This window comes from Columba livia, chromosome 3 (genome assembly GCF_036013475.1).
Source record: "Columba livia isolate bColLiv1 breed racing homer chromosome 3, bColLiv1.pat.W.v2, whole genome shotgun sequence".
Lineage (NCBI taxonomy): Eukaryota > Metazoa > Chordata > Aves > Columbiformes > Columbidae > Columba > Columba livia.
Window position 1 is genome coordinate 48981265 of NC_088604.1, and position 489035 is coordinate 49470299.

Genomic DNA, 489035 nt, shown 5'->3' on the forward strand with positions numbered 1-489035 from the left:
TTTTTGAAGGGGAGAAAGAATCATAACTTATAAAATCAAAGTTGGAACAAGATCTTTAAGATCTTTTCCTGCATGGCACACAGAGGAAAGCTGTCCCCTTCCCATGTACACTGTCTGCATGGGCCTGCCTAAGTGTGTTGCAGTACAAACTGACTTATTCCTACCTGAGGATCATGAACAATGTTCCGTTTGTAAAAGGTCCCACTGAGACTTATTTAAAAAACAAACAAACAAATCAATCACAAACCACAGTTTCTTGGTTTTATATTTACTCAACAGTCTGTTTTATAGCAGATTTGTTGGATATTTGTCTTAAATCTTATTCTATTCTTATCCAAATCACAGTCCAATGTTCAAGAATAGCAAGTTTTAAATGCTTACAATATTTATTTATTGTAGGACAGCAATACCCGGGTTCCTTTGAGAAGGATCCCAGAACCCTGTTGTGCTAGACATAGTAAAAAAAACTCAGTATAAAGAAAAAGTCCTCACTAAGATACTGAAGTAGCATGTGGCTTTTCAGAGACTGAACATGGCTTTCTTGCATTCCTGTAGTTTCTCCCTAAAATAATAAACAAACAAACAAACAACAAAAAACAAGATACCTTAAGATCTTATCCTTCAAGGGCTCTTGTTTACTTGCAACCACACATTGCAGAAGAGTCTGCCCTGGAGAACCTTGTTCCTTATGGCTATTGAGTAAAATTCAAGGGAAACCCTTAATGAGAACAAGCATTCCTGTTTCTTTGTTTGAAGAATCGTTATTTCTCTTTTGTATTTTGTGCTTGCCAAGAAGTACGTGTGCAATTAAAGTAGTTTGTTGTTTTAGATCGATAGTTTGGGTGTGGGATACAAGAATTGTTGGATCCAGCCTCCATGGATCAGAAAATCTAAGTGAGCTCACTGCCGCTCCAGCTTCCTGCTGAGGGGGAGATCTTGGTGGAATGGCTAAGAATTAGCAGCTGTATGAACAAAGGTATCTACAAGATGAATGTTTGTAAGTGACACAAACCTTCCTTTTCCAGACAAACACACTGGTGTTTCACAGTCAGTCTGTGATGAGGAACAAGCTGTTAGGAAAATGGAATTTCTGGGAATTGCAACATTTGCAAACCTTGTGTTGTTCCAAATCAGAATGAAATCCAAAACTTCCCATTGAATGAAAACTCTGAGGACAGAAGAAAGTTATTTGTGACCACAGAAACGTTTCATACCTTTATATTCAGTATAACATGCTGGTAATGCACATATCAATGCTAATGTTTCATAAGTTGAAGAAAAAGAAATTCAGTTAAGTAGAAGCACAGTGCTTTACCTTGACATTTTTACTTCTGTCCATTTCAAATTTTCACCTATGTCACAAGACAAAAAACAACCACACTCAGTTCACATCAAGAGTTCTTTTCACCTGAGGGGACATGATTTAGAGTTACTTTCCCAAAGGTAAGACTCACCCCTTACATGCTGGATGGGTGGTCCATATAATTGCCCCAAATACGGGTAAATAAACAGCAACATCTGTGGTAGGAAGGAACTGCATTTGTGCTTCACCCTGGAAGTTTAAAATGAGCATTAAGTGTTCCATTCCAGGTGCTTTGGGAAAGAGTGTGAAAACAGGGAAAAACTCCACAGAACTTTATTTCAATATATCTCCTATTATTTCGCAGTTTAAAGAAACCTCCAGTCCATTAAGTTCTTGAGTTGGAGATAATCTCCTGTTTGTTTTGTTCAGTTGTTACCACATCTTTCTTCTATGACTCTTGCTATTGTTTTGTTAAATATATAATTTGGCATCTTAAACATTGTATTGATTAGTTTAATAATTTAGTTTCGGTGAGTGACATAGTATTATTGGGTTAAACTTGAGGCATGACCATGTTCTTGGATCTTCCTATTATTTGAGACTCAGCAGATAAATATTTCCCTTCACCTGTTTCATGCCAATTATGATTTTATAGGACTCAGTTTCCTTATTCATTCCTTTCCCAAGCTGAAGAGTCTTCATAAATTTAAATGTTTTTCATAGAGAACCTATATCATAGTGCTAATTTCCTCTTTGTACTTTTTCTAATTCTGTTATATTCTTTCTAAGAAGAAAACTAGATGTAATATCAAAGGTATTGTTGCATGACTAATTCTGATATGTGCAACATTTTCTTTTTGATTTTCCCTTCTTAATAATGATTAACGTTCTATGTGCCTGTTAGAGAGTATTATTTAGGGGAGCTATTGCTTCCAGAGAGGGAGCCAAAATAAGTCCAAGAGCTCTCTTCTCTAGTGATCTTTCTAATGATAATAACATGTTACAGACCATTATTTTATGTACCTAGAGAAAGTTTTTTTCACATCTATGTTTCTCAGTATTGAATTCAACCTGCTATTTTGTTTCCCAGTTACTGGGTATGTTCAAATTCTTCCATAGCTCGTAGTTTGGTAACATGTGACAAAGTTTGCTGGTAATGTCAGACAACTTGATGTTGTAAAGCTGAGTGTCACCTGCAAAGGTATCCAGAAGATTCTTCTGAGGCTGCATTTTTAATGCCACTCAAATGAAATTCAGTGTTGGTACACACAAATGACGAACAAACCAACCTGACATTGGCTTAAAAAGGGATGTGTTCTGAGCTAACCATGGCTATTTGGGAGTGAGACCCTGTGATTATTTTAGAGAGTAAAAAATCACACCGATACTCAGAGTCAAAAAGCAAAGCAAATGTTAAGACTTATTATGGGGAAATAAGACTTATGAAGAGGAAAATCATAGAATCATAGAATGGTTTGGGTTGCAAGGGACCTTAAAGATCATCTAGTTCCAAGCCCCCTGGCATGGGCAGGGAAATAGAGTACAAAAATTCACTGCTGTATAAATTCAAAGTGCACCAGTGCAGGCTGGGGATGCACAGGATAAAAAGTAGCTTTGCAGAAAGGTGCCAGTGGGCAACCAGCTGAATAGGCATCTGACGTTGCTCTTGCAGCAATGAAGACTAACACCACACTGGTCTCTATTAGCAAAAGCATGGCCAGCAGGTTGAGGGAAGTGATTATTCCCCTGTATCTGACACTTACGGAGCCACGTCTGGAGTACTGTGTTTGGTTTGGGCCATCCCAGAGCAAAAGGAAGATCTGCAAACTGGAGAGGGTCCAGGGAGGATCACGAAGATTGTCAGGATGCTGGAGAACATACTGCACGAGCAGAGGCTGGGAGGGCTGGGTTTGTTCAGCTTGCAGAGGAGAAGGCTGAGAGGGGGCTCCAATTCCTGTTTACTACCACCTAACGGGTGGTTATCAGAGAGGTATTCAAATAGAACTACTCTGTATGTGCACTTCCCAAGACTCGTCATGCCTTTCCACCTCCTGTGGAGGTGGAAAGTCCCAGCCAGACTTTATAGAGAGGTAGGGTTGTTGTGAAGAGGCAGAGCAGGAGAAGTCAAGCATCTGGGGCAAATGTGAGGGCCTGCACTGAGGCTTCTTTGGGTGGGAAGGTTCGGGATGGGAAGGAGTGCAAGAGTAGGGGAAAAGTAGGAAGTCTTGGGAAGAAAGAGGAATTAGGGAAAGATGGAGAAACAAAATGGAAAATGGGGGTTCTGAATTAAAATGATGAGGAGAAATTATTTGACTCAGAGTTGAGGTGGATTGCAAAATGATTTTGGAGACAGAAGGGCTTGGGAGATAAGAATTCACAGCTGGAAAAAAAAGCAGATGAGAGGGGAGAGTCAGGGAGAGAGCATGCCTTGCTACGTAGGATTTTGGGTGAGAATGGGCAGGTACTACTGTGACTCTAACCAGAAGACAGAAGTTTGCAGATACCTGGCTTTCCCAGCAGCAAGGGTGTTGCCTCTATGTTGTCTTTTTGTCACTCTAAAGTATAAAATTTAAAGTTTTATTTCCAGATGAGAAGATAACAATAATTTTGCTGGCTATCTATTTTTAAATCAACACTTCAACACACCATAGTAATGTCATGGATCCCCCAAACTCACCTTCTCCTCTACAGTTTTTCTCCTCCTTTTCTAGCGTGAGACAGTGAAGTACGTGCACACCTCTGTCCTAGTGTGTAGACTCAGCTGTCGGTTGTACTGTGTCCTTTGCTCAAATCCATTTCCAAATTTAGCCATACAGATGAAGAAACACATTGTGGACAAAGACCATTCCCGGCTTGACCAGCAGATGGCAATTACTGCTCTTTAAGAGATCCTTAGGTGGCCTTAAAAGCTTTTAGAAACAGGAATCTAGGATGGATGAGTCTCTGTAATATTATATTGAGTGTAAAAACACCTCTGGAAATGGAGTTGAGCTTTCTTGTCAACTGATAACAGATCAGGTATGGAGCTTCTCGGTCTGTGGAATAAGCACAGTTATACATTAAGGAGAAAAGCACTCAATGTTGTTCTGAGTTGTTCACTCAGCACTTAACTCTTTGTTATGCTGTCATAACATGCAGTACAGGGATTTTTGTCCCCCTCTTAAAGGTATTGTAAAATCTACATTGTTTCTGGGTTGCTTCCTGCCACGTCAAAGGGTCCTGATCAACATGGAGTGTTGAAATTAAAGAAAAATGTAATGTATGTGTGCATTTCCTAATTTTGTTACAGATGTAGAGGAAATGAGCTGTTTAACTTCAGAAGGAAAAAAAAAGCAGACCATGCAAGTAAGGATAATATATGTCATAAATTACAAACTTCTGGAACAGGTTAGCAGAGAAAGCTGCTGCAGGAAAATAACGTAAATTTGGGTTAGGTCCTTTGCTGAATACAGAGAATGTTTCAGGAATGATGTAAAAAGGCAGCAAGGCAACAAGTCAGACCTGTGGTTAATGGACAAATACACTAACATGATCCTTCTCCTTCTCTGAATTCCTCTTCCATTTTCATGATGAAATGGCTCTGTAGAGCTAACTACAATGTGGTGTTCAGGGAACGCTGTGAGTTTTTAGGGCTCAGGAGTGGTAAATCCCAATATAGGGAGGAGGAAGGTTTATGAAGGAGGTCCATGCTGGCTTTACGGTTTGGTTCCCAGCTATCACACTGACCTGGTCAGAAAGCAGTACAGAAGTCTTCAGTAAGTGTGAGTGAAAACATTTGTGAAACCATTCTCTGGTGACCTTTTTGTCTCAAGAAGCATAAATAGGATATGAAGCAAGCTTTATCTAGCTTTGCATGGCTCGAACCTCAGTTGCCCTGACGTAAGACTGCGGGCTGAAGGGAGCAAAGAAGGAAAATTAGTGGGAAGAGGAACTTGGGGTCCTGCCAAAAAGGGTAGTTTACTTTTAGACACTCAATATTTCAGACTGACTGCAATATTATGTTTTGCTTTCCAGTCATACTGATATATGACCAAACAGTAATTGAGAGAATGAATTCCTAGACTGAGAGAGTGATTAACAGCTCTTAACCCAAGGTCCTTTCCTGAGCCATTGCAAACAGACCAGAAGCCTGTGATGTCCAGCCTTGTGTTTCTGTGTTAGTGGCCAGTGCTCTGTGACATGCCGCGTTAGAAGCCCTCTCATTGTCAAAAAAGAAACAAGCCAGTTGCAGCGGAAGTCTGGAGGGACTGTCTGGCCTCCGGCGTCAAAGGAAGCCCAGGATTTGCTGGTGGTGAATAGCTGAAGCAGATCACAGGGACTATGTTCAAAAGTTTGTTGAAAACCAAACAAATCTGTAACTCTTACATGTTCAGGGGTAAGAAATTCCTGTACTAAACCTGTGTCACTTTCTTTAACACTAAAGTTGTTTCTGAAAACTGTTGTTAGGAAATTACATTATTAGGAAACAGTAAGGTAGACTCAGAAGGAATTTATCTAAGTAATTAGGAGGGTTCGTTTGGGGGTAAGAGACAGAAGAGACGGTGAAAATTGGGTTAAACACAGGATCTGTATCGGACAATTTGCTTGAGAAATCCAGAGTTAGGAACACTGGGTCTACCTGCGTCAGAAAGTCTTTGAAACGTGGGAGACTAAAGTTGGACACAACCACAACAAATTGATGCCTAAACAGAGAACAGAAATCAACCCACAATTAGTGGCAATTAGTGCTTCCAGTTAATGTCTTATATCTGTTCCTCAAAATGAGCTTGACATCTCATCTTTATGAGAAGATCACATCTTGGCTAGAAAAACTCAGAAGTCTAGCTTGCTCACATTGCTCCTGCATATCAGGAGAAGCAAAATGAGGAAAAATGGCACTCAAATCCCCATGTAGGTTACCCTGAAGTATCAGTGCTACTGTGAAAGCTGAAGTCAAACACCAGGTTGGGGGTTTTATTTGTGTCTTTAATACCTGGCTACAATTGGATTTGTTGCACAACCAGAAAACTGCTTTTTCTAGGTGATAGCCTTGCAATGTCATAGTGGAAACAGAAAACAGTGTGTACTTTGGCTGAGGTATTGCCAGCTATAAAGATCTGGCAACTTCAGCTTGCCTAACGATTTTGCTAATTATATTTAAATTGGAGTGAATCAACCCTTCTAACACTGAATTTTTCTAACAACTTTATTTTTCCCAAGGAGAAAAGCAGATAGGAGACTGGATGTATTCAGGTGAGCAAGTTTTTAACAAGTGTTTCCATACTAAGATTTAACACCACTTTAGCTATACCCATTTGTTAGGCTGGTGCAAGTTATTACACTGTGTAAAGTAAAAGAAAGTCTGAAGTTAAAGCTTTGTAGCTACTCCACAATAGTTCATATGTGAACAGAAGTTAAAGCTCCATAGTTATTCCACAATATAATAGAATTCTTATATGAGAAATTTTTTCTTCTTGTTCAACTTTTTCCATGTGCCCATGATATATTAAACTAATTCACAAGACAAAGCAAAACAAACATCCAACCCTCTTCTACATGTGGACATATATTGATATGTATAGGAAAGGGCCTATGGTCCTTCAGCTTCTGCTTTTCTACTGACTGGTGGGCAGTACGTCAGATATCCTGAAGAAGTACAATGAGCAAAATGCTTTAAGATCAAAGGGACTTCTTTCTGTAAACATAAATGGTCCCAGGTTATTTTTAAGATCACCTCCCTATGTCAGTGGAGACATTCTTAGTGAGAATACTAGGCATGTTTTGTTAGTGATATAAAAATCTGAGATGATTTAATGGTTAATAATTATATTCTCCATAGCAAATTTATCTCAAAAATAATTGTACGCCATCTAGCACACAGTTTTGATACCCAGTCAGTAGCACGATAGGTCTTATTAATTGTAAAATCCTGTTAGGACACAGTAGTATCCTACAGTAAATTCCAGCAAACTGAATTTTGGAACTATGATACACCAATTCGTGTATGGTTATAAATCAGATTTCTAAGTGTTCAGGAATCATGCATGTAGTTTAAGTGGCTTGGTTTTAGATCTTATTGCTTATTTGGTCCACGTTGAGCACACGATCTTTCCCTTAAAGGGTGATACTCCGTGCACTATATTATTCAAACAGTTGGCAAGTTCTTAAAGGTTCAGAAGATGGTACTTGGAGAACCTAGAAGAGTTGAAGGCTTTCAGTATAATAATTTAGGTGGAATGTCATTTAATTTTAAATATTATTGTCTCAAGGAAAATTTACTGTTAAATAAGATTACCTGGATTCCACCCTGGTGAGAGAAGGAGGGGAGACTCACCTTTTTCTTAATTTTAAAGTTGTTGTAACTAAAATATAAGACACAACCACTTAAATAGGTATTTTATATACTGAATAATTTGTCATGAAAACTGATACTACCTCTGTTGTGTTGCATCTTTGTGATCACATGCCGCTGTAATGCAGAATCTTCTAATGGTCTTTCTTTTAAATAATTGAGAAGATCATCATGATGATAAAGCAAATTTATTATTAATTTTATCCATCTTAGGGAATGCAATCTAAGTTTCCCAGAGAGGAATCTTAGTCTATTTGCATCCCTTGAGTTACTAAAAATGCTATTTCAGAGGGAGTGCAAAGAGCACTTGGGAGCTACTGAATCTGGACAATATACATCTGGCTTTCAAGGAAATGCTGCACTATAAATAACCAGCTGTTTGGTAGACTAGATGACTAATGTGATCATATGTTATACTGTACATTATTTTTTTCTTCTTTTTTTTTTTTCCTGTATTCTATTATTTTATTTATATACCTAAAGTGGAGGTTATCCCATTCATCTGGTAAGGATGGATTTTTATCGGAGTATAAATAGAAAGTGCAGGGCCTATTTGTGTGCTTACTTTTGAGGAAGTGGTGTATTTTTACTTAGCTGTTAAGTAAATATATATTTAGAGGAAGGGCAATGATATGGGATTTATTTAACTTTAAAAAAAAATCCCTGTCAATTCAAGTCTTACCTCAATTCTGCTTTTGAGAGAAAGGAGATAATTGATGGTACTGGCAACTATCCTTATGTTTATTTCACAAAACACAGTCATTGCAAACTGAATGAGGCATTTCCATATGACTTTTTTGAAATCTGTTTTACCCATATTACCAAATATAGGTTGAACCATGAAGAGTATGTAAATTTTGTTCTGAACTGACATGCAACAGACTGTGTTATACTCAACTTTAAATTCAGGATTTCAGATAATACTTAAGAAATAGATGTAAAGCTGGCACAATAATTAAAAAAAAGAAAAAAGATTGCCTTTCTTTTACTCCCTTATATATTAAAGCAACTCTGTGATTAGAGTAGTAGAATGAAATGAAGCTTTTGTGTGGTAGCACCAAGGTAATATGCTGTATAAAGTGATTTATCCTATATTTATTAGGTCCTATATAGTTTAAGTATTTAAATGTGAATGTGTACAACCTGAAAATATTCCTTGATATATTTAGTATCCTTATGCTACCCTTAAAATGTCAATTTTTTTTAATGTTTGTATTTTTTAACACAAATCCGTTCAATTTGCAAAGGTAAGTAGACTTTCTACATGGAAGACTTTGTTAACAGTTTTAATATGCCTTAATATTTGAACTGACTCACGTAGATAAACAGTTTTGTTTATCTAGTAAGTAAAATGCTGACAGTGTTGTAAATCATATCTTGAAATGGGGCCACTAACACCTGCTAACCCTTGCTGTAGCCTTTAATATAGAAGCACTTTAAAAGTGAAAAAAATAAAATCGTGATAAAGTTAATTTAATTTGAATAGAAATTAGAATTCTTAAAAAGCAAGCAAACAAGATTAGTGTCACTTCTGTTCTTGGTGGTTTGTGACTTAGGTTGTATTGGTGGAGGTATTAGCTCTTTGCTTTTTGGGCTTTTTGAAAAGTCAATCAAATAGCAACTGAGCAGATAACAAAAATCTGCGTTGAGACAACAAGCAGATTTGGTTTATTTGCTAAAACATTTGCTTCTCTGATGCTCCAGAGTTTTGTTGAAAAAAAAAAAATTGAGTTCTTGAGATTGCAAAGGTGGTCTGGAAGATATTAAGTCCACATAAACAAAGGAAGGAACTTCGTGGTGCTTAGATCCTATGATAATGGACACAATATGAACTACTTGACCTGGACAGCGGTACCAAACCAAGCCTGAAGACAGCCTAAAACAATTGCTTGAAGCAGTTCCTCCTCATTTGAAACAAATGTTAACTTTGAAGCTGAATGAGAATGTTACCAACGGTGCTAGTTATTTCACTGCCAAGAAGGAGGTGAATGATCATGCTAGGACAATGTATGCTTCATGCTTCCTCATTTTCCAATAGGATCAAAACAAATTCCATGTTTGGGGTCTGAATAAAAATTATCTTATGTTCCTCAACTTAATATCTGAGGGTGGGATTAATTTCACCAAATTTTAGGTGCCCAGAGTTCTCACATGTATATCTAAGCTAGTCATCTAGGCTCCTTTAATATCACTTATCTCATCAAAAATGTTAATGTTTAAAGTAATTTGTCCCCTGGAATTCCCTATTCGCTCCCACCACACTATGTAGATGACCAGCTCTAATCAGATGTTCAAGTGGAGACAGAGACAAGGTAGGCTACAGGAATCCTACACTAGAAGTGTCATCAAAATCTTAGCTTTGTGCAACTGGAGATTTGCAAGGGGGGATTTTACAGTTCTTTTATTTCCTCCCCTCCCCCCCCCCAAAGATTTACAGCTAGTAACTATCGCTTTCTTTTACTTGCTCACCTTTAATAATAGCAGGTATATGTTAACTATGTGCCAGGTAACAGCCTGTCAAGTTCCATCAACACATCATTGAAAAAAAAAAAAAACTAAATTGAATTTGTATAGGAGCCAGACCTGAGCCATAACCCATGCTTTAGGTGAACCTAAAAGAGGAAAATGTTAAGTCTAGCACTGGTTTAAGTAACTGTAGAAGTGGGAATTGGATATGTTGCTTACCCTCAGCTTCACTAGTCAGTCATTTAGGCTGCTCTCTTTCTCATTCTTCTTGCTCCTTCAAACAGACAAAAAGAAAATTTTTTAGCTATTCGTTAAGTAGGAGGGGACCTATGTCTTGACAACTAATAGTGTTTTAGGAAACTTTTATTGTAGGTATTATCAAATGCTAAACCTAAGGTTAGACACTCCCAACGCTTTTTACATTAAGCAAGTAAAATCTGTGCTTTTTATCTTTGAAAATGTGACTCATTTGCTTCAGCAGTGAGATGAAGTCCCTGTACTTCATGCTGCTCAGCTGGAGATCAGTCTGAAACATCAGTAGCACATCCTGTCTGGCTGAGAGATGCATAAACACTGCTTACTGAATGGGATTTAACCTAATGTTGATCTTCACGCAGTTGGTGATACCATATGTTTTTGTGTTTTAATGGTTATCCTGTTTATCTCATCTTTCTGACTTATGGCCAAATCCTTCTGTTGAATAGGTGCATTATTAAAACTAGCTGAAAACTAAACAACAAGAAGGTTTCATTGTTGAGAGCATGCACTAGTATAAGTGGTCACATAATTCTGTGTTAGCCTCATGTCCTCTCTCTACAGTGCTTAGCTTTCTTGGTTTTGCATCTATTAGACCACTTGTTGCAAATTTGTAAAAAATGTAGGCATTCTACTAAAGACTTTGTTTTATTTTTTTTTTACCTGCTGGATGACGTAGGCATGCCAGAGTAAAAATTCTAATCAGGTCAACAGAAGAAGGAAGAATTAAGACTCTCTGAACATGTACTCTTCAGGCTTGGCATCCTGTCCACTTTACCTTTGCAGAACATTACATAATTTTGAAACGCTCTACAAATAAAATGATTTATGGAAAAAGTTGTCTTGGATTGTCACTAACAGCATACTTGAATTATAGAATTGTTTTTTTTAAAGTAGTTGGCAATTGAAACATTCCTTACGCTTGAAGAAAATGCTGCCTGTGAGACCTACTGAAGTATTGATCTGTTTTCAATAGTTTGTGAGAAAGTGAGTGAATGTTTAATAAGGAGCTGACTAGAATTTCGAATAGGGTTTCAGAAGATGCCATTTCCTGGTCTTTTGCTTTTGAGAGTCCACAAAAGGCCAAGCAAATTCCCACTTGGGCACTGGCATTTTTTGTAGTGGTCCTAAACCAGGCATAACCTCAGTATCACCCCAGCAGATGTTTGTCATGAACATTATATCTTTTGTATGCACAACTGCTGTTTCTTTGTTTTATCAGCTGTAGGGTACTAATAAAACATGTAAAATAAGTAAATTACTATCAACAGGAACAAATCTTAGACCAAAACAAAGTGTTTTTCGCATCGCATTTCTCAGCTTATCTGTTCTCAGTTGATTTTTTTCACTTTCCTCTCTGTTTTGGTGTTGGTTATATGATTTTTTTTGCACTTGCTCTTAACAATTTAGCTGACATGGATACAGTTACCTGTATACAAGTCCGTAATCTCTTTATTTTGTCTCATGTCCGTGTTTTTTCTGTTTCCCCTTCTTTTTAAACTATTTTTCTTGTGAAAATGCAAGGCTCAAATAACAGAGCCCCAAGGGTAGCAAAAATTTAAATGACAATGCTTTATTTTTTCTTGTGAGTTATCAGGGTTACAAAAACTTTAGAAATCAACTGAAGTCAAACCTGCCCATATTCTTTCTGCAAAGTACATTTTCTGTGGAAGGTGGGGATTGAAAAAAAGTATCTGACTATGAAGAGTGAGACTTTATTGTTCTTGTTCTTGGGAACTACTAGGGAAATAGCTGAGCTCTCAAGAGACCTCTCTTGAAAGGGAAGAGATTTAGTTCTCGACAAAAGCAGAGTGTACTAGAGAGCAAAAAGGTACAAAGTTTTCCTAGATCTCTGCTTAAGGCTTCTAAAAAGAGCCTGTAATAGAAGGTCCTATATGTCCTTGCTTCTTGATAAACCTTTTTTTTTTTTTCTTATTTTAGATAAATAGCAAGAGGACAATACAACACAGAATACTGAAGGAACATGCAGAATAGTTTCAGCCATCAAATTTATAAAAATCGTATGTGCTGGGGAATCAGATTTTGTGAGTCTGCATTCCCAATAATGTGAGAAGAAAAGGAAAATAGTTATTTTATACTAATCAAAGTAAAAGAAACACTTTAGAGCTGGAATCTACTTTAAATAATGTCAAGAAGTAAAAGTTGCACACAATATCCTTTATTTTAAAAAGGGCGAGGGAACCATTGACAGTGTCTATGGGAAAGAGGGAAACGAAACTGTAGTACATAAACATTATATTGAAACACATGTGGAGAAGGAATTGGTCTCGTGCTTAACTGAATGCTGTCCAAACCAGAAAAAAAAATGTATAGTGCTTCCCTTAAGCTATTTTGACCATCTATCATACAGTTCACAGCCCCTGATTCAGGAAGGTAGTTAAGACGAGGACTCTAACTAAAAGTTAGAAATATCTTTAAGAGCTTGCAGCACTGGGCCCCTTTTGACCTGTCATATTAAGATCCAGTGTTGGATTTTGCCCTTGTTTATTTCTACACAACCAAAAGTTTAATTAAGTTAATAATTCCTGACAAACATTATGAAGATTGAATCAGGTTCCAAAAAAGTTTCACTCTGTCATAACTGTTCAAAGCTGTTATATTGTCATGGATGAAGCCTGATTTATTGTAAGAAAGCTCAGCAGATTTGTACAGCAGCCTCTGGACAAAGACTTGCTGGAGTACAGAAGGTGAAGCATTAACTTTTGCATTTTAAATTGCTTATTAATTATTCTGAGCATATTTAAGCTTATGATAGGCTTGGGGTTTTTCATAAGCATTAAAACTTGTTCCTTAGGGGGAACAGATGTGTTTTTCAATGCTTGGTCAAAAGTGCTTTCTTTGCTTTGACGATGATTATGTATTTCATACAGCCATCATGTGTTTTGTTATGGGCTTTTATTTTTTACATATTCTGCTGCTGTTTTATGTGTATATGCAACAGTTTTATGTTTAACTTAGATAGGCATGGCTAGCCAAAGGTAGAATGCAGCAAGATTAGTGCTTCTATAAAATGCACTTAATTTTTACCATAAATCTATTTGTAAACTTTTAAAAACCATCTTATTTTAAGACAAATTGGAGGACACTAAAAATGCAAAATTAAAAATCCAAAGTTCAACTAGTTCTAAAAGCCAGGCATTCTTAAACCTGACACCCGTGCAACGTGCATTATCACACAGGCTTTCATTATGTGATTATATGACTTTCTTTCTTTACCTACTACTTTTCAAGTGGAGAGTGACCAAGTAATTTGTGCTGAACAAGGCATGGTCTGAAGAATCTGGGCTTTATTTCAGACTAAGTTTTGTTTCCCCATGCAGCCACTGGTAGGTAGGCAGGAGAAGGTGATTCAGGGTCACAAAAGGAGGAAGAAGCTTTAACAGGCAGGCACGGGAGTTGGATGATGCAACAGATATTGTAGGAGCAGCCCAAGTTCTGATGGAAGAAATGGGGATGGCATATGAATCCAACAGGATGATTTGAGCCTTCCAGGTCTCATGGGGAAGAACGAAGTATCCAGATTTAATCTGCTGATTTTCTTTCAAGAAACCCCTCTTCCTCATCAGGCCCAAGCTGCTTAAAGCCTAAGTAGCTGCCAAACACATCAACAGGTACACACTTGAGAGTCTGGAAGCAAGATCACCAGTCATAAGGCTTGTGACATAACACTCATGACCTCAGCGTTCCCAGTTCTCTCACTTTGCTGGCTGTGGGGAGGAAAGGTCAGGAGTTGATGCCTCTGTGGAAGCGGTAAGCATTTCATGAAGTGTGCAAGTACAGAATTTTCTCTTTGTTTGTAAAAAAAAAAAATAAAAAAATCTGGGAGAAACGGTTTCACCACGGTCACCCTGCCAAAGTCTAAGGGTGGCCATGGGGAGGTGGAGAGCTGACCCGGAGAGCAGCTCCCCGAGGAAAGCAGATACTCCGAGAGCCCTGGAGCGGGGCGTCCCCTTACCAGGACTGACAGCCCCGAGTCCGAACCTCCCCCGGCCCTCGAGAGGGACAGTGGGCGATGGCGACCTCCCTGGGGCACAGCGAGCGCCGGGCAGGGCCGGACAACGGCCGTGAGTGGAGAGCAACGGCTGTCCACGCGGGCGCGGGGGCAGTGAGGAGGCGGCGCGGAGGAGCCGCCTCTCGCTCAGCGTTTTGGGGTGTTTTTTCCTCCATTTGGTTGTTGTCAGCAGACCGCCGGAGAGGGAAGTCTCAGAGTTTTCCCTCAGTTCACGGCTGCCCAGGGAGAGCGGCCGCAGCGGGACACGGCTGGGTGTAGTTGCCCCGTCTCACGGGGAACCAGCTCCGTCTGGGAGCGGGGCCAGGGGCTTGTTTACTGCTCTCCCCGCCGAGGCCGGCGAGGGCAGCGTGCGGTACCTGTGCGTGAAGATTTGAGGCGCCCGCCTCCCGCTCCGCGCGAGGTTCCAGCCTCGAGCACCACTCGCGCCCGGCCCCCTCCTCGGGCGACGGCCAGGGACCGCGGCACGAGCGCTTATCATCGCCGCCGCTGATACGCCACGGCCCCGCCCCGCTGTAGAACAGGGCGGGCGGGGGGGGAAGAGGAGTGTGGCTGCACCTCCCTCACATCGCCCCCCCGCCTCCCTCCCTTCAGCCAATCGGCGCAGAGAAAAGCCCTCGTGCCGCTTACGCCCCCACAGGAGCCCCCCTTTTAAAATAAAGCGGCGGCGGCGGGTCAACCCCTCGGCGCGCGCGGCGGAGAGAAAGGGGGCGCGTGTGTGGGCCGGGCGGGCGCGCGCGCACGGACAGAGCGCTGCAGGATGCCCGCGGCTCCCGCCGCGAGGGGCTGAGGCGCGCGGCGGCCCGGAGGTCGCGAGGCGGCGCAAGGCGGGAGCGGCGCGCGGAGGATGGCGCCGGTGAGCGAGCAGCTGCCGCCGCAGGGCACGGGGGATCCCACCGCCGCCCCCCTACCCGGCCCGCCGCCGCCGGCCGTGGTGGTAGAGCCGCGGCGGGAGAACGGCGGCGAGTGGTGCCCGGGGAGCGGCGGTGGTGCTGACAGCGGAGACCAGCCCCGGGCGGCGCCGGAGGCTGCCGGGAGCGCGGGCTGCCCCGGGAGCGAGGCGCCGGAGCCCCCCGAGGGCGGCTGGGGCTGGGTGGTGATGCTGGCCGCCATGTGGTGCAACGGCGCCGTTTTCGGCATCCAGAACTCGTGCGGGGTCCTCTTCGTCTCCATGCTCCACCTCTTCGGCGGCGGCCAGGATGAGCAGCTGGCGTTCAAAACAGGTGAGGGGCGACGAGGGAAGGAGTTGGGGTGTCTGCTAGCCCTTCCCGCCTTGGGCCTTCCCCGCCCGCAGCCCGGGCGGCGGTGGTGCCCCGGCCGGTAGCTCCCGCTGCCAGCGGTGCGGCTGCTCCGGCTGCCGGTGTCCGTGCCCCGCGGGGCTGTCGGGACCGGCCCGCGACTGGGCCGGGGGGGGCGGCTGCGGCTGCTGCCCGTCCTGCCGCTCTGTTCGTAGGCTGCCAGAGCCCTCGGGGCGAGCCGGAGGGCCGGGCCGGAGCCTGCCCCGCCGCAAGCACGTGGGGCTGGGCTGAGGGACTCGGAAATACTCGTTTGATCGAGGCGGAGAGGAGCTCCGCTCTGCTCCCTGCGAGCAGCCGTGCCCCGCAGACAGGGCTTGGGGCAGCGAGCTCCTGAGGCGTGGGGGAGAAGCTGCGAGGAGGGAAGCAGGTGTGCTCTGGCTGCTTCCACTGGAGTGTTCATCGGCATCGGTCGGCGTGCATTGCAGGAAAAAATGTGTGTCTTGATCCCAGAAAGTTTTATTCTCTTCCACCCACATTAGCCTGATGATTAGTCTAAATGATTAATTAGCAGTTGGTTGTAGTGACACTGAAAATACGTAGAGAATGGGCTTAATAGTTGCTCAAAACAGTATTTGATGTGCAGCTTTCTTGCTGTAACCAATATCCCCAAACTCACCAGTAAAGTTAATGATGTTTACTAGACTCTAAGGACACAACAGCACTATTGCAATCAAATCTCCATTCTGCTGTTACTAATCTAAGTCATTCTAATGCGTAAGTGTCAATTAATTCAGAAGTGAGCACATGTTATGTAAGTTCTTGTGCTTTGACTTTGTAAGTTGAAAATATGCGGGTTCTGTCTCACAATAATAAAGAATTACTAGTCATAATAATTTATTGTAGTGAATGATAATAAACTTGGCATATTTAAAAGGTAGCTTATGTATTAAAATAGCAAACATTCTTTTTTTTTTTTACTAAAAAAAATGTTCCGGTTATGTAGCCCCGCAGAGGTGTAATCTTTCTAGGAAACTTTATCAGTACATAGTGGTGTTACAGACCTTTATAAGCTCCACCAATGCTTTTGAAAATTTACCAAAATGCTGACAAGAGTGGGAGATAAAAAAATGTTGCTTATAGCCTAGTTGTTTTGCATCTTCCTTAGAAGAGTAGGAAGAGTTCAGAGCCCTGGATGCAGCAGGCACCTTCTGCATAAAGTATTATTTAAAAAAAAGCTGCAGCTACATTTTGTTTTGCTTTGTCAGATGTGCTCTCCTATCAGTAGTGCAGAAGACTCTAGTTTTGCTTTTTTAAATCCAAATGTGTATAAGTGGGGGGAAATTGCATAAGATGCCTTGCCTAGATGTCATGTGTGCATGTGAAGGAGGAGGACTGCAAATACAAAAGTGCTTCCTGTAAATAGCAGAACAGCAGATAAGATGGTGTTTTTCCTTTTAATACCCAAAAGTACCTTAATGAGTCTGGGCACTGAAAGGGCTAAACAGCAGCTGTCAGACAGGACTCTTTGTTCCTTAATGTTGAACTTCTTTGCCTAGAAACTGTTTGTCTGCTATTTTTTATCTTGTTGAAGATAGGACCAAGGGTGAACTGAACTAAACAAATTCTGATACAATATTGAGCTTGCCATGAAGGGGAGCTATGATCAGAAATGACAAATTGCACTTAGTTTATCTCTTATTGAACACTGATGGATAAGCTGGCGTGCTGTAGGAAGGAAAAGGGTGACTAATACGATGAAGTCAGCTGGATTTTAGTGTTAGAGAAAACCTTATCCTGATCACTCCCATAATATTGATTATAGTATGTAATCTAGTTAGTCTTCTGTGTTCAAACTGATTGCGACTCAAAACAGGCAGCCGAAACTGAGTTTGAATCAGATGTAATGAATTTGAAAACTGGGATTTATAATGAAAGTTTTCTTGCTTTGAATACAAAGTCTAATATTCTAATCCTGCAAAAAATCCCAAAAACAACAACAAAACCCACAAAAAACCCCAACAACAACAACAAAACAAACAAACAAAAAAACAAAAATAAAAAGCAACCAAACCTTTAAAATCTGTAATGCTGAATTTTTTTTTTTTGAGAGGTGTGAAGATTCTGGTTGATCTCCCCTGGCACCCCAGGTGCCTGTGGAATCTTGCCACTGATCCAGACTACCACAGAATTCAACTTTTTAACTAAAGATTACTTGGCTTTTTCCAGAAGCATATGTGTTGCTAGAGGTATTTGTGTGCATGTTTTTTTTGGAACCAGATGTTAGTTGTCTCTTGCCTGGTGTTTTCTTCAAAAAACCCAGGAATTAAGTAGACTACAGTCCATGCTACTTTTGTTACCTCGTAATAGATGAAAGGAGGATGCCTTTGTCAGGCAAAATAGGAAGGCATTAAGTAATCATAGTACATGCTTTTTTTGTTATTTTTAGTGGATGGATGGATATTTATCGGTATGAAAGACGAAATGGAAGGAGGCAGGAGAACGTAGTCAAGAAGTGACTCTGCCTTGCAGATAAGGAGTGGAAGGAACCAGAAGTACAGGCAAGGCAGGAAAGCTGTCTCCAGAATGCAGCATCAGCACTGGATAAATGAGTAACTATAATTGACATTTTTGCAGAATTCAAGAGTGTTAATGGAAGAACTTGTACTGTGGGTTATAGAGAGTTCACAAATTTCTTCAAGGGGTGTGTGACTATAATTCGTATTTTTAATGAATTTTTGGACTAGCATACAATATTTTGATATTCATATTAGTAAAAAGCTTGTTTCTTTGCTGATCGATTGCACTTTACAAACATTTCTATTGTTTCCTTGTGTAGCCAGTTTTTTTTGTTCAAATCTAATTGATTCACAAGTACAGAAGAGGAAAATCCTCCAATGTAAGTATAAAACTTCTAGAAAGATGTGCCTGAAGTCTCAGGAAACTACTCCATTCATTGTTTATAGTTCATTGTGTCTGAGGAACAAGTTGTGTGGAAAAACACAATGGCAATGAAATATGGGAGGCTCTTAGTCCTTGGAAATAGAGCAGACCTAGTAGGCCTCTCGTGTTCAAGTACAATTGTTGTTTGATTGTCCTTGAAGGGGAAAGATTGGGCCCCAGGGCCAGTTTGGGTTCTGGCAGTATGAGTACTTGGTTCCTCTCCCTGTTGGCATTGTCAACAGAGGGAGGGATGTGGAGCACTGAACCAGCCCTGGTGCTACCTCAGTTAGAGATCTGGCCTCTGAGCCCCATCTAGTCCTGTGTTGTGCTGGCTTGTTAATTTAATGGGACAGTTTGAAGTTGGAAGTTTTTTCTTTACTCTTTCCTTGAATCTTTTGCTGTTTTACTGATATTTGCTTCAGAGATAAAAGCACCATCAACAGTTTTGGTATCCTTTTAGACCTTGTTCTGTACCTGTCCGTCAGAACCACACTTTCATCTCTGATTCTATGGGATGTGGTTTCTGTTAAACTGGGAGGCTTGGCAAACTGGAATTGTCACATGGCTTATGAGAGAGCAGTTAACCCCTTTTTTTTTTTTAAATAAATGTCCAGTTTGGAACACATAAGTCATCAGAGCACAAAACTGTAACATGTATGAGGTACAAGAAAGCACGCTACTGTGTCACAGTTTGGTCAGTAAGGGATACATTGCGATGAAGGATGTAGTTTCACAGAAACTTGGACTGATGGATATTGGTGCTGCTGTAGTCTGCATTCCTTCCCACATTTGTGTGGCCATTGAAATCGGACTGGCTGAAAAATAACTCAATTTAAAAGTAACGTTTCACTTTATTCAGCTGCAGTCATATTTTTGTGTTGTTTTGACCTGGCTTTGTGGTTATAAACAAGTATGTAAATGAAGACTGTGGAGTAGTTGAAATTATGATGGGGTCAGACTGGAAAGTTGAAGGTAGTTTCTGTAGTATGCTGTCTCTCTTTAGGACAGAATAATTGATACCAATGTAGTTTACACATACATGCCTCCAGCCCTGGAGCATTTATCTTGTGCTCTTGATAACTAGTTTGCAGACTGATTAGCCTTGTGCCTGCTAGTTAGATTGTCTTTTTGTGTTCTTCTTGTTGGTATTCAGACTGGTTAGATCTCTTCCTGTTCCAACTGCAGATAAACTTGTAACAAGTTGCTTAGTTAAAGAGAATGATCTTCCTAATGTGTCTAAAAGCTATTCTTCAATTTATTTTGGTGGACTTCTTTAGAGGCCATACTTTGATTTCACAAGGATGAAACATCTCTAAAATACTAAAGATGATGGGCTATTACCACCACTCTGCATTAAATGCACATGCGTCAAGTTTTTGGAGCTTTTGTGTGCTGCCTTTCAGACAAAACTGTATCCTCTAAACCCTCCTTCAACCAAACCCACCTAAAACCTGAGTTTTTACTGTACTTTATTCATGAGGTAAATTGGATGAAAGCAAAATCCTGTTGATTGTCTTTCACAGTAATTTTGCTGTTAGTGTAATCTTATTGATAAATGTTTTCTCATAAAGATGTTACATTGGTACAACTATTATAAGCTATTATAAATGTTGTTTAGTGCCTGCCTGTAGCTATGCTAATCTAATTACATGCATCAGAGTAATGAAAGAGTTCTTGAACATGAGGTTAAAATAGTTTAAAACACCTTTAAAAAATTAAAGTCTTAATGAAACTTTTGGCTTATTTTTTGTTCATAAGATAAATGCCTCGTTTGATGGTTCTTAAGATAGTGTTAAGGCTGACTGTTTTCCAGTCACATTCTTAAATCTCAGTTTCTGAAGGGTTTATGCAAAATTTTTTTGAGTGCTTTCATTTCTAATCTAAGTAAACAGTAGTATTGCGTAGTTAGACTGTTCTGCAAATGGGTGAAGACTCCAACTTGGTTTTATTTCCAAGTAGCAGAAGAAACTATTTTTGACTAAGATTTTGAAGATAATTTATCTAGATGATTTGCTGGTCTGTCATCTGCCATTTTGCTTTCAGACAAAGTGGCTTGTGACTGGTGTGTATGTGTGTAGTTTTGTGTGTGTGCCTCCTTATGTCTTTTCCTTGGATAAATATTTCAAGTCTTAACAGTTTTGTTCCATGTGGAACATTTTTTTCATACTCTCAGTTAATATTATTGCTTTGATTGTCTCTGCTTCTATAACTTTCTGAAACATGAAGAAATTTGCTGTGTGTCATTCCAAATGAGGCTTTGCCATTTTATGGCATAACATGAAGTACTATGATGACATTATGCTATCTAGTTTGCATTATTTACGTAACCAAGTTTGTCTAGCTGCTTTTTATTAGTACCTGCATTCAGTGGAAGTTTTCCAGTGTGCATTGCTCTCTATTCTTCAGTTTTGTTTTGTTTAATTGGTCCCTGTAGTCTGTTCAATGTCAACTTATTTATCCATTTTGGCTACCATTCTTTGAGGTTCCTCAAATCCCTTCCTGATTTGAGTTGGACTAAACTCCTGTCTAAAGAGGCAGCTAGCAAAATGTGTGTGTTTATTTATAGACCCTCTTCTCAGTCTTAGGAAGATGTAGCAGTGCTTACTGCTGTTTGCCTATCCATAATGATGATTTCTTCTTTTAACTTGTTCTTCCTTGCCTCCAGATACTTGAAGTTTTCTGATAATATTCAGTCTTTTTTTTTTTTCCTCATGATTTGGTTTCTTTAGCCTCTTAAAGCAGTGTTGTTAAAGGCCAACTTGAAGTTTAAATATTATTTGTCTGTTTTCCTTTTATTCAGTTACTAATTTTGCATGCAGAAATGCAGTAGAATGTTCTCAAACTATTATAGCATGATTTGTTTGTTCTTTTAGCCAGTTTGAGATATTTCAGTTATTACAGGTAATAACAAAATAGTTAAGGTTTTAGACTCTGCTTGGAGCAATGTCTGCTAAAGCAGGCTGTTGAGGACTTTGCCCAGTTGGGTTTAGACCACGTCCAAGGATGGAGACTCCACAGCCATTCTGGGGACTGGTGCTGGTGTTTGACCACCCTTGCAGTAAATAGGGTTTTTTTACATTTAAATTAATTTAAATTAAATTCTCTGTACTTCAATTTGTGCCCATTGCCTCTTGTCAGAAAACAAGTGAGAAGAGTTTGGCTTTTTTTTTTTTTTTAACTACTTCTCAGGTATTTATGCATGCTTAAAAGATACCCCTCCCAGCATGTTCTTCCTAGGCTAACCAACCCCACCTTTCTTAGCCTCTCATCCTATGTTAGATGCTCCAGTTCCTTGGTCTTTGCAGCCCTTTGCTGCATTCACAGTAACAAGTAGACTATCTGCTCCTCCCTCAGCATAATTGGGGGTTCAGACTCTTGAAGCTTCAGGGTCTTGGCGAAGATAAAGTCAATCTTTCTTGCCATCTCCGGTACTGTGCAGTGCGCTGACCTCCTCCCGCGTTTTTGGCTATTGCTATGCAAACTGCTGTGTCTGGCCGTGCTATTGGAGCTGTATTCTAGGATAGCCCCTTTCATAATGTGAGGGTTCAACAGTCATATGAAGTTTAGTATTTAATGTTTTCTAGATTTTATAATGATATGATTCACTATTTGAAGATAATGCAGATAATCTTAACTGAGGAACTGAGTGGCAGTTCAGGTTTAGCTGTAGAGTTGTTATGCTCTTGAAAACTATCCTGTTCTGTTTTTCAATTACTCATTTCCTCATTTCTAGATTTATGGCTTAATTTATTAATGCTCATAAAATATTTGGGAATTGGTCTAAGTATTTGATCAGTCCCATTAAAGCATCTTTAGTTTGCTAAATGATAAGAAAATTTTGTAATTGGAACTCTCTTTTCTAGCCTTCTACTTTAAAAACAGAAGTGTTTCAAAAATATTCAGTTTTCAGAAATACCTATAAGTCTTATTCTAGATTTTTAAGACTTTTTTTTTCCAAAATTTTATGTAATGTAACATAATTACAGGGAAGACAAAGCTTTGTTGGTCTGAATTATGAATAACAACTTATAATAGAATCCTGCACCTCAAAGATCATGCTTTGAAATGAGGACTGTTAATAAAATTTTAACTTAAGATTGCTGTGTCTTGCTAAGGAAAATGAGGATTTTCAGTGAACAATGACCTATAATGCTTAGCAAGTAATTGCCCAGTTCAAAATTGCTTCTGCTCTGTGTACTACAATGAAGCAGATGTACTGATTACTTACATCCAAGCTAAGGTAGTATTGATAACATCAGTGCTTTATTTTAGAATATTCATTGTGGCAGAAGAGATAATATAGGTTCTTTCATATATATTCCATGTTTTTAAAAATATTTTGTTTTGTGAACACACAGTTAATGCAGCCTTAGTCTACTGCAGTTTAACCTTCAGCAAATATGTACAGAAAGGATAATTCTATGAGGAAACATTCCCTTGTGATCTTGCATTCTGTTTTACTTCCTGAAATCTAATTTATTACAATACTACCAGCTCTGGTTTATATCCAGCCATTAATTTTCATGGGAACTGGCTAGGAATGACTTGTTCTAATAGCTAAGTTAGAGTAGCAGCCCTCTAGCAAGGATGGGAGCAATTTAAAAATCATCAGTGTTAGTTCCCAGACACAGGAAGGGATTACTGGCATACTGAGCCCAAACTCATTATCAGCAGCATGTCTGTAAGCCCATGGAACAGTCTCCTTTAGGTGGTGTGGTTGTACTTTAATTGCAAGTTGTAAAGCAACTTTCTTGTTTCCTTTTTGCTGTAATAAGCAGAAATAGTGAATACTTTGGCTATCTCTCTGCTGCTGTGTGCTTTGTTCAGTAAAGCTGTACTTGATGTGTATGTTTAAAGTACCTCAATAGTTTTTTATTTTGCATTTTTAAGAACATAGATGTATGAGGAATAAGTAGTAATTTTAAACATTCGAGCTATTAATTTAAGTTGCTTAATCTCTATCATCCTATCGCAGATGACTTATAAAATGGGTGGTAAGGATTGCACTCTATTTTATCAATGCTGTAACTCTGAGCAAGGATAAAACACTGTGGCAGAATGTCCTAAATGAACTGTGATCTTTAAGCTTTTTGCTTCTGCAGTCTGGAAGGAATGAACAGTCCTTTATTTTTGAAACAAAACCACAGCTTTAACAGTTGCAAGTTCATTACATGATGACCAGGAACAGTGTTCTTGTGTGCAAGGTAAGAAAGCTGCTCGTTTTTGCAAACAAAAATATGTCTTAAGTAGAACACCAAAAAGGGATTTTTCTAATTGGAGAAGTCCTAGTTTGGGTTCCTAGTATGTTGCATTGAATGCTTAAGAGACAAATAATTCAAGAAGAAAATATAATGTTAGAATTCATTAAAAAGTGAAACTTAGTAAATGCTGAGATGGCCCATATCTTTGGAGGATTTTGTCTGTGCTGTCTGCGGTATTTGTACTCCAGAGCACGCAGTTGTCCTTGGACTGACTACAGTGACTGTGTCTTCTTCACTTATTGGATACAGACATGTATTATCCAGATGCCTCTTAAGGAGCTGTTCAGTTTGCTCCAGACTAGAGACTGGATGGCAGCTAAGCAGTGTACAGAATGAGCAGCTGAACCACAAGGACACAGGTGTAAAACTGAAACCAGTTTGGTTTGCACAAGGAGGCCTGTATCTCCTACCAAAAGTATCAGAAGTACTGAGTGTTCTTTGGCCCCATGGCCAGGGTTTACTTGAACAGTAACCTGATCCTGTATTATAATTAAACACACTGGAGAACATGCCGGGGTTGGAATAATCTCAGTGGGTTGCATGGGTGAGACTGAAAGCCTACTAATTTGTCAGTTTACTTTGTGTTTAGTCCATGTTATAATAGTTTGAGTAGTTTGAAATGGTTATCAGCTGCTATATAATGCTGCTTTTTTTTTTTTTTGAGAGGAAAGAAGGTGTGGTAGTGGTGTTTTACCCGAAGATGCTACTAACCTCTGAGCAAGTGAGATTGAAATCAAGAACCTGAATTGTGGTGCATATTTTGGACATGTGTCTGTGGTATGTGTCATGGTTTAGAATAACAACCTTCTTGGAAGGTTGGTGTAGCGTTAGATAATATTTTTTTCAAATCTTGAGTGTACTATTTAATGATGACTTTTGGGTTCTCCTTCAATTCATTTGCAGAAGTACTGCCTGTGGTGCCTTGAGTTAATTGTTTAAGTTGTCATGTGTGTGACAAGGGGTATGTACTTTAAAGAAAGCCTCTGGCACATAAAGTCAAATTTGAAATTGCCCTTTCTTTTATACCTTAAAGTAATTTCCTACCTTTGAAATATTTATGTAGCTTAGGCTCTTCAAAACCCGACATTGCATTCCAAACTTGAAAGAAATTAGAACTCTCAACTCATAATGTCTGACACTGCTGGGTGCACACAGTCATCTAGAAAATTAAATCAACACTAGGAAGTTTTCTGGAAGCTTAAACAAAATGTGCAAGCTTGAGGTGTATTTTCTAATCCTATCAGAGTAACCCCATTTCTTACAAATTGAAGCATGGAGCATTAACAGATTTTTATACCTCTGTACATATAAAAGTCTTTTGTTCATAGCGCAGCAGTTTAATGAACATTTAGTTTCATGCAGTGAAATCACTGACCCTTGCAAGTATGTGTAGGGGGACAGGGACAGAACTGGGTAGCTTAGTGGTAAGGCTGGACTGGAACTGCACAAAACCAGGATGGACAAAATTTGTCTTTGCATGCACTGTCAGAAGTTGAGTCAGCATGACCCAACTCTGGTATTCTGGATATTTCTTGCTTTTTCTAATATTAGGCAAAGAAAATACTACGTTGCATGCAATTCATGCTACCTCAGAACCGTAAAACTGATTTACTTATATAAATATTGTCAAGAAATGTGACAAAATGCTTTTGTAAGCTTATAATTTTGAATAGTGTTAACCCTGCAATTAACAATGTTCAGTGTATTTCTTTTTAGACAGTATTAATCTTTTGTGCATGTGGTATAATACATTTACTTTGCTATTAAGGGATGTTATATGACACATGTTCAGTCTCTACATCAAGGTCCATGACAAAACAACAACATACTGTATTAATTTTTTTTAGCTGAGCATCTATTATTTCAACAGTTGGTCAAAATATTTTTAAATGTTTTGTAAATAGCCTAATTGTATTTATTAAAGATATTTTTTTTTGGGAAAATACAGGTAGGGCGAGGCAGGTACTGTACAAAGTACTCTGCTGCTTGTTCTTTGGGATATGGTCCTGGCTTCCTCTGAGCAACGGATCTTTCTTTTCTGTTTATGAGATATCCCACCTACCAGTCTTCTAAGTGCATGTTTTCCTGATCAGGACAGGTAAGTGTGATGCTATAAAGAGTAAATTTAAAAGCCAGGTGAAAGAATGTGACGTGTCTCTAAGACTGCCTACAACTGGACCTGTGTGGTTTGTTCTGAAGTTTCAAACAAAAAGTATGTAGATTGTTAATGTGAGAGTGTTCCTGTAGGTTTCAAGTTAATTATCAGAATGTAAAGGATACAAAGTTTAACTTCAAGATGAAAATTTGCTGCAAGTTTTATATTACCTTTTGAAGGTCATAAATCTTAGCACTTCTCACAGCTTTTTATTTATAAGCAGTGTGGATTCTGTGGGAACTTGAGTGGTAGTTCTTTGGGATAGCAACTCAGCTTGAGAGATTGCTGGTCAGTGTCTACTGTGAAGATGTTGGTATTACAACGAGTGTTCTTAAAATGGAAAGGCTTTCATTGTATTTATCCAGACATTGATTTTAAAAAAAGAGCTCTGCTTTTCTTGAGCTTTTGCAGAGTTCTGTAGACCACTGCACAAACTGTTCTGTAGTCGTCTTCAATATACTTCTGTTTTTCTGGAAGAGAACAATTTCTATGACTGGGATTATACAGCTTGGTCATAATGGCTTAAAACCTGGTGACTGCTTTTCTTTTGTCTAAAAAACTAAAATCTGAAATAGAGGAGGCTCAATGGACTTTAACAGGTAATTAAGAGCAGCAGTCTTAGAAACGACTACTAACAGTAATGTAGACAAGGTGACTTGTTTATGAATCTCTGGCTGGTGTGATTGTAGCTGATTCTTCTCAGATGTATTGGTTCTTCTCAGAAATTAAGTAAATCATGCTGCTTTTTCTTTTAAGACATTAAGCACTAGATTCTGTCCACACAGTTTTTAGCACTTTTTCCTGTGTTATAAACCAGTGATGATTCTGACAAAATACATGTTAGTATAATTAAGAATCAGTCCTGATAATATTTCCTGTTCTGGACCTAAGATGCATCTTTGACTTCTGCTCTGCATCCTGCTTAATAGATAAGTAACATGCTGTTAATTTTATATGTATATGACCGAAGCCCACAGACTCTTGAACTAGAGGAGAGGGAGATGTTGGCCTCTAACCATCCACTGTATCTTGAATATACCTTGCCTTTTTCCTAACAAGATACAGGCCTTCACTGCTTACTATTTTTTTTAGCAAAGGCCTTGTGTCTGCTTAGTAATGCAAGGTTTTCCATCAGTTTGTAAGATCTAACTTAACTTTAGCTTTCTGGATAGAAGAATCGTAAGGGTTTATGGTTTTATCTCATTTATGCCATTACCACCAGAAATACCCCATCTCTGTGCTCAACTCAGAGCTTGGGAGTGTGATCAATTAATTTTGAGGTAATCTTACAACTAAGTGTGAAACTGCATAATTAGTAAAATTCTTCATTTTCTTGAATAAGTGCCTATAGTGGCCAACCTTTTAGTGAAGTGTTGAGTGTAGCTTTGGATAACACAGACACTGAGGAATGGGATTAAAGGTTTATGGCTGAGGGAGGGCATGGACATTTGATGGGAATCTCAGAGGTGGTTAAAGAATGGCTTAGAAGTGTTTACACAAAGATAGTAGAAATGAGGGGAGTTTGGGACCAGTGTAAATGCAGAGGGAGGAAGAAGGAGCCTCCCCCAACTGTCAGGGCTGCTGAAGAAGAGATCGAAGGTAAAACTAATCTGCTTTTATTTTAGAGGTAGGATGTGTTTTGTGTAGCTACTCTCTAGTGAAAACGCTACATCTGCACAGATTTATTTTCTTGATTATATAAGATCTTATCTTCCAAATTGACTTGTACTGCTTCTGATTAGAGCCATGCTTTGCTGTTAACACTGTCATTTGTTATAGCAGTTACTTTGTCTTTGCTCTCTGTTTTTTATGAAGTAATTTTCTAATTCCAAAGTCTTTTTCTATGTGCAATTGGTTTGGCTTAGACAAGGCACAGGTCCTTGGAAATTCCATAAGTAATGAGTTTCAGTTTAGTAAGACAAGGATATAACAAATGGTTTGTGATAGCAGTACCAAAGGATTTTAGAGCTAGTCTGTTCATATGGTTGCCTCCAATGTAAGGAGTATGTTTGAAATTATTTTAGTGAGATTTTTGCCCTCAGTAGTTATTTCTGGCATGTGCTAAAATCATAAATAGGTAAACTATATATAGTTGTTCCTCTCCTTACCTTTTTTTCCTATTTTTATCTGGGTCACTATGGGACTGTTGAAGCAAGTGTGATGGTTGGAGTGTTTTGTGTTCTCAATGGCGTGATATATACTGAGGTGCAATGCAGCCTTCCTAAATGACACTGGTGCCAGTCACACTGGATCAGTAATGTACATTTTGCTTTTATTGGTATTCTTTCTTTTGTCTTGCACTGCTTTTCTGTTTTGCTGCACTGGAATGCTGAGTGACATGGGCATTTTCAGCCAGTGATGCGAAATATGCAGAAGTGATGTTATACCAGGAGAGAATTGGCAAGGTGTAGATTATAGTAGAATGAGATGTAGTCAGCACATTCAGTGGAGTCTGGAGAGTAATTCAGCTGGCCAGATGCAGACTTCAAATTTAGGGTGGGCTGAAACTGCAGTCTACCCTGGCTGAGCTGACTAGATCTCTGCTGACTCTAGTGGGAGCTTTGACTCCTCACTCATACATCTACACTTGGGTGCTTTAACATGGAAGCTGAGTCCAACTCCAGGTGGCCTGTTTTGACCCCAAGTGCTTCATTTTTATTGATGAGCACAAGAAAAAAATTCTGTCATACCCTTGTGAGTACCTGCTACATCTGTACTGTCTTCACTCTTAACAGTATGCACACTCCAACATGCACATTAGTGCCTTCTAGTTAGAGATCATATTTACAAACCCAGTTGGTTGGATCTTCAGGGTTTTTTTTGTCAAAGGTACCTGCCTTTTTGAAGGCTTATCAGAGCCTGATAATATCAGTACAGAAAACAATTCCCCATAGAACTGTTTGCTCTGATGTATGTAGTTACTAGTTTAGCTGTATTTGCAGAACTGTCTTCTTTGATGTATGAGCTTCAACTTCTAATTGCTCTAGAATTTTTCATGTGCATATGGAAAACAGGCTGAGTTCCTGTGGCCGGTGCTTTTGTATTATTTTGTTTCTCAGAAGTAAAGGTAAATTTGTGTTTTTGTTGGAATGCTTAAATTCATTTATGTAGCTCCCAACACTTAGACTATAATTTCAGGTGCTGTGTTATTTTCAGGCATTTGCAAGTATGAGGTGGTTATAGGCAGCCTTTCCAGGAATGATTGTGGCCAGTGGTTTGATGTGCGAAGCTAATCTGCACGGGAGAAAAATCAATGTGAATACATGAAGAAAGATGAAGTAGTTTACCAGCCAACATTGATAGACTTCTAAGGCGTGTTCTCAGAGGCAAGATATAGCTGCTCAGTGTGACTTTTTTTTTCCCCCCTCTGTAAACCTTTCTGTTTCCAATTTTGATCTTGGCAGGATTACAGAGCCACTGGCATACATAGAGGACAGACAGTGCCAGTCAGTTATGTCCTGTCTCTGCACATTTGTTAGGAGGTGGAAACTGAAAATTGCTTCCTCTCTGAAACAGTGCATTTCTCCTCTGAAAGTTGTCATGGCAGGGCACAAGACTTTGCCAAAGTATCTGGTTGATGCCAGTTGGTATGTGCCAGTCAACTTTTTTTTTTTTAAATTTTAAAGTGTTGGCTGGACTAATATGCTATTTGAGACTTTTGGTCATGTGTTAATTATATCTCATGAAGATAAATAAATACTTGTAAACAAAGTTTGGAGTCTTTTTAGGAGGCATCTGTCTGATAAGTAAATTACCTGACTAGGATTTAACTGGATATAAGCAAATACAAATGGGAGCATTCTGGTAGTTTTTCTTATTCTAAGGAAAACACCTAAGAAAACATCATAGAAAATATAACTTGAAAGCATTCAGCTGTAACATAGAATTTGTAGATACTTTTGGGTTATGTTAGTATGATAGGTTAGATAGAACAATAATTGAAAAACTGAATTTGAAAGCCTAGACATCATGTATGCTGATCTCTTGATGTAAAAAGTCCTGACTATGTTTACACTGGGACTCACTTTTTTGTATGCTTGAATACATATCACAGTATGTTTGGGATTGGAAGGGACCTCAAAAGATCATCTAGTCCAATCCCCCTGCCAGAGCAGGAACGCCTAGGTGAGGTCACACAGTTACATGTCCAGGCAGGTTTTGAATGTCTCCAGAGAAGGAGACTCCACAACCTCCCTGGGCAGCCTGTTCCTGTGCTCTGTCACCCTCACTGAAAAGAAGTTTTTTTCTCAAATTTAAGTGGAACCTCTTGTGTTCCAGCTTGATCCCATTACCCCTTGTCCTGTCATTGTTTGCCACTGAGAAGAGACTGGCTCCATCCTCATGGCACTCACCTTTTATATATTTATAAACATTAATAAGGTCACCCCTCAGTCTCCTCTTCTCCAAGCTAAAGAGACCCAGCTCCCTCAGCCTTTCTTCATAAGGGAGATGCTCCACTCCCTTAATCATCTTTGTTGCCCTGCGCTGGACCCTCTCCAGCAGTTCCCTGTCCTTCTGGAACTGAGGGGCCCAGAACTGGACACAATATTCCAGATGTGGTCTCACCAGGGCAGAGTAGAGGGGAAGGACGACCTCTCTCGATCTACTATGTTATGTGTTAAAATACTTCTGTGTTGTTGTTTTATCATTTAACTTGAGCATACTACTTTTTTTTGTTGTTGTTGTGTAATGCTTTCAGTTTCTCTGAAAATAGATTGCTGGAATAGCATGCTGCCTGGTTTTGGTTTAAACAGGTGTAAGCAGCCAGTGGCACTCAAGGTTCTGCATGCAAATAAAGGGACACTTCTTTTTTAACATTTGTCTGTAGAGGGACAGTGCTTCCCTATTTAAAATTATTTTAAAGAGTATTTTAGCTTTTTTCATTCTGAAATTGTTCATTTTTTCCCCTTATGTCAGAATGTTATTATAGACAGTTAATCTCAAGATTTTTTGTTTTTCAGATCTTCAGCAGCAAGATGTAACGTGTCTGACTTGTTGTATGTGTCAGTTGCCAATACTTTACTGATGTATGTTGCCATTATGAAGCACTGGTTTCTACAATTTCTTTAGCTGAGTGTTTTGTAACTGTTTGTTTTTCCAAGCTCTGAAACCAGAGAAGAAATGCAGGAAAAAGGAATTACTCATTAACTTACTTAGTTTTACTATTATTCTTATTACTTTTATGTTCCTCATATGAAATGAGGTAAAATATTCTCCATTTTCAATTGGAAAGAGGGCAAGGTAAAAGTGACACTTAATCCAATTAATGTATTTTCCTGCTCTGATTCATTGTGATGACTTTGAGCATGTGGTAGTAACCGAGCATGAACTGCTTAAAGTCACAGAAACTAAATCCCCATTATTTCTGCTCATTGAAGGGAATAAATTAATTACTGGACACTAATCTTTAGGTAATTGCTCGCTGAGCAGGAGATCTTAGCTCTTAAAGAAATCAGTTTTGTAAGTTTATAGAACTGTCAGAACTAGTGAATTATTTTAAAAGGTTAACTATAAATGAACAGATGCTGAGCTTTCATTTTTACATGTGTAACTATTGCAGTTGAACCTTGCAGCATATGTAGCCTGTGGTGATAGATATCTTTCCCCTTAAGAGTTTTTAGTATAGCTTATCAAGTGCAGTTTAAGCTGAAATTTGTGTCAGTGTTTCTGGCAGTACAGAGGTAGGACATTTGTAGATAAGACAGAGTATATATTGCTGTTTTGAATGACCAAATTTTGGGTTTGAAATAACTCTTACTCATTTTGGGTTGGTTTTCTAAATTGGACATGGAGGAAGGCAGGTGTGCTTTAGCTCTAGACAGTCTACCCTGTAGCATTGCATTACACATGTAATTTTCCTGCTTCTCCTTTATTCTACATAACATAGGCAGTTTAGCCCTTGAATTCCTTTTTGTTCTTGATAATTGGATAGACTTGTGATTTATGTCTCTAGGGTACTGGTATTGAAAGTCAGGCCCCTTGGTCATCACTACTTTGCCTTTGGAGGACAGCCTGAAAAAGGGTGTTAGGAGTTATTTACAGCTGCTAGTCAGTAGCCTTAGGCCGCCCTTACTGCTTTGACCTCACTCAAGTATTTTACTTTGTGTAGGAACAGACTTCCTCCCTCACACATACATCTGGAAACATTGCGGGCCCCAAAGCTCGAATCTACCAAAAAAATTACTGTGTCAGAATAGTGCCTGTTAGCTTCTTTTCAACATCTTATATTTGCGAGGTAACTAAGGGGTAATTTAAATGGTTTCTGGATCTTTCTGACCTGATGGGTACTTTCTGTCTCTGTAGATTGTTGCTATGGGTAGTTTATGCATTTTTTTTTTTTTTTTTAAGGCTACAAAAATCTAGATTTGCCTATGTCAAATTCCTATTTTGCAGCTGGTCTTTACAAATTACAAGATATACAAGATTCTCTTATACTATATATCGCAACATTTACTACATTATATCTTTGATCAAAATTCCACGGGGATTCTAGCAGAGGGATAACAATATCCTGGTTAACAGAAACGAAATACTCTGATTGGAAGCAATTGTTCCATGAAGCATAATTCTGCCTGTCAATGAGAACCAGACTTCTTTCCTATAGACAGTCTTTTCATTGTGGAATATCTGCTTGAATTTTTTTCAATTTAAAGTAGGTTTTATTTAATCTCCTTCCATTTATTTTAATTTCTGTCAAAATATCAAGAAATAGCAGACCTACCATATAACAACACTATTATTAATATTCTGTAAGGACAAAGTGATCTCAGTAAGTCATACTTGACTTATATTTAGAGTTGTCACATAATTTCATATTAATACTGTTGTGAATTTCTATTCAGAGTGCTTTTTTTAAATAATAGGGAAAAACATTGAATCTTTGGACTTAATCTGGTTAAATTTGTGTATCAAGAAATCAAATACTTCTGTGCCCCTAAAGACTGAAGCGATATCCTCTGCAGCCTTCAATACATTCTAGTTACATGTATGCCATCATGTTGGAGGTAGCTCTAGCTATGCTTTTGAGATCGCTTTTCTTAGACCTAGCCATAGTTAGACCCTCAGCTGAGTGTATCGGTTTTACAGCCGTTCTTAGCACACCAAGAAAGGGGGGGTGGTGGTGTGTATGCATATAACCTGTCTCTGGAGAGGAAAATAACAAGCATTTGTACTCCCTCCACTCTGGGAGGAAAGGTTGCTAAGGGTTCTGTATAACTCTCAAAGGCTATTGGGAATGATTGCTTCTTAGCACCCCTCAACCTTCAGACATCTACAGGCTGGGAACAGTGGAGATAAAAGGTAGTTGCTGCAAATAATATGTTCTTAACACATGAACAGAAAACAACATTTCCTTTTGCACAGGTGAACTTCAGTTTCTGAATGCACACACATACTCAGTTTTAGGAAAGAATAAAAGCAGAATCAAACACAGCCTGCTGTTTTCAGGTTTGTTTCTGTCATGGCACAGCTCCAGTGTTTTGGTCATAAAACCTGTACACAGTGGAAATGCATTTATTAAGGGAAAGAGGTCAATATTATATGTGTTTGTCATTACAGATCTGAATTTTGATAGCAACATTGATTAGAGTAATAAAATTAAATTATTCTAGACTTATTTGAATAGGCTGATATAAAATGCAGAGGTATGCGATTTCAGACTTACGGATCTCCTGGATGGGTGCTGTGCACATGCAGTTGTCATGCGCAAACCAGAAAATGGCTTATTCTTGGCATTTTTCAGTAGTCAGGGGTGTTGCACTGTGCACAGCTTATCAGAAACAGCAAATGGAAGTGTTACTTTTTTCCCAGTGTTGTCCTTGCGTTTGTAAATACTTCAGTATTTTGCTTTCTTGGACTTCTGCTAATAGAAATTTATTTAATTTTGTATTTCCTAATGTCTTTATTGCTAATTTGGAGTTAATCAGTAGTGCTTTATATATTTCTTGAACACTTGAAAGTTAGATCTAAACCCAGATAGTTCAGCTTCTGAGTTTTACAAAGAAGTTTGAGTATGCAAAAGAAGCTTATTTTGGCTTGTCTTTATCATGCTTTTTTTAAATTTCCAGTGGTATAACTAGATGTGTTGCCCTGACTGTTAACATGTCTTATTTTTTTTTCTGCATAACTTCAGGGATAAGGAATTCTACTAAATATAAAAATAACTTATTATACCTAGCTGTTAATGATATTAACAAATCAGTGCTAGTTCTGTGACTGTTTTGGATTACTGTGCAAGACAGAAGTCAGATTCCTTAGAACTTCTGTTCACATGGTCTTGGGCTTCCAAGTCTTTAGCTGTTAAAATGTTTGAGTTAAAATTTGTTCTCATCTGGACTTCAACTTCTGAATGCAAACTGAGAACCATGGCATCATAAGAGGCAGTCATAGCTTTTATTTTAGGCATGAATGGTTGCATACATTCCTAACATGTGATTTACTTTTTTTGAGATTTGAATTGTTACTGAGTGGTTAAATTGTCAGTGAGCTCAGTGGCATGACTATGGTTGAGAAAACAATCAATCTTGGTATTAAACCTGATCATAAAGGTTTTTGAACAACTGAGTTTAACTTATTGTATTTTTAAAGTAGCATCTTCAGTGATATAATAAATCTTCCAAAGAGAATCAGGAGCTGCTGACATAAATATGTAAATCAACTCTGTAATTATCTCATTAATTTGATGATTAAAATTGATGTTTTATTTACAGTTACCAGCTTAAGCTAGTCAGGAACAAACCTTTATGGTGAACTAAGGAAAGTTTTACTTAACAACAACCATGTTTTTTTGGTATTTCAGTTGTTCTCTTGTTTGTATTTGGTAGCTGTGGACAAGAGAATCTCATTGCATAAAAGCATTCCAGAACCTCAATTTATAATGATGTGCTTGCACAGACATGCGAGAAAGATCTATGACCTTTCAAGTGTCCTGGCAGTAGATTTTAGAGGAAATAGCCCTGCTTGTGAAACTCTTCTAGTTGTGGTGCCTGTATTCCTAGAATCATAGAATAATTAAGGCTGGATAGAATCTCTGGCAACCGTCTTGTTCAACCCCCTGTTCAGAGCAAGTTCAGTCGGATCAGATTACTCAGAGCCCCATCCAGTCAAGTTCAGATAGTCTGCTGTTGCTCTGCGTAACATGTTCCAATGTTTGCCCTTGTAGTGAAAAATCCATGTTCTATTGTCAACCTATGGTGCTCTAGCTGTGCACCTTTGAACAGTGTGTTTCTATTTCCTGTATGTCTTTTAAGTAGTTGTAGACAGCAAAGATCTGTGCTGCTTCTGCCTCCCAAGCCTTTTCTTAAGGCTGAACAAACCAAATTTTCCAAGTCTTTCCTCCTATATTACGTGCCCCAGCCCTCAGTCATCTTGGTGGCCTTGTCCTGCACTCAGTGCCCTTTGTCAGTGTCTGTCTCTTGCTCTGGGTAGCAGAAAACTCAATGCAACTCCAGATACAGCCTTACGTAAGTGGAATGCCTGTGTCCCTCAGCCTGCTGGCAATGCTCCTGCTAATGCAACCTGGAACACAAAAGCAGTCATTTTTTTTTGCTGAAGAGCACACTGCTGACTCAGATTCAGCTTGTGTGCACGTCTCTCATGTCCCTTTCTGCAAATTTGCTTTCTAAGCAATTGACCTGCAGCCTAGACTGGCTTCTGTTGTTTTTTCATCCCAGGTGCTGGACTTTGCTTTCTTTGAATTCCTTCTTGTTCCTGCTGGCACACTTCTCAGCATGTTGAGGTTCCTGCACATAGTAGCTGTGTCCTTCAGCATATCAGTCACTCCTTCCAATGTGGTGTTGTCCGGACTTGGTGCATGTGAAGTCTTTATTTTCATCTGTTACCTCTTTTAAATCCAGGTGTATGGCTTTAATGGTTAACTTCAAATTATTATGTTAATAAGTTATTTATCATCATTAAGACTATAATGGTTAACTTCAAATTATTATGTTAATAAGTTATTCATCATCATTAAGGCTATAACACTATGTATTGCACGATTGTGTATCATGCATGAGCAAATAGAATTACATAAAAATAATAGGTCACGCTTCAAACTGATCTAAGCCAGTGTTCTGTATCCAATAATAGTAACCAATGCTTAAAAAGTAGTCCTTCCTGTTATATACCTTCTTCCCTTCAAAAAGTCAGTGGGTTTTAGACCTGGGAAGTCAGAGAAGCCCACCCTATATCAGTTGCTTCTTGTAAAGTCAGCTAATACCTGTGGCCTTCAGAATGCTCAGTTGTACAGGATGCACAGTTGAATTTATTTTTTTAACATAATTCACACTTCCTTACATTCTGAATGTGCTTTCTGATAACTTTAGGAGTCTCATCCCATTTTTGTTTTTACGAGAAAAAAAAATTCTCCCTCTTATTTTATCCATATATATATATATAAATATAATCTCTCTGAAAACAAACACCACCCCCCAAAAAAATCCCTGCTAAGCTCCCCTCCCAAATAAACAAACTAAACAAAGAACCTAAAACCAACCAAACAAAAACTAAAACCAAATCTGAAACAAAAAAAGCCCCAAACACCCAAACCCCACAACCAAACCAAACAAAAACCCACCATCACCTGCAGTCACCTGAGTTCTTTTCTAAGGGGAGTTTTGTCATTTTAGTCCTTCTCCCTTTTCCAGGTGATTTGTTAATATTGCCAAACAAGGGGACTTAATATGGATTCTTTCTGGATGTTGCTGGCAACTGCTCTCTGTATGCTAATCGACTTATTCTTGTTTCTTTTAGACAGTTTATTCATACCTCTGAGAGCTTTTTCCTCTTGTCCAATGAAACTTTGTTTTTCTAAGGATCTTTTGTGATGGATGAACCTTTTGTTGAAAGCTTCAAGAAGTTCTAAGCAATTAACATTAAACTTACTCTGAATGGCATGTTTAGTTTAGCATATCCAGATAATTCTCTAAGTGATTCTATCTAAACACTGTTTATTTAAATCTTTATTCAAAAGATGCTTAATCAGAATTCATGATTGCTTGATGAATGGTAAGTATTTAAAGCTGCCTTTAGGTATACAAAAGCTCATGATATTCAGCTGTTTTGAAAAGGCCTTGCATCAGATGAGGTGACCTCTTTATTATGGTGAAGAGATACTTCTGTTTTGTTTTAGTGCTTTCTAGAATAAAATTTAAATGAGGAGGGGAAGAACCCTCCTTAAAAAAAAAAAAAAAAAAACAAAAACAAACAAACAAAAAAACCCAAAACAAAACAAAAACCAAAAAAAACAAAACAAAAAAACAAAACAGAAAAACCTTGTAAAAGAGTAAGAACTTAAAAGAAAAAGTGCAAGTTTTATTCTACTTTCTTAAAATGTAGAAATGCAGAAAGCATACTTAAAATCACATTTCTTGAATTGTTTACTGAAGTGCCTTCTATAGAGGTTTAGTTTTTAAAACAGTTCCTAGCTGTATCTCTGCCATGCAAAAATGCTGTGAGGTTTTTTTTTTTAAATAATAAAAAGTTTTTTTTTTAACAATACCTTTATTGTATCTGGTTATGTTAAAGCTATGAAAAGGTTGTGTTCTTCATGAAGCTCCTACCAGCCAGCACCTAGAAGGATATTTAGTTCTTATTGTTAGGAAAACTTTTATTTATGGTCACCAATATTGAAATGTGTGGCATCATCTGTTTGCCTTGGTGGGACTATGTGAAGTTATTCTTTGACTGGGGTTGAGGAGTAGGGGAAAAATACTCTCATGTCTTCTTTCTTGCAGGCTTTTTAAGAGCACAAATGACCCTGTTTGACAGTAGCCATCTTGAATATGAGAAACTTTAGTGAACTTGACCTCTGTCTTTTAAGAGGCTGTCCTTAGTTGTGTTTACTAGAGGAAGAGAAATACTCAAACATTACTGTTTTGTCTTTTTATTTTCAAGCTCCTGTAATTTCTCATATGAAGTCTGTATTATTAAGGGTAAGCTGGTTGCAGAACTACCAGAATCCTTTGTTTTCATTATTGAATATGTTAGTAAGGATTTTTCAAAATTGAGTCACTTCAGAGCTCCTGTAAGTAGAAGCATTGCCTCAAGCTAAGCATGGTGTTGGCAGGAGCTGAGCAAACTTCTTTGTGTAGTTTTTGCCAAAAACCCTAATTCTTGACCTGAAATATCCCTGCTGTTTCCAGCTGTGAGCTTCATGAACGAACACTATGAATTTTGACAAGCTGATCATTATTCAAGCAGAATAATTTATTAGATCAAATTCCTGTCCTAATTAGTTTCCCTTTGTTTTTTAACAAGCTTTACTTTGTTTTTGTTTTCACTTGTTTTCTAACAAGTCTTACTTTCTTGCCAATTTCATTTGGTTGAATAGGTGATCCTAAAAAAAGAGTGAACAAACAAGTGATGTGATGTAGCATTGTCTAGCTTAAATGGAAGGCACTGCATGTAAGTTACTGTCTAAGAATGTATTAAAATGCAACATGATTGAGTTGATGTATGGAATTGTCTGAATTGGTCTTTAAATTGTGAGGTTCATAAACCAGGAATACCCAGGGAGAGAATTAATTAAATTGTAGCTATAAAAGAATGTTCAATTTGGAGTGGCTTGGCATTTAATTTGCTGTATCAGTGTTTTTTTTCACAATAAACTGTTACATACTATTTAGGAAAGCAGGAATTACTCTTGCAGCCAAATCTTCCCCCAAATAGTGGGAAATGTTGAGTCAGACATAAAATGGTCTGCACTAAGGCTAATATGTGTTATTTCCTTGATGCCTGGGTTATATGTGGATGGATGTTGTGGACTGTTCCCTTGGTTGCTACAGGATCATTTTTTCCCTTAAACCGTCCCATTTGTTGTAGCAAAGCTCATTGTAAGCCCTTGAAGGATGAGGAGGTGATGTTTACTTAAAAGAAACCAATGCAAAAATCCACACCAAAAACCAGTTGAACATCCCATAACGCACACTTTTATAAACTCTGTCAATACTCATATACTCAGGAGCATTGAGGCACACACATCCTGTCAAGCAACCAGACCACACAGATGAATGTGTCAAAGTGGTCTTGCTGAAAGTCCTCCCAATTAAACGAGCAATGTCAGATTCCAGCTATCAAATCCTCATGTCTTCTGGGTTCTTCTTAGATCAGCAGTTGTGTGCTAAATTTGGATGTGACTTTTGTACCCTATCTCTGAGTCATTAGGTGAACTCAGTCTTTTGTCTCCCTATCTTGGCTGTCTTACAGCTTCAATCGTATTGTTTACCTTCCCACCATTATCTCTTAACGACTTAAGTCTATAATTTCTCCCTTGTTTTGGTGTAAATGCAGTCCTTGTTTTACTAGCTTGGGTATTTTGAGGAGCTGATATGTAGTTGTGGTGATCTTTGATCTGTTTATCTAGGTGCCTTCTACCATTCTTTCTGGTGTTTCCACACCTGGGCATTCCCATTCATTGTCCAGTCATAGCAGTCTTAGTTTTTCTTACAAAGTGTGTCTACATTTGTCTCTATTTTGTGCTGGTAGCTCCTGATCTCTTACTACCTCTTAAACCACCAGAATGTGCTTCACATGGATTGTCTGACTTGTTAAAATTACTCAGTTTATTAACATAACTTCTGCTACCCATTCTTGTATGAGGCTCTAGCTGGTTTGCTAGAATATTTTTGTTCCTGTCCTGTCATCCAAGAAATCTCTCTAGTCTTCCTTCTCTCCCCTTTCTCGGTGTTTGTGGTTGGTGGTTGTGTTTGTGTTTTTTGTTTGTGGTCTGTGTTTTTGTGTTTTTTTTCCTCCACCTTGCTGGTGCCAGAGGAAATGCAGGACTCTGCTGTCACACAAGCTTCAGGTGCTGGGGCGGGCTTATCAGCTTAATCCTTTTCTTTTTCTTAGTATTGCAGGCTCCTGTCTTGTTCATATGTGCGTATTGCCTCCCCAAGTCTTATTAACCTGCTCAATATTTTGTAATTTATCTTGATCTGTTTCCTCTCAGTAAGCACTCTTTTTTTAAATATAAAGCTATTTATGAATCTGACTGACCGGGAGACCTCTGGGGGAGGCCATTTATTATAGTGCAACTGAGATGTCTTCTTCCCCTATGATACAATTTAGCACTTCTGGTGCCCTATCAATTAGCTATATAGTAGCTGGAAATAGGTGTTACAGTAGCTCTTTGGGAGGATGAGCTTGTTCCTGAAGGAACACGATGTGAAAACTGCTTTGTTAAAATGGTGGGATTAAAACTGAACTTTAAAAATTAGAACTGTCTTGTTTAGACAGCTCTGAGATTTACTCTGTCACTGTTTTTTTCATCAGCTTGTTCACCAGACCTGTTGGAAGAAGGAACTAATTATTCTTGTATGACAAATGGAACTTCCTGAAAATACAAAATTGGACCAGAGGGGAAGGACTAGTGTATTTTAAATATGACTATAGTGCTTTTTTTTCCTTTTCTGAGTGTTTGGGAAAATATCAGGCCAGATTTGACAGCCTGAGAGCAAGGCTGCTGCAGCTGTGTGTAGCTGGTCTAGCCAGTAGTGAGACTGAAGATGTATTTCCAGGAGGCACGCTTGGACAGAGTGCTCATGTATACCATATATACACATGTATACATGGCTGACCACACATATGAACTGATAGACACTCTTATAACAACACTCACATGAATACATCACTAACGGCCTCATCCTACTCCCTTCTCTAGCTGAACAGAATGGAGCTCTGCTAGGAAGAAGTGTGTGTGTGTATGTATCTATATTTATAATATATGTATACATGTTTGCAGTGTGGATCCCTCCAGGTGTTGGGCTTGCACACCTGTGCACACAGATGGCCTGGCCCTTGCTCAGGAAAAGGTTAGAAAGGAATTTAGCAAGAAGACAGGACAAGCTTTGCTGATCAGGCATAAGGCATGGACAGATGAGTGTACTAAGCAGCAAACTGTTTACATGTGACCAGTCCTTTTTCTCCTGTTAACCCCTTTATCTGCCTCTGCCCCCGCTTCTTACTCCCCCATCCCGGGCTGGTGCTATCAGGGCAGAAGGCTCCAGCTGTGGGCCTGGGAGCAGCCAGGGCAGGATGTTATTTGGGCTTTCCCCTGTCATTGCCTCTCTGGTGGGTTTGCAGATTTTTTTTTTTTATTGCATAACCCAACACCGTGCAAATGGATCTTGATGGAAGACACAGTCTGATATCTGTTAAGCTTGGTAGCGGTGCCTGCAGCAGGCGTTTGACCAAGCTCAGGGTTGTACTCTGTGAGCAACAGAACTAAAATATTTTGTTTAGGTTCTTATATGTAGTAAATGTAATAGCAATATTCCATGTTCTGTTGCTTTTTCTGTGTTTTCTTCTCTTGGCAGCTGTAATTCGTCAGTGGAAATAGTCCTGTGTCTTCAGCTTTTTACATCATTATGAGAGCTAGAAGCTTTCTTTATGTTCTAGAATACCAAAAATCCCTGTACCTGTCACATGGCTGTTTTCTGTGAAGTTTGGATATGTATTATATACACGTTATTATTATTTTTAATGTTAATATAATAGTTATTCATGTCTTCTAGTAACAGTTACTGTTTATGATGTAAAAGCATTTTTGGTAGGTTTAATGTTACTTCTTCTTTTCCTTCCCCTTAAAGTTAGAAATAGGGAATATTAGTTCACTTGATCATTTAGAGTTAAGATCTGACTGCAAAGATGGCCAATTGTTGCTGTAATTCCTTAACTGATCTAGTGGGGTTACTGTTCTGGGAACAGCATTAGAGTAGACATGGTTGTAGAAATGATAGTAGCTAAGCTACTTGGTGCTTAGATTGCAAGCTGATAAAATGAAACCACATTTAAAATGCTAAGACTCTTTTAAGAAATTAGAATGCAATGTTAATGGATGGAGATTGATCCTTCAGCAGAAAGACTTGAGTGCTTTCTTTTTTTTGATAATAACTGTTATATTATTCTATAATCTACTATTATGCAATATAACTGGAAAAAATCTCTGTACTGATTGTATACCAGTTCTTGCCATTGACACAAAAATGGCTGAGTCACTGCAAGAAAGTGTTTCAGATTTGCACAGCTTAAGTGAGACTGTTGCAATTGGTAGGCAGAATGGTGGATTTAGGCTTGTTTTCAACAAATATAGAGATGAAGATTCTCTAGAAAACGATTAAAGAGTAAGGCATTGAAACTCCCTAAGGTTTTCCAACTCTAATCAGATATTCAAAGGAGATAACTGATTCCAGCAGTTTTCTTGACTAAATTTTACAGTTTCTCTTAAAAGAAAAAAAGACTTTTCGTACCCTAAGGCAATAATGAATGATTTTTTTTTTTAAATCCAGGACTTCAGAGAAAAAAAATTTATACTGGGCAGTGTGTGCCTGCATCCATTTGCTCGTGGTGGGTACAAAGAGTCTTTTCAATACAGCTGCCCAGAAGCTGTAAGAGCTAAAAGCATCAGTGAAAAATGGGGGAGGAAATGAACAGCAGTATGGTTGGCTCAAGTTTTGTAGTGTTGTACCTGCTTATTTTATAAATAAGAGCTTTGGACTTCAGATATGTTTTTTAGAATACAGCAGAGTATTCAGCAAAACCATTTGGTTTGTTGTAAAGATTGTGGGATCTTTACTAAGTGAAATTATTATTTCTTTAAATGAATCTTCAGAAAGTTGTCTCTAAATCAAACCTTGATGTGCTTTTTTTTGGGTGGGGTAGCAGGTATTGTAGTTTTGGTAAAGGATCACAAATAGGTGGATCCAAAGTAAAAGAATAAATAACGTAGTAGGAATGTTATTGGAATAGAAAGATGTGTTTCTTGAGTTGAAACCCAGATTTATTCAAGATATTGTTAATATATGCTTTTTACTTTATGTGCTTTACTACTTTTTTTACTAGATTTTACCTATATTACCCTACTGTGAATTTGACTGATTTTCTCCAAGTTGAGTCTGTTTTGCCTGTGATAGTAAGTAGTTGAGTTATCTGTCCCTGTCCTTATCTTGTGAGTCATTTGTTGGTTTTCTCCCCTCCCCACCCTGTCCAGCTGAGGAGGGGAGTGATAGAGCTGCTTTTTGGTGGGTACCTGGCATCCAGCCAGGGTCAACCCACCACAGATTTAAATTCTCAGCTGTAGAATATGAATTTGAAGTAAATATGATGCTCCTTTAAAATAGTTTTGAGGAAGTGTTTGCTTTCATGTTTGACTCAGAGTTTCCTAAGAAACACTTTAATGGTTGGGAGAAGGTGACCTGTGATTCAACAGCTTAATGGGAAGTTGTTTTTTTTAAGTTTGTACTTTATTAACTGTAAATATAATCTAAATTTTAAGTTACCTGTGTTGTTTGCAGTGTCTGTCTGGAGACGTTAGTCAAAATCCTGTTGGTATAAATAAATATGAATAAATAAATGTGTAACCTCTTGCTTTTGATTTTTTGCAAACTGGGTATTACACTAGATGGGACAGATGCTAACTCTAAACCTGTGAAGAAGTAACTTCAACAAGCTGTAGTTTGTATGTCCTGTATCTGTCAGACTGATTTATCTCATTTGCGTGTATGAACCATTATGTATCCAGCAAGTCAAATTCATGAGGGTCCCTCAACTGTATATCCAAGATAAAATTACTTTGTGTGTGAAAAGTAGCAATTTGTTCAGGTTTTCTAGAGGTATGACAACCTGGGCATTTGGATTGCTGGAAATCAGATACAAGATAACTTCTGGAGTAGTTGAGCTCTAAATTAAGGAGAAATAGTTTATTGTCCCAGAGTGTGATATTGGCAGACTTGAGAGTTTTGGGTGGAGATGAGGAAGAATAACAAGGTGAAGAGTTACAGTGGCTGGTTTACTTGGTTACAGGGATTACAGAGTGCACAAGCTGAGTCATGGGTGTGTAACTGATACCAAGGCCACATGCTGACATAGAGAGATAGAGAATTACCTTGTCATATATGCTTTTCTCGTATTTGCTCTTATCAAGCTTTCCATGCAGATGATCCCCTCTTCCTATTAAGTCTCTGAAAGGGACAACATTTTATTCTGTTTGTTTGCTGTGCAAAAACTTATACCCCTGTTATTTTACTTAGTTTTCAGTATTTGAAGGGAAGAGGATAGGAAATACGGGCAAAAAAATATGATGCATGTAAATCTTCCATTTATCTTCGCTTGTGAAAACAACACTTAAGAATTAGTATCACTTTAAAACAGTCTGATTTTGGATTTGTATTTCCATTTGGCAGTGTTTTTATAATGAGATTCTTTATATGTAAATATCGAGGAAGAAATTAAGCATTCCTTGTGAAAGATAGGCATACTGAACTTCTTGTCACCTCACTTTACCTTTAAGATTGCTTCTTGTAAAGTCAGCTGTAGATTTCCACATAACTCATAGAACAAAATGTTACAATCCCAAAGACAGAATTTTGCTGTAGAATTCAATGTTTGCACTTGTAATACTGAATGCAGGCACATACTTCTGAACACTTGTCTGTTTTTTTGATTGAAATGTCCTGTTTCAAAATAGACATTTTCATTTCTATATAAATGCAGATTCTTCCCCTCTAAAGCAGATGCTAGCTCAACAATAAGATTTTACCTTGAAAAATATTTACCTGTTAAAGCATCTAAATGATTTGTCCTACAATAATTTCTTCTTAGGTTTTTTGTTCTATGTAATAGTATTTTGGGTTTGGTTAGTGTACCTTCCTTCTTTACGGTAAGTTGTTTCTGAAAATGGGGACTTGTTTGCCCATAAAGCCCTAAATGGGATGCTTTTAATGATAGTGGGTGGATAGTGGGGAATGGTGGTTTGTAACATTAGGAGGTCTTTTAGCTAACAGTTTGAGCCTTGAAGATGTGGATTTGAGGCCTAAACTGAGTTTAGTTATTCAGTGGGGACCTACAGAACATAAGGGCAATATGTTGATGTAATCAGAGAATATACGCTGTTACCTGTACTGAGGATGCTCATGAGGTCACTGAGATGTGATGGGGTCTCTTAGTCAATTTTGATGGACTCAGAATGATCTTTGCTTGTGAAAAGTTAGTTTGTGAGGTGCTTGATGGAAAACTCTGCTTCTGAACTTCAAATAGCACACCCAGCTTGTGAAGTCAGATATTTTTCTTGTTTGTTTGTATCTTCAACATGGTCTCACAAGGACTTCTGATGCTGTAGAAGTGAAATGTATGCTCTTGCCATTTGAAAGGCAACCTTGATTTGTGTGTCTTGCCTCAGTGCGCTTGAGGTGGGGGAAAGAAGATGACTAAGTGGCTCCATTTAAGTCTTGAGGTCTAATCTGTGCTATAGCTCTAAAACATGAGAGTGTTGCATGACACATTTAGTTGCAGATGTGTTTGGAATGTGTCTGTAACTGTTGGTTGTGAGAGCAGTTATGATTAAGCCTTTCTGGCAAATCAGGCTGTCATCTTTGAAGTTAATAGCTAATGCTTTCCTACATAGAATGTTACTGATCCTAAATCAAAACAGAACATGATGCTTGGTCTTCAACTGTTTGGTATTAAAAAAAAAAAGAAACCAGTGCTAATTTGGGAGGAGAAGGAAGGAAAGAAAGATAAAAATGTGCCTGGAAAACAGTTCTGGAATTCAGTTTTTTTAGATCATTAGTTAAAAACATGATTGTGCCTTGAAAACTGTCTTAAGACAGTCAGCAGAAAACATTCTTGTATGACTTCTAAAAGGAAAAACAAGTGGTTATAGCCATTTCTTATCGATTTGTTCCTTGTTTATTCTTCCTACCACAGCATTTTCAGACTTTATTAAGTGTCAAAGGTCAAGCTCAGTTTGCCATGGAATCTAAATGCATGTGTTTTTCTGTTAATAATTGACTTCAGCCTTCCTTTAAAGGTTCCTGAAGGCTTAATACTTATAATCTCTACCAGCAATGTTTTGCCTAACTGCACTTTTTACTTTAGAGCTTTTGTTTTAGCTTTTACTAACTTAAACATTTATTTCCCTCTAACTTTAGCAGTATCTCTAGTAGTAAAAGTTGTTTGCCTGTAAGAACGTCTTTAAGTGTTTTATGTTCCATTTTGTGCCTTATAGTTTGAAGAAAGTGTCATGATCAGTTTCCAGTGGTACTTGGCTTCAGATTCACCATTACTATCTGTTTTTTTGATTTGTTAAAGGAGGAGTCAACACACAAAAGCCCCCACAACTCTGCCTAACCTTGTGTTATTACAGTGAGTGTAAATTAGATGGTAGCTAAGTAATCAGCTAGTTGCAGTGATACGGGTTGTTTTGTCAGTGCATGAATATTTTTCTGTTTTACTGCTGTTTGTGCTCACAAGGACTTGATTTCAGTAGAAATTCTGATCTTGAGTTGTCATAATTTACAGAGGCAGAGGGTGAAACTGTTCTAGTCCTATTTTTGTAAGTGGCAAGCTGGGGGAGGGTCATGTATTAAGGATATACATGAAATCTCTTCTGGTACTAGGTCTTTCACTTATTTCACATCATGTCAGAGAACATTTATGGTGTAGAAAGCCTTGGAAGAAATTGGTGTATGTTCTGACTTGATGTAGTGTGTGGGGGTTGTTTTGTTTCTTACTCCTGCTATTTGAGCTTATTTTGCGAATTTTACAATATATTGGCAAGTTTGTTGCTTTTCACCTTGTTGCGTTAAGATTAAAGTGGCACACATATACCCAAAGTAGCATTTTTCACTGTCATAAGGCACATGTATGGAAGAGATGCTGTGCATAAGCACAGGAAAGCTTGCAGCTGTTTCTAAAATCTGAGTTTCAATCTCTTCAAAACAAAATGATTAAGGCAATCTGAAAAAAAGATATTATGCTTTCATGGTTGTGATATGGAAACAGGGTGTCTGTTCAAAGATCTCTTTATTGGGATGCAGTGGATCATACATAGTTCTTGGTTTCAGACTTGTAACTACTGGTATCTTGCAGTAATAAGGTTATTCAATAAGACTTGTTGCTCAGGAACAAGAAAAAAAGTGTGTGGGGGAAACAGTCTTGTATTCCTGTTGTATACTTCTGCTAGTCCCTGGTTCATAAATCTTTGTGTATTGGCCATGATATCTTCGAATGTGTTGTGCAAATCTGATTAGATCTTGAATAGACTTTAAGAATCAGAATTATCTGTAAAATATAGCTTTGATATCCAAAAGAGATAGTATTTCTTCTTCACAGAAAGGATTGTCAGGCACTGGAATGGGCTGCCCAGAGAAGAGGTTGAGGAGGTGTTTAGAAGACATATTGATGAGGGTCTTAGAGGCATGGCTTAGAGGTGGATTTGACAGTGCTAGGTTAATGGTTGGACTCAATCTTGAAGGTCTTTTCCATCAAAATTGTTCTATGATTCTGTTTCTTTGTGCTAAATTCTTTGCCCAAAATATTTTAGTTTTCATTTAAATTGGGATTTTTTTTTAAATAGTGTTGCTTAAAGGGAGAGCCTAGCTTGGACATCTGCAAACTATGTACTTAAAGTAAGCAAACTGAAAACTGTAGTCATGTAACCTGAGTTCAGAGTATAGGATACTTCCTGTGGCAGCATTATGTCACGAATTTATTTTTAGTCCTTAAACACATACTTTCTCTAATGAGATCAGCAGATCTCCTTTGAATAGAACAAGCAGTGCACTTTTTTGACGGTAGGAATTCTAAATGCGTCAATACATGCATTTCAACATCTGCTTTCCTTTCCTGCTGACATACATTTCTATGATCTGTGGATTGCTCAATAATGGGAACAGCTATGTGGAAATTCAGTTGCTCTCCCTTTTGTACCCAGAGCTAATGAAATTCCTCAGAGTCCATGAGAAGCTACTGAGCAGTCTCAAACAATTTTTACAGGCTTGTGTAAGCAAGGCACATAGCACAAGGCATTTCACACTGTCTCTGGGTAGTGATAGGTTGGATAAAAATAGGGTTGGCAGTCTCCAGGAGGCTGACTGACAGAGGCTCTCTGTGGATGTGGGAGGATGTTCTGATACTGGCTGGGTCTAATGGTTCTGTGTTGCTCTGTTGGTTACCCAACATCTATTGAATAATTCCCTCTTTTGGAAATTACTAGCTTTTCCCTGGAGAAAGAAAAATAGATAATGAATAGAAGAGGATATATCTGGACTGCATTAGGCAAAAGGTAATCCTGTGCTTCCTTTATCCCAAAGGATAATTAAGAGATTGAGGAAAAAGTTATCACAGAAAATTGCTTGTTCCATCTTAAATAGTATATGCAGTTCTGACTACCCTGTCTTGGAAAGAGTATAGTACAATTAGAATCAATGTAAAGGAGGAAGAGGGAAAAGTATATTCTCTATACTAAGTCAAGAAGATGCATAATTTTGGAGAAGAAACTAGCATGAACAGATTTGATAAAGGCATATAAAAATCATAGGTTGCAAGAAGACGTTTAGATGAGATGACTAATTCTTCTGCTGTAAGAAATATGAACTCTAAAGTATGAGCAGGTTCAAAAAAAGGGAAACTAATTTTTTGTTATGCTGGTGTCTGAGCATGTTCTGGAACTGATTTACAATAAAGTGCAGTTAAGCCAAAGTAGTATTGATGGAACTAAATGTTCTTGAAGAATGGTTAGATGCAACTTTCTGCGTAGGGAGTTTCTAAGCTGCTTATTGCTGGATGTTGAGAGAACATAGCCGTGGAAAAAGTATTGCAGGATGCTAGCCCTTTTTCAAATGTTCTTTGTCTTAAGTATTTTGTAGTGATCAGAAACAGGATACTAGGCTAAATCAGTCTGTGATCCACACAGTACTACATTTATTTCTTTCTTAAAAACAAGTGCCATGGAAATGTGATTATGCAGGCAAGGAATTATTAATACTAGCTGCAGATGAGCGAATTATCTCCAGAAATAACTTTGAACAACCACTTCTATTTCCTCCAAAACAAGATCTCTCAAATTCCCAAGCTACACTCATAATGAATTTTCTTATGGAAGCCAACCTTCCACTTTGATGAAGAGAGTATCCTTGTATGTAAATGGCTGTAATAGAAGTGGAGGTCCTTCACACAGCTCGTAGTTGAATTATGGAGTAGTTTGCTGTAAGATTTTGCAGATGCTGAAGATGTGTAAGTGTTCCAGGAGAGGATGGCAGTTCTTAGAGGAAAAATTGCCAGAATATTGATAAATACACTGGAGGAAAAAAGTAATGTTTAGTAAGAAAAGCAAACAACAACAACACCCAAACAAACACCTGGCTTATGAAGTCCATCAGCTGTTAATGGTTTGAGGCTGGGGGAGTACATATAGGCTTCCTTATTCTTGCATAAATCATAGCTAATAGCTTAATGGAAGCATGAAGGTGTTCATACTGTAAATATTGTCCTTTTCTTCAAGTATACTTATAAAATACAAGGAAATCCTCCTAAATACTATTAAAGTTGAGCTTTCAGAAGTTACTAAGTGCCATTGCTTAAGCAGTTACATTAACTCTGCATTATGATTTTATTATAATAGGCTACTTCTGTGCAAACATTTTCAGTGTGAGACAGTGAAACATTTTTAAACATCTTCCATTCATATAACTTGGCCTACATTGTTTATTTTACACAATCATTTTCAAATAACTGATTTCATAGAAATCTGTTTTGTAGAGTACTTTCCACAAAACAAGAACTTCACACACTTGAAGTATGAGAGAAATATTATTTCCATCTTATAAATCAAAAGAGTGTCTCTGAAGCAGTTTGTCTCTGATTCTGTACTTTCTGCTTATTACAAGTCAACACAAGAATTTCTTACTTTCCAGCATAATTATAGTTTGTATTTACAGTATTGGTGGTATAGTATGGCGTGAACTACTGTACTGGTTACATAGTGAGATGGTGGGAGAACAGATTTTTAGGAAGAATGTGTGACAGTAAAGGAGACATACTGGTTTAGGGGATGGTTGGCCACTCTTTTGCAAGTGCTTAAAAACTGTGTGTGCATGAAAATCTGTTGTATTAAATGGAGAAAGTTTAGAGTTTTGGTCTCACTTTCCACCATCTGAGCCTCTGTCTTAGTATGTGTAGTGCCAAACAAATTACTCTGCAAGCTATCCAGTGAACTGTATTTATACTGCTATCTTGGTTTGCATGAGCTACACAAACATGCATATCTGATTTTTTTTTTTTTTTTTAATGTGGGGAAACAAAATATTTTTAGTTGATTTTTTGAATCCTCAATTTAAATTTTCTTCTCTTCCCTTACCTTAAATCACTTGCCTTCCAGACAGTAGCTTTTTGTTCCCTATCTGCAGCAGAAAATTCTCAGGGGAAGATGTTAAAAGCATTCTTTGAAGTTCATTAAAGAATAAAGGGTGTTATCACTGTGTTAAGCCAACCACTTGAAAAGCACTTGTGAAGATAAAACTGAGAAAATTCTTAATCTAATATATAGAAAAAATTTGGTTGTAAATAGGAATGCTATGGATGAGTAGCCTTTATTTAAATTTATGCACTATAAAGCATTCCAGTGTGATATGGTATTAATGCTTTCTTTTCTGTTGTCTCGTAAGTCCTAGTGCTTGAGTCTAAAGAATGAACTAAAACACGTAACAGCTTGGTAGATAAATATGTATTTAATAATCCAGCTGTGATGATGGGAGTGATTTTTGTAAATGCTCAGATATTAGATATTGTATTTATTGCTGAAGACAAAAGACATTCTATTTAAACTGGCTGACTTTTAAAAACTCATGGTAAAATGGCAGCATATTTGTGGAATAGATAGTATAGTTTCTTAGTTGAACAGAAAAATAAAGAAATATGAGAACACGTACTCAGATCTGTTGTGTGTTTCAAAGGCATAGAAACAGACTTTCCATTGTAGATGCTATCAATAGCCTCTCTGGCCTTCTAGGGAAGCTTGGGAATTGGTTGTTCTGCAATTATGTGTTTTGAGGAGTTAATTCTTGACTCCTACTGCATCAAGGAAGGCTTTAAGTTCTTCAAGTAGGAATAGCTTTTCTATGGCAATCAGAATGTTTTATATATGAATATGAATGCAGCTATATGTAGCAATTAGGTGCTGTATTACTATCTGAATTAGCAGCTCTGGAATATTGCCAGCTTGTGGCCAGGAGAGCAGCCAATAGCCCGGAGGAGAAATGTTTTCATTAACTGCTCTAAAGAGCTCTCATTATCCTGGCTAGCTGCATTTGTAATTTTTCATATTACTTATTTGGGACAACTGTTGTAATTTCTATTTAAAAAATGTGGAAGACAATTCATAGAATCTCTTTCATACTGAGTGAAAAAGTGTAAGAACGCTAGAAAACCTAGCTGAACGAAGCCAAACTTACTTGGATCTATTTAATACATTTTATATCCATTAACTTCTTTATAGGATCAACATACTGCAGGAGGAATTATGTATCTTAAGGAAATTAACACTTTAAACAGGCTATTCTGTTATTATCGTCATTCCTTTTAGTGCTAGATTTCTTCGCAGAGGACAAATAAAGTAAATTTTCTTGAACTATGTATTCATGTGAAGTTAAAGAACATAATTTTCATTAAATAATAAACCTGTTCATATGAGTCATGCCAGCAGCATATTGTTAGTTACATTTCTGTAGGACTGAAGAGCCTTGTATTGATTTCAAGTTAAAAGGTTCCAGTTTCCATTAGGTAGGTAAGTGGTAGAGCATGGGTTTCCACTTCTGCAGTTTAATTGCAGTGTCATTCTGAAATGCTTCAGATAAGGCCATTGTCCTTCCGCTTAACTGTCTATTGTATTGAAAATCTGTGGGAAGCATTTTTCTCTTTCAGGCTTCGCCTCTCATTGTAATAAGGAGAGGATCAAGTGTTAATAAAGGCATGTTTCTTTCAGTAGTACCTAGAAGCATCAAGAGACATAGTCAGTATTTTGTTAATTGAATGAAATTTGAGCTGAACATTTTCACTTTGGGCTTTTATGTACTGATTATGTTATTAGCTCTGTAAGACATTAAAAAGTACTGTAAACTATTTGGTTACACTGAGAATGCTACTTGAATCCCAGCCTGTGCTAAGTGGAAATTACAACTGTTGGACTCTGAATTCGTGGCTCTGAAGTAGTTTAGTCTTACTTGATGCAAGCTACTTAAACTCTATTTCAGTTGCCCAGTTTCTTTACCTGTTTGTGGGTGGGACGCCTGTACCTGCCCATGTGAGACTGGATTCTCATAACCAGTGATTTCTGGTGGGCTTGTCTAGTGCCACAGTTGCCTTTGTCTTCTCATATTGAGGCAGGAAGGCTGGCAGGAGGTTCAACCATTCCTTGCTACTGTCATACCACTATGAATCTGATGACAGTGAGTCTTGTAATCCCCACTTCTCAACTTCAAGCTGTGTTTTCTTTTGGCCTTGCAGATATACCAGGTGCCACGGGTACTCTATGATTCTTGATGCTGCCCTGCAAGTCATAAAGTGCTGAGGACTGGTGGTGGTGGACCTACCATTGATTTGGGGGGGTGACAAGAAGCCATGGATCTTCTACCTCCTAGTGTTTGCAGTATTATTTGGATAGCAGAACTGCAGGGGATCTATATAGCTCACTCTGGGAAAGACAAAATCATAAAATAATTTAGGTTGTAAAAGACCTTTAAGATGGTCAAGTCCAACCATTAACAGTATTTGAGGTGTGGCCTCACCAGTGCCAAGTAGAAGTGGACAATTACTTCCCTAGTCCTGCTGGCCGCACTGTTCCTGAGACAAGCCACCATGCTGTTGGCCTTTTTGGCTCATGTTCAGGTGGCTGTCAACCAGTACTCTAAGTAAAAAGACGAAGACTCTTGTAGAAGTTGGACTTCTTAGAAGCTTTGCAGCTGGCTGGTTTCCAGGCTGTGTTAGAGTATTTACTCCTTCTGACTTCTGCTTGCAAATGGTAGTTGATACAACATTATCTTGCAATATCAGGAGCTGCCTGGGCTGTAACGTGGACAAATCTGTCATCTCTTGCCACATCCAAGATGTGTTTGAGCCTTCCTTGACTGCAGAGGAAGAGAAAGGACAGACCTTTCATAAATTCGGTCTTTGTCTTTCAGTCAGTGACACGGAGGCCTTGTTCTTCCTAATCCTTCCTGCTCTCCCTTCATACAGCTGTGTTTCTGCTGCAGAGGTGCAAGTCTGGCAGGGCTATCTTCACTGGGTTACTCATACCCAAGAAATGCAGCAAATACCCATGAAAGTACCTCGCTCTTCTTCAGATTGTGCCTTGAAACTCCATTATATTTATCACATGTTCAAAAAAAACCCAATAATATCCCCCCTCACCCTAAACAGTTAGGTCATAGTTTATTGTTTGTCCTAAAATAAAGACTTCATTTCTTGTAGTCTTACATCTGTTTTTCCTCTAACCATCTGTTCTCTTTTGTCTTTCATTTATATTGTAAACTCTTAAGAAATTTTTTTTGCTTGTTTGTTTTGCTCTGTTTTCTTTAGTGCCTGGCACAATGAGTATTTACCAATGCACAGAGCTCATTGGAGCTTTAAGAACACTACTTCTAAGTCTTGGTATCGATATACTTGCAAATATTCTTCATTATGTCTCTTGGTTATATTTTTTTTCAGATAACTTTAATTTCCCTTGTCTATGAATCACAGTTATTTAATATAACTGTCTTTAGGAAAGATATTGTAAATAAAATTAAGATTTAAACCCATTCCATATTGAAAGAGTTCTTTCTTCTTCCATAAAATTAAAAGCTGAAATATTTTTTTCTAATGCATCTTGCCTTAGCAGCTTTTTCCACTACCTGTTTAGACATTTTTTTTCCAAACAGATGGAGGCATTTATTCACCTGAATATATTTGTTTTAACTGTTGTTATGGCAGCTTGGTTTACCTCTGTGCCCTGGGAGAACTCAGTGTAACATCAGTATTTCATATTTGGAAGAATGTTTTCTTGCTCTTGTCTAATCAGTGTGGTTCTGAACCCCTGTACAAAGTGAAGCAGAAAGTTGACTTTTAATTGTAAATCAAATTCTCTTCTAAGTTGTTTGAAGATATTTTTGGTACACTTGGAATAAAACCCACACTTCTGGCTGAATCTTCAGTGTACTCACTTGAACTGAATCTTAATGCTTTAAAGACTCATTTATAAACAAAGTAGAGTTTGAACCATGTCTGTAAAGCTGGAGTACTATCAGATGTATTCACATTTTCCCATTGTGTATGGAAATGGTTGTACTGGCTCAAGTTCTTTTAGTTTTAAAGTAAAATTGCTGGTTTACTCATTAATGTTGGGTATGATCTAGATCTATGTAGTTAAAATTTGTTATTTTTTTAATCAATCCTAGCTGTTTAAAGTCTAGTATTAAATCAAGTGAAATGTGGTATCTTTAGTGGACTAGTCATCAGTTTGAATATTAGGTTACTTGCTGCAGGAATACTTGTGTGTTGTTTTTTTGTTTGTTTGTTTTAAAGAAAAAGTAATAACTTCAGTAGCTATTTGCATTCCTTGGGCTGATGAAGTTTAAATTAGTTGATTCTGTAATTTTGTAAGGCTTTTAATTTTTACCATGTTAGGTAATATATTTTAATGTATTTAAACATTTTAAAAGTAGTTACCCAGTTGTTTCACTTTAGTGTTTTTTTTTTTACTGTTCTAAAACAAATACTATCTGAAAGCTGAAATCTCTTGGTTTTCTAAAATGCTGTCTTTTTCTATTCTGCAGCATGGGTGACCTCTCTTTCTATGGGAATGGTCTTCTTCTGTTCTCCAATAGTCAGCATATTCACAGACCTGTTAGGCTGTCGAAAAGTAGCTGTTACTGGAGCTGCAGTAGGATTTATTGGACTCCTTTCAAGTTCTTTTGTCAGGTAAAAATTTCTTTGCATTCAAAGTACTTCATAAATTTTACATGGTCCCATCAACAGAATACGAAGGGATAAGCAGTGCTGTTTTCTGTTATCTGTTACAGTAGAAACCTTGTTTTATTTGTTTTCATTTTTTCTTTCAAACTATGGCTTTTGGAAACTCCAAGTGATATTTTCAACTTCAAAAGTAATTTTAAAATTATGCATAACAGCACTCCCTGTTCAACTGGAGTCACTATGTATAAATGTATGAACAAGACTAATGCTATAAGATCAACAGCATTGTCCTGGATAAGCTGCTTGTGTGGGGTTTTTTTTTGATACATGCTGTTTTAGCAAGTACACAAACATTTTTTTTTTTTTCCTGTGTCCTCTCCTTGTCTCTTATTTTCTTCTAAAATACTGTTTAAATGTTGATAAATATGCAGTAGGACTTCCAGGAAGGTGTTAATATTTCAGTCAAATTTGATGTTTACTTCTGTTCTTAGTGGTCCAATTGCCAGACACCAAGACAGTGAAACCCTTGGTATAATGACATATACTTAGGGTTTATTTGCTTTATTAAGAAAAAAAATTTGTTTGAATTGTTGATCTGACAATCAAAAGCAATATTCAAAAGAGTTCCCTACATAAATGAAAATGTATCTATACAGACAGGCTTGTGAATGTGTTTTCTGTGCCAGTGCTCTGAACTAGACAGGTGTGAGCTGGATGGATGAATATCCATGCTGTGTGGCACTATGCCCAAGTTAATGTGTCTAGTTTGGGCATATGTCCCCTAATTTGAAAACATATCCACAAATTTACAGGAACAGAAGACAAATAGTTCTGTCTTAGGTACTGATACTAGTGTTTGTTTATTCTTGAATTAACTTATATTTATGGGGAAAAAAAAGCTTTGTTTTTTTGTTACTTGAGCAAGTTTCTGATCTTTATTTTTTTTCTTGGTTAATCCAAGTAGAAGTATTTTGCTTAACTAAGTTTATTAAAGCAAACAAAGAAAACCAAAATAATAACAAAACACTTCCTAGATGTGTTTTAAGAGGCTTGTTACCACGTGTGAAGTAAAAACGAAAAGAATGCATCTTGGGGGGGAAGTCTTTCTTCCCTTTTGCTCCCCAATAGTGTGTTAAGTGATGAATACTAAAACAGTCTCATTATTATAAATTAAACATATTGATAAAGGAAAGCTGATTTTTTCCTTTGAACAAAATGCTGTTGTCTGTGTTTCCCTGATATCCATTGGAGCAAGGGCACAGAAGAGGCATGTGAAAGTAGTTTTTTGTAAAGGTTTTAGAAATATTTAAACTTGAATTCTGTTTTAGAATTTGAGGAGTACATTGAGAGGACAGGTGAATTCTTGTTAGAGCACATGCCACATAAATGTGCATTCTTAGTGTTTCATTGTTACTTACATGAACATGATATATGCCTATGATGATATCAGTTAATTGAGTATAGTTCAGATATAGAAGTCAGTGTTCTAAAAGTAAAATACAGTAGATAAATGTAAATATTATTTACTGCTTTTATTACATACTGACTTAAAATAAGTTTTATCTCTTAGGAAGCTGACATGTAAGAGTATTTGTAATGCAGGAAAATATTTTACTGTGTCATGCTGCAAACTCACCTGTGACTCTACAGGTGAAAGCAGAAGTTTTCTGTCCTTACTGTATTATGCTCTTCCTCTCATTTTATAGCTTGTCTTTATTTTTCTTGGATATTTTCCACTAAAGGTAAACAGTCTTTTGCCTTTTTGTTGTTTCTGCTGACAGTTTTAGAAATTGGTAGTTTAATGTAGAAAGCAAAAATATTATGTTACACAAATAGGTTTTTTTCCACAATGATACACAAAACTAGAGTTCCTGGTGTCAGACCTTTGTTAGTCAAATACTGTTTTATAAGAATTTCTGTAATTGCATGGGAAGCTTGCAGCATGTATTTTGGTATGAAGGGATGCTGACAGGTAACATCCTATGATGAGAAACACTACACAAAACAGTCATACTTCTTTAAGAAAAATTAATATATTGGCTAACAGGTTAAATAGTTTTCTATAACTGATTTAAAAGTGTTAGCTCATAGAAAAGAGCCAATGGTTCATTGAAAACATAGTACTTAAAATCATGTGCCACTTCAGAAATCTTGTATAAAAATATTTCTCACACATTGCCTCCTTCATCTATATGTTAGTGTCCTTTGATTTATTAATACTATAACAGTAATTTAATTAATTACACTAACGCTGTTACTTCATACTGTTAAGATGACTTGCACAAGTACCTTTTAATATCACATGTCTGATATAATATAATGGCTCTGCTTCATTTCAGTTGTATAGTAGGTGGTAATGGTGGAGAACCTTGTGATGAGGTTCCTCCTTTATATGAGCTGAAATGATTCATTTACAATTTTTTCCCTTATTTCTTAACATATCCAATATCAGGATCAAAACACTGAATTAGAATATTTAATACAAAGCAGATTGTCTATAAGACCAAATACCTAGAAAGTCTATCATTTGCTAGTAATTTATTATATTGCCAAAACCTGCCAGTTTGTTTTATTTTTCGTTATTAATAATGTTTACTACTTTTGCTATTATTTCAATAATAAGCTACGTAAATACTTGATTTTCCAGGGTTCTTGAGTAATGTTAATTATTACATTTGAAATGATAGAACAGTGAAGAAAAGTGTAACAACATAATTTTCTTTGGAAAAGGAATAAGAAAAACAAAAAAGCAAACAAACACCACAAACCCCAAAACAACAAAAACAGAAAAACCACCCAGCAATGGTTGAACTTCTATTTGGCTAATATGATTTTTATGTATTTCGTATACTTGGCTAATAATGATTTAAAAAACTTTTAGTCAGCCTGTTTGGTGCAATTATACTTAAATATGACTTTGCTTTTTTAACCTATTCATTGAATTCCATGAAATCTTCAGTGGAAGAAAATAGAGTAATTGTTGAATTAAGCTGACAGAGTATATTTAAACTATAAGTACATATAAACTCTTAACTCATTTCTGTAAATGTCAATTAATTGTAAAACTGGCTTGTATATGGTAAGTGAATGTGACCATAGAATTGTGCAAAACACTGATTTGATTATTTTTTTTTTTTTTTTTGGTACAGGACCATTGAACCTCTGTATTTCACCTACGGAATCTTATTTGCCTGTGGCTGCTCGTTTGCGTACCAGCCATCCTTGGTCATTCTTGGGCATTATTTCAAGAAGCGCCTTGGACTGGTGAATGGCATCGTCACGGCTGGCAGCAGCTTGTTCACTGTCTCGTTGCCTTTCCTCTTGAGAGTTTTGCTGGATTCTGTTGGCCTGTACAACACCTTGCGGGTCCTCTGCATCCTTATGTTTGTTCTGTTCCTGGCTGGATTTACATACAAACCCCTTGTTTCTGATGCCAAAGACAAGGAGGGAGGAAAAAAGAGAATGTTCAGATTCCCTTCTGAAAAAAAGATTTGCAATTTCTCTGTTTTCAAAGTTCTCAGTTACCGAATCTGGGCTTTTGGGATCCCAGCTGCACTTTTTGGATACTTTGTGCCTTATGTTCACTTGGTAAGTGCACATTTCTTCCTACATGTAATGTATTTGAAACTATAGCTGTTTCCCTTAGTAATGGATAAAGAAAACAATTGGTGATAGGAAGCAATATTTAAAGTGCAGGTTGTACTGGGGAGAAACATGAAAAGAATTTTGATGTTGTCTGTGATTAAAAGAGATTCCAGGGCTCTAATCAGAACTACTAGTTCAGCCAGTTAAACTGTTAGTTCTTTGTACTCAATCTATGGTTTAAAATGCTTTAACCATAAAAAGAGGCATTTGAGAAGTATTCAGTACTATTCAAAAGAGAAGTCTTTATTTTGGTACTCAGCTGCATACATTGCCAATGTTACCTCTGCGTTTCAGAGGAACAATGAAAGGAGTAAATAACAGAAAACAAGTAAAACTTGTCATTTTTGTTCCTTAAAATTGAGGTGTGTTTGCCAAAATGTGCATATATGCATGCAAAATGAGTATATTTTATTGACCGTTTTCAAGGTTTATTAAAAGCAAAGTACTTGGATTTTTATCAAACTTTAGCTTTGTAGTTTACCATTATAGCGCTAATTTAACTGATCCTGTTAACTGGTGCTTCTGGCTGTCAGTTCAGCTGGTTTTATTGCTGTCTACAGTAACTGACAGAGCTTTATCTTCTGATGATGGGGAAGCTGTCAATCAGCAATGTCTTATACATGCACTAAGTTAATTTGTTTCCCTAGCCGATTTTTTTCTATAGTACACTTAATCTAAGGATTTTGATGCAACTGCATTCCATGAAATGTATCTGGCTGGTAATTATTGCATGACTTAAATGGTGAGTTATTGTTGAACAGCTTCCTGGTGGTGCTGTCTAAACTTAAGTGGTGCAAATAAAAAGGCTTAATAGGGAAAGGGGGGGAAAAAAACCCACAGCCTGCAATGGGATGCTCTATTTAGACCATTACTCATCTTCATATTCAAGAGTATTTGATAAAGAGCATGGAGTAGTACAACTAGTACCCACTATGAAAACAGAAGGATCATATTAATGTTTATTATTTATCCATGATAGAACAGTAAGATTCATGATAATAAATGTCTCAAATTTTGTCCGTCTTCAGCTCCTTAAAAGCCCATGGGTTTCTATGGAATATAGCAAGTGGTGTCACTGCTTTCTGGCAATGAATTGGTTATGCTACTGACTCAGCATCAGATATTTATTTTAAAAATTACCTTAAGATGAGGGCTGGTTTGTTTCTGGGCAGCTGTAAACTGACTTTTATTCATGGCTAGTTTGTGTTACTTAGTTTTTAATCATGTAGATCTTAAAGACTACTGTTGTATGGCTAGGCAATTGGGACAGCTCATGCTATTTTCCCTCTAAGTTTTGTAGAGGTGTTTTGAAATAAAACAGTGTTCAGAGGAGTAGAAGTCTTGCAGAGAAGAAGCTGTTGGATAGATAGTAAATAACACTTTCAGAGAATTGAAGAACAATGCTATATATAAGCAATCAGTTAGAACCTCTAAAATACATTTATGTAACAAAAAGCTTGTAATTTTTTACCAAGATGCTTGTACAAATGCTTCATGTTTGTAGACTGGACCAAAGCTGCTGGCTGATGTGTACAGGACAAAATGCATTGTATCTCTCTTTATATTATATAGTTTTTCTTTTTATAGTGTCATTCCCGTTGAGTGCTTTTGTTTCTCACAGAGCGCAGATTCTGGTTGGGAAATACAGCTACAGTACATGAAAATGACTTGATCAAGGCTGTTCCTAATATAATGTTTGATAACACTATAAAACTATTCCAAAGTACAGTTAAAATCTGATTTTGAAGATGACCTCAAAATTATAGTACAAGATTTAAATTCCAGAATCTCTTTTTGTTCAGAGATCTATAGGAACCATGAAGCTTAACTACATATTTATAACAAAATCTTTAGTGGTAGTCAGTTTGCTTTTTGTGCCACATTTGAGAGGGGAAAATCCACCAGCTCTTAGGAACTCTTCTAACTGATAAGTTTTATTATTAAAACCCACAAATTTTTTTTAATGTACTGATCTCTAAATACTCAATTTTATTGTATAATTCTCTGGTCCTTCTGTAAACCAGAGAGGAAGATATCTGTAAACAATGTGTAGTAAGTTCCCACTACTTTAAAATAAAATAATTCTAAAGAGAAGCTCGGCTTTCATTCTTGGCTTTGCAGATAGCATTATTAAATGAAAAAATAGCTTGATTTTTTTTTTTTGTTTAATATTTTAAAACATCTGATTATTTGATTCAGATTTCTATCTAAAATTTAATTTCAGTACTTTTCAATATACACAAAGAATCCATGGAGGATTGGGGTACTGTTTTATTATGTACCCAGGACTCTTGGCCATACTTTGAAATATTTAAAGCCTAAACCAGACATTGATCAGTGAGTATGACAGAAATGGCAATAAACAGTATGAATTGGAATAAAATTTCATGTGTTTATTTAGACTGATTAAGAAACTACGTGGGTACCATCGGTGTCACATCTGTTTGCTTACATATACGGTCCGTTAAGTACTATGTAAATGCTCACTAATCTTTCAGAAATCTGGATATATGAATAGTTTAATAAAATCTCCAGTTTCACTGAGGCTGAAAGGGAAAATTAAAACTTGAATTTCGTAAAGAGTATTTCTACTTCCAAAATGTATAAGATTTTTTCTAACCCTCCATCTTGGATAAGTGATCAGGATGAAAAGAGTTTAATACCCACAAGTCATGTATTCAGGATTATTTTATAATTATTTTTTATGGGGTTACTAAGGATGGACGTATCCTCAGTAGAATAAATATTTTTGTGACAGAAAGCAGCAGTTTGAGTTGCTGGATTGGAGGATGCAGTTGTAGACTAACAAACTTGCTGCTTGAGGCTTAAAGAATGAAGTGTTCTCGCAACAAACCCCACCATTTCTGTAATTATTTCTCCATAAATCCAAACTCATTCAAGAATTTAGATCTGCTCTTAGAACTAAGCAAACTCTCATCCCTCTAACTCAAATTTAATTTCAAAAAGAGGGAAAAATATTTTTAATTGAAAGAGGTGTAGGTTTTTATGAAAGCATAAGTGAAGAACTACAGCAGAATGTTGGTGGGCAATGATGTGTGCTGGGGGGACTATTTAAAACTCTAGAAAGTCTCTGTGGATCTGTATTGAGAAAGTGATCGGTGTTTACAAAGGAACAATATGGGTTCTGCCCTTCAACACATACTTTAACTCCAGTAGATAGCTCTTGATTTTTTTAATCCTAGTTTTGTCTGCTTTTGATAAACCCCCACATTCTTATGTACTTTCAGAAGTACATAAGAGTATGTAATTCCAGATAAGTCAAGGCTATCAGAAAAAAATAACTCTTTGCTGGTACATCTACCCAACCAGAGATTGTTTTCCTCAGCTTTTGAAAAAGAAAATTACTGTTGTTTACTGCATTTTTTAAATTGTAGCAATACTGGAAAAGAGATATAATACTTGGACAAGTGACAGCTTTCATTATGCTGAAACTCTTGGAATTTTCCCACTGTCAGGGATGGCCGACAATAGCCAAGACTGCTAGGAAGGGATGCTGGTTGCAAATGCCCTAAGAAAACCCACCTATTTATACATGGAGCCTTATGCCCACAACTCACCCTTGGCCTTTGGACCTGGTTCCTGTACTGAGCAAGTCCCATTTTTCCCACCTGGAAAGGCAGCTTCTGCTGTGGTGTTGGGTGCTCTTGACTGTGTGCTGGAACACAGAGGCACCTGTGTTTGTCTGGTTTTCTGAAGCATATTGGAAAGGAGGATGCATGTTATAAAACTTGGAGTAAGAAGAAAGAAATAAAAGATTCTTTTGGGCTTTGGAATAGTAGAATTAGCCAGGTCTCTGCAGTTTTAACCAGATGCTGTGTATTTGCCAGACAGAGTAAAAGCTGTTGAAAATTTAACAAATAAATAAATTATATGGCATGCTATATAGGATTCTTACCAAGGAGCTGGCAAGAATTACCAGTCCATGACTGGTAGATATCAGCTGCATATGAAATAGGCATCATATTCCTTTTGGATCTTAGAGGGGAGAACCAAAAAGGGAGAACTTTTTTTTTTTTAGTCCAGTTTAATTGGTCTCAAATTCCATTGGTAGGTGTTCTGTTTCATGTGGTTTTGAGGAACTGAGTTGGGAGAGATACTACAAGTAGGTTTTGACTTAATTTTATTATGCTTATTGAATAGCAAACTGATAATTCATAGGATTACTAAATTGAACAATGGTTGTACCTCAGTTTTAAATCCAGTCTAAACTGTAGTGATTGAGGTTTTTTTTCTTTTGGTGTCTTTCTGAAATAGGCAAATAGCCAAAAAAAACCCCACACTAGTTTAGTCCATTCAGGTTTAAGTTATGAATCCATGACAGAAATTTGTCAGATTAAGGCAAAAGCAGTCTTTCCAAGTTTTTAATAAGGATTGCCTCACAAGGAAATCATTCTCAACCTTGTCTCTGCACCACTTCTTATCCTGTGCTTGTTCTGCTAATAGGCAGAACTTCTGGATTTCAGGAATCACAGACTAATATTCAGTGTTCAGTGCTATTCTCTCTTACCTTTTAAAAAAAGTATGTACTTCATCAGACCTAACAAGCTCATAAGAATTAAAGTATGTACTTCATCAGGATCATACATCCTTAATTCTTATGAGCTTGTTAGGTCAATTCTGTTAAAATTAGATACAAGGTCACACGTTAGGTAGTTTAAAAGATGTACTGTTGCTTTCTGTGCTTTATTTAGGAGGGTGAAAAGAAATACTACTTTACATGGATGTTGTCACTGTTTAGGCTTTTCTAAGCAGTGACTAAGGTCACTAATGAGGTTCAGTATGAGTTTAGGACTATAATTATGACACACTTACAAAAAAGTGGCCCAGTATTGTGTTGTATTTTGATGCAGCAACATTCAGCCACTCTGAGGAATACCATTAGGACTGAAAATGTTATCTTAACACTTTCTGTGCAATGTTTCGGTCCCATAGTAATTTATATTTGGATATTTACAGTATCTCCATTAACTGAGTTTCAAGCAAACACATTGTTTTAGCAGTTACTTTTACTAAATGCTGTTGCTTATGATAGGTCCTGTCTTATTTATAGTGTTTGACATCTTGCAGTATGAAAAACTGAATTGAACAACTGAGTAGTTGAACAAAATGGTGAAAATATTTACTGCATATTTTACTTTTAAAGAAGCAACTGGATGGTAGACATAGAAATAAAAACATGTATTGATAAATTTACTTTTCTAAGTCTACTTTTTTAAAGAAAATGCTTTTAAAGAATGGCTAGATCTATTTGAAAATTAGGCTTACTTTTTAAATATAGGTAAGGCTTGTATACAAAGTTACTCCTTAATTGATAAGCAGTGTGGAAGTTACCATAACATTGAGTGTACTCTCAAATCTTCAGAATAGCTCAAGAAAAAATAGATTTCACTATTTCTCACTGTACTTTACTGCCTATTTCTTAATTTACTGTGTAAATCTGATGTTTCCTTTTGATGCTTATCCATGTTCGTATTCCAGGATGGATACGTATTTGCATATGCAGAGATTTTTGGTTAGCAGTAGGTATGTGGAGTGCATGTGTTCTCTGTCTGTGTGCCTTGTGTTTAAGATAGGAAAAAATGGTGTGTGACTGGCTGCTTTTTCCCAACAACTTCTTTGGGAGAATCTGTCTTGAGGGGTGGACTTAAATACTGGTTTTATTCTCCTCCATAGATAAATATTGAAGATTCAGTGTCTCATTGCTTCTCTGAATCTGCATGTACCAGGAATAGCTTCAGCTGGACCTCCAAGGAGCAGGGAAGTGAGACTTCAGACTTGATGCTTGGAAAAAAAATAGGTAGATACTGCCTCAGGTTCTAAAAACTGTCACTGAGAAACAGAGCATCACCTGGGCCTCAGCTCTAAGATTTTCATCAATGGTATTGGAGAAGAAAATGCATCTCACAATGAAAAGTAGAGAGGCTTCCAGGCATTTGGCCAGGTAAAAAGGTATTCCAAAAAGAAACAGCAGCCACAGGACCATTGTTGGGTACAGACTCAGGCTCTGATAGCATTTTACTTGAGTGAGATTTGCTGGCTCTGCTGGTAAACTGCATTTTCAGATTCTTGGGAAAACTTTGTAACAGAAGTGAAGGTTTAGCTCCTAAAGAAGCCTGGCTGCCAGCAGTGGACACTCAGTAGCTGTTTTTTCACAGGGAAATAATATACCCCAGTGAATATGTCTTCTGAAGTGCCGTGCTTTTGCTGAATGAAAACCAGGAATACATTGGTTGGAAGAATTTGTAGGAGTTTCTTGCTCTCTGCACTATTACATGTTGTGTGAAGGTAATCGGCTTAGCCGCCTCCTCTTTTTATAGACTTTGGGAAGGGCTGGGAAGAAGTACCAGTGCATTCTTACCAGGCCAGTAATTCCAATGGTATTTTTTACAATAGGAAGTTTCCTGGGAAATAGAAAATTATTCACTTTTATCCCCCAAAAAAGAGGAGGTTTGGGGAAAGCTCTTCATCTGTAAACTGGAGTTAAGATCCAGTCTCTCAATTACATTTGTTTTAACTTTGACTTTTTCATTACATTACCACATTTTTCAAGTTCCTTAGCTTGTGTTACGTTAACTTTTATGTCAAAACCATTGACAATACCAGAACCGTTGTCATTTGAATTATTGAGAGTTTTGAGGATTTTAACTAAGGTCTTTGAGGTAGCTGATGAATATAGATCTTCTCTACAGAAAGTATTTAGTGGTGAAATATTTTGGAACTTGATCAAAGAGCTCAATAATGTTTTTAAACCCTTTGAAGTCAAACCTTTTCCCTTGGCATAATGAAGGTTATAGTGGTCTATTTGGTTTCCACACTTGTAAGGGCATACCAGTGAATTCTGGAGTCTGTTCAGGTTAGCAGAATAAAACACAACAGTGAAAATGTACATGTGCTGCATGCCAGGCTACATCTGTGATCACACTGGCTGTTGAAGGTGGGCCTGTTCCATAGGGAGGTATTTTTTTAATATATACACTTCTGCCTTCTTGAAATTCTACAAGAATCTAGTAAGTGTCTGTGAGGGACCTCCTTTTGACATCCAGGGCAACTGTTTCACTGAGGGAAACTCACTGGTTTTAGTGTCAGATACAGTGCTCTCAAAACGTAAACTGTCTTTCAGAAATACTGAATTTGTTCTCCAGACAATCTCTGGGCTTAAAGATAGCTATTGACAATACTGCAATTCTATTTTCTGTTACTGGAGAGAAAAGTCATGGTCCCTCTGCAGTATATGGAAGCTTTAAAGCAATGTATTTCAGATGTATCTCATCAGAATAGATGATGGGCACTTAAAAGCTAAATCATTTATGCAGTCTGCTTCTCAGATGAAAGCTAAACTGTGTCCAGAATTGTCACTGTCTTAACAAGTCATACATTTTTATTCCTAGGCGGGGCATGGAGGTGGAATCTCTGTAAAGCACTTTCTTAGTCATAAGAACTCTTAAATGCATATAAACAAACTCATTTTCTAGGCTGCATCACAAAATCAGTTCAGATAAATATTAGTATGTCCTCTGTGTGATGTAGTTTGTTTCCAGATCTTCCGTGTTTGTTACTTGAAAGTTGTTTGGTCTAGTGCTATGCCCACATAGTCTGTCATTGGACAAAAAGATAGTGCTGTCTACTTGCCTATACTTCCTATCTTTTTCTGGAATGTCCATTTTGTTCTGGTTCTTTAGATAAAAGTATTTTTTCTTCACTTTAGTAACAACATAGTGAACAGGAGACTGGCTGATATGATGCAGATTTTTGTTGCCAGATTTGATTGTCCCTCTGCCCTCTAGTGTACGATCCTTGCCTTAAAGTGATTTAACTATTCTACAACTGTTGTCACCTTGAACTACTCTCTTAAATTGGACCAAGATGATCTGTCCTTCAGCTCTGTTTTTAATCAGCCAGCTCTTTTGACTTGTCTCTACCCATTCCTCCATCAGTGATGTGCCTTGTTTTTCTTAATAAGAGATCAGATTCTGTTGTGCAAATTCAGTGTTTGAACCTTCAGCCACTAGAATATGTGCCAATAAAAACTGTCTTCATGTACAATCAACTTGGAGAAATGAAAAGCCAAGCTCTCATGAGATCCTCTGTACCCACAGGTTTTCTAGGAACTTATTTGAAATTCTTGGTATGTACTTTGGAAACTATTCACTTCTATATACTCAGTTTCTGAAAGGCCTTATTTATTCAGGACAAAAGTCTCTCTATTTTGCCCATTCAGAAAAATAGTCATTTTTTGCTTGTAAATGTTACCCTCCCCAAGTAAAAGTTTTGGGTCATTAAGAATTATTATACTGGAACGTAGGAAGGGTATAGAAATGATCCAGGATTCTCCAAGTGGATCTGAGCTGCTATTTCTGAACTGCTATAGGATAGTCAGGATGAATCTCACTGCAGTAGTTGATGTTCTCTCTGAAAAGACCCCTGTCATCATCTGTTACATTACTTATAAATATTTTTGTAACTCTTCAAGCCCCCCTCCAATGTTGTGTCCCTAAATGTTGTCAGGTGTGACATCATAGATTCACACCTTATTTGAGAAACCAGTGTTTCAGTTGCTGTCCTTGCAAGAGTGGTCACCTCCACAGAGATGGCAGCAATTGCTTTGTGTTCTCTGCAGTGGGACATGCACCTGCTCGAGGAGCACCAGGAAAAGGAGTTTCACACCTTGCAGCAGGTGAAGCTCTTCAGGTTGTGCATTCTCTGTGTACAGTCCTAATCCTGCACCTCTCTCCTCCCTTTAAGTCTTATATCCCTGGATTCCCCAGGGGAGACAAATAGAAGCACAGATAGAAATGCTGTCCTTTGAGTGCATAGCATGATGATGAACAGTATGTTGTATACTGTATGGATTCTAGTAACCAAAAATCTCTAAATTTAAACATATATAACACATGCATGTCCACAGTAAAGTGCATACAAATAGCACATCTTCAATAAATCAAGTTCTTGTAAGGTAAGTGCTGTCTTTGTCTTGTAAGCCACTTGTATTATGTCATAAATTTAAAAACATTGTTTAAAATAATGTTTAATACCTATTTGGTATGTCTGGATTTTTTAGTCAAACTGGAAAAACATCAGCCTCCATCACTACATTCACTTGCTTTTATGGGCTGCTGTTCAAGAAGTCTGGTCATTTCTTCACATCTCCTGCATCAGTTGTTTGTCTGAAGTCTGCTGCATCTTCTGTTTCCCCAAATCTGCTGTTAGTCTGTTTTGTAATGATAGGATAGTACCTTTTAACTTATGTCCAGTACTAACAGAGAGCTGTGTGTCAAACAGATATTTCTCTATACTGTAGATAATCTAAAAAAGTTAAAACTCTAGGTATCAATTTTAGCACTATTAACTTTGTCATCCACTTGATCTACCATATTTTGGTCTCCAATGGAAGAGACTAACAAGGCACTGGTTTTGTAAAAGTCCAATGCAATTATTAAGCAGATATCTGAGACCCCAAATCTTCAGTAGCTGCCCATGCTTTACTTGCTTTTCTAATATTTGCATTTATCTCCCTTCAGATCTCAACATCTGCTGCAGTTTGACTGCTCAGGTTAGTGAAATTTTCCCCCTTTATCCACTTCTGTAATTATCCTGTGTACCCATTTATTGCCCAGTATTCCTCAATGTTCATCTGGCAATATTTATTCTTGGCTATATTGTCCACTTTTGACATTGGGGTGTTGTGGGAAAAGAAAATTTCCTACTTTATACTTGTAACTATTATGAAAGCATATTTAAACTATGTTTTCCAAGTAAGTATTGGAGAGGAATAAAAATCTTAAATACAGAAAGAATAGAAACTGAGAAAAATAAAATATTTTTATCCTTTTATTTTTTTGGCAGTAAATGAAAATTTACAAAAAATATTTTATGTAGCAGGTATACTCAGGTACAAATCATAAGATGTTGAAGGATAAGAGCAAAACAGTCTTCCTCAGGTGTATGCATTACTAGTGAATTGAATGGTCTGAGTTAACATTGTTTTCCTTTGTATCACTCTAACAGAACACTAGCTAATGTACCTTGCATAACAAACTATTCTAATAGCAAACAAAGCATATTCAAAGTTATTAAATTGTAAAGTGTATTATCTTTTTTTTTTGAAGATGCTATTTCAGTGGTAATCTCAGCCTCCTGTCTTTGGATGCTTAAAGCATCTTGATCTGAACTAAACTTTTCAAGCTGCACAAGTGCCCAGAAGCCTGTGTTCAGTTGTTTTTTCCTACTATCCTCATACAGAGTAAAGAACACTAATCACCAAAATCAAGTAAATGACCTTTCTTCACTCATATGCAGACTAGCTCTTGTGTCCAGTTTCTCTTCTGAGAAGAGCTGCATAGAAACCCTCCTTGTTTTTTAAAGTTCTCTCCAGACTTGTGAATTTCTTTCAATGTATTTTGAGTTTTTCTTTGAGAAATTCTTGGAACATAGCTCTTTCCATTTGATTGCCAGTAATTGTCAAGCTGTGAGCTATTTTTCAGGTGCTTTTCTTATCATTGAGTTAATTTGTCATTACTACTGGGTGGAATATTTCTTAGGAAAAGAGAGAGGTGGGTTTGGATTGCTCCAGGCAGGAAGGAAAACTGAACACAAGTGTCTGTATCTTGAGTAAGAGCTATATCTCAGTATGAGGAGAGGAGACTATAATTATCATATTTTTGCTGTCTTTTAAATGAAAGTATTACTTGATTCAATTTCTCTGGGCCCTGATCTGGTAGATATTTGGCAGTGTATTTGTGACTTTCATAGAAAATTGAGATTCTTTTGAGAGTTTTCTTCTGTGTTTCCCAGTGGAATGAGACAGCCACTTCACCCAGCTCTGTCAAAGCTGAGGTGATTATGAGCATGTCCACTAGTAGGTCTCTAATATTGAAGTGTTACAGATACCATCAAAATCACGTGGCAGCTGAATAAAGGCTTAAGAGTGTATATTTTGCTTTTACCTCACCGAAGTCCTATGGTTTAAGGAGTTGAGTTGTGAGAGACTTGATAAAAGTAGCACAAATTCTCTTGTGGAGTAAGGAAGTCAACCTCTCTTACAAGATGACAGTAGTGTTGTAACATGTAGGTAGGTAGATGAATGAATCCTTCTTTTACTAACCAGTTCAGTCCCAAGTTATTTGCTTATTGTGTTGTTCTTAAAGATAAGAAATACTGTATTTATGATCATAAATTTTAGAAGAGGCTGCTGTAGTGAGCTAGCTTCTTTTCATGCAGATGAGTTGAACAATCTTGTCTCATAATCTTACTGCTACTTCTACTGGTTAGTTGTAAAACTTACTTGAGGTAACAGCATTATTTTTTTTAACATGGAAACCCATACTTTTGTAAAAGCTTTTTGTTCCTGGCTAATTACTTTCACTGATGCAAATAAAGACTTTTGTTCTGATCTTAGTCCATCTTCCAGTGTTTGTTTGTCATTTTCCTGTCTGAGTAGCTACAGCACATGAGCTCTTTGGATAGGGTTTTCAGTATGACAGATTCCACAGACCTTGAGTCAGTCTTGTAGCTGTCTTTCAAAATGTTTTTCATGCTGAGGGGCACTGACCTTGCTTGACTTGAAGGCCTTCAGTTTGACTGACTATTCCTTGTGGTCCAAAGAATAAGAAGCTTCTCCAGAGAGCCATTTGGAGCATCAGGGTCTCAAAGAATCTTTTTTTTTTTTTTTTTTTTTTTTTTTTTTTTTTTTTTAAATCAGGTTGGAAGACTAGCTGGCTAAGGCAGACATCTTCAGCAGTGAGAAGACATCCTTTTGTGACATGTAAATGCTATAGCTAACACAATACTCTAATAAAGGTCTTGATTATTGCATTATAATGGTGTTAGCCCTCACCTTTTTCCATTTACTACTTCATTTGATTGGTTAATACACAGTCCTACATGTCCTCTCATATAGTCAACTGTAAGCTTACCTTCAGCTTTGCTGAACTGAATTTTCAGAAGCTGAATATATGTTTTCTATAAAATTTGTGATATTTCCAGCAGTGTCTAATTTAGGCAAAAATAAGGAAGGAAATAAGGTATTTAACTGAAGTAACTATAATAATTTTTAGTTTTAAAAAAATCACTTTTGTTAGCATATCTTTGCACTTCTTTCTGGACAAATAGCATATGCTGTTATATTCCCCTTCTCAGTATTTTAAAATTTTTTTTAAGCTAGGATAATGAAGGTTGACCATAGTTGTTTGGACGTCAAGGCCAAGGCATTATCACTAAACAGAACAGTACAACAGATGTGTTTTTTTTAAAGTTGAGGAGGACTAAACTGGATGTGTAGCAGCGAACCTGTATGAAAATTTCACTTGAGTATGCTAAATAAAATTAATCCATACTATAAGCTTTTAATTTAATACTATAAAGATGAACTTACTATATTAGGTTTTAGTTGCTTCACTTCTGTTACCTGCTTTGAAAATCTGTCTTAAATTGTGTTTATAACAATTAGCCAAAGTCTGGTGCATACAATGTTAATCATCAGAGGTTAGTGAAGTGTTTTCCTGTTATGTTGTGTATTTGTACAGGATATCTTAATCCATTGTTTTGATATTCCATAATTTCTTAATCATAGCATAGCATATAATATGCTCAGTTGTAATTACATAATTTATAACCTGATAACACTTTATCACATCAGTAAATGCCACAATGATTGGAAAACAATGACTTACATTCTACTTCTAAAATTGATGATGTCAGACAATGGCCTCATTCAGTCATAAGGTTACATTTAATCAAATGTGTAGCAGAGTTTTACCAAACTAGAGTTTAAAGTAAGTTTTCAAGTTATAACACTCAATAAGTATGTATTTGTGACTGTACTAAGACATCCATCAAATCACTTCATGAATTATAGAAAACTGGAGGTATCCCAGTACTTCATCCAATTTACGCAGTTTTTTGAGCACAGACTTAACTTTGGAAAAGGAATTCTAAAATATTTAAGTATTTCTTCAGTCATGTTTTTCAGATTTCTCCTTATTGCTAGATATTTCTTTTGGATTCTGTACACGTGGTCCATGTTTTTAATGAGTAATGTCTAAAATAGAACATAATAATTCAGCTGAGGCCTTACTAGTACTGAGCAGTATGTGAAAGTCACATCATGTTGTAAATTGATGTATTCCATTACTTTTGTGTATAAATCTGTTTATTGGTTAACAACCATTGACTTGTTTTTTCCAATTTAAGTTTTATGTTGTCAGTTGCCTGTTTTGATCTCTGAGATAACTCATCCTTCACATACTCTTAAAGATACCTCTTAACAGGTCTGAGATTTTACTTTTTTCCCCATTTTTTAGGGCAAATTTCTTCAGGACTAGCTACTTTGGGGAAAAAAATGATTTTAACTATGTCAGTTTGAGTTTTTTTAATCTAATGTGAATTCTGGACCTTTGTTTGTGTTAAATAGGCTTCACAGCTAACCTGTCAACAGGTTTTACTTAACAAATTCAGGTTGTACTTGTTTTGAATCTTCATGATGCATGGATTATTTTGTTTAATCCGCTTTACTTAGTGGAGTAAGAGACATTTTACTGGTTGTAATGTAATAATCACCTTGTCTCTTTAGTTCTCTCCTTGTTCATTATGTAGATTAAATTGACCAGAAACAGAAAGAGGAAGTTATCACTGTTGTGACAAGTATGTAAACAGGAATTATCTTCAATGTGTATATATGTATATTTTTGTCATGTGAAGACACTTAATTTCTAAAAAATACTGCTGTGTACATCTCAGAATGATGGCACTCCCTTAATGGATCTGCATTACATGTTAGTAATGCTATTTCATGTAACTTAACATGAAGAGCATTGTTCCAGTAGATGTTCACAAGTCAGGACTTAATGGTTTGTTTGCTAGTTTTTGGTTCATCAGTAAAAGCTTCTTTGGTGGAGTATGGACCAGAAATGTTTGCATTAGATGATCTTCATAATGTTCTGCCAACCAACTGTCTTTCTGTGATTTCTGCCCACTCCATACCCCTCCCCCCATTCATGGTGAATCCTTATGTTAGAGAATGAAGAGTGATTTGCCCAGAGTTACTGTATGCTCTGTTCTGCAGCACATCCTGGAGCTTTCAGTCTTCCAGGACAGTTCACTGCAAAGTTCCTGATATATGTTTATCAAGGCAAAAAGTAATACTTTTTTCAAGGTCATTGAAGGAGTTGGCTTGTTTCAGGCTTGTGGTTGACTTGTTTATTGAAGGGAGGCTGCTGTGTGATGGCACTAACAGCACAGAAAGATCCGAATGTTTTCTGTAAGGCTGTTCTTTTTCAAGAGATAAGTGAAGTAAACCTAAGCTTTTAGTTTTCTGAAATTTTGAAGATTTAATTGTAGTCTTGAAGATGAGCACCAGTATATTTTTTTCAACACATACCACTCCATCTGTGTCCTGCCAGCTGCAAATACCCTTACTTGGACATGCACTTAGATTATTTTTGTCTTTTGCCTTTCTTGCACTTACAGCTTGGGGAAAAAAAATAAATCAGGGTGATGTAATGACAAGGCCATTGTGCTTACTAATAATACTGAATGGGTTTTTGAAGGCCACAGTAGTAATAATCAAGTAGATAGATTGTGGAGGTATTGCCATGTCCAGATTGATGGCTGTCTGATACTTTATACCAGTCTAGAATTATTTGGGGTGTCTGGATTTAAAATTGTTGCATGGCTAAAAAGGCCAATTAGTACTGAAAAAAACAAGTGCTTCTACCTCAGAGCAGATTCCATACCATAAGCCCTATGATAGATTCAGTCTCTGATTGCATTTTTTTGTCTCTAAGGTTGTTTCAGACTCATCTGACACTGCATGCAAAGGTTCATCTTTGTTACTTACAGGCACAGCTCACCACTCTGTGTTCCAAGGAAGCACAGTTTTGCTGGGATTTCTATAGAACTAATGCGTTTCTAGAAAGCACGAAGAATAAAAAGCTTGTGCAGGCTATCCTTTTTATTTTCTTGTCTGGAAAAGATAAATCAATATCAAAAGAACTCCCCTCATCTCTTTGAATTTGGAGCAGTTAGGAATAGTATCTCCAATTTACAAATGATACTAGCAGTACTCTTTGTTCAGAACCAGCCTAAGGACAGTGTCAGACATCAGGACTTGAAGAAAGTGCTGTTCTCTATGTGCTCAAAGTTTTCTAGGTTATATATTGCTGCTGGCCGTCTCTTTCTGTGAGAGATTGCATTGTGTTTAGCATACTAAAGCTTTACTTGATTGGGAATTCCCAAAATGGAATATACACAGGAGAAAAGCAGTTGACAGAGAATTATTTCTTACAAGTTCATTACATCATCTTACAAATGTAGGTTCTTTGTGTTTGGAGAAAGGAACCAGAGCTATGCTCAAATTGCTCTATCTTTGATTTAGTGCATGACTGTAACTGAAATGCGTGTGCATTGAATGGAAGATCTTGGCAAATTCTGGGTCTTGGTTGGATGGAGAGAGGTTGGCAAAGGCAGTATATCTGAAAGCATTCCAGCTATCACCAAGCAGCCAATATTTCTTCTAGTCTTGCCCCAACAATAATAAATAAGAATGTGGATATTAAGATCTGTGTTTGTATGCATTACCCTGATAAGACAGAGCAAGAGTACAAGGTAAAATGCTGGTGCCAGGGATGTGTTCTGTTATATTGTCTGTCTGTCTTGATTTGGAAAATTGGATTGTACAAAGAGAACTTACTTTAAATAGCAATGAAGCCATGCCAGTCTGAAAAATCTTGTACTGGTTGGCTCAGGCAAAGTTACAGGCCTTTTCTACACTTGGAAAAATCAAACCCTGCAATTCAGCATGCACACAGCTCTAATGAGGGAAGAGCTAGCTGCATTACTGAGAACAGGCAACACCCACAGGAAAATGCTTTGACCTTCAACATGCTGCTGTGTGCCTGGGTCCCCATTTGACTGCTGTAGATAATGCCTAAAGAGTCACATAATTACTGCCTATATTGTTCTGCAATGACAAGAGCATTAATGCATGAGATGCTGCCTGAGAAGGTTCACAAGTAATTGCCCATCCTGGGATTCCTTGAGTGAGTTTATCAGTTAAAAATCTGTGGAAATCTGAACTTTGTTTTAATTACTTCATCATAAATAAATGTATTTAACCTATAGTTACAATAAATGTCCATAATGAGTTAGCACTTGCAGCACTGAATTAATCCTGAATCACTGTATTTGCAAATATTCAGTTAATAATACTGCTGTTCCTTTCTGCTTACTTAGTGACTATATTACTGCAGATTGAGTTTGCTGTTGAGGGTCATAGGGTCAGCTCTGAGACCAGACCAGGCTGCTCAGGGCTTTGTGCAGCTGGGTCTGGAAAACCTCCAAGGAAGGAGACTGAACGAGCTCTCTGGGCAGCCTGTGCCACTGTCTTCCTGGGGAAGAAGTTTCTCTGCATATCTTGTTGGAAGCTTTCTTTATGGTGTGTGTAAAAGAAGTGAAAGCTAAAAAACTAGACACTGATTTGGATATTTGAAGATAAGAGATGAGCAGTGATTATTTTCCTGCTTAAGGAGTGGATTTAATCCAATATTCCCCCATTGATCTAAAAGAGCACAGCATTTCACTTGAGAGTGCTGCTTTGAGAAATCCAGTAACTTGGTTGCAGAGGCAGGGTTGATAGTTATCTAGATGTAGAGCTTTACCTCTTGAAAAGCCTCTGGGGAGTGCATGAATCACTTCTGCAAATAAAACAAGCCAGAGGCTGCAGAAACATGGAACAGGTGACAAGAATGGCAGAAAATACCTTGGCTTCTCTTGCTGGCTGGGCCAGCAGGTGCTGACAGACATGTAAAGGTAGGGGTGGGAAAACTGTCAGCTTTTCCTGTTCTCACCTTTGACAGAAAGGGAATAAATAGAACAACTTATCTTTTCTGTTTAAATATCATTTCAGAAGAAAAGTTTAGATTCTGTTCCGAAATGGGAAAGGAAAAAACCCCTCAAAAATAGAGCAACCATCTGTCTTCAGTTGAAGTTAGAAGTTATTCATTAAAATCAAACCCAAACCACTGACCCTTATTTTTTTTCCTTTCAGACAAAATCAATTATATTGGACAAATTAATATTAGACTTAATAGACTTTCTGTGACATATAAACAAAAGCCAACTGATTTTATACTTAAGAAAATCACTGTCACTCAGGAAATATTGTTTTTGTTGGACAAGAAGCCTTTGCTTATGTATTAACACTCTGGCCAGGAAAGAACATTGTGACTATTTTGCTCTACAAGTATTTACTAAAACTGAAATTTCCATTTTATAGATAGGAAAATAAGGGTTCTTTAGTTTGAAGTTGTTGTATGGTCAGAACTAATAACAAAAATTGTTGTGCAGCTTTTGCTATCCAGATCTGTTGCCCTGTGGTTACTTTGTCTCCCTCACATATCAGTTTCTTCTGTTTGCTGCTTCTCACCTCTGAGTCTTTACAGCTTCTTGTTTGGAATTAGTTATGAGCACAGGTGGTAGGACTATGCGAATGACTTGTACATCTAAAGCCCCTTTGGCATATTTGCTCTTGCCAAGTGTGTTTCAAAAAAGTGATTGTGCAACAAATCTGTCTTATGGGGTAATTTCTGGTCTTCATGGTTGATTTTAAAAAAAATATTCACAGACAACCCATGTGGAAAGAAACAAAGAATATATATATTTGTAACATGACTTGGAAGGTTAGAGTTACTGATACTGGTAGTTCATCACATAGTAGCTGATGGTCTGTTGTCAGAATTTTTGGTCAGTTCCTTTAGTTCTTTACATTGAAGTGGCTGATAAATCATTCTACCATTTGTCACTGCTGTAGCTGCACCCTTTCCTGGAAGCACTTGCTGGTGTGTTTGGCACTGCAGGTGGTTCCTGCTTCTCTTCCTCCTTGCCCCTGGATGCCATGGTGACCATGGATGTCAGGATGAGACAGTCTGGAGGGCACCTCCTTCTTGCACTTTCTGGCCTCTGGCTCTCTGCCCCATGCTTCTTGCTCCTGCTCAGGGATATCCTATAAGTTTGGTGGTGTGTATCTCATGTCTTAATGCTCAGAACAGTACTGTAGTGATACTTGTGCATCACCTTCAGACCTGAGAGTGTGTCCCAGCCAGTGAAGCCAACCATTCTAGATGTCTTCCGTGTTTTCTGCATTATTTTATATCTATGAGTAGTAAATTAAAAGTGGTTGGGGAGAATCCTTCAGGGTTCTCTTCAGTTTTCTTGGTATTAGATACAGCCTTGTTATTTTATTGAATTCATAAATTGTGAATAAAGCAACATGTTTTCTGATTGTTTTTATTGTATTGTGCTTACTACTGATAAGCCAGTGCAAAACTTATTCTAAAAATCTGTAAAAGCAGAGTAAGTTAGTAGACTATTTGTAGCCATATTTGTAAGTCTGAGATTCACAGATTATTTCTATTTAACTCAAGTTATCTAAGGTTTATCTTCCTTTTAACTCTAAAGCCAGTTTATTTTCTCAACCTTCTTTTTAAACAGATGAAGCATGTAAAAGACAGATTTGGTGACAGTGTGCCAGAAGAAGTGCTGCTGCTGTGTCTGGGCATTACTTCAGGAGTTGGCAGACTGATCTTTGGCAGAGTTGCAGATTATATTCCTGGTGCAAAAAAAGTCTATTTACAGGTATGTCTTCAAACTGTTCTGAAGGAACATGCAAACAATATTCTGGAGGCTTTGGTTTCAAGTAGTGTTAAGTAAGCAGAATTAACTTACTGGAGAGTCAAATCTGAGAAACTAGGGAACCCAGTGTATGGTTTTTGATCATAGGAACCTTTGGCACAAAGTTAATTCATCTTTTTTTTTTCTTGTTTAATGCTAAGGAAACATGTATACTACCTACTGGCTGTTTTCAGCTGAGACTAAAATAAGTTACTAGTCATTAGCATGTGAGTGAGAGAACCTTTGGAGATTCTCTAGATTCTGCTTTCTCTGTTTTATTCCATGATTTCATAATGGTTGCAGAAAGATTTTTTTTTTTCCCCCGTGTTTCTCCATTAAGGATTTTGGATCTCTTTTCTTGATCTTTGATAGGGAAAATTTGATGCCAAGTATGTTCTGTGCATAGTGCACACCAGTAAAGCCATGGGACTATAAGAGGTGCTTAGTTAGAGATTTTGCTGAATGAAGGGGCTTACTTCATAGAATCATAGAATGCCCTGAGTTGGAAGGGACCCACAAGGATCACTGAATTCTTGCAGAAAGGGTCACAGCTTCCAGGAATGCTGAAGCTTGGGGATGAAGAAGGATATACATTCTTTTTTTTCCCTCCACATGTGAAAGCTATTTTTTCAAGAGAGTAGCAGTGTTAGTGTAGATTTTTAGTTAAACTTGCATGTTATCAACCATTGTGTGTGTGTGTTTTTTCAAAATGCGTAACAAGGGAGACATCTAATGGCTATTATCTGTATTACATTATTGAAAATAAAAATTCCTAGGAAAGAGACAACTTTCTGAAGATGGAGTATTTGTTGCCATAGTTACACAAATTTAGATTTCATGATGATATAGACTGGGACTGTATCTCATTCATTTGCATTGATTAATACCTACTTTTACTCTTTCAAAAAATGTCAATATTACGATAAAAAGTGAAAAGGCAGAATTGGGATGCACATGTGATTTACAAAGCACAAATACCAAACTTGCAGTAGAACTACCTTTTTTTTATTCTTTTCCTTTAATAGCTAGAACTTTTGTTTAGGGAATGAACTAGGATGCTTCCGAGTGCTGTTGGTTTCACCTAGTTTTAAGCAGGAAAAACGGGTTAATTTTTGCTGAGGTTTCCTATGCTGATATATAGAAGCTGCACAAACAAAACTTTAAAATTTTATTCCTTTAATTTACAAACCCCAAAAAAATCTTAGTCCAAGATTATAATATAAAATCTTTGTAAGTATGCATGGCTATAAGAATACAGCACTATACCTTTATGTGGAAGAATGGAAATGAGACTTTCAAATACCACCTCTGAATATGAGCACCCTGAAGTAATCACTCATCATACTGATATTTTTACTTAAATTACAACAGTGAGGAGTCTAAAGTGTTTTAGCTATAAAACCTTTGGCTTTCATTTGTGAAAAGAGCAGAGAGTAATGTTTCAAAAAACATTGATGCGCAAGAGATTACCTTATAGTCACTGCAAAACAGTTGATTATAAATGCATTTTGAAAACTTGTGAAATGGGTACTGGAATTTCTTCACATGTCACAACAGTTACATGTGTTTGTTTTATCTTGGTTGCATGACTTCTGATGGTGGTAGCCCATGGAGACTTCTTATTTATTTTAAAGTAAACACAGGAAGACAATTCACTACAAATGCAACAAAGCTCATCTGTTCTGTGTCTTTGCTGATTTGATGTAGTATGTTTTCATTTTTTTTTTGTTCCTTGGTCATGTTCAGGTGGCCTCATTCTTCTTTATTGGCCTGATGTCTATGATGATTCCACTGTGCCACGTCTTTGGAGGTCTCGTTGCTGTCTGTCTCTTCATGGGCCTGTTTGATGGGTGCTTCATTTGCATTATGGCTCCTATTGCCTTTGAACTTGTTGGGGCTCAGGATGTCTCCCAGGCCATAGGATTTCTACTAGGATTCATGTCAATACCTATGACAGTGGGTCCACCCATTGCAGGTAAGTATAGATATGGGCTGTAGCTGTAAATGTTTCCATGGTCGCATGACTTTTGGCCATATTTTCTGTTCTTACATCATATGCAGTGCATTTAGTTTTCTCTGCACATGCTCCAGAATATATGGTGAATTTAACTGCTGTTCATGGCTTATTAATTTAATATACTCTGTAAAGTTTGCGTCAGTCTTTTTTACCAAATTATGCAGATGTAAAAGAAAGATGGACTTCCAGTTGGATTGAAGACCTGATATTTTCCATGCTGTTGAGGTGACAGCCTATCTGTTGATTGTGTTATAGAAGGATTCCAAATTGGAATCTGAAAATCGGACTCCAAAATATGCTCATGCAAAACCAATTGTGAGGATAACAGCTCTGATCACTTTAATGGCTTCTTACAAGCAAGAACACTGGCATTTTTCATTCTTCGATGGGAGACTGTTTGACAAAGTACTGGTTTTGAAGATGAAGACTCTTAAGTTCTTTAGGAGCTTAAAATAGCTTAAGCTACAATCCTTACCACTGCTGATTTCCAATCATAATTTACCCTGAGGTCTTGTGAGTGCTACTGAAAGATACTTAGTGAGATTTAAATGAACTGTGTAGTATTATAAAGAACAAAATTTTAAAGCTAGAACAGCCTAGATGAGGCAAATCCTGATCTGGAGACACTATCACAGCTATTAATACTTAAATAACATTTGATGAATGGGAGAAGTTTTGAGAGAGCAACTAGAGTGAACTGTTGGAAAACACACTCTTTAATAAGAGGCTTCCAGGAATGCAGTATGTGCAGTATATTTGGAATAAGACTGAGGTGCCTTGATCAAAGACAGCTGTTGCCAGAAGAGGGAGAATTTCTCCAATTCATTGCAAGATTCAAATGCTGGAGAAGCTGAAATGAGCCAAATTCAAATAGGAAATAAGGTATGTGGTTTTCAGTGATGGGTGGTAATTAAATGGTTGAGTGGTGACATACTGAGTTCTTCATTCCTTGGAGTCTTTTTAAATTAAGTCTGGAACACCCTTCTACCTATATATACAGCTATACTTGGCCATCAGGTAGTCAGATTAGTGGTTAATAGCCTGTTCCAGCTCTCAAGTTTCTGAATCCAAAGACAAGACATGTTTTGTGGATTCACAATGCCCAATTATTTATCAGTGGTGACTTTCTGTCTTTCCAGGCTTGCTGCGTGATCACCTCGGCACCTACGATGTTGCATTTTACCTGGCCGGAGTCCCTCCCCTCGTTGGCGGAGCTATATTATGTTTCATCCCCTGGGTCCATGAACGGCAGAAGTTAAAAGAAAGAGCAAAACCTGTTGATGTTGAAACTACTGAGAAAATGCTGGAAAATGAAAGTGCTTTGGTGTCGGACACTACAGAAAAGCCAGTCAAAGAAACAGAATCTGATTTTTGATGCTCTCTTTTCCTGTACCAGCCTGACCTTCTACTGAAGCTAGACTAGTACTTTTTTGCTGAAGATACTATATGATGCTAAAGAACATTTGAACTATTGCTCAAATTGCAAAACTGCTATAATAAACTTTTATATCTTTGAACTTTTTTTGATGAGTCATTAAGTTTGATCACAAGCCACATTTTCAAGGTATTTGAAGTTTTGTAGCATTAGTGTGTGAAGAGAATATTTTTCTAATTCATCAGAACCCATTTCTGGGAGTGTGAAAGATGTTTTTGGTTCATTGACCCAGGATTCTTCAATAACTTTTATGGTCCATCCAATGCAGGCACAACATGGGTGTTTATACTGGAAAAAGTAGTAACTCTTATGACTCTTTTTTGTTGAGGTTTCTCATGCTGTTTTACAGACTTTTACAAATTCTATATCATGAACACACATATGTATCTTTTTGATTCCCTTAACTATTGCTGAAATAATTAAAAAGCTAAATTATTAAACACCTATTTTCTCTAAATACTCCAGCCTGCTCAGTTTGCTTAAACGTTCACCTGCTTTTGCATTGATTCACGTTTTCACAGTAGCCCAAACAAAAAACATTAAGGATGAAATTTTTGATGGGCACAGGTTTGGAATATGCACAACCTAAGCTCTGAGTACAAACACATTCAGAAGTAAAACTGCTGAATGATTTTTTAATATTTGGTAAAGGCAATACTATTAATGTATACATGTATAATTTTTTTTCAGCTAAATCTCAGAATAGTTGATAGTTTTGAAATTATACTCACAGTAATACTTTGGAGCAGTATTATGAGTTAGACTAAATTTCAAATTTTTCTTTTGTACTTGGGTTTTTTTATTCTTAAACAAGACAGCTTTAAAGAATATATTCTAAGTGCAATAAGTTGTTTTTAATATGGATATATACACAGTCTATTAAAATGACATTCAGCAATTAAAGTTTTTTGCACTAAGAGAACATGCAGGTTTATTATAGGTTTTTACAGTTGTGTTCAGTTGTGTGTAGGATATAGCTCCATATTTTGTTCAAATATGAAGAAATGTCTTTGCATGTCCTATGTTTTGTTTAACATGGCCCTATGACTTAGGTATTTGTAGGTATTATGAACTGTTTGTCAAGCAGCTATTTCCAAAAGCCTGTCTATCTGAAAAATATTTGAAAGCATAATACTTCGAAATGAAAACACTGCTTTTTATCATAAAACACTTCCAAGTACACTATTTATTTGTGGATATGGATCAGCAATGCAGTGGAATACTTAATCATTATTTATTTCAGGTCCATTCAATACTAATCACTTTTTCTTGTTTAGAAGTGTCATAGCAAAGAGTAAACTAAATGTGATCTGAAGGCAAAATGCAGGTTGAAGTATGTTTTCTTAATTAGTAACAATACCTGTTCTTTACATAAACCCCAAAGGCACACTGTTTGAAAATTATAACCTTTATAGTAGCTCAGAAAGCCCATGCGCATTTGTGATATAAAACACTGTTACCAATACTATTGCTTAGAATGTTTACATCTATCAACTTAAAAATGTCCTTTAAATATAATCATGCAAAGCATCCTAATAATTTGAGACCAAAGCTAATACTTTTTTTATATTGCAGAATTTAAAGCCCTGGTTTACATGAGTGAGATTTAAGAGAACTGAATCTTAAAATGTTAGAGGTATATGGGAGGGACTTGGAGGTGGAAAAAAAATCTCAAAACATCTATTTGTGGAACAGAAGTTCCTTAAGGTTCTCTGGGATTTGTGCTTCTGCACCTCATAACTGGTTCTGAAAATGTCGGTAAAATATTCATAGTATTGATAATTAAAATGACTACAAAATGCTGCCTTCATTAGAAAAAGTATGTTAGCAGCTTTATGCTGTTCTTGTGTGCAGTATTTCTGTAGAAGATGTTTTTAGTATTACCTTATATTTAAGGAATGCTAAGGTGTTGAGTAAGTGTGGTGAAAGCCTCTTGTTTCCTATTGCTTTGTTATGGGAAATCAGTATTCATCAGAGGCCTTTCATGTGTTATCATCATGTTTTTCACCAAAACCAAGGCTGCTTTTTAGCATTGATGCAATTTGAAATAATTGTGACCAGACATCTTGATGTAATTGTGGCATCTTCCAGACTTGCTGCTCTGTATCTATATCAGTTATCTGGGAGAGAATATAAAATAATTGTTTTAGAAATGATAAAGTAGTAGTATAGCAATAGTTTGGATTAACTGTTGCCATACCCTTTAAAAATGTATTTGTACATAAAAATCCAAATGTAAATTAAACATGTAAGTTATGCTTTTACAAATATGAAGGACAGCATTTAAAAACCAAACCACAACCAGACTGCAGGAAGAGGGTATGATGAATGAATAACCATGCAGGAGTGATTACTATGTTAAAACCAGCAAGACAGCATAATGTAGAAATGGTTGCTATTCTGAAACCTGGGAGAGAAAAGCACTGAATATTAATTTTGTTTTGACTGAGTAAAAGTAAATAAGTTTTTGTAACAAAACTTAATTTTAGATGTGAAGTCTTGTCCACAGGAAACCTGCTGAACTCATACTTTAATGATGTAATTCATGGCAGATTTAATCTTGTTGGGAATAGACTGTAAAATTAAAATACTAGCTCAGGTCAAGAAAACCCTTAAATCATTCAGATGCATCCCTCTCCTGAGAGCAGTTTCTAGAGTACTTTTCATAGATATTGCTCTCCCATGCTATAAACAGAGTAATCCTTGTCCTTTTTCCCATTAAGTGTTCTCAGGGGAAGCTTCATAAGAAATTGGGTAGAAAGAGGTTCACTTCAATGGCAGTGTGAAGTTTCCAGTCCTACTCTATGCTGCAAATTCATACACCAGATCTTGAAACCAAGACTAATTTTGAGCAAGGGGTTGATTTTAGGTATGGCTGACACACAGTAGGTATGAGATTCTTGCAAATCTTTATATTCTGTTCAGCAAAGAGTCTGAAATAACTAAAACTCTTCAGGTTCTTATAATTAATGTATAATTAATAAAAAAGTATTGTTGGATTTAATCTGGCTACATGTTGGAAGACCTGCACATATCTCAAACCAAGACTTGAAATTAACATTCTTAGAATTTCTTTGATCCAGATCTGGGGTGTTTTTTTGTCTGTTCAGCATTAACATTCTTTTTTCCCTAAAGTTACTTTGAGTGACCACTTACAGACCTTGCTAAATTGCTTACTCCATTCAAAGACACCAATAGCCATCCTGTGGCCATCCTTCAGGCTATATTCAGTGTCAGATGAGGTAGACAACTGACTCGTTCTCCTTTGGCTCTTCATACACAAAGTCTGGGCATATACATTCCCATACATTCCCCCTTCCCTTTGGAGACACTGGGTTGTCCAAGCGGATGGCCACCACATTGGATATGGATTGTACTTTTCAGCCTTCTGTTCTCAAACTTCTTCCCTGCATTAAACCTTTCAATAGCCACAGCCCGATAGACCAGGCTAGTTTCTATGAAGTACGAGATGACTTTTAAGTATCTTAACTCTTCTGTCAGAACTGACCCTCTGATATGAAGAGTGTGTGCATGTATATATAAATACAATGTATTTTGACCAGGGCATACACAAACACTCTGCATTTAACTACTGGAGCTGTAGTGGTGGAATGTGGGAGGCACCTGGGGTAGAAGTGATTATTTTTGGTTGTGCATTTTGCTGGTGACAAGCACAGCATCATTACAGTTCCAGCCAGCCAATGAGTTCCTAGTCATGTAAGCTTTGGCGTATTTTCAGGATGCCTTTTAGTAAAAAATATATATAGTGTCACATTTTTCATGTTTCACACCGGTGTATACTAAGATTAGAGTGATTTTTATACTAACGTGCTAATATTGATAACACTGTGTTTAAGTATCTTTATAGACATTGTATTTTGTATGGGTTTTTTTGATGTTAAAAGATACGTGTTTTGCTGGCCTTAACTCCATTCTTTGAAGTTCCGCTTTGTAAGAAGGGTAAGAAATGAATGTCTGATGTTTTTCATGGTGCTAAAGTAACTGTGATCAGTCTCAAATTATGCAGAATAAAGATGGTAGTTCTGAAGTGCCCCATTTGTTACTGCATGCATCACTTCTACTCTTGTTCTCCTGTAAAACCTGTCATATTTAAAACTAAGTAATTTTATGTTATAATCTGATAGTTACTGGATCTCATGTGCAGAGTTTTATATAAAAGCTTTTACAGCTTTTATTACCACTGTGTTCTGATTGGAATGTCCCAAATTACATTTGCTCCTGAATTAATATAGGGTGCAACCAGTTTCTTTCCGATTGCACTGATGATTTTAAGATCAATGGTTTATAAACCTAAACCACCGGCTTCTAGAGTTTTATGCTTCTGAAAATTTTACTTATTCTATTATCCCGGGGTTTAATATCAAACTTACAGAGCAGTTGCTTTCACAAAAGGCAGATGGAAAATCGAGGGAGGGAAACTGTGGTAGAAAAAACTCAAGTGGCCTTTTAGAAGAATTCTGTATTTTTTTGCTTCATGCCTGTCAGTGTAATTCAGTGGAGCTTTGATCACTTGCTGGTCTGCTACCAATTTCAGCTTGATTTACTTTGGCAATATGAAGTACGAAGTGTTTCCTCATAGACAGCTCCAGTAAATCACAGGAGTTCATTCACCTTCCCTTTGTAGTAGGGCCAAATATTTCCTTTCCTTTAATAAACATATCTGATAACATATCCTCCTGGGGTTATTCTTTCTCTAGACTGCTTGTATTTCAAATTAAAATTTGAAAAAGATGCCCCAAACCTTTAAAGAACCTGAGTGCTGTTGCCATTTCTACACTCTCAAGGTACAAGACCTCTTTGTAAGTATGTAAAACAAAAATGAGAAGCTGATGGAATAGACTTCAAATGCTCTTGTACCTTTTTCAGGAAGCTATTTTTATGCCTGCATTTATCATGAAAGCTAATTAACAAGGCAAAATACTAACATCTAGATGATATGGTTTGACCTGCATATGACTTTCAGAAAAGAAATACTGTTGTTTTATACTTGAAATGATTTTATTTGAAATGTACGAAGCAGAATGCTCACCAGCATTCTGCAGATAGCTGATAGTAAGACTTTGCACTTCTTGCAAAGATACTAACGTGGTTATTAGCCATCGGGTTTAAATGTTATCTTGCATGGTTCTTTGTTGATAGGTTTGTGGTCTTTTAAGTGTATCCAAGCCCTCCCTCGAAAGGAGCTGTACCTGCAACAGGCTCACCAGTGCCAGCAGAAACAGGATTCATGTGCTGTCTGTTAGATTCTAGTGTGTATTTCTGGTCTGAACAATTCCAAGTTGGATTTGTTTTGTTTTCAGAGTTTTCTTTAGGTTGTTTCTGAGGCTTAAAAATAGAAAGTATGTTGAAAGTTAAAGCCTTTCTTAGAGAGTAGCGCCTCTGTGCTGAACAGTGATAAGGAAACATTTTGAAAAGCCTGTGCACTACTCTTGGCAAGTAATAGAAACTTACAGAAGAGTTTTAATACAAGCCGAGCTGCAACAACTCTGTGTATCTTGGCAGGCTTTGTAGGTGTGATGTGGCAGGGTAAATGTGGAAGACAAAGGCCTTGTCTGAAAGGTCTGGTATGCTTTGAGTTCGGTGGTAACAGATTTAGAGAGGGGGGAACAATAAAAGGGGAGGAACTAGGCACCTGCTTTGTGTCGAGCCCAGTGGATATAAGGCAGTGAGAACAAATAATGTTGGAGAGATTTTGTTCAAAAACATAAAGTGACTTAGAAAGTGTATCTGCAGTATTCACTACATGCTCATTGTACCATCTACACAGAGAGAGAAAGACTAAGCCTAAGTTAAGCTTCGGTGAAGTGAGGTTGCAGAGAAGCACTGCCATCCAGGCCTGGGGCTGGCTGCTCAAGAAGCAGCTTCTGGCCTTGTATGTCTGGCCTTTTTCTTGAAGGTAGGCTGGGTGTACAGCCTATAAAAGGGGATCCGAAATACTCAGAATTTCTTAGCTTTTTGGTGTTTGTTCAGCGAGGCCTGTGTCTAATGCCGTTTCTGGTTTCACGTGGGCACTTTACTGAGCGGTGAGCTGTCCCGGCACGGCGGTTCAGAAAAGGGCGCAGCGGCCGCGAACCGACGCGGAGATCCCGCCGTCTTCCGCGCGGGCCACGGCTGTGGGCGGGGCGTCGCGCGCCGCCATACGCGGGGGCGGGGCCGCGTTCCGTCCCCGCGGGCCGCAGAGGCCGTTGGTGCCATGGCGGGCGCCGAACGGAAGAAGCACGTTCGGTTCGCCGCTGCGGCGGCCGAGCCGGGGCTCCCCGCCGCGCCGCGCCCCGAGGTGGCCGTCGTCGGCGGCGGCAGCTGGCGGTGCGGCCGGGGCGGGGAGGGAGCCGCGCTGCGCTGGTGCATCTCCGTGGCGCTGTGCGCGGCTTTCCTGGGGCTGGTGAGCGCGGGGGGCGGGCGGCCGGGCGGTCACCGCACCTGCGGCCCCTTCGCCGCCGGTCGGGGCCGCGAACCGCCGCCGGCGGGCGAGGTCACCCCCCCCTCTAATATGCGTTGCAGGGGATGAGCATCGCGGTGCTGGGACCCACCTTCCCGAACCTGGCCGCCAACGTGCACAAGAACGTCAGCGACATCTACTACATCTTCGTGGGCCGGTCCCTGGGCTACCTGGGCGGGTCGGTGCTCGGCGGGCTGCTCTTCGACTGCATGAACGCCCGGCTCCTGCTCGGTGAGTGCCCGCCCGCCCCGCACTGAGCTACCGCCGGGGCCGCGGGGACAGCCGGGCCCCTGGGCACCCCCGGGCACCCCGGGCACCGTCCGCGCCTTGCGCAGCCGGCGGGGGACGCGGCGCGGTTACCCCGGCGGCTGCGGTGCGGGTGCTGCTGCGTGTTGCTGGGAAGGCGCCGCGCTTGTGCCGCCGCTCGCTATGGCGATATCGCGTGGGGTTGGTTTCCTGACGCCGCTGTGTGTGCGGGCATTGCTGCTGTGTGTGCGGGCAGTGCTGCTGTGTGTGCGGGCAGTGCTGCTGTGTGTGCGGGCAGTGCCGCTGTGTGTGCGGGCAGTGCTGCTGTGTGTGCGGGAATTGCCGCTGTGTGTGCGGGCATTGCTGCTGTGCGGCGTTGTTGCCCGGGGGTTGGGGCTGCCGGGTGTGCTCTGGTGCGGCCTCACCTGGAGCACTGTGTGCAGTTCTGGGCACCGCAGGGTAAAAGGGATATAATGCTACTGCAGGGTGTCCAGAGGAGGGGTGCAAAGTCGGTGAAGGGCTTGGAGAAGAAGCCACATGAGGAGCAGCTAAAGTCATTCAGTTTGTTCCGCCTGGAGGAGACTGAGGGGAGACCTCCTGGCAGCTACAGCTTCCTCACAAGGGCAGGAGGAAGAGTAGGCACCAATTGCTTATCTTTAGTGACCAGTGACAGAACCCGTGGGAATGGCAGGAAGATGTGCTGGGGAAGTTTAGGTTGGACATTAGGAAAAGGTTCTTCCCCCAGAGGGTGGTGGAGCACTGGAACAGGCTCCCCAGGGAGGTGTCACAGCCCCAAGCCTGACAGTGTTCAAGAAGAGATTGGACAAGGCCCTCAGACACATGGTGTGAACTGTGGGGTTGTCATATGCAGAGACAGGAGCTGGACTTGATGATCCTTGTGAGTCCCTTCCAACTCAGGACATTCTATGATTCTATGGTAACTGGTGTTGAACTCACAGAAATTTTTTGGGTTGACTGAAAGGTGTGTTTGGTTTGGACACACAAAGTACAGTTGTTTGGGGTTTTTTTCCCCTCATATCAAGTGATATGGTTAGTATAGATCCTCTCGGAACATACAGGCTTCTATATGATGTCACTCTATGAAACACATAAACAAAATGGGAAGCTGTGTTTTGGGTTTCATTTACACACAGCAGAAACCTCCTGCAGTCACACTTTTGTGGGGGTAGAGTTGTAAAACCCTTCTCTTACTTAAAGCACAATAGAAACATTCATTTTCTTATACTGGACAAAAGAACTGAGAGGCCTTAATCAAATTAGGACTTATTTAAAGTAGAGAAATATTAAATACCAGCTGTCATGGTGGAAACTTGACTTGGTGTAGTTTTACCTCCTGTACAAAACCACACTTGACATCTTTTGTAGTAAAGTAACATTTCTAGATCAGAAGTTTGCGGAAGGCACTGAAATAGCACCTTTAAGTCAGAAGTTTGCAGAAGACGACCTGGTGTTCCAGCAGCAGGTGCTGTTCCCTTTGCAAATAAAGCTTTAGCAAAACAGGTTTTCCTACAGCATTGAACCTTCTGGCTGCTTCTGCTCACTGTGAATTGACGTAGTCAGGTTACATCACCTATTAGGATTATCTGTAACCTTAATAATTATGAATTAATTTCTGTTTCTTGGTTTGCTGTATTTTTAATGGAAACTGTAGTATCTGGTTTTTGGTTTTGTTTTTTTTTTGACTTTCCAGCATTATCCATGTTTGGAACAACGGTTGGTCTTTATGGGATACCCTGGTGTAAGAAATCTCTGCTGTTGACTGTTCTGATGTCAGTTATTGGAGCTGCCATGGGAATTCTAGACACAGGTAAGGGACCACGTGGTCCAACAGTTCCTTTGCTGAACCAAGTGGGAACTTCAAGCTCACCAAAACTGTTGCTGGGATTTCATGTGACACATCTTGAAACAAAAGACAGGAGCTGTTTTACCTGGCCGGGATTCTTGAATTATTCTGGTCCTGTGACTTTAGTGTTTGTGTCTCTGTAACTGGCCTTCCTGAAGGGCCCTGGGGGTTGGGAAGCTGCAGAAGATGAATACACATTTCAGTGGGCAATTACAGGCCTAAAGAAAGTGTCACATGCTCTCTAAATGGTGTTCTCTTTAAATCACTCATGTACAGGAAGCTAGTTGGGTTACTGTGTTAGCTGGAGCTCAGTTACTCCTGAGCAAGTCCTGGTGTTTGAGAGATTCTGGCAGTTGCTGTGTTGGAGAGCTGCCTGCTTGGAGTTGGCCACATGGCATTTGGGGATTCCCAGCAGACACTGACTGCTGTAGCTCACAGCACCATGGCATCTGTTTCCCTGAATTAGAGAGTATTTGCTGCCCTTGGCCAGTCTTGCTTAGATGTTTGGGAAAACAGATTTATTCTATATGCCCAACTGGAAGCTGGTGACATGTGCATACTGCAGATAGCCTGGAAAAAACCCTTCTTTTCCTGGAAAGCTGTTGGAAACCAGTTAGTAGACGCTCCTTACTGGAGGATGATGTGCTGGTGAAGTTGCAGAGCAAATGTCTACAGGTGCGGTTGGAAAGGTCAGTTACACCAGAAGTATGAAACAGAAACTTCCACAGAAATGAGTTCACCGGGCATGGCTTAGACAGGAGGAGTTTGTGTTGGCTGCTGTACTTCGGATTAGGAGGCGAGGCCACAGCAAGAGACTTGAACACGCTCAGGGGTGGGCAGGGAACACTGGTGCACTTGCACATGGGGACCAGGAAACAGCAAAAAATCCACCAGTGGTGTGGAGTGTTCCGCCGTGGCTGTAGAAGCTGGTGGGGAAGGTGCAACAGGCATCCACTCGCCTGTCACCTCTCCAGTGACATGCCAGCGTTGTGCCGATTTACCTGCCTTACTGAGGGAGCCTGCGGTTACTTATTAGCCAGCGGGGCCCGACTGGGTCTGGTTGAGCAGCTTTGGGGCAGGCTTATTTCTGAGCAAGAGCTGGCTAATGAATTAGCCCAGCTATGCAAACAGCTGCGGCAGCACCCCAGCTTTGTTAGCACTGAAGAGAGCGTGATGTGGGATCCAGTACTGAAAAACGATGTTTTTGCATGGTGTGGGTTATGCTAAATAACCTGAGTGCAGAGGTGTATTTGTTGCCTCTGGTAGGATTGTTACACATGGCACGTGGTTTAAAAATTCTTCATATGGGAAAATCGTGTTGGCTTATTGTAAAAACGTCTTTAGCGGGTGGGTGTGCTGCTTGGAAGGCAGACCCTTGAGGGAGGGAGACTTCCCAGCAGGAGAAGCTCGGAGCAGGCAGCAGAGTGTAACAGAATTAATGTGGAAGAGTGTTAGTGCTGCGTGACAAGGGTTGCTGCTCTGTAGCGCAGGAATTACATTACCGTTCTTTATTTTCCTGCATTCTTCTCAGGGACTACTTCAAAATGTCTCTCTGAGATGTTGTTTTCTAGCAGTTGCTGGTCTGAGGGCGTTGTAGTTTGGTCTCTGCAGCTGTTTTACCGTAAGCCTTTCAGCTCCTGGAAAATTTGAGCGCAGTTGGGGTAGACCCAGCCCGTCAAGAGCAACTGGTTCTTGCTGTTCCCTGGGACGTTGTTTAATGAGACCTCTGATTCTGTGCATTGTGCATTGTTGCTTTTAAAATGTACAGAAAAGAGAAGCAGTCAAATTCGCTTTTTTGAAAAAAGGCTGAAAAATGCTGCAAATTGTCGAGTAGGGTAATTACGTGCGGCCATTGTTGCTGGATTAAGCCGGTGTGTGGCTCTTCATTTCCACTGCTGTGAATACCTCCTAAAGCTCAAGTCGTCGCGTGGCTTGAAGGCGCTCGCAGGCAGAATTTCAGTTAACTACAATTTTGCACATTGTATTTGCTAAACCCGGTATTATTGCAAATTGAATTAATAATACAAGCTACGGTTTGGTTTCATCATTTGATTTTTGTTTTTCCTAAGCAATACCTGATTTCAGGCTAAAATGACTGACACCTCCTCTCTCCCATCCACAGGTGGCAACGTACTGGCACTGAACACCTGGGGAGCGGAGGCTGGGCCACACCTGCAGGCCTTACACTTCAGTTTTGCTGTCGGTGCGTTTGTGGCTCCCATCCTGGCTAAAATGGCCTTGGGAGGCTCCGAATCAAAGGACCTTGCAGCAGCTGAAAAGACAAACCAGTCTGTCGTGAGGTCTGTGCCGACAGCGTCAGCTGCATCAGCTGTGTCGGCACTGAAACACCATCTTGGTGTGGATTTTTTGTGGTCTTATGTTGTCATAGGGACCTATCTTCTGTTTGTTTCTTTCTTCTTTTTTATTTTGTATTCAAAGGGCAGCTCAGCTCGAGACAAATCAAAGGCTTCTTTGCAGAAGAGCACGTTTGCCAAATACCACTATGCCCTTATTCTTCTCCTTTTCATATTCTTCCTCTGCTACGTGGGAGCGGAGGTCACTTACGGCTCTTACATATTTACTTACGCAAAGGTCTTTGCGGAGATGAAAGAAAACGAAGCGGCTGCTTTGAATTCCGTCTTCTGGGGCGCGTTTGCCGCTTGCAGAGGAGTGGCGATATTCTGTGCCGCTTGCTTGTACCCTGGCACCATGATCCTGCTGAGCCTCGCGGGCTCTGCCGTCTCCTCGTCCTGCTTGGCCGCCTTTGCGAGGCACCCGGCCTCCCTCTGGGTCGGGACCACCATGTACGGAGCGTCGATGGCCACCATCTTCCCCAGCGGCATCGCCTGGATAGAACAGTACACGGTCGTGCAAGGGAAGTCGGCATCTCTCTTTGTGATCGGCGCAGCGCTGGGCGAGATGTGCATTCCTGCCGTGGTGGGCTATCTCCAGGGCAGGTTTCACCGTGTCCCGGTGCTCATGTACACTGCCCTGGGGACTTCTGCCGTGACAGTTCTGCTCTTCCCGCTGATGTACAAGTTGGCCAGGTGTCCTGGTGACAGCGACTTGAAAGAACTGACTGAGAACGAGGACCGGAAAGCTTTGTTGTCGAACTCGGGGCTTAATGAGGATGAAGAGGATGAGGAGGATGCGGGACAGTGGAACGAAGCAGACTTTGAGGTAATAGAAATGAACGACACGCTGAGAAACTCTGTGATAGAGACCTCCCGTAAGATACCAGGGGACTCTCCAGCCAAAGTCCCTCTCCAGCCCCGTCTGGATGATGCATTGAGCGATTCTCCAGGGGCTACTGGTGGCTCCCCCGGGAGAAAAAACTTGAGTGTTGACCGGGAGAAGAATGACTAAAGTAAACGCTGACTTTTCGTTATTTTTAAGGGAAATGCAATTGAATTGTAGCTGTTGTCATAAAGGGATTCGAGGATCCTTTTATAGCGGCGTGGAGCTCAGCGTGTTCATTTCTGTTTGTCCGGCCCTTTCTCCCAGTTTCAGTCTGCAGGATGTGCTTCGGAGCGGGGAAAGTCCACTGTGCCGTGAATGGGTAATGTGATAAAATGTACAGATTGCATCGAAAATGTTAAAAGATGAGGCATGCATTTAATATATGTTGTAATAAGAAGTAACTAGGAAAGAAGGGGGCGCACAGACCACTCGTGTTTTTGGGGTGGGTGAAGGGTGCAGTGCCAAGGTGCTTGGTCACAAAATGTTTTCATGAGAGAGGAGAGAAATCAGTTACCTGCGCTGCTGAACTTTCTTACCTTTTGAAAGAGGGATGTTTCTACTGCGTTTAAAGTTTGTGTGTGATGTAAGCCAGGAAATAAGTCAAATTTTGGGTGATACCCAGCAGCCGTAAATCAGATATTGGCAAACTATAATTTCCTGGTTCTGTTGCTAAGATGAGAAAAAAAATAAAGATTAATGTTTAGGAGTGGACTGATGCTTTTGTGTCAGTTAAAAGCGGTTTACAGGAAGGGGGACAAAACGGGTCATATGAATCAGCTATAAAGCCTAGCTCTGATTTACTAGTTAAACAGTGATGATAAATCTAAAGAGTCTCAAGTACTTGTGATTGTATTTGTGATTTTAATTACTGCACTACCATGAAAATCAAGAAATGTATGAAGACGATAATACCGTATGTTAAGCAATCTGTTTAAATATAATTTTGGCATAGGGCTGTGGTATTTTTAAGCCAGTTGTTTAAATTAAGGTTATAACAACTTTTCTGGCTTCCTGTGCCAAGACTTTACCGTAATGATGTGTTGAAATGAAAGTGTGAACATGAGAGGGAGTGATGGATGAGACGATCCTTTCAGGTTGTACATCATGATCACCCGCCCCGTACCATTTGGGTTTTGTTTCTCCGGGTGGTGACGTGCGGGCTCTGCCCAGCGGAGCAGCAGTGAGCAGGAAGACCTGGGAAGGACCAGTCACACCACTGAGCCCTCCAGTGAGCAAAAAAGCAGCAGCTCATGACAAAATCGGACTCTGGAACAGGAGTCTAGTAATTTGCCTACCTGAAACTCCACATTGTAGGTGATTTTTTTAAAGCTGTTTGATCAGAATGTGCTTGTTTGGGGTTTTTTTACTTTGCACTTTTGTTAGTATTTTTCTTGCTAAAAAGTTTAATTAACAGAAGAGCTCTAGACGTGACATAGCACAGAATCTTAGATGTACAGTGTGTTATCAGGTCTGGTTTTGTTCCCTTTCTTGTCCTCCGAGTGTGCAACCTAGAACCTCGTGGCTTTTTCCTCCTGAGAGGTTGGTAAGAAGCAGGAATCAGCTTGTAGTGAAAAAGGTGGCGGTTTTTTGTCCTTTTTTTTTTGCACCTTGCCATGTTGAAGGGTTTTCCTCTGCCCTTGGCACATAAACACCATTGTGGTTTTGCCTGATTCCCTTTTTTCTTTGTGTGTATGTGCACTTCTGTGGCAACTTTCCCAGTGCAATGCATGAACCTGCACTTTAACACATGGCCTTGTTTCACGTGCTACGCAAGGCTTCTCCTCTTTGCTCAAAGTCATGCGAAATGCTTTTCAATATCAGACCCAATCCTGTTCTGGGTGCCTGTGACAGCATTTGTAGGGCCGCAATTCTGTGGCACCTTCCTCTGTACCTGCAGCCCGTGGGCTTTGAGGGTGATGTAAAAACATTTCCCCCATATTTCCAGATGAAAATTTGTTTAAGAAACACACCTGGCAACCAGGAAGTTTGAAAATAATTCTCCAATTGATGTGCTAATTTTTGGTATGAAATTCCAGATTGCAATGTCCTGCATGTAAGATTGTTCTCAGGGATAGTTTATGCATCTTGCATAACCAAGTACTAAAAAAATAAAACCACCAAAAAAATCACCACCAAACAACAAAAAATGAAATTAAAGCTGCATTATTAAATATCCTCTAACCTCTTTGAACCATATCTACTTATTGCTTATATATATATGCATTACTTTGTTGTGTTTCTGACTAATGCCTTCCCAACAAACATAAAGATACTGTGCAAAACATTGATTTTTTAATTTAACTTCATTTTTATTTTATTTTTACTGGCTCTATTGATTCATCTGTGAGTCATTTGAATTCATCCCCATTTTCCCTTTTAAAAGCCAGAGGCAGGTTGGGCTGCCGAGGGAGGAGCAGCCTTTTGCCAAAAGTAACAGATCCAGAAAGCAGCGGCAGGAAGACAGAGTGGAGCTCCCACAGTTATCTTGCATGATACCCTGTGGAATCGTGTGAGTGATGTGTAGGGGCCCTTGCCTGGATGATGACTAAATTTTAAGTCAGCGAGTACTTAGAGCCTTCAGTGTCTTAATTCTGGTCTCGCAAAAGGAATGTACTTGTAGAACTTGTTCTCCTTGTCCCCCAAAATTGTGCTTTTAATAAGGGGGGCTGCCCTTTAATGAAAATGAACTGTTTGAAGCAATTAAAACAGATCTAGGCCATTTCCAATGACAAGTCCAGCTCACAGCAGTTCTAGACATCTTGATGTTCAAGGCTGTAGCTTTCCTAGTTCTTGGAGTTTGGTGTTTCTCAAGGCTTGTTTTTAAACAAGGAACATGAGTTTTGACATGTTTAAATTGCTTCAGTGTAGTTAAAGTGCAGATCTATTTACAGTGCAGCTCTAGTTACAGCGCTTTTTAAGTTGCAGATCCTCCGGAAAGCTTAAACACTTAACCTGACATGTTACAGGTTGAAATTGCTTAAGGTGAGCTGTATGACTTCACCGTTGCCTTGTTGATGCCAGAAAAGTCATCTGTGTTGAGGACAGGAGCTGCGCCCCGTGGATTAGATATCTGCATTTAATGAGAATCCTGGTTTTGTCCCTAAAACCAGGAACAGATTGAAGATGAGCACTTGCTCATTCACTCCAGGGTTAAAGGCAGCCTCCTGCAGGTAGCTGTCGGTTAGTATTTTTCTTTATCCCTGACGCGCTGCCCAAGGCTGGATTGTACCCCTGCGTTTGCACTTTTATTCTGTACATGGCCAATGCTGGAATGCAAGAGTAGGTCAAGTTTTGTGCCTTGATTTTATTTTTTGTTTGTTTTAGTTACTTTGCATAAGAGCACATTGCAATCTGTGGATGTTCTGTTGTATATTTAAGAGTTTTTATTCTGCTCGGTGTGGGTTTTCATTGTACTTGATAATGTGAAATTTAACAGAGTGACTTGTATCTTGAATGTAATAAGTTCTGAACTGGAGAAGGCACTCAGGTTCCTTGATGTAAATAAAGTTTTGTTCTATTTTTCAAAGCTACTCTGGACTTGTAAATTTAAAACATACTCCTGTTTTGACTGATGGAAAACTGGAAATGTTTGACTTCCAGAGCTTTCAGGTCCCAAAGCTGGAAACTTGACTGTGGATCCTTCACTCTCACTTGAGGAGTCTTGTTTCCATCACTATTTGTGTGCCAAAGGAGGGAAACAAGGTCTGCAATAGAGGTGAGATATAAAAAATGCAGAGAATTGTTACCATATCATTTTATTCAACTTTAATATGGTTTCCATTATTAACTTCTAAAACAAAATGATTTCCAGTTTAGAAAACAATGCACTGACCACATAATTCCTTTTCCATTTTATACAGTTATACAAATATTCTAAATACACATTTTGTCAAGATGGTGGCAAATAAGATTTAACTGTACAGTACATAAGGAAAGAAAATATTTTAAGCATATTTAGAAGCAATAGAAATGTCTATACAAAACAAGCAAAAATGGAATAAAATTTTATATTTAAAGTATTGCAACAGTCCCACAGGTTTGTAACAAAAATGTCTTTGCACAGTTCCTCACAATGCCCCATTAATAGCTAAAGCAAGACAGCAATTTTTAGAAAATAATGTTTCAAAATGCTACACATGATACTACTGCTTGCACAGTCTGATCAAAATAACAATCTACTTGGAATCAAGCAAAACTGAGGAGGAGATATACCAACCGACTTTAAAATTATCTGTATAAAAGTCATTGCACATTATTTTACTCAGTTGTTTGAAAAGTAAAAAAGTGTATTTACAAAATATTTCGCAGACAAAATTATAAAGTGAATGGATAATACATAAGTAACACGTCTTGATAGTGACAGTTCAAGAACACACACTAATGGTTTTATCGATTCAAGAGGTTTTCAGTGCTCCTTCCTCCAGGAAGTAAACTTGACTTCTACTTTGAAATGGATTTACAAGATGTTACACGCAGCTATTTCAACATCAGCATTATAAAACAGTATGTTAGAAACATGAAAGAAGAAATTTGTACATCTTAAAAAGTGAGCTATTCATAGATCAACAAATGTATTGTTTTCTTTTAATTTAGTTAGGATCAGCGTTCATTATTCTTCAGGTAATAAACCCAACAGTTAAAATGGAAATCCCGGACTAGATGAGAATTGAAAAAGCACCATGCACAATAGTCTTAGTGTGGTAAACACTGAAAACAAAGAAAAATAGCACCTGGAATCCTGTAACACAGATCATTTAAAACTGGTCGAGCAGCTGGCGAAGATACGGTGCCTTTGACAGTTCTCTGCTGACTCTGGACAGCTTGAAGAGTACTGGGCAGTTGAGGGAGACACACGGGATCTGCTGATCAAAGCAGCCTGTACAGTTCTTGCATATCTAGATTACAAATGAAAATGCAAATCAGATTATTTTAAACTCAACATAGGCAACCAGACATCACTTGGGACTACCAAGTCCTCAACGTTGTATCAGCAGAAGAGGCACAGCTCTGCCAGCACTGAGCTCTTCCCAACACGGCGGGATGCAGAGCAGCTCCATTCCAGCAGCCCCTCTCGGCCAAGACCCACTCGTACGTGGCACCTCAGAGGACACCAAGTCCTCTGACCTGCAACTGTGACCCACAGGGACAGGATTTGAATGGTTTGTTACCACCAGGAGAACCTCAGAAATAAGTCTACCCCAGTTCTTTTGAAAGACTGTGGCTGGTGTGGACGCAAGGGACCAAACTAAATGGTACCTGAGAGACCTTCACACTTGAGTTTGCGTAGAGAGAAGTCTATGGCCTTAATCCAAGGCACATAATTTTAAGTGCATTTTAAAATAATGTATGATTCAGTGTTATATCAGTTTTCTGCTGGCTCCAGCATATTTATAATCTAGGAGGGCCAAGAATTTAAGCTGTGAAGGATATACTGTGTTTCCCTGAAAAGAAGCCCCACCCTGAAAATAAGCCCTAGCATGATTTTTCAGGACTTTTGAGGATGCTTGAAATATAAGGCCTACTCCAAAAATAAGCCCTAGTTACAGTTCATTTAAAAAGTCAACATAAATAGTGTCTAGACAGCTATACATGTAAAATTAAAAGTAAAATTAACTGGCAATAGAATGCAGCAGGACAGATAGGGTTCGGAGAGTTATGATGAGGTTCCAGAAGATTATGACATGACCGTATTTGAATAAATGTTGATTTTTGCTCAGGCATATTGGTAAATGTAGATTGTTGTACATGGAAAAATAAGACATTCCCTGAAAATAATTGCTGTTCTTTTGGAACAAAAATTAATATAAGAACCTGTCTCATTTTCAGGGAAACAGGGTATATGTCTTCACATTAAAGTAAGACAGAAGCTCTGACAGAGAGGTTGAATCACCAAACACTGACTCGAAGGGGATCCCAGGCCCTGTCGCAGGGACAAGAGAGAATGTTCTCATCAAACCCACTGATCCTTCCATCGCGCTGGAGCAATCGGCAAGTTCTGATTTACTCCAGAACAAAAGCAACAGAAAAGGGTCAGAGCACCGCAGGAAAACTGCAGAACATGCATCACTGTTCCTTTACTGCCATTTACGATGCAGATCAGAGCAAATATTGCAAAATACAGCAAGAAACAGAAGTGCACATTTCAGTAATGCAATATTTATGAATAGTGAATTATAACAGTTTTCTAGCAACACAGCCCCATGGGAACCTATCAAATCAGTGTCTAGACTACAGGAACATTTATATTCCTGCAATTCAGACAAGTCAAAATGGTTTATGTGCTAGTGCTAAAAATTAATTTTAACAAAAATATTTATTAATTATAAAATACGACAGCATGAAAATTAGGTGAGGATATGAGTATGTTTCTGCAAGGGGAGGCACTGTGATTTGCTGTAATATATTTGTGAGCACAGCTAGCTACCCTCTTAATTGACTTCTAGCTCAAGTGAAAAAAAACAGTTTGGAAAACTCCTATGGAGAAAAAAGGTAACAAGAAAACCCCCAAGCTAAAACACATCCACATTATACATATAAATATATATATATATATATATATATATATATATATATATCTACTAGAGTATCATCAGTTATTTTAATACAAAAAAGGTGAATCTTTCATACTTTTACAACTCTCCATCACTGTCATTATGAAAAGGCTCCTACAAACAATGGAAAATACTCTGAAGAAAAGCAGCGTCTGTTCTGATCCCCTCCTTTGCCTTTGTTTTTACGCAAAGCTGAGGAGAGTAACAACTGCTGGGCTGCCTTTAACAGTGAAGGGAAAGGCAAACAAGCCATAACACGTTTAACACCTAGATTGTACTTCTCATTTCTGTTGAGGGTATATTCAGTAACACACTGCTTTGAAATTTCAGCCTCTGTTTGGCTGACGGACATCTGACAATGCTTTAATCATACCTTGACCAGCTGCTCCTGCTTACGCTCCAGCTCTCGGATTTCTTGGTTGAGAATCACTGCCACATGCTGTGGCTGACTTCTGCATTTATTACAGATCCCATGCTGGGTCAGTTCATCACACACGGGACAGTGTAAGGTCGTGAAATACTGGGAGATTGTGCCTTTGCGTCCTTCCAGCTCACTGCGGGCAGCTGAGGCAGCTTTTTGAATCTGTTTAAAAAAATAACTAAGAGGTAATGAACTTTCAAGAGAGTAGCTTGCCTTATTCCTAGATGAGCCTATTTTTTAAAAGGAATATGAAAATGCAACACAGCTTGCAGGCCAGGGGTTCATACACAAATGACTACCATGGATCACATCACTCTGAAGAGCGTGGCACTTGCCCTGAAGAGATATACTGACCAGAGCCCACGCACACCTATGTCACAGGGAAGCTCACCAGGAAAGGGAGAGTAACCAAAGAAATCCTCAGTCACACGCTTAAATTCCCAATCTGCAGTGGGAAACATGATGTACTGCTATGCTCCTGAAGTCTACACTAAGCAGAGGCACCCAACTATTCCAATACACTGTCCTTTCACCGTCCCTTTTTGTCAGGGGAATCACAAACTAAAATCCAGCTATTTAACACTTCTCTTCCTGCACCTCCATGACTTCTATAACTTTTAGGAAACTCAGTTTTGGATATAAAGGGTTTAAAATTTCTGGTGATACAGATTTTTAAAAAAAAATGTTCCTGCTGCTGGGGCATTACCAGATTTTCTGTAAAGAGGAAAGACCTTCAGAACCTCTTGGAAAAACAGGAGTTCCAGCATCTACTATAAAGAGATTTAAAAGGTAGAATGCCAAATAGATGCATATACAAATACTGCTAAAAATATACAGTTATGGCAAAATATTCTTTTAAGCTAAGGAAGGGGTCAGAAAATAGAAGATGATAGATGCACAGAACACCTGGCAGAAAAAAATTGATTTACTAAGTGAAAAAAAACCCATGCAGAAGATCTAAGAATCAGGTCTGCATGTTTGGGCATCAAAATAACCTTAAAAAAGGTTATTTAACCATGAAAAAACCAAACACTGAGTAGACACACTGTGTGTGTACTTTGTTTTCAAACACATACCCGTGGCAACTCATGGTACCAGCTGAAGACGTCTATGCCGATCAGGGAGAAGACCCTGGCCAGCGGGGGGAGGATCTGTTTGGTGATATAGTAGGTCGCATTCAGTCTCAGGTTGGGATCCTGTAGGACTTCCATGGGCCGCCTCACCAGCTGTATCAGGGGCAGCCCGGGCATGCCATATACAATGACGTAGGGCACTCGCTCCCCCACTCGTGGTTCAGAGCGACGGTCATAGGCAAACATTCTCCTGTTTCAAACAGATTTTACAAATCCCTAGTTATTTCATTTGCTGGTAAACTTCCCCATCTGATTATGTTAGTAGCTCTCCAGACAACTGAAGTTAGTGACTATTATGAGGCACAGTACCAACTTGTTTCATTTTTAATTTGTCTCATGATCAAGACCCAAATTTTAGAACTTGGAACATGAGCCCTAAATATACACATTCTGTTTCACGTCACTTGGATTTCAATGCAGGTTGCTTTCCAGCTATCCCTTCTTTAAAGAAGTATCTTAATTAAGAGCAACCAGGGTACTAAAAAGAGCTTAAGTACCCACAAAACAAAGGACAATTCACTTTGAAGCAGGTATCAACCCAGGACTTGAATTTTATTTTACCTGAAAAGCACAGCTTTGTTTGAAGACCTTTTATATTAAGCAAGGTGGCAAAATGTGCCAGCTCACATTATCTATTACTAATGAGCAATATTAACAGGATGAAATATTAACTTTAAGGAGAAAAACCTACAAATTATGCCTGGTAATGTATTTCACAGCACTGAGAGACATCACGATAACAATTTTTAACATATTTAATATCTGTGATCGATGGGCAACCTTGGAGAGTCAAGACCTTGTAAAAAACCCAAAGTACAAGTAACAGTGTTGAATGCAGCGTTACAGCGTCCTGACATGAGACGTTGCTCTTTACCACGACTACGAAACTGCTTTCTAGGACTACCTGATCCTTGACCTCTCTTCACACACGGAAGAAAGCCAGAGCCAACTGCTGCAACAATATCTGAAGGAAACATCTCACTAGTACCCATAACTTGGCAGTACAAAGGTCAAGAGAAAAAATATCTATGATTAACACTTCTTAATTTCTCATTACCTGGTGATTTCCAGGGCTGGTACACAGGATCCAGGTCTGTAAGCTGAGCTCCCCCTGTACTCTTTTGCAAAGATGAAGTCTTGCATGCTGGCTTTTCCTTCTAGTAACTTCATGCATTGATTCTGAACGTACTGTTTGATCTGACTTATGTCCCGTGTCTCAAATAGCAGCTTGATAGAACACTCAAGTATCTTTACAATCAAAGGAGAAAGGTAAGAAAAACATGTATGTTTAACTGAAAAAAAAAATTAATTCCAAATAATTCAGTAAATTATATGGAAATATTAATACACTGCTTAGAAAAAAGTATCGGTTATGAACTAGAATGTTAATATGATGACAGGTCCCATTTTTTCCACTCAAAGACATTAATGATCAGATTACTGGACAACTTCTTCCTCAGTTTGACACATCTTTCATGACATCCATACTCTGGCACTAAGAGCATTTCAACAATTACAGAGGCTTTCCAGAGTATGAGAGAAGATGTTTTTTCCTGTCATCTAAAATATTTTGCCATGACTTTCTGAACCACCTCAACAAATCTTCCTAGAAGTAGTTACCTTTCTTACTGGCATAAATTTGTTTCGACTTAATTAAGAACAAGAGCCTCTTCTTTTTAACTCCCTAATACAAAGCTTAAACCAGCAAGGAAGTTTATTTTCAATGGATTCTTAGCTAAACTAGATTCAAGTAAGTAAGCTACTTAGCAGACACATCAGTGTGCCTCACTCATCTTGGAATAATACTTAGTTCCAGTTACTAGAGAACTTACATGGGACTGAGGGCTTTTTATGGGACTTTTAGGGGCTGAAAAACAGTAGTTAAGATGGAAAATGCAAGGCCTTGAAATGCTGTGCAAGGTCTTTGATTTATCTTTCAAATGGTTCATACCATAAAAACAGATGCTCAGACAACTCACAAGGACTAGAAACTCTGAGAAAGGACAAATATACAGTAAAATAACAGAGCACTGTAAGTTCAGGAAGAAATGCATGAGTATTTTACCTTGGAAACAGCAGGACAGGAGTCCCTTCGGACTGTCTCTATGCCTTTAGCATCAAATACTGGGTCCTTCTGGTCCAGTGTTTCATACATGTAACCCACGTACCTCTTTTTAGTTTGCAGGACACATGGCAAGTAGACCTGGAATGTTTAGAAAAAGACAGCCCAATCTGGCATGTGTTGCAAAAATAAGGTCACTCTCAAAATAGAGGGTTTCCTAAGGAATACTTTGCTTTTTATTTGAAATCATTAAAGTAAATTAACTAGATCAAAGACTGTTAAAGGATGGCTGAGGAAGTTGGGATTCATTGGTGTTCCATTCTTAAATAATTTTGTATTTCATCTACCAGTAAAGCCTAAGCAGCCTGAAGCTCAGATGAAAAGTAACAAACAGTATAATTTGAGTACACTTTTCTGAATTGCATCTGTCAGCATTGACAATGTATTATTTCTTTCTTAAAGAGACAACAACTTCATTCTAAACAACAGAGAAGAAAACGTTCCCAGCAAAAGCAGCGGCTTTGAACTTTCTATTTTCAAACGTCATCTAATTATGAGGTGCCTAAAATCAGTTAGTACCTTGATTTGGGGAAAACATGCTTTTTAAATGCCTGTGCTTGGAGAACAGTTTACTTGTGAATGGATTTTTAGGGTCATGGTCTCCTTTGTTTTCTCCACCCTCTTATTTCATTCTTGATTGTGTCAGTATTCCTTGACCGGTTTTAAAGGAATGGGGAACAAGCTCTTCCGAATATTACTAGAATAACACCACATCTTCCTGGCTCTTGCAGAAGAGAGAGCAGCAAGTTGAGGTTGCCTCAGGTTGAAGAAGCTCCTGCATATCAGCATCCCGCTTCTTGAGCAGATGCTCCGGCTTCGAGGCATTTTCCTCTTCCTGTGCAAAGAAGCTCCCCTAGGAGGGTAGTCAATATTTTGACCCATAGGTGAATAAGGGCACTTGGACATCCCGTCAAGGATATCCTTGCACCTACTATTTTTTTCTGGCTAATTACTTCTTCAGCTTAATGACACAGAATTGCCTCAAAGTGGGAAGGGTTTCTGTATATTACTCAACAAGGGAAAGTTGCTGTGCCTTCCACAGGTACCCTGACTTTTCTTGTTAATATTTTTCTACTGTATTTTCTGTGAAAAGTGGCAATTTGCTTATAAATTTGGATTTAATCTGTTGAGTCAGGTATGTACTCAGAGAGTATCTAGAGCACCTGAATTGACTGCTAATGACTTTCAAATGATAAGCTTCCACCAAAATTAGTATCACATTGCCTCGCTTTTCTGTAAAAAGCTTATTGTCATTAGTACTCCTTCCAAAAGCCTACTGAGTGGACATTTATGACTTTTCTTTTCATATGTACATGTATCACATGGACATATCATGAAGTGTACTAAGGCTGGCTGAAGAATAAATATCAGGCTTGTAATTAATGCACTGGAAATCACTTCAAGGGATGGCGTACATTTTCTTCACCAAGTTGCACAGTGGTTTGATTGTATGTACATAATACAAAACTGAGGGAGACATTTCCAAAAAAATGGATGAGACAGGAATTTCAAACTGCCTGGTGCTGCCAGTGCAACAGGCCAGCAGGCATCCTGATGTGATAGGAGGAATATTTCTTTCTGTTCATGCTGCAGTGCTCCTCCGACAAGGCCTCCGAGGCATTAAGGAGCTTGCAACAGGAACAGTACAGCACACAACTGTTCAACCATTGTATATCCTTATGCTACGTTCATGACCAGAAAAATCTTTTCACTTTTTCAGGATAACAATGTTTTCACCCAACACACTTGAAGCAAAATATTTTCCTTTTACCTTTTCAAACTTCAGTTTAACAGGTTTGGGGTTTGTTGCTGTTACAGCTTCAGCAATTTCTTGACCAATCTTAAAAGATTGCTCCTTCGTGGCTCCTTTCAAGAGTACAAACATACTACAAGAAATCAGACACAGGACATAAGTGCAAATCTGTTAAAAATAGTTCCTGATTCTTTACTTTGCATATTTTGTAAGACAGTAAGCTACATCCCAAAGAGGGCCCCCGCATACTCTTTTCAGTATCATGAATTCCCCTTGTTGAGACAAAAGAAAAATAGATCTATGAAGAACTACTATGATTTTAAAACATTGCAAGAAGCAGACCATTAATTACCTGTCAGTATCACCATACACAACGTGAGCACCCCATTTTTTGGTATCGTTTACGAGTTTTATAGCACGTTCCAATGTTTCTCTGGCTTTGTGGACAATGCTGTCCCCAACCTGCAAAGTTAAAAGATAAATTGAAAATCGTTATTCTACTGCTAACCCAAATACTAGCTCTTAGTAAACCTTGCTTGATCTGTTTATGAAAATTACTATATTGAGCCCATATATCTTATTTCATGGTTCAAATGCATATAATAAATTAAAAGGTTGCTAACATTACCCCAAAACATCAAGAATTAAAGGAAGAGTGATCAAAAATTATTAAGAATTAAAATAAAGGAAAACTTCGTTTAAACTTCTTTAGGCATATTAAAAATGTAAGGAGCAAGACAAGATCACTTAGGATTAATTTCCCTACTTGGATTCTGCCGATTCCTCCTTTTAGGAAAACTATGAAACAGGCACAATGTTCATTTTATTTCTACTATTAGAACTGTAATCCAATCTACCTCTGGAGAGAGTTCTACAGAAATGCCAACTCCAAATGCTCTTTTATGGGAAGAAAAAGAACAAACTTTTTTTTTTTTTAATTAAAAAAGGATCACAAATCCCAAGTTGCTGATTTTCAGTACTACAAGTAAAAAAAAGCTTTTATGAACGTATTTAGATTAAATATGTTTCAAATAATAATACTGTGTTATCTGACTATACTTTATTAATAGTGTCTTTTCCACAGTTTTTCTGCAACCCTTACCTCACTGCATGGCATTCTTCCAGAAAAATTAGCAGCAGTATAACCAAATGTAAAATTAGCTATATATTTAAGACCCAACTGACGAGCTTCAAGCATTCGAGTTATAGCCTTGTCATGCTTATAAGCCTTCATTGACTGTTTCACCATTATCCTAGTCTTCAAGATTTCTTCTAGCATTCTTGGCAGCACACCCTTTCTTACTGAAGGCTGCCATAAAGGGAACAAAGAAAAAATTACGTTAAAAAGCCCAATCTAAACGGTTAGGAGTAAAAGCAAAACCCAGAACTGTTAGATAATCACTGTTAAGAAGACAAAGTAACTTGCAAGATGCCCTAGGCACCAATGGTTTGGCTCTTTCCACAAATATTACAAGCAACCTAAGACTACAGGCAAAGCTCTTGAGGGCAGGGTAAATAGCTTTTTGTTCTTTGTTTTCATCAGCCCTGCTAATGCAATGTTTAGATAACCTTAATAACGAAAACGAGACTTCAATATTTAACTGTTAATTCTCAAATGAAAAATGCTAAAGGAATATTATATTTTAAAAATTCTGGAAATATTCTTTACTTAAAGCTTTTGTTTTACATTATATTTAATGTATATTAATGTATACTTCTGCTAGTGATTGGTTAATTATTTGTAAGAGCTCCAGCCCATATTTATTAATTTATTACAAATCAGCCAGTAGTATAAATAAGTTAAAATGAGAACAATGAAAATCCCCAGCTTGCTTTCTATCTCCCAAACCATGACTCTTTTTCTAGGAAAGCATTCTGCTATACAGGCAGGAGAAGAATGAAGAATTACACACAGATAATTACTGTTTGATCCCCAAACTGCACAAGTAAAATACAGTTTAATTATAGATCAAATAAGCCTTCAATATAAATGAAAGCGTAAAGATGACATTTTATTTCCTGAACTGCCAGAAGTTCAGCACTCTGACAAATACAAAAAAAACCATTGGGAGATGAGAGACTGCACCTCCCCGCTTCTGTCTGCTCTTAACGCAGCAAAATACAAACTACAGTATCAATTTGATCTTAAGCTACTCAGCCAACAGGAAGTGAAAAATGCCCGCCACAGAGCACTAATATCATTACCTTGACAAAAGCTACTCCACTGGGTGACACTGTGATATCGTGCCTAATCTGATAAAGTAAGTCAGGAGGTACTCTGAGAGATGTACAGCCAAATTTGAATGCATCATATCTAATAAAGAGAAAAATTAAATATTAAGGCAATTCATTTATTTACAGCCCAATCAGGCAAAAGCATCAACTCACATTAAAATATTGACAATACCAGAAAGGACAGAATCATAATTATAATCTCAGGTATAAACAAACATACTATCATTTAAAATTTCTTAGTTACATGCAAAACGCTCTAGGAATAAAGCAGAAAATAGCTAATTTCCAACACATACATAATTTATCAATTCTGTTCTGCGTTAAGGCATTGTTTCCAAATACTGAGGTAGTGGAAGCATGTACTCATACTGTAATCCTCTATGGAAACCATGCATGTTTACCAAGTAACACATTGCACATATTTTCTTCCTACCAATTCAGAAACTTGAAAATCTGATGGTGACACCTAGCAATCATCGCATGCATCCTCCTGTTCTTCCAAATATTGTTTTACAGAGGTAATTATAATGAGCAATGAGATTTTTTTTGCCAATTAACAGAATCACTGTTAAACTCAATAAGAGATGCTACCCAGAACAGCTTGTATCTTTTAATTTTCAATAGTTAAGACCAGAGGGAATGACAACTGTTAAAAAAATACAACAACAATTTATTAACATACAGTGGAATAACACTAGTCAAGTTTAACTTATTCTAAAGAAATATTAAAAACTAGCATCACCACAATAACAGAACAGGCACATATGAAGCGTGTTTTTTGTGGTTTTGTTTGTTTGTTTTTTTTAAACAGAATGGATTCTAATTCTGTACTTAATTAAAATTATATATTGATGTGTATATGTTTATGTGTCTGTTTATGTATACACACATGTACACACCCACATGGTAGATCTTTATAATCTCTGCTGTGTACCAGAACACAGTACTATTCCCACATGCCCATTGTTTCCAATGACAACCAAGGCTTATCAGTACTTTAGAAAAGATGCCCAAGTCGCTACGGAATCTAAGTCAGAGAGAAAAGAATAGCAACTTACTTTCCTAAGTTTTCAACATGTCCCAGGCAGGTTGAATAACAGTAGTTGTATGCTATCACAATGGAAGGATATAATGACTGGAAATCCAAGACAAGAACAGCATTGCTGTAGAAGCGGGATTCTGGCTCCATTATTAAGGGAACACATTGTAGGGCTTTCATCTGAGCTCGCTGCTGGACACTGGGTGTCACAGCAATATAATTCATTGGCTTTGCAATACGCAGCATCATAGACTCCACACGATACTGCAAAACAGTTTGGATATAATCATTATAATTTCAAAAATGCAGAATAAGCACGAGTGCACTAAAACTATGTGAATATGCACTTATGTTTCCCGAATTTAAAGTAGGGACAAATAGTTTTCCAAAATAAATAGTTATACTCGTACTTTTATTGTATATTTTCTGTCACACTTTTCCACGTGTCTCCTCATCATTTAGCCCTAATCATCAAAAATCAAATACTTCTAATTTTTAGCTTTGGAAAAAATAAACATCCAGCTCAGGTTAAAAAAATATATATCCAAAAGGCTGCAACAACATACATCTATGGCCACGCTACAGTCAGTGAACAAGCATTTGCTAAACTGTATTTTTGTGAGACTTGCAGAACATTGAAGAAAACAAAGTATAACACGCAGTTGATGACCATTTTCCATTGGAATCTGCACAGTAGTTTGATTCAACATCTGGGAAAACAAAGCAACGACATGTGAATTGTGTAAGTTGATAATTGTGCCCCCAAGCTTTTGACTGTGAGAAGTAACTAGAATGTACTTGGCAGCAAGAGAGCCAAGGGAAGAAACTAAATCAGCCCATTTCACAAGTCTGCTGCTTTGCACTGGGTATGAAGCTTTCTTCCTGATGACACCCACAAGTAGTACAGAAGCATAAAATAATAACAAGTTTAAGAACTTTCACCTTGTTCAGTACCTCATAAAATGTCATATGAGGAGGCAGCAACATGAAAAAAAACCAGCCCTATTTATTTATGTATTATTCAATGCTTTAAAAGCACTAATAACCAGGTATTCACTGTGTCCGTTCACGGTAAAAAAACACAAAATAGCTGAAAATTACATACATGGGTGGCAAAGGACTGAAAATTCCCAAATATCAAAAGAACAATCATACATAATCCTAAAATACTGTGCTTTGTAAGTAACTAAATCACCATTCAAAAGCCCTCTGCCTGACGCACTGCATATTCAATCATTGCACTGAATGGGTTAGGTGTAATTTCTTTAACTTTCATGTTATAAAAGAACGTACAGAATCAGCTTTAACAAGACCCCACCACCTTACAAACAGGTTAGGGTTTGAAAGTTTTGCAACAGCATAAGTTGCTGCTTTCTTGCACTAATTGAGCACTAATTTGTGTCTGACTGAGTCTGCCAAGAGCTAGTGTAAGTTGTTTTTTTATTAGTTTCAGCAAGTTCTTCAGTCATCGGACCCATACTCCTTATGCCTATGACCATCTCCTCTTTGTTCAGTCTACTATGAAATACTCAAGACAGATTAACAAAAGAAAAACGTCACCTTTAAAACAGGTCTTGTAAAACTTAATAAGAGATTAAAAAATATGAAAAAAAAAATTAAAACATCTGGAATGTGTTAGTACTATTCCATTTTAATATCTTTTTCAACTAAGGAGAAAAGAAGTACCTGCATAAAAGTAGTAATGATTCCTTTGAGTCGAAAAAAATATTTGAGGTGACTGGGAATTGTGGCAAATGCCATTTTTGTGATCTACAAAGTTTTAATGGAAACAAAACATACATTCACAGAAGGAAAGAGAAAAGAACAGTCAGGATAGAAAACACAGCATGTGTCTGTTGCTTTCTCCCACTTGCAGCCATTTGAGAAAAATGACAGGCAGAACAGTCTTTGTGGGCTGCAATCACCACAGCTTAAGCATATCTGGGTTGGCAGTGTGCCAGTCCCACCCTCCCTGTGCCTAACTGAGCATTTCTCTTCCCTTGCTCTGACAGCAGTACTTTTCTGGTAACACGGTGAGCCGGATCAGGGAGCTAAACTAGCAAATATCTATCGACAGCCACCATGGTTCTGCTGCCAGTGCCACCCCCTCCCCAAAATATAGGGCCACTACCAGGAAGACTGACAAGAACCTTCACTGTATCAAGAGATGACACAGGCAGCTGAAGGCAAAGGGAAAAAGGTGGTGACATTTTAAGAACGGGTTGGGGATTGGACTAGATGATCTTTGGAGGTCCATTCCGATCCCTAACATTCTGTGATTCTGTGAACTGCAGCTTCAGACACTCCCATTTCTGCTTCGCTTAAGGCAAAGCTGGTCTGCTTAGGACATTAGTGTGTAAGTTGTCTTTTTGTCCACAGAAGTTGGCAAAGTAATCAATCCTGGTGAGCTCAGCTAAACGTCTATTAATATAGAAAGATGGTAGGAAGAAAGATGACAAGAGAAAAACAGACACATGAGTAAGAGTAGTTGTCTCGTTTCAGCTGCTGTTCAGGGCTCAGGAGAAGCCATGAAAACAGTCTTGTCAGTCCAGTCAATCAGAACCTGGGCAAGGAAAGCCTCTGGTATTACTGGAGACTGCTGGGGTCTCAAAGAAAGACTAGTATTAAATCTCACTCTGTCTTGCTCCCTTTTCCTCTGACGCTAGTATCAAAATAACAGAACCACATACACCTTGCATGACACATGCACTTAATAAGGCCAGTGCCCTCCCTGGCTTATCATCAAATCTCACCCAGAGGTCTGTTTCACAGGAAATGTCACTTAGAACGTATTTGATGCAGCTTTGTCTGCCCTGGAAGAACAGAATCTCATCTTTCTAAAAAACACTCAATTGTATTTCTTAATGTTTTTAAAAGTGTTCATTTTCAGACTTATCTAAGTATGAAAAATAACAGCTCAAATAGAAAACTTACTGCTCCCAAAGTCAGAAGAAGAGAATCACTGGTATGATTACATTTGGGACACCCTATTTTCAACAGCTATTTTTAATCTCTTGGACTAACCATTACTGCTTCTGAATTCCCTTTATGTTTCAATTTCATGTTATGCAAAACAGTCTTCTGTGACCTTATGAAAATACATGCACTGACTGAAAGGATACTGAAGAACTAAAACATTTTGTAAAGGCTATTTTGCTTTTGTGAAGTATAAGGAAAACTAAATCTTACCTGGGAGCCTCTTGTTAACACATGTAAGAACTGAATGCCAAAAAGTCTTGCCATTTCACTTGTTCTGTCAATCAAATCCAGTCTGTCTAACAACTGGAGATTCCCACGGACCCGGCTAACATAATGATCAACCATTTTCCATCTGTGAAAGTGAACGCCTTGTTATAAGCAATCAGGAGAGTACTGCTCTTTCTACTAAAAAAATGGTATTTTTATCATAGCTTGTTACAAGCCAGCAAATACAATTTCCCCTAGGACATTTTTCATACGGATCTTTCAAAAATGTGGCACAAATAAGCACACACTTACATATGCTAAAGATATACACAGAAATTTGTCATGGCAAGCTACTTAAGGCACATCTCAATGACATACTATATCCTGTTTTCCTTACCACTCTAAAGGTTACTGAAACAGAAACTAGAGTTATTTTTAATTTGTTTACATGGCTTTTTAACCAAGTGCAGTTTTGTGGAAACATCCTTCTGTATTAAGAATATCCCCACTGAATACAAATTTAAAATTTCAGCACTAAACCAAGTTTCGACCTAGCTGAAAAGTATTTAACTTTCACAGAAATTATATGTGTGTCACGAATGGCTTTCAGAGTATTATTGAGTTTTATGAATTGTTCATATCGCACAATACCAAATCACTCCAAGAGTGAAGCCCAGTGCAATACATGCCATACAAAGTTATTTTTAAGCAGCTACAGTTACCATTTCAACATCTCACATGCTATTTTTAAGCCTAGCTTGGGTGATATGCACTGTGAAGTAAATCAGAAACCTGACAGTTCAATAAAAGTCCTTCTGAAGAATAGTATATGGAAAATAAAGACTTTACAGAACTTCAAAACAGTACATCTATTCAGGTGCGTTGAAACTGTAACTGAAAATTTGTTTTGTTTTTGTGTAACTTAAACAGAAAAATACACAAAGATGAAATACTGAGGGTTCAACTACACAACAGAACAGAACAGCAGAATAAGCTCATGTTGCTGCATACAGACAGTTCTGGTACCTGAGCTAAACTGATTATTTCCTCCTGGATTGATTTTGGCTTATACCTATCCCATATTAAGAACATGGCCTTAAAATAAATAAATAAATAAACATATATATATTAGTAGATCATTACCTGTAGACATCTGCCTTATTATCAAACCAATCAGAGAGAACTCGAAAAGTAAATAAAGGAAAACGTTGATGAAGAACATGAAAGCCCACGTTTTCAAAAGTGTAGTTCATTAGATTCACCTAGAAAAATACAGAGGACGTGTCAACTTGGATGACTGTCTTTCATATTTAAAGAAATCTCTTTTAAAAAACTGTAACAACTAAATTTATTAACTTTTGTTAGTATTCTTTGTTTAAAAGGTAAATATTTATACTTAGGAGTCCCTAATTATTTACAAGTCAGGAAAGAATATCCTCATCAATTGAAAAGAATATGTAGAATTAAGTAGATCACAAAGATCAGGTCTAAATTTGTTCAGAACAAGATTTGTAAAGACTGAACCACCTGAGCATTAAATGTAGGGTCATAAACAGCAAAATAATGAATAAGTCTGACAGCATAAAGTAAGTTTGAGTATTTAATTTAATAAAAGCAGCACACTAGACAAATTGCTAAAACAGGTAAGTTGTTCTCAGAATGCACAAAGGAATATCATTAAGAAATACAACTGAAAGATAAAGGCTTCAGCATTTTACGGTTTTGCAACATGCAAAACCCATTCTCACAAGGTGGCAGACTGCTCTATTTACAAAGGTGTACAAAGAAAGAACAAAAAGTTACATAAGTTACATGAAATTTTCCAAGTCTACAGTAACAAAAAACCCCCAGTAAGTCAAATACATTAACCTTTTAAAAACTTTACCTCATGTCTCATCATTCTCCAAATATTTAAGATAATTCGCCCAACAATATGTATTTCACTCATTGTATCTGATCCATATTCATCCAGCTCAGCTGCGAATCTGTTCTCTTTCTTTTCATCTAAAGACATCAAAAGAGAATATAGGACAAGCTATAGGACAGTCAAGACCACATCAAGTTATGTCTCTTGCAATTTGAGCTCTCTAGAAAAATAAGAATTCATAAAGGCTGTTACGAATTGCATAAGGTTATTTATTTACCAGTCTTCCACACAATCTCTAAATAAAACTCCCCCAGGTTTTTCTGCTCTTGCATGTCCCTCTGAAGGTTAACTCTTTCTTTGGCTTCACTGAAATGGCATCCATAGCGAATATATCAGTTAAGCAAAGCTGAATGTTGAGAGCTCGCTACACACACATTAATGCACTGCAGGGTGATTTCTGCCCCAAAGATTTTATAACTCAAGGCTTTACTTGTAATGATCTTATATAGTTGGAACCAGGTCATGGGAGAGAAAACTCAGCGCCTTTCATACAGTAAAAGCAAACCCACTGCAGTGGGAGCAGGTAGACATGAGTTCTGGATAGCACAGAGACAGAAGGAAACAGGAAGGAACAAATGCAGAGGCAGAAGTAGCACTCTCAATGTTTTAATAGGACAGTGGTGACTACAATACAGGAATGATACCCTCTTTTGCAATTTGTTGTTGTTGTTGTTGTTTTTTTTTTTTTTTCCATTTTGTTTTGTTTTTTTTTTTTCCATGCTTTGAAATACTACAACACAAGAGAAGACAGTCTTTTTGCTATAGGTTTCTTCAAACTGTCTATTTTTCAGGCTACAGTTTTGGCACTCTTTCCTGAGTTTACCTTGTTATTGTTAAAAATGTACAACACAGTTTAAAATTCAATATGAAAACACACTACTATTTGATCCTCTGGTCTTGTTCCTTCTTACTAGTTTAATGGAAGAGACGGTACTTGGAGGCAATTTTCCCTTAATTATAAATCCATACACCTTTTTCAACTGTTGTGTACTCTGCTACTACTCATCAGATATCTCTGTGACCTTACTAATAAAAAGCAGAACATTTTGGACAGAGTGTAGACATGTGGCTGCACAACATTTTGCAATAATGATCAGAACTGAGCAATTAGTTCCTCAAACAACCATGATGCATATTTACTCTCGAAGACAGAAGTAAAAATTGCCTGAAATTCTGCAGAACTGCTGTGAAACATAATACAGACTATGTACACCGATCCTTCAAATCTGTATCATGTCAATCAAAATATGGTTAAGAAAACCTACCTGTCATTTAATGACCTTATCAATAAATCACAGAGCCTTGATAAAATTTAACAGACCTTTTCTACACTTTGTGAAAATGCATACCATCTTTTTAACCTCCTTATTGTTTCAGATTTTTAAGGAAGAAAAATAGCAATTTCTCTTTTCGTGTCTGGATGCAAAAAAAGTCCCACATGCAGCAACACTTTTTCTTTCTCCTGCAGTTCAGTCAAAAAAGAATAATTACTTACCTTAGAGTAACACTAGTTCTTAGAAACATTTTAAGTGTTACGTATTCCACTTCTGCGTGTGCATCTACCACCTGGCACAAGAACATCTGTACAACTACCAGTGCTGTGGACATTATGCTTATGTCCTGCACACCCACTTCAACTCTATGTCCAAAGACATTAAGGGCCACAATCCTGGTTTCCTTTACTAGAACTGAACCAATGTTGTGTGGGACTTCACAGTTGTAGGAAAGGAAGCCCAACTGTGAAATACATAGGGACATCACTAATAAGAACCATACAGTTCTGAGAGAAGTAACCTTCCTTCTTTGAGGAACTTGTTATGTGGATCCCAATTCCAGTGACTTGAACAACAGCTTATGTCATGAAGATCACAGTATCACAGTATGTTTGGGATTTGAAGGGACCTCAAAAGATCATCTAGTCCAATCCCCCTGCTGGAGCAGGAACGCCTAGGTGAGGTCGCACAGGAACATGTCCAGGTGGGTTTTGAATGTCTCCAGAGAAGGAGACTCCACAACCCCCCTGGGCAGCCTGTTGCAGTGCTCTGGCACCCTTACTGAGAAGAAGTTTTTTCTCAAATTTAAGCAGAACCTCTTGTGTTCCAGCTTGATCCCATTAACCCTTGTCCTATCATTGTTTGCCACCGAGAAGAGCCTGGCTCCATCCTCATGGCACTCACCCTTTATATATTTATAAACATTAATGAGGTCCCCCCTTAGTCTCCTCTTCTCCAAACTAAAGAGACCCAGCTCCCTCAGCCTTTCTTCATAAGGGAGGTGCTCCATTCCCTTAATCATCTTTGTTGCCCTATGCTGGACCCTCTCCAGCAGTTCCCTGTCCTTCTGGAACTGAGGGGCCCAGAATTGGACACAATATTCCAGATGTGGTCTCACCAGGGCGGAGTAGAGGGGAAGGAGGACCTCTCTCGATCTACTAGCCACCCCCCTTCTAATACACCCCAGGATGCCATTGGCCTTCCTGGCCACAAGGGCACAGTGCTGGCTCATGGTCATCCTGTCGTCCACCAGGACCCCCAGGTCCCTTTCCCCTACACTGCTCTCTAATATGTAATTTCCCAACCTATACTGGAACCTGGGGTTGTTCCTGCCCAGATGCAGGACTCTACACTTTCCCCTTATTAAATTTCATTAGGTTATTCCCTGCCCAACTCTCCAGCCTGTCCAGGTCCCGCTGGATGGCAGCACAGCCTTCTGGCGTGTCAGCCACCCCTCCCAGCTTAGTGTCATCAGCAAACTTGCTGACAGTACACTCTATTCCCTCGTCTAAATCGTTAATGAATATATTGAATAATATTGGCCCCAGTACTGACCCCTGAGGCACTCTACTAGATACTGGCCTCCAACTAGACTCCGCACCATTGACTACCACTCTCTGGCTTCTCTCCTTAAGCCAGTTTGCAACCCACCTCACTACTCTATTGTCCAGACCACACCTCCTCAACTTAGCTGTGAGGATGCTGTGGGAGACTGTGTCAAAGGCTTTACTGAAGTCAAGGTAGACCACATCCACCGCTCTGCCATCATCCATCCACCTTGTTACATTGGGGGACTAGCAAGTGCTTTTTGGATATAAGTGCTGATTCTGCATCAAGTACAGTGCAGACACAGCTGTCCTGCAAGACAAGAGTTGTGACTCAGCCTTTGAGAACGAAAGCAGAGGCACATTAACTACCTGTACCAAACTGAAAAGATTGTTCAACCATACTTCTAAAGTAGAGCAGCAGACATCTGCAATCTTTAGAGGTTTAAGAAAGCTTTGATTGTAACACTTACCATTCCTCTTACCAAAGACATTGCAAATCTTTAAGTGGAAGGGCTCAAAAGTTTTTCTGAACATCCTTCAATACCTCTGAAGCTTGTACCCAGAGGCATTATTATTGCAACCAGTACATTGTCTCAATTTGAGCTATCAGGGGAATTCAGCAACAAGCTTCATGCAATTATTTATTATTCCTGAAGAACAAATTTGAGACCTTTGTGCTGAAGAAGGAAACTTATGACCTTTGATGGCCAATTAATATTTAAACTGCCATGTATTCCTGTTTTCATATATTAAGTAAGGTCCAGTTGCCAACAAGTTTCAACTGAAGATGTAAATTTGTTCTTATCTTTTCTTGTCCCTGGGAGGTCTCTACAACACAGACCTTTTCTAAACAGGTCACAGGTATGAAAAGCATCAGATGATTTTGAAGGCATCAGAAGAGTGCACAGACATTCAAACCTCAAGGAAGGAGTGTGTTAACATAGCTCTTCCAACTCAGGACATTCTATGATTATGTTCTCCTGGCCAGGCAAACAGGATGCCAACATAAAAAACGCTATTGCTATGCTGGGTAAGCCCAAAGATGCAACTAGCCCAATATCATCTTTGCTCAAGTACCCAAAAGCAGATACTTCAAGAACAGCTAAAGCAGCTATTCATAGTCTCTCTAGAATTCTCCCAGCTTCTAACCACTTGTGGCTTCCTCGGCCAGACATTATTATAACATATATAATAGTTCCCAATGGATTTTTCTTCCAAGAATTTATCTCCTCTTAAAGCAACATACATTTTAAGGATTTGTACTTTCTTGTGGCAATGAACCTACGAGCTCAACAACCCAGGGCTGAAAAATCAACTCTTATTCTGTAGCTGCCATTTGCTGGCTTCATTTGATGATTTCTGGTTCTTGCATTGGAAAAGCCCACAAAGAAGCAATCCATATTTCCTTGAAATTGCTCACAATTTGATAGGCTTTTACCTTCCTTACACAGTTTTGTCTCTTATGGATTCCTAACTTAGTAAATTACAAGACACATTTGGATTATTCTTCTCATCTTTACCAGTTCTCCTATATACATTTAGACAGGGGAAAGGTTATGAAGAGGCTAGGACCTCAGTATTGGAGGTACAAGCAAACTACAGATTTTTATATTTACTTTTATTGATTTATATCTTCCTTACCTCATAATTCCAAACATCTCATCTGCTTTCTCAACTGTTACAGAGTAACAGGATCAAGTTTTTAATAGGACAATCACAGGAAAGCGCTTCTTATTTCATGGCTATTTATTTTCAGTAGAGATCTTTGGCAAGAGCCCTAACAGAAACAGTTTTATTTTTTTTTTTTTTAATTTTAAAAATCATATCTCCACATCGTCTTGATGACTGCTAAGAGCTACAACAAATTTTTCAGACAGTTTTTAATTTTACAAAGTCATCTTGACTCTTCTCGGGTGCAACACCTTTATTTAGCTGTTCACTAACTGCATTCTTCAGAATTATATCTTCTGTTGATTGGCTAAGTATAGACACTAGACTTACCACTCTCCTGGATAACTTTCCTGAGGTTTTCAAGGGAAAAACCTAAACAGATCTTTTTCTGAATGCTGGAGGAAAGCATCATCACTTGGGCCAGTAAAATTTGCCCACAGTACAAGAACGGCTATTGAAAGCAAGAATTTTATTACAGAGCTGCTGATCAGGATGAGTGCTGCTAAGGGCTATCTTTATGTCCTCGCATCCCAGCCAGAGACTCCACAAATAACGATTATGGTATATACCCTGAATGACATAAACACAGGACTGAAGCCAAGGAGAAGCAAGAGAAGGTTTGGCAGCAGAAGCATCTCCCAGAACTGAAAACTTAACACACATGACTCCTGAAAGTGAGTCTAAGCTTATGGATACAGGACACACCCAGAAGTAGAATATACAAGGAAACTGAAAATTCAGAAAACACTGAAAACCAGAATCTCATTGGTATTTCAAATTTGTGTGTGTGTGATTACACCTGTAACAACACAACAGCAACAACAAAAAAAGAGGTCCATCTGAAGAAATAACTATGTATTTATTTTTTAAATTTATTCATAAATTTTAACTTGTTTCTATTGGAAATAAACTGAAACCCTACACAATAACTTACCTGGCACACGAGATATCATCTGGCATAAATCAACATTTAGTGCAGCAGCCCTCTGTAAGAGATAACCCCAGGAATGCATCTGGACTTCATAGCCTAACAAAATGTCTGGGTCATATCTAGAGAGGAGGGGAAAAAGGAAAATGAGCTTCGTATTATTTAAGAAAATATTTTCCACGAACAGGCTATAAACAGGATTTCATTCTAATCATGCTGAGTTTAAAAAAGAAGAGGTCACAATGGGTTTCTATGAAAGCAGCATCTGGACCAGGAGACAACCTTTAAAACAGACAATCTTTTAGGATTTTCAATAACATGGAAGAGAAAACAAATTTTAGAAGGAATATTTTAATTGGATTTTTTTTTTAACATACTTCTATTATTTCAGTCTTTAGAAATAAAGATAAAAATCTAGGTCTAACCAGGTTTTATCAATTGAATCAGGCTGTATTGAGCATAAACTGAAACCTAGCAACTGGCACAAGACAGATGCCCTGTCCTCAAACTGCTGTACTTTTTTTTTCTTTATGAAATAGAATTTGCTACCAGGCTACTTGAATGTTTTGCACATAACACTGTGTCATGCATACTGCGGTGTAGTTTATAATAATCAGAGGACACTTTTGGTCCTAAATGGTGAGTCTTTATTGGGAAAGTTTCAATCCGCAGTTGAGTGAGAGCTGTCAAAACCGAAGCATGGAGAAAAGCAACTATCTAGAAATTCTATTTAAAAAAACTCTTCCTTTAAGATAACCTTCTTTCTATAAGATACACAAAAACAACTCATTTTATGCTGTATTCCACTCCAGGGGGAAAATTTTTCTGGTGTGGGTATGACAAAAAGAGAAGTCAGAATTGCCTTCTGACACAGTCACTGCCCATCTTTCAACCAGGTTCAGAGAAAAGCTGACTAGACAGAAGGACAAACAAGGTGGCTTCAAAGTCAAAGCACAGGTAGGAGTTAGCTCGGAGGAGCCTGTATCACCTACCTTTTGAGCAGGCACTATTAAAACCAGAAGTCATGTTCTGGTCACTTGGCTGAAGAGCCTAAGAATGATTTTCTTGGGCTGGACAGAAAGAGACTGGCCAAAGTAACACAAGATACCTGTTGGTTTTATAGTCAAAAGAGAAAGGTAGCTTCACTAGGAAGAATAGCTGCTTATTTCAATGCAACTCAGATAAGCGGTTTTGCGTTCCAGCAGGCAGCATCCAGTACAGCTGAATGACAAGAGGGCAGCTGTCAGGCAGTAGAGGACTGGATGACAGGCTGCAGGTCCTGTACCAGAGCCTGTGCTCAGCTCCACAACAGGATGCAGGTTTGTAGACCTTATTTCATGGGAGAAGCAGGCAGAGGCCGTGGCTTATGAACAGCACCTCCTATGAAGCACCTCTCTGTGCTTCTTGCATCCTTAAATGCATCAAAACATGCCAACACTTTCTGACACTGGACAGGAGAATTCCCCTTCCCCAAATCCTAAGTTAAAGTTGTATCACAGACATTACAAATGAAGCTTCAGACTTCACTGCAAAAGTGTCTTCTCTGCTTGCATGTCCCAGTCAAAGGCAGATGACAACTCACCTTGAGGTATTAACTACTCTGAGAATAGCTCCAGAAAAGAGCTTTTCCACACTTCTGCCATGGACACTGACTTCTTGTGAAAATTAAAAGGAAAAGTTTTTGAATATTCTTACTCAGCATGGCTATCTCATTATTACAATTTGGGCTTTTGCAGCAGCCAGCACAAGTTGCAAAAATCCCTTTCACCACTTCTACCTGTGAAGGAATGGGTTTGATACAACTTCTGGCTAAAGCAAACGACTCTAAAGTAAGTTTTTGATTTCTAGCATTCTAGAGAAAGTAAAAGAACTGGCACTTTGCATTAGGGGGTATTTTGCTATCTGCTGTTAATGCCAAATGAATGATTCTTTGTTCTTGAAGACAGAAAGCAACCATCTGAAATGGAAGTAGTAAATTTGCTCATTTTGGAAGCCTATTCTACCAGTGGTACAAATCCAAAGCTACTTGGAACAATTTATGGACAAACTAATGAAGCTAGCCTACAGTTCCTTCCAGCAACAGAATCAGTGTCAGAAAGAGTTATGACCACTTGCTGCACAAAATACAATCACTGCCAAGTGAGGTTCCAAAAGTATGAATAGCTCCATCTAAACTTTGAAATAAAAAGGAATTATGTAATGGTTTATAGAGTCATAGAATAAATGTTAAAAAATATTAACATATTTTCACTTTAATTCTTGCAGCTAAACTATTCTGGTCCTAGCATGTTGCAAAACACTATGGATTATTTAAAATGAACGAAAATCTTACAGAAGTAGTAATTTATGTTCATATTTGAAAACTGGTTTCACATAATTCAAAATGGAAAATACGTGGAGATTTTACACAAGGCAAGACACTATGCAGATGGGTTCCATGACAGATGTAAACGTGAATGAGAAACTTGTGAAGAACTGCTTATGTGGTACACAAAACAATATTCATTATGCCAGGAATCTGCTTGCTCTTTCAAGCCTGTTCTGAACAGAATCATATTGTTTGGAAGTAGCATGTTGCCCTAACTATATTGGCAGCTACCACCTGTGACGAAGGACAGTTGCTTTGGGTTTTTCCTTCCCCAAGTAGTGCATTACCTCCTTTGCTTCCTACTTGAGCAAATTTCAGTAGGCTACTACATTACTACTGCAAATACCCCTATCTGTATTGCAACTGAATCCAACATTTCATCAATTCTTGAGTTAATCTTACTATTCTCTTTTAAGCTAACTAATAAAACAACCTCTGTAAACCATACGCGTATAATCTCAGGAACTGATTCTCGAGTATCCTTCACATGTGAAGATGTTTTATAGGACAAGACATAAGTTTATGATATTTTCAGATAGATGCAATCTATTTATACAAGAAAATGCAGGCAACTTAAATATTACATAATTTAACAAAATTTAATGTAAATTCACATGCAGATTGGAAAGTTTATCACTCAAAAGATTTTTTAAAAAAATCAGCGTGGTAGTTTTGAACTCAGTCTTGCTTGTATAGGCCATTAGGGATTGCCTATGATGGCACATAGCTGAGTCATAGGGTATCACTTGACAGTGCGTTCCTTACTCTGCATTTTCTTCCCAACTAGACTCTGCATATGCATTAAGGAGAAGGTCTCATTTCAACAAATTTTGGCATCTCAAGTTTTCTAAGTTGGTCTCTTTATTGTCATTGTAAAAAGAACACCTCTTTGGGTGAACTATTCCTTACATTTTAGCTACCTCTTGCATTATGAGATCCTGTTCTTTCTGTTTAACATACATGAGGACGAGGGTAGCTACTCAGACACTGACAATGAAATTTAGATGTCTAATTTTGCCAAACGACTCTCATACAAAGCTACCTACATGGAAAATCAAGGCAGAGTAGCTAGCAAATGGTAAATGCAAACCCTACTGTAAATTCCCTGTAAACGTAGTCCCCTAGTCTGGTTTCCCATATTTAAAACTTAGATTCAAGAGGTATCCTTCTGAAAGCATGAAAAATGATAAACACACCACCAGGAACTGAGTTTCTCAGATCCTGCAGTATATGCATTCACAACCTATATGCACAAAAGACTACCATTAGTATTAAAAAATTCAGGGATGCTTACGTATTTTTCTTGACTTTACAACCAAAATAATTTTTGGCTAAGTGTATATCTTTGAAGGAAAAAACAATAAGACTGTAATTGACTAGAACTCCTTTCTACAGGACAACACTTCGGACCCCAAAATCCTGCACTACAGTAGACATAAGATCTACCTTATACGACAGGTTTAACAGACCCATCAGATTTCTTGCATCTAACATGAGGTGCTGCTGTTTCTTGCTTCTTATTTCCTTGATGATCAACTCTGTCTCAATCTATGGAGCAGAAGTGCCCTCTCCTGCAGCCCAATTGCATGTATAAGCTGTACCAATGGACCAGTGTGTCACTTGTTGAGATCCCCTTTAGTATTCTTTTTGCTATCAGAGAAGAAGAGATACCTGGAGCTAAAAGATAACATTATTCCAAATGGGAAAAAGAACAGGTAAGCCCAAGGTTTATCTGACGTGAGCTCAACCGAAGTCTGTCTCTCTATTGCTTTCTTTCTCCCCTTTTCATGTGGTACCAAAAAGATGACAGGCTGTGAGATAAGGAGAGGACAAGTTCTATGTTTTTCATCATCCTCTCTTCTCCTAATTTGAACAGTATACTATCCAGTTGGTCTTCATCATCAGTTTAAGCTGTTTTATTAAAAGAAATTGTAATGAGACCAGCTTTTACACCTGCAAGAAACTAGTAAGTTGTAATACTGATATTTGAAAGCTGCTGGCTAGGACTAACACGCCAGGAATAAGAGGCGTGCCTGCCAACATAGCGCTCTTTTGTTAAAAGGATGGGCACTGATATTGCTTTGCATGCTATTGCCAGTCCCTCCGCAAAGATGAAAAGCAGCATTTATACTGGTAGGATTTAAAGACGACAGCATTAGCATTCAACTCATAACATGCTGCAGAGAGAAGAAATGCAATTATTTTCCTTCCCAGCTAAGTTGTATGTGCTGTTATACCATTTCTTCCTCTTTCTCATTTGACAATTTCATGAATGACTACTAAAGCTCGCAGTTACACCTTCCCTTCTAACATGTGTCTGGTTTTCCTGACCGCTATTTTGCTTCCAGCTAAAAATCAAAAGAAAAAGGGGTGGGGGTGTGTGTGTGGAATTAGGCCAGACCTATGATACAGACAAAAGCAGTAACTGTGCATGGCAGCAGAATTCTTGGTTACTCAAACAGAAAACTAAAATCTCTGAAAACATTTTTTCCAGTATGCTTTGCACAATAAAAATCCATAAAGTTGATAGAGGACATTAAGGAAAGATTTCTACAGGAAAACATCACAGAAGATGATATTGGCCTGGGAAAAGAAGGTTTGATTAACACAGCTCTATTTTAAAAAGAAAATGTTGCTAGGGTATTTACACAGGAACAAATATAATGCATTGTAACCAATACAAAAAATTGATTAACATCATACTCTACAAGAAAAACATAATAAAAAATGTGTAAATGTTAAGAATTAACAAGTAATTAATTTACAAATGTTTTAACCTCAAAAATCTTTAAGAAAAGTCTTACAACTTCATACTCCATTTTTATACTTTCATCGGAAACAACTTCCATGGGGACAAAGAGCTGTGGGCAGCTGGTGAGCCTCAAGTAGCAGCAAATTTGCTACTTTATTTTTTCCAAGTACATCCTGTTTCCACATCCTCTGAGCGTCACGGAGATAGGGATTGTGCATTCCCACATGAATTCCCCAAATTTTACTCCTCACACGTCTGCAAGACCAGCCCTTTTTTTTTAATCTGGTAGTATTTGCACTTACAGAAGAGAGGCAGAATTTGCCTTAAAAATGAAGGAGAGGCCCAGACATTTAATTTCTCTTTCATGGGAATCCATTGCTCCATCAGGCTTGGGTATGTCTGTTTTTCCTGTGGTTTTAAAATCTCCAAGACAAACATTCTTGTAGCATTCCCTTCCTCTTCCTCAAACAGCCAGTTTTCCTGCATGTTGCACTGACTGGTTTGTGGAGCTATGTGAATGTGTTTACTCTTTTTTTCTGCCTTCAGGTTCAGACAGATAGGTGGTTCTGTTTTACTTATCAAGAATACAGATTCTCCCAATTTTTCTCCCAGCTCATTGCAGCTGACACCTTACGATAAAGAGAGGATCTATTCAAGAATGCTGTTCAGGCAGCATGACAGAATCCTTAGGGGTAGCAATATAGGTACAGGCTCCATTTCTAGAAAAAAAAATAAACAACAATAACCTTTCTGACAATTCTGAAGAGCCTACAACTTGGCTCTCTGGGCTTGTAGGTCATCCACACTGGCTGGACAGGATGGAAAGGAGGTTATTCCTCAGCTGTTCTATGCCAGTTTTGAGCTGAAGTCCTATTTTTTTGTATGTAGCCAGAGGACAGGTTACCAAAGAAGGGAAAATTGGACCTATGTAGGTAAAGCTTCCTCTCAAACTCTAAGGCAGTTGTCAGGGTACCAAGAAACACTTTAATTATACTTTTCTTTGTTGCAAGTCCATGTTTATTCTTCCCTTCCTACTCCAAACTCACCTCTATGGCTCTTGCTTTCAAATTGTTCCCTGTCTTTCAACCCCCAAGCAGCTCAGTATTTCATTACCTTTTAGAATTGAAGAGAATTCTCAAATTCCTTTTACAATGATGTGCTCTCTTTTAGCTGTCTCTACACAGATTTTGGTACTCACACTTGTAAGTACTCCCATTTTGCAGCTGAATCACTCTCAGTAGTAATCTCCTAGAAATCAAAGTGCTTATTCCTCTCAATATTTGGACAAATCTGCTCGTTTTCAGCATAGATGAAATCACGGACCACAATTCCAGAGAAACAAACAGATCGTCTTCTGGTCTGCAGACACCAAGATGACTTATTTTCATTTGCCAGCTGCCCTGACTTACTCAGAAACAACATCTACTAATTTCACAGAAGAACATTTAACCTGGTATTTACTTTACAGATGTCTAGATTGAAACACATGTTAATCTTACTGTGGTTATTCAGATCAACACATGGTGAAAAACTTCACAGTGAAGGTATAACTGAATCCAGTAATCAATTCCAGTGAAATTTCTGGAGCAATACTCATGTCCAGTGAAGATGTAACAGAGTAGCTTTAACTTTGCTGTAAAAAGTTAGATTTGGGAAACACTCTTAAATGACAGAAGACTAGTGGTGCAGCCCAAGAACAGAACGCCAGCAACCATTAAAACTTCAGTAATTTTTCACTCTCTGCTTCGCAACTGTGTCCCTCAATATCAACCAGCACATTATAAAGAATATTTCTGTTGATACCCTGAGTCATTTGTTCGAAGACAAAACGCTTGCAGGTTTCTGATGGAGAAAGAGACTGATGAGCTACAAGTATTGCAAGGAGTGATACATTTCCCAGGAACCACCTTTCCTTCATCTGTGTGCTGAGAACAGCAGTCAAGATTTCTCTTGCTCTATCAGAGTTTGTATCTATTGACGCAAAGTGACAGAATCAATGATTTCTAATTTTCAGTGGCCAGAATAGAATAAAAACAAAAGGCCTAAACAAAGAAGTAGAAGGCTGGAACTTGAAACAAATGAGTGTGTTCTGCAATTTCATATATATGAAACAAGAGCAAGAATTAGGCCAACTACTAAGAGAATGATTAGAAATGAGATCAAGAATTCTTCAGTTGGACTGCATAAGACAATTCCTCCCGTAGCTGGGATACCCTCAGTTCAGTACGCCAACAACTTGACAAAGTCTGCCTGGTACTGACAATCAAGACTGAACAGATGTGTCATTCATTGTGCCAGGAATTCAGAATTTCAGTCTTTCAGCCTTCCCTCCAACAGCTAAAGAGGCCAAGAACGTGAACCAAAAGCAAGCTGCAGTCATGTTGGGCATGCTATTTGGTCACAAGAACCTATTAATCTCTAGCCTGATGCATACATCAGCATATAAGATACTGATATGGTCCTCTGCTGATAAATAAGGGTGAGGTTGAGTTTTGCTCCATGAATGCCAAGTGGTAATGTTTCTTAAACAGCAACAGAAGATTGTTTTAAAAAAATAATTCCTGATATTGAAAGTTTTCTTTAAAGCTGCGTGCTTGTTAATTTCCCATTGAGGAAGATTTTTGCAGTCCACTACTTTTTAATCAAGTGCTTAAGAAATATAAAACATCTACTCCAGCAAAATTTCTTCTTCTATTTTGCCTAGGCTACAGAAAACAGAGGGAGAAAAGAACTGCAAGCTGTAGATGTGGTCAAAGTTTTAAAAACATATTTGTTAAGGAATCAGACTTCTGCTGTACTCTCAGGTGATACTGCACAGAGCAGGGGGGGGAAGCAGGCTAAGATGATGACAGCAATCTGCCTCTCCATTAATAGATCGAATCTTTTATCTTCCAGGAATACAAGTCAAATAACTCAGTCTTTGAAGATAAAGTTGTTGAGTCAAAAAGGCATGCTAGTACAGTGTTGGAAGAGAAGATCTCTTAAGAAGACATTTCTCAGCAATCTGGTGACTGGCACATTCCATCTTGAAGTACTACAGAAACTGCATGCTTTTTTTCATTCCATAATGCCTTCAATATGTCCAGATGTAGACAACTTCTGTTCTTCAGCGATAAATATATCTTCTAACTGCTGCGTTCTCTCTCCCGTACTCTTTATGTACTGTCACTTTTTAAACTTCCACACAACTGGTGGAGAATTATTCATTTACTGGCAGCTTCTCATTCCAGTAATATTCCTAAGTTTGATGGAGCACTAGATTTCCAAGAAAGAGAAAAATAAAATTATGTTCCTTACCTGAATTTTGTCTTCTCTGAACAGGAATCTGCTGCTCTGTCAGGACCCACCCTGTGTTGGTTGCATTCAGCAACTGTTTTTGTATTCTGCCTTCATGGGGTTGGTCAATGTCTTTCTCATCAGAGGTTTTCTGGTTGGAGAGAGAAAGAATTGCGAATGTACTCTGCCTAGTACACATTTTTTTCTTGTGCCTCTATTCCAGCAGCGTGACTCACAGTTTAAATCTGTTTATTTTTTCCTTGCAATTTGACAGCTTTGCACCTCTGACAGTAGGGCCTGGAGAGACGTCTGTGGTTCCACCTACTCACCAGCTGAGAGGGCTATCAAGCAGGCTTTCCAGCCTTGGTGGAGATGGGGAAAACCAGCAGTTTTCCAAATCTGATAGAGCAGAGAATTTCCATTCAGAGAAGACAAAAATAATGAAGGAAACGGATTTTTCAACTACTGTTTATTTTGATCTGTCCATAGCAGTTTCAGTATCACGCAGGTTTTTTTCTGTCTTGCCTCAGAGTCGCTAGAAAAATTCTTCCCATCTTGGGGGTTTTCTATAGCTTTCACCACTGTTAATATCTACTGTTCTAAGTGTTTCAGAGAGAGATGTGTAATGAATTCTGGGATTAACAGGAAAGGTTGTATGTTAAAGAAGATTACTTATATGGCTGATTAGTTTCAAGACTGTAACTCAGCTGCTTAAGAGGATCTGAATGTTCTTGCTGTCAGAGAAAAGGAAAAGCAAAAAATATTTTTATTTTAAAGACCACCATGCTTGTCCACTCTAGAAATAAGCCTTTGAGGGAAACAACAACAATGACCAAAAAAAAAATATCAGTATTTGAGAGACTGGCAAGGGATGAAGGAACTAAATCTGCTGTACCAAGCCTGAAAAATAAAAGCAGAACGTACAGATATGCTACCTTTTTACAATATTCACTACTTCCTGGAAAAGAGCTCTTTCATCAGTAGCGTAACTGACTTGTAGTCCTGTAACTCCAGATCTTGTGAGCAAGGGGGCTTGGTCTCTGCTACCTAGAAAATAAAGTAAAAAGAAAAAATAATTACAATTTAGAAGGAATTCCACAACTTCAGTCAAAAATATCGCTTTAGAATAAAACATACAACTAAAAAGAAATATGGAATACAACCTACTATCTTTAGCACACGTTGTTATTATTACAATTAATTCCATGGATTTATTTTCTTCTCTTGGATGGAAAAGATTGTTTTTTTCACTTTGTACAATTGTACCATAGTGGTAATATTTTACAAATAATCAGATATAAATAAATCTGATTCAAGACAAATTTCAGCATTTTACATGTACAAGAGCGCAGGTATTAGAAAATTAGTTCTGAGTAAGAAAAATTAAAGAACCATAAGACAGCTCACACAGTGTTTCCATGGATAATATATATTTTAATTGCTAGCTTTGCATAGTGCTTTGCAAAACACTTTGAAGAATGAAAATGCTACATAACATAACATAGTTCTTTTTTCGGTGCACTTCTTAAAAAACACTTAAACTTACTAACAGAAATGGAAAAACACAAGCAACTGCTCACTTACTGCACATTAAGAGTGTCTAGATTGATAATGTGTGAATAATAGCTAAATTTGTATGCATGTAGGACCTCAGCACTTGCTTTCTGTATAAAAAAATCCCTCTTTAAATGAATAATATGCAACACATACTCTATCCTTTCATTTTTCTCTATACAACAGATAGTAATATTTCTGATTAAGGCAACAATCTGGAGTTTTTAAAAGGCATTCTACTCTGACACATTCTTAAAATCCTGAGAATTAAAAAAGTGTGCTTTCAGAAATAAGGTGAGTACTGTAACTTACAAAGCAATAATAATACAAAAAAGGGGGAAAAACGATGTATCTTAATGTCAAGTCATTCCACAGAGAACTCAAAGAGTTCTAGACAAGAAAATATTGACAGCATGCAACTATTAAAGCAAGGAATGTCACAATAACATTTAAACATATAACTTTATTTCACTAACAAAACCAGATCAGAACCTTTGGTTTTTCAAAACATTGGACCTCTTTACAAGAGTTTTTTCTTGATAATTTATCAGTGGCACACACCTAGGGAACCGTTGTGGCTATACTGTGGAAAATCTCAGTATGGTAATGGAGATAATTTTTAAAAGGTGGTAACAAGCATACAGTAATATAGAATAAACTTCACTGAGAATAATAAAAACTTAGCTTAACATGATATAATATCTACAATGCTTTGAAAAATAAAGTGGTAAAAGAAGGAGCTGTTGCCTTAATGCTAAATTTATTTTTGGTAGGTTTTCGCCCACACTTAATTTTAGACAGTATTTTGTGGTTTAATACACATTCACAAAGCCAAAGAAACCCTGAAAGAAAGAGAACTTTTAAAAATTTTTAGTTTGTCTGTTTTACTAGCCTAAACCAGTGGTACTCAACCTTTAACAGCTGGAGAGCCACTTCTTTGTTAAAAGGAGTTGTAGAGCACCATAAAAATCAAGTATTAACAGTGTGATTTTTTTTTTTTTATTTTTTTTTTCCATCATGACACTTCAATGTGTGGTGATGCTGCCTCAACATCATCACATATTGATACATCACGACATGATACATCAGCATCCTCTCTCCCAGCAGCATTCTGTCTTCAGCCCCTTCTGGCTGCTAGGAAGGAGTGGGGTGGAGGGGTAGAAGGGGCAAAAGGGCGAGTTTCTCCCCATTCTGCCCCACAGCTGCTGGGCGGGAGGTGATCTCTACTCTTACCTGTGGGGGGATCCCAGCAGCTCCTTTTCTTTCCCCCTATGGGAGGGGGAACTTCAGCGACTCCCACTCTGCTGGTCCATTTGCTCAGTGCTCCCCGCGCTGCCTGATAGAGTGGAGCGCCGATCAGACGCCTACATTGCGAGAGCCGCCTGTAGGGCCATGAAGAGCCACATCCGGCTCTAGAGCCACAGGTTGAGTATCACTGGTCTAAACAAAGCCAAAAAGGTACAATAGAATAAGGGTCCCTGTTTGGATCCTAAGAGGATCAGATAAAACCACAAAAATAACCCTTAAGTAAAATATAAAACATACTGTCTCGCTTTTAACATTTTCTACTTGTAGCTATCCAGCAACTTGAGTAGGAAACTAAAGGCAGGTTTTCCTCTTTATACTTTTAGAACGCTGCAGGAGCTTGTCCACAAGTACGCAAACAGAGATACTTTGCACATGTGTATGTTATTTGTGGTTTACAGCCCTTGCAGTAGTTCTTTAGAAGATATAAGCAGGAAAACTCTATGTTTAATATGGCCATTCATCCAACAGTCAACAAGACAAAATTAAATGAGCTAAATAGTAATATAGATACTCGATTATATTTTGCTTGCTACTGTTTGATTACTATGAAATAAGCATTTTTGTAAAATATGTTAAGAAAAAAGAAATAAGAACCTTGGCTTGAGAGTGTCCAGTTGCTATCAATCACTATGGCACCAGTGATTTCTTTTTTATCAGTATTTGGCAGTGCTGTGTCTGATGAGATGCAATAGAATAAAGCACAGATCGGATCAAACTCTGGGTCTGGTTCCAAATCTCGTCTGGTTCGAGCATGTAACTCCATACTGATGAGGGTAAGGTGTTGGACCTATTAACAAATAAATACAACAAATTAGTATGTTTTGGAGCTTTCTTCTGAAAAATAAAGAAGAGATTATTAGTGCAAATGAACTCATTGCAGACATTTATATGGTTATATTACATTGTAACTAAGAGGTCATAACTGAAAATTGATAGAAGTGATTAAACATGCATCTCTGGATCTCATTTTTTTGCAAAAAACATTATCTTACAAAAAAAGATTAATCACTTAATGCATTTTTATACTTAATTGTTAAAATTTAATACTTGTTTCTGGGTACTATCTTCTACCAAAAGCAGAAAATACAAACAAGCAGAAATGCTCAACTTCTATAACTGTAAGTTCCTGTAATATTTTCAAAGAGCTTTGCATATGGAGCTGAATTAAGTTTCAGACTGATCCAGAACAAAGAATCACTGTTGGTCTTTCATTTCTTTTCCCTCCCTCACCAAAGATGTGCAAACAAGCATGAAGACTAAGTCACTTACAGGAAGATACAGAGTATTATTTAAGTTTCCCTTCACTTGCATTAATGAACTTCTACATCATGTTGATAAAGATTTTTGCAGAATGGTTTGCATTTGAGAAAATGCTAATCCCTGTGTATTGTATGGTTTTGACTCTACGATAAATACTGTAGTATTTAATACTGTTTCAATGCAATGTTATTGCTCTGTTATGGACTAATGGGCCAGTTGGAGGCAGCCTGATTTCCTCTAGATTTGTATCCTAAATCATTACAGCCACCACCAAAATGAAATTTTAGTATCAAAGCTCTGCTCTATTTCCTGCAAAATTATTAGTTTCTTGTGGCTTTTCCTATGTCATGTACTCAGCACATAAAACTTCTGTCTTCCCATGTCATCTGTAAATTGGTCAAAAGCTGATTCCAAGCCACAGCTGTGGTGACTGTCAGGGAGCATGCACATGCAGGCTGGCCAATCAGCAGCCCAACACAGCTGGACTGTATTCACACTGCAGCCCTTTCTCCAGCATCAAGTTTGATCTCCCTTCCCAGACCAACCACTCATCTGCATGAAATATGTAGAGACACTCTTTGAGACTTGTACCATGTTGTTAAATGTAGTAGAAACCGGCCAAAAGGTTCAGAAGGGAACATGCAGCGATACTGGGAGGGCCCAACTGAATGATGCCAGATGTCTTGTTTCTTAAGGAAGCAATCCATGATAGTTAAGCTCAAGTAGCTTTTTCAGTAATGTTTTTATATAAAACATAACTATTTCTTCCTTCTGACCTTTTCCTTATTTCTATTTTTTAAAGGAAGGTTTACCACCTTCTCAACAAAAATACTATGAAATTTAGTTCGATATTATTAAATGAAGGCACTTGGACATCAAACTGAAACTAGTAGAGCAACTGCTTAGAGCTGCATGCATCACACACTGATTAATATTAAGTTAGGCAGAGACCAAGGAGGAAAAGACTCTGCCATTATAAAACTGCTCTGATAAATGTATCATTTCATAAAACAAAACAGTAAGTTACCTCATGTAAAGATTTTGCTTCCTGCAGGTTTTCCACACTGACTTTAAAACCGTAAGTGTTATTTAAAGATGGTCCTTCAATCTGAGAAGTCTCTTTCTTTGGAACGCCAAGGGCAGCAAATTGATTCTTATTGGGAGGGGAAAAAAAGCAAAAAAAAAAGCACAGTATAATACTGAAAAAATTACAGGTTGCTAAATTCGTATGCAATATTAAACACAAATTTATCAATGAAAATGCAAATGCTACACTACAATTGCTAAAAAAAGCAGCTTTCATTATCTCTTCATGTCATTTTTCAACAGGGAAACAACAGTTCTATCTTTTTGCCTTTAAGGAATAATTTTAATGAAATCTTGTAGTAAAGCAAGAGGCAGTTTGAAATACTTAAAAAAAAACAACCCCTAACGACAACCCTCCAAAACCACACGTATTTGCTTTCTTAGAAGCCTGAGGACAGGGGAACCAGCAAATCCCTATTCTCTTTTGACCAACAATTCATCAAAACCCTCTTCAGCCACCACTTTTTAAGGCACTGAATTAAGGGTACACACTTAAGTACCCACTTGAACTGAATGAATACCAGTATGTTGAGAATAAAAGAAAAGGCTATTGGGTGATTTTAGTCATGCACCTAGCCCACCCATTCAGTTTCCAACATGTGGAGCACCAGCACTACTTAGGGAAAACACTGAGTCTGACGCCATTCATTGCCTACGTTATTTTCAGAAAACACTTTGAACCTTGTCTGAAAACTGATACACACACACATAATTATACATGTCTGTGTATATATACATAGACACAATTATAGGTCTGTGTATATATACACACATATATATATATGTAAAATGGACACCACAATAAAACTTTAAAAGGATGTTGTAACTAAAAGAGCAAACCAACGTCCTTACACAGTGTATCTTTAATGTTTAGTGAAACACTACCCTAAAACACAGAAGACATTCTCAATATCCAACATTTTCTCCCCCCTGCAAACTAAACTGATTTCCTATTCCAAACTTTAAGTGCACACTGATTCTACAGCAATTGCATCCTACCATTTCAAATGTATTTTCTAGATTTTAACAGCAAAAGAAAAAAACAACACAGAACGGAAGTGTGTGTGTGTAGCATAATAAAAATACACCCGCACATAAAATCGTAATTTACCTTCATTTGTGTGGTTAGAAGTATCCTTCGAAGACCATCAGTATTATTTCCCCTCTTGTGGCTCAGTTTCTGGGCTTTTGCTTCTGTAAACATACATGAGTGCAAAACAGCTTAGCCTCAATAATATGGTCTAGACATTAAACAACATGCTGGAGGCATTTGGTTAACATTATAAACAAGTATTATATATATAAACAAACAAAACTTTATTCTCTGTCCAATCCAAAGCACAACTATTAAAATTTGATATTTATGGACATGTAGGAATGTATAGTACAAGGCCAGTAAGTTCACATACCTCACATGATTATCATCTTGAACACTGCAATATTACTCACACATTTATGTTTGGACAAATACAAGCAATATAACCAAAAAGATTTAAGTTTTTAATCAGCACTCCAGATACTAGAGGTAATCAGGAAGCCAAAGGGTGTTCTGCTTCTAGACTTTTTACATAATTCAATAGTTACTTTAACAATAATGCACAGGCCTTTTCCTTTCAAAAGTAGTTTTAAACATATTTTCATGGAGACGTAATTATTTTCTCATTATGTCGAAAGAAATATAATTATCATATTCAGAAAATATTTTTGTGTGACATGAGAATCACTTAATGGATTTACCTGTGGATAACGGAGTAAAACCAGGAACTTCAGGTACTCCATCATGATTTTTTCTCTGCACAATGGGTGTACTATGTAGGCAAATGGATTCAGAATTTCCAAGATCTTCATTAACTGGAAATGGAGACATGTCAAAGGATGTCCTAACGTCCTCTTGGGTGGACGGAGAGTTTTGTGCACTTCCAACAGGTGCTTCATCGTTTCCTTCCACAGAAGACAAAATAATATCCTGACTTTCCCACTCTGTGTCTTCTAAATTGGACTGCTTGGGATCTGGAGATGCTACTTGCTGCCAAGGAGGAAGTACTGGAGAATCTGGTGAACTGTAATTAACATAATAATCTTCATCCTCCTCCTCCTTATCATGTTCTAGTGTTGAAGTAATAAGTGTCTTGCTTTCAGATGGACTTTTATTAGAGTTTGTGTCATTTTCAGTATTTATAGAAGTTCCTATAGTGCTTATAGACTTATCACGTGTTTCCTTGGTTTGTGTTTTTGTAGTTTCTGCCACAGAAGCAGGAGAATTCTTTGTAGGCACAACAGGTCTTTCATCTTCCAGGCTAGATAAATTTAAATCTTTATCTGCTTTTACTACTACTTCTATAGACTTCTCTTCAGACAATACTGTAGAGCTGAAACTCTCAGTTGCCTTTTCCAGCTCAGCAGGACGATTCTTAGGCAATTTCTTGAAATGTTCATACTCTTCTTTGGCATGAAGCCATATCTGAACTTGCTGTTGGCTTGGAGCACACTTGCATGGCATTATGACTATTTTTTTATCTTCACTAGTTTTATGGCTATTGCTTTCTCTTTTATTAACAGTAGAGTGACCATAACGCGGAGGAGATCCTGGTCTAGGACCTTCTGTCATGGCTGAAAACGCAGTTTTCCAGAGTCGTAGTCCTTCTAATGAAAAGTCCCCCTCAAACTCGAGCAGGTCATTTGGAAGTCTAGTTTCCACCGTGAGAACCCGTCCTCCAATCTCCCTGTGGAGAAAATACTTTGAATTATTGTTTTGCTCTAAACTGCATAGCAGGCAAGTCCTCAAGATGATATGCAAGCAGAGTCCTGCTAACCAGTTTTCTCACTATGCAATCAATTCCTTTGGGTAGTACCTTTCTTTTATAAACCAAACAGGTACATTCCTGCTTACTACAATAATATCAAGCAACAAAAAAGCACAAATGAAAATGAGTATTTGTGCAGAAAGTAAAGTAATTTTCAACTTCAAATGTATGTGTATCAGATGGGATCTTTCATGCATCTGTGCCACATAAAAACATAAAATTCTTTACAGGAATAAATTAAATATAATCACAAGCGTATGTAAACAGAAATGCATTTAACACAGTACCTTGGCTTTTCTGGAGCATCTGAAGGATTGCTGCAAAATGGTTCCTGATAAATCGTTTCTGCCAGATCATGATCCAGCAAAGTTGCCATGATTTCTTCACGACTGGGTGGGGACATGAGAGGCTTAAGAATGTGAGCAGTACGAGGTGTAAAACTTCCGTTCTTTGATTGTGAGGGAGAACTAGTTGATCTTGGTGAACTATCTGGAGTTGGAGTTAATGCCTCATTGTTTCTCGAAACATATAATTCTAAATCCTCAGAAGCTGCATCTATAAGTTCACCATCAGGAGAAGACAATATGGATGTACAAGAGGTATTAACTGAATCAAGTGGTTGACAGGGTTCAAAAGTGGTTTCTTTGCTAATGTGGTTTTGAAGCCAGTCTGAGCTGGCTGGCTGAGAAAGGTTAAGAAATCTCTCTTTATTTACTGTATTCCTACTCAATTTGAATTTTTCATTTAAACAGACCTCAGTTGCTGGCATACAAGAGGTACCAGAACTAGATCTAGAAGTTGAAGGTTGAACATTTTTCCTCCATTGGCTGTGGCAGTGGTTCTCATTATTATCCAGTGAGGTTTTGTCAAAAAGCTCAGGGCTCAGGGAACCAGACCTTATCCATTTACTTGTGCTTGAAGAATGCTGCTTTTCTTCCTCAGATTTTTGGTCATTATGACACAGAAAGTCATTTTCTGTTGTTTGTCCAGAACCGAGATCTTGAACTGCATCACTCAAGAATTTCTGGGGCAAGTTTTGATCTGCTGGGACAAACTGGCTTGCAGAATAAAAACTGCAAAATCCAGTTTGCCCTATGGTATTAATATCAAAGTTGTAGTTGTGGTCTGGAGACAAGCTGTCTTCAAGTGAGTAGCAGCTTTCAAAACCGGGGTCTGAAAAAAAAATGGGGCTGTCATCAGACACAGAGTGATCAATGCGACTAGTGATCTGCTGGCTTAAAGTCTCCATTTTTGAAAGTTTTGGTGTTTTTTCTTTAGGCTTTGTATTCCTGGGAGCACGTGATTTTCTTGGCGATGTGACTGACCGTGACCTTTTGATTGCTTTATTCTGTTCAAGAGGGCATGGTACACTCCCGCTCAGCTGTGTTTTAGCCGGTAATGGTTTCTGTGCAACGTTTGCATTCTGGGCTTTCTGCTGTCTTTTCTGGAGCAACTCTTTCAAAACAGCAAGGCCAGACTGTCCTTCACTGAATGCTGATGGGGCTACTATAGTCCTGTTTTTATACTGGGAGATGGGTTTTGGTTGCATTGTTGTTTCTGACTGATACTTTTGTTCGACTGTTTCAGGTTTAAAACGTGACATATCCAAAATAAATCCTCTCTGGTTTTGATTCCAATTTAACTGTTTCACTGGACTCTTCAAAGACGTTACAAAACAGTTCTTAGGCAACTGAAGTGGCCCAGGGCTTTCCTCAGGTGACTTACGAATAGAAGAACAAGGATCAGAATGCTTGGATGCCTCTGGTAAACAAAAAACTCGCTGTTGATTATTGTCTTTACAATGCAAATAGTTCGTGGCATGTAAGTGATCCATCTTCGCTGTGTCCAAAGAATCATAAGCTTCATTTAATTTCCCAGCTGGTGGTAAATATCTGTTTTGCAAATTTTTTATCTCTTCTGCTTTTGCTGAAATTTTATCTTTAGAGATGTGTGCATTCTGCATTACCTGAGTTGAGTGACTAGATGGATCAAATATGTTCTGAATGAGAGCAGACTCCTTCATTCTAAATATAGCACTTTGAGTCCTGGGCCTCTGAGAGCTCATTTTTGGTACTTCCCTCCCAGATGCTACAGGAGTAGATGCGAGAGATGAATGAGGGTCTTCTTGTGGAGCAGGTAAACACTGTGCATCTACAGGCTTATCAACTTCCACCAATGAATGAAAGCAGCCTGCTGAATTACCTTGTGCCTCAGCTGCTGCAGGGAGCTGTGCCGATGGTAGATATCCTGCTGAATAGCCAGGAAGAGGACTGTCTTTCCGGTTATGAAGTGGCTGTGAGCTGACAGAGTTGTAAGAAATCTCAGGCAGATCTTGATGTTTCAACACAAACTTCACTTCAGCAGCAGAGCGAGTATTTCCTTTTTCATCTTTAAACACAACGGGCTTTCTTGAGGATGCTTTTTCAGCCGTTTTTTTCCTTTGTTTTGTTCTAGGTTTCTTCTTTCCATCATCTGCTGTTTTATCAGCCTGACTGATCTTTTTCTTTTTCTTGGTAGATACAGTGGGGCTGGCAAATTTCTTTTTACATTTCTTAACCTGAGTTGTTGCTCGACTATTTTTTCCTACACTAGAATTAACCATCTTGCTGTTGTACATACTGGGCCCCCTACTAAATAAAGCTTCTCTGTCCAGGTTGGTCAAGATTTCTTCTGCTTTTGGATCAGTGGGAGACCAGCAGCGAGGTGGAGATGTGTTAACTGGGCTTGTGCTTCTCTCAGAAAGAAAACCTAACTTAGACATAACATCACTATAGTTATAGTCACAGTCTTCAGCTTCAGCGTTGTAGGATGGTGAAGGAGGAGAAAGAATTGTATGAGTCCTTTTTCTGAAAGATAAAGTTCTTTTAATATTTTTACTACCTGTTTTTTGTGGTTTTCCAGCTTTTTTCTTGGTTGACTTATGTTTTGCTTTCCTTTTCTGACTTTTCTTTGGTGTTAGTGGATAAATAGGATATTTGGTTGCAGGAGAATCAGGAACTTTTGGCCAAAAGTCTTTTAAAGGTGCAAGCTTTTTATATAAGTTCATCTTTTCCTCTGTGAGTACTACTCTTTCCTCACTAGAATCTACTTTCCCTAGTTTAACGAGCATATTTTTTCTCCCCCTAAATCTATTGATGATAATATATTTAATAATAACAGGTGGCAATTTTTTAGAAAGTTTTCTTCGCTTTCGAGACTTCTGAGACCCATCCAAACTTTCAACACTTTCTATCGGTTGAGGTAGATTAATTTTTGAGTTGTGTGCGACAAAGCTTGATTCACTGTCTTCAGTCTCATAATTTACCTTCCGTTTCGTTCGGAGCGTGTATTTATTCCCACATAATCCAAATGACTGCTCAGTTTCAAGAGATACATCTGCAAACTGGCAGTCAGTATAATTAGCAGTACTTGTAGGCAGTTTGCTTTCAAAAGCCTCAAGAGGAACTTGAACTACGTCACTAGGTAAAGCACTATCCTTATCAGGAATGTTACTACAAGCATTACCTTGTGCATAGCAGCTTTCCTTCACTGATGCAACATCATTTACACTTGCAGGCTCCTGATGATTGATAAAACTATGTTTTTTCTTACTCAGCTTCAATCTGGACTGTTTGTTACCTTGCTGTAATTTATATGTCACAGGAGCTAACTTCTGTGGTCGACTGAGACAATTAGAAAGAACAACACTAGGAAAGAACATATAATGTGCTGCTTGTTGACTGAGGCTTGGCTTTTCTGCCTTATTCTCCTGAAACTCTTCATATCTAATTTTAAGCTTATTAAGGCCACCTTCATCAGTGTTATTTTCAAGTGAATGTACCACAGTTCGACTGCCTCCTGAACAAGACACCAATTCACAATTTCCTGTAACCGTTGCCGGAAAAAAACTATTTATACTTGCATTGCTGGATTTTTCATTGACTTCAGAGGTCATTTTACCTTTGGAGTGGCTGGAGTGGCTCAAATCAGAAAAGTTAAATAAGTTTTTATTTAACATGCTGTCACCAATGTGGCGGCCCACATGCATAAAAGAGACATCCTTTTCAGCCTTTCTGATGCTAGTATACTTCCTACTAGGTATCTGTCTGCTCACCGATGAAATATCATCTTCATACTCAAAAATATTATTTTCACATGAAGGAACGGGGAGAGTATCTTTCTTGTTACTCTCTTTGTGAGAGTTTTCTGCATGGGTGCTATTGCTGAATGCAGTTGGGTACTTTGCTGTGTAAGTGCTTTCTTTTGTAAGAGCATGGACTGAAAGTTCAGGTCTTGTTTCTGTGTTTGGTTGCGAGAGGTCTTCTACTAAATCTTCATTATTCAAAACATGGCTAGAAAGGGCACTTGTGTGTTTACACTGAAAAGTAATTTTAGCAGAAGATGGGGGTTCTAGTGTAGCAGCATCTTTGTGAAAAATTGAGGTCTTTACAGACATTTTGCTTGTTGCAATGACGGAGGAGTGAGTTCGAGAACTTTCATTATTCAAAGGATTGTCTGAAATGGAAGACAAGCAATTTTATTCTAGTTTTCCTGCAAAAAAAATAATTTAAGGCATTAACCATTTTAATGACATTTTTCTGAAAGCCCTCCCATGCAAAGAATAAATAGAATTCTTCAAATCACACTGCATTTTCAATCGTGACAACTACAGACCCTGAGTACATAAGTTGCTTTATCAAAATCACGTCATCAGTACATTTCAGTCTCAGCCATTCTGTCAGTTATTCCTAAATGGTAGGCTTGCATACAATTGCCAAAGATTTCATGCTGTTTTTCTGAAAAGAATGCCTCTAAAATCACTTTCAGATAACTAAACACAAACAGACTGATTTCTAAAAAAGCTTGTATCCTGCTTTGTCCCTGAGCAGACAGAACAACTTATTTAGATTACTCTCTCCATATAGAAAAGTAATTCCACAGAAAGCTAAAGTACTATCTTACAACAATGGCAAGGGTTTTGTATTAACTCTCCTGTGTGCTAAGTGTAAGCACTTAGCTGCACTTTTAAACCACCACCCCTTCAGATATTTATACAAGGAGCTCGCACCATTTAGTCAACATTTAGTTAAGGCTCTGAATTCATATCTATGCATTAACACTCCCACACAGATCTGTGACCAGCATGTTCCACGGTAACTGTCCTATGCAGACTCATCACACGATACCTGGGGCAATTTCTCTCTCTTTCGCTGATCCTCTCACCACATTTACTGCAGGATAAGTGTGGACAGGCAGGTGGTAAGTTTCAAATTAACAAACAGTTTGCAGCAACTGTGTGCTTGCTCATAACCACAATGAACATCAAGTAATCTGAAGGAGTTTATTCCTCTGCAAAGAGGCAGTTACCACAGAGCTCCTTACACAAAGCAATTAGTTCATGTGTCCACATCCTTAGCTGAAATGTTGAAGGGGGAGAGGAGTTACGAAACATACTGTATGACCCGGAAGCACATGCTGCACACTGTGTACTATATGGAGGATCCTTTGGGCCTTTACTGTAAGTCTCAACCAATTTGGGGACTATCTCAGATTCACGCTGCCTTCAATTTAGCGATTTATTTGCTGCTGGGTGAGAAAAATAAAAGGAAGTCTCAATCTGTTTCTAACAACATTTTCTAATGCATACACAGAGTCCCTGAGCTGTGAAACACAGCTGAGAGATGCTGCATGTGATTCTTTGGAGGTATTCTTTGTGGATTCTTTCCGCACAAAGAATGAGGATGATTAACTGAAAACCAAGAAAATGGGAGTTTGGTGAAATGTCAAACACTTAGAAGATACCTGACTATTCAGATATAAAAATTGCAAAAATACTTGTCTGTCAGTCAGATGTTATGGATACAGATACATATGAGGATAAGCATTTTCTAATTTAGAGGAACTGGGCTGAGACCTGTTTTGAATTTACTGCATCTCTTATTATAAGAATTCACGTTAAAAAAACAAAATCACAGTAGTAAACTAATTCTAAGCTGACATTCTTCTGCATGTGATATTTTATATATTTAAGATATTATAAAATTTAAATAATGATTTAAGATAGTCTCATTAGCCAGAAGCATCCATTTTCACATTAAATTACAAAGTACTGCAAATAAGGAAATTACAATTGTATATTTTGCAAAACCAAATCATGTTAGTAATACATCAAGTCATGTATTAACCCTACCATTATACCTATAAGAGCAAAGGAAAAAGCAAACTATGCTTTAAATAGAGAACACAAAATAATAGCTGTGGCTGTCTACATAATAAGATCATATAGGTCACTTTCTCTAATACGGAATTGCTAACAGATATATTAAGACGCACTTTATATACTAATATATGATGTTTGTTATTTTTGTCAAATTGCTTTGAGAGACACAAACTAGTACAGGGATTTTGTAAAGGATTACATTCCTGCCCCGAAGAGCAAATGCAATAACAGGAAATTAGGTACATGCACGAGCACAAACAAGATTTAACATTAACTAGTTTGTACTACGGACTAAGAAGCTTCTGTACAAAGTGATGTTAACCACAAACTTCAAGGCATTGAAGTACGACTAATACAACATGTCTCAACAAAGAACAATACTGTTGATTACACCAAGAACAAAAGTGAATCTAATACTGAGGAAGCCCTGGATAAAGAGACATATTTTTCTGCACAAGATCCATACATTTTATATTGTTTTGCTCAACAGAATTTTATAAATGTGGAAAGTATGTAGATTGTCTAATGAAACAAATAATACTTTAGACTTGCCTAACCTCAAAGTGTGCTTTCTATTAACTAAGTTTATTTTGATCAAAGACAGCAGGTTATAAAGAGATGGCAACAGGTATCTCTACAGATTAATTTAATTTGTATAGATTTAGAATGGCAGCTTCTTCTGCATCAGCTTTGCCACTTCATAGTTTTAACTCATGCAGCCCCAAGGTGTGAACATGCAAACTGTTGAATGAAACACAGGCTCAAACAAAGGCTCACTGTATTTTAAGCATGTGTGGCAAATACCTGTAAAGCAAAGAGCCATCTAAACTTTCACAATAATACATTTACTATTTACAATGAAATCCTAGCAGGATGAATGATACTACAGAATCATTAACACCATATTTACATAATAAATAGTAACAGAAAAATAATCCTTGCAACAAGGTAACTATCTTTTCCATAGAACTAATTAAACAATGCTGGTTTTTTGATCATTAGTACAATCGGAAAAGCAGATTCTGGTAATTTGTAGAGGGCACTGAGATTAAAATACTGTAAGTTTATAACGAAGATGTTACGGGCCTGCTTCTGCAATCCATTGAGAGCATTTCTTTCAATTGAAACAGGAATGGAAAATGGTTAGCACTTTTGAGAATCAGCAAATTGATGAGAACAAACAATGACCCATGTAATAATTCAACTTCCAAAGCTGTTTTTCTATTTACTTACCACCATTTTCATCTGCAGTCCCATCTAACTGAGGTATAGAGAGATTAGTTAGGAGCATATTACCACTCCACTCCATTTCTTCCTCTGAAGATGAATCCTCTTCTGTTGAACTTCGATGCATATTTTTGCCAGCTGACCTAAAGAAAGTGAAGGAACTAAATGCAGAATACTTCTCTTCGAAAATGCCAATAGCCACAGGGAACCTCAAAATTAAAGGGTGTAGTACTATACCGTTGTGTAATTTGGGGCAGCAAAGGGAAAAAAAACCACCCAAATTTGTTACAATTCTCACTGAGCAACTCAATGTTATTCAATGTTGCTATTTTAAGAAGCAACAGTGGTATCCAACCATTTAAAAACTACAGAGAAAACCAGCAGGATTCAGTAGCTTAAGAAGTTAGACAGAAGGCATTTAGATGCTTAATTTTGTTTCAATCTTACTGAAATTTAATTGCTTGAAATTTGAAGACTAAACCAACTATGCAAAATCATTTCAGTTTAGGTCTTAGCAAGCAGATTTTATTTTATTTATTTATTTTAGGAATCTTTACTATCTTACAACAATTCTCTCTCAGCAGCCTTAACGAAAGCACCACCACCAAAACAATATTTGTTTCCACCCCTCTTTGATGGATCCTGAGACTGCTGTTGCTAATACTTGAGCTGCTTTTACTAAGTTAACTCTTCTACACTGCCATTTTTAGAGTCATAAATCTGCTGGGAAAAAAAAAAAAAAAAAGAAAAAAGAAAAAGTAGTAAATCTACACAGAAAAGGTTCAATGAATTTTTCAATGTTTTAGGGTGGTATGGCTTTAAATGGGGGGAAAAAAATACACACAGAAAAAACCCCAAAACAAACCCTCCAGTGTATTACAACTCCAGAAGCATGTAGGAATTTGATTTCTTCTTTAAAATAAAGCATAAGATGGACTAAACTTTTAATAGAAATAAGCTATTCTGTGGCTACAAGAGAGAAATTCAGATATAAAATAAGGAGCAGAGGACTAGGGGGTTGTTTTGGGTTTGTTTGTTTTTAAGATAATAATATATCCTAGTAGCTTGATATATCAAAACATTGTTGCGTAGTACCTTAAAAGGTACAAATGCAAAGGTTTTGAAGTTACAGGAAGGAGAATCCACAATAACCTAAATAAAGTCTACTTTTGAAGAACTCTTATCTGTGGAGTTCAAGCAGAGCATGAATTATATATATCATAATACCACAGACATCATGAATGTGCTCAGCACTGAGCCAATTCAGAACAAGCCATATTTATTAGTTCAGGAACAATAGGCTCACAAATAGCTACATAATTCCCAGACTATTTCAAGTCTGGAAGCAACATGACTCGAAAGAGGGACCTAACTAACAAGCTCAGCTAAGTACACAGTGACCATGACCTAAGAGAGCTCAGTTTTCCCTCTTCTGTGTTCCCAAAACATGGAAAAGTACAGTGCAAAGACATTCAGCTCTATATGAAAACGAATATCAAACTGGGAAGAGAATCAACACTCTGGAGAGTAGGGCTACTACTCCAAGGGATCTCAATAAGGTGGGGAATTACCTGACTGGAACCTCTTTAACTTCAAAGAAAGACAAATCCAAAGGGCCTACAAATAGGATGAAATAACCCCATGCACTGCTACAGGTAGGCAGAGAGCTAGCTAGGAAGGAGGAGGATGCAAAAACGCTGGTGGGCAACCAATTGAAGCTGAGAGTGTGCAGTTGTGCCTTTGTAGCAAAGGTCAGTTGCATCTTAGGCTGTGACTACAAGGCTGCAGCCAGTTTCAGTAGTTGTGAGGCTGCATCTGGAGTACTGCACTCAGTTTTGGGCACCACACTACAACACAGACACTGAGAAACTGGAGCAAATCCAGCTGAGGGCTGCCAGGGTGACTGGGGGCTGGAGCACCTGATGCATAAGGACAGGCTAAGAGAACATGATTTATCCACCCTTGAGCACCTATCCAACGGGTGGGTATATAGAAGATGAAATCAGATTCTGATGTGTGCAGTGATATGAAAAAGGCAATGGGCACAGGGCTGCCTCAGGGAAAGTTATGTGTGAGGAAAACATTCTTCTTTATGAGGGCATTTCAAACACTGGCACATGTTGCCCATATAGACAACGCAATCTCGTCTTCGGAGATGCTCAAACTTTGACCAGACAGGGCTCTGAGCAACTCATCTATCCAAAGCCGGTTTGATCAGGGCACTGTACTACATAGAATTTAGATGTTTCTTCCAACCAGAATTATGCCATAATTCTGTGCATGAAGCATATCTTTGTCAGCTTTAGTAAATGCAGTCAGGTTGGAGATGACTTCTGCAGCTAGTAACTTGGATCCCTCTGCATTCAAGCCCATCAGTTTAGATTTCAGGAAAAATTGTGTAACACAGCACAATACTACCACATGTGAACCAGTCCAGGTCTTGATGAGCTTTTTCCTCTAGTTCAGCACAAATCAAACCTAAGCCACTTAGTTCAGTCAGCAGGGTGTCATTACTTCTCATTATGGAAAACTGTTGAATACCCAGCAACAGAAAAGTGATAGCATGGGTATGGTAAGATGCATTAGGAAGAAGGACAGAGAGGACAAGCCTAAACAGAACAAGGTTGGATCCATCATCAGACTCAAACTGGCTCTTTTTGCATGAGCAGAATCATGCAGTGGGTAGAGATACTGAAATTAAGCTTGTAATTCCCTCTGAACGTGAGCTGACTCCCTGCAAAGGGACCTCACACGTATACTTTCCCCCGTGCTTTCTGCCTGGGATTAAGATGTAGACATACGTGAGTGAGTTATTTGTGAGCCAGCTCATCAAGTCTGATGAGTTCTTAAATAGGATTCTTTATTGCACAAAAGCAGTTAATTGCTTCAAGATCCTACCTGACTCCAGAAGCTGTACAGTCATGCCCATGCAGATCTGTGCCTGGGCTAATAAAATCTGCGATATACAGGCTGGTTTTACACAGAAACTACCACTAAACTGAAGATTAACATTAAGTGTTTTAGATGGAAATGACAACTTTTCAGACTACTGTGAAGGAAAAAAAAACCTAAGAAAATCAAAGGTGAGATAGGAAAAATAGCTTGAGAGATGAATTATCTCTAGAACTAGAAGGCTAATGATCCAAGTTCTGATTCTGTTACAACCTTTCTGTATGTCTTCAGGAAAGAAAAGATTAAGTATTTCTATGCCTCACTTGCTCTCTGAATCATACTATAATTATGATTTCTGATGTAAAAAACCCAAATATCTAAATGTTATGTCTGTGAATTCTCTCATCTTTCAAATAGAATTCTAAGTACAAGAAGGCCTGCCCAAAGCAGGGGTGAAGAGAAACTGGATACAGCTTCTTTCAATGCCTGCCAGTGCAGACTGTACAAAAGGTCATTACAACCTGAGAAGGTGTTCCAAGAATCATGGCCTTAAAAACATTCAAGCTCCTGACCTTTAGCAGTCCAGTAGAATGAGCAATGTTCATGTTTCCATTTAAGCTTTCAGCATAAAAACAAATGGGTATTTTCCTCAGGCTTCTGGGTCAGTCTTCACAAGAATACTTCTTAAACATTCTCTTCAGTAAATTAACAGGCAAATGAGATGCACAAAATACACCTTAACATTTGTACTACACACAAGGTATGATCTTAAAAGTAGGTTACAACTAAAGGTGATTTCTTTGTATTTGGACTTAAAGGACAAAAAACCTACTCAATTTTTCCTCAAACACCAAACTAAAAGCTTAGGTCTAGCCAAAACTAAACATTTAGTCTTTATTTCCACATAAAAACTGACAACTCACAGCACCATCTGAACAACTGCATTCTGTCCCAAGATCTGCTGTCAAGAGGCCTCTCTATAACTCACTGGGCTCACAGCACACTTGAAAACAGGGTGGTAGGGAGGAAGGGTCTGGTAGAAAAGAACATATTAAGAAAAGAAAATCACATACATACCTTCTTTTTGTCCCAGGCTCTTCAATGCTACTGTCCCACCTTTGGGACATTAACAAGCTAAGTTCCATTTCTTCTTTCTCACACTGTGGCTCATTTTCTTCATCATCACTGTTCTGAGAATTTCGACAGCTTCCAAGAGAACGATGGTGAGAGAATGTTTTGTGTTGTCCCATTTGATATCCATCATTCTCCAATCCAGCCAACAGCTCAATCATGGCCTCATCAGCACTACTGTCCACTGCAGAAAAAGCCCATACAAGTAGAATCCATATTTTGTTCTACTTGTAAATGACTTATTATAGTCTACCAGTAAAAAAAACAAATCCAAACAAACAAAACAACAACAAAAAACCCTCAACATTTTAAAATCTACTAGTTTGTTACTGACTAAGGCAACGCAGGCTACAGAAAAAGCTCTTTCCATATCTTATTTTTTCAAGTTTTACAATTTGTTAAATTTTATAGGTCTTTATATAGAATCTTGACAACCTTTGTTTTTTTTTTTTTTTAATTTCTGCTCTCCTCTTCTGTTTGTAGCAGATTCCACAGAAGCATCTCTCTCTCTCTCCACCCTCCTGTTACCTCCTCACACTCAATAAAGCCTCACTCTCCCCTTGTATGCCAGCATGAGTACCAGCTTCTGAAGCATCACTAACTCCTCTTGCCCTCACCATTCCAATGACTGCATTAACATTGTTGGGCACTTCTCTCTGTATCAGTTGGAACACTTTCAATCACTGCATCTCAGGAAAGTTGATGCTGATTATGACCAACTACTACTTCTTTCCTTTTGTCCTTTACAATAATGCTTAACTTCATCTCTCTTTTCACTATAACCTATTTTCTTCTTAGGTTCCTCTAAACACTGAAAGTTTACCTAATTTCACTCCTCCCCTAAATTTTATTTTTTATTTTCCTTTTTTGACCCAAGCTTACACTAACTCAGGCACTTACCTTCTCATTCTTTATTTCTTAAACATCCTACCAAGTCACAATTTTTTTCTCACTCTCCTCCTGCTTACCTTTCATCTGACCTCATAACCAATTTCTGATCTCCATTCTACCAGGCATCTTTGTTACTTCTCTCTCCTCCTCCTCTGGCTGAAGAACTATAATCTCTACTTTTTCCTTCCTCAGGAAATATCATATGATTTACAATGATCCTGAGAATCATATAAAATAGGTCTCAACATTGGGGAGGAAGGCATTTTCCATATTTTACACAGGCTTCACAAGATACCATGCAACAATTTAAAATGGAAACCATTTAAAATGGAAACCATCCCCTCTGCCATAGTTCTGGATCATCCCACTTTCAATTGTACTTTCTGTTCTTGGCTCCTTTGCTCTTTGTAACGTCCATCATTAAACTCCAACCTTCCCATTAATATAAACCTTGTTGTGTACTTCACAGTAGCAGCAGTAGAAGTAGTGCACTTCATTGCCCTTGTGAACACTATGACTTTACAAAGGCATAATAAAGACCAGTCCATACTATCGAAGAGCATAAGAGACCCAAAGATACATCGTGTTATCCATGGTCACACAAGACACCAGCAACTAGTAGGCCCATGATAAGAACAAAACAAAGAAAGCAATAAAACCTCCATTTGATTCCCTAGCCACTGGAAAAAACAGAGCCTTTCAACATTCCTTTTTGTTTCAGCAATTCAGACGCACAGTCATAAGACATACTCTACATATTATTTTAGCCATTTCTCACCCTCTCAGCACAAGGTTCTCACTCAAAAAAAAATCCATGCTCATGTTTGCCAGCTCCCACATAACTTCTTTAATTATATTAATAGTTCTCTCAATAAATCCAAATCCTTGTCTATCAAACTTCCATAATCAAAATGTTGCCTACTTTCTGCAAAATAAAACAGCACTGAAAAATACTCTTAATCTCACTGCATCCACTCCTCTTATGTACAGAAGACTGTACACTGTTGTATACTGTTATTACCCACAGACATATATTGTTGCCCCTATTGTATCTTGGTGCCCAAGCACATAGTCACAACCACATATGTATCAAAAGCACCAGAGGCTATGGGTTTCAGATACTTTCTCCCCATACGCACCTTACAGTATCAACTTTAGTGCACATTAACATTATACCTTGTATATGCATAAGAACGTCTACAGAGATAGCATGAACTAAGCGCTTTTCATCTCCTCTAGAGAATTTGAACTATTTCTACCTGAAGTAGCTTTTCATACAAGTTGCTTTGTTGCGTCGACTTTGTTGTTGCTTGCCCCTCCTGCAATCCACACTTGTTCACTGCCATGTTTTTCTTCCCCTCTTTAATGTTTTACTTATCGTTTCTTCACCTTCGACCATTCTTTTGTATCCATAAACTTTCAATCACTGCATCTCAGGAAAGCTGATGCTGATTTTGACCAACTACTTCTTCTTTTCTTTTGTCCTTTACAATAATGCTTAACTTCATCTCTCAAGTTGCAACTTGCCACTCATTATCAGCCTACTGCCCCATAGTATATCCAGACAGACGAGCTTCTAAAGATAGCCCATGAGCATGTTCTGTACCATAACTGTAAGAAAGATGCAGCAATTGCAATGATATCACGGAGAGACAGTCAAAATCCTCTTTATTCTGACAGTTTTAGTCCTATAACCCTAGGAGCACAAGAACGAGCAATACCCATGAGAGATTGCACTGAGCTGATCTGGCAAGAGGACAGGCTTAGGGAACCAGTAAAGCACAGTAGCCTCTACAAATCCACTGTCCAGGTGACATTTTTAGAAAATATAAGGTGTTTTTTTTGGGTGTGTGCAGTGCATGAACACAACAAAGACTGTGAAATAACAAAACAGCCTGGAAGAAAAGACATTTCAGTCATACTCACTAAAAACTGTAGTCTGATTCAGTCTTTGAGACAAAGGCTGAAAGCTCTGACTATTCTCCACAATGTTTAAAATTGCTTCTTCATTAATAAGTGCTTCCTCTTCTTTATCAGTATGCATCCTATTGGATTCTTTAAAAGAAAAACAAAAAGTGAAAGGATAAAACTTCAAAGAGTCACAGACATCAATATGTTATGAAAGATAGCCGCTTTAAAATGGATTTTAGTATTCAAGCATGTTTCCATCATTTGCTATGGCAATTTTAAAAAGGCTTACACTAACAATGATGAAAATAAAAGCAAAGCTACTCATCATTTTTTCATAACTGACAATCAGATCTTCCTTGGCTTAATTCTGCTAATAGTATGAACAGCCAAAGCATGACACAGATTTATGCCTGAACAATTATGCTATTAAAAATACTCACCTTTGTTCATCTTTTTATCTTTATGCACTTCTACCATATTAGCTGGCGTGCACTGAAAGGCTTCAGGAGAAAGTACCCCAGAATGTAGTGTTAGCTCAGCAGAGAACTCCTCTGATCCATTACTGTAGTCCACTGATCCTGACAACGTTCTAGTTAATTGAAAACCAATTTTTAAATGCATATTTAAGGTTTGCACAGAATACTACACTTTAGAGAAAATGCTTAAGCACTTACACAGAGAAGTCATTTTGCTTGAGGATTTCTTTGAGTCTCTTCTGAAAAAACTTTTCGCTCTCTGTTGCTGGCACAAATCCACGGTCTTAAAAAAAAAATGAAAAAAAATAAAAAAAAAATTGTTATTCTTATTATTACTTTGACCCCTCAACACAGAGAGCAGTTAAAATTACTTATTCTATCAGGAAATGGCTCAAGGTTGAAGTGTCCGCCAATCTTAAGTGTCAAATTTGAGCACTGATTTTTCAAGTGTATTTGAACACTGTAAAACACTTCACATACTCCCACTGATCTCATTTGCAACTGTGAGTATCAACACTATTTACAAATCATGTTGCAATTACATCAAGGTGAGCATCAAGGAAAAGAACAATCAGTGAACAATTTTGAAAAGTCCAGTTTATGCAGCCTGAATAACATTACACAGAAACAAAAACCACAGTCAGAAAGCAGCCTGCCTTAGCCAGGAACCTGCCTCTTTCCTTCTTGCAATGCTCTGGCTTACTTGCCAAATATCATTCATATTTTAAATGAAACATGGCCTAGGTTCTACAGAGAATAGCTCTGTTCATTATGCAATTAATTTGCAGAGCGCAGTGTTCCCTGTGCAATGAATTTTACATATACATAAAGATATTTGTTTATCCTTTTAGAATTTTCATCTAACATCACCTTGGCTGTAATTCCACAGAGGTTAAAAGGAACTGCCCTCGTGCATAAACCACCGTGGAAAGCTTCAGGATAAGAGATTTAATTTTGGCAATATTTAGACATTTCAATGTCATAAAGCATGCAATCTTTACTGCCGTTATCATTCTTTCTGCCTAGAATGCTTTGCAGCTAGCTGAAGCAAGATGTTTTTAGATGATGTTATGTATCTTGCTTTAAATACACATAGAGAAGTGAAAAAAACAATACATACAAAAAGCCCTCAAACTTAACATATTGATTTAAATTCTGTCTCTTGCCTACTTCTTGTTCAAAATTTTTGATAAACAGCTGAACAATTATTTATTTATTTACCTTGTGACTCGGGTGTCTTAATCTGAGAAGATTCACATTTCTGTCTCCGTCGCTGCTTTTCATCTTCCCATATAGCTTGCAAACCAGGGTTCCTGCCAATTTGGGCTGAAATACACAATAACACATGAGGGGAAGTCTGTCCATGTGACAGAAAGCATTCTTCCCCCCAATCAGATTCTGACACTCTTCTTCATGTCTTTTGCCATTCTAACCTGTTATTTTTTTTAATTGAAATTCTTGTCTTACTCTAGGATCCAGTGTTACGAAAAATTAAGATATAACTTTGTTTTCTAGATATCCTCTTTGTTTTCTAGATCTTTGGCTTTTGCTGGTCTTCTCATCATGTATGCATATGTATGTATAGATGTACGTATGTATACATAGACACTTCATGTTGATATTTCAGCTACTCTCCTTATAGTTCAGAAAACTTGTTATTCATTAGCAGAAATCTTTTTCTATTGCTCTGACATAGGCTATTCTTATAATCTGTTTTCTTCCAGGGTTCATTCAATTTTTACCTTTTCCTAAACTTTATAAATTTGTAGATCAACAATTCACTAACCCTGAAATGTGGATTACGGTCTAACCAAGCTGAGCCTTACAAAAAACCAATATAGTCCCTGTCCTAAAACATTTTACATGGATAGTTATTGACACTTCACCTTCAATATCCAGATGATTTAGAATGTCAGCAGCTACTGCATCCACCTCCAATTCACAGGTACTTTGTGGCTCAACACCTTTCAACATTAAAGAGCTGTGACAACATAAATACCACAGGTTAGTTTATCATTATGTTGATTTTGAAACATGCATCATCACTGTTATCTAACTGGACTAACAGCTAAAATACTTCATGGGGAATGGGAGTGAAGATCTGAATACAGAATTATCAGTTCTCACCCTCTTCTACAAGTCCTTAAATTAACTGTCACATCCAAATACAAGTGGATGAGAAATTTGCGTCTTCAACTTAAAGGGGTTAGATTTTTGTGTGGAGAATAGAAAAAAAAAGCGGTGAACAACACTAAATACTATAGCAATTAAAACAATGTCCTCCTCCTCCAATACCATCTGCATTTGCATGATCTTGTGCCCAGAAAACACACTGGCAAGAATTTTTCTCTCTCATTCACACTTCAGAGCAATACAAAACAGTTTAACATTTCCAACTAAGGAAACTGAAGCAAAAACTGGTTTATTTCTCAGATTATTTTTGTTTCTTTAGGAGGTTTAGGGGTAGCATGATGAATATAAACAGGGTATTAACATCCTGAACATGAGCAGAACTAAGGATAACTGGCTTGGCAGACTAAAAATACTAGAAAGAGATTCAAGCTTGTTGTATAATGATCTGATCATCTTCCTGTTGTGCCTTTTCAGATCTGTTAAGTCAGTGGCCTTCCACCTGTTGCTGTCAGTGAACTAACTTTAAGGAGTCCATGGAGAAAGCTAAGAAAGAGAAACCTTCCCTCCCAGATTTATGTAGGAGTCTGTTTAACCTTGCCAAAATTTTTAGGGAAACACATACAATCTCCTCAAAGCTCCCCATGGTTAAAATATGCTGTTCTTCAATTAGAATAGGCTATTGTTCAGGACTCGTGCTCTAGGTTAATTAACAGGTTACTTACAACATCTACTTGTATTCCTACATTCCCTGACATACACAGAGACTCAAAACAGCATAGAAGATATAATTCATTAATATTTTCAATGCTATCTAGAAGCTTTGAACAAAAAACACCATAGTGCAAGGAGGTGGTAGATGATGTAATTCAAAGCTGTATACCCCTGACACCTTCTCTGGAAATTAAGTATTTATCTAGAAATACCAAATCTGAAAGAAGTGTAAAATTAAACTGCTTTGTTTATGTTTTAAGAGCAAAAATCCAATGACTTCTCAGAAAACATCAGAGAAATCAACCACAAAAATATTCTGTATTTCTAAAAGGCTTTAGGGCATCATATTTATCAAGAGACAAGACATCAAGCAAAGAAAACAAACAAACAAACAAACAAGACTGTCTCCTTCACCACATTCCCAAACATTAATGTTCTAGAAAAGAAAAAAATATTTACTTTTAAACTCTTGTTGCAGAGGTCTATGGTACCAACTGTCAGCAAACTACAGATGACATGAAGTTAGGCCTGAAGGTAGTTCAGACATGTAATCTTAAAAAAAATTGTGATGATGTGCTTTGTGGCTGCACTAATACAGTAAATACATTTTTCATTCTGTATGTAAATGTGTGTTTCACTCGGTTACATCAAAAGAAGGCAGAGCAGCATATTTCTTTATTCTAAGCATCCAGAAGTTGTCTGGCAAAAGTTGTGAAGCACTTATATAGAATTCATTAAAAACTGTAAGATGCTATGCATTGTTATTACTAATCCCTCCAGTCAGCATTACTGTTTCAGAGTTACTGTGAGAACTAAGAGAGTATATCACGGAACTCCTAAATCAGAGTAGCTCAGTGTTTCAGCAGAAGTAGATTGCCCAGACCCTAATGCACACTTGAAGGTCAACCCACTGCCATCACTTCCCTCCCTTCTCAGTCACACCATCAGCTGAGAAACAAGTCTACAATATGATAGAAACGCATAAATTTCATGTCACGCACTTTGGGTGCCTGCATTCAAACCATTCAAAGAGAGCCTGCCTGCATGGCAGGCGACAGAAACTGCAGGCAAGCTGAAACCTGCATTTTCATCACATAATTAGAAAGAACTGCAAGATGACTGGGAAACAGGAATGAGGGAGGAGACTGCAAAAACACTGTCTGCTTCCTTTGTGAAATCAAAGTTTTTCTGAGAACAAGTGAACAGGAACCAAAAAACATGGGAGTAATTGATTTCAAAAAGTTCCTGATTTTAATCCTTTAATTTGCCAAATAAGACATAAATGAGCAGAAAACTGGTCAAGATCTGTCTTTGACTTGTTTGGTAGATACAACAGCAAAGCTCTGAGCTTTCTACTTTCACTAATTTCCTCTTTAAAAAGACTCCAATCTAAAGAAAAAAAAAAGAAAGGGGGGACGTGAGGAGGGGAAATCGAGGGGGGAGAGAACTGAAGGGGGAAAGAAAAAAGAAGAAAAAAGAGAGAAAGAAAATTCTTGAGATGATTGAGTTGATGACAAAATATATTTTTAGTGTTAGCGATCCATTTCTGAAGAGTTTGATGAGTAAACCCATTAACTGAGACCTACCTATTAACTGAGACATTTGCATTTTCTCTGACAACAAGACAGCTTTCTATTCTTTTCCATTTAACTAGCCAAAAAAACATGTCTTGGTTTTCCACATCCTCAAGAGTGTGGCCAGTGACTTGTCTTGGCAACTGATCAATATCACAAACAGAATTGGCCAAGAGCTTTCCAAACAATCAGATTTCTCATTTATAATATTTAGAGACTCTAATATGAATTTATCCTATAAAACAACACTAAATGCAACATTGTTGATTTCAAAACAAACTGGTAGTTGTCACTATAACTTGCGTCTTTTTCCATAATAATAATCTTGACGCATGTTCTTTGTCTGCAACTCACCAAGATTCAAGTGACTTGGGCAATTAGAAGCAGAAAAGCTTATTTTGCCCCAGCTCTAAATCAAACAGATATAAGCAGTCTTTCTGTCAAAAACTACAGCATTCCAATTAAGATGGCACATCATTCACATCAAAAACACTGAGCTAACAAGAGCCCTTTTTTGAATCAAATGTAAGATTTATCATCATAATTCTCATTAACATTTTCAGGATTAAGGCAGGGCTGGCAGTTAAAACTGCACACTCCAAAGACTAATGTGCAGGCTAATAAAGACAACTGACACATACAGTAAGAGTTTCATAAGACTTGAAAAACGTTTTCTCAATACAACTGGGTTATTAACTTGGCATTTAACATCCTTGTCAAGGTGAGTTGCTAGACACTTGCACTAATAGAAGTCAAGGCAGCAGCAACACAAGTTTCTGCAACATGCAGGTAAGCCACAAAGGCCACAGACCTATTTGCTCCTGCTTCAGAAAAAATCTCAAAGGGCACATAATAGCAGACCAGCTTTAACTGGCCTGTCTAACATCTTAATTTACTCCGATTAAAACAAAAATATCAGAGGGAGAGGAAGGACTAAAAACTGTCCTGAAGTAGTTATTTAACAGGATTATGCGCTTCTTTGAGAACTACTTGATGTGAGTACTGTCAATAGCTTGGTCAGCTGTTAGTTTTGCTGGTTTTGCTCACCCCAAACAAACATGCACAATGCATCAGGAAAATACATGAAGAACCTATATCTCTCACTGTCCCAGATCAAGCCACATTTCCTGAGCAGACACAATGCTGCAATTAGCAAGTGAGAGGACTGCATAAAGAAGTCAGACATGCCCAGTCTCCTAGCAGCAGTTAGTTGAAAGTATGAACTACTTCAGATCATTAGCAGTTCTTATGCCTGGGAAGATACTCAGAAGTTGGACACAGATTGCCCTATACAACAGACTAACAACGTGCTCACATCACATGCATCAGTTTTACAAAGAAAAAGATAGTTTTATGTAATGTCAAAACTATGATTTCAGAATGTCTGTATTAGAACAAGGTTAGAAAACAAGACTTAGCAAGTCCCAGCCAAAGCTTTTCACTGGCTTCATTTTTTTCTAAGTTTCATTTTGTAAATGAGAACATAGAATGATTCACAAGGTACAACTTGTAATACCGCAGTGTTAAGTGGGATGAATGGAAGCAACCTGGCTGCAGGAGAACAAAAGTTTACTCTCCTAAGAAGTAAGATAAATCAGGGTTGCCCCACACTGAGCTGCCATGGCAACTAGGCTACTTCAGATACTCACACCAATTCATTTAAAATTACCTTTTCTGTCTGCACACTATGCTGAAAAACTGCAACACAAATCCATCACACCTTTGTAGAAAAAGCTCCAAATAAATTATTTTGAGAACAGAGAGAATGGTTCTTATTTTTGAAGAAAGTAAAAGTTTGGTGGCACCATCCACTGGCATAATAATAATGATGTAGAATGAAAACTGTGCTCAAAGAAAACACCAAGGTTTGGTTCCTCAGATGCTAAGGCAATGAATTAAAGCAACAGTGCGCAAATATTTTTTAAAAGTGCCCACTACATACAGATAGCTAGATTAAAGTTTTCAAAAACCTTGAAGAATGGACATCAAGGTCAGTATCAAAATTCACCAACATTAACGACACCATAGGGAAACAAGTTCCGTGATAACTACATCTCAGGTACTTATAATGGTAAAACTGAGGACAGTAGGTAAAAACAATTAACCCCACAGAGTCTGAAAGGTGTCAGGCAACTACACTGACAAGGACTCAAAATATAGTTTTCCATATTCCATTAATGGAAGCAAAAATGTCTTTGTTTGCCTGATGTTCCAGTGACTTGAATAATGCACACATTTTATTAAAAATCAAATGGGTAAATCAGAACATGTACATCCTGGCAAGCGAGAAAAGCAATTATGACAGCCACAAACCTAGGAGAAATCTGTAACATTACATAACTGCCAGACTGTGCAACAGTGTTATTTGTCAGATCTCTCCATTTCCATATAAATTAGCATTCAATAGCAAGTCTAGGGTGCAAAAGAAGAAAGTTTCCCAAAAGCGTTCTACCAGTTATTCTGGCTTTAATACATCATGTCCAACTGGTAGACTTGACTAGCAGATTACTCCAAGTCTGATGTTTACCAGAAAGTTTTCTCACTGGAACTCACGAAAATGTTTCATCATTTATTATCAGGTACCTAAGGGATAACATAAATGTGTCTTGGGAAGAACTCCTCTTGTCAAAACTGTTGGATAGCATTTGCTATCTAACACCTGTTGCCAGGCTCAGGTGACTACTGCCTATTTTAAGGTGGGCTTTGTATGTTCCAGTCTGATAACACTGGCAAGTATCATACCTAAAAACCTTGTAACATGAGCGATTCCTGGGCACTAGGTGCTTTGGCCATTTGTCTGCATCATAATGGACTCACTCTAAAATTAGATTAAAAGAACTCTCCCCGGATTAATACAGTATGCTAATTATAGCAGCAAGTTAGTAATTTAGAGATTTGCCAGGAGCAAGACAGGAGATGGCTGGGTTAAATACTGTTCTGGAGAAGCGGCAGAGTAGCAAGGCACTAAGTAGTACTGAAGAGTGAAGTGAATTCAGTCACCAAGAAACTTTGGCATAGCTCTCAAACACCGGTACCAAGCATAGCTCTCAGACACTGGTAATAAGTGGTGTCCCTCAGCATTCTGTATTGGGTCCAGTACTGTTTAATATCTTCATCAATGACATAGATGGTGGGATCGAGTTGCACCCTCAGCAAGTTTGCAGATGACACCAAGCTGAGTGGTGCAGTTGACACACCTGAGGGAAGAGATGCCATACAGAGGGACCTGGACAAGCTCCAGAAGTGGAGGCATGTGAACCTCATGAGGTTCAACAAGGCTAAGTGCAAGGTCCCGCACCTGTGTTGGGGTGACCCCTGGTTATCAATACAGGCTGGGGGATGAAGGGATTGAGAGCAAACCTGCGGAGAAGGACTTGGGGATACTGGTAAGTGAGACATTGGACATGAGCCCGCGATGTGCACTTGCAGCTCAGAAGGCCAATCGTATCTTGGGCTGCATCAAAAGGAGTGTGGCCAGCAGGTCAAGGGAGGTGATTCTGCCCCTCTACTCCACTCTGGTGAGACCCTACCTGGAGTCCTGCATCCAGCTCTGGAGCCCTCAGCCCAAGACAGACATGGAGGTACCTTCCAATTCCTAACATTCTGTGATTCTGTGATTCTACTCTGCTCTGGTGGACCACACCTGGAGTCCTGCATCCAGCTCTGGAGCCCTCAGTACAGGAAAGACATGGATGTGTTGGAGAGGGGCCAGAGGAGGCCCCCAAGATGATGAGAAGGCTGAACACCTCTCCTATAAGGACAGGCTGAGAGAACTGGGGTTGTTCAGCCAGGAAAAGAGAAGGCTCTGGGGAGACTTTATTGTGGCTTTTCAGTACTTAAAAGGGGTTTATAAGAAAGATGGGGAGAAACCTTTTAGCAGGGCCTTTTACAATAGGACAAGGGGTAATGGTTTTAAACTGAAAGAGGGGATATTCAGGCTAGACATGGGCAAGAAAGTTTTTACAATGAGGGTGGTGACATTCAAGGCCAGCCTGGGCAGGGCTCTGAGCAACCTGATCTAGTTGAAGATGTCCCTGCTCATCGCTGGGAGGTTGGACTAGATGACCTCTGAAGGTCCCTTCCAATCCAAACTATTCTAGGATTCTGTGATTTTTTTTTTTTTTTTTTAAATAAGGAACCACCACTGGCATTTACTCATGGAAAAAGCTGCTAATATTACATACATTACTTTTGAATAATATTTTGCAATTTACCTACTAGGCAACCATCATCGTAGTTCAACTGCTTAATATACTGTACTCCAAAGTCAGGAAATACCAAATCACTGGCACTGTTTGGTTAAACCAGAGAACTTGTCAGCTACCACCTGCAGCAAGGACTTGACAGATATATGTTGGACTATCTCTAAAATTTCTTCTTGATGTACACAAACCCAAGTATGAGTCTAAACAGACAGCCCAATCATGTCAACATTTGGCTATCTTTTCCCTTTTTGCTTTTTCTTGAAAGAAAAACTTAAGTGTACAGGCAAAAGTAAGGAAAGATTTACAAGATTTTCATATCTGATATAAAGAACAAGCAAAATCTTAGAAGTTCAACACTGACACATAGGAGAAACTCCAAATGCTGCTGGAAATAGCAGTCAAACGGTGAAATACAGTAAGCACAAATTTTCTGCTGAACAATTCACAAAGCAGTTAAGCATCTCAACTTGAACTCAAGAAGACTGGGTAACAAAGTGAGAGAACTATGCTGGTATTGCACATGTAACTAGAAATCATTATAGCTGCTGATCTAGCTACACACAAAATGTTTGCAACACAGAATATACTTACAAACAGTATGGAAAAAACATGAGTCACAATCATTCTAGGAAATAGTTAAAGGTTTCCTTGGATAGATATCTCATGCACTATCTGGGCCAGATTTACCCTCAGCAAGATTTGTCATGACAGTTATGGCTCCATTAAACCAACATATGCAAATTTTCAGAACTTTAAAAGAAATGAAGTAGGAAGGCAATCTGAAAGTGGGACAAATGGCAATATGGGTTTGATTACAAGAACACAGTTTTAAGTTGATGCCTTCCATAAATCGCCCAGAAAAAATTGTAACAGCTAATAATTTTGTGTAGATATAGAACAGAGTAATATCAGGAATAGAAAAGAGTTTAGGTCTCTTACTTTGCAGTGGCATGTACATCCATCCTACAGCACGTCTAAGACACTCATGCTAGAACACCTTTAATAAAATAACTAATTTTCTAGACAAATAAATGTTTGATGCTGTATGAAATGGGAAACAATTTCAGTTGAAGGTGATGTAAATTAGTCCCTAAATTATTAAAGCATTTTAAGAGCTGGCCAAAGGTGAAATTTCTATTGGTTATATAAAAAAGACTGAGGGTTGCTACAGAATTCATAGAACTGAATATAGATCAGTTTCTGGGACTGAGTTTGCTTCACATCTCATTAATAATGTTGGCAGGAAATGCAGGAGTGTACTAATGAAATATTTTGATAAGGCAAGCTGGTAGACATACTGGATACATAACCAGATCACAGAATCATAAAACAAAAGCAGGATAACTTAGAAGTAGAATAATAGAAACAGGATGAAACTTAAAAATGTGATGCAAGACCCTATATGAACTTATAAGGGATTAAAAATGGAAGATTACCACGGATAAAAAAAGAAGAGGAGAAACATCTTGTACTAATAAATCCTAAAATGTTTAATAGACAAAGTGACATGATAAATGAGACTGTAAAGTGTAACAGGGAGAGAACTACCAGTACCAGTGCATATGGTGCCAGAGAGGATTTGTTTGGTATACCACGTAGTATTCAGGCTTTACATTCAAGAAAGAAGTTCCTGCTGGCAGAAGTACAGAAAACGAATGCAGGGAAATGGACGGGCTTAGTATTTGCCCCACTCCCGCTAACATCCCACTGCTGGAATGTGTGTGAGAGCAGGAGAAAAACTGGCACAAGTGAGGTGTTGCACCCCTGGTCAGATACACTAAAGTGTGGAAGGAGGAGAAAAGAAGGTTTGTGGATACAGGCATGAAGGTAAGTGCCTGCAGGTCTCCTCCCTCCCTTGGTTTGACAGCCAGAAAGTGCTAGTTTGCTTTCTTTTTATCTGCTTTCTCCAGATCTGTGTAAAGTAACATCAGATAGCCCTGGTCTAACTTATCATCTAATCCTCTAAAGGTCAAGTAACTTGGCTTACATAACCTAGCCAAATAAAGGTTGAAATGGACTATGAATGAAGAACAGAAGAAGAAATAGCCCAAGAACAACTGGATATGAACTGACCACAAGTAAAATCATGACAACCATCACATGAATATTGCTTCAAAACCTCCTTAAGGTAAGAGTAGCAGAAACAGAAAAACAGATGCTACCTTGCACAAGCTCAAGTTTTTGCAGTATGGTTTCAGACAGGCACTTTCAGCTGGGGAAGTGCATGCTCTGAGTAGCAGTGTGGCGTATTAAGCCTGATAAGCTATTCAGAGAAAAATGAGAGGAACTACCCAAAGACTGAGAAGACTACTAGATGAGAGAGTATTTCGAGAACCTGTCAAGTGTTAGAAAGTAGCTCAAAGAATAAACTTTCTATTGGTGAACTATACGAATTGATGTAGCACTAGATACTGTTTGCTTCTCCCTCTCCCCCAGCCCCCAAAACCCCAACACCAGAGACATATTTATTTTCTTATAGAAGTACAGCTATTATAAATTACAAGCTGTAGACTATGAAATGTCTAGAAAAAAAGTAAGAACGTGGGAGATGGACACGAAATTGCTGAGATTCTTATGTAGCTACTATCTGAAATGGGTAAGGTGGAATACTCTGACAGCACACTATTCATGGTACTTAAGGGTGATTACAAAAATAGAATCTATGAACTAATGTGTAAGTATTCTCTATAACTATTAAACTTGCTCAGCTTCTCAGCTTCATCAGCTAGAAACACATATTCCAAAAAACAGATAGCTGAATTTCCACATACATTCCTATTACTAATATTAGTTAGATTTTTACAACTCTATACCATAAAGTATCAATCGCCAAAACTATACACTTTTTTTCTTTTTAAACACATATAAAACATATGAGGGTCCCTTAGATAAGAGACTGGAATCTTGTAGTACATACAAATTGATGTATACAGGAAAATACAGCATACATAAAAAAAAAACTTGGCATGCTGACCTCGGTATTTCATCTTCTTCCCATTCAATGAAAGACGCATTGTTTGAATTTTCTGGCAAATGAATTCTATGATGTTTACTTACACCTGATGTATCACCTAGAAAACAAAAAGTAATATGAGATATTAATTCATTTATGGGGTAATATTTTTTACACATATAATTATACAATTGCATTTATTATTTAATACTACCAGTCCAAATGCTCCTGAAAAATAAACAGCACTGCATATCATCTTCAGAAAGTAGCTATACTGTCATTTAAATTATTTAACTTTCTTTCTAACATGTAGATACATATAAAAAGAAAAATATATTCTCAACACACTGACATTATTAGAATTACATTTGTTGTGTTCTAGTCATAATCTAAATTCAATATTTTCCTATTTATGCAAGTTTCAAAGTAAATCACACAGAATCTGACGTATACTTCAGAACTCCCAAGTGTCTGCATCCTCAGGTCATATCCCAATGGGAATTAGAAGCCAAAGGAAACACTAAATTCTACTTCACACTTCTCCTCTTTCTAATCTGTGAGCTGAAAGAGAATACACAATATATTCAGATGCAGTGGTAGTATAAGTTAAGTGGAAACCTGCAATGAAGGCAGATGTTGCCTGACCTACAAATAAAGGTAACACTGTGCAAGTTTTCTTGGAGGTCTCAATAAGAAGAAGCATGCTCCAAAGTCATGCTGGAGAAGTCCTCTCTGAAAGTTTACTACCTCTTTTGTGGTCTCCACCTGAACCTTCACTCTTCAGAGGAAAGAAATACCATATACACAGGATGCAGCATAAGAAAAAAAACCAAAACCTTAAGAATGGAGTTGCGGAGAGGTGAAATGGGAGAAGATATTAAAAATTACCCAGTCTCCAACTTCCATGTGAAAGACCAACTTGAACCTTGAACTCACTCAGATATGTTGGTGTCACACACTTGCAGGTTTTTATGTATTAACCTTTCAGTGACAACAAACATTTTTGCATTTTTTAAAGATATAGTAAATGAACAACTCAATTGTTAAGAGGCCTTCAATAAATAACTATTAGAACATGCATTTTTATCCTATAATTTTAAAGTAAGTTTCATAATAAAGTCTTGCAAAAGTGAATTCCACCACTTGGAACAGCAGAGATAGCGATATTTCATGTAGCAAAAAGCCCTGAATAACATAGTTACTACAGGAGCAACAAGGAAATACCATGCCGAAAGTGCCTTAGAAGCTACAAATACAAGCAACTCAAATCCAGCAGGCTTCATTAAATGTTTCAGACCAACCTTACTGCACTCAGACTAATTTCTGCAAACCCTGCCCCTACATCAGACACAGCACACAGAATCTAAACTCACACAGGAAATGTGGCACTCGAGTGTGGTGAAAAGATAGCTTGTTTTCATGCAGGAATTAGCTCACATTCAGACACACCTGCACTAAGATGGTCTATGCACCATGATGTCAAAGCAGGTGATTCCAGAAAGACAACACAAAATAACTGGTCCCATTTGCACAGACCCAGTTCAAACCTAGCATAGTTTAGTGTCCGTGCTGTTCAAAAGGGATGATTTGCCTCTGGGCAGAGCTGGTCCAGGAAAAAAACACAGCCATGTTTTTACTGTGTAGCATATCAGCTAATTCTCTGTATTAAAATGCAAGCTGACTATGCACAGAAACATCTCTTGTTATTTTGACAAAATGGGACTGAATAGATATACATTTTAAAGGAAAATATATCAGCTATGCAAGATTATAGGCCAACTGGTAAAATATATGCTATTTTCAAAAGTCATGTGCATTTCAAATACCACACTAGAACAGTTCAGTGAATCACCCCCTTTCTTATTCCCTATGAACCCTACTTTCAAATACTTCTAAAAACTGAGGCTCAAATTCCTGTATCTGGTTTTTTTTTCAGTAAAGTTACTCACTGGGATAGAGATTTAAGGACACTCAATGCTCCCTTTTTCTTGACATGAAGATCTTTAAGGACAGCAGCAGTGACAAATCAAGGTCTTTCAGAGTCATACTACATCACATTCAACTACTACTGAAAACTGAAGTTTTTAATAGTATTAGAGGCATGTGGTGCACAAATGAATTTGCAGTCTTCTTCCTCACTAGCTAAAAGAGAAGAACTTGAAAGAAAAAACTCCTGCATCCTCCGGATACAAGCTGATAAAGGCAGAGTGTTCCTGCTAGTACAAATTTGCCTGCTGATGTCTCGCAGCCTCCAAAACAGTCCACTCATCTCAGTGAGAAAAATGCCACTGGAAACAGGCTCCTAGGACTGCTCACTTACATTTAGAAACAGACCTATTACTGAGTTTTTTATTCCTTGTCAGACCAATTTTTGTATCATGATCTGCAAGGGAAAAGAAGTGTTTGCTGCACACCTTTAGTCAAAGGCTTTCACTGCCATCTGAGAAACAATGTTCAACTTGGCCTGCACAGCACAAACAACACAATTGAAATGAATGCACGCCCCCAAGACACAGAAGCTGTGGAACACGGCAGGCGTGTCAGTTGTAAGCAGCAGCTGTGCCTTCTACCCCATTCCGATGAGTCTGAGCTTAGAAAGGATGGTGCTTCTCAGGGCTGCTGTGCAAGGACTGGCCTCCTGCCAGCCTTGCCTCTGTAAGGTTGTACCAGGAACAAAACATTTGCCGCTCAGCTGCTGTGCTGGGAATAGTAGATTGTGATCCTGTGCCTGGGGACTGCAACAGACTGAGGCAGGCTGCTTATCCATGTGCGATGTGGAGCCACTCAAAGCTGTATGAATCTTGCCAGGAGCACTGCTGCCATTATCTGACCTAGCCAGGACAAGGTAGTCTGCTGTTTTCTTGCTTTCATCCAGTTGGACTCTCCCCTACCAGACTAGTTAAAGTCACACTATCACAGAATGTTAGGGATTGGAAGGGACCTTGAAAGATCACCTAGTCCAATCCCCCTGCCGGAGCAGGAACACCTAGATGAGGTTACACAGGAAGGTATCCAGGCGGGTTTTTAATGTCTCCAGAGAAGGAGACTTCACAACCTCCCTGGGCAGCCTGTTCCAGTGCTCTGTTACCCTCACTGAGAAGAAGTTTCTTCTCATATTTACGTGGAACCTCCTGTGTTCCAGTTTGTACCCACCGTCCCTTGTCCTACCATTGGTTGTCACTGAGAAGAGCCTGGCTCCATCCTCCTGACACTCACCCTTTACATATTTATAAATATTAATGAGGTCACCCCCCAGTCTCCTCATCTCCAAGCTAAAGAGACCCAGCTCCCCCAGCCTTTCTTCATTCTCAGCCTATGCTCCTCTTTCACCCTCTTCTTCCCATTCAAGACCTAGGTCTCTCATCCTTAAATAAATGATGGAGTATATATATATCCTATATCTTTCCTCTATTTTCTGAAAGAGAGAGGGAAAAGAGCTATGGAGAAAGAATGGGAGCAACTATTCAATACAATCACATTGCATGCCTCCAGAAGGCCACTTTGGATGTTGGGAAGATATATTTCCTCAGGACTAAAGATCCTGAAGATGCTCTGTTCGTGGCTGAGCTTTTGTCTTCCTACATTCTGGACACCAAGAAAAAGTGTGGTCTATTGTTGAGTATGAAAATAGTATTTTTCTTTAGACGAGAATCAGTCATGGAACCTCAATGCACTAATTTATTGCAGTCTGACTATATATGCTTAAAAAAAAAAAGGGAAAATGTTAAAAGTCAGCATGATTCTTAATTGCTGGTTTTTTTTGCAGAAAGATACTTAACCATTGTCTTGCTTTAGCTGTAGGAACAATTATGATTTAAGTAAACAATACTTATTTTTCTAAATATTACTTACCAAAGACATTATGGCTTTCCTACTGCTATCTACCCCTCTTATAGTGAAGCATTTAGATAACATAATGGATACTCTTGCCCAACTTCATTTTTATGTAAGTGTGTACACTCAAAATCCCAAACCGTTTTTTTAAAAATGAAAATTTAAAATACCTCTTTTGCTCAGATATTTGTATTTCAAATTTCACTCTAGAGCAACTGACCTTAGGACAAACACAAGTGTTTTAATAAAAAACACTATTTGTCAGCAGAGCATAATGACTAGCCATAATTTTGTAAAGATACTACTGCAGCAAAAAAACGAGTTACAAGTGATATATGGATCAAAAACAGATGTCAAAAAATTAAATAAATGGTATTAGTATGCCATCTTTCACATAAATTCTTCAACTAAATATCAACTATTTTTCATCTTCTAATTTGAAAAGAGGTGTGATCATTTCATGAAAAGGGTCACAACCACACTGCTGACAGAACACATGTTTCTTGATACATAGTATCTCATTTCAGAAAGCAGACTCTTCCTCAATCCCCATACACAGGTACAAAAAGGAAAAATGACAGAAAGCTACACATGGACATTGTTTTCACATAGAAACCCAATTACAGGGAAACAATGCATGATACCTGTTCAGCCAAAAACCATGGCAAAAGTCTGACCGCTAGTAACATTTTGTTCAAAATGGTAATTTTCAGCCTTCACAACAGTTATTTGGTCTTGAGAAATGAACACCTTACTTTTTCTCCTTGCCTTTCGGAATTTGACAGCAGCCAGGTTTATTAAATTCATTCCATATAAGTTGTAGTCTATAAAGAGTTGAAGGAGGTAGGGAATATGGGCTTCATGAGGCTGGTAAGATTTGTTCATTATGGCTCCACCTTGCAGAAGCTCACATACTCTAAAATGAAAGACAATTAGGACAGAAAACAAAAATAATTCCAGTACAACAATACTGATATTTGATTTTATCAAAATACTCAAACTTCTTAAATTTTGCCTTAGCCATATTTTTAACTTAAGAATTTTGTTTTCACAATAAAACACCCACAGAAATTATCTCTACTAATAATGATTCAGTATTTTGGTGTTAATTACAAAGGAGCTACGAATCCTCCAGCTTGAAAAAAAAGTCCCAAAAACCATCATACTATTTACTATTCCTGAAACTGATCCAAAGCCACTATAGTCCATGGAAATCTTTCTACAGAGTAACTATGGCAGTTGTATGTCTACACACCAGTAATATCTTTGAAAGTCTCTCTAGTTCTTCTTAACATATATATAAGTCACGCATGGTTTTAAAGCTACATACTGTATACACAGAAGCAGTATTTTAACAACTTCCTAGAAGCATGACAAATCTGCTCTTTTCAACATCTACACATTAAAAAATAACTGCAGGTATTTGGATAATTATAAATTGGTGCGATAAATTTATATCAAAGCAACAGGATACATCTACGAATCAAAGAAAAGCACTGAGCACTTCTAAATGCAACAAACTGAGTTCAAAGTTTTGTACGGAAAAATTAAAGCAATAATTTAAGTGAAGTGTCAGTCCTTATTTGGATAGGAATAATTCAAACATGAGAAGCTCCAAAGTTCAAAACAATTGTCACGTCATACATGTATATAGATTAGACTGACATAAATTTAACATAATGCAAAATTTTACTAGTCTAGAACAAAAATTAGACAAACCTATCTTATGATCATGTATTAGATCTTCTTTAAAAAAAGTTGTGAAAGGTAATACAAAACACTCAAGGGATTTCAGTTTATGCTTGAGAAATAATTTGTCCTTATTTATTCCTGAATTTGCTGCAACTATGTGACAGTAAGATTGAGATAAATTGTGCTTTCATTTAACAGAACATTACTCTATTGAGAAACAGGGAAACTGTCTAATAACAAAAACTATCCTGTTTTACAAGTATATTTTAATTTTAATCATGGGTGCTGGAATTTAAAAACATTAAAACTACTAAAATCCACTTCATAATATATGAAAGTTTACTACATTGTTCCCCTGTCTTCTGTAAGAGTTACAGAAAAAGTAACCTGACGCACATTTATTCAACTATTACAGTTAATGCAAGACAACCAAAGGCAGGTATATTTTGGCCCTGCTTTCCTAATATGCTACTGCTTTAAAAAGATTATTGGTTTGCTTTTATTTTGTTAAGATGTAGGTGAATCTTGCTTCCAAATTGCCTTTTTAATACAACATACAAGGAAATTAGCCAGAACTTCCTATAACCACATCCTTACCTTTTTACCATAGCAGGATTGTAAAGGTAAATCTTCATAAACTGTCTCTCCTTTTCATGGTAACCATAAAAAGGCCTGGAGAGGAAGAAGTAAAAGGAAGATGATAGCCTGTTATGCTGTGGCATTTATTTAACCACATTTTACTAGAGTCTTAAAATCCTGGGGAAAAAAACAAACAAACAAAACCACAAACAACAAACAAACACAAAACCATAAGATGAACTGCATATCCAGGAGAATGAAAATTCCCACGTGTCACACCAAAGGGGAGCACCTACATTACTGTATAAGAAAGATAAAAGTAACAAGCCCTATGCATGTCTAAGTATCTAAGAAAAATATAATTAGAAGGAACTTCCGGCTTTAACATTGTTTCTCACTTTCCCCACATGTAAACACATTGATGACACACCATAATAATGGTACTTTTAATAAATTTATTAGTGCTGCACTGCTTCAAAAACAGCATTCAGCCTTTTTGATAAATGCTGTAACAAAGTCGTTAAGGACATCAATTCTGCAGATGAGGTGTAAATGAATAAATACTGGCTGTGTAATATAAATAACTGAACAATCAGAACAGCTTAAAAGAATGAATAGCTGCCCCTTTTCAGTGATTACTAATAATCTCATGCACTAAATGAGGCATGAATCTTGAAGAAAATAGGATTTGAGAATGCAATTAAAGAATACATAGGATAATGAATATGTCAAGACTAAACTGAGGCTGAACAGGCAGCATTAATTCTGGTATTACTTGACTGAATTATCAACTTTTCAACATCTAGAATACTAATCTAATCTAACATGCTTGTAAAACAGCATGTTAAGGAAACAGGCCATAACTCAACACATCGGGTGAATTCAAGAAGTCTACAGTTTGCAGTAATCACAACGATAGTCAACAGAAATTCAGGAAAGCATAAATTTAAACGTTACCTCTACAAAATAATATAAAATCTCTTTACTAAAATACTATAAAAAAAAGTAACTGGGATACTTACCTGTTAAGTCTAAAAAATTCAGTAGTAAGAGCGATTTCAATCCCAAATTAAATACAAACTCAGCAGAAGTGCACAACTACAGCTATTCTTAATATGGTTAAATATGCACACAGTTAATATCTCCAAAAACTAGACTGCACTGTTTTAAAAAATATATATATATTTAAACTGAGCTAAGTTGAAACAAGAAGCATAAAGCTGTTAAGCTGAAAAGAAGATCGGATCTTGTATAATGAATCAATCTCTTTCTTATAGAGACAGTATAAACCTAATGACAGGTTATATGCATTGAGTTATAATATGACTCCATGTGCTGTAGGCATGTAAACTAAAAGCTACGCACTCACATGGCAAGTGATCCATACTCTCATTGACATGGCAGCAGGGAGAGCCAGATATACAACACTTTGAAGGTTAGCTATGAGCACCTACTTTAACTTCACAAGGACAGCATATTTCACATCTTTTAAATCATGGACCTCTACTTTATTTGGAAGCTAATGTAACAAAAAACTTATGTTAAACTTATGTAATAAAGATGTTTGGTAAATCATTATAACAATTTTTCTAATGTAGAAGAGAAGAAGTAAAATAATCTCCAAGATTTAAAGAAAAATACAGGTTTCTCACACTATAATATCTATGAGCAGAATCTGACTCAGGTCAGAACAGAATAAAACAAGTAGATTTGCGTGACTACGCAAAAATGTCTATCTACACAGGTAAATATGAAAGTGTATTACAGTTTCTGATAGGCACTTCCCATTAGCCTCTTATGCAAGCAAAATACATGAAACACTCTTTCCTATGCTTCTTCAAGGCAATGAGCATCTGACTTTCTGTAAGGACTGTTTTGAAACTCTAAGGCAAGAGACATGAAAAAGAGGCAGGTCTTCCTCATCTGTCTGTTGTTTTCTCACTGCTTTGAAGAAAGATTGTCTTCAGCAGTTCACTTTGCCCAGCTTTCACTCTTGAAATGAACAGCTGTACTATAATTCACACAGTTCTCACAAAAATAAATAAGAAATTTGGTGGTTACCTTCCTTCTTACCACAAAAAACACATCAGAAAGTTCTGATAAATGTTAAAAGAAATTATTGCAGCCACTTCACTAGTAATATCAGGAGGATACTGTTATAACTGGCTGGGAACAGAAAGATTATCTTCCTAACTTTAACAGCTAGAAAGAACATATTTCAAAAATTCATGAAAGAAGTAGGTACAAGATAGTGCTGCACAATTCTGAAAACTAGCATTTACATTGTTTTCAAGACGAAAGAGTCAATGCATGTATAGACTATGTTCTTCCAGGACAGTCTCCTATTATTCACACATATTTTTCAGTCCTTGGTTATGCAAGTTAAATAAAAACTGACTAAGAGAATCCTTAAAATGTTAACATTCAATAATAGTATATAGTTCCAGGAGCAGTAGAAAGCCACACCAAATAAAACACGACAGCTTGACAGATAAGTAAATTAATGTCTAAGAGCCTCCACTTTGTGGCCTGTGCTACTGGGAGAAACAGATGGATAAACACGACCTGACAGTCTCTGATGTGCTTCCTAAATAGGCCATCTTATAGGAATGAAGAAAAGGAGACACAAAGTTAGGCTCCTGCAACACATACCTGGTCACAGGGAACCTAGAATAACCCAGACAGGTTAGAAAGTGCTGCTGTAATAAAGTGCTGCTGTAATAGCAAATACAGAAAAATCTAAAAGGAACAGATTTAGAACCATGATAGACATTAGAATCCAAGTTTAGGAAAAATGTCTGTGTCTAGTGTTTGGAGGAAAACCTGTTGATTACATTAAAGTCAAAGCAAGTGAGAAGAGTTATTTAGTACTACAAGCCTGTATGAAGACACACATGGGGGAAAACAGAAAAGGACCACAGTCACTCAAGTCCATAGTAAGTGCTTCTACATAGCACAACTGCAAAAAACATTTCAAAACAAATAACCAAAAATCCTAACAGGTCATACTTACATTCCAGATACTAATGACACTTTGAAAACATGCTGAATAGTAGAAGATGGATTGCCTAAAGCCACATTAAGTGCTCTGTCAATGCTGAATGCCACTTGACGAAGATAGTGTTCCGGATGCTGTCCAAAACCATCATATGGTACATAGAGGTAAGGAAAGATACCATGTAAGTGGAGACAAGTCTTCTGACCTAAAAAGAAAAGGTATACATTTATTTTCTGAAGACTTCATCTTTTTATTCTTTTAAGTAGTCCCTAAGTTTGAATTTTTTCAGGTTATTTTCAGGTTCTGCAGACAGGATAAATTTATGAAACATGATCAGGTGTATTTCAAATAAAAGGCACCAATTTAGACCAGTTCTCACATTTGATTCATTGACAAAAGCAATAGAGAACAGATGGGGTTACATGACACACAGAGTGGCAAATTCTGCTGTTATACAAGTGTAATCCTAACAATTTTCTTTGCAGTAATAACATACTCTCAGAGAACAATTTTGCATACTGACTCAGTGTTGGATGGTTAATGGTTTCTCAGCCTTTGCGAAAATTTTGCAGTATCAAAATTCTTCCCATTCCTCATTGGGATGAGCATACAACCTCTCAGAAATTAAGAAGAACATCCAGAGCATCTATGAGGCCATTCAGTATTCAGTATAGGGAAAAAAAAAAAAAAAAGGTGATTCTCAACTTTTAAAATCTGTGGATCCGTGAGAGGTCTCTACTGCATATGCAGGTCTATAGCCTTCCAATAATATGCTTATGCTTAAAGCATTAGCTTTCATGAGTCTGTAACAACATCATAATGAAAGAACACACCATAAAAACCATTGTGCTAGACCACAGCTCAAGCTTCTACTTCAGACAAAGCAGTACATTGATGTGGACCCAGAATTCCCAAATGTAGCATGTTATTTGGGGGGCTATTCCCAACTGTAATGAGTGTTCTCTGTTCTTTCCTCACCACAACACAACAGAGCATGCAGTCACTACTGAAACTAAAATCAGATCCTGCTTGACATCCTTCCAGCCCCAAAAAATCATTCATGCCTTCCCACTGGTCAATGAAAAAGTTTCACAGAAAAATACTATAAGCACATTTCAGAGATTTAACCCCACCACACTGTAATGATAGGCAACGTTTATCATCTTGCATTATGTTTGGATAAAGTCTCTGCATGAAGATAGCAAAACAGTATCTAAAGGCAGTGCTTTCATCAACTAGGAGGTAAATATAAAAAGACAAAGTGGCAGCACAACTTCACTAATCCACAAGACTAATGAAAAGACTTCCAAAAGTCTATTATTTCAAACTGAGATTACTTCTCAGCAGGCTGACCTTGCCTGAACTACTAACACTCATTCATACCCACATCAGTGCACCATTGGCCACCTAGTGAAGACAGCTGTAAGTCCATTAAAGCACAGGAAGAATGGAGCTTCTGAATCAGGAGTGCTTACTAATTTTTATAGCTGTGAAATGCATGCCTTCAAATACCACAGGCAGCATAGCATTTTTTTTTTTACTGGGAGTCATATGTTTTGTTCTTCCTTCAGATATTTATCAGACCTTCACGTAATGTCTAGAATTGGAAGAAACTGCACAAAGGACGGTAGTATAACTTTCTTAATTTCACCTGAAGAAGGTCCTAGTTTTAGCAAATCTCAAAAAAAAAAATCACACAATCACAGAATGGTTGGGGTTGGAAGGGACCTCTGGAGATCAACTACAAGTTCATTTTCCAATTCTCCTCTAAGTCACCTCCATCAAGTCTCTTCAGCAATGTTTACACACAACCTATACACAAATTCATAACTTTGAAGTCATCATCTATGATGAATTCTGCCCATGCTTTTAAACTGTTTCAGAATAAATTTCTTATTTATGTATTATGTACTTCAATTGATAACACACTAAGAAAAACGGGAACGAAAAAAAGAGAAACTATGAACTAAAGGGTTTTTTTCAATGGCAAAATAAAGGGCAGTAACAGCTTTGTATACCAGGAAAACCTCTGCACCCCTAATGTGGGAAAAGTAATTTGTTAGCAGCATGTGAACTGAGGGAGTATCAATCTGTGTAATGATAGCAGACCATTTGCTTTCTGTACTGAGTCACCAACAACTCTGAGGGTTTACTCATGGTCGTACTTAAGACTGACTTTGAAATAAAGGATTCCCCTGCCTCGATATAATTAAAAGAAAATTAATGGTTGTTTAAACCTCTACAGTTGCCTTTTTTTTTTTTGAGTGTCATGGTGGTTGTTTTTTTTGTTTTTTAAATGTATGCCAGGATCATGTTCAGAGAGAAATTAAAATTAATTAATACATACCATTTGTCTGAATGCCTACTGAAGTTTTAAAAAAACAAGCAAACAAACCAACCCATCTCAAACTAAATTTCATCTCCAAGCTGCAAACTAAGAATTTCTGGCAAATATATAGGTCTGTTCCTCTAAGAATTTTATAAACTCAGATGCTTGCTACCTACAACTTGTCAGTGAGAATCAGTTCTGTGCTTATATTTGTTTTTTACACTAATAGCTATGAACACTTCATCTTTTTTATAACACTTAAAAAAATACCTTTGCTTTAATGTTTGCCCAGCTATTCTGAGTTATAGTTAATTTATGTTTCCCCAGAAAACAAAATTACACAGGACCAGAATAAACAGAACCAGGACAATCTAAACTTAGTGTACTTAAATTCAGGTTCCTTTCAAGTTATACAAGACAATTAATTAATAATGGTTTTCTAACTAGCACCTGATTACACAAGTTAATTAAATTTTTTAAAAAACAATAAATCCATTTCTATGGCAGCTATTTAACAGTTCTTGCTGAACTGAAATGCCATTTTATTGTTGAATAAAAAAGGAGAACATGTACAAAGAAAGCTTCCTTCTATTTCTTTCTGTTCTCTTTCCCTGCATTCCCCTTTATGTGCAAGAAAACCATTAAAAACACTATAGCTTTCAAATGACTAAAGAGTCAAATTACTTCCTAACTCTGGCGAAATATTATAAAACATACATACTGAGCTGCTTTTCGTTTTGATTCTGCCAAGAAAGGAAACAAGCACTGGTGATCTAAGACTCCTATTAGGCCAGCAGCTGTCAAGTTACATGGGTTTATACAGCTACTCACTCTGACCCTTGTTAATATTGACTCATTTACCACCCCGCTAATGTTAAGAACAGAATCATTTGCTTCCATCATTAAAGTAAAAACATGAAATTGCACTGAATGTCATGGTGTTGAGTATGAAGTTTATACTCCAGTAAGAGCAACCATGGTTTGCACTAAGCCATTACAAATTCTAATGGATTCTTTCCAATAGAGCCACAAGCAGAAAACAGATCTACCCACTGAGGATCTGGGGCCACACAGACTCAACAATTAACATAAATTTAAAAATTGGCTTGGGATAAGGCTATGAAGTCTTATGCTTTAAATGTGTCAATCTTATGTTTCCATTTCTTTTCAGAGATACAGACAGAACCAAGTTTGTACCACTAGAGCAGTAGCGACCAGCAGATGTTATTTTTTCATCTAGTCATCCGTTTATCTGCATCTGTATAATAAATGGAAGTGGTGCTCCACAGGAGGTTCTGCAGAAAAGTCATACAGTTTATACAGTCACTCTCCTCAGAATCTCCCAACGCAAAACTGGGTGCCTGTGATTCCCAGAGTTTTCAGATGGGACAGGCCACTAAAATGTTTCATGTTGTGGCCTCATCAGAGACTGTTGCACATGTGCATCACAACCATTTTGTACACAAGCAGTACATATATTCTCTCTATTAACAAATGAATAATGTGTACATAAAGGCTAGGGCTAGTGCTGATAATGGGTAATCAGCCAGGAAGAGGCTGCTGCCCAAACAATTTCTCTAGCCCACACTCTCTTAAATAATGGGGTCTGCACTGGTTGAATTATCTGCAGGTCACAGATCAGGCATCCCCATAAGTAAAGCTGAGGCTTCTTGTCTTTTTCTGGCACTGAATGAAGGAACACAAAAAGTGCTGGTATAACAAAGAAAACTGGCAATACACAAAACCTTGAAACATTATGAGATAACCAACTAGCAAACTGGCTATTCTCTCGAAAAGAAGAAACTGCAAGCTGAATATCAATATAGAGGAATAGCCAGAATAATAAAGAATCAATACTTCAGAAATAACATAAATGCATTATTTTCAGATAGTAACAAAAGTGAGCCCATCCCCCAAACCCATACTTCGAAAAGTAAGTGGCATAAATGTTACTGAAATATTAAAACCAAATATAGCCTTTTCAATACTTGAAACCCACATGAGAGAGATTAAGAAAGCCAGGCTGCTGTTTTTTTGAAGATGGTTACCATATGCATTACTTGTAGGAACTCGTACCAAGCATAATCCTTAAGCTACTGTATCATTAAAATATTAGAAGAAAAATCTGTAGCACCTCTAAGACAGACAACTTCAATACAATTAGTAGAGAACTGAAAACAGTATGATAAAGGAATAAAAGTTGATCAACAACTACTCATGAAGATGCAAGAACTGACATCTTATGGCCACCAGAATGCTCAGCCATACAGGATGATCCAATACGGATAAGACTGAGATGCACTCTATACAGAATCATGAAATGGTTGAGGTTGAAAGGGACCTCTGGAAGTCACCTGCTCCAGCCCCCCCACCCAAGCATATGAACACCTAATTTCACAGTATAACAAGCTAGAGAATCTGAGGATTGTTATTCAAGTGTCCTCACTCAGTGCTTTTTCACCATTTCAAAAAATTGATTTTGTTTTAAACTTCTAAAAATTTATTTCAGCTGAGAACAATTGGATAAATTTCTGTACAAAATAAAAAAGTGAAAATTATTAATAAGGAACATTACTCTATTGTTCAGTTCAGGAATAAACTTTGGGAGCAAGTTAGCCAAAGAGCACCTAAGGATTCACCATAGCTAGCGCATGAAAATTTGTGTATGTGTTCAAGGAGGAGAAGAAAGAAGTCCATCTGTTCTGGATGTAATTCCACACATGTGACTACCCAATGGCTCATATTCCAGCAATGGGAGAGCTCATGTAGATACCGCTTCTAGTTATCTCCTCCAGAAGACTTCCACTCTGATGGGAGAATTGTCTGAACGAGCATGTAGTTAATCCCATACCAATGCAGTTTATAGCCTAGAATATAAAGTACACTGGAATCTACTGAGCCTATAAGTCAATATTGAGGTCAAGGTACCCCAAAGAAACCTCACACTAGGTTCCAGGATCTGCTCCACCTACAAATAGCCAAACCCAACATTTTAACATTAGACTGACCATATCACAAGGCTACAGACAGAGCTGTACAGACCTGAATTTGTACCACCACAGACAGGAATGCAAGATTTCTACAGTAAGAATAGGAACCTGACTCCACAGCTCAGGGGCGTTTCAGCCTCAGTGTTGTTTATGCATTAGATAAGATGATTCTAAAACACGAAATCCCTGCATCTGAGATTTCTAATTATGAATGAGAGCATGTCTTGAAGTTATGATACAGTTTTACTAACTTTTTATAAATGACACTCAAAGCCCTTGAGCTCCTATCCTGTAATTCTTAATTTAGGAACTGACTAGAGAACCTTCACAAACTGAAGTCAATACTGGAAACATTCTGAATAGATGAGCTCATTCAGTATTTAGAAAACCCAATCTAAATAAATATGACTTCAGAAAACACTTCAATGCTGATCTATATGCAGACATTTTGCTGTGGTATTTCTGCCACAGAACAAGCTGATCCCATTGTAAGAAGCTAAGCAGGGTCACAGCAAACAACTACACAGAATACACTTCTATATGTAAATAAACAACCAGTTTTGTTTAAGCTCTCCCTAAAACTGTTATTTTAATTGATGAATTATAATACATTTCTCCCAGCCCACTGTAAAACACAATGGGGTGGGAGTAAAAAGGAGAATGCAGGAGCACTTAAATACCTGTCAAAATCTCATTATTTTAGGAAAATTCTGGCTGGACATTAAAAAAAAAAAAAAAAGGATGCAGAATATGGAGGACAAAGGGTTTTTATACACTTGCCATCTATTAGAAGTACTTTAACTGCAGGTTTGTAAAGTGGCAGGACTAATTAAAAGTGGCTAGTAGAAGAATGTGTGCAAAGACATCAAGTGTGTCACTACAGGAGGCAGAAAAGGCTTGACAGTCATAAGGGATTTCCTTCCTTTAACAGCAATAGTAGAGCGAAGTCATTACAAGTGGAAAGACATGACACTACCATCTTCAAAAGATTAATAGCTGTTTTCAAAAAACTGTTGAACCATCTAGATTTAAAAAAAATTGAAAAACACTGTGCATGATGACTACAGAGAGTGGGAAAAGTAACAATCCTGTTAGGAAAAAAAAAAAATATATCTAAAAATTAAATTTGTAAACAGGATAAATATTATAACCCAATTTCAAAATTATTTATTTCTTGCAATAAAAGTTACCACACCACAGGCAATCTCACCCTTTCTCCAGGAGAGAGCAACATCAAGTTGGGACAGGAGTACTTACTCTATGTTGATAGGTAGGCACAACATGGGCACCTTCTGCATGGTTTAGATGGTGCTTTAAGTTTAAGCTATGTCGCTCACTGAAGTGGGCTTGTCAAGATATTGATCACTGAATATCACTCAGAACTGAGATACTGAAAATGGATAGGACTCAATTACTTTACAGGGCTAATAGTCTATGAAATTAAAGTCACCCTTTTTACCTCTCACAGAAAGCAAATAAATCACATGCACGGACTGATATAAGGAATACTTTAAAAATATTTGCTATGTCATTCAAAAACATGAGTTTAATCTTTTAATGTCAAATAGTTCTTTAGTAGTAAATTACATTAATGTAACTTTTTCTGTGATTAAGTGAAACTCTCAATCTTTTTCCAGAGTCCTGAATCAAGTCACCTTTTTTCCAAAGGGTGAGAAGGGAGGACTACACACCTGGCTGTCTTAAATACTAGATACTAGAGAAACAAGAATAAAATAAGGTCTTGTAGCAGCAAGGTACCCTTGAAACAAAATCAACAACAGAGCCCAAAGATCCTATTTTATATATAATATTACATGTTTGTGTCAAGGATTTCAGTTTTTCCCTGGTATGTGAGAAAATACTCAGTAAAATTTGTAAATAGGACAGAAGAAAATATTTAAAAACTACATTTGCTTGAATCCAAATGGACTGTTTGGTTATTTATAATTCTTTAGTCAGTAACTGTTCCTTGTAACATGAATATCTCTACTCTCATGAAAAGAAAAAAAAAAATTAAAGAAAGCTTATCCCCACTAGGAAAATGAGGGCCTGTGACTCATTACAACTAGATTATTCTTCACCCTTGATGCAGAGATTCTTAGAGAAGGGCTGCATATTCCATCTGTAATTTGAAATTTTAAATCTCTGTATAACTTGGCACATATTGAAGTAATACCTAGCCTAGAATCAAAGAGACAAGAGTTCAGTTCCCATCTAGGGAGAACTCATGTGTGGCCTTGGGCAAGTTACTCACCATAGATGATGGACTTTCTTGTTGTGAAAGCGGTGTAATAGTACTTTCATATCTGAAAAATCTGTTAAGGGGCTAAATATACAAAAGGAACACTCCAAGACAAAAAAAAAAAAAAAAGATGGGTTCTAGGAGCAAACTGTAGCTAGGAAGACATAGAACAGTGTTCAAACGAGCAGCAGTATCCTATCCAGAATATTGCCATGTCTGTCTCAGCAGGCCTTCAACGAGAGTAAAGCAAATTTTCAGGAGCAATTTGTAGACCTAGAATTACACTGATCATATTCTTCTTCCAGTAGCAGGCCCCGTGCCTCCTTTTTTTGTCTCACCCTACCAAAACCTGAAATTTTAACCAGCTTTCTTCAACACTTTTGCATCAGCAAAATTGAAACAACCTGACCATATGAAAAATCTAGGACCTCAATCTTCCATCTATGGGATAGCTCAGTGCAGGAAGAAAACCAATAAACTTGTTCTTCCACTTGAACTATGGGGGGAAACAAAGATGAGAGTAAAGCAGAATATTCAGATGTAAAGTTGAATTATGTTTGAAAAATTATTCTAAACATATAAGATGCCTAAATACACCACTACAAAACAAAAAAGGTAAAAAATTAGCATGAGGAAAGTTTCACTCTATATTCAAAAACAAAGATGAAAATTTGGAATAAGCATCAGACCACTTCAGTAAGCTCCTAAAAGCAGATAAGGAGATCTCAAAAAAACTAGAAGAAAATACAACATACCATTGGTTTTGGAGACAGGGGACACCCCTCCAAATCCAGAGCAGAATGGCATTCTTGTGCTTTTGAAAGCAGCACAAAGATCCTCTCCCAGAATCCCACATCTCTGGGCAGTTTTTAGATTCAAGCAAGAAGTCCACAAGCTTCTTTGAATCCATTACCTCTCCCCAAAAAAATTCCTCTCAAGTTCTCTAGCAAACATGCCAGCTCCCAAGGTCCAGAGGTCTGAGAACCTTGGAAAAGATGTTTCTACTGCTCAGGTGTTAAAAGATAATAACATAGGTAACACCAAACAAAATTGCATTTAAAACACTGATTTTTACTGAGTGCCTAAGTACACACTTCAGTTGTCACATCTCCAACTGATATCCATTCAATTAATTTGCTCACAGACAGCTTTTTATACCAAATATAAAGTTGTCTTAACCATTGAAACATTAAGCCTAAGTGACCACTCGGTTCACCAAGTCTTGTCTTCTCCAGTCTAGAAAACCATGTAATAGTCACACAAAACTGAAGTCCATTACATACTTTGAACTGTGAGGTATCTACAACAGAAATAATTTTTGAAGCCTCTCAGGCTAGAGTTTACATTGGGCATTACTGTTGATAGAAAGTGTCAATTGTAATCCCCCAAAACAAGGCTACCACCTTTGTTTTATCGAGACTTTTTAACTTGTATTTTTTTATTCCAATATGCAAGAGAGACTCTGTTATTCCTTTTCACACAAATAATGAGCAAACCTCCAGAAAAGCATAAAAGTTGAGACAGGATATTTAATACATTAACTCAGTGAAGATGGTCTAATGATCTCCATAAAACTACCTCCCCCTGCCTTGAACTGATTAGGATCTTTTTTGAGTCCCTGCTGTGATATTAGGAAACAATCTGGTCTCCAATTGCAGAAGAACTGCCGATAAACCTAAACATTGATAGGATGTACAGGTACATCATCAGAAAGAAACAGCTATTACCTAGAGCTACCACCAACTAAAATAACTGGCTTAATAGTGGAGACTGTAGGAAAAATTTAACTCATGACATTCACTACTAATGCAGTAAAACTAGAACCAGGAAAGCCCAGAGATGCAGATGATAATTTAAAACTACAAGTCTCTTAAAATAATGAAGACCAAAAAAGTTAAGCACCTCAGATATCAAGGATGAGCTATATGCAAACCATTCTTCTCAAGTTTGATTACTGGTGAGTTATGAGAAATGATAACAGTATCATCTTTTTTTCTTAGTAGAAGCAAGCAGACACAAGGTGAGGTCAGCTATTTGCTTAATTAAATACCCATCTACAAAATGAGCCATATACAAAATATTATTCTTGCTTCCTCTATTGACAGATTACTCATGTAAGCAGCCGGACAATATCAATAATATTTCTGGAACAAGTGTGAAAAATCACTAGGATGTAATCTAAAATGAACTAAAACACATGAAGGAGGAAAATGTAGCTGGCATGCTGGGCTCTTGGCATACACAAGCTGGCAATGCAGACCAAGCTGCTATTCTGGTAAGAAAAGCAACCACATGAATGCAACTAAGGCAGACTATATTAGACCACACTGACCAAAGCATAGCTGAATAGAAAAGAGTGTATTTACTAGTCCCAGATAAAGTAATGATGTGTGTTTTACCGCACCCTGTAAAAGATGAAAAAATAAGTTGGTAGTAAAAAGGGGTAGCAGAGTAGTCACACAGCCTTTTGTTTCCATTTCCTTCAACTAGCTTTCATTAAAGACTGTTACTGCTACACAAGTTCTCTTAGCTATCTTATTATACTTTCTTGATGAAAGTAAGACAAGGCACATGGAAATGGAAATTGGTGCATATACATTCAAAGGAGAAAAAGCTTTGCTGGTTGGTAGCTGAACTTGAACTTTCACCCCGCATGAGGTTCATCTGCCTATTAAATACTGTAATGAGTGTGCACTTTTCAAATCACAATTCCCCTCTTTTTCCTGTGTCACACAGCACAAGTTGAAACATTTTTATTTAACTGGAAGAAAACATGTATTTTTCCATCAGCTAGATAGCTACTTAGAAAAAAGCACCAAAAAATATTGCCAAAGACTATTTGTTACTGTAAACTGCAGGCAAAAAAACCCTGGTATTAATTGTGAAAAGGGCAACAGTGTTTTTACCAGTATTGTTTTCCATAGACGCTTTTCAGAAATGTTGACTATTTATAAACTCCTGAACATCACCAAGCTTATGTAATCCCAGAGAAATGATACTCTGTAGAGTGTACACACTCTCATGAGTCAGATTAGTTTACAAGTAAATGACACCACGTTGTTTGTTTTCTCTTTCTCTAGTCTTCAAACAGTGCTAATTCTATGAATATTTCTTGGAATTTTTATTTTCTTTTTGTATTTGCATTAAGATCTCCCACTCACAGGTAACTGTCACATCAGCCTATTCCTGTAGCTGGTGAAGGCTAGATGACAAGCTCCACAAAAACACACACTGTTCTTAGGATACCCATAAGCAAATTTGCAACACTTGATGCTCTATCTTTTTAGTTCATTAAATAAGTTCTTAACATCTTTTGTAGAAGTGCCTCCTTACTTTAGACACCTTTTAAATTCCTCTATAAGCTTTTGTAAGACTATATGGTGTGTGACACTGTTAGGGAACAGAAATTCATGACACAGAAAATAATGTGTGTTCTTAATGTCTTACTAACTCAGTGTTCAGGCCTTATGCAGCAAGCTGTTGGCAGAGGAGGGGCTGCAGCAGTGAGAAGAAGCCAGGGCCTGCCCCATGTGGGACACAGCTCCAAAAGACCCACTGCAGAACACAGCTGAGGCCCTTAGCCAGGCTGGGGACAACTCTGGGAAAACATGTTTAAGAATTGGAGCATGAAAGTCTGAGAGAACAGGAGGAACAACAGCTCCATGGCAGAACAGATATTCCCTGCAGCTCAAGGAAGAGACCACATCAGAGCAGACATCCCCTGCAGCCCATGAAGCCCCCCACAGTGGAGAACAAAGATATTCCTGAAGGAACTGCAGCCCATGGAGAGCCCACACCAGAGCAGACGAAATATATAAGGAGGAAGGAGTGGTAGATACCACTGTGTGCTCACTGCAACTTCCCTGACATCCTCCATGTGAGCTTACAGGGCAGGGTTGGGGTATGTGGTTTGGGGAGTATGCAGTAAAGGAAGGAAGCTGAGCCTGGAGAGTGGGGAAGAAAGGTGAGCTGTTTTCATGTTGAGCTTGTTTCTCACTACCTGAATCAGTTTCAATTTGCAATAAATTAGTTAACTTTCCCCAAGCAGAGTCCGTTTTCCCTGCAATGGTAATTGCTAAGCAATTTCCCTGTCATTATCTCAATCTATTGCTTTACTGTTTCTGTTTTTCCTACTTTATCCCCCTGCCTTACCAGACTGAAGGGAGGATGGCAGAACAAAGCAACCACATAGGAATGTGACTGTTAGATTTGGCAAACCCAGCACACACCTATTAACAGAAACGATCCCCTGGATGTTAACCTCTACTCTACAAACTATTTCAGAACATTTGGAAAAGCTAACTAAGTAAAGGAAGTCTTAGTATTAGTAGACTCACACCTGCTACCTTGTAATCTCTAACTTCACCAGAAGTTTTCAGAGGGTGTTACAGCTGAGTGTCTTTGCTTTAAAGCTTCACTCAGAGTAGAAATTCCAGTCTACCCATGTCAATGTAACAAAAAATATCAACATACAGCCCCAATCCTCAAAGTAATAAAACCTTTCTATGCAGTGTTAAAATATTTAACCACAAACTTTCCATATATTAGTCATATTACCATAGCTAACATCAAATAACACAATGGCATAAACTTTAATTATTATATTAATAAAACAGATGGACAATGTGGGAGAAAGTATTATCCTTTACACCAAACTTATTTAAAAACATTAGTGAAAGATATGCCTTTTCGTAAGTCTTCCAAGAAAGGCTACACACAAAGGTACAGAATGTTCAAGACATTTTCAAGTGGGGGAAAAAGAAGCTTTAACCCACTGAAGCTTTTAAAAAGGATGGTATAAATTGAGATTGCACATACCTCAAATCCTTATTAGAAGTTTTCCCTAAGGATTCTCATGATAGAACCCTTCAACCAGCTACACAAGAGAAATTTTCAGCTGATATAGTAGCCTTTGGTCTGCTATGAACCGATCCCCAGCCAAATTCAATTCCATAGAGTTGTTACAGAGGGAGCATGTCCACAGATGATTTACAGAAGCTGTATTCTTGAAAGCTGATGGTCTAAATCCTGATTCATCTAACAGAATTGTAAATCCTGAGCAATTCCATAGTTTGTATCACACACACACAGAAGAAATTTTACCGTTACCTCTTCCTTCAGATTATTTCTAAACTCTTTGCTCCAGTTGAACAGTTGTTCAATACTTATTATACTTATCTTCAATAGCTATTCAGGATTAACTCTTGAGACGTAATGTGCAAACACAAAAATAACCATTTTAAATAGTAGAAAGAACTGCAGCATTGGAAAAAATAAAATTCAGATTATAGTATTTTTCATTATTTTTTAATGATGAAATATGTTCTCCTTTACACTATACTACTACTACACTACTGTCAAAAGACATGGGAGGCTAATAGTTTTACAGAATCAAAAGTAAATGAAACTAGCTCTTTTTAGACTTACTATTTTCCCATGGATTTATCCACAGTAGGTCAAAATAATATATATTTTATCCTTTTGTCTTCTACTCTGAATATAGTCCTCAGATCTCAGCCACACCCTCAGCTGTAGTTACTAATAAACAGGATTTTTTTTCTCCCCACTCCAGGTAAACAAAAACCTTAGCATCTACTAAAGTCAATAGATGCTAAATGCAGGCACAGCATCTGTCACTTTTCAAATGCGATCTTTTTATGCCTTCTTATGTTCTTATATATATTACAAAATATGTAAATGAATGCTCTTTCAGGAATACAAATGGTGTTACTATTTTATTCTGCACATTTTGCAATACTATTAAGTATCTTACTTCCTATTTCAGTTCCTTTTGTTACATGCTACTTCCTCATCTTGAATCAGGAATCCATCCTCCTCTTTTCATCTTATGTGAAGTCTGCTGTCTCTTGGCAGGACTTGAAGGGTTTCATGGCTTTTTGCCTGCTCTAGCCTCTCTTTCTGCAAAAAATGCCCAGTCTTTGTAACACTCTTATCTTAGGCTTGTTACAGTCATTAACTGATAACATACACTCTGTTCTAGTTCTTCACATAATTAGAACTGCAAGATCTTTTCCTGTCTCAGTGCTACGGGAAAAATACTTAAACATTTGAGCACTTTAGAGCAAGCATCCAAAGACTGCTTGCCTTGTACAGATCATTTCATGTGGTTGTCTTGTATTTACTCAGCAACCTTCAGAGTGGCCATAAAGACTGCATAGACTGGATGTTTCACTTGCCAAGGTATTTATAGCAATGTCTGGATTTTTTAAAAAATATTTTGAAGCATTACTCAGAAGTATCTGTTACTGATGTAACATCACTCAGTCCAGATATTCCTATTTTACAGTGTTATCTCACTGGCTATTGAATTTTGAATTGTTTAAATTCTGTGCACAGCCTAACTCTAATTATTGACTACCTTTCTGTACTGAAAGCAAAAGCTCTCCCTCACATATAACTAAAAAGAACAAGAAGAAAAAAAAAAAAGAGCTAGCAATCTAGCTTTACATTTTAAGCTAATCCAACAAATGCTCAGAAGGAGTACTCAATACCAGTCACTCCCTTGCTCTGTTCTGATGTGAATCTTCTTACCCCCACTTATCCCTTCTCCCACACCAATGACAGCAGTGATACATAGGCAGTATGCTTTAACACTTTTTAACTAGCCTTCCCAAAAATGTATTCCTCCCATTTGACCTTAAAATTTTAAGATCCAGACTAGAACATTATTAAAAGTGACAGAAATGTGACAAACTCCTTCCAGCACTGGTGCATTGTCAAAAAGAATGTTTAGTTTTAACTGCCAGTCTACAGCTTTTTCTAAAATGTAATTTTCTGTTAGTGCTTTAAGAGATTTCCTGTTCTTTAAAGAGTCAGTATACTATGCTTTAGAAGCTACCTTCAACCCATGTTTTGACTGGCCCACAGCAGGCTGCAATCAGAAAGGCAGAAAAGATAAGAGTATACCTATTTCGGGTGCAATCAGTATTGTTCATGTTCTTGAAAGGTCACTGGAATGAACTCACTACTTGGGCAGCTTGCTAGGAATTATCCTTGAATCTTAATAGCACAGATGCATCCTACATAATTCTTATTATCGCTGTTGCCATTGACAATTCAATGGACTGCATATCCACATATTTACAAAAACAACTATGTGGAGGATCACAGTACTTTTAAGTAGCACTATATATGGAAACGTTTGGGTTTTTTTTTGTTTTGTTTTGGGTTTTTTTTTTTTTTTTCTTTAATTTAATAGCACCTTGTTCAGAGAAAAATTAGCTGGAAAAAGCCTGTAGAACCAACTAGAAGACAGGTTAATACTTTATGACTAAGTGATATACTACACACTGCAAGTTTTAATTTAAAAACAAGATCTGAGCAGTAATAGGGATTTCTTCTGTGGTTTTGTCTATGAACACTAACAAAGCATAGAGCAAGAGAGAATAACTGCAATCAAATACACAGACTCCACCTCCCTAGGTTCTCAGTAGCCCCACTGCTGGTATCCAGTAAGCACAGAAAGAACAATGAAAAAGATGAACAGAGAGATAAAGAAACATGGGGAGAAAACAGGAAGCAGGAGTCTAAGAATGACAGAAAAAATAGATGGAGCAGTCTAGCAGATGATAACCACTGATAACAACCGGAATTGACCTGCAACTCAAACAGCCAATCTACTGACAGAAAACTTTGTAAGTGCCAGAACTAGGTGCTACTAGTTAAACCTTTGACTCCTCAGGCATATGTATGAAATGAAAGTTTAATTGTGCAACTGATAGTGATTCTTTCACAGAACATTAGCTTCACCTGACACACAGGAAAGACATAGAATTTGCAAATAAGTCAGAACTACATGTTGAACAAGTTACTTGCATAATGTATATCTGTGCTGGTTTGACTGAAAACAAGATAATTTTCGTTCATGTAGTCAGAAACCATTTTTCTTTGTAGCTAGCACGTCAATATTTGGATTTAGTTTGAGAACAAGAAGATAATACCCTGGGACAGAGTTGAAGTTTTTAATTGCTCTGGTCTGTGAGCTAAGGCCTGAACTCTGCCCACAGGTGTGAGGCAGCTGGGAAGGGGGGCACAGATGGAGCAGACCTTGACTGACATCCAGACTGATCAGTGAGAATATTCCATGCCATTAGCACCACACTTCATATTTAAGGAGAGTCAGGATCTTTCAGCTAAGGAAGTCAGGATGGACAGATTCTGTCCTGATTCTGCTCCATTTTGGGGGAGTTCTGTTTGGGAGTTTCTTTGGTTTGGCCTTTTACCATCCTGCCATTTTGCAGAGGCCTCTGGACCTTTCTGTCTTTTTCTCTCTTCTCTTTCTGGAATCAGCTGTTTGGGACCAGGTGCTGATGCCTGGGACTGGCTGCTCAGTGAGGGTGGAGTTTTATTTTATATTCTACTTCCATTTTAGATATTGTAGTACTAGTAATATATTAGTGTTATTTTGTTATCTTACTAAACTGTGTTTATCTCAATCCACAAGTTTCTCCCTTCCCTTTTGATTCTTTCCACTATTTGGGGCGGGGAGGGAAGATGTGAAGTGAGTGAGCAGCTACCACAGTTATATTGTTAGCTTGGGTTAAACCACAACAGGCTTTTGTGATGCCAAACATGGGGCAACAAGATGCTACAATTCAGCACCAGATAAAATTTGGAGACTCTGGTTATTTTTTACTGCTGTGACACAGGTTCAATTTTCTTGGCACAGTGCCAGCTCAGAGGGCTGAGAGAATCACAGATCTGTGTGCTTCGGATATCATCTAGTACAACACTCTATCATTTCTCACATAGTCAGAAATTTATTCCAATAAAGCACACACTAACACATACAGAAAGATTCACTATTGAAGCGGATGAACATAATTCCAGAAAAGAGAAACCATTCCCACCTTTCTCTTGGAATTTTTGAGACGCTGATTAAGTCACACATAAAAAGGCAGATGGAGTCTCTTTCACACTGAGACAACTAAAATTATTTAGAAAACTGCTAAGTATTTCTATGCTTAATTAAATAATTAAGCACTGTAGTGTTCTAAAAAAAACAAATAACTAATACTTTCAGGTTGAGACCTCACAAAAGTTCAAAAAAATTAAAATCTAATATCTTCATTTTGGAATCTCAGTTCTTCATGTATAAGACAATATTACTTTAGCTCTGACTTGCAGCTAACTTCACAAAAAACTGTAAATACATCAATATTATAGGAAAAAAAAATGACACAAAACCTCTCAAAACAAATGTCTTATTTGGGTTAAGTTTTTGACTGTGGATGATAAATAAGATTATGCCTACTAGCAGAGTAATTGGATAAAAAGTGACTAAGCAGCATGTGCTAATTGCTAGAGAGAATGTGAAAAAAATAGCATTTGATCACATTATTGAAAATCATCCTATTGCTTTCACACAGGGAAAAAGACTTCTGGCATACCTTCGTACCTCCTAGTGACTGCAAGCCTGGTGTTCTTTTAACAAAGAGTTTATATGCAACACTGATAAACAAGGACTGCAGAACTCCTACAGAAGATGAGGAAGAGGTAAGATAAGAGGCAAACTGGTTAAAATTTGGCAACTTTGAAGGCTGAAGATGCCCCTGCTCATTGAAGAGTGGTTGGACTAGATGACCTCTCTTTCAACCCAAACTGTTCTATGAAGGTGAAAAAACAACTTGAATTGGCCAGTAGATGCTTCATGACAGACCTTGACAATCAAGAACTAAAGTAATTTGCTCCTTCCTTCAGGACATAGAAGGACCTGAAGTCAAAATTCCTGTTGGTATTTGCAAGGGTCCATAAGCCTGCATTTCTCCTTTGTTGCCTAGGTGCAGCTTATGTTTCAGGATAGACTGACAATGATTTACTACGTTTTGATAAAAAGTATAAAGAAGAAAGCCAAGCAAGAAGACATTGAATAATGGAAGAGTTTGAGATACATAAGAACTAGATATGTTCCAGCTGATAGCATCAATTGAAGTTCAAGGTTGCTGGTAAGTCATGGCATTCCTATAGGAACCAGCAATATATTACCAGAACATAAAGAACTAACCAACCATGAATGGTATCATGACACATATACTTTGTTAGGGTAAGAATGACATCAGCTCTTACATGTAACTTCTGAGAACAACTATCTATCAAACGCAAATTGACCAACATTAAGTTCAAACTCAGCATAACTGACACCTACCACACTATTTAATAATCTTCTCAACCAAGATCAGGCCAGGCCAAAAAGAGGGAATTTGGTACATTACAAACTGCATTTGGTTTGGCTATTTCTGTATGCTGTCCTTTATTGTCAATCTATACTTTCTCATACAATTCCAGCCCTTTAACTGCACAAGTCACATAACAGTACAAGTCACCTTGTGGCTGGAATGAATAATGTACTAGATTCCTTATGAACTTTAATCTAAAATCAGTTTTCTGACAATACTGCATGTTCAGCATCTGCCCACATCAACTTCAGCAGGTACATCAAAAGGTGAAACAATGAATGCAGCTGGCTGCAAATATTACGGCTGAATTGTTAAAGATTTCTTTCTCATACCAGCACATGAGAAGCCACATTATAAAGGTATATAGATACATTTGCATTAAAGTACTTGCTTACCAGTTGTGGGTTTTTCTCCAAATTAAAATGTCAAATTTATTTAAATATGACCTCTGACTTACTGCTGAAATATGTTTTAAGTTATATTTCAAAGTAAATGTTTTTAAAAGATTTATTAAAGCATCACTTGAACCCAGCATATAGCAAACTGTCCATTTAGATCTTTGAGATCTCTGATTACAGCTAAATGGAAAACACCTAAATGTTTGAGATACTACCTCCTTTCCTCCACTCACTTTTAACATTAAAAGCACTTAGCAAGAAGTGAAATAACACACAGCTATATAAAATCCAAGTATTAAACCTGCTATATATACTCCTCTGTTTTTAACTTTTGCCCTTTAATTCCTCTAGAAAATGCAAGGGAAAAGTAAAAAAAAGCAAAATTCAGCATAAGAAAAGAACCAGCTCCAAAACCGACTTTGTGCTCCAAGCTTTTCAATAGAAAAATATTCTCCAGGTGTTTACACAGAGACGAGACATGACATAGAAAGACCATTCTTTAGAAAAAGCAATTCAGCTGTACAGTAGAGAAAAAAAATCAGATTAAAAGTAAGTTGCCTAGGTCATCTGCTCTTGCTCCCATTCTCCATTTCTCTTTTGTGGCTCTACAAGACTTTGGACATTTGCATTAGGAACAGAGCTGGAACACTCATCTGGCTAAAAATTCATCCTGCAAAAAAGATTACCCTTTCAATATATATATCAGTTCCCGAAATTCACCAAAACTGCACAACTTATTGTGCCAGCACACACAAAGGCAAGGCTACACAGGGCCATTGTGCACAGTTCTTGCTTCATACAGTATCGATGTCGGCTAATAGCATAAGCAGTGTTCAAAACTATAACCTAAATGTTAGCTACCTTAAAAGCAAAGGAAAACAGTCCTGTACTGGCACATTCTCAGAAGTGGGAAGGAACAGTTAGACAGTATGTGCACCCATATAGCTTTTACGTTGTATCCTCTCCATTATTTTAATAGAGATGAAAAGCAGTATTTTCTGCAAATACAAGGAAATACTAAAATGCCAGTTAATTGTTGTAAAATATTTGAGCAAACAGTCTTTTTTAAGGTCAGTTTTTCATTAGCTATTGACAGAAAACTCTTTAAGTACTGTAAGTGGTTTTGAAAACAATAATGATCTCTAGATGGTCTTCACTTCTAAAGCAAGCTGGCCAGCGAGTATTTTACAATAGATTAGGTAAACTAGATTGACAAAGCAAGTAACTAATAAAACAGAAAGGGATGTGTTCTACATTTGAGACACAAATCCTATTATTCTTATCACTTGTAAACAACATAAGATGACTTGAGTTTCATGTGTAGAAAAAGAACTAATTAATCCAGAGTCTAAAGCAAATAAAGCAGAGCAATTATCAAGGTTAATGTAACAATCAGAGTTAGGACACTGGCTATTCAAAGAAAAAACCTGCATTTCTGACTTTTTTTTTTCTTTGCTCATAATAAAAAATGTGGCAGTAATGCTTTATACACTTTGCAGTTATTTAGTGGACAACATAAACAGACAATAAATAACCGATGTGAAATCATGTATTCACACTTAAAGGCTATAGCATCACAATACACCAGAAATGAAAAAAAAGTCAGTCCAATTTCAAGCACACCCCTTTAAGACAGATTCATTGAACACTACTGATCAGAAAACAACCATGACTCCCAAACCAATTAAAAGAATTAAAGAGAATGCAAACACAACAGAAGTGTCATACAGCAGGAATTCTGTCCCGCCCCCAAAGTGAACCAATCACAGTTTTGGGAATGTCCTTTATAAATAAAAATCTATACAATGAAAACAAACCTGCGTAAAAGTTCTCAAAGAAATCACAGCACAAGAAATTGGCTCAGCATTGGAGATTCAAACATATCTGCACAAATCAAGCAAAGTTCCCTCAGGGATAGTACAGCACACTTTTTAGTTACTATGTCAGAATTATGATTTATCAAATCGCTTTAAAAAAAGTGAAACAAAATCAATCTAATTATAATACCCCAAACGGAGGATTCAAGAGACATCCACCAAAACCCATAGCTAGGCATGTAAACAAATGCAAATTTTCTTAAACATTCAGAAAAAAGAAAATGTTTAACAAGTACTGATGATAAAAATCAACATTGTGGTCTGCCATGTGACCAGGCTTACATTTTTGCTCCAGGGAAATCTGAGGTTAACCAACTAATAATTAACATCTGCACTCAACTGGAAGGCATATAGGTATAGGAATGTATACTACAAAACATGCTATTTTCTAAAGCCTCTTTATTCTAGGTTAAAAAAAAAAAAGAAACAGTCTAATTTGTAGGTCATTGCTTATAAAAAACTGTGTACACAAGCCCCCAGCATACATGATAAACATGCATAAATATAACTTGCCTTTTTCTAATGGAAACACATATAGTAAAAGATTGTCTAACTTCAAATGGAGCTAATTTGGCCAAAGTAATTTTTAAAACTTTCTTACTCCCAAGTCAATTATTTCAGCAAAAGTAGAATCACTGCAAAAATAAGTACACATAAGACAATATACTGACAAAATTACTCTTCATGTAGTTATCACACAATGCATAAATTACATGATCTGTTGAGTTACGTGCCTGCACTTTTAGGGCACATGTGAAGCTCTTTATTTGCAATTTTTTATCTTGGCTCATTTTGCTATGTGCACTTGAATCCAAAATGTGTATCACATACTTTGTGCTACTGTTCACTCCATAAAGATGTTTCTGTACTATTGTCCCCTGGGGGAAAAAAGAATACATGTATTTTCATATGTCTAATTGTCAACAGAACTATACTGTTTATGTGAATCTAACAGTGAAACAAGCCTAAGGACTCCTACCACTTAAGTTTGACCTATGAGGAAAAAGCGAAAAGGTAAGTTTTGAGAAAGAACCATTAAAAATAGTAGGAACAGCACTATCACGTCTGTCAAGTTGCATATGATCCATACCTACCCTGAGCCAGATTTTTTGTTGTTCCAGAGGCCTACCTCTTTTAAGCATCAGGTTCCTTCAATCTAATGAGTGAAGGATTATGCTGCTTTTAACTCAAAGAGGAGTAGAGGCAGATGGACCCCTTCAACATGTAACTGATCTTACTTTAAGACAGTAGTTGTACAGACAACACCTCTCCAGTGTTTCAGGGGCACAATCAGCTACATCTGGAAACAGCTAGAAAGCAGAATAACAATAGAAGATGGAAAAGTGATCCCATGCCATGTAAATTTAGAACTACATTTTACACAAGCATGTCACATACGTAAAGATTTGGAAGAGCTGGGTGAAATTTCAGGTTCTCACCACCAGATGCATTGTCTAACAAACTTCCAATACTCTCTACCATGTTCTAAAATTGCCTTACTTTTCACCTCTGTGCTGTAGTTACCAGATGATACTAAATGCGGTTTCTTCCTATAACCATCCAAGCTAAAACTTTACACCAAAATATAACACGAAACAGAAACGGAGCACCACTTTTTGTCATGCTGTCATTTCCCTTTGAAGTTGAGGGGAAAAAAAAAAATATCTCCAAAATGATGTTTTCATAAGCATGAAGAGAATCACTTCTCTGTGATATCGGTGAAATTTTAAGTTAAATTATTAACTTTCACTGCCTTCCTTAAGCAGAGGAACTTCAATAATCATCACTTCCTTTAAGTCTTCTTAGGAGCACATTCTGCTTAAAGAATCAAATCCACAGCAATTTTTAATCAGAAACATCGAATGAACTTACATTGCCAAGCAAATCGTAGTGATTCTGTGCTAGGAAGCTTTATGAGGAATACAATGAAGAGTGCTTGACAGTTTGCTACTAAAGAGTATAAAGTCCTCTCAACTATTTTTTAGATCTCTCTTTTGCCCCTCAAAAGGAAGATCTGGCACAGCTTTGTAGCACAGGAGTTTCTTTGAATTGCCTAAACCCTCAAACTGACAGATGAAGACTGCTGACAGAAGGGGAACAATAGGCAAACTGTTGATAGCTGGACTGGCCAGAAACCAGTGATCTTCTGACAAATAATTTCTTCCTTTATCTGTTTCACCCCTTTAAGAATTTGGTTTCAACCAGGAACAATAGTCACTCAAGCTAGAGTGTATATACGTGAAGGACATAAACAAATAATAGTGAATTCAGTGAATATTCAATGAAGGGTATCTAACTTAAGAGACCACAAATGAAGCCAGTTGTCTAGAAGAGGCTCAGTCCTCCTGTGACTGATGTAGGTATTGCAGTAAACATGACAGTGTCAGCTGATCCTTGTATGACCACAATTATCTCTTGATTCCACGTGAGATTTCTCCAGTGATTCATTCTGGTTTGTGTTTCATCAACATGGGTTGCGTAAAGCATGACTGAGTAAGAAACCTCTGACAACAAGGAGTGAGCTTCTTTCAGTAGATGGGCCTGACTGTTTGGAAATATTTGTTTCCAAAACAATATCTACTGGTATTTTGCAATGACCTCTCACCCTCTCAGAAAGAAGCAAGGGCAATGATAGTGCCTTGGAAGGTCTCTCAGTGCCATAAATCGGAACAATACAAGTAAAAACCTGCATTGCCATAAACAAATAAATCTGTCTAGAAATAAAGATAACTGTTTCAAAGAATATTGTGAAGCTGTATTTTTCATTGGTACGCTTGATGCTGAAGTGCTCAATGCTACAAGAACAAATATACACTTGCTTCAGAAAAGAAGAGCAGAGGGTTCTATTTCTATTTTACACAGTATAGAATCAAGATAGGTCTGGCCTGATGCTGTGCTCTCCTGAAGCTGCTTTTTATCATGTTATTTTTTCTATACTAAAAAGCGGTTTGAATAAAAATAGACTGAGTATGCCAAACTGCATTTCTGTTTACTGAAATACTAGCTTTATTAGCCTGACAAACCTGCCTGATCTTTCTGTACATCTAACCAGACCAAATGCTGCCTGAAAAGCTATCTCATGTGTCTTTTACACCCTTCTGGAGAAGGGTTTCCTCACACAAAGGAAACAAGGAAATAGCATCTGCCAAAATGCAATAAACATCAGAAATATTTAGCGATATTGGATACATAATGAAGCAAAATGATCCAAGCCAAACACTTGTGGTTTTGTACCTGCCCAGAATGCTACTATACATGAAGAAGCACTGCATATCTTATCTGAAAGGGAAAAAGAATCATGGGGCAAGTAAGCTCTATCCACATCACATCTAAGAACTGAATTAGTTACTTACCAAGAGTAGGATTTTCTTTTATAACCAGAAAGAACAGACAGCAGGTTGGAGTCACATGCCCTTTATGCTCTGAGCAACGCAGAATGAGAGCACTCACAGTACTGGCATCTTATCTTGGGTCACAAATGGTCAGAAGAATCTAATCCTGCACATACTGAATTATTAATCAGATGCATTTCTAAGGACAAGCGAATCGCAAAAATTGGTTTATTGAGCTGATGTTTACTCAAATTGTGCATTTAACATCTGCTTTTGGAAGTCAATGCAGCCTTCCCTGCTCTATGACACTAACCTCCCACCTGCATAGTAAGATAATGGCAGAGAGAGAGACCTGATTATCCAAGGACACATTTCATAGAAAAGTTACATTTAGCTTCAAATGCTGATTTCAGTGTGACAGTCCTCATGGTGACAGCGACACCAGGTGAAGACATGACAACTGATTGCTCAAACGCTTTGAAAGTACAGTCATGTTGTTTTGCCTGTCATCCCTGGAAGCATGAGCACATGCACAAGTTACAGCAGGTTGAACTAGCACATAAATTTACAACGTATCAGCTGCTCCTACCATGACAGTTTGCATAGCTGTTACTACAGGGTAACACCATTAGAGTGGTGCTGCAAAGATAGTGAACTCTCTCATGAACTCCAAGATACAGAAAGCGCAATCCTACTCACAGATTTTACCTACACCTTAGGTCAGCACAAGCCAGTGAGCTCTGAGATAATGCAAGGAGCCTAATGGGGAATTCAAATTCAAATCTTTCTATTTCACAAGCCTATGGCTAGTATTCCACACCGCTGAGACTGAACTAGAAGCAGTACTTCCCACCCAGATGCAACTCTGCACTGCATCACACCAATGCACTGGACTGATTTTTTTTTTTTTAAAATTGTTTGGGTGGGTTTTTTTAAGCTATAGGGGAAGATTTGATCAATTTATCTGCCTTCCAGGACATAACAGACCTAGAAGTTAACCTGGTTGTCCAGTAGCTCACATGACAAAAGCAGTCATTCTAGAAAGATCCATGTCTAGCTTTAGGAGATGAGAAAGCTACGGCTTTTGTTTAACAGGCAGCTCAAAATCCCTTAAACTCCCCTCTCTAAAACTCTTATTTGCTTAAATATTGTTTGAATTTGACTAGCGTAAATTTCAAGTATTTGCTCTTTCCGTGGTTTTCTTCACTAGACTAGAACCTCTCATCACTTCTTCACAAACTTGTGATACAATCTAACAAAAATATATCTTAATATCCCCTAGAGGAGGAAAAACATGTTTGAGCTCTCTTCTGAGCCTTCTATTTTTTTTCAACATAATTTAAAATACATTGGTGCAGGAGTCAGACACACTGCTTCTCACATCTGTTTCACAAATGCTACCTTCAACCTCCTCAGCATTCTCCCGTTATTAATGTAACCAAAAATGACATTAGCTCTTTCAGCATCACACTGATAATTCGTTCAACTGCTCGTCTGCCATGACTCAAAATTCTTTTCACAAACACTGCTTACAATCTTTGTTCATACACACAACATTCCACTTTGTTTTATCACCTAAACTCCATGAAGTGATTTACATAACTATATATGACTGCTGCACTATTTAACTTTCTGCAATTCTTTGCCTTCCTTGACTTCTATCAGCATTATACATTATTGACACAAAGTAATTACACAGTAAACCTTCACTAAAATAGTTTATTATAAAGAAATACTATAGCCGGTAGCTTCTCATGTGAAATATTTATGCTCCTTAAAGGAATGAAATCCACAAAGTTAAACTTTTCTAAAAAAATCAACCTTCAGCTCTTACTCTACAACGACATAATTTAAAAGAAATGAAAACATATAGCATCAGGTGACATGCTCTGAGCTATCAGAAAAAAGAAAAAAAAAAAAAAAACACCACCACAAAAAAATCAAAACAAACAAAAAAATGTCAATCAGCTCTTCTGTGTCCTCTGCTCTCAATACATTACTGTCATTAGTTTTATTGCAGTTAGAATTAATATTGTTGTTCACCAGGCCACAAAGACCCAGTGTGCTTATATATCATGGCACATGGCTAAACAATAAAGCTGCAATAAATCAAACAGCAGAAGAATAAAAACATTAAAATGCATCAATAACCATATCAAAAACATATATGCAAAACCAAGCAAGAATTAATATTTTTATCATAGAGTTCAAAGCCATCAAATTGAATGCAAGATACATTGTATATTAAAAACAGAATAACACTTTTAACTATGTACATTTTATCTATATACATAGTAGGTAGAGCACATGGGTGTATTCATTCAAATAAGCAGCACTCCAGTTGAAAAGTCTGCATTCTAAAATTTTACTTGCAGGACTGTAAGAGCACTGTCCAACTCAGATTTTTTTTCTTTTTTTCCTTTTCACTTTTGTTGAAGTATTTCCAGTTTAAAAATCCTTTGATACTCATTGCAATCACCAAAACTGACACTGCTGATGGAATATTCTGCATGCTAAGCAAGCTGTTAAATGCCAACAATCAAATGTAGCTTAATCTGAACTATGCAAATCCTAAGTGTTGGCTGTTTGCCTTTGTTCCATGATTGAAGATTTAATCACTTACTGACTTAATAGTATGTCTCTCCTCAAACTCAGTTCTTAAAAGTCTGTAAAGCTTGAGTGCAACAGCTGCACAAAGACAGCATGAGCAACCAGAGTGCATCTCTGTTAGCTGCAGTGAATTTCTCCCTTAATTTCACCTGATTAAAATCATAGTCCTTTACCCAAACAGTTAACCGTCACCCTCATGTTTTTAAGGAGTCACAAATTATATGTCAGTGCTATTCATTAATCACATTTCTCAAAAGTCTGATTAATGTAAACTAAGATACAATCAACCCAGACCTGAGGTTTATATTTGCTGTAAACCATTAACATAATTTCAATGAAATGCTTTTAAAAGTTAAGGAAACCATGTCCAACACAAACATTAAAACAAAACATCAACAAAACAAACAAAACCAAACCAACAAACAAAAAAACCCCCACAACAACAACAAAAACCCAACCATGGAAATGGAAAAGCAAGCAGCCTAGAATTACAACTTTTCTAAGTCCAGCTTGTGACAGAGACCATCTCTCTCAAGTATGTGCTGAATAAGTACCTCCAATTTTGTCAAACAGGTCAATGCTATTCACTCAAAACCGAGAAACAGATGAAAACTTGTTTTTTGTTTCAATTCCATTAATAAGTACTACATAGAAATGACTTAGGTACTCTTTCTTACAATTGAAGACAGCAGAATGAGTTAAGATACAATATTTCAACAATACAAAGAACAAAATAATCTGAAACACAAAGTAGATGGATAAACCTATTTTAATGCAAGTATACTAAACGCAATTCTTTTGTCACATAAGAGATGAACAGAACAGTTGAGGTTAGAAGGAACCTCTGGAGACCACCTTGTCCAACTTCCCTGCTCAAAACAGTCACCTAAAGGAGGGTACCTATGACCTAGCCTAGTATTTCAGTTGTGTTGTGTTTGTGGGTTGGTTTTGGTTGGGTTTTTTTTGGACTCTAGCTTCTACATAAATGTATTTTGACAAGCCATCCAATCACAGTTAACCTTAAGCTCAACAACAAAGAGAAGCAAAAGAAAAAGCAGTGAAAGTAGTTTTTCTTGAAGGAAATAAATATCATTAAACTTAACAAGTAACGTGTAAGCCCTATGACTGAAGCATCCTGAATTGACAGTAATTCTATCAGTAAACCTGAAGTTTTACAATACTTATTTCAGGAAAGTCATTCCAAATCTAAGAGTTTGTTGCTGTTTAGTTTAATATCCACACACATATGTTCTTTTACTCATTTTATTGACTCCATCACCCTGTCTGGGCTCTACATCTTTCAGAATGCGAATAAAATGCATATAAATACGGTATCATTTTCTAGAGCTCAGTGAAGAGTAAATAGTAAAGTACTCTGACTTTTTAGAACATCAGTATTGGCACTCAAATTGGCATAGTTTTAAGAATGGGTTAGTTCATACCTCAGAGCTATTGTTTCAAGGTTTCTGACAGCAAAAGCAGACAGCATTTTATTGGATTGACTTGGTTTTGGTGTTGAATGCTTCCTTGCAACTACAAAACTGGTTCTCATTTGAAAACAAAGTTAAAATGACAAATCAAAAACCACAAGTATACCTGTGTTCCCAAGATGTTTTCTCTTATGTCCCCTGAGATTTCTGCTATTATTTTAAGAAGTTGGGCTTTACACAAAATCCTGCTTAAATTGAAGATGGCAAAGAATAGCATATATTAAACAAACCTGCATAAAAAATTCCAGTAACAGAAATTTTTTTATTAGGGTTTTGAAAATTTATGTCTACTGATTATCATGTTTAGAAAAAGGAATCAAATATCTATACAAGTTTAATATAAGTATTTAAATCTTACTACATTAAGTCTTTGAGTTGAAAGGGTCATCAAAAGCAACAGGACTACCCAAAAATGCAAGAGAACTTGTGTTTGCAATGCATTGAGACAATATTCATCATCTAGCTGGATCAAAGTTAAGTTCTCACTTTTTGTCTGTAATCTGTTTAAAAGCAACATATTTTAGTAATAGGATGGAGGACATCCCACATTTAAGATACCCACAGGACTTCATTAAGCTCCTCACTACAACCTGGTAACTGAAATTACAACATCCAAACAAAATGCAGACATCTCACTGCACTTATCAAAGGTCCATGTGGACTAAAGGTTTTTGTACAAAAGCAGCATTAGCACAGATCTGACAAAAAACATTACAAAGTAAACATTTGAAACCAGTTTATTCCATACTAGTTGGTTTTCTTTAGTGGTTTTATTGCTTTTTACCCAAGGGCTTACAGAAAAAAGCATTTTTTTTCAGCTGATGGTAGAATACACATATGGTAATCTTCCCAAACCATTGTTTTCCCATGCCACAACTACTGAAATAGCAGAAGCTAGCCCTAAAAGAAAACAGAGAGGACTAGAAGCTACTGAACATATTTTTCTTTTCATTGTCAGAGAAATTATTGTCTCCAACTCTTTGAAAATATATTTTGCTTTATTCACATGTGTGCTCAGGTACTCTTGCAGCTAGTTACCACATCAAGAACTCAAAGATTAGCAACTGAATCTGAAGACACAGGTTAACCTTGTAAAGCACCATTCAGTGACTCTGCATCTCCAATTCTTTTTTTTTCATCCATGTACCTCTAGTAGTATGTTCTACTTTTCATGCTGAGATCCTCTATGACCTTTTACCAGCAGAACACATATTCCATTTCTCATGTTTCAGATTTGGAAATATCTGGATTTTGTTTCTAATACTGATGGTATCACTCTTATTCTGGACAATTACATCTATTTCACTGTCCCAGATCCTGGTCCTTTTGAGAAAAAGGATTAGTTCAAACCTTCAAACAATAATTATGAGATTATTAACAATGACTTTAAGAAACAACTGACACACTTAAACTTGTTCAGGCATCCAGAACAAAGGAACCTGGAAGTACTAATAGCAAAGTTCAGGACAACAAAGAAAAGGATATATTTTTTTATTCACAATTAGACCAAAAGGTGAAAATACAATAATGTAGATTCAAACTATTTAGATCACATTACAAGTGCAGCACTGTGCCAATTTATAAATTAGAACTTTTCTTCTACTTTATTTTGTATTTTTGTAGATATTAAAAGCATTTTCCAAAGCCTCACTGGAAATCAATGGAAAAAACAAAATCTGAACTCTTAACACCCTAATCATCAGACTGCTGTTCAACGCTTACTCTTCCAGTGGACATTCAAACACTTGGACAATTGGAGGAAACAGACCATAGCCAGAAATAAAAATCTTTAAAAGTGCTTTAAAAGTATTTTGGATATTTAAGACCAACACTAAACTGATTATTTCAAACCCTAGTCAATTAACTTAAATATATTAAAAGTAAAATAAATACAAAGGGTACAGAGAGCAAAACACATATCAACAGGAACTTCTCACACAGGTGTCCGCTACATCACAATATTAATAGTGATGGCTGTGGACTGGGAAATCAACCTGAAAACCTTGTATTAAGAGAAAGTAATACTAAGTCTTGTGAGCTACTAAAACTTCTCGGTCTCCAGCCCTTTAAGAGACAAAGAATTCCTTCATTTCTAGGAAAAACAGAAAAGAGTTACCATCAAAACCACCAAATGACCTTGAGATCTGAAAACACAGGTAAGGTTATTTATTTTTTGTCTTGGCTTTCGTCAGAAAATCATTCATCAGTGTCACTGCGGTGTTTCTGCACTGTCCTGTCCTAAAATGAATGTTCCAGCAAATTTTAAATTCTGTTTATGACTACATATTATTAATTTCTTCATGGAAAAACAACAACAACAACAACAAAAAAAACAAACAAAAAACACAACAAAAACTTTAAGAGAAAAAAACAACAACGTGTTTCTTACTCTTTGATAACAAAGGCAGACTTCCAAATAAGAATAATTTTAACCCTATGCCTGTAGAAAAATTGTTCCTCTGCCTCCACTGTTGCTATTCATAGATCTCTGAGCAGCTACTAGGACAGACCAGATGACTGTAACAAATTCAAACATTTCTGGCAGAGGCACGTTTATTATTTTCCAATATGACTGTCTGCCAATTTTCCCTGTCCAGGATTTTTTTTTTTTTTTTTTCAGAAAAGAACTGTGCGAGCCAAACTATGTCAGGAACTATCCTTCAAACAATTATTTCGGAAAGTGGAAGTGTACTAGCACGTATGCAGACTTGTATTTGAATATGGTTCAAAAACGTTAGAAGACACAACCCAACCAAAACTTTACTCTTCAGAAAATAAAATGCTATGCTGTGAGTCTGAAATAATTTATTAGTACAGAATACTCAAAATCTTTCTTAATATGTGAGAAAAAAAACTTTAATGAAGTAACCTGAAATTCATGAACACAGCCATCTTTATTTCCCCTCAAAATATAACTTTTTAATAACACCTTTTGCTTTATGACTTTTCAATGCATATCCTACAATCTCTGTTTCCAGTCTACTGGTCATTAGTTTAGGTGTACAAATCTGCACACGATATTATGGCCTAAAAGCACATTTCTTGTGAGGAATTCTTAGAATTACCAGTGCATATAATTTAAGATTATGATGGTCTTGTGACTAAGATACCTAAAGGCAAGAAAAGGAGGATGAATCCCACTTCAACCCCCTCATAACCTTGTACAAGTCATTCAGTCCCTCAGTCTTGATCTCACATCTATGATACAAAATTAAGAATCACTTAAGTATTTTAAATCATAAAATCATTTGCTAACTGCATACATGGTATTCAAACAGAAATGCAGTCATGCAGCCTACATATGGGATAAATGCTCAAAAAAATATCTTTGGAGTACAGTTGAAAGGAAGAAAAGGCAAACAGGCAAATCTTTCCAAAGGTTCTGCATATGATTCTCAGCTTTCAATCTGAACATTATCTTGAAAGGCCAACTTGAAAGAATTTTCTCTTGCAAGAGTTTAATCCAATTTAAAATAACTCTAATTAGTAAAAGTACAAAGCAATGACTAAACAGAGATATTGCTTTAAAGGGCAGTGGTTTGACATGTCAAGTCTTTTGATTTATCTTGCTATTACCAGGTTTTCAGGTCTTGATGTATAAAATTTTGTTTGGGACGTGAACTAGGGAGTTGTGCGAAAGACAAAAACCTGCACAAAAAATAGTAATCACTTACAAATTATGGTCCTAAAAAACTAAAAACTTAACCTCATACACAAATCACAAATGAGAATGTGGGTTCTGCTTATTGTCTCCTCCAAATAAGTAACCACTCTTGACAATTACACATTAGAAAAAACACAGGACCACAATTACTGTTTCTAAATAAAAACATTTGTAGCCCATTTCTATTGAAAAAAATGGCTGTAAAGGTGGAACTCCTGGAGGTAGTGAGAAATACACTGTTTTACGGGAACTGGGAATGTTATATACCTTTGAAAAATCAAGTCTTTATGTTATGGAATCACATTAGCCAGATCATCTATTGGCAAACTTCCTTGCACCCAACTGAAGAATTGTCCTTTGAAATTTTAATAATGTTTTGAATACTAAAGAACTGTCTTAAAACAAAGAAAGATCTAATACATTATTTCCAACAAAAATGGTGAGTTAACCAAAATCTTTAAATGTGACATTTTGACACATTAATCTTGCTATTGTGGCTGCTACTTTTCAACAGTTAGGGATCGAGATCTCTGTTAACAGACAATAACAGAACATAAATATTTGTCTCCCTACTGGAAAAAGTGCCACTCAATTCTAAATAAATATTAACCATCATCTTCTACTGCATTTCTCAATTTTCACACTTCACCTAATAGAAATTATGAGTTTCAATTGCGTCCACAGTTTCTTTTGTAACAGTTTATTTCTCACTTTCAGGAAAAGATAATTATTTTCATCATATTGTTTACTAAGAGTAGAGAGTGTCTTATTTTTTTAAACAGATTTCTTAACTGCTTGAGCAAATTCTAAAGTAAAGTCTTTTGTCTGTGATATGGCCTATGTAGAAATACCCACTGAGTCTCATGAGATATGATTTTTAGAAGCCTTTTTAAAGATAAATAGTTCAACATACAGCAACAATGAGCAACAATGATGACCAGTTGCAACTGAGCTTATTTTAAAATGTGACCAAAGTTTCTGAACAGAAAAAGAGCTCTTAACCTTGCTGTGCAACTACAAAAACGGTCAAAAAGCAACAATTTTCACTACAGGTGCAACATATGCTTCATTAATTCAGAGCTGAACTTCAACTATCTCACAAAAGAGAAATTACCTCAGATCAGATTTACATCTGAGTTAGGGATGAGTGTACACAGAAGCTATTTGCCAGAAAAACACCTCTTCATGCAGTTGGTGCCTTATCCTTTTACATGGCCAGCCTCCAATATCAACTTGGAGATTTCCTTGTTCTAAATCCTGGCAGCCACTAGAACACAGGTTAAATAAAAAACACTTTCTCCTTGTAAAACATGTAATGCATAATTGTGATTAATTCTGTTGGTTAACTGAAAACTATTTAAAAAAATAGGGGGAAAAAAAAAGTCAACACAATGGGTTAAAAAAAGACTGCTTCCTTAAATACAATAAATGCATATTCTTTCAATTCTGATCCAAGCTTGCAAATAATAATATCAAAGTTCCTTTATATTATGTTTAAATAATCACAATACATCAGAGAGTCAAATTAGAGACTGCTTAACACTCAGTGCTTTGGAAAAAAGAATCTTTGTAATCAGATACTGTAAAACAGCTACTGTACTTAGGAATATGAAATCTTGTTTTCTTTCATAAAGTGACTTTTTTTAAGATGTTACACAGAACTACACAGATTTCTTTTAAAAAGGAGAGAACAAAAGTACTACAAGGAGGAAAGGGAAATGGTACTTTTAAAAATAAATTATTATTATTTCAACAGTAATCACAACTAGGATTTCATGGTTTATTCCTTAGATGAACACAGGAAAGAATTTGTGGAGTTATAATTAAGGTCCAATTCACTACCACTAGGACAACCACACTATGCCATCCTTTTCACCAGCACTGTAAGTTTCACAGAAAAATCTACCCAAGAAGTAACAAAGCAACACAGAGATTTTGGCTGGTACCAGTGAAAATAACCTATTTTAAAGAATATTTAGAAAACTAACACCAAAACAAAAGAACTGGCATCACTTTTATAGAAGTTTACTAGAAGACACTCCTTCCGTATAGGTGACGCTATCACCCTTAATTACAAATTTCATCTTTAAACTGATTTTAAATGGTATTTTCCCAAACATTTTAATTTTCCTTAACAAACCCACACCAACAAATGAAACATACACTTCGAAGTACAAACACAAGAGACTGCACTCATAATCACTCTGGTATTGACAGAGCCAAAGCTTCAGTGGATACCCCTCCCTACCACATATCCCTTCTCTCCTAAAAGCTATACGAAAATAAAGGACATCAATACAACAATACACCAATACAACAGCTGCAGAATTTTCCAGTTATTATTTATGCACAAAAAAGGTGAAAAAATAGAGTTATGTTAAATTTTAACATCCAAAATCTTGTTGAAAACTGTCACAAGATTTGTAGCAGCTATACTACATTCTGCTCTGTCAAAAAGACTGTGATTCTGGGTATGCCTTTAAATATACAATTTACAGATACTGAAGAGCCAGGCTTATATGTCAGAATAGCAAAGTATACCTAGCTCCATCACATCTAGTTACATTAAGGAATGGCTGGTATCTATAAGAGCTCACTGCATATTTGAAGAAAGAAAGAAACCATTTAAATAACATTTAAAAAGAAAAAAATTGAGACACATTCATGAATGCAGACTTCTAGTTCCCCAAGTTTTGGGGTTTTTTTTGGTCTTTTATTTCTCTTCGTATATATCTATAGATAGATATATATATAGATAGATCTATATCTATCTATCTATCTAGATATATTTATCTATCTATCTATATTCCTGTAATCCTCACATGAATATACTACCTCTAGTACTAGCAGTATCCTGTTTTACTGTTTGGATAAACTGGAACGCCAGAATTCTTCTGCAGAGCTTCAGTGTGTGCAATATTTCAGAACACACAACTGGTAAAAAATCATCTGCCCTCCTTTAGGTGCTCACTGCAGCATCAATAAGCAGCTCACAAAACAGTAAGTTATTTTCAGCTTTAGAACAGCTGAAACCTCAATTACACTATGCTAACAAAGAATCCAATTATTTGAGGACAGACTGAGTCTACCTCTATTAAAAAAAACCCAAAATAAACACCCCTCCTCCCTTGCAAAGTCTCTTCAGCTCTGCAAACATATTGCATGGTCTTTCCCCTTCTCTTACCCCTTCTCCACAATTCTAAGTGACTTCCTAGTGTAAAAGTACTAACAGATAACAACACTATGCCTTCATCCAAACACAAGCCAAATAAAATGAGATTGTTTCAGAAAGCAACATTTATGCAATGTGATGACTACAACACCAAACTTTTAGACTAAGAAACTCCTTTTCAATACTCTGCACTATAAAACACTTAAAATCTTTAACTAAATATAAAAGAAAAAAAGGTAAGCTACCGGATTTGAAAACTCATCAATCTGTCTTAAAGGCATGTACAAGAGATTTAACTGTGATATCAAAGTTTCAACTGATGGCTGTTGCAGAGCAGCTGTAAAAACAGCCGAAGTCTCATACTACTCAGTTTTAAATATTACTTGTGCTTCTCCTGACCCTTGTATACCAAATTTTGTATCTTCAGATAACAAAAGGATTACACCGCAATCGTAGTCACCACATTTTCTCCCAAACCAACTTCTTACTAAAGGTTCTTTGGACAACTCCACTCTGATCTACTGCTGTTTTTCCATCACCATTTTACCTTCATAATTTCATTGTGAATGCATGAGCTTCTGCCTCTCACGACCAAAGTTCTGCTATCAAAATACCAAGTCCCTGGTCACAAGGGTACTGTAATCACTCATCCTTTAAAAAACTATAGAATTCAAATATTCAGTGAAATTAAATGGTTTACTGTGAGCCAGATAGCTACATAAGCCAAATTGTTAATAAAATTAAAACACTCCACTGTTAGTGATTTCCACAGCGAATGATATTCTGAAAAAGCCAAAGACTAACTTGGAAAGACTAAGATGTTGCTAAGGTTTTCTTTTAACAAATCAAGCTTACACAAAACAAGTGAAGATTTTTATGGAAGCAATTGAAGAACACAACAAATGAACAGGCTACAGAAAGCCCATTTACACTGAAGATGATCAGTTGAAGAAGTGACCTGTTTCTCACTGTGTGCGTTTTTTGTTCTGTTTTCAAATCCACCACATATGCACCCACATTACACAGACCCACCTATCTTTCTCTGCCAGTAAAAAATGTATTTTCTTGTGCATGCATCACACTGCAGAGGCAGGCTTGAAGTCTGGCTGGTTTTGTTTCATTTCTATTGATACACTGGGAAGATGAACACCAGATATTTAGAATTTATTTCCACACTCTTTAACCTAAAAATAACAATACAAATTTTCACGAAAGTACGTAACACAAAATGTGCTCACAAACTGCACAGTGCTCATGAGAGTATTGTAGTTCTCTGCTATGTTCTACACCTCTTGGACAGATCTCAGTTGGGGGGTGGACTTTGGTTTTTTTCTCTCTTCTCTCACTGCACAGAGCAATAAACCTCACATAACACCTCATCTACTTCCAGCCACAAGTCTGGAGATAAGAAATTCCAGGGGATGAATCAGCCCCACGGGCCAAAGCAAGTGAAACCAAAAGGGAGCAGCCTTAGATAACTGGTCCCTGTTGTTGCAACTCCAACATCAATATTTTCCGCAGTCCTGGCTCTCAGCAGTCTTTCCTACAACCACCCCTCCCCAGCTCACCTCACATGCTCTGCATATTCCTTTCCATTCCCAGCCTTCCTTTCAACACATCCTCCCTTCCTCCTGTTTTTCCATTCATGCAATTCCTCCTACAAAATTCCACTTCAAAATAATAACTAACAATATTGCCATGCCATCTGTTTTCATAACATATCACTCTTTCTACACCTTTTAACACTCCGTTTATACAGAACATAATTTTTTGAGTGAGGACTATCCGCCATTATCGGCACACCGCCTAAAACAACTGGTTTCTATTCTTAAGTCTTTCATCTTTAATATAGCAGTGGTTAAAAATGACTATTTATTTCCTTGATTAGGTTTCCAACTGCTGGCGTAAGAACACAAGCTCACCAAACCTGACACGCTGGCACAATCTGTAAATGCTTAGCAGAACATTATTCTGTTCTTCCATCTATCTTAAGGTTGGTGGTTTGTTTTGTTTTGTTTTATTTGGGGATTTTTTTAATGCATCTGACTCAAAATGGGAATCTAGACTGTAAAGATACTAAATTCATCTCTGCATGGGAACTGTAGGTTTACAAACATACATGTGAATGCACAAATTCCTTAAGAATCACACATTAAAAAAACATAATAAAGAATTACCTGAATTATCATGGCAACTTTATGCACAACTTTATGTACAACGTATGCCACTTTACTGAAGTAAGTAAAGCATGGGACAATTTAAAACTGTGTTTCTGATACAGAATATCGTTTTAGTCAAATGATGACATACATTCAGTTATTTTACGTCATTCCTATGTTTTCTGTTCAGGTAAAACATGCCATCAAAATCCAGAAAATACAAACCCAGGATTTATTACTTACACATAGTCATACCGCACTGGAGATATCTACATAAAAGTTTCATAATCACTACAAAACAAACCTTGCTGTAATCAGAAATGAAATTAAGTGCATATACTTTCACCTCAGAGGATGGCGTGTTAAGGAAGAGATAACAACAAAACACACACTGGAGAGCTCTAGAACAGATTTGACTGGTATGCAGCAGGGAGAAAAATGAAACTTAAGTGAGAAGAAGCAGCCTTGTTATAATGGAACACAGAGGACAGTCATTTGTGGTGTACTCTGGAGGTCAATACTAAGGCAAATATTTTTTAGCATCTTCATTAATGACCTGGACATTGAACAGGTGCACCCTCAGCAAGTTCGTAGATGATAAAATTTGGAGAAGTGCCTTATACACCAGAGGGTCGTGCTGATATTCAGCAGGACCTTGACAAGCTGGAGAAAGAGGCAGGGAGGAATCTCATGAATCCCTACAAGGGGAAATGTAAAGTCCTCATCTGGGGATAAATAACTCCATATATCACTACGGGCTGGAGGCACGCTGTCTGGAAAGCAGCTTTGGAGAAAAGGACCCAGGGGTCTTGGATGAACACCAGCCAGCAATAAGCCTCAACTGCAAAGAAGGCCAACAGTGTCCTGAGCTGCATAAGAAAGAACAACACCAGCAGGTCGAGGGGTGTGACCCTTACCCTCTACTCAGCACTAGTGAGATGCATCTGGAGTGCTGGGTCCAGATCTGGGTTCTCCTGTACAAGAGAGACATGGACATACTGGAGCCAGGCCACAAAGATGATTAAGGGCTCGGAGCATCGGACATACAAGGGAAGGCTGCACAAACCAGGATTTTGTAGCGTTGAGAAGGATTGGGGCAGAGGAAAAGGGTCTTATTAATGTGTATAAATACCTGATAGGAAGCAGTAAAGAGGAGCTAGTCTGACTTCTCAGTGGTGTCCAGTGAATGGACAAGAGGCAATTGGCACAAACTGAAACACTAGAAACAAAGTTTTCAGTGTTCTTTCTTGTTTGTTGTTGTTGTTGTTGCTGTGGGTTTTTTTTCCTTCCCCCCATACCCCCAAAGTCAAACAGCTCAAAATTTACCAAATTTGATACCAAGTATTTATAAAAATAGATTCATTTTATCTCAATGTAAGGAACTGCCTGTAATCTCTCTTAATGTCCTACAGACAGGAAGATAGGTTTCACTGCTTACAAATGTGAATGACATAAAACCATTTGCTTAATGGTCAATGGATAAGAACATACAAGAACATGATGGAAGATTCATCTGCAACAAAATATTTCGTAACATTTTAGCTAGGTTAAATAGGTAACTGTTTAAAAGCAGATATAAAAGCTGCTGTATTGAGAACTCCAGAAAATAGCCTTCTCATCTGGATAATAAATATAATAGAGGTGGCAGCAATAAAAATTTGTTCATTACTGATCTGAAGGCAGTACTTGCAGAAACGAGGGCTGAATCAGTTTCCAATTCCCACTGCTTAATAAGATCTTTGCTATACAGAAACCCACCTAGGTAGTTTCAAACACAAAATGAAAGACTCATTATACATCTCATTATACAAAACTCAGAAAACTTGTATTGTAAACCTCCCCTGAGGAGTAATGCCAAGTATTATGGATTAGGTGCAACATTCCACAGCCCTTTCAACATTCACACTCAGTACTGCATGTTGATATTGCACCTAAAATAGGACATACAGCCTTGCTGTAGTAAACACTGGTTTAGTCAGCAAACAGTACAGAGACACAACTTGAATTTAAATAAGTAGTGGTTACTCCTATTTTCTCTGTAATTTTTAAGAAAATAACCTGTCACTGAGGGATAAACCCAATCTAGCAATGATCTCTGTAGTGAATACTCTTTCTTCTTTCCAAATCTAAGTCAGTTTTCACTAACACCACTAAAATCTTCCAGTAACTTTTACAGCTGTAGGGTAATCAACTGAAAGACAGCTACCTGGCAACCTTTCCACACCATTTGGATGTAACTGTTTGCCTGGACACATGAACAGGCTGTACAGAGCACCTGGATATTCTCTGCTGACAAGAGTAATCCCAGTAATCACAGAATGATTGACGCTGGAAGGGACCTCTGGAGGTCACCTGCTCCAAACCCCCTGCTCAGGGAGGGCCACCTAGAGACAACTGCTCAGGACCGTATCCAGATGGCTTTTGAATATTTCCAAGGACAATGACTCCACAACCTGAGAATCTGAGAAAGCATGCGCATGTGCACCAAGGTCACATAACATGAACTCAAACATGCAGTTAACATGACAGACTACACATGTACAAGCCAGGGAAGAAGTTATCCAAAACAGCCATCTGCACACTGATCACAGAAAGGCTGGAGCATACAGACATCAAATGGTTCCCTAATAAGCCATGAGGCCCACCCCAGCCAGCATGAAGTTTTATTTAAATGCCATGCCAAAAAACCAAAAAACCCACAAAACTTTTACACACCTTATAACTTCTATGTAATAAAAAGCAACTCGTGAAAGAAAAGAACCTTAACAAACATGCATGAGTGAAGGCTGTGCAAACACTGGCATTTCAATCAGCCCCTGTATCTAGTACAAACTTTCCTAGTATTTGTTTAGATTCTTGTATATTTTGGGTTCTATCCCCAGTCTTAAAAGTAACTGTACCACAGGCTCAAAAATACTGCCTGTTTGGAAGCTCACATAGTTGATTATTCTGCTGCATTCCCCAAAAATATTGTTTTTACCAGAATACACATAGGTATAATGAATAACAGTGCAATTACAGCCTAACTATTCAGATTTCATGGCAGATCTTAGCAACCAGTCCCCAGACCTCAATAGTTAAGCCTAGGCCTTAATGTTATAACTGTTACCAAAACTATAGCTTTGGTCAACACATAAAAGAACATTATTTTGTTGCTTACATTAATTTATTATTGGGCAGGGTGTTAGCACAGAAATACCACCCCTTGCAGACAGCTTCTTCACTGTACTATCAGTTCTGCTATTGATTTGATGTGGGACCTGAGCAAATCCATTCCTTCCTTTACACAGGTATACCATGCTGTCTGGTAAGAACATGTTCCTGGAATCACAGAATGGCTGGGATTGGAAGGCACCTCTGGAGATCATCTAGTCCAGCCCACCTGCTAAAGCAGGTACATATAGAATAGATTGCACAGGAATGTGTCCAGGTGGGTTTTGCATGTCTTGAATGTGAGACAGCAATTCACTAGACAGCAAAACAATTTTTCCCCACAGAATAAATGTAATATAGAGGAGATATATATAGGAACTTTAAAAAAGCACATGATTGTAACACACAGGGATAGTACACATGACACAGTGAACAAAGAAGAAGCAGCAAGTTCGTCAGTTATCAACTCAACATCCAATGATGACAGCTGAGGGGGATGAGGTGTTGGCTTTTCAGAAGCTGGCTTTGTAATAGCTGGAGATACAGAATGCTTTTTTTAAAAAAAAAAAAAAGTTGACTGCAATTGTCCTGGGATTTTGATAAGCAGATCTCCCTTAATGTGAGACTGAATCTCCAGTGATCCTGTTCAGTGAGTCTGAAAGATTCCAGCTACTTCATCTATGAGACCAAACATGCACTGATTCACTGTAAATCTTTTTGTGTGAGTGTTCATGCTGCCTCTTTCCAAATGGTTACATTTTCATTGTCATCATCATACTTGTCAGAGGCTCAGCGCACAAGGAGGTCAATCAAGTCAATCATGAGTAAAGGACAAAAACAGAGTAAGGACAAAAACAGGATAATGACAACAGTTAGCAGAACAGGGTATTAAATGATCAATACTGGAACTCTGAAATGAGAGACTGAGAAGAAACGGATAGCATGGTGTTACCACACCTGTCTCCTTCTTCCAGAGATTTATCTTGTCTACCCAGACTGCAAAAATTACTAAGCAGGAGCTGTTTCTCACTGAGTGTTTACACATCGTCTGGTCCTGCCAACCTCAGTTGTTATATGCATGTTCTACTCTGGTAAAAATAAGAGAGACAACTATTTTCAGGCCAGTATGTTATTTTGAGGAGACTCATTCTACACACTGAAAAAGACGACATTTCAACAAGCAGCCAAAAAGCGCCCTTAAGAAGTATGTAACAGAACTGAGAGTTGTATCCAAGACAGATAAGCTGTTAGTCTACTTCAGGCACACTGATCATAAAAAACAGTCTCAAATTATGCATTAGACCAAATATAGACGCAGCTACCTTGTGAAACTTCTTAAAGTCTGCAGCTGATGGAGTTCTAAGCACATAGTGTAGGTTATACACATATTTTTTGGACTGAATTACAAAAGCACGAATATACTCAGTGACTCGACCATGAGGTATTATGCTTTACAGCAGCAAACAGTATATTGGTTATGAAACCAATATATATATTGGTTCATATATTCATAACCAATATATATATTGGTTATGAAACCAATATCTGGATTCTAGTTAGAACATCGATTTTTGCCACAGTATTTTAAGGTTTATTTAAGAAATGGAATTAAAGCAAGACATATATACATGGGTACTAAATTTGTTACTTTAAAAGTTTCATGCCAGTTGAGCAGTTTATTTGGGCAGCCTCTTATTGCCCAAAACAACTCAGCAGGCAATCTATATAGAGTATGTAACAAATGCCTCAAAAAAAAGAAGGTTCTTAGGAAAAAAACAAAACAAAACACAAGACACAAAACCCCCAGAACACACTAGAAAACACATCCTTTTAAGAACCAGGCAATTTACAAGCAAATGATTTCCAATCACATAATTGATAAAACTCAAACATGGAAAATAATCTCAGAAAAAATATACTAGCTCAAGTTCCTCACTCCTACTCCATCCTTGCTCACATCTCACAGAAGCTACAAACCTCTGAAGAAAAGATAAACAAATGGACATGAGGCTATTTTTCAAACAGCTCTTCAGAAGTACAAGAAGCCTGCCAGTTCAAGATGCAGAAATGGTATGCTGGAAGTGTAGATCAAATGGACAATGCTGAAAATCTTCTGGGCCATGCTGCAGTCCACAGAATAACCCCCTATCAGAGGTTGCATGTTGGTATATTTTGGGAGAGGGTGTGAAATGGTAAGGCAGAGGCACAAGCCTCCCAATGGCTGTATCCTATTTTCCATCCTCATACCCTTACTATGAAGCCACAGAAGGGACTGGAAGACTGTTAACGAGAAGTGCCCACCTCTCAGAAATGAAATATGTGAAGTAGTGGCAACTGGAATGATGCTCAGCTGTGAATATTGGGGTAATGAAGTGAGGATGCCATGGGGAATGACCATTGTGGGACACAAGTGTCTGAAATGGCAGCAAAAAATGAGAGAAGAAAAAAGCATAGAAAACAGCAAGTTCCTGCAATGAGCTCATGCCTTCTCAAGTGAGCAGCAACAGAGGAAAGACACTGGGATGGGATCAGATATACAGCCTAGCCAGGTCAGTGAAGGGGGAAAGGGGAGGGAAGAACAAAAGAAAGAAGATAAGCAGGCCCTCTCACTGAGTCATACCAGAGCTACTGCTGCTGGAAAGAAGCCAGATTTCAGCTGGAGCAATTGCCTCTGTTTTTTTCCCTTCTCAGAAAACCAAGGAGAAGTGAAGCCAACAAACTCAGACATCTCTCTGAAACATATTCAGATTCTGCTGACTGTAAACCCCACTCTAAATTACACCTAGCCTCAGAAAAGCTCAGCATCAAAAGCATGCAAGAGTAACACAAAACCACCCTCTTCTCTGCCTGAGTTTTTGTGCTGCTTGAAGTAAGATTCATTCTTGAAACGGTAATTTCACAACGTAAAACACAAAACGCTTCAAAACAGACAAATATATAAAGTGGCAGTGGAGGACAGTAGAGCTATATTGTTCCTCAAATTACACATCGATTTTTCTTATGCAAATTCCTAATTTGCCTTCTCCAAAGACCCTCCTGTTAACTGAACATACCTTTCTCAGCCTTATACCCTTCAAAAGCAATTTTAAAATGTGTACATATTTCCATAAAATTTATCACATGTATGAGCCTCAAATCAAGCCCAAATTACAATACCGATTTTTAAAAAATATTTCAGATAGTCTCATTATCATACACCAACAGATATCTTGTGTATGGTTTACGATTAGTGTTCTCAGCTACTTGTACTCAGTCTTGTTAAGTAAAGTGATAATTTAGCCATCTCAGCTCATTAGTTATGTCTCTCCTAACATGACATCTAGTCTCACCCTGGTTTCTTTATGGATGGATTTGCAGTCTGGGTCTGTCTTCATGCAGCTGAATAAGCAACAGACTGAAATACCCAACTGAGCATTCACATACTTATTTTGAAGCAGTCAGTGAAATCTTGAGAAGAGATTCCAAGAGCTTGAAATGGCCAAAAGTTAGTAGAAATAGATCACAGCTTTTGATACCCTGATACAGCACAACTTAGCAACAGGAATGACAATTCAAGAATTACCAATTAAACAGAAGACCATACGTAAACAGAAAATTCAATTTTCATTATGGTTTCCTTCTAATAAACAGGCCTTGCAATTTCTCAGAGTTTTTTTTTTTATTTTCTTTTAATAAAAAGCATTTACAAAAATTGCTAGCTAGCAGAAAAGAAATACTGCCTGATAAAATAATTAAATTTTATTTCATAGTTGAGCATTACCTAGTGAATTAAAATCTATTGTTTTTAAATATAAGGAGTAATATTACAAGATTCCTTTAGAGATACAAAGACTACTATATCAAATAATATCTACGACCTTATACAACGAAGCATGAATTCAACACTGATTTCATTGTATTATCACCATGGTAGTGTTGTAGCATTTCTGAGATTATACTTTTGTGCAAGTCACTATGTCAACAGACGTGCCAGCCTGCTTCAAGCAGAAAATAGCTAAAATGGAAAGAAATGGTTCAACCAGCTAAGATGCATTCAAACATAAATTCTAGTAGTACTTCACCTTTTGCTATTGTAGTCAGAATTTTACTCTATGCGTTCCACAGAACAACAGAAAATAGTAGGTGGATTTTTAGGCTTAAACAAAATTTTGATATCTTGCCTTTCAAGCTCTTATTATGCAAAGACGTAGGACCTCAAGAGATGACTCGCATAGTCTTCTAAAATACGAGGTTTCTTCTTCAAAAGACCTAAAGAAGTTGTCAAACATTACTGCCAACACAGACCCTTCTTGGAGTTCATCCATTATTATTAATTAGAAGTCTGGGGTTTACCTCCCCCAACTGCCATACCATAAACCACTTTAATTTTATACATTGTAACAGCAAACCTTTGCAAATCTATTGTTGAGTACAGGACTACAAAAGAGCCCTCAAAGAACAAAACACCGGCAATCTTTGTCATTCATATACCTCACTGAGCATAACACCTCCATAAGAAGGCTGCAGAAAGCACAGGTAGGTGCCTTCAGAACCAACATCCGTAGCTGATACTAGACACGCTGCTGCTAAATGTTTGACTTTCTAAACATCTGCCTAAGCCACTTCCACATACCAATCAATCCCCTTTCACTCAGCAGGTGGAATTTGGAGTCTGTTCTGAACCTGACTCCTAATTAGCTGCACAGCATGGAAACACAGCTTTAAACATACAAAGATTCATGCAGAGTTAATCATGCTGGAAGTGAAGTAGCCTATACAGACATAGTGCTTTGTTGTCATGTAGGCAGTATGGCAACTGAGCACCTTTCCTGCAGGGAAGACACACATGTTAAACCCAATGAGAAAGGGTTATTCTTATCCAGACCAACCCAATTAAAGATAAGCCATCACACTGCCTGGAAACCAAACAATAAGTACACCTCATTGTCACATACAATATGTTAGAAGTTGGTTTTACTATTTACTTTTCCTCAAAAGAAATGTCAATTTAGATGTGATTTACTTAATTTCATTACATATTTCAAGTCTCAAATAAATAATTGGATGGCTCCCTCTCTGAGGTCATATGCATTACTTCTGACAATGACTGCTTAGGTTCAACACTCCTGAAAAAAAAAGAATTAGATCTGCCTCCTTTTTTAAAAAAGGAAAAAAATAACATAGTGAGGTAATACGTTCTTGAAGCTTATTAGCAAACACTACTAAAGGTACAGAAAGGAAAGAAGCCCTTAAAAAGGTTAACAAGGAAATAAATAGAAGACAGCCAAGTCACACTTCCTTTGCAGACTGTAGTGAAGTGTCTTCTCTAACCAAGATGAATTAGAAACACTTCTATTATGCAAACTATTATTAAAGTTTATGGTTTGGGAAGCCAGGGATTTCCTACTGTGTTCCTAATAGTCGGACAACTAAACTACTTCACTGTTTACTTTATGATGCCACATTCATGATACGGCATAGCCTAAACACTTTCTTAAAAGAAAATAAGCCTTAATGAGTTAACCACACGCACACACAGAAAGCCTGCTACCTGCCAGACAACCTCAGGCTCTACATTTTTTAATAATGAAATAGCTACTCATGCCATTACATAAATATTATTACATAATATCTCCTTTGTATGCAAAATTAGAACTACAATAAAATAGGCCCCACTATTTCAATATTGTACCTATTAATCCCAGTCATCCACTTAATAATTTGGAGCTGTAGATGCATCAGATCACAATAGCTTTAATATCTCACATTCCTCTGTGCTTAAACAGAGAACAGACGGATAATTCTAGATTTAAAAAAATCACCACCAACAAAAGAAATCTGCTCTATTATAGTAACTGCGTAAAGGGAATAATATCATTACTGTGCTTTTTTATTACTTTTTTTTTCACCTTACCTAACATGTAATGTATACATCAATACCTCATTTTCAACATGTAAATCAATCAAGTATGCAGAAAAACCTTAATTCCCAAGGTCAGCATTATACAATGTAAGTATAAAGAGATCACAAGCAATGACGCAATGACGTTTAACATGTCCAACATCTCAAAGAACAGGGTTTCCCCAACTTAATATTTTATGTATGGGTAAACTACAGTAAATATTAAATTCATTATAAATTTGTTCTGATGGTCAGAAACATACTCAAGAGGTGCAAAGACTATAACCATGAGTCCATAGACAAGAGGCAATGAAGGAGTGGGATGTGACATTAGGAAGTCTCAGGGGGCAACATGTGGCCAGCAGTCAGGATATTCCCTTCTGCAGTGCAGCACCAATGCCCATCGCTTTATGTGATTTGTACCACGCCAGCGTAAGATCAACAGAAAAAACACACTTTGTAAGTAATGCAGAAGTCTCTCTTGTGATTACGTTCAAAGGTTTCCCCTTGTACCCTCTACTTTTCGCTATTCGCCCGCAGAAACACATCTCCCGGTGTGCTGCCTTCACGCCCCGTGCCCACAGACCGTTATCCTGCCCGTTATGGGGGCGGGGGTCGCGGAGCGGGAGGCTGTTCCCGGTGTTTGCACAGCTGCCGCCCCTCGCTCGGGGCAGTCCCCACTCCGGCCGCACCGCGCACAAAGCCCCGGCGGCCGCGGGCCCTCCGCCCTGGCCCGCACCTGCAGCCCAGCCCCGCGGCACCCACCGCCACCGGCCGCACAAGAGGGAGAGCAGGGGCGCGGCGGGACACGACACGACACCTCATCTCATAGCGGCGCCTGCCAGGTTTCCCCACGGAGACACCCGGGGCAGCTCTCCTCCTCGCCGGCGGCCGCCTGGGCCCGGCTCGCTCCGTCGCTGCCGCCGCTGGCAGGTGAGACGCGCCGCAGCGGCGGGTGGGGAGAAGGGGGGCGCGACCCAGCCACAAAGAGCAGGAGCTGCCGCCGCCTGCGCCGCGGCGCGGGGGGGGGCAGCGGCGGGCCCGGCGCCAACCGGACCCGCGCCGCAGCGGGGCCGTCGGCGGCAGCGACGGGGGTCCCTTACCTGCAGGGGTGGCGCCGAAGACTCTCACGACGGGCACCCGCCTGGTCGGGGCCTCTCGGAAGTGGGACTGGCAGGGGTCCAGGCCGGGCAGCGGGCTGCCCATGTAGTAGTCGGCAGTCACGATCCGCACTGAGAACATGTTGTTCGCCGCCGCCGCCGAGGCACGCACTGAGGGAGGGAGCGAGCGAGCGCGGAGCCCGCACGGCTCCCCCGGCCGCAGCGCGCGAGCGCAGCCCCCCGCCTGCCTCTCCCCGCCCGCCCGCCCGCCCGCCGGCGCGCGCACAGCCTTGCACACAGGCGCGCGCACAGCCTCGCACGCGCCTTCTCTGTCTATCGCTGCTCGCTCGCTCTTCCCCCTGCGGCCGCCTCCCCCCTCCTGCTGCTGCTGCTGCTCCTCCGGGCGCGTGCGCGGCCGCGCGCGCTCAGCCGGGCGTCCCGCGGGCTCTAGAGCCCGGCCGGCCGCGAGCGCCTGACGGGCAGCGCGGGCCCGTACCCCCGCAGCAGCACGAACACCTCGGCGGCGGCTCCCCGGCCCCGGGCTGCAGCTGTTGTTGCCATGATGATGATGTCACGGACGCAACCATTGGGGGAAGGGGGAGGCGGACGGGCCGTGTGCTTGGGGGGGGGGCGCAGCGAGGGAGGTGTCACTCCGCAGCACATACACCCACCTCCCTTTCTGCCTTACGGGTGGGCTCAGCAGACGGGGCGCGAGTGTGCGTGGGAGTGGGGGAAGTCTTTCCAGTGCTTACCACCCTCCCCGTGGGGGGGGGGGCGCTCGGTGACTCGGCGATCGGCCGGGCGGGCTGGGGTGCGGCTGCGGAATTCCGAGCCGCGGATGGGGCGGGTTGGGGTGAGGAGGAGAGGGAGCACTGTTGGGACACGATGGGGTTAAGCTGTGTCGGCCGCCATTTTGGACGCCGAGCCGCCTCGCTGCGGAAAGGTGAGTCTCCGCACGCTGCGGGGGCTAGCGAAAATTGAAAAATGTGGGCGGCCGGGAAGGGGGCGAGGAGGGAGACGGGGAAACCTTCTGCTGCCGTTACTCACGGGGCCGCGGGAGGGGGGCGGGGGAGGGGGAGTAGCGGCACCGCTCAGGTAGCGCTTCCGCCGAAGTCGGCGCCCTCTTTGGTTGTAACGGTCCCTGCGCGCGGCTTGCGGCGGAAGCGGGGGGCGAGGCCTGTGGAAGGGCGGCGGCGGTTGGTGCCGTTGCCGAGCGCGCGGGTGGCGGCGGGGTGGGGCCGGGCGCGCAGCGGCGGGGGCTGGGCTCGGCGCGTTCGCAGCCTTCCCGCCGCCTCTCCGGGCCGCTCAGCCCCGTGACAACGGCCTCCTCCTCCCCCTTCACTCGCCACCGGCCGCCGCGTTTCTTTCTTCTCCCGCCCGCCCCCGTCTCTATGGTTGCCCCTTACCTTCCTGCGACCCGGGAATAAAGGTCGGGCTGGGCGCTGCCCGTGCGGTTCCTTGGCGGGGGTAAAGAAGTGGCCTCCTATCGTACCGCGGTGCGGAAGCCGCAACCTCGGGCCTTCTCCGGCTGGGGAGGGGCGGCCCGAGCCTGGGGTCAGGCTCTCTGCTTCTTGAACCCTGGCAGAAGTGGGCGAGACAACCCCTCGGGAGCCTGCGTTAATCGGGGGGGAAGCGAGTCCTGAGAGCGAGGTGCCTCTCTGCCCACTGTCATTAATTTGGGTAAAATTTACGGGGATTTAGGTTTGTCTTATTGGGTCCTTGGGACTTTAAGATAGCTTATTTTGCATTTTACAGCTCTCTTGTGCAGGTTTTCATTTAAAATGATAGCCAAAACCTTGAACTGGGATTCCTGTTGCAGTCTCTTTGTCTCAGAGCTGAGTTTGTGGGGAAAAAACCACACCAAATACCTAAACTAAAGAATTGCCAGTGTGGAAGATCAGCCTATAAAAAAGCCAAATATTCTAACATATACTTAGAATTATATTGTTACATATGCGTGCAAGACTGGATGATATGAAATAAACTTACAAATCAATAAAATCTGACAAAAGTCCAATATGTAAAACATATGTTTCACATTTTACTTACATATGTTTTGGTTTTAGATTTAAACAAAAGACAGGTCATGCAGTTGCTACCCTTCATTTTTTCATTGTAATGAACAGGAAGCTTGCCTGTCTACTCAAGGGTAACTGGTTTCCTATTCTTTCTTTCTAAGTGGTTTATTTTCTCTAGATCACTTCTGTTTTCTTCCTTAAACTTATTTTTGTGCAAATAGAAAAAAAGTCAAACTACCTAGAAATCTTGCGTCACAGAAGTAGTTGAAATAGGGTTGAAACTCAAACTGTTTCCACTGTATCTAAAGAATAACTGAGCTACAACTTAGATTTTTTGACAGGTATTTACATTTGCAAGGCTAATATTTGGGAAACCTTTGGGACTGCAAGAATACTTTCATGAATACTTAAATTTCACAAAGGCTAATAAATCTCTAGAAAGTTGCTGGTTAAGCGTGGTAGCAAATAGCATTTCTGACTCATTTGAATACGTTTTGTGCTGCCATTTAACTAATACTTTTCCCTCATTTTCCATAGGACTTTGGTAGAAACACTATTCTGTTCTTGTGTTACTCCATTCTGTGCTCTGTGGTCTTACTGTTCACATGATCGTCTAACTTCCTGAGCATTGTGTCTTCCCACCATTTATTTCACGGATGGCTTAATGTCTTTGAACACTGGCAAATGTGCTCTGTTGCCCCTTCCTGCATGAGGTTAAGATATTACAACACCAGCTGTCTACTTCCTTGCTAGGGGATGCCCATCCACTACAATAATATTCTGTTGTCATGTCCATAGGCAGTAGAGTATGATGTGTATCTGCACCTCAGCTGGGTTGGTGTATGATCCAAAACATTTAAGCTGCTGGAGGATTCTGTCTTCTGAATGAGTGTGGTGCTTGAGATGTAGGCCTAAGTTTGTATCTGGTAACCCTGCTGAAGAGAAAGCAATTGCTCAAGAATAGTCTGGATAGAATAGTCTAGATAGCTGGAATAACTAACTTTTTAGAAGCATAAAGCATGATTCCCTAAAGCATGTCATTCAGAGTCTTCTATTTTATTATTATTTTTTATGTTGTTTATTGAATCGGAGAGAAGTGTGCTTGATCCAAGTGGTCTTATAATCATGTATACGTTTATATGGAACTCGCATGCTTTCTGAGCTGTACCTTTTCAGTTTCCCTTCATTTCTTAGAGTGCGCTTCTGCTTTCTATTCTTCTTGCAGTCAAGTCAAGATGTTATTCTGTAGGGTTGCACCAAGCTAAGAGTATCTTTTCAGAAATGTTTGGAGTCAGCATTGTCACAGAAGGTCCCGTACCATCCTCATGTCAGTGCAAGCACTTGAGTAGCTGCATAATCAACTGGATTCAGAATCTGATCCAGGTAAACGTGATTCAGCTAAAAAAATATGGGTTAGTTTTAACTTAGATCAGGTCCCTGATCTGTCTCATTTTGTAGGTGTGTGAAAGCCTGTGTTTGCACAGCAGAGGAGGCAGTGCAGGGGCTGCGTTTGAGTAGCAGGAAGAAAGAGAGAACACTTCTTTCAGCAGTCTTGGCTTGTGGTAGCTTAAATTGATCACTAGTTTAAGTTGCTGAAGTCTAAAGGTCAGTTTAACCCTTATAGTAGATGACAGACACAAAGCCTGTTTCTGGATTTCCTACATTTCAGCTTGTAGGTCAGGGTTTGTCTTTAGCACTTGTTTTATTTGTTGTTCATGCCCATCTGTGCATCTACTATATATAAATTTCCTTGTAGTTTATCCTTTATTACCTGAAAATGCTGACATCTTATGTCAATAATGGCAAAAGAAGACATCATGGTTAGAGAGCATTACCACCCATTTTCCCTGGTATCTCCAAACTCTGTATGTACTCTCTTTAAGGTTTCATCCAGTTTTCTGTTCTAAAGCAAGTCACCTCCTTTCTCTGTTCCTCCAGTTGCTAAGCAGCAGCTGTTCTCCCCATTAGCCAGCTATGCATTTCCATGAGAATAATCAACCTTGAATATATAACTACTTCTAATCATGCACAGTTAAACAGCTCAAATAAAAATTTGAGCATTAATAGTATTAGTTATCACTGTAACTGATGACTGTCTTAAAAGTTAGAATTTTCCTGTAGAGTAAAATCAATATAATTTTGCCTTTTTTTTAACTAAATGCACATAATTTTTTTTTAATTTCTCTTAATCTTTACTATGTACTAACTTAAATGAAAATGCCAATGAAGTGACCATTGGCAGCTCACAAAAAAAAATTTAAATGCAAATATGAGTAGACACAGTCATTTAGCAACTAAACATGATGGAGGGCAGGGAAAAGCCACATTTTTCAAATAGCTAGCTATAATAGCAGAATGCAACAGAATATGATGGCAGAAGTTTAGACTATCACAGAGAGAGTACATCTTAAATTTAAAACTGACTTCTATATCTTTGTTTGAGTTCCTCTTGATTTTGAGGATGTTCAGTATTTCTGAGATCTTTGCTCTGAAATCTTGGAGTAGTCTCTCGGTCTGGAGATGCCCTGGATTTATCCAAACTATATTTCAGAATGAGGGCTGAGTCTATGGTCCACACATCCTCTGGTGTTGATTTTTCAGGTTACAGAAACATGGTTTCTGCAGAGAGAAAACCTGGCCAGATGAATCAGGAGTAATACGTGGTCCACCCGGTTGGTATCCTTGCCTAGACAGTCAGATTTTCTACTTTACGCAGGAATTGTATTTCCTGGTGTGCCCCATGGACTAAGTGAATGAAAAAAGACAAAATCTTCAGACTAAAATATTTGGTGCTATGCTGTGTAACTTTGGGCTGCCAAGCTTGTGCATACCTTGCCATACTGTGATACTGTGATATGTAAGAATCTGTATTCTCATGTTAGGCTCTGAGGTTCCCTAAACACTCAGAGCAAGGCATAAGTCCTCTTAGTCCGCAGAAGTGAGTACGTTGGATGAGAAGGATTCTACAAATGCTGAGAAAGTATAAACTTCTGCCCAAAGGAGTAAAGCTGAAGTCTTCTCTTGGGATTCTCAGTTGGGAATTCTCTGCTAGAGTTAGGCACCTAAGCAAGTACAACCTTTATCTTATTTGGGAGATGAAAGAACAGGGAAAGATAGCTCATGCTTCCAAGTTGAGCAGATCTGGTATTTGAAAACAGATCCACATTTCACACATGAGTGCCTTAACAGCAGGTTAATGGATGAACTAATACACCTACGCAAAATATTAGGAAAGATTAATTTCTGGTGTTCTTTCATGTTTTAAGATTGCTTATTATACCAGATGTCGTAGGCAAGGTATGCAGGAGGGTTCCTCATATGAGAGTTGTGGCAAGCCTTGCTTATACTCCAGGTAGTTAGGACCACTTGTGCCAGAATTTGAGGCAGCAATTGCATGTGTCCATCATACCAGTGAAGTCAAATACCATCTGAATTTTATCTTGACTTGTAGGATACCAAACTGGCTTAGAGTGCCACTTAGGCTGCCAAATTCATTTGTGGAGATAACTGTGCTTTGGAAATAATGCTTAAGATCCTAATTAATGAGATGTTTTTATTAATTTTTCTTTCCAGTTCTCAGTGAATAGATACAAGGTTAGGCAATAGGCTCTGAAGTGTAATGGAGTCAGATTCTATCAAAACCAGGGCAGTCACACATTTAATCAATGGCCTTACACCAACAGTGTCTTACCACTAGAAAGCTGATGAGAAAACTAACCTAGGTCTCACTTATGAAAATATTAGATGTATCAAAGCCGTCTTTAGCAAAGGCACTCGTTAAACCTGTCAGGCCAAGAATCATGCCATATAATTGGAAAGTAACAAATGTGTTTGAAGGAGAGTCCAAGGAAGTACCATGTGCAACTGTTGCAGTATGTGGAACATAGGAAACAAATTAAAAGGTTAAGCAAAGGCATAGAAATAAAAAGCATTAATAGTATTGAGCATTAATAGTATTAGTTATCACTGTAGCTGATGACTGTCTTAGAATTTTCCTGTAGAGTAAAATCAGTGTAATTTTGCCTTTTTTTAACTAAATGCACATCATTTTTTTTTTGGTCTAGTAAAGGTGGATTTTGTTGGGGTAAATGGGTATTTTTTTGATAAAATAATTAATTTATTGGTGAAGGAAATGAAGATTTAATCTGTACTTTATAAAAAGATTCAATATAGTGCCATATGAGAAATGAGTAGCATGCGTAATGTAAAGAATTGCTAGTGGGAAATGACAGTGGATTGTGTTGAAAGAAGGACAATAAAGCTGGAAATTGGCTACAGGTGGAGTCCACCCATTTAATGTCTTTAGCGTAGTCATGTTTAGCATATAAATAAAAGTTGCTGGTAACCTTACGTTTGGAGGAGGGAGAGCAGGCATATCATATAGGAAGAATAGTGTGGTTTAGACTGGAATAATGGTAATGTCATAATATCTTGCATATGAAAAGCTAAATTTTGCACTTTAGAATTGCTAAGAATTTTTTCCTCTGAACGAGCATGTCAGAAATGACAGAAGATCTGGGAGTCAGAATAGTATGAATCTACCCCCATCATGGGGTCTAAAAGATAAGTACAATAATCATAAACTGCATGAAGTGGGTTATCAAAGCAAGTGATATATCAATGTGATTATACAAGATCTTGGACATACCTTATCGGGACTATTTTTTCAGTTGTCATCGAGATTAGATATCAACTGGAAATTAGCTGGCCATGAAAGAAGGTTTCTAAGCAGTGGAGCAATGAATTGTTTCTCTCAGTGAAATCAGCAGGGCAGAGCATTTTAGAAAGCTTAATATGGAGGTCGATGAGGTGATGAACAGGGTTATGTATGATGTTTGCTGGTTATTGCGCGTGACTGCACCTGATGATCAAAATTCTAGAAGAATTTGCATGTAGTTCCCTGGACATCTCAATAGCGGGTTCCTCTAATCAGTGCAGACAATTTAGCTGTTAGGATAAATGACTTTTTTATCATCATTGTACAAAATGTATTGTATACCATGGATATGGTATAGCTTTCTGTTTCAGAAAACCTTGACTGTAGCATGAAATGCGACCCTGTTACAACATGTATTGTGACCTCATTTATATCTTTATATCCATAAATGAGTTGTTTAAAAAATCTATAAATTCGTGTGCATAATGTTTACATGAAAATGCAAAGCCACTCTTGACCTTTTTTGTTTTCTGGGTTGTATTTGCATTTAGCAACTTATATTTCAAATAAAAGTTATTAAATTTTTAGTTTGTTTCAAAAGTGACAACTTTTTTTCCAACATTTTCAGGTCTTCTCCTTGCCTTGTATCAGAGAAAACTATCAGCGAACATGTATACAGGAAAATGCATAAGTATTCAAGAAAATTATATAAACTGGAATTTAAAAATGAATAAAGAATTACATGTGTGACAATGTAGAACTATACCACTTTTTAAAAATTGAAAAAATGTATTTAATTGAAAAGCAGCATACGCATAATGTAAGAAAATGGTCAGTAAACACTCAATTTTAGTTCTAAATATGAAATTCCTGATCTGTGCTGACAGACTTTACATGTCTAGAAGGGACTGAGGTTCCCTCCTATGTCTGGAAAATGACCTATTGTCAAGAGCAAATTACTTATATGATTGCATAATGAATTAAGTTTAGTATGAAAAGAACACATACATTGTTAAGGAACAGTTAACAGTGCAATAATAACTGAAGTTTAGTGATTGGATGTAGGACAATGAGAATTTTGTGGAAGAAACTTGATTATGATGAACTGCTAAAGTCTTAGATAACTGAGGAATGGTGCTAGAGCAGTTTTTGAGTGGCATTGCTGAATCAGTGTGATTAAAAAAAACCCTGTCTGGTGCTTGGGTCTAATGACTATAAAAGTTGGATCTTAAAAGACAAAACTGTGTGTAATGACACATAATATTTGAACATGGTGTGTTCGAGAGTTAGAGTTACTGGCAGGTAGTGGCATACAAAGGGGAAAATGGTTGAGCGATTGAATAGCTTTTGCTGTAAAAATAAAAGTAATTGGTTTGTTTTTACAACAGAGCTGCCAGTTGAGGCTGCATGTGATTGATCCTTCCATCATCTTCCCAGGAGAAAGCATATGTAACTGGGTGGGGTTTATTAACTCAAAGTGTATTTGATTTATATGTACACATATCTACACATGTGCATATCTCTACCAAACTCTGAATTTTTATTCCATACAGTGCAGCTCAGGTAAATGGTTGTAAGAATTGTTTTTAGAGAGGCAAGCAAAAAATAATTTTCTGTATTCTAGTTCTGATGCATACTTGAAGCATTTAGTTGAAATTCTCCGTTGAGAAATATGTCTGACATGAAGAGTTAGCCCAAATGGTTCAAATAGTAAGTAAATAAAAAGATTTCTTCATGGAAAGTTTTCAAGTACTGTAACTGCTAAAAGCCCTATCGTCTCCTATAACTTCTGTAGCCCAATATACATGAGTTTGTGGTTACTATTTGAATTTTTATTGTTCTAAAATGTAAAATGTGTTTCTGTGAATGAATCACAGAAATGGGGCTGGATGGTAAGTGGTGAAATCCATTTAATTTCAGATGGTGTATTTTTTTCTGCCATGGAGTCTGACTTATGAGAGGCATTCCTCATTCATGCGTCAGACAAAGTCAAAGAAGCCTTATTCCAATATGTAGATCACAAACAGCCATCTGTTATCTAAACAGAGAGAGAAGTGTCACCATAAGAGTAAACTTAAAATGTTTTGGGAGTAAATTAGAGATAGCAGAGCTCCATTAAATGCTTTGTCCATTTCTGTCAGTATTAGTCCCTGTGATATATGAATGTGTACTGCAGTTTCAGATGCCTACTATTTTTTTTTCTATTAGGACACTTGCATATAGTTTAGAATTCAGTATATGTTTCCTGTATTATCTGAATCTTTCAGTTCCTAATTAAATATGTATATATAACTTTTTGTTGCTTCCAATAGTTATTTTTCTTCCCTTGAAATAATTTTCCAGGACAAACTGAATGTTAAGAAAAAAGCATTCTGAACTTCTTACTTGCTTACCTTGAGCAAGTAAGGTAACACTTGTATAGGTTTGTAACATTTCCTTTTGAGTCTTTCCAGATCCCAAAGAATTTATGTTATTTTTATATTAATTCCATCCAATTTGCAGAGATCTTTTTCGTAATATGCCTAGAGCTCTTTGGTGAATTCCAGGTGTGGTTGCAAAGAACATGGATGAAGAGTTCATGGTTTATTTCCAGACAGAGATTTTTACTTTATTTCAGGCATCCGTATGACCTCCATGTAATGGGCAGGATTAATTACTTAGAGTAATAATGTTTGGTGCATCAAGAGGCTTGAAGGACTTTGTTGATTGTTTACAAATAAAGTGTTCTACAGTCTGCCCTACAGCTCTGCATAGAGAAACTGTAACCTTCCTGCTCCAGGATACAGTGCTTCCAAGTATGCAAGTCAAATCTAAATTAGTCTCTTTGTTGTTACCGTATTACTAATCTATTTGTAGTTTCTGCTTGCTTGTTATGCTTAGATCCTTTACAAATATTATGCCTCTGGGGTATTTGCATCCTGTTGAATATATTCCATAATCTGTTCCAGAATATTTCTCTCAGTCTCTTCCATAGAAGTAGCTTGCCTTTTTTTTTTTATTTTTGTACTCAGTTTCATTTTACTGTTTCCTGGCTGCATTTTAGCCACACTAAATTACTCTGAGGTATCTCAATGTCTTCAAAGTTGTCCACGTTGTGGCCTCTTAGGAATTAAAGAAGATGTCAAATAAAACAAGGCCTCACAACAATTCCTGTGGCACCACATATATACACAGGTTGCTATTTGTCCTTTATCCTAGGATTCTTTGCTGTCAGTTTTAAGTTTTATCTTGAGTCTTGCTATTTTCACTTTTTTTCCTTAGGCCTCAGAATTTTTACACAGTCCTTGTGTCCTTGTACCTCTCGTTCAGCATTGTAATCTATCCAACACATTCTGAGTGATTTTTGAGGTTTCATGAGAGTACCAAATGCTTTCCCAAAATTGAGGTATGTAATATCTGAAGATTTCCGTTGGACTGTGTATTTTGCTCTGGCTTTTGTGGAAAGTGTTGTTTGCTTTATTGTAAGCTAAATATTACCTGGTGTTCTGTTGTCCTTTAAGGCTTCATAAAATGCAGAAAGCCACAGAATACCATAGAACTATTTACTAGGTATATTATATTTCTCTAGAAGTTATTAACATTTTATTTCAGTGTGACATCCATCAGTAAAACACAGTTGTACTTACTCTTTCCAAAATCAAAACACACTTACATATAAAGATGAAAATACTGGTATATATGTTAATTAATAATACTATATTTCTGTAAGTGCACTTTACAGACTCTCAGTGCAGTGAACAAAGAAGACATTGCTAGGCATATGGCACATGGAAAAAAGGCAGTGCAAACAGTGGTATACAGGTAATCCCCAAACGAGATTACTGTAGCTGAAGTTCATCCATAATATGGTCTTCCTAGATATATATTCTGTTTATAAATGCTTCTCTGGCTGCTTGAGATGATTATGATAATGATGGAAGGAGTATCCCGGTAATTACAGGCCTGTCAGCTTCACTGGGTAGAGAACTGGCTGGATGGCTGGGCCCAAAAAGTTGTGGTGAATGGAGTCAAATCCAGTGTGTGGCCGGTCATGAGTGGTGTGCCCTGGGGCTCAGTATTTGGGCCAGTTCTGGTTAATCTCTATTGATGATCTGAATGAGGTGATCGGGTGCACTCTCATTAAGTTTGCAGACAACAAGAAGTTGGGTGGCAGTGTTGACTTGCTGGAGGGTAGGATGGCCATACAGAGGGTTCTGGACCAGCTGGACTGTTGGGCTGAGGCCAATTGCATGAGTTTTAACAGGGCCAAGTGCCGGGTCCTGCACTTGGGTCACAACAACCCCATGCAGTGCTACAGGCTCAGGGAAGAGTGGCAGAAGGGCTGCTTGATGGAAAAGGACCTGAGAATGTTGATCAACAGCTGACTGAACATGAGCCAGCAGTGTGCCCAGGTGGCCAAAAGGCCACCAGCATCCTGGCTTGTATCAGAACTAGTGTGGCCAGCAGGACTAAAGAAGTGATTGTCCTCCTGTACTCAGCACTAATGAGGCCCCACCTTGAACACTGTGTTCAGTTTTGGGCCCCTCACTACAGCAAAGACATTGAGGTACTGGAGAGAGTTCAGAGAAGGGCAACAAAGCTGGTAGGGGGTCTTGGGCACAAGTCTGATGAAGGACCTGGAACTGTTTAGCCTGGAGGAGACCGAGGGGACACCTTACCGCTTTCTACAACTACCTGAAAGGAGGTTGTAGCGAGGTGGGTGGTGGTCTCTTCTCCAAAGTAACAAGTGATAGAATGAGAGAAATTGACCTCAAGTTGCGTCAGTGAAGGCTCAGATTGGATATTAGGAAAAAATTCCTCACAGAAAGGGTTGCGAAGTGTTGGAACAGGCTGCCCAGGGAAGTGGTTGAGTCACAATCCCTGAAGGTGTTTAAAAGGCATGTAGATGAGGTTCTTAGCGACATGGTTTAGTGCCAGAGTTAGGTTATGGCTGGGCTCGATGATCTTGAGGGTCTCTTCTAACCAAAATGATTCTATTATTATTAATGAAAATAATAATAATAATTACCAATTCTATTAGTATCTACTAAAGGATGACACTGAAAATGCAGGCCCCATCAGCATACCAATTTACCTCAACAATTTTGGAGTCTTGCAAATGAAATTAATTTTGTTACCAGTATATTGATAATTTTGTATCTCAAAGCATGAGATAAGTAAAGTTGGAGATATGAACTTGGGAAGAAAACAAATTTACAGAATAGATCTGCTAATCTAACATAATATGTTAATTGAAGTTAGGGAAGATTGAAAGGGAAGGCACCGTGATTCTCTTTCCAGATTCTTGGGAAGAACATTGTCTGTGTTGCTTACAGACTCTTAGTCAAGTACAGAAATTGGATACGTTCTCTCTGGAAGCTGTGCAGTTAAGTGACTGAGACTGGATTCTGTTATAATGTGGTGCATATTTCCTGCTGTCTCTTGAGTAATCTTGCAGCTGCTTTAGTAAGAAAATCAGTGATACTTGTTTTCCTCCAAAAGCAGGAACTTGATGACTTGGCTAATAACATTAAACAACACTGCCCCCCAAATCTGCGAAGTATTATGTACTGCCATATTCCGATCTCCCCACCCACTGCACCTTCACCTTCATTTTCCTATGCTATTTTTAATCCTATTTTGTGGAAACAGTGTTTTGCATAGTTGTTTTTCTGAGGACAGGACTTAGGCTTTTGACCTATTTCATTCTTTTTCTCTAATAATTAAATGCTATGTTTGCATTGGGACCATGCTTTTTTCAAAGAAAATGATTGTTAAAAGTACTAATACATGTGGAAAAATAGGAAATTATTATGCTGTAAAAAATAATTTTGAAAGAGTCTCAGATTTTTCAGAGAGGGAAAAGAATCTTCCAAGAAGTGGTCACATTCGCACACTCAGCTTTAAACACATTCCTTATCTTTAAAAGGAAACAGAAGAGAATCAGTCAGTAAATCAAATGTAGTTGTGAGCTTGTCTGCAAAACCATATCATTCTGAAATAAGGCATTAGGACTGGATTTTTGAAACAAGAATTGTCAGTGCCAAGACCTCTTGTGCTTTGAGAAAAATGGATATGTCTTTAGACAACACCTTTCCTGCATCTCCTGATTGTTTTTCTTCATCATTGTCTAAAGATAGCATTTATGGTGGCTATTCTGCATGAATCTTTAGGCACACATTAAAAACCAGACTGTATTTTTGCACTGTAATGAATAAGCTTTTAAAATCACTGTATTTTTTTAATATATATATTTGTTTGAAAAGGAAATTGGATTTCTTAACAAAAAACTCTTCATATTTTCTTTGTTGTTGCTGGAGGAAGAAAATACATATTTTAGAGACTGCATGTTTCAGCTACAACTTTTTAAACCTGTTTTGTGATAAAGATTTAGCTACTAGTAACCTGAGTTTCTCTCTATTGCTCCAGCACAAGATTACTAGTCAGTTCCCTAATTTCTTCTTTTTCCTGTGTGCCACAGGATTGCTTTTTGCCTGGAGTACTTCAGAAATTGCTTCTTTTAAACAAAACAAATCAACAGCATCCATGTTTTTTAAGCTTACGCAGAGTAACTTTCTCTTTTACACACTTTGAAAGTATTAGCATTTTTTAAATTAAATAGTTCTGTTTAGAAGTAAATTTTGCTCAGATGAAGAGAAAATACAGCAGTAGTTGCCAAAAGGTATAAAGTGCGCTAACGGGAAACATGTCCTTTATTTGTCATGTTCTGACAGAAAAGGAGACAAATGAGCGTGGTAGAGGCACAGCGTTTCTGTAAATATTGTATTTTTGTTAGCATAGTTTATTTCTATGTTCCTAATAAAACCCAGACTTTTTAAGCTTACTTGAATTTAGGAATGTATAGAATGAGAACACTGCTACATCTAAGGTTTAAAAATTCCACATGATTTGACGTGAACTGTATTGTGACAGTAGAATTCGTAAGTTTCTCCTTGGCTTCTCTGTAATGTTTCTTGCCATATATTACATCTATACTGTGAAAAAAAAAAACGGGGCTAGAGAGAGACCGCTGTGTCCCTCTGCCTCCAAATACTGTCCCCTGAGCAGTGTGGCAGCACTGGTTGAGATAGTACCAGTTGTTATAGGCCTGTACTGCCACACAGCATGCAGGCAGCTCAACAGCCTGGGTCATGAGCAGCCTGGGGTTCAAGCTTATCCTTGGCACTATTTTACTAAGCGGTACAGGCAGAGCAGCAGTGTCTCCGGTAAGGTTTTTTAAATGTGCCAATTTGCCAAATTCAGAACAGGACCTTTAGGGGTATTCAGTTCCACTGATTTATTTATTTTCTAAGTGCTTCAAATACATTAATTAGTTTCCATAATGCCCAAATAAATTAGTGGTAAGGGCACTTACTTAAAGAGTCTCTAGGCCCTGCGCTTAGTACTATGTATGCAGGCTATATAATTGCTATTTAATGAAAAAAAACATAAACAGGCCTAAGAGATTAAAGCTTCCTTATTCTTTTTGGCCTCTTAAGTCTTCTATTCCTCAGCATGGGTTGGCAAAAACACAAGCTAGATGTAAGAGGCGCTTTACACGCAACCACCTGCTGATAGGGGCACTCTCCTAGGAGACAGGAGAAGCTGGTTCAGTGTCCTTCAAGCAGTGGAAAGGCTAAAATCCAATTTACTATTGCCCCTTCAGCTGCTATTGAATAATACAGTGTCTTAACCCCTCTGCTGCTACATAAGAGTGTGCAACAAAGGTGTGTGTCCCAAAGGGTGGGGAGATATCCTCAACCTCTGCCAAGACTTAGCTCTAGAAAAGCTCTTAGGTAGCAGATGTAAATTTGTGCCTGATGTACCTAAATTTTGCCAAGGAGTCAGACTGAACAGCAATAAATTGCCTTCTGTAACCTGCCATCTGAGCTATCTTATGTCTGTGGTTCAAACTATTAAGAATGCAGGAGTTCTGGTGCGTTTCTGTCACCAGGTACTACTGTTGGAGGACTGAACTCTCTAGCTCCATATATTCACCCATCTTCATCAGTCAGGTGGAGTGCTACTTTGTGGAGAAAAGCAATGTTCTGTACGCCATTCACGTGGGCATAAGTGGCTACACAAAGGACAAAGTTCCAAAGAATTAGGTTGGTAGGTTTTATATCTAATTAGGCCTCTAATCCTACAAAGCACTTACAGATTTTGCATTAATATATGCTCATTGTGTCTTAAATGGAACTACTCATTTGAGTGAAGTTATGGGTATAATTGCATGCAGGATCAGATCTGGGCAATCACATTTTACCTTATTATTCATACTGTAGCACTGTAACAAATCAGATATCTCTGATGTTACCCCTTGCCCAGTCAAGGTGAAGGGGTATCTGAAACTGAATATGTTTCTATGTAATGGCTTGCACTCCATTTCCATGCCTATCCAAATCAAGCACTTATACAAAGGCACATCATAGAGATTATTTTAACTGTTAAGAGAGTCATAAGGCATAGGTTTTCAATGCAGAAGGTCATGAGGCTGCAGTTTCACTGGCTTATGTGCTGTATTTGCATAGAGAGATATTGAGACAGTTAATGGTAGTGCAGAATGCTTTAATGATTTTCATTTGCATCAAGCTGTTCTCACCTCTTAGGAACATAATGGATAAATAAAAGAGGCCTTTTGTTTGCTCTTCATGAAAGTTACCAGTGATTAAGTGGTGCTGAGGGAACAGACTCATGCTCTCATGTTAAAAGAAAAAAAACAACCAACAACAAAGCTGTCCATCAAAGCTGACTTCAAAGTGACCTGCTTCATTTTGATTTAAAATGGCACTTGAATAATTTTATTTTAATGATATGCACATTTCCTAACTCAAAACACAGAACTGGTCGCTTCTAACTGAAAATACAGAAATAGTTATTACATCAGACACAAAATACTCATCATTTGTTAGGGTACTGTTCATAGTGTTGAATTACAAACAAAGCTATATACACTTAGATCAATATTTCTTCCAGATGGATTCAGTGGTCACTTTTATTATTAAAAGTTATTTCCAGAATGTAGTTGTGGGCAAATTGATATTTTTGCACTATACTATGGTGTTTCATAAGAAAGTCTGTGACAGAGACTGGCTAGAGAAAATCTCATCATGATTCCTTAAGGCACTCTTTCTAAATTTTATTCTTAGAGATAGAGTCTCCATGTGGAAGATTTCTCCAAACCTTCATGGAATATGGCATATTCTCATAAAGTTGTAGAAACTTCCACTCTGTTTTGGTCTCTTGCAGCTCAGCATCAGCTTCTTGTGCTCTTCTGCCATGCATCAGCTCAAAAGCCCCTTCTTGAAAAGGGCTGAAAGGAAGTTAGCACAGGCTCTGGCTGTGTTATTTTCTGAAGGATTTCACATGCAGTTCAGTCTCTTTCAGCATAATCTTGAAAAAAAAAAAACAAACCTGAGTGGCCTTCATGGCCCTTTGAGGATAAAGCTCTGTTCTTAAATACATTAGTGTCATAATGATCATGCTTAAAATTTTGTGCATGTCATGTACCTATTGCCCTGATTTAAGCATTGGCACCTCAGTGGCAGTATTTTTTAATTATATTTTTCTAAATGTGTTGGAATTTCAACTTTGTGTCACATTGAGAAGCACAGCCAAGACACTCCATATCCCAAATACCCAAATTTCAGTAGCCTCCATTTAGGGTACAAGGGTACAATGTCGCTGATAGCAGCCAGGCTGAACAGACTTGCAAGGACTTGGGTCTTTTGTTTTCAGTTAATAACTTCCAGTCCTTTCAGTTTCTAACCTCCTGCCTTTGAGATAGTGATCTTGAGTACTTCTTGTGGCATTCAGCTTCTCTCTCTCAAGGCTGTGTCATTTAAATCGAGATACAGAACTTGACTTCATGTATTTGGAATACCTTCCATTTTCACAGAATTAATAGGATATTTGGGGAACACAAAGTATGCAAATTCAGACCTGCTGAATACATAATTTTGATGGCCCTTCTGTTTTGTATTGGCTTTGTAATTTGTCCAGTGCTTGACTGAGGGCTAATTAAATTACTGAATTTACAATGAGAGTATATTAGTCCATCGTTCCCTTCACTGATTTTAATTCCTTACTCCTCCAGTTAATTTTCTTTTAAATCTGCCTTTGTGTTCTCAGTGTGGCAGAAAAAGGACTGGTCAACAGCCTGAATACAGGGGCAGCTGGGTGAAATTTCCATCTGCAATCGATCTCCTCACTGCAGGAGGAGCACTGGATATCCTTACACGTACAATAAACATGACTGAATTCAGTGATCACTGCCTAACCAGCGTAACAATTCATAAGTGATTTATGGCCGGTTGGGAGAGAAAGAGTTTAGGATTACATCTACGAAGAGATCTGTGCATGTGAGAATATGATTATCTTGGGTTAGGAATAAAAGGCCTGTTTGGAGGTATGTGTAGTTTCAGTGCATAGTAAGATGCAAAGTGTCTTCACACATGGAAATAAAATCCATTACTGATGTTTTTCAGTACATGTAGACAAAAATGTATTTTACATGTATTATCAGTGTAGGTTTTTTACATTTTCTGTGTTTACAGCCTCACAGTGGCATTGACCACCATAATCTTGGTTTTTTAGTCATACGCTTATATGCAACACATGGAAATATAACTCACTAAGTACATGTGACTAAGGAGATATTTCAGAAACAAATCCCAGAAGTGAAGGTGAAGCATTGTAGCTGATTTGGACAGAATTACAGCAGCTCCTTGCCGTAGTGGGAAGACTTTGTTCAAACCCAAAAATGTTCTTATGGTTTTAATTGAGTGGCAGAAAATTACTTCTGTGTGGTCATCTGTGCTAAGAGATTCTTTAAAACCAACATTTTCCATTTTTCCTTGTTTATTTCATTTTTTGGCTAGTAGTTGTCTCCATGAATTGGATTAATAAACTATGATTCTGAGGAGGATAAAATGTTTTCTGGAGAATTTGATCCAGATGTATATTACTGTTTCAATAAATATCTTTCAAGTATTTAGACTGAAGAAGATGGGGAGGTTTTCTCTTTTTTTTTTTTTAATATCTTGGTTAACTTGGAAGCAGCCAAATTCTTGCTGTGTAAAACTCCAGGAAAGTCAATAGTATATCAGCAGGGATTCATGTGGCCCTTGGGTTTTGGACTGTGTCATATTGCAAGCTCCTAAAATAAGACGGTTTAGAAAGCTACAGGCTTCCCATCTTTTTGTCTGGAAAAGTTATAAAATGGAACAGGCAGGCTTTTCACTGAGCTGCTGAGAATGCAGTTCTGGCTATGCAATCAGGACTAAATAAGGAGCAAGATTTGCGCTAAAAATAGAAATGAAGGCTGATCCAGCTGCAGTGTGAGTTATAATCCTTACACAGCAAAGGGCTGGTAGGTTCAACTGAGGACACTCACTTACAGAGAATCAAATAAACTTTATCTCCTGCTCCTGAAAAGCCACCATACCCCAGCTGCTCTAACCAGATTTTCACCAGTCAGCAGAACTGTTAATCATTCCTTCAAATTATTTAATGTTATTTCAGATTCAGGGGTTTTTTTCTTTTTTTTTTTTTTTTTTTCTTTTTTTTTTCTGGAAGGGAGAGGATTATATTTGCCACATAGTAAGAGGGAAATGTGGGTTGGGCCTATGTGACTGTGTTTGAAGAGCGCAGGGGGAAAATGACACAGAGGGATTTACTGCACTTTCTTCACGTCTGGATAAATATTATACATCCTTATCACTCCTTTGAGCACTAAGCTAACGTGCCTGCTGACATTACATGACTCAGGTGGGGACACTGAGCCTTTTTGGGTATCTGGGCAGGCCTGGTACCTCGTCACAGACTCTGCAGGTCACAAAGTGTGCTTTGGGGGAAGTTACTCCACTTGTTTCAAGAACAAAGTACAGAACAGTGTAGGTCATTCCTGCCCCGTCCCCTTTGTTGGTCAAGTAATTCAGAAAATGTGTATCTTATATTTTGTATTTCCTTTCAACTATCACATGCCTCATAAACCTAAACCAAAACTTGCTTAGGGAGTTTGAATATATCCTTTGATATAGAAAAGATTATGTGATTGCTTATTTATTGTTAGGAACATTTGACTTAAATATTTGGATTACCTGAGCACAGCCAGCTACAGCTGTATTCTGTTCGCTTTCTTCGCCTGTTGCTGTATCTCTTCAGGCAATGAAACAGCATGCAGGAACAGATTTTGTTACTCCAATCTTAAAAATGAGAGATTCTGTACAGACTTCAGTAATTCATAATATAATTTCAATGTCTTTAAATGGGATTACGTATGAAAAATACCAAAACTAGTGGACACCAAATTAATCTCTTCTACTACCTAAATGTTAAAAAGATTTTTATTAAATTTTATTTTTCAATGAGCTGCAGAATTTGTTACTCAAAATGCACCCTGTTCACATACCTTTTGCCTGTTAATCACAGGAGTAGCTCAGTCAGATTGGAAGACAGTGGAGGAGAAACATTTGGGTCATTTGACACATGGGGAAGCTTGGACAGCAGTGGGAGTGTGTGGAAGAAGACCAAAAGACCGAGGTCATCAAACTTGAACAGGCCAAGAACAAAGCAAATAAAATATGCAGTGTCAGTGAGACACTAATCAATTATTTGGTTGCATTTCCCTTCCTTACCTCCCTCCTCACCACAGTATGAACTACAATATTCACTGTTTCCAGACTCCTATCCCGGCACCCATATCTTGTCCCTTCCACATCCCGTACTGAATGTGCAGCTGAGCAGAAGCTGTGAGCAGCTGCCTCGTAGAATGGCAAGCTGATTGACACCATCTCGGTGGTGGGGAGGCAGCAGCCTCCATCTCCAGCTGAATTCAGACACCTTTTTTTTGTTTGTTTTGTTGTTGTATTCTCATTACTTGTGCTTGTATTTGAAGATGTGTGTTTTCGGGGGAAATAAGGAGTATGTGCAGTCTGGGAGGCATAGGGAAGGGATGACGATCGATAATTGCTGTGAGTGCTGAATGGTGAAATATGTATACCATCATGTTTGCTTGCATTTGAATTAATTAATTAACTGATTCAATTAATTAATTCATTTACTGACTTAAGCTAAATCTTTCTAAGACTATATAGGGCTTTGCATTAGTTTAACTACGGGTTACGCACACCCAGGTTTTGTATACCTTTAGATATTACTCTTTGGAACAAACAATTTGGTGTCGTAAAAGCAACACAAGCCTGCAGTGCAGATAAAGTAGTTTTACTGAATTCATTAAAATAAGCTAAATGCTTGTATCAGCTTAATGTTTACAATTAAAAAAATCACACCAAATCCAACAAAGAATTGTAAAAATTATATATGGAAAGGGAAAAATCATTTTAATAATATATTTTAGGTGACTGAAGATTGTACAAAGACAACATGGCATTACTTGAACTCACAGTTTCAGTTCAGGTAGAGGCTTACTTGAACGTCATAGCAGTTTACAGTGAGTTTGGTTCTAGATTAGAACACAGTGGTGGTAAAATATGCAGTATAACTGAAGTGTTAAGAGAGAACTCCAAAGCTTAATATGAACATGTGTGCAATTCTACCTTAGCTGCCTTTTCACTGTTGATTTTGAAGGTAGTGAAAATGTAGACTAATTCTGTGGGTCCTTGCACATGCAGAATGAATGAATTCAAATTAAGAAATTTTTTCTCAAAGAGGACTTGTTTGTTTTTTATCAGAGCCCTTTCAAAGTACAAGGGGAGATCACAGCTGTTCTTTTCATTCACATGTAGTCTAATAAAACAAACAACATATGTATGGGGCATGAGAGTTTAACACTCAGAACACAGGGATTTGTATATGACTTTGAAAACTGTAAATAACGAATTCTGCTTAACCTTTATCCTACCCCCAACAACCTGATTTGTTAGAAAATATTTGTGTTGGACTTGAGGTTTTCATGTGTTACATTGTTCGAAAAAAACCCTCTCTCACCAAATGCAAGGTAGCAAGGTCCACATTTACATTCTCAGCCTTAATTCCAATTGTTATAGGTTTTCTAGATTTACATAATTGCTACATTTGCATAATCACTTAAGACCTTGATCTGTACTCCAATGAAAGCAGACCTGAAACCTTGCTGAAAATCACACTTACCCACATTTTATACTGCAAGCATACAGGACTGACCTCAGATATGGGCGCATCACCTTTGCTTTAGAGGATGGTGGCATCTGAGTACCTGAGTGAGCCTGGCGGGTCAGTACACTGGCATGCTAGTGCTCACAAGCAGTCTGTTGGTGGACCATAACGTATCTGGAGTGGATAGGGGTTGGGGAGAGGGGCTATAGAATATACCATGCTTACTTTTGGTCTAGAATACTTTTTATTCCAGTGTAGACATAGCTGTGGTGGTCTCATTTAGCCTGGGAGATGAAACTTCTAAATACTGAGGATGAAAAAACAAACCCCAAATTCATCACTCACTTTCTTACAAGTCAAGCAGGAAAAGATTAGCTGAGTATTTCACAAATACAAATAAAATCATCCCTCTGTTTTTTTTGTTGGAGACAATGAGCTACAGAAATGCATCAATTTGCACATTGTCATGAGGAAATTTGCTTTTGAATCAGACATTGAACTTCGCTTTGACTTCCTTAAACCACAGAATCTTTACCTCTCATTTTACTCTAAAAATACCGTCAATTCAGGGGAATTATGCTTGCTAGATTGAAACACTAGAAAGCAGATTAATATTTCAGTGCAGAATAGGTGGTTGTTATTCTGTTATATGATTGTAGCAAAGATGAATTTCCTGTAGGAAATGGATAACTCACAGGATATAGCTTAGATCTTGTCACCACACAGGTCATGACAGAAAGTTATTGTCATCTGATAGGTTTTGGATGGCGTCTTTACAGTTAAGCCAGACCCTTAAACCAGTTTCCAGTGGACAAATACGTAAACCAGAAAAGCCATCATAATTGTTAGCAATCTTCTTACCTGACTTCTTGTCAATAGTGTGAGAATGTGGCATTACTCTCTGTGCCAGGAAGAAATTAAATTATGGCACTTGCATAAAATCTTGTTTGTGTTGTGCTTAATCTGCAAAATAGCTGGGTAAAAGATTTCAGCAGACACTTCTTCAAAACACAGACAGGAAATCAAAAACATTTGAACGTGTCTTGAATTATCCTGAATGGGCGTCTTCACAGCACAGGTCAAGAAGACAATAATTTCTGTGTTCCAGAGGCAGCTGTTTCCTTTTATACTTACCTGTCAGTCCTTCTAATTCCCAGAGTGCCTGGCAAAATCAAGTAAGACTCAGCAAAATTAACCTTTTTAATCTCCACTTGCCAAAAGAGTCCTGGATTCCAGATATCGTGAATAGAATATCTGCAGAACTTACAGGCCACCAAACAAAGGAATGGTTTGATATCTGTACATCAAGTTGTTCCCTCTCACAGCCTGCATGCTGGATGGTTGTTCTCCCACCTCGGACTAGAACCTGTGTCTGGACCCATCAGCTCCCAGGAATCCCTATCCTTGACAAAAACTGTATGCCCTTGATGACTTCTGTCAGCTAGGATGACCTCCAGGAGGCCATCACTTCAGTGACAATGGTGAGGGAGAACTACAGCTGATCTCTCTCCTCTAAATGGATACAGAGCACGTAATGGGATGCTCCAGTTTTTACCAGTGATGGTTGCCAAGCTTCATCTGAGTTAGAAAATTCATGTTTCTGTATTCTTCCTTCAAACCACACATTCTGGGAGACAGAGTCATCTTTCCATACTTGGGATGTAACATGTACCCTGTTAACTACAAAAAGTGAAATATTTTAAGATATTCACTTGACTTTTCTGGCCTAGTTATATTCCAGACTGCAAGTCTGTTTTAAGATTGTTGTGGCAATGCCAGGTAAACCTTTAGATCATCTGCTGTCAGAGCAGCATCTGCTCTGGCAATTTCACCAAGAAAATTATTTATCTTTAAAACATCTACAGAGCATTGACCTGAAGCTCTACCTTCCCAATTCAACAGATGTTATGTGGGGTATATTAACAACTCTTGACAGGACACAACGTAAAGCGTTCCAACCACAACCTCCCAAGAATCTGAGTCTGCCATGGAAAAAAACTAATTATTGCTATTGAGTACACTGGGGTGGAAATATGGATATATATTGTGTGTATATACACTGCCAGGAGGAGAACAGAAAATGAGTTACCTGTCAGTAATGGATCAGTGCTAGATGTGTGCATATCCCACACAGCCCCCATTTTCTTTTCGTTATACTCCTGCACACTTGGGATTCTCATACACATAAGGTGCATTGAGTGTGCTATTGCTCAGATTAAAATCTAAAGGAGCCTCAAGGCTTGCATGTGCTATATAGGTATACCAGGCCCCACAGTCCCGTATGCGAATGTGCAACACTAGCAGATATGCGCATACGCCTCTCATCAGACTTCTGTTGCTATATCGTAAGTGACTTTTCATCAGAGGCATGAAAAGCTTTCCTATAGGTTCTTTGTGCAGTGAAAGCAGCGATATCTGATAGCATAAAGATGTTCAGTCATACAAAGGATAAAGCGATTGTAAAACCTATACACAAAGCAGCAGTAAGAGTATCTGAACAAAACACATTTGGAGTAGCATGAGTTACTACTGCTAAGATATTCTCGAACTCCAAATTTTAAAACCTTCTAATGAAATATGACATCAAGAAATAACTTGTTTTAAAGCTATATCTGCAAAAGAAATGTGCAGTTCTACTGTCATGTATGATATTTAAGGAAATTTATTTCTACTGTCACGTATAATGTTTAAGTAAAATTACCAGCAAACATCACCAGGCAAACAGTTGTAAGATGATGTGGAGCCTTCATCCCTAAAAGCAAAAACATGGACCAATGAACAATGAAATAAAAATTGGCAAGAACTTATCCCACTTGCTGCTCTCGAAGAATTCTGTACATTTCCAAATTACAGCCAAGCAAAACAGGTAGACATCTGTCTGCAATCTGCGTAGTTGCAGGATGTCTCTTCTGCCAGTTCATCTCTTAAACGATAGTTTCTGTGCAATTGTATTGTTGTCATACCTTATATACAGTGGCTTGAACTTATTCCATGTCTCATAAATAACAGTAAACAAAGCCGGGGACTAGATAGTGCAAAGCTTAATAGGAAAAAAAGGATTCGGGTGAATACACAAAAAGAGTAGAAAAGACTGGGAAAATGAGAACAGAACAGAAGGGGAGCAAAAGGATAAACGCTGAGGAAAGAGTCAATGCCAGTAAATGTTATAGCCTAATCTCAACAACAACAACAAAAGTAAAGCACAGATGGAAACAAGAGGGTGTGTTCATCCAAACCCATGATAGGAAAGCAAGACAATTGTTCCTCTTTTGCTCTTCAGTGTGTTTTAATACTTATGCATAGAGTTGTGCGTTTTGACTGTTCAGGGAAAGGTATACCTAGCAAACCTATGCCATAGAAAAAGTCATGAAATGCAGAGATAGGAAATAAATTATGGTGTTCATTTCTAGAGGATTCATGGGCCTTCTGAAAGCCAGCGATCAAATTCAGACTCGAACCCCCAATTTAATTAAATAAGCTACAACCAGCAGGTTTGTTTTTCTGTGGGTTGAACTCCGGTCTTGCCTTTGCCCTTTTGTTTCAGTGGAAGACCAGCATGTACTTAGGAACACAGAATTATTTTATTTTCCTTAATGATCAAACCCAAATGTTATTTTACCTTTGCCAGCTTTGTGTAGGGTGATGTGCCATCTTGCATATTTATTTTCCTGGAGTGAGTCCCAGAAGTATGCTATGCTTTTTCTTGTTCATGTCTCACTAGCTTTATTTATGAGTTGTATACACCAGGTTTTCAGTCCCTGGGGACAGGCCTACACAGGAAATCTATGGACGATATTTACTACATACAAGTATGAGAGTAGTAAAAAACCAGCTACCAAATGGTACTCCAAATTGATCCAATTCAAAATTTCAGACTAGATTGTGGATAGGTTGGGGTCCGTGGTTTAAACCACAAATGCCTTTGTCTGTCCTGTCATGTAGAAGGAAGAGACATGGTAAAGGTTAGTAAATCGGAAAGAAATGTTGCTTAATGCTCACTGTTGCTCTCTGGCTGCTAGATATTTGAAGTCTCACGACAGACCTTTGTAATAGGATTATGTGGTACTAGATGAGTGAAAAATGAACTACTGTAGCCTGATTTTGTGTCTGGAATACCTAGCTTCAGTAGGCCTCATGGTTTCAAAAGTTTCCTTTAGTTCTGGGGGATTCCAGGGGTTCAGTTTCATAAAACCATGCACACAGAGCTTGGGACACACAGATTTAACACAAAAATCAGACTGGCTTTTTTCCTTTTTTATTGCTTCCTAAAATAAAGTGATTTTTACCTGTATTGTTTTAAGTGTGAAGTGGGGGAAAAAGTCCTTTCATGTCCAACATCCGTAACTTATTTGAAGTACCAAACTTGCAAGGAGAATTGAAGGGAATGCTTTGGGGGAGTATATTCAGTTCAAAATACCAAAATGTGATTAAAGACAATGAGCCAACATATCCAGGAGTCTTCCTTGACAAGTAGAAACAAAATAAAGAACAAATTTTCACTTGGTTTACAGAATTAAAATTCCATTGTTCTCTGGTGACTGAGTCTAATAGTGGTATTGTTATTGTTATTGATTCTTACTGATTGCATAGAAAGATACCTTTTTTCTCACTATTAGTTGCATGAGTTCCCTTTGTCTGTAAAATAAATCAAGATAAGACCCTCTTTCTCATATGCCATCACAATTGATGAGAGCTGGTTAGTATCATATTATCCCTTTGGTTACACCTGTGCAATCCCATTAATTGAAAAATAACATGACCTAGGGAAACTTAATGGCTAGCAATGGTGCATAGGAAAGTTGATATACAAAGCTTGATGTACATTTTAAACTGCTGTTGTATTTACAGGTTGGCTGCTTGAAAAAAAACAGTGTTAGCCATCCCCTAGGATTTCTGTAAGATGCCATAACCACTGGACCATTCCTCAAAGCGGAACTGATGGTTGAGTATTCTGGTGGGTCAAGCCTGGGGCCAAGGCATCCCCTCTCACCTCTTTGATGCTCTGATTCATTTGACAAGCCAGTTTGGTATTCATGTGTGTGTTCTTCATCTGGCAAGTGTTTCGTCCCGAGGTGTCTTTATGACAGCCGCTCCTGGTGGGATCTCTGGGCCAGCTCTAGCGTCCATGCAAATTGCAAGCACAGGGTCTGACTTGCACGCTTGTCTGCGTATCTGTGCACGTCTAGTGACTTAATACATTGGGAGTCAGTGGGATGGTTTAACACGCTGCTCAGTACGAGGGGCAGGTGGTGTGGGGCTGCTCGTGTGCATGAGAAGCAGACAGAGTGAGGAGCACAGTGAGATGCCAGCCGTAACCAGGGTCGTTCTCCAAAGCACTGTGCAAAAGCAGCCTTGTGGCCATACAGGTTTTCTAATGATGATGCACAAGTCACTGCACTTCTGTGCCAGGCCCGGCACCCTTGCCTTGTGCAGTACGGCTGCAGAGCAAGAGGGAGATGCAAGGGCTGTAAGTGTGGTAGGGGAATTAGCACTGCCAGTTTGGTTCCACTGCGCATCACTGACAGACGTCAGAACTACTGCTGATGTGCAGCACAGAGCTGCTGAGGTGACATGCTGTTTTCCACCCTTTACCTTCTCATTTCTCCCGACACCTGAACTCCCAAAGCATTTCTGTTTAAGGTGATTCACCCAGTGACCCTGAAGAGCTGATTACTCAGTGGGATGATATGGAGTGAGGTAGCCTGAGGACAGGCATTACCAGGGGCTGGCCTTGCAGGTTCTGCCATCTCAGCTACCACTTTGTAAAGTCTGGGATCTGGACTGAGGGAAACCCAGTGTCAGTAAGTAGCTAAAAGGAAGGGCATCATCCTGCCCTCACCACCGCTTTACTGAATTAAGCATCCCAAGTAAAACCAGTTACCTCACTTAGAGCCCAGCACTTGTGTATCTTCTCCACATGCTCACTGACAGCAGTACCATACCCAGCCCCTTCTCCTCTGACACCTGGAAGTGCCAGCAGAGCTCCTAGCCCTTTTCTGTGTGGCAGAGCCTTTACAGTTATTGTAATCAGGTATTGGACCAGACCAACATACATATCCTGGTGCAAGCAGCCATTGCCTGTGGTAGTAGGAGCACATGGGTATTGCTAGTCAGGGTGCAGAGGCTGTTGGGGTCTTTCCCTCATCTCAGTCCCAGGACTTTATTAAAGGCATCCCATCCATCACACCTGCTGCAGCTGATACCTTGGTCAAGGATATAGCACTGGCCTTGCAGAAGCAGCATCATAATTCATGCTGACTGACAGGTCAGGAAAAAGTACATCCCAGGCTTCATCCCTGAGCCAGAATACCTTTTGCAGGGACACTGTAGCTTGTTGCATGGAGACAATGTGGGAGAGAGGGCTGAAGGAGGGACTGTGCTGCTGAGAAGGAGAAACAACGAGCTGCTGACTGGGGGTGAGGAGAGAGCATAGCAGGTGCTGGTATCTTACCCTGGTCATTGGTCCTAGAGGTATTGGCCAAAACTGCAAGGGATGCTCTTGAACATGGCTTGCTCTTTGACCTCTCTTGCTGTTGCCAATGAAAGGAGGTTTGCCCTGTGGTGATTCAGGTTGACTTAGATAAATATTTTTTGAACAAATGAAACTAGCATATGTTACTCGTGAGTTTATGCCCAGGTTTTTTTCAGCTGTTTTTGGTTTTGTTTGTTTGTTTATTTGTTTTTGTTTCATTTTCTTTAATAAGAAACAAATCACTCAGAAGCTTGACTAGAATTGCTTGCAAGTGGTTATATTTAGCTGTAATCTGCCTGGTGAGTTGTAGGAGGAAAATTGCACTAGTTTGAACTGGATTTAGTAGCAAGGGTATTTTCATTTGGGGCAGCAGAGAGAAAATTGTATAACACTGTTGTGCTGTCCTGAGTAGGAGCAGCAGCCAGTGAATTGCATGATTTTTCCATCTTTGTAACCAGTTTGTTATGCAGAAAGCAATGCCGTGGGATTCAGCATTTTATCTGCTGGGCTTCCCCTGGCAGCATCTGAAGAAGTTCATTATAAGTGTTTATCACATGATCCACTTAATCAAACCACTGAAACTCAGATAATAAGTCATTCTAACAAGACCCTTCAGAGCTGCCTTATAAGCTACTTACTGATATATTCTTCCTTGGTGAGTGTACAATGAGTTTCCTTGTATGCCGATCTATGATACAGGAAGTTCATTATCCCCAGTCCAAATTCAGATGTAAAGAAAGGAAGCGGGCTTACAAAGAAGCAACAGATAATTTGCAAAGGATTTTAGTTAGCCACTCAAATCCCAGATAAGAGTGTCAGACTGTAAGCTCTTCGTAAGAAGACCCTTCTGGTTTTCAGCATTAGCCACAGAGCAGTTACCTATGTAGCTGGCTCTAATGTTGTAAAATACAGGCGACATGTGAGAAATTATTTGCTTCTTTTGATTAGAGGTTAGCTAATGGAAGCATATGAGAAAGAGAGAAATCAGAACTGAAACCATGCTTTTAGCTGGGCAGTAGCACATATGCTGCATAATACTAGCAGAGCCAATATCTAGGCTGATGCAAAATGCCTTGAAAGCCTGCTAAATCCCAGCAGGCACTGGGGCTTGAGATACTGACACTTGTCTGACAAGCCAGGAGCTCGCAGACATGCTGTTTGCAACCTGTGTTTGTACACTGCACGTCTGGTAGGATAAGTGTGTGTCCCCTGTGATGTACCTAGGAGCTGTTCTGGTGATAGGGAGCAGGCAGGTTTGGGGTTGCTTTGCCTCAGGCATTCATTGTAACTGAGCTCTGTCACAAGCAATGTGACACCAAATTTTCTAGCACTTGTTGTATTTTCTTGTTGATGCAGTTTCACAGACAGCATTTTGTAGAGGCGTGCATTCTTCCTGTCTGCTAAAGACCCGTTTGGCTACAACCACATATGTGGGCTTGGACCAACCTTTGTGCAGAAATACCCTGAATGGTTTTCCCAAACACCACCCTGTCTCCATATGATAGTGCTGCTCGGCTACAGCTCTTCTTTCAGCTCCCAAGCTCATGTGAAGGCAGTACAGGATCACACCAGACCAAATGTTGAATTTGTGTGGGGATGCACAGGCTGAGCCTGATGTGGGTCTCCAGATAAACTTTTTTTTTGTGCCAGAAACTGCCATTAGGACAAGGAGCATCGAGCAGTTCAAGACAAGCTACTCTGTAAGACATCCAAAACAGGGAAGTGTGCAGGCCTGAGAGATATGGACAACAGAAACGAAAAACCCCAAGCTGGTTTGATGTGGGTGATTGGTTTTCCCTAGCATAGCTCCTGTGAAACAGGTCACAAAACTCATGCCGTTGTCCAGGCATTGCCTTGTGAGAACGGTGAAACCCATCTCTCCAATGCCAAAGCCCGTCCAGCCCAGACCTTTAAAATTCAACTTGTTAATTACTCCTGGGAGTAATTAACTCCAGTCTGGAGTGAGCGAGGAGTCTGGACTGCATCAATCAGCAAATGTGAGGGTTTGAGATGTGCAGTTTTTATTCCTTGTGCTAGAGGAAACCTCTTTGTGTTCCATGTGCTTTGTACCTGACTGTCTTATCTTGTTGCAGCCATCAGTCTCTTTACTATTGATATGGTGATATGCCAATATAGCAAGTTGGTGTTGGTATGGCTGTGTCCTCAGGAGGATCTCTGCTGCTTTAGTTGGTTGTTTTCTAATTAATAAGTTAAAACAGGATACAGAAGCCTGGACGAAACAACTGTTTTTCTGTCTTTTGTCTTTTCATTTTAAAAATAGTAAATGCTAAATTATTTTACCTGTTTTAAGATAAAGTATGAAGCAAAAAAAAGATGAGTCTATGCTAGCTGGTTAGTTTTGCTACTTCATTCGATTTCATTACAATATAGTTCCCTTCCTCCTCCTCACTTCTTTGCTGTGCTCTTGTCTGCCTTCTTGGTTTCTATTGTGCCCATTTAAAGAGCCCTCCTTCATCTCTCTTCTGGGACAGTCTTACTGCTGGCTTTCTCCTGTTTCAGCTTCTACACAGCTGGTGCTTCAAGAAAAAAAATGTCTCTCTTGTAAGGCTGGAAGGAGAATGGACCCATAAAAATAAATATTGTTTGTATGCACATAGTACTTTCATCAGTAAGTCTCCAATAACTTTACCTAAGTGGCCAGTTGTTGTCTCAGCTTCTTAGGTGAGGAGGCTGGAGCAGAGTGAGTCGATAACTTTCTGCTGTCTGTAGCAATGCAGTAGCGAAGTGGAGGATAGAACTTCTGTTTTCCAAATGATTTTTCAGTGCCTGACCCACTGCCCTGTCCATGGGGAAAGCTAGTTCTGAGCATCTGGAATCACGGTTGGTAGAATTATTTTTAGTCTGCTGTAAAGAGAAATGGTCAGTTGTCCATGGCATAGTGTTAATTTGGCATTCAGGAAGCACTAGTGCCCGTATGGATGCTGAGGCTGGATCTCAGTGTCTCTGCATGACCTGCTTGGAGGGAAGATCTGGGAGGAAGACTATGATGGATGTAGTGTGCGTCTGGCTGCATGCATTCACACATGAGTGAAATGCACAGGAAACCTGTTGAGAACTGAAGTGATGCTGCCAGATACCAACCTGTCTGGGTTTGCTCACTGCCACACTGGGCTGCGTTCTCTCTCCCAGCCTAGGGATGAAAGACTCTTTAATGCACTCACTGCTCCTGGGCCATTCAACTCAATCCCCAGTAGTGTTATCTGCTTAGAAGTCTTTCTCACTAAATCGCGTCCTTTAAAGACTGCAGGCTTTTTAATGGTGGACTGCAGCACCTGCAGCCCGAGGCTGGCACATAAGAGCATTGCAGTGCCGAATGTACCAGTCACAAAGCATCACATATAGCAGATTTTCATTGAAGGCAGCTGACGAAAAACAGAACAGACATGTTGTAAGGACTGTCAGCTCAGGTAAAGGAAGGTGGCTTTGAAGAAAGCCTCCAAGAGAGTATTCCCAGAATACACTCCTTTAGAAAAAAAGTGGAATATCCAAAGGACAGAATTCAGCCAGAATGAGCTCAGTGCAGGTGATGCTGGTCATGATTTTTTTAAAAATCAATTTTAATTATTAACTATTTTGTAATTGTTTTGTTTTGGTTTGTTTTTTTGTCCCGTGTTTGCCATTACAGTACCTTTTTCCGCAGCCCCACGCTTCTGTGGTTCTCTGGAGCTTTCCCACAACGTGCATTCCCAACCTCCCTTAGAAGACTGGTATGATAAAACAGAGAGGACTTCATCTGCCGAACTGCAAACCAGGTGCTGGGAAGTCATGTACTCCCTGGCAGGATTTGGGCCACCCCTTTCCACAACAGCCAGTCCTGCAGGGATTTATACCCACTGGGTGCCTCTGTGTTTCACCTGAGATTCCCTGGATCCGTCCATTAGCCCCATGGGCTTGGTGGCTTCAGAAGTTGCTGTGAAGCTCCCCTGACCCAAGGGTTATGTGGGCATGCAGGACCTTGCCTCTCCTCCCTAGAAACTAGAAAAGTCCCCGATACTTTTCAGTGAAGAGCAAATTTAAAAAAAAAAAAAAAAACACAAACAAAAAAACCCACCAGCATTTGCTTTTGGTGGTGTTTCTTCCAGCTTGCATGGATCTGCACAATGGTGTGCAGTGCCCAGAGCCACAGTGGAGGATAGGTGCGTTTATATTTGTGTAGTCCCATCTACACCAGCAAGCCCTTGAAATGTAGTCTAGCTGACAGATCTGGTCAGGCTCGGAAACTTAGTTTTAGATTTTTTTTGTTTGTTTGGAGGTGATCTTGGCTGCCGGCAGGGACACACAGTCTGTGCACAGCTCTGTGATCAGGCTGAGGCAGGGCTCCAAAGGCTGGAGTGGGGCTGAGCTCTTCCAATTTACTCCTGGCTTAATTTGGAGCTGGCGTTGGAGAGGCTGCCACTCTGCTGTCTCCTCCCATGGGCTGGCACCTCGGGGGCTGGTTTGGCTTTGCCTGTGTGGGCAGCAGCATCCAGTGCCCGTCTGTGGCCGTGGCTCAGAGCAGACACCAATGGACACCTCTCTCCGGGTGTGCTTCTCCCACAGACCAGAGAACACCTCTCACTGATAGCAATAACTGCTTTAATACAAATATTGTACAAATAGAGATATTGTTCTTCGTCCACTAAATATAATAGTGTTAGACAAAGTGGGAGAGGTGTGTACATGAGGTGCCTGGCGTCTCAGAGAGGGCTTTGCAAGTGGCTTTTGTGAGATGTTTGTGTACCAATAGGGTTCATGTTGATCATGGGGACCCATGTGAGCAGCTATTGGCACAGCCCAAGCAGAAATGACACAGTGGGCATCTTTAATAATACTGCTGTGCTGTGTGCCAGCCTTGAACTTCAGAAGACCCTTGTCAGGGACTGGGGAGAAGGAGCAGCACCAACCCACTGATACTGTGAACTTGTTATTATGGCAGTGCTTCCCTGCAGCAATGTCGTGATAAAGAATGGTGGAGGGGGAGGCTCCTGAAAGCTGTGACCTTCCAGGCACCATCTGTTTCGCAAACATGCATTAAACAGTGGCAGATTTCCACAGGTGTGGGCATGGGGGAACCTGTTAAATTAAAGCCAAAGCATAACAAGAGAGATGTTTGCTTTAGAAGATAACGTGTACCTGTTCTGCACACTGAGGGGGAGGAAGCTCTCTGAGACTTGTTTTACTTTGTTACCACAGCAGACCTTTTGCACTGCAAGGCCACATAGCTTCCCCTCCTCCCCCCCACCCTGTCTCTTTTAAGACCAGGTATCCCCCTCAGCTTTACCAGCACCTCCAATCTGACAACCCAGAAGCATGATGAATAGTGGCAATTGCTCATTTTCCTCTACCAGTGCATCTCATTGTGGAGCTCCCCTGACCACACTGCCCAAATTTGCTGCCCGAACTGATGCTGTTATTAAGATGCCTGGGTCTCCTGTACCTGCAGTACCTGGTCTGTGGCTGGAGATGAGGAAGGGGCATGCTCCCAGCAAGGTGCCCTTCAGTGAGATAGCTTTGTTATCTGCCTTGCTGCTGGTCCCAGAGAGGCTGTGGGGATGTCTGCTGCTTTATTTTCTTAAATGACACCAAATGATGGCAGTTAAGAGCAAATCAGGAGAAAATGAGCCCTTAGGGCAGCATTTCATGTCTTGTGTGCAAGGCTGTATTGGATTAACTTTGTACCAGAACCGCCGTACACTTCTCTTGCTGGAGAGGCCGATCTAGCTTAACTGGGATGAACTTTACAACTATGTTTTTGTCACTCGGGTGACTTGCATTAAAAAAAAAACCTTTACATGCATTCATGTCATCTGAGCTTTGGCAAGCCCGCAAAGCAGTGATCTCTGTCTTAATGCTTCACTCATCTCAATGTTAAGTCTGTAACTCTCTCGCTTTGCTTCTTTTTTTTCCACGAGGGACAGTGTATTTCCTCTCCCACATGCCCCTTGCAAATGTGGAGGCGCTGTGAGAGAAACCCCCGGTGCTACTGTTGCTGTTCAAGCGATGCCTTTTGTGTCTGAGGGTACCTGCCATTCAGCAGCTCCAGCTGGGCAGGTCTGCCAGCCTGTGAGAGGGAGGCTTGCATACTTTCAGACCTTCCCCATTATTTACACTTGAAGTTAATAACTGACTCAAGAGTTCACCTACAAATATATTTTTAGGGCAGCTCTTTTTTCCCTCTTGGCCACAAAGCTTTTGTTCCCTGTAATTTCATTCCTGTATTTTCCCTTAACCCTACTCCATTTTAACATTAATGTGTTAGCTTTGAAACAGCCAGTGTATTCTCAGCCTCTTCTTCTCCCATACCTGCTGATCCTGCTGATAGTTTCTTTTTTTTTTCACTGTCCTCTAACCCTACTTTTGTTGTTTGCAAAAAACGGCTTTCCTCCTCCCTCTCCCTCTTCACAGCTCCCACCATCTGTCTCTCTACAAATACAAAGCTTTAGGGGAAATGATTCACTAGGTTGCTAGCTCATTACTCACACTTTCCCCATCATGGTTTCTGTCCTTGTAGGATGCTCTAACTAATGTAAAGATCAATGAATCCTGGGAATTATTATTCAATTAAAAAAAAAATAATGCCCCAGCAGTTAAATAGATTGGGCTCTTTGTACTTACTAAAAACCGATACCTAGTTTTTCTTCCTCACTTTGCTATCATTATTTTTCAGAAAAGGATCGTTGAAACAGAAGAATAGAAATGATCACTGGACCATTTAATGCGACCTTGTGTATCACATGATGCAGGAGTTACTTAATGAAATTCCCTGGCCCAAACCAAGCAAATCTGTGGTAAATCTAGAGCACATATTTTAGGATGACAGCCAAAATGATGAAAGGAATTTACTACCCAGCCTTGCTAATCATTTTGAATGCTTAACTGCACTCCCTAATGTGCTGCTTTGCAAGCAGCAAAACTGACACAGCCTCATTCCCTCCAGATTTCTCTCTTCCAGCCTTACCCAGGCTGCGCACCCCAAAAGCCCTCCCAGCCCCCTGCCAGCCTCAGCCAGGAGCAGAGTGACCAGCTTTCTCTCTGAGAACTGACCTCCACAGGCCTGAACCCCTGCTGCCTCTCCCTCCGCAGCGTGCAGGTTTGGGGTACCTTTGCTTAAGTAATTATTGCTGTGAAACTTGTAGGCACTTGATATCTTTGAGACTCTACCTGTTAAATGTCTAGAAATTGGCAAAGGGGCCCAGAAGCCATTTAAGGCAGATTAATTCACAGTGTTTAAACACTTCAGATATCTTAAAATACCAGAGACAGCCATACTGAGTTGGCAGATACGCCACAGCACTTCAGGAGACTTGTCGGGCACTCCACGTGACCCTAAATGCTGATGTTTAGGTACCCCCATCCCACCCCTTTTGTCTTCACTTTGTTGACCTTTTAAGAAGGACTTCTGTCATGATTTAGGCTTGTCACCATAAACTAGAAAGTTATTCTTTTAATTGGATGCTCAGTTTTTCATTTTATCACGTGGAAAATGGAATCCCCCTCCTCACATGCAAGTAGTTAGCAAAAAGTAGCACTACCAAACATGATTTTATTGTGCCCTGTCGGGAAGCTGCTGGCATGGCAGGAATTAGCCTGTTTCAGTTGTTGAGCTTCCCTTCAGAAATTGGAGTTGTAAGGAGCACAGCACATACCACAATCAAAATTATAAGAGCTGACAATACTGGGTACACCCTTCTCCCAGTTCTCTTAAATGGCTGCAACTCTTTATGCAAAATCCTGCTAAAGGAAAATCTCAGTGTATCTGCAATGTGGTTCTTCAATTGTTTCTCATGACCACAACAAACCACGTCAGGTATCAACACACCACACTGGCACCACCTTCATGGAAAGCTAATTAAATAATTTGGGTAATGTAATGGGAGTATCAGCTTCTGGGCTGATTTACTTTTCGGACAGCTAAACACGTGTACTTCTTTGTAAAGCTGCATTTGGGTTGTTCTATAACAAATTATAAAGCTGAGGAGGATCTTGGAATGAGCCTGCATTGAGCAGGCATGAAGAGCTCTGTGTCAGAGCTGCTCCAAAGAACAAGGGCTGCAGAACTTTAAACCAACAGGATCCACTGTTATCTCAGTAAGGTTAAGGCAGTTTCAAAAAAAAAGAACCCTCACCAAAGTCATACTTATGTACTCTGTAAAAAAATCTACACACTTTTGCAGGTGTGATGTTGTTGAGCCTTCCTGGTTGCCAACACCCTGTGGTTTTCCAACATCTTTGATTATTTTATTGTTTTGTATTGCATACAAGTTGTAGGAATCAATGTTATTTCTCTTAACAGTCGCTGGCTTTCCAAATGCCAGTTGTCCTTTGACATGCTCTGTTTTAAATAAGGGCTGAAGGGCAGTAATGAAGCTAAAGGCCTGCTATAAAAAACACTGCAGTGTTCTGTAGTACTGACAGCACACACGTAGTCAAGCATTTAGCTCTCCTTTTGTGGGCTATTGCTGCAACATGCTGAAGGTGTTAGGGGCTGAGCTGTAAGGAAATGGAACTCCAGAGATTTCAGATCTGAGAGTCCTCTAATTGAAGACAGTGTCTTTATGCAAGACGGGCTAAGGAAAACTCGCGTTACCCAACAGTTATTATTCTTCCGTTGTTCCCAGCAATAATAAAGGCTGACGCAATATATAAGGTTGCCTTACAAAAGGCAAATACATTTAATAGTGTATATACAAATTAACTGTTTGATAATGCTATACAAGGCAGGAATGTCTTTAAAGAAACCCTGAGCAAAAAGGAGGATGTAATTTTTGCTTTTACACTTATGGCAACATTATTTCTGGTATTTGTTTGCAATATCGATGAATAAAGGAATATGTTAAAAACAGATGTTGAAATAAAACTGGGCATTCTTTCCATTTGCAGCTCATTTAAAAATGTAGAGAAAAGAGTTCTGCCCCATCAGCTTCAAAAATAGATGTTTAACATGGTAGAGAACAAGCCGAGCCTGAGTTACCCAAGACAACTAATTCCTTTAGCAGAAAGAGTGTCTTCTGTCATCAAAAAGAGCCATCTGGAAGAGCCTTGGCTCCCCGCCAAGAACAACCCTTTAACAACTGCCTGTCGTGCACTTTAAGTAATAACATTCATAACGGCACAACCTGGAGTGTTGGTAAAGGTCCTATTGGAGGAGCAACGTATTCCTCCTCCCTCAGTAACCGCAAAAGGATGTTCTTCTTATTCTTCGGCCAGTTATAAATGTGAGTGTTCTGCAGCCAGGTAGGCACGTGTTCCTGAAAAACAAGGGGAAAAAAAAGGCAAAATCCCATAAGTCCTCCTGAGTCTGTACCAGAACCTTGCAGATTCCATCAGAGCCTGCCAAGCAAGATTTCATGTTGTCTGTTCGAGGCACTTTCCCATAACAACAAGAAATTTTAATTTGGCTTGAAAATTGTGTTTGGGTTCCTAAATAAATGAACTTGGTGTGATCTCACAGCTTGCCTGTCTCTCTTTCATTTCTGCCATCACATTGGCTAATTTCACCACGTTTCAAAGGGAGTCTGCTCTCAGTGGCAGGCGTCTAAAGGCTTGTGAGAATAAACACTGAGAAAGGAGACATCTCAGTGCCCCTACCAGGGGAAGGCTGCCACCTTAGTAGCGGCTGAGGGATCCACACAACATGTTTAACCTTGTGATGAGAATCAATTGGGAAAGAGCAGGACCCCAGGGGAGCGTTTTTCATCCTGGCAGCCTTCTCCCCCCTCCCCTTGCTCCTTCCTTCAGCAAGCGTGGTGTCCTCTGGCCTCCTCCTGAGCAGGAGGTGGAGGCCAGTGCTGAGCTCGAGCAGAGGCTAATGCATCTTCAGGTTAGTAGGGTCAAACCTCCACCACTGCTTGCATCCTGGGAAAGATGCAGCCTTCACAGGGGTTGGCTAATGCCCATTAACCTAATGAAGATGGGACCGCCATGGCCCTGGACAGTGACAGCAGGCTGATGGAGAGGAACCTGCTCAGACCTCATGTTCCCAAGTCTCCACAGCCTTGGGAGGTTTACAAATGGACAAACTGGATGTGAAGGGGTGAAGAGCTGTCATCATACCACTAATTAAAAGAAGGTCAAAGAACCTTGACCAAAACCAGCTCATGTCCACTGCAGAGATGGAGATTTCTTTTTGGAGGGCTGATGTTGGAGACACCAAAACAGCAGGTAAGCAACATGAGCAGTCAAGACATCCAGCACTTGCTCCCCGGACCTCTTATTTAGCTGGGCACTATTTTCCTGAGGTGGCCCCTGTTAGGAGCAGCACAGTTGCTGTCAAGCCAGTGGAGCTAATTCCATGAGGAGAGAGCAAAAAGCTGCTGGCGTGTACCACGTCTGGTGCCTGGCCAGGGGATGCCCTGGCATGGGCAGCACATGTCCTGCCTGCCAGCAGACAACATAGCTGCAGTCCAGACCTTTCATGCCAAGCCTCATGCTTCTCAAATTGTCTGTTGTTGCCTTGGCCTGTATGGCTGTAGGAGCAAGGCTGCATCGTTTCCACTGCTGGGGGACAGGTTTGTGTTAATAGATGCAACCACTTTGTTAGATCTATAGCATTTATGTATAATGAGGTAAGTAACACAGGCACCTACAGTCCCATTAGTCTGGCCTCACCTGGGCTTCTGAGCAAGTAGCTTGGTGAGTGGCAGAGGTATCTATCAAACCTGGCCCTCCTCTTTCTCTAGTGGCCGAGAAAGTGTAGGCTGTGGCCAGTGGTCTCCCCAAAGGAGAGGTTTTAAAATGTTGGTTTTCCCGGTGAACGCCCCACTGCCCAGCAGATCTGCAGCATTTTCTTTGGCAGAAGCACAAATAAGTTTCCTTATCTCTGCCTGCAAGTCTCTTTTTGCATAGGAATGGATTTTAATCTTTGTGAGCTTTACTCCTTTGACAAAGCTGTTTGAAATGGGCAGAGATTCAAATGCTATTGGGAGAAAGATAACTATGTTTGCATGCACGTGCACACCCTTATTGCGTAAGATTTGTTTCTTTACTAAATCTTGTTAAGAGATATATAAGGAAATGAAATACAGCAAAGGTTTACGAAATGAGCCCACTCTGTTTTTGATAAGAAGAAGCCCAATTTTTTGGAGGAAGGAAATGCAGTAGACCTAGTTGGTCTGGACTTCAGCAAAGTATTTGATAGAGGTCCACATGGGAAATCATTAGTTAAGCTTGAAAAGATGGAAATTAATGTGAGAAATGTATAGTAGGTAAGAAACCAGCAACTGGGGATATAATGAGCGAGGCACTATACATCCCAAGACAGGCTCTGCACCTTTCCAGATCTGGTCCTGTGGCCAATTGCAGTTAATGTCCTCCATGGTGAACCTGGTGCAAAAAACACCTGCACGCTAATCAACTCTGGCAATAATTTTAGCTCGAGGAAGGGGTAAGCGTTGATTGCAGTTGCTATTTTAATCCAGAAGGAGAATGGAGAAAGTGGGAGGGGGGATTTTCTGCAACACTGGCTGTCATAGCGGGTGGGAGTGATGGGAAAATGTTTACTGCTTTTTAAATTTTTCTATTTTTTTTTTTTTTTTTTTTTTTTTTTTAATCTGCTGTGTATCTGTTAGCCAAGAGGAAATTCAGAACATCCCTCCAGCTGCCTCTGCTTGGCCAGAGAGAGCCTCCACCATGGGGCAGTTGTGGCCTCATGCTTTGGTCATCAGGTGACCAGATCAGGAGAACAGATTTCTGTGGACTGGCTCAATGCAAGCCTTGAACCATCAGTACTCAGGTTTCCTTTAGCAGTGTGCGATGGGATGCTGGAAATACCAGTTCCACCTTAACTGTGTGTTGTGCTTTTTCCCCTCATTATTCAATTTCCTAATGAACACTCTGCATCACATATATCCCTTCCTGTTGGAGGTCAACTAACTTTCACATACCAGCAGTGCTTTATGATGTGCTTCAAATGAGATTAACTCGTCTAATAGCCATGTCCCCAGATGAAACCTTCCAAACCTTGCTTTCCTGCTCTTTCCCACTGCCAGCTACAGTAGTAGCTGATCATGTAAAAGACAGTATAAAAAAGACAAAAATGAAAGTAATTTGCCTGCTAACATTCTTCCAATTGTACACATACTTGGCATTTTTCAGGTACCTCACTTCCTCTGACTGCCCGCATACTTCACTGCTGCAAGTTGTTCAGGCTCTGGTGCTCCCCTTCCATCCATGATGTCCTCAGTTTTATTATCATTAACTATTTAGATGAAGGTAGATGATGTACCAAATAAATATGTGGAGCAAAACTTAAGGGCAATAGAAAACACTGATCTGCATAATGTAGATAAAAAAGGCACCTCTTGAAAAACTGAAGGGTGATGGGGACTACAGAGGATGGGCAGGAATGCTGCCCGGAGCCTGATGCTTTGATAGGAGCAGCTGAATAAACCAACCCTGGAAATTCCATATGGATCACTGTCTGAGAGAACCGATGCTATATGCTAAATAGTCGTCTGATACATGAAGCTCAGCCAAAACTGATGTAAGTTTATTGTTCTTGTGTCTGCCTCAAAGCCCAAAGGCAGTTACTGCGCCTGCTGGGCCACTTCTCTCTACAACCCTTACAGTGCCAAGCGGCTGCAGGCTGTCTGCTCTGTTTGCATACAGCACTCAAGGAGCCCCTAAAGTTAGGAGCAGGCCTGCTCTTTCCCCCCCAAGATCAGACTGCAAAGACTGACTGAAAATGCTGACCGGTTCTCTGCCTTTGGTTTACCCAGTTCCCACCAGTGCCATCTCCCAGCTTTTCACAAGTACCACCAGGCTGAGACCATTCAGGAAGGGAGCGGAATGACAAGAAATAGCAGCGGTACCGTTCATTGCAAAGCACCTCACGTATTTTACAAACCCAGGGTTGTATTTTCAAATTTCTGAGCTTATATTAAATCAATGCCTAAATAACGAACTTTGCTAAACTGAAATCCGTAAGTGCAGTGGGATTTCACAGCCCTACAGTCATTGATGGTGTTGTTTAAATTTTGACTCCTGTTTAAAAATTTGGGCACCCAAAGAAATATAAAGAAACTTTCCATACTTTTCCAAAATGCAGCTCTACCTAGCGGTAACATGACAGCTACCCAACGTTGTAGATGCCATTTAGCAAGAAAAACGGAACACAAATACAATACATCCATTCTATGCTTGGGGAAGAATGCAATTTCACAACTATAGCTGCAGCCATTTAACTTTTCTGGCCTTGTAAAAATCCAAGAGATTAAGAATGAGGAAAAAGAGATGGAAATCTGTTGCATTACTTATTTCTTATTCTCAAATGAATCTTCAAAAACAATAAGGAGGCTGGATGAAATTGCAAGTCCTACAAAACCTTATAGTTTGCCTTTGATGGGCCCATCAAAGTTCAAGCAATGGCCTAATACTTTAATATTTATTATCCTCTTTATTTTTATATTCTCAACCCACCCTCTTCCAGATCCTCACTTCACATCAGCCATAAATCTCTCTCATCTCACTCATCGGCATTACATCTGGACAAAATTATAAAAGGGTTAATATAAAAAGCATGCTTGCTGGATAGATTGTCTCTCTCCATTTAAATTCTTTCAATGCTCAAGACAATTTGAGTTTTAGTTGTACATTCATCATCAGAAATACATTTATGCACTGATTTATGTTGTGGATGAAATGTTTTTTATTTGTACGTACATAAAGCTATAAAGTTTTCATGTAAAAGGTAGCTTTGGAATATTACTAGTGGGATATTAAGAACGAAGAAGTTGAGGGTCTGGATTTTAAATTTCATCTGGTGCATTGTGATCAAAGTAACATGTTTAATCATGTGACAAGTACATATGCATGTATATATGTTACCTTTTTGGCATTTGGAAAAAGCACAGGGATGAATCTGAAGTTCATACTTCCTTGTTGTATAAACTCGATCTGCATCTAGAATAGAACAAATTGCCAGATTTATTGTAACGACACATATTTTTCTGTGCATGCATCTGAATCCTATGTGTAAAAACTTTTTTCTTACATAAACTGCTTGTCTGTTAAGTGATTTGTTCTATTGCTGGTAGACTCTCTATGCTTTTGTTTGGCCACTTAATCTGATTCTTCATTACTACAGAAAGGATACAAGAAAGATCTATCAGCATTCCTTGAGCATTTAGTTCTGTGGTGGGAAATAATTGTGGGTTTAGCTGCAGTTGCAATCCCATTAAATCCAGCTAGAACTGATAAAGCCTGACTGTTCAGTCTCCAACAAGGGGAAAGATTTCAGCTGGAGGCCAGCTCTGTGTCCAGGCTAGGACTCAGCCTGTTCCCTATGTCCCAGCTCTGTGCCTGAGCTGGGCCCCAGCCTGTCCCCCGTGTCCTCTGACCCAGGCGTCCTGGCTGTGGTAAGGACAGCAGAGTACTGCTGAGAGCTCATCTGTTGGTGAAGCTTCTGAGAAGCCTGACTGCAGGATTGAACTGGGGAATTAGATGGGTCATAGGCTGAAAAAGGCAGCAAACTGTAAACTGAGGAAAAACAGATGAGTTTCAGGGCTCTGTGGGCTCTTCTGGCCTAAATGTCCATCCTGTGTCAGACTGCAGAGATGGGTGTCTGTGACACCCACTGGTCCCCTGTCACCCTGCACCCCCCAGGGACCCCACTTTGCAGCTCTGGCCTTTGCAATTCCACCTTGCCATCAGCTTTGCTGCTGCCCGAAGAAAGAACTCAGTTAGAGGATGGCTGAAGCAATAGGGGCCAGTTTATAGGGAGGAAAATCAGACGGTGTCAGATAAGATTGTGCTCAGGGCAGTATGACAGGGCAGCAAGGGCTCGAGAAGGTGAAGGAGGGAAAAGAACATCAAACAATAAAGAATATGGAGAAGTAAGATGAGCATGTTTAACAGGATTTTTCTTCCTTGAACCTCTTAGCAGATGTTAATGGGCATACGGAGCTGATGAGAGGGAGGATTAATGAATTCCAAAGGGGGGTGTTTAACTATGGGGATTAGGGAAAACAAAGCAAAGAACCTGCCATTTGGAGACAGATTTGTCTTTTGAGAAGAAGAGACAGAGTCGTTGTAAAAGAGCAAAAGCATGTCCTTGCTTACCATCCTGTGGATGTATTTAGTATGTAAGCCGTGTTCATCCCTGTCCAGCTGGGATTCAGCCCCTTCCACATCCTGTTTGTATTTTGGACTGATTGCTATGATTATCATCACCGTCTTCTGTTAGGGAGAAAAGCACTTTTATGAAACTGGGATACACAGCGTGTTTGGTAGAGGCAGATCGGAAATCTGCCAGTTTGTGTTTTAAGTGATCTTTATGTTCTTGGCAAACGTGAGAGGATCTCTTTCATTCTGGCAGGAAATACAGGCGAATTCATACACTCATTCTCCTCATTATTTCTCGAGATCTCATGATATAGAAAATCTAAATGTCAAGAGATATATTAGCAGCTACCAGTTTACAGTTGGAATCCCTGTAATAAAAAGCTACTTTTTATTCGTATGTAGTGTCTATGTACATACACAGAAAAGTTTTATCTTCAAATTCAGACCTAAATGTTTTCCAACAGCTTATGTAAAAATGCATCTATTTAACCGTCGATGGCCTTTTATATATAAAGGCACTAAAGATAGTTGTCTATGGAAGCTACATCTAGGGCTACTGGCAACAGAATGACAACTTTTCTTGCTGATTTTGGCAGCAAAGTGTGTAGAGAGGTGACTGTGCAGAGAGGTGGGTTGTTACGGACAGCCTGGGCAGGTTTAGGGGTACTCAGCACCTCTGTCCCACCTTGCCGCAGTGGGCCCAAGGCAATGTTCCTTGCCTTGCCGGGATAGCCTGGATCTTGCCTGGGACCTGTTTGATCCCAGGCCCTCACTGAGCTCTATTTTCCACAGGGGGCCATCCTTCAAATCTAGGAAACATCTCTCCTCCTTAATGGCGGGCCAGTGAAGAGGCTCAGCAGATGAAAGCTTCCTACTTGTGTTTACCTAGGGCCTGTCTTTCATCCCCACCACATCAGGCTGTGTAAGGCTTCCACGTCTGTGGCTCATAGTCAGCCTGGCACCTAATTAACTCTTTCCTTCTGTGCAATATCAAGGGAATTTGCCCCACCACAGGGTCAAATGTGGCAAGGAGCCCTTATCCCTTACACTGACTTAACATTTACTCCAGAATTATTTTTGCTTGTGCCTGACATGCATGTAAGCACTTACAGATGTTGAGGGTTTGCAGACATGCCCAGTTGCACACATACCCGTGCTTATGTTCAAGTAGTCCCTTCTTTCTCACACATGTGAGGGTTTTGAAGTTAGAACCTGCCTCTGTAGTCAACGGAGGAAAACTAACATTCCTAGGGCGGGCAGTCAGAGGAGGGTCCTCATGCAGAGGCTGGGAATTGCTCCCTGCCCATACTGGTCTCTCCCAATGACTGTGCGAGAGTCCCATAGGAGATCTGCCAGTTTGTATTTTAAGTGATAATGATGTTCCTGGCAAAAGTAAATTCACCCTGGCTTCTAGTTTCCTGATGAAAGCCCCAAATGGCTGCATTGCCACAGCAGAGGCCCCAAGCCGGCTCTGTGTGCGGCAGTACCATACCTGCCTGGTAGTGCATTTGAACTAAGGTGTCCTGCTGGACATCATTAGGAAACATGTAGTGCTGTCTCAGGTGGTTGAGCCTCCACTTTGTCATCCTGTTCCAGGGAGATCTGCCCAGAGTGAGTCAGAGGACCGATGGCTACCCAGGAAGGCACGAATCAAAGGAAGCCACCTCATGCTGGCATGTGTTGAGCAACAGAATCACCAGTTTGTGTCCAGCTGTGCTGGTGTAATGGAACCGCTTGGCTTGATCCTAAAGGTGATGTGCGCTCCCTGCTCAGCTGAACTTCAGAGGAAGGTGTTGCTGTGTGGGACTGTACTGGCAGCAACATCAATCTCTCTTTTACCGCTTAGATAGGTACAAAGTGATGAGAGCAAATCTATCATTTGACTAACAATAACAATCTCCAGTTTACATTTAGGATGGTTTATCCAGAAGAACCCTTCAGTGTTTTAGATAGCAACGTAAAAGCTACAGGTGGACAGCAGGATGAACATTACCCACTACTATGCAGCCTGGGATGAAATACAGATATTATTGTAACCAAACCACTTAAAAACACTATTTACAAATGAGATGGAGGAACGACTTATGCAATGTCAGCTTCAGGCTGAATCTAATGGCCAACAGTGGGATTTGGCAGGAATGCCAGGATTTGTGCTTCTTTTCTTTGGGACCATAAGATACAGAAGTGAGATTTGCCTGCTGTTCTCTCTGCAAGGCCCTTGCCATTTACATAGGGTCAGGGAGAATTATAGTACTGTCCCGAGTTTTGATTCCGCTCCTGTTGCTATTAGAATAATTCAAGCATTTTTCTCAGGTCACCTCTGCCGTGAACAAGGTTAAATTGCCTTTACATACATCACCTAGGTACCGCTCCATCCACTTAATGATGTCAATACCTCGTACTGTGTCCTCAAATATATCAATCTGCAAGAGAATGAAAGTCTGTGGTGAGCATCCTTTCACATTTCCTCACCATTTGGTGGCACTGAAAAGGCACCTGCTCTTTTCCCTGGTTTCTAACATGCATATCTGATTCCCTTGGGAAAGAAACGTGTGTACACAACTTCTCCCCTTTCCCTGCAGCCCAGAGTCAAGCTGGATGGGCACCCCAGGCAGGTGGAGGGGGGATGCTGCAGACTCACCCCTGGGGTCCCACTCAGCCATTCAACCGGCCACCCTACCCTGCCAGCTTCCAACTCCAAGGCATGTTTCGCTTAATGCAACAAGGAATAACCGCTGCTGGTGAATGTTACATATGTGGTGTTTGCAAAATGTCTTTTTTGCCTCTCTAAAACACCTCGTGAAGGTGGATGGCTGCCCACCTTCTCTAGCTGTATAGCTGCAAACATCCACTATTTTCTGGCTGCAAGAGTACATTCTGAGTGTCAAGTTTTAGCTTCATATTGAACCAAATTGTCAGGGTGTGTGATGGGAAGTCAGCCAGGTCACTGATACTGGATGCAGTAACTCAGACTTCAGTGACAGCAGAGGCAGAGGACTTCATTGCACTGCACACACCCAACACAGCTCACTGTCCTGCACGCTCTTACTGAGCTCAATGACTGTGACCAATGGAGCATCAGCTTTGCCAAGCTTTTGATATAAGAGGTGTGTTCTGCTCTCAAGTCTTTCTTTTTCCCTTTTTGAAACTAGAGAGCATATTTGTTTCCCTTCTTTGGGGCCATTTTGCTGTATTTGTTATTCCGCAGCAGGCTCCAAGAATTGCCCATCCAGCAAAGGTGCTATTAGTGAGCCTTCTTCTCCACAGCTCTATGGTGCCCAAAGCTTTCTTGTGAATTGGTCATAGTACAGAATTGCTGGAGAGAAGTGTAACTGCAGTCTCTGGAAAGAGTCTTTGATTCATGAAAATAAATAACCCTGTGCAAAGCTCCCCACTGAGTCTCATTCAGTTTAATGATAGCCACTTGCTTAAATGCTCTCCTGAATTGAAGCCAAAGAGTGAAGGTTGAGGGGTCAGATAGCATATGCACTTGAAATAAGAAAATATGAATCAAGATTTTGATGAACACCGAATCCTGGAGCCTCTGTGCATGGTTCCCTTAGAGAGGGCCCTTATGATGAAGCAAACTCAAAGAAGTTAAATGAAAATCTGGATGGCTTATGGGATTAGGCAGTAGGACACAGACCCTTTTCAGGTCAGCAATTCTAGAATCCCTTTTAAAAGTATCACAAAGCAAATGAAACCATGAGATGGACTGTTTCATTAAGCTGTGTGAAATACACTGATTTTAGATCATAGTTTAGCAGAAGGATATTCACATCTGAAGAACCAACCATGTAATAGCGTCACAGAAAAAAAGCTGGGATGAGATGAACATGAAAATTGACCTTTTTAATATTGATATTAGAGATAAAATACGAGACAATGGAATAGCTCACTAAACCTCATACTATTGCCCATCTGGTATCTGGTGTCACTAAAAGAAATTTTCCAGGATCACTATTAAACCACATTTCAAAGTATAAAATTCAGTTAAAATATGAGCAAATGAAGAAGCAAATCATTTAAGTTACAACTTTTAAAGCAAATGCTAGTTCATTCTATTAGCACTTTCTTTAACCTACAAAATGCAGTGATAAGCAGAAAAACATTTACACGCACAGTGTAATGCCTCAGCTTTTTTTTTAAAAAAAGTCTCTTTTCTCCCCTGATTCAAAGTCCTTTTCGCTGGAAGGAATACTTACAGCAGTTTGAAATCCATTTACAAGCAGGAAGTTCACAAATTTCATAACCTCCACTGCTGTGTCCACCGAATAGGTGATGAAGACCTTGCCTAGGAGAGAGTCCACATGAATATGTGATGCATTGGGATGGTGAGAATTTCACAGCCCTCCTTTCCCACCACGCTGTGTGTTGTACCCACCTGCGTCTATTCAGATTATTTACAAAGTGGATGTGGGATAGCGCAGTGGCTTGGTGTTGAACTCATCCCCTGGCCCAGAAATGTTGCTCTAGATTTAAGCTCCTGCTGCCTTGCCACTGGCAAGTACCCCCGTGGAAGCTGGAGAGGGTAACACCACCCTGCTGCTCACCCTGCCCTGCTGCCAGAGCTGCTTTTTCCCCAGCCCTTTGGCACACGGGAGGCTGGGTCCCCAGCCAGAGCTCCTGCCACCTGCACCGGCTGCAACCATCTCCGCTTTCCCCAGGCATCATTAGAACTGTAGAATCATTTTTGTTTTCCAACCTCAAGACCCTCAAGATCATCGAGTCCAACTGTTAACTGAACACTGGCACTAAACCATGTCCCTAAGAACCTCATCTACGTGTCTTTTAAACACCTCCAGGGATGGTGACTCCACCACCTCCCTGGGCAGCCTCTTCCAGTGCTTGACAACCATTTCCGTGAAGAATTTTTTCCTAATATCCAATCTAAACATCCCCTGGCGCAACTTGAGGCCATTTCCTCTTGTTACTTGGGAGAAGAGACCAACACTGTGTGGGCAGAATGGGTGGCCAATGACAGCAATGTCTTCAGCTGCCCTTGCCATCCTGGAGAAAGTTTTCTTACTTTTAGGTTGGTACAAATGTAATTGCGGTTTTTGCATTGTTGAAATTGCCATTTGATATTTGACACGTTCTTAAGTACATGTGGCTAAGTTATACATCATTATAATGCACTTTTATCACTTTATGTTTTTTTGCTACTGACTTATTACTTGCTATTTATTTTATATTTATTTTAGACTATGGAAATCATATTAGGCAAAAAGCAAATTAAAGCAATTTTCATATTTGAGGTCAAAATGGGCCATAAAGCAGTGGAGATAACTCGCAACATCAACAACGCATTTGGCCCAGGAACTGCTAATGAATGTACAGTGCAGTGGTGGTTTAAGAAGTTGCACAAAGGAGAAGAGAGACTTGAAGATGAGGAGCGTAGTGGCTGGTCATCAGAAGTTAACAAGTAATTGAGAGCAATCATTGAAGCTGATCCTCTTACAACTACCTGAGAAGTTGCTGAAGAACTCAATGTCAACCATTCTATGGTCATTCAGCATTTGAAGCAAATTGGAAAGGTGAAAAACTTGGTAAGTGGGTGGCTCATGAGCTGACCGAAAATTTAAAAAATTGTGGTTTTGAAGTGTCGTCTTATTCTATGCAACGATGAACCATTTCTCGATGGGATTGTGACGTGCGATGAAAAGTGGATTTTATACGACAACCGGCAACAAACAGCTCAGTGGTTGGACAGAGGAGAACCTCCAAAACACTTCCCAAAGCCAAATATGCACCAAAAAAAGGTCACAGTCTCTGTTTTGTGGTCTGCTGCCAGTCTGATCCACTGTAGCTTTCTGAATCCCAGCAAAACCATTCCATCTGAGAAGTCTTCTCAGCAAATTGATGAGATGCACCAAAAACTGCAACACCTGCAGCTGGTCAACAGAATGGGACCAATTCTTCCCCATGGCAACACCCACCTCCACATCACACAAACAATGCTTCAAGTTGAATGAATTGGGCTACAAGGTTTTGCGTCATCCACCATATTCACCTGATCTCTCACCAACCGACTACCACTTCTTCAAGCATCTCAACAACTTTTTGCAGGGAAAACACTGCCAGCAGGATGCAGAAAATGCTTTCCAAGAGTTTGTTGAATCCCAGAGCATGGATTTTTATGCTACAGGAGTAAACAAACTTATTTCTCGTTGACAAAAATGTGTTGATTGTAACGGTTCCTACTTTGATTAATAAAGTTATGTTTGAGCCTAGTTATACTGATTTAAAATTCAAGGTCCAAAACCGCAATTCCTTTTGCACTAAGCTAATAATTAAAGAATCATGGATGTGCAGGTTGGGGTAAACCATCTGGCTAATCTAATGCAGCTGTGCATGTGTCACAAATGACAAAATTTTATCCAGTGTTTTTTCCTGGACACGCTAACTGATAAAGCGGGGTTTATCCGAGAGTTCAATCCGGTGTCATAACTCACTCCTACAGGACAGAGAGACGCAACTCCCTGGATTTGAAAGTTGATGTGTAAAATGAAGAATAAAGGAAAAATTGAAACCTCAGGAGAGACGTGGAGGGTTCATAGCAATGGTATATCTTACCTGTGAGTCAACACAGCATTAAGAAGGAAGCCAGATTTTCTGAAACCTAACTTTCCCGTAAGAGTTGAAGGATAAAAGAGTTTCAGGGGCCGGTGGCGGGAAAGCGCCTCAGCCAGCGCTTGTGCCACCCTCAACCCTCACTGTGGGCTCCTGACCCTAAGTCGTCTCTGCTCACCAGGTCAGAGAGAAACTGAGGTCGAGACTTGACATATTTGTCTGGTTTAGGACAGGCAGAAAGGCTTTATTCCTAGGGCTTTGTTTGTTATTCATCTTTTACTGTAAGCTTCAGTGTCTCCTGCCTCAAAGGGACATCCTGTTTAGCAAGAAGTCATGAAAACAATCTAAATGGTATTTATTTTTTGTCAACAAAATAACAAGCAATTAATGCCAATTATGTTTTCAGGAGTCAAGGGGATCATTCCGTCCCACCAAACACAAATGCTCACACCCTACAGATGTGATGACACTCAGTATTTTCCTTTCTTGTCTTTGTGTCTCAATGTTGTTCCCCCTGCCTCCTCCCCACCAGAGCTTTCCCACCTAAAGCTGTCAGGCTGCGCTGTGAAATCTTGCACAGAACGAATTTGCTAACCACTTACGCAACTCCTCTGGCAAATTGCTGGTTCTCAGAGTTCCCTTGGCTGCAGGGTTACTGAGAGGTCTTGGGACAGCAGCTGGAGATGGAAAATTGTCAGACGGACAACAGCATGCTTCATCTGGGCCACAGGCCTTGGGGGGAAGCTGACCATTGGGTAGGTGGTTGTATAACTGGTTTCTGTAAAGAAAAGCAAGTGAGGCTTTAAAAAACATTTATTTTCAGGTAAAATTCAGGTTATTTTTTTTTCTTTTAATAACACACAAAGAACTTCATCTGCATATTGGCTAGGAAAAGTTCCTGTAGAACTGCTCGGGTCAGCATTTCTGCTTAGTTATTACAACATCTTTTGAACGGATACCTTGGTGACAGCCTACCACAAGATGCGGTTTATTGCAGAAGCAACATTAGCCACAGGAATTAAAGGCACCTCATTGCTGAAGGCTCTTCAGTTTGCAAATAGCAGAAGCAAAGGCCATTTCTGTGTGAGAAGTAATGCTGTGCCGTGGGTGTCGTTACGCACATAGAGGGGCAGGGTGGCACTTGGGTAACCTCTTCCCGCTATGTAAAGGGTACTTCATGGCATCTCAGATGCTCTCAAGATGTCCTGTGCAGCACAGGAGGCACAGTGCAAAGTGGGGAGCAGGAAAAATGGGGATACAAGAGCACTCCACCTCTAGCTTTGGCGCAACTTGGAGGGTCTCCAGGTTTGGACAAAATTCAAAGCTTTGCTTAAAGGGAACAAAGTTGATTTCTTGACCAGCAATAGCAGAACCAACGAGGGTTTCTCATGTCAGGGATATGTGCTCTGGACCTGCAATAGCCTTGCCTAACATCTTCTCCATCTTAACAGACAGAGAGAATGGGATGATTTTAGAAAGCTTAGGAGTTCTTGTACTACACTTTGGCTTCACAGTTCAAGTCAATAAAAGGGGAAATTTTGCATAAGGTGTGCTTTGAATCTGCTGGGTTGGATCTGTTGGGCAAGTGTGAGGGTCCTCTGAGAGCTTTTCCCCACAGAGCAGTGATGTTTAGTCAATCAAGCCCACTTCTTCTTTCTCTTTGCCATCCTTAAATGAATGATGACAGGCTGGTCACAGCATGTTTTCTGTTGTCACATTAAGATTTGGTTTATTCATTTTGGTACAGATGTTTTCTGTTACAAAATACTCTATAGGCAAATATTACCAACATATAACTGCCATTCCTGGAATTAGCATGCAAACGCCAGCCATGCAGCCGCATGACAGACCCTGTATATTCTGGATTTCTTTGAACAGAAGAAAGTACCAAGAAAATCAACTTTACCTCATCTATGACCACAAAAAGCTACCCTCTGGCTAGTTTCCAGATCTTCCCAAAACCTCACCTTATCTAACAAATGCGCCAAAAATTAGGAGTCTGTTTTTAAATTTTACTACTGCAAAGGATACCCACTGTTTCTCAGTATTTTTAAATTTTCATACAAACTCTTCAGTGCAATTATTTCTGCTGAAGTTACTGCCTTATCTTGCTGTCACAGCCCCTAACTTTTCACAGGCCAGAGCAGTGTGGTATTTCAGCCATTTGCCCTCTTTTGTCCCGTCTGTTCTCCCAGTTTTCTGCCAACACCATGCCACTTAAGTGGACATTTTCAAACATGAATGCCTGTAAGTTTAGCACCTCTAAAAGTAGTGTGGCAGTTAAATAAGAATGGTCTGAATACAGATGTCCTCAACACCTGAAGCTTCAATTTGTCTTCAGGTAGCTGAATCTGGAGAAAACCCTGCATGGGTAGTACTTCCCATCTGTTAACGACTTATTTATAAGGAGGGAGATATAACGCTTGGTAAATCAATATTTGAAAGCCGGTGAAAAAGTCCTTGATGAAAAGTGCTAAACATGTGGTATTTTATTACTACACACAAAAAAAAAAAACAGAGAAAAGGCTGCAAACTGCAATGTAGAGATATATGTCAGCGATGGATGAGATTTTCTCCCTTTTTCTCTGCACTACAGAAGAGATAAGAAAGAAATCACTGGAAGCCAATGACTGAGGCATCCCAGGCTGGTACAACGTAAAGCTGAAGACTGCAGTGATTTGCCAAATTGACCTTTGCTCTTGAGCAGGGGATCTCTAAGGTTTCAACTGAGATATTTTTCAACCCCTCATCCCTTTAACCTTCAAGCATTTATCTTTCTTAATGCGTGCCTTTCAGGGTGCGCTGTAACAGCATATCGGGTATCCGGCTTTGAAGTTCTCTAGGGTAAGGTCAGGCCCCTGCTGGGTGTAGAACAGCAAATAAAGAAAACTACCCAGCATCTCACATGTATCCCTGTACCTTGGGCACGCTAACAGCACAAGGCTTCAGAATTATTAGTAGAAAGACCACAAAATCAGATCAGAGGAGCCTCCACTGTGCACAACCCATCCCCCTGGGGTGTACTTACGGGAATCGAGGAGGACCAGGGGAGGAGCATGTCCTCTGGGGTGGTCGGTCTCCAGTGCCCTTGGGAGCATGAAGGTTTGAGTAATTCGGGATGACTTGCTGTGCCGGGCGGATAACTCTCATGCAAGGTCCAGGAACGGGAGGAAGCGGTTGCGATGTATGTGCAAGATGTTGGTAAGGAGCTCTGCCATCTGGGAGGGTGAGAAAATAAAGGCAGCAACTATCATTTCAGGCAATACATTTCTGCCTCGGTTTGTGTTTATTCCTTTCCAGGCATGTCCACCTTCATGTCTAGGGAAACTGAGCAGTTTTGGAAGCATTTGCAAGTATCTTGGTCTGAAAGAAGCCAGATTAAGGAGTGTTTCACAGTCTGAAGTCTCCTTTTTCCCATTCCCACACGGCACAGTTCAGATCCCCACCCTGGGCTGGGCTGTTGGGACAACTGACAGTTAAACATTCAGGGCTGCTTTGTCCCTGCGCTTACCATGCCTCAGTGCTTTTTGTTGGTGTATTTTTTTCTTTAATTTCTTTTTGGCAATAACTTGTGAAAATGAATCATCCCAACGTTCTCATGAAAGCAGATGCAAAATCCTGGAACAAATCAGTTTGCAACACTAAGGCTAAACAGACTGTGATTGTTGTAAATGAAAAGAGGAAAAATAATCTCTTGCTTTGTTACTTCACCCTGTATGGATTTTCTGCCTAAGTGACCTTTTAAGGCCTTGCTGCTGCTCCTGTTGCCATCCAGGAGGCTGCATGGAAAGCCCAAAGTGACAATTTTACCCAAGTAATTCTAAAAAATCTTACTGTTGTTTGCTATGCACACATAATGCTGTTTAATAACTAATGTACAGTGGAACGGTTGGCGTAAACTGAAAGAGAAAGCAACGTAAGCTGTTTCCCAGACGAGAAAAACTATCCTTTTTTTTTTCAGTCTTTCTGCTTGCAGTTTTCATTAGGCAGCAGCTCTGTGCACTTTCAAACTGCTGTGCACAGATCAAAGTCCAGCCTGGCAGGGCTTATTAGCGCTGCATGATTATGGTGTTATGAGCTGGCTCTGAAAGCTGCAGTACTCAAACACTCTTTTTTTTTTTTACCCCCCTAGATTGTTTTTTTAAATCCTTTCAGCTATTTTGGGGTCATGTTTTCCTTTTTGTAGCAGCCATAAGGACTATTTTTTTTTTAAAGGGAGGAAAAGAAAAAAGAAAGAAAAAGCTTTTATGAAATAGTCTGATTATATGAGCCAAGACTTAAAAAAATCAACCCTACTATTGCAAAGATATTCCTGATGAAACTGTGAGTTGGCAACACCATATTTGTTGAGATTGTTTTAGGAGAGTTTCCTGCTCCTCTTCATTAACTATTTGCGAAAGGACAGGGTGAAAGAGGTTGGGAAAACAAAACTGGAAGTAAATATGGTCTTCCCATGTGTTCTGCATGATCAGCTCTAGGGAAGGTGGCAGGGGTCTGGGAAATTCAGATTGATATACAGGTTTTTAGGCCAGTTGTTCACCAGCTTCCTCTGAATCCATCTGATGCCACAGTATTTTAATGGATGCAGCCACTGCCATTCAGAAGCACAGCATGGCCAAGCGTGCATGCCTGCACACACCAACTTCTCTCATATATAAATATCTGAAATAATGGTCCCTGGGCACACAGCATTGCTGCAAGGATTTCTTTGACTTCAGAAGCAGTTTTGCTGTTGTATCTCAAATAGCAGGTGTCCAGAGCCAGCTTAGAGCCTACGGGCACCATTGATATTCCCCGGGAGAGGCGTGTTGCAACACACAAACTGCAGAGCTTTGTTGTGGGTTGCCACTGCCCAACAACTATCTGAAACGCAAGGAGCTGTCAGGAGGTGATTTACACTGTCCCAGTGATGTGAGAAACAGGAGTACAGTTGCCAGCTTCTTGGTCCTGACCAAATCTGCTCCAGCCATCTGAGTTTATTTTATTCTTTTTGCCCTCTGGATATGGTTGAAACACTGGTGATTTTTCTAAAGAAAGCCTTTCAGAGTTCCTGCTTTAAAACAAAATGGCCTCATTCAGTAAATGTCCTACTTCTCACGATGCGCGCGTGTGGAGGAGGTAAATAGTGAGGGGTGTTGTGCAACCAACTCTTTGTCTGCTTAAAGCTGAACTGAACGGAGAAGGTGAGAAAAGAAAACCGGAGGACATTTTGCTGTAGACACTGATGAAAGTCCATCTGTAGCCCCTTCCCTGTTACAAAGTCCCAAGATCGGAGGTGAAAACTAAGGCTCTGGTACTCTCACTCCTGTGTACCTAATTACAGCACATTGCTGGAGTGACAGGACTTCTTAAACAGATGTAATATAAATGCTGTGAAGTCAACGGAAGGTTAAAAAAAAAAAAAAGGGTTATCAGAACAGGCATACAGCTTTTTATTACCAAGCCAACCCAAAACGAGTTGGGGTCTCGTGAGTCTGATGTAATATAAATTATATTAAAACAATGATATTGCTGTTGAATGTTCAAAGCTCACTTCATAGCAGATAAAAATCTCAGAGACTGAAAAGGAATACTAATTAATAGCAGGCTGTAAACTGCATCATAGTCTCCAAAAGCCAAAACACCCATATTGACAGAGTCACATCAGCGTTCAGTGATAGAATCACCAGCAGCTGAGAGGGCTCCATTTTAAGTAATGAACTTCCATTTCAGCTGACAACAGAAAAAAAGATGAGGTTGATGGATGTCACGCTCTTTTCACACAGAAATAAAACACATGAGTGAGTCTGGTCATAATGCTGGGAGATACTATTTACAGAGATCAAGGGTAACCTCCCAACCTGATTCTGGCAGGAAATTCTCAACTTTGGGGATCCAAGTGGGAGCAAGGAAATCTATGAAAACAACAGGAATTAAGTCAGCATAGGAGGCTGCCGAATGACTGATACAAAGAGGAAGGAAATGACTAGAATATGAAATAACAGCAGGGAGAAGGCTGCATGTGCTCAGCGTGACCAACAAAGGCTGGTTTCTAGGCAAAATCATTAGCTTTCATTTGATGAGTGACTGTGAGCTCTTCAACTTTTTATCTGGCTCAGAGTTTCTGCATCAGAGAGTGTGGCTGCATAAGCTGAAAATGTGGACGTTTAAAATGGGCTGCAAATAGATATTTTAAAAGGTTAATTGCATGCTGCAAAGGAGATATGGCAGGAAAACATCAGCTTGGTGAATGATGGCTGTGATACCCTGGAAAGCCTCCCATGGGGTGAGCAGTGGTACTCACACGGGCCCTGGGGGTGCTGCTCTGCCGGGCAGCGGTGCCCAAAGCAGCCGTGGGCTTGCGAGGAGGCGTTTGGATGGGGCAAGTGGTGGCACATCGGGCACTGCTGATGCTTGGGTCCAAAAAACTCCCTGGAGATCAGTGGTCCTGGCAGGTCCTGGGGGTTCAGCATGGACACCAGCGGTAAGGGGGGCTCCAGGTGCCTGAGGCCCATTACATCTCGTGACTGGGAGTTGTAGCCCATGTCCACGGTCCCCAGCTCTGCTGGGGGTCTGTTTCCTGAGGGTTGCCATGACTGTGAACTCCCTTGGCTGCTCTCCTCCAGCGAGTCAGACAAGCTCTGCTCTGGTTTACTGGAGGAGTGCCCGGTGTCAGCTGGAAGCTGTGATCTTGGCTGCATGCCTGGTGTGTCCATAGCTATAAGATGTATCCTGGAAGGAACCGCTCCAGCTGTTGATTCACCAGAACAACAGAAATGTCCGTCTCCATCAGGATCAGTATATTTTGACCACAAACTGCTGTCCGGCTCCATAGCTGGTGCCAGCTGATGACATTCTGGTCGTCTGCGGAGGCATGTTGCATCGGTCACAGGCTGAGGCATTCGAGCGATACATGGTCTCTGGGACTCTTCATCTTCTAGATCCTCTCCAGAAGGCTGCAAAGCCTTTTCCAAGATGTGTTCGGGAAATGGGGACCATGGCATGGATTCATCTACTTCTACTGGTATACTTTGACCCACAAAAGTGCCTGAAAAGTGAGAGAAGAAACACTGTAGATGGACAGCCATACAGAAAAATGCCTGTCATCAGTTGTCACTCAATGACTGTGAGCTGGGATATTGAAGAGTGATATGTATTCTTTATATTCTTTATACATATAAATATATATTTTTAAAGACAGGCAATAAACATCAAGAAAGGTCTGGCTGAATTTTGGCAAAGCAAGAAAGTAAACATTTAGCTGGAGTGTGGCTAGCACAGAGTTACAATTTGGACTAACCTGATGCAGAGGCCATGTCCAAGTTTTCTAGTTGCACCGGAAGCAAGAGTCAGCTGACTTACTGCAAGGCCAGGATTCTTCAGCAAACTGGAAAACAAGAGAAAGTACGCTTGTGAACATGGTACAGTTTCACACAGGGAATAATCCCAAAATAACTGTATCTCAGAGACTGGAAAAGACATACTTGTTTAGAGTTCTGGAAATCACATTGCGCAAAACAGACGCTCTAATGGGATTTTTGGAGCTTCCTGTTCCTGCTGAGACTGGAGGGGGGAAAAGCACAGGAACGGTGTCTCAAGAGGTAATTTCTGCACCTCACAAAAGAGCATTCTGCTTAGATCTGGAGGTTTGGGTCAGGCGTGTTCCAGAGAATACAATCACTTGCAATTATTTTAGTCTGGGCCTTCAAATAATAGCCTCACACTGATGCCTCAGATCTAAACTTCACTGCATACCTAGCTGAGTGATTTCAGTGCCAAAGCTTGTTTCCACGTGTTGCTGCTTGTTTTATCAAACCACTTCATCCAGCCTATTATCTCATGGCTGTTGTTATTTCAAATTATTGAAAACTAAAAGACAATTCAGAGGCGTTAGTTACTGTTTGGATTTTTTCCCCCCCTTCCTTTGGAATTGGCTTGGGCCCAAATGTCAGTTCCTTTGGGGGTGCTGTCAGTAAATTGGGTCCAGCCAAGCGATCTCTGATGATGGACACCTCTGGTCCACCTTCACTCAGAGTGACAGCAGTGATGGGTGAATGCTGAGCGGGCTTCAGGGAGTGCAGCCATTTCATCCTCTTGTACAGGGGAGCAGATTAGCTTGCTCCCAGCAAATCTTATCTTTTACCACAGAGTGTAGAGAAACAAGCCTGGTGCTCACCATTTCCCAAACCATTTTCCTTCTATCACACTGGAGAAGCTAAAATCCCAAATAGGAGACTTATCAGAGAAGAAACACGCAAGCAACAGGAATGACAACAGAATCTGGCTTGAAAGCCTGGTAAAGAAAGTAAAAATCAGAACATGTTTGAGGCGCTTTTAGCGATCCAAGGATTTTTCCCAACTTCAGTCACAGTGGCTTGAACATAAAGGTCAAATGAAGAACATATTCAAATGACCACAGTATTAAAAACAGTTGAACAGGATCACAGAGAGGGATAAGACAGTGTCCCGACCTTTACCCTGGCTCCCGCAGTGATTCGGTAATAGCAAGTGGGGTGCCCTGTGCTATAGGGCAAGAATGAGGCTTTGCATTCATGTTGATCAGATCAGATGATGTTTATTTCCCCCTGAAAGTACCTCTGGCATAGAAAATTCTGGGTGTAACATTTGCTGGGAAACAGGATAAAAACTGTGCTTTTCTGCTGGGCTGCAATGTAAATATTCCTCCTCTGTATAACTTAAAACCCATCTATGCAGAAGATTTACCATATATTCATACATATCCTGTGTTACAATAAGCATGTCCACAGGAAGAGTTATCGTGGGATAATTACAGTGGGATAATTACGCTGGTAAATTTTCCCATGGGGGCAAGTCCTCAGAGCAGCTATTAGTTGCACCAACCCAGAGAACAGGCTGCTGCTCTGACAGCGGCAGCCCCTGCATGAGGGTGCTGGGGCTGGTGCCAAACCAGCTCCTTCCCCTACTGGCACCCAGGCTTGAAATCCTGACAGCTAGCCCACCACCATCACACATCTCTCTCTCTCCCTGCCATTTGCATCCCTTTTCCTCGAGGCCATGTCACTAATGCCGGCCCTGCTCGCTGAGTCACGGTTCTCTGAAAGTCATAACTGCGCTGATGGGAGAGGGAAAACCTCGAGCTCTCATAATCAGCACAGGACCATGACGGGGACTTGTGCTGCACTGTGGCGAAACGTTCTTTCCCTGGAACCTTTGGTCAGGTGGCAGTTTGAATGGTGACTGCCCTGTGGTGGTGACTCACCAGGACAGTACAGCGCAGGGTCAGATTTCCAGGAATCAGGGTGTGAAGCTGCCGAGTGGTCCCCTGCCAGACTTAGAGAAGCGCCTGTGAAGATTAAGTGCCAAACTCCCTGGAATGCACCTGCCTTTTGCTCATCTCAACAGCTTTGTAAATGTGTCCCTTGCATCATCTGGCCTCGAAGTGCCCGCTCAGAAGTGCTTTGACTTGTGGATATCTGTCCGTTTGATTATAAGCAGAATGACACGCACTTGAGCAGCACAAATCATATTGCAAAACTCTTATTCCCCATACTGAGCATCTCCACTGATCTGGTTCCTTGTGCAGAATTCACCCTGGTGTTCACAAAGCACAAGCTCAGCTGTGGGGTGCAGGGTACAGCTCCACCTCTTCAGCCACACACCCAATTGGCTTTTCAGAAACAAATTTGCAATGCCTCATACACTAAGATGCTTCTTTGATAGCCTCTGAAGCAGTCAAAATGCTAGAAAACACTTTTAATCCACATCCTTTATATTCAACAGCCTTAAGTTTAGCACTGTGACAAGAAGAACAGGTTTCTCTTGAGAAAGTGAGAACTCAGTCCAGAGCTCAGTGAAGTAAATGTGAATATCTTTATTTACTTCAGTAAATTTTGGATCAGGTGTCAGATAGGATTTAAAAGTTACTAAATTCCTTTGGAGGCTACAACCTCAATTTTTTTTAAATTTAGTTCCATTGCTGGCTATTTGTGGAACAGATCATGCATAGACTGTGTGAACCTAATGAAAGGCACAACACAGGCAGAAAAAATTCAGACTTGTTTTCTTCAAGTTTGTTATTTAGTGTATTTACTCTGCCTTTTGGAGGGGGATATTAAGACTTTATTAAACTGTATTGCAAAGGATCAGCTACCAAGCTCTTCAAATGGCTTACCTCAGAATAGTTAAAAAATGTCTTTCCTATTAGTTTATCCCTCTGAAAGGACAAACTCCTCTTTATCTCTCAAATCAACTTAACATTTAAATGGCAGCCTTATTTCCTTTTTGTGTAATATGAGCTAAACATGAAAATGATTCCAAATATCAGAGTAAAAATAATTTGGTCAGACAGAAGAGAGACCTGATTCCATCACTTGTGTTTTTACCTGCCAAAGCTTCTAGTTTTTTTAAATAGGATTTTGCTTAGGAAAGCTGAGCAGCCAAAGCTGAGCTTTGATACCCACACACAGCCCCTGCTCCTGCGGGGCCGATGGCTTTGGTGTTAAAAACATACACATCATCAGAAAGGAGGAAAAGTGACTTAATCCTCCTCCTCCCTCAGTAGTCCTGGTTGGAGAGAGAAGCTGTTACAATGGCAGAGCTCTGCCTGCAGGGATGGTCCCCAGGATAAACTAACCCCAGGACATGCTCAACACTTTTTGAGCAATGCTGCCAATGGTATGTGGATGGGAATTCCCGAGAAAAATCCCCACACTGCTGGAAATTTTACAGATTATTCAGAAACGTTCTCCTCCAACAGCAGTGCTTCAGGATGTTATTTCTGCTTTGCTGAAGATCCTTGGCTGTTGCAAAAAGACCCAATATTGAGCCCATTATCCTGGTATTTTATGGTGCCTCATGCTGCAGAGTTTCATTAGGTTTCCTTTGACTTTTCTAGTTATCTTAGCCTGCAAGGATAGCTCTGCATAGGACAGAAAAATTACTCGCTTCGGTCTCCCGTGATGAACACTTAGGGTAAAGGAATGCTTGAGCATATTGAAATATCCTCAGAAACCTGTAGCCTGATCCCTTTTCTGGCACAGAGACTGATGGAGAGTGCGGATTGTGCCCAGTCTAATTTCCAAAGACACTGCAGCTTCAAGTCAGATCATGGTATTGCCAGAAAACTTCGAGCATTTAATATCCCCCCTGCACCTATGACTATGCAGGAGATTACTGAAAAACAGCTGTAGCCATTGCATTTGTTCCTGCTTGTAATAAAGTGAAGAGGCCCTTCCTAAAGGGACAGAGTAGCCAGGCCTGGACTGCTCTCAAAAATGTTGAGCGAACTCCTTAAACCACCCTTTCTCCTTCTCTTCCTTCCTCTGCTCATACACCCAGTTCTGTAATGTGCATTAATGCAGCAAATAACCTTCCCAGGTGGTTGCTCAGTGACCCAAGCTCCCTCGTGGGGCTTCCCACACCTGGAGAGGTTCTTCCACCGGGCTGCCAGGGGCTGGGAGGGAGCCTGCCCAGCCCTCCTGCTCACACAGGCCGCTGCCGGCGATGGCTGCTCCCGGGAAGCGGCAGGAAAGCATAAATGAAAGGGAACAAATTCTTCTGCAGTTCGGTAGAGATGGGCCTGAGCACCCAAGTTTGAAGCAAGGGCTAAGCTCCCCTAAAAAATATCTGACGGAGGCAAGTGGCTGGCCGGGGAGGGAAAGAGTGTTGGGCTCGGGCTCATCTGTGTAGCTTCCTTGCGCCTGATTGCAAAATCCATCAGGTATTTCATCTGTCTCCCAGCATGAAGACTTGTCAGGATGCGCTGTCCCAAGACACGCACTAACCATCTATCTGCTTTTGATTAGAAAACTTCTGTCATGAAGAAGCAGAAGACAGACTCTACAACACGAGCATAGCGGCGCTCCCTGTCACTTCCAGAGAGGGAGAAAATATCTTTGCTCTTTTGATCAAAGTTATATTTGTCTACATTGTTAAAAAACAAAATATTAGTTTGAGAAAGAAACCTCACCTTCCTTTGTACACAACACACAAAGGAAAGGTTTTTTATTCACCAGTCATGGCATTTCTGAAACGGCATGGATATAGCTCAAGGCAAAGCTGAGATCACAAGGGGTGGGGATGGACAGGAATTTCTTGATTTCCAAATAATTCCTGTGTATTTTGGCTGAAGCCTTTAAGCTCCCTGGTGCTGCAGGATGGGAGTAAGTGGATGCAGAATTTGCAAGCTGCTGTGAGGATGCTCACATTGATATTGCAGCAAATGCTGTTGCCATGGGGTCAAATAAGCATTAAGTGTGTAAGTACACTTGCCTTAAATGTAGCTTTCTCTACAGAAACACTAGACACATCTTTCCTCAAAAAAATCCAGACACAAATCCTTTTAGGAAGAGCAAGTGCAAATGTGGGAACTGTTTGGGGTCTATAACCTAAATAAACACAGCCAAGGAAATCCAAGCTCCAGTTTCACACTTCACCGTGAAGAATTTTGGCTGCTGTCATCATGAACGGTTACCTTCTCCCTTGGGTACCCTCCACAGCAAAAACTAAGGCAATGTGTCATGTTCCTAGCCCAGATTTTAAGCCCTCTAGAGAAGGTAATGTTTATTTTTATGACTTCTGGAAAAAAGTAAAAAAGGAATACGAAAACAACATTCCTCTTCCACACCGACTATGTGGTTGCTCTTACATGTTTTCTGCAGCCATAGCGTGAAAGTCTACAATCGCCAGAACAGAAGAACGTATTTCCAATCCTTCCTGCATGGCAAACATCATGTTCCCTTTTGCAGCACTAACGTTACTTTACTGGGCAATCCATGGTGCAAAAGCTAGTGTAGACCTGATATTTTTGCCTCTTTAGTGTAGACTTTGATATGCATGCAATAAGAACACCAGGCATTCCTATTCCTATTCCTATTCCTATTCCTATTCCTAATGCTAGGCATTAGAAGTGCAGTAGAATTGCAACCCCCTCAAGCAGAATTGGAACATGTATCTCACATACAGGCAGCATTCCCTGCCAGTTTTATAATATTTGTGAAATGTGAAAATGTTTGTAATGATCTTGAGTATTCTTAAAAATGTGTTTGCCTTCCAGAGATTACTTCCCATGCATTTCTGATACTGATAAAACTCCCACAGGCACTGAATTACCCCAAAACTGGGATATCCCATGGCCCTGGAACATTTAAAAATCCTGGCACAAAATTTGGACTAGTTGAATAAGGTTGGATGGGGGGATCACCCAGAACAGCATAAATCTCCCCAGTCCTCTTTCCTATAGCTTTGTGCCTTATGTCGGAGCCTCCGGTTCCTAATAAGGGATAACCTCTGGTATTTCGTGGGGCTGACGTATCCCTCATCCCTAACCAATCTCCTCACCCTGCAGCATGAGGGCTGCGGGGTGCGTGGGTGGTGGGAGGGCGCGGGGAAGCCTGGGGGACCTGACGCGTTTCCCTCAGCTGGCGTGAGAACAGCCTCGCTCACTTGTTTTCATGAAACGTGCAGGAATGTGTGTAACTTTCAGACATGTACCCTCTGCCCAACTTCAAAAGCCACTGATGGGGGTGGAGGGCACTGACAAACACGAACACCATAATTGCGCACGTTTTGTTTCCTGCCTTAGAAAGACAAAAAGAAAACCCAACTCCATTGAGAAAAAAAACATAAAAAGAAAAAAAAATTAAAAAATTACAGCATGCTTCAAAACGTTGCCAGCGCTCAGCAAGAGCAAGCCCGGCCTCAGAGGCTGACGGCATGGCAGGCAGCAGCACAATCGGCAGATGCTTGCCAGCAGCCACCGGCATTGGCAAAGGCTTTATCAGAACACCAGCCCTGCTGCCTGCACCCCCCACACCCCCACCTTTGGCATCACCTGCTGCAGGGATCACAGCCCTGTCAAGTGGTGGTGGAGCATCGCTGCCCACCCAAGACAGCACAGACGTGGCCAGGCCAGGCCTTGAACCCGCCTGGGACTTGCAGGAAATGGGAATTTCTGGTCTGGTGGCCACTTGTGGCGGTCAAGGACCAGTAAACCCAGATCTGCCATTCTTGTTGCCCAGCCAACGCTAGCCCTATAAAACCTGAATCCTAAACCAATCAGTTACTGTGTGAAGTGGGAGTGGGTTTTATACGTCTGATTTTATCCTAGTTAAAAATAAGTACTACTGGCTTGTGTCCACTGTTTCCATACCAACGCTATGGAACATGGTGCAAAAAGGGGTCTACGATCCTATTTTCGTCATGCTTTCCAGCCAGCTCTCCCTCACCAGGTCTGTGGACCTGTGCTATGCAGCCCTGAGGCAGCTGGAGAGGAGAGGAGAGGAGAGGAGAGGAGAGGAGAGGAGAGGAGAGGAGAGGAGAGGAGAGGAGAGGAGAGGAGAGGAGAGGAGAGGAGAGGAGAGGAGAGGATTGTTGGCCAACAAGCCACCTTGAGCTTGCACAGCTGTGCAGGGCGGGAGCGGGATCAGGCCTGGCTGCCAGGCATTGCCAGGCAGCTACGTAAATAGGCAGGACAACATTTCGACACCAGGCGTGTCCATTTCCAGTGTTTACCCCCAAACCCTCCTGATTAAAAAAAAAAAAACAACATAAAAAACAACAAAAATGCAGTGAAACGGCTGAAACATGTTGCAACCATCTGTGAAACTCAGGCTATCATTACACGAGAGGAGGGGGGGAAAAGGAGTGAGACAGCAATTTGAGGGAAAAAAGAACCCCACCGAGACACAGAAGTGGGTCAACAGCTAATTACAAACAGAGACCGAGAAAGGCTGCATCTCTAACACTTCTTACCTTACAGGCGAGGGAGGTTGGTGCTGAGCTGACCAAGCAAAGCGAGAGGGCTGGCGTACCTCCTGCGCACCCCGGCGCTCTCTTGGCGTGCCTGGGTCTCTTTCCTCAGCCAGGCTGGTGTGTTGGGTTTTTTTTCCTCTTTTTACGACACCCTCCCTGCCTCTCCCAGGTAAGCGGCAGAACTGGCTCTGCAGCAGGAAGTGGAAGAGGCATGCACGGCACAACGCGCGGCGGTGGGAGAGCCTCCGCGGGGGAGTGACACTGTGAAGCTTAGAACTCTCTTGAAATGCCTGCGTGTGGCTCGCTCCCTCTCTCGTAGGAAGCCAGGCTGCCTCTGCGTGAGCCCCGCAGATAAATGAATAGCTGTAGGGGAAACCCGGTGTGATTCCTAAATGGTGTGCCTCTCCGGGAAAGTCATCCTTTGCTTTTAATACTTGGTTGCTTACTGTCAATGCCAAATGTTAAACCAACTGTGAATCAGAGTACTAAAGACAATCACATGATGGTTGTAAGCACTAAATAAAGAACAAAAAAAAGGATTTCTCGTCTGTTTTTTTTTTTTTTAGATTAGACTTCTAGACACTTCCAAGTTTCTCTCTGCACCTCCAAGGAGCAGAAACTCACTTTTCCTACAAGCTGAAACCCTTATATATTTGCACAGCTCCTTAAAGCCAAGTAATGCTGGCGCTGACAGCATGGCGGGGTTCAAAGAGCCCCGGTACAGCACGCTCCGCAGCAGCGGTCCCAGTGCATGGGCTGGACACAGCTGCGTGTCTCAGCCCACACTGCTTTCCTGACCGCTGCTCGGCATATCTTCCTGCCAAGAAGCTCTTCCTGATCTTTAGCCTACATTTATTTAGTTTAACCCTAAGAGGAATCTGACTTGGCTGCAACTCGTGCATGGCTCTTCAACCTCCAGGCATCCGTGGGCTGCCACCACATGCTACTTTAACGCCTGTTTGGCCAGCCTGCACCCCCAGGACGTCTAAACCACCCCCAAGGCCCTCGCTTTGGCAGTGCCACTGCTTCGCCTTCCTGCCACCTTCCTGTGGCACTGGAGCTGGAGGAGGAAGCTGACTGCCTGGCATTCCTCTCCCCAGACGGGCCCTCTCCAGGTGTGGGCTGCTCCGCCAGCCCCTCTTTGTGGTCATGAAGAAGAGCTGTGACTCAGGCACTTATTTCCTCTTCTCAGGGAACCACTGCCTACATATCCAGAGGGAATATTCAAGCATTTGGGAGCAGTGCATGCCCCAAAACTGAGCACTAAACATGATTGTACTGGTGGCAGTGCAGTGATGCCCTCCAGCCTGAGCTTACCTTCCACCCTGGGACATCCCATGTCAGCCTGGCCCTCCTACTGATGGTCCTGACCACATCCCTCCCTCCGACCTTCCCTCCTCCACCAAGGCGTGGGCCAGCAGGACACCAAGCCTCCCTTTTGGGACATTTCTGAGTTGTCCTTCACTATGCCCAGACTGCCTGTGCAGCGCTTGCTCTGCCAGAGGGTCCCAGCCAGACCCCGATGTGATGGGCAGTCAATGCTTGTGGCTGGAATGGCTGGATTACAACCACAGCCATTTGAGTCAGCTCAAGGTTTAATCCCTCTGGTCTGGGGTCAAGTGTGGCAGCTGTGCTGCACAGCTGTTTTGCACCATGAGCACCCTGACAGCTGGCATTTTCAGCAGGGCTGCCTGAGCCTCGAGTCGTGCCAAACCTGGCTCCGGTGGCTGCCCTGCTCACCACATCCTCACTGGCCTCCTGCCCAGGAGTAGTGATGGCCTCGCTGCAGCCTGCGTGACATGGTGGGAAAGGGTGGTGAGGGGCTCAAGGCCATGCAGGAGTTAAAATTGGGGCCTCTGTGAATGTAGGTAGGCTGGGAGCGGGAAGGGACATCTGGTCTGAGGAGTGCCCGAACCTCTTGGGGCTTATGCAGAGGACCTGTATGGTGTTTGCTGTATGTGGACCAGCTCCCCAGGGAGTGTGGGCAGCCAACAGCTGAGCACAGGGACTTGGCAGGCAGAGATTCCCAAGATGATGTTGCACCAGTACCTGCATTTGTGGGATTTGTTTGTTAAGGACTCTGCCATGCAGCCATGCAACATCTCTTCCTTCACTCAGTGGAGCAGCCTTCTTTGCCAACAACAGTTACGGACCTTCACCTCTTCTCTGCTGGTTGTACCCTGGTCACAGGGCTGCAACATCTAGCGAATGACAGTGGCCACCTACCACCCCTGTAGGAGGCCAGAGGAGGGAAGTTGTGGCTGTGACCCACACCAGCCTGGCACAGCAGAGCTTGGCCAGGGTTCCTGTCTGGCGGGGTCCCTGGGGGGCTGTAATGCCTTTGAAGCATAGGGGGTGTGACTGGACAGAGAAGTCACAAAGCCTCAGGCTATTTATTTCAGGCTCTGGTCCTGTCACTGAAAAGAGCCTGGCTTAATCCTTTTTGCACCCTCCATTCAGGTATTTATATACATTGCTGAGATACCTCGTGAGCCTTCTGTTCTCCAGTCGGAACAATCCCTTGTTTCTCAGTCTTTCCTCATACATCAGATACTTTAGTACCTTCATTATCTATGTGGTCCTTTCCTGGGCTCTGTCAAGTATCTCCATATATATTTTGCTTAGCCACCTAGAAATGCCCCTGGGAATTAATGCTAGCTCGCTCAGCATTTAGTCTCCTGAGGTTATTTCCACCCTGACCACTTGTACATATCTTAATTTGGAGTGGTATTTGTGGTCCAAAGAAAGGAGCACAGAGCAGCCTGGCTCCTAACGACATAGCACCCGGGAGATACGCTGTGAAATCTGGCCCTCATGAGTGCTTCCAGGTCCAGAAATTACACCTACGGACCTAATGGTGTCTGCAGCTGTGACCAAAGGACCAGTCTCTGTCCCCTCTTCAACTTGCCAAACCCCAGAAACCAGGAGGTACTTGGAGCAGTTCCTCTAACTTGAGCTTCATGTGCTTTCTTAGCAGCCCAACAAAGAGAAAAGAACCCACACCCCACATGAAAGGCACTCTCTGCTAACTGTGTTAATGGCACTGTTTACTCAATGGGTTTCAAAGCAAAGATGAGGTCCAGCCCAAACCTAAGTACTCACCCACAAAGTTGCAGAAACTGCTATCAGTTAACTCATTTTTGGATTAGGACACTTAGAGAACAGATATCTAAGTTCATTTCAGCATTTTAAAAGTGTCCCACATCACCAAAACTGAGGCCATCCTAATTGGTTTCTGAATGCCTATTTTATATTTCTGAAGTCTTCCTACTCAGTTCACTGAAAGCTGGATGAAACTTTAAACTCTTTTAAATTAGTATCTCATCTGTACTTTATTTACAAGCAGAATGTGATGCATCATTTTTGGCACATCATAGAAAGTACAGATTAATATTCAAGTGCATAATGAGTGTTTTAATTGGCAAGGCAACTAATATGGAGCTTTTTAATAAAAATCGTTGCTAGTTCTTGTAATACTTCTTTTTTGCTTAGGAAAATAATGTCAATATCTAATGCCGCTTCTTGTATTCTCTACTGCATCTATATATTCAAAGAACTAAATCATAAATGTTTTTGCTTCCAAATGATTATCTGTTGCAATAAAGCACTGTTGTGTTGCTCCACTTCTAACACTGGTGCTGTGAATTCATCTGGAGACATTGCAATGAGCATTTAATCCCATCTGCCTCAGTGTAATGCACATGACACTCCCACTCCCGTTCTCTGCATTTGGCTCACCCCTTGCTGCTTTTGCACTATGAGTGAAGCTGGGGTTTTCTTCCCTGTCTTGATGTTTAGATTGCTAGGCACATGCCTACCAAAATATTTTCCACTTACATTTTTTAAGGCTCTTGCTTTGGCATTTTTCAGTCACGTCCTGAAGAGACACCTGAAAGGAAAGAAAACAGTACCTGGATGTTAGCTTCTGCAATGCTTCTAATTAAACCTTTCATAATGACAAAAACCCTCCTGCCATTTGTTAAGATTTTCCCCACAGCATTGTGCATCCTCTTAATTAACAGCAGAAGCTAAGTAATACCTATTTTATTCCCCCTTGCTTCCAATTAGTCATCCATTGATCGTTACCCTCTCAACATCTGACAATTAACAGAGCCCCCACTCTCTGCAGGACCGTGGTGTGTAGCCCTTCAGAAATGACACGTCTAGAATAACGCGAGGGGAGCTGCGTGGGTGAGTAATGGGGTGAGAGAGAGGGGGAGGAGAAGGCCACCCAAGTGGAACAAAAGATGTGTAACATATGCAAATGTTCAGTATGCGGTATGTGTTTTATACGCTGCCTGTATATGAGATCATATACAAAGCTCAGCTGGCGGTCGTGCTGCTTTTGGGAGGCATGGGAATTTGAGGGAACACTTGAGCTCTCATATGATCAAACATACCTCGTCCTCTGTCTCTTAAGATGCAAAGTGGTTCCTGATTTGGCTCTTTGCCACTGCCTTTTTGGGAGAGCAGGAGTCAGCTTCTGTTTCTCCATCATCACAAGGGCTGGGGACTGTGGGCTGTACCAACACAGCCCCTACCAAGTCACCCTGAGACCCAGTTGCAGCTACATGTTGTCATGCCTGAGCTGCTGCCGATGGCCAGGAATGTGGTGACAGCTCTGGGAGCCAAAGGTGTCTCCAGGGAAGCCACAGGACCCTGCTGCATTGCCACTCCCCTCCAGGATCCCGGCCCCATGGCAGGGACGGCCCCAGCCCTGCACAGTGCCAGGAGGGACGTGCTAGGACCACTGCACCCTTTTCCCAGCACTTGCAACCTTTCCTGTACAAGCAGCAACTTTTAGCTGGAGAAATCCAGCAGTGTAGTGGGGCTGGAAGGCAGCCCAGAGCCTGAATTGTGCTGGTGAATGAAGTGTAGGGGATGCCAGGGCTTTTGGGCAGGTCTCCAGCATGGGGGTGAGCCCCTGGGTCAGCGAGTAGGGCTACAACATGGTCAGAAAGCTTCCCTGCATCCCTTTTTCTTTTTTCTTTTTTTCCAGATGAAAATGACAAGGCTCAGGGATTTTGTGTGAAGCTGTGACAATAAGTAGCTGAGCAAACTTCACAAGACTCTGGGTGCAGGGGCTCAGAAACAAATGCTGATGCACAAAAAAGCAAAATGGAGCCCTTGGCAAGCCCAAGCCTGGCCATAGAGGAAGGAGATAATCTCATTTCTTTGCTCTTTGCCCTTTTAGCTATTCACAGAGCTTAATGCCGAGTTATTCCCAACAATGAGCCGAATAATCAAACTCCCATCTGGCCTGGTCAGGCAGAGGCAACACTTGCCCTTCAGTCACAGGCACACCAGACCGGCAATTTTTTTTCCCCCATCTTGAACATATACTGTTTACCCTGTAACAGAGAAGATATTTACACTTGGTAACAGAAACCACAGTCCAGGTTTACCAGTCTGCTTTAATCTGATCACCTCAATCCCCAGGCACAGCAAAACACAGGCATTGTGAGCACAGCTGGTGCTGCAACCTTTGGACCTCCCTCTACACGACATGAAATGCAGCCTGACAGCTGATGACCTGCTTTTCCCGGGAGGGCCCTCTCCTCCCCTCTCTGCCCTCCTGCATACTCACACCACAGGACAGAAGCTGCAGCCATACCTTCAGGAGAAATGTTTTTTCCCTCCCTGAGTTTGAAATCAGCTGCAGGTTGCTCTTTGCGGTAGCTGGACACCCACAGAATCACTGGGCTGTGGCAGCAGCACTTGCTGCTACCACCCGTCTCCTGGCCTGGGGTTAGGGATTATAACTGATTACGGAGTGAAAGCTATTAAAAAAAAGGGGGAAAGAAAGAAAATAAAAGAGAACCTCTTTTGTTGTTAACACCATTCTGTCTTCTGATCTATTCACATCCCAGTCATACATTTTTGTTAAGCATTCAGTTGCAAGGGAGGAATACAAGGAGATGGATTGATGCTTGTGTAGGTATAGATGTTTTCATGTGCAAACTGCATTTTGAGATATAGATATATGTTTACATACATACGAACATTTGCCGTATTGAAAGTCAAGAGAAAATATCTCACAGACTTACGTGAGGTGAGCATTTCCCCTCTAACATTCAAAATGAACCTCAGTAACCTGGTTTTAGCTGTCAGTAGTTCTCCTGACAAATTCAGAAGTACTGAGAGGGACAGACTAACAGCCTATGCCAGTGGCATCCTGGCAAGGGCCCTTTTTCTCTTTTCTGCTAAAAGAACATGGGTTCTAGTTTGATCTGTGCAGGAAAATCCGAAACTGAAGAGCCCCTTCCTTCGGTTGAGATGGCAGGCAATACTGCCCCAATTGACAGGAGCCCCTTCAGTGATAAAATTTCCCTGTATATGAGTCACAGGAAATTATAATCACTGCTTACTGAGCCTGCAGAACACAATGAGATTTCTGAGCTACAAACAGACTTCAATTATTCTTGAAAGACAGACAGATCCTCAAACTGACACGAATGCAGAAAATAAATATCCTTTTGTCTGCACTGCTGGTGGTAATTTCCCATTAGACAGGAAAAGCCTTCTTTGATGAATGAGTATTGTCTACACGTTGGAAGTGGAGCTACTGTATATCTCCTAATAGCTCTTGCATGCTTGGGCTCAGCCTTGTGTGAGGCCCTTAAACCCCCCGGGTACAATGTGGTAGCATTCATTAGTGTACTGCATTTTTTATTGCAGCATTTGACAAAGGGATGGTGCGTTTCAAAATAAATCTGAGTAATTTTCCACTCACCTTGAACTTATGTGGCAAGGTCTAATACATTTAGAAATCTGCCTTCTCCATCTGCAGGTAGTCTTTTCCAGTCTAGAAGCTTCAGGAGAAACACTCGCACGGGAGGCAGATTTTCCATTTATGATTATTCTTGTAATTTTAGCAGTTAATCGCTTTTCCATTTTGTATTTACGCTGTTTTTCTACAGTGGTCATTAAATCAAAGCCAGAATGTCACATAGAACTAAGCCGAACACTGGTTGCAGGAGCCAAAGAATATCATGTTTGTGCCTTTGACAAAATTTGAACCTTTTTGAAAACCCACCAAGTCTCACGTAATTTCTTTGCCATAGAAATATATTAACAGGCATTAATTGTACTAACCGTCCCTTTCGCAGCAGCATTGTGTCTTTGCCTCTCATTTTTCCTGGGCCTGTTAAGCCTGGCCTAGAGATGCCTGGGTCACCCCACAGAGTCCTTTCAGCCGCTGGTAGGTCACCTTTTCTGGAACTTCGCTATCACATCATGGACCGGTTGGGAGTCAGGTGTGCTGGTGGGGGGAGCGTTTGGCCAATTGTTTTTACCTGGATGGGATTTATTTAGTCTTACATAAAAAAATATATATATATATATTGGAGAGATCGGGATATTTTAAATCTGATAATTCTACTTTTACAGTCACCACACAGCTATCTGTGGTGTATATGCAGTGCTTAAGGAAAGGCGTTTATTAATTTATGGCAAAAATGCTAACAACCTTGTTTAAATTTTTGCTAATGTTTTTATTTGAGAGATTAAAAACCCCAAACAACAAAACTCCCAACATTAAGAAAAAGAAGCAGAAGAGCTACCGATGGGAAATGGTCTGGATTTGCCACTCAACAGCGGCACCGGTCCGCACACAAGCTGCAGGCAGAGATGCGGCAGAGACCAACATGGTACTCAGAGACCGAATGCGATACAAGAAACAACAAATCCAAGAATCAGAAGGCCATAAAACCCCAACAGTGCCCCATCTGAGTCTTACTTCCAACGAGAAACACAGGCAAAATAAATGTTTTAGGCTCGTCCTGCATTGCAGATGGAAACCGTACTTAAGTTGGTAGCACAGCAAAGGCTGCTGAGGAAGGTGGCAGCACGGCCATGCCTTGCACCATGCACCACGCTCAGTACGGGACATTTTGGCTTCACCAGCCCGCTGGGTTACTACAGAGTCCTCAGTTCAGTAAATGACGTTTTAAGGCGAGGCGGGGAGGGGGTAGCTGTGGGAAAAAAGAGGACCACATCTCTCTTTTTAAGTACTAAGAGGAAACTAAAACTCCCACAAGAATTACGGCCTCTTCAGTACTCCACAGCTACAGGTACAGCAACATTGAATATATCATGTACATAACATTACTTATAGACTCTACATGTAAAATGTTAACCAATTTATCATGGAAATCTGGTAACAAGCAACATTGCCATATAAATTCACACTTCAAGAAAGGCTAAGTGTGGAAACCTCCTTTGCAAGAGGATTTTCAGTCAGTGTTTTGTATAGAAAATACTAAAATGATGACAATTTTTTCTCTGAATCTCAATTCATTGCAGGGTTAGTTTTCAGGAACAGAAGAAGGTTGTCTTTAGAAAATGGGTGAGTATTCAGAATATGAATTCACAATCTAAGTATTAAATAATTTTTAAAAAAGTTTCAGCTGTTGGAAGTCTTACTTGGCTGCAATAGTTTAAAGCAATAACAGCAATACAAGGCATAGAAAATGTTTTCCTGCAACACTTGTAGAAGTATTCACATTAAATGCAACAGAACTATTAAAGAATAAATTGCTTGTAGAACAGAGAAATGACGGACTAGTGATGCATTCAGCCATAGTCCTTACAGTTGAACTCCAGCTGTTTAAAAACGTACTGACTTCATAATTTGGAAAATGATGTCCCATAGGTGACAGGTCTGCATAATCCTATGAAATATGATGCCCAAATGGCGTGACACCCCTTCTTGAAAAGTTTTTGTCTCATCTCCACCATTATCTCCACAGTTTAAACAAAAGAACAACTATCCAAATGTAAAATGCTCTTTTTTTTTTTTTAATTACTAAATTAAGAAAGTTAAACAGTTTTAAAATGTAAACTTGCAAATAAACCATAACAAAATGTAATTAAGACTTTAAAATTTGCAACTCAGTATTAAAAACTCAATAGAAATAGAAAGGAAAACTTTTCTTTTGGTTAAATGTAAGTAATTCAAGGCTGGTACAGACAACTGAAAAGGTAATACTTTGTTCTGTGCATCCTCCATGAAATGTAAAGAAGTGCATAGTAATTCCACTGGAGAACTTGCAGACATAGAGAAAGTAATTTCATTAGCAGTACAGGACATTTAACACACTTATTTTACAATGGAAAAATGTTACACATAAAACAGAAAAATCCTAGTTGCATGACCAACAATTTAGCAGGTGGACATGGCTAAAATGCTATGATTTTAAGACCATCTGAATGTGGTTACACTGTTTAATAAATCTTCTCGAAACGCTTCAGTATACATGTTTTGATACAAGAAGTCCTTGCAGTTTCAGTTTTCCAGTTCAAACGGTGATGGTGTAGTTTTCTTGCTTTAAATATGGTTGTTTCCATTTCAAGAACAAATCATCACACACTTGTCAAACATTGGAAACATTACTGTAAATACAGCACATGATTCCTGAAAGAGCAAAGTTACAACCATCTACAGGTACATAATCATAAACAAAAAGTGCAATCCAATTTAAAAAAATCATGCTTGGCAAAAGCCAAAAATTAGATCACTGGCTTTCAGAATCCCACCAGTGTTTTCATGTCTGCAGTAAAATTATCGCTTTCTGGGTACTGCTGCAGCAGGATTCATTCAATTGCAAATGAGTTTCCTCTGCAATAGCACCCATATACTGTATGTACAGGTATGTATATATATTATATATATTTTATATATAAAAAAGCAAAAAAACAAACACCTGTCCTGATTTTTTTTTTTTTATTTTATTTTATTTGTTAAAACATGAAAAAAAATGTTTTAGACAAAGAGGCCACTTCTGGAAAATAATACTTTTAGTTGAATCAGGAGAAGACTAGTTAAAATCACATAGGTTTCGCGTTTTAAAAAAAGGAAAGCACTAGGATCAGTTATTGGCACTGAGTTACTATTTACAATGAACAGAGGTTTTGCAGTTTACGTAACATCAATACAATGCAGTTTTGGAGTCTCTGATTAAGAAAAAACACATGTTTTCCTCCTCTTCATCCAGGACATTCAGATTATTAGGACAAGTGGTCATAGGCAAGGGCTGTGGAAGTTCCCAGCTTCAGTCCCTCATGTGCACGGCGGTGCTGGAAGATGCTGCTCTCTGGAGAAGCCGATCACGGAGTTGGAAGCTGAAGGGCAGGTGGGGCAGGGCTGAGAAACACCTGGTAATTCATGACAGTGTCTGGAGACCAGGGATTTACAGGTTGTCGCCAGGCTGGTACTGGGGTTCTGTTGCAGTGAAGTAGTCTTCAAGGAAACCCTGCAAATATTCGAAAGTTGGGCGCTCCTCTGGGTCTTTTTTCCAGCAGTGGATCATAAGCTCGTGCAAGGAGATGGGACAGTCCTGAGGACATGGCATCCGATAACCACGTTCTACTTGCTCCAAGACTTCACGGTTATTCATGCCTGAAAAGGGCAGACAAATCCACACTGTTAAATTACAGAAAAAGTAGCCTGAGTATAACTATCTCTACAATACATATAACAATACCTATGTTTTTCTCAATCATACTAATTTATTCTGGTTCGGACAAGCAAAAAAAACCCACTCCAATGTCCTGTTCCCGCTCTTCATCTACTGCAAGGTAACCTGGATTACTTTCTTTCTCTGTAAAAGGTTTTAGGATCCAGTGATGAGTAAAATGTTGCTCCCATGGTTACCCTCTTGGTTTACTCACAACGGGCAGGATTTGGCACATTCTCTCTCCAACAACAATAGCTGTGAAATATGTTATATGAAGTGGTTAAAGAAAATAACAAGTCCTATTCAAAATTCTAGAAATTAAGATGAATTTTTGAAATCCTCACACTGAGCGTGGGCCTTTATCGAAGAGCTCTGTGAGGTCCTGCTGCAGTAACTTCAACACAAACTCTGCTACTTTGGGCTAGGAGTGACGTCCAGCAGCATTACCTTCAACACTGGTTTAGAAGCTTCCTGCTGGTGATCTGCACTCCCTTGATCTGTGCTGGTTAGTGTTGTTTCTACCATATTCCACTGTTTCACCTCAATGCAGAGGAAAACAAAGTTGCTCAGAAGACAAGTCAACCACCAAGCTAAACAGCTCCACTGCAGAACCACAGCTCTCTCTCACAAAAGGTAAAAAGTTACCTTACTGTCATGCCTGTCTCTAAGAGGCAAGCCAGGCCCTTTGCTACTTTGTCTTTTCCCGCAATCCCTTCAGCCCTAGGTCCCTCTGCTGAAGTGTTTTTTCAACTGTACATTAATTGCAGTCAACCTCGACTTTAGTTTAAATAGCTCTTCCAGTAATTCTTTTGGCTTTTTAACAGTATCAAGAGTAAGACTAGCAGGGCAGGCGTGCAGAAGTATTTCAGAGAAAGCATACATGATGACTGCAAGCGTTGTGGCTTGCCAGTTGGCAAGCTCTGCCCCAGTCCTCTGCTGAAAAATATCTGCAGGCTTCACTCATTTAGTGGGTTATACCCAGCAGCTCTGCAGGAGAACAAGGAAGGACACTGAAGTTCCTCCATGACCAAATCTGGAGACCAACAGCTTGATGTTGCTCTTTCCATTAGCTTATCCTCTCCCTGGCTTCCATGACAACATCTTCCCTGGGTTTTGTCCACTCCGCTCTTTCAGGGTGTCCTCTTAAAGAATTTCCTTGTCCCACCTTCAGGACCCAGGGGATCATCTCTTTCCCCTCTACTCTGTATCTTTTGTAAACTTACTTGTGAGAAATAATTCAGCCACCTTCTTCAACGCAGATTCGTCTACTCTACACTTTGACTAGCAAGAATAATATCTTTACACTGCCTGGCATTTAGGCTGGTAACTTAGCTGTGTCCTTGGACTCTGTGTCCTCACGTCCTGGCTGTGTTTAATTCTTAAAGATGTTTTAAAAGAAGTATCTGCAAAATACAGCCTTTCCTGGCCATCCACATCTAGATTCTCATCTCATGTTAGGACTACAAAACACCTTTTCCTCTTATCTTAATAAGGCAATTTCCTCCTGCTGATATCCATTTGTGGTGTCTCTGCAAGGACCATTTTCCTAGCTTCTTGTTGTAACTGCCCCTTGCATTGTCTTGCTACTTGTTCTTTGTTGCCTTCTACATGAAATACCAGCTGCTCGTCTTCTACTTTCAAAGCCTCTCACAGGCTGCCCCATGAGCATTTAGGCTCTCGTTTGGCCACGACCTGGTCAACTCACAGTTCTGGTCAGCCTATTGCAGCACCTTCCATTTTCCAACAAGTACTGATGAGCTGTTTCTTATACACATGGAAGAACCTCTCCAGGAAACTGCCTGATCCTCCTACAAATGTCTCCTTACTGTTCCCTTTAGCAGTGAGAATTGCAAGAAGAAGGGTTAGATTACTGATTTGCAGTATTTCCTAACCTGCAGACCGACACTTTAGCACTGGTTCCTTGTGTTTGATTTATCACCTGCTTTTACACAGTGTATTTTTGGTGTTAGATGTTTATGAGTAGGAGCAAATGGCACCTGAGGTGGCCTGTGGTTAGGACTCCACAGAATAATAAAAATACAGCAGTAATGATCTTCTGCAGACATCATACTGCATAGAGTTAAGGTGCTTCTGTAGTACTGGCTCCAAACTGATGTTGTTAGGTCACACAGGCTCACAACAAAACAAAAAAGTGTGCTGCACACTGAACAAACTTTTGGGTGTTCCTAATTATCCAACAAGAACATTTTCAAACAGATTCTACTCTTTTATTAAATTACAAAGCAACACTAGTGGTCAGTTAGTCATCACCAAACCAAAAGCAGCATCAACGCAAACCTTCTGGCCTTGCTGTTTTCAAGACACTATAAGAAAAGGAAGGGCATTGGCTCATATCGTGTTCTCAATATTAATTTTAAAAAATTATGTTTAAAACATAATTCTGCACCCTTTTTTATATCCTTGTCTTTGAATCAGCTGAATTAGGGTAAGAACTTTGGTGCTTTGCTTCCCTTACATATTAAAGGCTCATCTATTGTATATATCTAAACCACAAACAAACTGCATTCTTTGGTTTTATTTTGGCAGTACCCCTTTAAGTACAACAGCAGCAGAAAAGCTCCTTCCCAACTGATTTGTTATTCTAAGATATCAAATGTTTGGTATTTTTGAGTGCTCAGTGCTGCAAAGCACACTCTGAAACTTGATAACGAGCTGTATGCTGGAAGAAAAACCCTGAGGAGAGAGAGGGGGATAGGAAAAACATAAACATCTCTTCAGTTACCTTTTTTTTTTTAAGAAAACAACAACAACAACAAAAGAAAACAAAAAAAAAGAGAAAAAAAGAAAAAAAAGAACATAAAAGACATTGCTGTCTGAAATCACAGCCATTTTTTGTCCCTGAAAGTGAGTCCAAGTAGGTTTTCTCATCAGAGTATAATGCAGGAAAATGTAATGTTTCCTTTCCTCCTTTCCTTTCCTTTCCTTTCCTTTCCTTTCCTTTCCTTTCCTTTCCTTTCCTTTCCTTTCCTTTCCTTTCCTTTCCTTTCCTTTCCTTTCCTTTCCTTTCCTTTCCTTTCCTTTCCTTTCCTTTCCTTTCCTTTCCTTTCCTTTCCTTTCCTTCCCTTCCCTTCCCTTCCCTTCCCTTCCCTTCCCTTCCCTTCCCTTCCCTTCCCTTCCCTTCCCTTCCCTTCCCTTCCCTTCCCTTCCCTTCCCTTCCCTTCCCTTCCCTTCCCTTCCCTTCCCTTCCCTTCCCTTTTTTCTTGTTCTTTCTTTTCCTTTCCCCCTCTCCTCTCTCCTGTCTCTGAAAAAAACCCAGATATGAAATGAAACCAAGTAATCCTCATGTTCCTTACTGGAATTCATCCATCCAGTAAGGGCTGCAGCACCTAGGATTTGCCAAAAAAAAATCTGTCGGTTTTGACATGTGCTGTTAATTTAAAAAAGGAGTTTCAAATACCTTTTTTTTTCCTCCCCCAAATTGATTAGATTATTAGTCAGACTTACAAAATGGCAGTTTCAGATATACTTTTTACCTCTCAAAAGGTCTATTTATGTTTACAAACCTATTATCTCGATCCACTTAGCTTATCCCACAAGTTTTGGTGTTTCTCTTTTGATAGCAGAAGCCTGTTGTATCTGCACTTCTGACACCACAGAGAGAATATTTGAGCAGTCTGTACAACTGCTCTCTCTTAATGAATACCCGAGAGTTTCAACTCTTTTAGTAAATAAAAAATGAAATTCTGCTTGCAGTATGCTTCTAGACCCCTTAAAATTTTATCCTAAAATCCTTAAATCCATGGAATAAACTAGTCAGCAATATTAAATCTGTGGAATAAACTACTCAGCAATATTCTTCTGTAGACTACAGGTATTTCACCAGCTCAAAAATCAGTTTGGGCTCACTGTGTTACTACCATTTGGACCAAGAAGGAAACATCCATTTTCCAAAAGATGTTTTTTTCCATTAGCTTTTTATTTCCTCAGAAGAGCAAAAATGAAATAACCTCCCACCACCCAGCTTTATTGGTGAAACATCTAAAAGCCTTAGGATGCCACAGGATTATGACCACTTTAATGCTCAATACAATAAAAATCTACAGCCTGCATGGACTAGGGACAGAAATGCCATGCTGCTGGACTCCTCCTAGGAAAGCTGCAGTGGTAAGACTGACTGTGACAAAAGAAAATGATGTAAAGTTTCCAGTTGTCACTAAAGAAAGCACTGGAGAATGCTTTGGAGTGCCTTGAGGAGCTTCACTAGATGGAGCACAGCAGATGTGCAAATAGCACAGATTGGGGCAATACTGCTCTTGCAGAGGATGGGAGACATGACTGTCACCAGGCAGCATCCCCACATCCAAAGCTAATAAGCTATATAGATTACTTTGGGCTATGTGAAGTCCACTGAGGACAGAAGTGGTTTTAAGACACTTTATTCTTGCTTTCTTCTGTTGGACTGAGAGTTATGCTCCTTCAAGACCCACTACAGTTGAGAGGGTAAAACTGTGTAACCCTCCAGAGGGGCTGGATCATGTTGGCACTGAGATCATGCTCTCAAAAGAGAGAGGGATAATGGAGACAGAGGTTGATTTGGGGGTTTTGTTCAGTTTGATCTAGAAGCAGAATTCTTAACTTCCATGGACAGCCCCAAAGAAAAGCCAGAGGCAAGGGCATAGGAATGGGATATGGGGCTTAGGCAGGGAGATTATTCCATATGTAGGCACAACAGTGCACTGAAGGGAACAGAAAAGCTGATCCTGAAGGAATACAACCTTTGAAGGATAATGCCGTTCATACGGCATACAATATGAACCTAGTTATAACTGCAAAAGTAGTAACAAGTTTTAAAAATCTGGAAGTTATGCTACTTCATTTAGAAATTAAGGCCTGAAAACCCCCAACAACTATCCACAATGCTAGAAAGCTAAGCTATCATTATATATTGGGGTGTTGTGTGTTTGTTTGTTTGTTTGTTTATTGCTTGGCATAAGAGATGCCACTTTGAGCCACAGCATTTGTGAGTGGAGCTTTCCTGCTTAGAAAGAAACCCATCTGAGCTTATCTGTGCTATGTGCTGAGTATGCACCTCTCTCAACTGCTTATCTACCAGCCATGATGACGCCACACATGCATATGCTGCCTAATGGATGTGCACTTGTCCCCAGGCTTGGTCAGTGTACCATGGGCTCTCTGGCACTTGTGGCCCAGCTTTCCCCAAGGGTGAGGAGGCTGAACACAGCTTCCCAGGGACTGCAGAGCTGCTTGGAGCCCGGACTCAAAGATCTGCCCATCTGGAGGCAGCAATGTGGATTGTATCATGGTGGTTGCCACACTAGATATAAAATGCAAATGCTGTTGACGTGACAAGTACAGCAGAAAGCAGAAGGGCCAAGTCCAGAGGTGCTTGTTTAGTGCAGCTGGGATTTTTGCCTATCCAAAAGGCAACATGTTAAAAAAAACCCCAAATTATCTGACCACTGCTAGAGAAACACAGCCTCCTACACTTGAACTCCACTAAAAAACCCACACCTAAGATCCAAGGGGAATTTGTGAAAGAAGAAAGAAACAAACACTGAAAAAGGTCAACTAAGCAGACTATTTTTTAAACTTGGCTCCTTTTCTGCCCATATCTAGTTTTTATTTCCCCACTGTGATAATGGAAATAAAACCTCATGCCCAGAAAAACTATGAAAGTTGCTTATTTCAATCTGCTACCTTGTGAAAAGAATGGGAAAGCATTAGAGAAGGCTAGGAAAAGCCCTAAGAAAATTAGTTATCATAGCGGTTCTTTACATCCACTGACAGAGAAACAGGCTTGGTTGAAGAATGAAGATGAGGACACCTGTCAAAAAGTCAGTCTTGCTTGAGGGAGCTATAGGGTCTGGGGCAAGGCTTGATTATGAACTCTAGCCTGAGCTTCATCTCTGACAGCAAAGTCTTTACTGCTCATGTGTCCCACCACTGCTCCAGCCCCTCTTCCAAAACAGGGCATCAGGACAGGAACTGTTTGAAATCTGGGGGACAATGAATGCCAAGTCCTGTTCCACGCAGTCTGCTCCATTCCTATATACTGTCTGCCTTCTCCTTCTATCCTTCTCCTTGTGCTTCTCCCTCCTCCTACACAAGCTTAAAACAATGCCTAGTTCTCCACTATACATCTCATGATGTATAGTACCCTGCAGGCATGGTTACTAACACAGGACTGGGGTGGGTCCTACAAATAACCTCTTGTCATGCAAGAGAGCAATCCCTTTGTCTGAAGGCCTCTCCCTGCTCCCCCTCGGGGCCTGCTACAAGCTGTAAGCAGGAACATCAGGACAACATGCCCACAACTATTTCAGAAACCGGGTATTACAGCAGAGTGACAGCTCCACGATCCTCTTTGTTTCATGGCTGGCCCTTTCCAGAGCTTGCAAATCCACATGCCTTGGGTGCCAAAGTGGTCGGCAGTGCCTACGAACTGTGTTCTCTCACCTATAGGTTGTCTACTATGACTTGGGTGAGGAGGGCTGAGTTCTGCTGCCCAGGCTGGTTGAACTCCCATCTTTTCTTCCTCATGCAAGCCATACCGTGATGGCGGGAAAAGCCCTGTGGGTGCATCTGAACCCTACTCCCTGCCCCAGACAGGTGCAGGAATTCAAGAATTCATTCTACCGGGAGGTCCTTCCTCTTTCCAGCATGAAGCAGGAGATGGATGATCCTTCCCATGTCAGGAGAAAATAGAGTCTTTTCTGAGGGGCTCAGAAGGTCTTTGTCACCTTGAAAAGTCTGAGCTCTCTTTTCAACCCCCACACAGAGACAGACCCTTCTGAGAAGGCCCCAGTTCCCTTCCACTGTTGCTTCAGCCTGTAAAAGCTTCCCCAGTTAGGGTAAGGGAAATGAGATCAAATTGAAATCTCTAAAGATTTTGGAAATTCAAATTTAAAACCAGAAGATGCCCTTAGGTAAAACTGACAGAGAGGGGAGTGACAGTGACTATGAGAATGATTAAGGCCTCCTGGCTGAGGAAGGTGGGAGTCCCAGTGGGGAGGAAAGGCCCTGGCACAGAGCTTGGGTGGTGTGTAACTGAGGAACTATGTGACCATCCAGAAAACTGCTGACTCTGTGATACGTATCACACAAAAGATTGCTTCCAGCTACTTGATGTCTTCCTAGCATGGGTGAGGGAGAGTGAGCCGGAAGGACTTTCAGTGTGTGGGAGCTTTACACAGTGAGGGATGAAGGAGGAGGACAGTGCTGAAAGAGGAGAGATGCCACTAGTTGTCTTTGATGTACTCAAACTGCCACGTAATAAAACTGTCCACATTTTCAGGACACAGACCATGCCTGAAATTAGTGTCATAGATCCTACAAGAAGTTATATATTGTGAGCACTTAAATGCACATCCAGTGGTGTCTTTCTCCTTCAGGGAAGGAAAGGAATACTTGGGAAGTGCAGACATCCTCTGCTGCCATGGCCACCACTGCGTTCAGTTACAAACCTGTGAGTTAACACAGAGCTAAGTCACTTTTGCCTGCAATAGTACTTCTCCTGTGTCTGTGCTCATGGACGTGATAAGAAGGAAAGCATTAAGCATCTCTGCCCCACTAAAAAAAATCTACCTTAACTCTGCCCTGGCTGGTGAGAGCCCCTGTGCACCCACTCTGCTGGTAAAGACCAGGAATTTCCTCATCTTGCAGCCCAGTGAGGAGAGTTGTCCACCCTCTAGGAGCAACACTCTTATCAGCTGAGTCTTATGCATCTTTCCGTTTTCGACCTTTGCACACCATGCCATGTCTGCATTTAACTCTCAATAAATTTGCAGAAATCACGGCTCTCCCACACACTGCCAGTAATTCTGATGGCAAGAAGACCTTTGTGCCAGCTGCTGACACAGCCACTCCCTGTGGTGGCAACACCCACTTTTCTTTAACTACATGGGGAACTACTGAGCAGAGGGAGTCATCCTTCCCACAGGAACACATCATCTCGCTTTCTGCTACCTCATTCTGTTGTCACTGTCGCAGCTTTAGTAAGCTGCTCCTTATTAATCAGGCCCAAATTCACCACTGATCACAAGAAGCCTTGCAGTTCCCACATTCACTTCCCAGAAATCAGCTACCAGCTCCTAGGTGCTAGCAAAGTTGTAATTCCTGGTAAAACTCTTGGAGTTCAGTTTTGCTGAGCTAAGTCTTCTGATGTGGTGTGAGATACCACAGGATAAACTAAACTTCACCCTGATGCTTCTCCTGCACAGTTTGATGTATGGGTCTGACTGCTTGATCATGGCACAGATTAGGAAATTGAAACTGCTTTAGGGCACTTTCCATTAAATCAGCTGCACTGCGTGCAGCCATACTGGTAAGTACTTAGAAACATTAAAAAAAAAAAAAAAAGAGAAAAGAATAAAGATGCAGCTAGATGCCCTGTTGTTAGTGTCTGTGCTGGTAAGAAAATGAAGGGACTAAATTCTTTTCCATGTAAGGCACTGCTTTCACTTTACCCCTTTCCTCTTCACCTAAATGCCTATGATCTTCAGGGGGGCAACAGAATGAAAAGCTCTTTCTGCATAGGCAGATCCAATCACTCCTCCTACAAATCTTAATCCATTGGATACTTGGCAAGGTTTCAACAAAGAGCCATGGTTCCCCCATGCAGAGAATCTGGCCCTGCTGTGACCCTGCCATGAGCTCTGGCCTGCACATTACAGAATTATTTTATTTCCTTTCCTGTCCATCCACTTTGAAAGCAAGGTTTGAAATTTAAGAGTTTCTAAAAAGAGGTTGGGTAATATCAGACATTCAGACAGTCATCAAACCTTGTACAGAAACAGACTGACAGAATAAATGGAGTAATGCCACTCTAGGAGTTTAACTGTATCTTAAAATGAATGCAATACTGTGGAGAGCTATCTGCTCCACACTATAGCAATTTTACATTGCTTTCATTATTTGTCTAGAAAGTAAATTAATTGAATTGTGAACAACTAAAAAAAATAGAAATTAATATGTTGGATCTTCTGTCCCCTTGTCCCTTTTTTCATGATAATCACTCAGCGGCTTTCAGTCAGGACCATTTCCAAGCATAGGCAGAACTTATGCATGATAACCATCCTCCTTCGAGCCCAGTGAAAATAAATACTCGTTCCAATTTAAGCAGATGGCTTGTTTCCACTCCTTTCCCCAGGTAAAGCAGGGCTCAGACTGTTTTCTTACCTGGGTATGGCACTCTTCCTTTTGTCACCAGCTCTGTCAGTAGGATGCCAAAAGACCACACATCCGACTTTATTGTGAACCTTCCATACAATGCTGCTTCTGGTGCTGTCCATTTAATGGGAAACTTTGCACCTAATGAAAGAATAAATGAGCCTTAATCAGAATAGAGACAGAATCAAAGTACCAGTTTGCAGGTGACTGTTGTATTCCGCAACACGTGCAGGAGGACAGAGCTACAGGCAAGTGTTAACAAATAGCTCCATGGAGTACGGTCAGAGAGGACAGCAGGGTGGAGCATGTAGGGCAGAAGGAAAGACTTAGGAGGGAAGGGGTGGGTTTGTCCCACATCCCAAGAGAAGGCTAAGAGATTTTAATTCAGGTTTGAAGTTTTATAAAAGGAAAAAAATGTTTAAAAAAACAATAAGCCAAATATAATAGAAATTCTTTCTTGCAAAATGTTTTAAATTAACATTTCCCTGTGACACTTGCAAGTCACAGTTAGCACATAAGAATAGAAGTGAGATTTATTAGAAATGTACCTCCCTGTTTCCTTGCTCAAGCTGAGCAAAAGGCAAAACAAACAAACATGGTAAAAACGTAAATTAAAAACAAACCTAATATTTCATTAGAAACATGCAAGAACTTAAAAATAATCCTGCCATTTGAATTGCTTGGAGTGCAATGATGTCAAGGCACAACTTCGGCCTGTGATTTATAACTTGACAGTGTACTTTAAGCTGCTGGCACTTGAAAGCCTGTAGTGCCTTAAATACGTGCAGTTCTAATGTGCTCATCCATCATCAGAGCTTGCAGGAGCCAGTTGTGGTAAGGATGGTAAGATAACAAGCTTTTAAACACTGATTTATTTGCTTTTCCAATCATTTACTGTTTTCTTAGAGAAAATATTTTCAGTATGGCTTTAAAGAAAAGTCTTGTGGTAATAATTAACTCATAGTATGTACAAAAATATGCAGACATTTCCCTGGTGCCTTGTCTTAACATACAGGCGAAAGAGCTGCATTGCTTCTTGCCGTTCCCTAGCGATAAACACTCTAGAATTTGGAAACAGACTGACTTTGACTTCCCACCACCCTCTCATAAAAGTTCCCTTAGCTTTCAGGAGGAGTGTGGGAAGAGTAACAACGTGGACAAATCATTGTCTGGGAGTGCAGTTACGGCACTGTTTACAGTTCCCTGCCAGCACTGTTCTGCTGTCACGTCCCGTGCTTGATGGCCTGGATATTCTGTTACATGCCACAATACGACTTGACTCAGAGTACAAAGTAAACATGGAAATTCTCATCTCCTTACTTAGTAAAACATCAGGTGGGCTCATTTTTTTCCTGTTCTACATGTAAGTGATCCTAAGAGAGAATATTACTCAGAAACAAATATATTTTTCCAGTTAAAATTGCAGTTTCTCAACTAAGTCCTGCTAAATTAAAAGACCAGACAGTTTCAGATCCCTAGTGCCTGAAGGAACTTAGATCTAGTTAAGCATCAACATGTCAGTGGTTTGATTTGCAAAGGTGCTGGAGGTGCTACTCACTTTCAAAAAAGTCTGCCTCTTCTGTATGTCAATTACTTGATATGCAGGCAGCAGCTAAAAGTCGGGTGCTCGGCTTTGGCCTCAGCTTCCCTAACTTACGCTTCTTCATGGGACTGATCTTAGTTAGTCAAAATCCACTTCATCTTCTCTTAAAATTCACCTTGGCCACAATGCCTGAGACTTCTGCAGCAGCAGCCTGCCATTGCTTAAGCCTCTGTCCTGGAAGCTGGCCCTGCTCCAGCAGCACCAGCAGCCACATGTGGTTGGCAACTAGCACCCCCTGCCACAGGCAGATCCTGGGGCTGGCTACATGCCCCTTGGCAATCCCCAGAAAAAACGCAAGCAGCGGATATCTGGGAGTCTGGTTCCCTGGGCCTATAGCGAATGGCTTTAGATGGGCTTGTGCAGGTATGCCATGAATATGAGGCTGATGTCCCTCTGCTTTCTCAGAGGTGCAGGTGGGACAGCACACAAACACTGTGACAGCTGAGCCAATAGCTCCATGCTGGCCAGTAGCCTGAAGGCTTGGATTTTGGTTAGTGGTGTGTGAGATAGCCAAGCATAAGGGTTTGCTCATTCGCCTGTTGCACACATTTTATTCAACAATTTTCTACTTTTTTTTTTTTTTCCCTTTTAATCAGCTGTGTTTTTCAGAGAAGCTGAGCCAAAACTTGTCTAATTCCCTTGTGCTTCATACTCAGATCCAAAGGTAGGAAACTACACACAACTCATCTTTGGAGAAATCTCTTCAGACTCCTTTGTGGCCAGTTCCCCCGGTATTTTTGCTTTCCTCATCTACTGCTGGTGTGGTGTTGGGAGCTGAGGATGTGGAGTTTAGGGGCCATGGGAATATGAGAAGCAAGGTAAATAGGTGAGGAGGGGGCACAATTCAACACATCTCTTTTCCTGAGAGCTGCATCAGTACAAACACGATTGGACTGTGATGAACACTGCTGGAGAAGACAAATGGTCTGTGCTGTGGATTTTTCTGATGGCAGGATAACTACCCATCACATTTTTACATTGCCCCTGTTGTGGGTGATTCTCTGGCTAAAACAACTAATACAAAAATCACATGTTCTGCATTTTGTGCAGTATTTCCTGAACTTTGGTTTGAAGCAACAGATGGGGAGGGGGGAAAGGCAAGTTTGGCAGAGAGGTTGCTAGCAGAGCCCTGCCTCATGGTTTTCTGGCCCTGCAATGCATGCCAGAGGCTAGACAGTCCAGGGGAGCCTGCAGCCCACTACGGCAGAGCTGTCAGTAAGAGGGGAGCAGAGATCAGTGAGGACACACCAGGCTGGCTGCCTGCACAGCTGCAGGTACAACACATGCACTGCCAGAACACAAAAAAATCCCCCACACAGAGCTTGTGCCAACAAGAACACACAGCAGCAAGGGCGAGCAGCACTTTCTGGACACCATCACAAGCTACATGTGCTTCCAGAAGAGCCCAAACAGGTGGCAGCATCACTGCTACAGTGTGAGCAATGCCGGGGTGGGGGGAAGTGTGGGGGTGTGTGTAGGAGCTGATGACAGTAACATTTTGCACTGACTAACAGGGATCCCCTCAAGGTGCTGCCTCCCATCTCATGTCTGACACTGGAGACACAGGCAGCACACTTCTGTGAAAACACAGAAATCCCCAAATGTGTTAAGCGCCGCTCCAAAGCCTCCTGATCGCTACAGCTATACCAGGCGCTCACGCAGGCCAGACACTGTGCATGGCTCCCAACCGACACACAGTCCCCATACTCACTCTCTTCCCAACATACCAATTAAAAAAACTCACCCTCTCCCTCTGCCCAGGTCTCAGCAGCTTATTAAACAAGCTGACTTTGTGCTGCAAACAAATTACAGCATCAGATTGTCAGATAAAGCGCATATTACTGACAAGTGTGTTCATAAATCTGATAGCCAATTACCCCATGTGACAAGGCAGCCTATCTCCTACTTTGAAGGCAGATTTTACATTAGTGTGGGGGTTATTTGCCTCATTTTTCTGCTGGAACCTGTTTCACTACAAACTAGCAGGTCAGCAACTGCACATGTACAAACCAACTGCACACTGTGTTCATTAGGTCAGGATAGCCTGTCTTTGCCCCAAAGTAACTACTATCTGCAGCTTTTATCTCTGTCCTTTTTTTTGAAACATTTCAGCCTGGGGAACACCTTTTTTGGGTTTCTGCGCTGCTCGCCACCACACCGAGCCAAAGCTGCTTGTACAATGGGCCCTGCCTCCTACCTCTGAGGATTCTTGTGAGGCTCAGCCCTGTTCTTGGAACCTTTTTCCAGCTCTGCCCAGGCATTCATACAGGTTATCTCCCAGGAGGATTTAATTGGGAAAAATCAATCCATGGCCCTGCTTTAATTCTTCATCAGCTACAAGCAGGTCACACGATGAGAAGCAGTGGAGGGGGCTGGGATAATTGACTGACCTTGACATACAACTCTCAGCATGGTTTCTTCTAAGGCAAGCAAAAATCCCTCAGAGCTTTGTTTTTTCAGACCTAAATCTCAACAAAGCAGGAACCTCTGAAATTCATACCCCAGAGCCACTGACAGCTTGATAATGATCCTGTTTCCAGAATGCTACAGAGCTGCTACCTCTCGTACCTCAAAACTAAACCCACTACAGCACCCCAGGCTCTAAGACCCAAAACCCATGGGAATTCTTGGGTTAGCGACCAGAGAACATAGTGCAGCAGCAAATTGCTCCTGAGGCTGGAAAGGGAAAGCCGCAAAAGGTAAAACCCAAGTGCTGAAGCGAGCAAGTAACAGGAAACGAGTCAGCCCTGGTAGGCGATGATGAGCACTGTGTGGGAGGGACTGTGCAATTACATTTTCTGTGCTGTGAGAACGAACATGAAATTAAAAGCCTGGCAAAACCTCAGCAATCAGAAGCAGGCTCTGCAGGCTGACCCCTCCCCGGAAAGCAGGGGGGCAAGGGGCGGAACGGTGAGTCTAAACAGCCCTCTCACCCTCTGCCTGCTCACCCCCCTTCCCCTTCCTCTTGACCTGGCCACGCTCTTTCTCATAGAGCAGATGGCATCTCCATAGGAGTGCTATGTGTGATCCCCCTCCGGGACCCTGGGGGCTGGCTGTTGAGAAGCAAGAGTCCTTCCTCCTAGCCACTCCATGGCTTGCAGGCAATGAGCAAGAACAAAGCCCTGAATACTACAGCCCACAGTACAGTCAGTCCCAAACAAGAGAGATCTGATTAGCTGGTGAGCTGGGAGCCAAGTCTCTGCAATAGGACTGGAGAGAGCCTGGAAGGGGAAAAAAGATCCCTGCTCATTTCTAGGAAATTAAAATAAGAAGCATCACTTGTTTTTAAGCAGGGCAGGAAGGAGATATTTCTAAGTGTTAGGGAGGCAAAAATGATCTGAGAGTTTACAAACACGTACTAGCACTCCCAAAATAGCTCTAACTTGTCTGGAAGGCATCAGGAAGATCCTTATTGTTTCATGTGTTCTTGGAGCAGCATTGCTGCAAGTGCTGCCAGTGTATGCAGTAGAAACAAGGCCTGGAAAATAACTCTGCTCTTTTTTTCATTAAGGCAATTTTAAATTTGTATCAGCTGCTACTGCTTAGAATAGCAACAACTCTTCCCAAGCAACTCTGTGGAGTGCTGAGAACTCTCCACAAAAATGCCATGTGCTTGGTGAAAACTTCACATAGCTGCAAACCAGATCATTGTAAGGGTAGCAGAACGGCATGGGAAATCCTGTGCTGGAGGTGATGGGAAGTTTCTCTCTGTCCTGGAGGATACCAGAGGTTTCGAGGCTTGCCTTGCAGCATAGATACAAGCGTCATCACTGATGGAAAGAAACAAGACTGAATGCCTGACACTGGCTGGGGGGAAAGATGTTTCAACAGCCACGAGAAGCAAGCCCTGATAGTACAGGCTGCAACACAGTCCACCAGTGTAGCCTTTAAAACGGGCGTCACTTTATAAGGCATGTTTTTCCCCTTTGATTACTCACTTCCTCTAAAAGCAAGAGGAGCCAAATGCTCGCTACAAGCCAAGAAATTTTTTTGGTATTATTTAATGGCAGTGTATAGCTGCTAGTCACACACTTTAAATCATTAGTGGCGTGACCGTCTCTTTCCTTCCTGACGATTGCTGAGAAACAGCAGTGCAGACAACGAACTGCTTTTTATTTACCTCTCATAAATCAGGAGCAGTCAGGCCTCCTTTGTTCAAATCAAAAAGAAAATAAACTGGTCAGTAAAACATTACCACCAGGCTGAGTAATACCCATGCAGGTTCAGGAATCCTGCACTCTAGCCCGCTGGGGCTCAAAGCATCCCCATCTGTTTCCTTTCAAAATATTTAATCAGAGACAAAAGTGACAGTGGGGGAAGGGAGCAGGAGATCAAGCAAGGCTGGAGAAAACCACCTCTGCCCCACACCAACAACGAGCTCTGTACTAACATGTTTAAGCCAACAGAAGGATGACTGCTGAGGAGTAACTTTAATCTTCAGATTTCGTAAGGCAAAACATTTCCTTTCTCCCACAGGAGCTGCCAGTCTGGAGCACTCCCTGTCCTGCTCCCCTTCGTTGGCCAGGCTCTCCTCCCGTGTCAAAATTCCCACTGAAGCAGTAGTCAGTCAGATAAACAGAGCAGTCCCCAGATGCATCCCCTTGGAGGCTGAAGTAATAGGTCATGGGAAACCAGCAGAGGCAACCATTTCCTTCTGATATTGTGGTCTCCACCAAGCAAAGCTCCAATCTGATGTTTAACAAAACGAACCAGAACTGAATCCCACTTGAAGACAAATTCCGGTGGCACATGAGAAACCGTGTTTCTTTCTTAATAAATTAAAGGTCCCAGGCTCGCCCTGGCTACCCAGCTGGCTTGGAAACCAGGTTAATTGCAATGAAATGTAAATCAATAGTGTGCTGTTCAGTCAAAAATGCACCCCTCCCTAGAACAAGCTACCACTTAAGAAAGGGTCATAAAACCATTATGAAAGTAGGAAAACCTTTCTACAAGATGCTTGTGATTAGAGACTCTTTTAAGGAATTCTGTAGCTCTGAAGGACTTAAGCCTGACACCATGAGGTCAGGGGAAGGAAGTTTTGCCCATTGTCCTGAAGTATGGGAAGGATGGGTGACTTCTCCATACTTGCACCATGAGATGAAGCCAGGCAAACACAACTCACATTCTTCTGATCACTAGTGATGCAGGTTAAAAGCCAAACTACTCCTCGCTTCCCGGACACTTTTTTCCACAACACAAGTGATTTCTGTCATGGAAGAAGGCAGGAGACACCCATGACTATGCTCCCTCTCTCCCTACCAGTCCTGCTTTTCTCAGCTCAAAGTTTTCCTACCCAAAATCCAATAATTTTTATTGTCTTAAAAATCTAAGCTTCTCTTCAACATCAGTAAGGCAGGTTTTCACAGCTTTCTACCATGTGAAGATGGCAAAACAATTCTGAGAGATTTAAACCAGGAAGCAAATGGGTCATCAGAGGATTTCCTAGGGATCAGGAGCCTGAAGAGATCTGGCCAGAAGTAGGTCACATACTTGTCTATTAAAAAAAATAACTAGTCCTGTCAAACTATATGTTGGGTGGTTTCCAAAGGGAACAAAAGACATGGCAGTAAACAAGACAGAAACAGAGATGATATAAGACACTGTTTCAAAGCCATTTTGCAGATTGGATCTGGCTGCCTTGTTCAAGGGAAACTTTTTTACACAGGGGAAGGGCAAGCAGGTAGCTTTCTGTCTACCAGTGCCTGCAGACACTCTTGTTACTCCGGAGAGAATGACACAAGGCTATTTTTTTCTAGCAAGAAGCAATTCCCACCCTCAGGCTGAAATCAGTAGCGGTTAACTCTCTACATTAGTACCTGCCAGGGGTTCTTCAAGTTCCCCCTACCCCCCAAAATAATCAGACATCACCGTCCAAACGTGAAACAGGCAACTTTTAGGGTGGACACAGCCTGTAGTCCACATCCCTGCGAGTGGGCGCTGCTGACAGTTCAGAGGGGTGTGAATGGCGTGAGAGCCGCTGCTTCTAGGCCAAAACAAGGCAGGCTGGAAACTCTCTGTCTCCTTCTGTCAACACTTGAAAGTTACAGAAAGAGGTTAGCTCTTTCCTGAAGAATTAATGGCAAAATCCATGCTGAAAGAGGGACTTCTGGTCAAGAGAAAAAACTCACAACAGGAAGGGGGTAAATGCAGGTTATGAAAGACTTAACTGACCCTTGTTTTCTGATGACAGACAACAGGGTTTAACGGGATGCTCCTTGGCTTTGGCACTGAAATGGATGGAGTGGTATTTACTGACAGATATTGAGCAAGCACTACCAGTGTACTGCCAACAGAAAGAGAACAAGACTGTAGCTCTGCAAACTTGGACAGATATCTGACAATTAAGCATGACTTGTGAAGAATGACTAACTACAAAGAGCCTGTGTCATGGCTCAGTCTGAACACACACACACACACACACACACACACACACACACACACCCCCTGCTTTTTTAGGACAAGCTACAATACTCTTTGATACATTTTTAGAGTGTATCAGTGGCCAGCTGTACCCGGCACTCTGTGTGGCACTGGAAAACAGCTTTCCTATTAAAAGAAACTTTTCCAGTTCCCAAAGAAAACACAGTGCTCAGAGAGACAGCTCCATTGCCTAGAGACACAATGCTTTGACGCGTTTGAAATAAAGAAAGTAAGAATAGCACAGCAACATTGATAGTAGTAAATACTAGAAAGCACACTATGAAAGAAACAGCTTACATTGGCTTTTCTGGATTTCCCCTTTGAGTCTTACAAGGCTGGTAAGTAAAGTATCCTCTTTGTTACGGCACCATGAGGATCTTGTCTCCACTGTCACTTCACCCACTTGTGTTCCCACTCATCACCCTTGTTTCACTGTGGTGTTTTTAAAGGGAAGACAACTAAATAAAATGTTCTCTTTAGGACGTGCATTCAGCAGTGAAGTTATGGGTTAAGAGTTAATATGACTTCAGAATTTATTGAAGGCAACCCCAAAGCACAGGTGAGAGAGCTTTGTAAAGCCATGTTCCACTCTTCCCCTGTCACAAGAATGACACTCAGTGCTTCACATGCTGCTGCACCTACCTTGTCTGGCTGTATATTCATTGTCTTCAATCAGTCTTGCCAATCCAAAGTCGGCAATCTTGCATATTAGGCCATTTCCCACCAGAATGTTTGCAGACCGCAGATCTCTGTGTATGTAATTCATTCGCTCGATGTACGCCATTCCTGCAGCCACCTGTCAGAAGCAGGAAACACAATTGGTGCATTTTAAAATGACCTCGGATGTATAAGGGCTATAAACATTTACACCTAGGTGATCAGTACTCTAAAAACAGACCTGGGCTGCCATGTCCACTAAGTTCGGTAACTTCAAAGCTCTTCCTTCTCCATCTTTTAAGAAATCTAGCAAACTTCCTGCAAATGCAAAGTTGACACAATAGAGAGATGTTAGGGAAACCACGGCTGTTCATCAGGATGGAGGTGCAGCAATATGTGCAATATTACAGACAACAATGTTTCGAATTCAAGTGGATAGTTTCAAAAAACCCCACAATATCCTAGAATTCTCCTGTTATACTTGTTTCACTCTGCTTTAAGGTTGGCTTGCAGAAGAATACGTAACTAGTCCAAAGAGAGTTGCAGGAAAAAGAAACAACGTTGTTCTTAACTTTCCTGACTGTTACTGAGAAAGCTGATATTTCTTAATTTTTCGAGTGCTTTTTGAAACTACATACCTGCTGCTCTCTAAAGGCCTCGGTTAGCTGCAAAGCATCAGCTTGGTTCCAAGCCACACAAGCTATGGAAAAAGTCAGATCCCAGCTCAATCTGCTCCAGAAGAAAGGTCAGCCTGGAGCCTGGTAGGCTCAAAGGGGCTAGCATTAACAAAGGCTAATTTTCCTTAGAAATTAGTAGTGCTCCTTCTCTAGGTAAGCCATAACTAAATGTAGCATGAACCATTAATTTTAGATGATCACTATGCAAACTAGAGAAGATAAAGCAGAGATCAAATGAAAGCAATTTTAGCAAAATCAGTAAGGACATAGCTCCCCTGTGCAAATGGAAGCAAAGAGGTTCCCTGTAGCATTTAAAACAAGCCTAGAATGCTACAGCTCCCTTCCCAATCTTGTATTCAGTCAGAGAAGAGTGGCTGTCTCCTTTAAATAAGGTCAGTGAATTGGTTTAAAAAATGACGGGAAAAGATGGATTATTAGGCGTTTCTCCCTTGCTGAATTGTCAGCCTCAAGCTCAGATCCAAAGATGTAAAATGTTACAGTAAAAACTAGTAAAGTAAGCCAAAAGAAACCACATATTTCAGAAGGATTTTTAGAAACCTTTTTTAAAGGGGAAAAAGCACATGCTTGTCACTGAGACATATGATTAAAGCGCGAGTTAGGGCTTGGATGCCTCTGAAGAGGGAGGTGGGCAGGCACCTGCCAGGAAAATAAAAATCAACTCCAAATAGACTGAAAAAATGCACTTAAAATTTCAGAGTGTATCCTCCAATGCAAAATGAAACTTTTCTGTGAGAACTTATGTTTCCTATTTGGTTCATTTGCTTTTCTAAAACAAGCAGATTTTTTGCTCTGCTCTCAGCACCCCTGCTGGAGATCTGACGGAGCGAGAAGTTTTCCTTTTCTCATTTTACTATATCATTACCAGCTAAGTAGCTTAAAGGAAAAGAGAAGGGGAAGGAAGGAGGAAGAGCCATACGTGCCAATCATGTATTAAAATGCTAAACAGGGTAGACTGAAAATTAAGCTGTGATCTGGGAGTGAGGTGCATGCGATAGAACTTGGGATTGTTAAAAGAAGAAATAGAAATCTTAAGCCAACAAATAAACACTGAAAGAAGATGCCATATATGAACTCTCTGGTGCCAGGAAAAGCTAGGATCTTGGGAAGCAGCATGTAATATCATTCAAATCTAGAAAATGCAAATCCTCACTAGTCAGGGAAATTTAGATGCTGATACAGTTGGAAGCACTTGAGCGGCACCAACTTCTCCCTTCCCCACCTAGTGCAAATTTTCTTTGCACATCTAATGGATTTCAGGTTTTGGGCTCAGTTCAGAGTTGAATTCATTCTTCTGAAGCCAAAGGTGAATTTGGCTTTCTGTTCCCTCTCTCCTTCCTCACACGCTATTCATGCATCACACTGCACCTCCTTCTGTATTCCCAAGGAGCATCACCAAAGAAAAAGTATTTTTATCAAGGGCAGCAGCTCTGGCCTCACCTTTGCTCATGTACTCCGTGACAATATAGATAGGTTCTTCAGATACCACAGCATAGAGCTGGACCAATTTGTCATGTTTTAGCTTCTTCATGATTTGGGCTTCCTCTAAGAAGGATTCTGGAGACATAGTGCCAGGCTTCAGGGTCTTGATAGCCACTTTAGTATTTCCATTCCACGTACCTACAAGCACAGATACTTAGTTAGATTACACACCTTCTGCTCTTTTTTTTTTTTTTTTTTTTTTTCCTGCCTGATGCTTAATATAACCAAGGAATAAACTAGCAAGGACACTTAATATAATTATTTCTTTAAAGTGTGGTTTCCCATGTTACCCTATCATTACATTCCTCCCACGCCTCCCTCATATTTTAGTCTTTTTCTATTATACTGAAAAATAATACTCCCATTGGCACTGGGGCACAATCGCCATTGTCCTACTCAGACAATGTTTCCACTGATGTCCACAGAAACCTCCTCTGAGTAAGAAATGTGGGACTGCTGAGACCTCTCTTCATATATTCCTTTGCTAACAAGTAATGGGTACAGACAACACAGCTCCGGTCACTCATTTGGGTAACAGAACTAGTTAAACCCAGAACTTCTCATTTGCAAGACATTCTAACTTTTTTGGTTTTGTTCTGAGTCAGGGAAAAAAAAAAAAAAAAGAGGAAAAATTCCCAGGAAACAAATTCTGAGTTGATTTAATTTGAGAAATACGGGTGTGTTTCCAAACCAAAATGGGTCTTTTTCCTTCTCCTGCTGATTGAAAATGAGGTGATTCTTGTCCATTTCATTCTTTACTTGTGGTCACCACTGAAATGGCCAATTTGTATTATTTTTCAGCCATCATCTACCAAGCCTTCTGTAACACCTGAAAGCCTACACAAGGACCTGGAGGGAGCTGGTTTATATAAATGAAGATGTCAACGAAAAAAATAAAGCATAAAATAAATTTGCTAAAAGCACATTAACAGTTACCAGGGCTTAGCTGGCGCATGGGAACTGGTTAAGCTATAATAACCTCATCATGAGCTTTTGCAACCTGCCAGAGCATAAAATTAAGGTGGATGGTTTTTTTTGTGCAGGTGACCAGTTCCCAGCTGGCGCCTCGTGTAGCTGAGGACAGAGGAAGAGTGGCGGGAGAGCCACTGCCTGTGTCCTCTGTCCCTTGCAGGGCAAACCCTGCAGCAACACGTGACGCTGTCTCGGGAGAGCCTGAGGCACGTATTAGCCTGAAGGGTGCTGTGCAAGTTTGGTTTTCACTATGCCTTGATGTTCTTCTGCCAGCTCGGTGCCAGGTGCTGTCACCTCCACTGGTGGTGGAGTGATGTCTCCAGTGGCTCCCATGGCCACCCCAGTGTGCTGAGGAGGCCTCTTCAGGTCTTAGTTTCACTCAGGCCTTCAACTCAGAGCTGAAGTGGGACTTTGCTTTAGTGGCCACTCCTGTGTAAGTTACGAAGGATGCAGCTTCACCTCCTAATTTTTCAAGGAGGGTGGTCAAAATGTTTTCCCATGGGTGAAAGGCAGTGTGTTTTTTTCTGGAGGCACTGTGGCTCCATCACAGCCGCTTTGCAGAGGTGACACAGATTATATGAGCCACCCTAGTTTCATGGGCACCAGGGTTTCTGTCACTGGCATTAATAAACAAGGATTTTACCTGGTGTGTTAACAGGATTGACTGTGTATTATCTGTTTGTATTGCCCCAGTGAAAATCCCAGGACTCATGTTATTACCACAAAGTGTTTTCAGTAGTTCTATTTTAAAATACTTCTATGAATTTCTCTAGTTAAAAAAAAATCAAAGGTTAGCTTATCCTCTCAGCCCAGATTTTGGTTTAAACTGCTAGATTTACTCATTGTGGTTTGGTATTTTCCTGTCTAATAGAAAATTAACAGAGACCTCCCTCTCGATTTCTCCCATATGTAGTTAGTTACTACTTAAAGCATTTTAAAATTATTTTTTACTATGTTAATAATACTTCAGGGCTGTTAACATATTTTTACTACTTGCATGCCTTTGAGGAACATAATGCCATAATTGTAATAATAATTTTTACATTTCTGACAGATATTTGGTGCTGATACTTGGCACTATTTCTCATAGCTGTTTTTCTAAAATAATTGCATTTGCTACTTTAGCTTGTCCTAATAGCTTAAGATCTATGGCACACAAAACTTACCACTAAGTATTTACACCAACCTGAAACTCTTGCAGACAGAGAACAGGAAGGTGAAATTGCAGTTATCTGGGGATGCTAATGTAAAACACAGGCAGTTTTCTTTGCAACAGGTCTCTGAAATCCTATAAATTCCTATATTTCTAGTCTATAAATTCGATAAATTTCATGGACTTGCTGCCATGCTCTTTGCTGTAGTCTTGCAACACAAAACAGCTGCAAAAGCCCAGGAGAGCCCACTGGTTATTTTGGTCATACATACTTTTATGTTACTGCAACAAAACAAGCAGCCAAACTGCTGCACCAAATTATTCTGATGCAAAGAAACAACATATCATGATTCTTTTTTTGAACTGGTCATTTTAAAAAGGCTACACAGAATGCAATTTGGCACAAAAATTGAGCCCACCTCTCATTAAGTGGCCTCTATATTGTGTTTACACTAAGATTTATGTATATTTTAAATTGCCATTGTTTTATAGTAATTAAAAGAATGAGGCCCATAGAGAGGGGAGTAGTAGTAAAGCTGGCAGGCGTGCAGGAAACAATGTCAGTGGATTTGGAAAACATCAATATTTCTGGACTTCAAAGTGGGGTTTCAGCTGGGCAGGGCGAGTCTTGCCTCCATTGTCCCTGGTGTCTACATCAAGTTATGGGGTTCTGCTGCAGACACAAATTTCAAAACAGACGTAAAGAAGTGGATGCACGAGAAAGCTAGCTCGACAACATCAGCTAGTCAATCCTTGCCATTGTTTTTAGGCTGGGAGAGAGGATGGAAGCATTTGCAGGGTCTGACCCCATCAACTCTAAAACACATGAGGAAATAAAAACATCTACTTACCAGACTCATTTCTGGTTAGCCATTCTGATTTATAAGTTTAACATCATTCCTATTTTGATATCTAGCAATTGTGTAGTCACCCAAATAAACCCAGTGCAATTAATGAAGTTTAATTCCCTAACCTCTCGTACCAGTGTGTGCAAATGAAAGGAAGTTTCCCCGTGGATTGCTGTATTCAAGTCTGACTGTTTTAGGTGATATAGACTAACATTTGATACTAGTCTGATCTTTTAGCTTTAAGATCTCTACTTGAAATGTTTATTTCTGCCAAGAGGGCCTTAAAAGATCCGTCCAAAGCAAAATATATTCTCTGCCTTACCACGCCACACTTCAGCGAAACACCCCTGACCAAGCTTCTGTTCCAGAAATAATGAATCACGTGCAACTTCCCATGCATCTTTAGCCAATCCAACAGTTTGTGGAGTATTATTCGTAGCAATCACAGTTAAGTTAAAACACAAACCATCAGCTTTCTCTATAGGAGAGGAAATTAATAAAAAAACACACTTATAATCCAAAATTATGCATGCATTGATAAAGATGGAAGGTGACTTGTCTCTCAGTGCTGCGTTAAAGTTCATTTGCAAACACTGACTTTCGGATACTGGAGGTAAGGACTTTCTTAGCTTGCAGAAAAAGGCTCCTTGGTATAATTAATAGATTACTATGTTAGCCTTGATTTATTATTGAGACAATGGTAATTTGTCAAAATCAAAACCTGCCAAGGATACACAGAATTTCAGTTTTCTTTTGCCATCAATTACAGTGAAAGTTGAAGATTAAAGTATTTCAAAGTCAAAGACATCTTTCCAAAGGTACTTTCCTCAACAGTTTGAGTTTTGCTCATTTTTTTCTTGTGGGCCACACTGTCCTACATTTTCACCTTCCATCTTGTCATCCCCACACAGAGAGCTATTTTAAAATAATTATTTTGCTCCATACCCATCCATACTTCCCCAAACTGCCCATTTCCCAGTCTCTTGATCAACTGTAGGGATTCTCGTGGAATTTCCCAGACATCTTTGGTTTTGACAGACAGATCAGTAAGCCTTGGCATTCCTTTATGACAGGGGACTACTAAGCGGCAGCAAAGACCTGCAGCTCTCTCTGATGGAGCCAGAAGTGAAGCCAACAGCAAAGGAGAGGAAAGAAAAAAAAGTGTGACATGAAACAAAAACAGTAAGCATAAAAACAATGCTACTCACAACAGCTGTTAGTTGCATACCACAAAGCATCCTGGAAGATTAGAAGTTGAACACTGAAACATATTCATTTGGGACAGAACAGAAAATATTTCAGTCTTTGCTTCCACAGCCTGAAATGGAAGGTGACCGCCAATGGTTTCTCTTGTGGAGAATCTCAGCATTTCCCTTCTCTCACAACGCTGCATTAACTTCATGAGTAACTGGTATACTGTAGTACAGTATAACTTTCTAAAAATCATCTGCAAGTAAAAAACTAGATTGTTTCTGAACCGAGTAAAACAAACAGAGAAGATCCACTTTTTCTGAAAATTGCAGCAATGAAAATTTGGCAGACTTGCTGCTATTTTTTTTCTAGGTATCCTGGGAAAAGGTATTTTCTGTATGGAACTCTGTGAAAACGTGTTTTTGTAGGTGTCCTGTAAAACACTTTTTCTGCCATTCTTTCTAGAGCAAACCTTAGCATATGCAGCCAGTCCTACATCATTTGGGGCAGATTCCTTATACTTATCTGTTAGAAAGCTTCACAGAAGACTGAACTGTGACAGAAGGCACAAGATATTTTAGCAGGAGTAAAAACAATGAAATATATATATATATACACACATATTGCTGTGTACTATGCTATGCTGCACAAAGCACACTACAATATAAAGCTTGCACAGCAACTTGTATCTTAAAACAGGTGCAGCAGAGCAGAACAAGGTGGAGAATTGCAATTTTATTTCAGACTCAAACATAATCTTTATTCTCCCATGAAAGATTTCTTTCTGGGCAGCTGAATAATGTGTTTCAGCATCAAAAGGTGGGCAAGCACTGAAGCTCCCTGCGACATCAAGCCCTGCGTCCTTAGCACAAGTGCTGTGGGATTGTGGGGAAGTCCCTACAGGCACCTTGACATGGACCTTGTTGTGTTTCCTGTAGCAAGACAACAAAGACCACAAAACAGGGAAGATGAGCCGACCAGTTGGCATGTCTTATTCAAATATAATTCCAATGGGAACATCAGGAACGAGACTACTCAAAATACACATAGTATCTGGAAAGCTTCCTCATGAGTTTGGACAGCTGCAGAGAGAAACCGGAGGTTTTTAAGACCTCCTTGCTTTCTTTAGTGGAAAAAAAATAGCTGGGCATGCTGGTGCTCCAGTTAAGCCCAGACTGCATGCACAAGAGCTTGTGCTTGACAGGCCGGCTGTTAGGGATTGGATGAATGGTGCTTCAACTTCAGACGTGCTCTTATTGGACTTCAGTCTGATGTCAGGACACCCAGGGGATCTCAACATTTTTCATTTGTAAATCTCATCTGTGAAAGTCCAGACACTGCAGTTAATTTTATTCTCCAGGTAAGAAGGGGCTGGGAGAAGCGGGCAGTCTGGGTCACAAGGGTACTGGGCAGCGCCATGGCAGCGCAGCATGGGGAAACCTGTGCCATGTCTGCACACGGGTGCACTTGGTATTCCAGCTCCTGACCCAGGACTTCTTACCTGAGACCAAACTGCACACTGTCTATGCAGGGAGCCTGGTTTCCAGCTGCCTGGACAGGAGGTGTCCTCCAGCCTGGCCACCTAGGGGCTGAAGAGTGGGCTGCAGAGCATACTAGTCCTGTGAAGGCACTGACCTATGGTCTCAGCAATGGTTCTTCAGGAACCGTGCTGGTTTTTAGAGTCATTCAGGCATCTTTGAACTCTCCCTAGAAGTAAATCCAGGCACTCGCAAGGTGTTTTGCTAATCTACCTCCCACAACTCTGAGTGCAGAGCAGGCGATTTGAGGCATCCGGGACTGGCATGGAATGAGGGCTCCTGTGTTCACCTGGATATGGGAGACTGCAGGTGAAAACTCTGGAATGTGGGTCTGTACCACGCTTTCCTGCGCTGCTCTGCCTGGATCCTACTGATCGTGCCTCTGTGTTGCACAGAAATGGCTCTTTTCAGATCTATTTGTTCCTACATCTGTGTGTGGAAAACACACCACCCAAATAATTTGACCACAGAAAATTCAAAGTTGACATATGCCAGCTGGTATAGTGGGGCTGAAAATGATCTTCCTTAGATGTGGGGGTTTATACATTATTCAGCTTAGTTTAATGCAGAGTCACCAGAAACAACTAGAAATTCTCCCAGGCAGCATACACCCATCAGAAATGGGGCGGAGAAGACAGCCAGATGTCTAGTATGAATAGCATAAGAATACAGCAGACAGAATACAAAGAATACAGAAAAAACACCCCACAGAGAAGCTGCTTTCCCAAGTAAAAATTATGTAAAGTTTTTGAGCAGCGAGCATTTGAGGTCATCTGTTAATATCATGAAAAGCTAAAGGAAGGAAAACAAAAGCAAGATAATTCAAAATACAAATTTCTGCTTAAAAAATGACCCTATTGAGAAGCATGACAGTCTTCTATGTAAGAACTGGTTGTCCTATGCAGAGGTTTGGGGGGCTTTAAAGTTGTATCTGTTGTACACCAATTGCCAGTGATAGCAAGATGCACTTTTGGGTTGAATGGCGCATGCCACATTTTAATCACAGGAATTAAAAAAAAAAAGCAAGCTTGGTGGGTAGACACAAACAGTGTGCATAAAGGAACATCCACCTTGCCGTATTTATTTTTAAAATTAGACCAATTATAATTTCAATGTCAATACCTTGCACATCGAACACAAATCCAGTGGGAAAATTTGAGTCAGGTAATATATGCAAACCTTTTGGCCATTGCTTTAGGTAACTGAATTCCACACCGCAATTCCCTATTTGCTTTATTAGCAATACTGTGCTGCAAAGCGGTACATATTAGCAGTTGCTTATGCACAGGGAATTCATGCTCTGAGATGAGCAAGTCAAATTCAGTAATTGTGTTCGGTTAGAGGAGGGAGAGCCCACAAAACCTTTACCTGAGCAGAGTGCTAGCTTTTAAAAGCTCTGCCACTGTACAATGTGAACAGCACTCAAAGACACTTACAACAGTAATGGGAAAGGGATAATGGAAGATGCATTACAACAAGCAAGAGACATAGCTCAAATGACTCTTTGGGGCATCTTACACATACATCAGATCAGCAGCAGATGCTTTTGTTTTAAAATACTTCAGAGTGCCATGTACTATCTGAAAAATTACCTGAATAATGCTGAACCAGCTGCTGAAGAGTTTCAAATTGTGCCCGAGTTGTGATATAATATCCACCATTGTCAAGTTTACGAATCTTATAATGTTTGACATGATCTCCTTTCATATCATCCCAGTCTCGAATAGACAGGGAATAGGCACCTGTTCGTAGCAAAAGAGAGACAAAAAAATTGTAAGTAGTTTTTAGATACAAAGATTTTGGTTTGCTGGTCAATTGTTATAAAATGAAAGAGAAATTGCCTCCAAAAAATGCTTATTGTACCTTGAAAAGAACAAGTGAATCTAACACAATGGAGTAACACATAAATCTTACAATATTCACACAACATCCCTTTCACACTTTTCTAGAAAGAAATCTGGAGTTCTGTGTAAATGAAAACTAACATTTTAACATTTACTGCTTCAGGTTGTTAAATTGACTTTTCTTTTTCTAAGTGTCAGGTTACACTGCAAATACTATACTCCAGGTAAATGTCAGCAGGTGGTAAATATCAAGATTTTCATAGGAAACACTGGAGATAATGACTTCATATGCGTGTGGTGTTGTTACTCAGATGGATCCCAAACTTCTTCACAACAACCAAATTAGCACACTTTGTGTCACAGTCTTTGGATGGTGGCACTACACCAAGACTGTGCATCAGAAGATCTGCACGTCTCACTTTCCAAATCCATGCTGGAGCTCTAGAGCTTACTAGTGGGATTCAGATGCCCAAACACAGGGGCTAAGTGCTATGTGAGATGTCCCAGGGCATCCTGCTTGGCACTTTTCCCACAGGCTGTCACATCTGTCTGATTCACTTGGATGCCCTGCAGGCATTTCAAATGGCTCTGGATGCTCACAGCTAGGGAAAGGAAACTCAGTTGTGGGGCTGGATTTATTTTTTAGGTGTAGTGGTGGCTGCCTGCAGGTGGGCTATGGGCCTACAGCCCATATATATGCCCACACCTAACCTTCTGGTGCTATTAGGAAAGCTGAATTCTGGCCTGGTTTCCATGAGTGTTGTGGCACTGTAGATATCGATGGTGTAAGGCAGGTTTGAGTACCAGGTGTCTGCAGTCATGGGCAGCTGAACTGAACCCCAGCTTCCCACTGACTGTAAAGGGAGCTTGGCCACCTACACAGGGACCTGGACATTCAGGTGTCTTAATTTGAAGCGCAGTTCTACTCTATATACAGATACACCCACATGTTGGTTTTCTAGAGTGTCAAAAGCAAAGCCACATTTCACAGCGTAAGGCAGTTTCTGAGCAAAAGCATGACTATTTCGAAGGTGCTGGAGAAGACAAATCTTCACTCATGGCTCAGATGAATACTGTATTTACTCAAAGGTAATTCAGACATTAAAAGGAAAAAACCCAAAAAAACAACAACAAACTAGAGGTAACTAGCAGCTGCAGAGATCTCAATAAGGTTCTCCTTCTGGATCCTGGGCTGCTTTCACTGGTAACCATGTCAGCTAAAGGCAAGGAAAGGAAAACCACCAGCAAACAATTTTGGACAACATGAAAGGTGGAGTGATTTCCCACAGGTCTGACAGCAAACAGCACTGACTGCTGCTTATCCCAAGTCAGGACATTTTTCAACACACCTGCTGGGTTCACATCCTCCAGAGCCACCTCCAGCTAAGTGAAATGGTTTAAAGAACCCCCCACAGTTAGGTGGTTGTGATTCCTAGTGTAAGATGTCTTTCCTGGATGTCTGCCGGAGAAGAAGTTTCCACGACCATGTTAACCTGCCCCAGGTTGCAGTGCTGAGTGGCTCACTGCCAAGGGAGCTGCAGTGAACAAAATGCCTCCACCCTGACTCCAAGGACTTCTCAAATTCCCTGTTGTTTGACGTCTAAATAGGAGGAAAAGAGCCAGCACTTACACAGATTATTCTGGTTTATGCTAATGGGAGACACCCTGAGAGGAGTGACAGGGTTTTTATTTTTAAGTGTAGAAAAATACTGTTTTTAAGGATGTTTTTCCGAGGAGGTTCTCCCACTGAGTCAGTACATCTCTCTCAGCTAGGAGTTCAAAACTTTTTGGGGATTTGTGAACACATCTTGTGCATGCTTTGTACCACCACTCTGGGTTCTACACTGTCAGCCTATCTTCAATATTTTCCAGGCAGTGTTCTCCACCTCCGCATTTGTGAGTTTTGATCCACTGGCACCAGCTGTATTTTCTTTAGTCACGCTCCCTGCCTATCTGGTCACTGTTTTAGATTCTTTAGGAAAATGTAAACAGTCTGTGGCTCCGAGTCTGCAATCAGAGCTGTGTGGGTGGCCCTCTGTGGACCCCCGCTGACCTCAGATCAAGTTGCAGGACTGGAGCTTTAGTTCAAATCTGGACAAAAACAAGAACCAAGATGGATTTCATTATTCATTTATTTAGGCTGTTGGTTATTTATACTACTCATTGTTATCTGATGATGACTTCAAATTGAAGATATATACATAACAAAAATTTGGATAGAAATGCGACATTACAATATATCATACTAATGATTTTTTTTAAAAAAACAAACCTAACACCAGAGAGCCTTGAAGGGTGGAGATTGAAACCAGGTGAAGGATTATACAGACAAGAGCTGATGAAGTACCAGGGTAGTCAGGCACTGAAAAAATGAAAAGCCATCTCCATATGATTTATTTTGGAAGTAAGAAGAGAAGACAACCATGATCAAGGGAGGTTAAATTCATTCTGAAAGCATCCATGATGATACTTTTAACATAATCCTGATTAATTTTATTATTGTTTTTATTTAAAGCAGAAGGGACTATTCTAGGTCACAAAACAATTCCTGCCTCAAGCCCAAGATGACTAGCTGGAGTAAGGCATTTTGAGAAGACTTATGGGAGAATGTACCATTCGAGCCCTCCTAGCTGACATTTTTCTTTCTCATGAACAACAAGTTCCCTCTCTTTTCTTCTAACAACATACTGAAACATCTCAAGGATGAGAAGGGAAATAGGCATTTTTGACAAAAACCATGCATGTTTGCTTTTTCCAATTGCTTTGATGCAAACTTAGCCTGAAGATGTAGAATGTCTGAAGTTCAAATGCAGAGAAATTAAGCTTGCTGCTGTAAGTCCATCCATGATGGATTACTCCATTTCCCCAAATGTTTTTATGTCTCACAAAAAGCTCTAGAAAAGAGCCCTGACTTAGCTAAGTGAACAGCCCTGCAAAACATATCCCCTATCACTGTATAAAAAATGGTCAAAACAGACTAAACTGATAATGTGTTTTAGAGAAACAGTGTTGTGTTTGCTTTGAGGACCGCTGCATGCCTTTTTAAACTCGGCCCAGAATGGAATGAAGTCCAGCTCCTGACACAAACAACAACTGTTGGTGAAAATGAACAGGTGGAGGCTTTTTGCAGAAAAAGAGCAAGTTGGAGCCTGTCTTGCTCCTGGTGAGAATGCCTCACTGCTACATAAGGTATGGTGAAGCTGTGGGGTGCCAAGATGGGAAATTAGGTGTCTGAAACAACGGCCTGTCTAGTCAGATTTTGCATTGGAAAGAGTCCTCAGCGTTACAGGCAGCAAAGGAAGAATCTAGTGACTGCAGGAGTCAAAAATTTAAAACTTAGAACTTTAGATGACAGAATGCAGCATCTGAAGATAGGTCAGGTTGAGAGGAGTGGGAAGTTGTGCTTCTCTTCTTTAAGCCCCTTTACCAGCCATGACTCCAAGCACTTTGCCTACTATCTCTAGCTGACAGAGCGCACCCTGATGAATGCTTAAAGTCAGTGCTTAAATTACATGAACCATTATTAGACTTCAGAACTCAAATAGAATTAATTCTAGTCACTTATACTCCACACAGCCATTGTTTTGGATTGCTAGCTAATTGAGAAATGGCCAGGTTTGTTTTCACTTAGTTGCAGGTTTTCTCCTCAATAGTTGTATGAGTTACAGAGATCTTTTCATACATGTGAAGCTTTGAAGAAGAAGTTGACAGGCCTCATGAACAAAACATAAAAGCAAAGGTAGCATCCACCGAGAAAACTGGAACTCCTCCAATATTTTTAGAGAGAAGGAGGAGAATACATCCTTCCACTTGACTTCAACAGAATGGATACGGTTGAGTACTTTACGAATATACTAATTAAAAATATTTTCAAGTCTTTTCATTGCTAATCTATGAATTAAAAACTACTACATCTTCCCCCCTGCCGATCCAGCAATTCAAAGGGGAAAGGCCAAAAAATCCCCTCTTCTTCTCAAAATAATAACCAGTACCTCCCCCCGTCCCAACCCCTCCTATCTTACCTTACATATGGCATGCAAGAAAGTTCAAATACTCTGCTTGTTCAAAAGCAAGCAGTAATCTTCACCAAACTAAGCTGGATATTCCCAGCATCTGCTCACAATAGGCTAGCTGGCTGTGCCTGGACTGGACCTGAATATGGACACCAGGAGGACTGCCTCTTCTAGCCCCATCCATAGCTGCTGTTTTGAGGGGCCACTCAGCTGCATTGCAATAGTAGCATCCTCCACACATGCATTGAGAGGGACAGTGTGATGCTCAGACTGTGGTGGCCGAGCAGAGCACCCTGCCCGTGCATGACCTGCACTGCAGATACCATGGGTTGAGCAGGGCATGGGTTGCACTTGGGTTGCTCTCTGCTTTGAACACTCATTCTGTGATCTTGGGATGTCCACACACCCAGTTTCCTAGCACACACATATGCAAGACAACACTTATCTCTACGTTCATACCACTGAAAACATTATTTTACAAACTTAGCACAATTTTTCTCGTGTATCTTCTCATTTATAGTCAGAACATCTTCGTCAGCCTACCTTTGGTAGTTTCGCTTTCCCGGATTAGGAAGGTACCTCTGGGATTTCCAAATGACAACAGCTGCCTCTCAGCATCTTTTCGGCCAAGTTTGCCGAAGTACCACCTTAGGGAAACATCAGAAACAGTAAGACAAATGCTACATAGTATTACTAGGTAGCGTCACGCAGCTCAGACATGAAACATTATTTGTGGAAACTTTGGTTACTCTTTAACCATTTGTCTTATACTGTGTCTCTTATTGTGGGAAGGTAAGGTGACAAACTGTGTAGCAGATGTTGTATACCTTGTGCAGTAGCACTTTGCATTAAGCCTATAATCAGTAGATGCTGTGAATGCTTGTTTGGTGTCTTATGACAAAGGCCAGACTTCGACAAACGGAAAGCAAGACTTGGTGAGGGAGAGAAACAGACAAGGAAAAGGGCAGAAAAATGCATCACTGCCAAAGAACAGCATTTTTGCAGATGTTGCTATAAACTACATATTCGATTTACACAGTGATGTATTAGTATTCAATATTTTTGTTGCAGTATGGCTATAAAACCTCAGTAGAAAGACCAGATGCAACCACTTTACTGTGGTTGTATAGGGATTTCAGAATTTTGGTACCTTTTTCATTCTTATAGCAATTTTTTGTTTTGTTTTTTTGGTTTCACAATCAGCCAAGTACAACCTGAAGTACAGACTACAGTAGCACCTCCTTAGCTCTATAACCAACTCCAGTGTGTCTTTTATACTGGAAATAATATGGCTACACACAGCACTCCACTTTTTGCATAGGTGTGTCCTCATTATGCTGCCTGCTGTATACGTTGTAGGCATCATACCTATTGGTAGGTATTTGTTGATTCAACATGCCCTCTTTAAGAGGCAGTTCGCACACTAATTGGCTCCAAACATGTTTACAAGGTGGTTCAGGAAAAGCAAGGGCATCATTCACTTAAAATCTGTAATCAGTCAACACTTGAATATAGGAAGCAGACCTACGTTCCTTTAGGTTTTCCTCCTTTGTTTTGACATTGAAAAAGCACTGAGCTTGTGCTTCTTTTGTTACTAATTACCTAATTATTTATCAGTGCCATTTAGAACTGAAATAAAAATACTGCAAGTAATTTGAAAAATTGCCGCAATCGATCAAAATCAACTCCTCAAACCTCCTCCAAATACAGCACTAATAGGTCTTTACAATAAAAAGAAAACATACTCCTCTGCTTGGATGGAATCAACTGGAGCCACATAATTACTGGGAATGTAACCAGTTTCGCCTGTTGTCAAGGACCGGGCCTCCCACCAGTCTCCTTCCCTGCAGAAACAGAGGTGAGAAGTGAGAGCAAGATACAGCTGTAATGACAATGAGCTGACTTTGCTAACAGCATTTGCAGCTGCACAGTGTAAGAAGCCACAGCAACTCATCTCTTTAGCACTGCATGCTTCCGAGAGAGCTGTTTGCATCTAAACCCAAATAATATACATAATTTTTTACACCTAATATTATTTCAGTGGTGATTAGCAGTGTAGAGTTCCATACATAGCGTAATGGCATAAACAGGCATAACAACCCAGTGAAATCAGGTTTGGTGACAGCTGGATTTGCACTAGAATATTGAAAACTGTTTCCATAGTGATTATTCTAATACAGACCCTTGAGAGAGCTTATAGAAAAACTGCCAAACTGAAACGTCCACTGCTTATTTTAAACTTCTATGGGGATAATTAATCTGAAACCCAAAGACATCAAAGAGCCATCTATCAACATGGAGTCTTAGATTCCCCTTAAGGATCACACTTCATTGTCTGGATTCCCCCCTCATGGCCACCTAGAGGAGGTATCTGAAGTAGCAAAGAACTTAGCTGCATTTTCAAGCACTTACAAAAAACCATTCTTCTACAACACTGAAATCTGAAGAAGTCCATGCAGGACCTCTTATGGCAGTGTTCTGCAGGCATAGATAGCATCAATGTTTGTCGTTCACTGGTGTGCACAGAGGGACAAGCTACTGCCCTTCAGACAGAGCGTGTTGCTGTAGAATACGCAGCTTTAAGAGGAGTTTATTTTTCAGCTTCCTACAGGTTGCAACGATTTGGGATATGGCAATCTGTATTGAATTCTCAACACCACATTCACCAATGTTTAACTCCTACCACTACTAATAAACATTCTCTTTTCTATTCCTCAGCTGCTTAGAAACTCTTTCTTAGTTCCCCTCTTTGTAAAACAGAGATTTATTCACTATATAAAACACAATTATCAAACACGACCAGAGAATTCAGCCTCTTCTGTAAGCAAGCGGTTATAGAAAACACATTGTCAAAGCTATTTCTGGCAGCAAAGTTTGTGTTAAGGTGAGCTCTTACTTTAAATTTTCAACTCCACTTTCTTTAACAGTTTGAAGAAATATTAACTGTATGGAATGCAAGTAGAAAACAGCTGTGATTGGTCAAAAAGGTGTTTCCAATTCTACAGTTCAAAAAATCAAAGAACCACTAGCTTTTCTGGATGCTGGCAGCTGACAGTATTTTAATACACCTTGTGTGCATTAGTAGCCCAGGCAAATGGCCCTATCTGTTCACAGCCATAATTTTACCAGCTGAAGTGCTAACCCTTCCACCATATGTTTCTGTAGAATATTTCTGACAGATTATGCCATACTGATAAATTGTACCATTAGATTTCTTCTCCTTACTGCACAGAGAGTCCACTAGATGGAGGTATTTTATCATATCTAGGGAGGAAAAAAGCAATCCTGTAGATTATCACAACACCAGGCACAACCCCCTCTGCTTTGACAGAGAAGCTTAAATCTCTCAAAGCACTGCCAGAAAGGAGGAGGAATGCAGACTTTTTTCACAGCTCTTAATTTTAGACACCCAACTGAGGCAGGAGGAGGGCAGTCAATGGGGCTAGCCAGTGGTGGTGGGGACACTGGGGATGGGCGAGTGTTTCTGAGCCCCAAGTCAGGCTCTGCTCTGAACCACCCCTGCAGGTACCTCTTTTCCCCAGACTCCCCTTGGTATTATTCCTGACTTCAAATCACAGGGATACCCTCCGTCCTCAGTTCAGACATTGCCGTCTTGAACTTTCAATCCAAAGCACAAATCAAATTTCATTTGTTGAGAGCTAAAATAAAAATCCAAACTTCTCCAAAAATTCCAGACAGACTAGTTTTGTTCACATATATGCTTTCTGGTTGCAAGCAATGTTGGCAGACCCTTAAAAGAAATGGGCTTTTTTCCATACAATTTCTGATATAAGCGAAGAGAGGAGGCATTCCCACAGAAAAGCTGCTTCCTGGAGATTCCCAGCCTGGCCATCACTACTCCAAGAGTGTGGTTAGGTCCATGTTTATAAGCTTACTATGATGGGAACTGAGCTTCTATAATCCTACAGGAAAATCAGTGGGTGCTTGGGTTTTTTTTTCTCTTAGAAAACCTTCCTCCAGGCAGTAATTACCCATATTCTGCAACTGCCCACACATGGCGGAATCTCTCTGTCCCACCAACTCCAAGTATGATTACTCCACAAGTCCTAGTGGGCACCCTATGATTTCATCAACTGGCATGTGTAAGAAATTTATAATGCATGGAATTTCTTCTTGTTTCTCTCCGTTATGGTATAGTTTGTGCAAGGGCAGGAAAGCAGCAGGCAACATAAACAAAAATGGATACCTGGCTAAAAAAGGGGTTTTTTTGAGTGCTAATTTAGAAATAGAGAGGTTTTTAAACTGCTGCTCCCTCTCCAAGTTGTAAATGAAGTTGCTGGGCTTTCATCTGCATCAAAGCTCGTCAGCTTCATGGCTTAATGAAATATTCCATAGAATTACCTTTTTTTAAATTTTTTAATTTTTTTTAATAACTTTAATACACATTGAGCCAACTCCAACCCAGGAATTCTATTAAAATTAACAGGAGTTGCACCAGGGATGAATTTGCCTCACTGTCACAAAGTATAAGAAAAAAAGATGAGAGCAATATCACAAAGCTGCTAGAAAGTGACATACTTGGTTGTTAACCCATTTCTATCTCTACATGATAGCAATACAGAACATAACACAGAGCCTTCAACTTCATGTTCTTAGCCAAGACTTACAAGATGTTCAGATATAGGTCAGTAGCACAGTAAGCTTTCAATGTTATTTTTAAATTGCTAAGGGATTTTTTCTACAGGCAGTTAATAAAATTAATTTTAAGCTGACGATTTCCAGGATGGAAGTGTGGTTTTCATGCCAAATGCAACTGTGCAATGGTGGATTCTCACTTAACGGAACTTCCTAGCGTGTTCTGACTGTATCACCTGCCTTTAAAAGAGGAAAAAAAAGGTTTTGAACTTGGCACGCAAGTTTGGGTAATGTCTCTTGTGTGAATCAGTTTTTAGCTCGTTTCTGTGTAGCAGATTGCAAAAAGTGTTAGTACATGCCTTGCAGAACTTCTGTGACTATTGGTAAAGTACAGAGCTGGTACTCTCAGTTCTAAATGTGAGTTTACTCTGAAATGTAAGCAGTGACTCACACAATCTAATGCTTATGTTTGAAGTAAAGCTGTGTGTGGTTGAAGTGTTGGTTTGTTGTTTTTTTTTTTAATAATAAAGAATTTTTAAAAACTGCACTAAATACAAAGACAAGTAAGCACAGAGTAAACCCCCTATGTATCTCAAATAGCCAACGCTACATTCACTAAAAACATAAGCAGATAAATACAATTATCAGCATTATAAATTTAAAAATATTCAAAAGCATATTCCCATCCTAAAACTTACGAGCTGTTAAGTATTTGAAATTTTTCTCCTTTGTGAAAACTCAAGTCATCTTCTGTTCTTGCTTCATAGTCATAAAGCGCCACAAAAAGAGTTACACCTAAAGAAGAAGACAGGTGAGTTACACTTCGTCACAAAAAACAGGAGGGAAAGGAGCCTGAAGACATGAGGTGGCTACACCAAATTTAAGCTACTCCAGTTGCTGAGGAGCAAAATAAACTGAAGCCTTCTACTTTTTGGACAACCACACTAATCCTGCTGTCTTTATGCAGCCAGTGGGCATGCCACCTCTCTGACTCTGTACAGTCACTAATACTTTTGGTTTGGTACCCACACAGAGTGTGGGATCGCAAGTGGGCAAAGGGGATTTGAAGAGAGAGAGAGTTTGGACATGGCCATGCCAAGAATTTCCTGTGAATTACCTGAGCTGGCCCAGACAACACTTTCTGTTCCCTGGTAGAGGGATGAGGCAGTCAGCCTGCCAAACTGGGCATGTATACATCATTTCTCACTCCCTCAAGTGAACCAGCACCTGCAAGTTAGCAAAGGTAAGGCTAAAGACCCAGCTCCATCCCTACCTTTAGTTCCTTGCACTATTTAATGACTTAACTCTCCCCGACAGTAGCATGTTGAGACACTCATGCCTCTGCTGTAATTATGTGATTGATGCTCACTAAGAGCACTGAAAGACTTTGAAACTCACCTGTCCCTCCTCTTGTACGCAGTGTCCCTGTATGAGAGGAGGAATTGACTCCACCAAACACAGTCAGTCCTTGGCCTCCTGTGGCATGGAAGTTGTTGTAGTTTGGGATTGAAGTCACACCAAAGCTAGGATAGTGCTGCGGAGTGGGATCTGTCCCATAGCGGTAGCCTGAGCTTTGAGTTAAACTGCCATCCCTCTCATCAGTCAGTTTTGTTGCTTCTTTGTCCTTACATTGCACACAGCCCATTATCTAAAATCCTAGGAGAGGAAGGAAAGGACAGGTATTCATCTGTTGATGTTCACCAGATCTCCCCCAAATCCACTGATGATGAGCATCAAGCTAAGTTTACTGCTCAAAAACTAAGTACTTTGAAAAAAAAAAAAAACACAGCACATTGAACATAAACAGCAACATTTTGGGAAAAGCTCACATGAAATCTTAATTGTGGTGGTTTCCCATGAAGGCCTGGGGAAGGTGGTCCTGCTGGACAATGGCTTGCATAGAGTTAGGAGAGGATGAAACCCCTCTCGCTCACCCTTCACCAGGAGGACACGACTGGCAGGCAAAGGCCACAGCCAAAATGTGCAGCTGAAGGTGTTAAGGTTTGCCCTCCAAAACAAGGTGCTTAGCTTATGGCTGATGTTTGACCTTGCCAACCACACAAGAGCTGACCTCACCTAACTGCGCTACAACTCATTCTGCCGTTGGAGCTCCGTGTGATGGCCAGAAAAATAGAAGCAATGTGCCGATGGTTACCACGGCACAGGAAGGTAGTAGGGAGTTCATCAAGCAGCACAACAAAACCAAATGAAAGCATCCTTTCACATGGTACCAAGCCCAAGTGTAAAGCCTACTGGTAGCCGATGGTCAGGCTGCCAAAGTATATATATGAGTCAAGAAACTAGAACAAGTCATGGAGGAATTAGCACATCAAATGCTAATCTCCAAGTCCAGATGCCTAAAATTAGAAACTGAGAGTGTGCAGCTTGGAAAAGGTTGCACTCAGCTTTTTAATTTTTGTAACCTCTTGTTTAGCACCCTCATGAGGCACTACACAGGCCTGGGTTAATCTCTCTTAATTTTAGGTGCCTACCTCTCTTTAGGTGAAGGGAGACAGAGGGTTACTTGCCACATCTTAGAAGCAGCCCTCCGAGCTAAGTCCTGTTAGCTGGTATTGCTTTTCATCTGTCAGCTCTAACATCTTATAATCCATGTGCTGATGTTACTGAACTTTTTCCTATTGATTCAAGCTGAATATAGACAAAAAATCAGAATTTCTGAAGCTGAGCTTGATTAATCTAGGGAATCAGATACTTGTCCGGATGCTCCCTTGATCTGAACCAGTATGGTGAACGTTGTGGATAACCTGGCACACAAACGATATATTCTAAACACTAGGGCTGCAACAAGTGCAGTGACAATGGCAAAATCTTTTAAAAAGATAATTATTAGGCATATTTTGCCCAGAATATATAAATAGACAGGGAGAAAATGCAGAAGACAGAAAAAAACCCAAACAGAACGTGTAGTGAAGCACTCTTTTATATATATTTCTTTTCACATTTAGGCCAATATCCATCATTTAGGGTAAACAACAAACATATCCTTTTTCAAATATCCTCATTTTTCTCTACCTGCCAAGCTGGCTATTTTGCATGCCTTACTCCAACAGCAACACAACAAATTGGTTTTGACAAACTCATGGGATTCAGAAGAAGCCTGTTCCTCCACTGCTAATGCTTGAAAAACTAAGCAGTAGCTCCCTGCTTCTTTATGACAGTCCACAGTCTGGATACCTGCTTCCTAAATGTGATCTGCCTAATAAAAACCCCCTTCATTTGAAAGGTATATTCCACAACTTGAAGATACTGCCAGTTATTCTACAAGCCTGTTCAGAAAAGTAACCACCATTTAAATGTATTTCCCTGAGATGTATTGCCTGCAGTTAGCACAGGTCTATTCTCTTGCTCTTAGCTTAACTTAAAGGAGCCCTTTTTACATTTCTCTATTTCCTTCAAGACAGCTCGTCCACTCAGCAGAGTTTCCTCACTAAAACTTTTAAGTCTTTTCACACAAATGGGAAGAGATGAACAGAAACAAGGACTCCTGACCCTCCACTTGCCTCAGTGGGTGGCATGAGGTGTGATCCCTCAAGAAAGTAAAGCAAAGCTTGAGGGAAAGGAGATTGCAGAGGCCAACAGCCCAGAGGCTGTAAAACATGTTGCTGCTGCTGCTTTGGCAGCAGTGCTGACCTCCAGTCTCCGCTCACCCTGGTAGCTGTGTTGGTGCTGGAGGTGCAGGGTATGGTGCTGAGGCTCGAGGTTGTCCAGCCACACAAGGACCTCGAGTGACTCCAGGTGACCCTGCAGGGACTGTAATGGGTGCAGAGGTGCCCTGGCCAGCTTCGTATCAGTAGTGAAAAACTGCTTGTGCAGATCTCTCTGCTGTTTCACTGGTAGACCAAGGTTTTATTGCATTTCCATTAGGAAAGGCAGCATTTCTCAGATGCGTGAGTTATGGGTCACACAGCTTTTACCCATTACCAATTATTGGCTCTGGAGCCCCTCTGTTTGGAGATGTCACTCAGAGGTGAGGTTTTCCCAGCCTCTCCCAGTGCCAAGAATTTGTGAGGGAAATCCCAGCAAGGGAGAAAGGCCAGAGAGAGGCACAGACTCTCCAAACATGGCAGAGTGAGCCATTAACAATAGACTAGTTAAAAAAAGGTGCAAGTGCTGGAATATGCACTTCAAAACAGTTAAGTGATATGCAGGCTTTCCTATTTAAAGAAGAATCTCAGCACCCTTTTTGTTGGCTTGCAACCTTACCTCCCTGTGAAACTCTATCGCTTCCTCTCTTTCCCCTCCCAGTTCTGTTTCTCCACTTATTTTTTTCCCATGTGTTTTCACAGGAAAAAGCAGAAAAGAAAATGAAAGAAAAAAAATTACATGGGAAACATGAAACGAAACCTGGAAGAGCAGTGGGAGGGAAAGGGGTTTTCTTGTTGCTCATTCGCAAACTCAGCTGAGCAGGGAAAAAAAACTCTACTGAAATCTGGGAAGATTTCATCTAACAAGTTACAAATGCTGAAAAGACAGACCTACACACTTCATTTACACATGTCAAGGAGGAAAATTGATGAGGAAAACCTTAAAACTACAAAAATAAAATTGTTCAAAGTATTAATTCAAAAAAGTGAATAAACCAGGAAATGGTATACATATGTCCTGGTAGTTTCAGAAAAATAATGTTTTGAGGTTTTTCTTTTTACTAGGAATGGTATGAATAGAAAACCAGTGAATTATCAGTTTCTTGATTTTTGTTTGGGTTTTGCTCCCTTTGTCTTGCTGCTGGCACTGGCAGCACACAGGGAAGGAGAATTTGATGCGAAGTGAATGACTGACAAAAAGGGCTTTTTCTTTCACTTGCCCTTTCCCACTTTGTCACAGTGTCTAGACAATCCAAGTATAAAGACTGTTTGATTGTAGCCTCTTGTAAAATGTGACAGAGGGTGTGACATGCATGCATCTTTCCAAGCCAAGTCCCTGAAGTTGTCTGTTCCTGGCTCAAACAAACCAACATCATGGGGAGTCAGCTAAAAGTGAGAGAGTACTTGTATGCATGTAAATGCTTAAAGTGATTTCAGCTAACTCAGGGGTTTCATAGACAATAATGATAACCTCCATTCAGCATCAGTCTTTGTGTCAATGAATGGATTCCAAAAAACTAATCTCCTTCGGTATAACAGAGCAGGCTTTTAATATCTGAAAGTTTCATCTCCCTGCATGTCAGCATTTGGAGCTGTGGAAGGCTGGAGTTATTCAGACAGTTCTGAGATCACCAAACAAAATCTGGAGCTGTTTTACACTGAATTCTCTAGAGACAAGCACACCACATTGTTCATCCAACATGCTGCGCAACTTTCGGTAAGGGAACAAGATTTTATTTCATTTCCATTAGGAAAGGCAACATTTCTCAGATGTGTGTTATGGGTCATGCAACACTGCCATTATTTGACACTGGTATTGTTAAAAGGTATGTAACTAGTCTAATTAAAACAAACTTTTCTAATGCAAGCAAGTTGAACTTGTTTATTTAAAGTTGCGTTTTTATGGGCAATGTAAAACGTGTTTTCATGAAAACATAAAACATTTACGTGGTTTTTGAGACTTCCTTAGAGACAAATGAAAATAACTATTATGTTATTTGTCTCCTTTCTTGCTCTTATTATATTTCTTGGACTTCAACATTTACATTGCAAGGAATCCAACATCAGCCTAACCAGAACAGTAGTTTCCTCCCACATGGTGGAAACTTTATTCAGCAGAGATATAAAATTAATGATATCATTACTAATAATTTATATAATCATAGCACCTTAATTACTTTCAGTAAGGAAACAGATGAAGGCTAAGGATATGTTAATGCTATTATTATAATAAATCACCCTTCTTCAGTTTTTCTAGTGAGTTGTTGGTTCTCAATACAAAATGGAAGTCTTACTGAAATATTCACCAAAGCCAGACATCTACTCCATTAACAAAACCAAAAGCAGTCCTCTGTTAGCTAACAGAAGCCTAGGAGAAGTCCAGGAGTACCAGGAAAAGTGAATTTTCATGCTTCTATTTTAAAAGTAAAAGTGATACTTAAAAAGAAAGAGGCATTGACAAGCCTTGTCTAGCTCCTGAAGTTGTAAACCATCAGGAAAAGATGGATGGGAGGAAGACTGGTGTAAATTCACTCCTTCAGAGGTTCAGAAGTTTTTCCATAAGATTTTGGAACCCGTGGCTGAAACTTCGAATCACAGTATCTCTTCAGAACCTGCTTTTTATGAGTATTGTAGAAGAAAGTGGATCCTTAAAAAGTTTTGCAGGGTACAAGGAGATGCAGGGAGACACCGGTCTACTCTGCACCTTCCTATTCATGCCACGGCCTCTGTCCTCTATGGCCTTGCCTAGGAAAGGGGACCACCCTGGGAGAGGCCTCCAACCTGCCAAAGAGATGGGGAGAAGGTTCAGACCCAGCACACTGCATCCTCCTTCCTCTCCATGGTTTTCTTTGGAATAAAATTTGACAGTATATTTTTAGGAGAACTTCCTTCAGTGAAAGACAGAGGGAAAGGCTGGATGACTGGTAACTGTCAATTGTCTTTTTCAGACCAGATCTTGACTGAAAAGCACCAGCAGGAAGGCTGAGTTAAGAAACAGTTACGTTAAAAGGGAATCAGAAGAACAAAAACCTTTGCTTTTATTCAGTCTCTGTGGTGAACATGCTTAATAATCAAAACAAGGGTTGCATCCAGCATGGCTGTGAGAAATATATTCTCTAAGGGATATCTTCCTGGTGGTTTATGTTTTGCTGAAAGCACCACAGAAGTATCAGCCTGTGACATCAAATAAGCCAAATTTCATGAGCTACAGTAGGATTTAATATTCAAAATGCCACATTCTGAGTTACTGTGAAGATGCAAGAAAGACAGAAAAGGCTTTCCAAGAATAAGAACTACAAAAATTTTTAAAGGAGACTTTAGTTTTCTGCAGTGCTTCCTGCAGGCTGGATAGGAGGAATAATCAACACAGAAATTCACCATGAATTTGAAATGTCTTCCCTTCCATGCCACTATTACTAGCTCCCTAGAGAGAAACTCATGGAGTACATGTCTTGAAACACAAGCCTGAGACACATTAAAACCCCCAGTTTTCAGAAAAATCTTGCTCACCCACTTTGACTGGAACAAGTCATTAAGCATTCCAAGTTGGGCAACAAACAGACACTTAAAACTAGTCCTATGTAGATCAGTAATTCTTGTGCTGTCTGCTTGCTGACCCCTCTTTGACTCACATCTATGCTGATGGGAGCATTTTGGATTCCCAGAATTCATTCTGTGTCAGTTTTAAGCCAACTCAAATTCAAAAGATGGAATAAAATAGCAACACTTGTTGCATTACTTTTGTTTATATCTATTAACTCCAGGACCTTTTAGAGGACTGCCTTCATTCCAGCTTGACCAGTGATTTCACAATTTGTAGGAATCACAAAGCAGATCAGAAAGATACAAAAAATGCTTTAAAGTAATTAGAACTGCTGGGTGTTATTCATTATTTCTTGGTGTTATTCATTATTTCTTGGGCTGGTGGGTTACTATATATATACATATAATTTTTTATATTAATGGCCTGATATAGAAATAATAGAATTTTACTGCAATGTGATAGATCTGGTTCATGCTTAAAAGAGGCTGGAGACCGGGGATTTGTGTAGAATGCCTGCAAACCTACCTGTGCATCACATCCATTATATTGCATTAAAAAAATGTAAATCAGAGAAGACACAGTACTACTGCTGGATGTTCTTTGACTATTGAAGACATGCAAAAAAATCTCACATATACAATGTCGCATTCCTGAACAAAAAGCCAGAAACACGAGGGCAAAACTTATAGTCAAGAATCAGGATGTATCAGGATCAACTCCTGCATTGAAACTGCATTTCCATGAGAAAAACAGCACTGAAAAATGCCTGGGCTGCATTCATTTGATTTTTGAAGAGAGTTCTTTAGCACTTTACCCTCGGACTCTGTTTTAGTGGGCTAAGTAGAAAAACCTCAGCAGTTTAATTGCATGATTGTCTGCAGCAGTCAAAAGTCAGGCCAATGCTCAGTGTCAATGGACATCCATGGCCAGAGAAATAGGAAGAGCAGTTTGACAGGAGCTCCTGCTGCCATACTGCTCTGGCTCAAAGCAGATGCCTTTGAGCTCCAGAGCTCTTACCATTGTTTCTTGTCGGCATAAAGTTGCTTTGGAAGTCTTCTACAATGGTGTCACAAGAGATTCAGGGAAAAACGGGCAGCTCCTGCTGCCATGAGAAGGGCAGAGCCTGCAAAGAGCTTTGAACTGCCACATTCTGCCCTGCTGTTCCTCCCTGTTGACTGAGCGACTGGGGACGTGGCCCTGGAAAAGACAGCTTCCTGACACTACAGACAATGTTTAAGTCATAACACATGTCTGTAAAGTATAGCACTGTGCTTGCCTCTCCCCTTTTTCCCCTTTGGGACTGGAACTAAGAGTCAGTTATGAAAGATGAATATTTGGGCTTCTTCTTGCCTGTTTAATTTCAGCCAGCCTCAGAGTCCAGGATCGGCAAAGGGAAGGTACATGTTGAAGGATTTCATTGAACTACAACCAGAACCTTGGTTTCTGCCAGATGTTGTTAGCATAGCTGTCCATGGAGCAGGGCGGGTAGCCACTGAATGCCAGGAATAAAGAGCGATGACTGCCTTGACAGAATGACCCATCATTCTGCTGGTGGGGAATGGTCCCTCTGCAGCAAGAGATTTATTACAGCCTAGACAATCTATTTACTATCTATATATCTATACCTTCTATTTATTACAAGCTAGAGAAGAAAAAGGAAGTCTATGGTCCAGCTGGGCAGGAAAGACAATAGTTGTGTCCATGTGTGGTGCTTGTTTGAGGGACAGTTGTGGTGGTAGGACTGGCTGGTAGCTGGCTGGTGAGGGAGTCACCTGGCAAGGCCACAAGAAGATACATTAGCACAATGCAGCTGTTAGAGTAGCCATAATTAAAAGCTCCCCAATGAAACTGGTGAAAGAAGAGACAATGAAACTGGTGAAAGAAGAGACAACAAACTCCCCGAACTGTCCCCAAAAGGACACATGTTGCCACCCTTTCTGTTTTCTGAAGCTTCTTTGCAAGCCCAGTCTGTTAAAGTTATGGCATCATCTTTTTCAAAACCCAGCAAATTCTTTTCTTCTCTCTGTGTGATACACCCCTTTCAGCAAAACCAAGCCAGAACAAAACATAAGTGATTAAAGAAGATTCTCACATTGCAGTCTCTTAAAGTAACAGTAACTGACTTATGTCTTACACTGTCTCGGGCTTTTACTGCTTTAAAAGAAAAAAGGTGCCCTAGAAAAATGTAGTGCAGAAAAATCAGTTCTAAGGAGACATTTTATTTTCCCACCAACAATTAAACTTAATTTGTAATCTAAAAGAAAGAAGTTTACTCATAGATAACTTGAGAAGGAAGGCCTGCCGGTTTTACATTCGTACACCAAAGAGCAAGTCAGACTCAAATCTTCATTTATGTTTTCTTCTTTCTTTTTTTTCTTAAAATGAGTTAAAGGAAGCTTTGAAATTAACAGTTAGAGGCAGCAGCTGCACACTGTAAACACACAGCTTACTGTACAGTTAAAAGCCCCAAAAGATGGACCTATCCTTGATTCTGGGTAACATGCAAGAAAATCGTGTAAATTCAAAAGCATGATTTCAAAGTCCGTTCCTCTTTCATCAGACTGCTTGTGATAGCTCTATTCACTAGCAGAGAGAAATGGATGGATGGTGTGCACAAGAATTTTGAACTACTGTGCCCAAATTTTTAAGTGCCTTTTAAGTGTATAAATTACAAAACCTGTACCAAAGAGAACAACTGCTGCAAATGCCAGGATTATTTTGTCTTGCAAAGAAGTGAAACAGTGTCTCCACTGATTTCCTCTTTCTCTTCCCTCATTAAGAGAACAGAAAGATGATTGCACGTTGATTCACACTGTTGTGATTTTTTTTTCCTTCAATTCTTATTTTTAGAATCTACCTGGGATTAATGGGTGCTTGTCAGATCCACAGCATGGGAGCGGCATGGAGCAGAATGCAAAATGTGAATCGGGATGGGCAGGGAAGGAAGGGGGGAAAGGAAGCAGAACAGAAGTTCTGTTTGTTTGCTTCTTTGGAGTATATAAGAGGCATAGAGAAAGATTTTGATCTCAAAAAACCCCATTGCTCCCTCCCCCACCCAACTTTGCCCATGCACAAATAAAACAAACCTCTTCTCCACCCTGCCTGATTTCTGTTTTGTGACTGAAGAACTCGGAGGATGTGACAGCAAGGAAATGGGAGCAGCTGACTCTCAAATCAGGAGATGATTTACTTTGAGACCATTCCAGATGCTGTTCTTTCCAGAAGTGGCTCTCATTTCACCTAGGTTGCTACTGCTAATATTTTAGAAGTGTTATTTAAATTCCTTATTTGTCACGTTACATTTGGGATAAAAATACTTTCCTTCCTAAAGATAAACAAAAATTTGCCTGCAGCCAGCTTGCAAAGAAATCCCCAGTCTTCTCGGCATCACGGCAGCTGGCTTCAGCTACAACAGCAAAGAGCTTATAGGTGGCAACCCCAAACAAGGTGACAACCACATGGTGACAAAGGCCAGTGAGCAGGCACAGTGGTGAAGGTACTGTCTGCATCAGTAACGGGAAGACACAAAAACTCTGCCTACACTTACCCCCACTAAAAAAGTGCTACTAGTGAGATCTGTTTTCTCAAACACAACTCTTGCAGCTGTGGTTTCAGTGCATGACAGCTTAGGCAAGTGTACTTGGGCCTGGATGGGGCTAAGTTTCTGAACCCTGCTGTGCTTTAGATTTGTGATCAAAACAGTGCTATTAATGCACCCATGTTTTAGCTATTGCTGAGCAGTGCTTGCACAGCATCAGGGCCTTCTTTGTTTTTCAGCCTGCCCCCACAGTGAGTAGGAGCAAGAGGTTGGAAGGGAACACAGCCGGGACAGCTGACCCCAACTGACCAAAGGGATATTCCACACCATGCGACATCCTGCTCAGCGATAAAAGCTTGGGGGTAGTTTTTTGAAAGTAGCAATTGCTCGGAGAATGGCTGAGCATTGGTCTGCTGGTGGGAGGGGGTGAGAGAGTGCCTTTGCATCACTTGTTTTCTTTTTATTTCCTTTGCTGATTAAACTGTTTTTATCTCAACCCACGAGTTCTTTTGCTTTTGCCCTTCCAATTCTCTCCCCGCTGCTGGAGGCAGTGAGTGAGTGGCTGTGTGGGGGCTTAGCTGCTGGATGGGTCAACCCACCACAGTGAGTAATACGTAAGTAATGCACTTGGTTTGAAATGTAACTTCAGAGGCACACAGGTTTAACCATGTTAACTAGACAGGCAAGAACTGAGATACTGCCTGGAGATGAATTTGTCAGGATTGTAAAGATGACACATTAACACCTAGTCCATTTTGGTAGAGATTTTGAAATCTGGAAAACGAGAGAGTGGGAGGCTGAAATGGTAGTGAATAACACCCTGGACTATGGGATGTGGAAGGAGACTGGTCCTAACTTGCATTCCGTCTTACAGAAGAGTGACAGTGTTGATGCATACAGTCCAGCCATGAGGCCACTAAGATCAATGATTCTCAACTCTGTAAACCAATGATTCTCAACTCTGTTTTGCCAGCTACCCTATAAACTGCCACTCCCCACATTCTACAATCCTGTGCCACTGCAGGCTGCATCTGTTCCACCAGGGATGTCCTCTAGGAAGTTTGCAGTCAGTTTCTCCTACCTTTTAACCGCACACGGTCCCTAATGTCAAAAAGCTTGGAAATGCCTGTAGAAACAGATAACCTACACAAACCTGGATGGGGCAATCAGCAAAGCAGGAGATGAGTAACAGGAGGGGAACTGAGCCAGAATTCACAAGAATGGGAGGAAAAAGAGAAGATACTGTTCCTTTTCTTGGCTTCTGCTGAGGTCCAGTGACCCACAGCAAAGTCCCTCTGCTTTCAAAAGTAGATCAGTATTGCTCAGCTCAGAGTGGACCCTGAAGTATCACAAAGCCCGGCAAGGTTGCCCACATGCCACTGCTACCTCTGGTAGCACTGAAACTGATACAGATGCTCCTGTGCCCCAAAAAGCCTGCTGCTCTCTCTCTGTCTTTCCTTCTGTCTCCCTCTCCCTGTCTCTTGAAAGGATACCAACATTCAAGATAGCAGCAACAGAGGAACACAAAACAATAATGCTGGACAGATGCCTTCTCAATGCAGTTTCCTCTTTTTCTTTGCATTTATATGTTTGTAGGACTGATGAGTTTTCACTTTTAGCCTGCCTTGACTCTTAGGTGGCTGCACTGCTTGAATTAGAATGTCATAGCCAGGACGAGAATGAGCCAACAAGAAACATGGGAGAACATCACAGGTGCTTCAAGAGAAAGGACTTGGAGTTTAACAAAGGAGTGATGGTAGGAAAAATCATGAGGGAAGGTCCCTTCTGCTCACCAGAGAAGACGGGGCTTAAAAAGGGATTAGATGTCATCTAAGGACCATGAAAAAAGATCCTGCTGGGTTAGTGAGCATTTTTCAAAGGAAGCCAGCAAACAGCTACAGGACCCTTCCACTTTGGTCAAAATACCTAAGTATCACTAAGCATATGGTAGTCCTGTTTTACGCCCATGTCTGAGGGCAAGTAGAAGAGATAATTTGATTTCATCAGGAACTTGAGGTCATTACACACACTGATCAGGGAATTATCTGCAAGGGATGCTCATATGTAGTGACTCTAAGCTACAGGTCCATAACCTGATCCTTTAACTTAAAGCTACTGCAACCTCCTCAAAACAGTTATATAGGAGGTCTTACTTTAATCCTTAATAGCCTAAGCAGAAAGTCACATTGAAATAACAGAGTAAATGGAAGCTGTGGATATTTAGGTTAGGTGTCAGGGAAGAAAATCCTTTCTATTGGCAAGGACAGCAAAACAACCTGCAGCACATTGCCTAAGGCAATGTGAAGGCTAGACAAGCACCTGTCAGGCATGGCACTGCCTCTGGTCAGAAGGATGGGTGAGTCTCTTTCAGTCTGGTTTTCCGTTACTCAGTGAGTGACAAAAACAGTAGATGGAAATGCTTTTTAGTAGCCCCTCCCCTCAAGCCAGATGTGATTTCTTTAATTCTCTCACTCCCTCTTTCATTCTTTCTCAAGGTTCATACATTTGCAAAGCTCTAAAAACCAACTTGAATATCCTGTTAGTCACAGAGAACGAAGTGTGGATATTGGCCCAAGTGGACATCTGCTCAACCAAGCACGCAGGTTTTTTATCTACAGTGGTATTCCCTGATATGTGATTCAGAGAGCACTGGGGTCCATAAATTATCAGGTCACCCAGAAGCCCCACACCACACACATGTCCAAGCAAATACACATGGCCTGGACACTGTGCCAGCATTTTGCTGGTGGTGCTTGAACTCCTTCTCACATTGCCTGCATGCCCTCCCCAGTTTAATTGGTTCTCTGAGTATAAGCAGTTGAAAAGCACTGACCTAAAGTGCCCCTGAGGACAGCTCCAACCATCCTCATCAGGAGAATGAAAAAAGCAGTGCATGAGGAAAATGCAAACAACAGAGGTTTCTCTGTTTCTTTGCATTTAAGACACAAAAGGAAAATGCAGGACTGGATGGTAGTCTGAAGCAGACAGGCAGGGTTTCACTGGAGGTGATAATTTTGTAATACACCTGGTGGACTACACATCTGCCAATAATTCGGGAGACCTGGAGATCCTCTCTGGACTTCCTGTTTCCTAGCACCAAAAAAGACAAAAAGCTGAAGACTGCAGAAGTTAACAACTAGGTAAACAGCAGGGGGGACAGTTGTCAGATTTGTGGATCATGTTGTAAAGAGAAAGTGACCACTTGATAGGGAACAAAAGCACACCCTGTAAGCCAGGCTGGCTGAGCAAGTCAGATTGAATAAGCAACCAAAAGCACATTCAGCACAAAATCATGATATCAAGTGTGAAGCAGAGGCTGTAAGAAGATGACCCTTTTCAGTTGCCAATATGCTAATTATAAGCATCTGAAAAAATGGATAGACGCTCTGCCTGCAGAGTAGCAACGCAAAATAACACTTCGGAAAACTAACAGCTAGATTTAGACTATCAGACTATTAAAGGAACTAGTTGTAACCAATTTAAGAAGTCCAAATGGAAGACAGGAGTTGACAGGCCCTATATGTCACAAATGATGTCTGAGTGACTGACAGCTTGGAAGTAAGTAACCTTGATATTTATGTATCAAGATACACTGAAGATGGAGTCTTAATTAGTTTCTGTTACAGACCATTGGAACCACTGCAGTGCACAGGATGATGGCCTTCTTTAACACCTGTATACAATAAGTATAAATAAAAACCCTTGTGTTATCTCAGGGCCATTCAATCCAAACAATTTATGCCAGAGACCTTATGTCACTAGCACTAAAACATGACTGTACTTTCCAAAATGCTATGAATGAAAAATTACTAATTGCTAATTTAAAGGAAAGATCAACGTTCCTAACCCTCTGGACTAAAGCTCTTGACAATTAGCTAAACGAGTCATAACCAGTATAGGCCTTGCAGCATCCAAGCGAATGGACCATTCAGGAGCAGTTCACAGCACAATGACCACAACGTGAAGAACTTGTAGGATGAAGCTAAACTCCACCACATACAGCTAAACCCCACAGTGGTCACCCTACCAGGGTGGAAGAAATATTTTACAATGAGAGGGGTAAAACACTGGCCCAGGTTGCCCAAAGAGGTGGTAGATGCCCCATCCCTGGAGACATTCAAGGCCAGGCTGGATGGGGCTCTGAGCAACCCGATGTAGTTGCAGATGTCCCTGCTCATTGCAGGGGGTTGGACTAGATGACCTTCTAAGGTCTCTTACAACCCAAACTAGTCCATGATTATATGACTTGCTCCCGGTCCATCCAGGGACAACAACAGGCAGGACCTGCAGTGCTGACACAGGCACAACTCACTGCTGGTCGTACAGCATAGCTACACATGAACGGCCTGTGAGTCCTCTGAGGTTCAGCAGAGGAACCAGATAATCCCTGCTCTAGACCTTGTCTCAGAAGGGAGGAAGTGATCACAAACCAGAAGGTTACTGGCTGTTTAGACTGTAAGGGACTGATGCTTTCTGTACAAATAATTAGCATTGTCTGCAATCAAATCCAGACTAGCAAAATTTTAGGCAATACATGAACATATCCTCTTCATATAGACATAAATTAAAATCACAGTGCATGCTGAGAGGCAATTTCAGAAAACTATAGTGAATGGGAGTCAAATCAGGCTGAAGACAGAACGTACATAAAGTTGCTGACATCTGTGAAGGGTTTAAGAGGTTTCCTAAATGTCTACAATGTTACAACCATGAAAAGAAGACTGGGTTGGATAAAAATAACACAGAATGAAAAAACCCTACATTTACCAGGGAAGCGAAAAAACATATAAAATGTTATATACAAAACCAACACATGAAGGTGGAAAGAGAAAACGATAATAATGAGTAAAAAAGCTAAAATAAAGATTATATAGAGGAAGCTAGAAGATACTAGGAAAAAATAAAGCAGATAGAATCATACACATATTTATTTTTCTAAGCAGATTGTGAAAGTTGAATCCCGAACACAAAAAGTGGTAGAATCATTCATAACAATACAGCAGTGGCAGAAGTTATTAAATAAATATTTCTATATAGCACACAGGTAAAAGGCCAGACGATCTGCTTATGATGATGATGATGATGATGATGAAATAACTTCCCACCAGAACAGCCCCTGGAGAGGGGACAAATACAGGTAGCAAATACATGATTCTAGGTGTTTCAGATTAGTTGCTAGAAATCAACTTGTCTCAGAAGGTTTTAGAGAGCTAGCCTTGGAGCTGCTAGTGCTGCATCTAAAGCAGTTCTGGGCCCCTGAGAAGGACAAGAGGAAGAAGGAAAGCTCATGTTGGGCCATTGTTTAAGAAAAGTAAAAAGTTATTACAGGCCTATTGGCTGAGTTTGCAATATTTTGCATAGGACAGAACAATTAACGTAAGATTCAGTTAAAATCTTAAAACAAAAAGCTCTATAATAGAAATCAATCAACTTGACTTTAAGGAAAATAGATCCTGTCAAACTAATTTGATGTAATTTCTTGCAAAAATTACAAGTTCACTTGATGAAGGCAGCATTGTTGACAATATTACAAGTCTAAGTCATTTGACTTGTTCTGTAGAATATATTTATGAAGAAATGGAATGCTTTGAAGCTTCTACGGAGTGTCTTCATCTGTACATGGAAAGCAGAACTCCACAGGTGGAGAACCGTATGAGGTCAGGCCAAAATCTCAAACATATTTTATACTGGATTCACTTCTGAGTCCACAATCATATAAAATGTATTAAAAAGTTGATAAATGAAGGAAGTCAAAATGCAACTGAAAATGAGAAACTACTTATTAGCAAACAGATGGTTTTCTATTGAGTTACCACAGGTATTGGTCATCATCCATTTACTATTTAATAGCCTTACCAGTGACCTGGATTAGAGTTAAGTCATTATGGCTAGATACTAGACTGGGGACAAGAAAAAAACAAACAACTAAAGGACAAGAGCAACTGGGGTCTGTAGAAAGATGGGAGAAACCAGTTTAGGTGTCAATATGGCCAAGTGCAGAATCCCCTTATTAGAATAAAGAAGACAGGCCATACTTACAGGATGAGAGGGAGAGAGAGGACTCTATCCTCCAAAGCAGAAACTGAATATCAGACCGGGGGTCCTGGGAGGCAATCAGCTTGACATGAATTCCCCACGCAAGGCTGTGGCCAAAAGGGCTAATGCAAGCTTGAGCTGTACAAACAAAAGAAAATCAGAAGATGAGTAGGTAGGTTACAGTGACACTGTATTTGGCTCTCATTCCTCTGCTCAATGAATAATGTAGCAGGTTCTGCTGCTCCATTTTTCAAATAAAGTGTTGGAAGAACTGGAAGAGTGTTCAAGGGAGACAGATTAAAGAACTGAAAACACTGGGTAACAGAAAGCCTTGTTATAAACAAAAAGCTTAAAGGGAATGTTGTTATTTTATTCACAGTATGAGAGTATTCATATGGGGAATAAATTTGATAACAGCGTGTTCTAATCTAGCAATGGCAGAAAACTTGTTGAACTGGAAACTAATCCAACCCAGACTGTGAACAGTCAATTTGGTTTTGCTTTTTTAGCAATGATCTGTTATGGGCAATTAACCAGTGATTAACCCTTTGCACCACAGGTCGTGATGCATTGTCCATCTCTGCAAAGCTGTGAAAATAACCCTACTTGATTTAAAAAGGATGCACACCCATGCAGCCTGGGTTATCAGGCATGACGCAGGAGCTCCTTCAGGTGAGATCTACTGCCTGCATAAAGCTGGAGGTCAGGTGAGTGGTCACTTCATCAGTGCTTTGTGTTTCCACTGAGAAACACTTGCTCCTCTCTCCAGGTAGTAATCCTGGCAGCCCTCCTGCTCATGGCCTACAAAATGCCTCCAAGGGGGCTGAGGTGCCATCTAAGTACAGATGACACCCAACTGTCCATCTTCTGGAGTATCTGCAGGCAGCCATCTCTGAACTCCCAGCACCTGGCTCCACACAAAACCTCACTGTACAAAGCTCCTCACACTGAGATGACACAGAAACAACTTATAGGAAACAGATGAGGTTATTACAGCTCTGTCACTGAGTACTTGGGACGACTCGCCTCAGCAATTCACTTCACCTGCTGTGTGCTACTGAGATCTCTCATCCCAGAGATCTGCCTGGGATCCCATTCCAGTATCCCCCAGCCACAGAAGGTGACCTCAGAGAATAAGGCTGAGGGAAGGAGTTCTTCTCCATACCTCACAGATATTTCCTCTCCCAGCTTCACGCTTTTGGGATGAACTGATGGACTAGCTACCTTCTTCAGGAAAGCAAGTTGGCGTCTTTAAGCAGCATGAGTGGATGCAAGCACTGCTCCCATGGGCACCTTCTGACTCACCCAGACCTTCTCCTTCCCCTTCACCCTGCTGAGGGAACTGGGTGCTACCAAGAAAGCTTTTGGTTCAGTGTCCCATGGCTGGGGTCTGGCAGGTGGGCTCCTAAGGACCACACGCTTGGCCAGAGGCCTTAGCTACTAAAACTTCCTTCATCCCAGAGCCTGCCAATATGTAAGTTTGGCAGTTTAAAAGGATGCAGTGCAAGCTCTTATCCATACTGCCTGTCTTAACCTAGGTCTTTGGCCCGAAAGCATTAATCCCATCAATGTACAGGAGTGAGGAAGGATGGGGAGTGTTTGATTTGTGCCAGCTGCTGGCATCAGCTCATTTTAAGCTTCTGGAATAAACCCACCTATGACTGAATGCTGAAGTGTAAATTCTGCAAATAAAACAGATAAAATAATCCGAATTACTTGAGCTCAGTATTGGTACACATGCCATTCCAGAGATTTATAAGGCATTATATCATACAAACATTTAATCATATTTTAATTAAGATTCTACAGTTTTTTCTGTTCACCAGGTAGGAAAAAAGAAACTTTTTTTCAAACTTCCAGCCACTTTCACTAAGTGATGCCTGCACATAGCATGCATAGCATAGTAAAAGCTCAGTGCTAGGTTACAAAAAATTAAAGAAACATCCCATCTTAAGTAAACTACTGCAGTACAAAACTTCTGCAGAATGAACTAAAGCAAGAAAGCTTGTGAAAATTTCAAGGAGGAAAAAAGGCCTGTCCAAGTGTGGTGTGATTTGTATATATATATATATTTATATATATATACACACACACACACATATAGATGCACATGCATTCGTACACACATCTGATCTCTGCTATACCTGGTATTTCTGTCAAGAGATCTCAACACTCAAAACTGATTGGCAACTAAAAGAACAAAAGCTTTGGGAAAGCTGATCAAGAGCAAGGTTTCAGAACTACTAATAAAAGCTGAATTAGAGCCTGCTAAAGTACAGTTTAAATTGTGTACTTGTCTACCTTGATACTTACTGTCCTCCCGGATGCATTTTTCTCCTTCTTCCTCTGGTACAACCCAAACTACATCCTACAGCATTAGTACGGTCTGTTAAGCACATGTGCAACTGTGTGTTTAAGCCTTGTAAAGGCTTGCTTATGTCAAAAGATGTACAATTACAAAGATTACATAGGCTAGACTCCACAAATTTATTTTTACAGGTGAAGTAACCAATAATCTTCCTAAACTTAAACACATAGAAACTACATAGAATGAAATGGCTTTAATATAGAGATTTAAAAAAAACCTTTTTGAAATATTAAGAGATAAGTCAGATGCCATGCCCGTCCTTTTACTCCAGACACACAGAGAAAAAAATAAATGAGAGAACGTGAAACCAACCATCCAATCCGCCTTTGTAAGTCACCCAAACCAGACACAGAAATGCTATGGAAGTTAATGCAATGAACCTCAGGAGTGTCACTTTCATGAATCTCAAGAGGCGTCATTGACCTGAGGGTGGCTGCAGTTTCTGCCCCAATTCCAGTTTAATGTATTCCAGTTTGACTCTCAAGCGACAGTGCTGTTGGAGAACACGCTAAGAAACAAATGCAGGCAATTGCTTTGACATAATTCTTTGGGACGCAGGCAGATCGAATGTGCTGACGTCCACAGAGACCAGAAAAGAGGTTTATTCATTCTCCTTTCCTCACTGAAGAAAACAATGAGAGAAAACAAAGCACAACCCCAAATGTAGCCAAACACATGCCCACGTCTCAGCAGCAAAACTAATACATGTTGTTTAAGAAAGAGAGATCCAAGACAAATGCTTCTAAAGCATCATTTGGCTGTATACACAGCACTTCATTTATAGCTTAAATTTACATGACTTGTATATGTAATTAGCTCTTTGCACATAACATGCATGAAATATCTGTTTCATAGAGAACATTAATATAAAGCCCCAGAAACAAGCTAATTCAGTCCTTTATGGCCATAGTACATTCAAAAGTGTTACTAACATAGTTACCTCATCTTAAAGCAAGCTGCTGCTCTCCCAGTTTGGGTGTCAGGTCCCTGCCTGAGTTTGCAGTACTGGTGGATAAAAAATTCTTTGCCAGTAAATGTGGTATGGCTGTTACTAAGGCTAAAATGGGAATCTACAAAATTAGCTCTGACTCCTCACAACAATATTATAATATAGTACATACAAGCTGGTGGAGAATGGATTGACAGCAGCCCTGAGGAGAGGCACTTGGGGGTGTTGGTTGATGAGAAGCTCAACATGACCCAGTAATGTGCACCTGCAGCCCAAAAGGCCAAACATATCCTGGGCTGCATATGAAGAAGTGAGACCAGCAGGTCAAGGAAGGTGATTCTTCACCTTTACTCTGCTCTCAAGAGATCTCACCTGGAGTACAGTGTCTAGCTTTGGGGCCTCTGACATAAGAGGGACATGGACCTGTTGGAGCAAGTCCAGTGGAGGGCCATGAAGATGATCAGAGGGCTGGAGCACTTCTCCTGTGAAGACAGCCTGGGAGAGTTGGGGTTGTTCAGCCTGAAGAAGAGAAGGCTCCAGGAAGACCTTATAGCAGCCCTCCAGACCTGCTTTCAATATGACTGCCAATATGACTACTTGTGTGGGCCACTCTACCACAACAAGAGTTTGCACATGCTATCTGACCACAATGAAGAGACGGATAAAAACTACCATTCTGAATGTCCGTAAGAACCATGGTCTCTGAGAGAAGAGTGATTATGAGTTACAGCTGCTGAAACTACTTGATCTAGAACATTAAACTACCCCTACACAAAGTAAAGAGACTTTCACCCTTCTTCTTCCACCATTCTTCAAGCAACCTGCTCCCAGAATGTCGCCACAAAGTGTCACCCACAGTTTGGCTAAACATCAGAGGCTGTAGGACCTTTTCAGCTATGTTGGGACCTGTGTAAATGTTGTGAATCAACACTTTAGTCCTTGGAGCATATGGTATCCTGCCCCTTGCGTAACTATCCAGAAAGAGAATGTTGGAATCGCTGCTCAAGAGAGTCAGATGTCAAAGTCTGATCAAAAATATGACTGAATGTCCTAAAGAATTCCTTTAATTTCTCAGGCTGTCATGTTATATTTTTTAAAACATTTGTCAAGATGCAAAAATGTGGTTGAAACACTATTCAAATACTAGGATTTGGAAGAAGGCTTTAACCAAAACTAGTGATTTTTATCCACCCTGACTCCTGTAAGGTCTTTGATGAGATCCCATACAACATCCTTGTCTCTAAGTTGGAGAGTTATGGGTTTGATGGATAGACTATTCAATGGATAAGGAATTGGCTGGATGGCCACATCCAGAGTTGTAATTAATGACTCAGTGTCCAAATGGAGATCAGCAACAAGTAGTATCCCTCATAGGTCTGTACTGGGACCAGTACTGTTCAATACCTTTATTAATGACATAGACAGTGGGATGGAGTTGCACCCTCAGCAAGTTTGTGGATGACACCAAGCTGAGTGGTGCAGCTGACACACCTGAGGGAAGGGATGCCATACAGAGGGACCTTGACAGGTTTGAAGAGTGGGGCTCTGTGAACCTCATGAAGTTCAACCAGACCAAGAGCAAGGTCCTGTTCCTGGGTCAGGGCAATCAACAGTATCTGTACAGACTGCCTGATGAAGGGATTGAGAACAGCCCAGCAGGGAAGGACTTGAGGACTATGGTGGATGAAAAACTGGACATGACCTGGCAATGTGCGCTTGCAGCCCAGAAAGCCAGTCATATCCTTGGCTGCATAAAAAGAAGTGTGGCCAGTAGGTCAATGGAGGTGATTCTGCCCCTCTACTCTGTCCTCATGAGACCCCACCTGGCATACAGTATCCAGTTCTGGGGTCCCTAGAACAAGATCTTGGACTTGCTAGAGCGAGTCCAGAGAAGGGCCGCAAAATGACCAGAGGGCTGGAGCACCTCTGCTAAGAAGACAGGCTGAGACGGTTGGGGTTGTTCAGCCTGGAGAACAGAAGGCCTCCAGAGAGACCTTATGGCAGTCTTTCAATATATAATGGGGACTTATAAGAAAGACAGAGAGAAACTTTTACTAGAGCCTGTAGTTACAGGACAAGGGACATTGGTTTTAAACTGAAATAGAGTAGACTTAGAGTGGACATAGGAAGAATTTTTTTTTATTATGAGCCTGGTAAAACACTGGAGCAGGTTGCCCAGAAAAGTTGCAAATGCCCCATCACTGTAAATGTCTAATGTCAGGTTGGACAAGGCTTTGAGTAACCTGATCTAGTGGAAGATGGCCCTTTCTAGGGCAGGGGTGTTGGAGCAGATGGTCTTTAAAGGTCTTTCCAACCCAAACCATTCTGTGACTGATGATTCTGTTATTAAGTTGGACTCCCACCTCTGTGGCTGCTATCGCAGTACAGCAACAGTGCAGTTAGTGCAGCTGGGACTTAATGGTGCTGTAAGACAACTTGTAGAATAGCGTTACAAATCAGTATTACTGTAGACAGAGAAAAATATAGCACCCACACTCTATGATTAAGGCATATGAAAAAGTAAGGATAAGATACCCACATGATTTCCTTTAAATGCATAGATGATACAAAACAAAAAGTGAGAACCAAGTGCACCCGTATCTTTACACTGCCATTTGTATGAAGAGTAAAAGTTTATTATTTTTTCCATATTGCAAAGCTACAGTTGTTATGACAATCACAGCAGTTATTATGTAGTTCATGCTCACTATCTTTTCAGAGCACGAGAGATCTGATCATCTGCAGGCTTTGAACACTTCCCTCTAAAAATGCTCATCTAATAAGACTCCAGTTTTCAGCGACAGTAGGTTATCAGTTGTCTGGCTACTGCAGGCTGCTACAATTTTTTTACAACAGGAAATGTGTATTCCATACGTAAGAAGACTACACTTACAAGAAATAATGCAGGAAAGGAAAGTGATCTAATTTCTATTCTGTTTCCTTCCTTCTGCAGTGTACTGCATTGAGATGTTTGTTCCAAAACACAGATATTAGTTCAAGGCCAAGGTTTTTATTTACCCTGATCCTACAAAACAAGCCTGCAGCTAAACTGCAGTTCAAACACCTCAAGCCATTGTACTGCATTCACATTCATGTAAGTCATTTACGTAAATGGTCTTAAAATTTATCTTTTCAAGATTATTGAGCCTGTCTTATCTATGCCCTGTAGTTTTTGTGTCAATGCCATAGTTTTAAAACTCCCGTGAATTAAGAACACTTCCTGAAGATGCCAACATAACATGGAGAAGGAAGTGTCAGTTTTGAAGGGTCTTTGTGGTGGCCCTGACCCTCACTGTTGCAGACTGTAAGAAAATGGCAGTTGTGCTGCATTCAGGGAAACAGCACAACGCCTTCGCAAAGTGCTGCACCTGTCCATGGATGTTACTCAGTTTCTACTGCCGAACAAAGAAACCTACCTGGCTGTTACGCTTCACTTCTCTGCTTTTGCAAAAACAGTTTTTCATTTAGGAAGTCTGAGGTAGCTTTTTTATTAAAGAGGAATCTTTCAAGCGTTCTCATGCTTATCCCATTTATTATTGTGACCAACAATGCAAGCATATCATAAATTATAAATAGCCACAAGCAACTGTCTCCTGCCTGCAAGCTAAAAGCTGGCAAGAGACTCTATACTGCTTCAGGGAAAAATCTGCATCAGGTAGGCTGGTGAACCTGGGGAGTTTTGAGCACCAAAGAATTCACAAACTGATTGGTCGGTGCCGACTGCTTATTGCCAGAGCTCTTGAAAAGGGATAAACAGACGGGTCAGGAAAGGACAGTACTCTGAACTGAATTGTGTAGGTAGAGAAATAATACCCAGAGTTCATTTGTTTTCTGTCTTCCATAGGAGATAGAAAGTAATTGAAAACCATTAAACTAGTAAAACCCTCTCCACTATATCCTGCATTTTTTGTGAGCTGGCCGCACTACCTGTTTCATATTTATGTGCTAGAGAGGTAGGGGAGTTAAAATATAAACAAAATCAAGGGATACTTCAAAAACTTTTGTTTTGTTTATGGCGCAAGCAGTGTACTCTTCCGGCAAGGCAATTTTGACTGCGAAATGTAGGAGATTTCCCCAAGGCTGGGCTGGAGCTTCTGCTTCTTGTTTGCATTTGGGCACGTACTTCAGTGAAGATTTTCTTGAGTGTGAAAAATGAGGCTACATGTTTTGTTTTGTATATATTTTTTCAGAGCAGCTTTTTCAGATGCCAGGAGCATAAATGTCAGTGAAAGAAAACAGTCCCAACTTTGTGAGCTTCCCAGAACTATATTTTATATGCTGGTGCTTTTGTTTTCTTGCAAATTCAGCATTGCTTTAGTGGCAGCACCCTGGAGTCCCCCTGCCCCCAACAAGTGATACATATTAGTACATCTGTTTTCTCTGTAAAGTCTTTTTGCATTCTTTGCAGGGCACAGGAAGGATGTGGGCTCCTTTTCACATTCAAATGAGGCAAATTAGCCTTTGCTTGGTTCCTACAGTATAATGCTTATTTTACATTTAAGTGTGAGAAAAAGGGAGGAAATAAACCCCAACACATTAGGTGGGTTATATGCTTCATTTTGGTACAAGCCTCAGCCCTCTTTTGCAAAGTGCTTTCAACAACATTATTTCAGGATGCGGTTTGAAAGTTTAATAATGTAAAACGACTGAATAGTTTGCACAAAGAAATAGCAGACACAGGTAACATTAAAAAAGAGAAAAGGCTGAAAATGCCAATCTAAATTAGCAGGGCTCAAGCAATCCAGGAGATTCCTGAAGTGCATTGATGGCAGCTTTCTAACACAGGTGACTAAGGAGCTGACACTGGAAAACACTGTGCTGGACCTTGTACATACAAACAAGCATTGGATGATGTGCAAGTCAGGGACAGCACGGGCTGCTCTTACCATGAGATGGTAAGAAGCCTTTTTTCCAAAAAGTTGGATCACAACCCCCACAAAGAGCAGAATTTGGCCTCTTCAGGGATCTGCTTAGAAGAATCCTGCGGGATATAGTCCTGGATGAAAAATGAGTCCAGGAAAACTGGTTGATTTTCAAGGATCACCTCCTGCAAGCTCCAGAATGATCTATCTCAATATGCACAGGTCAAGCACAGACAGCAAGAGGCACCTCATGGATGATAAAGGAGCTCCTGACTAAACTCAAACGTGAAATGGATGTGTACAAGAGATGGAAGCAGGGTCAGATAGGGTTAGGAAAGCCAAAGTCCACCTGGAATTCATCCCACCAAGGGCTGTCAAAAGCAGTGAGAAAGGTTTTCATAGGTACATCAGCAGAAAAATGAAGACAAGGGAAAAAGGGCCTGCTGTTGAATGGTGCATTAGTGGTGCACCCTAGAAGTTGGTACTGGGATAAGTACTGTCTATCCTCATCATTAATGATCTACAAGATGGCAGAGAGTGCATCCTCAGAAGGTCTGGGAGGAGTGGTTGATAACCCAGATGGTTTTGCTGCCATTCACAGGTACCTTGATAGGCTGGAGAAACGAGCCATTAAGTTCACTAAAGGGAAAGGCGAAGCCCTGCTCTTGAGGAAGAATAACCCCATTCTGGGAGTAAAAGTGGAGGGCTGACCAGTTAGAAAGCAGCTCTACAGGACAGAATCTGGGTGTCTCAGTGGACGCCAAGCTGAACAAAAGCCAGCAATGCTCCCTTACGGCAAAAAAGGCCATCAGCATCCTGGCCTGCATTAGAAACAGCACTTCCAGCAGGTTGAGAAAGGTGATCCTTCCCTTTGCTCAGCACGGGTGAGACACATCTGGACTGCCAGATCCACTTTGAGGACCCTTGAAAATCTGGGGCTCCCCAGTACAGAAGAGACTTGAACTTATTCAAAAAGGCCCAGCAAAGGGCCACAAATACGGCTAAGAGTTTGGAGCATCTCTCCTACTGAGGAAATAATGAGAGAGCTGTGACTATCCAGCCTAGAGAAGAGAAGGCTCAGGGGCATCTTATCCTGATTGGGGGGCAAGGCAAGATATCTCAGTGCTGTGCTGGAGCAATGGGCACAAATTTAAATATGGGAAATGCTGGTTAACCGTAAGAAAAACACCCTTTTTTTACTGCAGGAGTGTTGAACATTGGCACAGGTTGCACAGAGAGGCTGTGGAGTCTCCACTGCTGGAGATACTCAAAAAACAACCTGACATGGCTCTGAGATATCAACTTTAAGTTGACCCTGCTCTGAACAGGGGATTGGACTGGATGATCTCCAGAGGTCCTTTCTAAGGCCAGCGATTTGTGGTGTAGGCCTGCTGTATTTACTAATGTCCTCCTCTTCCTCCCTAGAAACTAGAGAAAATGCAACAACTTAGTAATGTAACAAAAGCATGGTACACATTTTGCAGGGAAATGATGTGCTTCAAATTCTTGCTCTTTTAGAACCTGTGCTCTAATCCACATGGTAAAGCTAACAGACAGGATGCAAGAAAAAACAAACGACTGCTTGATAAACTGTACCTTACCACAGGTGGAAATTCAGTGCACACTCCTTATGCTACAGCAACTTCTAGCACAATTAATGCACGCTAAATGCGAGGTAATATACTCCATACAAAGTGAGCAGTTACAAATTAGGCAAGTGCTATACATTTACACTTGGCTTTACTGATGGCAACCTCCCAGGGCAAACAAGCCCTAAGTTCAGCTGATAGTCATGTGCCATGTTTGACAGGTTTTACTGAGAGACCCAGAAGAAGTTTTGACACACCTCCTAATGCATGGACATGCTTTCTCTAGCTCAGCTGCCCTCCTTATCCACAGTTCTGGGATGCACCCATCTTGCAGCAACTGATGGGCTGGGGACCTTGGTCTATGGACCTGCAAGACCCACGTTACAAGTCCCTGTTCTGCTCACACATTATCCCTTGAAATCAGTTACTTGTCATTTCTTATTTTTCCTGCTGTTCTGACCAGAGTCACCATACGACAACCTCTTTTCTCAGCCTGCATAAGCCCAGCCCTGCCACGGCCTCCCACTCAGCCCTGTGGGAGCCTGAAGCTGCTGTGTTTGCAACAGGGAGGCCATGGAGGAGCAGCAAGCCCTTCTACTCTCTCAGAATTTACACCGGTTTTCCAGACACCTGGCTGCCTCAAGCACACAAGAGCCTACTGTTCTCACCCGCATTTCTCCCCTCCAAAGCCAAAGGCATCTAAATTGATTAGTCTTGCAGCACACAACAGAAAATTGACACCACTATGTCTGTCAGCCTGAACTCGCCTTCTCCTTCCAGCTCTCCCCTTAAAACAGCAGTGCAAAGCTCCAGATTGGAGACCTAGGGTAAAGATAATCTGGTCTGGATTTAGATCCAGACTTCCCCCAAAGCCTGAGCTTGCTTAGTTTCAGACTCTGGCTGTCCTCAAGCAGTAGGAGCAACGAGGCTGCTCTGTTAGAGCCTTTAACACTGATGCCTTTAACACTGTTTTGCTTAGAAGTGTTGTGCCAAAGGGGTATGTGGAGAGGCCTGAATGATTCAGGAAGTCCTCAAAAACAATACAAGTGAAAATTTATTTTACACATCCTAGGAACAGCCAGTTTCTCTCTGCTGAGGAGCACATTTAATTCATGATTTCCACTGTAATTTGCTACAATAATGAGATTTGTTATTCCTGTTGCATGCCCTTTCTGAAGATGCTGGAAGGGTGTGGAAGAGGGAAGAGAGATAATTGACTCTCTTATCAGTCACCACTTGCCAAAAGTAGATTAATCCCTCAAGAGTTATACATTCACACATAAGTGACTCAAGGGAGTTACGCTTATTCCTTCTCTCCTACCTTATACTTTTTTCCTCCTGTCCTACACCCTTTGTTTCCCTATTATACTCAGTCGCAACCCACCTGCAGCGGACAAGTTAGAGAGTGGTAAACAGTTATGGATTTTTCCCCCTTCATCAGAACACATCACTTGGACTCACTCCCTTTCCCAGACCTCAAAGCATACCTGATTTCTGGGAGCAGAACAGAGAACAAGAATAGAGTTAAATCTTTAGTGATGCGATAAAAATCACTCTCTCACACGGACAACTGGAAAAGCATTTCAAAAGAGCTGTTGTGCCAAGCACCTGAAATTGAAGCCAACCCACACCTTCCTGCTCATAGACACAGCTCGCTCGTTTTCTTCCCAGCACTCTCTCTTCTCTACTAATTCTACCTGGAACTAAAATGTAAGTCACCACTGAGCATACTCTCACACCAAAACCTGCTGTGCTTTGAGAGGCCACTATTTCCACAACAGAAACACAAGCACTGCTGCATTACAAGTGGGATCACCTCATCACTCTCTCTTTTTTTTTTTTTTTTTAATATAGGTAGTAAAAGCACATAAAGCAATCAGATTTGAGAGATGAAACAGGAGAACAGGACACATGGAGATTTGATGGCTTTGATGCAATTTAGGACACTGAGGAGCGGGCAGGTGAGCTGAGCAGCTGGGAAGGGAGGGGAGGAGGGGGCCACAGGAGATGCGGAAAGGGCTACCAGCAGCTTCCACTCCCAATGCCAGTGTGCCAGCTGGCAGCGACATGTTGCTGGTTGCGTGTGGGCTGTGAATATAACAGAGGAGATGAGCCTTTAGGGGAGGAGATGTCTGATAAATCATTAATGAACAAAAATATGAAGTAATCTGTCTGCCTAGAAGGCAGAATCGTCTAATAATGAGGATGGTGGACTAGGAAGGCAGAGATGAGCTTCCTATCTCCCTCACTGCTGGCACACTAGCTCCTTTTGCTGTGCTTAAGGAGATACACCTGCCTCCTTACATTGAAGGGCTGCCTTCTTAAAATCACCACAGAAACCCCACGATCTAGATGAAAATATGATAATAAAATTTACAGCACTGTGTGAAAGCTACACCCTCTGTTCCTCTTTCATCACAGGCAGCACACAAAGAAGCAATATCCCTTCTCAGAGACAGCGTTCACTAAAACAGGGGGTTTCTGAAAACCATAACAAAGCCTGGTACAACCTTTCACCAGCACCAGTGGCATTTAATTTTAAATCGATTAACCATAGTACTAACACAGTACTAATTACCCGTGGGTATTTTTTACCAATCAGACTATTGGTTGGCAATGTAAGGGTATGCCTATCTGTGGACAGGGACACCCTGCTTTCTCTGTGCTCTTTGAAATGAAGAGGAGAAAGCTTGAGAAATGATGTTGAAAGGTGCATTTGTGTTTATGGGGATAGCGGCAGGGGAACCAGACACAGGTGGTCGGAAAGCAAAGATGTTGTCAGGGAAGGAGGAGGTCAGCGCCATTTCTTTTTGCACAAAGACCTGGCAGGATGTGTCATGCAGCACAAAATCAATATGGACCCCGCATGAAAAAGTCATCATCAGTTCTGCACACTTTTTAGGCTTATTTGGAAAGATCCTCACAAAGGTGATTCTTGATTTGCATGAAATCTTTAACTGTTCTCTTTATCTTAAACAGCCTGAATGTTCAGGGATTAAACAGTTTTAAAATAAACACCTAAGAAAGACATGGCATGGATCAATGTGAATCTGTCTGATGTTGGTACATCTGTGGGAAGAGACAGAAGAGCTTTATCATTCAATGTACTTAAAACATGATTTTCCAGAGTGAGCGATGCACAAGTTGCAGGAGAAACCATAAATGGAAGACACATGTAGCCACGACAGAGCGTAAGTATATAGAAACTTCACCAACCACCTGAGCAGATCTGTGGTGTTTAACTGCATAACTATTTGTGGTGCTGAAGTCCAGTTTAATTATTCTGCCAAATGCCCCTGAGCCACAACAAGGTTATTACTGTTTACCAAAGGACCTGCTCAGGCAATTTTACAGGAACATTGCCTGTGACTAATCTAATTGCTAAGAAGCAGCTAAAATTATGTTAGACCTGGAAAGACCCACAAAGAAGCAGGAAGATTAAAACAGTCCAAGAAGCTCCATGATGCTGTTCCTGTAAATCATAGTTGTGGCAATTTGAGGATGAGCTCCCTGGAGGTTCCCAGTTGCTGCCAGACACAGTTTTCCACCCAGAACAACCATATTGCAGGTGAGACGACTTAGAGCACACAAAAGTATGATTTCTCATGTACACTGGTTACTGAATACATTTACATAATAAGCAGGTTTGTAAAGTATTCACTGATGATGCCATACAGATTTAAATAATCTGCAGCATCAGACTGCTATTTGCAAGCCATATCTGACACTTCAACAGCCTTTGCAAAAGATTTCACTGGGCTCCAGTGAAGAATCCTACCTTTCAAGCTTTTGTTTAATCATAAGATCTACAAAATTTAATGAATGGATTGGGATGGCTCAGGTGTTTCCAAACCCTAGCAGGAAAACAATGCCTGACATCAGAAGGAATTACTTCTGTAAATTACAGAAGGTTTAAGTGGAGACTGCTGGACATGTTAACCTACAGTCAAGCTTGTTAACACAGTGTATGGACAGCATTATCAGTCAAATAACCACAGAAGTTCCTTTGATGAGTCACTTACTAGTTTATGTCTTGCCAAACTGACCAAGAACAGATTTTGGCTGGTGCTGTTACCAACAGCTACTTCGACACATTGTGTGGACTGCCGTGATTTAACTTCTGTACCGCCTGCTATTAATATTTTGCTCAGGTGTTCTGGGTTTAAAAAAAAAGAAAGAAAAAGTGCTCCCTTCATACTCCACCACTCCACTGACACAGATGAGCTGAGGACAGATGACCTGGATTCAAACTGGTTAAATACAAGAAAGGGCAAGTCGCGAGCAGACAAAACAAGCTCTAAGGGGATTTCTCTCAGTCTTTCACAGTTTTTTGGTGTGTCAACCAGCCCTGACTTGCAGAGCATATTAAATTTGCAGCTCTTCCTGTCCACTATCATTAGAGAACTGTCTGTCAAAGAACAGATTTCTATCAGAACTGGTTATCAACCTGAAGAAACTATACAGCTAATTGTCAGCTGTGCCTAGGGTCTGCTCCTCCTCCACTGTGGAACTGAAAAGATTTCTATTTTTTAATTATTATTATTTTTCATCCTAATTTTCCTGGTTTAAATAAGGAAAGTTCTTATCTGGGTGGCAAGGACAAATATCTCCAACCCAGAAGAGCCTAGAGTTGCTCCTTAAAGCTCCTGGAATTTACCCCAGATGTAAGAGATCGAAAAGAAAAGGAAATTAGTAAGACATTGACTGTATTCATTAGTAGCTTCTAAAAGAGATATAGTGTGGGAAAAAAATACCATAAGAATTGCTGGTTACAATGGAAGTGAAGCAACAATGATAATTTAACAAAAAAATTCTCTACAGAGCAGCACTCTTAGAGTTCCTGGTGAAGCAGAGTGGTTGCCTGGAATGGTACCGGTCTCCCACAGTATCGAGGAAGAGTTCTGCTAGAGAAGATGTGGTTAAAAGTCACGGCTTAGAGTCTCTTTTCTTTAATCAGAAGTACTACTAGGGAAATATTTAATACAGCAATAGAAAATTAGGATGTTGAGCAACAGAAATATTATAACACAGCAATTAGAAGTCCCTTGCAACACATGTGACTTTCAATGATGTCTCAAATATATGCCTTAAAGGAAAAACATAATTGTATTTTGATTTCTGGAAACTTAAAGGTGCTGTAAAAGGGGTCTTGCAACACCGGAGTAACAGGTCTGTGTTTCCCACAAAATTTAGAACTCAGGTCTCACATACATTCACCCCAATCACACATGCATAAAAGCATGAGAAAAAGCAGGTGCAAGTTTGGGGCCCTAAACTGGGTGAGAAAAGCAAAGTAACAAAACGAATTTGAGTGTGAGCTCTTCCCAAAGACCCCTCCCTGCTTGTGCACAGTGAGCAGCTCGAGTGCTTTGGTCTCTCTGCCTGGAAATGCGGCTCCTTTCTCCAAGCTTTGCCCAACATCCACTTTCTGAAATCTCTTCAAGGTGGGCTGCTTTCTGCCTATTATGCAACACACAGCCTTTTTGCACACCACTGCAAAAGATACTAGATGAAGGGTGTTACATCTTTTACTGAGTATGAACCACGTGAAATTGCTTAGAGCAAGACCAGCGCCACGGCTGCGTGCAAGAGTCGCTGTTGTTGATAATAGTCAATGGCATATTCCACACGTGTGACCAGACAAGTTTCTGCAAATAACTGTTTCTGGATAACATCTACACCACATGCAGAGGGTGACAAACACGTGGAAGGCACATGCTGCACTAACCCAGAAATGATGAACACTTTAGTGCCAATGTGCAAGAGTTCTGCTATACACTAGCCATGCAGCCTGTGTCTTTGGCATGCTCTCACTTCCTCGAGGTGAGCAAAAGGATCAGTTTCTTGACTGAGCTGCTTGAGCTGCAAGCAGTTTCTTGATTCAACACAAGCTTTTCTTCTGCTTTGTCAGCTTTGAATAGTGCTTGCTCTCTCTCATCTGAAATGTGTATATTACAAACAGTCTAACCCCCAAAATAAAATGAAGATATATACTGTCATTTACAACTGTGCATGCTAATCCCCCAACAACATCTAACAACATACAGGAGAGCTGGTGGTTAGACTCAAACTAAGCCTCCCTGTGTAATTACAGGCGGTTAGAGGGCAAAACTCAAGAGCAAAATATTTCAAAAAAGCAAATGGACTGATTTTGGGCTCCTGCAAAGGCATTTAATAGATTCCAAAATGATCACAGAGGATATCTTAAAAATAAGACCGTGGATTTTGCATAGTCTTTGCAGTCAAAAAATATGTCACTTGACTCACATACATTTTTTTTCTCTGTGTTTTGACACATTTGGTGGAATCACCATGGTAGAAAACAATGAGGAGTCTACAGCATCTATCAGCTATCAGTCTCTATGTTTTCCATATGTCTACAGACATACTTTCAGTTATCCTGCTCTATAGATAGAACAGAGTTTCATGTAATGGATCTTCCATCAGCCTCTGTCTTACAAGAATAAAGACACAGTTGCCTAAACATTTCTTAAAGGATGTAAATGGAAAGAAATGGGGGTAAAATGGAATTATGTTTGATAGTAAACAGCATGAAGAGGGACACTAATGCCTTAATATTAGTGAAGGGGGAGGGAAATGGACAACAACTCCTGTCACACACAACCAAAAAAGACCACAGCAAAATGAGGACTTTCCTAAACTGATGATTCAATCTGGTTACAGCAAACTAGTTTCAGAATCCATCACAGCAATGGGTGCTGGTGCACCAATGCGACCACTAGCTTTAAGCATAATGTACTGTAATTTGGTGTAAGTTCCCACTGAAAAGAAGACAAACTTTTAACTTTTAATAAACAGCAAAAGAGGACAAGTAATGACCTGAACTCCTGTTTCCAAAGTGTGCAATGGAAGCTTGTTTCTACAGAGCCTTCTTTTTACCTAGCATCTTAACTTCATGAATGGGAAGCTGTGTTAACCAGAGACGAAAGTACTTAATATTTCATATCACATCTAAGATCCACGCATATTTTTTAACTAATAATTCTAAAGAATCTCAAAAGTCTCTTGCTATTTCTGTTTTTATCCTTCTGCTTGTAAAACCACTTGTTTCAGTTAGAATTTTTGCACAAAAAAAATACAAGTTAAGAAGTACAGTTTGATTAAAAAACAAAACAAAAATAAAGACACCCCCCAAAAACAAACAACAACTACAAAAAACACAAACAAAAAACATACCAAAACCTTATACCAGTAAATCAGTAAATCAACTTGGTCTGAAAGGCTGTTACAGGATTAGATACTACCTGGTAGGACTAGAAGGGCAGGATTCAAATCCCTTGCAGACTGAGCTACTGGATTTTATATTTCCCACTACCACTGTTACATGACATGATCAAGGATGCACACAATCTTCAAGGCTTTTCAAGCTTTTGCCAGAGGAAAAAAGCAGACTTCTCCCTGTGTTATAATACTAAATGGGTTGGGCAGGAATGACATTTACATAGTTGAATCTTTTATTGTTTTCTCTTCCCTAAAAACAATAGAAGCAATATGGGTCACAAGGACAAAACACTTTATTAGAAGGCTGTATAAACCTCAATTAGCCCTGAGGTTTTCAGGGTGATACCTTGAGCATGAACACAAACTTCTCATGAATTTAAGCTCATTGGATATTTTCTAAAAAATTGGCATCAGTGATTTCCCTGACAATGTGTCTTGGGAAGAGTTGACCCCCGAGACTAGTGGACACTGTGCGAAAGCCCTTGGAGCCCATGAATGCTGCTCACCACTGCTAGCAGGGCTGCTGCAGGATGATGCGGAACACTCCCCGACAGAGCTTTCCACCTCTGCTGATGGGGAGTGACATGTCAAGCAGGCATCTCCCCCACTACTGAGCACCAGCCTTCAAGATCCACCCATTTCATTTTTATTTTGAAGTGGGTATTGCGACACAGCACTGCAGGCATTCTCACAACATGCACTAATACACAATCTTCACACTACCTTCTTCAGTTTCTCTTCTTGGTTTTTCTGGATTGCTTCCCAGGCTTTCTTTTTATCTGTGAGCTTTGCAAACTGATTAATATAAATAACTCAATGTCCAAAAATATTCAGCTTTGGTAATCTGCAATGAGATCTCTCCTCTTCTTCATGTTTCCTTATATGCAGTTTCATTATGTTTGTGTCAGATGAGCATTTAAGCGAGAGAGAGACGTAATGAGAGATGAAGAACTAGAGCAGTGTGCTTATGCCATGAGGTGGAAACAGACACTTGTGCCTAGAGATCCATACCAAAGAGATAACTTGTCTATGTGCGAAGTATTTAGTGCCCAACATAAAGTTTCACAAATGGCGCGGAGAAATCTCCTAAACAAATCCCATCATAATTAAATATTCTTGATACTGCAGCATCCTATATCACACACACACATGCATTCTGTCCTCCATTTAGTTTCAGCAGCCTCCACTGTGTTGGGCTGATAAAATAATCTCCCAAATGACTGTAGCTCTAAAATCTATTAAATCCATGAAGTATTGATGAGGCAGAATTAATGTCGAGAGAATTACATTAACCACCTCCCTCCCCCTCTATTTCATGGGAAACTCTTTAGAAGTAAAGCATCACTGTGGCTGCCCTACAAAATACAGGGCGCTCGGGTCAGGATAATCTACATCCATCCACACACCTTTAAATTCTACCTGTACATGTATCTATCACTACAACACGTATTCATTCAGTAAGGGTCTTATCCACAGAAACAGCCCTATTTGATGCCCAGAAATCGTGCTATCTATTTCTTTCAATCCCAAGTGTGATTTGTGTCTTACATAGAGCACATCATGCAAACCAGGCCCCAAGTAAGAGCCCCATCTCTCTGTGACAGTTCCTTGCTCCCTGTGCTGCTGGACTCATCAGCTGCGGGTTGAGAGCGTTACCTACTAAGACCCTGTTAGTGCCTGATTATAAACTTGGCACAAACAGTCCACAGTTTGGCAATATTCTCCACACTGGATGTTCGCTGGGAGATTTTTTTTTCCTTGCTTTGTTGCTGTTTTGGATTTTTGGCATGACTTCAGCCAAAATTTTTCAAGCTAAGTCTGAAACAAAGCATGGGAAACTGGAGTGATTTGTTCATGTTAAAAGCTTCTGGTCACCCCTTGAACAACTTAAGAAGTTTTGTGATTTGGACCATAAACTTGCAAGGTGTCAAGGCAAAATCTTTGTAGTTTGATCTCTGCAGAAAATTCCCAAACATGACTAAATTACTAACAACTGAAAAAATAAATCTCCATTTGCATGAGCTCACTAAGGAGGTGATGCTTCCTAGCAACTAAATTCCCTGGAGATCCCACCTACAATGAATGCCCCAGGATCCTGCTACCAGCTGGGTGGGACCTGCCTGCTCCAAGCTGCACTTACACTTTAATATTAAATAAACAGGGCTGGATGTGAAATCCAGTGTAAGGCTGTTCCATATCTAAATATGAACTCATAATGGGTTGGATGGTAGTGGCCCCTGTGTATCACATATAGGTTTTTATTTAGTCCTCCAAAGAGGAGGAAGGGGAACAGAAGCTACAGGAACATTCCAGCCTGACGGAGCAGGTGTTTTTGTATCAACTGCACAGTAACAAAAATACCCTGATGCAGACATGGAAAAGAGTAAAGTTGATGCAATGCTCCCTAAAGCAATCTCTGAATTTTGAAATGTAAAGGTTTTCTTTCAACAGAGAACTTGGAGGGTTTGTTGTCCAGATTTAAAAAACAAAACAAAACAAAACAAAACAACAAAACCCAACCAATTGACCACTTGCAAAATTCTATAATGGATCTTCAAGCTGCTGTAACATCATGATCCACCACAAACTCCTCTGCGGTTGAACCAGCAAAGAAAGCTGGGGGGCAGAGCTGCACGTAGCTCTCTGCTCCATCTGCTGTCTTAACTGTCCTTTCCCACTTCTTCTTCAGTGGCTACCGCAAGAGGGACACCAAGATGGATGGCCCACAGACCAGCTCTCTTTTGCTGAGCAATTCCAACAATTGGATCACCTCAACTTCAGGGAAAAAAAAAAAAGGAAAAAGGAAAAAGGAAAAAAACTAAAAAAACTAAAAAAACTATACTAAATGGATTACCAGTGAGAAGTAGGAAAACACTTGGGAAGACGACAGAGACTGACATAAAGATCTCTTCTGCAGGAGACTGGAACATAACCTCCCTGTGTAGGGTTATCTGATTTAATAAATTCAACACAAGAGTAACAATGTTCCACATCTCTTAAAAGAGCAGACTAAGTCCAGCCTGGTCGGGATTGGAGACAGGCAGTTCTGGGCAGGTAAAAAGCTCTATTCCTCAGCAATCTTCTGGACCAGATTTAACATTTACCACACCCAGTGGCACCAACATGTTCATCTTTTGCACAGACTACACTAGAAGAAAAGAAAAAGACTAAAATTGAAGGAATTACAAGCATAGCATAGCAAATCTTGGTAAATCCCAAGATATTTTAAAATGCTCAAGCATTTCCACATACTTTACTTCCTAAGGATGCACAGCAATCTTCAGCCCATAGGAAGTGATAAAGAAGATATGCAACAGAAGCACATTATGAAGCACATCACTGCCCAAATTAATGACTCTGGAAAATGAAAAGCTTCTAGAAATAGGACTAAAATGCATGAAGTCAGCCCTAATTACAGAGAACAGCTAATGATTCTGGCAAAGCCTCTTGTGGGCATGGCAGAATACAGGTAAAAAAGCAAAAGTTATAGTGGGTTATTTTTGCAGTGAGAGCACATTTTGCAAGCTGTTTGCAGATAACACATAGTTGCTCTATAATACTTCATGTCAGAAACCTGACATAAGAAGAATAATCAGCAAGGGAACTTCAGTAGCATTTTTCGTAGGCATCAAGGTTGTAAATAATTGTATCATACAAACTGGACACCCAGGAATGCACAGGGCATCGCAATCTTTCTAAAGGCAAACAAATTTAATATGCATAAAGATACTGAAAATCTGTTTTTATATGATTTCTAAGAAACAAAGCAGGTACTGCCTGCTGAATTTGTGTTTGTTTAAAATAGAGAAGAAAAATGTGACTGTCCTTAATAGGGAAAAAACAAACCAAACCAAAACACCAGATGAGTGTCTTTGGAGCTGAAATCCAGATTTTCCATGATACAGCTGAGCAACTAGGAATAACCAAAACCATTGTTCAAGATGATTAGTTGCTTCTAATCTACAGAGAAGTGTGTGAAAAGGAGCGTAGCATCTCAGATTTCAGCTGAAACAACAAAAAGCATCGAACGTGAGGAGGTACCTCTGCCTAAATTCATAATGAAAAGAGGAGTGTACTTCCAGGCCCTGAGGTATATATTCAGCTTCAAGGCCTGTGTCTGAAACATTCACAGCTTTCCTGGGAAGAGGAAATCTATAGGAAAAGGAGGAATGCACAGTGGCACATCTGGCACAGGAAGATGCAGGTCAGGTTTATGGAACAGCAGCCCCTCTATTCACCTCACAGCTTGAATCCCCTCTGATCTTGATGGCTGTGACCAACTACAGGGTCTACAAGGACAGGGACAGAACAGCATACTGTACAACATAAGTCATGCCTAGAAATCTAAAAACCTCTTCTGAAAGGAAAGAGTTTCAAGCGGAGTCTAGACTGGCAAAGAACAGTCTGACTAGTGCTAAAAATAAAGTACAGATCGCCCCAAGGTTTTCTGTCCTACATCAGCCATGCTTCTTGGGACTCCTTGCAGCCATGTAACTGTTTGATGTGGAGGGACGGCCGTTCCATGACTGCCTGCTGAACTCTGTGCTCAACTCAAAGCAGGTCAAACCTGTAGTGCCACACAAATATCTGCTCTGACATCCACAAGGCTGCTTTACAGAAATCTCATCAAAAGAGGTCTCTTCTCACACTGCTCAGAAAGATATCATCAGCTCTTAGCTGAAGAAGTTTTAAATTCAGCCAAGATTTCCCTCCCAGCATTCAAGTATATTTCTCTAATCAGCTCCTAAAACCACTATGAATATTTGATCTGGAGGCTGCGTGACCTTGTCTAGGACTTTGATACAAAATGAATAAATAACTGCTGAGCCTCTGAGCTCAGCTGCTATGTCAAGATAAATTCAGAATATTCTCTTGATGTCCGGTCCTTCTTGGATTCAGCGGGTTATGGACAGAGACTGGGCAAAACTGTTTTCTTGTCTTACATTTCTTGTAATTATTTTAAATCTCTCTGAGAATCTGGAATGCCATAGGCAAACCTACAGTAGGGTCAGAAACTCAAGGTTCCTGATTTTTCTACCTCAAAATAAGATTTTGCAAACAGCTTGAAGTGGGAAGAGGGGAAGGAACAGTTGTGAATTCCCTCTGACAGGGGGATTGGACTAGATGGTCTTTTGAGGTCCCTTCCAATCCCTAACATTCTGTGATTCTGTGAAAAACAAACAAAAATTTCGGGATCTGTTTACATATTATAATGACTTCAGGAAAACAATATTAAATTCTAGGGCAAATTCCTGGAGCACGGAGTGGTACAAGCACAGCTTGTACTGACTTGAAGAAATTCCGTGATGTTTTCAATCTAGCAGTGAGAAGTGTTTCTTTTCATTGGCTTATATCTCTAAGCAAGTCAGGAAATCAGGTAGTTTTCAGGAGCATCTGTTAGCTAACCTTCTCCCAAATTTTGAGATTCAACCAAGTCAAGGAGCCATGGTCTTCAAGTCTGAACACGAACTCATGAACTATAGGTTGAGAAACACCGTCCAAGTAGAACCTCTGTAAACCACATTTTGGTGGTGGGTTTGTTTGTTTTGTTTGTGCGTTTGTTTTTTTTGTTTTGGTTTTGTTTGTGTTCTCCACCCTCCCCTTCCCGCCCCGCCCCATGGTTTTTGGGTTTTTGCTGCTAACAAGTTTACTGCATTTGTGTGACATTATGTTTCCTTTGGGGTCCTCTCACAGGCAGAGAAGATGCAAAGTCTACACAGATCGACAGTGAGTAACATCAACACGAAGCACCAAGGAAGCACTTTTTCACCCTCAGGATGGTCAGACATGGGAACAGGTGCCCACAGAGGCCATATTGTTTCCAGCCTTGGCATCTAGTTGAATTTTGAAAACCAAGGCCCTGAGCAACATGGCCTTGTAGGACCTGTTTCAACTGGGGGTTTGGACAAGACGACATCTGGCAATTTCTTCCAACCAAAATTATTCTGTGATTCTAAGAAACATGCTGCTGCTTTCTCTCTCGCTGCTTTTGAGCTATGCTCTTTTATTAAGGCCAATCATGGAGGCTAGGCTGGCTTCAGCAGATGCATCTTTGAAGGGAAATTAAAACACAACAATCTGACTATCAGGTCTGCTGATAATTTTTTTTTTTTCTTGGTATTACATGGCATCACTAATTCCTAATTATGACTCTACTCCTTGACCTGTGAGCACCATAGCTTTGTCACATCCCACACAAAGATCAGCCAATCTGTAGGGATACTGGAAATCTTTTAAGATTGAAGTATCATTATTACCACCAAAAAGAAAATTAGATCTAGATCCTACCCTATTTTGCAGTAACAGAAGTCAGCACAAAATCTCATGGACTAATGAGCTCATGTTGCTGGTCTGTGTCTCATCTTCGGCTTTCCAACCAAATTTCAGTTAAATAATTTTTGTTCATATTTCCCAGTATGTGGATATAGGTGCAAACTTAAAACACACCCAATTGTCAGAAAATCCAAACTGTAGAAAGAAAAATGCTTAAAAGAATGAGCTACAGTAGGGTTTACCCAGCTACCACTGCACAGGACCTTTAGTGCATTTGGCCAACTTCTTTGTAAAATTCTGATATTGGTTTTCTTATGTTTTCTTATCTTTAAGACTATACATTCTGCAGAAGGCTAAACGATCTACATTTAAACATGTGCTAGCTAATCCAGATCTTTCTGTGTGATGTAACAACATCTGTTTTCTTTTTTTTTTTTTTTTAATGGCAGAAAAGAACAAGTGTTCTCACAGAGCCAGTCTTTGCTTTTCAGTTTTCTACCCTGCAGGCTATCTGACTCTGAAGTCTTCTGCCAGTGGAGAATAAGCCAGTTTTCATCTGGAATCTGCACATATTGGCTGAAGAAAAAATACCAGTCCAATAACCCTCTCAGCCAAGCGAAAGGACGGACACAATCTTCTGCTGGCCTTTTTTTCCCAAGGGTGATGGTAATTGCTTGGCACCAACCAGAACTGTGTATATTGACAGTCTACTAGAGGACAAAGAAAGATAAGCCTACAAACTGCTCCAAATCTGCTGCCTTTTTTTTTTTTTCCAGGTTGGAAGAATCTTCTCAGGATTACTTCCCTCCAGTTGGGGCATGTCACTAATTACCTCTCATCCTTCTCTGCCTCCTTCTCCTCCCAGCAGGGCAGCTCAGCAGCACAGACACATCACATGTGACGTGCCATATTCCCACAGCGCCTGCAGGACCAGAAGTCTGTAGGAAGCTGGTGCCTCTGGAAGTGTTGCACACAGAACAGCCAGGGAAGAAGCAAAGCTTTGTCAAGTGGGATGAAGAGGAGGAATAGGAAGACTGATATAGCACACAGGAGCATTAACTACCTCCTTATCTCTCAGGCATAAGGAAATCATCCTGCCTCCACGTGGCACGTGTGCCAGTCAGATGTTCTGGGAATGGATAGGAAGATTTTGGAATGAATGGACACCCCCGTCACTTTAGGAGTTATTTTTACATATCTACATATTTTTACATTTCTATATTATTTTTGCTCCTGATGTTTTATACCACTAGCACACTGTTTCTAAACCAAGCCTTTGTGTTTCTTCTACTCTAGGTTTTAGCTCAGCCACTCGTCAGCAGAATATAACAGCTACACACACAATAAACAGACGCCACTGGAGCAAATGAAACTACATTCCTCGCCCTAAGGCCTAGCATGCTGTTTTCTGTCAATGCTTCTCATACTGTGAGTCTCCATACCAGAGAAAGAAAAACACATATCATCAACTATGGTTCTATATTTCCCATCAGCTAAAACACATCAAACTGAAAAAAGCTAAAACAATCTTTCTGAAATTCTCATTGAAAATGAAAATTGATCAAGATGGCATCAACTTACCAGAATTTCCCCCCCAAAGAGAGCAAGTTCAGATTTACCACATTTCCTCAGAAATGGCTTGAAAACATGCCCTGTAAAATAAGAGAAAGGGAAAAAAATCAGTGACTGGTACACCATAAATTATGTTACAATTCTTTCTCACTCTGCTAACATTTATCACCAAACTTCTACTGTTTTTTCTGTTTTAGGGAAAGAAGTAATTGGATTTGAACCTTCAAAACTTATTATTAAATTCCACTGGCATTATGCAAAATATTAAAATAATTGCAGGACTCCCTCAGACTGCTCAGACACATCATGGTCACTGACACAACAGCTATTCAGGCTTCACGGAAACGAAGTCAACAACAATGAAGCGCACAGCAGCATACAGCAAGCGTGCCAATTATTTTAGATCCAGTCCTAAAAAATTGGTCAACCCAGTATCTCTTAGCAATTTTTCTTTAACAAACTGTTTTTGAAATATGATGCACATAAGGCTCTTGACAGCATCCTTGCTTGAAAAATACACAAAGAAAAATAAATGGGGTTGCACCACACAGCATTTTTAGACTATATTAATGACTCGGTGCTCTCTAGGAGAACAAAGAGGGAGAAGAAGTAAGTCAACGCGATATCCAGTTCAACACACACTAGGGCCACTTTGTAGAAGATGGAGAGCAGAAGCGACAAATGCCATCATTTTGCCAACCCTGAGTAAATTTCAAATGACAGCTGCTCCTTATTTTTCCTTGAGGCAAAATCTTTGAAAGAACAACTCACAGAGCACAGACTGACAATGATGTTAAAACATTTAGTTTGTAAACTGCTAGAAGATGGAGGAGCTATGATTCTGCTGGTGTTCGGGTTTGGGAGCAGCAACTGTACAGCAAATGGCAAAGGACACACATTTTAGTGCCCAGGTGAAGCCAGACTGAATTTGAACTGCTTTAAACTCCCATTCCCCCCCCACGTACATGGCTGAATTTTCCACAAGGGAGGCATCTGTGCAATTACTGCTGGATGAGTAACTTTACAGCTATACACAGATGACTTGGAGCCCTGCATTATTGATCGCATAAACCTGCCTCAGCTGCAGATCTTTGCACTGGCACATCTCCTGAAGGATGCTGTAGGCACCCGCAGGAAAGGAAGGGCCCATGACTTCTTAGGTCAAATTACTTTTATTGGTCATTGTTACATGAAAAGTAGCGAAGAAAATAAAATTTCTATTAAGGCATAACCAAACAAATCTTCCTTAAAACACGGCAACTGGATTATACTGCTCTAAATCTTGATTAGCAAGTAGACCTCTGATCTCATAAGGCTGAGACTTAATTTTGGGTGGAGAGTTCAGGGCGGGGAGAGAATGAAAAAACAAAAAGAAAAAAATCATTACAAATCAGAAGAGGCTGTTGTGAAAGATTTTAGGAACAGACATTTTTAGTGACATAACTACAAACCCAAGTGTTGTCTTCTCTGCTTGCCTTCTCTGCTTAGTGGTTGAGAAAAAACCCTGGGTATATCAAGGAATAAAGAAAAAAAACAAACAAAACAACACTCCCTCCTCCCCCAACAACTTTTGTACAGCTTGGCAGAATTTGTGAAAACACTGGAAAAAAGATGGGTCTTAAGTGCTTTGCTCAAACTCAGGGAAGGTGGTTATTATTCCAGTGCCATCCATTTCCCTCCCTAGCTTCCAGGCATTTGGCCTAGAAAGAAAAAAATCAAGCCTAGAAACTCTCTTTCTGCCTCCGACCTAATTGGATAACATCTGCATGCAGAAAAGCTCGGAGCTTAAGAGAAGAGCCAGGTCTGAAACAATCCAATAGCACCTCAACCCCGGATTAGCTCATTATTTTCTTCTACACCAAGAGACTGATTTAATAATTTCCCCAGAGAAGTGACAAGTACGGGAAATTGTACTCCACGCTGCCAGTCCCATAGAATACTTGAAAGACAGGGACTGGCTCCACTGCCAAAAGGGGCTGAGCACACCCCCAGCACTGGTGTGGAGCTTCAGGATGTGGCCCTAGCAGCACTCACCCCTTCTCTGCCTTTTTCCCTCCCTCCAGCACAAATGCCTGTGCACCAAACAGGGCAAGGGTAGCAACGGGGATTAAAATTAATTGGGTGAATTCTAAAGTTTGCAAAGTAGCTGGAGAAAAAAAAAAGCCTCTGTTGGCACCAGGGAAAAAAGGGAGGAAAGGATGGCAGATGGATTTGAGGGACAGCTTATTTGGCTGCAGTGCTGGTTTCAACCAACAGCAAACCTCCCCTGTTATGGCACCAGATTGCAGGCAGCTCCCTTAAATCCATGCTAAAGGAGTCTAGTCCAGGCCCTCAGATGAGACCACGTATGACAAAAACTAGCAAAAGGGCCAAGTAAAAGGGTGTCTGGTTAAATCTGAGGCAAAGACAATTTACCACGTTTTGAGCCTTGCAGAATCTTTTGAACTTTGAGGGTGGCAGGTAGAAAGCTTGAAACTTGTCCAGGGGATGCTTTTTGCTTGATTTTAGAAGATGATGCAAAACATGCCCTGTCTCTCTGGCTAAAAAGATGAGTTATTGGAGGTAGATGGGGCAGAGAGAGAGAAGGGAATATTTTTTGGTGCATAAATAGGGGTGAGGGCTGGACATGGCTTGCAGAGAAAACCAAGGATTATTCACTCTTTGTATTCAGTCTGGGGTCTGTACAGAACTCACTGTTACTCTTCATGATTTTCATTCTACCTAACCATGTAGGAGGAATATTCCTTTTTCTTGAAGGCTTTGGATAATGTTACTTATCTCGAAGTTCCGATCAGCACTTTTTAGAAAAGCTTTGCTGACTTTGGAGAATACAGCATAGGAGGTGTAAATTAAATGAACACGCCAATTTTGGCTTCTTTTACAATTAGTATAACAGATAGAAGAGGTGACAAAAGGATTTTCTGTCCAGAATTACTAATGGAAGACCACAAGCCTTACCAAGTTTCTGTACTTGGGAAAAATGAAAACCTGGAAGTAGGCATCTGACTATCCAGTGAAAGGTGTGCTTCTTTCATATAAGTCTATTTACACAAACAGTTCTTTTAAGAAGGCATTTACCATAAAAGGTTTTGATTTGCTTTGGCTATGCAGAATTGGCTATAAGTGTACAAAGGTATATGGAAGTATCCAACAGGCTGCTGGCACCGGCTGAATGGCATACAGTAAATGTTTAGACTTATTTGTTATCCCAGCCAAGGAAAGAGTGGGGAAAGGAGAAGTTGCAGGTGAAGGAAGAGTGTTAAGAATTAAAACCTTTTCTGAAAAAAACACATTAAACTCCCCTTCTGCTTGCCATCTAAAATCAAATACAGAATGAGGCTATTCTAGAGTACGATCAATTGAATAGTATTAGATTTAAGCAACATCAGCTTCCCACAAATAGCTGCAACTTGCTATCCATATCCCAGTCTAAAACATATACAACAGGGTCACCCCAAAAAATAGGGAAGTGGTGTCCAAATAAAAGCTGTCCAAGCACCTCCTCCTAAATGGTAAGACATGGTAAAATACTTAGCACACCAACAGACATGAAAAGTTGCTTTGAACCTCAAAGATACTTGATTTAAAACTTCAAAGAATAACAAAATACTCTTGGGAGTTACCTTCTGTCAAGAACAGCCTTTTTCTGCAAGCAGCACCAACAAATTGGATTTTTTTCACCACAAAACCATACCCTCCTCCCAAAGTTGCACATATACCAGCAGTGTTTTTATGTAGCCTTACGTAGAAATTACTTCCTTTTTGCAAAGAAAAAAAAGCATTTTGTGAAACATAATGTGGTGAGTAGCACAACCACACATCATTTGTGTGTTTGGTTTCATGACATTGCCTGCTCCATAAAACAACCCCTGTTTTTTCTCATTAGCTTCCAGATATGCTTTTGTCAGTTCATATTGGGAGCAGAATGAAGTTTACTTCTACTGGCAAAAGAGAAATCACTGACAACAGACACAGTAACTACTTTTTTTCTCAAGCCTGAGTTCCCACATCCATTAACACCTTCCAACTTCAAGGATCTTTGGATCAAGTCCACCATGAACAGTTCTTGGTGTGAACCTGCAAACACCCTGATTTTTTATTAAAGCAAAAACTGCTCAGTGATAATTGACTCTCTGTTTAAAACAAATAAAAACATGATTTAAGGCTTAAAGGTGGAGTTCTGTGTACAGGATCAGATGACTTGTCTGCAAAACTGTGGGATGTAAGCATAGGTCAGTGCATATATGGTATCCAAACACACACTTGTGCTGCAGTGAAGTTTGATGAAGAAAAACTTGAAACAGATAAAAACAAATAAAACCATGATTTAAGGCATCAAAACAGTTGCATGGGGGATTCTGGTGTGGGACATGTTGCAGTTGTTGCAGTTCATGTGAGCTTTACCCAGCTGGAGGAAGTGCCTGCCTGAAGTCTTAAATACTTTTCAAATACTAGTAGATGCAATTCCATTTGTGATACTTAAACGCGGAAGAAAACCTTAAGTAGAAGCAGCATCTCTGATTCTTCGGCTGCTATTTCACTTGTCAAAAACTGGGAAGAAGAAGATTTCCAGGTTGGAGAACAGTTTACAAATGAACATATCTGGGTCAGGATGTGTAACCTGTAAATGAGCTGGACCTACCTTGTAGAGAAAGTGTTGCTTAGTCTGCAGATCCATAGCCTTCCTTTTTCATATGTTCCAATATAATTAATGTTTGTTTTACAACACATTGTATTATATAGATTTGGGGCCATAGACAACCCAGAGAGTATTTTTCAGTAGTAGGTTACTATGGCCCTACAGTAAGAGAGTCTTGAGTCACCCTTTTTAGGCAGGTTGAGGATTCAGGTGCCCAGCAGGCTGCTGACACTGGTGTTCAAGCAAATGTATGGAGGTGTGAATGTTCAGTTTTGCCTACAGCATAGCATTTTCCACAGATTCCTACCACCTTAAGATTTCTAATCCTACTAAAACCCAACAAATAAACAAACAAACAACTTTCTAAAAGAAATGTCAAACACAAGAAGAAAAGCAACCTCCTGCATGCTAACTTTATATGGCCGGTTTATAAAGGAACTGCACGTCTTAACTTACATGAAGCAATCTTTTGTTGTGCAATGCCAGATTACATATAAAGACCCCTTATTCTGTGAACATCTGAAAGTTTTCCAACAATGAAACATTCAAAATTTAAGGGAAGTTTATAGGCTTGTTCTTAGAGACAGAAGCCTCCCTGTTATCTTGAAACTACCCCTTGCTAGGCGAGGGTCCCAGATAACAGGCACTCGATATGAAAAAAAGCTCGGTCATCAACAGAGAGGGGAGAGCTGAACAGCAGAAAGAGGGAGCTCCCACAGACAGCAACTCTTGCACAGAGGACAGACAGAAGCCTGGACATCAGCAGAGGGAGGAAAAAAAAGCCGACCCCCAGAAAACCCAGCAATACCATCAGAAGAGGCCACCAAGATTAAACACCACCATTCTGGTGGTTCTTCTGCCCATGCCAAAAGTTGGAAAGAGGATGGTGGCTACAGGACAAGCACCCTGCATTTTTTCATGTGAAAGTCACTGGATTTCTAAAACAGTTACTTGAAAGCTTTGTGCAGCTGCAGGATGTAAATAAGTATAACTAGGTCCCTCTCATAAAGGGGTCCTGAAAGAGATTAGTAGTTTCAAAAAAACCCCATTTGTCTGCACCATCCAACTTGCGATTGTCTAAAAATATATCTTTCAAACTGCTGCCCTTTCTGTTTGGAGCAGGAGGAACTCAGATGCAAAGTCACTGCTGCGGTGGGAACAAGTCCTAAGAAACAGGAAACATGGCAGGGGTGGGGGGGGAATAAATCAGGAAAATACAGAGGCTCTGCTGGAAATTTTTCTACTTTTATGTAATAGAGCTATGAAGAGAAAAACCCCACAAACTGTGTTAAAGATCATAAGCTGAACTGCTGCTTTTCTGTGCCACTTTAATCTCCTCACACATCGGATCTATTGACTTATCTTCAGCAGATGTGCTGCTGTCAGCTGGTCCCCGTGTCCTGTGGCTTCCAGTCCTGACAAAGCACGCTGCTTGTTCTCCTTCTCCCTGGGAAGCTTAGCTCCCACAGGCAGCTTCAGCCCCTCGATATTGAAAGCTCGGGATCAGATATATTAGCACCTTGGTCGTCTCTCAACTTTCAAGCAGGATAAACTAAACTAAATGTTCCTTACATTAATAGCAGCTTTTCCAGTCATCAGCTTGCACTGTAACACAGCAGAGAGCTGACAGCATAAAATGAGCTTTACCTGAGGGAATGGCAGGAAGATGTGCCAGGAGAGGTTCAGGCTGGACATTAGGAAAAGATTCTTCACCCAAAGGGTGGTGGAGCACTGGAACAGGCTCCCCAGGGAGGAAGTCACAGCCCCAGTGTTCAAGAAGCAATTGTACAACACCCTCAGACACGTGGTGTGAACTGTGAGATTCTCATATGCAGGGACAGGAGCTGGACTCCATGATTCTTGTAGGTCACTTCCAACTCAGGACATTCTATGATTCCGTTCTATGTTTCTATGAGCTGAGATCTGAAAACATCTAACCAAGCCCTCCTGCATGGAAACTGCCAGTACAGGTAAAGCCTGAGGATGCATACAGAGAGGCAGCAGAGGCAGTTGCAACGAATCAGAAGGTGCCCAAAGCATTGAGAAACACTCGATGATACAGCCAGCGGCTGAGGTGAGCAAGCGGAGCACAACATCGTGAGGGTGCCAGCAACACAAAGGCAAACATGAGAGCACTCATCGCCCACTACTGAATCCTGCCTTTTGAAACCATTCTGCAAAGGTCCCACAATCTGTGGCATTCCTTGCCATCCACACTGCTTGGGAGAGAAGGTGTCCCTCAATGCTGAAGGCCACTCTCAGCACTGGGTACCCCGACTGCCAGCCCCTGGGTCAGGCGGCCCTCGGCAATCATGAGGGCTGAGCAATCCATAAGGGAAGCTATTAGCCAGCTCAATACTGAGAATGTTACTCACATAGGAGGAGCATGTGATGGCAGCAACATATTTAGTTTTCAAAACAGTAGAAAAATTACTTCATTAATTGCGGCAAGAGTGTTTGCATTTTCCTTGCAGAAAAAATGAGAAGTAGTATGCCCCAAATATTTTTTTAAAAAAGAAATTAATGGAGCCCATAGTTCTAAAAATAGCTTGCACTCTTCAACCTCGTGTGCTGGCTCCTGGGAAGGCTGCTGGGCACTGAGGAGCTGCAGGAGGGCACAGGCAGCCGGTGAGGCAGGGAGGAGGTGGCTGGAGCCACAGCTGAATCCCCTCCTGCACCCCCAGCCTGCACATCTTTACCAGCCTGATATCCCAGCGGCTTCAGTGAACCCCTTCAACGGCCAGAAATAAGCACTTGCATCATTAGGAAAGTTAAAAATGACAGCAGGGAAAAAAAGCAAGCATAATATAAGATTTTAGAAGCTTTTGTTTTAATAATTGATTTTGCAGTTTGTCTCAAAGAAGAAAATGTTTTTCTTCTGAAGATACAGGATTGACCCTAAAGTACCTTTAACAGAAACTGGCTACACAGCATATTTAGAAACCCTCTGCAGAAGCAGTAAAGACCATGTGGCAGTGCACTTAGATTGCAATGTAAAAATAGGTTACTATCTAAAAAAATGTGTTTTCATAAACAATTGTTTTGATGAACAATTTTTTTCCCTTCTCCTTAAGGGAGAACCTTACTTCAGTGATAAACACATTTGTGCTTTAATCAGTGTACAAGGTTTTAATTAAGGACATTATATTCATGATGTACTATGAACTTCTATAGTATATCTAGAATATATATGCTAATGTTGCAATACTATAGTACCCATAATGTCAGCCATTCCCATTGTGCAAGAAATCATAAAAAACACACACATGGGAAGAAACAGTCTCAAGTCCTGGCCAATTTACTTCCAGGCTTTAAAGGTATAAAAAATTCAGCATGTATCTTATACTCTTGGGACAAACTGGGCGGGGAGAAGAGAACTCTGCTTTACTAAGAACTTCTTGTAGCTTTTGATTCAGAGATTTTAGCTAATTTTGAGTATGTCAAATAATATCTATATCGTGTACATGTAACACTTTAATGAATTAATCACTGTGTATTTTGTCCATTTGGTTTTCCTAACTATTGTAGTCCCCAAATTGTCCAAGAGTAAAACAAAAGGTGGTACAGTCTGCACTTGGGCCCCACAAGCTGGGGGGGGCGCTGGAGGAGGAATGCAAAGTGTGTCTTTGCAGAAGATACACCACATTCACAGGGTCACATTTCCTGATGTAAAATGTAAAAACATTGAAAAGAGGCTGTAATTTTGCAAGGGTGAGCTATTTGTAAACATACTTCTGAATCAAAGAAAGGCCATGAAGCAAAAAGTAAACAGTGTAAGGAAAGAATATAGCAACAGGATTAAAACGCAAACAATGAAAATACTGCACTGTAAACTTATTATTAACTACAACGAGCTGAAAATAAACTGTTTCCGTTTTGCCATGTTCACTTTCATCTTCTAGGAGTCAGGAAGGGGGAAGACCAGAGGAGGCAGCATTTTCAGACTTGTGGAGCTTATCAAATCCCAGATCGGATGCTTAGAGTAAAGCTAAGAAGAAAACATCCTCTCTCGACACCTCCCTCCCTCCCCAGAAAGGAAGCCTGGCCTTTAAGACCAATCTGCAATGTTTGTTTGTTGCTCTTTAAAGGATCGCTCTGGAGAGCATTTTTCCTAAGCCGTTTTTATCTCTTTGTGGAAGTTTCAAAATAAACCAGAGTACTAGAACTGGAAGAACAGAAAACATGGCATTCTGTTTTGTTTTTTTCTTTTTTTTTTTTTAGAGTGAGACAAGTGGTGTGAAGCAAATAAAGTCCTTGTTTGTCATACAACACAAAGTGGAAGGGAATAAGAGCTTTAACTCTGAAAAGCACCATTGCAAAACCTAGGAAAAATCACAAATGAACTGAGGGTGGGAAAAAGTCAAAAAAAGAGGGCTGTGCTGTCCCTCATGCTACTTCACTGGTTGTTTATTTACTTATTTTATTGATGAGATTTCATGTTAGTGAATTCTATATCCAGGAAAGCAAAAAAAATAACAACCCAAAGAAGTCACTGTAAATTTGACAGTTTACTTTCCAAAAAACCCTGCTCTCGAGTGGCTTCCAAAAAAGACTCTCTCATAATGAAAAACAGGAAATTAAATTCTCAGGACGACACACTAGAAGTACAAATGAAAAGATTTTGGAGTGACATAATTACTTCAGCCTCAAGCACAGGATCAAGTCTTTATTCTTTCACGCTGCCCTTAAATACATCAGGTCTCCCCTTGGAAAGAGAGTGTCCCAGTGTGAACCAGAATTAACAAAAGGTTTGTGTAATTCTAGGATTCCGCTACATTAATATAAACCTATTTGTAATACAAAAGCCACGCAAAAGCATTTATTTTGCTGAAATATTCTATGGATTTAAGATATCATTACTATTCAGCATAAACCCTCTGACTTTTTCTGGTCTTTTGTTTCTCAAGATTAAGCAAATGCCTGAGCCGTGGAACTAATGAAACTGGATTTCCAGCTTGATTTGGCTTGTGGTGCTAAATTTACAATGTGAGCCCTTCCCAGGCTGCATCCCAGTGCTCCTGACTCCCCCACATCCCCAGGGTAGCCGGTACCCAGGAATATTTGCTGGGCAAGCCTTGCTGCAGCCACTGGCCAGCTGCCCCACGGGTGTTTGCAGCTCCCTGCCCCTGCCCCCCTATCTCCTTGCAGCAGCTAATGCATCTGAGAAGGGGCAGGGAACCCTGATGCTGCCCCTGGAGCTCCTTCCCTGGATGGAGACAGCTTGCAAAGTTATAAAGAGTAGGACTGGCATGCAGACAGAGTGAGTTAACAGCCTAACCCCCACTTCCTCAGGAAACTAGGCTAAAAAAATAAAAAATAAAATGTGATTTTTCTCTTGCTGTGGCCCCCCATCCCTCTCCACCCCCGACTATGCAGATGTAGTAGAAAAAAAAAAACAAGATAGCATAGACATAAGGCTTAAGGGCTATAATATATCCTTAAACAGCATCTGGATTACTGTCTCAGGCATGTTTCAGAAGTGTCATTGGTTTCCTGTTTAATATTCATGTTTTATTGCTGCACAAAGTCAGCCTCTCCTCAAAGAGCAATATATTACTCTCACATCCTCTGAGCAGATCCTTAATGAGGATATTCTGGTTTCTTGATATTCAGAGACCTTCTGTTGGTATCAGCGGAAGACCAGCATATGCTTGAACACACAGCACAGAGAAAAGTCAGCTCTTCCTATTAAAACAGAGCTACAGGATTAAAAGGGACCTTGAATGACCATCTAGGCTGCTTCCCTGCTCAAAGCAGGATCAATTACACTTACTATATTCTTTTTATTAGGCCACCTGACCCAGCTGGGGGAAAACAGATATTCTTTGGGGCTCTGAGTCCCCTCCTGAGCCTGAAACCTCACCCCTGTGTCACCCTGGTCCAGCCCTCAGCCACGCCGCTTGGTCTGGTAAGAGATCCCTTCCTGCAAACCCTGCCTTCTTTGCATTGCCATGGTTACAATGCTGCTATTACCATGCATCTCAAGCTTATTTTTAAAAGCTTGCATAGACAGGAGATGCTGGTTAAGGCCTTAATCTCAAAAAGGTCTAAAATTCCTCCAACAAGTGTTTACTATTTATACAAGTGCTGCAGAATATTGGTGGTGAGCTGCCTCAGGCAGGGACCCTGCATCAACTGCATCCCAGAAAAAAAAAATTAAGGGAGAGACAAGGACAAGAAGAGAGCAGTCCTGCCAACATTAAAAGGGTGGGTTAGGTCAGCAAAAACCCCGTAACTTCCTGTTAGAAACTTGTGTGCTCTGGGGAGACAGGCATCACAGGTGGCTGGAGGAGAAAGATGCCCTCCTGGAGCCGGCTGACAGATGGGCTGTAGAGAGGGAGGAAGAGGCTTTGGTGGGCACCTCATGCTGAATAAAGAAGGAACCAGTAGAGGAACACATAGGGCAGGTTACACTGTTAAAAAATGAAGAAGCAGGACAAATCCCTTTTGAAAACACACTCTGGACAGATGGGATTAAAATTTGAAGAGGCTAGAGAAAAGGATATTGCGGTAATTCAGGAGATCAGATGAGTGTTTTAGTGTGAATTTCAACTGCGTGGTCTGGATAGCACAGGGTATTTCTCAACAGACAGTACGCAGGAAGAATCTGCTGATTTCAGAGTAAGGACAGAGGAAACAGAGAGGGACAGATTTTGGCCTGAGTGAGGGACACAGGTGTTGCCCATGGCAACAGAAGCGGGAGACAAGAGGGAAAGCTGCAGGTGGAGGGAGGAAGGGATGTAGCAATGGCGATCTGTTCAGCAGTGCTGAATGAGTCTCCATGGCTTTGGCATCCACAGAGAAAAAAGACTAATTGAGGTTACAGCTTGGACAAGCGGAGAGAGGACTAGTTTTATGTTCCAGCCCTAAGAATCATAGTTATGTATACCTACATATCTATGATGATCTTTCTCTCTATATATATATCTATTTGTATATAAATGCATATTTACACGTATACATGTAATACTTCTGTCTGTAGCCAAAGGGCTCTGAAATATAGTGGTAGTCAGAAGGAGAAGAGAAAGAACACAGCTGTGCACTCCCTGCCAAAAACAGAAGTGGAAAAAGGTCTTTCCCCTTATTCTTTTTTCATAGCATAATAAGCAATAAAGTGTGTAGTAGCAAAATGCTTGCCCGTTAGCCCCTGGAAAGCTTAAGCAGTCAAAAAAAATTCTTATAGCCAGCTTCCTTATCTGGCAGCTTGATAAATCTTTCCATGTTCAGAGGGCAGGGTATCCCACATACTCACACATCTCACAGGGTGTGTGAGCAGCTATTGGCCCTGTCAGCAGTCACTTATCTGATACAACACACCCTACAATACGGAGGACGTGTATTTTGGTCCTGTGATGGATGCATGTGTAGCCACGCATCAAATTTGCCAGCCCACTGAGTACTAGAAACAAATGGCAGTTTCAGAGCAGAGCATCTGGGTCACTGCCTGCTCTCGCTGTGACTGCGAGGACACTGGGGAAGAAGAGCGGAGATGGGACGAGCAGGCTGCAATTTGAGGAGCTGTGCTGCCAGGTCTTATCTAGGCCACTGGCCGTAAGCTGGATACCCTCACCTTGGAACAAGAAAAGTGGATTTTTGGTACTGCAAGGGCAAGCCTTTTGCACCCTTCAGTGATGAGGTGGCACTGGTTTATTTTCTCTCTACTCTCAGTTTTGCAGGTGTAATCAGGATTATAAAAGCACATTCAACCTCCCTGCCGCCCCCAGTAAAATAGACCATAAATCGCTGAGAAATAGCACACAGAAAGCACTCACAGGCTCCACTTTTTAGTGCTGTAACTAGTTTAGACTCACACATTTAGGAAATGTCACATTTGATTTTAACCTAGAATCACGTTCACTCCGGCTCACTGGAACACAAGATGTGCCATTCATGCGGTGCCCAGAGAGCAGCCTCCAGCTGCAGAATATGGGTTACCAGAAGCAGGAGACATCTGAGAAGGAGCATTCAGAGCAGCACGTGTACCACTTGCAGCCTCGAATGCATTCAGTTATGAACACTGCAAAATGTATGAATGGTACAGGCTCATGGTACAATCTCTGGAAGTACATATCCATAACAATCCTATGGAAAAAAAAAAAGAAGACTGCGTGCCTGAGAGCCACAAAGAGGCAAGACTTTTTTTTTTTTTGAGTATGCAAATAAGCTAATTAGTTTCCCCTCCAAAAACCATTTGCACAATCTGGGAGCCATTGCAAAGGCCAGTTGTGAAGATTTGTACAGCAAACATCATCAGCAACAGTTTAAGGAACCAATAAATCAATAGTCACATTTTAAAACTAAACTACTTGTGCCAAAAATGCCAAGTTCTTTTCTCACACATATACTTTTACATCTAATGGCAAAGTATCAGCAGAATTTGGGACTATGACAGTCCCATGAAGCCATGGGCACTGCAGCAGGACAGCCTATGCAGAAACACCACCTGCCACGTCCACGTGCCCTTCTCTCCATGCACCGCAGTATTCACCATAGACAACAACCAGTTCATTTGCTCTGCTTCCTATTGCCATGTTACATACCTGCCCATCCACTGTGTACTCCACTCTTAACCAACCTGCATGGACACACAGCTGTAGCAAGTACTGCAAAGAACCTCACACACAAAAGGTTATCGAGAAAAGGAATTGCATTTGACCTTGTCATATGTGCATCTAGGGAGTGAAAAACAGTACATCCTCCACAAGCAGACATCTGCATTTAAAAAAAGGACAGAAAGTAGGAGAGAGCATGCTTCCTCATAAACACGTGTGTTTTATCAACTGCCTGAATGCCAAATCACTTCCCTTCTCCAGATAGACAACTGTGGGTCACATTTTTCAGCTCTGTTAAAATTTCAGCAGCTAATTGGCTGCCATTTCATGCAAAGAGGGGGAAGGGATATGGACTGAGCATCAGACAGCCAAATGCAGAAATGTGTTTAAACAGAGGCAGAGAATCTCCCAGGGAGAGGGCTTCCAGTATCAGGGCTATGTAAGTGGAAGAAAATAAAAAGCTGCAGTTTTGCAGAGTGGCAGATGCATATCATACAGCCGGGACCATTTATATCTGTAGGGTTTCCACTGCACTAGCTGTAACAGAAGACTTTTTCCTCCTAGGCAAGCTCTTTCTCACTCTAGGATTCACAGCGGAGCAATTACAAGCTTTCTAAAAGCCCTGAGAAGCTTTCAAAGCTTGCAGCAGCTACAGCTTCTGCCCTAGACCGACTGCAAGCATTAGTAGAGCACAGAGCAGTAGAAAACACTGCAGCCTAGTAGAAGATCTAAACAACGGTGAGCGTGGACTTCAGCAAGTTCTGTCTTACTTGCCTTAAAAATGCCCAGTGGTCCTTTTCCTACAAATTATGCCAAAAATTAAAGCCATAACAGGTCTGTTGATGAAGGCTGACTCCCTCACTCCATCAGTGGGACAGTGTCACCCTGCGAGTGCCAGGCTTACCTCTCATTTTGAAGGGGAAGTCCCGGAGTCTGAACAAGCATGTCTGAAGTGACAAAAGGATACAAAGCATTTTGTAAGCCTGGAACAAAACCTTGTTTGTAGGATTCACTTAGTGAAAGAATTTATGTTAACAGAGCAAGCTATTTATAGCAAGTCTCCATAGAAATTAACTGTCTCTTGGTTCCTGTCCTCGTGAAACGCAGCTTTCTAACTGGAGAAACCCTCTCTTTACTCTAAAAGCACAGGGAAAGGGAAGCTGCTCCCCGACATGGACGCTGCCAGCTCCAGTTATACTGGAAATAAGGTCTCCCTGTGCTGTAGGCACAAAAGGTTCTTCATGGTTTGAGCCCCGGCGCAGGGTCCCATTGCTCTTCCCTGGCCTCCTTGACTGGGCAGCCGTGAGGAAGGAGCTGCTGGCAGCACAGTCCCTCACTGCCAGTCATGCCCATCCTGCTGACAGACGGACATAGCCCAGATAGACTTTTAACCAGCCTGACAGTGTTGAAGAAGAGACTGGAGAACACCCTTAGACACATGGTGTGAACTGTGGGGTTGTCATATGCAGGGACATGAGTTGTGGATCTCTTCCAACTCAGGATGTTCAATGATTCTATGATTAAACTAAAAGTATACCTAGGGGAGACTAGAGTTCATTGAAACAGCACAGGGACAAACCAGGATGGAGAGATCCTGGTCACTTTCCAGCCAGCCCTGCAGAAGATCTCAAACCAGAGAGCATGTTTGCATATCCTTGCACTTCGTACACTCTCTGAAATAAAAGTACATGTAATTCAATCCTGATCACATACAGTCAGAGAGAAACCCACACCCCCATATACACACCTCATCAGGTTTACAAAATCACACAAAATCTCACCTACTTGTTATTAATACAAGTGACCCAGATCTACATCTGCTCACTATCCAAGCTTTATTAATTATTTCTACAAGTTCGCTCAGATAAGAAGATGAGCGAACTGCAGGCACATGATTATTCTTAATACAAAAAAAACCTGTTTTGCAAAAAAAGCAAAACTGAACAGATTCACTGTTTCAAAGTACAAAAAAGTAGATAAACAAATTAGAAACTAGAACATGCACGTGCAAACAGATAAACCCTTTTTTGTTTGCTTGTTTAAATATTTCCACAAATAAGATGTATTTAAATCTCTGCATCCATATCAGGGAGTGTTCTGCTGCTGGACTTTTAAATGTCGAGACCAGAGCTACTTGGTCAATAAACTGTATCACGGTGTTTGGAGTTTACAGCTTAGACCTGACTAGTGGAGAAGGAAAAAAAAAAAAAAAATAAATTTCATCTACAAAAAGTTTTTACTTTTTGGCAAAGCTTTATTTCAGATGAAAATAATCTAACCTTTTCGAGTTGGGATCCTACATACGTTCATTGTCCAAACTTTAGACAAAACACAAGCTCTCACTGCATACCCTTGCCCCTAAATCTCATCCATCAACAACTTCGCAATAAAATCCCTCATACTGCTTTCTTTCCCATATCTCACGCTGACACTCTTTGTTGGTTTTTAAAAAAAGGCATATCTTCAATCTAATGACTGTACCAATAAACCTAAATTAAACTAATAGGAACCCTGAACTGAAAATAAAGCTCTAAAAGCTATAGGGTATACATATATCATGAGACTTTATTAACTTATAAATCTGTTGATTACAATCTTATTTTCTAAAGAGAGAATTATCCTAAGCCAATTTGTCACCCAACGTAATAGCATTTGGTGTCTATAATGAAAATTAGCTTATGTCAGGCTAAGTTCATTTATAATTTTAGATTAACAGAATTAGACACAGTAAAGTGTTCACATAGATGGAATAATAAAATGCAATATGTTTTCCTTTCATTTTCATGACATCTGTTACTCTGCAAGTCACAAGCAAACATCTTGCTTCAGAGTTCTTGAAATATTATTTGAAAAGAGGAATTTCTCCTTCCGTATTCCACAAAAAGTTAGATTGATATATGACATCACTTCCTGTAAAGGTGTAGATCCAATACAAATTGGAAGTGCTGATGAAGAAAAACCCTGAAAAATCCTGTCCCTTAGATGCAGGGGCTGCTCTGCTGCAATTCTTCACCACCTCCATTCAACTGACTTGCCTCTTGGTTATATTGCACTGACCCTTGGGTCCTGGAGACACTGGGATTTAAAATCAATCACTCCAAAAAGTTTTTGTTCAAATTCTGAAACAGTGGTGGGTGAGCTGCACAGGAGAGTGAGCATGACACGGAACTTCAGAGGTTGGCAGTGTTGCCCCAGAAGACTTGTCCTGAAGCACACTCTGAAGGGAAAGGCAGAGAGCATCCAAAGTTTTTACACCCTTGCATGCAATATAAGCAGAAATCTACACACTCTAAAATGTAAGTCAGATTTTCTTGGGCCGTCTGACAACTCAAACTTGGGGTCCTTCAGAATCACAGATCATTGACTTGGAGACTTTGTACCTACTTATTCAATGACAACTGATGAAGTCACCAATCTCTTCATGGAAAACATCACGGAAGCTTCTACACAGCCTTTTCATCACCACCATCTCCCTTCCCAGTGACGGCTCTGTGACGCGGTTGTGTCTGTCTCGTCTCTAGCTCTCAGTCACAGCTGCATTCAGATTCCTTCAGGAGGATATCAAGGACATTTGCTCTGTCCCAAGCCACATTTTCTACCTATGTACTGTTTGGGAGGGTTGAGAGGAGATGAAGCGATGGTGGTCTGCAGCTAAAGCTGTTTCTAAGCTCTTACCCCTCTCAGCCCTTCCCACTCTGAATCCATTTCTTTACAGTGGCTGGGAATCAACTGCAAAATAAGAAAGTTTTCCTTCTAGCAACCTGTATTTTTACTTCTCTCTCAGTCCAGTGTGACAAGCAAGGAAGGAAAAGAAAGGACAACCCTGCTAGTTATTTATTTAGATTTGCTGCAAATATTCAGAGGTCACAGTAGCCCTGTTACCCAAAAAGTAAACAGCAGCAGTGACACACTCCAAGAAAGCATCTCCCAAGCCTACTCCGAACAACAAAAATAACTACTGCCAGCACCAACTGGCATGTGTCAAAACTCAATGCTATTCTTGGAGCAGATGCAGGCTCAGGACTTTTTTTTTTATCTCTCTCTTTTTTTTTTTTTAAGCAAAGTAATTTCAAAGCAGTCCAACCAACATGTGTGATGTGCGTGATGGTCTTGGCAGCCACTAATTTTCTAAATTATAATTACTGGCAGTTTGTCAGTCTTAACAGTTTGAGACAGGCAGTTTGACAATGGTAACGGACACTGCCGAACCAAACTACAGTTCCCACGGGCTCTCTCGTGTGCACTTTTTCCTTCCTGCCAGTTGGCGAATTTCAAGTGCTCTGCTATGATCTGGCAAATCCTCACCCTGCCCCTGCACTGCTCCTCAGATCACTGCCAGCGGGGCCCCATTACATCTCCATAGCATACACCATTAAAAAAAAGTATTCATTTTTCACAATGTATTAATTGTGCCCCCTCTGCCACATGGTTGCAAATAGCTCTGGCAAACAACTGCACCTCAATGAATAAAAAGTTTGTTTGACCAAAGAGTAATTGGAGTTGCTTGGCACTGAAGATGAATACAGCAATGCTCCAGCTGACACATCTTGCACAGATAGTCCTATTGGGTCTCCTGTACTTACGTCTATATAGAAAACACAGTAAATAACCGTTCTTGGAGCTTCAGACTTAAAAGAGCAAGGGTTCTGGGCAAACTGAAATATTAGCTTCTTTAGACTCTGAATGACTGAATTTATCTATTGACCCTTTCTTTGCATTCAGTAAGCCACAACAAAGTGCTTTCACAGATGAACTTTGACAAGTTCTATTTTTTTCCTCAAGCATATGAAGAAATTTTATTAAACACATCCATAGTCACAAAATAAGCTGGCATTAAAGCATTAAATGAATACCAGTTAGAAAGGAAAAAAAAGGTACCTTTTTTTTTTTTTAAACTTGAAAACTGATCTTTCACATTGCATTAAAAAGCTGTAACTCTATACTTTAGATTTGGGTGAACTGAGCAAGTTAAATCACAGGTACTAAATCTCTGGAATGTCAGAGTGCTATACCCAATTTCAGCCAAACCTTCAGTGCTCCTGATGTTTGTTTGTGGTTTGTTTGTGTGGTTTGTTTGTTTGTTTGTTTGTTTTTTGCTTCTTCAAAGCCCACTTAGTGCCGTTCAGTGTTCACATGATGCAAAGTCATCAGCTTTGTGTGGTTTTCCCCTCTTGCAGGTTTTTACACCTCCTGTCTTTTAGATTTTCTAATGACAATGATTTTGTGCCAGCAATTTCAAAGTTTTTGCCACAGAGGAGAAATGTGCTTTTTGTCATCATTTTACACCCAGAACTCACCACTCTCATTGCCAGGGATTTTATGGAGCAGGATTTTCACAGGAACAAGGCCAGATGCTTTACATCAAAAGGACCAACACTACTAAGGACTCCTAGAGTGGAAGCTTTGCATTTGTCTGATCATCCTTCCTGCCAACATCAACAGGAAAAATCCCACTGTTGTGGTTTAACCCAGCAGGCAACTAAACACCACAAACCGCCGCTCACTCCTTCCTGCCCCCCCGCATTGGGATGGGAGAGAGAATCACGAAAAAAAAAAAGGGGTAAAACTCATGGGTTAAGACGAAGACAGTTTAACAAGACAGAAATAATAATGATGAAGATGACGACACTGAAACAATATATACAACAATTGATGCACGATTTAATTGCTCACCAACTACCAACTTATACCCAGCCAGCTCCCAAGCAGTGGCCACATAGCTAACTTTCCTCCTACTTTATATAGTGAGCATGATGTCATATGGTGTGGAATATCCCTTTGGTCAGTTTGGGTCAGCTGTCCCAACTGTATCCCCTCCCAGCTTCTTGTGCACTCCCAGTCCCCCACTACTGGGCAGGACGAGATGCTGAAAAGTCCTTGACTTTAATGTAAGCACTGCTTGGCAACAACTAAGACATCAGTGCGTTATCGACATTATTTTCACACTAAATCAAAAACTCAACATTATACCAGGTAACAGGAAGAAAATTAACTCTGTCCCAGCTGAAACCAGGACACCCACTCATTTCTATAGGAGCAGGCTCCCACAGACAGAGGAAAAAACACTAAGCACATACAGCTGCTTCCTACTGTCAGTCAAATGGAAGAGGTTCCTTTTCAGGGAGTAGGAGAATCTACCACAAAAGCTGCATCATAAGTATTATATTCTGACATGAAATAGAACACCTTAGTGAAAATATATTGCAGGCCTTTGGAAAGGTAAAAGGGATAAATAAACCATTTAACCTTTTTGTTTGAAAACCTCAGACGTGAACTGCAACCTTTCATTTCATTGTAATGCTACCATAGTGGTCTGAATCCTAAGGCAAAGCAAACTATTGAAAGAGAAAGAAAATGAGCCCAAAACCCTGAGCAAAAGCAAACCCCAGCATATACTGGAAAAGTAAACCCAGGTGCTTTTCCAGACGACCCCCTTGATTACCTCTCTGCCAGGGACGCTGCTCATCAGCTCTGAAGCCAGAGGACACCCATGACAGGGCCATGCCCAGCTGGCGAAGACCCCTTGCCCATTAGCACCATTGCTCAGAGTGTGGCTGATGTACGAGGTCCCATGCACACCCCCAGGGCAGGCACAGGGGCTCTCAGCAGGGACTGCAGACAGCCCAGCCTCAGCTTCTTCTGCCCGCCTGACAGCTCTCCTTGTGGTCTTCACAGAGGAGAGACTCACTTTGCTGGAGGGTGCTCAGGAAAACCATCCAAAGCATAATCTTTGTCTAGATTTTGATTAACTGATTTTTCTCACAGATACCAGTGTTTTTATGAAAATAAGTGGTCCTGATGTGAGTCAGAATATTTTAGATATTGAAGGGAATGCAATTAAAAAAAAAAAAAAAAAGAATGTTTTTGGTCATCCCCTTCCTCTTCCAACACTTCAGTAGAAATATTAGTTACAAAAACCCAAGAAGGGGCAGAGGAACCTCAGAAGAGATTTTAAACTGTGGAGAAAGAGATGTGGGGTAAAAACCTAGGAGTGGCAGAAGGAAGTCATTAACAGAAGGTGAAGGAAATGTAATTTCAGTGTAAGTCAATGCCATGTGATGCTGCCTGGTTACTGGAGGGAAATTCCAGGGGCAGTGAAGGTATGTGTGGGGCAGAAGTATGTCCACACGAAAATCTCCACCAATGCTCCTCCCTCACACAGTGACACAAGCAGCCTACCACTGGTAGCATCTGCTCTACAAGTGGTTCGACAGAGATCTGTGCAAAGCTTCCTTGGTGGGGACCAGGGCACGGAGGCACTGCTGGCAGCAGGTGTAAAAACCAGCAGGTCAAAAGTGTACATGGGTTCTGGAAATAACGAAGTCAGTCTCTTCTCTGGGAGATGTGGTGGGACTTTCTACAGAGTCCTTCCAGCACTGCACCCCTCATAACTAAGAGTCCAGCAGCTGTATCTCAGGATACCTGTGTGCACATGCCCTGAATAGTCACAAGGCAGAACCTCAAGCAGCAAGAAATTCCCAGACTCTGGTCAGGCAATACAGTAAGGCATAGCCCCCATAGGTTGATATGAGCACTTTGACAATCAGTTCCTTGAAGATGAGGTTACAGCATCATCTATTTCATGCCACCATTTTCTTCCAGGTAAGTAAGTACTCAGTCCCACTACAAAACCACTACCTTGCTTCTTCAGAGCAGTAAGTGGTTTCTGAGGAGGGAGCAGCTGGCACATCCCTCTGGACGGACGGATGGATGCTGATGCAGGTGGTGTCAGCTGCAGGTCCCCTTTGCAAACACCAGTGAACAGTGCTGGCAATGACTCTCGCCTCATTGCTCTGTGGAGGTGGGTGACTGCATGAGGCTTTGAGAGAAAGCCCATGTTGCTGAGGACACAGACTCTGGCCTCACCTCCTCTTCCATTCCCCAGGCTTCTGGGCAAAAAGCACAGAAAACTTCACCTCGGGGTAGCTAAAAGCAGTCTTAACAATTTCATGGCTTCCCTTCAATTTGTGCACTCTTTTGCTCTCATCTCTGTGCTTTCATACAGAAAGATAGTGCGTAGCTTTCTCAGCTGTGACAAACTGTGAAGATGAACATGGCGACTGTTGAAGGATTTAGGGACAAATCCAAAAAAAAGTATTTAGAAATCTGGCTTTTAAATCCTATTCAATGTAAGTTTAAATCCTTAAGTACCTCCTTGGCTTTAGCCCTGCAGCTTTAGCAGGGAAGCCAACGTTTTGAGTAATCACATGTTCTTTCAACTTTGCCGCCTTACTTCCATGAAAGAGAATGGGACAAAATAACTAGATCACACTTCCTATTTAAATAGAAAATGAGAAAGTCTGTGGTATGCACAAGTGGCTGAAAAGAAGGATTTTAAATATTTGGCATTTGTATTTCTGAATGTAATCTGCATTAGAAACACCCATTCACACAGCTAGCACAATTGCAAGCCGCTATTAGATTTATGCATGCATGTAAAACACAGCAGCTTTCATTATCTGTAACCTGATTGACGTGGGTGACCATGCACCTCTCAGCTTGTGGAACATCTGTGTCAGTCCACTTTATCTTTCCCTTTGAGCTTTCCTCCCTGAAGCTCTCTGTTGCTCTGATTAGTCATGTGTGCTCAGCAGAGGAAGATCACTTAGTAACAGCAAGGTCAGTGGGTGCATATGCTATCTGTATCTGTGGTCACTCTAAAGGTTCCTCAATGCACCCAAAAATGACATCCTCTGGGCCTCACCACTTTCAGCAGAGCATACAAAACACAGCTGGGTAGTCCTTAAATAGGCTTCTGCAACCCATGGGGATGGCAACTCACTGAACAGCCCCACTTGTTTTGAGGTGGGGAATTTAGGTGCTCACGATTACCTGAGCTTGGTGCCGGAGACAGAGGAATAGCAGTTATCAGTTACCTTTCACTGAGAAAGAAAATAATGAAGTTTCCAGCCTTGCGAGTGGACATACCTTGACAAACTGTTAAGGGTCAATGTTTCTTTAGGAGCAAAAGGCAAAGGAGTGGAACAAACTGTTCAAACCATTCCTCTCCAAGATACTACACAGTATCTGAGATGCCAACTACCAATTCTCCCAGCTGTGTGTTTGCAGGATAGCAGAGGGAGAGGGAGAATAACCCAGGGCTCAGCAAGGGCACTAACAACTTTAGCAACACAATGCTCTCTTACCTGTAATTCAGTAAGTTGGTTCAGATATCTCATGAAAGAGAAGAGCTTCCAGTTTCAAAAGCTTTACTGGAGTGCTGCTGCAGGGGAAAGATCTCACTGAAAGCACCTGAGCATCTCATTGTTCCTAACAGAACACCGTGTCCCCAAGAAAGGAAAATACTCCATTAAGTATCCAAAGAATCTCATAAAAACAACAACAAAAAAACCCAAACCCAAACCTATTAACTATATATATCCTGGGGAAACAGAACTTGCACTATTTAAAATTGCTGGTCTAATGCTTCCTCACAGCCTCAAATGTAAAAGTTATGGGTTTCTCCTAACAAAATCCCACTTAAGAAGTTGTTATGAAATTACTCTATTCTGTGCTAACAATGCTCACCCAGTCTATGAAGCACTTTGATATCTGTGCAAATAAGGAGTTGAACATTATACAAAACAGCTCTAAAACATTAAAAGAAGTAGACTTATTTTCATTTTCAAAAAAGTGTTTAGTTACCCCAGGCATACAACTTGGCATTTGATTGAGGGTGGATTTTTCCAGGCAATTTTCTCAAACAGCTTTGAGAAGCACAGGTCACTTTGTGATGGCACCACCTTTGGGTGCCCCATAATCAATGAGAGATTAAAACCATAAGCATCCTTGTTTCTTAAGAAGCCTAGTACAGGAAGAGGTAGTTAGCGAAGAACAAAATCTTTAAAGCCCATCTGAATGTCCCACGAGACACATTTGTACAGTCAGAGTAAGAACCTGATTTGCTCTCTGATTATTTACCCACTGAATGTGTCCCTATCAGTGCCCAAACTGGCTTGCCTTGAAATGCAGATCTCCTGTACGGGACAGTAACCTGTGCCGCCAAGGCACTGCATGTCGTACAGCCCTTTCCCTTCACACCCAAGCAGCAGATTCTTGAGCAGCACCGCAAAAGGCACCACTGCACTGAAGGAGAGCCAAAGACATGAAGCAATTACCTCTTTTTCCTCAAGGCCACACGATTCTCAAGATAGCTACTGTTATTGCACCATCAGTTGTAAGCTCCTACACAGGAGGATAATGGCAGCTGACTCCCTTCATGCCTACCAGTGAGAACTGTTTCACAGAAACAGACAATCTTTATCATTTATCCACTAGTTTCCTTTTACAATTTAAAAATCAGTAGCCAGTATTAATTTCTATCTGCAGATTTGTCTTCACACAGCTTTGCCTTTAAACAATCACCTCTTTCTTTTCAGCAACCACATTTTTGTCTAGTTAGGAGTTGCTGCTTTCAGCTCCATTATCTCTTGCTGTGCAGTCACTCCAGAAGAAGTAAGATAGATAGATATGATTAATTCAGATACTGACCAAGTGCCATGAGATCTGAGCTTTTATTCTAGTGCTTCTTCTCTACCTCTACTCCCAAGTCCACCCTTGCACGTAGTTACTGTGACTTGCTCAACAGTCAGTAGTAGAGCTGTGCGTAGGATGGCAACTTTATAGAAATTATCTCTGATGTGCTTCTTTTTTTCTGTGTAAAGTGTATACAAGTGGTTTCTTTGGAACATTTGTTCATCGTTTGCATGGTGAACATTGCAACACAAGCCAGCTTTAAGATTTTGTACAGGAAATAAGTCATCTGCAACAGGAAAGTCACATGCTACAGTGCTACAGTTGGGCCAACTGATAGCCAAGAGGCAACTCTGCACAAGTGATACTGCATGGGATGGAGACAGTTCAGTGTTCGATTGTGGTGACACCTCGTAGACCAAAGTCTCCTACTTGAGCACAGAAGAGTTACAGTGAATGCTGCCATGCAGGGTGGAGCATCTTCAAGCATGAGTAGGTATTACCCAGAATATTACTATTTCAACACATCAGCTTCATTTCGTGGGACTGAACACAGTGAAGGCAACTTCAGCTTAACAGTTAATATAGGCACATGCAAAACCATGTTCACTATCCCTTCTAACAAACCATGGAATGACACAGTATTATTTTCAGGTACGAACAAGACCTCGGTTACTGTAACAGTTCTGTGTCCAGCTTTTGCTAAGGAAATACCACAGGATACTAATCAATTGCACGTTCATCAGAAGCTCACTAGATTATTAATAGACTCATGTAATACAAGCTGCAGAGTCCTTTATTTTCAAGATGAAAAATACATAGGAAATGTTCTCAAAAATAAATGTTTTGGTGCTTTTAAAAATTATTATTTTTCAACTTATTATGGGATACTGATCTATGCGTCTTTATGTGATTTTTATTCTACTTAATAGCATTCAAGTAAATGGAAAAGGGCATTCAGGATTTGTTGTTTTAAAGAAAAAACATAAGGATGTGTGGGACTGTCAATATCAGAGCAAAGAATGGTGGCAAAATTGGGCTAGCTTTAGATTTGCTTCCTTTTTCCTAGCTCCAAATGAGGCTAGGAAACAGGAGACTTGCAGAATCTTCTTTGGCTGCTAGTTCATACAGGAATGAAAATGGAACGCTATCTGGGAAACAAACAAACAAACAAACAGCTGTACTTCTTTTGAACCACGGAAAGCACAAAACATGAAGAAAATGCTAATTCTTGATAAAAATGAACAACATGACACTTTGCATTACAGTGAACTTTATGGAAAGGACAGCCAGAATTCACTTTTAAAAGACCAAGCTCCTAGGTCACCAATAGTATTAGACCCATCAATAAGGATTACCTGCAATTCTTCACGGTTTATCTGTTTGAAAGAATTAGCTCTCTGAAGTAATGCTTTCACTGAAACAGTTTTCATTGCAGACTTTCCTCACTTGGCAATCTGAGGTATTTGGAGACTGTGTCAGTAATTCAAATACACAAATCAGGCCATTTCCTTCCTTATATCAGCTACCCAAAAGGTTTTGGGAAAGCAATACTTGTTTTTTCCCCAAGCACACATGCAGAAATACAGGTATTTTATGCAGGGTACAAGCATGAAAGTGAAACAGGAAGGGAAGAAGAGAAAAGCAGACATCTGAGATTTGAGAGCGCTCTCCAAAGAAAAGCTACTTTTTATGGCATGTAGGCTGAAGAAGTTATCTCCTTTGGTTTGCACTGCAGCACCACAATAAGGCCTGACCTGAGATTATGTCCTTGTCATCTTCCCTGGAGACCATGCAGATACTGAAAATAATAATTAAAAACCAATTCAGATGAGTTCAGCAGATGAAGGGATGCAGTGATCCTCAGGCCACACGACAAATTGACAATCCCAGTTCAGTCGGGATGAAGGCAACACACTCCTTTGCCCTGTGGCTAGCATGAGATAGGAGATATGCAGAAGCAATGGTCGCATTCCCTGATCTGAGAGGACGTGACTGCCTCAAGACTGATGCTGTTAGGCTCCAGAGAAGTTACATCAGCCACCTCTGAGGCTGCCACTAATTTATGGGCTACGAAGTGGGATTAGAAGTCACGAGGGAATAAGACACCTTTCACCCCCCAAACTGAAAGGATTTGGATGTTTCTTAGTAAAAATAGCCTCACCATCACTTTGACAAATTAATTAAAAACACAAACGTCAACAGCAAGGTATCCAGAATTAGAAGCCAAAACCCATCCAGTTTTCAGGCCTTAAAGTTGTAATTCAAACAACTTCAGGCAGAATCTTTTGTGCATCTCTCCTAGGGGCCATTATAATGAAGCCAGTGACTATGAGAAAGCAGATGATGAAGTCATTAATATATTATGTACACACAGACACACATGAATTTCTTGAAAGTAAATCTCAGCTTTTGGACCAAATAAGGATGAGAAATTGTGCTAGAATGAACGGAAAAAGATCATCTGGACTGAGGTAATTTCTGTTTGTTTTGATCGATAAGCAATGAAGAGATACATTCAACTGAGCACATGCTTTTGACAGAATTTTATTTCCTGTATTCTTCACTTGGATGTATAATAGGGCAAAACCGAAGAGAAGCTGTGGGTGAAGGGAAGCACAAACCCTCCAGCTACTTCATGGTGCTGTGTTTTTCCCTCTGGACCAGGACCAGGCACACCAGGTTCGGCAGACAGGTCGCAGACGCAGAGGTCCTCTCTGCTGTGCTGAGGTTCCTGGAGCTCATAACATGGAGTGGAACAGGATTCCAACTGTGGCAGGAACCTCATGCACAAAACTTCATGAGACGGAGACCTAATCAGTTAAGACCAATATTCTTCAGTGTGCAAAGAACATGCTGTAAACTAGGAAAATATTCTGATCTCCATACAGACAGGACTACCAGGTCAGCACAAAGTTTACTGTGTTTCAGGTTGCCTACTGGAGGTATTAGATCTATGTTGATCAACTTATCCCACTCCTGATTGTAACGTTTTCCAAAAGTGATAATGAGGAAAAAAAAATATTTCCAGGGCAGTAATTATTTTTGTGTTTGTGCAATGCTCTTCCTTTGGACATAAAAAATGCCTATCAGACAGGTTATTCTGTTTATATTTTAGGCTACATACAACGCCTTAACATTCAAACCAATATACCTTCCCTTTACAGCTTTAGTCTCATGCACTGACAGAGTCAGAAGGTTCCCACCTTACACACACAGTCTGGCCGAGCTGTCACACAAAGCAAGCAGTGTAGCAAGAATGACTAATGAATAAATTTCAATAAAAAGGGATGTAAAAGGATGTTTACAGATTTTCCACATGGATGTTGTCTATTATGAAGCTATAACTTCCTATCCATTGAGTGTTTACTAGAAAGGCTGAGAATTAAAGATAGAGTCTTTGTGGACAGGAAATGATCCAAGGAAAATTAAACAGATACAGCAATTCACCATCAAAATGGGAGGAAACACTTTAGCCACTAAATAATCAAAATCTTACACGGTACTACAATGCTATTTAAAATTAGAAATAAAGATTTCTCTTAGACATGCACTTCCTCAAGACCTTACAAGAGATTTTATCCAGCCCTCCTTTACTTGATCAGATGGCTATAAATTCCAACAGGAGCTTGACAGATTAACAACTGTAGGATTAGATACATGTTTAATTAAACAAACAACAAAAAAAAAGCATTACACACCCATACATGAACAGAGAATTAATTTACAGGAAATAATATGCAGTAATATTTCAACCCTAGGCTCATACTGAATGGTCAAAACACCATTTAATTTTTCCTCTAAAAATTTCACGAGGCTGCTTTAATATAAACAGACATCACCGAGCTTTGGGAAGAAATATATGATCAAGCGAGATTATATACTTAAAAATTCAATATCTGTTTTATCAATTACAACCTAATCTAGATTTTTGAACTGCACAATGATATGTTACGTATGGCAATTTTCATCTAAATTCCACAGGAAAGGCGCTTCCCATCTGCAGCTGAGCTCTCGGTACACACCCAAGGGCTTCGTTCGAAATCTGCTCTTCAGCAGCCAGCGACATCACTGCACATGTAGCTGTGCACGCAGCAAACACAAAGAGCTGTTAACTATTCATGATAGAGAGCACATGTAAAGGGACTGAAAATGGTTATGTGCAGCCACAGATGCGCCGCTTTTACAGAAGTACCCTGGAAGAATACCACGGAAGGGCCTTTTTGCCAAAGAAATTGCTCTGTAAATGCCCAGATGGAATCCCACTGATGTCGAATTAACTTCAGTAAGCTCCCCATCAATTTCCAGATTTATCTTGTTAGAAAAACTTAAAATAGGATATCAAACAATCTAGGCTCAGCTTATAGTCAACACTGGCAGCTTATCATGCTGCAACTTCTAACCGCCTGCACCAAACCTGACATTGTCACAGGAGGGTTTACAGTTCCCTCAGTGCTGTGAAGGAAGATTCACAAGGGAGTTGAGTATCACTGGTTCTGAACTAGATATGAGGCAGTTATTAATGGTGCTGCTTTGATTTCCTGTGTTATGTTCAGACAAGCATAAACTCATCACATGTACAAGCATCAGGTAGGTCCTGTTGTCCAACAAGCATGTATTTTGGCCAAACTACTAAACTCCAAAATAAGTTAAAAAGATGGTGGCAAGATTATTTTTCATTAACAATCACATAACAGGGTGTCAGAATATTCTGTGGAAAGAAAAAAAAAAATAAAAGGAAAGAAAAGGGCTCATTCTCATTTCCATCCTTATTCTTGTCACTCCAGAGCTAAGTAGTGTTAAGTTTTTGGCTTCCTTACCACAACAAAGCTGAGACTCCTCTATGTTTTCACTGAGATAAATGTCAACTTGACACATTACCAAGGAATAAAACTTCTGCTTTCTATTTATATTCAGAGAGGCACTAAAAAAATAAAATCGGGTTTTGATTTTAGATTACTGCCGCTGTGAAACAGTGAAAACTAAACAAAATCAAGTATCTAGTTACTTTTGGGCTATTTTAAAGTGGGCTCAGTCTTAACATTACACACCCAGCACAGGGCGAGACTAACAAACAATGGCAGCTCAAGAGAAGTGAGTGATTAGATCTTGAATCCTTGTATTGTAAATGATGATAGATACAAGTTTATCTAGGAGTTTCAAATGTCATGGACATTTAGAATTGAACTGAGCATGCATACAAAGACAACAAGAGTCCTTATCCAGATTAATCAGGAAACACTGTTTACAATGAGGGAAGAATATAGCCTTCTTCAAACCAATCCTTCATCCTAAAATGCAGATTGCACTAACACAATTACAAGGAAAACATTTAACACAGACATCTTCGTAGAGGGAAACATGACCTGTGCAGCCCAAATTTCACGAACCTTGGGCCAGAAGTACAACTTCACAGTTCCAAATGTTACGTAGTATCTTGTGGTAGCTTGTGAACTTGTTCTAGAAAGCGCATATTTTGTGTTAGCTATCCTCAAGCATACTTTTGTCCTGTGTTATAATTGCAGGAGGAGAGCTTGGAGTTACCCAAGGCAAAGGGCTGCTCAGAAACCCATGAGTTGCAAGCATGCATCTTGTTTCCTCCTAATGTCTTATTTCTCTTAAGTCAACAGTGCTCCCAACATTCACTTAATGGAGCAATACTAAATAAAGATCCTGCTGAAAACACCTTTACAAAACCTTTTGCATTCAATTTTTTTCTTGCATGCAGGGACTGATGGCAAATATCTTAGAAGTTAATTTCCTAGTTGGAAGTAACCAAAAGGTTGAAACTGTCCTCATCAGAATACATAGGAAGAAAGCAATAATCAAAAGCTTCATGCATGCTTAACAAAAATATTGAATTGCTCTTCATCTTGCTGGTCAAATTTAAAAATAAAATCATATTGATTCATTAGAACTCAGATTCAGAAACCAACCACTTAAAGTACTTTAAAGGTTAAAAATAAGGTTTTACACTTATAAAAAAGATTTTTAACTAAAAAGAGAAAAAAAAAAAAAGAAAAGAACTAAAAAAAAATCCCAAAGGCTTTAATTAAAACACCTGAAGTGCTAATTTCAAGAATAAAATAGAAAACCAGCTGGAAGCATTAATAAACATATTGCTAAATTAAAACTTACACATCAACAGTATAAAGGTAGTCTCCAGTGCAGTTCTTCCCAAAAAAAGAAACAAATCAAATACATCCACTAAGAAACTGCTGTACACAACAGGTTTTATACTTGAAAAACTTACAAATGCTTATGTCACACAAAAATGGGGCAATCTAGCAGTCATTTTGGAAAAAGGAATGCCTCTGAAGTTGTGGCATTTCACACGCGTGCAGCCTGCGAGGCTCAGCTTAGGTTGCAAAAGATCAAGGTTGCATTCTCAGGCACAGAGAGAAGACTAGAAAAGCAACCCAAAACAAACTGCTAGAGGCCAGAGTCAATTAAGAGACATCCTCTTGGCTTGTGCAATGAAATCTCATCAAGCCCCCAGAAGGCAGTCCCATGCTTCAATTGACTGGTGAAGAAGTGAACAGAATTTAAATTTAATTTGGCCAAATCCAGCTCTGATTGGTGCTACTGAAACACACAAAATAAATTACTGAATTGCTTCGGTAGCCAAGATGATTCCAGCTCTCTTACAGCTGCCAGTGATATCTGTAGTGAAAGCAGAGACCTTCAGCGAATCCTTGAGTTTGGTGGAAAACACTGTTTCCCCTTTCACCAAAGCCACACACAAATTTAGTCTGAATAAATTCACAGGAGGAGGGGAAAAAGAAGCTGATGCTGACACAGAGATGCTGACTGGGAGGAAGACTAGAAGCCGAGCTCCCCAGTGTCCTGATGTGAACCACTAGATAAAAAGAGCCAATTCTGTCAAAGAAGCAAACACTTGCTGGAATTAAGCCCTTCATTTCATTTCCCATGACCTGAGAGTCCCGAAGAACTTCAAAAAATGCAGATTGATATGACCAGGATGACAAACAAAACCTTACAAGAAAACTGGTGGGCAGGTAAGGGAAGCACTTTGTCCAACATCAAGCACCACACTAGTCAGCCACATCTCTTGTTTTATTTTACAAACTAGTAATCAGTATCGCACAAGAGTTTTCCTTCACAACTATGGTTTAATCTCACCCTACTGGTGTCTCTAGCTCCACCAGCAGTTTGCACCTTGCACAGGGCGATCAGCTTCTCCTCTGCACTGAGATACCAATCCAAGCTCCATACACTATTTAACCACAAATTTTGTCTGCCTAGCTGGCATCCCAAGGGTCAGAAGGTTAAGACTACCAACAGAAAAGATGCAGCAGAGGCTTATTAACCCATCCGTGGTGCGATGCACCCCTGATGTGGCTGGCTCAGCTCTATCCAGGGCCATTACATCAGAAGACAGAACACTCTCCCATCCTTCCAACTCATCACACCCTCTGCAGAGGAAGAGAAGGAGAAGGAGCCTCTTCTGTGTCTCTGGTCACATGCCTCAGAACCAGCTAAGCCAAGCCAGAACTACTCACCTCGGTTTTATCTGGGTAATAATCAAATAGCTAGCCCGAGGCAAGAGCCTGACAGCACCAAGGAGTGCATTAGTAAGCACATTGCTAGAATCTCCCTAACGATTAGAGGCTGAAGTGTCAGAATACAGACTTTATTCAGGCACCACAAATACTACAAAATCAGGTGAAGAAAAATTCTGAAACAATCTGTCTGAAGTAACATAGTTATAGTAATACCGTTCTCTGCATTATAAATTATAATGACACTTGTTTATCAAGTCTTCTGTTTCAAAAGTTTGGAGCAGTAGGTTTATACAAAATTTTCTTTCAGAAAGCACAAGTCTGGCAGTTTTGACCTGATTTTGCCAGTTATGTGATGGCTGCAGCACTGAATATCATGATGAAAGGAATTTCTACTGAAGCCTATATTCTCTCATTTCTACTTCTTAGAGATTATTCTGCAGCACTTCAGAGAGCTCTAAGACATTGCTGCGTCTCTATCCTATGAGGTACAGTACAGATACAGCTGCTTCTTGGGATTTCAAAAATAATTAAAGGCAAGATACAACAAAGCAAGTGTGGAAGAAAGAAAAATGTGGCAGAAGCAACACAAGTCTCTTGGAAAGCAACACATGCGCATTCAGGGTCTGTTAAAAGGCGTACCTTTTTCCATGTTATAAGTTTCTCTCACCTACAAGGCTGATTTGATGGAATAACCCCAGAGCTATTTTATTCCAAGAAAGCAACATGGCTAAAGTTTATCCATTTTGTTACAAATTTGCTACATTCCAACACCCTCCCAGAATTTAAAATCTTCCTATTAAAAAAAGAGAAAAAAAGTGGCAGGGAAATAGTCTGATTAAAATTAAAAAGACTTCTGTGGTTTTGCGAAAGGTAGATTTGTATTTGAAAGGATTAAGTTTACAACCAGTGTTTTAGCTGTTTGTTATTAGTGGCAGTTCAGAAGCTTCCCCAGTCATATTAAGGAAAACACTACCAAACAAACAAAAAAAACCCATAATAGCAGCAGCAAACCCAAGAAAACAAAAAAAGGCAGGGAAGGCAGATTACTTCACTGTAGGAGGAGCTGCCTTGGCTTCCTGAAGTCTGAAATTGCCTGTAGTCTGTGTAGAGGAGCCAAAGCTGGCTCTGACAGAGGGGTCTCACCCTCTCTGCGCATCACTGCTGTAACCCACCCAGCCATTGCAGCAGGTGGCTGGGAAGTGCCCTCAACCTGCGACACCCAGAAAGGTGGGCACACACAGTCACAGGAATATCTATGCGTGGAAATCAAGTCTCACACAGCCTGTTGTAGCTCTCTCACAGTGTTTTTCTGGACTCCATTAACAACATATGCACCTGATATGGCCAAGGTTGCTTCTTCCCTAATACACTAGTGGTCTTTGGAGAGCTGAGCTCCAGGACCTCTGCATGCTCCTTGCTGCCCAGGTCCCAGCGACCAGCAGCTGGCAATGGCACTTCAGACAATACAAATATGAAAGGGAAACCCACAACCAGTCAGGCAGCCATTTCTTACAGGAACTGCCTGTATGTCCTGTAAAGCAGAAAGTTACTTATGTATGTCCCCAAAGCAGAAAGTTACTTATTAAAGACTTAAGTAATCACAAACAGAAAGCAACAAGGGTAACATCAGGCTGGAGATGAAATAATTCCTGCACAGATAATGTACTAATGATTAAATATATTAACATAAACATGTTTTATTTATGGATGAAATGTATAACTTACTACTGCTACAGTCTAGAGCATTTATAGTTTTCAGAGTGAGGGAAATGCACACAAAGCACAAGTAGTTTGTCATTTAATCAACAGCTCTTGAACCTCCAAAAATACTTTTTAACTACATCCATAAAAATTACAGACCACAGCCATGTTTGCCTTGTGATTACTTGAAAGCTAAATAAATCTTTTCTTTGAAGCAGAAACAAGGGTTTTGAAGCTTTTACCAAGTTTGCAGCCACAGATTTTATATATAACAGCATGGATTTAAAACTTATTATGCCCCAAAACAGGATCATTTTTGGAAACACCCTGCTTGTTGCTTCGATGGGTTTCCATTTAATTCAATCACAGTAATTGTACAGCTCCCGCAGTGCTCAGAACTAGTTAGGAAAACAAAGAATGTTGCAGAAGTTTCCATTATAGATGACTGGACTCCATTTTAGTGATCTTGCAACCAGGAGCAGGATGTGTCATTCTCTTCTTTTCAGTATCACATTCCAGAAGCAATTAGAAACAGCCACAAATGACATGAATTCTCTTTTCCAGACTTCATATGTACATGTATGTATAAATATACACACACACACACACATATATATATATCCTCTTAAGCCTTTTAGATCATCCTCAAGTCCCAGCTCTGAAAAACTAACAGTACATCTTCAGTCCCATCTTTGCAGAGAGTTCATTAACTGCATATATTCCTTGTATTTCATTAGGAAAAATTACTTCAGGACCACATCAATCCCGAAGAAACACTGCTAAGCTTAGCACTCCCTTCAGAAGGGCCCATGTGAAGAGATGGTGCTGGACAACATCTGAGAGCTGCAGAACCATCTGAGCAGGTTAGCTGCTGGTGAAATGAAGGTGGGACATGGCTTGTCTCATCTTTGGATATTGCAGCCCCTGAAGGGGCTTGAACTCGGGAAGAAAAGGCATTATGGAAATCAATCCTTCTCCTACAAGCAAGTAGTCTGATGAACTCATCATCACAAGAAACCACTGGGCCTGGAATGCAGGTCCATTTCTCCATACTCTACAGCATCCAGCTTTGCTGTGTTGCTGGGAGTGGTGTCAAAAGGGCTATTAAACATCATGTGTAAGGTTTTATGACAGTCTAATTACAAAGGAGGTAGGAGAAGATTTATTGTCTCCTCCCTGTCTCCCTGTGGTGCTTTCCCAAAGCACCACAATCTGGTTAAGTCAGAGAAAGAAGAAGTAACCCAAACTAAATTCTGGAATGCAAATTTAAAATCCCAAATCTTAAATAAAAAAGGCAGCAATTTACATTTGGGGTACCTGTAGCTTGCCAACATGTTGCTCTTCATTGCTTAGGAAACCTTTGTGACTCTGTAGACCTTTTGTGCTGAAGTTGTATGCACTGAGTTCAGGCTGAGTTTTCTGAGAAGCCGCAGCCAAAACAACCCAGTCACTTCCAAGAATGTAGTTGGATGAAAAAAAGGAACCTTTTATTCAGACAACACAGGGCATTGAAACTAGTCCCAGCGTAAATGCTTTTCACTCCCAAACTTGTGAGTACTTGAACCTGGAATCCCAAGGTAGTTTATCTGCAGTGTTTTATCTGCAGGTTCATGTAAGTCAGGTGAACTAAAAAACATCATCCTGACCACTGTTTTGCAAAACCTTCCCATTTTAAATTAGGTATAAGGGAACACATGGCAAATCTGCTAAATCAAGGGACAGAATTAAGACTTCTCAGTCATTTCGTAAGTGTAAATTTCAACAGCACTTATTGGTAAAAAAGATGCTGTTGGGATGTGTAATACTTTCATCTCACAGATGTAACCAAGTTCAACTAAAGTCCATCAAGGACTCTTATCTGATGAAGTCTGAAGAGAGATTTACTTGAAGGTGACGAGAGAAATATTTAAACTTCTGTTACAGTCCATGTAATTTCCTTGAGAAACTTTTGTTTCTACCCATCGAGGATATAAATTCTATGTATAAAACATGTGTTCTACAGCATCCTCCCTTCCATTCAAAAAGGCTGATTCCCATTTTAATACAAAGCAGAATTAAACTGCGATCTTGGCTTAGCATTAATGGGGACAGCAAATATAGCACCCTAAGATAAAGCGCCTATAACATACATAACTTATCTGTACAGAACAAGCTGGCAGAGTGGTTACATCTTTAGCAAACCACACAATATAAAAAGGATTTACTTGCATGCAAGAACATTTGCACTCTCTATGCAGTTTTACTTTGAATAGATTTAACATTTAACTAGTTCAACCACATTAATCCTTGAGCTCCAGACTCCTGGAAAAGTATTTATCATTTTTCATTTAGAACTAAAAATGACATTTGCAGCAACAAAAGGTGCAATTTCAAAGAGCTGTATGCAAATTTTAAACATCACTATCTAAATAAATATGAAAACCTCCCAACTTTCTCAGAAAAGTAAGATTCATAGCAAAGCTGCACTATTCTAATTTATATCAGAATGAGTTTTAAGCTTTAAAAGCGAGAACTTGGTGCAGCTTTTTCTTAGATAGGAAAGCCCATCATTTTTGAAGTGTCCCAATTGCAAAGGCTAAATTGTAGCAGTAATGATGAAATACTCCAGTCAGAAAGAGCTCTACATTGAAAATTTAAATGAGACACCAACTTAGTGCAGTTACTGATAATGCAAGCTAATTAAGCACATTTTTGAACATTTGTCCTATTTCTTCACTGTGATTTCCAAGTTTGCTAAAGAGTTTCCTATTGTGCTGCACACCATGCTCCAGGGTTGGCAACAGCTGCCCTTGAAGCCCTTGAAAGTTTATCTTGAGATAAAGGTATAGAGAAATGGACTAAAGGAAAGTGTGTTTTACCGCCACTACACTTGCTTTCCTAATGGAGACAGGCAGATGTGTGTTTGTATAGCTAAATCCATCTCCAGTTGCCTCCCATTCCCTGCCACTATTCACTGCCCCCTGCCCTGCTGCAGACCACAACCTTCCAAAAAAACCCCACAAAACACCACAACCAAATAACAACAAAAAAAAACACAAACAAAAAAACCCCACCAAACCCAAAATGCAAAAGATGCTCCTTCTAGATGTTAATCCAAGAAAGGAAAAAAACATGAAGCAATTGAGAACAATCATGAGTGCCCCATACATTTCTCACTCCAAGCCAGTTAAAAATATGCAAAAGTGGTTTGACATTTTACAATGTGTGCGTTTTACTAAGACAGTACATACGGACCAGCAGACAGAGGTTGCCATCTTCTCCTGTCCTGAGTAACTCCTGTGTAACTCTATGGCACCCAGCCCACTCTTCTGGTTCGGTGAGCTATAACTTGCTCTTCGCCTTGATGCAACTTGGTCCCTCTCCACAGAGGAGACTCACACAACAGCTCCGCCACCACTGTGGCTGGCAAAATTTCCTTGGAAGCCAGAGCTTCAGATGGACACGAAATATGACTCCACCTTCTGCAGCAGTGTCTGATTTTTCAAAAATAGCTCATGCATTGGTTTGTGAAATCAAGTGTTAAAGTGTGCCTCTTATCAGAAACCTCCTGCAATAAACTGCATCCCCAGTAAGTCCAGGTCTTCCCCGCTTCCCTGGAGAGCTGCAGGAGAAGAGGAGCTATCTCCTCTGTCTCCCGCTCCCCATAAGAAGACCCATCCCTCTCCAGCAAGCAGCACTCCACCTGCCTGTTATCATATCTCTCCAATAACCTGTTTTGAGAAACCACTATGACAGCTTGAGTGAGTCTCATCTGGCTATTGAGCCTGAACTCAGATATTCCTTCACCACCCAAATCTCTTCAATCACACTTCACCAAAGCACCTTTCTCTCCCTTTTTTTTTTTTCCACTCTTCCTAGCAGACTTCAGAAAAATCCCCTGTACAGCAACTTCTGCTCTCTGTACTACATTAAATTTGCATTTCCCAGCTAAAAATTGTCATATTTTCTCCCACCAGTTGAAATTTCTGCTGCCAATTCTCCCAGCCCTTAATCAAGCATATTTGTCAATGTAGTTGAAAGTACTGCAAATGTATGTGCTTGATAAAGCAAAGGTATATGCAGGAATAAGTTGCTGAAGAGGTGTATGACTTTAAAGAAACATTAATTTGTCTCCTGCTTCCCTCTCCTCAGTTCAATCCCTCTTCAAGGGCTTGTATCCTTCTTCTGCCTGCAGGCACCTCTGTGCCTCTTATTCAGAGCTGTTGCCTCCTTAGCTTGGTTCAGCCTTTCTATAATATGTTGCAGCATCTTCACCTCACTCTCACAAGCCTCATGTTCAGACTGAGACAATGCAAAAACCCTAATCCCACTCTTTAAGGACAACCCAGGTTAAACAAAAAGGCTCTGCACTGCCACATCACAAGCAGGAACATTCTGAAATAACAAAATGCATATTGCTGTGTTTAATTACAACCAGAGAGCTGTTTGGTTGTGTTAATGAACTTACAGCATCTCCAGTGGTTTTGTTAAAAACTTCTTTGACTTCTCGGCTTCAATACACTCTCATTCGTATTACATAGTACCACGGGGTTTATACTTGTTTCAAGGGTATTTTTTTGTTTTTTTTTGCTTTAGCTTCAAAATCTTTACCTTCCACAAGGTCTTTCCTGTCCTGGCTGAATTTTCTGCCTCTACCACCTCCTAGGTGGTTTCTCTACCTTTATTGAAAACACAAACAAACAAACAAACAAACAAACAAAACAAAAACAAAAAATACCCCACCCATATTCTCTTCCTCACCTCCCTCATGTGCCAACAGACACCCTGCTAAAACTCCCAGAATTGTTTGTGATCTGCTGCCTGCACCTTCAGGCAGCTTTGCTACCCCCTCAAACACACTCTGCGAGCCCACCTGGACACTGCTCTTCTTTATCTTAGTAAAGTAGCATTCTACCAGAGCTATACCTTCCCTTGAAAAAAGAGCTGGCTGCAGCTATGCTCTCCCAGACAGATTTGGTTCCCCTCAAGTAGAGAAACAGGTTTTATTTCCAAGCAAATAAACGAGCTCCACTGAAGATGGGAGGGAAGCAGCAGAAAAAAGGAAGGATTGTACACATACAATTTCTACGAAGTCTCTGTCAGTGAATCTTCATTTCTTTACTCCATACAAAGCCCACACTACCAATCCACTTAAATGTAATTTCGTTTGCAAGAAATAGCACTTCGTTCCTCACTACTGGCTTCCTGACTTCAGCAGGTTCATGGGGTCGTACACAATACCTTTGCTGTCCACTTCATTAGTATGAAACCTTCCACCTCTACTTCAGCTTCCCATAAGCTCTAAAGATTGGAATATACTACTAAAATGCAATTTACTCACAAGTAAGCACAGAAAGGATACAGTGGAACAAAAACCTGCAAGTACAGCTTATTTCAGGGCTTGCAGCTGATGCTACAATGCCTCTGTAGATAAACTTTAAGTTTTCTTCAAAGATCGAACAGCAGAAGCAACATCTTCCCAGACTGTTCCACTAGCACCACTCTTTCCCTGAACACAAAATAAGTCAATGTGGTTTTCATGCCAGTTTGCTCCCTGACCTCTCCAACAGAGCAGTGGTTGGACACTCCAGCTTGCCTGGATTGCAGCCATTTTGGGGAGTGGAAACAGTACATCAGTGTCATAGGGTAGTGGACTGGTGAGGGAGAGGACAAGGAGAAACATATACAGATAAATTTAAATACCTCCTTTTAATTCTTCTGATCTTTAAAAGTCTTTGGAAAACATACACATGTGGCATTTCCTACTTGTAGACTTCAGCAGAATTTTGCATGCAAGATTTTCATTGTACTGAGACACAATAAGATTGAAGTCTGGGCTACACTGAGCTCCACAGGTAGAACGAAAGAAGTCTTAATAAAACAACAGATGGCAGAAAAAAATCAGTTATTAAAGAAGCAAAGTCTTCAATGCCATGGGCATCTATCATCTTTTAACAGTGTTTTTGTGTCACAGATGCTTCGGTCACACAATAGTACAATACATACTACTGTAATCTTGCTTAAAAGCATCTTTCCTGGAGTCTGAGGCAAGGGGATGAGAGCTAGATTTCCTTTTTTTTTTTTTTTAATTGAATATTTTTTCCTTCACATGCTGCTTTAACAGATGAGTGCCTCCAAAATGAATCACAGAATGAGTACGTCTCCACAAACACTACTGCAGTGAAGTAAATTTGACAGCACAAACCCACTACACTAATAATCTTAAATAAAAACAAGCAAAGAAAGACAATAAGACCAAAGGACCGTACAATCCATTTGGGAAATGCTTCCTGCAGCTGGGGCCAGAGAAGCTCCCCACAGCGCTAACATCTGCATGAGCCAGAGGGAGAATTTATTTCCCCCTGCCCCCAGAAAGAAACAGAGAGGGAGGGAGAAGAGGAAATGGCAGACGGCAGATAATCTCTGTTTTACACGGACAGACAAAATAACAATGGAAAAAGACCACTGTCCTCTGGAGACCACAGGAAACCAGTCACAGGATGTGCCCCTTCCAATTCAATGTGTTAAGTCTATGCTCTAGCCACTGAAATATGACGGGATTTTTCTTAAAGTCACAACCACAAGCAACATCACATTTTACAGACGCTCTTACTATTTGTATGTTAAAGAATACAAATATATTCTTAAATAAATATCCATATATTTAAGCCTACAAGCAATGATACAAAACCTGTTTGATATACCTATATAGCACTTATGACCTGGTTTACATTGTTCCATTAAATGCAAAGAAGAAAACTTCTCGCAGACACATCTGACCTGTTAATTTTTTTTCTGTTTAAAGAAGCAAAAACAAAATTGCAAGTTCTATCAAAAGGCTTTCACGTAACCTTTTCTCAGGGCACAGTATAAATGTTTACCCACCTCTCTCAAAATGTCATCAACTTCCTGCTGGGGACATGCAGTGTGGGCACTGAACCAGCTTTTATTAATAAAATAATGTTAATGAGCACAGGAAATGGTTGGGTTTTTTAAACATTTTCTTTAGTCTCCTTAAAGTGTTTCACCAAGTGCCTAAATACTTCTGACCAAGGGCTTTTTGGGAGTTTTTTTAAATTATAATTCATAAGCAGCTTATACAGGCACACCAGGGATTATACAAATCAAATATTATTTTGTGGTTTTAAAAATACTTTTATTTCAAATAAAAGTAAATTGCCAAACAAGTTCTCCTCTCCCTTAAGCTCCCCTCGCAATCCTCCCTCCTTTCCCCTCTCTCTCTCCTTCTAAAAGCCAAGGTGGTAGTAACAAAAAAACTAAACAAAATCCTTGCACTCTATCAATACAAATTATGAAAAACTTTCAGTTCACATTTAACAAAGGCTTAATTCACAAACACCTCATTTAGTAAGTAAAAGTTGCATGTAGTTTCTTCCTTGTACGTCTTCTGTGCATCCTTATCATCTCGTTTACCAGCACAAGTGCATTTCATAAAATCCTATCACCTCCATTGCAAGCACTCCAGAGATTTATATACTTCCCTGAAGCCTCTTGCTGAGAGTCAGAAAAGTGAAAGAGTGATGACCTGATGAGTTTGTGGTTTGACATGTAGTGGTGGGGGCCTCCAAACAGTTTTGAGAAGTGTTTTAGTACTTATTTTTAAACAGATGATAGACTAGGTTGTAAAGTTAAGAGAAATTAACCTGAGAGTATTAACTGTTAAATGAAATGAGGGAAGTGAGATCATAGGACTGGAGCTGCATGAAAAGGAGTGGTGATGGTTAATTAAGATTGTGATGATAAGTGCCAAAAGTTAAGTTCTCAATTTCCCCTACACCTTTCAAGTATAATTAGGTTTCAAATAAAACAGAGTAACAGTGCTGATAAACAAGGGATTGCTTGTTTATGTTCTGAGTGTGCTTTGTGTTACCTGTGAAGGACAGTAAGGTTTAATATACATCCATTAAAGAGCTGTGGCACATTCTTTAACTGCAGAGCTCTTACCACAGTATGGACCAGACTCCTAACTATTTAGTTTAAAAAAAAAAACCACAATACTTTGGTCACCCAAAGCCACATGGTATGAGCCAGACAGTTACAAAAACAGAAGTCAAAGCTGTAAGATCTTCCGGGATGCCAGGCTTCCTCGCACCACCTCTAACCCCCTCGGACCATTTCCCCCCACACGTACAACACGGTCCCACGGCAGGAACGGAGCGACAATGAGCCTGCAACGCCTACAGTCCCCAACAGCACCAAATTTCCATTCTGCATTGTGCCTTTCTGCTTTCTCGCTCGCACAAAGGCTGGTTTGTCATCTTTGCCACGAGCACTGCAGGCAACAGCAAAGCAGGGTGGTTAGCGTGTGCTGACTTGCAACACAAGCGAGTAGAGAGACCTCTCCGATTATCCAGTGTGCTGCTCCATACCTGGACCATGTAAAGCTTCACCCCTTGGCTTTTCCTGCCCACCCCCCCATCTCACTGCAGATTTGTATTCAAAGATCAATTACACACATTTGCATGACAGAAATACTAAGGTTATAAAATTATGTGGCCAAACACTAGACTTTCCAGAACTGTTATTGCTTGTGCTTCTTGCATTTGCCTGCCCTCCCCCAACCTGCCTGTGACTTCACTGTGATGCAGTTGTTAATTACATGATTATGCAGAAAGTTTTCCATAAGAGCACAGCTTCCTTCAGTGCCTAAAATGTCTGGTGCTTATTCAATGGGAACATGCCTTTTTTTTTTTTCTGTCATTCACAGAACACTCTGCCCAGCCTGCTCTAGAAACACAACTATTTCACTCATGGGTTCCGGCACTGTTCAGTGTCTGAGATTTTCCCTCACAAAGCATGCATTTTTTACAGTATCCTAAGACACCAGGGGTATTATTGGCACTTTATGACAAAGAGAAAGATAAATTCAAAAGTGTTCTTTATTTAGGTGCCCAGATTGAGACAACCGACGCCTGACTATTCAGTACACTCACAGCAATGAGTCCATTGACTTCCTCTGCAGTTGCACATACTCAACACTTCTTCAGTCATCGCACACTCTATTAGCACAGCTACACAGCACAATAAGTCACTTTTCATAACGGTGTGTTTAAGTAGATTTTACTTCGCAGATGCCTATCAGATAGTTGCCTTTTCCTTCCTTCAAATTTCCCCACCTCTTTCTCGTGGCACCTCCCAGCTCCTGTGACAGATGAAGCACTGATTTGGCAGGAGCCAATCTCTCCTGTTACAGTCTCAGTCTGCTCCTGGCTGCACAGAAGCAAGCAGGGATCTTCTCAGCTGAAAATCCCAGGATCACACCGTGCAACTAAAACCCAAACTGTAACACACGCATACACTCATGCTGCAAGCATTTACACATCCTTGACTGAAGGGAAAAAAAAAAAAAAAGGAAATGTACTTTGAAATGATGCTGTTTTAAGATTGTTAAAAGCAAACTAACTTTTCCCAACCCCTGAGAAGTTTTCATCACATGAGTGCCTATGATTAATCAACAGGCTGATGCACAGTGTCTCTGGTTTAAGCTCAGAGAGAAACTGGAAACTTCACACTGCTGCTATCTCTGTGCTAAGCAGAATCTGGGGATGAAGAAGGTGGGTACACAACACTTCATTTATCAACAGATTTCATGGGTTGTTGCTATCAGCAGAAGGGAAGAACCCAAGCCATCAAATCCTCCGTTGAACTATCTCCAGATCAGACAAACCAGAAGACATCCATGACTTCTTCCTCAACCTGTCTTTTCCCTGTCACGGCCTATGCAGAAAGGCTAGAGAAATTGGACAAGTGTGGCAGGATGCAAACCCCCCTCTCTCCCCCTCCCTCCTTCACCACGGAAGGAGTAGACACATCTCCCTCTCTCTCTGCTACAGCTTCTTTTGTTTGGCCCCAGAGCACCCTGGCCAGGGCCATTGGGAGAACGGAGTGCCAAGGCAATAATGAGCCACTGGGCGCCCGCGGCCAGCGTGGGGGATGTTTGGAGGCTTCAGGAGCACCCCACAGCCAGTGTGGGGGTGCAGAGAAGCTTCTGGAATGCCTACAGTCAGATCTGATCAGCCCATAAAAAGCGGGACTCTCGTCGAGACTCCGCCCATTGTCACGAGTCTCTCGGAGCACGAGCGAGATGCTGCCGTGGATACCCCCCCCTCCCCAGGACGGAGACTCCGCTTGCCGTGCCACCACGGCTGTGAGTAAAATTTCTCCTCGCAGGATTGCGAGTATATCTATACTTTCCGTGCACATATGCACGCATACTTTCCGTACTCAATATGAGCACATGTAAAATTAATCCTCGCATAATCGCGGGTGTATTTTCCTCCCGTGCTTCCACATAAGCACATGTAACTTTCCGTGCACATTTGCACGTGTACTTTCCGTGCTTAATACAAGCACGTGTACTTTCCATGCACATTTGCACGTGTAACTTTCCATGCTCAATACAAGCATGCGTATAAATTATTTCCTCGTACAATCGCGAGTGTATTTTCCTCCCGTGCTTCCACATAAGCATGTGTAATATTCCGTGCACATTTGCACATGTATTAACCCTCGCAGGATTGCGAGTGTATTATAAATTTACCCTCGCAGAATCGCGAGTGTACACTTCCCGTACTCAATACAAGTACGTGTATCTCTTCAAAATAATCCCACACCATGTACAGACAAGTGTGTACTCCTCCTGGACTCAGAGACGGCTCTGGCATTGTTTTGGGTGAAGCCATGTGCATGCACTCTGTGGACCGCCTGTTGTAATAGTTGCTGCCCCTTAATAATTTTCCTCAACTGATATCCAAACCTGTATTTAAGTCACTTTTGGAGTGCTAAAACCCTGTTTACCTTGGGGTGCCTCCATGATAACAAGTTAATCAAAAAGAGGAGACAATGGGAAGGAAGTACACAAGCAACCTTGAAAGTAGAAGAAGGCTTAAACAACGAAGTAGATTTTGCACAGAGTAGCAGTGTATTTTACTAGCATAAGTAATGCAGACAAGAATAACAGATAGTTTTCAGGACTTGTGCCCTTTCAGTCTTCTGTTTCCCCACATGAACTGATAATAGAGAGGGTCTGTATGAACAGCAATGCCAGCTAGATATTAGAAGCTCTCCAGCTACTGAAGTGTAGAAGAGAACAGTTGGGCACATTGGAAATGCTCTTTCCTTGAACCCTCTGGGAACAGAATAGGCTACTAGGGGTCAGTAATGACCTGTGTTCACTGTATTCTGACTCATACTGTCATGGCAGGAATTATTTCAGATCTATTCCCATCCTTATTTTCTACAATGCACAACTTTGTGCCACTCTATGAAGTTCTCAGAAAAGCAAGATTCATAAAAGCTCACCTTGCACCCACCCGCCCTTATTTCAACATGCCTGTATACTTTGTGGTTTAAGACCTAGCCTGAGTCAATGCTGATTTAAGCACATGCATGTTATGGCAGTACTGGATACAGACACTGCAAAAAGACAAGCGAGATACTTGGTAGAGATTATGGGCAGACACCCCTCCCACTTCGCACCCATTACTAAACATTGCTGATGCACCCGCTTTGACAGCAGCCAGAAAGCTCTGGGCACGTGTTTGTAACTGAGCTGGCAATTAAAGACTATTCTTTGCCATACCAGTACTTAGGAAAAGCAGTTTTCCTTACAGAAGCAGTAGATTATTAGTACAGAAGTATTAGCAATATTTGAGGAGTGACACTTCACTCTTGTCTATGAGGAGCCCAGCAAGTCTCTCTTAAAAAGCAGCAGAGCTACTGCAACTGCAAGCTCCTGACTCTCTGAAGTAGCTGTGAAATGATCTGTTCTGGACATGTATTATCAGCCCGCACAAATATATGACACAGGGAAGATTATAAAAAAACAAATTACTATGTAAGGATTTTTAAAATATTTTTTATCTAGGCACTTCTGTCTAATAGTTTAGGTAAAGAAGACTAGGAAGAAAAGAAGGGTTTCTTCTGGATGTGACCTGAACCTACTGGAGTTTAGGATGCCATCGTCTCTGTAGTGAGGGTAGATGTCCACACCATGTCTGTAGCTCAGCCAGCCTACAGCTGTTGGACACCTTTGCACCAAAATGTCAGCCAAGGTACTGTAGTAACAGTGGTGTGGACAGATGGACAGACACCCCCACACCCCTTTAGCCTTTTCACCAAGACTCAACACCCCAGTCTGTGCAAGCTGCCCAGGTGTGAGCAGCCAGTGATGGGCAGACACAGCCCTGCTCTCTCACAGGTGGAACTTAATGGGATGGTAAAAGCAAGACAGATCATGCCTCAGGGTAACTATAAAGGTCCAGCTCAGAGCTCTGAACAGAAGAGTGCTACTTCATCACACCTACAAGGGCAGCAGCCTCCAGTGGAAGGACAAGCCCCAGACCAGTAGCACAATTTAAATGAAAAAGGCACTGTCAAATCTTGAATACACCCATTAGACCCCTCTCATGAGCAGATAAATCCCTTTCACTGTATCTGTTCAACAAAAGAAAATACCAAATTAAGCCAAGACTGCACAATTTGTCCAGCCCTACTCACTGAGAATTAATGCAAGATGCTTAGCCACAAAACATGAAAAGAGTAAGAGATGGTTAACCAAACATCATCCAGTGTTTGATAGGAGCACATAATAAACACCAAGTTTCTCACTCAAAATTGTAGCAATAAGTTTCTTCCTCTTCTCCCACTCCTTCTTCCTTCCTTTTCTCTAGAAGCAGCATTTATCTAAAAAAAAAAAAAATACAGAAAAAGCAGAAAAAAGCAGTGTGCTGATGCCTTTGCTGATGTTGAAAATGCAGAATGAATATGAAGGTTCAGAGCCTGATACTCTCAAAGGAAAGGGCTGCCCCTAGACAAAACTGCTAGATTAAAATGCACAATAGAAACCTTGGCCTAGAAACAGAGTTTTGTCTGTTCCTCTTTCTTCTCTCTTTAGTCACAAATTTCCCTTACACCAAGTAGTCCCCATAATTTTTACTAAAATTAGATGAGCAAGACAAAGGGAATGGGCAGACAGTTCTCAGAATGCATAATGAAAGAGAAAATAGTGAAACTTCACTTTTAGGATGTTAAAAAATCCCTATTCCTAGGAAGAAGGCATTCAAAATTAGTTTTTCATATTCTGGGTATTTAAATATAGTAAGACATTATTTCTGGTTACATACAAGTCAAGCATTTTTCTGACAGACTTCAGGAGGAACATTACTCAGATGCGGATGCAGTTGTGTCTCTAAAATGCCGTGACTGGCTGGTAGAGCAAGTCTGGGAGATTGCTGGGCATGCCTAGAAGCCAAACTAGCTATTGGGTTTTAAAACCCTATATTGAGCATTGCCAATTTGAGCAGTTTGATTGCTTTTGCAAACCAAGTCTACTGACAAAGATTTTTTCATTTTAAAAAACCCCCAACATTTCTTCTGGTATTAAGTGGCTGCAATTTTGAACTTCCCAGAAATAAGCGTCAATAAATTTAAAAAACAAGTTGTAATCAGCGGACCAATTAAGCTTTGTTTCCTACCGATGCATCCTCTTGTTCTCCCCACTTCCTACTCACTTGGATCCTTGAGCCTTCCCTTTCATCTACCCTTTTCTTCCACGTCTTCTGACGCCCTAAAGAGACGAGAGAAGATCTATGTCTAGACGAGCAAAACATATGTGCTGACTTGGTTTGGCAGCGCTCAGTTGTCTAACAGCCATAAGCATAGATTTTGACTGTCCCTCCAGGAGGGTTAAAAGTACCATGTCACCTCTGCCTACCTGCCTCTCCTGAAAAAACGTTGGTCATGAAGATCATTCACAGCTGTCTTTAAATTTACTCCAAGAGATCAAAAGGCTCCAGATTTGAGAGGGACAAGTGAGCAAATTGCCTAAGACATATGACTAGAGGAAATCCAGAATGTATAAAAATGCATTCTTTAATGTTTATATCTATCTATCTATCTATCTATCTATCTATCTATATATATATATATATTTATATAATCATCCACACTATGCTTTTTAATGCTGGTAAAGTTTTGCAATATACAGTCAAATGCATTGTGTGGTCTCTCACACAGCAGAGCAAGAGGGATGGGAAATTGCAGGTAAAGTTTCAGGAAGCCACAAAAGTGGCACAAATCTTCAAGTATTCATTATGCAGACCTAAAGAATTTATTATACTTCATATTATTAGGCTTAGTTTGTTTGATAAATATTCTTTGTAAAGAAAGCAAAATTGCACAGAAGGAAAAAAATGAAATGCTATTAAAAACTTAAGCAAAGAAACCCAACTCACAGGTGCCAACAAGGAACTTGAAATTAATTTGGGGAATTCTGGCAACTCATCATAAATGAGCTCTCACAGGAATACCAAAATTAGGTTAGCAGTTTCTTGTTGAACATCAGGTAGAGAGAAATAAGAATAATAATTAAAAAAAAAAAAAATCAAGAACTACTGCCAAGAAGGCTTATGCTGTTATTTTCACAACTCAGACACTGCTAACTAGTGAAAAATTATCATCCAGTTCTTTCTCTCCCCTTGAGTTAAAAAGGAATCAGATTCCTTCTTTAACATGTTCTCCTACTCCCTAAAATCCAAAGAAAGAACCGTTCAAAAACAGTTACCCACCTATACAGGCAATGGCATATAGTCAGGTTTAAGTGTAACCAGCAAAGGACATTTGCGAAATTAATGTTTAGAGATTAAGTTACTTGAGACCCTTCTTACCTCTTTTGTTTTAGTTTAATACATTGTGTCCTTTGCTTTGCCTCTTCAGCAAACATGATAAATGGTTTTAAGTTGCTAAAAAGTAATTCTTGACTAGATTGACACTTGGAAATTGCTACAAGAGGGAAGCAGCGGGAACAAGGAGCCACCTTCAAACAGCAGCCAGTATGTGAATGTGCTCACAGGCAAAAACTACGGAGCTCCATTTCAAGCAGTAAGCCAACACAAGCCTGTCAGAGAATAAAGTTATGAGATGATGGGAAAAAAAAAAAAAAAAAATCTGACTCACATCTATAACATAAAAGGACCATTTCTGACATTTCTGGTTCACACACATATTGCACAAAGACAGTGGGTGTACTTGAACAGCCTAAGGTCGGTCCTCCTGGAAGGCAACCCCATCTTCAGCAGGGTATGATATTTGGCAGGGGGAGGGAGTAATTGGGCTTAGCTCTTTGGACAGCACTGCTAATGCTTTAACTATTGCAAAGCAGTAGAGAAAAAGTGGTTTAAAATTACTGATTCCTCCTAAACAGCACACTGGGGTGGCCTCAAGTGCCTCCTGTTGAGCAACACCCCAGCTCTTACCACTACCACTCCTTTCATAGAGGCCTTTGCTTCTTTGATTTTTTTTTTTTTTTTTCCAGAAAGATTATAAACAATATACAAAGAAGTCACTGTATTGCTTGGGAACATCTGCCAACATTAACAGAAGAAGAAAATTGAGAACATTTTTAGGATCAGCTCCTATTACACCAGTCTATGTACTAGCAATTTCAAAACAGCATATATTAGCTACAAATCAACTCTAACAACTAGTCTTCTAGACAGGGCAATCAAAATACATATATTAAAAATGTGAGTCACACTGGTAGAACCAATCTCCAATGCTGAGTACCATAGATTTAATTAGAAGGTGTTAACAAGCACAAACACATTTATTCTGTAAGAAAAAGACAGCAGCCTTTGAGATCTTCAGCAGCAGCTCCCACCAGAATAGGTTGGACCTTGATGGCCCAATGAACGCCCCATTTCCAGCTCCAAATTCCAACACCTTCTTCCTCTCCTCCAAAACCACAGCAATATTTAAACATTTGAGGTTGGTAACACTTGCTTCCAGTCCTGACACCATGCAAATTTTACTCAAATGAGCTGCCAGGGACAGGACAGAGCAGACTGAAGGTGCTGGCATCATCTGGAACAGGTATCGATCTCCTGCGCTCAGTGCTGCTGCCTCATCTCCCAGAGTTTTTAATCAAAATAATATACACTGTATGGAGAAGGACACCTTTTGTGACTTCTCTAGTTTGCTAACAATAACCTAAGTTATCTTGCATAATCCATTTAAACAAATATTAAGTATGAGATGATACACAACCCCCTCATCTTCCCACGGAAATGATTTTACTCAAGCTGCCACCAAACACCAGAAAGCTGGTGAGCTTTTAATATGAATTAAATCAAAACTGGAAGAAAAATTCAAAATGCTTTAAACTCTCACTGTCTCCACCATGAGAGCTTACATATGGCACCAACCAACCATAGTTTCTGACTAAAATAAGGGCAAAATAAATAAAAGCACACACTCTCCAAAATGGTCAACCTCACCTCAGTGGCCACGGCAAGAGACATTCTCCAGCACCTGCAGTGGTACCCGGGGAAGGTCTGTGTCCCTGAGGAGCCCAGGGGGGTGCAGTTATTGCCACCAACAGGCAAAACTCCACATTTCTCTACATAATACGGAGATCATTTTAGTAGTAAGCTCCCACTTTGGTATGGCTCTTGCACACCATCCTTCTGCTAAACAATGATGCCTGAGTAACCTGAACAAGCTGCGTAACCCAAGGTTTGTTTCCATACCAGAGAGACTTCTTGCCTACAGAGTTTCACTCCAACAGCTGTAAGGCGTGAAAGTATACAACTAATTCTCTGGGGAAGGGCAAAAAGTAATCCACCTTTTTACTTTTTTAATCAGCATGGATATAATTAGTTCTGCAGCATTGTGAACAACCATTACCTCAAATATAAACAGCTCATTTGTGTCAGGATATGAGAGGATCTGCAGGCAAGGCAGGTGAGCAAGGGAGAAGACTGAGGTAAGCAAGCATGCAGACTGGAATGCCATAAGCACGGGTATGGGAACAAAATAGACAGAAGAGTAACTTCTAAAAGACCCTCTGACTGTCACGGCAGTGCCACAGACCTAGTACAAATAGCCAAAGAAAAAAAATCACTGGAGGAAAACAGTGGTGGCAACAGTCAGAGTACAAAGGGAGACTCTCAAGAAGTCCCTTGGTAGTGACAAATACAGAAGGAGAATAAACCCAGAACCAAAAGTCTGACAATTTCCCTCCCTTTTCCACTTTGACAGCTCAACCGTCTCTACCACTGCTTCTTTTTATGCCCACTGGGTTAAGGTTTCTTTTTTCTTCAGTTGTGCCAAGAGGTTCACAAGGCACAGTGACTGCTCAGCGCAGCCACCTCCCTCACCACCAGCCAGCTGGGCAGCCGTCAGTATCCACTCAACACCACAGACACTGTCCTCGCCAGAGCTTTTCGGAAGCCAGAATTTGCTTAACTGAACACTAACAGCTTACACACTAAAGCAGATATATGCATGTGGAAAGTTTACACCTTCAGCTGCTCTCCCACGCTGGGGCGTGAGGACGTCTGAGCTGGGTGATGTGAGCCACACAATCCTCAAAGCAGCAGCAACTGCAGGATGTCCTGTGTGCACAGGCTTGGTGATGGTTCAAGGCTTCTCTGTTTTCCAACCGTTCTGTTTATTTTTGTTTGTTTGGTTTGGGCTTTTTAAGCAAACATTCATTAAAGTACTTAAACTACTAACTATAAAATTTTCATTTTGTGTGTGTTAAAAAAATATTAAAAATAATTAAATAGTGTAGGAAGATTAAACCTTTAAAATGCACAGTCTATAGCCAGTCATTTGTGTCTCAGTCACTTATAATTGTGCAGCAGAGTCTCAGAAATCTAGTGGACAAGAACCACCTTCTGGATATAAAATCTTAAGCATGTGTTACTGTCCCACAGCTCCTGTGAAGCTCATTTGGGTGGCACGCCTGTTATTTCAATCCTCATATTTGCTACCAAACATTAGCTTTAAAGTGGGTAACCTAAGCTCAAGTACTGCCAGGAAAACCAGCAGAATACACACAATGCACCTCTTTGCATACGCTGTTTACTATGCATTTTCTCCACTGTTTTACCAAAATAATCACTGTGATACAATCTTATTGCTTCAGGTTACACTGCTGTACGGATCATGAAAGTCTGAAGCGCTACAGGGAAATTTAAACCTTTTTGGTTTTGTGTATGTAAACACTGTTTTGGTCACCTGCTTTATGTAACTGAAGCAAAGGGCCATCTCTGTTCCAGCTCTTTGTGAGGTGACAGAGAAGTCTACAAGTACTCTACCAATATGGCTCCCCTGCAAGGGAGAGTTTCCACCACTCCAGCTTGAGGAAAGCAAAGACAACTGAGAGCAGCTGAAGGTCTGGCACCAAATAAGCAATTTAATTAGCTGGCAGGTGGAGGGAAGTAATTATTTCTCTCTATGCAGCATTTGTGAGACCACATCTGGAGTACTCGGTCTGGTTTTGGGAGTCTGGGGAAAAGAAAGATTGACATACTGGAGTGAGTCCAGTGGATGGCCACCAAGATGCTGCAGCACTTGACATATGAAGGAGAAATGGAGAGAGTTGGGTTGTTCAGTTCATCCTGGGAGATGCTCAAAAACTGACTGGATGAGGCCATGGCTTTGAAGTTGGACCTGGCTTTGAGGTCAGCTTTTTTTCTGTGCAGGGAGATTATTTCCAGAGGTCACTTCAAACCTAGATTCTTCTGTGTTTAAAGTGAAAAGAAGAGCTCATCTCTGAGAAGTTAGGAGGACTATTAAAAAGTAATTTAATAGAAGAACTATTAAAAAGTACTTTTAGAAGAGAAGTCTGTTAGCTCTAGAGAGAGCTCAGTTACAGAAAATTAAGTTACAACGTGATTGGGGGAAGAAAATAAAATGTAGGTGATCATTCCTTCAAACAAAAGTAGGGTTCCCCCTCCCCCAGGTTTAAAGCATGATGTGAGAGTCCAAAGCTATATACTTGTCATGATCTACACAGGTTTAACAAGTTCCCATACCAACAATCATAAAGTAAATCTACGTGATGTGGTTTGTCTGCCGTTTTCAAGATATTTTCTCAGAAATTATACCTCACAGCGGCAACATATTGCTGATTATGAAATAAATGCTCATTATCGCAGTTTGGGGTGACTGCATTATTGGCAAACACAGATCTTACTTCCCTTGCAGAATTGTTCATACCTGCACTCTTTTAAGATCAGTGATGTTTCACTTTTAGGAATAGAGTGTTAATAATGGTCCAGCAACACTAAGAAATCCACAGAAATGTATTAACACTTCAAAATTAAGTTTGAGACGGCAAGCATTCTAAACCAGTTTACTTTGAAAAGATCTCATATATCAAGAAGTACTCTCCCACACTCATGGTGACAATTTGAATGGCAATTGCATCCTTTTTGAAATAAAGAACATTGAAAGTAAACACTGTATCCTATTGCAGCACCATGTCATTTTAAAGCTTGTGGGTAGCTGTTACAGATGGCAGTCCCCAGGAACATAATCACTCTTCGTCAGTGGGGCAGATAGTGTAAAATAAATAAATGAAGCAAGCATTTCTTTTAGGTTTAGCAGCATTTTTTTAAAAAGCTCATTTGAGTAGTCTTTGGTGCTGTGAAAATGAACATTCATCTAGTTAATCCACTCTTTCAGGTTATCACTCTCATGTCTGTTCTTTTTTGTGTCAAAAAAGTAAAGTACAGCCTCTCCAGCACCACACAGTGCTGTGCAGATACACTCACAACTATGAACACATCATGGTGGTGCTGGAAGCCGTGCAGGCACCTCAGCACGATGCTCCTGTGCTGCTGAGGTATCCTGACTTTCACACATCAGATCTTCTGTCCACCTCGGCACAGCGCCATGTAGACAAACCCTGATTCAGAGGCCTGTTCTCTCCAAGGGAGTAAAACCGAAGCAATGCATTTATTTTTTTTTTTGATCCACCCTCCACATTCAGGTCCAGATTATTCTCAGCACACTCTTGCTATGCCGCATTAGCTCTAAAAGGATGACAACTAGTTTTGTAAGACACAAACTCACAGGCAAATCGTGGAGGAGTTGAACACATCAGCAAAATTTGGCTGACTTGTTTAACACCTACAGCTATACAGTCAGCTTCATAAATCAGAAGTAACTCTTTTGCACGGGGAAGAAACAAAAAAACCCCAAACAACGTAACCTTACAACAGTTCAAATTAAGACTTGCTGAAAATGTAGTAAGAGCAGAGACAAGGTCACCTCACCCTTGAAGAAGTCACTGAATTACACTGATGCCAAAGAAAGCCCACAATTTAAAAAAAAAAAAATAAAAAGGCAGCCTACATAAAAAGGTTTTTTAAACTTTGACAGGACTGGCAGCATATAGTTGTGAATGTCAAGTCATCAAGTAGCACAAACCAATGCTCTCCCCATTCTGTGTATGTGACGACTGAGGAGAAGGAAAGGGGATACAACCACAAAACCTTCCCTGCGCACTTTGTCCACAGCACTATTTGTTCTTCTTTGGCAGCCCCATCTGAACATTGGGACAAGGAGTTCTGCAGTTTCTAAGCATGTCAGTAATGCTGCCCTAAGTAAGAAAGTCAACGCCCTCTTCTAGCTTCCCCCAATGCACACAAGGTATTTTTTGACCTTCAGATGTAAGAGGTTTCTTTCACAAGGTCACATTGTTTAGAGACTCTTTTCTCAGCCAGACTTTTGAGTTCATTACTTTTCCTACAAAAGGGAAACTCCTAGTGAGGTGGTCAAAAGTAATCAAAGCCTTCACTGTGTATGTCGTTTTGACAGCATACAACCTATTGCACTGAGAGTTAAACCTGGCTCTTCAGTTTGCCAGCTTCTGTACACTGACCTTACATTAATTATTTCCCCATAAGGGAAGTTTAGGAGTTTTTATTTACTTCCCAGGAATGCATACAGGCAACAGAACCAGCATTTTTGTCCATCTTCAGAGAAAAATCTTACTGGATATGGTCTCCCCCTCTGAAATCTTATTATTCGGACTTGCCCATTTTCAAGCATTATTAGCATACAGTGACAGTGTGCAAGTGGACATGTCCACAGAGGTCTAAAAGCATGCAAGAGGTAATTAACCTCACCACAAAAGTTAAAAAAAAAACCACCACCATTAACCTCACCACTAAAAATGAACACTGGGCTTTTACATATAGTTTTAGACAAGACATAGTTGAATTGCTTAGTCAGACAACAGAGGTTTTCATTACGAGTCTTAGACATGCCTTTTTTTTTTCCCCTGGAAAAATATATCATTGCTTCCTAGTGAGAGGCTGCCTGCAAAGAAAAGCCCAGTACCAGGAACAAACAAATATTCTTTCTTTTAACAGTGTGAGGGCTTCTTTCTCTTACACCTGCTCTCCTCCCCCCAGGGTAAAAGCAGCTGGCTGTAGGACGCAACCATCGCCATTCTCCAAACAGGGGTATCAGCTGGTCTTATGCTAAGCCCTAAGAAATGACAAATTATGGGATTAAGTTGTCCCAGAAGGAGGAAAAGTACTTCCATGGAGAAGCAATACAAGTCCAGAAGTTAGAAAGTAACAGACAAGCTTCTGCTGTATTTTTCTGGGGCAGTTAACATAGCCCCCAGAGTCATAGGATGTCAGTAGAGACAGGGATAGCTACAGCCCTCATTAACATAGTCATGAACTTTGTACGGGCTAAAAACAGAGAGAAAAAGTCCATGAGCACTCTTATTGTGCGCCTCACCCATAGCCCAGAGACAACATGATGTTGTTGACCAACGCTGCTGCTAATCTCAGCTCCAGCTAGATCCCCAGCGCTTTCATCTCCCAGCATGATGCTGCGACAGAGCACACTGTGCTGGCTTCTGGCTTGGAGAACTTCTGAGCTAGTCAAAAACAAGTCTTCCCAATTATTTTAGGCAAGAGCATCAACTTCAGTTATAATCTCCAGAGCAATCCTGCAGTCTAAAGGTCAGGCACAAAAGGGAAAAAAACAACATATTTGGAAGGAAAAAAAAAAAAAAAAGAAAAAAAAAATCAACAATTGTCTGTACACTGATACCAGGAGCCAAGATAGGAACTGCATGATATTCCAAAGTCATGGCAGGAAAACCTTCAGAGCTGCCCCTTTTGTAAATGGTACAGCTGCAAGTCAAAGATCAATGTTATGCAAAGTGCTCTTTCACACACAGGTTGGTCTAAAACAAGGGAGGTTGGAAGGTCTTAATAAATACAATAAAAAGCTTTCAAATGAATGTTAAAGTTTATTTGTTAAAAAAAAATAAAAAAAATAGAAATTGTAAAGAAAAAGGATGCTAGGAACCACCAGATATGGTCATCAGAGAACTTTCATGGAATAGAAAAGTTTTTCTTAAAAAAAAAAACCCTGAATGGGTATTTTATATTAATCTTTATTCTCATTTCCTGCTTAACTTCACTGTATAGCTTCACATCGCAAACTGAGGCCTGACAAGATGAAAATTATCTGGCAATAATATTTTCATCTTGGACTACACCAAAAAGGCTCAAGAACTATTTTGGTCAAATCTGCTAACATGGGAAAACTGGAGCCAAGAGGAAAAGTACAATTTCAAACAAAGAAGATATTTCATATAAGTCAAGCCAATCATTTGAGGTTTCCTCCTCTCTCCTCCAAAAATCACTAAAACAAGAGTTATTTGCAAATTTAAGTGGTGTCAACCACTTCTCTATCAAAGCGGATGTCCTCACTCACACACAAGCGCATCTTCCTCTCACCTGCTTCAGCCAGCTCTTCGCTTGGTCTGCTCCATGTCCCCCCACCCCAGGCACATCTCTGAATCTTTATATGTTGTGCTGGTGCTATCACCATCACTTTCAGCTTCACAACACTTTCTAAGTTCATCACTGCGAGTGACATAGCTTTGGTGAATAAAATAACATTTTTTAAGCATTTCTGGAAACTTCAGTACTGAGGGTACTTTTTACCTGAAACATAAGATCTCAATTTCGGGTTAAAATAAGCTGTTACAGCCCTTATATAGCCAAGGATTTAGATGTTTATCTGCCTTTTAGAGCTCCCAGAGCTCTTGCAAGGCAGCATCGAGGATGCAAGGCAGCTCCTCCCAGATCACCATAAGAGCTGTGAAGCGAAGCGTACTATGTGAGCTGGATCCTGTGTTCAGGGCTGGCTGCCGATTGTGCCACTGACCACAGGGCCTTGTGTTTTGGGGACAGCCCAGTAACTGCTCTTACAACACAGGATCTGATACTATTAAAAGTAGCACTTGCTCCTTTGAGGACCTCTGGCTGGGCTGCTTTATACTTCAAAGCACTGAGCATATCACTTGACAGCTGCTTCTCAACATCCCTCCTTTCTGACTGTAGCCATGGGGTACCTAAAGCAGGATGGGACAAAGATCTTCCTGAGGCTAGAAAAGCCATCCAGTCATTGCTGCTTCCTAAAAACTCCACCAAAATAAACCACATCATCAGGGATGGGTGACCTTCTCTATTCTCATCAAAACATACTCACATCACAGTTGGCTTGTGTAATTCATCATACTAAACCATGTCACAATGTGAAGAGTATCAACTAGCTTGCACTGAGAATTTAGGTTACTGGTTTAATCAAGTAGGCCTTATTAATCACAGATACTCTAGAAAATTATAGTGTGGAACGAGCATCTTTCAGAGGTGCAAGACTTCCCTGAATCAGGAGAAGCTGAGCTGGAAAACCTGGGCTAACCTATCCCCTTATCACCTTGTCACAAACATCAGTAGAGCCATTAAAGTTGGGATGCCTCTGATACAAAAAAAAAGAGCTGAATTTGGGAAGGGCAAATGTTGTTTCCTCTGTTGAAAAGATAATTTCACTCAGGTCATCTAATTCAAATCAGCTGAAAAAGCAGGCTAGCTTTTTGATGGCTTTTTCTGATGAAAAACATTCATTCAAGTTCTTGGTATACAAGAAGCAGACCTGGTCAGGAAAAACCTGACAGTCATTTTCTGTAAGAAAATGTAGTTCTTTCCATATTTTAAAGCTCTGTAAATCTGTTGCTGATTTCATACTTCAGTAAAAAGTCAAGATGTCAAAGGTTCTATTTTTTTCCAAACAGGCACCAATATTTTGAGTTGAAGCCCTTGTTTTCATAGTGAGTTATCATTCAAAACAGTCAGAAGCAAGATGAGGCGACATGTTTTGATGGACTTGAAGTAATTTTAGTTTTCACTTCCCCCAGTAAAAGTGCTGATATTGTTCAGTTTTGTTCCCATTCCAAGTGAAAGAAAGTTCCAAAAATCCTTTACAAAATGTCATTGTTTTCCTGAAGCCAGGAGAACAGGGCGCTTCTCCTTGGCTGCAAACTCCCATAAGATCAGGCTTGTTTCTAGTTTCAAGGCTCAAGGACATCTCCTGCCGACAGGTTTAACTTGACCACTCTCAAACCGAGAGGCAGCTTACCTGCCTGAAACCAAACCAGTGCTTGAGCATGTTAAGTGAGACAGTCCTACAGCACAGCGTTAAAGAGGCCCACATGCTCCTTAAGGAGTGTTGTAAGCTTTTTGGATGTACTGAAAAAACCTAAACCTGTTACCTTTCATCTGGACCTGTCACGTCTCAGTCCAGAGGTCAGGCACTAAGGGCAAAACCCACGAAGGGATGCAAATGCTAGAAATCCCAATTTTTCTCCACGTGCATGTTTGTCACCTTCTGAAATACAAAATAGTAAGCTTTTTTTAAAAAAAAAAAAAAAAAAAAATTATCATTATTTCTATCTTATCAAAAGCAGGTTAAGGTTTTAAACTCTAAAAGCAAGCCGCTGTTGTGCCAAGCAAGGCATGCAGGAGTTTCATCTCCTTCTGAGGCACTTTGCATTAGGTGGCCCGGGCAGCATTTTCCCTGGCACACCAGCTCGGACATGCAAGATACGTTCAGCATGCTGCAGCAACACAGGCACATCCCTCGCTCAGGGGTGTGAGATCCACATGGGTCACAACCACCCTGGTAACAAGGCCTCAGGATGCTCCACACAGAAGAAGCAAATTGTTTTGTGGGTTTCACCCTGAGTAAATCGCTGATTTGCACGATACAGATCTGTGGGCCTTTTGTCACCAAAGGAGTCCTTAATTGCTGGATTTCAATGAGACTGCTCAGGTGAATTAGATTTGTCAGTTCAAGTCCTGGTTTTGGAGAAATAGGCCAAAATTACTTGTGGAGACAGTTCTGTGGGAGCTGCAGGGGTGGGAAAGGGACGGGAGTTATTGGTTTTCTTCCTCTCAAAGGAAGGTCATTTTGACAATATACACTGCCAGCAGCAGACCTGCCCATATAGCAAATTACAAAGCGCTGTCTGTGACACAAATGAATGCAATTATTATACATTCAAAGTAGTGCCCAAACTGAATTAAGAAGAACTTTACAAAACAAGTTTCAATCAAATATTAATGAGCAGCCCAGAGAGGAGGAGGAAGGGAAAACATATGTGTGCAACTCTTTCTCTCCATGAAATAAAAGCACTGTAATGCAGCAAGACAGCAAAGTGAAGATGCTGATTAAATAAAAGTAATTAGGCATAAGGTGGCCAACAGCCTTCCCTAGTACAACTAAGTATATGATACTGTAGATGTACCATATTACAGTGTTAAATCATCACAAAGGCACCGGACAGTTTTCACTCGTCTAGCCACAATTTTATTACACCATAAATTCAGCGCAGACCATACCATGTCCAGATCAGAATATTCAGCTAAGCCATAGGGTCAATGGCCACAGAGGCCCTCTCCATATCAGGCTCCACCCCTCTCCCCTGCCCCATTTTGGATGACACTATTCAGGCATTTCACATAATGGTATTGTGAAATCTAGCATAGTGTATCAAAAACAACTAGTTCCTCAAAAATGCTTTATCTTACTCTAACAAAACAGAAGTTTATCAATAGATCCTAACTTTTAAAGACACTCAGAATGAAAGTGAATAATAAGCAACACCTCAGTAGCACCTTCTTTTCTTCTGCTTTACATCGACTCCCATGCCCATATGCCAAAGTTGTTTATCCCTTACTGAAGACATGTATTTATTCAACTTCAAAACAATTTATAGAAAAGCCTGTTCAGGGTTTTATACCTAACTGGTATTTCACGCCACTATATCTTCCACCAGCAGGCAATACAGAATTTCCGAAACAACACACCTGAAGAAGAAACCACGAACCCCCACAGTCTGCGGCCTACCATTAGACAAGCTCATATTGGAAATTCTCATTTTTGCCGAAGATGAGCCATGCAGATGAGGCAGTAATTTGTTAGAGGTAGAGAAGAATCAGGCTTACAGGCACCCTCTAAGAGCATCTGAACATTTCAACAAACTAAGAGAAGTGTGCAGTCTGCTATCAAAGATAAACAATTTTTGAAGGCATTAGTTAGGCAATCTTTCTCTCACTTTTCCATCAAAATCACAGCTTTGTGGGGTAAAAAAGGCTCAAGAAGGAATCCATTGTGTTTTGTTTTGTTTTCACGAGATTCAATTCTTAAAATTGTTCTTAAAAATTGTGAAACAGCACAAATCTACTGACACACAGCAAGTGCTACCGGTTTTCTGAGCCTATACGTCAAGGTGCTGAAAACTTGGGGTACTGTAACAACCTTTCCACTTTACTGATACTAAGCAAACATTCGAGTTGAAAAATTAACTTCTCTTCCCTACAGTTTCCCATCAGGTCAAGCAGTGGCTGCAGTGGATGTAATTGAGAAGTTGGAGATGTTGCCTTCCCTTCCCATTCTGGTATTTTTCTTCTGGCTTCCTTTGTTCACTTAACAGAACTTTGTTTGAAGTGTGTTTTTACTCCTTCACTGCATGACAAACCCACAGAGTCAGAAGACAGGCTTATAAAAACCACAGATCTCCAGCAGGGAGCTCGACGGTGGGTGTAATATTGGACACAGCTCTCCATTCATCATGCACATTCTCCGGATTTCAAGTTGACAGAGTCCCTTTAGCTTACTGTTCTTCCTCACGGGAGATCAGACCAACCCTAATGAAAACACTTCCTCCACAAGCACGTAAACAAACAGATCGTCACCTGCAATTGTTCTACACTTCGGCCACAGAACACTAGTTTAGAAGATATTGTGTGTGGGGAGGAGACACTGGAAAGTGTTACAGCTGCAGGGATGGTGGAAGGAAGGATGTGGGAGTTAAGGATGTTGTATACAAGGAGGAAAATGACAAGGTCTCAAAGGCGTTCCCAGTACTCTGCATGCATTTCAAAAGCCCAGTCCATTCCCACTTGTTATTTAGCATTTTAAGAATCAGAGTGTATCAGCATGACTGATGAACAACTGCAGAGGGTCGCCTTCCACTCAGCCTAAACCTTCTCATCCAGCACCAACTGACTCAGCCCTGCCCTCCCTGTCACTGCTGAACAGACCAAGATATCATGGTCTTGTTTTCACAAAGTGACCCCCTCCTTGGCTCTCTCCTAGCACTCATACACATGCAAAATCCACATGGAGCAAAAATAAGGCAAATTCCCAAGGAAGCAGAGACCAAACTGAGCATTATCAAGGAGGTTTGGCGACACATACTCCATAGCCCTGCAGATGCAGCAAAACGCTGGCACCCATGGTGTGGCGTTTGGTATCTCTCACTAATCTAAAATGTGGCTGGAAAGGAGCTGGCACCAGATCAGCGGCCTCATCTGGGGAGGAACAGAGAGGCTCTAGGGGAAAGACAAGAAACAAGCCTCTTTTCACATCCTACCACCCTTGGGCATTTTGTTCGTCCCTTCTTTCTTCCCTTGAAAGAGGCCTTTGTCACAGACGCGCAAATCCTATACCATTTATTTCAGAGAGAGAGAGAAGGTCTTTTTATTTATTCCCCCCCTCCCCTTTTTCGCAGTTCGGCGGCAACAAATACAGCCCTGTGCTGCTTCCCTCCCCTCTCCCCGGCCGGCTGCTGCGGGGAGGGGGACACAGCCACGGCCGACCCCTAAGGCACGAAGGGGCGCAGCGCCCGCCCGCCCCGGTCCCGTACAGCCGGTCACTGGCGCTGCCCCCAGCCCTTCCTGCACCGCAGGCCGCGGCCGGCGGGGGAGACGGCGGCAACGGGAAGCGGGGGAGGGATGCGCGGGGGATACCCGTAACGGCGCGGCCGCCTCCCCTCCCCAGCAACCCCCGCACCCCATCTCCGCTCGGGCGCACAAAGGAAACAAGCGCGCCGCAGCATCCTTCCCGCCGCCCTCCCCCGCACCGCTACCCCCGAGAGGCGGCGGCGCAGTGGGCTCCGGCCCCTCCGGTACCTGAGGCAGTTCGGCTCGGCTCAGCGCAGCGCGGGGCCGGGGCGGCGCCGCCGTACTCACATCCTCCTCGCTCCGCTCCTCCGCCGGCTGCCCCCGCCTGCCCGCTCGCCCGCAGCGAGGGGCGACGCTCCGGGCGCTGCTGCCTCTCTCCGCGGGCAGACGCGCTGCTCCGAGCCCCGGCCGGGCGCGGAGGCGGTGGCTTCGTGCGGCGTCGGAGCCGCAGCCTGGGCAGGGATGAGCTCGCACGGGCTCTCCTCGCTGCTGCTGCTTCGCCTCCACTCACGCCCGAGCGAGCGCAGCTCGGGCGCTCCCTCCCCTCCCACCGGGGCTCCTGACAGATGGCGCAACCGCAGCGCCGCCACCGCCCGGCCCCACTCACCCGCCCGTACGGAGCCTGCAGTCGCCTCCTCCCGCCCGCCGCACCCCGCCGCGGGGATGGCCCCAGACTGGCAAGGCCGCCAGCCTATGGCGAGGCGCGGCCGCCAGCTGCCACCGCTTTCATTGGAGAGCGGCGAGGGAGGCGGGGCGGGCGAGGCGGCCCCACGGCGCCCGATTGCCGCGGCCGCGGAGAGGGCAGCGCCCGGCTGCCGGCCGCGGGTTAACGGCAGCCGCTTCAGGAACCCGGTGGGACCGTGCCGGCGGCTGCCCCGGACTGGCCGGGAAGAGGAGGAGGAGGGAGAAGGAGGAAGAAGGAGGAAGAGGAGGGATGGCCAACCCGTGGCGGGGGTCGCAGCCGGCAGCCGCCACCGCCGGAGCGGTTCATGTTGCTGTGCGCCCCGGGCTCCGCTCCGTTCACCCGGCCTGGGTGCGTCGGGTAGGCGGGAGGCGTTAAGCTCAGCTTCTCAACAACCCCGATAAACGGGAGAACAACCTTAAACAGATTATGCCTCTTTGTAAATGACGACGTCTTGTACATTCATTTTTTTTGTATCCCTAATTCTTGAATTTGACAATAGTGGGTTACATGGCTATGGTGGTAGTGAAATTTGCGGAGGTTTTCCAGGCCTATGGCTTTATTCTATTTTTCATGTTTAATCACAAAGTATTTCAGATGGTGGCATTGGGAGGAGCATCAGCCCCACCATGGCCATCTTCCAGGGGTGTACCTGCTGTCCCCACAGCACGGCTGGGTGCTTTTGCTGGGGGTTTGGTCTTGCCCTGTATCCACAGTCCTCCAGGCTTTGCTGTTCTCCAGTTGTGGTGAACTTTGCTCCGCAGGCAGGTGATAGGAAAAGGTGTCTGTACACTCTGTTCCCTTCATGTCCTCAGCAATGCCGTAACTCCTCTCAGCACTTCTCAAGGTGTTCACATCTACCTCCAGCGCCCACTGAAAGTACCATGCACTCCAGCTTCAGGTCTCCTCTCCAACACAACCCTGCTTGTGACCTCGGATGCTCCCGTGTTGACAGATTGGCACATCTCGCTGTCATTCGTCTCCTAGGCTTGGAAAGCTCTTACCACTGAAGAAATGGCAGTTTAGTCTCCAAGAAAAACAGGAGAGACATGTAAAATACAGATGCAGAGGGAGAGAAACTTAATAAACCATGTTGAAATAGCAATAAGAATTATAATAAAAGTTTTCAACAAATAAGGTTTACATTTCTCTTTCCCTTCTCCTCCCTAGATTTCATTTTTGGTTGCTGGTATTTAACCAGACAATAATTTCATCTTGATGATTTGATTTCCTGATGAAATTACAGTTTTACAGGTTCAAATGTAACCTTGTTTCCTACCAGGATGTCTACAGCTGTATGTTTACAACAAAACAGTGTTTCATTTCTCTGTGTAGGTGACTCTTGATTGTTACATTTCAGGGCCCTATAGAGTTTGTTCCACTAATTCACATAAAAAATTTGGAGAGGGTAGGAATTCCAAAAGAAAGTGTCACTTGTGTCTCTTTTGATTATAGATGCATAAACAAGCAAAATGTTCAGGCTTCTAGGTAGCTAAGTTTTAGTATCACTCCTTTCCACACAAATTGATTTTTAAAAATGTATTTTGCCATATAGAAGGTATAAACAGCACAAAAGTAGAACTGTATAGATTGATTGAAAAACCAGTTTTTGCTTTTCATCCTGGTGGGTGATAACAGCAGCTCAGTGGAGAGGTCTAGTCCTGCCTTTCCAGAGACACTGTATCCTGATTTGAACATCCTGATTCTATGGACTTTGAGGAGCTCAGGCTATATCCACTGAGCCAGAGGCTCAGGCAGAAACGGAGCTGCTGGCCAGAGACCAGCCACAGCAGCCTGGCATGGTCTGGAAGGAGAGCAGCGTTATGGGTTTCCAGTTTGGAGGCTCTCAGGACTGCAAATGGTGCCTTAATACTCCAAGCTCCTCAGCAAAACAGCAGCACCTGGCTCTAGGAAAAAGTGCATTTGTGCGTGCCCTAAATTTGTCTTTTTTTACACGGTTATGCACACTCTTACCTCCCCACAAGTCAATACAGGTTTACAATCTTAGACATCCTTTAAGTTAATTGAAAAAACAGATGTTCTTCCTGCAAGAGCTATAGGGGGAAAAAAAAGTACTTGATTTTGTAATCAAGAAACTGGGAATAAAGAATTATTGTCCAAAACTTTGAATGCCCTTGCTATGAGTTAAAACCAGAATGGCACAAAGGAAAAACCAAAAGCAAAACAAAAACAAAATCACAACAACAACAAAAACCACAACAAAACCCACCTAAACAAAACCAAAACCAAACCAAAACACAACAACAAAAACAAACGCATGCACACACAAAATCACACAAAAAAACCCCAACACATAAAACAAGGCAAAATAAAAAAAAAACCAACCAAACAACAACCAGACACTCCTTTTGAGCCAAACCAGAAAATAACCAACTAATCAATGAAAGCAGACCAAGACAATATCACACATCAGCCACAGAGCCACTCTAAGCCTGGGCAGATAAACTGGCTTGGCAGGATGCTGTATGAAGTCTGACGCTCTGAGTACAGCTGAAGAGGAGCGAGGTGTGGAGTCAGAAACCAAGGGCTGGTAGTTGCATGGGAAACATGAGAAGAAGCCTTGGGTTTCCCCCTTAGGGTAGCTGTAATTTCTTTAGAATCCTGAAGACCAGCAGAGCTGCTCTCAGTTCCTGCGGCCCCTTTTCCTCTTATTGCCTCAGCTTTTCTAAGTGTCTTAGCTTTAAGCCCCTAATACTGTTTTCTACCACCTTCATTTTTGTGGTCTTCCACCCATGCCAAACTATTTTATGTCTTTCTCCAGTCTTACATTAAAATACTTTTTCAGTGAAATCTTGAGACAATGTCCACTGAAATACATCTTTGTCATGAAAAATACTTTCAAAACATTAATTCCGCAGTTACATGTGCTAAATGATGTGGTGCCAAGATTTTCCCCTTTCCTCCCTATTCACTGCTTCTGTCTTCCTAACATTGCAAAAATCCATTATATTTTTGCAGTTGAGAAATATGAAAATTATGGAGCCTGATTATGATTTATTTGTATTAATAATTGAGCATGTGGGAATACAGCACAACGGTCACAAAACGACACATAAGCACCTGTTGGACTTCTCAACAGGCAAGAAATCACTGACAGATATCACAAGTGTATGCTGAATAAATAACAGCCAGAGTTAGTACTGAAAGGTAATATTTTGAGAAGGAACACATGCTGAAGTTTGTGATAGCAGGGACATGTAAAGACAGGTCTTTTGTACAACAAAGCAGGACATCAGTTTTCTCGGCTGTTTCAAACCAGTGTTGGTAAAACTAGGCTGCCTCTCAGAAAAATAGAAAATCAGCACTATTTACTGGAATCTTCCAAGCCAAAATTTGTAAAAGTGAGAACCTAAGAAACCTGTGTTTTAAAAGATCCCCAAAGTGCTAAGTTTTATAGTGTCTTTTTTTTTTTCTTTTTTTCTTTTTCAAAAGGATAATCAAATGTTATGTTCAAATTCCTCACTCAGACCAATACACTCACCACAAACAGACTAACAGATCGCTAATCGGCTTAACCATTTTATACCCTCTCTTTGTACTTCTTCCCTTTCTACATTGCTAACCCAGCAACACATTCATTTTCCTTTTGGCTGTGTGTATTTTACCAGCTATAGCCTGTCATTTATAGCATATTATAATAATAATTACAGAGTAGTGGGGGGGAAAAAAGGATCTGAACTTGCCTACAGTATTTTAAGAGGGTGACAGTATTTGCCTGAAACATCCCACTGTGTTTTCAGGAGGTGCTTCGGCTGGGGAGTGCTAAATGGGTCCTGCTGACTCACGGGTGATTCCTGCCAGGGGATGCTGAGGTGACAGGTCTGCCTCCCTGGGGACACTGTCTTCGAGGTGGGAACAGCAGCCTGGAAGCAGAAGGAAGGGGTTGAGCTGAGCTCTTCATCCTTCTCGTCAGTGCTAATCACGCTAATACATGGAACACGAAGGAAGGGTATTGGCAGGGATAGGGCAAGAGCACTCTGTGTTTTGTGTACTATATAGATATTTGTGGGAACAGGTAGACAGAGGAAACTTGATCAGAATTATGACTTTAAAGAATGAACAGAAGAGTCTTTCCTTATTTTTGTAGAGGGCCTAATTTAAAATGTTTTTGTTCATACCAGCCTGTTTTACTTCTTGTCTTAGGAAGTCCCTAAAACACAAACTGGAAGAGGTGTTTCCTCAGACAATGCCCAGTTTTTCCCAAACCAGCAAAGCAAGTGCTAAACATCTTCAAATGGTATCATGCATTTTCTCATTGTCCAGTGTCCATGTTTATAAGCTCCGAATGTGTTTGCACTCTGTATAGCTACACATGGACACAAGGAAAAAAATGACAGATGGCATTACCTGAGGAAATCCAGAAATAACATACAAATATTGAATCTCTCTTTTCATAACTTCCAGACTTATTAAATGTTACATCCTACTAAAATCAGAACAAAATTCTCAGTCTTATTTTAGTTTCTCAAACAAACATTTCAAACTCTCTGTGAAAGCTGATTTTCAGTAAAAATATTTTTCTAAACGGCAGTGAGGAACCTGTGGGAGAAGGGCACTGGGAACAGCGGTGCATCTATAATCCAGCCAAGGAATATATTCATTGTTTTTTGGGAACAGTATCTTTTCAAAGATAGAGAAAGCAGCATGTATATTATGTTACACAATTTTGTAAAAATGAAGAACAGTTAACACACTTGAAGATGCATCATTGTCCTCCTGCTGCCAGCATAAGCCCTCTGCTGAGCATCAGAGGAATGCTGGGAAGGCTGGCTTCCCACGGTGGAATAAACTTGGAGTATAAAGCCCAAGTTTATTCTTAAGTGTCACTTTCTTAATTCAGTTATAGAGACCAACCCTGTAGCAGATGCATTGAGAAACTGCAGATGTATACTCTGTCTTCCAAAAAACAGGCCCACGTATGGCTTTGTGATTCCCAGTTGCATATACTTTCCAAAGAATTACACCCAATTGCCAAAAAAAAATCCAAAAACCAAAACTGTTTTGTGTCTTTCGCTTTTTATCTCCAAGTCACACTGTATAATAGAACTAACATAGCAGTCTTCAGGTCTAAAAGGTAAGCGAGTGTTAAGTGATAGGTTACCCCATAAGAATACCTCAGATTACTCAAGGGAAAACTTTGTTTTTAGTGCTTCCACCCCCAACATATACAATGAGGATAACAACATCTTCTTCCCTGTGCAGTGTGAAGATGATTTACTATTTGTAAATAATTAAAAGATATTCTGGGCAGGCTGTACTGCAGAAGCTCATGAAGAAAATTAATAATTCTGTTTCCACTGTTGGGGCTGTCTCTCTGCACAGCAAATATTGCACAGTGCCACTCATGAATATGAGGAGAGCAATATTTCTATTTTTCTCTTTAATCCTTTTGTCCATTACATCACCAAATGAGTCAGGATTCTCTGGAAAAAGAGGCCCATGATCCTGTGACTAACTACTGCATCCACTCAGGGAGGCTACAGCAAGGTTATGTAAACTGTCCTGTTCTGGCACTACCCAACTGTTGAACACTTGACCTTCCACTTCTCATGTTCTTTTAATCTATTTGTGGATGTGATTTCCCAGTTGCTTTATTTATTTTTTTTTGTGTTTTTTTTTTTTTTTTTTTTTTTTTTTGGTGTTTTTTTTTGTTTTTTTTTAAATGGTAAAATAACCCGGAGATCTGTCATATGGAAGTAGTCTGACTCCATATGTAGTATTGTTAGCAAGGACATGTGCTAATTAGCTTATTAGAGGGCTGGGTGAGTTGTTTGGCTGCTTGCATTCCTCCTCCTGGAGGCTGCAGAGTTACCACCCAGGAGCAGTGGGCTGTCATCATCTCTCTGGATCATTTATCAGGAAGGTACAAAGTGAACATTTTACCAGTGAGTTTCCAGCTATCTGCTGACAACAGAGCACTGGCAGGTGGTTCCGTGGTTTGGGGTGAGGTCCCAACTTCACATAGAACTTTTTGCTCACCTTCTTTCTCAAATCTGCACCTTTCTACTCATGCTCATAGAGGCTATCTTCACTCTAGCGCCCCATTCATTTGTCCCTGTCACATACCTAGGGTCTTGACATAACTGCTTTACTGATACTAACCCTATTTGTAGTGACATGCTGACTTGTGGACTGGGTTCCAAATAAGGATTAGTAAGATTCATGTTTGCTTTCAGTTTATTTATCAGAGCATCTCACACTGCTGTTTCCTCCAAGGAAGACACATCCAAGTCAGCAGTGTGCTCATTGCCCACACTGTGTCTGCTGGCCCCTGCAAATGGATATGATTCAGTGTGAATCTCCCACAAAGCATACATCATCTTTCTTGCCAGCATGTTGACAGCACCACAGGATGCCATTGTGGAGCTGCAGGTTTGAGTGCCACCGCCCTCATTTTTCCCTATTCTTGTAGTATTCCCTTCTTGTAGTATTTTGAATTGGCTATTTTGTTGACAATGTCAAAGTGAGCGTGTGACCTCATCAGCTTAATTTCTAACTGGAAGGCTTTTTTGCTTGGGAATTGTAATTGCATCTATCATTAAGAATGAATTCTGGATCTTTCAACTAAAGAAAAAATAATAATCATGGCAGTGTGCCATAGCTGCCTGTATGCAGATAGACCATGCTCATCATTTGAACATTCCCTAGCTTGCAATGGAAAACAGATATAGGATGTAGTGAAGCCAGGCAGAAGAGACACAAAATAAAAGCAGACACACTGCTCTCTGTGATAGACATGCAGCTGCATGCTGAACAGATGCATCAGTGCTAAGCTGGTGAGCACCCAAGTGAAGATCTAAAAACTCTGAGACTGCTTCCACCCAGAAGAGTATCTGCTCATTGCATGCAACCAAAAGACTGGAACAGAAGGTCATCTTGCTGAACAGTCAAAGATTCATGTGATTATCAAATCTTAAAGGACTTAAATATACTAATTTTAAAGACTTAAAATTCATCAACATGTCTCCAAAAGCAGTGTAAGGGTAAGGTGCATTTTCCCATGTAAATGCAAGATTTAAGGTGGACCAGACCTAGAATTGTTAATCTGCTAAGTAGAAGAGTGAAAACATGAAAATGCACCCCCATGAATGCAAACCCCCCAAATGTATAGAGGTAGAAAAATAGACAAAACTAGAAGGGAAACATGAATAATTTGAGGGGTAATAAAAGGTGCCTTGCATAAAGACTTTTAATACAATAACGATGGAAAGAGAAGTCACTGAGATCAAATGTACCGATAAAAGAAAAAATAGTAAAAAAAATTGTTAAGGAGGCAGGAAGAGAGACCAAGAGTGAGATAATGCAGGCACATAATATTACTGCAGTGCAAAGGTGTGGAAAAAGAAATGCTGCTGTAAACCTCAGACAACCCGATGATACAAACACAAGATGTCTTCAGAAAACACTGCCCCAAATCAAACCCTCTGACACAAATATAAAAAAGAAAACCCACAGGAAATCAGATGCAAAACAAGCAGTAGAGCAGTAGTGAATATGTGAAGTGATAAAGACTTCCTCAGCGTTTTTTGAGAGGTGCACTCAGTCAACCAGGGCCAGCTAGAGTACTATAATGGTGGTAGGATGGTTTAAAATTCAAGCTGCCATCATTATTCTGAGTCCGTTGAGGGTAAGGTCAACAAGGCTGTCGTGGGTGTCACCACATGAACGACTGCATCAGCTCAGGCAGGATAAGCATCTTTCCTCATGCAGATCATGATGACTCTCTGTGCACGACTGTTTTGCTGCACTTTTCTCTTGTGCACTTTTCCTACTCAACAGGATGGTCTTTCTTTTCAGTTGCCTATGCTTTGCGTCACTTCAGCGCTTCCTTCATCTGGGAGCTTAGAAGGGTTGGCTGGTAATCAAACTACCTTTGCCTAAAAGTGCCTTTTGGGTGTCCCTGAAGCACCTCTGTGAATGTGCTTCTACTTTCCCCATGATATGACTGGATGAGGAAAAGCTAGGCAAGCACCATAGCCAGACAAGCCGCACATTTGCAGACAACTGCAACTCATGACTAAGTACCTTCCTGGATGAGGATTATCTACTTTGGAGAAGCAGAACAATAACTAGTGCTTCATGGCAAACAGTAACAATGGCAAGGGCACTCAGGTAAGTCAAATGGCTCCTCTACAAGATGGTGGGCCTCATCCAGATATAGAAAGTTGGGAATGACATTTAGGATCCCATCTGCAGAAGAAGTGAGCAATACCTATCAACAACAGGCGTGAGATTAGTAGGATCTGCTGGGAACAACATATATCTCATAACTTGCTGATGCACCAACAAAGGAAACCAGCAGCTGGAGCCGGTCATGGCCACAACCTGTTCTGAGAGAATTCAGGAAGTGGATTAAAATTTTGATGAAAACACGGTAAAGTGCACTTTCTGTCATGTCATCCACAGGCATTTGCTGACCTCCCAAGGTTTATATGCCAAAGAGGTAAAAGAAACACAGCTACATCTAAAGATAATTTCTATAGGACTTTAATATTAGGTTTTTAAATTAGCTGACATTATTTCTACTCTTTTCCCACCACTAGAGAGCTGCTGACTTCTGAAAAAAATAAAAAGGAGCATAGACATGTTTACCACCTATAACCATTATATACCATCGGAAAACAGGTGATTGTTTATCCTGTTGCAAAATACATCAGTATGACTGAAAAGGCAACCACACGATGTGATGCTAGTGAGTTGTAGTTTGGAGTATTAATTCCTACAGCAGAGACAGCTGGTAGCTTTTGCACTGAGTTAATTATCACTACAAAATCAAGAGACACCCAAACCAAGAAGAAATGCTTAGCAATTGTGTTTGCTGTGAGTCGTTTCATCATTAAGTTTGAGGGTGTAAAGCAACTGAAGTAGAAAATGACACTAAATTACTAGAGAGCATTATAAAGGAGCTATTGCTAGTGACTCTCCATGATGCTGAAACTGTAATGCTATAATTTTGAGGCACACAACAAAAAGAGGGAATTAGATATACATAGCTGACTTCATTTCCTGGTCATGAACGTCCAGCAAATGAACCAAAATATGAGATCCTCAAATTGCTAGAAAAACGGGTAACAGAAAGGTACAGAAAACAACCAAACCAATTATTTACCATTGTCAAGGAAGTGTCTGAAAGGAATCTGAGAACAAACCATATGAAACAGGTTCTCATATGTATAATTTTGTAGAGCTGGGCACATGCCAGAGGAGAACTCCCATCTCCGTGAATAGAGTACTTGAATTATCGAGACAATCTGGGCATACAAGACAGTTAAAGGCAGTTGGCTCGCAGCGCTCACATCACAGGAGTGTCCTCAGAGTGCCTTCTGAAACTGAAGTGTGTCTCCAAAAACCTGGGGATGTCACTGGCAGACAAAACCAGGGATATCAAAGACCTGCTAAACAGTTGGGTTCCATGTGGGAATGTGCAAAACCAACTCAAAGCTGATTAATTGTGCATAACATTTGGTTGGTCTGTGCTCTAAATAAGGGACAGTGTGGGAATGAACTTCAGCACTGTTAGCATGTTGTCCACAGTTTTTTTGTTACTCTTGGCTTCTCTTGGATGACTCAAACTTAGCTTTCTTTAGAACAGTTTTCAGTGTAGGTGACTACCCTGCAGATGGATGGACATGATCTAGTCTGTTCCACTTGGAAACTGGGACCAGGATCAGTTTCTGACCATTTTCTATTCAATGGTGTAGACATAGATAGTTACAGGTGCCTCAGACAAAAGTTAAAGTTTTCTCAGCCCCTCCCATCCATACCACAGTTGCTTTCCACTACTGCCTAACAGAGCTGACCTAACTGAGGCCCTGAAATTCCCATGGCTGCTCATCCCTCCCTATTTGTGCACACACTGTGGTTTGTCTTTCAGGCTGCTTGGAAGCAAGTGACTGTCAGACACTGCACTGAGCACAACAGTAATTATTTCAGCAGGCCTAGTATCCTCAGCCTTGTGCTGTCAAATAATAGCCCTTACTTGGGCCACCCTGTTCAGATTTTTTGTCTTGGAAGAGAAGTTCTGTGTCACAGAATCACAGAATGGTTACAGTTGAAAGGGACCTCTGGAGATCATCTAGTCCAACCCACCTGCTAAAGCAGGTTCACCCAGAGTAAATTACACAGAAATTCCTCCAGGTGGATTTTGAATGTCTCCAGAGAAAGAGACTCCGCAACCTCTCTGAGAAGCCTGTTCCAGTGCTCTGGCACCTTCAAAGTAAAGAAGTTTTTCCTCATATTCAGGTGGAACTTCCTATGCTTCAATCTGTGCCCATTATTGGACACCACTGAAAGGAGTCTGATCCCATCCTCTTGACATCCACCCTTCGGATATTTATAAACATTTATGAGATCCCCTCTCAGCCTTCTCCAGGCTGAACAGACCCAACTCTCTCAGTCACCATCATGGTAAATGACAAAGCTTAATCACTGCTTAAAATTGCTGCAGCCCTATTAAAGAACACTGCTGAAAAGAACCACTGCTTAATGGAGAAACATTCCTTGCAGAAATTATTAATAGTAGTCTGGTAAAAATGCTTGCTGTCACAATGAATATATACCTTGGGTACTTAGATCCTGCAAACAGCAGTGGAAGTAAGAACAAGAAATAGGAAAAAAAAGGAAACACCTATGGGCCAAAGCCTGGCCTTGTGGGCAAGCTACAGTCCTCTGAGAACTTATATTAAATTGATAAAGCCATACAAAAAAGTATCAGCCCTTAATGACTAAATACCACAGCACCAGAAGTGCAAGGCCATTGATTGTCAGTGGGAGAAAAACCTGATATGTATTTTAGTATTGAGCACCTGGAAAGTGTACACTTAACTTTTTACAGTACCTCACAGTGGGTTGCAGCCAAGCAAGAGGGTCACCCAAGGAGAGATTATAGATAGTAGGTTAAGTACGATAATGTAAACAAGGAGCAGTGTTCACACTCTCACATTTTGGGACAAAATGAGGTGTTACAGGGAAAATCACCTGAGCAGGGGGCATTCTACCAGGACTGGGTATGAGATTGCATCTAAGGACCTCAAAAGCTCAACGTGTGGTGTTTGATAACTGGAGAGAGCTGCAATATAGTCCTTGGCTGTGCTGGTACTGGCAACCTCAGCACAGTGGGAGCAGCTGGGGAAGGCTGGGACACCTGCTGAGGCCTGCCTGGAAAGGGGGACCCAGTTCGCCCCTCCACTGCTGCCAGGTGAACTGCTCGGTGCCCCCTGGCCAGCACACACAGTGAAGGGATTGGAGCTGAACAGCTTATTATAGTATCTTTTCTCTCCCCTTTTCTATCTGTGCTTGTGTACAGAGCAAGAAGCATGTTTTGGAAGGAGTTGAAGGCAAGCCAAAACCAAGGCGAGAGAAACCACTGGAGCAGCCAGAGGGCTGCAGCAAGAGGAAAAAGGGGATACTGAAGTAAATGGCAGTCTTTCCATTAATTTCAGGGCAGGCTGGACCAAAGTCATTTAAGCCTAAGGCTAGTAACAGGAAATGTCATGCTAAATATTAGGAAACAAATTGTGTCAGTGAGTGCAATCAAGCAATTTGTGCACAGGGAGGAAGCAGAGCCTTGCACTGCTGTGGATGGTGACATACTATTACAGCACTCTAGAATCCTTTAGAATAAGATCTCTCACTGTTATCTCATTATTAAGGATTTTTTTGTTTTTAATCCAGTGTGCTCTGAAAGCAAAATACAAAGAGAACCCTCTTCTTCTCTCCATCCTAGGGAATAACAGGCCGTTTCAGGCAAAGAAACCACTGACACTTCAAACAGCAGCAGTGGATCTAGCATTCTTTAATGAATTATTTGACAACCTAACGTGACAGTGCCCAAGGGATTCATACTTTGAAAAATATTTTTGTTATTTAAATTTAAGGAAAACTTTAATCTGAAGCCAGGAGTCTCCCTTTTCTCTTTGGGGGTCTCTTACTTTGTTCTGCTTCGAGGCATGCAAAATCTACTTTGACATCCCTTTGTTTTGGAATATTCTAAGTGAAAGCTGATTTTTTGACAAAGCAATTTAATTTTCAGAGGTTTGTGTTTCAACACCTCACTGATGTTTGGAGTGACATGGACCATATTCTCAGCCCTAAAAAAAGAGCAAAAAAACATGTTAATTGCTCAGTGAGGCAGTTCCTGTAGGACAAAGGGAATCCTTAGGTTCAGCACAGTGAAAAAAACGAGAGACTTCACTATTGGTATGTCTCACAGATGTAAAGAAACAGGATCAGTTGGCAAAACTAGTATATTATATCACACAATGTGTGTTATGCACTTTACTCATAGTCTTCTCCTGAATCTCTTTGGATGGTTCTCTTTGCAATGTGCTTTGCTAAATACTGCAGCTGAAAAACCAGACTTGGGAAACCCTCCATAGACAAATCTCAAGTGCCCAGAAAATCAGAAATCTATGGCTTCTCCCCCTTGTTCTAATTTGTGCTATATTCTTGGGAGCTGTTGCTGGCACAGTGTTTGTGTGGGATCCTGCATCTTTTTTAAGTGCAGAGGCTCAAGATCTAATGAGTATTAATGACGCCAGGAAACTAAGGGCATTACCACTTAACACCACTGCAGAGCTCCCCCAGTCAGCATCACATGAGCTCTTCTGGAACAGGAAGAGCCATATCATCATGATACAAATTTGCTACTTTGGTGAAGCTGCACTGGCATGAAATGAAAGGATGTCTCTTGGAGATGTTGTGCCTGGACAGACCTAGACAAACAGCCATTGAATAGTGTCTTGCTTATTCATGGTATATATCCCAATTTTCAATCAGCCTGACTGTTGCAAAAACAGTCCTCTGAAAAGCTCTTGCTCCTTTGCTCCTTACTGCCATTTCACAGTGGGCTCAAACCTGAAGCCCTTTGTCACATGCGGCGAAGGAGCACAGGAGATACCTAGTATTCCTCCACGCACTCCCCTCATGCCTCCAGAGCCAGTTGCTATGCCTGTAGTGGGCCTGTCTCTAGTGTGCTCACCAGGCTTACTCTAGAGATACTCATAGTGCAAGTGTGGAGGGGTCTTTGAAGAATTTCAAACCCAACCACCTTTCTTGGCAGTTACACCAACTTGTGCACCAAAGAGTAAAATTGCCTTGGAACCACAGTCGCCAATGTATTAGCTGGTTGTATATCTAATGTTGTAATTTTCCAGCTTTTGAGTTATATTAGATCTCCAACCTAAGGATCAGTTTTTGACAGTGATAAAAGCTATGACAGTTATGGAGCAGTTTCAAAGTTGCAAGGAAGGAAGTGAGCATGTTATAGCAAGGGTATTTTTTTAATAATAGATGCACGAAGGTACAAATGACATGCTAGAAATAGTTCTCAAGAGTGTTTGGTCCGTCAAAAGCCAGGTGATATACTAAAAAATGTCTAATAAATACCATCTGAAGGTGTACCATATGTCTAGTAACTGCAACATCTACATTTTATATTTGAACATTCACATGCGAATAAAGGGAGTGGTTGAAGTAGTGTGAAGAGCTTGGCCAACTCATGTCCTAGAATAGCAATATGAGGCTCAGGCACAAATTCAGTGGCCTTCATAATACCTGACAGATAGATAATAAAAAAAGTGAGGGACCAAGAATTCCCTTACATTATAAATAACTCTTCTCATTCACCTAAACAGTTTCCATTCAGTGTTAAAACATAGGAGGAAGGTGGCTTGGCCACCTGAGCTGTACAGTAGGCTGTTGGAATTGCTTCACTGGGCCAAATGAAGTGGAAAAATAAAGTAAATTACTGTGTGACTCCAATAGTTATTGTATACAGAATTAGCCATCTGCACATCTATGTAAGCGGAGCTGCCACTAGAGAATGAGATATCCATGTTATCACCCTCACTGGTGGCCAAGAAGGAGATATATGCTCTGTGGTGAGCCATTGGTCCAATACAGTCCATGCTGGCAGCCCCAGGGTTTTCCATTGCAATGGCATTCATACTGTATCCTGTGAAAGAAATTCCCTATTTGTGCTGTAATTTTGCTCAGCATGTTACACCTTTTTCTGAAAAACAGTTTTATCTTTTATCATATTTTCCTTGACTATGTACATACAAATTGAATGTATACTTACATCTATATAACTATGACTAATTGTACTGATTTCTAAGAATCTGTGACTTTTATTGTTATGCAGCACGGGTTTTTCATATGCAGTTTTGGAGTACTGAAATCTAGTCATTTCTTTATTGTTCACCAAGGGTGTTTTCCTTGATCAAAAGTATTCATATATCAATGGTAAGAGCATTCAAAGACATTCAAGCCCCATAAATAATTCTATACAATACAAACACATAACATTCACATAACTTCATTCATCTTCACCTACTGCTGTAATTTAGCTACAAAGCCATTCTCTTTCTTCCCTGCACCCCCTATCCCCCCTCCCCCCTTTTTTTTCCTCATCTTTTATTTTGCTATGCAAGCTTGGCAGATTTAGGCTATGTATTAGAAAAGTTTGATGATTATGCTTTTGCTTTGTACTGAATTGACTCAAAACTTAGTTTTCTGTTTCAAGAAAAATACCGAAGAACTTAAAACTACACTTGTTGGAAACTCAGACCTGTCCAGCTTTCCAGTTAAAAAAAAAATTACTAAGTTGCATGTGGTTTATGAGAAACTTAAGTGGTCTGGAAAGCCTGATGAAAAATAAAGTTTCCTAATTTAAAGTTATTTAAAGAAGTAAAACCATTCCGATTCATCAGACCTGAGTTAAAGGCTTACACAAGTACCAAAACACAGGGGGATCTCTCCAAGATTTTTGTTTGCTTCTGAAATAACTTGGCTATTTGTGACAGATTTGAGTATGTTGGAAAGGAAAGGGAAGTATTAATTGCTATTACAAGTCCATATCCACTTCTCATGGCTTGAAAATCTTGACTGTTGAAACAGCCTGTATGTCATTTTAAGCAATCCTTTGCTTCTTTATCTCCAGTGTACCCATAGCCTCTCAAATGCCATTTTTCACTCAGCCACTTTTCATATAATATCCCCAAACTAGCAATATTCATCTTGAAAATTATTCATTGTTTTAAGTATTTTGACTTTTTGCTGTATGCATTTGGAAACCATATCAGCTTCATAAATGAAAATATACAGGTATTGTCTTTTTATACAGTGTCATTCTGTAGTGCATAGAACTGTGAAGTGCCTTTATTTAAGTTGCTGTCTTTTCAGTTGCTGCTAGAGGCTTTCAAAAAAGGTAGTGTCTAAATGATAACTGATGAGAGCACTTTCAGGACTGATCATGTTTTCATAGTGCAAGTACACTGATATGCACTTGCTATATGTAGTGAAGTTGCTCCTAGTTTCTATCAGTGCAGATGAGGATATTTACAGGCTGTGAAGCCCTTAGAAATACGTCATCTTGTGTCTTTGCTTTTTTAGACCTCAGTTCTCCCATCACCTGAATTCTGCTTTGAGTCTCAACAGTTCATTAAATCCTGTGTGCCAGGGAAGTCAGAATTTGGAAAATCTGTTCATGAGTTGCTATTGGGAAAGGCACCTTAAAATGATGAATGTGGTACTAGATTTACTGAAGTAACAGTGAAGAGGATTTTGAAGGCTTATATAAAAGTACTGGACGATTTAAGAAGTAAAGAAGGTTAAATGGAATTCTGAAAGATGGTTCTGTTGGCCTTGCAAGACAGACACTCTTTTTGTTTCTTCCGTGGGAAGGGGGATAACCCAGCAACCTCCTCCCCCAACCGGATACTCTGAAATTCTTGTGCATAGCATGAGACATGATAAATTGATACTCCATGACCTGAACTGTGATCACACCTCTACTATTTTTAGCATTAATGTTTATGGCCCACTTAATTCTCTCTTCCTTTCTGTGTGTGGTACTCAAACTTTAGTTCAGCTTCCTGGAGCTGGCTTTTTTTATGTGCCTTTTTTTTTTTTTTGTAACTTTTCCTTCAAACTTTGAATCTCTTAAAAAAAGATGCTCAACATTTTATAGCACAACCCTTCACTCAGCTAGGCAATATATGTACTTCCTCTCATGAGGCCCACCACTGAGACAGATATGAGAAAGTTGATGACATATCTGAAATTACTCCAGCACCGACCCAGCTTATCCCCCTTAAGTGACCTTTCTGAAGTCAACAGACTTTACAAAGTGATCATTTATATTAACTTTATGCAAAATGAAAGCAGAGCAGATGAATCTTTGAAAACTAAAGCACACATCTAGCTCCCTAAAATTTGACCTTTTTTTTTTTTTACTCTTCTTTTCTTGAGATAGTTTTGTTTGTAGTATTCAATATTTACTTCTCTCTATCTATGAGGCATGTTATCATCAAATATTAAATAAATACCTCTGGAAGGTGCCTCGAGGAATAATCTTGTGCACAGTCCTTGCCCAAAGGCAGGTCCAGCTATAACAGAGTGATTCCCAACTCGCATCTGTCACATACGCTCTTAGAAACCAAAGTGATGGATAGACCAATAGTGTATTTAAAATGTAGATTTGACAAGTGCTGAAGGGATTCAAGAAGTTATCCAAAATGAAAGCAACTGAAGTCATCCAAGTCTGAAACCGCCAAAGTGTGTGGGGAGTGTCAAAGATTGTGACACAAATGCTCTGGTTTTAGCAAGCCATAAGCAGCAGTGGAACAAAAACCTATGCTGTGGGATGTTGAACTAATTTTGGGGTGATGAATAAATAAAGCATCATTCTTCCCTTACATACATTAGAGAAGCAATCCAAACATTTAGCCACTTACTGTGGATGAGATAGTTTGTCCAGAGAACATCCAGGCTACTACCATCTGACCTGGAAAAATGCCCAAATGGGAATGTTGATTTTTCAGATGTTTTAAATTAAGAACTGTGCCTGGAAGTTAACTTTTTGCTTAGCAATGAAACCTCATTTTAATCCAATGCCTGTCTCTTGTAAGCAGAGCTACCACCAGTCATGCCTCTCTTAGTGCAGTGCTGACTTTACGAGTCGCACATGGTTTGTAAATGATGGGATAAATAGGATACCAAATGCTGTGTGCGAATTTACCACAAAGACATCTGGATCTGAGAACCTCCTAGCAAGCGAGTTCCTAATGATCTCAAATGTCTCCTTCAAAGAGAATTACTTGGTCAGCTCTCTGTATTCCTTAAAGATCTACAGGAAATTCAAATAGGGAAATGGCATAGGTTTATTTTTAGTCATGGACAGAACTTCCTTCAAAATAATACGCATCTCTGTCTTGTGAAGTAACCTGCTTCTTGGTGTTGTGCGCTCTGAAAATGCTCATGCCTTCCTGTCTTTCAGAATGAATAATATTTCTATTGAAATGGCAATATTTCAACATGGCAGTCATGAATGTCCCTGTTTTATGGGTTTGCTTTTGGGCAGGGATATGTGTCCCTAAGGGAAGCACAGTTTGGGTAACTTTGCTTCAAGGATTACGTTTCATCATTGAGGAGGGACAGGGCGTGGTAGAGACACAATGATGCTGTGGCAATTCCTAACCATTGTTTCAACTAAGTGGTGAAGTTCAGCAGATCCTGCTTGGTCAGTCTTTGAGACCAGCCACCACCAGTCTGACTTTCAACCTTAAGGCATTGTTCAGTTTCTTGTCTCTGCCCTAGGTGGACTGGCTACATGGAGAAGTCATGACAGCTGATTAAGGCAGCTTTCTGCTGCTCCGGTGGAAATTAAGGTTGAGGACATAAAAGCTTTAGGGATCTCCGTAGCCACAGGTGTCCTAGCGCAGGTCCTGGGAGTCTGAGTAGCCTGTGTGTCCCTAAATCACTCACCACAGCTTCCTCTGAGGCCTGGAGGAGCAGTCCACGCTGCTGATGGAGATGCAGTCTGGTGCAGGATCCCATGGCCCCAGGGCTTCCCTACACATTGAATTGCCCAAGTGTCTGCTCAACCTAAACAAATATGTTGCTAAAAGTTGCTAAGTACATCACTAGAGCACTCAGGTAGCCCTGTCTGTTTAGTCTGCAGAATACCTTTAAACTTTTGTTTTTAATACACAGAAGGGGTCTTTGCCTTTAAGCGCAGTCCATGCAAACATACGTACACAAAATTCATCTTTTCTTTTTGCAGAAAGCAAGTCCCCAGGATGGAGGATGTTTACAGTGGAAAGATCTCCTAGTTAAGCTGTTTTCCTGCCCTGTTTTCAATCTGAAGGCCTGGGCATGATGTGCATGGGGCAGTAGGGGCAGAGAGAGGAGGGGAAAAAAAAAAGCCTTCAAATTTTGTGCTGCAAATTGCCAAGCTTTGTGTAGTAACTGGCTGCAGGAACCAAGCCTCTTTTCGAAACCTGTCCCTGGGGAGATCCTTCTTCCTTGGGGGAATCAAGCCAGGCCCATGCTGAAGTTGGATGACACCCAAGAAAAGCAGAAGTACTCAATGCTACTGGTCCATGTCCTGCTGTTTTCCACCAGCTCATGCTTCACATAGCCTGTGGCCTTCTCGAGGTGGCTTCAGGTGGGCTTTGGTTGCTTTTCCCACTAACTCTGTGGGCATCCAGGCTTTAGCAGCCCTGTGTGAATCCTGTGGCACCCTTAAACAGAAAATGCCACTGTAGCTGTGGCACTGGCAGTGAAAGCCTATAAAACTCAGTGCAAATCCAATGAGGCTCTTCTAGTTCATGATGAGAGAGTGTAGGTGGTGGGAGAACCCTCCCAGGGTTAGTACCGAACAGTGTAAAACCCCAGCTTTCCTCTCTCCTGTCTGAACGCTTGCCTGGGTGTTTGAGATCAAGGAGGCCTGCTGAAAGGAGAGAAAGGTGAAAATGGCTTGGGAAAGCCGTGGCTTGTTAGTCTGGCTGCCCCTCTCAGGATGCAGGTTCCTCTATTTGCAGTTCCCTTTGTTCTGCCTGAAGTGGCTGTGTACAGCAGATGTCTCTGAGCAGGTACTCTCTGTTTTCCTCTGACGGAAATGTTTTTGAGGCAAACAACATTAATCTGACTACAGGGCTTTCTATCCATGGAAAGAAGTTAAAAAAAGCCTGATATGGCAAGAGAAATTTCTCTGGCACCAGGCTGCATCTGGGCATATTCCCTCCATGCCCAGAGTCTGTCCATCTGCCAGCTGATAGCCAAAGACTAGGTAAGAGTTACTCACTGGCCAGAGTTTGGTATCTCTTGCCTGGACTAACTGAGGCAAAGAAAGCAAAATATGGTGAGAAACATATGTGTGTGACCTCATGGAAATCCTGGTTTGGATTCGGCTTTGATTTAACCTGGGGGTGGAAAGTCACTGCAGTTGTTGCTTAGGCAGAAAAGCACAGGAATAACAACACAGTACAATCTACAGTGAGACAGCATCAATGTGAGCTCTGTGCTAAGCCTCATGATGATCCTTTGGCAGCACTTGGGTGCTAGAAAAAATGAGGGAGGGGATTTTCCTCCTAGGGATGCGGGAGTGAGCTGGCATAACAGCTCTGCACCCGCCCTACCCAGACCCTGGGATGTGGTTTAAAGCAGCCTGGCAGCAAATGTAAAACAGGAAAGCAGCTAACAAGATAAGGTTGCTTCCACACCCTATTTTTATGTATGCCCAGATCCTCCATGGTGCTCCCAGCTCTGGAGCCGAAGCCAACGGGAGCAGCCAGGGGTTTCCACTGGTGACCTCAGTGGAGTCACGTCTCTTCCTGGCATTGCTCATCTTGCTATTCCACTCAGTCATACACACTGGCCTGACTTTCCTTGCCTTTTACTCCCTCTCTGGTTTGCATAAAACCAACGCAGACTTTGTGGTGTCAAAAAATGGGCAGCATATCCCTCATGTAGTTGTACCAGGGATTTATACTTGAATCACTGGTCAGCCATAGGCAGAAGGGCAGGAGGTGAGCTAAAAGGCTCCCATGATGGAGCCAACAGGAGCTGCTAAGATTCTTTCAGGGCTATCTACATTTTTCCATATTCACACCCTATTGTGAAAGATTGCACTCAACCTTTTAGCCTTCCAACTCTCCTACCTAAACCATGTTTTCTTCCCCTCTCTTCTCTGTGGGACTGCTATTCAGAACAGCCTTGTTCTAGGCAGGTTCCATCTCTTAAACAAACGCTTTCATTTACTGAAAGCTTGGGGAACTGTCGCTGGCAGAGGTCCAATACTCCAAATATGTGACTATCTCCCTCATATTCAATTAAAGGGCTGCCATTCTCCTATGAAAGGGACAAGAGCCTGGATTTGTTCAAAGACATGGAGGCAGGAAGCACATCACTGCCGGGCTCTGCACTGTGAAGCACACGCAAGGGTTGCAGGGCCTTCTTTTCCTTTTGGGTGGCTTATGAGACTATTTTCTTGGGACCGTATTAACACTGCTAAACTGCTCTCTACGGCTTTGGAATTAGCAGTGTTGCTCGGAAACTGGTTTTTTCCACAGCTTTCCTTTGAAACTGATTGTTTCCACTCCCAAAATATCATGTCAGGGTTTTGATCCCTGAAAATGGATGAGGATGTTTGTTGCTCCCAACAGGAGCCCTGCTGCATGCCGACTAAAAGGAAAGAAAACAAATCCCTGCACTGCTGTCAAAATCAGCTGTGATAATAAACATCAATGTCCTGAGGGGCGAGAGCGTAGAACGGCAGGTTAGGAAGTATGGGAAGCTGACAGTTTAGGTCAGCTTTGCAGATCATCCTGGCCAAGGCTGATTCTGCATGAGCTACAGCTTGCTCTGGATAAGAAGGGAAAATGCTTGGTCATCCTGAGGCTTTTCCACAAAAATCTGACTGGTGAAGCTTCAAAAGACAGTGTGTTGAGAAGGAATGTGTGTGATCACGAAAACTTCAGGGGAAAGGCTGGTTTATGTTGAAGCAAATCTTTGCTCCTCCCAGCCAGCTGTGCTTCCACCTCACACAGGTGTGCTGTCCTGGGTGAGCTGGGCTGGTACTTATCTAGCCTTCCTCCAGCCCAGCAGCATCGTCTGAATTGTGTCATCTCACTCCCTTAGTTGGCAAGCTGTTCTTCTCTTTTTGCCATCCCTCTTACAGCATGATTTCTCTTATGAATGGGATCCCAGCATAACTGGTTGTATAAATTCTGTGTTTAGGAAAAGCCTTGTATGTTTATTTGAAAGTATCAGCAGAGAAGTGAAGGGCTTTGATATGGGATGTTGGAAGGTGGATGGGGAGGCTGATAAACTCTGGGTTTGCTCTAGATTATGTGGCTGAAGAAGAGTATTTTGCTCTGTAGTGTGCTGCAAACTTACCAGCTGAAATACACTGTTTAGGAGAGCCAACTGCCAAATGGGTATAACAGAACTACACATTTTACAAATGATGCCATTGATGAGCTTGTCAGAAAGACAGGTGAATGCTAGATGTAGACAAATCCACAACAAGGACCATTTATTTGCTTGTTTGAACAGCTTCAGTGCTGGAAGTCTCCAAATCACCCCTCTGAGGGGGCTCCCAGACCCTGAAGTGCTGGAATCGTGCAGTCAGAATAAGATTAAACCCTTATATTAATTCATTGTGAACCTCTGTAGTTGCAATGGAAGATGTTATCGATCTGGTGAAAGTTTTATTTGATACCATGCAATGATGCTGCTGCTAAGTCATGACTGCAAGCCAAAGGCCTGCTTTCTAATGTGATCTTGCCAACTAAGAATGAAGTGAATTTGGGTGGAAACCAACAAAAAGATTAAATTTAGAAATCACTACTTCTTAGAGAAGAATCACTTTCCTATTCTGTACACATGCTTCAGGCTAAGCCCATGTAAACCACAAGAATCTGATGTTTATCAGATTTCTTCTACTATCTTTCAGTTTTGGAAAGGAAGAGTTTCATTTTGGGAAACTTTTGTACCCTGCACACTATGTTCTTGATTTCAGGATTGAAAATTTATGTTTTAAACACATACTTCTCAACTAACACTACCAGCAATATCTGAAATTATTGAATTTGAAATGAGTTTAAAAAATTTCTCCCTTTACACTCTGTACTTGTTTCTCCACTTGGGAACTGAAATGCAGTTTATGATTTGGGTAGTTTTGCCGTTAGGTTCTTTGTGCTGCATTGTTTGTGCTGTGGCTATTACATAGTAACATAATATTTATCTGCCTAAATCCAACTGTTTTTACTGGGACAGAACTCCCCACCCCAACAAAACTTTCAAAATATTTCTATTTACTTCAAGTTCTGGAAAAAAAAAAAAAAAAAAAAAGTGAAAAAAAGAAGACCATCTGTAAGTTGACAGTAGCCTTTTAAATGTAATCGTAATGGTAATGGTCCAGCTAATAACTAAAAGTACTTTTCTGGTGAGAGGAAACCTTATGCTGCAGGCAGACTCTCCGGTACTGCCCACATGAGGGCTGTGGGTCCATGGCTGGCCCTTCACCCTCCTGCTGGGGTCCAGTAGTGGGGCTGGCAGTTGGACAGGATGGCTGTGCCTGCACCCAGCATCCCAGGGACAAGCTGGTGGAGAAGAGGGGGTGCTCGGTCCCCCATCAGGGCATCATGTCAGCCCATCTTGCCTTCCTCAGGGCTGGTGGCAGAGCTGTGGGCTAGTGGTGCATTAACATCTCCTCCTCTGTCATATCCACCGTTTATTACTTTATTTTCCATCCATCATGGTGGAGCTTTCCTTCCTCCCTCTCCACCCCAGAGCCTTTCAGAGAACATGCAAGTCAGATAATTCACTGTTAAAGTGGAAAAAGTTTGTCCAGCTGTGTACCGAGAGTTCCTGAGCACTTAAAAGGAAGTAGTATGCTCTAGTACTTCCCTGAGTATTTTTTAGTATTTATTTTATGATTAATTTCAAAGCCAGTTCTGCTGGCAGCTTCCTCATGGGATATTCCATCCCTTGGTCTGTAATCTGGCCTTTGCAGACAAGGTCTTCAGGAAAGCTTTACTGAATGTGTGGCTGTCCTGCACGGACCTGAGACACCGATGCTGCTGAAGAGGAACATGGGATCAGGGTGCCAGTGTGTGCTGTCGTACCCATGCCAGGACCCCTGGTGTCCCTGGCATGCAGTGGTGTGCTGTCCTCTGTCTTCATTCTCCTGGGTGCTCACAGCCACCAAAAAGCTCCTCAGCAAAGCCTGTTTGCTTCAAATTGCTTCTCACTCATGTCCTCTGCATCACAGCGCATGCCAGCCCACCTGCTGCTCTCAACGGACCAGGGTGAAGCTGGCCCATGCCTGGGGATGCAGCCACTGTGGCCGAGTAGACAGCAGCATAGCCTATCCCCTCTGCAGGCCAAGGCTTTGCCTGTGCATGTCCCCATCTGCTTTACAGCCATTTGTTCTTCTTGTGAAATCTCTCTTAGTCGAAATAGCTCCCCCCTGCCACTGAGACTTACCCCCACCCAGTGTATTTATAGACCAAGGCTGTTCAAGCCTTGCTAGGCTACTGTCTGCTAAGCTTTTGTTTAATACAAAATTCAGTCCCTTGGCTCCAAGACTAGAGATCACATCAGCATGTGAAAATTAATACAAATACGGGAGGGGTCTTGCTGGTTGATGCAGGTGGTCAGAGGATGGTGTTGCCATCCTGTTCATCTTTTTTCTGTCTTGGCTTTTGTTTTTGACCTTATTGCAAGTCTTGGCTCTGGACTTTACGCTGCCTTTCCCTGTGGCATCTCTTGTATAGGAACGAAATATGTCAGCAATCAGATTCAGCACTGTTTTTTCCACTTCATCTGGGACTCTGCAGCTCTAGGGTGTCACCTCTGCTGCTGATTGCTTTGAAGCTAGTTTTTACCATCTTGAAATTTTCACTAAATTTTAAGATATTTCCCTGTTAGGGAAGATAGAGAGATGTTGCCATTCAATTTTCTTTCTATTTTCCCACTCAATTATTGCTCAGCACAACTCATTATAACATGAAATCATTCTCTTTCTGACCAGCATGGATTCCAGCCAGTTGATTTCCCATCAAGTACAATTTTTGTTATTGCTTCACTTTTTAATTTTTTTTAAGTGTATGTAGCACATCAGATTCCTACAAAACTGTCACTACAATTTCCCAATCTATTTCTGTAGCTTCTTTATTGCTATCTAGCAATATTTATGTAATATTCATTTTGAATACATGTCTTTTAGAGCCTGAGTTTTTGGCAGTTACATTCCACATCTGCATCATCAGCCTGTTGTTAGTTTTTGGACAGCTGCTTCTCTGTCACATTTTAAACACTGGTTTTGGTTAAGGATAGACCAGCCAATTTATTTAAAGTAAGAACAGATTGGAGTCATAATTCCTCACACAGACTCAGAGGGGAACAGCCAAAACTGTGGGAATAGAATAGATTTTTTGCCCTGTGGCTGTAGAGAAAGTTTTGTTTAGGGGGTTCACTGTGTTCCTCCTCAGATGTCAGTCAGGTAAGTTTTTCCTTCAGCCTGGCTGGCGTCTTCTTCTTGGCTGAAAGCAGTCAGACAGCTCAATCTAATTGTACACAGAGATTAGCCTGCTTTCCCTTTTCAAGTAAAACAGGTTTATATGTTTCTGTGGGGCTGGCTGAACAAACAACAGGTGGATCTAAAAAAGGCCTCTGGAAAATCCCTACAATTGACTCGCTGGGAAATTAAAGAGGAGTGCATTAGATTCAGCCCACTGGTTCAGGTAGCCTGTGAACTGCTAATGATCTGGGAAGGGGAGGATGGGGACAGTGGAAAGAAGGAGGAACGGGAACCTGGAGTGGAGAGCTGGTTCTGAATGTTTAGGCAAACTGTGCAAAAGTCAGGTGCTTGTCCATATTTAACCTCAAAACTCTGCCTTGTTGAAATTTCTAGGGTTCTGCAATGAGCCCACTTTAAATATAGATGGACATTTGTGTGCTTGTTATAAAGACCAGTGTGAACAGGGAGGTGGCCATCTAAAAATGGGACATGATGACTTTTCATGTAGTTACTAAAAGAAAATGTGACAGCACAGTGCAAGCTGTTAAATTACTCTGTTTTTGAGGATAGTCCCACCTCGGATCTTATGAAATGTAGCTTGTGCTTCATTATCTTACTGCCCATATTAGGTCTGCTACGTATTAGGACCAACCTCCCAACAGGACTGAACTTTAAAAAACCCAACCAAACGAAAAAACTCAAGCCACAAAAAACAACAAAAAAAACTTTCAAGAGGAGCTTGCAATTGGATCAGATGTCATTCTCAGCCATCAGGCTCCAAATCTTCTGCAGACTTTTCCTGCTTGGGCTACTCAAGGGAAGGAATGTCAGCCTGAGCCATAGCTCAGGGCTGTGGGGTGAGCAGCGAAGGGCAAGGAGGGAGCCTACATCCCCCCAGCTGCTCTTTATGAATCCCAGTAAAGAAGCAGGATTTTTCTTGCCCTAAGGCAGCCAATCGACCTGGTTTGTAGGTGAACTGAAATACCACAGGCCTTTCATATTGAAGAAAAAGAAAAAGCCCAACCCAACCCAAAACAAGTCACACAACCCCTCTGGTCTGAGGATTTTAGCCTTCTCCAAGAGGAAACTCATTTGGAAGCGTTTGCCCTGGCAGTGACTTGTGCTGGTACACACTGAGAGAAGCTCTTTAACACCGTGGTGCTGGTCCAGGACCAGAACGAGTTTCTGGTTACAGGCTTTGCAATCATGAAAAACACCTGCATCTTATCTAACACACACTTCTTGATTTTGCTTGTCAAGTGTGATTGAACCCCAGGTTTCCACCCCTGTCCCACCATTGGCTCCATCCCTACCTGCCTGCCTACCCACCCCTGCTGCCTCCCTGCCTCTTTTTGTGAGGTCTGTTATATGATGCAAAGCTCTCTTCTGTGATGCTTGGAGGCATTTCCTACTCTCCTAGAAGCATGGCTGGAAAAAACCCTATATTAACAACTGCTGCTCTGAAACACACACCTTTGGTTGCATCATGATGCCCCAACTCAGCACATGTACCTCTATTCTGGAAAGCAATTCAGACTTTTATTGAAAACAAGGGCTGGGAGTCCATAAATCTAGGCTGAGATAATGTTGTGTCAGGTCCCCGTATCCCTGCTTTCTACTCTGCTGCCTGTAGTGCCACCTCCTGCCTGCCTGCCCCACAGGTGCCCCTCTGCCGGGGGTGGATAGGGGTTGTCTGCCCTGCACCCCTCTGCCTAGCCTCCTGCCTGCACCGAGGGAGCTGGTACCTGGCAAGTTTATTTAATCAGAATGGAAAACAACATTTAATGAGCAATGAGACCAAGAGGCATTCCCAGGTGGCCAGGTGAGGCTGCTGACTTGCAGTGGCGGCAGGGAGCTGCTCAGGCTGACACCAGCAAAGGGGCTGGTTCCTGCTGCTGCTTGGTCTTATTCCTCTGCTGGGTGCTGTCTACTCAAGAGCGGGACTACCGTTGTCCCAGCTGTTTTCACTTAGACCTCATTCTTCTAAGACGTTTTTTTCCTCATAATGATACAGCAAAGTATCACCCAGCCAAGTGCGTCTTCACGAAGGAATTTCTACAATAGACAAATTTCTATCTTACAAGAAAGGCCCTTTGTGAAACAGATAACTAACAGACATTTTTTGTGTGCTGTGTAGGATATTTTTTTTCTTTAATTACTTCTGACTTTTCCTAACAGTTCTCTGATAAGCATCGTTAAATCTCCACCACAAAAGCTGTAGCAGCAATGTGCAATTCTCTTGGTATGGAGCTACTCCTGGGAAGGATCCATAGTCCTGTGGTTCAGCACAGCCCATCTCTGGTTTCTCTCTGAGTCACAGGGCTGTCACTGGGAAGGTCATGGGACTGCAGAACATACCAGTGGTTGGATTTGGGGTTTCTTTCATCATAACCTCAGCTGCTACCTCTTCTCCCTCAGTGGCCTCCTACAGGTTTTTACTAAATCTAAGCAATATGCACTGTTGACGTATAACCATTCAGTCGATATTTAGGTTCCTGGGAAGCATCCCTTCCGTGCGGATGTCACCAAGTTCGGTTTCCATAGTAACTAATGTGCTTCAATGAGAGGGGGAAAATCAGAGAAATATGAAAAAGAACAAACAGTATGCACAGCGGCTTGGAGCACACCACAGGTTTTATGATGTGTGTTTTAGGAAGACTTGCATGGCTTGCAAACCATTCCTTTCCACATGAGACATGGGGTCATGCCAAAAGCTTGGTGGTGCAAAGCAAAACGATACCTCACGGTATTGCGCACATACAAATCCCGTGTCATCTTATATTTATTCACACACCCATGAGCATATGGACACAAGAGGAAAATTAGTTTTTATTGACTATTTCAAAGAGGTTTGTCATACCAATATTTTATAGCCTGTGGAGAAGGAAACATGCATTCTTCCCACCCTCCTTCCTCATCCCTGCTGCAACAATGAAAGATGTAAAACGGTGGAAAGGAAGAGGATTCAGGGAGAGACATTTTCCAGCTTCTTCATTATTCCATGCTGTCACGAATGCTGCCATCAGTGGGTATAAATTGATGTTGCAGCTAACTTATACGTGCTGGATAGAGTCACTACTACTGATCCATTTATGGGGGCTCCAATGAACTGGACAGAAGTGTATGTTCTGCTTCAGCCATATGGTATAACTCCCATATGGTAAGTGGGTCAAAAATATATCTGAGATTCATTTACGACACAAATCCAGAATCTAGCACATCACAGGTTGTATGGCATGACATATATTCCTCTGGAAAGCAAATGTTCAGAACATTAATTCTGAACAAATAATCATACAGAAATCAAGAACCATCAGCTCAAAAATGCACAGGAAACTCTGCATTAGTACATTTGCACAAGTAGTGTTCTGGTTTGACTGACAGCGTGCATATTGCACTGCTTGTCCTAGGACTCAGTAAGCCAGTTAGAGGCAAAACCACATAAATCAAGATCCACATCACCCAAGTTTAGCTGGGTGAAGATAGTTGTCTGAGTTAGTCCTCTTGGCTCCATTTTTAATTAATGGATAGTAACAGATGTCTCCTGTTGGTGAATCACCCCATCTATTTTAGGTTGCCCATTAGACGTTCCTGTTTCTGGAGGGAGACTAATGAATGACTGCAGTTTAGATTTAAACAGCCAAAGGCTGGTGAGGTGAATCCCACCCAGAGGTGTACATCCAGTGAAGGTCACAAGGAGAATGGAGGAGTTTGCCTCTCTAGTCCTTATCCTCATCAATAAAATGGACTAGAGTCTGTTTGGTGTCCCTGAGGTGCAGCATGGGCTGTGTTTGGACAAATCCACATTTCACTCTCCAAATCAGGGTAACTGCACTGACTCTACCTGTTAGAGATGGCCCCTGGCCGGTGCTATCTCTAAGCTAGCGTTGAGTGTCAACCGAGAGAGTGCTGTGGGGCATGGGGACGAATTGTGCTACTTAACCCCATTGACAGTTTGACAGTGTTGAAAAAGACCCAGGAGAAGAGCCATGCCACACTTGTTTAGTTTACTGGTGAAGGTGTAGCCAGAGCATCAAAAAGAGCACCCCACTACATGGAAAGGGACATGTGACTGGTGTGAGATTATGTCTTGCAGATAGGGAAATGACTAAGAAATGTGGTGGAAGTTGGGCAGAACGAGTGAGGGTTGTGACAGAATTAAAAAGGAAAATCCACATGGGTGTTGAAGATCTGGGGCACACACAGAGCACAGCTATTCTGGGCTAATAGCCAGACTCAGCATTTTCTGGCAATATGCTCAGGAGCAGAGGCTTGATGATCAGTTTAGATGTACAGCCACTTCTGGCCTCCATAGTCAAAGGGGTTAGGAGCAGGCAAGCAGGGAATGTCACACAACACAGCTCTCCATCTGCATGGTCCTTCTCCTTCTGGAGCAATGTTCAGGAGGAGGAACCAAGATCCCCCAAAGGAAAAGCAAGGTGAGGAGGAGTCAAACACCCTGTGTGTCTGTAGATGTGAGAAGCACTTCTCAAATACCCCCCGTGCTCTTTTCCAGGTGGGTCCTTGGGCACAAGGGTGAGAAACCAAGCAGGAGTTTCTGTCTCTCAGTGCCCTTGAGCCCTGCTGCAGGAAGGCAGATGCACCAAAGGGAGAGAACAAAGGTAACTGCCAAGACACAAGTATTTGATACACAAGGAGGCGGCAGCCCAGCCTGCACCATTTCCTGATGGCAGAGGAAAACCAGAATGCAGGCCACAGAGTGCTGCTACCTCACAGCAGCTGGGGCTTTAATGCATTTTGCCCTGTGATAAAAAAATTACACAGATTACAACTGAACATGGAAAATATGATTCATCCAGTTTCCAGAGCACAGTTCCTCCATTCATCAAGCCTGAAACGTGCAGCTCGCTGTCCGCTACTGCGCTGCTCCTGCAGCGGCTGAGACAAAGTGAAAGCCGCAGGTATCTCTGGGGAGCTGTGTGTTTGGCTCCATCTCCTCCTGACTAGTCTCCCTTCTTTCTAAACACAGATGGCAGGAGCATTTACACTCATATTGCACTGGGGGAAAGTTTAGAAGAGCTGGGCAGCTGTGGGGATACCCAGGTGAGCCACCCTGTTGTGCTGTCTGAGCTCCCCTTGGTGCCTGCTGGCCTTCCCTGAGCCCTGGGAGACCAGAAGTGTTCTTCTCCTCCACCTCTTGCCTTGACCTGCCACTTCCTTCCAATGCTGTGGTGCAACAGTAATACCTACAATAATGCCTAAACCCAGACTTGCTGTTTCTCTTTGATGAAAATGAGGTACTGTGTTTTGTATATCAAGTGCTTTCAAAAGCAGATAAAGTGTAGTGGATGTGCAAGGGAAACTATGACTTGCTTTATTTGTGTAGATAAAAGTAGCACCCCAGTTGCAAAGGTGCAAAGGTTTCCTGTAGTAATGTCATTGTGGTTAAGCCTGTATTCAAAAGGATGCTGAAGTTATTTAATTTTATTAGTGAATGTACACAATTGAAAGTATTATTTTATTGAAGATGCAGGAGCCGTATCCAAATCATCTATCTAACCCCACTTGTAGCTCAAGCATTACTATATCCATCAGCTGTTTTAAGGCTGGGCAAATGAACAGTTCTTACTTCTTACCCACCTCCACTTTTCATTTACAATAGCCACATGAATCTGGAGACTGCAGCAAAAATACTATAGGGCTTTGCATTTCTTTCAGGAGTTAGACTTTTAACCAGGGTAAGAGAGACAGACGAGAGCAAAGAAATTGTAGTAGAAGCTTTATTATAATTGAAATTTTTCATTCATATCTGAATCATTAACTGATTTTGTTGTCATAGAAGCCTTAGGATCCATCAAGGACTCAGAGCTTTTAGGTTTTAACTAAAATGCTGTCATTTCACATGATACTGTAAGAAGTAAGTAGCTCATTGTTTGCATGTGAAGGAACAGACAGCACATAATCATGTTAGGACGAATTAATTTTATACCTCCCTGTCAGCTGAGCTGTTGATGTGCCGTTGATAGCCTTCCCCAGCACAAGGTGAAATTACTGTACTAAGCTTCAGTGACGGTGCGTTAACCAAAGGCAGGTTTACTCTGCCTTTAGGCAAGTCTGAGGGCTTAGGAAATATAAGATTTTACTGCCATTTCCCTCCTACATTCTTACCCAAACCATGTGCGGTCACACCTTTGTCGGGAGCAATTAGCCCCACAGGTGGGAGATTACCTTTGGGATAATCCTGACCCCTTTTGATGCAACATCAAGATGTGTGCCTATGTATATTCTACTCTGCTTACATTGCAGTGGCAGGTGTTAGCCAGGGACAGAGAGGTGGTGATAAACAGTGTGGAAACAGATGAAAAACAGTTTGAGAAGTGCATGTGATCTGTGAATATTGCACACAACAATTGCAACATCCCAGCAGACCGGCAGCAACTCCTAAAGCCACTACTGGATTCACACTCAAATATGTGCCCATGCCCTGAGTCCCAGAATAGGGAGTGAATGATGCTGAGGAACTGAACTCTGGTGGTTTATATGGTGGTCTTTAGAAGACCAAACTCTGATTTCTAGCTCTACCTCAGCCTCTTGTATGCTTTTGGGAAAATTGATTAAAGCACATTTTTCAGAATAGTACATTGGAAGCCTCCTTTGATACAGCTTCCTAGAAGCTGGTCTGTGGGAAGGTATTTTAATTTGTGGCTGATGGTGGGACATGGGAGAGCTTCCTAACCCAGTTAGGACAATGACTGGACACTGGTAATTCCCTTTTTGCTCTCCATGATCTGATTTACATCAGAAGGAAGCCTTCATGTTGGGAGGGTGAGACAGCTTGCTCCATGCAGCTCTCCATCATCTGGACCAAACCTCAGCTTAGCCTGCCTGTGCTGAGGCTAAAATACCTACTGGTACTGGTGGAACAGCTTGACCATAAAGTGAGTTTCTGCTAGGGCACTCAGGATTATGTTAAGGGAAACTGCACATAAGAAACTGGAGAGAGAGCTCTAGAGACATTAAATATTTAAATTACATAGTCTGGTTTGGGTATTTAAATACATGCAGGGCTTAACACTTTAACACTGTCCAACCAAACTCAAAATGTCAGCCTAATAAAATTTGCAAAAGTTTATGCAAATACTGAAAGTGGAAGGTTAAAGAAAGATTACTGGAAATAGAGACCTTGAATAAGTAAAGAAGTTTTATAACTTGTTACTGTTATTTTGACCTTTCAATATGTTTTCCTGAGTTTTGTTATGAGGCAATATTATGTTTGGAAAGGAGGTATATGACCTGTGAGGTAGTGTTCATTGGGAAAATTACATAAGCAGTGAGGAACCAGCTAGGTCCCTTTTCCACACTGGGTAGGGTAAATTTAAATAAAATTGTATTCATCTGGTTTCCTAACTCATTTTGCTTTCCACAGCCCAGCACACACACGTGCAGAGCAGCCATGAGGTTGTTAGTTTGTGCACTTCTGAAAGGAGAACACATGAACAAATCCTTTTATTTATTTTTTTAAGCATGTGACTTCTTTCACTTACATAGGAGAAGGTTGTGAATATAATTGCTGACGTTCTCGTCAAGAAACAGCATGAGGTCAGATGACCCTGTTAGCCTCTGAGCTTGAATCTTTTTCTCCATTTGGTCAAAGTGCTACTGTCTTCCTTCCAAGTAGTATCTCCTGCTGACTGTGCTTCTTGGCTCTAGCTCTGTGTCTGGTTTTCCTCATGGATGTGAGGCCCATTAGAAGAACACTGAGTTGTCTCCTTCTCTCAGGCAGTGCCTTCAGTGTCATCCTGCTCTAGGAAGAACAATCCTCAGGCCCTACAGTTTTCCTTGTAGGTGGGTTTTCTCCATGGTCACGCAACCTGCACAGCTCTGGGATATCCTTTGGGCCTTCCTGTTACCATTCCTTCTGAAGCAAAACTAAATCAAAAAATTAAATTTTAAGTCTGTAACCTTCAAAATTCCTTAGACTCATATTGCAGTCTGTTGTCCAAAAGAAGTTCATCATAAGTAGGATACTCAACAGAATAAGATACGGTCTTGGGATAGTAAGTCCTCTACTGCTTATTTGCATTGACTCAGTAGATACTCTGTGTCAGAAGGTAGATGCTTCTCACTGAGTTCGAGCCATGCCTGTTGCTGTTGGGCCCTTTATTCCCATCATGAATCATCTTCAATTCGTAGCAGGTCTGTCCATGCTCAGCTATTACTGCTATTTCCTCCATTTGTGCATGACTGTGAGACCTGAGAGTTCTGGCATGGAACTACATTTGTCTGTGTTTTATGAGTATTTTTTTCTGAAATTTCTAGGCTCATTTTCTTTGGAGCTCTCATTTCTCTTTCATAATATTATTACTACTCTTTGGAATCTAATTATTTCTACTTGAAGATTCTGCTAGTAAACGCAGGATATCCTGACTTTACTGCATCTTTAAAAATACTTTTTCCTCTTATTGCTGCATTTGATTGCTTAAAGGCTGTGTTCCTTGACGGGTAGTAAATGACAGACTACTTGTAGTTTCAGAATAGATACTTGTGGTTAGCTAAGGGCTACTTATGGGCTAAAACTCAGTGGGGAAATAAGAAAAAAATACAAGCATTTTCTAGCAAATACTGTAGCCAGTGGACAACATGTTAGTATCAGCTGCACCAAGTTCTTCAGGTTATATTCCCCTTTTGCACTTTGTCCACTTCAAAATAGTATTTGCCATAGGAATTTCTTGGGCATATGACCTTCTTTTTCAAATTGGTTTTTACGATCTTGCACTTGCATCTTTAAAATCTTCGTTTTAGTCCTGATTGCACGCAGCTTAGCAATATGCAAAATTCATGCTAGGTGTGCAGCGTGCTTCAGCCAAACACATTGACAACCTGCAACTGTGGCAAACCTTTTTTTTTTTTTTTTATTCCTGAGCATGGTTTTGTCTCTTTTGATCTTTCTCCAACTTGAATGCTCTCTAATAATATTGGTGGTCCCATTGCCACTTGAGTAACCTCTTCTGGGAATATGGCTGCATGACAATATTTCATTTTTTCTTTGAAAGTGATAGTGTCCTTTATGTTCTGCAAATTCTTGCCCTGGTGTCCACCCTGGAGCCAGTAATCATTGCCTTCTGTTTTCTCCTGAGATGCTGTTATTTCTGATTAACTTGTTATAACCTTTATAGATGACCAACCTTATTATGTTTTTCAAATACTTTATGGAGAGGGAAATGATGTTTCTAAGTACTCTGTTTTATCTGGATTGTGTCTGATGCCTCTTTTTCCCAAAAAATGTCCCTATGCTGTGTATGTACTTGTGCAGTTTGTTGTGCCCTAGTTTTATCTTACACTCCCTATTGCTTGTGAGTAGCATTAATAGTTTTGCTTGTGCTTCTTTCTAATTTTACCAGGGCTGATGATCTGACTCCCCTCTGTTCCTCTATTTTGGCATATGCATTTTTCTTGCACAGCTGTTAGGACAAAGAATGTTCTTTTGAGATGACATCTTTCAAACCAAAATGGAAAATGGTAATCTGGCAACTCCTTGTCCAGTCTGAATAGCAGCAGTGGGTACAGTAATATTCAGAATGCAGCTGCTGAGGAAAAGTTCTTGTGCAGAGGTGTTTTTCTTAGAAACAATTGAATCAAAGTAGCTCATGCTCTGTGCTTCTCTGGACTTGCCATGAGACCTGTGCTTTGTGGTGGGTTTCTTCACCTTCTTACCCAAAATATTGCAGAAAATGAGTTTCAGGTTGCTGACTGCTTATCTCCTTCAGATGCTGTAAAGATCAGCCCATTTGCTCCTTCCATTGGACTAATTTCCCTATGGTACTTTCCATTTAAAGTCTGTAGGTAACATTTTGTGCAGTGTTCTGCATGAAAACAGTAGTAAACAAATTTATTTCTTCTGATATGAACAATAGTTTTGATTCAGACTTCACAGAAATGCATATTTGCACAGGGGTCAATGGTGATGGGCAACTGTTTTCATTAACAAACTTCTCAAGACTTTTCCCTCAACAGCTCAGCTGAAATGGAGGTACTTCAGATTAGTGACCAAGATGTCATACCTTCTACCCTGTGTAGCTCTTAAAGGACTTAACCAGTTGCCCAGTTGTACATAAATTGCATAAAATGTTGATATTTTTAAATTAGACACAGGCTTTGGAGATACTGGGTTAGCTGCTACCATCCTATTGGGAAACTTGAGTGACCGATGATGTTTTGCCTTTTTTTTAAACTCTGCACTTATTGGGGCACTTGATACTCCCTTGTTGCCCCTAATACTTGTAATAAACACTTGTGGGCAGGGAACACATCCCCTGCCAGTGCATGCAGCCTGCTGCAGGTGGAGTCCTGGGACTGTGCTGTTAGTCTTTCCTTCCCTGTCCACATCACTCGGCAGGGCAGGAGGCTCACTCTGGCCGGTAATGTCACTTCCCTTGCTCATATCATGCTTATTCCCAGCCTGGAGATGAAGCATGTGCTCACCCTACCCTTGCCTCTGCAAACTTCTTGGTGATACTCTAATAATTAATTATCAGAGCTCTTTCCTTTCTTACACAATGTAACTTTCTATATCTGATGTGTGACACCAGGCTTCAGTGCCTGCTGAACTTCTTTGAAATGCATTTACAATCTTAAGCACTTTATAATAGGTTTTTTTTTTGTTTTTTTTTTTTTTTTTTTTTTTGTTTTTTTTTTTACCAAGTCCTCCTCTCCCCAACTTTTAAAAAGATTAACACAAATTATTGGTGCTGGCTGTGTTGCAGTGCCATGACAGAGCACACAAAAGCAGACAGCGTAGGAGGAGAGGAGGGACATCTGTGCCAGGGGGCTAAGGGTCTGCCAAAGCAAGATGGGGCATGGTGGAGCTCCTCTGCCCCATGGGTGTTTGGCTGAGGCTAGGGAGTGAGGCAATGTCCTGCCAGTGTGTCATGGTGGCATGCCAAGAGTAGTCATCCATTGACAAGGAGATGATGGTTCTGTTCCACCCACACCATGGTACATGGAGGATAAGATGGTATAGGTCGGCTTGTGCTGTCTCCATAAATCCTGCACCCCTGTGGCCATGGAATTACAGTTTATGAAATGCCCCATGTCTGTTGAGAGTGATCTGGGTACCAAAAGCCTTAGGAAAACATCTCTGTTCATGTCGCATCACCTGTGAGTAGAAGGGTCCCTCACATGTCTTCTTTTAAACTGAATACCTTTGCATATTTATGTATTCCTTTGTTTTCTACTAAGAGCACACAAAAACATTGGCAGTGCAGAAGGAGCAGCTAATTACAGGATCCTTATTCCAGTAAGAACATCTTGCAAATAAATTAACAAACTTCTCCATGATACTCTGAGGCAGAGAAGCTTTCTTAATATTACCCATCACAGATAGCTTGCTGTTGTTTTGACATGTTTTTTCCACATGCAAGGGAAAGCAATATGCTTACAGTCAATACAATTTTATTTTAGTGAGGGAAAAATGGAACGGTAAAGGAGGAATAGCAGGTGAGAGCCAAACTAAAGTCTTTATGAAGATGCATTCTGTTTCCTTTGTAACGTGGGACATTGGTATGGCTTGGCTGAATGGTTGCCTTTGTACCTCCAGTCCTTCACAAACGGTGGGGCAAACTTCCCTTTGCAGTCCCAGAGGCTCAGGAGCCTCCACAGCCTAATCCTGTGCTAACTACCAGTCAGTGAACATAAAGAGATTTGAAAAAATTTTGTAAAAGCCCCTTTTGGGAAATTTACTGCCTAAAGGACCTGTCTAGTTAGATCTTTCCAAGGGCTCCACATTAGCCACTCTTGCTACTTTCCAGGGAAGATGTCTCATCAAGGTGGTGGCCAGCACCTACTACTCAAGGGGCAGCAACCCTGTACCACATGAACCTCTTGGGCTTTTTTATACCATGGAGACAGAGCGGTCCCCTAAACAGACCCAGATTACGGGGGAATCAGAAGTGGTTAAGACCTTCCTGTCCCAAAAGCCTGAGAATGTCCCAAATAACTGAGAATTAGCTCTGTGGTTTCTGGGTCTGTCTGTGAAGTCTGGTATTAGTCTCCAAGACCTTTCCAAAATCATCCTTGGAAAAAACAAGGAGAGGGTTGTAAGGAGGCTGGTGCCAGGCCTTTAACATTCTCAAAAGTCCACCTGGGAAAAAAAAAAAGCCAAAACCATTCAAACAATGTAGTTCTGCACACAAATCACAGCTCAATGGTACATCATGCTAAATGTTAATAGTGATTTGTTTAGCATCCAAAAATTCGTCATATGCCTTCATCGCAGCCCCAAGGAGCATTCAGCCAAGTGACACAAGGAAATTGCATGTGTACAGTTGCGATCCTACTCCTTGACATCACTTGAAAACAGTGAAAAGTTCCATCCACACAAATACCATGTGAGACCATGACCTCACTCGGGGAGAAGCACAGCACGATCATACTTATCCGCTGAGGAACTTGGATAAAGCAGATGTGGAAATCCTGGCCCAGAAAGGACCTCGGGTCACTTGGGTCAGGCCCCTGAGCTTGCAGGAAGCCATGCCATGAATCTCTCCCCAGCTCCATCTTAAAGCTAGCTAGGGGATTTGTCCTTCTTCCACTCCTGTTCCGGAAACTTTTCAATCTGACATTAAAATTATTGCTTATCTTTGCATTCATGTATCTTCATGCAATCTGGGTAAATTCCTGATTAAGCAACATGTATTTATGACTCATTTATTCTTCTCTTCATACTCAAGTTTAAAATTTCTGTAAATGCAAATGGGAGATAGGTGCCCAACAAAAGTATTATATAAAATGTAGAGCTGAAATATAATGTATCTGACTTCTAGTCTTACCAAAGTCTTTTAAATCATTCCTTTGCAGGATGAATTTGTATGAACTAGAAAAATGAATAAAGCTACTTAGCCTGCTTTTGTTTGGTGATTAAACTTGAGAAACATCTTGGTCTTCTGATAAATACTCTGCCCTCCGCAGGTGTCATGTGCATGTTACCAAAAAGCTTTCCAGGTGACAGTATGAGGATGCTCATGTGCAAAATCTGCTTCACTTCTCAGGGTCATAAGTACCTGCAAATAAAGACCAAGAATAGGGGTGTGAGCTGCACAAAATGTGTAGGTACACAAGTTTAGACTCCGTGAAGGAAAAATGAAGCATGTGCTTAGATTTGGAGCACTTACAGCCACCCAGCTTAGATGTGGAGGCAGCTTCTGGATTTATTGCCTCTAACAGCATCAAAATACATGCAATTTTAATGCTGTCTCCACTATTTCTTATGACACATTGGAAAGGTCAGCATGAGCAATAATTTCTGAAAGTATTTGAAAGAAATTATCTTTTGAGAAAAATTTAGGGTCTGAAGCACTGATTTTCAAACTTTTCTCCTCATGACCTTGTTCTTCTGTGGTCTCAAGTGGCAGTGTCACTGGCAGGAGCGCTTCCAAGCTCATGGCTCCAAGAGAGGGAACCATTGACCTAGAAACACCATCTACCCAGCAGCTTTGAGGCAACCTCCTTGCTTATTTATTTGTATTGCAGGGCAGCCTAGAGAGATGCTGCAGAGTCAGGTCCCAGCAGGGTGGCCAGCAGCTGATGGTGAGGAGGGAGAATGTGGCATGCTGGCCCCAGCGGAGCAACTGTCTCACCATGGTGAGGCTTGGGGTAGGTGGTACAGTAGAGCGATGTTTGAGGGAACATCAGAAAGAGCAATGCTGGGCTGCTGATGGGGCTGTTGTGGGGACTTCCTTTCATAGGAGATCTAAGGCAGGGCAGGGCAGGAAGCATTTATATGTTTGCTAGGAAATCTTTGCAATTATTGTGCAATACTGAGGGAACTATGCTATGACAGGAATTCCTCCAAACGACCATCATGTTACAGTCAGGTTACTTTGTGCAAGGTCTGGAGTAAAACTGGTCTTCTGTTTTTCTAGTCTCTCTGCATTTTAACAGTATCACAGCAAAGTTATTTTCAATTACGAAGAAGTGTCAGGAAGGTAATGGACATGACCAGAGACATTTTGGCAGAAAGCAGTATTTTACTATGCATAAAACACTCCCAGTACTCATAGTTTCAGACTGTTTCTTCCCCAAATTTGTTCTGGTACCCTCTATGCTTTTTATAGAAAATGCTACTTTGAATGAAAATTATTAGACCAAAATAAAATGTGATAATTCTTTTCAAATTATTTTTTCTTCGACAGGTGAACACTCATAGTAATGAGGTTAATGTTGAAACAGCCTCACAGTTTCTGGGGTATATAAACTGGAAATGGATACTCAAGTAGAGGTAGTAAACCTGGGAAATTATCATGCTGAAAAAGGCATAGGAGAAATAACAGGCTCAGGCAAAGGATGAACTGGATCTGAAACTGAAATACGAAGTAGCTTTAAAAAGCTGACCATAAGTTTCAGGTAGAGATGTAAAGCCTAAAAGGCCTAAAAGCATATCAAATGTCAGAAGGAAAAAAATTATTTGCAGATATTTGAACAGTGTTGCCACTGGAGATGAAGAGACATCCTTTGACTACCCCTAGCTCAGGAAAAGAGGCAAAAAAGACTACTTAGGGATAAGAAAGATGATAGCTTCAAAATAAGTATATAAAGATGGATGTCATGGGGAATGTTTTGGCAGAAAGTTGTACAGTCAAGGAGGGATCTGTGCAGAAACTGATTAGATCTTAAGGAGTTTCTGTAGTGGTGATGCGTTCATCTCTTGGCGTGTGACATCTGACTAAGATGAAATATGAGAGAATATACAAGAAATTAGCATGAAGATGGGCCAGGACTGGGAGATGAGCTGATCTGATATCGCAGCTGCCCACCCCAACAATACCTTCTCCAGTCATGTTCCTGCTTGATGTGCCATTTGACACAAGGAAAGAACCAAACTGTGAAAATGAAGTGAATGGGATAAAATAATGACAGAAGGATGCGAAATACTGGAACTAAGACTGAATAAGGAGAAACAGCTGACAAAATATATTGGTGACCACTGCGATAAGAAATTCCCTGGACAGGATGTGCCACATGAAGATGTGCAAAATCATCAGGAACCACGGTTCCTATAAGGGAAACAAAACAGGAAACATGTCATGAATCATCATCAAGAAGGCCCTGGACAGGTTACATAGACCAATGCTGAATGAAATTAATAATTTATCAGGGTTGGGAAGAAGTTATTTAAATAGCATCGTAACATTATGACACAAGCTTAGAAAAGACAGACTGAAAATTCAGGCTCATCATGTCTGCTTGGCAACAACATGTGAGAGAGAGAGGTTAGCACTGCCACAGTGTAGGATGCCTCACTAAATAAACAGTCCCAAACACTAATTAAGAGTATACAGAAACAGAAACAAAAAGGCGAGCATGCTTGGAGACTTAGGAAGCCCTGGGATAAGTTGGCTGTCACATGGTTAGCAGTGACAACCTCTCTACAGGCAGCTATTTCATCAGCATCCCACCTGTAATCCTCAGCTAATTAACCACTGGTTTGCATCTCTGATTTGTACTGAAGTACACTGTGTCCATTTATTACCATCACTGTTTAGTAGAACTCAGATGTGGGAGATGAAGACAACATTGGGCTTTTGGTCAAGATGAGCCAATCCAGCATTGCAACCGGCAGAGGAAAAAAAAAAGAAAAAAAAAGAAAAAAGAGGCAAGAGGATCAGTGTGACAGAATCACACAGACTGAATTTTCCAGTTCCAATTAAACCTATTGAAACCGATGCACTGGTGTTTCAAAATAAGGGGTACCACACCTCTGTCTTTATCCTTTACTCCAAACATCTGAATATTTCTTATTTCATCTGTAGCTGAATAGTCCCTATTCACTGATTCTTTAAATTTGATGAAGTACAATATAATTCAGTTAGCTGTTGCTTTTCATTACGAGTCACCTTATAACAAGTGGAGAACAATCCTGCATTACCTGCTAGCTAGCTCTTTCCTTTATTATAGCAGTGACCTCTAGTGTACATCTCTCAGCATCCAGGTCTGGCATTTCCAGTTCACAGAGGCATTTCCAGCTTACACTGCAAGGCCATTTTCCACCTCATGGGAAGGAAGTAGCTGTACAAAGTGACCTTTATGTTTATTTTGGATTCTGTACAAAGAAAATAAAAAATGCTCCCTTGAGCCTTTCATAATCGATAGGAGACCAACAGCAGCATGCTGGATCTGTGGCTGCCCACCCCCCGTGCTCTAAAGCATTTTCATTTTGATGCTGCTTAAGGAGAAATCTTGCAGCCTGTAGCACTGCCTGCACTGTTATTTCATATTTTGACAATGTAGATTACCTGCACATGAATAAATCTTTGTTAGAAAGCTAAATCCCAGATGTATATTAGTGCAGGACATACTAATCTAGTGCCTAGTAGGTAAAGTCAGCTGAGATTTCTTGAAACAAAATGTGCTAATTACTTGTAAGATGAGTTACGTTTAATTTGTTTCTGCTGTAAAAATTCCAGGGGAATCACTAAGAGACACAGTAATAATCCTTCCTTAGCTCTGAGCTCTGTCTTTGGTGGAGGCCAACACAAGACATTTCACCACTTGTATTCCTGTAGGAATATTGTGCATTTCTTCATGCTTCTTCTTGACACCACCTTCCCAGGTGGTGAGGATGGACGTTCTTGAACCCCCTGTAGCTGCCTCAAGGAGACCTCTCATGCAGGCCAGTTACCTGCCAGGGCAGAGGGGCAAGGTGACTTGGGGAGATCAGAGAAGCGGCCCTGAGGTGCCTACATCTCCCCCCATGGAACACTGAGGGCTCTCAGAGAACAGGATCTTTGTCCCTTTCCCTGGATCCTCCTTTCCCTGGATCACCCAGAAGACACACAGCCACTCCATTCTTATCTCCCCTGTAAGCAGAAGTGGACAGTACTTGCAGAGGAGCTTGCCAGTGGCAAGTGATGGGCACCAGGGATATCTGTGGACCTCTCTCTTAGCCATAGAGGATCTGGGATACAGGGCTGGGGCACAGGAATGGGCATGCAGCCATGGGGATTTCATGCCCACAATGCCAGCCCAGGATTTGTCCCTGCCAGAGCGAGTCCTGTCATCTGAGGGCAGATGGTTGTAACATCTCCAGGTGATACATCAGCACAGGGCACCTCTGATCTCACACAACCAAATTTCCCTGCTTGAATTTTCACATTCAAGGGCTGTTCATAATTACCAATACTAATTTAGCTTAAGGACGTAAATGACCACGTCAGGAAAACAAGTATTCCTAAAAACATGATTGTGTTGCAATCTGTCCATCTTGACGGGTGTTTGCATTCAGTAGTTGTGGATGTTTTGACATAATTGATAAAAAGAGATCATAATTCTGGTAATGAGGAGGGGAATATTGGCTGCTAGGGTCTATGCACTGTTACAAATAAATTAACCTCACCTGTAAATTGGTTTCTAGTTGATGAAGTTAGAAATTTATGGAGGAAAGCGTCAGGAGCTGATAGGAAAGTGAAGAAAACACATTTCAATTCAGTTGGCCTCCTGCTGCAAAACATCCAGTCTTACTGCTGAAGTGTTCCAAAAATAGACAAGCTTGCTCGTTAGCCTTATGAGCATTTAAATAGGAGAGGGATCGTTACCCAAATTATATCCCTTAAAAGGGACTTTCACACTGGGGTAAACTTAAAAAAGAACATTTACGCAAAAAGCAATTTTCTTTGCTGCAATCTTCTGTATTCCCCTAACTCTCATTGGAATAAAAAACTTCCTCTCCAGCCTGATTCTCTTTTTTTCTTAATCCAGCTGTGAAATCATAAAGCTCAGTGTTTATGACAATAGTTTGCTACCATGGAAACAGTTATGTCGTCATAAATTTAGCCTTATGATATGACCTCCCTGGCTGCAGGAACAAGTCAAAAAGGATGACATGTTAGAAACAAGACCTTGTTTAACCAGAAATGTCTATTTTAAAGCCTTTTGCGTAGCACACTCAGCAGCCCTTCAATAAGAGGACCTTTGATATGAACCCTGTACCTAATTACATACTGCTTTATTATGCCATTTGAATTGCTTTGAATGTCACCTTTGAATGCAAGCTCTCTTTTTATTGTTGAACATTTTGAATTCCCAGTGTCTTAACTCAGTACTGTGATGATTTCTACAACTTCAGATCATTGCCCTTCTGTGCAGTTTATTGTGCCCTGTGGTTTTGCCTGTTTTCTTCTTTTCAAGCTGAACAATTTTTTTTTTTTTTTAAAGGAAAAGAAAAATCTATTGTGGTGCAGATGTTGGAGTGAATCTATTGGGATTCTGGGACACCTCCTGTCACCACACTGTATGTGCGGTCCTCTCATTATCACTGTACAGATGAAGGGGCTTTTGTGCATTGGTACAGCCAGACGTTTAAAATGTGCACGTAGGGGCATCTGTCACACCTTGTTGCAGTATCCTTTGCCTCTAAGTGAGATAACCTACATGTGCATATACACACATTCGGTTTCTAATACAGAAGCTGCTGCCTAAATATAAAAATTAAACAGCAAAGAGCCCTATGAAAGACGAGAGCAGCATGACTCTCACTACACAGAAGCAGACATAAAATCTGACAGCTGAAGCCATATACATTCTAGTCCTCCTGTGTCCTTGCTCACTGAGCCCATAAGATGTTTCCCACAGACCTCTTGCTTTCCAGTGAATGAACCCGTGTGCTGTTGTCACGCAAGCCCAGTGGCTTTGGGGAGCTGCAGTGCATCAGGGCACTCGGAGGGGCTTCCTACCCCCCTCCTCTGCAGAAAGGAGGCTGTGGGAGGAGACTACTGCATAGCATAACCTTCCCCTGAATAATTAAAAACCAAAATTTCAGAAAATCCACATTACAACATTGGGGAAAAAAATTAAGCCCTGAAGTTGGGAAAAGGGTAACAAATTTCTCCTCAGCATTTCAAAACAGCAAGCCACCATTTGTGCAAGAGACAGTGTTCAGCTCCGATGTGGGGCAGAGGGGGCCACTGAAGCTGTCATGTTGTGGGAAGGTCCCTTCACACTTCTCTGGGCTGGCTGATGTGCTGCTTTCAATGTGAATTCACATGTTTTTCAGTATAATACCTGTGATATAAAACAAGGAAAAATTAAAGCCTCTTCAAGCAAGAGGAGTAACATTTTCAAGTGTCTGTATTTATAGGTAAGAAAATGCCCCTGAGAATAGCTGTTGAAAATCCTCATTAAAATAATCACACTGAATATGTGAGAAGTGTTATCAGAGGGGCAATAGGGGAAGGCTCTGGTGGGTAGAAGGTGAAAGGGGCTTTGAGTTCCTGGCTATCCTTGGACATCTTTCTGCTCCTCTTGAACACACTCTGTTTCACCTTCTTCAGTTGTCATATTTTTTTAAAACATTTTGTCCTAATTTTTTTTTTTTTTTTTTTTTCCCCATTTCCCTCTTTGAAATTCCCCAACTTTTTTCTTGTCAGTTCTGGTAGAATGACATTCCCAGCTGAATGCTGCATTCACACCATGGCCTACCTGTGGCAGTCTAGCTTAGGAAAAGCCCAGACTTGTTTTACACTTGAGCAATATTCCTGCTTGGGATGTACTTGCCCTTGTGCCGGTGCCTCCGGTATGGCCCAAGATCTGCTCTATTTCTAGGCTGGGCTTTGCTGTACAAGAAAAACATCTTTACATTCTGTGTTTATGTATCTGGTGTTTCTCTTAGATAGGAAGTATTTTGCATTTGTCTTTTTAAATCTCAGTTTGATTGCATTCTATTTCTGCAATTTATCTAGCTTATGCTGTATTTTAAGTCTCTCCTCTAAATTGTTCCTCTATTTTCTATCATCCAAAAGCTCTACCGTAGACATTTTCACATGGTATTTTCACACTGTGTGGAGGTATTGAATAGAGATGAACTTGAGGCTTTTATAAGATTCATTGAGGCCCACCTCGTCATCTGCACTCATGGTAATACTGACTTGACTATGCAAGTTGTCCTCTCTGTCATTGCAGAGGAACATTTACCGCAAGCAAGGCTCTCAGCCCTGAATAGCCTTAATTTGTCGGTCTGCCCCACTGACTTCTGTCCCTTAAGTACTACAGAGCCACTATAGGTAGTGCAAAATGTGTGCTGTGTGATAGTATTCCCACAACCCTCTTTCAGCCTGGCACCCATTTTGAGAGGGCTTGTCAGCTGCTGGGGCCTCCTTTTAATTTGTTTTGTTTTCCACTCGGGTACTCAGCAAAACATGAAGAGCTCAGTCCTTTTTGGTTGCTGGCTGTGGCTTGCAAATTGCAGATGTGCAGTAAATGACAAGCCTTGCGAGGGGTGTTGAAAGGAAGCAGTGGTGGGAAGCATTTCAGTTTAAGGAGAAATAGTGTGGGTGTGGTGCAGAAAGAAAATTGGATAGAAAATGAAACTGGGAAGTGAAAACCTATTTTTAACAGGGTTTTGAAAATCTGTATGTGGCCAGGCTCTGTCTGAAATGATTTAGAGCCAGAACTGTTTCCTGAGGCTTACATTTTCCATAAGGGAGAACAACTGATAGCAGAGCAAGAGGTTTGTTCTTTCTGAGAACATCCAAAGAAAGTCTTATCATTCTTATGGGAGAAAAGAGAGGACATTTGCTACCGTGCACATAGCACAGATGTCTGGCTGTTCTCCATGCCATACAAGATCTTCTGGGCATGCAGGAAAAATGAGAATTCAGGTGGTAAGAGATGCATCCCTTTGCAGTAGAGACAGCACCTCACCCAGGTAGCCATTGTATTTGATGAAGAACTGCCAGGAGACAGATATGCATAAAGAGGTGATGCCTGTAATTACTATATCTACCCAGTGTATCACCAAAAAATACATTTTTGTGTCTGCAATCAGAATTCTCTGTGCTTGTTTTTTGGATTGAGTTGTTCACTCTGAAAAATAGAATAAAATACGAAGACTGCTTACTGTTGAGCATTATGAGCCTAGGAAAGGAGTTGGGCAGGAGTTGAGTGAAACTTATAGCATGGTAGCCAGAAAACATAAACACAGGGAGCACTGATACCACTATGCCTACTGGTCTTCTGCTGCACCACTAGCAAGCGAAACTTTCTCTTCAAATACCTCACTTGTTCAACCTCCCTGATGTGGAGAGAGCCGGTCCTACAACCAGCTAAATAGGAAGGGCTCCAGACTGTCAGGCTCATCTTTACACCAAGTCTTGACCACATCTAGCTACGTATTTCCCTTCTCCTACTTCCAACATTTGGATAAGCAATCTAAACAAACACATTTTACCACCTTCTGTTTAGTGAAATTTAAGTTGTGTAAGTAGCAGGATCTGTGCAAAACCTCTGCTTTCCTTTCTGCCGTCATTCTTGCAGAGTATATGTTAAGAAAGATATAGAGTTGACTGAAATAAAGTAATTTTGTATATAGGTTGGAAAAATAAATCTTCATGCTAATGTATCTAATCAGCCATCTATCAGTAAATGTTAAAATACACAATTGTTTCAAAATAAAAGGGGAGGTAGCTGTACTTGGGGTACAGTTTGACAGACATTTTTCACTTTACCAGAAATCAATGAGAAGCTGATGGACAAGAATTGCTAGTCTCTAATAGAGCAACTGAACTTTCTTTTGCCTTTTTCTTATGCTATAAAATAGGTGAAGCATTGGATATCACCCTCCCAAAATATAATCTCAGTCCTCTAGGAAAATCTGTAATGCTCTGTAACAAAGGGTTATCAGCAAGTGTCATGAAGTTGCAAGCAGCCAGCTGACAAATTTACTTATTAGCGTAGTTTGGCCCATCGCAATCCAAGATCTTGGTGGATGCTGTTAGACTAAGATGCTGTAACAGGATGAGAAAGAGCAGCAAAAAGCAAGTTTATGGGTGAGGAGATATAAAAACAAAGTGTTACTGCTTTGATGTGTTTAACTTCTAGTGCTCCACTAGGACCACAGGCCAAATATCCCAGTATTTGGGACAGCATAGGATTTGCACACTCAAATCCATGACATTTCTAGTGGCTATTCTGACCTGGCTTTCATGAAGGAAAGCTGCACTGTGGTAAAAGCAGATCTCTGTGCAGTTCCAGGGTGGGGGTTCCTGGGAGGTGGGAGGGGTGTTGGGAAGCACTTGTGCTGCTTGCATGAGACCTTTAGTGCCTACTACTGCCCTGGGCACTTCATGCTCCCCTTCCAGCCGAAGGACAGAAGTAGGTTCTTCTTGCACGTCAGTCGTCTGACCTTTTTAGACCCTGCTATCTGAGGAGACAAATTACACCTGAAAAGTACTTATTTTCCACTGAAGACAAAGTGAGGATGTATATCCTAGATGTGCATTTAGAGCAGACATCTGTCTCATTTGCAAATGAAGACTTGCAGAACGAAACAAAACAAAACAAAAAGAAAAAGAAAAATAAAGAAAAAAAAAAAAAGGACCTACAGACAGCTGCATCTGGTCTGGCAAATCACAGCCCTGAGACTTCCCAGTGGAGGAGCCAAGGCCCAGCAGGCAGGAGCTGTTGGTCACTGAGGTACATGCAGATAAAACCCCATGGCAGGAACAGAGCAAATGGCAAATGTTTTAGCAGCAGCTCCTGTAGGTCCCCACTGCTGTGCAGACACCAGTGGAGCATTTTGCTGCAAACCCTCTCTCCTTGATTACCAGGTGCTGAGCAGCTGTGCAGTGTTGCTGAGAGTGTCACCAAGACTTTGAGGAATTTTGTTCTCAGGCCTTGGGGCAGTGATCATCTGCACTCAGCTGTGTGCTGGTGAGCTGGCTGTGGGGAGCTGGATGGCAAGGACTATGTCTGCAACAGCCCGTGCTGCTCCCAGTCAGTAGGTGAATCTCCAAAATGCAGCAAATCTCACTCTGCAGTGCTTCAGGAGGGCATTTACACGGAAGCACAGCCCTTGAGCCCTCTTTCTGCTCAGTTATGAGTGACAGCTGCTGGCACCACAGGTACCCATGCCCAGGTGATGGGTGCCTTGCACCGCTGCTGCCTCTCTCGGAGGAGCTTAGCCTCTTGAAGGCACATTTTCAAGAGCTTCTCTAAGCAGTCTCCTTATAGGTGTATCAAGGGCAGATGGTGACAACCCTGGGACTGGGCTCTGGTTTGCCTCTGCCTTGGCCGTGCTGCTGGAGCAGGGGCAGGGAGAGGTGGCTGCTGGTGCCACCCTCAGGGGTGTTGGGTTGCTCTCACCAACCCTCGAGGGGTTTGGACAACCGAGGTCTCTTGCTTTTATGCTGAGAGTGGTGGGAGGGTCTGGTTTGCCCTACAGCAAGTAAAATGCAAATGTGGTCTGAAAGATTGGTGCTGAGGATTGCCAGCCAAGAGCAGCAGCATCCAGCTGTCACACAGGCTATGGAGTGCAAGATTTTTAGTCTGGACAGAGGAACTACACATAACAGAATGGCAATCCTCCTGATAGCCATTGGCACTTTCTGCCTCTGAACAGGCAGCAAATGTGGCCTTAAGACTGTAGAGGACCCAGCAACAGGCCAGTGTAATTACTGTGTACATTTGTGAATGTATCCTATTTCTTCCCTGTCTCTTTTTTTCCTCATTTGCTTCTGCAAACATTCTTTCTCCTCTTTGTTCACCTGAATAATAGCTACTAATAGGTTAGATTTACCATGCAACACATCTGTAGTAGTGTTGTGTATATGTGTACACACGACAATCTTCTATTTCTGGTATGGTTAGACTCCTTATGAAATGCATCCTTTATGGCTAACAGCTAGTTTGTAGCTGTGCATGAGAACCATTACACGGAAACCTCCTTCTTTCCCTCTGCACACTGAATTTGACAGGGACAAACAGCAGAACAAACCGCATTGCTGATAAGCCAAGGTAAATGCACGTGGGAGAAGGAGCCTCTCAAGCTGAAGTGTATTTCTTATCTCCAAATCCCTGTGACTCAGGTTTCCATAATGCCTGAATGTCTTAAATCACTCAGGAGGGACGCATTGCCCTTTTGGCTGCTGCTGTATAAAATGTCCTGCCTTTGGGAAGGAGCTCCTGTCAGGGTCAAACTAAAGCCAATGTGCATGTACTGCCATGGTCCTGAGTGCCAGACACCTCTCAGGTGCGTACTGTCACAGCACTCTTTATATATTTCACTTTCATCTTCTTTATGAGGGAGAATCACATCCCTGTTTATTAGCTGCTGGCTGGTAGAATGAAGCTGTTTTAGTCTTTACAGCAGGGTTCATTTCTGGGGCAGGGTTCATTTCTGTGCTCGCACGGTGCTCCTTATGCCTTTTCCAGCAGAGCCTTGCAGGTAACACTACAATACTGCTCATTTTCTACAAAGACAAAAGCTCTGAATGGAGGAACTGTAAGTACACCATCAGGAGACCTTCAACTGAGAAATACCAGGGTGTCTAAAAGCCACTAAAGTGAATAGCTATCTACCATCAGTCTGGAGAAATGCAATATTCCGCAGTCTCTGAGGAAATGTTTACCCTCAAAAACATTTGTCCTAAGCAAATATTTGATTAAACCATCATGGAATTCTTTTAAATTCACATATGGGCACCAGTAGGGGCAGACACTGCAGTTATGGTAAGCGGGTACTGCCTGGATTTCTACAAAATGCAAGCTAGTGTTGGGAGCTGGGGTCACCCAGAGCCACCACCCAGACTTCAGGTCCTGGGAGGTCAGCTTGGTTTGTAGACTGATCATATGCAGCTTTCCAGTCAGCCTGCAGTGGTGATGGTGTACTGGAGGTAGGAAATGTTGGGAGGGTTCAGCTCATCACCAGTAGTTTCTTGAAGGGAAGGGAGAAGATGAAGATGCATTGTTGAACTTCAATGTCTAAAATTAGATTTTCCCTTAGGTCTAACTAAGAATAAATTAGCTAATAGTATATTCAATTAATTTTGCCAAATTTGAGCAATTCTTTTAATTAGGAGGGAAGAACTTAATCTCACAGAAAACAGACAATTTGCAAAGGCTGGCACAAGAGTATGCCACCAGAGTATGTCCCTATGAATTGCTGTGAGATGAGGAAAACACAGACTTAGAAAATATAATTACATGCAAGTAGCAGAGACAGCAGTGCAATGTGAGCTATTTAACCTTGAGGAAGTGGCATGTGATGTTAGGAGGACAGGTATTGTGGAGTTTTTCACTTCTTTTAGTGAAGAAGATTGACAGACTAGCATATTATGATAAAAGCAGATAAAAGCATTTTGTTGCTAAGGCTAGGCACATTAATCGAGTGTCCTGTGTCGAGTGTCCGACATGTACTGGTGAGTGGAAGCGGGGCTGCAGCTTTCACAGTCATGGTTCTGAAAAACATAGTTGTCTTTAGCTTAGCAAATGCTGCAAGAAATTTATTTATTAAACTGGGGGAAAGCAGAAGGGGAGAGACCTGGTGAGATCATGACTTTACTGAAATGACAGGGTAATAGCACCAGTTGCAGATGGAGATGTCAGGGCACACAAAGGCACAGGGGTGGTTGTGCCTTTTGCCTGCTTCCCAGCAGTCACTAGCCTGAAAACTTTCTTGATGGCAGACACACAAACTCCACAGCTTTAAAAATGCCTGTATTGGGTCACTTTTAATGCTCGGTACCATATATTCTTACATTCTCAGACTTTCGAGCAGAGCATATTTAATTTTGATTTCTAGCTAATCCCCTCTGCTATCTTACTGGCAGATGCAAAGTAATAAAATTTTTGATGTTTCCAATTTCTTATTAAGGCAACTGTTAACTCACTGGCTGCAAGCTATGTAATTTATTATTTCTTTAATCAGGCTAATAAAACTGTGTGTAGGATTGCGAATGAGAAAATTTGACAAAACTCTTGTTACCTATTCTACAAACTCGTTTTTCCTGTACATTTTTCCACTGCCATGCTATTCAAGAATCAGAACTAGGGAATATACTGAAGACACGAGTTGAAGTTTCCCAGCTGAATCCAGTCAGATACACAGAAAACTGCCTCTTACTGAGTGCTCCCTGACATCTTCAAATTCTGAAATGCTAAGTATATAAGTAATCTAAGTGCTTTAGGTACCACACTAATCCAAACAAAAAAAGAAAAAAAAAAGTTAGAAAGGAAATCCAGTACTTTGTTCTTCAGGAGTTTCTGTAAAACTGAAGAGCATTTCTGAAGGTTTTGAAACCATCTTTCTCTGCAGACTTTTATGACAAATAATGTGTGATGCCAAGTCCAGAAAATTATCAGGAGTCTTGTGATCTTTGATCTTTTTTTCTTAAAGTCCCAGTTTGTGTGACTAAACTATTCCTTGACAAGCTTGGCTTTCAGTTTTGGAAAAAGTCTGTAGCCTTTTGGCTGCAGAGCCAGCCTCAGGGACCAGAAGTCTATAGAGCTTGAGTAAATAGAAAAATAATAAAAAATATTCCTTTTTTTAAACTGTGCTTTTCAAAACAACTTTATGAGTTCTGAGGTTTGTGGCGTGATTGTTGACCATGTTAATTTGGTGATATTGATCTACATTCTGGAGGAAGCTGCTCTTCCTCCCAAGCACGCAAACATGAGACTGCTCCTTCTGCTGGGAACAAACTAAGGGCACTCAGGTGATGCTCCAAGGAGTACGGCCCTGTAGCCTAATCTTGTAGTTTTTCCAGACAAACTGTGGAGTTTTTTTGTCCTTTCATGGCAGAGATCTGGTGTTCTGCTACCCCAGAAGAAAAGGTAGGTTGGAGCATCTAACCCAGCTGCTGCCCCTTCATTTTGGACATGGGCCACCCCTTGGTCCAGTGCTGTTGTGGAGTGAATTTTGGCCAGTTTTTCAAATGAAAGAAATATAGCTTTTTTACTGTGTATTTTGCCACAACATTTTGCTGTTTGGTGTGATTCCCAGTGTGCAGACACCTTTCCTCTTCTACCCTTGGGGACAGGAATGGCAGAGGGTCCTCCTCAAAACACCTGCATGGATGAACAGAAGCAAATCCACAGCCGCCTCAGGTCTGAGAGAAATCTGGGGGTCTGGGTTTTCCTGGGACTATGCCGGGCACTGCATAACAGAAAATATGGGTAGATGTTATACATATATCATATGATAACTCCTAGAATTCAATTTTTTTTTTCTCTTGAAACCACAGTGATGGTCAGAGCAGAGACATCTCTGTATTTTCAGTGGCACATTACAGTTGCATTTAAATTATATGTATTTCTATTCTTAGTCAAATTATCATATCATTGTCTACATCTTTTCCCAGATTGCCACTGGTCAGATGAACAGCCTGCTTTACTAACCCACTTCCACTCTGCAAAGCATCCATTAATTATTAATATTTATTGTCTCCCAACAAATTTGGAACTTACACCTTCTTCATTACTTACTCAGCTTCTGAAAATGTCTCTGGGGCAAATACCATAATAATTTCCTGCCTTCCTCTGATGATATAAAGCAAGCTGCTAAATCAAGGGCACCATTACTCCTCTTCTATAAATTGCTCTGTTTGCCTGCTTCCCACTGGCAGCTGCCTGAAGCCCTGCCTTGTACCATGGGCACCTTCTGTATTGCCACCCCACCACTACCTGCCTACCTGCCCATTCCAGACCTGCCTCATCCCTTGTAGGGCAGCAGCCCTATGCTTTTTTCCTAACACGAAGCACATATAGCATGGCTATAGGCTGGCTGGAGACAGGCAGAGAAAGGCCAACCCATCACCCAGCGGCAACAGTGTCAGAGCTGGCACGCTGCCACCCATTACCCTTGTAAAAAGCACATTTTCGCCCTCCATACTTGACAGTGTGAACTAACAGATGCTTAGGCAGTAGCTAAATAGCTTTCCCCTTGGAACAAAATGTTCGAAAAAAGGTTTCCTCTGCTTCAGGGAATGCAGGACTGCTCCGTCCATGTAGCCAGCCTGCCCTTCATCAGGCAATGCAAGCAGCATTCTGCCTGCAAATCCTACTGCAAACTTTCCTGGCCAACCCGTGATAATGCTGCCCATGTGATGCAACGCCAGGCCTCATGGTGCAATGGGAAAAGTGTCCCTCTGAGAGTTTTGACTGCTGAGTGATGATGCTTCAGGGTGGGAAGGGCTGTGTTTGCCTGGGTGCAGCCTGCTCAGCACTGTGCAGAGCAGAGTCACCTCTGGAAAAGTCTCTTTGTGAGAGCTCTCCCTTATCATGACCCAAATTCTCAGTTCCCATTAAGTGACACTGGAGCTGTTGTTGCTATAAAAAGAAATCTTTAGTGGTTGCCTCTCAGAGCTGCAGTAACCAGGAATATCACAACAAAACCACTTTCACATTTGCTGTGTATTTTTCTTGCTTATCAGGATTTAGTCTTCTCCACAGCGCTCTGTTTGGCATTTCCAAAATGGCATTAATAACCCAAGTGGTGAGAGATGTTGGAGCTGCTGGACTTGCTGCCTCATTGTGGGGCAGTAATTCTCCCCTGTCTCCCATCAGACATCCCACTTTCTGCAGAAATAACAATTCTGCAACATGTAAGACTTTGGCAGGACACAAAGAGGGCTGTGGAACATTCCCTCATTCCCCCTAATGCTAAATTCAGCCCAAACTCACCTCTTGCTCCCCTGCAAAGGAGAGCAATGATTCACACTGCTGCTACCCACACTTTAACCAGACAAAACAGGCAGCCCCAGGAACATGGGTGTTCAGAGTTTCCTGCCCTTCTCACCAAGGCAGCTGCCTACAAGAGCCTGGAAAAAAACAGCAGATAGTGGTAATGACAGTCGAGTCAAAGCCCTGATTTCCAAGTGGCCATGGCCAGTGGAGACCCACCACTGCACAGACTCCCTTGCTGCTGCTGGGCATGCAAGCACGTGTGCTGGGCTGGTTAATTGCCTCTTCCTTTATTCTTTTATAACTCTGCATTTCAGTAATTTTCCAGCCCACCAGAAAAAACCAAACCAAAACAAAACAACCAGAGGCAAGAGAAAAATCCTGACCTGTATTTCCTCCCCTAGTTTCAAGGAATACCGGTTTACCTGAAAAACAACAACAGAGTGATTCTGAAAAATCAGGCCAAGGCTCGTGGGGGTGACAATGGGGACAGAGGCAATCAAGGCATCCCACAGAGCACTTCTACTTTAGGCCATGTATCAGGTTTGCACGGCCAGTTTTTGGTAGAGTGGGGATATAGGGGTGGCTTCTGTGAGAAGCTGCTAGTAGCTTCCCTTATGTATGATAGAGCCAGTGCCAGTTGGCTCCAAAACAGACCCACTACTGGCCACAGCTGAGCCCTTCAGTGACAGTGGTAGCACCTCTGTGATAACGTATTTAAGAAGAGGGAAAAAAACCTGCTGCTCAGCAGCAGCCTGAAAGAGGAGTGAGAATATCTAAGAGAAACAGCTCTGCAGACACCAAGGTCAGTGAAGGAGGGGGAGGAAAGAGGTGGTCCAGGCACTGAAGCAGAGAATCTTCTGCAGCTTGTGGTGCACATCGTGGTGAAGCCAGCTGTCCCTCTGCAGCCCATGGAGGTTACACCTGCAACCTGTGGAGGAACCCACACCGGTGCAGGTGGATGCCTGAAGGAGGTTGTGACTCCATGAAGAGCCCACACTGGAGCAATTAATGAAGAACTGCAGCCCATGGGATGGGGCTCCAACTCATGTTGGAGAAGCTCCTGGAGTGCTATCTTCTGTGGGAGGGAACCCAAGCAGGAGCAGGGGAAAAGTGTGAGAAGTCCTACCCTGAGGGGAAAGGAACAGCAGAGACAATGTGTGATGAACTGACCACAGCTCCCATTCCGTGTCCCCCTGCACCACTAGGAGGTAGAGAAATTGGGACTGGAGTTGAGGCCAGGAAGAAAGAAGGGGGAAGGTTTTTTAAGATTTGGTTTTATTTCTCATTATCCTACTCTGATTTTGACTGGTAATAAATTAAATTGATTCCCCCAAGTCAAGTCTCTTTTGCTCATGACAGTAATTGGTGAGTGATCTCTTCCTGTCCTTATTTCAACCTATGAACCTTTCATTGTGTTTTCTCTCCCCTGTCCAGCTGAGGAGGGGAGTGATAGAGCAGCTTTGGTGGGCACCTGCCATCCAGCCAGGGTCAGTCCACCAGAGGCTACTGGGAAGCAGCTAGCCTTGGCTGTAGAAAACTTGTAGGTACTTTTTAAAAAATGTTATTGTTTTTCCAATAAATGCCATGTTGCTTTGACCCCCTGAGCAATGGTTGTCCACATCATTGGCAGTGAGTTTCCCTGATGCAACCACATGGGCTGTTAACAGGAGCATTTCATTGAGGGCTGCATAATTACTTATGTGTCCCAATTAAAAGGAGAGGGGAAAGACCAACAACAAAGAAAATATTAACAATACCCATACACCTTTCTATTCCTTCCCCCTCCCTTTTAAAGAAAGAGAACATTTCTTAAAGAAAAAAACACGGCACCTGGAAAAAAGCTGCAGCTTACATGGCCTCCCATTTCATTGTGCAGCTGATGTGCACCATGTTTGCTGGGAACAAGGAGTCATTTGTTGGGGTTGGTGGCTGGGGGAGCCTGGGCCAGAGGGAGCTCCTCACCCAGCACACCATTGTTCCCTGGGACTCATCCTGGCAGGAGCTCACACTATCAGAGGTCAGCTGTGAGCTGAAGCATGATGAGAAGTTAAAAAGACTGACCGAGTAGTAATCACAGTGAGAAAATGAGAAAGAAAATACAGAAGAAGATGCAACAAGTCTTGTAGCCTGTGGAAGAGAAGGTGAATGGCAGAATTCCCTATGATCTATATATAAATGCCTGGGATACGTTCAGAGATGAGTCAGTATGTCAATATTGAGAACGAGCAAGATAGTCTAGTGGTTGAACTTCAGGTTCAGGCAGGCTGGGGATATGTGTTGGATTTATTTACCCAGGGGAAGAGAATTCCTCAAATCCAGACTGATTACTCTGCAGACAGAAATGCTGTAGGTCAACAGGAAGCTTCTTCACTCAGCTCTGGATCTATCTGGCTCAAAATAAAGCTCTAGGTGAAGTTGGTTATGAGGATGTAGGGGTCTCAGAGATTTTAATTTATGGGTCAAGCTTCAGGGCATAAATCAGAAAGGATTCCCTTGTTCCTCTCCTGTGTTTATCATTGCACAGCTGGACATGTATGGTGTAAGCAGTTTGACAGAGCTGGGGATGTTTGCATCCCTCTGAATCATCAGGTCCTGACAGTACTCCAGTAGTCTGAACATTGAGGAAGAGCTCCTGTGTTCCTCTCTCATGGGGACAGAAGTTATTGGTCATAAATGGCTTTTGACGCTGCTGAGTGTCTCAGTTTCAATTTTGTCCAATCAAAATTGAAAATTGAAAATCAAAATTTTGTCCTCATCAGGTCAGGCTCCAGCCTTACAAATACCTAGACGCAAACCTTTATACACACCAAACAGGCCCTTTGCACAACTGCTCTGGGTGGATGAAAGCACATCCTGATGTCTTTGAAGAACTGAGGCCAGAGGTCCTGGAGAGCAGATGCACTCAGCTGTCTTTGTAATTCCATTCAGACATTAGGCACTCCTACAGCACAATGAAAATACTAACAACTGGTGTTCAGTATTGTTTATTTTCCTGCATTGTGTGTGTTTTTTCTAAACATTTCAGAGCAGCATTGCTACTCAGAACTGCAACAAAAGCTGTTTGCTTTGCAAGTGCAATAATTTATCCTATCAGAAGGAAAGTAATGAAAGAGAATAAGCCCAGGTAGCTTCAATAGCAGTAACTGCTGGTGCAAACAGCCCTCTTCAGAAGGCTGAAGGGAGAACTGCAGCACTGCTGTGCCGAGAGCTGCTCCAGCCACCGGCAGCGACGTGTCTGTGTCGAGCTGGGGGCTCGCTCTGATTTCACATCAGGCTTACGTGGGTCTCTGATTCCAACAAGCCTCTCACACCACAGGCTTATCCCTTTTCTTATGAAACATGTGATTTTAGGTCTCAGGTTGATGCTTTCAGAGGGCTGGGCAAGACAGGTTTTCTTTAAGCCCATTTTTTTTTTTTTTAAGAAGTATCCATTAGATGATCTGAATGGTTTGTCACCTTTGGAAAGGCAAGCAAAAACGTCCTGCTGGGCTAGATCTCCATGCTGCCATGGCAACTCTGTTTGCAGGACCCTAGCTACACATTTTAAAGGTGTACTTGGTATTTTCATGAGACCTACAAAGGGCTGGCAGTCACGTAGACACGCTTTCAGCATGCACTTGAAGCCAAAAGTTGGTGACTGCCAGACAACTATAAAGCTGATTGAATAAAGTGATTTTTAATGATAGCAATTTCCCTATTTAATGCATGGTAGGAGACTCTATTCTAGATCCTGTTAGCAGAAGGTACATGGAAAAATGATCAAGCATGTTTTAGACCCAGAGGCTGTCTCTCCTCTATAATAAAACCTGACCCTGAGGCCAGTGAGCACAGCACAGCTCATATCTGTGCTGCTAAATTAATTTACATCCCAAACTGGATCAGTGTCTCCACCCTAACTACTGCGAAGGTTGCCAGACCTGGGCTGACCCTGAACCGTGTCTGGGAGGGTGTGAGTGGATGGAGGTCCAGCATCACTGAGGAAAGGTCCAGGTTGGTCCAATGCTTTGAAAACACCTGGAGACAGCGTGAGTTGTGCATAGAGCTGAAGTGTTACAAACCATACATGACCTGCTTAATTTAGATGGTGCGGCCACCCTGCCTGAACTGGTGTGTCTTTTCGTCCTCCCCTCCAGCCTTCTCCATGGCTGCACAAAGTTCAGGCTGCTCATATATGTGGATGGGCAATGTGGATGTTAAGTGAGACTTAGCTGAGATTTTAATTGACAACAGAGCTCTACCCCTCCATACCAGTGTAGTTACATCCTCTGGGCTATGTCTGTGAGAGTGCATTTGCCCATGGTGAAATGCTGAAGTGCATGTTCTGTGGTTCACTTAATGTCACCTTCTCGCTACTGTCATAACTCAAGCTGGGCATTAGGCAATGTCACTCATCCATGCGTTTGCTCCAGGCTGTCTCCCAGCCACTGCGACCTTGCCTTGAATCAGACACATGACCCTGGAAAGCTTTTTTGCCTGGGTTCTTCATTATTTTTGTCAGGCTCCGGCTGCAGTCGGGATGGGGCCAAGTTCCCTGAGAAGTTTTGAATGAGTCTGTTGTGGGGAAGAATTTCTGGGGGCTAGGAAAACCTCTAAAGTGCAGACTAGATATGAGCTTTTTCCTGTTTTTTCTGTTATAGCATAGAAAACACATGGTGTTATCTGCAGTGGCTTCCTTTAGCTGCCTGCTGGCTTTCAGAGAGGAAATTTGCCTGTGTTTTGACACAGCAATAAGAGTTGCAGTGTGAAACTGGACAAGACTTTTCAAAGAACAGTGCAAGCTCTCCACTGTGAACACACCAACTTTTGTAAAAATCCTACTTCCAGCTGTCTACTTCAGGGAGCATCTTCTGTCATTGACTGTAGTTGCAACAGCATCTTCAACAAGCAGTTTCTAAACCCTGCTTTCATATTATCATAAGAAAAAAGATCCAGTTGCCAGTTTAACTAACCTTACCTGGGTCCTTCAACAAAAACACTTGGGGCTTCTCTGTTGAATTCAGCTTAAGTGTATGAAAACAGAAGCCAGAGTGCTTGTTTCTTCTGTTCAGAGCAAATGAGCAATGTGAGCATATTCAAAATCATCAGAGACTTGAATCAGAACAATGGTAATGAACATCTCCTCTGTGCTTAGAGGCTTTCTCATAAGTCTCTTTTCAGTTTTTAATTGAAGCCCTTTTCGCGTTGAAAGGCAGGAGCTGGTGGTGGGTGTCGTGCTGGGCGCAGCTGTGGGGCAAGTGCTTGCTGGGTAACTGTGGCTGATTTCTCCTGTGACTGGACACTGAGCACTGCAAAGAGACATCTTCTCCCATTACCCCTCACCTAGAGCAAGGAAACAAAAACACTTTTGAAGGTTATCCAGAGCAGGGATTGGTCCCGACCACCTATGCCACCCCCACAGCAGGCTGCACGATGCATATGGCTCTGCTATGGTGTCAGCCCCAGAAGCCCAGATAGCAAGGCCAGAAGAGACTATGAAATCACCTGAGGACACCTAAACATCAAGTTTTACACTGCACCCAACCTCCTGAGCTTTGGGTATCCTTATCTGTGTTTCATTCAAGTGGTTCTGCCAGAGAGATGCCTAGACAAAGAAGGCACACTTCTCTGACCAGATGTCATCCCAAGCTCCCATTATTGTTACCAGAGAGAAAAAGGTATAGAGGTATTTCAAGGATGCAGTTAATCTCCTCCTGAGGATAAAGTGTCCATCTGAAGAAGTGAAATGCCTGTTGGTCTCCAGAAACAGAAAGAGTCCCTAGCTGACATGTAGCTGTCCCCATCAGAGGACATATAGGGGAATCTCAGCCTCAAAAGGCAGAGACCTTTCACTTGCTTCCATATATTGCATTATAGTTCATCCTCTATTAAATATACGTGTCTAATAGTAATTTGTCTGGCCTGAGACATCCAGCGCTGTGTCTGCTTATCCCTGTCTTTGTTAGGCTAAATTATCTTTTAGTACCCTGGTCTTCTTCCCCCAAAAAGTATCTCTGAAGCCTAGACAAATATTACGGCAAATGTTCCATTAGTCTTAGGTGAAAAAAATGCAACCTTTTTCCCTTAAAATAAGTCTTTTCCTTTTCCTGTGGGAAAATGCCCATAGAGGGGAATGTTGCCATCTCTGAAGACAGTCACACCTTGTGTGAGATGGGCTCTGAAGCAGGAGTGCCGCCTTGGGCACGGGCTGTCTGGATGGGGCCCTGGATTAACTGCACTCCTCTGGAAATGTCAGGGTCGCTGCTGGTTTCTGAACTCCTTTAAGAAAGCAAACACATATTTGACTGAAATAAAACCCCAAGCAATTACTGTCAGTTGTTTTTTTTTTTTATTATTTTTCTTATTTTCTTTTTTTTCTTATATTAAACAAGCGTATAACTAAAAAAAAATTCCGACAGATGGCAGGGCAGTACCTAATCCAAGACGGAGCACTTCTCCACTGAATTTAAGGTGGTCTGCAAGTGATTTTAAAAGACAGGGATTGAGGGATCTGTGCATTATTGAGGATATATAAAAGAAAACACTAATATCTTTCTTGCTTTTAATTTCATTGCAAAAGTTTTCTTCTCTTTTTCTAATTCTTCTTAGCTTTGCAATGTGGGGCCATGCCTGGTTTATCCAGAGG

At 40.4% G+C, this 489035-nt stretch overlaps 5 protein-coding genes, 1 long non-coding RNA gene and 1 pseudogene across 29 annotated transcripts; 3 read left to right on the top strand and 4 right to left on the bottom strand.

Moving 5' to 3' along the window:
- Positions 1-252: 252 nt before the first annotated feature.
- LOC110364558 (uncharacterized) lies at positions 253-14956 on the bottom strand. 3 transcript variants are annotated; one of them, XR_010471295.1, is made up of 6 exons: positions 14745-14956; positions 10320-10374; positions 3981-4338; positions 1455-1552; positions 1316-1352; positions 253-1168 (listed from the first exon to the last, which is right to left on the bottom strand). It is a non-coding gene; the product is annotated as an uncharacterized LOC110364558 (long non-coding RNA). The 3 variants fall into 3 exon arrangements; XR_010471294.1 differs by having other exon boundaries at positions 253-1352; XR_010471293.1 differs by having other exon boundaries at positions 253-1552.
- Positions 14957-15037: 81 nt separating this feature from the next.
- Positions 15038-84531, top strand: SLC16A10 (solute carrier family 16 member 10). Of its 7 annotated transcripts, XM_065056667.1 has the most exons (11): positions 15424-15608; positions 18070-23767; positions 24489-24601; positions 25773-25922; positions 54560-54704; positions 57848-58286; positions 64038-64161; positions 67883-67914; positions 76848-76991; positions 78774-79002; positions 80184-84531. In XM_065056667.1, the coding sequence occupies exons 5-11, from the start codon at positions 54580-54582 to the stop codon at positions 80417-80419; spliced, it is 1329 nt and encodes a 442-aa protein (XP_064912739.1). In that variant the 5' UTR covers positions 15424-15608; positions 18070-23767; positions 24489-24601; positions 25773-25922; positions 54560-54579; the 3' UTR covers positions 80420-84531. The 7 variants fall into 7 exon arrangements, with proteins under 7 accessions (XP_064912734.1, XP_064912735.1, XP_064912739.1 ...); XM_065056666.1 differs by having other exon boundaries at positions 18070-24601; XM_065056668.1 differs by lacking the exon at positions 25773-25922 and having other exon boundaries at positions 24491-24601.
- Positions 84532-86633: 2102 nt separating this feature from the next.
- On the top strand, positions 86634-95819 carry MFSD4B (major facilitator superfamily domain containing 4B). The gene is made up of 4 exons (XM_065056682.1): positions 86634-86882; positions 87002-87170; positions 88897-89013; positions 91172-95819. The coding sequence occupies exons 1-4, from the start codon at positions 86694-86696 to the stop codon at positions 92413-92415; spliced, it is 1719 nt and encodes a 572-aa protein (XP_064912754.1). The 5' UTR covers positions 86634-86693; the 3' UTR covers positions 92416-95819.
- Positions 95820-96028: 209 nt separating this feature from the next.
- On the bottom strand, positions 96029-218220 carry REV3L (REV3 like, DNA directed polymerase zeta catalytic subunit). Of its 4 annotated transcripts, none has more exons than XM_021298199.2 (32): positions 217890-218220; positions 169906-170095; positions 166911-166985; positions 165377-165537; positions 160809-160905; positions 151098-151192; positions 150433-150537; positions 149410-149494; positions 149176-149324; positions 148751-148879; positions 145880-146117; positions 141917-142053; positions 134772-138978; positions 133418-134403; positions 132792-132874; positions 131622-131747; positions 129929-130121; positions 127408-127519; positions 118083-118198; positions 112615-112733; positions 111873-111991; positions 110733-110874; positions 107563-107807; positions 106475-106583; positions 105372-105578; positions 104622-104731; positions 104288-104402; positions 102460-102597; positions 101452-101642; positions 100338-100584; positions 99214-99423; positions 96029-97184 (listed from the first exon to the last, which is right to left on the bottom strand). In XM_021298199.2, coding segments are annotated over exons 2-32 (9189 nt in total). In that variant the 5' UTR covers positions 169908-170095; positions 217890-218220; the 3' UTR covers positions 96029-97043. The 4 variants fall into 4 exon arrangements, with proteins under 4 accessions (XP_021153874.2, XP_064912731.1, XP_064912732.1 ...); XM_065056659.1 differs by lacking the exon at positions 217890-218220 and adding an exon at positions 216487-217424; XM_065056660.1 differs by lacking the exons at positions 105372-105578; positions 217890-218220 and adding an exon at positions 216487-217427.
- Positions 215709-280590, top strand: LOC110364551 (histone-lysine N-methyltransferase SETMAR-like; annotated as a pseudogene).
- Positions 252350-280246, bottom strand: TRAF3IP2 (TRAF3 interacting protein 2). The gene is made up of 10 exons (XM_021298172.2): positions 280052-280246; positions 272619-272705; positions 271623-272366; positions 268368-268557; positions 265942-266117; positions 262972-263060; positions 261121-261189; positions 258764-258880; positions 257531-257605; positions 252350-252954 (listed from the first exon to the last, which is right to left on the bottom strand). The coding sequence occupies exons 2-10, from the start codon at positions 272632-272634 to the stop codon at positions 252808-252810; spliced, it is 1623 nt and encodes a 540-aa protein (XP_021153847.2). The 5' UTR covers positions 272635-272705; positions 280052-280246; the 3' UTR covers positions 252350-252807.
- Positions 280591-288829: 8239 nt separating the features above from the next.
- On the bottom strand, positions 288830-429683 carry FYN (FYN proto-oncogene, Src family tyrosine kinase). 13 transcript variants are annotated; one of them, XM_065056677.1, is made up of 15 exons: positions 429219-429591; positions 414651-414706; positions 368258-368328; positions 343397-343531; positions 328069-328326; positions 327369-327465; positions 323820-323918; positions 322618-322721; positions 317810-317959; positions 313811-313966; positions 310474-310653; positions 308580-308656; positions 308324-308477; positions 299668-299799; positions 288830-290450 (listed from the first exon to the last, which is right to left on the bottom strand). In XM_065056677.1, the coding sequence occupies exons 5-15, from the start codon at positions 328313-328315 to the stop codon at positions 290242-290244; spliced, it is 1605 nt and encodes a 534-aa protein (XP_064912749.1). In that variant the 5' UTR covers positions 328316-328326; positions 343397-343531; positions 368258-368328; positions 414651-414706; positions 429219-429591; the 3' UTR covers positions 288830-290241. The 13 variants fall into 13 exon arrangements, with proteins under 13 accessions (XP_064912749.1, XP_064912743.1, XP_064912750.1 ...); XM_065056671.1 differs by lacking the exons at positions 313811-313966; positions 414651-414706; positions 429219-429591 and adding exons at positions 314434-314598; positions 429598-429683; XM_065056678.1 differs by lacking the exons at positions 414651-414706; positions 429219-429591 and adding an exon at positions 429598-429664.
- Between the last annotated feature and the right edge of the window lie 59352 nt (positions 429684-489035).

What these genes read in the sequence shown, in the direction of transcription:
- REV3L (XM_065056659.1), bottom strand. Translation starts at nt 216,625, where the DNA reads ATGTTCTCAGTGCGGATCGTGACTGCCGACTACTACATGGGCAGCCCG. An exon ending in GTGTCATTAGTATCTGGAAT is followed by an intron (nt 166,986 to 169,905) that starts GTAAGTATGACC and finishes CTTCCTCTCCAG; the next exon opens with GCCTTTTTATGGTTACCATG. An exon ending in GGAGAATGATGAGACATGAG is followed by an intron (nt 111,992 to 112,614) that starts GTAAAGTTTTTA and finishes GTATTTTTCTAG; the next exon opens with GTGAATCTAATGAACTACAC.
- TRAF3IP2 (XM_021298172.2), bottom strand. An exon ending in TAAATGGATTTCAAACTGCT is followed by an intron (nt 261,190 to 262,971) that starts GTAAGTATTCCT and finishes ATTCTCTTGCAG; the next exon opens with ATTGATATATTTGAGGACAC. An exon ending in TGGAGCGGTACCTAGGTGAT is followed by an intron (nt 258,881 to 261,120) that starts GTATGTAAAGGC and finishes TCTCCCTAACAG; the next exon opens with AAGACGGTGATGATAATCAT.
- FYN (XM_065056671.1), bottom strand. Translation starts at nt 328,315, where the DNA reads ATGGGCTGTGTGCAATGTAAGGACAAAGAAGCAACAAAACTGACTGAT. An exon ending in GCTGGTTCAGCATTATTCAG is followed by an intron (nt 314,599 to 317,809) that starts GTAATTTTTCAG and finishes TGGCTCCATCAG; the next exon opens with AGAGAGCTGCAGGTCTTTGC. An exon ending in AGGAAGAGTGCCATACCCAG is followed by an intron (nt 290,451 to 299,667) that starts GTAAGAAAACAG and finishes TGCCCTTTTCAG; the next exon opens with GCATGAATAACCGTGAAGTC.
- SLC16A10 (XM_065056662.1), top strand. Translation starts at nt 15,233, where the DNA reads ATGGCGCCGGTGAGCGAGCAGCTGCCGCCGCAGGGCACGGGGGATCCC. An exon ending in GCAGCTGGCGTTCAAAACAG is followed by an intron (nt 15,609 to 54,559) that starts GTGAGGGGCGAC and finishes TCTATTCTGCAG; the next exon opens with CATGGGTGACCTCTCTTTCT. An exon ending in GCTGCAGTTTGACTGCTCAG is followed by an intron (nt 67,915 to 76,847) that starts GTTAGTGAAATT and finishes CTTTTTAAACAG; the next exon opens with ATGAAGCATGTAAAAGACAG.
- MFSD4B (XM_065056682.1), top strand. Translation starts at nt 86,694, where the DNA reads ATGGCGGGCGCCGAACGGAAGAAGCACGTTCGGTTCGCCGCTGCGGCG. An exon ending in GCGCGGCTTTCCTGGGGCTG is followed by an intron (nt 86,883 to 87,001) that starts GTGAGCGCGGGG and finishes TATGCGTTGCAG; the next exon opens with GGGATGAGCATCGCGGTGCT. An exon ending in GAACGCCCGGCTCCTGCTCG is followed by an intron (nt 87,171 to 88,896) that starts GTGAGTGCCCGC and finishes TTGACTTTCCAG; the next exon opens with CATTATCCATGTTTGGAACA.